This window comes from Ovis aries, chromosome 19, assembly GCF_016772045.2.
Source record: "Ovis aries strain OAR_USU_Benz2616 breed Rambouillet chromosome 19, ARS-UI_Ramb_v3.0, whole genome shotgun sequence".
NCBI classification, from domain to species: domain Eukaryota; kingdom Metazoa; phylum Chordata; class Mammalia; order Artiodactyla; family Bovidae; genus Ovis; species Ovis aries.
In genome coordinates this window covers 6,714,340-7,291,055 of record NC_056072.1, presented here as the reverse complement: position 1 = coordinate 7,291,055, position 576,716 = coordinate 6,714,340, and the positions used below count along the sequence as shown (strand labels likewise).

At 45.6% G+C, this 576,716-nt stretch overlaps 7 protein-coding genes, 1 long non-coding RNA gene and 1 other non-coding gene across 15 annotated transcripts; 4 read left to right on the top strand and 5 right to left on the bottom strand.

The window, feature by feature from the left end:
* Positions 1 to 8,271: 8,271 nt before the first annotated feature.
* TRIM71 (tripartite motif containing 71) lies at positions 8,272 to 75,095 on the bottom strand. The gene is made up of 4 exons (XM_027957910.3): positions 74,183 to 75,095; positions 26,474 to 26,641; positions 20,392 to 20,526; positions 8,272 to 15,973 (listed from the first exon to the last, which is right to left on the bottom strand). The coding sequence occupies exons 1-4, from the start codon at positions 75,056 to 75,058 to the stop codon at positions 14,522 to 14,524; spliced, it is 2,631 nt and encodes an 876-aa protein (XP_027813711.1). The 5' UTR covers positions 75,059 to 75,095; the 3' UTR covers positions 8,272 to 14,521.
* Positions 75,096 to 106,531: 31,436 nt separating this feature from the next.
* On the bottom strand, positions 106,532 to 163,544 carry CNOT10 (CCR4-NOT transcription complex subunit 10). 3 transcript variants are annotated; one of them, XM_027957948.2, is made up of 19 exons: positions 163,246 to 163,544; positions 148,863 to 148,957; positions 148,340 to 148,501; positions 146,973 to 147,123; positions 142,962 to 143,104; positions 141,831 to 141,917; positions 141,177 to 141,260; positions 139,672 to 139,789; positions 137,102 to 137,251; positions 135,129 to 135,331; positions 131,933 to 132,054; positions 129,838 to 130,014; positions 128,356 to 128,436; positions 114,467 to 114,580; positions 110,669 to 110,799; positions 109,718 to 109,753; positions 109,396 to 109,523; positions 107,896 to 107,971; positions 106,532 to 106,994 (listed from the first exon to the last, which is right to left on the bottom strand). In XM_027957948.2, the coding sequence occupies exons 1-19, from the start codon at positions 163,265 to 163,267 to the stop codon at positions 106,843 to 106,845; spliced, it is 2,232 nt and encodes a 743-aa protein (XP_027813749.1). In that variant the 5' UTR covers positions 163,268 to 163,544; the 3' UTR covers positions 106,532 to 106,842. The 3 variants fall into 3 exon arrangements, with proteins under 3 accessions (XP_027813749.1, XP_060258711.1, XP_060258712.1); XM_060402728.1 differs by having other exon boundaries at positions 128,356 to 128,433; XM_060402729.1 differs by lacking the exon at positions 114,467 to 114,580.
* Positions 163,545 to 250,496: 86,952 nt separating this feature from the next.
* On the top strand, positions 250,497 to 303,657 carry DYNC1LI1 (dynein cytoplasmic 1 light intermediate chain 1). The gene is made up of 13 exons (XM_027957947.3): positions 250,497 to 250,684; positions 250,877 to 250,950; positions 285,810 to 285,926; positions 286,654 to 286,884; positions 288,930 to 289,099; positions 291,267 to 291,360; positions 293,896 to 294,031; positions 294,751 to 294,862; positions 296,772 to 296,831; positions 296,956 to 297,000; positions 297,662 to 297,782; positions 299,900 to 300,055; positions 302,731 to 303,657. Exons 1-13 carry the CDS (start codon positions 250,539 to 250,541, stop codon positions 302,841 to 302,843), a joined length of 1,575 nt encoding a protein of 524 aa, XP_027813748.1. The 5' UTR covers positions 250,497 to 250,538; the 3' UTR covers positions 302,844 to 303,657.
* A 21,728-nt stretch (positions 303,658 to 325,385) lies between these two features.
* CMTM6 (CKLF like MARVEL transmembrane domain containing 6) lies at positions 325,386 to 347,334 on the top strand. Its single transcript, XM_027957946.2, has 4 exons — positions 325,386 to 325,581; positions 335,301 to 335,477; positions 342,340 to 342,438; positions 344,951 to 347,334. The coding sequence occupies exons 1-4, from the start codon at positions 325,447 to 325,449 to the stop codon at positions 345,086 to 345,088; spliced, it is 549 nt and encodes a 182-aa protein (XP_027813747.1). The 5' UTR covers positions 325,386 to 325,446; the 3' UTR covers positions 345,089 to 347,334.
* Positions 339,695 to 449,835, bottom strand: CMTM7 (CKLF like MARVEL transmembrane domain containing 7). 4 transcript variants are annotated; one of them, XM_060402725.1, is made up of 5 exons: positions 449,622 to 449,835; positions 413,655 to 413,828; positions 409,840 to 409,938; positions 406,457 to 406,538; positions 339,695 to 340,480 (listed from the first exon to the last, which is right to left on the bottom strand). In XM_060402725.1, the coding sequence occupies exons 1-5, from the start codon at positions 449,778 to 449,780 to the stop codon at positions 340,227 to 340,229; spliced, it is 768 nt and encodes a 255-aa protein (XP_060258708.1). In that variant the 5' UTR covers positions 449,781 to 449,835; the 3' UTR covers positions 339,695 to 340,226. The 4 variants fall into 4 exon arrangements, with proteins under 4 accessions (XP_060258708.1, XP_060258709.1, XP_014957698.2 ...); XM_015102212.3 differs by lacking the exon at positions 339,695 to 340,480 and adding an exon at positions 404,247 to 404,847; XM_060402726.1 differs by lacking the exon at positions 409,840 to 409,938.
* LOC114109375 (survival motor neuron protein-like) lies at positions 413,829 to 433,388 on the bottom strand. Its single transcript, XM_060402723.1, has one exon. The coding sequence runs from the start codon at positions 433,367 to 433,369 to the stop codon at positions 432,476 to 432,478; it is 894 nt and encodes a 297-aa protein (XP_060258706.1). The 5' UTR covers positions 433,370 to 433,388; the 3' UTR covers positions 413,829 to 432,475.
* Positions 449,836 to 458,909: 9,074 nt separating the features above from the next.
* Positions 458,910 to 553,508, bottom strand: CMTM8 (CKLF like MARVEL transmembrane domain containing 8). Of its 2 annotated transcripts, XM_027957943.3 has the most exons (4): positions 553,328 to 553,508; positions 465,667 to 465,840; positions 460,749 to 460,865; positions 458,910 to 459,189 (listed from the first exon to the last, which is right to left on the bottom strand). In XM_027957943.3, the coding sequence occupies exons 1-4, from the start codon at positions 553,472 to 553,474 to the stop codon at positions 459,106 to 459,108; spliced, it is 522 nt and encodes a 173-aa protein (XP_027813744.1). In that variant the 5' UTR covers positions 553,475 to 553,508; the 3' UTR covers positions 458,910 to 459,105. The 2 variants fall into 2 exon arrangements, with proteins under 2 accessions (XP_027813744.1, XP_060258710.1); XM_060402727.1 differs by lacking the exon at positions 458,910 to 459,189 and having other exon boundaries at positions 460,008 to 460,865.
* LOC121817201 (uncharacterized) lies at positions 482,426 to 497,399 on the top strand. The gene is made up of 2 exons (XR_006056985.2): positions 482,426 to 482,598; positions 492,547 to 497,399. It is a non-coding gene; the product is annotated as an uncharacterized LOC121817201 (long non-coding RNA).
* A 20,008-nt stretch (positions 553,509 to 573,516) lies between the features above and the next one.
* On the top strand, positions 573,517 to 573,589 carry TRNAG-CCC (transfer RNA glycine (anticodon CCC)). Its single transcript has one exon. It is a non-coding gene; the product is annotated as a tRNA-Gly (tRNA).
* Positions 573,590 to 576,716: the final 3,127 nt, after the last annotated feature.

Below are 576,716 nucleotides of genomic sequence, written 5' to 3'. Positions count from 1 at the left end.
CCAGTCCCCTATAATGAAAAGGACTTCTTTTGGGGGTGTTAGTTCTAAAAGGTCTTGTAGGTCTATCATAGAACCGTTCAACTTCAGCTTCTTCAGTGTTACTTGTCAGGCATAGACTTGGATTATTGTGATATTGAATGGTTTGCCTTGGAAATGAACAGAGATCATTCTGTCGTTTTTGAGATTGCAGCCAAGTGCTGCATTTTTGACTGTTTTCTTGACTATGAGGGCTACTCCATTTCTTCTAAGGGACTCTTGCCCACAGTAGTAGATATAATGGTCATATGAGTTCCGTTCACCCATTCCAGTCCATTTTAGTTCACTGGTTCCTAGAATGTCAACGTTCACTCTTGCCATCTCCTGTTTGACCACTTCCAATTTATCTTGATTCATGGACCTAACATTCCAGATTCCTATGCAATATTAATCTTTACAGCATCCAACCTTGCTTCTATCACCACTCACATCCACAACTGGGTGTTGTTTTTGCTTTGGCTCCATCCCTTCATTCTTTCTGGAGTTATTTCTCCACTGATCTCCAGTAGCATATTGGGCACCTACTGACCTGTGTCCTATCTTTTTGCCTTTTCATACTGTTCATGGGGTTCTCAAGGCAAGAATACTGAAGTGGTTTGCCATTCCCTTCTCCAGTGGACCACATTCTGTCCTCTCCACCATGACCCGTCCATCTCGGGTGGCCCTACAGAGCACGGCTTAGTTTCATTGAGTTAGACCAGGCTGTGGTCCATGTGATCAGATTGGCTAGTTTTCTGTGATTGTGGTTTCAGTCTGTCTCCCCTCTGATGCCCTCTTGCAACATCTACAGTCTTACTGGGGTTTCTCTTACCTTGGACGTGGGGTATCTCTTCATGGCTGCTCCAGCAAAGCATAGCCACTGCTCCTTACCTTGGACGTGGGAATCTCCTACTGGACACCGCTCCTGACCTTGGATGTGGGGTATCTCCTTTCAGCCCCTTCAGCACCGCGCAAGGTTTCTTTAGGAAAAGACATTTCCAGATTGCGGGCAGCTCAAGACGGCATCAGTAGAACTGGGCCCAGCAGATGAAAGCCCCAGGAAAATGGCTTGCCTCGGGGGTGAAGTCCCCATACCAGGAGGGTTCCAATAGGAAAAGGCTATGTCTGGAGCTGACAAAAACCCCACAGGGGATTTCCCTGGTGGTCCAGTGGTTGGTTAAGACTCTGCACTTCCACTGCAGGGGGCACAGGTTCGATCCTGGTCAGGGAACTAAGATCCCTGCTGCATGGCCAAAACAAAACAAAACAAAACAAAACCCTTCAGACTTTATCCTAGACTCAGAACTTGTGACTGAGAAATGAAGACATTCTGCAGCATTTTCCCTTCTGAACCAAACCTCATTGTATCTAAAATGAGAACACTGGGCTGAACATCTTTAGGGGGGCAACTGGGCTAGGAAGGGCAGTACAACCTTGGGAAAAAAACCAATACCCCCAAACCCTTCCACTGTACCTCCTTGACCTCATGCCCATTCATGAGGAACGGCTTCTCCCATCCCACCCCAACATCCTCTACCACGTCTCTCAGTGTTTCCTCCACGTTCAACATACTAAGTACTAAATACTAAAGTCTGGCTGTTTCCAGAGAACACTGATTTTTCTCTAACCTTCTCTCCAGCGACTGTTGTTTCTCAAACACCGCTGCTGCTAAGTCTCAAACACTACTGGTTCTAAAATATTTGGAAGAGAAAAAGATCAGGAAGGTGCAATGTCTGAGCAGGGAGGAGATGAGAACTCTGAGCCCCAAGGTAAAACAGCTTCAGTTATGAGAAGGCAGGAGCATCTGAATTAGGGGGTCTCTGAAAGTTGGGGTTTCTGGCCTGGGGTCCACAGAGGTCTTTTCCCCATGGCTGAATGATGAAATCTAGGGCAGAAGAGATGGAAGCTTGATTCCCTGTTTCACCAGAACCACAATATAGAAAGGTTTTTGACCCCAGGTTGGAACCACGCCCTTGGGTTTGGGCTCCTGCCTGACACATAGGGAAAGTCACTCAACCTCTGGATGAACTTCCAGCCCCACCTATCACCAAGCCTTTCAGGTCTCCACTAACATGTTTTCCCTCAGATTTTCTTAGCTTCAGCTCTTTCCAACTATTCCCAGTCCCCCGGCTTTGGGTCTGTCTCCTGCTTCTCATCCCTGGCCCTGGCCTCCTGCACCTGCCATAGAACCAGTCCCCCAATTCTGGGCAGTTCTTACACCCTTACCATCCCACCCACCCAAGCCAAACCACTGAGCTGAGATCCAAGGCACCTGGCCCTTCTGGGCAGTGTGGTCAAAGGATACAGGAAGAAATAGACAGCATGATGGTGAGGCTAGGAGAGGAGGGACAGCAGAGAGGGAGGGTTTTGCAGTTCTGCATATGACAGGAGAAGCATAGTGAGAGAGGAAATAAAGAGGAATGGGACTGGGACTTCCCTGGTGGTCCAGTGGCTAAGACCCTGCGCTTCGAATATAAGGGACCTGGGTTTGACCCCTGATTGGGGGACTAGATCCCACATGCCGCGACTAGGAGTTTGAATGCTCCAACTAAAAGGTCCAGCATGCAGCAAAATAAATACATAAATATTACAAAAAAGAAAGAGCCTTGAAATGTTTGAATATTTGACTGTAGAATGAACTAATGAGTGCTCAAAGGGGCATTGCCAAATCTCTAGTCTGAAGTGTGACAAGGGAATTTCCCCTGGCAGGTGTGAGGAGGTTGCTAAAGGAAGCCAGCTGGCAGGGAGAAGATGTGCTCAGTTTCACAACTTGTTATGGGTGGTGTTGGCAGAGATTCCTGGAGAACTGACAAATATGAAAATGCACTCTTCGGTTCATAGTCATACCTGAACACATACACACACACACACAGACCTGCGTATCTGGCATGGTCAACAATCATATATACGAAAAAAACATAAAGAAAAAAGAAAGAATAAAAGAATATACATATTTAGGGGAAAATTCATACAAAAAGTAGTAAAATAGAACAGAATAAAATTTAAAAGCAGAAAGGAACCCAAAGTAGTAAGCAGTGCCTCTTTCAAAAAAATTTTTTTAATTAATTTTTATTGGAGAATGGTTGATTTTTCCAGTAGTAGTCCTGTATGGATGTGAGAGTTGGACCATAATGAAGGCTGAGTGCCAAAAAATTGATGCTTTTGAACTGTGGTACTAGAGAAGACTCTTGAGAGTCCCTTGGATGGCAAGGAGATCAAACCAGTCAATCCTAAAGGAAATCAGTCCTGAATATTCATTAGAAGGACTGAGGCTGAGACTGAAGCTCCAATATTTTGGCCATCTGATGTGAAGGGCCGACTCATTAGAAAAAGCTCTGATCCTGGGAAAGATTAAAGGCAGGAGAAGGGGACGACAGAGCATGAGATGGTTTGATGGTATCACTGACTCAATGCCGTTAGCTTTTTTTTGGAGTTTGAGTAAGCTCCAAGAGATGGTGAAAGACAGGGAAGCCTGGCGTGCTGCAGTCCATGGGGTTGCAAAGAGCCAGACATGACTGAGCCACTGAACAACAGTTGATTTACAATGATAGTTTCAGGTATGAATCAGCAAAGTGAATCAGTTATACCCATGTATGTGTCCAATCTTTTTCAGATTTTTTTCCCATATAAGCCAGTACAGAATATTTAGAGTTCCCTGTGCTATACAGTAGGTCCCTATATATTTTTAATATATATATACACATATTGTATATATATGCAATGTACTCATTGTACATATAGATACACAATATACAGACTGTATGTATACAAACACAATATACTCATTGTGTATGCTGCTGCTGCTGCTGCTACGTCGCTTCAGTCGTGTCCAACTTTGTGTGTCCCCATACGTGGCAGCCCACCAGGCTCCTCTGTCCCTGGGATTCTCCAGGCAAGAACAGTGGAGTGGGTTGCCATTTTCTTCTCCAATGCATGAAAGTGAAAAGTGAAAGGGAAGTCATGTCTGACTCTTCGAGATTCCATGGACTGTAGCCCACAAGGCTCCTCTATCCCTGGGCTTTTCCAAGCAAGAGTACTGGAGTGGGGTGCCATTGCCTTCTCCTCATTGTGTATATATAGACATATATACACAATATACTCATTGTATATAATATATACACAATATACTCATTGGAAAAGACTGATGCTGGGAAGGATCAAAGGCAGAAGGAAGGGGATGACAGAGGATGAGATGGTTGGATGGAATCACTGACTATATGGACATGAGTTTGAGCAAGCTTCAGGAGTTGGTGATGGACAGAGAAGCAGTGCCTACCAAGTTTTTTTTTTTTTCTTACAAAGTGCTTTGACAGAGGCAAGCAGTCAGCGATTTCACCAAAAAAACAGTGCCCTATAGCAGGTACCCCCACCTCCAGGATCTAATGCCTGATGACCTGACATTGTTGTTTAGTCATGAAGTTATGTCCAACTCTCTGCGACCCCACAGTCTAGTCCACCAGGCTGCTCTGTCCGTGGGATTCTCCAGGCAAGAACACTGGAGTGGGTTGCCATCTCTTCCTCCAGGGGATCTTCCTGGCCCAGGGATTGAACCCGTGCCTTCTGCATTGATAGGCTGAGCCACCAGGGAAGTCCATACTCTCACAAGGTGGGCTCCTGCCTGTATCTTGGTCTCACTTGCTTTAGGAAAAATGCACTGGAGGGAGATCTAGTCGGGAGAATATGTTGCTCTGTGGAAGGTGCAGTGAATATGGGTGGTGGTGGAGTCACGACAGAGCTTGTTTCTCGGGGATTCTGCTGGAACTGGCTGGGAACCTTGACGTGCTGGCACCTGCCCAGCCCTCCTGGCTGGGGGACAGTATGTTCCGGGCGGATCCCTCCTCCTCTCTCTCCTCACTCCCATCCCAGACCTTAACATTATAGGCACATTCCTAAACTGAATTCCCAAACCTGATGAGATCTCTCAGTCCAGATTAGAGTGTGTGCCAGCCCCTCCCAGCTAACCCCAGCTCATCTGGCAGATGGTGGTTCCAGGCTGCTGCTGAACTCTCCTCAAGCAGTAGAGTCTGTCCCTGCCCAGAACCCACTGTAAAAACTTAAAAGTGTTGGGAATTCCTTGGAAGTCCAGCAGTTACGACTCCACAATTCCATTGCACGGGGCACCGGTTCGATCCTGGGTCAGGGAACTAAGATCCCCCAAGACATGTTGCTTGGCCAAAAAAAGAACACAGTTAAAGTTTCAGATTCAACAATAGCTCAGTCCAGAAAATACTGTCTGTAGCCTTTTGTAACAAGGATATTGCACATTACTAAAAATAGAATTTGTGTTACCTGTGATAGCTGTTTTAAAACATGTTATCAACTCTACTTCAATAACACTGTTTTTTAATGTTGGGAATGCTTGACTGTGAAAGTTGCCAAGATAAGCCTCCAATCACTGAAATCAAAGTAGACATCTTCTGAGTCGAACAGTAGGGAATTACCCCATCCAAGAAAATAGAATTGTTAGGCCACCTGTTCCAGCAAGCCCTATTGAAGGGCTTGGTTGAGCAGAAAGTACATTCACATCACGGAATCCATCAAGCAAGAGAGGTAAGAGTGGGTGAACACCCAGCCAAAATAATGTCTGTATGATTTTGGATTAACAAGGTCATGTTCACATTTGTCAATGTTACAGGAGTATTTGCCTTCAAACCTAGCTCAAAACCCACACATCTTCCCCACCAAAAGGCAACCTCCCCGCCTCCTTTCTGCTAGGAACACCCTCATTCTGGCATTAGGCTGGGCGTGCAGGATAAAGAGGAAGTCTATGCCGGCCCGGCAATCCCCTGGTGGTCCAGTGGTTAGGATTCCGCACTTCCACTGCAGGGGAGATGGGTTTGATCTCTGGTCTGGGAACTAAGAACCTGAGTGCTCTGTGCACCCAACCTACCCCCCGATCCCGCAAAAAAAAAAAAAAACACACACACACACACACACACAATATGTAGTATTGTTTTGAGCTTTTTTCAAACATGTAAAAGTCTTACTGTATGGAGAAGGAAATGGCAACCCACTCCAGTATTCTTGCCTGGGAAATCACATGGACAGAGGAGCTTGGCAGGCTACAGTCCATGGGGTTACAAAAGAACTGGACACGACTTAGTGATTAAACAAGACCATGCTAAAAATGCTTTTAAGAGTAAAGGGTATTTTCTTACCTCCATCGCTGCTTTAAAAATAGCATTACAAATATAACATTAATATGCCCAAACATTGTTAATAAAAGTAACTAAAAGTTATTATAGATCCAGCACTTCTCTGAGACAAACATATATTGGCTTCTAATTTAAAATTGTCCATTTCATCAGACACCATTTGACTTTGGTTGGCCCTTTATAGTTTGCATAAAACAAAGTTGATTTTCTTCATTTCTGTGATTTAGGTATTTTCCACATTGAGCAAATAATTTGAACTTATATTTCAAAAAAGGTATACCGTCAAGTCCCCCTGAAACTAGCTCCTTCGACTTTTAAATGCACCCACAGTTAGCTCCTGGTCATTCATTTTATAGTCCAGTGAATAAATGTATCATGCGTACTCTTCTCATGTCTTGTGCGAGTCTCTCCAAAGCACACTCCAGGTGAAAGGATGCATCTCAGTGCATACCCACGTCTTCCATTTACTAGGTATTGACAAATACCCCTGCCAACAGTTGTACACTCCCACCAGCTGTGTATGACAGTTCCCAGCACTTGCTATGAGACTTTAACATTTTTGTCAAACTTTTGAGTACAAAATGGTATCTTATTTTTGCTTAGTTTTGTTATTTCCCTGAGCTCTAGTGCAGCTGAGCTCTATAAATTACCTAACCGATCCTTTGCCTATTTTTTAAAAATTGGACTGTATTTTCCATATTGATGTGTAATTCTTTAAATATTCTGGAATATATTACTTGCTGTTATTTATACCTTTATAAGGGGCTTCCCTGGTGGCTCTGTGGTAAAGAAGCTGCCTGCAGTGTAGGAGACACATGAGACTTGGGTTCGATCCCTGGGTCAAGAAGATCCCCTGGAGATGGGAATGGCAACCACTCTAGTACGGCCTGGAGAGTTCCATGGACCGAGGAGCTCGGTGGGCTCCAGTCCACAGGGTTACAAAGGGTTGGACATGACTGACCTTTAGGTTTTCATACCTTTATAGGTATTTTCTCCAAGGCCAAGCCTTCTCTTTTCACTTTTTCATGATGTTCATTGGACTGATTTTTTAATATTTTGAAAGTAACAACTGTACATATTTTGGTCATATGTACATCTCTGGTTGGCTGGGTGTATTCGCCTCATTCCTAAATCCAGGCTGGTGATGTTGCCTTCCTTAGAATACTGTCTGAGGTCCTGGAAGAGGGACCAGAACTCAGCAAGGGCTCACCAGGCCCAAGAAATAGCCCTGCTGGGAAGTGTCACCATATGACTACCACTTACAACTTTCAGGGTAGGCTAGCCATGCGGCCCTCCCAATACCAGTCCAGAAAAACCAATCAAACCTTTCATTTAAGCATTAATTTTTAATAAAACCCGATGTACTGTGCCTTTTCGTATTGAGATTATTCATATACCATAGAATTCACCCACTTACTTGTAAAAACCATCACCATTGCCTAGTCCTAGATCATTGCATCATTTCAGAGAAACACCAGGAGGATGTGGATTGCAGGGGAAGGTTATGCACGTGTGAGGGCAGGAGGCCTCTGGGAAATCTTTGTGCCTTCGTCTCAATTTCTGTTATGAACCTAAAACTGTTCTTTAAAATAAAAATTGCCTTACGCCCCTCCGCAAAAAAAGAAAAGTTGGGAACGTCCCCTGGTGGTCCAGGGGTTAGTTAGGCAGTTTCACTGCTGGGACCTGGCTTCCATCCTTGGTCGGAGAAAGATCCTACATGCCACAGGATATGGCCAAAAAAAAATTCAAAAAATAAAGGTGTTTGTGGGACTTCCCTGGTGGCCCAGTGGCTAGGCTAGGACTCTGTGCTCCCAATACAAGGGGGCCCTGGGTTTGATCCCTGGTAGGGGAACTAGATCCCATGTGCTGCAATTAAGATGCAGTGCAGCCAAATAAATAAAAATGTATTTGGTTTATGTAAAAATAAATAAATAAATAAATAAATAAACATGGTATCCATCTGCTCTGCAAACTGTATGGACCCAATCTGATCCACTGACCAGAGCACTCACTCTGGATCCTCCATCACAGATGTCCCTTTCATGATGGCAGTGTACACACCCTCCTTTTTTCTCAAATCAAGGACCACACAGACACAGCCTTTCCATGGAAAAAACCCTCTTGTTTATTTGATTAAACAAAAATAAAATAAGCTGCATAGGAACAATTTTAAAGTCCAAAGAGACACCAACTTTGTTTTAAGGCTGCAGTAGCTGATACATCATCTCCTTGCTACCTTGTCCAGCCTCCTCTGTGGACCACAGCGATACATTCAGAAGCCTGTTAGCTAACACAGGAGTTTTTGAACACTTTCCCATCGGTTCTTCACCTGCTCATTGCCTGTCATGCCTGAGGCCTGCAGTGTATCATTTAGAAGTAAAACTCCAGAAGGGAGGAGAAAAAAAAAAAAAACAAAAAAAAAAAACACCCAAACAAGAACCCACCTTAAAGGTCTGGGGAAAACCCTTCACTTCCCCAGTTCTCCACTTAATGGACAGGATCCACACCACCGCTGCAATGCCCATTTTGAAAAGTGTCAAGAGGCAGTCAGCAACCAGGAGGGTTTGCAGCATAGGTTTCTGTGGCCCAGGCAGTTAGTCTGGTGGTGCATATTCCTTACACCACGTCTGCCTTGAACAAATTAAAAAAAAAAAAAAACAAAAAAAACAAAAACTTATCTTAGTCATTCTAATCTCAGGCAACATGCCCGTGTTAATTTCTCCAAATTTGCATTTGCTTTTCTCACAAAAACAAAACAAAAAAACCCCTCAACCAAGCCATGTGTTCTACACTTTCAAATTTAAAGCATTTTGTTGACCGGGCATGACAGCTAATGGACAGTATTAAGCAAGATTCATTAAAAAAAAAAAAAAAAACCAACAACAAACACTAATAACCCTCCCACCCACCCGACTATATCTAACATGCTAGCTAAAAACAACATCCCTTGCCCACCCACCCTCTCACCTGCACTGAATTGAAGAAAAGAAAGAAAGAAATCTTACCGCCCTAAAAACAAGAACATCCCAGAAATGTGAAAAATCTTCCTCTGAAAAAGACAACTACACAGACTGCTAGGAACACAAAGAACTATTCCAGAGCTGGTTATTTCAAGGAAGTAAACACTGTGCTTCACACAGGAACATTCAGTCAGCGTGCTCTGGGATAGAGCCTTAAGAAAAATACTACCTGAGCTTGGAAGTTAATACAATCATTAAAAGGAGGTCTACGACCATGTGGATACACAAAACTTTTAGAACCATTACTGGTTAAATGATGATGGAAAAACATCCCACCAGGCTGGCTTGTTAACCCGTAAGATCAGTTTTTAAAATAGGCATCACTGAGGTATTTCTTCACCATGACATCCTTAAAGCAAATGCACGATAATGACAGTGGTCTTCAGGACCCTCTCTTCCAAACTATAACAAAAATTGAAGCGAGGAGAGGAAGAGGGGTGGAGAGGCAATACAGTATTATCATGGTAATGTGCTTCTCAACTTTATCAAGTATTTAATCAACAAGCAAAGGAAAAGAACAACCCATCAAAGAATGTGTTACCTTTGGTAGGGGGGAAAGGAAAAATCAAACACAGAAAAAGTGACACACCCTTCACCATCACTGCTCAGTCAGACAGTGATTGTTGCAATGTCAGGGTTGAGGCATGCCTTGCTGGGCCCAGAAAGGGGATAAATACAATCATGAGGTCTAAAGGATGCTCATTCCCTTCCAATAGGTGATGTTTTCAACAACCAGACCCTTAGAATTGCTCCTAAAAGGCTGTATTTGTAGACATTCAAAATACAGATAAAATATTTTTTCTCTTGAAGAGAAAAAAAAAAAAAAAAGACAGACCTAAAGGTCTTCATTTGCAGTTAAGTCCTCAAACAGGTCAGATGTACTCGTGGTTTCAGAACACTGAGCAATGTGCTAACGGTGTGCGTTGTTAACTCCTGGTGGGGGAAAAAAGCCAGATTGGTAAGAAATATTTGGGTTTAAGGACTCTGTGCTGCATGAGTATAGGAAGATTTGGTTTCCAGGTTTCTTTTTCAAGGTCGGTCCAATGTTTCTCCTGGGAGAAGTCAGTTCTGGAATTAATGAAAGCATTTTCTTCTAGAGGTAGCTCCCTGCTCCCACCCACTCCTGGTGGATTAATACTATTCAGAGACCCCGTCAGATGCTAGTGTGAGGTAGAGGACTTTTTGCCAAAAGTGAGGTAGAAAAGAAACAAAAGCAGACGGTGTGGAGTGGAGTGGGTGGGTGGGTGTGTTTTGCATCTGTCTGTGTTTTATGCCCCGGCCTGCCAAGAGCCAGAGAAGATTGGGAGGGCCAGGTTCTGCGATTCCACCACACGCAAGTATTAAGACTTTTTATACAGCCCCAGACTGTTGGAAACTCAGTAAGAGTGATGTCTTAAATATTAATACTTTTTGGCACCATTGGATTTTTTTCTTTTTTTAACAGCAGGGAAAAAAAAAAAAAAAAAACACAAACAAACATAAAACCAGCCTATAGCTTTGGCATATCTTTCGCTATCTACCAGGACACAGCAGTCTTAAGATCTTCAGAGAGGAAGACAACACACAGAAGACAGTTAAGACTTCCCTCCTCTAACCATTAAGCTTTGGCTTAACTAGAATAAAGCAGACGGAGCCAATCTCCCGGTCTTCTCTTACAACCGCATTTCAAAGTGCCTTCCATTCTGGCAACTTGTTTTTGGCCCAGCGTGTAATTTAGATTTTGTTTATGGTACCCTAGTCTTGCGATTCCCCAAATAAGTTAGACTTAAAAGGGTTCTGTCAATCAAAGAGTCAGTGGACTTGGGGTCCTGTCTGAGCCACTGGACTGCAGCCAACGTGAGTGCCACCTGCCAGCCACCACAGAGCACAGGCTGAGATAGAACTGCTTCTCGTGACCAAATTCGCACAGGAATTACTAGGTTGGCCAAAAAGTTCGTTTGGGTTTTTCCATCACACCTTATGGAAAAACCCTAGCAAATTTTTGGCCAACCCAGTATTCAAAAAAAAAAAACCCACCATACAAAACAAACCCAAACACCAGTAATACTTCTGAAATGTCAAGTTGGTGTCAACCAAAAGTGGTTTGCCTCTGTGGGCTGTTTAGATTTCCTTTAGCCATTGCAATATTTAAACCTGTACATCTAAATCCAATTGGCATCTCAAACCATATACTGACCCTACACCCCATCCCATCCCCTGACCAGATCGGACATACACGGGGACTACTGTCTCAGCATCACATTCCTGAACAGAAACATTTTATCCTCCTCCCTCACAGCACCCAGGAACCCTATCTTCACACCAAGTTAAGGACTCCTGCTTTGACCCAATTCCTGCTGCCCTGGTGTCCCACATCCTAAGGGGCAGAGACCCGCACTGGTAAACACTTATTGTGAACAGCCTCACTCATTCTAGGGAGGTCCAAAGGCTAGCCTTTCTCACGACTCTTTGATCCGGAGCATTCCACACTGTACAAGAAGCACACTCCGAGTGCTTTGCACCAATCCCTTGCAGGTCAGGAGTCAATCGGGAGCAGCCACAGATGGCAGTGTTTTACAAACAAAAGCTTCCCAAGTGTGACCACGTTTCTCGAATGGCAGTGACGCACAATCCTAGGCGCAGGCAAGGTAAGGAGATGTTATCTTTTACAAAGACTGAAGAGGCTGCGTCACCCACCCTCCGTGCTCGTTTCAAGGAGGGGGCCTGTCTGCTTTAAGCCTGCACACTGGACAGTTGATTAATGAAGCCCTGGTCATTTCAGCCACGTGTGGAAACCCTGGATTCACAACCAGATCCACAGACAAACTTTGAAGAAGCAGCGTTAGTTACTGCTACTCAGCAAGTAAATTTCTCACTCAGGTCCCAATATTTCCCCACAAATAGGGAAACTGGGAAGCAAAAGTGAAGGTGAAGATGTAACTGAAGGTAGTGACTACCTCAAACAACTCAGACTAACCATAATCACGACCTGAGTTTCAGAGAACATCTGAAAGAATTTAAGATCCACGCCCCACCAGCTAAAAAAAAAAAAACAAAACAAAAAACTTAAGCATTTAAAATCAGTCGTCTTTGGTGATTATTTGGGGGAGCAGGAGGACTGAGAGAAGGAGGATCAGCACCAAGTTATTTCAAAATAAATAAAAAGAAATGCTTAATTACATGTGCTCTTTACCAGCCAAAGAACTGAGAAGTTAGGGACAACATAAAAGAGAACTGAACAGGAATTAAGAGGGGAATTCACTATTAGGGAATCACTATTAAATTCCTCAATCAAAGAAGAGACGCTTTTACTGAACAAAGTCTCCTGACACCTCCCTACCCAGCAACACTGCATCTGGGTGACAGCACTTTGAAGCTGCTTTCAGTTTGGGGGTCTTTCACTGCATCTAGCTCTCCTTTATGGAACGAGGTTTTCCCCATCTCGGTCACTTAGAAACCCCAGAGCTAAAGCAATGGGAAGAGAGGGGGGACCGCAACATGGTGAATATCCCCAAAAGCTGGATGGGAAAAGCAATTTGATTGGCTGGCTACACTATTTCCCATCATCTCCTTTTCTTTGGGAACAACAGGAGTTGTTCCATTTATTAGTTTATTCTGTTCGTTAAAAACCCTAGCCATACGGCGAGAGGAATTTCTCTTCAATACAGGGTGAGAAACTGATCTGTTAGGGGACAGATCCTATTCAACATTGCCGTCCAGGCGCACCTCACTCTCTGGTGCCCCTCTGGAATTCGGTTCTCAGTTCAGTATTTCCAAGACAGCCAAGGCTCAGAAGCGCAAGGCTCTGCACCCCAGTCCAGCTCCTGACAAACCCACCCTGTAAAGCAACAGATGCCATCTGATGGTTCTGCAGCTGGGGAGACCGGCTTCCTAAATCTTCCTTCTTTGGTTGAACTAGAGGTATTCTGTCCTATACGTTGTTCAGGTTGGGGCGATTTGGCTTACAAACCCTTTACATTCAAAGGCCTTTGCAGGGGAAAACGAACCACGCCCCGTGGCTCAGGAGCAGACTGCTCTGTGAAGGTGAGCTGAGGAGAGGGTGTGGGAGTGGGCTGTTCCTACTTGACTCGCAAACATCCCATCTCCCTGAACTTCCAAAGCAGGAAAAAATTGTGCTTTTAAAACAAAAGTTGATTCCTTTGCCTCCTCATCCTAGGAGGAGAAACACCTAGTGTTCAGAGAACCACAATCAACCGCAGTCTGGGGGTCCCTCGCCTGTATCTCACGCTCTCTGCTGACCGACTCAGCACATGCACGCCACCCACTCATGTCCACGCTCCAGTCCATGCCTGAAAATCCTCATTTTGAGAAGGAGGTGACTTTTCTTCTTCCTTCAAATGTATTCTTTATAACCAACAGCAAATGAAAAATCACTTAACTTCTGAGAATACTTTTAAGCAAAAAGCCTGAACTACATCTATTTATCAGAAACCAAAGTGTGAGAAGAAAGTTCTTTGGGAGGTGGTTTTGCTGTTTTGGTGTAAGGTGGTTGTACTCTCACACACACACACATACACACACCCCCTCCCTCAGAAGAAATAAAGACTGCACACCCTAAAAGAGGAATGGTCAGCTTTTCTCGGCTAGCAAGCCACAGCCACATCTTCTAGGAGTAAGAAAACATGGTGATGATCAGGATGAGAAACACACTGAGGTATACAGGGAGAACACAGGAAAGTCCTCTGTTGCAGCATTAGAAAAAAAAAAAAAGGAAAAAAAAGAAAAAAAAAAAAAAAGATTTTTCCCATAAAGACCAAGATCATACAACACAACCTAACACCATAAACACAGTATTCTTAAGAACACAAATACTCTACAGTTAAGAATCTTAAATCCTATTTTCCCAAGTTTTATAGTTTTTTTTTTTTTCACTTAGTAGTTTTCTCATGTTTCCTTGGCTCAATCTACAGAACGCACCCCACCGCACACATCCAGTGCCCCCCCACCAGCCACAGAGATGCTAGGCTTGTGCGGGTCACACCCCATGGAGGGGGGAGGGAAACCCCCACTGAGCGAGTGTGGGAGGAGGCAGAGGGCCTGTCGGAGAAGGAAATGTCAAAGGTTTCTGAGGTAGATAGAGATATCACTTCACAGGCTCAATCCCTGCAGAAAAGATAAGTACATTCATCTGTAAAAAAATAAAGATGAGGTAGGACGTAAGCAATGCTGTACTTTTCTTGTTGTCTTTCAAACAAAAGCAAAAAAAAAAAAAAAAAAAAATTTTTTTTTCCCTGAGACAGTTTCTTAACTTTGAAATTCAAAAGTGGGGGAAAGAGACAGAGAGGACAGATGGATACGCGCACCCCAAACACGGAAGCCCAGGAAACGTGATTAGAAGATGAGGATTCGATTGTTGCCGAAGTCCACCACGACGATCATCCCGTCCGGCGTGACCGCTATGCCGGAGGGCCGGTCCATCTGCCCGAAGCCACTGCCCTGGGCGCCGAACTTGCACAGGAAGCTGCCGTTGGGCTCGAACATCTGCACCCGGTGGTTCCTGGAGTCGGCCACGATGATGCGCCCCTCCTGGTCCACAGCCACGCCCTGCGGCCGCAGGAACTGCCCGTTGCCCGTGCCCTCGGAGCCCAGGAAGCGGGCCGACTGGCAGTCCGGGTGGATGACCAGGAGCCGGTGGTTGTTGAAGTCGGTGACCACCAAGTGGCCCTCGTGGTTGAAAGCCACGCCCCGCGGGGAGTCAAAGTGTTTCCAGAGAGCCCCCTCGAAGCCGTACTTATTCAGGAAGACCCCGTCGGGCCCGAACAGCTGGACGCGGTGGTTCCGCGTGTCTGAGACCAAGATCTTGCCCTCGGAATTCACCGCCACGTCCCAGGGGTAGTTGAACTGCCCGTTCTTGGTGCCCTTCTCCCCGAACTTGAGGAGGAACTGGCCCTCAAAGGTGAAGACCTGGATGCGATGATTGTCCTTGTCGGCCACCACGATCCTGCGGGCGGCATCGCACGCCACCCCGGCAGGCCGGTCAAACTGCCCCGGCCGGGAGCCCAGGGTGCCGAACTTGTGGTGGAAGGTGCCGCACGGCTTGAACACCTGGATGCGGTTGTTGCTGCGGTCGGCCACCACGATGTAGCCCTCCTTGTCCACGCTCACGCCCCACGGGCGGCAGAGCTTGCCATCGCTGTCGCCCTCGCTGCCGAAGCTCAGGCCGGGCAGCCCAATGCCCACGTAGCTGCGGCCAGACTTGACCAGCACCTTGAAGGGGCTGTTCTCGATGTGCTGGTTGCAGAGGGTGACGGACACCAGGTGCTCCCCCTCCAGCTGCGGCCGGTAGCTCACCACGTAAGTCCCGTTCTGCTGGTCGCTCACCTCCGCGCCAAACAGGTTGCCGTCGGGGCCCAGGACCACGGCCGACATGAGGTCACCCCCCGACAGCCGTGGCTCCCCGTCGTGGTCGTAGCCGATGACGGTGAAGGAGGCCACCTTTCCCTGCAGGGCCCGCTTGAGGCCATCGCCCGTGGCCTTGGTGAGTGGCGCGAAGGCCCCACTGCTGACGAAGCCGAAGGACTTGATGGCGAGATACAGGGCCTGGTCGGGGGGTGTGAACATGACCCGGTCGTCCTCCTGGGGCTGCAGGAGGCTGCGCACGGCCTTGAGCTCCTGTGCCTGGGCCAGCATGCGGTCCCGGGCCAGCAGGATGTCCAGCGCCCGGCCCTCCTCCAGGACCTGCTGGACGGCGCTGATGGTGCTCTCCAGCTTGTTCAGGTTCTGCCGCAGCTTCTCCACCTGCAGGTACAGTGACTTGGCCTTCACCTGGCGGATCTTCTCTACCTGGAGGGAAAGGTGAGAGCCAGAGAGAGGACACGGAGGCTTAGAAGACAGACAGAAAGCAATTCATCGGCTGACACACTCAGACACCGACGGAAGCCTCAGACTGTGGGGCTGCAGAAATGACTGGTATCCACGCCCCCAGCATAGCAAAATGCAGACAGAGGAAGGCGGGGGAACTTTCCCTGGTCACAGGCGATGACTACAGAGACCTGATGGCTAAACGCAGTGACTAATCCTGGACTGAGGAAATGCTGCTCTGAGGAGGGAGTGGGCCTTCGCTGGTGGTCAAGTGGTTACGACTCTGCGCCCCCTGGTCAGGGAACTAAGATCCCACATGCCTGGTGGTGTGGCTGAAAAACACCAGCAACAAAAACCTACTACTGCTGAAATGTGACTGCGGACTAGACTCAAGATTTGAAACTAGTGTCATATCAAGACTCAACTTCCTGGTTTTGATTAAGAGGATGTCCTTGCTCAGAGGAAGCGAACATTTCGTCTGTGAAGGTGCCGAGTTGCCAACATTCCAACTTACTCTCAAACTGCAGGCATGTGCACGCAGCTCATGCACATGCACGTGCACGCACACGCACACTCGTGCGCGCACACACACGCACGCACACACTCACTGATGAAAACAGAACAAGATGTAAATCACAGGTGAATCGGGATCAAGCATACATGGCGTTCTTTTATTATCCCCGCAACTTTTCTCTAAGCTAGAAATTAGGGACTTCCCTCTGGTGGCCAGTGGCTAAGACTCCATGCTCCCAATGCAGAAGGCCCAGGTTCAATTCCTAGTCAGGGAACTGGATTACACATGCTGTACCCAAGAGTTCACATGCCACAGCTCAAGATCTCATGTGCTCTAACGAAGACCAGTGCAGCCGAATAAACAAAATATTTTTTAAAAAATGTCAAGTGAGAGTTGCTCAGTCGTGTCTGACTCGTTGCGACCCTGTGGACTATACGGTCCAGGGAATTCTCCAGGCCAGAATACTGGAGTGGGCAGCCAGTATTTCCCTTCTCCAGGGGATCTTCCCAACCCAGGGATCGAAGCCAGGTCTCCCGCACCACAGGCAGATTCTTTACCAACCGAGCTATCAGGGAAGCCTTTAAAAAATTAAAAAATTAAAAGTTAACAACAGCCATGTGACAGAAGTAGACGTTTCTGAGCACCTCTGCTGCACCAGGCGCTAGAGATACACGTGGCCAACAGAAAACACGCGCCTCACCCCACTGAGCTTGTAATCTGAAAAGACAGATACTAAGCAAGCAATGCAAGAAAGACTAACTCAGACAGTGCTAGGGGTTAGAGGGTACACAGAGTGTGATGGAGACTCACGAGGAAGGTCTGACTTAGTCTCCTGAAGGTTATTTCTCTCTCTTCCTCAATACACACACACACACACAATCACCAGGAGAACACTTGTGTGTGGAGGCAGTATAAGGAAGGATTTGGTGAGCATCTAATTCCAGAGTACAAACTAATCCCCCCTCTGTTCCCCATCTTCACTGTTTTCTCTGTTCACAGGTTTTAGAGATTTTCAACAGGGAGCCTAAGAGGCCCCACACCCCAGATCTGGAGACACGACCTTTGTTGGCAACTGCTGGCCTGGATTACCTCCAAAGGGGCCTCTAACCCTAAAATGCTGTAGTATGTAAAAACATGGCTTCTGTCCTGTTTCTGAGGGTCCCAAACCACACTATTAGGGAACATGGGATTTTTGTTTGACTACTGAAGCAGCCATTTCTCCATTCTTTTGCATGAAATAACTTGAGATTCCTCTAAGTGTTTTGCTCCGTGAAGAGAACAAACCAGGCACCCGGCTAGTCTGCATTGTTCTGCAGAGAGGACCGTGACTTCTGAGTGCCTAACTGATCTGAAAGCCACAGAGGGTCTATTTTAGAATAAGGGTTCACTGGAAGAAGGGCTGGATTTAATCCGACTTCCCCTTGCGGGGTGGATAACATGATTCTGAACCCAATTCCTGCACATTCATCTGTCCACTCTGGAAGGATGTGCCTGCAGAGAAGCCCAAAGGTGCGGACCAAAGAGAAACCACATCCTCTGTTGTCACTCTGGACCATATCTCTGGGCCTCGGTTCTGATCCCTCAACTGTGTGGCTGTAAATGTGTAAGCCACAAGAAAGCAGGTGTATTCAGACACGTAAAACTGGGTCACACAGCACTCAAGTATTTTCAATAACCAAGATGCACAATAAGAAAACGTTATACAAAGGTGCCCAGGCAGGAGGGAGCAGAAAACTTAGTGATTAGTGGAGAAGGCAGACCTCCCCAGGATCTGGGGCAAGGCACTCCAGCAGAGAGCAAAGATGAATAGGACGGCTGTGTGTCCAGAATGAGCAAGCTGATTTTGGGTCATCCAAGAGTGAGATTTTAGGCAAGTGAACAAGAAGCTGCTTACATGAAGAAGAGAGACTCTGCTTCCCAATCTGCTTCTCCTACGGTAAAGCGCGTGCTCTTGAGTGCTCCTGAAAGAGCACTGCCCTGCGAGGGAGGAGGATGCGAGTTGGGCCCACCAGCGGGAGGGGAACTAAGGTGAGGTCTGCAGAAACCCCCGCACACAAAGGCCTTTTCATCCACAAATCCAGAAGAGCAAGTTTGTGGCAGAGTTCACCACAGAGCTCTCAGGTTGCAAGAAGGGGGCCCCTTTCGGTTATAATTACCATTCGTGGGTGGCACGGGACCGACTCGGGGGACATCAGAGTGTCTGAAAACTGTGGCAGGCCCACAGAGGTGCCCGAATAATCCGTGTGAATAAACTCTTGGACCGTTTCTACCCGAGGACTCTCCTGCCAAAAGGGAGCGGAGCCATATTCCTTGAGAGACCCAAGCAGGCAGAAAGCAAACAGGAAGGGGCAACGCAGAAGCCAAAGCAGCCTTCCAAAAGGCCGGCACGATTCGCTGTTTTAGGGCACAGGAAACTGACGAGGATCATTTTCAGAAATCAAGATGCCGTCAGACTGCCCTAGTGCCCAGCGGACAGGCATCTGCCTGCCAGTGCAGGGGACACGGGTTCAATCCCTGATCCAGGACGATCTCACATGCCTTGGGGTAACTAAGCCCGTGCACCACCACTACTCAGCCCAGATCTAGAGCCCACGAGCTGCAACTACTGAATTCAGGCTGTGTGCCTAGAGACTGTGCTGCGTAACAAGAGAAATCCCCAAACTGCAGGGAAGAGTAGCGCCTACCCCCGCCACCCGCCTACAACTAGAGGAAGCCCCTGAGCAGCAACGAAGATCAAGTGCAACCAAGAACAAATAAATAATTTTAAAAAGAAAATCAAGATGCAATGAGCCCAACAAGCACCACACACCCAAGTACACAATTTACATAAGGTCTGTATAGTCTTTGCTAGCATCTTTCTTCAATTTTTTTTCTGGCCGTGCCAAATGACACGTGGGCTCTTAGTTCCCCAACCAGGAATGGAACCTGCGCCCCTTGCACCGGAAGCACAGTCTTGACCAGTGGGCCACAGGGAAGCCCCTGTGTAGTTGCCACTGTGTATTCTGAGACGGCGACTGATTCCAGCGGACCTGGCGTGAGGCACTGGCCCCTCTCAAGGCCCCTGCCCTTTTCTTCCTGGGTAAGGGTGGAAGATCTGACAAGAAAATGCTGCTGGGCACGTGGGCGGGACGAGTCACCTCTCCGGCTGATGTTATCTAAACAGCACACCAGCGGGCTCTGCGCTCCTTCCTGCTCCAACAGGAAGAAAGGGCACACGCGTTCACTGCCCCCACATGGAAAACTGGCTTTCCACCAGGCGTCAGGAAGTCCCGCCAGCCAGGGCACCAACACTAAGGATGCATCTCAGCAGCCTGCTTTCCTGATGGCAGCCTCCACTGTACTCTTCCTGCCTAGAATTTTCTGTTGTGTCTGCAATAGAAAACCCGAGCCTCCTGGGACTCCCCTGGTGGTGTAGGGGGCGCGGCTTCCATCCCTGGTTGGGGAATTAAGATCCCACATGCCAAAAAAAAAAAAAAAAAAAAAAGTGTCAAGAAAACCCAAGACTCCATCCAATCTCAGGGGCCTGACTACTTCTGAAAGGGGTCTCTCTGCTCGGAGGGCACCAGCAATGTCTAGACACGCCTGCATCTTTCTGCGAGAAAGAAACGGCAACCCACTCCAGTGTTCCTGAGAGAACCCCAGGAGAGAACCCTTGGAGAATCCCAGGGACAGGGGGAGCCTGGCGGGCTGCCGTCTATGGGATCACACAGAGTCGGACAACGACTGAAGCGACTTAGCAGCAGAAGCAGCATCTTTCTGCAGTCTATTTGAAAGGCGGAGCCAGGGTCCAGGGGATGATATCAGAACACTCACTGTCCTGCTGTGGCTCACAGAGGACATGCGGCCACCGAGCTGGCCCAGGGTGGGCTGGGGCACCCCCAGTTACCTTCCAGAGCAGCTCACACTCCCGCTCCTCCAGCGCCTTCTTGTGTCTTGCAGTCACAGCTTTGACCTCCGACTGTACCACCTTTGCCTTCATCTCCACCTGCTCTGCCACCGTCTGCGCCTGCTCGATGCTCAGCTGGAAAACCAAAAGCCATCTCAGAGCACGACAGAGACCTTCATTCCCCACAGGCAACACTTACAGCTGCTTCTCCTCAGCCCTGAAAAATGAATGCCGTGGTCCCCCACCCAGGCCTGCTGGGCCCCGTCCTTGGAAAGAGAGCAGGCGTTGGGAGAAAGAAGGGATTCTGTCTGATATGTAACTGAAGGAGCTGCTGGGCAAGGGCTGGGCTTCTTTGTATGAGAAATGGCACCTCCACAGTGAATGTCAGGATTGTTAAAGAGATAACTCCGACACAGTGAAACCACTATAGCTGGGTCACAGCCCAAAACCGGGGACTGAGGGTCAGATGTGAAATATACGACTCCAGGCACCCGAGTGACTTCCCACAGGCTTTCTGGCCCGGATCCCTATCTGGGGGAAACCCCGAAGGCCAAGCATATCCCTGGAGGGAGGCATGCCACAGGCTACAGCCGAGCTCAGAAGCAACGCCAAGTGCAAACTGGGAATGGTGTCGCACCCACCTGAGAAGCCACACCTGTGGCCAGACACAGCTCGCCAGAGCCCATCCCTGCCCCCACCACGCCCCTACCCTGTACCACCAGCCCCCCCAGTAAATCAGCCCGTTTAATCAGACGTAGTATTGCTCATAAAAAATTAATCCAGACAGAAGGCCTGGTGTTTTCATGAATATTACATGATGTGTCTTGAGAAGCCACAAGGATTTGAGATACTGAAGTATTAAATCAGGGATTCCAAACCGACTGCTGTGGCCCAGATCAGGAGGAACCCAGGGAGCCTAAGGGTCTGGATCCTGCCTGGGCTCAGCAATCAGCTGCAGGTGAGCCATCAACCATGTGCCTGGCACAGGAGGCTTTCTGGGACGTGGAACGCATCCACGGCTGGCGCCCATCCTGGGTAAGCCAGGCTGAATGGCCGTCCTAGGGCTCAGAAACCCAGGTTCGTTCAGATGCCAACTCCACCTCCTACCAGTTTCTAAGGTTTCAGACGTGTTCCTGGCCTTCTCTAACTTTGGGGTGAACGTGAGAAAAATGCAGAACAACACATGGCAAGAGCTGGGTCCAGACCCTGGCCTGGAGTCAAATATGGCTATTATTAACAGAGCCTAGCTGATAAGCCCCAGCAACAGGGGCGCAACTATCCTCTCCCTTCACCCCAGTTAGCCACATCACACAAGCAGGTAAGCCTATTCGCAGCCCCTCCCTTGAGATGTGATCCCACAAGTGACACTCAGCACACGCAACGTGGTGCGGTCACCACCACTATCTGGCTCCAGAACAACATCTTCACCCAAAAGGAAGCATCCAGGCCCCTGAAGCAGTGGTTCGCCACCTCCCCTCCCTCTCCCCCACGGCATCCAACACCTACTGTCTCTCTAGATCTGTTTATTCTGGATATTTCAGACAAATAGAATCAAACAATACATGACCAACCTTATTTTCAGGACCAGGCTCTCAGCTAATCAGTTGTGACAAGGGCTTCCCTGGTGGCTTAGCAGTACAGAATCTGCAGGGGACGTGGGTTCAATCCCTGGGTCAAGAAGATCCCCGGAAGAAGGGGATGGAAACCTACTCTAGTATTCTTGCCAGGGAATTCCCTGGTGGAGTATAGTCCATGGGGTCGAAAAACAATCAGACAACAACTTAAGAAACTAAACAACAACAATCAGCTACAATTCATTCAGTCACTTATAATTGGGACCCCTAACTGACCACCCTTCACACTCAGTTGGAAGACACATTAATGGCATGGGAACCCCATGCAGCTGCCCCCAAACCAGACATAGTGGACATCCCCAGGAGGCCTAAGGACCCACTGAGTGGATCGGAGCTGGTACCTGGCTGATCTGGATGCCTCACAGGCTATCCATGGCCTGGGATGGCTTTCACCTCCAAAATCACCCCAAGATTCCAAACCTCAGCTCAGATGTCACTTCCTTCACTGAAATTGGAAGTAGAGAATACCAACCCATGACTGCAGTGGGTTAAACACCATCCTGCCAAAATTCAGATGTGCCTGAAACTGCAGGAAATGACTTAACTTGGAAATAAGGTCTTTGCAAATGCTACTATTTAAGATGAGGTCACAGTGGACTAGCCTGAGTTCTAAATCCAATGACTCTTAATACAGGGCTGGGGGAAAGTTAAAAGTCAAAGTCACTCAGTCACTCAGTTGTGCCCGACTCTTTGTAACCCCACAGACTGTAGCCCGCCAGGCTCCTGGAATTCTGCCCGCAATAATGGAGTGGGTTGCCATTGCCTTCTCCAGGGGATCTTTCCAACCCAGGGATCGAACTCGGGTTTCCACCTCTGTGGGCAGATTCTTTACCATCTGAGCCACCGCGGAGGCTCAGAGGGCCATGGGTGGACAGAGGCAGAAACCGGAAGTGATACAGGTTCAAGTCAAGGCAGGAAGAAGCAAGACAATGCTCTTCCCTAAAGTCTTTACAAGGAGCACAGCCTTAGGGATACGTTGGTTTCTGACTTATATCGTCCAGAACTGCGAAAAAATAAACTGCTATCGCTGTAAGTCACCCAGTTTATAGCAGCCCAAGGAAACTAATACAGCAGCAGACAAGCTGAAATAGATGGATGTATCCAAAGTACCCCAAAGAGAAAAAGTTAAGACTGATCAATCAAGTAAGTGTGTATAGGAGCAGATAGGAGCAGAGATATAACAGAGTCGCTAGCTTTCAAAACATCTCAGGTTTTCAGTAGGGACTGATTCAGAAAAAGAGAAACCTCACTAGACATTTAAACAGAGACGATTTAATGCAAGGAATTCGGTTGTACAGGAAGTGGAGACCTACTAGGACAAAGAGCACCCTGAGGATTCAGGTCAGCAGCTACCACTCCCTGGTGTCTGAGAACAAAGAAAAGTAGGGGTTACTGGGACCCAGAATTGTGGAGAGGGACACCCCAGGGCCCAGCTCACTCTGGGAGTGGCAACAGCTGGGAACTGGAACCAACTTCTGCTACCAGGAGGGGAAAAGAGCTGCTGCTGAGAACAGGAAGTCAGAAGGAAGAAACAAGGTCCTTTCCCCCACTTCTAGATACGCTGTTTGAAACACTGCAGCCCCTGCCTCAGATGGCATGACCACGAAAGGGCGGGTTGGCACACCAATAATGGGTATGCCCTGTTTCCAGAGGTGCTGGGTATTAATCAGCACAGAGCTGATGTCCTCGTCTATATCACTGAGCCAACCATGCCTATGTCTGAAACATTTTAAAATGCCTCCGCGATGGTAAGCAAAGGCATCAAGCTGCCTTAGGTTTATATTAATGTCATATTACTTACCAAACTGATTTCCCATTAAAATCAGAAGAAATGGAAATAACAGGTGCACATTCCTATAGGGCAAGAACTGGCCGGAGGGCAGTGACCACCATCCACCCCTTGCATGACAACATGGACAGTGAGGGTCTGGTCACCCCCCCACCTTACCCTGTCTCCTAGCCAGGCTGCTCTCAGCATCTCCTCCCCTTGGGTTTGGCCCTCCTACCCTAGGGTAAGAAGTATTCCTTCCATTTTCCGAACAGGTAAAATTGAAGTGAAGTGAAAGTTGCTCAGTAGTGTCTGACTCTTTGTGACCCCATGGACTATACAGTCCATGGGGTTCTCCAGGCCAGAATACTGGAGTGAGTAGCCTTTCCCTTCTCCAGGGGATCCTCCCGACCCAGGGACTGAACCCAGGTCTCCTGCACTGCAGGCGGATTCTTTACCAGCCGAGCCACTGGGGAAGCCCAAGACAGGTAGAAGAGGAGCCAAGCTCTGGTTGTAATCTGAGTCGTCCCCATTCCCAAAGTCATAAAAGCTCGGCATGAAGAGACCAAATGGATCTTTCTTCTCCAAATCCTACACCACTTTCAGGCAAGCACTGCACTCCAAGGTGTGCAGACCAGGATGTGCTTAACTAGTTCCCATTATCTACGCAGAGCGTATGAAGGACGCAAGAGGCAGGTGGGTTGGGGGAAATGGCAGTGGGTGAAAGGGCTGGGGAAGCTTGGAAAACACACACTTGATAGTAAAAAAGAAGTGTGCACCATGGTGGATTCATGCTGACGTATGGCAAAATCCACCACAGTATTGTAAAGCAATCCTCCAACTAAAATAAATTAATTAATTTTTTTAAAAAAGAAAAAGAAGACGGACTTCCCTGGTGGTCCAACAGCTGGGACTTTGTGCTCCTGATGCAGGGGGCCTGGTTCGACCCCCGGTCAGGGAACTAGATTCCACATGCCAAAACCAAACATCCTGTGTGCCGCAACTAAGCCCCGGCACAACCCCAAATATTTTTAAAATAAATAAATAAGAAGGAAGGAAAGAAAAGGGGAGCGGGGGAGGGAGGAAAGAAGAAAGATCACCCAACAAGCATGGCACTTGAGAAAAAAACATCGTCTTCAAATGTTAACAGATTCAATCAAACACTTGAAGTTGAGGAGCTCAATCTGGGCAGGGAAGTCAGTGATGCCAGCTGACTGTTGAGTGGCGGCCACTTAGTACCGAGGAGAGTCTGAGGCCAATCTGGGTTTCACTGAGAAGATTGCCAAAAGCGATTAGTGATGTCTGCATGGAGAATGGTGGTGGCCTGATGACAGGTATTTAAAGTGGTCTGATAGTCAGAAGATAAGAGAGAAGCAAGTGTCACCAATAAAGGCCACCACAGCAGATATGAGAACTACTGCTGTATCTTTAGCACACTGAGTATCTTTCAAAGTATGATTCACCTTAACATTGTCAGCGGGCTTTTTTCCTTTCTTGGTTGTATACAAAATAAATGTGTACCTTACGATTAATGGCAACTTAAATGTGATGAAAAAGGAAGGAAAGAATCAAGGCTGTCTTATGTGGAAAGCAACTATATTCCTGATCCAAACTGTGGTTGGCCCCAGGGAAAACCTTTATGAAATTCTCACATTACATTTGTTGTTGTTGAGTTGCTAAGCTGTGTCTGACTTTGCCACCCCACAGACTGCAGCCTGCCAGGCTTCCCTGTCCTTCACCATCCCCCAGAGTTTGCTCAAACCCATGTCCATCAAGTGGGTGAGGCCATCCAACCGTCTCAGCCTCTGCCATTCCCTTCTCTTCCTGCCCTCAATCTTTCCCAGCATGTTGTACTTTCATGAGTCAAGGGCCTTGGCTATCAGATAACCTGACTCGGCAGAAAGATTACTTCAGTATCACGTACAGAAATGTTGACAGTTGCGGAGAAACTTACTAAAATCCTAAACCATCCTTCTTCCCTGAGCATGATCAATTCTTTAGCATCTCCCTCCAAAAGTCTTATTTTAAAAAATAACTCACATCCTAAGCAGTTTCCTATTCAATTTCTGCTTGAGGATTAGTAATGTTTGACTTTCAAGCTTATCCTGCCAGACAAGGAAAACAACCTGATTTTTTTATTTTCCTAAAACCCTGTCAACCTGGATCAGGCAACACTATTATTATCTATGTAAGCGAACTTCCCTGTGTCCCAAAGTTACACGTATCCCTTCCTACATGACCTTATTTAGCTCCCGGGGAAGTTTGAGATTATGAACCTTATATAAAATTTCCCATGCTCACTTATTTCTCACCTGTAAACCAACCTGGGTAGCAAGATGAGGACAGTCTTCCTTCAGTTCTGACTGAAGCAGGCTGATGTCCATTGGATTGGGGCGGGGGGTGGAGGAAAGGCGGGAGAGAGGAACTTGGATGGGAAGCTTGCCCCGAGTGGCTAGTAACTCAAGCCACATCACTGTCATCTTCATGAGACTGTGAGGTCTGCATGCCCTGCCCCTCCGCCCTCATGTGACTGCCGCTGCCTGTCACGTGGGTTCATCGGGGTCACTGTCCCATGGCACACCCAAACATCTGCACACATGTGAAAGGGGGGGTGGGGTGGGGAAGGTTTTCTGTGCCAGGAAGAACCAGGGAGGCGGGTGAAGGGTGGGGAGGGACTGACCTGGATGGCCTGGCGGCCTTGCTGGGCGTCGGCCAGCAGCTGGATGGTGAGGGCCCGCGAGTCCTGCAGCGCCTCCTGGAGGTAGACGAAGCTGTGGCCGCCGTGCCGGCCCACCGTGCACTCGCGGCAAATGGGCACGGAGCACGTGTCGCAGTACAGGTGCAGCACCTGGGGGCCAGAGAGACGCAGGCGTGAGCGGTGCGCGGGACGTTCTGCGCGCAGACCCCCAAGACAAACACGCACCCCCCACAGGAGGCGGGGGCGCCGCAGTCCACCCTGAGGTCAACCTGCTCCCCTCCGCCCCCGACACAGAGAAAAACCAACCACTTCCCCCGTTCTGCTCGCTTCATTCACAGCCATGCCTGAGCCGCCTGGAAGACCAAGCAACAAAATGATCAGACTTCCGAATCCTAATCCAACCAGAGGAAGTTCCAAGAGTATGTCTCTGTGGTCTGAGATGGGTGGCCGGAATGAAGAAATACATGAAGTTTCTCTTGCCATTCCAGGGAATGGAACTGGGCTGGGAAGCCAGGCGGGGGGCCAGGACCAAACACCCACCCACTACAGCCCACTGCCACCTTCCCCATCGAGAAGCACTTAAGCAAGGTGAGGGCTTTCGTTTCTGGAACGAAGGCCAGAGGCTCATGGTAAAGCCAGCCAGCTTCTTATCTTTCTCTTTCTCGCCAAGTTGTTCCCAGGAGCTGACCCTGGGAGGCAGCCGGTGCTTGACAGAGCTGCTTTATGCCAAGCTCTGTGCTGCCCTGGGCCCCCCCCCCAGTGCTGGGAGGGGCAGAAGGCTTGGCACAGCCTCCATCTGCTGATAAACGCCCAACTCTCAACAGCAAAAGCTCCTTGGCACGGGGCCAGTCCCATCGCATCCCTCCCCAGAGCTGGCCCTCGGCACCACTGTCTGTAAATGTTTGCTGGCTTGCTTACAAGAGCAGGGCTTCAGTCTGCCTGTTACACCAGGGGGCGAGGGGAAGCCAGCCAACAGGCAGGGAAGCAGTTTGTGTGTTTGGTGGCAGGGGGTGCTTTCACATCTGCAGCACTCAGTGCCCAGGAGAAGAGGCCACACAGGTAGCAAGGGCTGCTCCCAACACACAGGGTTCTGGCTACCCCGTCCAGGGCACAAAGCACCTGCCAAGGCATCACCAAGGGGGTTAGACTCAGGACCGGGAGATTCTGGAAGCAGAGTATTGTGAGATGGAAGAAGAGATGGGGGTTGCCCTGAGATCCAGGAAGTTCCTATTACACTGCAAGGGCCCCGGTCAGCTCCCATTATTTACTGTGGGTGGAGCAAGTCCATTAGGAAATGATGCCCCCAAGCGGCTGTCAGGCAAACAGGCCTCCACTCAGAGGAGCACGTGACCCAGTAGAGATTACGGTGCTGCTTCTGTCTGGGATCCAAGACCGGGAAAAAGGAAAGACTAAGGATATCAAATTCCTGCTTGGAAGAAATCGCTGTGATCCGGCAAGTTTTCTAGACCCCCTTTCTCAGGCAGGAAATGTGATCGGGTTTGTAACTTGTTGAGGGTACTTCTCCAGAAGTCGAGTCCAGGAGGCATTTGCTTCCGTGAAGGCCAATTGCTTTTTGAAAAAGGCCTGCCATTTAGTGATGTAATCTTTCTCTATTTGATAAATTTAAAATTCTCAAGCCAGCCTGAGATCTAAACCAAAAAAAAAAACACTAAATAAATGTAGGGAAATTCCTGGATGCTCTGTTTTTACGAAGTTCTACTAAAGCGTTTCTCTGGCCTGAACAACATCCCTCCCCTCTGCTCCTTCCATTTGTCACGGGAATAAAGGGATCACTCCTGCTAATGTGAAGTGTGAAAACCTCCCAGCAGAAGGCTCCCTTCTCTTACCAAACAGCTAAGCAATCTTCTCTTCACCTCTGCTCAGGATCCACCTATTTTGGGGGGTGGGGAGGGGGATGGGGGGTGCCGGCGGCGCACGTGGATGACTGGTGTCTCCCTGCTTTCTTAGATCTGTGGGCTCCTGCCAAGCGGGGAAGAACGTTAGGCTGTCAGCCTGAGCCTGGCACTACCACCTGCCTGCCAGGATACCTGCTATCCAGTCACCTGTCTCGGCTTCAGTTCCTTGTATGGAGCGCGTGGTGTCTGACCAGGGACCTCAGAAAACCCCTTCCACTCCAGAACTCCCAGGAACCCTATATCTCTGGGCACTCAATGCCACAAACCAGAGAATTCTGGGCTGAGCCGGAAGCCAGCCTCCAGGTGCCAGCTGTTCAACTGCAAGGCATTAAGGTGATCTTTCTGGGCTTTTAAGTTTGCAAACTCTGGAGCATACATGCATGATACGGTTTGGGGAAAGAGATCCCACAAACGGTGGGTTTCAAAGGATCTTGCAGGGACTTCTCTGGTGGTCTCGTGGTTAAGACCTCCAAGCTTCAACTACAGTGGGCTTGAGTTCAATCCCTGGTTGGGGAACTAAGAGCCCACGTGCTACAAAGTGCAGCTAGAAATAAACAAATAAACAGGATCCTACGAGCAGCGAGGGAAGAAAAGAGATCCCAGGCAGAGAGCGGAGGCCCGCAGCACTTCGACAACGGGCAAATGGGGGTCCTGGGGCATGGCCCCACCTGACAGCGTTTCACATGGGTCAGCGTAGCTCTAACGTACTCTGCTTTTTGAAGTGCCAGTGCTTTGCAGTTCCAGGCTAACTACCGGACACAGGGCCGCGGGTGACATGAACAGTGGGGAGGACTTCCCTGGTGGTCCACTGGCTAAGACTCCTGCTTCCAAAGCAGGGATGCAGGCAAGGGGTCGTGGGTTTGATACCTGGAGAGGGAACTAGGGTCCCATATGCTGTCTGGCATGGGGGAAAAAAAATTTTTTTTGAAAGGAAGGTAAAAGCAGAGCCCCAGCAATGCTTTCATTCAACTGTTGATTTTTTAATTTATTAACTGAAAGATAACTGCTTTACAATATTGTGTTGGTTTCTGCCATACATCGACAGGAGTCTACTGTAGATATGCATATGTCCCCTCCCTCTTGAACCTCCCTCCCACCCCCACCCCATCCCACTCCTCTAGGTTGTCACAGAGCCCCGGCCAACTATTGATTTTTTTTTTTTTCAAGAACACACTATCTAAAACCAAAAAACGCGATGATCACATACCGTAAACTTTCTATTAGGGTAAAACTTTGGAGGGACATCACTCCATTTAGAAGCTCCACACCTCACTCGCCTAACAGGTTCTAAGGTCAAAACCCAACAATTTTGGACCCTGTGAGACTCAGTGAGCAGGCAGGGTGCATGTGGGTGTGCATCGGTGCAACTCTCTCTGAACCAGCTTATTTAAGGTTATTTTGAAAGAATAAACTGGAGGGCTGTTCAGAGGGGCCACAGGCAGAAAGAAATGTGGCAGAGGCCATGAACTGTGGCTGGGGGGGAGGGAGGGAGCGGGCCTCTGGCGGCAGGAATTCCAGGGCCTGAGCTGCCCCTTCGGGGCTTCCCGGGCAGATGCTCGGACACGCCCCCTCCCCCCCACATGGCGACAATCTGGCTGCCCCAGCTGAATGGAGCAGGCCTGACCTCTGACCCTGCAAGTGACCACCCTCTTCCCTGCCCCCAGCTTCCAAAACGCCCCACCCACTGCCTTCCTCTCCCAAAATTTCTAAAATACCAGGCGGAGACAAAGACCTAGGAATGTGGGCCCAGCAGGAGAGGAAGGGGGGAGGTTAGAGAAAAAATAAATAAAAATACCAAGCAGGCAGGTTTACCGTAGGCAGGGCTTAAATTAAGTGCTCTGTTAATGAACAAGACGGCGTGCACACGGAATCTACTGTTTTATACAACGTGTGATCCAACAAGGAACACACACACACACACTCTGTGGAACTTCAGGTTAAAACACAACTACCCACATCAATGAGAAGTATACATGGAAAGGATGAAGGGGGCCTCTCACTGTCCAGATGCCCCGACTGAAATAACAACAACTTATTTTTGGAGATTTTTTTGGCAGCCCTTAAAATGAACTGAGGACACACGGCCTCCCACAAACTCAGGCGTAGACAGGAGGAGGTCTCCAGCCGCCCCTCCAGACACTGGGAGGCTACAGGGGGAGGCGGGCTGGTGACAACCAGAAGCCTTATCTGTTGGTGACACTCAGCAGCCTCTCCTATTAAAAAATGGTAAACCACGTTCAAGGAGTCAAGTCAAGCCACGAAACGAAGTGTCTTCAACAACACGGAAACCAAGCTTTCCGTGACTGGGGGAAAAACAGACGGGAAACCAGGGCTCTCAAATCCGCACAAGCTGTCCCGCATCCCAACCACGTGCGGCCAGCCGCAAAGCTGTGGCCTCAGGGAGCCTGGGAAGTGAAGAAAGGAATCTTGGACCCTCCTTCGGACATCACCACTGGCTCAGAGTCCAGCGGGGGACTAGCTACCTTCTTACTGGGGGAAAAGAGTCGGCAACTTCTCAAAATTATGTGCATTTTTAATGCGAAAAATACAAACTGTTTTAAAAAAAATCTGTCCCAACAGCTCGGCTGTTTCTGCATTTTTATGTAACCATCCAAAAACCTGCTATATTCTAAGACACAAATAGGAGAGCATTACACCAGGCTTTTTCACTTAAGTGTATTAACCTGGAGGCTGTTCTGGGCCCAGCTGCCTATTTTACTGCTGTGTTGCGTTGTCTGTGGATATACCGCGACTTATTTAATTAGTACCTGCTGATAGGATTTTAATGCTGTTTCCTGATTTTGGAAAACTCGCAAGCAACGCTGCAGCGAATATCCCTTCGTATTGCTCTTTACAAAGCCCGGAAGTTTCTATTTGGTAATAGATTCAATTACTACCTCGACGTATCAGAAGGAAAAAAAAACCCTACTTGCAAGTGCGGACCCTACTCAAGGTCTTCTGGAGTTTAATAACTTGACGTCAGAGTCAGCCTCCACTCAGGTGAAGAACAAAGGCGGTACAAGTATGTCCCCAAGACCAAACCTCTTATTTGCGAAACAGAGATACACGCACAGAGAAGAGAACAAATGCATGGACCCTGAGAGCGGGCGGGGGTGGGAGGAATCGGGACTGACATATATACACTATTGATACTGTGTATAAAATAGATAACTAACGAGACCCTATTGTACTGGCACAGGCACGACGTTCTGAGGTGCCCTAAATGAGACGAAGTCCACAAAAGGGGGATATATGCAAACACACAGCCGATCCGCTTGGCTGTATAGCAGAAACAAACTGTAAAACAGGTGTACTCCAATGAAATTAAAACACACACACACACACACACCAAACCTACACGGAAGGCCAGTGTGGGGATGGACACCAGTGAGCCGGACGACATGTGGCTGGGAGTACAGGTCCACTCTGCTTGGCTGAAGGGAGGCCCCAGAGGAGAAGCAAGAAAGCAGGGCTGGGGTTTTCAGTGGTTGCCAGATTTCCCAAGGGTGGAGGGGAGTGAGGCCACTTGGGTTAACTCCAGAGGCGAGACAAAGGTCTCGGGTGGAATAAAGAGGCAGGACTGCCAGAGCTGCCATCCAAACACCAGTGAAATGAACACAGGGAGTCCCCATACAAGCCCAGAATCCCATTCTGCAGTCCCCCCCAAATCCAACAGACTCTGAAACCAAAAGTTTCTATGTATGCCGTGTGGCAGCAAAAACTGAACCGGCGTGAAAACTATTTCTAATTTTTATCTATACCATTTAGGGTGGGTTTTCATATCGTTCACCAAAGAACTGCTAATATTCATTATTTTGTGGTGCTGTTTCACAGTATAAACGTTCCAAAATCAGAAACGTTGAACTTCAAGGCACATCTAATCCCAAGAGAGAGGAGAATACCACCAGCTCTAACAACCCGATTTTGGGGGTGGGGGTGGGGGTGTGTGCTGCACCGCTTGCAGGATCTTAGTTCCCCAACCAGGAACTGAACTCAGGCCCTAGCAGTGACGGCACAGAGTCCTGACCACTGGACCACCAGGGAACTCCCAGCTCGGCCAGCTTTATACCCAACGTGGTTGCTGGTGCCAAGGGAATGCATAGTTCAATGATCACAGAACATCCCGTGTGGCTCGTTTGAGCTTTCTGTGCCACTTCAAAAGCCCCATCAAAATCCCTTTCCTATTTTTTTAGAACAAAAGAAAATTTTCACACTCCCAATGACCATTGGCTGCCCTCTTCCTTCCTAACACCACCCAACCACCAGCAAGACCCAGCTCCCCACCCACAAGGCTTCTTCCAAGTTTCTCTTGCTCCTCTTCACCTGCTCTCCTGCTTGTGGGATCAGGGCCCAACACCCCAGAGTCAGGCACATCGGATCTCCACTTTATATCCTTGCATTTACATTTTATACTTTATACTTCCTATCTCAGGGTTCAACCCCAGGAAGAACCCTCCCTGGACACACAGCTTCTACTATCAACACATACAAAAGCAGAACCATGGCCTTTTCATGAAAAGCCACTGGTAACTAGAGAAGTAAGTTCTATTTCTACAGCTGAATGACTGGATTTGGCTGAGTTTACCTGAGGATTGCTAAAAGGAGAAAGAACTCAATTTGGGGCTCATAGAACTGTCAAAATTATTTTAAGAATGAAAATGAGTTCATCCTGGAAGGAAATCACTTTTCCTCTAGCACTGAGGCCCCCAGAAAACAAGGTCACTCTAGGCGGTAAAGCACGCAACACCTCCACCCAGAGTCACAAGGAGCCTTACAAACATTCTCTATCACAGGCCCCTCCCAAAACTAAGGTTCCAATGGCAAATCTGACTCCTAGAGGCGGCAAGAAAGACGTATAACCCACGTGTGTGTTTTTCTAGGATCCTGATGATACTTGGGAGACTGCAGCTAGGTGGTGAGGGCAGGAGAAAACCCCCAAGAGAGCTCTAAGGGCAGAGCTCGAGATGCCTAGAAAGAAAGGAAAAAAAGCAGGCAGAAGACAGAAATTCCCACATGGAGCTACAGCCAGAATTTCTCAGCACTTTTGTGAAGTCCAAAAAGAAACATGAAATTTGGGACCTCCCTGGTGGTCCAGTGGCTAAGACTCCACACTTCCAGTGCAGCGGACCTGGGTTCGATCCCTAGTCAGGGAACTAGATCCCATATGGTGCAGTCAAACAAATAGATTAAAAAAGAAAGAAACATGAAATTTATAAATGTATAATCAGGATGTCACAGAATACTCAGTGCGGGACAATACATAAGGGAACTCCAGAGATGAACTCTGACTCTGCTGTCTGTTCACTTGTGATACCCAGGAGTACCCAACCCTCCCTAGGCCTGCCCAGCTGTACTCAGGCCCTGCCCCCGTAGGGGGCGTCACTGGGCGCCTCCTTGGGGGCCTGCAGCCATCCTAATTCCTCAGATGATGCTGATAAACAAGTTATCCACCCAAACCCTGTCTACCTCTGGGGTGCCCAACCTGCAGCAGCTCCTTTGCTCCTGGTCAGCTTCCCAAAGCAACCAGCCTGAGGCACCTTCATGGGCAGCCACGCCCGCCAAGGCCAGCAGCGTTGACTGCCCACAGTTCTGCGGTCTCCCTCACTCCTGGAAGACTCCAACAGTGGCCTGTGGTCAAGGAGCATGTGACACTCCTGTGCCAGGGGCTTCTTCCAAGAGACCCAACTTGCAGGACATCGAGTGGCACTCTCGAACATGCCAGCACTGTGTGTGGGGCTGCTGCTTACCAAACAGTTTTTTAGCAAATAAACTTTTTACTTAAATGAAAAGCGGGTTATTCAGACATTCTTCCAGTTCGAAAATGAAAACAAAACTTCCCTATCAAGTATTGTCCACACAATGTAATACTTTTAGCAGCGAGGATCACTTACTGATTTGTGCCACCATACAAATGCTTAGTGGAAAGAGCTGGAATTAAAAAAAAAAAAAATCATATACTGTGTAATTCTATTTCTTTGAAGGCAAAACTAATCTAAAGTAAAAAAAAATTAAAGAAGTTACAGGTGAAAACGGGTGTGGTTGGAAGAAGCTCGAGGGAGATGTTCCGGAGTGATGGATGTTCCTATTATCTTGCAGGAGGGAGTGCAGATACGGGTGTATGGAACTGTCAACATGGGGCCTTCCCTGGTGGTTCAGTGCCGAAGACTCCCTTGCTTCCACTGCAGGGGGCACAGGTTCCATAACCTGATCCAGGAACTAAGGATTCCACATGCTGCGGGGCCAAAACAGTTAAACTGTCAAAATGTATTTATGTCAATACAATACAACACAATGCCATGAAGATTGGAGCCGAGCCTCTGTACGAACTCCTCAGAGCTAAAGACCTAATAAATACGCCTTGAGCCCATAAATGAGCTCCTCCAATGGCCCCACATAATTTACTTCTAATAGGTCGCTACCATGCTTCCCACAATGTTCCCATTAGGTATTATTTTTCCTTTGCCCTCCACTATAAATATTATCTTAAGTTTAATCTCACAAGAGGCAAGTCAGACCAACTCCCTGGAGGCTTTGATAAAATTAGAACCCCGAGTCCGATTTACAGCCCCACAGGCGGCCGGCGGTCACACAAAGCCGCACGAAATCCTTAGTGTCCCAGCTGCCGCCCTGGCGCGCACCTGACCTCTGATGCGCTAATGAGTGGCCCAGGCAGCTTCCAGCAGCAAATAAGAGAGATCGGTCCCAACAAGGGAGACCACTGCCCGTGGAAAGATTTTCAAGCCAGGCACAAGAAGATAGGTTCTTACACAGACACACAGCTTTCCTGTTTGCCTTTGAGGTCGAAAAATCAAGGTCCAATTTTAATCTGCTGTGTCCTGGACCAGATTCGGGGAGGCAGAGAGGCTGACTTTAGGAGATGGCCAGACTTTGTAGGTGGCTATGTTAACTCAGCCCTCACCTCTTAAAAAACTGTGTGACACCATGCACCTGAGACCGTTCACCCCTTGAAGCTGCTTAAGGGGTCTCAGTGGCCGCTGTGGCTGAGACCACGTGGACAGGTGGACGTAAAAAGCAAGGGGAAAGCACTCATCTCCAGAAAGGAAGCAGAAAGTAAGACTCAAGTAAGGGGCCTCCCTGGTGGTCCACTGGTGAAGAGTACCCCTTGCAATGCAGGGGAGGTGGGTTTGATCCCTGGTGAGGGAACTAAGATCCCATGTGGCTGCAGGGCAACTAAGCCCGCTGGCCACAACTAGAGAAGCCCGGAGACCCAGCGCAGCCAAAAAAAAAAAAAGGCCCAGATAAGAAAAAAAATTCAAGATGAAGGTTTTTAATTCTTCCTAGTAAGCCGTTATCTTGGGGCTTCCCTAGTGGCTCAGGGTAAAGAAACCACTTGATAACGCAGGAAACTTGGGTTTGATCCAGAGGAAGAAATGGCAACCCACTCTAGGATTCTTGCCTGGGAGATCCCAGGGCCAGAGGAGCCTGGCAGGCTACAGTCCATGGGGCCACAGAGAGTAGGACTCCACTGAGCACACACGCACACGAGCCGTGTCTTATCCCTCCAACACAACCAACAAAAATGTTCCTTCCTCTCTTCCCCCAGCTGGACAAGTCCTGTTACTTTGCACTGAACGCCTTCTGGACTCGGCTGCCTGCTGCATCGGGCAAGACAAGACAGGTCCAACACTGGCCTTCCCAGTGGCTCACTTCGACAGTCACACCCGTTGACGATTCTAAGGGCCAGCTAACCTTATCAAGCACTGCCTCCAAATCAAGAGGTTAACCAAGTATTTACTGCTCTACGCACCTTGTTCACAGGCAGGAATGATTTAAATTGGAAAGTGGGGACGGGGCAGGGGAATGTTCCTGTAGGGGGCCCAGATTTGATCCCTGGTCAGAGAAATAAGATCTCACACACCGAGTGTCCAAATGAATTAAAAAAAAAAAAATCAAATAGGGGAAGGAAGCCAATCAAAGAAGCAGTAGATGGGACTTCCCTGGCATTCTAGCGGTTAAGACTCCATGCCTCCACTGCACAGGTTCTATCCTGGTCGGCAAACTTGAGATCTGGCATTAAAAAACAAACCAAAAAAAAGTTCAAGAAGCACTGGATGGCCTCTGTGAATTCTCTCAATGCCAGTGAGGGGCGACCCTTGGCACAGGACCAGGGCAAGGGCTCCCATGCATCTGTAGAGTCCCAAGCCTCACATTCTGGTGACACTCCTTAAAACCACTCCCATCAAGGAAAGCATCAAATAGAGATGGACAGACACACTCCTCGGGCCCCTGGGACACCTCAGGAATCACCACTCTGTGACGAAGAGCAGAGGAACTGCAAACCGCAGTCTCATCAGGACATGGATTTCTTTCTAAACCCTTCTCAAGTCAGCACTTCCAGACAGTCAGTTTAAAAATCGCACTCTACTTGGACTCCAACAGGAAACTTAACCCCACCATGTGTTAGCCGTTCAGTCGTGTGTCTGACTCTTTGTAACCCCATGGACAGTAGCCCTCCAGGTTCTTCCGTCCATGGAATTCTCCAGGCAAGAATACTGGAGTGGGGTGCTATTTACTTCTCCAGGGGATTTTCCCAACCCAGGGACTGAACCCAGGTCTCCTGCATTATAGGATTCTTTACCATCTGAGCCACGAGGAAAGCCCCACGGCCACCCCTACAAACGCAACAGGGCCAGGCCAAGCCAGGAGACCAGCTTTATTTCAAGAGTCACCTGTCACCCATGCAGGGCTGGGAGACATGAATAGGACCCTGATTCTGTGATCCAGGCAGTTTACAAGGGTGGGTATTACCTGCCGCCCCCCATCCCAAGGGGAAAATCCAAACTGCAGTGAGCAATGCAGATGCGAGGCCAGCAGGAATGTTCACCCACTTCCTCTATCCCACCAGTGTGCGTGGGTCCCGTGGGCTGTGGTCCTAAGGAAGCCCTGACTACAGCAGGATTTGACAAGGAGCAGGGGAACTCCAACACAGGCCGGCGGATTTCAGGCAAGGAGATGCCAACTAACAGAAACGAGATGCAATCAGAAAACAAGACCACCCACGGCGGGCCCTCCAGGTCGAACCATTAGAGTCCAGCTCCTGTTTAGAAGCCTGAATTCCCAGGATCACTCACCATGCGTGAATGAAGGTCTAATGAGAAAATAACGATGATGAGAAATAATTCTAGCCTCAGAAGTGGACCGCGCTTCCTCAGAAACCCCACTTCATTCCAACAAAGGAGGCCTGCACGTCACCTCTTTGCACTGCACCTGTGTGCTGTTCAATAGAATTTAATGGATGGCCCCACTGACCCTGACCCAGCAGGTAATGCAACCAGGGGGTACAGGAGGGGAGGGGGCTGTGCCGCCTCAGCGTCCCCTCCCCACGCAGAGACTCAAGGATAAACTCCAGTTCAAAGGCCGGACCTGACAGGGTGGAGGAAAGACAAAATGCTCTCGCACTGAGCTGGGAGACAATCAGGTGGAGGGTTGCACTGAGCTGGGAAACAATCAGGTGGAGGGTTGCGAAATCCGAAGTGCAAGGCAGACAATAAAGGAACAGTCCTTAAAGAGGTCTCCCCTTGGGTTTCTACACTGCTGACTCGCTTAGTTAGTTTGGCTCTGTGCTGAGATCGCTGGCAGGGAGTCACCCTTGCTTTGGCTGGCACCTAACCAGCTGAGATGCAAGGCCAGGGAGATGCAGGAGGCATTTGTCTGTGATGGATCTTCAAATTGCTGTCAGTTTTTTATTTTTGGCCACACTGTGCGCTATGTGGGATCTTAGTTTCCTGACTAGGGATCGAACCATCACCCTCCTCTGTGAAGTCTTAACCACCAGACTGCCAGGGAAGCCCCAAACTGGTGTTATTTTGAACTTCTGGCCCCAGGTGGGTTTTCCTCAGCCCTTCGACAGAGGAACCCACTGCACCTAATACTCCAAGGGCCTTCCCCAAGTAACAGGCCCACCGGGACGTGTCAGGCTGGCCTGTCCACTTGTCCCCCTGCTCTCCCTGGAATGAACTTCATCGTTTCAGAGATGGAACTAATACAGGTGGTCTGTAGTCTCTGAGGCCACAACGTCTGCATTAAGTATGCAGTGTTTGCCGATTTTTTTAAGAAAACCATTTACACTGGATTTCAGACTCTGAGCTAAGAGCCTTATGAGTTAAAAAAAAAAAAAAAGAAAAATCAACTCAAGAAGCTTCCAGTCTCCTAGAAGTCTTGGGTGGTCAGCCTGGGGAGGTCATGGTCAGGCTGTCTAAGTGCGATTATTAACAACGGCCTCTTTCACTCTCAAAAATGGCCCAGTATGAAAACCCACTGGACAGGATCAGTAAGACAAATGGGGAATTAACCAAAATACACGAGGGCAGAGAGGAAAGACTGCCATCCCGAGGAGTACAAAATCCCTTAGGATTTACTGGGGTCACATGGCCTAAGGGTGAGGCAGGTAAGTCAGAAATGACTTTTTATGGAGCTTCCCCGGTAAGCCAACGCTTAGGACTCTGTGCGTCCATTGCACGGGGCGCGAGTTCGATCCCTGGTGGGGGATCTAAAATCACACACAAGCTATGAAGTGCAGCAAAAAAAAAAAGAACAGGGACTGAGATGAAAGATTTACAAATCCAATTAAAAAGAACACTATGAGCAGAAGCAGTTTTCTTGGCCTAGGTGCAGGGAGGACCCTGGAGCAGACTGAGAAGTTAGCTGGGAGCTCAAGCACCAGACAACACTACACGGAAGGAGGCCAGGGCACAGCCTGGGGCCACCTTTTTGTTGAGAAGTCTGAAAACCCGGGTTCAAATATTGATGTGGTCCGTCCTTCCTTCTCCAGCTCTTTTGGTTAAGCGGGCTCACTGTGCGTGTTCCACCCCCCAAGGTGGGGAAAGCACACTTCATCTCACGGTTGGTAGTGAAGAGTTCACAAGTGCATGAAACCCAGATGCAGTTCCAGCAGCGAGGAAAGGGATGGTGGCCTGCCTTGAAGGCTCCAGTTAGGTCAGTGAAGAAAGAGGCAAGGTAAATCCAGCTCCAGAATCCTGTCTGCAAGGCTGGCTGTGTTTGCAAGGCAGGGCTGATACGGGCTGCCCAGCCCCTCCCATGGTCAATGACCTTTCTCCAGGGCTGTGACTTTCTTTGCCCACTGAAGGGAATATTTACACAGCCCATAAATACGACGGGAAGAAGCAGGCTGGGGACTTCTCTGGTGATTCAGTGGTTAAGACTCCATGCTCCAAATGCTGGGGACCCAGGTTCTATCACTGGTCAGGGAACTAGATCCCCCATGCTGCAACTAAGACTGGGGCAGCCAAATCAACTTAAAAAGATAAATGTCTCCAACTTCCTGTGCGGCCACGGTGCTGCCCCTCCACTCTCAGACCAGCCCCGTTCAGTCCCCACCAACAGAGGTCATGTGTTCAACAAGAATGCCCAAGGCAGGCATGACACCTGCTCCTGGGACCATGCCCTTTCCTTCTCCTCAAAGAGGGGACAGCCCAACAGGAGGGGCGATGAACGAGGCCCACAAGCTCAGGAACAGGGGAAAAAAGTGAACATTGGGCCTCGGGGGGTAATCTCAGCAGACTTCCAAGAGGAAGGGGAACCTAAGTCTCAAAATGCAAACAGAAATGGGTGGGGTAAGAGGTCCACACCAGGGGGACGCTGGCAGAGAAACACAAGGTACCTTCACACGCCACTGCCCACCCTTCCACCACTGCTCCCCTGTGTCTCCTCACGCAGAGAGTACCTTCTGTGTATTTTTTAAATCTTTTCTTTTTTTTCCATTTATTTTTCCCTGACCATGGATCAAACCTGCAGTGGAAGCTTGGAGTCTTAACCCCTGGATGGCTAGAAGTCCCGAGAGCGCCTCTTAGAGTGAGACGCACTGCCCTGTCCGTGAAGCCCTCCGCAGTTCCCCCTGCACGCCTGAGCCCCCTCAGCCTGCGGGGCTTCACTGGGCTGTCCTGGACTCCTGGCTGCTCCACACAAGCTCCACCTGCTTCCCCTGCTTGAAAACCCTGCTCCTCGCACCACCAGCACCCAGCTGCCCCCGTCCCTCCTCGGTTCCTGCCAGTCAGGATCGCTTCCTCAGACAGATCCTTCCCCTGACTACTAGCACTAAGGTCCTGGGTCCCTGGCTTCCTCTGAATTCTTTTTTTTTTTTTAATTATTTTTTAAATGTATTTCTGGCTGTGCTGGGTCTTCCTTGCGGCATAGGCTCTTCTCCAGTTGCAGAGAATGGGGACGACTCTCTAGCCTCAGTATGCGGGCTTCTCATTTTGGTGGCTTCCCCCGCGGCAGAGCGTGGGCTCTAGGGCACAGGTTCAGTAGTTGCGGTGCCCAGGCTTGGCTGCTCTGCAGCATGTGGGATCTCCCTGGGTCAGGGATCAAACCTGTGTCTCCTGCACTGGCAGGCAGGCTCTTTAACCACTGAGCCACCAAGAAGGAGAGCCAGAGGTCAGTTTTAAAGAGACTCCTTCCCAGGCGGTGCTGTGTACTCTCTGAGCCACCAGGGAAGCCCTCTCCTGAATTTCCTCGGTTTAACGCTTTCCACTGCTTGTTCTGCGCTTCCTTCCATGTGTTTGGCACATGAAAGCTCAGTAAACATCCGAGTGACTACTCAGGTGGGAGACTGGCGCGGTAACCAGCAGAATACACAGGAAAGGGGCGATGCGTCTGGCAGCAGGTCCCCAGATGAACTGACAAGTTATTGGCCACCTGTTGGACCTTGTCTAGCCCTTTCTCTAGCTGCTGATGAAAAAAACCACCCCACATCACGATGAAAACAAAACAAAAATCAAGGAGAGGGGAAGGACACAGGCTGGGAGGTATGACAGAACAGCAGGTTCCACGGTGTGCAGGTTTAATTAAAATGTGGACAGAAATCCAGGACACGATGGGGAAGCCCGTGGCGGGGAGCACCAGGGTGCCCTTCTGCGCTTTTCAAGGAAAAGCCACTCGCGCGCAATCGAAGACAGCAGCACGTGTTTTGCTATTCCTCTCATTAAGATGTAAAATCTGGGACTTCCCTGGTGACCCAGTGGCTAAGACTATGTGCTCCCAATGCAGAGGGCCTTGGTTAGATCCCTGGATCAGGGAACTAGATCCCACATGCCACAACTGAGACCTCGTGCAGCCAAACAGATAGGTCAATGAATATTTCACACACACACACAAACACACACACACACACACTCTACTCAGATAGGTCAATAAATATTTAAAATACACACACACACACACACCATCCACTTCACACACACACCCCATCTGCTCCCCCTCTGCCTGTATCAGAGCTGGCCTCAGACGCGTGGTGGCCATTCTACAAACCCCGACGTGCCTGATCACCAGCCAGGGGAACGCACCTTCTTCAACCTTCCAGGCCAGCTAGCCTTCCACCTCCAATGACAAGGTAAAAAGGCAGGCTCTGTTGCTGACTTTTGAGAAAACAGTCAATGATTAAAACACCGTTTCAATCTTATCCATTAGAAAAGAAGTTTTCACTGAGAGCTGACGCCTTCTTCCATTCTCGAGTAAGACCCGCAGGCACGCGTGCATGCTCAGCCCTTTCAGTTGTCTCCTTGCGACCCCATGGACTGTAGCCCACCAGGCTCCTCTGTACCTGGGATTCTCCAGGCAAGAATATCGGAGTGGGTTGCCATGCCCTCCCCTCCAGGGGATCTTCCAGAGCCAAGGATTGAACCCACATCTCCAGCCACTGCAGGCCGTTTTTTTTTTCCATCTGAGTCACCAGGGAAGCTGAGTAAGACCTAGGGATTAAATAAGATAGTCACGGGTCCTTCCCAGCTCTGCCCATGGTTGGTTCCATCAAAATTCAGTTCACAGATTCCATTCCAGACCCTGATCAGACAGTAGCCACAGAGGGAGAGCCCAAAGAAAATGCAGATTCCCCAAGCCCCAAGAGCTGGCCACAACCTCTCAGAACCTCAACAGCCCACTCAGTCCAACCAGGAGCTTTTTTCTGCGTCTGAGGCCAGGTCTCTGAATGGGTGGTTCTCGAGAAGTAGCTACCTAGAAGAATGCAGCAGAAAACCATTACAATGGGGAAAAGTGAAAGAGTTAGTTGCTGTCCAACTCTTTGTGACCCCATGGACCGTATCTGCCAGGCTCCTCTATCCATGAAATTCTCCAGGCAAGAATACTGGCCTGGGTTGCCATTTCCCTCCTCCAGGGGCTCTTTCGGACCCAGAGATTGAACCCGGCTCTGCTGCACTGCAAGCACGTTCTTTGCCATCTGAGCCACCAGGGAAGCCCAAAACGGGGAAAGGGAGAGTTTAAATCCCCAGTGAGCTTCCAAAAGGGCCAGCCCTAAGATGTCTTCCCAGGGGTCTCCCCTAAGCCATCGTCTCCCACACACTTTTGACAAACTAGGTCTGACACACCCGGAGTCCAGAGCTCTGATCTGTATTTCCCAACACAGCCGACTGCGACCCCAGGAAAAGCCTTACCCTCCATTTCTTCTCAGGGGAGAAGAGAGAGCATATTATTTCTCCAGTAAACAAGAACTTCTACAATGCATATGTTCAAGCCATCCAGCTAGGAACTTGGCACTTCCTTGGGGGCGGGGGGGGGACAGAAGGTCTGTGGCACCATGTCTGAGATTAGATGCAAACTAAATGTCCATCAATTGGGGACTGCTCACAGTTATTAAATAGACTGATTACTGGGCAACCGTAAAAGAGCATATGAGCAACAGAATGAACTCCAGAATACACAACTGAGGGGAAATAAGGAAGCAGCGGTGTGCACAGCGCGCTGTTTGTACAAAGGAAGAAAACAGGTACAAGGATTCCTTGCTAACTCATCCTACAGCGAGGGGTACAGGAATATGCTTAGACGCCACAGCATACTACTCTGTAATGTTTTTCTCTCCACACCCACATGGGGCATGATTATATAGTTATCTAGAACCTCATGAAACTGTAAATACTTTCTGCTATTCCCTTCACATTCCTAAAATATTTGCTAAGATAAGCTACACGTTTAATTACTGTTTACACTAAACTAAAACCAGATATTATCGTGATGTAATGTGAAGTAAAAAACAGAATATGAACAGTATTTATGGTATGATCTAAATAGGGGAATGGAGTTTCTTGTAAGCCACAAAATCTAGAATGTTATCAAACCAGGGAAAGGCCTGCCGGTCCAGTGGTTAAGATTCAGTGTTTTCACTGCCATGGGCCCAGGTTCAATCCCTGGCTGGGGAAGTAAGATCCCACAAACCACGAGGAACAGTTTAAAAAAAAAAAAAAAAGAATTATATAAACCAAATTATTAATTCTGGGTTAGGATGACCAGCAACTTAATCTTCTATATATATATATTTTTTGTTCACTCATAGGGCTTGAAGGTTCATCTACCCAAACAGCCTCAGTGCCAACAGGAATTTTATACTGGCAAACATTTCTCCGAAGTGTTTACTGAGGTCAGGCCCTAGACCAGACACTCGACACATATTAACTTGCTTAATCCTCCTCACAGTCTTATGGGGGTATAGCGACTATTATTCATTTCACAGGTGAAGAAATTGAGGCATACACAGTGCCTTGCCCAAGCACACAAGTAAGGTGTCAGAGCCATGAGGTTTGCTGGCGCTATTAAAAGTAACAACAGTGTCTGCCCCACTGCCTTGGAAACCTCACCTCTGTAATTTCCCATTGATACATGTGCCTGTCATACAGGCAACGTGCACTCTGTGCCAACAACCACTGCTAACCTCAGTCCTCCAATTCTGTTTCGTGACTCCGAAACTCAGCAACCCTCGACGGCTCCCCACTACTTATGGGTCAAAAATAAAGTCCTCAAGTTAAACACATCTTATTTTAAAAGCACGTTCCCCAGGTTTCTGTCTTGCTCTGGCCTCTGCTCTTAAGTGTGCAGCGTGGAGAGCCCCACCCTTCCCCTAACTCTTACGGAGACCCTTACCCTCTACAGGGCATTCATCCCAACCACTCAGCCCACACAGGGTAAATCTGGAAGACACACGCCCCTCTAGTAGTCAGAGGGGGGAACACAGCTCTCAATGTCCTCCTCCAGGATGTGCCCCAGGGACTCTGTGATCAATTTGGTGCAAGGCTTAGAGTCAATCACAGAATATTGATAGGTGGGTCCAAGATGGCGGCTGGTCCAACACAGAGCCTTTGTTCCCACAAGCTTCCTCCAGTTCACTCTCTCCCTCCTGCTCTGCAAGAGGGAAGCTGACAGAAAATCCCTTCCCCAACCCCTAAGAGATAACCATGGATTCCGGCAAGATGGTAAAACGAGGTTTCCTTTTTTTTTTAATTTCCTTCTCCCTTGTCACTTTAATACTTGCCACCCTGAAACCATTAAGCTCCAAAAAGTAAATTTCTATGACTGTCACACAGGAGGTCGTTACTTTAAACCCAATGGCCCCATCCCTCTCAAAGCTGCCAGCTCTGATATCATTACCAGTCGGAAGAAAAGGTGTGGATAATGGCGACCAAGAGACTTCAAACAACTTTATATTAGCTGAGCGAACTCAGCGGAGGAGGAGGAAGGCCTACAATCAAAGTCACCTCTGCAGACGCCTGTTATGGACACAGCTCTTGCTAATTGTCTGCACTGGGCTCTTAACAACTGTATTCATCTATAAGCTCCCTGTAGGCTGTAATGTCAATTTCAGGATTTGCAGAATTTTTACGTGGGGGCTGGGGGTGGGGATGGAATTAACACCAACGCTTCTCAAAAAAAGAACAAACTTTTCTGGTTCTCCTGAAGAAACACTATTGAACAGGTTTTAAAATGCAGGGGCTGGGCTAGTGATATTTCCAATCATATTTGGGGAAAGGGGGCTTTTTAAAGGACTGTTCACATAAGTCCAAAAGACAACAGGAAGGTGGAGAAGGTTGTTTTTTTCCTAAAAAAGTCATAATGTTTTTCATTTTGCATATTTTGACAAATCACGTTTTCCATTCAAACCCCTCCCCCACTCTCACCCTTAGGTTTTCTAATGTGAATGGGGTGGCTGGTGGGGGTGGAGAAATGACTTGAGATTTCGGGATTTGATCAATGCAACATGTTAGGGGCAGAGCACAAGGTCAAAAGGAAATGATTAATCCCACAAGAGAAACAGGCGGATGGGGCAGGGACCGGCTCCCCTACAAAAGCCTCACTAATAAATAGGTCAAAAGATTTAAAAAAAAAAAAAAAAGATACTCTGGTGAGCAAGGTTTTTCTCCCCAACCCAGACTCAGCAGTTCATCCTAAAATAGTTTTTAAAATCCAAAGAACATTGGTCCACACAAGCTAGTCTTCCTTCAGGTTATTTTTACTGGCCGACTGCATTCCAGCTGTTGCCGGAGGGGGTCCAAAATGGGGGTAGAATGACCTCAGTCATCTGGATGACTAGACACTCTATGACAATTTCCATTACTGGAGGGAACCATGCTGTCATTAATGGAGACAGGGATATTTCAGGCCTACTTAAAAGAAGTTAGCAGTCCAGACATACAATATCCCTTTGAAAGGCTATGACATCAACACTCTGAAAATACATAAATAGGTCAAACATGAGGAGGGGGAGGGAAAGGCCTTACAAAAATCCTCTGGGAGACAATTTTCCTCTTAGCTTTTCTCACCCTGCCTAATACTTGCATGCTTTTAGAGCATCACAGGCAAAAAATTCATTATTTCTAATTGATGATGCACAGCCTCCCCCCTCTAATGACCACACGAGATCTCCTCCACAAACACAAGCCAGACTGGCCCAGAGGGCTGTCACTGCAACCTTCCGCCCCTTTACCCACCTCATCCCCCCCCAGCCCAAAAGAGCATGAGCCCAGAGACAGAGTGGCTTCCTCAGGGGGCTCAACCCTGACACCACCCAAGATGGGTGGAGTTCCGTTCCACTTGTAAAAATTCATGGTTAACAGATGACAATCTAGACTGAAAGGCACTCAAGACACCCCCCAAGAACGCTTTCAACCACAAAAATCTTACACGCTACAGGGGAGCAGCCCTCAGCTGTGAGAGTGCATGTTTCTTTGAGGCACACAGGTATTACGTTCTCGTAAGTCTCTGCCTATTAAAAAGAGAACGGTGAAGAATCCAGTGTGCTCAACTCTGCCCCTTCCATCCGACAAAACAGTGGAGCCAAAGGAGGGCCGTTTGTTCGGGTAAAACAAGCATGGTGTGTGCAGGAGTAAGGATCAAAACTCAGTCCTCCAGGACCCCTCTACAGGCTCCTTCCTGCAGCCAGGCTGTTTACAAACCCATCCTAGGAGGGGATCCCCGATGCCAGGCTTATAGTCTAAGGCCTCTGGAGTGGGGAGACTCAGCTCAGCCCCAAAGAAAAGATCTGCTTCCGTCTGACCTTGTGCGGCCTATTTTCCAAAGCATCGCTTTTAACTTTAAATTGCAATTATCCTGCCCATCCCCCCAGCTCTCTGCTTAAGGCCCCCCTGACCTCCCAGGGCCAGCATCCCCAGGATCCCATTTCCTAAAACAAGAGAGTCCTTGAAATTTTTAAAATAGTGTCTTAACCCTCCCCCACCCGCAGACACTGAGGCTGCAAGGAGCTGGCTCGCTGATGTGGAGGTGGGGGGTGCTGGGGGCTGCGGGTCTCCGGTGGCAGCGCCCAGGCTCCTCCAGGGGAGGTTGGTGTGACTGGCGGGGGTCAGGGCAGGAAGGCCAACCCCCTACCACCAACCACCACCTTGAGCTGCAGCCACAGGAGGTTAGCTTGGCTCTCTGGATTTTCTTGCCACCTTGAGTCCCGGCTGCTCTTCCACGGGTTCCCCGGCACCCTAGCTACTGGCCTGGGCTTTACTCAGCTGCCACGGGTGGCGGCCAAAGGGTAAAGATGAAGAACACTCAGCATGGTTAAAAACACCTGGCAGGGACTCCCCTGGTGGTCCAGGGGCCAAGGTTTCTTGCTCGGAATGCAAGGGGCCCGGGTTCAATCCCTGGTCGCGGAACTAGACCCCATATGCTGCAACTAAAGATCCCATGTGCTGCAGTGAAGACCAGGAACAGCCAAATAAATAAATATCTTTTAAAAAATATAAGATAAAAATGCTTGACAAAGGGAAAGTAATCTCTTCCTCCTGTTCCCGGATGCAGTATAGTGTGTTTTTGAGCTTCGTTCCCCAAAAGGAGCATTAAACAAAGCAATCCTTAGAAATATGAGGGCTTCCTAGGCAGTGCAGGTAAAGAATTTGCCTGCCAAAGCAAACGACACAAGAGATGTGGGTTTGATCCCTGGGTGGGGAAGATCCCCTGGAGGAGGGCATGGCGACCCACTCCAGTATTCTTGCCTGGAAAAGCCCATGGACGGAGGAGCCTGGAGGGCTGCAGAGAGCCGGACACGATTGTGCCCAGCAACAAAGCAAGTCACGTTGCAAACACGAAATGAGGAACAGAGGGCAAAGAATCAGCAAAAACCATCTCCTCGTGTCTTCAGAGAGACATTTCCAACAACCTGACGCCCCATGACTCAGGCCCCCGGGCCAGAGGGGTGGTCCCAGAGAGCGGGGAGGAAAGCTGCTGACTGGTGCAGAAGCCGATGGATAGGCCAGACCTGTGGAACTCCCTGGGCAAGATTCCTCGCCCCAGAAGAACAAGAGGGAGGGCAGAGAGAGACGCACCCTACCCCGAGGTGTCCAACTGTCAGAACTTAACACAGATCAGATCGTGGGTACAGGAATGTAGCTACCCTGATCCCTAGGCAATACATAAGGAAAACCAGGCCAAAGGGAGAGGGGAACGGCCCTGCACCAGGTCACAGGGTAGTCAGTAGCACTTCAGTCTTGGCTGCTTGCAGGGAGACACACAAGCCTTCCCTCCAAAATGTGTCTTAACGCAACTCAAAAGGGAAAAGACCCCTGGACAAAGAGCCACCTGAGCGGAGACTCAGAGGCTGTTGGGCGGGGGTGGGGGGGCAGACCCTTGCAGATCTGCCTGGTTGTCGGGACCTTCCTTTGCCAACATAAGGAAGGGGCCGCGTTTAACTGAGCACAGATACTCAAATGCTTGCCAACTGGATGGACACAGAAAGTCGGGCACTGGGCTGAATACTGCCCCGCATCATCACGTTTAAAAAGCACACCGCGGACTTCCTGGAGGTCTGGCGGCTAAGACTGCGTTTCCACTGCAGGGGGCGCGGGTGCCATCCCTGGTCGAGGAACTAAGATCCCACACCTAGTGCCACGTGGCCAAAGACAGATTAATGAAAATTTTAGAAATAAATAGAAAGCACGATTAATGAGCCATAGCCCCATCTCCATTTTTACAAATGGTGGAAACTAACGTCTGGCCTGGGTCAGATGGCTGGTGTGCAACATGACCCAGAAACCCCGTGGAAGATAGCAAGGTGCTTTGTTCCCTCAAGGGACTGGGCAGGTTAATGTTATTAAGCCACAGCACGCACAACTGGTTTCCGATGGTATGTAACGCTCAGTTACCTGGTGCCTCTGCTTGGAGGTTTGTAACCCTAAACAACTCCCTGCAGCCCTGCTGAAGTACGCCAAAGGCACAAAATCACGGTTTATAAAAGAGCTAACTGCTCTGCGGGTAAGAAAGGAAAGGACGATGGAAGGATGAAGGAAGGAGAGAGGGAGGGAGCGAGAAAAGAAGCCAGTCACCCCTGGAGCTGCCTTCTCCGGTCCTCCTTGTCTCAGGGGCATCCTATGTTTTTCACAAGGCCTTTTTGTAAGTCTAGTTCTGTATCGGGAGCAGGGTAGGCCAGTCTGGGTCCACTATCTCCCTGTCTCCACCCCAGTAGTGGAATTCACCCTGGGCAGTAAACAGCAGCCGTGGGGGTGGGTCAGGGGGCGGGGGCGGGGTCACAGCCACCAGCTCACCTTTTCAGCCCTATCTTTCCATCACAGTGGCTGCTTTAATACAATCTTCAAATGAGAGGGACACTCAGGAAGATGTGTTCCGTTTAGAACACTCGTCCTTGCACCTGTCAGAGCTCCTCTCCTAAAGTAGGGGGGTGGGGCAGTGGATGGATTCCAGGTGGGCTCTGGGCTTCCCTTGTAGCTCAGTCGGTAAAGAACCTGCCTGTAGTGCAGGACACCTGGGTTCAATCCCTGGGTCGGGAAGATCCCCTGGAAAAGGAAATGGCAATCCACTCCAGTATCCTTGCCTGGAAAATCTTAAGGACAGAGGAGCCTGGTGGGCTGTAGCCCATGGGGCCGCAAAGAGTCAGGCACGACTGAGTGACTAACACTAACAAATTAACTACCACTCTAAAGACTTAGAGGGGGGTGAAAAAGAAAAGCTTTATTTACTGACTTAAGCCTTTCAAGGAAGCATGGACATTTAGGGGAGTTAAAAAAAGAAAAAACTGGGATATACAATATCAATAGATCAATTTCCCAAGGAAGAGAAATGTAGCTTTACAAGAATTATTTCTCGGGAATTCTCTGGTGGTCCACTGGTTAGGAAACCGAGCTTCCAGCGCAGGGGGTATGAGTTCAATCCCTGGTAGGGGGATTAAGATCCTGAAAGCTTTGTGGAAAGCTTCATGGTGCTGTCAAAAAGAAAAAAAAAAACATTATTTCTGAAGTGTTAGTCGCTCAGTCGTGTCTGACTCTGCAACCTCATGGACTCTACCCCAGCTGGCGCCTGTGTCCACGGGACTTTCCAAGCAAGAATACTGGAGTGGGTAGCCATTTCCTTCTCCAGGGGATCTTCCCAATCCAGGGATCGAACCTAGGTCTCCCACACTGCAGGCAGATTCTTCACCAGGGAAGCCCCGTTAGTTCTCAAGCCAAAATTCAAGTTGAATGTGCCCAGCATCCCTGGGGAGGAGAGCTCGGGCTTCTTAGGGAGTGCTACAGTCATGTCTCCCATAAGCCATCTTGAGATGTTCCTGCAGCCGCAGTGCCTGCCAGGCCCGCCTGTGCCCTGTAGACAAGTCCCCGGAAGGTCTCCAGGGAGCTCCCGCGTGGCTCTGTTTAGACAGAGGAGGTGCCAACTGGCAGCAGAAGGAGCAGCTGAAGACTTGGCAACAAGCTTTGGCAGCTGTGTAGACTCTGGGACTCTGGCCCCGGCACCCAGTCCCAGAGGGGCTAACCTAGTTCCAGCTGCTTTTGGTCTGAGGGGATGGCAGAGGTCTGCAGACTGCTGCTGTGGGGCATCTCACTCCAACACAGGGCAGAACGCTGTCTTCTGGACCTAAGTCGGATTGTCATCGCACGTCAGTAAGACAAGAGAACTTTGGGGGATATGAACTAATGGGCCCCTTGACCCTCTTCTAAGTGGCTCACGGTGGTTAAGAATCAATCAGCCTGCGAACGCAGACAGGTTCGATCTCTGGTCTGGGAAGACTCCACGTGCCTTGGAGCAACCAAGCCCGTGTGCCACAACTTTTGAGTCTGTGCTCTTAGGGCCCCCGGCGCACAACTGCTGAAGCCTTGCGCGTCCTAAAGCCTGTGCTCAGGAACAAGAGAAACCCCTGCACCGCACCTAGAGAGTGGCCCACGCTCCATAGCCAGAGAAAGCCCGCACACCAAAGACCCAGCACAGCCAAAACTAACCAGCACTGGTGTCTTTTTAAAGCAACCAAACAAACAAATAGTGGCTCAGCGGAAAAGACTGCCTTCAAATCCGATGTTGCGGCTTGAAGCTAAAACACCAAACAGTATGTTAAAGCATCATATGTTTTATCAAGGGCCGCTGAAACCAGGGCAGCTGACAATAAAACAGGTTAGGACTCAGGTGCAATCACTTAGATGGGATACATGATATAATTAATGACTGGTAATTGGGGATTAAAATTCTAATACAAAAAAAATACAAAGCTGGGGCTCTGCAGTAACCTTAAACCTCCTCTCCTGGGTTACTGCTTAAAACCCCTCTCTCTCAAAGGAGCCTTCTGCATTAGAACCCCAAGGTACTTTTTAAAAATGCAAACTGGGACCTTCCCTAGTGGTCCAGAGGTTAAGAATCTGCCTTGCAATGCAGGAGATGCGGGTCTGATCCCTGGTGGGGGAACTAAGAAGCCCACATGCCACAGGGCAACTAAACCCATGCACTCCAAGTACTGAGTCTGCTAGCCACAACAGTACCCAGCAACAAAAGACCCCAGAGGACACTAAGACCCAACACAGAGATATTTTTTAAAATGCAAATTGGAACCCAACCCTGGTTTTAAACAATCAGAATCTCTGTGGGGTTGGGAGCCCTGGAGTTAATCAATGAACTCCAACAACAACTTTAGTTGTTAAACTGGAAAAGGCTGATTTAAAGAAGCAGCCCTTAACTGAGAAAATACAAGCTCAAAATGGGCAGTCACAAAAAATGCTCTTTGCATAAAATACTTATTTTTCTGTTCTAACAGCTTAGGACATTTTTTGTTCTTGTTTCACCTCCAGGCACCTTAATAGAAAAAGTGCATTGTCTGATGTTATTTGCATAACATTCAATCCAGGAGTTCCTGCACAAAGAAGGGCTGGTGCTGTGTGTTTCGAGCACAGGGCCCACAGGCCCACATCCAGGCTGCCTTCTGATCTGGCTCTGCACTTTCCCTGGAGGCAGCAAGACAGAGGCATTTTCAGGGAGGTTCTAACAGCCCTTGGGCCAGAAGACTCCCTCCCAGAATGTTACTCATCTCTGGAACAGAAAATCCAGCAGCTATTGGGATAAGCATGCAGAGGAAGATTAAACCCTTTAATAAAATCCCAAAGAAGGGGAGGCAGAGGATTAGCTCACAGGAGGAAAGGAGGGACCTGCAGGCAGGAGAGGTAGGGCCTGCCTACCCCAGAGATCTCTCCCTAAACAAGATCCAATCCAGCCATCACTCCACTGGACAAGACCCAGCATCCCTTACTTCAAGGCCACTCTGTAAAGCCTGTCTCAAGAGCTGGGCAACCCCAAGTGCTTTCTTCATCATCAAAAGTGAAAAATGAGTTACTGCTGTATCTTAAAATGCTGACGAATGATAAAACAGGGAACTGGGTGGGGAGGGATCCTCTGAAGGGCACTAATCTCTCAGCCCTTCTCATCTCTCCTTGCTCCACCCTGTCCAACCTGCCAGGATCCCCAGCTGTCCCCACCCAGCTCCACCTGGCTACAGCACCCAGGGGGCCCTCGCTCTACCACAGCCTCTCCAGCCTAGGCCCCGCTGGGAAGGGCTCAAGCCACCACCCCAGTAATCCTACAAGGCTTCCCACTCCACCTCCCAATTACAGAAAACCAAAGGCACCTCGATCAAAAAACCATGTATTCAAGCATCTAACTGCCTAAAGATTCAGAGCGGCCTGGCCCCTGCCCTGGGAGAGGGTCATTTATGACCATTTCGGCCAGAGTAAGGCAGGCTCCCAGAGGCCCATAAAACTCCCAGGGAAGGAAGTGGGGATTAACCACTTCCTCCCACTCCTCAAGAAGGGGTTTCAAGCTCCACCAAATTGCAGAAGAGAAGGGCTCCCTGGGTGGGGGAAATGGGGGACAGGGGTCCAACGATGGTACACCTAGTAGTACTACATCATAGCTTCTTCCAGGGGACATGACTCACTCTGGCATCTTTCAGGATGCTGATTTTTACAGTTGGGTGCTTTTTGGGTCCTGTTGCCTCCGGAGGTTCGTGGGGACACTCTACCAAGCCTTCTTGCCTCTCAGCATGGGGCTGGACTCTGTCCAGGGAGGGACTGGTGTATGTGAGGATCATGTGTTTATCTGACAAGTGCTATGCACGTACAACGGCTTGCTTCTTTTACATACTAATCAGCCTGATTTATTGGATTGAAACGGTCCCATTCCTGGGCAGTTTACAACACCCTCATCTTTCACTGATTTTTATTGAAAGTGATTCCAGTAACTCTTACACAGATCTAAGAAGAGCAGCTTACAAAGAAAGCCAGTAACATACATGTAAACCAAGTTTGAGCCAACTCATTAGAAAAGGCCCTGATGCAGGAAAAGACTGAAAGCAGGGAGGAGGAGATGGCTGGATGGTATCAACATCTCCATGGACATGAGTGTGAATACGCTTCGGGAGATGGTGGAAGACAGGCAAGCCTGGAGTGCTGCAGTCCATGGGGTCTCAAAGAGTCAAACATGACTGAGCAACTGAACAACAAGTTGGCTAAAGGAGAAGCAAGTCAGCGAATCTCCCTACACTGAAACCAGGAGTTTGGCTCCGAGCTTCCTGGCAGTCAGAGCAAAATGGGCAATACGCCACAACTATGTCCCTGTCAAACCATCCACTTGAGAGGACCAAGAGTTCTCCTGGCAGCAGACTGAGACGCAGCAGTGAACCTGGAAGCCCCCTTCTCCGCTCTCCCAAACACAGACTCGCTCCTGCAGCCTGCTCGCTGGGCTTCTCTTCCCCGAGGGGCAGAAATTCCTGCTGAAATCCTGAAGAGACCGTCTTTCTTTCTCTTGCTAGAGAAAAGCAGATCTAAGTGCCCAGAAGCCCTATGGTATGCGGAATGAGCTTCCCCTAAAATCCTCTTGTAGAAAATCCCAAAACTGCTCTTCCTAAACTACTGCCCAAAAGCTTCAGACTGGAGTGTGCCTCCCCACCCGCCAGGATGGCTGGGGTCTTTGGCAGCAACGGACCAGGAGTGCAGTCAAGAGCTAAGCTTCCTCCCACCTCTGAGCTGGCATTTGGTTTCCAAGCAGAGCCTCTATCTCTCCCCCACCATTCTCAGCAAGGATCCCCGGTGGTTGGGGTGGGGGAGAGGAGGTCAGAGGGCTCTTGTTCTGGGTATTCTGTCCTGTGATTTTTTTTTTTGTCCTGTGACTAACTGCTGTCACCTATGAGAACTCTTTACCAAAAGAGTCTGTAGCAGCCTCCAACCTTTTAGGCACCAGGGACCAACCTGGACTGGTTTCGTGACAGACACTTTTTTTTCCCAGAAACCAGGGGTGGGGCAGGAATGGTTTGGGTATGATTCAAGCGCATCCCATTTATCATGCACTTTACTTCTATTATTGTTACATCAGCTCCATCTCAGAGCATCAAGCATTAGCTCCCAGAGGTTGAGGACCCCTGGTCTGTAGGGGCCCAAAGGCAGAGTGGGGGAGGGGTGGGTCCTGCCAGGGGGGCTGGGTGGTGGGGGAGCCTTTCACTGGATTTCAGCCTCTGCAGTAGCTTTAAGGAGTGTCCGGAGAACACTCATACAAACTACAGCACAACCCAGTTAAATTTTAATTTCCAACAGACAACAGTGTGTCCCAACAATGCACGGGGCATGCTAAAAAACTGCTTACTATTTACAAGCTAGGCATGGGGGAGGCGTTGCTAGAGCCTGCAATCTTGGTCAGGAGGCTTCCTGGTGATTTGGGGGGTCCCAGCTGGGTGAGGTGACTCCTTGAGAAGGGGAGCCTGGAATTTTGAGGTTACTCATTAGCACAGCAACCAGGGTTTTTTTAGTTTTGCTTTTAATGGGCAGAGGGGCGTTTCGTGTGACTGTGGTAAGCACTAGAATGGGTCCACTTGATCCAGCCCAGGGGTGGCTGAGCTGGTCTGGGGCATCACCCCCCAACCCCGCAGACCCGAGCCCTAAGAGCCGCCCCAGGAGCAGAGACCAGGCTTCAGTGGTGCTGGCCTCTCAAGCCAGGGCATCCACATTCCAGGAGGCCGCCATTCCCGCCCTCGGAAGGGACAAAGGGCCTGGGGGGGAACTGCCCCAAGCATGGGGGTGGGGTGGTATCCAAACAAAACTGGGCAGAAAAAAGCGCCCCCAGCCAGAGGCCCTGGGAAGAAGCCCACTCCCCTCCGCGCCCCTCACACGGACAGGAAGGCCCAAGTAAGAACTCCAGCTCAGACACTAAAATCCAGCCTTCCCAACACGGAATGCAGTTTAGGGGGGCAGGGTCCCTAGCTGTGATGGAGTAAAGTTCAAGAGAGAAAACTCTCTAAAGGAAGCAGGCCAAAAGCTCCAAATGTAATCATTAACTTTATCTTGAGGGTCTTTCTTTGTATTCTCGCCAGGGGCTGGCTTTTACAGTAACCCTACGCAAACATTTCACTGTCCTTCAAAACCAGAGGGTGGTATTCGCGTGCTGGCTTTTTAAAACGACAGCTCCTGCATCACCACAGATGATACCAGACAGGTTCCACTCAGGGATCCCCAGTACCAAAGACATCTGGAAGGAGGGGTGCAGCGGGGGTGAGGTCTGGGGAGATTAGCCCAGGCTCTGGCCTGTGTGCTGGGGCACACACTTTTGGGGACCACAGTGGACAGAACCTGCGACAACTTGAGGGGAGATGAGAGACTCCAGGGCCTCAGTGAAGAAGACGGGACAGGCTGACACAACTGCAGGGTTCCCTTTCTGAGGGGGGAGGTGGTTCCAAGCAAGGGTGACTCCGTTCCTACAAAAAGACCCCTTTCAGCATCCCCAGCCACAGGTTTGCAAGGGGGCCCAACCGCTCCCTGGAGCCTGTTTGAATTAACTCCGCAAACACTGGTTGAACATTTGCTTTTTTGCAGATAACATTCTAATCGCCACAGGGTACCCAGCAAAGTGCTTCCCAGTTTTGCAGACGCCCTCAAAGGCTCCCAGGCCTTTCTTCCTGGAGGCCAGGACTGGTCCTCGCCCTCTACCTGGGTGGGTCCCACCTCACTCTCACCCCTCTCCCCTTGCAAAAAAAAAAAAAAATTCTCTTTCAGGCCTTGTATCCGGTTCTCACAGTATCCAACCCTGATTCCGTCCCAGCCTCGGCTCAGCAAAATACTACTTCCTTTGCAGGCAGACCCAGGTTTCGCTGGGGGCGGAGGCCAAACCTCAGGAAAGAGGAAAAGGGCAGAAACCAACTCTGGATCCCGACAGTGCCTGGGGGTTAAGGACCCCTCCCCTGCAACAACACTCAACGATCAACTTACTAAAGAAGCTCCTCGGGTCTCCACATGCAAAGCGGCCTAAAACCAGTGGAAGCTGGCTGTGAATGACACAACCACGGCTGGTTTGGGGCAGGGAACTGCCCCCACCCCAAAGTGCAGTGAGTGACTTTTCCAAGAAGTTCAAAACCAAAATTTTCTGAACAGACAGTCTTCAGGAATGGAAGTTACCAACTGGTCACCCCAATTGACTTGGCAGGCCTGGAAAGCTATGAGTTTTCTCAGAAATGTTTGGGACCACATGGGCCTAGGTTTAATCATAAGAACCCTCTAAAGCAGCGGTCCCAACCTTTTTGGAACCAGGCACCAGTTTCGCGGAAGACAATTTTTCCATGGATGGGGTGGGGGTGGTTTGGGATGATCCAAGGGCACTGCATTTATTATGCTCTTTATTTCTATTATTATTACATCAGTTTCACCTCAGATCGCCAGGCACCAGATCCCGGAGGCTGGGGACCCCTGCTCTAAGGACACACAGGACTCCAGCACTCTGCTGGGACGGCTTCATCTCCTCTACTGCATTACCCTTTCCTGAGCCACAGTGTGTTTTTTGTTTTTTGTTTTTTTTTAAACACGTGAGCATGTAACATCTCATCAACAACAATTTAATGCTTTCACATGCACATGACTCACCAGGACACCCCAAATCCCCGGTTGTTCTAGTTCCCTGTATCACGGTAATGTGAGTAAGGGTCCCCAGAAGGCAACCTCCGTTCTAGTCCTTTGTGTCTTCAAACACCCGGAGAGGGCAGACACATGGCCGGTGTTCAATGAGAAGTGTGTTGATTGAATGGAATTTACTTCCACATTTTCCAAGCAATCCTTGAGGAATTTGCCTCCCAGCAGGCAACTGCTTGCTGGAAAACAATGTTCCCTGACCATTTGCATTGTGGCCCTGAAACCGCAAATGTTTAAGATAGGAGAAAAAGAGAGTATCTGGGCCTTTGCAGAGGATAAAATGCCTCTCAAGGGTCAAGATTCTAGGCTGTTTTACAGCTCCCCCCACCTCAGCCATAAACCAGGACATCAGACCCGGCAATGTTGCCATCAGTCTAATTCACATCCAAAGGCCTGTGTCCAGCTCTAGTCTCCATAAATCCTCCCAAGACCAGAGCAGCAGGCCAAATTCTCCAGACACGAGATCTGAAAGATTACTGCGGCAACGGAACCTTCTAAGGTGGTAGAAATGTTCCGTCATGATCGTGGTGGTGGTACCACAGATGTATAAATTTGCCTGAACTCACCACCAAAATGTGTGCTTATAATGCGTGTGTTTGGGGCTTCCCTGGTGCTCCAGTGTGGCTAAGACTCCACAATCGCAAAGCAGAGGACCAACTTTCGATCCCTGGGCAGGGAACTAGGTCCCCCGACTCAGAATTTGCATGCTGCAACTAAAAATCCCTCAGACTGCAACTAAGACCTGGGGAAGCCAAATAAATAATAAATAAGTGCTTTAAAATGGGTGCATTTGACTATGCCTACACTACCCTCAACAAAGACGATGACGAATGCTACTAGATTTCAAAGACAAAGCAAGACGTAGAACTACAGGTGTATTACGAATGATACTTTCCAAGCAACTTTATTAACATCAGAGTGTGCCCGATTAAATGATAAGTCCAGTCATAAAGGTAATGGTGCAAAGGCACAGCAAGAGAAACCAATGACAGAATCCAGCCTGTTATCAGGAGTTACATCTGGGTAGTGGAATTAGCAAATTGTATATTTTTAGCTATTTAGCACTTGCCTGATTAAAAGGACTACTTGCTTCTCTTCCAGTTAAAATACCCAATGAAGATTAAAAACTCAGGGAAGAAAAGGCAGGTCTGCAGGACCCTGCCCAATAACTGTAGGCAACAGAACCCTGACTGATGGGCTTCCCTGGTGGTCCAGAGGTTAAGACTCTGCCTGCCAAAGCAGGGGACACAGGTTCTGTCCCTGGTCCAAGATCCCACATGCCACAAGGCAACCAAACCCGAACCCGTGCACCACAGCTACTGAGCCCGTTGCTTTACAGCAAGAGAAGCCACCTCAAGAGAAAGCCGGAGTGCAGCAACAAAGCCCTAGTGCAGCTAAAAATAAAATTTTTTAAAACATAGTAACAAACAAAAGCCCACTGACTGATGTCTAATGGGCCTACACCAAGCCAAGTATTACCATTTACCTGCTGTGTATCTCCTTAATAGCCACCCAACACCAAAGAGATTTTTAAGAGATCACCAGTATATGACCACAGAGCATGAACATCCAATATGCATGCATTAAACAGCAACCCAGTTGGCATTCCCCGAGCAAAGGTCTTAATACTCCCTTCTCTTCGCCCCCAGCAGACAGCTATATTCACAACTGTTTCCCAGAAATTTAAGGGTTCAGAGAAAAAGGGGAAATGAGACTGTTCACTCACAGTCAGGACTTCAGGCTCATCGTTCGCTCCAGATAAAATTAGATCCCACCTCCTAAGATACACTAAGAAAATATTCTAAGATATGATAAAAGACACAGTATGCAGACAATGAAAGACGATCATCAGTAACACTGAAATTTAAAGTGTATACCAAGTTAAATTAAACTGGGGCCAGCCAAGGACTCTGAAAAATCTGCTGGAAGAAGGGGCAGTATTTATCCAAAATGCCTACGAATTGATTTTTTTTTTTTTTAACCCAGGAGAGAGGCCCAGGAACCGAGGCAATTTGGGGAGAGAATCCAAATGGTCAATAAACAAAGACACCCACCCTACAGCAATCACAGAAATGCAAAGTCAGTCAATGGGACGAGCCATTTTTCTCCCATTAGATTGATGGCAACAGGGCCGGATTGGGTGGGAGGAAATGTGGCTGGCAGGAAGGCAAATTAACATTTCAAATGTGCCTTGCTAGCATCTGAGTAAGTCCCTGGCTGGGGGGCTCTTCCCTCCAGAAGTCACAGGGACACAAATAAATGGCAACGGCCAATGCAGAGAAAAATCTCACAGAGAGGAACAGCTAAATAAATTCCACAGCACGAACACCAAGCCTGGAGCAGTAATCACTAGCAAAGAAAGTACAGGAAAACGTCTACATTAAGACTGTCTTTCTATATTCCGTGCGTGTGTATGTGAATAGGTGTAAGGGTTTGGTAGGAAACACACCCAAATTACATACACACTTTGGGAAGAAGTAGGTCTGGGGGTATACTTATAAAAAGTTTCTTACAGATCATCCCAACAAAGATATTTATGTGTTACTTGCATAATTAAATAAGGATTCAAGTTAAGTGGACCAAATCAAGTATTCCTGGGAGAGAACACAAAGTAGCTCTGAGAAAACTCTCAATTTTTCATTCATCCAGCAGCTACAAGCTGAGCATGCTGAAGGAAGGAAGGAAAGGTCAAATAAATAACAGTCACAGACATATACATATTCAGAAAAATCACCACCCAGAATGACAAGCGCTGGGAAGTCTTAAGCACAACTCAGGTAAGAAAAAAGCAAAACAAAACGCAGTTAAGGGAAAAAAAAAAAACCCAAGTCAGTGAAGAAAGAAAGGAAAAAAACTTCTCAATGTTGTTAAAAGAACACATATTTAAAACAAAACTGTTCCCTCTTCCCCCTTTCATGGACCCTATCAAATGTTTGCAAATGTTGAATGGTTTTTATTAAGCACTCACTCATCCGGGTTCCTCTTTTGAGTTCAATGTGGCAAACCTGTCTGCCTTTAGCCCCAAGACGGGGTGAGACCTTCCCACCGTGAGTGGCAATACGTACAAGTGCCAACTGAAAGTCAAGGAACCAAAATGAGAAGAGCTTGGCAGACAGGACAGAGATATTGCCCCAGTTATTTTTTAGACTCCTGTTTTCTTAACCTGTTGGAACCTCAGAATACTGTGGGCTTACCCCCATGCAACACCCAAGCCTCACCAAGTTATACAAGCCAACAGCGGGGCTTATATTGTATTGAGTTGGAAATGCAATCCTTTCTCCCAAACTAAGGCCAAATATCCCCTCCTCATCCTCATCGTTCCATCTTACAGGGTCCTTAGATTTTATTCCCGTATATTTGTCTGCTGCTTTCCACGACTTTTTTTTTTCCTTCGGTGGAGGAGAATTGATTTTGCATCCCAACAGGCAAAAAAAATCTAAAAAAAAACCTTGAAAAGAAGTTCCAGGGGGCTAGAACAAATAGACCCTGATGAACATTACATTCAGAAAAATTCTGCGCTTGCTTCTGTAGTAGACCCCATACAGTCAACGCAGGGGGAGGAAACACATGAATGCTGGAAACAGTCCATGTGAACCCCATCCCTCCTTTTATGAGGGAAAAATGGTTACGTTCCAAATTCTGAACAAGCTGCATTTTCAGTCTGAGATGCCCAGATGCAGACAGCCATTCTTTGCCTGTTCCCGTATGTTACTAACATTTCCATGGAATTAACAACTTCACCTCAGTTCTTAGATCTCAAGGCACATCTGTCTTTTTACTGTACAGCATACTTAAGGGTGAATAACAAGATTATAGACTTAGCAGCTGTTGTGAACCTCAAATGTTGCCTACAATGAACTGCTATCTCGGGCTCAGAAAGGATTCTGCTAGGCCCTCATAACTTGGTTTCTATTCACCACTATAAATATCAACAACCTCAATATGAAACGCCCCTTTCCCCTATTAAACTCCCATTTAAAATGGAGACGCTTTGCCATCTACACTCCATGGCGGCGATTCTTTCCAGGATTCCCCTAAAAGCTCCAAATATTTGCGGTGGTCCGTCACTGATCAGTTATATTTTTTATTTTTTACTTGCACCCATGTGGCTTTTAAAAAATCTGGTTAAACTGGTAAAAACAAATTTTCCTCTTTGTATGTATATGCCTCCTGAAAGCTCTGATAAAGTTGATAATAAAGTGGAAATAAAGACCAAAGAGAATTGTTCTGAAAAGTTACTAATAAAGAACAGAGGAAAAAAAATCAACAAAGGGCAAGGCTAATGGGGGGCAGACAGGTGGCTTCCCCTGTCCCCCTACAGCACAGCCTCCAAAGCAGCTCCTGAACTTTGAATTTCTGTCTTCACTTAAATTTTTAAATTTCATATTAAAAATAGAAAAGATGATTTACAGTATCATGTTAGTGTCAGGTATATGGCGCAAGGATTCAGTTTCACACATACGTGAAAGTACATATTCCTTCCTTTCCAGATTCTTTTCCCTTATAGGTTAACACAAAATACTGAGTACAGATCACCCACTGTGCTCTACAGTGGGACCTTGCTGTTCGTGTAAATATATATGTAGCGTACCCTGCATTTTTTCATCAGGAAATACCCCATCTGATCCGCAAACAGAAAAGACAGCCCTAGGCAGACAAATGAAACCGTCAGCATCCTACAGAGTGATGCGGGAACTAGAGTCTCAGAGCCACTAACTTTGCTGACAAATGTTCCAGGATGAAAATGGGGGCTCCAGCTGGTGCCAGTGACCACCAAGACCCAACACAGCACTGCTCCTATTTCAGGCATCAACACAGTCACCATCGCTGAAAACAGGAAACACAAGAGCCCTTCAGCTGGGGAATGTGAAAACTATGGTACAACGGAAAACTACTCAGCAAGAAACACGGAGGAGCTGCTGACACCCGCCATCTGCCACCTGCGAGGACTCATGGACACAGCCTGGCAAGGGGAAAGGGCCCCGATTCGAGGATCCAACGGTCTCAGATTCCATTCCATGACCTGCTGGAGAAGACCACACCAGAGGACTAGAGGTGAGGTCGGAGGCTGCCTGAGGCTCTGAGACGGGTATTGTGGGGTGATGAGCTGCTCTTTAGAGCGTGGAGTGATGGCACTCTCCGCCCTTGTCAAGAGGTGCAGAAGTGTACGCTAAAAAACAAAAATCAATTTTACGATGTATATGTTTACCTCAATACGCAAAAACCAATGCCAAATGCACACAAGAAGAAATCACTGAACTTAGTCAGAAGTGAGGTTTCCCCTCTCAGCCTTGGGCTCTGCAGGTGAAACTGCCCCCTCAACTGTAGGACAAAGCCTGGGGGGCAGGTCATCCCAAAGGCGGAGGAGAGGAACGGGAAGCAGGGACCCGAGCTCCTTCCTGCAGGGCCAAGGCTCCTCCCCTCCATGAGGTCAGAGCCCTGATGGGCTGGAAGGGTCTAGTGGGCAGTCAGGGAGGTTCCCACAGCAGTCCCTATGCACCAGAGCTGTCGGCCCAGAGCACTGCTTTTGAAGAAGGGCAAGTACCCCAGTCCCAAGCTGGCTGGATAAACAAGCCCCACGAAGAAAAGGGATTCACGGCTGTTCTGCTCACTGCTCTGTCCCCAGGGCTTCCTACTTTACACCAAAGCTGAGTTCATAGGCTTACAGGCCTGCTTACACAGACATTTTCTGCACTGATTTCATTTTTACTTAAAACTATCTAATTTATACAAACAAGTGCGGAGGACACAGGGCTTCCCAGGTGGCTCAGTGGTAAAGAATTGCCTGCAATGCAAGAGACACAGCAGATGTAGCTTCCATCCTTGGGACAGGAAGATCCTCTGGAGAGGCAAACAGGGCTACAGCCCTTTGGATCGAAAGAGTCGGACACGACGGAACGCCTGACCACACACACACAGGTCTGGAGACAACAGAGGCTGTGTCCCCCCCGTAAGTAAGCACAGGGCGTGGGCTGACTGCTGCCTGCTGACAAGTAAATAGCTAGCTGGGTTAGTAAGAGTGTGAACACACCGTCAGGACTGGGTACCTAACTCCGGCTATGTTCTACGCCCCCTCAGCCCAGGGTCTCCCCCATGTTTTCAGGAAATTTTCAACTGGAATCAAGCACCAAGCGGGAGTCCATCTTCCAAGCAGTGCTGCATACTGAGCTCTGCCTGCCTCTTAGCTTAAACCCACCCCCCAAGCGGGCCACACCTCTGCTTTGCCAGCTGCATCCCTGTGACTCCGACACTAGGGAACTTGAGGGGGAGAAGGTTTTGCTCTGAGTTCTGCTTCCTGGGTGGGCACTTCCTTCAACAGACTTCTCTAATCCAAAGTCACGAGTCGTTTCAGTGGCAGCACCTGATTCCAGGTTTCTAACGCTGACCGGACCCACAGGAAACCACGGGAGTATTAACAATTCCAACTTTTCCCTCTTCTCATCTCCCTACCCAAGGAGAGGAGCTGCTTCCCACAGCTGTTACCTGCCAGCCAGGCACGCAAGTAGTGTCTCTCCTTGTATTGCAATTTCCCAGCTAAAAACTCACAAACTCAACAGTCAATAATGCTTTACATTAAATTACCTGTTAAAGTAACTGAACGTGGCTCTAGCTCCAGACTGATAAGCCATTTCCTCTATATGTCAGTAGCCACCCTCCTAAAAAGGGTAAAAATGGGAATTCCCTGGCAGTCCAGTGGTTACGGCTCAGAGCTTTCACTGCAGCTATTGAGTCTGATCCCTGGTCAGGGAAGGGAGATCACGCAAGGTGTGCAGATAGATGGCAGGAGGGAAAAAAAAAGGGAATGGACCCCTAAAACTACCATAATTTCACTCTTGGATAGGTATCTGGAAAAATTAAAAACTTCAAAAAGATACCTGCACCCAGTGTTCATAGCAGCACTATTTACCATAGCTAAGACAAGAAAGCAACCAAAGTGTCCATCGACAGATGAAGGCATAAAAGATATATATATATATACTACTCAGCCACAAAAAGAACAAAACTTTGCCACTTGCAGCAATGTAAATGGACCCAGAGAATATAATATGCTTAGTGAAAAAAGTCAGACAAGCAGCATGACATCACTTATTTGTAGAATCTAAAAAATAAAACGCATGGAACAGCAGAGCAGAAACATGCAGAGAAAACAAACGAGAGGTTACCAGTGGGGAGGGGCAAGATCGGGGTAGGGGATTCACAGGGACAAAGCGCTGTGTGTGAAATGGACAAGCAGCAAGGATATACTGTACAGCAGAAGAAACCATACTCATTGTTTAGTAATAACTTTCAACAGAGCATAATCTATAAAATTACTCAATCACGATGCTGTATACCTGAGAGTAATATACTACTGTAAAATCAACTACACTTCAATTTTACAAGATGGGGAGGCGGAGCCTAACACCTTTCTTAGGGATGCTGAAAGGCAAAATCAGATAAAAGATCCTGATCACAAACACGCTATAGTCAAGCCAATACAGGCTGCTAGAAGCCAAAACCGCTCTTGCCTTCTTTCCATCTTTTACCTGAATCCCATCATTCTCCAAGATTCCTGTCTTTCAGCCCAAACTCACCTCCCTATCAGAACCTGTTCAGATGCCAGGAGAGCTTGCTTTAACATTTAGATTTCCTCTAGTAATGTAAATAAGACCACAAATAAAGTAGCCACACAGGAAGCCAAGAATCCCTCTGCCGCATTCAAACCACTTTCTTCCAGTTCCATCCTCCCAGCGAAGACTAACCAGAGGCCTGGCAAAGAGCACAATTCAAAGCAGCAGACATCCAAGTGTTTTGATGACAAATCTTAACACATCAAGTCCTCTGTGAGCAATTATTTCATGGTATCAAATATCATTTGGCCATCAACCAGAAAACATTTTTTAAGAAAGATAAGCAGCTTATCTAATTTCACGAAGAAGGAATTTTACCCGTTTGATTGCAACTTGCAGGAAAAGTTGAAGCCAAATTTTTTTCACGATACTGAAAACACTTTTTCTAGCTCCTTCTTCAAAGCATCTTCACGTAAATCATAACTTCCCTCCATAAACAGTTCTCAAAAACTACTTCCACCATTTCCATCTGAAAGGTCAGAAATCAAGGATAAGTGACTTGTCCAAGGTCTCAGTTACTTCAGGGTGACACTGGGCTGTGAGCCCAGGCGTTCTTACCAAGAAGCTACAAGCATCTTCCCATTCTGTGGCTTGGAAAAGAATAAGTTTCCTCTGTTTCTTTTAACAAAATAAAGGCAGCACTACCATTTTCCATCACCACTGGGAACCGGCAATCCAGAAAACATCTTTCTCGATTTGGTCCTTAAGGCCACCAACATCAACCAAGGCCAGATCTGGTATAAGAGCCCCAAACCACTAGTGTTAGAATATTTGCTCTGACGTGCTGGGGCCACAGGGTGAGGCTGTGTTACAGATGGATGGCCGAGGAAGCATCCTTCTCACTTTGATTCTGAGAGATCTCCTTATGAGACTTAGGCACCATTTCAAGAGATTAAACTCAAGGCCTCTTCCTTGCTAACTTACTGCTCTGACAACACATTAAACCTTAGAAGGAGAGGCAGTCACAGTAAGGATGGCCACACTCACTTTTGCCAAGCTGTACCTATGCGCGCCTTCTCAGTCACAAAGTCGTGTTTGACTCTTTGTGATCCCATGGACTGTAGCCCACCAGGCTCCTCTGTCCATGGAATTCTCCAGGCAAGAATACTGGAGTCCAGGGGATCTTTCTAACTCAGGGATTGAACCTGTGTTTCCTATACTGACAGGTGGCATCTTTACCACTGAGCCTAGGAAGGCTCTAGCTGTAAATTACTTGTATGTTATTTTTCTCCGTAATAACTTAAAAAAAAGACCCAAATCAAAATAAAACACAAGAAGCTAAAGATTCAGACAATAAATTCAGCATTAAATTTCAGACTTTTAAGGACCAGTTTCAAAAATATAATTCTGGACTTCCCTGGCTAAGACTGCACCCCCAATGCAGAGTCCAGGTTCCATCCCTGGTCAGGGAACTAAGTTACACGTGGTGCACCTAAGAGTTCCTATGCTGCTATTAAGAGGCGGTGCAGCCAAATCAATACATAAATATTTTAAGACATAATAATGATATATTTGCCAAATACTGTACATAAATTAGGAGAGCGAAGAGTGCTGGACCAGGCAAGTTCCTGCTAAAGTCACTTCACCACCCCAACCTGTCTCCCCATTTGTAAAGTAGCAGTTTTTCTATAATGATTTAAGGCCTTTCTTGTGATAACTGAAGTTTCCTCTTCGGGAACACCTAAACTCGCAACTGACACCACCATGAAATTAGAGCTTATAAAATATTCCAGGCTCTGAAATCAAACTGTTCCCTGGAGCAAGTTGATCTCTTTCCTTGAAATGTCACGGTCCCCCAAAAGATCAAGACTTTAAAGATTAATGATTCTCAACACATCATATAAAATATAAACAGAAACACTGGCCTTCCACCAAAAAAAAAAAAAAAAAAAAGCCACAGGCATTGATGTAGCCTCTGAACACACTTGTGCCCATCCTTCCGCTAGGCTCAGGGAGCCCTGTAACCCAGAGATGGTCTAGCCCAGAAGTGAAAGTTGAGGGCTAGTTTTTCTAGAGTAAAATAAAGTTTATGCATGTTCTTCAGTTCACCTTGCACCACTTGAAAGAATCCCTGCATCTTTCCAATCAGACCAGAGTAAGCTGACAGAAGCCAGTTTCCAACATCGACAAATAGTTTTCTTCCACAACATCCTCTTCGGAGGCAAAGGATGGGGTGAGGAGTCTGCTTCAAAACTCAACAGCTTATTAATTACAAACAGCAAGGTCCTATTGTACAGCACAGGGAACTATTATGCAGTATCCCATGATAAACCATAATGGAAAACAAATACTAAAAAAAAAGAATAATGTATATATGTACAACTGAATTACTTTGCTATATAACAAAAATTTATATTGTAAATGAACTACACATCAATAAAGAAAATCTTTTTTTTTCCCATTAAAAAAAAAAAATTGTTTACAGGGATTTCCCTGGTGATCCAGTGGTTAAGAATCTGCCTTAGCAAGGCAGGTGAAGCAGATTCCATCCGTGGTTGGGGAACTAAGATCCCACATGCCAGGGAGCAACTAAATCCACATGCCTGCTAAGACCCAACACAAACAAGTAAATAGATAAATTATTTTTTAAATATTTACAATTGCCTTCTAGTGTGCTATAAGACACTTTAAATACATTAATTGGAATGCTTACAACACTGCAAAGTGTTACAGATGAGAAAACTAAGGCAGCACAAGAATCTCAAAACCACATTGTCTAAGAGTGGTTAAGCAAAAATAAACCTGAAGAAACACCACAAAAACATTTTCCCAACCTCTACCAAAATCTCCTCTAGTATATCCACTTCTCTGCTCAGCACTTATCCAGTACAAGCCTAGAGATGACCCTCAGGAAAAGATCTTCCTCTGACAAAGAGAGGTAGAGCATACAGACCAAAATCTTCGATGCGGTCTGCCCAAACACAGGGTAATCATGACTGCTGATGCCACCTCTTCACCATTCTGATTTTTTAAACACCTGTGCTGAAGATGTTCTATCAGATCCACGTGTAGCAAAATCTCCATGTCCAGACTTTTTCTTAGAAGCACATCTTTAGCATTATGTCAGTTGGTCAAAGATATGAAAGAAGTTTGCAAAACCCATTGTCATTTCAAGAAAAGGAAACACACACACACACACATCTTCAATTGCAAGCAGTTAAGGCTAGATGGAAGGAAATGGCTGACTTTTCCTTTTCAGGAGTAACAACTCAAGGTTACAGTTGCTGACCTTCGAGAGAGGCTCAGGGGTTCCAAAACCAACTCAGGGACCCTCAAAATTCACAGGGTGTGGGAGCCAGGAAGGGAGCCCTTGGTCTACACAACTGACCTAATCCACTTCAGTCTACACAGCTGACCTGATCCACTTCATTGTCTGGTGCACACTGCTCTGCTTCATGCAAGTCCCATTAATGTCGGCAGAATGTGGCCCCGGCAGTCCAGGGGTTAAGACTCCCACACGTCCACTGCAGGGAGCGGGGTTTGATACCCGGTTGGGGAACTAAGATACCACAGGGCCCCTGGGGTAGCTAAAAAACTTTGAAATAAGTTATGCCCTTATTCATGATCAGGGCTCCTCTTTCCAGTATTTACAACTTCAACTTGTAGTCTGTATATTACTGAAAGCAGTATCACTAAAGAATACCACTTCCTTCTGTGAAGCAGTTATCCTTCAATAAAAAATTAATTAATTAAAAAAAAGAACACCACTTTTTTCCTTAGGCAACTGTGTGGAAAATTGTTTTTGAAAAAATTACTAATTTCTCGAGTCTACTGATGCTTAAACTGGGATCACTATACAGATGTACTAAAACTAGGGCTCACTTGGTAGGAAGTGACGCTCAGGTAAGAAAAATCTACATGAAAGAGGACAAAACAAAACACTGGTCTGATGGCTTCAGAGTAAACCAGAATCTCCCCAAATTGCAGCTGGGTTTGAGTGGGAGATGAAAGCCAGGAGTTAGGGGTCTTCCCGTTTCATTCCACCCTACCCTCAAAGCCAGCTGCAAGCAAACTAAAGCACGAGGAAACGGAAGATGCCCTCTGAGAAGGCAAAGAATTACGCCGGAATAGGGTTTAAGCCAAAGTTTCAGATGTAAATTGCCTACGCTCAACCCCCCACACCCCTCCCAATTTTTCTGTTAACAAGTCAGAGCCTTGTCAATCAAAACAGTCAATCTGGTTTCAGTCAACTAGGTTTGTGGGTACAGACAAAACCTCAAAGGGAGGAGAATAATTTAGGACTGCAGAAGCGGGAGGTCGCATCAACTGAAGAGGAAAGATGGCTCAGGCTTCCTCCTCCAAGTCACAAAACTTGAAAGCTCAAGGGGAGGCAGAACAGAGTGGGCTTCGAGGGTGGCGTCTTGCTCCCTTTGGGCGACTGTTTATTCTTATCAGTACCTTTTCGCTCCCTTCCAAAATAACAGAGGTGGCACAAACAGCCTCAGTGAGTCAAGCCCTGAACTCTTTGTTAGTGTTTTGGGGAAAGGCAGGAGGAAACCGCCTGCGTGGTAGAATTCTTCTCAATCTTTCGTTTAAGTGTCATGAAGAATGACATCGAAATGGTCCTTTATTCCCTAAGAATGAATACATCTGAAATAAACCTTGCCCTGTGAGAAGAACTGGTGAGAATAAGCAACCCATGTGACTTCAGTAAGCACCAAAGGAAATAAAACTTGGAGGGGATTAAACGTGAGAGCTATATAGAATTATCTAGTAAGTTAAAATTCTTCATAAGCAGAAAAAGTTTATAAACCCTTTCTTCTCCTGGCAAACTATTTCAACAACAAAAGAATTTTAACCCTTTTACCTCATTCATGGCTTCCTCCAAAGCTAACTCCCTTTCTACATATGCTTAGTTTTATTTTTTTTTTTTAATGAAAACATAAAAAGCAAAACAGTTGTGCTCACAATTTTACATGTGCAGAGAAATTAGGAAACTCTACATTTTAATGATGGTTTTAGTGCCCTGAAATCTGAAAAGGACTCCCTGGAATTAGCATTTATAAGTAACTAAAATGGGAAGGAAAGCTGGGATGGAAAAAGGCAATTTTATTCAGTCTTTAAACACTTTCAGACTGCTTTAGTCCTACAACTATTTAACTTGTAAACACTGAATCATAAAGAATGTATAGTGCTATCAAACGAACTGAAAGCACCCATTTTCTCCCTAAAATATTTTCATTGTTTGCAAAATATATATTACTAGCATTGGAAATAAAGATCCTGTGGACCAAAACCAAGTCTATGCAACTCCCAAACTAGTGTTTACTCCTTAGCAAGAAAAACTGGTCATAAGTCTCCAGAGACAGCGTTTATTCCACAACAGCCTCAGTATCACCAGCATCCTTTCTGACTCGGCCGTGCGGGTGAGGCAACCTCACCAGCACAGCTTGCCAAACTAGCCATTTGCCTGGGAGCCATGTTGGTGAAACTCATCTCTGTGCATTTTGTGGAAGACCAGGCACATTCCTCCAATCACATGTAAATTTTTTTTTGAAGTCCACAGTGTAGAGATTACATTCAAAAGTAACATATTGAGAAGTTAATAGTGAACATTTCTCTCCCGGATATTTTCCTCAAGCATTTTCGTAATTCAACAGATTTCAATCTACAAATGTCCACCTGCTGAACTGGATTCAAAGCAGGAACCTTCCAACTATTTCCAAGGTATGGAAGGTCTTATTTTCTGGGAATAGGCGAGATGTGTGTGCTAAGCAGACATACATCTACCAAGTCCCATCGAACTGGTTGAGAACGCGGAGAAGAAATAACCAGAATGCACATTTTTACCCATTTTTTTACTCTTGTCCTTAAAAAAACCTCTTACTATAAATTTTACAATTTACAAGGCACACACATATAATTTTAAAACACAAATGGATGCATGCCTGAGAAAACTGAGCCTCTGCAAATACAGAATAAAATATATTCATGCCAATTCGAGTAAAGTCCCCATTCACAGGAACTTATTCAAAATAAGATACAAGGGTACATTCCACAATCAATTATTTTAGGCAGCAAACCTTCTTCCTCTAGGTTGTTTGGGGCTGATTTCTGGAGGGTGGTTTCCTCAATATTTGAGGTCAACATTTAGGATCAAATGGAATTGGAATTCTAGAACCTATCTTCCAGGGAGTTTATTACACACACAGAAATAAACTGCGTTAGTCCCTTCATCCCACTTTCCATCCAGGAGACTCAAGAAAATCCACCCCTACTCCCACCTTCCTGAGAACCAACAATGCCATCTTCGGAGTCTACAAAGAAACCTTCAGCTCAAGATGGCAACTAGGTCACCCCTGTCCTACTCCCAAGTGACAGGGCCTTTCCGGGACCGGAACAGGCTCAGACCCCACTCAGCTTCTCCCATTTCCAGAGCGCTGCCGCGCGGCCCTAAACACACACACACCCTTTCTGCTCGCAGTATCGCCTCCGAGGCAGCCAAGGAAGGGCTTGCTTCCCACGTGCAAGCAACACAACATTAAAGGACACCTCGTGACGACGGGAGCCGCGCGCTCCGGTCCAGATCAGCGCCCCATCTCTCCCCGCAAGATGCGTGCCGACCCTGTCTCGGCCCCGCCGCGTCCGGCTGGCGGAGACCCGGTCCGGACAGGTCGAGCCGCCTCCGCCCGCCTCTCCCGGGCCCCGTGGGAGGCGCGCGGCCAGCGGTCCCGGGGCGCCGACCACCCACCCCCGGCTCCATTCTCAGCCAGGCTGCCCGCCAGCAGGCCTTTTGGACTGACCGCCACCGAGGCGAATAACCCAAACTCTCGTTTTTTGCCTGGACCAAATACAGAGTAGGAGGAAGCAACCTTCATTCCGTTGGAAAACCCAGCTCCCTTCTTTTAGTTTTCCGGTTAATGTTTTAAACCAACTCTCAGAGAACCATCTTACGCTGGCGGGGATGCTTAAGGAACGCGGTCTGGGGGAAGAGACCCGACCGACTACCCTCCTAGATGCCAACTGTTGGACGCACTCTTCCTAAAATTAAAGGGGAAGAGCCAGGCATGGGGGTCCCCCTGCCCAAGGTCAGGTGGCATCAGTCACCATAAAACAAGGGCACGCTGAATTATTTCATGGAGCATGTTGACACCGGAGCAACTCAGGAGAACAGCACATCTGAAAAATCGAAGCACACTGTACCCACTAAAAAACACAAGGATTTAGGCATTCCTTCCATCACTATCAGAGGACAAGGTGGTCATCTCCCATAGTGACCTCAGGCTCTTTTCCCAATCGGAAAAGGGGCTTTCTAAAGGCACATCATTCCGAAACTATTAAGGATCACTCCCTTGGAAAGAGAGAAAGAATTTAGGCTGGGGCTGGGACTCCCCTGGGTGAACCAGGTGCTTTTCCTCTGAACATCTGACTTTCCCATTCACAGTCCTGGTCCGTCCCTTTAAATTCGGTAACATTCCAAACCCAGAAAAGATTAAAAAGATCTAAAAATTAATTTCCAAGTTTTCTTCTTTAAAACCAACAGAGAGGCAAGGGGAGTAGAGTTTGCTCAAAACTGAGAAAATTTCGTGTTTTTAAAGGATAGTTGGTCTAGCAGTGTAGGATCTTAATGCCTCTGCCCAACAACTTCACCAGAACTGCACACGTTAAAAAACTGAAATGTTCAGGGCATCCAGGTACCTCCCAGGGTGAGGGGAACACCGCTCACTTCACACACTCCCATACCATTTGAATGGTTTTATAATTTGAAAAGTATATAAACCTTTTACAAGTCTGGCAACACTGAGCATGTACTGTTTTAACCCAAATAAAACGTATACGGATCTTTAATTGGGAATATAAATAAAACCTGACATTTAAACTCAACTGCTGAGAGGGAGGGTTCCATCTACACCCCTGCCAGGAGGGAAACTGGGGCGGATTCGAGGCGCCCTCTCCCGCCTCCTCCCCCTTGACACTAAACTTCCCAGTGAGTTGGTTGCCTCTTTCCATTCCTGGGATTGGGATTCAGCTCTCTTTTACCTCAATCCATTTTTTGAAAGAATCTGCTAGAAACATTCAGCCCTGAATGTGGGAAAACTTTCACAAAGTCCATTCAAAGCTTTAAAAAAGGAAGGCAAAGAATAACGGCCCGCCTAGGCTTCGTACCTAGAAAGAAACTTTGAAAATGAGGGGTCCACAACAAGTAGACTAGAATTTCAACTTTTTTCCAATAGGAGAAGCCGGCCTAAGGCCAGCAGGCAATAGCCCCGCCCTCCTCCCCAAATAACAGGTTAGAAGTGGAAAAGACTGCGCTGGGCAAGCCTCAGCCGCGCTCGCAGCCAGCACGCCCACCCCACCTCGCAGGCGGCGACTCCCACGAGGACTCCTTTTCCCCTGCAAGGCGAGGCTCTAGCATCACGTCTCCCCGAGGGACTACAGGTAGATCGCATCAAGGCACCGACCCTCTCAGCCGAGGCTGAGCCTGAAAACGTTCGGCCCCTTCCACTCATGGGCTCCAACTCCTTTAAAGTGGCACACGAGGTGAAAAATATACAAGAAAGGTTTATTCCACCAACAGCCAAGAGCCAAGTGAGCCCAAAGGCTGCCCTTCAGCCTTCGGGCTCTGCGTGCCCGGTTCGAGCCGCGTGCAGCAGGGGTCGGCTTGTTCCCCAGGGGCAGTCGAGCCTCAGGCTGAACGAGGTGGGGACACCTCCCAACCTGGGAAACCGGTTCTCGGAGAGACTGAGGCCGGGGCAGGCGGGGCGGCCCGAGGACTTCCAGCTGGGTGAGGGCAACCGGCAAGGTCCCCCCCGCCCCCAACCCGCAGCTCCGGGCGCAGCGGTGGGCCCACGAGGCTCATGTCCACACAAGGGAGGTTCAGGGGCCAGAACGCGCTTCTTCTCCACGTTGTGGAAATGGAACCTCGGGAGCTGGAGGCTGAAGACCCGAGGCCCTCACAGATCCGCAGCTGCCCGCTTATTCCACACAAGGAGATCTCCCAACTACAAGTATAATCCGCCCTCCTGATCGCGCACGTGGAAAACCAGGGCATTTCGGGCACGTGTACCCACTCACCCACTCGACCCCCTAACTCCTGGCCAATGCCTTACTTAAAAGCAACCATCGATGAACTTTAAACAAACAAAACTAACGTGAGGGAAAAACCTAAATGGGAGAACTCAGTATGTGGGGAGGCCTCTAGTGTACCCCCACAAGACCACATCTACTCACAGACACACACACCTCCATCCCTTGTCTTGCTTAAAACAATAGCCTGCCCGTTTTGTCAAACAGAAATGAGGAAACCAAAGTCTCTAAAGAGGGGGCTATCTCCAACCTCGGGAGCTGTCTGGAGGAACAGAGTAGGGACCCTCACCACGGAGGCTAGGTCTACACAGGCATACACATTTGTGCCAGCCCAGCTCCTGCCTATAACTGGAGACAGCGGTTGCCACGTTTGGCCAGCCAGAAAATTAGATATGGAAGTGGGAGGAGGGGGAGTTCGCGTTCTGGGACCCTCTGCGGCCCGCATACAGAAGCCACCTCTTCGCACACACAGGGTCGTTGGCTCAATGGCAGCGACTGCCACGTAGTCAAAAAGAAAAACGGAAAAATCCGGAAGGGGGAGAGGACTCCCTCCCTCAGTTGGGGACCTGCCCGGAGACCCCTGGCAACACCCGCGCAGGTCCCCTGGAGCCCAGACCCGCCGTCCACGCCGCCGGGCCGCAGTCCCCCGCGGGAGCGGTCCCCACTCACCTCGTCGTCGTGGTGCTGGCAGAAGCCGAGGCGCTCCGGGAAGACGGAGAGGAGGGAGAAGGGAGCGCCTGGGAAGGGCGGCCCGAGCCCGAGCTGTTGCGCCGCCGCTACGGCGGCGGCTGCGGCGGGGCCGGGCGGGCCGCGCTCGATGTAGTGGTCCTTGGTGAGGCGCACGCGCTGGTGCGCGCGGACGCAGTTGTCGCACAGGTGCTCCTGGCAGTCGAGGCAACGCGACGAGGCCGCGTTGCCCTCGTCGCAGGAGCTGCAGCCGTGGGGCCGGCGCAGCAGCAGCGCCGACGGGGAGCCTGCGGGGCCGCCAGGCGCCGAGCGGGGCGGCGCAGGCGGCGGCGGTGCGGGCGGGAGCGGCGGCGGCGGCGCCGAGGCGGCCGCGCGCGGGTGCGCGTGGTGCGCGTGGTGCCGGTGGTTGCTGCCGTGGCCGCCCGCGCCCGCCGCGGCGCCGGCCCGCCCGTTCTTCGGCGGCGGCTCGTCAGCCGTGGCCACCACGGCTTCGAGCAGGTTGCTGAGCAGGAAGGAGGACGAAGGCAACGCGTCCATGCCCGCCGCCTCGGCCAGAACGACCTTCTGGTCGCACACGGGGCAGCGCAGCTTGAGCGGCTCTCCCGGCGCGCCGCCGCCGCCGCCCGCCGCCGGCAGCCGGTGCGCCTCGAGGCACGGGCGGCAGAAGGCGTGCAGGCAGGGCAGGACGTGCAGGCGGCGCGCCGCGGCCCCGGGGCCCCCGCCGCCGCCCCCCGACGACGTGGACGTCTGCGAGGATGACGACGACGCCGACGAGTTGGAGGAGAGCGGCGCCGGCGAGCCGCACATCTCCTTGCACAGCAGGCAGATCTGGAAGTCGGTCTCGGGGAACGAAGCCATTTGCAACCAGGCCCGGAGGAGGGAGGAGACCAGAGAGGAAGAGGAGGAGGAGAGCGCCGACGAGGTGGGTGGGGGAGCCGCCGACTCACTCAGAAAAAAGGCATCGATTAGGCCTACGCACGGGAGCCGGCACCAGAGCGGCGCGACCGGCTCGGCCTCGCCGCGTCCGGCCCGCGCGCTGCTACCCGCGACGCAGCGGGCATTAAATGCCACTTTCCAGAGGCGACAAGGATTTCTCCCGGAGGAGGACGCGGGAGCCGCGCGCCTTCCGAGGCGGGAGCGCCGGAACAAGTCCCGACACGCGAGGGGCGAGCGGGGGCAGGGAGGTCAGAGGACTCCTGGAGCAGCTGCAGCTTAGCTTCTCGCCAGCCGAGGGGAATTGTCCCCCACCCCCCAAGTCAAGTCCGCTGTGCAAACCCAGTCCCGGCTTGAGAGGCAGAATTTGGTTCGACGAGTATTTGGTGCGTGGGCTTTTCTTTAAATGGATTTAGTCTCTTCTTGGGACAGGAAGGCTCCCCAAATTAGTAAAGGCGGGAGCGGCGAGACGCCAAGCGCGTGTCCCCCCGCGCGACGCCAGCCGCCCCACCGCATGACGCGGCGGCCTGGGGCTCCTGGGTGGCCCGGCGTGCGGCGCTCCGGGCTTGCGCACGGCCGGGCGCGGCCTCTCTGCAAGGGCGGTGAGCCCCGCCGCAGCTGCAGCTAGTGGGGCCCGCCGCGGCCGCACGCGGGTAGTACGCACGCGCGCCCCACGCGCCTCGAGTCTCCCGCGCGCCCGCCGAGCCCCGCCGCGCTGCCGGCGCTTAACACGCACGCGCACCCCACGCGGCCCCGGGCCCTCTTGCCCCGGCCTTGCAGGGCCTGGGCGCCTCCCACGCGCTCCTTCTCCTCCGGTTTAGCCGCGCCGCTGCGCAGGGCCGCAGGTCCCCGAGGGCCGTCGTGAATTATTCATCGGCAGGAAGATATTAGATGTACCCGCTACCCGCTCCGCGCGAGCCGTCGTGCAATGCTATCCGAGCTCTGCGCGCGCCCCGCGCCCCTCCTCCTCCTCCTCGCGTCCGTCCTCTCTGAAACCTTGGCAGCGAAGGGGGATCACATTTCCTTTGTCATCGGGCCATTTCGCCCTCGCCTTGGTCCCCCCCTCCGATCCTGAGCCGCGGGGACGGAACCTCCACCGAGGCGCGCCGGAATCAGTGGAACCGGCAACGGCCCAGCGCGGTGAGATCAGGAGCCGCGTGGTCAACGCCGCCGGCCCGCGCCCGCGTCATCTTCTTTCTGAAACGAGTCGCCGAGAGACTCGGGTGGCCCCGGCAGCGTTGCGCCTGCCGGGCTTGGCTCGCGCGGTGCGCCCTGACCGCCTGGGGCTTTGAACAACTCCGCAGTTCGGGCTGTGTGCGTGCACGCGCGCGCGTTCCCCCTTTCTCAGCTTTGCCGCCTCTTCTTCCTCCTCCTCCTCCTTTCAGTACGTTGGTTATTGGGACTGATCGGAATTCGGAATCCTTTTAATCTCCAAAGGAGCAAACTCACTTCCGCCCGAGTGCTGGGAGGGGGCTGGGGGAGGGGACACAGAGGAGGGGGTTCCAGGCAAACAGGAAACATTAGCCCTCTCTGCACGGCTCGCTTTTGTGTGCTCCCTCCCTCCTCCTTCCAACCTCCTCCCTTCTCCTGGCCGCTGGGGAGATGAACGCCCCCGGGCTTCAGTGTGACGACCTTTGAAACCCTCTGAGCACAGAGTGGAGAGCGACTCTTCCGTTTATTTTAAAAAGAAAAGAAAAGATTTCATTCTGAATCCTGGTTCTGCTGGGGCTGATATCCACTGCCCGTGAGATCTCACCCCCTCACCCCCACCCCCGCCCCAGCCACCGGTTTCTTTTTTTTTTTTTACGTTTTCTTAAGGACTCTGCATATCTGTGATGAACAGCAAAACATCACGCAGTTTGGAATTAAACGAATCTGAATTTTGACCAGTTTCTTTTGGCGTTTTACTAGGGGGGTGGAGATAGGGGGCAGAGGGCAGCTGTTCGGGGGAGGTCCCTGGTGATGGCCCCGCGGCCATCTGGGTGCTGCCCGAGGCTGCCTGGGCGGTTCTGGGAGAGAAACTCGCTGGGCCCTGGAGAGAGACTGACTTAGTAGAGTGGAGAGGGCCAAATAGCAGGATTTAGAGGGTATATAGTGTGGAGACCATCGGGTGGGCCGATTGCCCCAGTCTTAACAGCATCAAGCTGTGAGTGACAGCTTGGGTCCCACTTCTACGAACAACCTGGATGAATCTCAAAAACATCATGTTAGAAGAAAGGAACCAAACACAAAGTTCATACTGTGTGATTCCATATACGGAAAATTCTAGAACAGGCATAACTAAGCTTTAGTGACTGGGAAAGGGGGTAGGAGAGAACCTTCTGGGGAAATGAAGTCGAAGGGGTATTTGTGTGTACATTTGTCAAAACTTCTAGATCTGTGCAAAATTACACTGACTGTAAGTTCAAAAAATAACTTGTTGCCCAAGCTAAACAACCATGCATCATCATAAATGTGAAATAATAAAGAAAAAACTACATACACATTTGCAGCTCACCAGATTTCACAGAGATTTGCAGGGAACTCAACATGCTGAAGGCCTCATGCTGCAGAAACACCACCCTAGTGGGACAAAGCCATCATGGGGCCTGGTGCTGCCCTGAGATGGGAAGAATTCCAGGACAAGCCAGCGGACCTAGTCTGCTGCTGCTGTCTCCTTGGCACCTGGAGAAAATCTGAACTGAGTCAACATTCACCCAAATGTGGGAGGAGTGCAAAAATTATTATGGAATAAACCCAGAACACATCAGTTATATCTCAATAAAATGGGGTGGGTTGGGGGGAACAGATTTCTTTCTTTGACCAATGAATGAGATGTAAACATTTTATGCTTTGAATATTAGAAATAACATTGTGTATCAGCTACACTCCAATATGAAAATTTAATACATATTAGGAGTTTTTCATGCCAACACAAGTTTCTTCCACAGTTTGAGACCTGTGAATAAGCATGTACATGCTCGCGCATGAATTTTGTACCACACTGGCATTGCTTCAGCAGAGGTGTGGATGTATTCTGTGGTTTTTGTTTCTTTTCCTTTCTTTGATTGTTTTTAATTTCTTTTTTTTTTTTTTTTAAACAAAAACCAGAGGAAAACAGATGGGGGAAGAGAATTGCCAGAAGGAAGATGGCCCCAGAGGGTCAGAAAAGGGATGGGCCAGACCTGCTGTCTCCCTCTGGGTTGGCCCCACCCACCAGCATCTAAAAAGGTTTAAAAAAAAGATGACCAGAGAGGGGGAGGGGAGAATTAGCAGCTCTTCTGGTCCTATGACTAAATATCTTGCAAGTGGAAGGCAGCGATGGAAAGTCAGCTGAGACATCTCTGAGGGGCAGGAAGACTGGAACTCCAGAAAGAGGAATCAAACTCCACATTAGGGGATGGGTTAGTTTCCTAGGGACAATTGCTCAGAATAAGGCAAAAAGAGAAGGAGGGAAAAGATGTTGATTTCTCTTCATGAAGTAGCTTCCCTTTCTTTCCTTTCCTGAATTGGCAGGACATTGCCAGGAAGCAGGGCTGCAGTGTAAATTGTTAAATTAGCACTTTTCTAGTTTCCACTAAGACTTAATTCACCATACCTTGGGAAAGAGGGAAAATTTTAAAGCAACTCATTCAATCGCAATTGTAGAGAAATACAGTTATGATTTTTTAAATATGGTGTAGTGATGAAGACCAAATTAGGAAGAGATTTTAATAAGGCTGTAGCTTACCCATGAGAGGAATGGGAGCTGTATATCCAGATGAAAGGTCAAAGACAGTCCCCTGCTATAAACTAGTATTAAATTTTTCATTGCCATCCTAGCTAATAAACACCCTTTCTTAGCAAGAGAAGAACAAGCAGCCGTCCAGTTTTGCCTAAATTAGAAAGGGAATACGTAAACATCTTTCTGAAACCTGAAAATCAATCATTTGTATTTTAATAAGGAACTACTTCTTTAAAAAAAAAAAAAAGCCCTAAAATTATGTAGGCAGTAAATTTGCATTCTTTCTCGAATTCATCTGTAACCATATTTTCTTTTCAAAGAGGACACTGGCCCCTGCTGCTCTCAGGCCTGGGCTTGGGGTTCCACATTTCCATCCATCAGAGCGACTGCATCTGTTTTTTGCATCTGATCCTTTCATTAAATATTTGATGTACCAGCTTGTTTTGATGTAAAATTGCATCTTTCACCATCATCCTCAGGGCACATTCACATAATTTTAAAATGCATGAATCACTAGAATCTTCTTTTGAATATTAAAAAAAATTTTATATCATAATAACTCTTAAACCACTGGGGGCAGGGGAAGTATTACCAGCCAAAGAGACTAGCCTTGAATCCTTGTCTGTATCCTGCCAGTTGAAGGGGAATGGAGTTCAACACACCTGGCCAACTCTTTACTCTGCCCTGACTCTGGCCTTGGAGTCATTATAATGAGGAGAGCATGGCAACCCACTCCAGTATTCTTACCTGGAGGATCCCCACGGACTGAGAAGCCTGGTGGGCTATGAGTCCATAGGGTCACAAAGAGTCAGATGTGACTGAAGTGGCTTAGCACGTATCAGCTGCTTTTAACAGCCCAGAGTCCAGAATAGCAACAAGTCAGAGAATATATAAGCTCTAGTCACCTAGACCTTTATAGACTACAGTAAAGAAGCTTGAAAAGTCAATATCCAGCTTGAATGGTTAAAAGTACTCCAGAGCTCAGTCAGGCTTCTCTCCTAGCTTAACACTCTGTGTGATCTTGGGCAAGTTACTTAATCGCTCTGTGCCTCTGATTACTCAGGCTTATAGCAGGACTGGGCCAAGTAGTTAACCCTGGCCCATCAGTGTTAAATGAGCTGCTAAACGTACAATGCTTAGTATAATACCGAATACATGTAAGTGCTCAAGCAGACAGTTAAATATTACCTTTTTGTTTGCATTATGTTTATTCAGTGGAGGGGTTTACAAACTGCCTGCCTACCCCTTAAATTTGTCATTGCCTATTCACAACCCTCCCCTGGATCTCAGCATTTCAGATAACCAATCATGTCCTTCTTCCCCTCCATAATAGAGAGATGTGGTCTTGCCTCCTGTCACTCGCAGCTCAAGACCCCGCAGTAGCTGCGTGTGGCCCACCAGGTTTAAGCTAAGGTCTCACCTTATGTTTTATGAAATGAAATGTGTGTCTTTCATAGTCAGGGGGCAAAAACTATATATAAAGTTGTCTTTTAAATAAATATAGCAGAAAATCAAAAGATACATAAATCAATACATACTGTTAAGCCTGACTGGCCTCTTATTCCAGAGGCTCCAATTTTGTAGCTGAAAGGGCTCCCTTTAACCTAAAGAAGTCAGACTGCTCATCCTAACGGCCAAGGACCTCTCTGTTAAGTGACTAAGTCATGTCCCATTCTTTTACAACCCCACGGACTGTAAGCCGGCCAGGCTCCTCTGTCCATGGGATTTCCCAGGCAAGGATGCTGTAGTGGGGTGCCATTTCCTTCTCCAGGGGATCTTCCCGACCCGGAGATCCAATCCAAGTCTCCTCGTGTTGGCAGGCACATTCTTTACCACTGAGCCACCAGGGAAGCCTAAGGACCTCTCTGCTGCTGCTGCTGCTAAGTCGCTTCAGTCGTGGCCGACTCTGTGCGACCCCATAGACGGCAGCCCACCAGGCTCTGCCGTCCCTGGGATTCTCCAGGCAAGAACACTGGAGCGGGTTGCCATTGCCTTCTCCAATGCATGAAAGTGAAAAGTGAAAGTGAAGACGCTCAGTCGTGAGGGACCTCTCTGCCCTGTCTCAAATCTCCCTTTCTGTAAGTCTTCCACACAAGCACTTCCCACTACCCATAGATACCCAACTCACCTGCTTAGGACCCAGTAAGTCTTCAGCCTGGCCTGACTGCTCCAACTCAAGGCTTTCCCTGAGAGGTGGGGTCTGCTGCCCCTCCCCTAGAGTCTGGGCTGGCGCCTGGCTGCTTCAGCCAGTACAGAGTGTGGCAGAAGGGATGCTCTGCCTATTCCTGGCCCAGTCTCTAAAAGAACTGACAGCTTCCACCTTGGTCTCCACAGTGGCTCGGGGTGCAGGAAGTCAAGGGGGAAGAGTCCACATGGAGGGTCCCTGAATCAGCATGGACAGAGAGAGGGGGCCGCTTGAGCCCAGCCTCCCTGCCGTGCCCGCCAGGCGCCAGGCATGTGGCGGAAGCCATCTTGGACGCCTAGACCATCCCAGTCTGAATACCACCCGGTTGGTGCCACTGGGCTTCTCTCCACTGAGCCGATCTGAATTCCAGATTCACAAAATTGTGAAATATAATAACATGGTGGTTGTTGTAAGCCACTAAATTTGGGGGTCATTTGTTACACAGCAGGAGACAAATGGACACTGCCTTCCCCTCCTGCCCCAGCTTTTCTGCCAGATTAACATCCCTAAGTTTCTTCCTTCCTTCCTCTCCCCCTGCCTCCTTCCCTTCCCTGCTTTCTTTCTTTCTTCCTCCTTTCCTTCCTCTCTCTCTTTCTTTCTTTCAAAACAGCTTTACACAGCTTTTTTTTTTTTTTCAAACAGCTTTAGGGAATTCCCTGGAACTCCAGGGGGTCGAACCCTTTCACTGCTGAGGGCCCAGCCTCTCTCCCTGGTCAGGGAACTAAGATCCCACAAGCTGCATGACCAAAAAATAAATAAAACAGTTTAATTGAGGTATACTTGACATACAGTAAATTAACTACACACTTTTAAAAGTATACACAGTTTGGTAAGTTTGGATATATGGATATCATCACACCAAGAGAACAAATATATCTCACTCCCCAAAGTTTTCTTGAACCCTTTGATAAACCCATCATGTAACCTCTCCCCAGGCTACCACCTGTTGCTTTCTATAGCTATAGATTGGTTTGCATTTTGTAGAGTTTTATGTACATGGAACCTATAATACATAGTCTTTTGTACGATTTGTACTTTTCTTGGGGGTATGGAGCTCTGGCTTCTTTAACTCAGCGTTATTACTTTGCTATTTGTTTTTAATTTTTATTGGAGTATAGTTGATTTACAATATTGTGTTAGTTTCAGGGGTACAGAAAAGTGATTGCATTATACATGTACATATATCCACTCTTTTTGAGATTCTTTTCCCATATAGGTCACTACAGAGTATTGAGTAGAGTTCCCTGTACTATACAGTAAGTCCTTATCAGCTATCTATTATATATATAGTAGTATGTATGTATCATTCCCAGTCTTCCGATTTATGAACATAATTACTTTGTGATAATTCATAACAATGTGTGGATAAGTACTCCCTTTCTTCTCAGTAATACTATTGCTGGGTAGTATTCCATGGTATGGATGCTCTGCAATTTGCTGACTTACCAGTTTGCTTGCTCATTTTGGTTTCTGGGTCATTTGGGTTTGTTTTCAAGCTTTGGCGATTACAAATAAGATTGCTATAAATATTCATACACAAATCTTTCTCTGGACTAGTATATATTTTCTCTTGGGAAAATACATGTTTGTGGAATGGCTGGATCACATGGCAGGTGTGTATTAATTTTTCAGGGAACCACAGAGTGGTCTTAAATAGTGCTTGTACCATTTTACATTTCTGCCCACAGAATATGAGTTCAGTCTTGTCCACATCCTCACCAAACTTTATACAGTCAGTTATGTGTTTTATTTCATTTTAGCCATTCTTATAGGTGAATGGTGGTAGCTCACTGTGGTTTTAATTTGCGTTTCCCTGATGGCTAATGATATTGAGCCTTTTTCCATGTGTTTTATTTAAAAATCATAGATCTTCTTTGGTGCCGTGTCTGTTTACAGCTTTTGCTTTTTAAAAATTGGGTTTTTTGCTTCCTTATTAATTGAGAGCTCTTTATGCATTTTGGCTATGAATCCTTTATCAGATATATGCTTTGCTAAGATTTTTCTCCCAGTCTGTGTTTTCATTCTCTTTTGAATTGATTTTACATTTTAATGAAGCTCAGTTTATCAGCTTTTTTTTAAGTTTTCATAACAAAATTTATTGGAAGAGTGGTGTTGAAAAGTCTAGCATCCCATGAGAACTACTGTAGACAACATTACCGCTGGGAACGTTTCCCAAAATGTCATTGTCAAGCCACTCAAGGGAGCTATTCAATCATGCACCAAAGAACTAGTGCGTTTGATATACAGAGCCAAAAAAAGAGAACCTAATGGCTAAAGTTTTAAATGCTTATCACCTGCATTAAGACATGGCTTATTTCAGTCCAGTCCAAAATCAGGACTTCCTTGGTGGCCCAGTGGCCGACAGTCTGTACTCGCCATGCAGGGGGCTCAGGTTCAATCCCCAGTCAGGAGCTAGATCCCACATGCTGCAAGTAACAGTTCACACGCCGCAGCTAAAGATCCCACATGCCGCAGTGAAGATCCAAGATCCCAAGTGCGGCAAGTAAGACCCAATGCAACCAAATAAGTAAATAAATATTTTTTAAAAATCAGAACTGCATTTACAAAATGTAATGTAGTGCAGATGCAATCAAACCAAAGTTTAATTCGATCGTAAGTGCTCTCCTACATAAGTGTGAATCATAGCAAGGAAGAAAAGGTTTAAATCACGTGATTCAAAAAAATCTGTATTATATTTATCTGTAAATAAACTACAGAACAAGAGAAATCTTACATTATACATTCTGTCAGACTGTAAATGGTAATATTGAAATGAGGTCCATAAGAGAAACAGGGGTTCCTGCTTTGTTACATAACACTTAAACTTCTAGAAATCTGAAAGATGCCATTTTCCATAATCTTCAGAGAGTATGGGTTTTATATACGGAGAATTCCCTTTAGATGTCAACTATCAAATATTGAAGCAGAGGAAGAATCTTTTTTGTTAACCACAGATAGTACTACAGAAAACAAAAGGAGTTTTTCTTCTAATGTACCATTTTAATCACTTTAAAAAATATATATTTTTTTCATTTGGCTGCGCCGGGTCTTAGTTACAGCTTATTGAATCTAGTTCCCTGACCAGCGATGGAACCCAGGCCCCCTGCCTTGGGAGCACGGAGTCTTAGCCACTGGACCACCAGAGAAGTTCCTCAAAAGGAGTTTTAAAGAATAAAGACCTCTAGCGGACAAGTCTTAACATTAAAGATACAAAGGGTTAAAACCCTAGAATTAGAACACATCAGAAGAAACTTGTCACTGAGGATGTTAAGGCTGCAAAATATACTGACAAAGCTGACAAAATTGTCTGCTGATATATGGACCAAGACCTCTGCTAATTTTTGACATTTACATATTCATGTTACAACATCCACTTTGGCAGAATCACTACTACTAAACCTAGAGTGCTTCTGGCCCAATGGTTCCATCACAGTGGCCAGTGCACAGAATTCTCTGAAGACGTTGCACAAACTAGAACGTCAAGGTCAGACACCCAAAGACCAGAGCTTGAATTCAGTAGTAAAAGGTGAAGAACCTAGGACCATGTCAATTTATTCTTTTAGGGATTGTGAATTTTTTACTGTATGTAAAAATCTTTCTCTACACCTTGTTTCCCTTTTCTATAAAATTGGGATAAAATACATGCTAGTAAATTGGGAATTTGGTATTGACAGACATGTACAACTTTATGTAAAATAAATAAGGAGAATTCCCTGGCAGTCCAGTGGTTGAGACTCCATGCTTCCAATGCAAAAAGTGTGAGTTCGGTCCCTGGTTGGGGAACTAAGATCCCACATGCCTCGTGGCCAAAACTAAGAATAATAAAACAGATAAACAGCAAGGTCCTACTGTATAGTACAGAGATTTATATTCAATATCTTGTAAGTGTTAGTTGCTCAGTCGTGCCCGACTCTTTGCAACCCCATGGACTGCATACCACCAGGCTACTCTGTCCATGAGATTTTCCAGGCAAGAATACTGGAGTGGGTTGCCATTTCCTTCTCCAGGGCATCTTCCCAACACAGGGATTGAACCCGGGTCTCCTGCACTACAGGCAGATTCTTTACCAATGAGCTACAAGGGAAGCCCCCCTCAGTATCTTGTAATAACCTATAATGGAAAAGTCTGAAAAAGAATATATATATGTAAATCACTTTGCTGAACACCTAATAGTTTTAGGTTGTGTTAGGACACAACGTTGTAACAAGACTTTGCTCCATGGGGCGCTCATCTTGAAAACCCTGAGTTACCATAATAAAGGGGCCGTGTGGAGAGGTTCTGAACATTTATAATGATGGATGGAGAGATGGGCAGGTAGAGAGATGATAGATTAATAGATAGATTATGATGGATGAATAGATTTCCAGGGAGCCCCAACTATGCATGGCTTCCCAGCTATGAAGTTAGATACGTGTGTGAAGTCATCTCTAGATGATTCTAGTCTCAAACCCATAGAGTCACCCCAGCTGTTCAAATCTTCCCAGCTGAGATTTCAGGCACTGTGAAGCTGACACCAGCCAGCACCTCTTCTGTGCCTTGTCTCAATTCCAGACCCACACAATCTGGGAGCATAGTAAAATGGTGATTGTTTATGCAACTACGTTTTGGAATGGTTTATAAGGCAGGCAATGGATAACACGAATATACCATGATTACCGTATGGGAAAATGTGCCTACTCAAGGTAATGAAATACACTACAGTTTGAAAGCTGAGTTAGTAAGATGTGCTGATGGCTTGGATGAGAAAAGATAGCAGTCAAGAGGTGAGGAAGGGGATGACTCCAAAGTTTTTTGGCCTGAGTACTTGGATACATTTCCCCGGTTACAGAATGTTGGGGAATTTGGCTTGTTGAGTGAGTTTGGCTTGATCATGTTACTAAAAGGACTGTGCAACCTATGTGTAGGACAGAAAGCAATTCCCGGAGATGTCCTGGCTCGGCTGCTTCTGGTCCTATATGCCCTCAGATCTGCTCTCTGTCCAGCTGTGTTCTGTGTCTCAGAGGGCTGGTAACTTCAGATCCTGCTCCCAGGTTCCTGAGTCAGATTCTGGCTGGGTTTGGCCAAAAGGAGGCCAGTAGTTGATTAGAGGGGGCTTCCCTTGTGACTTAGATGGTAAAGAATCTGCCTGCAGTGCAGGAGACCGGGGTTCATTTCCTGGGTTGGGAGGGTCCCATGGAGAGGAAATGGCAACCCACTCCAGTATACTTGCCTGAGAAATCCCATGAACAGAGGAGCCTGGTGGGTTTCAGTCCATGGGGTCGCAGAGTCTGACACACTGAGCAACTAACACACACTTCCCAGATGGCTCTAAGGGTAAAGAACCCACCTGCCAATGCAGAAGACACGAGAAACGCAGGCTCAATCCCTGGTCAGGAAGACCCCCTGGAGAAGGGCATGGCAACCCACTCTAGTATTCTCTACTGGAAAACCCCATGGACAGAGGAGTCTGCAGGTGATAGTCCATGAGTCGAAAAGAGTGGGACACGGCTGGGCACAGCATACACACACAGTTGACTAGAGAGCTAACAGAAGAGAAAGTCCGGGGCTTTCTCCCCTTCTCTCTCTGCCTTGGGTAGCAGCCCTAGTCTCCAGCCATGGTTGCATCTCTCCCTGGTTCCATCTCCAGGCCTGCTGTGATTCCAGCTTCCAGCAGGGGACCCTTGGGTTCAGTAAGTCCATCCCCTCCTTTGGCCTTCCAGCCAGCTGAAGTGGCATTGGCTTCCGTCTGTAGCTCAGGGCAGCAGACCGGTACCTCCTGTCCTACTAGTTGGGACATTAGATTAGAAATTAAGTGCACAGTGAATGCAGTGCTCTTGAATCAACCTCAAACCAGCCTGCCAGTTCTGGGTATGTGGAACAATCATCTTCCATAAAACCGGCGCTTGGTGCCAAAAAGGTTGGAGGCTGTGGCTCTGCCTGACCTCTGGGTTCTATCTCCTGTCCAGCCAAACCTCTCCATTCAATTGTCTCTGTTATAAATAGGTAAAGTCATTTGTTTCGCCGCCTTGCCCTTGACTATAGCAATCTAGGTTGAAGATTCAAGTGTGCATGTGCAGGCTCAGGGGAGCAACAAAGCAGCCCAGCCCCACCTGGGGCAGACTCCCAGGCTCCAAGGTGTTTACCAGACCTTCACCTTGGGATTTGCTCATTCCCGACCTCTGCACTTTTGCACCTGACATTCCCTCTGTCTGTGTGCAAAATGTGATATCTGTGCATCCAAGGCAACCCCCCTCACCCGCTTTCAACCCCAGCTCGGAACCCGTGACCTCCTGTAAGCCTGTCACCAGTGGCTCACCTGTCCAGCCCCCAGCCTGTGGCCTTGGCTCAATGAAAAACCACTTGCTGACAAATCGCTCAGTATTGCATCCTGTCTTCCACCTCTGTGCTTGGCTCACAATGTCCCTTTGCTGGAAAACTCCTACTCAGCCTTCAAAACCTCCTTCAAGTGTTCCACCTGGGGAGTAAGACATTTCTGGCAGGTTTCCTTCCACATTCCTGCTTCTGTCCTGTTTCCTGGCAAATTACATTGTAGGCACTTTACACGTCTGTCTCCGGTATGCAGCTGCCAGCTCCTGGGAGGCGGAGCTAAGTCATCAGCTGGGGTCTGGGCCCCAGTGGCCTTCAGGGACTCTTGGTTGAACTCTAGGCACATGGATGGCCATGCATTTTCAGTGATTGCAGGCAGGTGACTTTGGTCTTCCCAGTCAGCTTACAAATCTCTCTTAGGGGGATTCCTAATTCTTGTGCAGTTTGTTGGTACCTATTTTAGGGCAGAAGGAAACCAATAAATGTGTCATCAGACATGAACACCATCTGTTTCTTTAGTGTCTTAAACTTTTCTTCCTTCTTTGTCCCTTCGTTCCTTCCTGCCTCTTACTCTCTTTCTTAGCTTTTTTTTTTTTTTTTTTGCCTGTGCCCAGTCTTAATTGTCACACTTAGGGTCCTCGATCTTCATTGTAGCATGTGGGCTGTCTTAGTAGGGGCATGCAAACTCCTAGCTGAGGCATGTGAGGTCTAGTTCCCTGACTAGGGACGGAACCTGGGCCCCCTGCATTGCGAGCACAGAGTCTTAGCCCCTGGACCACCAGGGAAGTCCCCTTTCCTAGCTTTTATCTCTTCTTAATTTATTCGTTTTACTGATTTTTATTTTTTCTAACTTTGTATTTCAAAATCATTTTAGATGGAGAGAAAAATTACAATGACAATACAAAGAATTCCCATCTATCCTTCACCCAGGATCCCTAAAGATTAACCTTTTCCCCGTATTCATGGTCACACTCTCTCTCTCTCTCCATATATACTTGTGTATTATAAGTATTTTAGTTAATTCATTTTCAGCTAGGGATCCAAGTTCCCTGACCAGGGATCAAACCTGGGGCCCCTGCATTGAAAGTATAGAGTCCTAGCCACTGGACCACAAGAGAAGTCCCATACACGTGTATTATTATATACATATAATATGTAGATAGCACATAACATATATGTATTGTGCATGTATATATGTTAAATGTGTAGCTATGTAAAAAATACAGATAGATGTAAAATAAAATACCTGTAGCTATAGATTAAAAATTGTTTTTGCGAACCATTTGGGAGGGAGTACGATGACCTCCTCTGTTCTTAATCACTTCCTGTGCCTTTCCTAAGAATACAAACATTATCTTATGTAACCAAAGTACAGTGTCTAAATCAGGAAATTTAGCATTGCTACAAGACTACTATCTCATCCACAGACTGTATTCACATTTCACCAGTTGCCTCAATCAGCTCCTTTCCGGGCGAGTCTGTTTTTCCCTTCCTAGGGTCCAGTCCAGAACCACAGGCCGCAGCCCGAGGTCCTGTCTCTCCAATCCTCTTTTATTTTATTTTTTTGTATGTGTGTCTCTATTTCTTTCAGCAGTAAAATACACACTTTTAAAATATTTTTATTTTTTAACTTTTTATTTTATATTGGAAAATAGCTGATTAACAATGTTGTGATGGTTACAGGTGGACAGCAAAAGGATCAGTCATACATATACATGAATCCATTCTCTTCCAAACCCTCCTGCCACCCAGGCTGGCAGATAACACCGAGCAGGGTTTCCCGTGCTATACAGTAGGACAGTCCTCTTTAATCAGGGCAGACCCTCAGCCCTCCTGTGTCTTTTAGGACCTGACTTTATATTTTTTTCGGCTGCCCCACGAGGCATGGGGGACTCATAGTTCCCTGACCAGGGATGGAACCCATGCTCCCTGCTGTGGAAGCCCAGAGTCCAAACCACTGGCCTGCCAGGGAATTCCCAAGACCTGACATTTTTGGAGCATCAAGGCCAGTTGCTTGGTTTCCTCATAGGTCTCACCACGTTGTTACTAAACTCTCTTCTTGTCCACACTCAGGGGAGGACTCTTTGCAGGGCCTTGTAAAACCTTAAATAAACGACATGGACAAATTCCACTTTGACCACTGTCTTGTTAAAATTCCTCAAAAAAGTTAACTCGTTGGGCCCAAAGTATCTTAACAAAAGCCAGGCTGAACTTCTAGTATTCCCCCTTCCTCAAAGGATTTTATGTGCTGTTTAATGATTTTTCACAAATAGTCTTTCTTGTCCTTAAAGTAGGATTAATTGAATTTTAATTCAGTGGGATCACTCTCTAAAAAGAGAGACACTAGCTCTGCAGGTCGGGTCAGGGCCGCTCCCCCAATTAAGGGCTTTCTCCAACAGAGTGGGATTCTGAAGGTGAGAAAGTCCAGCCAAGCAACACCCTAAACTCATGTCTATTTTGGATCATAATGAAGAAATCCCTTAAGAATTCCCGGGCGGTCCCGTGATTAGGACTCCGATCTTCTCTTGCAGGGGGTATGGGTTCAGTCTCTGGTTGAGGAACTAAGATCTTGCATACTGTATGGTGTGGCAAAAAAAAAAAAAAAAAAGAAAAAAAAATCCCCCTTTCTTTCTTTTAAAAAAATATTTAATAATTTATGTATTTGGCTGATTAGTTGCAGCATGGGGGATCTAGTTCCCTGACCAGGGATGAAACTCAGGCCCCTGCATTAGCAGCATGGAGTCTTAGCTACTGGACCAGCAGGGAAGTCCTGAAATGTCCTTTCCCTTCCCAGAAAAGGGAATTCTGGATGGCCTATGAAGGAAAGCCAGCCACCAGGGCTTTCTGGGCTCCAAAAACTCACCTGTCATATTTAAGGCCCCTGCCTTTGATGGGTGGGGGTCCTGAGACCATTCTCCTAGTGGCTATTCATAGTAGCCTCCCTGTTCTTTCTTTACAAAATTTTTTTTGAACAGCTAAACATAGTTGACTTTTGAACTGTGGTATTGAAGAAGACTCTTGAGAGTCCCTTGGACTGCAAGGAGATCCAACCAGTCTATCCTAAAGGAAATCAGTCCTGAATATTCATTGGAAGGACTGATACTGAAGCTGAAACTCCAATACTTTTGCATCCAATACTGATGCGAAGAACTGACTCATTGGAAAAGACCCTGATGCTGGGAAAGATTGAAGGCAGGAGAAGGGGATGACAGAGGATGAGATGGTTGGATAGCATCACCGACTCAATGGACATGAGTTTGATTAAACTCCGAGAGTTGGCGATGGACAGGGAGGCCTGGCGTGCTGCGATTCATGGGGTCGCAAAGAGTTGGACACCACTGGGCGACTGAACTGAACTGAAACATAGTTGAAATTCCCCAAAATACAAAAGACTATACCAAGGAAAGCAGACTTTCTCTCCCGAATTCTGGCCTCAATCCCACAGTTCACAGTTGTTTCTGGCCCAGAGGACTTGAACTTAACTGGATGAATTTTACTGAATGAATCCGTGAACCAAAGCTTGTCATTTCCTCCTAGAATCCTGCCCACTATTGTCCTGATCAGCCTGGCCTGGACTAGAGTCACAGATAGATAGATAGATAGATAGATAGATAGATAGATAGATAAATGATAGATAAAGACAACCCATACTGAGAGTTCTAGAAAAGGTTCTGACTTCAAGTGGCCAGAACAATTATCACATGAGAAATATCAAGCTAGCCACAGCCACTCCACTTCCGCTTCGATGGTGTCTGAGGAACTGGCAGGCCAAATGGGGGCTGCTAGTGACCTCGGATTCCTGATCCACAAAGCCACTGTTCGTTTCTCTTTCTTTTCTTGTCATGCCACACAGCTTGCAAGGTCTTAGTTTCCCGACCAGGGATCCAACTCAGGCCACAGCAGTGAAAGCAACGAGTCCTAACCATTGGACCGCCAGGGAATTCCCAGCCACTGTTGGATTTCTCAGCGATTTTCACACTGTTCTTAGTGAAGGGCAGAAAGGAAGAAAACACCTATTTCCTTCTCCAAGAGAGGGGGGCCTGGAAAACTCAGACTCCAGACAAAGGGGCAGCCTTTCGGGGAGGCCTTTTCCCCGAAAGGAAGGTTTTGAAGTGGAGCAGAACTGTGTGGTCCTTGGCCCCCATGTCTTCCTCCTGCCTTTGGTCTGTGGAAAAACTTTAGCCAAAGAATAAGTGTAATCAGACAAGTGAGAGAATGCAGAAATAAAGGAAAACAGTCCAACAAGACTAAATAATTTGCCATGAAGTGATGGGACTGGATGCCATGATCTTAGTTTTCTGAATGGTGTTGAACTTTAATGACTAATAGTAGATTAGTCATTAAGCAAAGTCAAGGACATTCAGTTTCTCCTCAAGGGCAATAGATAATATTCTGAACCATATCCTGTGAGCTATGTGGTGGAGCCTGAAACCCCGACTAGGTGGAAGAAGTTAACTACATGAGAACCAGACTGTAGGCATGATATAAGCTACCACAATTCTGAGAACTGGCACCAAAGAAATGGGGACAAACCGACTCTGGAATTGAAGACTGACTCTACTTAAGACAATCAAGATGCTGCTGGACATGCCGCTGGTCACAGTCCACCTGTGACCAATTTCAAGATGACTGTTAGAGCTGACCGTGCTGTTTCTGCAAGGAGCCTATGAAAGCTTTTGTCCGAGGATTGTGTGGCGCTGAGCGGGAGTTGGCTTTCGGAGAGGAGTCCGCCCTACTCTCCAGGTTGCATGCATCCAAAATAAAGCTAATTTTCCTTTCCATCAGCCTTGCTTGTTTCAGTTCAGTTCAGTTCAGTCACTCAGTGGTATCTGACTCTTTGTAACCCCATGGACTGCAGCACACCAGGCCTCCCTGTCCATCACCAACTCCCGGAGTCCACCCAAACCCATGTCCATTGTGTCAGTGATGCCATCCAACCATCTCATCCTCTGTCGTCCCCTTCTCCTCCTGCCCTCAATCTTTCCCAGCATCACAGTCTTTTCCAGTGAGTTAGCTCTTCACATCAGGTGGCCAAAGTATTGGAGTTTCAGCTTTAACATCAGTCCTTCCAATGAACACCCAGGACTGATCTCCTTTAGGGTGGACTGGTTGGATCTCCTTGCAGTCCAAGGGATTGCAATACCACAGAGTCTTCTGCAACACCACAGTTCAAAACCATCAATTCTTCTGTGCTCAGCTTTCTTTACAGTCCAACTCTCACATCCATACATGACCACTGGAAAAACCATAGCCTTGACTAGACCGACCTTTGTTGGCAAAGTAATGTCTCTGCTTTTTAATATGCTGTCTAGGTTGGTCATAACTTTCCTTCCAAAGAGTAAAAGTCTTTTAATTTCATGGCTGCAGTCACCATCTGCAGTGATTTTGGAGCCCCCAAAATAAAGTCAGCCACTGTTTGCACTGTTTCCCCATCTATTTGCCATGAAGTGATGGGACCAGATGCCATGATCTTAGTTTTCTGAATATTGAACTTTAAACCAACTTTTTCACTCTCCTCTTTCACTTTCATCAAGAGGCTCTTTCTGCCATAAGGGTGGTGTCATCTGCACATCTGAGGTTATTGATATTTCTCCTGGCAGTCTTGATTCCAGCTTTTGCTTCCTCCAGCCCAGCGTTTCTCATGATGTACTCTGCATAGAAGTTAAATAAGCAGGGTGACAGTATACAGCCTTGACATACTCTTTTTCCTGTTTGGAGCCAGCCTTTTGTTCCACGTCCAGTTCTCACTGTTGCTTCCTGACCTGCATACAGAGTTCTCAAGAGGCAGGTGAGGTGGTCTGGTATTCCCATCTCTTTCAGAATTTTCCACAGTTTATTGTGATCCACACAGTCAAAGGCTGTGGCATAGTCAATAAAGCAGAAAATAGATGTTTTTCTGAACTCTCTTGCTTTTTCAATGATCCAACAGATGTTGGTAATTTGATCTCTGGTTCCTTTGTCTTTTCTAAAACCAGCTTGAACATCTGGAAGTTCACGGTTCATGTATTACTGCAGCCTGGCTTGGAGAATTTTGAGCATTACTTTGCTAGCGTGTGAGATGAGTGCAATTGTGTGGTACTTTGAGCATTCTTCGGCATTGCCTTTCTTTGGGATGGGAGTGAAAACTGATCTTTTCCAGTCCTGTGGCCACTGCTAAGTTTTCCAAATTTGCTGACATATTGAGTGCAGCACTTTCACAGCATTATCTTTTAGGATTTGAAATAGCTCAACTGGAATTCCATTACCTCCACTAGCTTTGTTTGTAGTGATACTTCCTAAGGCCCACTTGACTTCACATTCCAGGATGTGTATCTCTAGGTGAGTGATCACACCATTGTGATTATCTGGGTCGTGAAGATCTTTTTTGTATAGTTCTTCTGTGTTTTCTTTCCACCTCTTCTTAATATCTTCTGCTTCTGTTAGGTCCATACCATTTCTGTCCTTTATTGAGCCCATATTTGCACGAAATGTTCTCTTGGTATCTCTAATTTTCTTGAAGAGATCTCTAGTCTTTCCCATTCTATTGTTTTCCTCTGTTCCTTTGCATTGATCACTGAAGAATGCTTTTTATCTCCTTGCTATTCTTTGGAACTCCACATTCAAATGGGTATATCTTTCCTTTTCTCCTTTGCTTTTCACTTCCCTTCTTTTCACAGCTATTTGTAAGCCCCCCTCAGACAGCTGTTTTGCTTTTTTGCACTTCTTTTTCTTGGGAATGGTCTTGCTCCTTGTCTCCTGTACAATGTCACAAAGCGCCGTCCATAGTTCATCGGGCACTCTAGAGGGACTAGATCTATTTCTCACTTGCACTGTATAATCATAATGGATTTGATTTAGGTCAGACCTGAATGGTGTAGTGGTTGTCCCCACTTTCTTCAATTTAAGTCTGAATTTGGTAATAAGGAGTTCATGATCTGAGCCACAGTCAGCTCCAGGTCTTGTTTTTGCTGACTGTATAGAGCCTCTCCATCTTTGGCTGCAAAGAATATAGTCAATCGGATTTCGGTGTTGACCATCTGCTGATGTCCATGTGTAGAGTCTTCTCTTGTCTATTGGACGAGGGTGTTTGCTATGACCAGTGTGCTCTCTTGGCAAAACTCTATTAGCCTCTGCCCTGCTTCATTCTGTACTCCAAGGCCAAGTTTGCCTGTTACTCCAGGTGTTTCTTGCTTATTTGCTGGCTTTTAAGCTGGGAGCACCTGGACCTACAAACAGATTTTTTTTTCTTTCTTTAATCTTATTTTATTGGATTCCAAAATTTATACTTTTGAAAGATATTGAACCCATGTCTATGTATCTGTGGGCATCCCTGGTGGCTGAGAGGTTGAAGTGTCTACCCGCAATGCAGGGGATGCTGGTTCTGTCCCTGGGTTGGGAAGATCCCCTGGAGAAGGAAATGGCAACCCACTCCAGTATCTTGCCTGGAGAATACCATGGACAAAGAATCCTGGTGGACTATGGTCCATGGGGTCGCAAAGAGTCGAACACAACTGAGTGACTTTACTTACTTATTTACTTATTATATATCTGTATTCTAAGGTGCATTGTATTTTGGAGACCTTGCCCTGTCTTGGCGTGCCTACTCACTTTTTTTGGCTTCACTGAGTCTTAGTTGCAGCACTCAGGATCTTCATTGCCACATGTGGGATCTTTATAGTTGCAGCACGTGAGATCTAGTTCCCTGACCAGGGATCAAACACGGGGCCCCTGGATTGGGAATGCAGTCTTAGACGCTGAACCGCTGGGGAAGTCCCGCTAACAGATGTTGGCACACATTGTGAGGCTGTGTCCTTGCAACATCGGGCTCCAGGGAGGGAGTCGTTCCTGAGCCAAGGCATCACCTTCATGATGTGCTGAGAACGCTGTGAGGAGCCACTGGCCCCAGGAGGAGGTTTGAGAGGATGTTCCCAGTGGAAACCATTTGTTTGGGGGATCCTCTCTTTTTCTCCCCTGCTCAGCCCTGATGGCCATACTACGCTTTTCCTTGGTGGGACGAAAAGACACCTCTGAGGAGAGCTGACAAGCGCCAAGACACCTCGAGGTCCACCACTATGCATGCGAACTTCTCTTTTGAGTATGAACTATGCTATTCTGGCATTTTGTAAATTGGTTGTGATGTGTGTCTGATGTGGAAGACAATTTTTGTAGCAGAGAAAGCTGGGCTGATAAAATACTGTTTTCAGAATTCTAATCCTGAGAGGACAAAAATGTGCCTAGGAGAAAGCTTGAAGTGAGCTCTTATCATGTCCTTAAAATACAAACAAAGCCCACTTTGCCTGAGACTTCAGTCTTAGGTTAATTGGTAGAGCTTCAAAAGATGTTTGGGGTTTATTAAACACACTCTCTTGTTCCACATTAAAGAGAAAGGGTGCTATGAGAAAAATTCAAGTTTTTGGAGATTATGGAATATGTTAAGTTTTTCAATCAGAAAATGCTGGTATAACAATTCAATTACTTGTTTCTTGGTTTTGTTAAGGCTTTTAAGGGTTAAAAATTGTAAATATGTAATGAAAGCTACTAGCAGGACAAGGAAAGCATTTCAGAGTGTAAAGCAACTATATGCATTGTAGGTGATAAAAGGTATACAGAATGGAGATGTTTTTGTTGAGGAAAAGTGGTGAAAATTTTGTTCAAGAGCTGTTTCTGGATGGGGAAAATAAGAGACAGATCATATGGTTACAAAAAGTGGTACAAGATTTGTGAGAAAAGGGAACTCTAAGAGAAGGCTTTTGTGTGTTGTCAGGAGTGATTAAAATTAGAATGGATTTAATTAGGTAAAGCAACTTTGTTACTAATAGTAAACTGGTAGAAGATGGGAATTTTTTTCTTCCTGCTCTGCCGAGCAGCTTGTGGGATCTTAGTTTCAGGACCACGGATTGAACCTGCATCCTCAGCAGTGCAAGCACAGAGTCCTAACACCGGTCAGCCAGGAAATTCCCTGGAATTTGGTTTTCTTTCTCCCTGTTAAAAGAACAAAAATTTCCTGGAATATGGGGCTTTTTCTGATAACAGATTGTACGTTTCTTTCTCTAGCTAAGTTTGAGTATTCCTAAGGCCCCCCGAGGCATCTCAGGAAAAATAGTAAAGTAAATTGGATTATTTGGTCTATTAAATTATATTAGAAACACTTGATAACTTTCAGATCATACTGCTGAACTGGGTAAGACATTTAAATAACATTATGGAAAGCTATTGTTTTGTTGCAAACCATATTTCATTTTATTATTATTATTTTTACTTTTCGTATGTTAAAAAACCTTTTGGCTGAACCACTGGGCATGTGGGATCTTAGTTCCCCAACCAGGAATAGAACCTGAGCCCTCTGCAGTGGAAGCACAGAATCTTAACTGCTGCACCACAAGGGACATTCCTTCACACATATATTATTTTAAAAAACAATAATTTTGTTTATTTTTGGCTGGGCTGGGTCTTCTTTGCTGTGTGGGCTTTCCTCTAGTTGCGGTGCACGAGCGTCACTTGTATTGGAGCTTCGGCTCTAGGACTTGGGGGCTCAGTACTTGCAGCTCCCAGGCTTTAGAGCACAAGCTTAATAGTTGTACATGCGCTTAGCTGCTCCGCGGCATGTGGGATCTTCCCAGACCAGGGATCGAACCCATGATCCTGAATAGACAGGTGGATTCTTTACCACTGAGCCCACCCAGGGAAGCCCCCAAACCATATTTTTGACCCCAATGTCCAGGGTGGAAAAGACACATTCAGAAAATAATACACAGATGCATTTTGATTGTTATCCTCATTGTAATGTCTACTAATGTTCAAAACTTTGTCCAGGTGCTATGACAAAGTAATCAGAGAGAGGCAATGTTTTCATAATACAAAATACTGATGCTAAGCTTGGAAATTGAGATTATTTCCAACTCTGTGTGCATTCCCCAAGTTAGGCTGGGCTTCCCTGTGGCTCAGTGGGTCAAGAATCCACTTGCCAATGCAGGAGACACAGGTTCAATCCCTGGGTCAGGAAGATAACCTGGAGAAGGAAAAAGCAACCCACTCCAGTATTCTTGTTGGGGAAATCCCATGCATAGAGGGAGGCTGGTAGGCTACAGTTCACAGGGTCACAAAAGAGGAGTTAGCAACCCAACAACAGGGACAACACCCCATTTCAGCAGGAAGTAGTGAGTGGTGGTTGCCCCATTCCCTGGAAGGGTTGGAACAAATTGGAATGGAAATGGAACCAAATCCAAATTCCTCTGCTGAGTTTATGATTAACCTCTGTGTTTAAAACTTTATTTCCTTTCTTGTTCTGTACCCATTCCTCCTCAAGATTGAGGAATATCACAAAAAGAGGGCAGGGGGATTGAAACAGAGAAGGACCCGTCTCTGCATTCCTAGTCCCCAGCAGCCCCCAAGCATTTTGGCACCTGGGACAGGTTTCATAGAAGACAGTTTTTCTAAGGACCAGGAATAGAGGGGATGGTTTGGGGATGCTTCCAGCACATTACATTTACTGCGTACTTTATTTCTATTATTATTACATCAGCTCTACCTCATTTTATCAGGCGTCAGCCCCAGAGGTTGGGGACCCTTGATTTCCCCCCATAACCTTAGCCTGCCTTCTGTTGTGGAAAAAGTTTTAGTAACAACTCAAGGTAACGGGCAGCCAAGGGAGGTTCTTTTCCTCCTAATTCATGACAGCAGTGCACCTTGGCTTTTAACAAGCAGAAATCAAAAACTCAGAACACCCCTCTTGAAACAGCTAGAGACCATCTGCTGAGCAGCTTTGCTAAGCACTCTCCTTGATTCTGCCCTCTGAAGTGAGCATTACTCTCATTTTATAGCCGTGGAAGCTGGGGTCCAGAGAGAGCAAGCAGTTTGCACATAGTCACACAGCCAGGAAGTAGCAAAGCAATGCCCAGGACTTTCCCATGAACCCATCCTTCTTTCTTTCCCAGAATGCAGAAGAGAGCCCAACTCGGGATCTCCACAAGGCATTTTATAGTAGCCTCTGCACTCATTTGGTTAACCTTCACCCAACTGGTGCTTACTAGGTGCCAGGCTCTTTTCCTAGAGCTTCACAAACAGCAGCTCACTTGAGCTTCATAACAGGCCCATGGGGTTCCTGCTACTCTGGTGCCATTTTACAAATGAGGAAACAGCAGCACAGAGGAAGTGGTGAGCGGGACCGGCGTCTGGACCCGGGCTGCTGAAGCCAGATCCAGGAGGAGAGGGGGGCAAGGAGATGCTACACCAACAAATGAAAAAGCAGAATGGGACGCCTCCCCGAAATTCGTGGATTAGAAACCCATCTTTTGCCCAGTTTGAATGCCAAGAGCCTCACTGAAAGTCACATCTGGGCGGTGTCTTCACTGGGCTTCTTGTCAACCCTGCCATTCCCACGGAGCCCTTACCTGTGGGAACAGCAGAAATGGTGTTCAAGAAGGACCCTTGGCCCTGCTGCGGGCTCCAGGACTGGAAGGAAGCTTCTCTCTTTCTACCCTTCCCAGCCCATGCCAGGCGGTAGACGCCCTGTGTGAGCTTTTTGCTTAGTCACTAAGTTGTGTCTGACTCTTTGTGGCCCCGCGGACTATACCCCGCCAGGCTTCTCTGTCCATGCGATTCTCCAGGCAAGAATACTGGAGTGGGTTGCCATGCCCCTCCTCTAGGAGATCTTCCCGACTCAGAGATCAAACCTGAACCCAAGTCTCCTGCATTCGCAGGGGGATTCTTCATCACTGTACCACCTGGAAAGCCCAAAGCAAATATTAGCAAAGTGTTAACTGCTGCATCTAGGGTATAAGCATGTTCACTAGACCTCTTTTTCATCTTTTCCAGAAATTTCATCTTTTTCAGAATATTAAGTTGAGGGAAGATAAGGTGAAAATTCGTAAGTGCAATTCACAGTGCTTTCCAGAGAACTGATGGCAAATAGTGACTCATTCTTCTTTTCCCCCAAATAACATAAGACATACACCATATTGCACAAGGTCTTCGGGGAAGTGGGGGGCCCTGTGGAACTCAAAGAACCATAGGGTCTCAGAGCTGACAAATGAACACTTCAGTCAGTCAATCAGTTCAGTCGCTCAGTTGTGTCCGTGTCCAACTCTTTGAGACCCCATGAACTGCGGCACGCCATGCCTCCGGGTCCATCACCAACTCCCGGAGTTCACCCAAACCCACATCCATTGAGTCGGTGATGCCATCCAGCCATCTCATCCTCTGTCGTTCCCTTCTCCTCCTGCCCCCAATCCCTCCCAGCATCAGAGTCTTTTCCAATGAGTCAACTCGTTGCGTGAGGTGGCCAAAGTACTGGAGTTTCAGCTTTAGCATCATTCCTTCCAAAGAAATCCCAGAGCTGATCTCCTTCCTTACCTACCTCAAATTACAGACCACTCTCTCTCCAACAGCTAAGACCCTCTGCAGTGTGACAAGAAAAACGAGAACAAAACACACCTTAGAACTTCTTTCCTAGTTTAATCTGAAACATACCCGCTGTGGTCCAGTCACCTGCAGCTGTCTCCTGCCCCCTCTACCTGACCACCTGAAGTGAAACTTCCTCCATGATGCTTTGTTCCAGTTCTCGGGTCCTTGTCTCCCATTCTAATTTTGGCTTGGAGCTGTAGAGGCTGGGAGTCTGTGCCCAGAGCAGGTACCTTGATGGAATTTAAATATCTGATTTAATATCTGGGTTTCACATTGTGTCAACTGGAGAAATATTTATTAATGGCTTTTGGTCAACACATGTCCCTGGCCCAAGGATGACAGCAAACCTTGTTCCCGACTTTCCAGGTGCTTCCAATTTAGTTGTGGAGATGAGACAAACTGCAAATAATGAGCTGAAGAGTATTCATTTTCACTATTTCTTAAAACTCAGAGGCAGGAAAACACATACAGCTCAGGATAGGATGAAAAAGATATCCATCTTTCCCCTTCAACCACAAATAAAATAATAGACAATAAAAACAAATGAATTAATGAGATAAAATGAATAAAAAATAGAATAAAGAGAAAATAAAAATAAAAGCAGAACAAATGAAATTAAATAATGAAATAAAGTTAGTGAAAACAAAATGACTATAAAATGAAATAATAAACAAAAATGAAATAAAAGAAAATTACTATAACAACTAAAAATAAAGCCAACACAATAAATATAAGAAAATTAGTAAAATGAGAAGGAACGTAATTAATCAAAGAAACACTGTAATGATTGGAGGGAACAGAGTTAGGTTTGTTGGGCAGGATCTCGTTATGTTTTCCGCCTGCATTTGGGCCCCCGGGGGTCGGCCAGAACGAAAGCTCGGCGCGGGGAAATGCTGGGTCGCTAATGCGCGGGGCCCTCGGGTTGGGATGGCTTTCCGAGCCGGTAAACGTGGAGCCTGGCCGGGAAAGAGGGGCTCCCCGGGGCGGCACCACCTCGGCCCCTCTGGGCCGGTTCGCCGCGTCGACCCAGCCGCCGGTAGGTGGCGCCCTGAGCCCCGAGGCCCGCGCACCGCGCTGGCCGAGCAGGTTCCTCCCAGACCGCGCGCGCCTTCGCCGCGGCCCGTGCTTAATCCGTTGGAGTCTCCCCTGCCCCCGCCACCTGGGGGCCCTCGGCTGCTCCTTCTGAGGATGAGCCGCGCGCGTAATGGTGACTTTGGAGCGCCTGGGGGAAAAAATGTCACAGCAAACGCAGGGTTCTTGCCACAAGACCATCAGTGGGAGACTGGACAGAAGGATGGTTCATGCAAACTCCTGATCTGCCTCGATGGACTACACTGTGTCCTAAAAAGTAACTGAAAGTGTGAAATAAAATTTTAAAACGGGAGTAAAAAAAAAAAAATTCACCTGCCTGCTGCCTCCGGGGAAAGGCTATTCGTCCAGAGTAGCTAGCTACCTGTGGCTTTAGCAGGGATTCAGTGAGGGCAGAGGGCGCTTGCAGGCGGTCTGCTCGCAGTCCCACAAGCCCCGGGAAAGCCGTGCTGGGGAGGCAGCGGGGCGCAGGGGGTGGGGACGCGGGGACCAGGGGCCGCTCACATGCAAATGCAGCTGGGACAATCCGGCCGGGCGCCTCCGCGCCTCCGGGAGGCCGAGGCTGGGACAAAGCATTAGCATTTTCTACAAGTGAAAAGCCCGCATTCCTGGGCGGGGAGGCCGCGAGGGCGCCGCCCCCCTCTCCCCATTCACACTCCGGACCACACAGAGCGCCTCTCGCGCCAAATGCTCGAAGGTTCGCTCCAGCTTTTCTTTTGACTAGGGCGATGCATCCGAAATGTAGATATTTCCCTAAACGCCGGCTTTGACATTTAATGTGATCCTAAGTAGCCAGAAATGTGGACTGGATTAGGAGGAGGCTTGGGGCCCACAGGGACACTTGGCCAAATCCGCCTAAATCCTCCTGGACAATTGTTTGTCACCACACGGATCCCCTTTGCCCCAAATGAGGGGGCTAATGAACTGCGCTGCCTCCTCCCGGGGCACTCCCACTCCCACCCAGGAGCCGGCACGTCGGCCCGGTTCTTCCCAGGGAGGAAGCCGAGCCTAGTGTGCAAACTGCTCTGTGAAGGTATAGGTTTGGTTCCTTTAGGCTGGGCCGGCTGAGTTTGACCAGTAACCCACCCATGCTGGGTCACTATTTAACTGGCTTGATGAGGCTCAGAGGGTCAAGGATGCTGAGGCCCCCCGCGAACCCTGGGATTATGTTAGTCAGCCATCCCCACCTTGAGAGAAGCAGTTCCTGTGACACTGCCTGACCTAGAAAGGAAGGCACCCCGAATCTGTGCTGCAGACTTTATTATACAGAACGATCCGCACACTGTATACGGTTCAGCCCTGTTTTCAAAGTATTCAGGATCCAGGAAGGGGAAGAAAAGATGATGAAGAACAGAAGCAGACTCAGCCTGAAAAATCCACCAGGTTACCATGGGGCTCCCCTGAAAAGCTCACCATGCCATAAGTACCTCTGGGTGGCCTGTGTGGAATGAATGAAGGCTTGGGACAGAGCAGGTATCTCCTTGGGACTTAGGGACCAAGGGGCCGAGTGAAAGGGCCAGAGTGTGTACACACTGGAACAGGAACCAAGTCCTGGGGACGGGAAATGGTGACCGCTCTGGGGGACAGCAGATTCCAGTCTGGATGTAACACGCTGGGTCTAAGAGTTCAGTGGGGAGAGGGGAGTGGCTGGTGTGCAGAGACCTCTGGGGGGGAGTCGGAGCTGTGCTGCAGGGGCAGATGAGAGGAGGAAAGGGTGGGGAAGGGGCCTCCTGTCAGAGGAGGAGGGCCTGGGTGAGGCAGGTTAAGAACAGGATGAGAACATGGGATGATGCCAGTATATACTGAACACCCCTCATGGCCCAGACACTGGACACAGCCAGAGCGCAGGAGGCAGTCATTTACCTGGAAGGGTCCCCTCGCTCTCTACCACCCAACTTCCCAGTTCCAGTGGCTCAGCACTCTCTGCTTTGATTATCCTTCATATATTACACAGTAAAAAATTAAGAGTGTCCTTTTGAACGTCTGGAGCTCCTATCCAGCAACAACAATGGCCAGGGCTTTAAACCTCATTCCAAGCCTGTGAGAGAGGTACTGTTACTATCCTCACTTCACAGATGAAAAGAGAAACTGAGGCATAAAGAGGCAAAATACCGTGTTGCGGATCAAGTCCGTCCCGGTGAGAGAGCTGAGATGTGGAGCCCGTCCAGTAGTCTGGCTCCAGGGTCCCCTTCCTCCAGGTGGCTTCCAAGTCATCGAGGAGGACTGGGCTGAGCAGGTCCTCTGGGCAACAGGGAGGTAAATGCACTCACCTGTAGTGCGTCTTTGCATTCGGGCATCTCATTTTAATTTTCACAGGAGGCCCTGAGTAGTTAGCTTCATTGTGCAGAGGGTCAAAAACCTCAAGAGATCAAGGCACTTGGGTTGAGTAAGGGGCAGAGCTCTCAGCAGACTGGCCCATGAGGGGTTCTGCATGGTGGGAAAACCAAGAGTGCTATTCTGAGAAGGGGGCAGGGGTACGAGTCGGGCAGGAGCGACCCTTGAAGGCATTGGCTCTGCTGGGGGCCGCTCTGCCCCTGCACAATCTGTGAAGGGACCCATGCCGTGAATTCTGGCCCACTGGGCTGCTGAACAGGTGGTGGGGCTTGAACAAAAGCCAAGGAGGCCTGTCTCAGAATTCACAACCCCATCAGCTATGACACCACCCTTTGAGAGCCCCCACACCTGTTAAACTGCAGAACATCATCTACCGTAGAAGAAAGGTATGACCGAGACACAAATGGTCGGGGCGGGGGCGGTGGGGTGGAGAAATTGGGACAGCGAGGAGAAACTTCCAGGACATGCATCTAAAACCTCTCAGCACTGTTAGGGTTACCTCCATTAGCGGTAAGTGAAAGCTGCTCAGTCATGTCTGACTCTGTGACCCCGTGGACTATATGGAATTCTCCAGGCCAGAATATGGAGCTTCTTTACCAGCTGAGCCACCAGGGAAGGCCAAGGATACTGGAGCAGGTAGCCTTTCCCTTCTCCAGGGGATCTTCCCAACCCAGGAATCGAACCGGGGTCTGCTGCATTGCAGGAGGATTCTTTTTTTATTGAAGTATAATTGCTTTACAAAATTTTGTGGTTTTCTGCAGGCGGATTCTTTACCAACTGAGCTACCAGGGAAGCTCCTCCATAGCAGAGATGGTGACCATTCACAGACTGTGCTGGAAAAAATGAGTGGGAGAAGCCTTCCTGGCTGATGGACTCAGAAAGACAAAGTCATAGAGATAAAGAGCCTACATTTACTGCGCCCAGATCTGCTGAGGGTGGCTGTGGAGGGGAGAGCTGGACTGCTGGGGTCAGAATTTGACAAAAATGCATCAGATCTAGAGTGCTCCAGCTGGGAAAACCCTTCACCAGCGGATACATGATTTGAATTACAGAGGAGATGGAGGCTGAGGTCTGCTGAGGGTTTCTGGGGAAACTTTGTTCCTGATGGTTTCTGATCACGACAGTGTGCCTTTACCTTCTTTTCAAATTTTATTTTTGGCTGCGCTGGGTCTTCGCTGCTTTGAGAGGGCTTTCTCTAGTTGCGGTGAGTGGGGGCTACTCTTCGCTGTGGAACTCAGGGCTCTCCTTGGGGTGGTTTTTCTTGCTGCGGAGCGTGGGCTTCGTTGCCCCGTGGCGCATGGAATCTTCCTGGACCAAGGATCCAACCTGTGTCCCCTACATTGGCAAGAGAACTCTTCGCCACTGGGCCACCAGGGAAGTCTTGCTGTGTCTTCCTGCTTCAGTGCAGATGTGATGCTGGAACATCCTGTGCCCAGGGGGACACAAGTCCAGATGCTGAGGAGGATGTTGTGGGAAAGCAGAGCTGAGTCCCTGATAGCATCGCTGAGCACGAAAGCCAAGGTCACCAGCTGCCTATGGATCCCCTTCTCAAGTGGGATAGAAACTATCTGCGTTTAAGTCACGGATCCACTTTGTGCTACTCACAGCCAAGGGTATTCTTATTTAACAGCAACATAGGGCCTCATCTGCCTCTTAGCTATTCCTGCTTTCCCTCTAACTAATCAGCAAGTGCGGAAAGTTTCAGTTTCTTGAGATGTCTCCAAAGATGTATTGCCTTCGAGCTCAACTACAGGCCTTCTACCACCCATATGCCACCCAAGACCTGGTGGGCTTGCAATTTATGAAGCGTGTGGGCTTTGTATGGAAAAGGCCCTGGCTAAGCTCTAATCCTTTGGCCACCTGATGCGAAAAGCTGACTCACTGCAAAAGACGCTGATGCTGGGAAAGATAGAGGGCAGGAGGAGGGGTGACAGAAGATGTGGCTTCAGTGACTCAATGGACATGAGTCTGAGCAAACTTGGAGTGAGTGAAGGACAGGGAAGCCTGGTGTGCTGCAGTCCACGGGTCACAAAGAGCTGGAAATGACTGAGTGACTGGACGGCAACAGGCAAAGCTGCCACCATCCTGCGGCACACACGCGGGCCCCACAGAGCCGCTGCAGACCTGGGGCTTGGGGAAGCAGCTCCTGCAGACTTCGACCGACACCAGTGCAGCCTGCGACTCCCATCTCATTTGGGAAAGGCTTCGAGAGGCCTGAGGGAGCTAGGCCACCTCTGTTTTCTGTGTCCTCCAGGAAGGAATGTACTGTGTATATAAAACAACTTGTTGTTTAATCTCTAAGTCGTGTCTGACTCTTTTGCGGCCCTATGGGCTGTAGCCCTGCCAGGCTCCTCTGTCCATGGGATTCTCCAGGCAAGCATACTGGGAATGGGTTGCCATTTCCTCCTCCAGGGAATCTTCCTGACCCAGGGATCAAACCTGCGTCTCCTGCACGGGCAGACGGACTTTACTGTGGAGCCATCAGGGAAAGCAACTGCCACATGGCAAAGAGCAGGCGAGCCCCGTGCACACCCTTCCCACGTTCAAATGGAAGGAAAACCGTGCCCCCTTCTCTGAGTCACTCGTGGGTAGTGTGTGGTCACATCTCACTCAGCTCCTGTAGATCCCCAACTAAACTGTCTGGTTTCAGCAACAGAATAATTCAGATGCAGTTTCTGATGAACCACGTGCTTCTCTAAACACTCCCCTCTCCATCTGTGAAAACCGAGGAGCCGTGCAGACTCGGCTAGTGGGAACCTGGTCTTCCAGGTCGGGAACTGGAGAGACGCTGGCGGCAGGGACGATCCTGAACGGCCAGCTTTCGTGAGTCCAAGCCTGATACTGACCGGGGGCCGCCCAGGCTCTCCAGAGTCAGTCCGCAGCGTGTTTTGTTGTTCCTGCTCTTAAGGTTAACGTATCGGCCCTACTGACACATTCTGGCCGGGTCAATCCCGCAACACGTACCTGTCTCTTATGAGAAAGCAGCTTTTAAGTTCCCGTTTGCGCCTGCAATGGGAATAGCGATGAGCCTTGAACTCCCTGCTGACAGACTCCCTACCTGGTGCTTCTCCCCAACGGTACAGGAGGGTGAACGTGGCCAGTGCCCTGAGTGCTGTTTGTCGTCATCTGTAATTTTTAAGCCATAATTAATTCCTATCAGTCGTCGCTTCTTAACCCAACCTGACTAGCCCTATAGGCCTTACTATGCATTTTCTGGCCCCTTTAGTCACAACTAGGTTATGATGCGTCAGCCTCCCCTGCCTTCTGCCCTGCGCAACTTCTGGACTGGCTACTCATCTGCTCACCATGCGGTATCCATTGGTGAAACTTTAACATGAAATCTTGAATGCCAACATACCGTAACCATTGCAAAAAAGACAAAATGTATTTAACAAGACTGTTCTGATAAGACTGTTTTAATTGTCTTTGACAGATATATCACATAATGGCTTAAAATGAATAATCTAGCAAAGATTATATGGAAAACAGATGAAAACGAGTTTGTGAATCCTTAACTGTATTAAGCTTCCAGCCAAAAAAAAAATAAAAATAAAATTAAAAAAAAATCAGGGGTTAAAATCGTTTCAAAATTGTGTCTTCAAAACTAGCACCCTTCAGCATCTGTCTTTTATTCATTTTGCTGTGATACAACTAAAAAGGCTGGTAAATATTCCCCTGGGTCTCAGGTGACAGTTTTCCACACACAAACTATCACTTTCTCTGCACAGTGAACGCTGGCATTTGGATGGGCTGGATTGGATGGACAGGCTGGAACACTGGCTTCTTTCTCATTTCAGAGAGTGTTTTCACTGCAGGGAGCAGCTGATTCCTTTTGATGATCTGTAAGGCCAGCTGGGTATTACCTATAAAAACACTTCCCATTACAAAAAAGCATATAACAATAGCACCACCTAACAAAGCAAGCCCATCAAGTCTCAAAAGGGAGGCAAAGATGATGGAGAAGAGCAGTGGTCTGCAACCGCTGCTATACACTAGACTCACGTAATGCCCCCTGCACCATCCTGGGAAATTCTGATGTAAGAAACTCAGCGTGTGAGCTAGGGGACAGGATTGTTGGAAGCTCTGTATTGATTTTAAGGTGGAGCCCAGTTTGAGAACTTATAAGGGCTCTAGACTGCGCACGAACCGGGCCACGCCTTTCAGGAGGACAAGGCCTGCTGGGCGCCTTCTTCAGCAATAAAAAGAGGAGAGGCTTGTAAGGATTTCCACGATCAGCAAGGGGGTATGACGAACAACTCTTAATGCTGCTGCGCTCCCTCACCTCTCCCATTCAGCTCTCCTTTTCTACTTCACATCATCTCTCATGTAGGGCCCACAGCCTTTCTTCTAGGTCATATACGGCCCCAGAGGCATGACCTGGATTTAGGCTTGAATAAAAAATCCTCAGCAGGAACTGGCTTACGGCAAAGCTTATTAACGACATCTGTGTTTAAAACACTAAGGTGTACAACCCAAAGCCACTGTATTCTGTCTCAGGTTCTCAATTAAGAGTCATTTGGATGCCTAAGAGAAAGGTTAATTAGTAGAGATGAATTATAATTGTCAGAAGTCATGCTATTCTGCATTTTCACAGATAAAAGGATATACACTTAACCTGCAGGAAGTAAGAATTTGCAAGATATCAGAAACTCCCTTGTTTAGAAGAATGTGATGGTCAATATCTCTTCCGTTTCTAAGAGAAAAAGCAGACGCCAAAAATCTCTGGCTCTTTGCAGGGCTACAGTCAAGAGAAGAACCACTCACCGTTCTGTAGCTCAAGGTAGACGGCCAGCAGGATGGCTTCAGGGGGCACCTCTTTGGGATGGATCATTGAGGCCGCCTTCACTCAAAACAAAAGAGACCCATGAGAAACAAAAGAGACCCATGTAGCTTGATACAAACTCCGAGTAATGCCAAAAAAAGAAAAAGAATGTCAACCTACCAATGTCAAGTCAGCAAACTTACTCGAGCTCACCGGGACACTACAGTTCTGCTCGGATGGCCCTCAGCTGTCTGTCTTCATCCCTCCCAATTAAACTAGACATGTGATTTTCAGTACATATTTATCTTCCCTTGCTTAGTCCATAATGAGTTCTTAACAGGAGAGCGCTCCTTCTCTCTTGGTCTTCTCCTGCTTGGGATTCTTCTAGCTCTTGCCTATGCTTGTTTTTTGTTTTGTTTTGGCCATGCCCTGCGCCTTGTAGGATCTTAGCTCCCCAACCAGATATTGAACCCATGCCCCCTGCCGTGGAAGCGTGGACCTAACCACTGGACCGCCAGGAAAGTACTGAATTAACATGCATCTGCGGATGAGCCCTTTCGAGTTCTGCGGAACCCCTCTGGGTCCCTGCCTGTGACTGGTCCAAGGACGGGCAGGGGACCTAAAGAGCCCCGATCAAAAGTTCCCAAGACCGGCTGATGCGGCCCCTCTGGGTGGGAGACTTCAGAGGTCTAGTTCACTTACACGGCGCCAGGAACATTTATTGTGTGCAGAATTTCTTGGGTACTGACTCTGTGAACACTTCTTTCTAAAAAGGTGTATTTGTAATTTAACTTTTTGAGTGGACAGAGAGTCACGCAATTCAAAACTTAACAGCAGACAGGTATCCAGGGAACAGTTTCCCATCTCAGTGCTCCAGCTACACTGCACCTCTCCTGTCACCCCCGGGAGCCAATGTTAGCAGTTTCTGGTGTGCTCATCCAGAGATCCTTTATGCACACACAGGATTACATAACAAGTGTTGGGCATTTATTTGTTCTTTTCACTTAAAATACGTCTCAGATATGTTACTGTTTTAGTATGCAAGGTTTACAGCTGCCTTGGGTTCAACTATACAGAACACCATTATTGATTTGACTGAGCACTGATACAGATGTGGTCAACAATCTTTTGAAATACTGATGATTAAAATCTTCAGGAAAACTCTCCATTAGGTGCCTAGGTTCATTTGCAACAACAGTCAGTCGTGTACCTTGCAAGAATACGTCTGGAACTTCCTTGGCGGTCCAGTGGCTAAGGCTCCATGCTCCCGGTGCGGGCGGCCTGAGTTCTATCCCTGCTCAGGGAACTAGATCCCACAAGCTGCAACTAAGACCCGGCACAGCCAAGTAAATATTTTTTTAAAAGAGTATGTCTGGAAGAGTCATATTCCAATGTTTAACAAACTGACCCGAAGTCAGAATGCATACATGATGACAGAGCCCAGCAATTCCAAGCCCCCTGCCGGCTGCTCCACGAGGCGCCCAGCCCTGGCCCAGCCTCACCTGGTGGAGACACTTGCGGGCTTTGTCATACTCGCTCCTCAGGCAGTAGGCGCTGCCCAGGTTGAAGAGCATCACGGTCCGGGCCGAGTTGACGGAACTGGGGTAGCACTGAGGGGCCCGCTTCCCAGCTGGGGAGAAGAGCACACCCGCGTGAGGAGGCCAGGCCGGGGCACAGAGGCAACCCGTCCACCGCCCGCAAAGCTGCCCAGAACTTGAGCCTGGCTGTCCTCCTCGGGCGGCAGAGGAAGGCCATGGAGGCTCGAGGGCGAGTCTTTGGGAAGCAGTCTGGGCTACTGAAGTCTTTACAAAATGTCTTACTTACAGGATTCCATTGCTTCATTTTCACCTTTGTCTGATCCTACAAAGACACGAACATAAATATGAGCAGGCCAGACAAAAAGAGTGTATTTTCCAAACAGTTTTCTTTATGAAATGGAAATCTATTAAGGCAATTTGTCACAGTATTTCCTTTTTTATGTAGTGGAGGTTCTAACAGCACTGGTGGCTCAGATGGTAAAGAATCTGCCTGCAGTGTGGGAGACCTGGGTTCGATCCCTGGCTTAGGAAGATGTCCCGGAGGAGGGCATGGCCGCCCACTCCAATATTCTTCCCTGGAGAATCCCCACGGTCAGAGGTGCCTGGAGGGCTACAGTCCATGGGGTCGCAGAGAGTCAGACATGACCGAGCGCCTAAGCACACAGGTTCTAATAAAAGACAGAGAATGCCACCTCCCACCCACCACCACCCCCAAGTCTGAGAAATAACCTCGAATAAAGGGAATTCTAGTCTTGCTCCCTCAAAACTTTAGCCATGATTTAAAACTGGCTTTTGAATGTGTTTTTACTCTCCCTGGGATTGTGGAATCCCTCCACAGAGAAAAAAACACAGTGTAAGAATCAAAACAAATAGTTCTGGACTTCTTAGTGGTCCAGTGGTTAAGACTCCGTGCTCCAAAGAAGGGGGTCCAGGTTCAATCCCCAGTCAGGGAACTAGATCCTACATGCTGCAACCGAGTTTGTATGCTGCAACTAAGGCTCCAAACAACCAAACAAATAAAAGAACCCCCCCAAAATGAATCGCTTTAACACCCATCAGTGTTTCAAAAGTGAGAATTTAGCAATTAGCACATAGTAAGTATGGCCGAAACTATAGACTGCCGACCTATAACTCCCTTCCGTTCACAACTGTGCCCTTAAATTTCTATATGTCCTGAGTTACAACGGAAAGGCAGTGGAAATGGTGAAGAGTTCTGATCAAACATGTCTTCCTTAACCTTGGTCCTGCTCGTTTGAAGAGATCCCTAAGGAGACATCAGTGACATTCTCCGGGTTCAAGTGAGTAATAGCATCAGAGATTCTGTCCAGAGAGATGAGGGCTTCTGCAGCATATAAATGACCCAGGAACCTGAAATGAAAAAAAAAATGGGTTCCAAATTGAAACGCAGGTCATCACAAAAATACCCAATGTATAATAAAATCTGGTGTATACATAAAAATTTCACATATGTTAAGAATCACTTAAATTTTTCTCTTTAAAAATATCTTAAGATATACAATAATTTTCATGTTAGCTAAGAAGGAAAAAACGACACACATCAAGACAGCAGTTTAAGTGGGCAGTAAAAAAATAAAAATAAGAGTGGGCAGTAAAAAAAATAAATAGAAGTGGGCAGTAAATCAACTGTATTTCAATAAAAATTTAAAATACAGTTGACAAATGTTTGCTGTTCTATTTATACAGAAAATACCATCGGGAAGCGACGAAGTTCCAAAGGAAGTGGCAGATCCTAGGACGTGTGCCCTGGGGGTGGAGGATCAGAGTTAGGGTTCTCCAGGCTGTGCTGCCGCCTCAGCCAGAAGGCCCCGGGGCAGCAGGTTCGATTTGGGTCAGACCAGCTCCGTTTCTTCACAATTGTGACCTCGGCTGCACTGGGGCTGTCTGCACCGCTGCATGCTGGCTCTCTCTGGCTGTGGCGAGCGGGGGCTGCTCTCAGGCTGTGGGGCATGGCTTCTCCCCGTGGTGGCTCTTCTCGTTGCAGAGCACAGGTTCGAGGTGCCGCAGGCTTCAGGGTTTGTAGGGCACAGGCTTCAGGCTGAGCTGCCCCGCGGCACGCGGGATCCTTCCCGACCAGGGATAGAACCGGTGTCCCCCCATCGGCAGGCCGACCGTGAGGGAAGCCCCCGGATCAGCTTCACTTGCATTGCACAAGTGTCCTCCCCTTCACATCCTCTCTCCTGGGCGCAGCTGCTGCCAGGCAGATGTGTTTCCTCCAGGTTTACAATAGCCTGGTTCTTCCAGAGTCTTCCTTTGAGCCATTTTCCCTAAGATCATCTGATTTCTCAAAATTAAAATAGCTTTAGACATAATACTCCTTTCCTCAAAATCCTAATGACTCTTTCCGCTTGAGAACAAAACTAATCTAAACTTTTGTAGATTTAAAGCTCTCCACAGTTGGGTTCTGCTTTCCTATATCCAACGTCTCACTTCCCCAAAGGTTGCTCTGTTCCCATCACTGTCCTGGGCGGACACCCCACTGTGCTGCCTGCAGCCTTGCTTCCTGGGATGCAAAGCCGCGCCAAAACTGAACTCCTCTGAAAGGCCAGTTCAGCTCCCAACTCCTTGAGCCAGCCTGTCACAACTGAGTCTGTCCACATGGACCTCGAGTTCTCAAACCTTAAGACTCTTTCCAATTTGACCATCTTCTGGGATTTGTGCACACTCAAGAGCAGTTCTCTTTCTTTTCTTTTTTTGGCTCTGCTGCATGGCCTGTGGGATTCCATTCCCTGACTGGGGATCAAATCCAGGCCCTCAGCAGTGAAAGCATGGAGTCCTAACCACTGGACCATCCGGGAATTCCCAAGAGCCATCTCCTCTCTCTCTCTCTTTTTTCCCTAAGACCTATCTCTTTATTAAGCAATTTTTTTCTTCTAACTACCAGGAGCTGTAATGCCCCCACTTTTTAAAATTAATTTTTAGTGGAGTATAGTTGATTTCCAATGTTGTGTTAGTTTCTGCTGCACTGCAAAGTACATCGGTTATACATATATCCACTATTTGTTAGAGTCAGGTAGGTTAGCACAGAGCATCGAGTTCCCTGTGCTACAAATTAGGTTCTTACTAATCTACTTTATATGTAATGCTCTTCCATTTGGCTTCCCCACCAGATACCCTCACAGAAATGACAACCTAAAAAATCAGTAAGTTTAAACATAGTTTGAAATAAGATATTTTAAAAGTTGCATTAAACCAGAATCCATAAGCCAAAAATCATTATAAAACACAGACACATTAGACTTTCCTGGTGGTCCAGTGGTTAGGACTCCATGCTTCCAAGCAGGAGGTACAGATTCGATTCCCGGTCAGGGAACTGAGAACCTACATGCCCTGGCAAGGCCAAAAAAAAATAAAAAAAAACCCTCCTCCTACCCATAAACGTACAAATTCAGAGAATCACTTCAAACCACTTCAACTTCTGTGAATTTACTTTAAAAAGAAAGAAACAATTAAAGGCCTTCATGACACTCAAAGCCCAGACCTTTGGAGGAGGTACACGAAGGTAAAGCCGCTCTGGTACCTGGGCTGTCTAAGGCAGAAAGGCTTATCCTCTTTGCAGAGATGGGGGTTCTGGCTAGTGATCAGAAACCAGAGATGAGGGTAGAATGGTTAAAGAGAATTACAGATGAAATGATCAGACATGGCTTGGCCAATCTCTCAAGAAATCACAAAGCCTAAGAATGTTGTTGCTTTGATGTTCAGAGGGAAGAAGCTGATAAAGGCAGTTGAAAACCCTGCCACAAATGCAAAGGAAAGAATCTAATTAGGATTATTTGACAACAGTGATGACCATGTCAGTCAGAGAATTTAAAAAAAAGCAGCAAGGATCTGTATTTCATTTTGTTAAAAAGAAACACACACAAAACTCTGTTCCACCATTCGCCATGCACAGCACGGTGTGAGCAGCGGGCGTCTGGCAGGCACAGGCCAAGGTTCCTGGCTCGTACTTCTCAGCGCTGGGCAACAGGAAGGCGCCTTAGAGGCAACCCGACCGCCTTGATCTCAAGGCCCTCCAGGCCTGGAGTGTAGAGGAGATTTTCTCACAGGAGAGCAGGAGCTCTCATACTTGAATTGTGACAAAGTCTCTCTGTTCCTGGATGCTCTTTTTTTTTGGTGGGGGGTGCCTCGCCGTGCAGCCCGTGGAATCTTAGTTCCCCGACCAGGGATCAAATCCGTCCCCCGCTGTCGTGGAAGCATGGGGTGTTAACCACTGGACCGCCAGGGAAGTCCCAATCAATGTTAACTTTAGATGCTTGTATAAAGTAGTACTTTTATAAAAGGCAAAAATAAACATTTACAGAACTGTTCCTCAGGGTTATGACCTCACAGTTCTAGGTGTTGCATGTTACAAACAAAGGCCACTGAAAGGGAAAGGAACGTATTTTGGAAATTGTAACTATGTACATAAAGGAAGAATGTAAAAACAACTGTCCTGAGGTTATACAGAGTACCCATGGTCTCGGATAAAATTTCCAGCATCAGCATCATACAAAGATTCAAAGAACGCTGCATGTTACTCAACGTTCATGAAAGAGATGATGATGTGCTTTAGAAAATTTTAGAGTGACAATGACATTGATATTGAAGAGGCATCTGAAGAGTTTAAATAAGACTCATGTTCTCTGGAAATGGTGCAGTCGTTTGGGAAAATATTTTAAATTCAAAGCAGATTTATCCTGCTGACCAAACTCCTTTTCACGTGGGTCTTTTCACTGAGGACTCAGCTTGTTTTGGGAGCTAGTATGTGATAATGTGCCCCCTCAGACCCAGAAGCCAGAGTCCAGAGTCTCTGCTCCCTCATGCACGGCATGGCCAATGCCGTTTCCAATAACCCTCGAAGCGCGACAAGTGAAAAGAAGTTTCACTGCCAAACACAAAAAAATCAGCAAATTAGGAAACTTTTCTGCTTTCCCTAAGATAATTTACATTCCACTGGGGAAGTCAGAGAGGCAATATGCACCGCAGACTCACGGAAACCCTCCAAACAAAATAAACACACAGGGTGAGTCACACTTACTTCAGAGATCCTGACAGCTTGGGCTGCTGAAGAAGTTTGTCTGCGTGATTCAGAGCCATAAGGTTATCACCCAAAGCCAGAGCCACGTAGGCGCTGCAGGCCAGTATGGAGCATCTGGAACACAAAGGCGAGGGCTGAGGAGGCCTGAGGCCCAGGGCGGCCAGGGTGGCGCTGGCTACACAGGAAAGGACGGCCCAGACTGCCAGCTGTGGCGATCTGGACGCCAGGCAAGCAGCGGGGAAGCCACAGTGCTGACGGGTGTACAAACCGCCACCTGAGGCTCAGTTTAGCTGTTTACCTAAATCACCTTTAGCTTCCATCCCACCCCCCACAAAACAACCCTCTGGAGTCAACAATACATGCTTAGCCTGTAAAAAAAGAAAGTCATTAACTGCCTAGTGGAAACTTACTCCCATAAAACATTTCTTTTAATATCCTAGAAATAAAGCTATAGAAGCACATTTTCGACTCTGCTAAGAAACACAATTAACTTACCGAAAAATCCATTTTTTCAGATGTAAAAAAAAATCCATTTTTCAGCTTACTGTAAAGCGTTCTTCTCTGAAAGTATTAAGAAGTCTATAGCTTTTGCTAAGCCACAGTATCAACAGTAACTAAAAGAATTTCATTCACATAGGTACTATTATCCTAAATGAATATTCAAGGCTAAAAAAAAAAAAAAACCCAGGATGAATAAATGTGAAGATAAAAAATGTAAGTTTCACTGATTTTGCTAGGTTGGGCTGGAAACGTGAACTTCTGTTTGGTTTTCTACTTAACGGGCAGCTCATTTAAAACGAGTCTAGCTAAAGACTTGGCACTAATAGATCATTTGAATGGTAAACAACCGCTCCACAAAGCAATCTTAAAATAAACCCTTGTCAAATAGAAATGAGGTCTGAATGGCCAGCCACAAATGGCCTGACATCAGATGCAGGGTTCTGAGTTATGTTTACAAATTACAATACATATGTATATCATGAAGTGCACTCGGGTTGTAACTTCAGTCTGGGAAGAATGTGACCATCCTAGCAACACAGTTTTCTAATACGCTGAAACTCTCCGCCTAGAAATGCCCCTCTGGTGAAAACCACAGGCGGGCAAATTCAGAAGCAGCCTGTGCCCTCCTCACTGCCTCACTCCCGGCTGCTGGGACCTTAGGAATCTGTCCAGCAAAGGAAAAGTAGCCCCTCAACCCTAACAACGCAGAAGAGTAGGCGGGCACAAGGCAACTGAGATCTGTGGCCTGAGGCCGTGAGGATAAGGGCTAGAAGACTGCCTAGGGTGGGTCCTTGCTTTATGAAACTCAGAAGCAAAGTGACTAAATATATTCTCTAGCTCGGAGTATACGACCAGGGTCGGGACTAACAGTCAACACCGTGGACTCCCCACTCACGGTTCTTCCCACACTATCACACTGCTTCTTGGTCAGTTCACGAGACTGCCCTAAAAATAAACTGTGAAGAATGGATTACATTATGATTTTTCTAGTGCATACATAACTATGCACGCACATGCAACCTATCTTTTTATCATTTATTACTGTTCTTTTTACTTTTTGGCTGTGTCGTGTGGCACAAGGGATCTTGGTTCCCCGACCAGGGCTAGAACCTGCGGTCCCTGCATTGGGAGCATGGAGCCGCAACGACTGGACTGGCAGGGAAGTCCCATAGTCTGCCTTTCTAAACAGGAAGAAAACAGAATTTACTTGAAACGTTCCAAGGTCAATTTTGTTCCTGAGCACCTAATTTAAAATCTGAACCCCGCTCATAGAGGAGAGTCACTTAAGAGCAGCAAGCAGTGTCATTAACAAAGGGATTTTCCGACAAGCCTACGGTCATCCTCATGTCTCCAACAGCTGTCTTTACTAACAAGGCCATCCCGCGGCAGCAACACCCAAAGACTCCAGGGCCCAAAGGAGGGAGGGGCACTGGCTGGTTATCTCACATTTTCAGGAGCACTTCAATGGTGAGCTGTGTGTGGTGAGATCCGGGTGACTTAATTTCCTCTTTTGGTTTATTTACAGTTTTATTTCTGAATGGCAGTAAACATTCATTCATCACTCAGATATGCACTGCTTATGAAGAAGAAGAATGACTTTTAAAGGCCGGGGTCTTGGGCTTCCCTGGTGGTCTAGTGGTTACAAATCTGCCTTGCAATGCAGGGGACGCTGGTTTCATCCCTTGCCTGGGAAGATGCCACATGCCATGGGGCAAGTAAGCCATGTGCCACAACCCCTGAAGCCTGTGTGCCCTGGAGCTTGTGCTCTGCAAAGAGAGAAGTCCTCCCATCACGACCAGAGCACAGCCCCTGCTCGCCGCAGCTAGAGAAAGCTTGTGTGCAGCAACGGAGACCCAGAGCAGTCAGGAATAAATAAATAAATAATAAAAATAAAGGCCTAGGTCTCTAGAGGCCCTAGGCCATCATCAACTCATGGCCACTTGAATGACAGTCACAAAACTGAATATTCGCTTCCATCTGTGACTCTTGCCAAAGGCCAGGGCAAAACATAAGCTCCTTAAAAGCAGAAGCTCGCCTTTTTTGTCTCCTACACAAAGGCTGGAGCAGTTTCTCAGTGTCTGCGTAGGTGTTTAACGGGCCAGCACTGTAAGAGTCACAGCTTTCAACACCGCAGATCTGCTTCTCCAGGCACCCAGATGCCCACCTGCCCAGGTGGCAGGCCACCTTGCTGAAGAAGCCGACTCCTCTCCGGCTCCCAGACGCAGGCTCCAGGGCCAGAGTCTAGGACAGGCCTCGCCTCAGGCAGGCTTGCTGGGAAAAGCCTGCCCTGGCCTCTCCTGACAGTAGGGGGGCTATTACTGCTCCAGCCCACTGTCAAGCCCACTTTGGGTCCAGAAATCAGTCATGTAAGATTTGCTGCAGGATTCTGCTTCCCAAACTATAATTATGTATGAGGTAAAAACTGGTCTTCCTCAGTTTTTACCTTTTACCCCATGAGACACCATGTCAAATTAGAAGAGGGTGAAAGATTCTACTATTAAAGCAAGCTCCCTATTAAAAAATACTTGAATACGCGAACGCAAAACTCCCTACTCAAGAGTCATCACATTAAAGTACGTTTCCTCGCATGAAACTAAAACCAACATTCATACTCCTCTTCTCAGATGGAGTGCCTTCCCATCCACCCTAAGGCATCTCTTAACACCCTCTCACTCACCCTCTATTTCCTCTTGGGAAACAACACTCCACACTGCAAACTGGTCACGCTAGAAACACGCTTGGCTCTGGAGAAATCGCTTCACTTCTGATAGCTGCTACTTAAAATACCGACCCCCCCTCCCCGCCCGCCTCAACCTGCCCCACCATTTCCTCGAGTCACTGTCCAATCTGCTTGACCAACTGCTCAGTGGATCTGACAGGTCATCAGACTGGAAGAACTATACCTCAGGGGAAGGGACATGCTTGCTTCACCCGCCCTGCTGCGCACCCTCCACCGTGGGGGATCCCATACACCCCTGCCCGCCCCTCCACACGCCGGAGGAGCTGGCTCTAGAGCCACAGAATGCCAACCCCTGGTAAAGAACAGAACAAAAAAGAACAAAAAAGAAAGGAGAGAAACGGGGAAAACTGTTTCCTTAAAGGACCAAACTACAGCAACAAGACATTTAAGGCTGAGCGTTAAAATGCGTCAAGCCGTATCTTCTGTGGGTGAAATGAACCTGAACCAAGTGCCTGGACAGCAAAGTCAGTTCAGTCGCTCAGTCGTGTCCGACCCTATGTGACCCCACAGACTACAGCACGCCAGGCCTCCCTGTCCATCACCAACCTCAAACTCATGTCCATCGAGTCGGTGATGCTATCCAACCATCTCATCCTCTGTCGTCCCCTTCTCCCGCTTTCAATCTTTCCCAGCATCAGGGTCTTTTCCAATGAGTCAGTTCCTTGCATCAGGTGGCCAAAGTATTGGGAGTTTCAGCTTCAGCATCAGTCCTTCCAATGAATATTCAAGACTGATTTCCTCCAGGATGGACTGGCTGGATCTCTTTGCTGTCCAAGGGACTCTCCAGAGTTTTCTCCAACAACACAGTTCCAAAGCATCAATTCTTTGGCACTCAGCTTTCTTTACAGTCCAATTCTCACATCCATCCATGACTAGGAAAAACCTTAGCTCTGACTAGATGGACCTTTGCTGGAAAACAGCTCAACGCATATCAAAAGAGGCTACACTGAGGGTAAGCCCAGTCAGTCACCATTTGTCAAAGGCAAATAAATTCACAAAGTGACCTCGTAACACAAATTATCTGAAAAACTGGCTCAAAACATCTTATAAAGAATTTCTTCTAACAAATATGGTACTGGATTTAAAATTTTTTAAATGTACATTTAAAACTGTTTCCATTTATCTACAGAAATCTAGAAAATGTTAAACTTGTCAACTCCAGCTCATAAAATTTAAAGCTTCATGTTTTCTGTAAACACTTCTCTTTCTAGTAACTGTTCTGTTACCAAGAGCCTTACTGATAAACACACCCCAAATCCAATACCAAGAGAGGACCAGCTCAAAAAAGCTGAGGAAGTTTTCCTCTTCATCCAAATCTAGCATCTCAAGGAATCCAGTCCTACCCCAGGCAGCAAATAAAATGCAGCCGTCACAGGCACAGCATCTTATGCATGGGCAGGACCGTAAGATCACTCGATCCGACTTGACAGAAGAGGAAAGAAAGGCCCAAATGGGTTAAACGATTTGTCCAATGTCAGCAGGAGCCTTGTGGGGTTTCTCCAGAGTGGGAGACCACTGAAGAATTATCCCCACCCTGGCTTGTGATTAATCTCATCACCACTCATCTAAACGCGGTCCTGGGATTCAGATGTGAACAAGCTGCTAAGATGAAGGATGGATCCCACGGCAGGTTCCCTTTTCTGGAAGAGTTTCCTAGATGAACACGTTTCCGTAGGATCAGACCCGGTTAAAAGAGTGAATCGGGGCTGAGTCCCTAACAAGAGCAATATGAGAGCCAGGAGGTTATTAGCCAGGGTATTGTTTCAGGTATGTCTCTCCAACCACAATAGAAGTACTTGGCTAAGACCAAAAGAAACAGGATTCCTTAAGTACACTAAAACTGCCTGTGATATTTATGTTATCCACCATTTGTTTGGCTCATCTTCTTTTATAAACATTGGGCCTTGGGAGGTCCTTTTAAGTGAATGGGAAATAATTCACTGGGTGTCCCATCAGAAGTCTATAAGAACCAATTAAGGTTCCATAATGTATACTTGTGGAATAACTGGGCCGAGTTAAATTTGGTCCGAACATTTCCTTTTATCCATTTTGAGCCTCTTACTAAAATAAATAAATAAATAAATAAAAGAAATATTGAAATTAACTGTGTCAGCAAAAAAAAAAAAAAAAAAAAAGCAAATTTGAAATTTTGTTTTTATTTTGTATGTTCTGACTTTCTCATACAGACACTTCCCATATTGGCCCCAACATTATTTCTTGCCCTTTTCCAGTTCTGTTATATCTTTTCCAGGTTCTAGAGAAGCCTCTAATTTATCTTTAGAAATTAAAAGTTCGCTAATATCACAATTTCAGAATGAATAACAAAGATGTCCTGTAATATGCAACATATAAGACACTGTACACACCCATGACAGTTATTAAAATACCACACCACAATGAAATGTTAGTGTGGCTAGCCTTGTGGACCTCTTTCTTTACTATTAATAAGATGTGCTTAGTCGCTCGGTCATGTCCGACTCTTTGTGACCCCATGGACTGCAGCCCGCCAGGCTCCTCTGTCCATGGAATTCTCCAGGCAAGAATACTGGAGTGGGTTGCCATGCCCTCCTCCAGAGGATCTTCCCAACCCAGGGATCAAACCCAGGTCTCCCACACTGCAGGCGGATTCTTTACTGTCCGAGCTACCAGGGAAGCCCATTAATAAGAAACTTCTGTGCAAAAGGATTAATATGTTGAGCCCTTACCTCGTATCATATACAAAAATTAACTCAAAATGGATCAAAGGCATAAATGTAGTGCTGAATAAAATTATTTAACTCTTAGATGAAAACACAGGGGTAAATCTCATGACCTTGGATTTGGCAGAGGATTCGATATGACCCGAGAAGTACAGTCAATGAAAGAATAAAACATAAATTGAACTTTATCAAAATCAAAAATATCTGAGATTCAAAAACACCTGCAGAAAACCCGAAAAGACAACAGACGGAATTGGAGAAAATATTTACAAGTCATGTATCTGATAAGGACCCTGGACCTAGAATATATAAGTGACTCTTACAACTCAATAGTACAAAAGACAACTAACCCCTCTAAAAAATAGACAAAGGATTTCAATAAACATTTCTCTAAAGAAAAAGATACAAGTGTCCAATAAGCACATGAAAAGATGTTCAACATCATTAGGTTTCAGTTCAGCTCAGTCGCTCAGTCGTGTCCGACTCTTTGCGACCCCAAGAATCCCAGAACAGGGAAATGCAAATCAAAGCCATCGTGAGACACCACTTCACACCCACTACAGTGTGTCACTATGATAGAATAGATGGATGACAAGTGTTGGTGTGGACGTGGAGACACTGCAACTCTCATACCTGCTGGTGGGATTGTCAACGCTGCAGCCACTTTACAAAACAGTCTGGTAATTCCTTAAACAATTAAATAGTTACCACGGGGCCCAGCAATTCCACTTCTAGGTAGAAAAACAAACAACATGTCTACACAAATACATGAATGTTTAGAGCAGCGTTGTTCCTAGTAGCCTAAAGATGAAAGCAATCTAAAATGAATGAATAAACCAAATGTGGTATGTCCACACAACAGAGTATTATTCGGAAAGAAAAATGAATGAAATGCTGATACAGGCTACGACTCGAATGAACCTTGAAAACATTACTATAAGTGAAAGAAGCCAGTCATAAAACCCACATATTGCATAATCCCATTCACAGGAAAGTGCAAAACAGGTGATCTAGAGAGACAGAAAGTGGATTGATTAAGGCTGGGGAGCAGATGGAAGAGAAAGGGGTTACGGCCAAAGGGTGCAGGGTTCCGAAACTGACTGCGGTGATGACTGCACAACGCTGTGAATAAACTAACGATCACGGGATGGCACACTTTACACGGGTGAATTGTGCGGTATGTGGATTATATCTCAATACAGCTGTTTTAAAAATATGTGACCAGTTATTCTGTTGCTTAGTTGCTCAGTCCTGTCCGACTCTTTGCGACCCCGTGGACTGTAGCCTGCCAGGCTCCCCCATCCATGGGCTTCTCCAGCCAAGAATAGTGGAGTGGGTTGCCATTTCCTTCTCCAGAGGATCTTCCTGACCCAGGGATCGAACCCTCGACTCCTGCACTGCAGGCAGATTCTTTACTGCTAAGCCAAATTATCAGTGATAGTCAATAAATGTTTGACTTAAAAAAAGTCAACCCTTATATTAGGTGTGTATAGTGTGTAAGAAAATCATTATCTCTCAAATGCACGTGGCAACATTAATATTTAAATCAAAGCATATGGCCAAAATATCAACCCTGTACATGTCTCTGCACGCTAAGAGTCATTTGGGAGTTAGGCCTTTTAAAGATGAATTTTTCTGATGAGACACTTGGCTAAATTTTGTGGCATGTGAGAAAGCTGGCATAGGAACAGTATCACACACTGGTAAAAACCAGGTATCAAAAACTACAAACACTTCAAATGGTTCTAAAACCTTAGAGGCAGCACCATCCAAGAGAAATGTAATCGGGGCCATGAGTGTAATTTTGTATTTTCCAGCAGACACATTAAAAAAAACAACAGTGGAATTAATTTCAATATTTTAAAATTAACCCAATATATCTACAATGTCATTTCAACATAATCAATACAAAACATTACTGACATATATTACAGCTTTAGAAGTCTTGAAATCAGTGTGTATCATACATCTGTGTGTACCTTTCACCAGCCATGTCCCATGTGCTCAGGGTCCAGTGATGAGTGATTATGATTTCAGATACTGAGGCTTTAGAGTCTAAGGAATACACGTAAAATACAAGGAGAGTTTTTTTGTTGCTGTTAAAACACCAAGTTTTCCACATGTCACCCTATGAGTGATATGTCCGAGAAACTGACCATTTATGAATCATTAATGGTTAATTGTATTTCCCCAAAGAATATACTTAGAGTTATATGAATTTTGAAAATTTTCAAAATTTCTTAAACCATTTAAAGTTAGGTATGATTTTTATATCATCTTAAAATACATCATCTTAAATGTATAGTTTGGTAAGTTTGAACATATACATGTAGCTGCCAGTCTAATTAAGATACAGAATATATCTTTCAACCCAGAAAAATTCCTTCTAGTCAATTCCCCAAACACTGTTCTCATTTCTATGAACATAAGTTAGGACAGCTTCTGCCTGTCGTACAGATGGTATAAACAGAATCATACAGTATGGACCTTACGCTGAGTAAAAGCAGAAACAAAATGTTTTGAGATTCGCATCATGTTGACTAGGGCATCAGGAGCTTGTTCTTTTTTACAGCTGAGTAGCAATACCAATATACAGAGTGGCCTGTAATTTATTATATTTCTTAAAATTATTAAAAAAAAATTTAATTTGGCTTCACTCGATCTTACCTGGGGCACGTGGGATCTTTAGTTTCAGCATACAGGACCTAGTTTCCTGACCAAGGAATCAAACTCAGGCCCCTTGCATTGGGAGCGTGGAGTCTTAGCCGCTGGACTACCAGGGAAGTCCCTATTTATGTTAAAAAGAATTTTTGGTTGCACTGAGTGGGATGTGGGATCTTAGTTCCCCGACCAGGGATCACACACTTGCCTCTTGCAATGGAAGCTTGGAGTCCTAAGCACCGGACCACTAGGGAATTCCTAGCCAGCAATTTAGTTAAGCCAGTCTCCCCCGATACATGCCTAGGCTATTATTTCTACTTTTTGTCTATCAAAAGTAAAGCTGCTTTAAAATTCTTACGTGGACAAATGTTCATTTCTCTCAGACAAAAACTGAGACATAGATTCACCTTTCATTTCAATAATGTAAGTCAGAGCATTTATTTAACTCAAGGCTGGAGTGAGACTGGGTTTGTGTGTCTGCGCATGTGTTTTCTTAATCATATGAAACCAATGGCTTTGCTTTGGGTGGTTCAGGAAATAAAGGAATATTCTTACAGTGTCATTATATGCATGCCTTCTTGACCCAATGTATCAGTATCTCTAAATTCATCTGAGCCTCACGATTAAACTATTAATTTCTGAGACTTCTTCCTGCTTGGGGGACAAATTTGTTTCAATTTTGAGAATATTTTTTTCTGAAAGTTACCTTGATTTTAATACAGAATCTCACAATTGCTTCAGGTATCCTACACCTTCTGAAAACATACCTATAACCTGGTTAGAATGATTTTTTTGGGACCCATCTTCATTCATGTACAAATGAAAAAAAAAAAAAAAAAGGAAACTAGTCAAGAAGCTTGGTCTGAATCCATACAGTAAGAAGTGGTCATTAGAACAGTCATGATAATTTACTGCATATTAGTTATGCTGGAAAAGAGGAAATGAGATTTTGCATTGGTGTCTTGGGTATTAGAGCACAGAGGGGTCAAATATAATAGTCCATAAAAACTAAACTATGTACTCCTCACACCCGTTTCCAATCACATAAACGAATTCAGGTCAGAAACAGATAAAATCCCTGACAATTCCAGGATCTCAGCGGAGAACCAATGTGCTCAGGCTCCTCCTTTCTGCAGAAGACAGCTGGCTCCTGCCACAGAACTGCCCTCTAACGCACCCAACTATGCTGGGAGCTTTTATAGCTTCAAAAATTACGACACAAATCTTTCACGACTCCTTCCCCCACACCATTTGTCTCCACATAACGGTTACTACTGTCCCGCCCAGCGGTTCTTTTTATAAATCTACCCTAAGGCTCCTTCCATCTTGTTCCATTTCCCTTCTCCCATCTGCTCTATAAGAAAAAAGGTTAAGTTATGTATCAGCAAACCCATCTTACCCCACTTTATGATGATGGAATTCCCTATGGAGACCCTCTGTCCCTTTCCACAAAAATAGGGAAGTAATTTTTTTTTCTCTCTGAAAACCACCAATCCCCCTGCTAGAATGTGTGGAAAGCAAACAGTTGGGAAAGGCACAACACTCTCTGAGAGGATGAATGCCGCCCTGCACATACCCTTCTGTCTTTTAGTGCCACTTACAGAAGGTAAATTGAAATCACACAACTCTGTAGCTGTTCAGCCAGTGTGGAATCAGAAACGTCTTAAGTTACATGCACACATAAAGCAATCCTAAGATTATCACTCATTCAAATAAATTTGTAAAAATTAAATCCAACTTAAATATTGCTGCAAACACCTTCATCATGAAGGATTCCCCTTAACTGTGTACAATGATAGTCACTGCAGCATTATTTATAACAGCAAAGACTGACAACACTGTAACTAAATATAAAAACGTTAAGTAGTTATATTCATATAATGCAACTGTATGCACCCATTAGAAAGAATGAAACTGAGCTCTGTACTGATACAAACAATCTCTACAGACGCATTGCAATGCCAACTGTAAGGTACAGAGCAGTGTGGAAGGCTATGACTGTAGTGTAAAAATCCATATATATATATATGCTGGGATGGTAACGAGAAATCTAATTGGAAGGACACAGAGGACGCTGGGCAGCTGCCGCCCAACAGGGAGGAAAGCAGCCTGAGAGGCCAAGACTCACTTTACACTGCAGAGCCTCGGCCGTACTTGGACTCTTCACCCTACAGAGTAACCTCCTAAAGACAGAGGAGCCCCGAGGTGCATGCGAAATGTCCTGGTCCCACAAACAGAGATGTCTGTAGCAAACAGCAGGCGTGCTGGGGACCTACCTGTACATTTCCGGGGCAAATTTAAAGCGTTTTCCCAAATACAGCCTTGGCTGAAATTTACAATCCACCCCTTTACATCAGCTCACTTTATACCAAACCTAGATTAGCTTTACTTAATTTGCTTTGTTTTTTCACATTTCGACTCAGGACAAAAATCCAATATAGTGAGTTTATTTTAGGTATATGGTTGGAATTTGATTTTTTTTAAATTTCATTTTATTTCACTCCATAGCTATATTCTTTTGTATATTTTGTCACTGTTTCACCAGTAATTTGTCATAGTATTTTTTATTTTCTTGCTATCTTCTGACTCATACAAGAAATAAGAATTCAAGAAAATTTAAATAAAACCTTGGAAAAAAACATTTAATTACCTTTGAGTTAAAAAAAATCAAAAACGCTGCTTTTAAAACCTTAAACGACCAACTTATTTCTAACTAAATTTGAGAGCTTAGATTTTCCTCATATAATCAGAAGATTAATGCTTTCTTCCCAAAAATAAGATACAGTGGGAATTCACACATATATATAACCCAGGAAAGAGAGGGTATATTACTGCAAAGTGGGAATTTGACAGAATAAAGAGATAAAAAGCTGTTGTTTGGACTTCCTTGGGGGTTCAGTGATTACGAATCTGCCTGCTAAGGCAGGGAACATGGGTTCGATCCCTGGTCTGGGCAACTAAGCCTGTCCACCACAACTACCGAGCCTGTGCTCCACAAGAGAAGCCCAGACACGACTAGCCCGTACTCTCTGCTCGCTGCAATCAGGGAAGGCCCAGGGCAGCGACAAAGACCTAGCGCAGACCAAAAAGAAAAAAAGCTGTTGCTTTGTTGAACAGCGTGCCTGGAGGCCTAAGCTCACTGACAGCGATGCCATGCCATCAACACACTGATCTGATGACTAGGAAAGGGCACATGGCCAGTCTTTCCTCCAAAGAGATTCATTAAGATTAATGGAGTAACTTGTTTTAAAAGTTGGAAGAAACAAATATTCCAGTAACAAAATAAAAATCATCAGTTATCCCACCACTGTGAAGGTTCTGACATAGATCCCTCCAGACTTTTTTCATGCAGACACACATATACGTTATTTTATAAAAATGTAACTATAAACTATTTAGACACAAATCTTTATAGCTCTGTCCAAAGCTTTATTTGGAAAGGTAAATGAAATTAATCAAATGTACTGTGAAAAATTACATGAAACATGGAGACAGCCTTAAATTATTAAGCTTATATAAAATAAATTCTAGATGAAACAAGAATTTAGATTGGTGGTTATGACTGTAACAAAAAGTGCTAGAAAAATGTGGCTAAATTATTCTTTAAATATTGGAGGCAAGAAGGCCTTTCTAAACATCGCACAAAATGGAAAGAAAAAGTAAAGAAGATTGATAAATATGATACTTAATAAATGCAACTCTGTTTTATAACTAAACACCAGAAACAGTGTTATAACACAAATGATAAAGGTCAATTTCCTTAATAAAACAGTAAATCCTACCAACAGGAGGTTCACAGTAAAAGTAACACAGGTGATCAATAAACTCTGGCATCAGATTGAGCACCTTGGATTGAAAGAAATGTAAAATTTTAATGTGAAGTCATTCCCCACTTATTAGAGTGATCAAATTATCACAAGAAGAAAGGACACGCCCCAAATCCCACCACCTGGTAACTAGCCTACTAAGTAACGCCGTTTTCTCCTAAGTGTTTGCCATCTGCTACTAAGAGCAGTGCCTTTTCTTTTACCTGATTCCCCTGCAGCTACCACCAGATTAGCACTAATGTTTGTTTGAAAGAATGTGATTAAATGAAATACTTCCCAAAAATTTACAATGCTACCCGTATATAAATGTCTCAACTGTATTCTCGTCACTTTTTGCAACTTAGTAGGTGAAAACATAAAATGATGGCTCTCTCTTTCCATTTTAATTTGCAGTCCTATTATTGAAATCATTCTTAAAGAGATGCTGAACCATTAACCCTATTTCCAAAACATGAAAAGACAATGGTCAAAAACATCCCAAGAAAGATAAATTTATAGATTTAAGAAAGGCAGCTAACACCAAGGGAGGTTAAAAACAAAGAAAACCCCACTTGGATTCATCATAGTCTAACTGCTGAATCAAATATAGACAATCCACGGTGACAGAAAAATAGCACCTCTAACACAGCGGCTGAGGTCAGACACTGGAGGCCAGAAGATGATGCGGTGATGTCTTGAAAAAGCTGCCTGGAAACAGAACAAGACCTAAAACACTTTTATTCAATGAAAACATCCTCCAAGAATGAAGAGGAAATGAAGACAACTTTAGATTTTAAAAGGAACACAAAACAACATAAAGCCTTAGGAAAAACTGATGAGAGATCTTCAGACTGAAGGCAAATGGTTTTCTGTAAAAATCAGAATCATCAGGAAATGGTACTAATGTAGTTAGACACAAAAGACGGCTCTGTTTCTTTAACATATATATGACTGTTCAAAGCAAATATAATGGAGTTTATAAATCTACACAGGCAATAATATAACTTACCCAAACTGACAGAGATAGAAATAGAAAATCTGAATAGCACTTAACTCCCGAAGAACTTGAATTCACTATTGAAACTTTCCCACCAAGACTCTAGCCCAGATGGTTTTACTGGTGAATTCTATCAATCATCTGAGGAAGGAGCAACACCTATATTAGATAAACTGTTTCAGAAAACAGAGGGAGCACTTCCCGACTCATTCGTATGTCCAGCATAACCCTGAAACTAAAACCTAAGCAAGACATCTACAGGAATGAAGGGCATGGACCACCTTTCCTTGTGAGCATGGGAGCAAACACGCCTCACAAAAAGATTCAATCCAAAAGCTTATTAAAAAGGTAATAACACATCCTGCCTAGTAGGGTTACATCACAAGATTGAAAGGTTGGTTTAATATCTGACACTTAATCAATGCAATTCATAATATCAACAAGGTAAATGACCAATGAAAGGCTAATTTTGTTCAGCTACTCACTTCAAGTTCTCTAACTCCTGCTTTCTCAACGGGGAAGAAGGTGGGGCTGGAATGCATTTGTCTCCATCGTGGCTTTTACTGCTAAAATAGAGATGAGAGTCCTAATCATGAAGAGCACAAGCAATCAAATACATTGATAAATTGCATCTCCCTATCCCCACTCTCATGCAATTCTTTTATGAAAAAAGTGTAAAAGAATCAAACTGAAAAATACTCAGTAATGCAGCATCACTAACATGTTAAAGCTGCAGCATAGGGACTTTTCTGGTGGTCCAGCGGTTAAGACTCCGTGTTTCCAATGCAGGGGACACAGGTTCGATCCCTGGTTGGGGAACTGGGATCCCACATGCTCCACAGTGCAGCCAAAAAAAAAAAAAAAAAGCTATACCATGTATTAGCTTCTTTTCCTACCGCTTTAAAAAATCTGTAACAGAAAACAGTATCTCTACTATACAAAGGAAACCATTCCAGTATTTTTACAAATTTCTCATTCTTCTAGTTGTCTTTTACCAACTATAGTAAAGCATAACCCCGTGATGGAGGGAAAAAAATTCCACAATTTTTGTTTCAAATTTTCTATAATAAATGTTATATTTTTAGCATCTTAGAAAAGATGCTGAGATGGAAAAACTGGAGTTTAAAGGTGCCATATGTATAAAAGAGCTCTTTACATATAATAGTGTTTGTTTTATTACGAGATAAAATTCTCCCAATTTCTGAGCACTCAGTGCTTAGCCCCTCAGTCGTGTCTGACTCTTTGCAACCCCATGGACTGTAGCCCGCCACGCTTCTGTGTCCATGGAGTTTTCCAGGCAAGAATACTGGAGTGGGTAGCCATTCCCTACTCCAGGGGATCTTCCCAATCCAAGGACTGAGCCTGTGTTGATTCTTTACCACTGAGTCACCTGGGAAGCCCCTCAGTTTCTATAGATTGGCATATTTCACTTAATGTAGAAAATCAGAAATATACAGAAATATCCTGAAGGTCTGTGGTTTATAGTATGTTACGAGAAAAGGCAGAAAATAATAAGAAAAGAGAAGTTTTAGGGATTTAAGTATTTATTTTAATAAAGGTTTTTTAAAAAAAAAACCATCTCTGACAGTAACAGGATTTCTCGCAATGATTCCTCGTGGCAGCGAAAAGCTTACTTTTTACTTTTCTCTTTCAAGATTCTCTCCTCACTTAGCCTTTACCTTATTTTTCTCTTGTAGAAAAAGAAAAAAAAATATATATATATATATATTCGGACATGCTGCGTAGCTTGTGGGATCTTAGTTCCCCAACCATGGACTAAACCCAGGCCTCTACAGTGAAAGCGTGGAATCCACTAGACCGCCAGGCAATTTCCCAGAAATACTTACACATTCACACTTCAAAACTGGAAACTCTGGCTGCAGACTTTGGGAACTCATCTGCGGCACGGAAGCTGACTAATGAAGCCCCGCAGACCTGACCGAGGGAGGTCAGAGCAGTCGGAATACCTGCAAGCATCGCCGCTCTCACTGCTCTCCGCGTTGCCACCTAGCTGGTTACTGTTTTTAGATCCATTCTCCTGCTTCGGATCTTGCTGGTCTTCAGGTAGCAGCAGCAGGGCATTTCGGAGACAAATGGCTGCAAACTCCATACTGGCTACAGGAATGGCTGAAGACTGTCCGTCACTGAAAAGAACAAACCCAAGTCAGCTAACAAAACGACCTATTATCAGGAATAAAACCAATGTAGCTAAATAATAAAGGCTTTGCCCTCGGACAGGTAGAAATGGTAATGCAAGCAGTTACAAGAGAATGCTAAAGAATCCAAAGCCTAAATACCATACAGGCATACCTTGGGGACATCACGGGTTCGGTTCCAGACCACCACAATAAAGACAGTATCACAATAAAGTAAGTCACACAAAAAGTTTTTGGTTTCCCACTGGATATATAAGGAATGCCTACACTATGCTGTGGTCTATTAAGTTTGCAACAACATCATGTCTTAAAAAAAAAGCCAATGTACATATCTTAAGAAATATTAATTGTTAAATGCTAACTATCATGACCCTTTAGCGAGTCAAAATCTTGTTGCAAAAGTACCATCAATGATCACTGATCACCGTAACAAATAATGATGAAAAAGTTTGAGGAAGTGCAAATAATGACAAAAAAGTCTGAGAAGGTGCCAAGAATTACCAAAATGTGACACAGAGATTACAAAGTGAATAGCTGTTATTGGAAAAACGACACCAACAGACTTGCTCCACTTAGGGCTGTCACAAACCTTCAATTTCTAAGAAAGAAAGAAAAAAGCAACATCTGCAAAGCGCAACACAGAAATGGCCGAGTGCAGCAAAGGGAGGTATGTCTGTATATATGATGTGAAAAGTATAAACAAAGGATTGCAAGTACATACATTATACACGATGTTGCTTCTCCTGGAATGGGACCTCGGGGACAAACTGATGGATACCTGCAATGTCAGTGTTAATCTAACAAAGGAGTTACAGACAGTAAGAACTGTAGTGAAGCCCAGGACAGATACAATCAGAACAGGAAAGGAGGGAAAAAGTAGATTTTCACATCTGAGCTTTGTTTTGGTTGATGTTTGCTTTTAAAAATATCTTACTTACAGTTACCTTTGGAAAAAGTAATGTTACTGGTCTTATAACTTTGTTGAGATTTTATATAATTATCTGTTGGCTTTATATATTAAGCTGAATCAGCTTTATTAGGGAGAAAGAAGGGAAAAGGTGTAACACTTTTAAAATGGTAGGGAAGTGATGCTTTAACTTGTCTTTGAAAGAAATCTGTATTACTGTTGAAATAAAGACCAAATTATTGTGTGCCAGATACGTTTTTGAAACTTTGGGAAAACTTTTAAACGGCATTGAACAATTTTACTTGGGACAGAAGAGAAAAGCAGAAATTTTTTTAGAAAGCCTACTACTTTAGAAATAGTAGCAACTCCAAATTGGAATCTTTGTAAGAGATAAAGATGTTCCTATTTAAAAGTTGTTCAAATGAAAAGCTGTTCTACATGAGACAGCTTTATATTACCTTTGTTGATATATATATATAATAGTACTTTTTTCTCCTGCTGCTAAGTCACTTCAGTCGTGTCTGACTCTGTGCGACCCCATAGACGGCAGCCCACCAGGCTCCCCTGTCCCTGGGATTCTCCAGGCAAGAACACTGGAGTGGGTTGCCATTTCCTTCTCCAACTTTTTTCTCCTAGTACTAAGGAATTAGCTTTTGGGACTATGAGAAAATAATAACTAAATGAAAAGCATCAATGATCAACTATATAACAAGGAAACAACAAGACGCCCTCTTCTGGACATTCTGGATAATGGCACTGAATAGACCAGGGTTTCTTAGAGCAACAACTTCAACACCCATGGATATAATGAACCAAAATCATGTATGAAATAACATTCACCACTGACCTATGTATAGCAGTCTATTTGTTGAAGCAGCAATAAAATATAGTTACAAAGTGGCTCCTCCTATGAGGTAACTTCCAACCATATTTTAAAATAAATAACACTATTATGAAATAGTATTAAACGTATACGCTTTCTCTTTGCAAAATACTTACTTATAAACGGTATTCTGGATCGACTGTGATGCCAGAACTATTTTACGATGATAGCCTTGACCAACAATAGACTGTACAATTCCTTTTTTACTTGGAAGACCTTTTGTTTCTTGCTCAGAAGTCTATAAAACACAAATCATTTCTAATTAATTTAAAGGAATTGTAAGATGAGGTATGAAAAATAACACAGGACCTTTCACAATTACTCTAAGAACCTTCCTAAGATCCATCAATGTGGAGTTTGGGGTGATAAATGTTTGGTAATGAAGAGAAGAGTACATGAGGCTAAAAGTCGGTGACATAGACCACACTTTACTAGTATAAGCTCTGAGATAAACCTGAGGCAAACCAGCAATTCAAGAGTGACTCAAGGAACAACAAGGCGCCACTGTGCAGCAGAGAGAACTATGTTCCATATCCCACGAAAAACTATAATGGAAAAGAATATTAAAAAAGAATGTATCTAAAAAGAAAAGAATGACTCAAGTGTTTATTCAGAATGATTTCTGGACCAGTCTGTGCCCTAGGCACTATGCTGGATATGACGGGCATTTTCTTTCTTAAAGAAAGTAAGAGCCACAGAATCACAGTGAATGAGAGAAGGGAAGCAGTTCTATTTCCTAACACAAACATCTCTCCCTTCTTAACTGCAAGTATTAAATTACAGCGTCAAAAACATATACACAAACAAGCTGCATATGTCAAAATTTATCATAGGCACGACTTTTACCTTCCAGGAAATTAAAATCCTACAGCCCTGTAAACATTAAACTGAAAATAGTAAAAGCTACTAGCACACATAGAAATAGTTTAGGATATTTCACTATGATACCTAATCTCATTACAGGAGCTTAGTGGTGCCAACTTCCTTTATCGTCCCCCCCTTTATGCTACGTCTCTGATTTACCTGCATTTTATCAAGCTCTGCAGGCTCTCATACACAGGGACAGACTGGAGACAACTCACAGGAACTTGCAGAGATAAACTCTGCCCTGCAAAAGGCCCACCTCTCAACGCGTTGTTTCTGCGCTGTTACTTCTCCCTCCCTAATACAACTTCCTCATGGTTCCACCTCCATATACGTGTGACTTTTAACAAAGCAAGGATTTACATGTATCTTCATTTAAGAAAGAATTACACGACGTATAAAAAAATACAATAGAAGTGACTGAGTGACTGGAACTAATTTTTTTTTATTGAGGTGGCAGCTAAGGAATACTAGTGAAAAATAAAGACAGGGTAGATGTTCTGAACCACGATTAGAAAGCCTTCTCTTCTGACCTCTTTTCCTGGTAGGGGTGATAAACACTTTCAACAGCTTGCCCATACTCTCTTCTCTGATCCTTAAGGCTTGTAGAAGCTGATCAGATGGCTAGATCTGGATGGGACTAAAAATCCACGAAACAGACCACAGATTCAATAGGACACCAACAGCCAGAGAGCGTGCCGGAACAGTCTTAATGTAAAATATCATGTGATTAAAATATTCATAATTTTAGAGTGGTTTGGCAGTAACCACACTCAAGAAGTATTTTCAGAACTCAGAAAAATAAATGGCACATATCCAGAAAAGTAAATGGTATGTGGTGATTTTTTAAAGTAGTTTTCTCTTAAATACTCTGAGTCTATATTTTTTATTTAGTAAATATTTTCTTATATATAGAATACATTGCTCAGGCAAACAAAAACCCTGGATCTGCCAAAAGAGGTCTGCAACGATACGCACTGATAATGCCTCCTTGGTGTCACCAAGTTACTGCTTATTGATAAAGGAGTTTATTTTCAGAAAGTAAACTCTGTCCTGCATCCCTTCTGTCCTGAGTAAATTAAAAGAAATGTTGCACAATTTTATTTGGAGTTCATAATTTCTCCTGTTGGGATATTCCTCTCATGTTACTCAAGAGTATTTTGGGGCTGATTTTACCTCAGATTCTAGACAGAGGAGAAGTGCAAAGATAGATCATTATTTATGGCAAATTTCCTGTTAGTAGCACAGGATTATGAGTGTTCTGGTATCTATCAGGTTTTCACAACCAAATCATTTTTGCCATCTTTAAAAATATTTACAAATTTACAATTTTCTAGAAGAAAACGGGAGAGGAAAAAAAACCTCATGAAATCCACAGAAGACAGACAATCCTAACAGCACCATTTCTAAAAATAAGTCATTTTAAAAGAAAATAATTAAACCTCACTAGAGCCTCCAACACTAATTAAATTCATCTCATTAAAGAGAATAAGCAATTTCTAGAGATCCTTTTGTTAAAAACAAAACAAAACAAAATAAATTATACCTAGAATTGTTTATCACTTAATTAACCATTAAGAAAGCTATCTCTTGATATGAAGGAAAAGAACAATGAAATAACCCCCTAAAACCTTTCAAAGACAACATTCACCTCTTCCTCCAGTGGTGGCAAACTCTCATCAAACTGCTTGTATCAAGTGTGACAACTGCCAGGCAGACACACCTCTTTAATCCCTTTAGCTCCTGTAGCTGCTTTTCAGGAAGTGCTATTCCCCATGGCAGACATGCCAGGCAAAACCTCTGGATGCCGTACCCCCTAGAGCCTAGCAAGGACTGGGGGTGGCTTGGAGACAGGGTGGTACAGACAGCTGGTGAATCTGATCCGACCTGTCTTTCCCCCACCTCCCACCGACCCCTCCCCAACCTGAGATTCAAAAGGCTTTCGTCACAGGCTGTTTGGAGATAATCTAGGCATGGACGCTACTGTAAACTGGTCTATTTCTCATAACCACTGTGGATGGACACGTGTCAGAGAGAAAAAGCCTGGTAATCCACTAACTCTACAACGTCTGAATCAGAAGTAAATCTGCGGGCACGGGAGGAAACTCAGGAGTTCTGTCCACACTCGCAGTGTTATCAGCAGTCCTCATTTAATCAGCCGGTGCATACAGCACTTTCACGCCAGCTGGCGGCGTGGCCCCTGTCCCAGCAGCTAGCAGACCACTGCTGCAACAGATACGACCTCCTGAACGGCTTCAACTTTTCAACATGACTGCTGACACATGTGGTCACTCTTACCAAGAGCCAGAAAGTGAAAACACGACTTCACGAAACTAAATTTTGTCCAACTGATAAGGAACGGAAGACCATCTTTACAAATTCCCTGAGAGTCAGCAAGGGGAGGAGGGCAGCAAGTCGGGGTGGGGGTTCAAAAAGATAGAGACTCACTCCCTTATTGGCAGCAATGCAGCATTCGGCCAGCCGCAGCCAGAGCCGGGGGTTTGCGTGATAAACCTGAACCGCTTCAATCAGACACTCAAATGCAGCGAGCGGCCTTCCAATGTGAAGCAGCTGAATCCCACAGTTATACAGCAACTCATACCTCTTGTTGGTTAGTAATGTACACATAGGTCTTCCTGAAAATTTTTTGCCTGATGATAAAAAGCAGATGAGAACAAATCATTAGATTTAAAATAGCAGCTCTACTGAAAACATTTCTTCACTAAGTACTCAACGACTACCTTGTCTGACACTGAGGAGCCCAATCCTCAATCTGAAGGTGTAAACACCTCCCACCACAATGATGATCTCCACTCCCGACCCAACAAATATCCTCCAGAGGCATCTCAGTTGTCTGTGCTCATGGAGCCAGAGATGTGTCTCCTCATGTGCCAGCTCCTCAGGCAACAATGTTCCAGGAAGGCAAAGACAGAGACAGGACCCTCTCTCACTCCCATGAACCTTACACGACCTCTCCACACTCGGCGCCTGTAAGAAGATGCCCCTCCTCTTCACTTCCAGTTCAGCTAGGCTTCCCTCGTGGCTCAGATGGTAGAGAATCCCCCTACGATGTGGGAGACCTGGGTTTGATCTCTGGGTTGGGAAGATCCTCTGGAGGAGCGCATGGCAAGCTACTCCGGTATTCTTGCCTGGAGAATCCCATGGACAGAGGAGCCTGGTGGGCTAGAGTCCACGGGGTTGCAAAGAGTTGGACACGACTAAGTGACTAAGCACAGCACAGTTATTTTATCATCGTGTATTTTCTCAACCAGAAGTATTCGGCTGATGTTAGGGTTTTAGGGAACTTTACCATGGAAACAAAAGTGTACTATACCTACAGGGACTAGTGTTCATTCACGTATTCTAAGTTTCACTGCTGCTGTTCAGTCACTAAGGTGTGTCTGACTCTTTGTGACCCCACGGACTGCGGCATGCTAGGGTTCCCTGGCCTTCACTACCTCCTGGAGTTTGTTCAACTTCGTATCTATTGAGGTGGTGATGCTATCCAACTACCTCCTCCTCGGCCTCCCTCTTCTCCTTTCTTTCCTAGGCTGTAATAAAACGAGAGGAGGGATTCCCTGGCAGTCCAGTGGTTACGACTTGGCGCTGTCACTGTTGGGGCCCAGGTTTGATCCCTGGTCGAGGAACTAAGATCCCACAAGCCGTGTGGTGTGGTCAAAAAACAGGACAGACAGAGACTATGTGTGATTTTTTTGGATATATTTTTCATCAATTAAATAGTCTTTAAGCTACACAATTACCTGATGTTAAGGATTTCAGATCAGGGATCCATATACTAAGAATATAAAGGAATATTCTTCATAAATTTGCTTCAAGATTGTCAGGTACTGCCAACAGTATCACATATGAAACCCTCTGAAGAAAAAAAAAAGGCTAGAATAAAACTAGTTTAGGGACTTCCCTGGCGGTCTAGTGGCTAAGACCTCACACTCCCAAAGTAGGGGCGTCTGGGTTTGATCCCTGGTCAGGGAACTAGATCCTGCATGCCTCACTAAAGAGATACCTCATGTTGCAAGGAAGAAGATCCTCAGTGCTGCAAGTCAGACCTGGAGCAGCCAAAATGAATTTAAAAAAAAAACAAAAAAACCCACAAACAAAAAAACTAGTTTGGCAGAGTTAATAAATCTTAGGAAAATACTTTGCTTTATAACACTACCACATGAGATTACTGCTATTTCAAATCCATGAAAAAGTGACTGTAATTTAAACTTTTTTGATTATTATCCCTAACACCTTGCTACACAAAGTATCAATATTTACTAAAAGTCCAGAGTCAATTTCTGGGGCGGGATCATGTGTATGTAAGGACACATGATGTGCATTTTAACCAGATACTTGCTCCCTGAAATCATGCTTGCCTCGAGTAGTGAAACACAAACTGGCCCCATCCGAGGGCTTACCTGGATCGGTGCTGCCTGCACTGAGCTGAGCACAGACGTTGTCATTCTCCTGTAGAGCCTTTTTAAAGTAGAAAATTCCCAAATTGTGCTTGCTCATGGCAAAATGGATACAACCAAGATTATTCCAGAACATGCACCGCAAGCATTCACCTGAGAAAAACATAAATTTATCCACAAACAAACTTTACTGCTGATACACATCCTATAAGAATCAGGCTTTTGGGGCCTGAGTTAATTCTGTATTCAATGCCACTCAGACACTAGAGAACAGTTTACAAGGCATTCGAAATTTAGGAAAACATCTGAAAATTCTATAAACTCTTTTCTCTTAAAATCTCTTATTAAAGGTGATAAATAAATAAATCTAGTATATTGGTTTTTTTTTAGCATACTGATTTTGTTAGCCTGTTTATCTTTTTCTGACTTCATCTTTAATAACCACAGGCAAATGATACAAAAATGCAGAAGTATTTACTAGTAACATGATAAGTACGAACTGCATCCACACAACAGTTTTGGGAGGAAAGAAGCAAGTTACAGAAGCGATAGAAGTATATTAAGAACACGTAAATGGAACGTATAAACCCTGCTCTGTTTTGTTCAACTCTGTCTTTACTCTTCTTTCCATTCACCCTCCTTTAAACATGACGATGGCAGCGCATCTACCTTCCTGCGTGAGCTGGGCATTTCTATTTCTTATCCTGCACCCTTGCCGCTTCCTAGTTCTTAGTCCCTTTAAAAGAGCTGGTTACAGCTGTTCTCCTACTGGTTACCCGCTAGTGTGTGTGTTACAGAACCCTTCTGTCCCGTGAGTTCCACTTATCCCCCCACTGCCAGCTTGGCGTCTGTCCTGAGAGCTGGTTAGAGTGTGTGTATGCGCGTGCCTGTGTTTTTAATCATAAAAAGTTTCACATTTTTATGTGGTCAAGCTTAGTCATCCTTTCTAAACTGTATGGTTCTGAGATTTTGGATAATGTTTAATCAAGGCTTCTTCACCACAAAAATAAGATAGTCATCCAAGTTTTCTTTTGTTGTCTTTATGATTTTATTTTTACATTTTAATCCTGCATGTGTCTGGATTTTATTTTGGTGTAATGAAAGCAATCCAAGCTTTAGTTTTCTTTTTCTAAATGGTTTCCCAAACATTCCTAAACAATTTGCTGACAGTCTGTCTTTTCCTAAATGATATAAAACACCAAACTAGACTGATAAAATTAATAATCAGAATATTCATTCAATGCTTAATGCTAAAAATGAAGGCTGGTTTCATTTTGCTTTATATTTAACTTATTTTAAATTTAAATTTTACCTTAGAATTAAGCAGTGATAATATTTAAGAAAGAAAAAAAGTAAGAAATATGTTTTAAAGGAGGTTGTTTCTTGTGGTGGCATTATGAACAACTTAAGAAAAACTCTATTCCCAAATCTTCTCTAATAGTCCTACTGTATTAGCAGCAAACACTGAATTTTATATATGGCAAGCAAATGAAAGATTTTAAAATAAATACAATGAAAAATATCAATACATAAAGTATACAACTATATATAAAACCTTTCCTATTAGATTGTAAGTGTTGACTAGTTAACTACATGTCTGGCTCCATTTTAAAGACTGACAACATCAAGTCTGAAATCAGTGTCAAGACAATCCTAGGTAAAATTTCTGCAATGTATATTATCTTTTTAGTCTGAAAGACCATTTCAGTTTGGGTGTTAGAGGGTCTCTGAGGGGAAATTATGACAATAAAAACATGAAAAATAAAAATTTAGCAGAATTAGACATGAGTACTCAGAAGAAGCAGACAACCTGAGAGAATTATAATGGAAAACACTGCCTTTTTCTTTCCTTTATGACTCCACTGAACTGAAGGGGTAAATAGGGGGAGGTCTGAGTGTGTTTACACATGTGTTTTGTGCACTGGTCTAAACAGAATGTCGGATGAAACAAATATTTATTCATCGTTTGCATTCTGAACTTAGTCCAAAATATTTTCACTAGTTTAACCTCATTTCTTGAATAAACCGATTTTCTTCCTCCTTCTCCATAAAACAGCAATGACATGAACTTAAATGAGAGCTGCAAATTTTACCTTTCATTTTACTATTAATATTAAGCAATTTGTTAAGGCTTAGAGGAAAAAATAGATAGCAGTAAGTAAATTCCTAGTTTATAAAAATATTTTCGATATAATAGTCTAAAAAATAGTTCATAATATCACTGCTTTTAAGGGAAAAAATAAAATCACGGTCATTTCATTTCCTTAAAAGGTCTCTCCATTTCCCAAAACAAAAGCCTAAAGTCCTTATGCCTTGGACACAATTTCTAAGCTGGTATTAAAACCAAAATGACCGCAAGAGTCCCTGAGGTGAAAGACAAGTAGGACAAGTGAGGCATCTTTTAAAATGGAAACAAGTAATAAAAGAAAATTCTAGGAATTTTCTGCAGCAGAAATAAAAAATATTTTAATTTAAAAAATCACTCTTGAATAGCAGCCTAGGCGTAGAACAAAAAGCAACAAGGCGTAGAAGAATCAGGAAGAAAACACCAACACTTCACAATTTTCTTTTACCTGTTTTCATGAATCCTGGATGCTCAGCAATGTTTGAACTATTCAGCAGTTTCACAGCTTTTCGATAATTGCCTCTTAAGTACTCAAAATTGCTTTTAAGAAACAGGGAAGGCGCAGACTGTAAAGAAAACACAAGCTTCTTACAGTTTGTTCTCAGACCCTAATGCGAGGTCACAATCACACCACTGCACTGGCACGCGGCTCACAGCGTAACCAAGCCACGTTAAGTCAAGGTCACGGAAACTAGCCTCTGACTTTCCTACTGTTTTCACAACCTAAAACAATGAGACCTGGCGGGCAGCACTTCACAACCTGAATTATTAAATGGCTACCTAAAAAAATACATACAACATATATGAATATGAATATAGTCTGCAAAGCATCCTTTGCAGATAGCACTGACCGTCTTCATCTATTATACTATTAACTGAGAGCCAAGTTAACAGAACTAGGTCCTTCATCTTAATGATTATTACAGACTGGGGATCTCCCTTATCTTCTAGGACACAAATACACCTTCATTAGAACCCAAAGTACAAATGATTAAATGCTTTTCCGAGTAAGGGAGAAAAGGTGTCATTTTATGGATGGAAAAATTTCCTAACAGAATGCCTGTTTTCAACGGCGATTATTTCATCAAGAGAATAATCATGCTTTGGATCACAGACCATCTTTCGCTTCTGAAACCTGCTCCTGAAGTTTTCCCTGATGTGGGTATGACTAACAATGATTTATTTTCCTGTTCATCTTTTTCCTTTGATGATCGCATCCTCTAAGAAAGGGAATCATGTCTTTTCTCCCCCAAAAGACTTGATAATAGCCTCAAGTCTACCCCTCAGGTCTGAAATCCCTTGAAACTGAGCCAGTGGCTAGTTTGGATCCTGCCTGAGATCTCTAGAGTCAACTTTCCTGAACTTTTCCTACTATAAACTGTATCTCTTTATGACTTCACACTTTTAATTTACAGTTTTCCTAAAAGTATCTGTCTCTTCACTGTCTTAAGGGTACTTATCAGTGCAGGGTTGGAGTGGAGGGAAAGGAAGGGGTATTTTTAACTCGAAATACTCTGGCACCAATCAAACTGAAGGTACTCTCTGTCAAGCCAAAGATTATGTGGAAGGGGCAGGTTTGGGCAACAACCAAATTATTTACCTTTAATAAATGTTTTGGGTATAATCTAAAAAAAATACTACAGTATCTAATAACAGTCAATGTTAAGTTAATCGTGATAAGCCACTCACAGAATTTTGGACAGCTGTAACCTAAGGGGGAAATGCTTGTTGCAGTTTTAAGTCAGAAAAACACTATAATAAATTACAGACACAGAATGATCAGTAGCTCGAAACTCAATATAAAGGTTTTTATCTGGCAGTATACATATACTACAATAAATGTAAATTACTTAAAACTGACAAATACCTACAGTGCAAATAAGAAAATTTGGGACATAAAAGCTACTCATTAAAAAAAAAAAAAAAAAAAAACAGAAAAGTCAAGAAACTTACATTCCCCGCTGTATTCATGACGGACTTGATTTCCCTTTTGCATGCCTTGAGGGACTTCATTTGGATATACGCTCTTACTTTATACTGTCAAAGGAAAAACACTAGTATGTAGGAACCGTGGTGGATTTACACATGCTGAAGTTTTACTTTCTAGTTAAGAAAATTAAACCCAATCTATTCACAACATAGTTATACCAGGTACTTGTGAAAGTGGGTTTTAAAAAAACTTTTTTTGATTATTTTTACTGTACTCTTGGAATATACATTAAAAAAAAATTTTCTCTCTTGGAATACACTTTTAAAAACTAAAACACGGTTGAATGAAATTTATATCTAAGTTCCAAGGAAAAGTCTTATCAATCCTTAACTGTATATGACCAACTAACAATGCATTTTCAAATTCGACAAACTGATTTTTATCATCCAATACGTTCCCGGGCCATTTCTCTCAATTTTCTATAGTGAATTAAAAGAAATAATATTGCATTATCATCTTAAGCAAAATATACTTAGATAAATGTGTTCCTAAACTTTAATACTTCAAAACCAATAAACATACATGCCTTTAATTACTGTTTTCAATGATCACATCCTTCATTATTCATAACTACAAGTAAATGTGACAGGTGTACCTTCTCTTAAACTTTACGCTACCTGATGTATCTTTGACTTTGCAGCTTCTATTAGCGCTCCACTTTCAGCTTTATGATTAGATCCATCTTTGTTGGTATTATTACCAGTCTGTAGGGTGGTAAAACAAAGTTAACCAAGACTGAATATTTCTGACCATAACTGCAATCACTGACTTAAAAGTGAGCTAATCTGAATCACCTAGAGAACATTTTCAAAATTCTGAATCCCAGGTCCCATTTGGGTGGGTGACAGGAAACTCTTAAGAAGCTCACAGTTGAGTACAATGACGGGCTAGGTTTAAAAAGCATGGTGTTACTTGGGCAAAACTGATTATCTTCCTAAAACACAGAACAGATCATGTCATTCCCTCTTAATCTGCCTTGCAATGCAAGGGACACCAGTCTGATCCCTGGTCTGGGAAGATCCCACATGCCTTGGAGCAACTAACCCTGCCCACCCCAACTACTGAGCCTGCGTGCTGCAACTACTGAAGCCAACTCACCACAACTACACAAAGCCTGCACGCAGCAATGAAGAGCCCCACAGTCTAAACGTAACATAAATAAATCTTTTATTAAAAAAAAAAAAAAAAGAAAAAACTTTCTTTGGGACTTCCTGGGGGGTTAAGAATTTGCCTTGTAGTGCATGGGATAACCAGTTCGATCCAGAGTCTGGGAAGATCCCACATGCTGTGGGGCAACTAAACCCATGCACCACAAATACCAAAGCCTGTGCTTTGCAACAAGAGCAGCCACCACAATGAGAAGCCTAGGCATGGAAACTAGAGAAAGGCTGTACACAGCAACTAGGAGCCAGTGCAGCAAAAAAAACAGTAACAGCAAAGCTATCACTAAAAAAGAGAAAGCAAGCAAGCAGACCAGCGGGTACCAGAGGCGGAGGCGAGGGGAGAATGGAATGACTGCTAACAGGTACAGGGGTTCTTTCTGGAGTGACGGCAGTGTTCTGGAATTCAGGTAGTGGTAATGGTTGCACAATTATGTGAGTACACTAAAACCCACTGAACTGCACACTTTAAAATGACAGATTCTGTGTATGTGAATTATCTTTCAATAAACCTATTAAAATAATACTTAGTAACCACAAATACTAAACATACTATACAGTTTAGTCTGATCACCTCAGAACACTCACCTCATTCTTTCCATTTTTGTTATTGTTTCCTTGTGAAATCATTTTTTCTAGAACAGCAAGAAGATGTAAAGCTTTCTCAGCTTGGTAGGTTAATATATACAGGTCTACGAGCAAAAAACACACTGCTTGGGCAAATTTTTCTTCTGGGGGGGGGGGAAAGAAAAAAAGAAAAAACAAGAAAAGTCACATTCCAAAATAATATCTCAGACCATTCCCCCCACAGAAAGCTCTAAAAAGCAAAGCCTGAGTCTTTTACTTAAAGGAGTGTTCATTCCCCAGAGCCATGTGTGGAAGCCAAGTGAAGGATCAACTATGTCATCCTATTAGGCTTCCCAAGGCCTCGCACATCAGGGATTCTAGTGCCTGAAATTCCTTTGGCAAAGTATCTACCAAATATCAGCACTTCTAATGAGGAGTATTATGTTAGGTAGAAGGAAACCCTAATTCCAGAGCCTGGTTACTTAATAGATGCACAGCCTCTGCACATCACGGAACTGTTCAAGCTCAGCTGATTGACCTGAGACGTGGACAGAACACTTCACGTGCCTGACGGCAGGGGGTGGACGAGGTGAACAAGGAGGACTTGTTCCTTCTAATCCTAAAAAGGTCTGCGACTCTAGGAAAACAGACTTCCTTTCTAGGCACTGAGATAGAGAAATAAGCAAGGGGATCAGAGACCCAAACGGAGTATACCAGAAGCTGAAACAGCCAAGCGGAAAACCCAATGGCAAAAATCCCAAGAAGAACCACCAGTGAAGGAAGGAGGGGTGACCCGGTCGGTACACGACATGACACCATTCTCCTTTCCTTTCGGAAGAGAAGACAAACGGAAAGGGTCTAAGAGGAGGCTGCCAGAAAGACACACAGGCACAGGGAACAAATATGGACACCGAGGGGAAAACGCAGGGTGGAGCGAACTGCGAGCCGGGACTGACACCTACACACTGCTGTGCGCGAAACAGAGGACTGCGAGAAGCTGGTGTGCAGCACAGCAAACTCCACTCAGTGCTCGGAGGTGACCTACGTGGGAAGGCAGTCCCAAAACGAGGGGATATATGTATAGCTGGTTCACTCGGCTGTACAGCAGAAACTAACACACCACTGGAAAGCAGCTAGTTACACTCCAATAAAAATTTACTACATGCCAAAAAGAAAAGAAGGCTGCTATAATCAAGAACTGACCATTTCAGGGGAAGCCCCTGGTGGTCCAGGGGTGAGGACGCCACGCTTCCAGTGATGGGGCTGGGGCGCGATCCGGGGCCTGACAAGCCTTCCTGATTCCAGGCTTGCGCTTACACAGCGGCCACGGTGGAATCCACTGAAGACTAAGAGATGCAGTTGACATGCCAAGGTCGCACGTCTAGAAGGGCTACCCAGCTCAGCTGAGAGCCCGCCAGTCCTTACCCAGACCACAGTGCTGGATCTGTGCTGCTCCCCTGGGGCCCCGCTTCCTCCTGTCCCGGTGACACCGTCTTCTCCCTCCCCGGAACCACCATCACCGCAGGGCCTCTGCATACACTACAACCTCTGGCTCTGACACTTCCCCGCCAACTGCAGGGCTTACCTCTCTCTTCACTCAAGCCACTTTGCAAATACGGTCTTATTCCAGGCCTTCCTCAATTGCCTTATCTAAAAATGACAGCCCCAGTCAATCCTCTTACCCCATTTTAGCCTTCTTTCCAGGATTTAACTACCTCACGATACGTATTTGTTGTATTGCTCTCTCTGCCATTAGAAGATAAGCTTAATGAAAGCGAAGACTCGATTGTATTCACTATTATCTTCTGACTCCAAAACAGCATCTGCTCAATAAACTTATATTGTATGAAGAGGCAAGTAATAAAGTAAAAAGAAATTTCAAAGAAGGAAAACGCATCTGAATACTGAGTTGGTGTTTGTTGTTCAGCTGCTAAGTTGTGTCTGATTCTTTGCGAGCCCATGGACTGCCGCATGCCAGGCTCTCCTGTCCTTCACTATCTGCTGGAGTTTGCTCAAACTCATGTCCATTTAGTTGGTGGTGCCATCCAACCACCTTATCCTTTGTCATCCCCTTCTGCTATTTTGTGCTCGTAAGTACAGCACAGAGTACAGATGACAACTGTTTCAGAAATCCTAAAAACCAGCTTTAGAGAAAAAACACACCCATGCCATCCTAGAAATAGAACTGTGACTCCCAGCTTTACAGGGCAAAGGATCTGGTCCCCCGTCACACAATCTTTCACCACTCCTGCCTTGGCTGCCAGGCACGGTGTCCTCAGGGCTGAGGGGCAGAAGAGTGCCTGGAAAAGGCCTCCCTGGAGCCACAGCGAGAGCTGTCCAGCCAGCCGTCAGCACAGGGACCTGGAATCTTCCCAAAGCAGCATCCATCCTGCAGTGACCACAGCAGCAATCAGGGGTTCATCCATCAAGAATAAGCACTGCTGCTGCTGCTGAGTTGCTTCAGTCCTGTCCGACTCTGTGCAACCCCATAGACGTGTTTTGAATTTGAAAGAAAGACCCCGTGGAGAACAAGACACCTGAAATCTGCTTGCTTGCAGGCTGGAAGCCAACAGCCCTCTCTACACGTTTCTTAGGTCCAGCTTTGCTGGTGCTTTATTCATGCCCTCTTCTTTCCATGCCCTTCAGTTCAGTTCAATTCAGTCGCTCAGTCGTGTCCGACTCTTTGCGACCCATGAATTGCAGCACGCCAGGCCTCCCTGTCCATCACCAGCTCCTGGAGTTCACTCAGACTCACATCCATCGAGTCCGTGATGCCATCCAGCCATCTCATCCTCATGTTGTCCCCTTCTCCTCCTGCCCCCAATCCCTCCCAGCATCAGAGTCTTTTCCAATGAGTCAACTCTTCCACATGAGGTGGCCAAAGTACTGGAGTTTCAGCTTTAGCATCATTCCCTCCAAAGAAATCCCAGGGCTGATCTCCTTCAGAATGGACTGGTTGGATCTCCTTGCAGTCCCAGGGACTCTCAAGAGTCTTCTCCAACACCACAGTTCAAAAGCATCTTTCTTCGGCACTCAGCCTTCACAGTCCAACTCTCACATCCATACATGACCACAGGAAAAACCATAGCCTTGACTAGATGGACCTTTGTTGGCAAAGTAATGTCTCTGCTTTTGAATATGCTATCTAGGTTGGTCATAACTTTCCTTCCAAGGAGTAAGCGTCTTTTAATTTCATGGCTGCATTCACCATCTGCAGTGATTTTGGAGCCCCCCAAAATAAAGTCTGACACTGTTTCCACTGTTTCCCCATCTATTTCCCATGAAGTGATGGGACCAGATGCCATGATCTTCATTTTCTAAATGTTGAGCTTTAAGCCAACTTTTTCACTCTCCTCTTTTCACTTTAATCAAGTCCTTACTTTATTTTTAATTTTTATCAGAATATAGTTGCTTTCCAACATTGTGTCAGTTTCTGCTGTTCAGCAAAGTGAATCAGCTATACTTAAACATGTACCCCTATTTTTTGGATGTCTGTCCCATTCAGGTCACCACAGAAGGGTGGTCCTTACTTTTCTCAGCATTCTTATTCGAGGCGGGTAACTGTGAGCTAGTTAACAAAAGGCTAACTGTATTCTACACGATCTGCTCTACGATCACCTACAAGAAATTCAATTAGGCAATATACGAAATAAAACACCACCCTGTCCCCCTCACTTCCGAAACACTCCTTCCTTAATACAACAGTCAAGAAAGAAAGAATCAGGTACACGAAGGCAGTGTTTAAAGAGCAAAGGAAAAAAAAAAAATCAGTGAATCTTTCCCATCAGAAACAGCATTTTCAACAGCTACCTTCAAAAACGGGTGGGGGTAACAGCAGGATGTTAAAGAAAAAACCCAGATTCATCTAAAAGTGATAGAATTTTTATTTCTTCTAACCATTAAGATAATCTGACACTGCCTTTTCTTTCTTTAAACACTCATAAAAGATTCTGATTTAGGTTATCTAGACACAAGTATCACAGACCTTTCCAAGTATGAGGAGATAGGCTAATTTCTTGACAGATGACATACCGAAAGGTTCTATGAACTGATAAAGTTTTTCGCCAACGGATATGGCCTCTGTATACTGCCTCAGGTGATACAGGATGACTGCTTGATTGTAATACAACATGCTGTTTTCAACATCGTCCAACCCATCCATTTCTTCAACAGCCGAGTGTACCTATAGAACAGTCGAAAGAGATTGTGTTCTAACAGCAAGAAAATACAGAGTAAAGGTGCAAGAGTCTGAATGAATAAGCAGGAGCACAGGCCAACATTTTTCATCTAAAGTCTCCCGCACCGTCAATAGGACCTATAGGTTCTGTTGTAGATTCCTGGCTGTGCTGGGTCTTCACCGTTGTGCACAGGCCTGCTCCAGCTGCAGAGAGCGGGGCTTACTGCCCAGTCACAGAGCGGGGGCTTCTCATCGTCGAGCACAGGCTCTAGGGATGAGAGTTCTAGTAGTTGGATCCTTGGATGATCCCTGGGTCAGGAAGATCCCCTAGAGGGGGAAACGGCAACCTGTTCCTATATTCTTCCCTGGAAAAATCCTATGGACAGAGGAGCCTGGTGGGCTACAGTCCATGGGCTCTCAAAGAGTGGGACGCGACTGAGTGTCTGGGCATGCACACACTACAGTATGGTGGCTGTCATGAATTTAGCACGGGGGCTCAAAGGCCAGACAGAACTGGGCTCACGTAGCTCTTATTACGTAAAACCTTTGTGTCTCTGGACAATTTACACAAGTCATCTGTACCTTAGCATTCAAGTCTATTAAATGAGGAAAAAAATGTAGTAGCTACTTCATCAGGCTACTGGGAAGAATAAGTGAGATGTCCGACAGAGGTTCTCAGTTACATAAGGTCTTACTGTGTGGTCGGCACTGAAGGTCTGCCACCAGCCCTCTTCAGTATCAAAGGTCCAACCTCGTGGTGGTGTTATGACCAGACCAATGAACAAGGCAAGTCCCAAAGCGTAAATGAATTATATCTGCTGTTTACAAAGTTAATCATTTCCTGACCCCAAGTGCTAAAACAATGACGTTATTATTCAAATCAGATCTTTCCATTATAAGTAAGACTGTAATCTCAGCAGCTACATTTTTCATGTATTTCTATTCTAATTCTTTCGCAAAACTCCAAAGCTCATTCAGACTTGGTATATTAGCTTCTTCTGTTCAAGTTTGAAACCCAAAAGAATGTAAAATCACACAGCATAATACCTTCATTTCCTAAAAAATGAACTGTATACAAATAAAACTAATGCAAATGTTGCAGACACATTAGAAATTGTGCTGTTGAAATCAAATAAAAAGTCACATTCATTCTATTCAACTAATTTCATTTCATAGAGAGCACCACAATATTTTATAATGAAATTCATGTGTATGGTATTACCTGATTCTTCAGCTGGTTAAGTGTTTGTCTCAAACTATCTGTTGTTGTCTGGTTACTTTTAAAAAACTCAGCTACTGCTGTATTCAAAATTATTTTATAATCATCTTTGTTTATATCTTGTAGAGAGGCAAGATGTTGCAGACAGACATCGTAATTTCCAGCCTAAAACAAAAATACACAAAATCACATACCAACTTTAAGAACTTTACATTCATCTTTATTTAAAAGCTTTTACAAAGATATAATTCCCCTAAATATACTAAAGTCACTAGATGAAGTAATAGTCCCATCAATTAAAAAATTGTGATATGATTTTGGAAACACAAAAACTTGGCAATGGCTCAGATTATTCCCATTCCTTTCACAACATTTAAACTCCAAAATTGAAGAAATTTAAACCTAAACCTACTCTCTGAAGCTAACTCTTAAATTAGTAGAGAACAAAGGTCACGAATTCACGGTGAAAATATTCATGCTTGACAGATTCTAAAAATGGAACAGATTAAGAGAAACCACTTCTTACCGTGAAAGCTTGGAAAGCACTGGTGGACAACTCCTTCTCTTGATCAGTGATCCCAGAGGACGGACCTGTCCCTTCATGTTTCTCTGCTCCCTGATCTGCAAATACACAAGTTTGAGAGTTCTTTAGAATAACAGCTGTCCAGTGAATGTGTCCCGAGTTTTCCTCTCAACTGTCTTCTTTTTGCTGGAGTTGCCAAAGTCACACCTTTCTCAACTACAATGAATAATTAGTATTTTTTGGTCATTCGGCATGTGGGATCTTAGTTCCCAGACCCGGAATTAAACCCTTCCCCTGCATTGGAAGTGCAGATTCTTACCACTGAACCATCGGGGAAGTTTGCTAACTAATGTTATAAGTGAGGAATGAAGCATTCTTTCAAAAACTTAGGAAATGTCTCCCTTCGCTGTGGAAATCTTTATATAAGGATTACACTTCTGTCCATTAGGACATTCAGGCTGAGAATATCGTGCTCTCTTCAAAATATCAGATCTGGGAGCTCCCCGCCTACCAACGCAGGGGACACATGGGTTCGATCTCTGGTCCAGGAAGAATCCACATGTCATGGGGCAACGAAGCCCGCGCACCACAGTTACTGAGTCAGTGCGCTGGAGCCCACGAGCTGCAACCAGACCAAGCCTGCACGCAATAACGAAGACCCCGCACAGCCGGAAAGAAGCAAAGAGAAACAAGAAACTCCTGTCTTAAAAAAGAGAATCTGCTCTGCCTCCCACCACAGCAATACACCCCGAATGTCACATATTCAAGAACCCACGCCAGGCGCTAGAGGCGCAAGGAACTTGTAAGTACATGTGAGACGCCTTCAAGAAGTTTATAATCTAGTTAGAAAGCAGTAACATTTAACAATGAGAAAATGACGACTGATGAGAATTCATAGGTAATTACCAACCAATGAAGGCTTTCATAGGCTTAGAAATCGAAAAGGCAGGATTAATACATTTAAAAAGCTTCCTTAACAGAAGTTTCCGTATATATTATTTCTGCCCTACAATTTACTGTTTTAAAAATTAGTTTTTTATTTTAAAAAAATCCCAAATAAATGCAAAAATCTCAGCTGATGCAAGTTTTAAACTACTTAAGGACAACACCTGTTGAGTCCGAGTCAGACTCAGACCTCCTGGGAAGTAATCACCAACACCTGTCCATGTACAACGTCTTAACCAAACAACCCCACTTCCAGGTATTCACTCTACAAATACATAAAGATGCTCACTGCAGCGCTGTTTATAATAGTGAATGTCTAGAAATAAACATCCTTCAGTTAAGAAAAGTGCTGAGTAAACTGTGGTATGGAAATACAATGGCACACTACACAACTGTTAAAAGCTGAGTCCCTGCAACGTGTTGACAGGGAGAAACACCCTCAACATCTTAAAGAAGCAGACTGCAAACAGTTTTATACAACAGAGCTCCACGTTTTATAAAAATACAGATATTCTGAATATGTATAGAATAACATTTGGCAGGATAAACATCCAGTTTGTAGTCATTACCTTCAGGGAGTGGGACAGAAGAGAGATTTTACTTTCCTTCCTATTGCTCTTAACTGTGAGACCCAGGAGGGCTCTGTCTATGGTGCTTTCCTGGATACAAAACTTTCTGACCCCTCCTCCTCATCTCCCCACCCATTTCCTGCCCTGTCCCATTTCTTGCTTGTAGGAAAAAGCTTCAGACTCCTAGATCTTCCTTAAGTTCAAAGAGCAGATTACAACAGTAAACAGGGAAGATGGAGCAGTCGAGAAACAGCAGGGCAGGGTCCTGGCTCCTGCTCAAGGAATATATGTATTTCTGAGTTCTTTTGCAGGAACTCAGGCCCCTACTTCAGGCTAAGCACAAGATTCTGGTTACCTCACCACCAGCGTATCAGAGGAAAGCCACAAACCCTGCAGCTCTCAACCCAGGTTTTGCCTACAAAAACTTTTTGGTGCAAACAGTGGGGGAGTTTGGGTTTTTTTAGTACAAGCTACCCATTCTGCTTTCTTGGCCCTGCAATAAACCCTTTTCTGCTCCAAACTCTGACATCTTGGTTTGGCCTCATTGTGCCTCAGGAACACAAACTTGCATTTGACAACTGTCTAAATTTTTATAATGATCACTGATCACTTTTTTTTTAAGTTTTATTTTTAAATGCCTGCCTAGGGACTTTCGGTGTTCCAGTGGCTAAGGCTTCATACTCCCAATCCAGGAGGCTGGGTTTCGGGCCTGGTGGAGGAACCTGATGTCTGGTGGAGGAACTAGATTCCACAAGCTGCAACTAAGAGTTCTCATGCTGCAACTAAGGCCCAGCGTAGCCAAATAAACAAATATTAAATAAGTAAGTGTCTGCCTAAAACTAATGTAAGGTTTAGAAGTAAGATAAGGGGTCTAGTGACTGCAAGATCTATCAGATACAGACTGTGGTGGGGCTGGGGGGGGGAGCGGGTTGCTTCTGGATTTGTGAGAATTCATTAAACCATAGGTACCCTTATGGCTTGGGCATTTTTTGGTGGGGCTGTACCGCTCAGCATGTGGGGTCTTATGTCCCTGACCATGGATCAAACCTGTGCCCCCTGCAGCAGAAGTGTGGAGTCTTAACCACTGGACTACATGGGAAGTCCTGGTATTTTTTGATAATGACCTAGAAAACTGTTTTCCAGGAGCATGTCAAAGAACCCAGTGTCAAAAAGAGCTGATTTTAGGAAGCCCTCAGTTCAGTTGCTCGGTCATGTCAGACTCTTCCCAACCCCATGGACTGCAGCACACTAGGCTTCCCTGTCCATCACCAACTCCTGGAGTTTGCTCAAATTTATGTCCATCAAGTTGGTGATGCCATCCAACCATCTCATCCTCTATATTCCCCTTCTGCTCCTGCCTTCAATCTTTTCCAACATCAGGGTCTTTTCTAATGAGTCAGTTCTTCACATCAGGTGGCCAAAAAGTATTGGAGCTTCATTCTCAGCATCAGCCTTTCCAACGAATATTCAGGACTGATTTCCCTTAGGATTGACTGGTTTGATCTCTTTGCAGTCCAAGGTACTCTCAAGAGTCTTCTCCAACACCACAGTTCAAAAGCATCAATTCTTCAGCGCTCCACTTTCTTTATAGTCTAACTCTCTCACATCCATACATGACCACTGGAAAAATCATAGCTTTGACTATACAGACCTGTGTCAGTAATGTAATGTATCTGCTTTGTAATATGATATCTAGGTTAGTCATAGTTTTTCCTCCAAGGAGTAAGCGTCTTTTAATTTCATGGCTGCAGTCAATATCTGCAGTGATTTTGGAGCCCAAGAAAATAAAGTCTCTCACTGTTTCCACTGTTTCCCCATCTATTTGCCATGAAGTGATGGGACTTGATGCCATGATCTTTGTGAGCTTTTTCGCTCTCCTCTTTCACTTTCATCAAGAGGCTTTTTAGTTCCTCTTCACTTTCTGCCATAGGGTGGTGTCATCTGCATATCTGAGGTTATTGATATTTCTCTCAGCAATCTTGATTCCAGCTTGTGCTTCACCCAATCCAGCATTTTGCATGATGTACTCTGCATATAAGTTAAATAAGCAAGGTGACAATATACAGCCTTGACGTACTCCTTTTCCTATCTGGAACAAGTCTCTTGTTCCATGACCAGCTCTAACTGTTGCTTCTTGACCTGTATACAGATCTCAGGAGCCAGGTCAGGTGGTCTGGTATTCCCATCTCTTTAAGAATTTTCCACAGTTTGTTGTGATCCACACAGTCAAAGGTTTTGGCATAGTCAACGAAGCAAAAGTAGATGTTTTTCTGGAATTCTTTTGCTTTTTTGATGATCCAATGGATGTTGGCAATTTGATCTCTGGTTCCTCTGGCTTTTCTAAATCCAGCTTGAACATGTGGAAGTTCTTGGTTCACATACTGTTGAAGCCCAGCTTGGAGAATTTTGAGCATGACTTTGCTGGTGTGTGAGATGAGCGTGTGGAAGCCCTCCCTGGCCAGGCACGTAACAGCAGTCAGTTAAGACTCCCAGTGTCCCTATCATCCACAGTACAATGAAAGCACATGTCTTAGAATTAGTCACATTTCCAGTCTGGTCTCCCCTTGGCCACCTGTCTCTTTGCTTAGAGATGTAACTAAATACTAGCTTCCTTCCCACTTTACCTATCACAGAACAACTAAGGACTCCACTGTGGCTTTTTTTTTTTTAAACAAAATACGTATTTCTGCACTTTACATATACAAACAAACAATGAAATTAGATTTAGTGTGAGCACCTCCTTAGATCACTGTGAAACCCCTATTATTAGACTGAATACTCTTGAGAATCACCACATACTTTAAAACAAAATACAACTTGTGAACTTATCTAAGACTTAGATCTGCTACCAAAAAAAAAAAAAAAAGGTATTCTGGTATTTGGGTTTATAAGAAGTGTTACTTCTGATAATTAAAGTTACATAAATTAGTATTTCATTTCCACTTAGCATACAGATAGATAAGAACTGAGTCCTAACGGGGAGGAAAAACGAATAGTTTGATGAAGAGAGCTCACTGGTTTAAGACTCTGTCAAACAGCTTTTTCTTTAAAAAGCTAGTAACAATGAGTTTCTGTTAAGTCAACTGCTTACACAATACACCTGCCTGGCAAAACTTTCAAACGCACAATTACAGTAAAGACCAATTTCTTTAAAATGTGTAAAAATAAGGACACAGGATTTCAGGATACCCAAAAAGCAAAGGATGAGTTTAGATTGAGATGGAACCTCAACTCTAAGTATAGTCAACATATTATCAATGAACATAGATATTAATACTTAAAAATTCTTAAAGGAAACCTGATGTATCTCCCCTCATACAGAAGTGCACTAAATTGAAACCAAACACCTCAAATTCTTAGTTTGCCATCAAGTTATCTCCACAGCTTCTTCTCAAAATACAGCCTCTCTACATTAGATGGCATTCTTTAACAGGGCTTCTGGGTCCAAATGTCATTTATAAATTATGATTTCTGAATACAGGGCAGAGGGAAACACAAGACAATTCACCAAGGCACTGAAGAGTTAAGCTTCTGCTTCCCACCAGAAGCAGACTGGTTCATGCGGCCACTGCTATCATTATCCTCCAGAAACTGCGGTGGCGACGGTGGTTTAGTCACTTCAGTCGTGTCCAACTCCGCGACCCCATGGACTGTAGCCCACAAGCCCACCAGGCTCCCCCGTCCCTGGGCTTCTCCAGGCAAGAACCCTGGAGTGGGTTGCCATTGCCTTCTCCAATGCATGAAAGTGAAAAGGGAAAGTGAATCGCCTAAAATCCTCTAAATAAGGACAGAAGCACTTTGATAAGCTAGACTCTAAGGCTGACAAGAGATTCTGAAACAGGCATTTTAGAGAACTGAGCTCAGAAACAGCCTCTTACATGTTAACCAGCCACTATTCTACCTACATTCTTTCACTTCAAGACAAAACTTAAGGGGAAGAAAAATCCTACTTCAATGAGATTATTATTTTTATTTTCCTTATCTTTATGCACTTTTCAAGTTTTCTCCAAGGAACAGTCTCTAAAACATTCATTTTGGAGGTAACTGACTTCTTACCAGAAAGAGTCTGCACATAATTCCACAATGTGTCTTTATTGGTCCAAAAATAGTCTCCGTTGCCAATTGAGAGCGTATATGACCGTTCGTCCCTAAGCCTGACCTTCCTTCTACTCTGGCCTAGTGAACAGGACTGACCACCGAGCCGCACAGAGCTCTTTGGCACACAAGCCTTGACATTTTTTAAGCCAACAGGCTTCATTTCTAACCAAACAATTAGGTTTAAACTAAGCAGAAAAGAAACACACCACTTTCCCCAAACTGAAAAAAGTCAGTTAACTGAAAGCCCAGACAGATTCCAGTACAGAATGTTAACAATTCAAATCTGATTGGAGGAGGAGCTTCCATACAAGTGACACTTTTCCAAAGAGAGCTCCAGTGAGGTTCAAGGAAAGAAAATTTTCCCCCAAGACAAAAGAAATGAAGGCCTCACGAAGTCTGCAGCTATCCTTGCAAAACAATGTTGATGCCTTTATGAAGGAAAATTTTAAATAAGAAGGATGCCATTTCAAAGAAAAATAATTCAGGTTTACCAAAGCCACCATCCAGCTAAGGTTCACAAACCTCACATGTGGCTTTCTATCACTGGACCAAGCATACCTGTCTCAGCAACAGCCTTGGCTGATTTCTCCACAGCTCAAGAGGAGTACCATGTGACCAGCAAGGCTATAGTATTGAACACAGAAGAGATAAAGAACAGAACAGCAAGCACCAGGAATATCAGCACACTCCAGGGAAGACAGGCAAAGCAGAACACTGCCAGCGTGGATAAGCATTTTTATTTTCATACCTCAGAGTATTGGGGGCATAGATTTACTATAGTTTTCAGATATTAATACTTATTAATTTATGAGTTCAGAAAGCTGAGATTTTTCCTCAAACTTTTACATTCAACTTAGACATCTTACTCTATTTGGAGTTTTCATTTTAAAGGGCTGTGATGAATGTTTGATTTCACTTACGCTTTCAAACATAAAATTTTAACCACTTTAAATAATTTAATATAACCCATTTTAGCAACAACCTTCCACTTAAAAATACAAAATTTCCTAAGAACTCAAATAGCTTATAAATCTAAAAAATTAAGCTTATGAAAACAGTGACTCTTTAATTGTGTCCATGCAATAATATAGAAAGGCTTCAATTTACAATCACAACTCTAAGTCAATTATTTAATCAATTATACATTTTAAACTGGAATTATAAGACTAAATTCTTTAATGTTAAAAACACTTAAAATATTCTATGTAAGTCACTTAAAGATAATTTATGTACAGACTCCATTAACTACACTTTAAGTAAAAAATAAAAAGGTTTAAAAAAAACACAGATCCTTATTGGACCCTATAAAAAGCAAATGGCAAGACAGTATTGCACAGTTTATTTCTTCTTTGGCATACATATACACACATACATGGTCTTCCCTGGTGGCTCAGGTGGTAAAGAATCTGCCTGCAATGTGGGAGACTGAGGTTCAACCCCTGCGTGGGGAAGATCCCCTGGAGAAGGGATGACAATCCACTCCAGTATTCTTGCCTGGAGAATCCCATGGACAGAGGAGCCTGGAGGGCTACAGTCCACGGGGTCGCAAAGAGTCGGATGTGTGTGTATGTGTGTGTGTGTGAATATATATTTGATGTGAGCTTGGATAGTCTGGAAGAATACACACACTCAGTTACCTAGAGAGTACGACTGGGCAGAAGTGATAGAGGACTTTATATTTTTTTACCTTATATACTTAATAACAATCAAAATGTTGGGGGTGTTTTAAATAAAATAAAAGTAGCCTAGGCTTAAAGTTCTCTCATTTTGTTCTTCCTACCATTAAAAAAAACAAACCTTTTATCGGAGTATAGTGGCTTTACAGCGTTGTGTTAGTAAAGTGAGCCAGTTACACGTGTACTTGGGATCCCCTCGTCTTGGGATTGCCTTCCCACGTAGGTCACCAGAGGGCACTGAGTGGAGTTTCCTGAGCTGCACACCAGGCTCTCGTGAGCTCTCTACTTTATACATAGTATCAGTGGTGATATAGGCCAATCCCAGTCTCCCACTTCATCCCACAGTCCTCCTTTCCCCTTGGTGTCCATGTATTGGTTCTCTATGTCTGTGTGTCTATTTCTACTTTGCAAATGAGATCGTCTATACCAATTTTTTCAGACTGCACATGTATGCGTTAATACATGATATTTGTCTTTTTCCTTCTGACCGACTTCACTCTGTACGACGGTCACCAGGTCCATTCATGTCTTCTTGCCATTTTTACAGTTATCCTGGCTCAAGATTTCAAAGCCATCTTTAAATACTCTTCTCCTGACTTCCTATTACTCATCCGGTCGTCTTTCCCTTTTTCACGTAATCAGCAAACACACACCTCACCTTAGCTGATCTTCACAAGCTATAACCAGGTAAGGTAAATAAATCAGGAAGCTATTAGGAATAAATTAAGACTATTAGGACCCCCATTTTACAAATGAGGAAACAGGCTCAATTTAGAACCTTTCTCAAGGAGCGAGGCTTCATGCTCACCAACTATTCCCAATCATCCACAGGTTCTGCCAATTTCACTCCTTTAAAGACCCTCACACCTGCCCCTCTTCTCCATCAACCCCTACCCTAAAGTAATACTACTCAGCATTTTTAAACACCAGGGCCTACGTTGAGCCCATTTAACCCCTTTCCAAACTATGAGGTAGATATAATCATTCTCTTTCTCCACACAGGAAAACTGAGCTTAAAAAAATGGTTTCTTAAAATCTGCCCAAGGTCACACAAATAACAAGCAGCACAAGCAGGATGAACCTAGGCTGCCTGATTTCACACCCCAGGCTCCTAACTCTTCATCACTTACTGGCTCATTTAAAACATGAACTCACGGACTAGTGGCTAAGACTTCGAGCTCTCAAGGCAGGGTGCCCGGGTTCTCTTCCTGGTCGGAACTAGATCTCACACGCTGCCACTAGAAGATCGTGGATGCCCCTGCCGAACTCTCTAAGGCTCCTCTTTAGTTAGAAAGAAATCCCACCTTCTTCCATGGCCTGTATAAGGCTGGAAGAAGCTGACCTCTGCCACAAGTCTAGCGTCGCCTCTTGCCACGCTTCCTCTGCTTACTAGGCTATGAACATGCTGAGTGCTTTGATACACCAGCTATTGGTCTAGGAGCTGGAGGTAGCACACGACTAAACAGACAAACGTGCCTGTCCTCACGGTGCTTAGGCGCCAGGGGTCTTCCTGCTGTCCAAGGGGTCTGCACAGTGGATACTCCTCCCCCGTGTATCCCTCTTCCCCCATTTGGCCCGCTGGCTCTTTATTGTCAGGTCTTTGTTCAAATGTCGTCTCTAAGAGAGCCCTTCCTCCTCTCATCAATCCACACAGAGTAGGATCCCTGCTCTCAGTTATCCTTTATCCTCTTATTTTCTCTTCACATTTTTTTTGGGGGGGGGGGCGGAGCGCCACACCATGGATCATGTGAGATCTTAGCTCCCTGGCCAGGGATGGAACCCACGCTCCCTGTAGAGGAAGCGTGGATTCTTAACCACTGAATCCCTAGGAGAGTCCCTCTTCACAATTTATCACAGCTTGAAATCCTAATTATTTCTTACTTTGTTTACATATTTATCTGCCTTTCAGGTATATTACAAGCTCCATGAGGACAGAGACTTTGCAGTGCCTGGCAGGGTAGGCTAAACCAGTGAATATTTACTGAATAAATTAATCCACAACATTGGCTGGTTTCAGCCTCGGGGCTTCCAGTTTTGTTTTATGTAACTCTATCCTTACTTAATACAAAGTCAACCTGATTGTCCAGGCAGGAAGCTTCCTACAGTGTGGGCTATAAGCTTAAGCCAACCAAAGCAACAATCACCCTAAAGCCTGTTCCTCTGTGACACGTATTACACAGCTCTTCCCAAGTGGGAGGGTCACCATTACAGGGATGTCTCTAACAGACTGAGGAGCAGGTCGTCAGAAGCAGACACTGCGCCACATCCATTTCTTCAACATCAAAGGCAGGGCGTGGCACTCAATTCTGGCAAACCGAAGAATGATGAAGTACGAGAGTGACGGAGGCAAGACTTGAAACCTAGATGGACTTCAGAGCTAAAAAGGTCATTCCAGGCAAGGGCACTGGCATGGACAGGAGGAGGGGTACAGCTGGGGGAGAGACAACGTGCTACACCGAGAGGGAATACGCTGGCCACCTTTCCCTTCCTGCATAGCAGCCTTACTGTGGTGAAGGGGCTTTGCAACTCAGTGAAGCTACGAGCCATGCCATGCAGGGCCACCAAAGGTGGTGGGCCACAGCGAAGAGTTCTGACAAAATGTGGTCCACTGGAGGAGGAACTGGCAACCCACTCCAGGATTCTTGCCTGGAGACCCCACGGACATGAGTACCTGTATGAAAGGCAAAAAGATGTGACACTGGAAAATGAGCCCCCCAGGTTGGAAGGTGTCTTATATGCTACTTGGGAAGAGCAGAGGGCAATTACCAACAGCTCCAGAAAGAATGAAGTGGCTGGGCCAACATGCGAACAACACTCAGCTATGGATGAGTGCGGTTGTAAAGTCTGGTGCTGCAGAGAACAATACTGCATAGGAACCTGGAATGTTAGGTCCATTAATCGAGATGAATTGGATGTGGTCAAGCAGGAGATGCCAAGAGTGAACATCAACATCTTAGGAATAAGTGAACTAAAATGGATGGGAATGGGCGAATTTAATTCAGATGACCATCTACCACTGTGGGCAAGAATCCCTTAGAAGAAACTGATCAGCCCTCACGGTCAACAAAAGAGTCCAAAATGTATTACTTGGATGCAGTCTCAAAAACCATGAAATAATCTCGGTTCGTTTCCAAGGCAAACCATTCAACATCATAGTAATTCACGTGTATTCCCCAACCACTGATGTTGAAGAAGCTGAAGTTGACCAGTTCTATGAAGACCTATGGGCTTCCCTCGTGGCTCAGATGGTAAAGAATCTGCTTGCACATAGGAGACCGGGGACTGATTCCTGGGTCAGGAAGATCCCCTGAAGAAGGGAATGGCTACCCACTCCAGTATTCTTGCCAAGAGAATTCCAAGGATGGAGGAGCTTCTAGAATGAACACCAAAAAATAAAAAAGACGTCCTTGTCATCATAGGGGATTGGCATGCAAAAGTAGCAAGTCAAGACAAACCCAGAATAACAGGCAAGTTGGGCCACAGAGTAAAAATGAAGGAGGGCAAAGGCTAACAGAGCTTTGCCAAGAGAACATGCTGGTCATATCCAACGCCCTTTTCCCACAACCCAAGAGAAGATTCTACACATGGACATCATCAGATGATCAATACCAAAATCAGAGTGATTATGTTCTTTGCAGCCAAAGATGCAGACTCTGTATACAGTCAGCAAAAACAAGACTTGGGGCTGAATGTGGTTCAGATCATGAGCTCCTTACTGCAAAATTCAGGCGTAAACTGAAGAGAGTAGATAAAACTACTAGGCCTTTCACGTATGACCTAAATCAAATCCCTTATACAGAGGAGGTAATGAATAGATTCAAGGGGTTCGATCTGGAGTGCCTGAAGAATTTGGACAGAGGTGTCTAACCCTGTACAGGAGGCAGTGAACAAAACCATCCCAAAGAAAAACAAATGCAATGAGGCAAAGTGGCTGTCTGAGGAGGCTTTCCAAATAGCTGAGGAAAGAAGAGAAATGAAAGGCAGGGGACAAAGGGAAAGATATACCCAACTGAATGCAGAGTTCCAGAGAAGAGCAAGGAGGGACAAGAAGGCCTTCTTAAGTGACCAGTGCAAAGAAATAGAGGAAAACAATAGAATGGGAAGGACTAGAGATCTCTTCAAGAAAATTAGAGATACCAGGGAACATTTCATGCAAGGATGGACACAATAAAGGACAGAAATGGTACGGACCTAACAGAAGCAGAAGAGATTAAGAGGTGGCAAGAATACACAGAACTGTACAAAAAAGGTCATAATGACTAAGATAATCACGATGGTGTGATCACTCACCTAGAGCCAGACATCCCGGAATGCGAAGTCAAGTGGGCCTTAGGAAGGAAGCATCACTACGAACAAAGCTAGCGGAGGTGATGGAATTCCAGTAGACCTATTTCAAATCCTGAAAGATGATGCTGTTAACATGCTATAGTCAATAGGTCATCAAATTTGGAAAACTCAGTAGTGGCCACAGGACTGGAAAAGGTCAGTTTTCATTCCAATCCCAAAGAAAGGCAATGCCAAAGAATGTTCCAACTACTGTACAACTGCACTCATCTCACATGTTAGCAAGGTAGTACTCAAAATCCTTCAAGCTAGGCTTCAACAGTGCCTGCACTGAGAACTGCCAGATGTACAAGCTGGGTTTTGAAGGGGCAGAGGAACCAGAGATGGCATTGTCAACATTCTTTGGAACATGGAAGAAGCAAATGAGTTCCAGAAAAACTTCTGCTTCAGTAAAGCCTTTGACTGCGTGGATCACAACAAATTGTGGGAAATTCTTAAAGAGATGGGATTACCAGACCACCTTAACTGTCTCCTGAGAAACTTGTATGTGGCTCAAAAAGCAACACTTGGAACTGGATGTAGAACAACTGACATGCAAAATTAGGTAAGGAGTACAACAAGGCTGTATATTGTCCTGCTGGTTATTTAACGTCTATGCAAAGTTCATCGTGTGAAACGCCAGGCTGCATGAAGTAACAAGCTGGAATCAAGACTGCTGGAAGTTATCAACAACCTCAGATACGCAGATGATACCACTCTAATAGCAGAAAGCAAACAGGAACAAAAGAGCCTCCTGATGAGGGTGAAAGAAGAGAATGAAAAAGCTGGCTTGAAATTCAACATTCAAAAAACTAAGATCATGGCATCTGGTCCCATCACTTCATGGCAAATAGAAGGGGAAAAAGTGGAAGCAGCGATAGACTGGTATGAATAGTCAAAGCTACGGTTTTTCTAGTAGTCATGGTTTTTCTAGTAGGGATGTGAGAGGTGGACCATAAAGAAGGCTGAGCGCTTAAGAATTCATGATTTCAAACTGTGGTGCTGGAGAAGACTCTTGAGAGGCCCCTGGACTGCAAAGAATTCAAACCAGTCAATCCTAAAGCAAATCAAGCCTGAATATTCACTGGCGAACTGTTGCTGAAACTCCAATACTTTGGACACCTGATGTGAAGACTGAACTCACTAGAACTCACTCTGATGCTGGGAAGGATTGAAGGCAAGAGGAGAATGGGGCGGCAGAGGATGAAACGGTTAGATAGCATTACGGAGTCAATGGACAAGAATTTTAGCAAACAGAGTGGAGGACAAGAGGAGCCTGGCAGGCTACCGTCCATGGAATCACAAAGAGTACGATATGACTTAGCAACTGAACAACAACAACATGCTGGTCCCCTTGGTTCAGACTTGGACAGGCCAAGCTTATTCCCTGCGGGGAACTTTCTCTCAACCCACCCCTCCCCATTCCATAAGGCTCACTCCATTTCACTGGGCTCAACTATTACCTCACCAAAGGCTTTTCCTGACCAGCCTACCTAAAATTCTCTAGCACGCTCTAAATGCTTAGCCCCACTTTCTAGATCTTTTCTCTTGTTTTTCTTAGATGACTGAAGAGATGCTCTAATGATTTTACTTATCTGTACCTGTATTAGGATTGGCACGGTCCCCTGAAGTAAGAAATGGCAACGCCCTCCACCATTCTTGCCTGGAAAATTTCATAGACAGAGGAGCCTGACGGGCTACAGTCCATGGGGTTGAAAAGGGTCAGCAACTGAGCATACACGCATATATGAGGATTGAAAGTGAAGTCGAAAGTGAAAGTGAAATCGCTCAGTCCTGTCCGACTCTTTGCGACCCCATGGACTGTAGCCTACCAGGCTCCTCAGTCTACGGAATTTTCCAGGCAAGAATACTGGAGTGGGTTGCCATTTCCTTCGCCAGGGGATCTTCCCGACCCAGGGATCGAACCCGGGTCTCCCGCATTGCAGGCAGATGCTTTACCGTCTAATTTCAAATCTAATTTGTCAATTATTGAGATCAGGATCTAATTAAAAAATCCTGGAGCACATTAAGATTTTCTTTTCCTGCTTAAAAAACACATAAATTTTATTGTAAAAAGTCTGTTTTGACCACTTCTAAAACCTGTAATTTAAGCGCCTTCCAACAAAACTTGGATGGATGCCACAGAGAACATCATTATCTTACAGGAAACAGGTATCAAGACCGTCCCAGAGGTAGGCAGTAAAGAATTTTATATTCCTCAAATGGAGAAGATTCTAGGAATGGAATAGTAATCCATAAAGAAAACCGTCGAGATTAGTTAATCTTGATGAACTAGAGGGAAAAAGGTTCTAAATACCAAGGCACTAGAGAGCACAGACCGAAGTGAGACACGATAACGTTATGTCTCTTTCAATAAGTGATTTCGACAAAGCTAATTACACAGGACGTCGCTGACCACAGGCAGGCTGGTGTGGCCGAAGCCACGGGCATCACGGCACTGCGTCTCCGGGGTGAACTTTCCTTGCTCTGCCTTCCCCAGTGGGAAGTCGAAAAGTCTGTGAAACGGCCATCTAGACTCATGCTTTTTAAACCAAAGAAATTCCGAAGAGCAAAGCAAAGGCGAACAGAAGCGGCATCATGTTACACTTGCTAAGAAACTACTGGACCTGGGGCCCAAAGACTCACATTAGCGGCAGCCGAGGGAGGGTCTAAGGGAGAGAAATGCACGCCCCAAAGAGAGCAGCCCCGAAGTCCCCACCTGGGGCCCCGCGGAGCAGCGCAGGGTCTGCCCGCTCTAGCGCGCGGGCGCCTCACCTGCAGGCTTGTCTGCAGCCATCTTCCCGCCTCGGCTCGGATGCTTCCCTGCAGGTGGCGTGGCCTGCACTCCAGCTGCCCAGCTGGCTGCTGTCCTGGACGTCGGAGGACGAGCCTGCGCCCACCCCGGCTCCGGGCCCCTGGGTTCCGGCCTGGGGAGTGGGCAGACGGCGGGCTAAGGAAGTGACGAAGGCTAGTTCGCGTCGTCTAGCAACAGCAACAGCAGCGTCCACTGCCCGGGCGGCGCCACTGCCTCCACTTATGCGCGGCTTCCGCCCCGCGGAGCCCCCTGACACATTACTTCCGGGCGCCGAGGCCAGCGTGGGAACCGCGCCTGGCCCCGCCCTACGCCAGCGTCCTCGGTGCCCCGCCCCCACGGCGTGAGCGCGCCGGCCGGCGTGCGCTCCCTCGCTCGCGCATCTGCGCGTGTGCTGGCCGGGCTGGGCTGAACAGGGTCCCTTGTGCTTACACTGATAACAGCTGGTAAGAATTGCTGAGTATTCGAGTTCTTGTCCCTTATTGCACATGAAACCACAACTACACCTCATATCTATGTGTTAAGCATTGAGCTTGTACTTGTACACCTGTAATTTCTCACAGCTTTGTGAGAAAGCCCAGTTGCGGGTCCGTGTTTGAAAGAAAATAAAACATTTTATTTTAGAAGTTATAGATTTACAGAAAAATTGCAGATGATACTTGGAGCTCTTGCGTACTCCTCACCTAATTTCCCTCGTTGTGAGCATCTTGAATAATTACTCAAGACCTACCCTACTGAGGTACGTCTGTCACGTATAAGAAACCACCTCGGTTGGTATATTATTATTAACTAAATTCAGCGTCTAAAAAATTAAAAAAAAATTTTTTTTCAGCTAGTGTCCCTTTTCTGTTCCAGGATCTTGTCCAAGATGCCACATTAAATTTATTCATGTATCCTTAGGCATTTTTTTGACTGTGTCCCGCGGCTTGTGCGATCTGTTTCCCTCGCTAGGTATATAACCTAGGCGGCTATCTGATTCCGAATCACTGGACCGCTAGGGAGTTCCCTCAGGCTATTCCTGACTGCGATCACTTCTCAGATTTTCCTTGTTCTTGATGACTTTGACAGCTTTGAAGAGTGCTGGTCAGGACTTTTGAAGAATGGACCTGGATTTGGGTTTATACAGGTAATGGCAACCCACTCCAGTACTCTTGCCTGGAAAATCCCATGGACGGAGGAGCCTGGTAGCGAAGAGTCGGACACGACTGAGCGACTTCACTTTTCCTTTTCACTTTCATGCACTGGAGAAGGAAATGGTGACCCACTGCAGTGTTCTTGCCTGGAGAATCTCAGGACGGCGGAGCCTGGTGGGTTGCCGTCTGTGGGGTCACATAGAGTTGGACACGACTGAAGAGACTTAGCAGCAGCAGCAGCAGTGTTTTTTCATGGTGAGACTAGGGTAATAGGTTTTAGGGAGAAAGACCACAGAAGTGACTAGCCATTCGTGTTGGTGCAAATGGCGTTATTTCATTCTTCTTTACGGCTGGATAGTATTCCATTGCTTATATAAACCACATCCTCTTTACATGGTCATTTATTTTATATTGTGGTTATAACCCAATATTACATGATTTTGTTGCTCAAATTCTTTCAGCTTTGTTAATTGGGAGCTTTTTCAGGCTCCATGTCCCTTTAACACAGTTGCCCATTAAAAAAGAAAACAACCTTCTAATTAATATTAACATATACACAGAGAAGTACACAAAGCATAAACACTGATTTTTGAATTTTCATCATCTCAGCATATCCACATAACTAGCACCCAGAGAAAGGACGACAGGTTACCCACCTGCAGCAGCCCCCTTGTGCCTCCTCCCATCCCCCCAACAAGGGTGATTCCTAACTGAGGGCTAACACCATTGATTATTCACCTGTTTTCAGACTTAATCAGAGTGGATCACAGTATATTTTCTTGAGAATCTGGCTTCTTTTGGTCCGTCGTACAAGATTCGTCCATGTTGTTGAGCAGTTAGTTTCTCACTGTTATGTAATGTACCATTACACAAATGTATCATAATTGAGGGATTCATTTATTGCTGAGTAGTTGGGTATTTTGTCTATGCCTGATAAGGCCAATATGAATATTATAGTATGTCTTTTGATGAGTATGTTAGAACCCACATAAAAAGACACCTGAAGTGTTTACTGACCTTGCTGCTGTGAGGAAACTCTCAATAAAAAAGGAATTAGCAGCAAATTAATAGAATTTGGGTACTTGCTGGATGATTTTAAAGAGGGATTAGGGAAGTTGGGGGTTGGCAGTTTGGAATTGGATGCATTCAGGAAGCAGACAATCGGAGTTCCAGTGTCTTAGTTTTCATCCAGGGGGCAGGAGGATTAGAGCAAGGCTGGAGTTATCCTTGGTCAAGGGGGAGTACCACTCATGTCAGAAGAAGGAGGTGTTCCATCATTGTTGTGCTTGTGGAGGGCTTTGTTTCTGTCTTGTTGCCGCAACAATCATGGCGTAAGCTTCTCTGAATATGTTCATATCCTGTGAACGCTGTGTATGTCCAGCTGGGGACCTTCTGCTAGCAGAATGTGATCCCCCTTGTGGGTCCTTATCCGTTTCACAGATCAGGAAAATGAGACCCAGGTGTTAACTCACTTTCCCAAGTAACAAGACTATAAGCAACTGTTACCTTAACCACTACATTCAGCTTTAAAGTTTCTGGAACTCGCTTGTCTTGAAGACATCTCGGGTCTTTTCTCTCATCTTTCAATATTGGCAGCTCTCCCTCGTTTATAGAGAGGGAGAAGTGTTAATTCAGAAGTGGGAGATGGAGAGTGTCAGTGGTCTCTGCTGTGTCACCAGCCATGACGAGTCAGTTCACATCCAGCTAGTGATGGTATGACTGTGTACCCACAGTGCCTCAAACCTCTGTCGTCTTTGCCGCTTGTGGAAGCCTGTCTCCAAAGATGGTTGCCAACAGTTCCTCCCATCCCAGTAGACACATGCTGCTCCCCCCGCTCCCCGCTTTGAAGATGAGTTGTGACTTGCTTGGACCAACCAAATGCAAAAGTGATCCTGAGCCAGTTTTGGCTCTAGCCCTTGAAAGGCATGGCAGCGTCCACTTTTCCACTCTGGTACTCACCTGCCATCCTGCAAGGCTGTCCTGCTAAAGACTATGGGAAGGAGATCCAAGGTGCCCCAACTGACAGCCAGCACCAAGGTTCCTGACATAACAATGAAGCCTTCTTGAACCTTCCAACTCTAACCAGCTGCCAGATCAACGCAGTCCAGTGAGTGATCCTAGCTCCCATCATATGAAGCAGAAAAACTGCTGTCAACCCCCAGAAGCGTGAAAGATAAGAGGTCATTGGTTTTGGGTTTTTTTGGCATCTAATTTTTAAAACTGAGATATAAGCACATACCATGCAATCCACCCTTTTATTGGATTGGCCAAAAAGATCGCTTAGTTTTAAGTGAAAAAGGCACATTTTTATTTTCACCAAGACCCTTATTGAACAATGCATTATTAACTGAATAAACTTTTTGGCCAACCCAATAAAATGTGCAGTTTCATGGTTTTTAGTATATTCACAAAGTTGTGCAAACATTACCAATATCTGATTCTGTGTCAAACTGCCAAGGTAGAAATTTTTTTGGTGACTCAGTGGTTTCCTCTCCTTGAGGACATTTCCAATTTACAGGTGAAGAAAAAATATATTAAACATATTTTTATTACTCTGAAACATGAATTCTGGAAGATTATTGCAACTATACATATGGAAAAATTGAGTAATTAAAATTTGATCATGATGATGAGAGATTTTAGAACATAGGGAAGTACAGACTATGTTATGATGTTTATTTGCCACTCAGATTTGACCAGTGTCAATTAACCACATTTTCTTTTGAAAATCGTCACTGGTATAGATGAGTCCAGTTTATATTCCCCTCCTGATTTTATTTCCCTTACTCCCTTCCCAGAGGTAGCCACTGTTCTAAAGATGGTATGTGTCCCTGAAGTCCATGTTTAAAACATAATATACACATAAAAACGGAGAAGGCAATGGCACCCCACTCCAGTACTCTTGCCTGGAAAATCCCATGGACAGAGGAGCCTGGTGGGCTGCAGTCCATGGGATCGCTAGAGTCAGACACGACTGAGCAACTTCACTTTCACTTTTCACTTTCATGCACTGGAGAAGGAAATGGCAACCCACTTCAGTGTTCTTGCCTGGGGAATCCCAGGAATGGGGGAGTCTGGTGGGCTGCCGTCTATGGGGTCGCACAGACTTGGACACGACTGACGAGACTTAGCAGCAGCAGGATCACGCATAGAAAACATTTATTTTCATTCATTAAACTTTATATAAACATCACACTGATAGGGCCATTCTGAAACTATTTTAATCCAACACTGCATTTTTTAAGATTTAAATATATGTTCATCAGTTCGGTTCACTCAGTCGTGCCCAACTCTGGACTGCAGCACACCAGGCTCCTCTGTCCATGGATTCTCAGGCAAGAATACTGGAGTGGGTTACCATGCCCTCTTCCAGAGCATCTTCCAGATCCAGGGCTCGAACCTGCAAAAATATGTATCATAATATATAATATTTATACAAAGTATATCATAAACATGTAATATATACTTATATTAAACAACATGTACAGTTTATTTTAACTACTGTGCAGTATTCCACCAAATCATTATCATTTAGGTATAGTTTGGTGGTATGATCCCTACATAAAAGTCTCATAAATGATAAGGGGCTTTCCTGGTGGTCTTGTGGTTAAGACTACATGCTTCCACTGCAGGGGGACTGCAGGTGGTGTGGTCAGGGAACTAGGATGATGCATGCCACCCAGAATGGCCAAAATTAAAAAAAAAAAAACTAAAAGACAGGAAAAGGCATTAATTATCTCACTGATGAGTAATCTGTAGGTAGACTATTCCAGTAGATCAGTGACTCACAATGTCAAGATGCAATTTGGCATCCCTGGGATTCTGTCTGTCTTCCTCTCGTGGTCCCAAGATAGCCGCTGCAACTCTGAGCATCGTACTCTTGCCTGTCTTGGTACCCAAAGCAGGAAGCAGACAAAGACGGCAAAGCATTTTCCTTTTCTAGCTTTATTCTCTAACAAGTAGGTACCACATTTCATCAAACCCAAGATGCTATCAATTTACTACTAAAAATACAGAGTGCCGACAGTTAAACTGACTTAATGCTTTCTTATCCCTTAGAATTTTTATTTGATGCTTATAAAATACCTCTTTGAGACAAAAACATAAAATTTAAAAATATTATATGTTACTCTTGAGCATACAAAACAAGAATACAGAAATGATATAAATTAGCTATGGCATTTTCAGAACATCTTCCCACCAGTGTTCCACTTTAAATTGCTTTTCAATTCAGTGCCTTCCCTGTCTGTCTTCCTCCCCAAGACATTACTCTCTGTTCTCCCAGGAGCACTGGCAGGACAGCAGTCTCCTCACAGAATCACCACAGTTATCTCAAGGAGTCCCATTCTGTAGGTTTTAGTTCTGACACTTTCTGGATCTTACCAGAAGATGTCACAAACCAGTAGGCTTTTGGATCAAGTTTGGACACACATGGGGAATGACTCACATACTACAGCAGTCCTCTGACAGATTGATTGTGAGGAGCCTGCCAATTTCAGAAATGAATGAATGTGTCTCAGAATCAATGCAGTAGTGAATTGTCCCCAGAAGCCTCTCACCAAAATCTTCTCTTGGTTCTCCTTGGTCAAATCGGTTGCCTGCCCACCACTGGAGCAGTTACTGGCAAAAGAGAGTCCAGTGTGTGCCTTGGGTTCATTGTGATGCAGCCGCAAAACATTGATGTGGGGGATCAATAAAATCAGGGTTTCATTAAGTAGGAGGAGGAGGAAATGACTGCTGACAGGACCATCTCATCACGTTAGCAGATTTGACTAACAAGACTCTTAAGTCATTTCCAATTTTCATTTTATTGGCAAAACCCGAATGAACCTTTTGGCTAACCCAAAAGGTGCAATCAAAAAAGTACAAACATAGCCATAGAGCCCACCCTTGCCAGTGTGTACGGTTATGAGAGTTTCTCTAGGCTGCACACTGTAAGATGGGATTTTGCTGAAAATGTAACAAATTCTGCATGTTCGCCCCCAGCTTCATCTCATCATGGACTTGTTTTGTCTACTCTTTTCCTCTTTTGATGTTTTGCTGCTGGAATATTTTAAAGCAAGACCCAGACAGCATACCCGTTCACTTCTAAACACTTCAGTATGCAACCTCGAAAGGAATATCCAAATACTTGCTTGCCTAACCACAATGCCGTTATCCCATGTAACAAAATTTCAAATAATGCCTTAATATTCAATTACCAAGCTGTACTCAAATTTCCCCTATTGTATAAAAATACGCTTTTTATAATTTCTGTTTAAAATCAAGATCAAACAAGATCCCTTTTATTTGGTTATGTCTCTTGTGTTTCTTATAAGTCTTTTAAGTCTTATGTTTCTCTTAATCTAGAGCAGTTTCCTCCCCTTTTATTTTTTCTTTCACTGACTGCTTGATGAAACTAGAGTCCAATATAAGATCCCTCCTTTGAGATCTAGTGTATTGCTTCGTTTATGCTCAGTATTTCCTGTGCCCTAGAGGTCAGTTTGTAATTTTTAAATTTTTATTTATTTATTTTTGGTGGTGCTGGGCCTTCATAGCTGCTCAGGCTTCTCTCTGCTTGTGGCGAGCGGGGGCTACTCTCTAATTGTGGTGTGCAGGCTTCTCACTGGGGCTTTCCAGGTGCCGCTAGTGGTAGAGAGGCCACCTGGCAATGCAGGAGACGTAAAAGGCGCTGTTTCAGTCCTTGGGTCGGGAAGATCCCCTGGAGGAGGGCATGGCAAGCCTCTCCAGTATTCTTGCCCGGAGAATCCCGTGGACAGAGGAGCCTGGCGGACTACCGTCCATGGGGTCACAAAGAGTCGGACACGCCTGACGCGACGTTGCGGTGGCTTCTCTTGTGGAGTATGGGCTCTCGGGCGCTTGGGCTTCCGTAGCTGTGGTTCCTGAGCTCTGGAGTGCAGGCTCAGTGGTGGTGCAAGGGCTTAGCCGCCCCGGGGCACGTGGGACCCTCCCAGTTCGAGGACTGAGGCTGTGTCACCTGCCCTGGCAGGTGGATTCTTTACCGCTGAGCCATCTTTCCTGGTAGCTGGCCCGAGATCAGTTTTAAAGCCTTGATTATATTATGGTTCAATTTTTCTTTTCCCTTGAGAATCCTTCCTGGGTGGTGCTGTGTACTTTCTGCATCACTGTCTGGAGGTGTCTGATATTTGCTATCTCATTTAAAAGGGTTGTTATTTACTTTGGGCTGCTCTGGGTCTGTGTTGCTGCACGTGGGCTTTCTGTAGTTGCAGTTACTGGGGGCTACTCCCTAGTTGTGGTGCACAGGCTTCTTATTGTGGTGGCTTTTCTTGTGGAGGGAGCAAGGGGCCCTAGGGCGTGGGCTCAGCAGTTATGGTGCATGGGTTTAGTTACCCCAACAGCATGTGGAATCATCTTGGACCAGGGATCAAACCCATGTCCCCTACCTTGGCAGGTGGATTCTTAACCGCTACCACCAGGGAATTCTCTCATTTTTTTTTTAAATGTCTATTTTAGTTTAGTTTAGTTCAGTTTAGTTTAGTCTAGCTTTTGGCCATAGTGGTGACATATGGGATCTTAGTTCCCTGACTAGGGATCGAACCTGCATCCTCTGCACTGGAAGTGCAGAGTCTTAAAAACTGGGTAACCAGCGAAGTCCTGCTATCTCGTGTGTGTGTGTGTGTGTGTGTGTGTGTGTGTGTGTGTGACATTAAGATTGATTCTACCCAGTGTGGTAGAATCTGACTGATCCTACCCAGTCTGTGGTGTCCTAGAAGGGTGGAAGGGGGAGAGGAGGCTCAAGAGAGAGGGGGTATATGTATAATTATGGCTGATCTGTGTTATTGTACAGCAGAGACCAACAAAACATTGTAAAGCAATTTTTGTCCAATTAAAAACTAAATTTAAAAAAATTAAAAGAAAAAAAAAAAAAAAGAATTGATCCTAGGGAGTTCCTTGGCAGTCCAGCCATTAGGACTCAAAGCTTGCTGTCAAGGGCCTGGGTTTGATTCCAGGTCAGGGAAATAAGATCTTACAAGCCTTGCAGCATGGCCAAAAAATTTAAAAAAAGACTGTTCCTTGAGTTTGTATAGTACCTGTCTGACCTTTATACATTTCATGTCAGCCTTTTCCCTAAGGATTTCAGAAGCACTAGTGACCACTGTGTTAATCAGTTATTTCGCTAATAGTTGAAACAGTTTTCAAATTTTGACACTCCTGCATCTCTTAACTAGAATCCATAGATTTCACACGCTAGGATCTCCCTCGCCTTTCCCTGGTCCTAGCCCTGGCTAGAATTCTTCCTCACTGACAACCTTTCCCTTGTCCACAGAGATATTCGGTTACACTGAAATTCAATGTATATCAGAAAGGCAGGAGGAATACTTAGTTCTTTCCCTATAATTATCAATTTTCCAAGGAGTCAGTTGATATCCCGACAATCTCTATGGCTATTTCTTTTCTAAAAAATTATTCAGAATTCATTTTTTATATGTTCAGTATGTTCTAATCAACGGCATGCCTTCATATTCCTGAAAGCAAAATTACTCCATGTGTGCCCGTGGGAGCACACAGCCCTGGTGATTGTCCATTATTATGCTTCTGCTGTGGCTCAGTGGTAAAGAACCCGCTTGCCAGTGCAGGAGATGCCAGTTCAGTCCCTGGGTCGGGAAGATTCCCTGGAAGAGGAAATGGCAACCCACTCCAGTATTCTTGCCTGGAGAATCCTATGGACAGAGGAGCCTGGAGGGCTACAGTCCATAGAGTCAAAAAGAGTCAGACACGACTTAGCAGCTAAGCACGCACTGGTACGAAGCAGAAGTGTCAGCAGAGCTGTGCTCCCAGTCCCCAGCTTGGCTGCTGTCACTGTGCCTGTGTTTCAGATACACCTTTATGCTCATCGGCTTCAGTGCTTATCCTTGCTTCTTTTTTTAAGTAGCTATTGAGATATAATTCATGTACCATACAACTCATCTATTTATTTTATTATTTAAAAAAATATTTATTTTTATTTATCTGACTGCGTTGGGTCTTAGTTATAGCATGCGGGATGTTCGATCTTCATTGCAGCCCGTGGGATCTTTCTTCGAGGCCTGTGAACCCTTAGCTACCGCATGTAGGATCTAGTTCCCCGACGAGGAATCGAACCCAGGCCCCCTCCATTGGGAGCACAGAGTCATAGCCACTGGACCACCAGGGAAGTCCCACAGTTCGTCTATTTAAAGTGCACGGTTTGGTGATTTTTAATATATTCACAAAGTTGTGCGATCACCCCCGCAATCTAATTCCAGGACATTTTCATCATATTCAAAAGAAGCCCTGTACCCTTTACTAGTCACTCTCAGTTCCTCCCAACCCACGTTACCCTGATTCTGGAACAAGAAGCCACCCTCAGAGGAGGTAGCTCTCGCCTCACTCACACTGCCCCATTCCCCAGTGTCCTCTCTTTTTACCCTTTTCCAACCACTTACCCCTGGTAATCAGTTTCTTAAGTTCCTGAGAATCACACATTCCCCCACCTTTAAAAGCATGTAAAACGTGGACATGTCTGAAGTAGAGACTCTTAGCCACTTACCCCAAATGCGTGCATCTTCCAAAGCCATACAGTCAGGGGAGGGTGGGATGGGTGAACTGGGAGGTTGGGATTGACGTGTACACACTACTGAGTATCACATCAGCTCAGTTCAGCTCAGCCGCTCAGTCGTGTCCGACTCCCTCCGACCCCATGAATCGCAGCTCGCTGGGCCTCCCTGTCCGTCACCAACTCCCAGAGTTCACTCAGACTCACGTCCATCGAGTCAGTGATGCCACCCAGCCATCTCATCCGCTGTCGTCCCCTTCTCCTCCTGCCCCCAATCCCTCCCAGCATCAGGGTCTTTTCTAATGAATCGACTCTTCGCATGAGGTGGCCAAAGTACTGGAGTTTCAGCTTTAGCATCATTCCTTCTAAAGAAATCCCAGGGCTGATCTCCTTCAGAATGGACTGGTTGGATCTCCTTGCAGTCCAAGGGACTCTCAAGAGTCTTCTCCAACAGCACAGTTCAAAAGCATCAATTCTTTGGCGCTCAGCCTTCTTCACAGTCCGACTCTCACATCCATACATGACCACAGGAAAAACCATAGCCTTGACTAGACAGACCTTAGTCGGCAAAGTAATGTCTCTGCTTTTGAATATGCCATCGAGGTTGGTCATAACTTTTCTTCCAAGGAGTAAGCGTCTTTTAATTTCATGGCTGCAGCCACCATCTGCAGTGATTTTGGAGCCCCAAATATAGATAACTAATAAGGACCTACTGTATAGCACAGGGAACTCTATTCAATACTCCGTAATGACCTCTATGGGAAAAGAATCTAGAAAAGTGTGGGTATGTGTATAACTGATTTGCTTGCTGTACAGTAGAAACTAACACAGCATTATAAATCAACTATACTCCAATAAAAAAGAAAACATTGAATATAACAAAAAAAAACCCAAAGTCATACAGTAGGTAATTTTCACTTGTCAAACACTCCCTTCTCGTACTTTCCGTGGCAGCCAGGTATAACCACATAACTACTGCTTTAAAAGGTTGTTGCATGTCTTTTTCTCTTTTCTCCCAATTCTCCATCTCATTCCCAATCCTGTCTGGATTGTAAATGTGATGGCTGGAACTCCAGCAGCTATCTTAGACCCTGAAGCCAAGGTCTTTGGGGTAGAGGAGTGTAAAGCTTAAAGAACCTGCATTCCTAATGATATCTTAGACACTCCATACCAGTTCCAGACAGCTCCAGACTGTGTGTGTGTGTATGCCACGTGCAAGATTTATTCACTGTTAATCTGAATGTTCTATCACACAATGCTGAAGCATAATGCTCGTAAACATAATGCTGAATCACATAATGCCAATCCTAACTGCTTCAGTTTCTACATGAAACTAAGGAATAAATCTGATTTGATTTTCGCTTGTGTCATCTAAATTTACTATTTCATTATGTACAGTCCTACGTAAATCCTGTAATAACATAGAATGAAAACTGTAAGTTTATGTTAGAAATTTTGGTATTGTGATATCATCAGGGCTAATATGTTGGTGTTCATGTGTGTGTTCATGTGTATTATATAATATTTTGTAACAAACGAGAAGCAGAAGGAGCAGAAAAATACTGTTCTAAGGGTGCTTCTTTGGGGGATGTGACCTAGTCCAGGAGTCAGACTCAGAGAAAGCCTGAAGAAGCTAGATCTGAAAGGTAGAAATGAACAAGGATAGGGAAGAGCAGATGCAAAGGCTTGTGGTGGGAGGGATCCTACTGAGTGTGAGAGATGGACATAGACTCCCTGTGGCTTGAGCAGAGAGAATGAGGGGCAGGGAGGAGTCAGACAGGCCGTATTAAGAGTTCTGTTTGTTTCCTGTGCCCCAGGGATCACTGTCCTGTATCACCTGATTGCTTGGGCTTCCCGGGTGGCGCTAGTACAGGAGACGTAAGAGGCGTGGGTTTGATTCCTGGGTTGGGAAGATCCTCTGGAGGAGGGCATGACAACTCACCCCAGTATTCTTCCCTGGAGACTTCCATGGACAGAGGAGCCTGGTGGGCTGCAAAGAGTCGGACACGACTGAAGCGACTGAGCACGCATGCTCGTCTAGTGTTTTAAAACCTGTTCTTGTTCATGTATTTTTGTCCTTCTGTTGTTTTCTCTACCTTTTCCTCAATGGTGACTTAGTATTCCATGGTATCAAGTGTGTCCTGATTTATCTAGTAAATCCTTCACAAAGATCGTTGAGACATTTTCTGATTTTCTGGTATTTCACCCAAGTCTCACAACTAACATCTTTACACATGAACCTTGTCTTCCGTTGCACAGTAGCTGTGCAGACACAGTTTGTCAACAGAAGGGGCCGATGGAAGAAAAGCCAAATGTGGATACTCTTTAGGTAAATTAAATAAGACTTCTCTCTTATGGTCATTTTTCTTTCCAGAACTGCTGTCTGTCACTCCAGTCAACCTCCTTCAGGAATGCCCAGTTTATTAGGGAGGTCAGTACCTGTAAATCCCTGTTATGAATTGTTTCATGTTCTTTGTGTTTAGGACTGCTCGGCCATTGCCAATTAAGAGGTAACATTAAGCAACTGTTTTATTTTGTAATTGATTAATATAAAATATCTACTTCTCTGTCTGCACCGGGCCCAGTTGTGGCACTGGGGAGCTTCTCTTTTTCTTGCATCATGTGGGATCTTTAGCTGTGGCATGCAGACTCTTAGCTGCAGTGTATGGGATCTAGTTCCTTGACCAGGGATCGAACCTGGGTCCCCTGCACTGGGAGCTAGGAGTCCTAGCCCCTGGACTACCAGGGAAGTCTGTAAACAACTGTTTTAAATGTCTCTGGACCTTCTGTGATGGAGAGGAGGCTGTTCTGCCCCACGCAAGTAGGACAGCCTCATTTTCTCCCTGGGGCTTGTTGGCTGCATTGCTGAGTGTTATTAGTTGGCGCCAAGGGAAGGAAAGCCAAGCCCAGTCATCCACTGGGTAAACCCAATGTGTTTTTTATACCTGGGGGATTCAGAAGGAACTGAGCATCCAGAAAACCAGTTGATCAGCAGCATTCTGTGGGAGGAAGAGAAGTGCAAGCGTCAGACTCTAAACAGTCTCACCATAGATGTGTGTGCTGGAGGCAGAGTGAGGTGCAGATGGGAACGTCTGGGTATCCAGGGTCACGTTCAGCCTCCAGGAAGTCAGCAGCCCCTCCTGGGCCTAGACTCCTGTGTGTGTGTGTATCAGCCTGGGATGTGCTAGGCCAGGTGACTCTCACCAACACACCAGATAAATCCTATGGGATTTCACTGTGGGGCACCCTCAGCGTGACTGGTCATCACCCTGCTGAATCTCAGTAAACACAGCCTGGTCCGTGACATTCCTGAACTCAGAGCTGTGGTTGCAGAACAAGGCTCAGTGCCTCGTAGTCTCGGGGATCATTCATTCACCAACTCCTTAGACCTGATCAGCGGCCTGGGTGCAGGCATTCCAGTTCAAAACCTAACAGCATCTTTCACCGTCCATTCTTGAGGAACCTATGCCCATGTCTACAGCCACTGCTATGCTTATTCCAAGATCTTATTACACTAAACCTCAGAATTGGCATTGAACCTGGTCCCCGACTCTCCATACATCTCCCACATAGGTGGCTGTCATTACAGATGTATTAGATAGAGTGAATTTAGACCTTTGGGACAGGTGTGTATACCTACATCCCGGGCTTCCCAGGTGGTGCTAGTGGTAAAGAACCCGCCTGCCAGTGCAGGAGATGTGAAAGACGCGGGTTTAATCCCTGGGTCAGGAAGATCCCTTAGAGGAGGGCATGGCAAGCCGTTCCAGTATGCTTGCCTGGAGAATCCCACCGGCAGAGGAATCTGGCAAAGGGTCGGACGTGACTGAAGCAACTTCGCATGCCTATTAGCTAACTTGAAAACATAAATTTACAGCTGACCGCTAGGTGGCACCCCAGCACAAGTTATACTGTTGTATGTTTAGGCTCAGCATTTTAAGACCAGTTGCTTTGAGAATGTGTGATCTGACCAAGGTCATACCTCCCTTTGGAGTGTCAGGTTTAAACATTGTGGGTCCAGTTCCAAGGTGAATTTCAAGAGCTTAGGTGAACGATAAACACAAGTAACTGTGTAGTGAGTCTGGTTGCGACCTGTCGCTCTGCTCTTTCAGTCTGTATTTGTTGAAAGTATTAGCCACTGTCTTTCTGTAGAAATGTCCCTTCTGTGACTTGTTTCTCTCTGAATCTCCAGAGACGCTGGTGGATGCCAACCTCATGTCTCTTCCCCCTGTCTCTCCTCCTCAATCCAGACGGTTCGGTCTCAGAGCTTTGCCATCCTGGAGTACGCCTTCTACCTTTGCCTGTTCGTTAATCAGTAAAACAGGGGGAAGAACAATAGGACCCCAAGTCCTTTTGCTTCGGCGGTACAGTAAGTCCCCTACATATGAATGGATTCCATTCGAAGAAAGCATTTGTAAGTCCAACAAAGTTAACCTAGGTACCCAACTAACACAATTGACTATACAGTACTGTATTGTAATAGGTTTACAATACTTTTCACACAAAAATGCATAAAAAAACAGACACACAAAAAATAAAACATTTTTAACTTTATAGTACAATATCTTGAAAAGTACAGTAAGACACTATAATACCTGGCATACAGGGGCTGGCATCAAGTGAACAGGCAAGAAGAGTTACTGCCTGGAGGAGGGAGAGGAGGTGGGAGATGGTAGAGCTGAAGGGTCGTCAGGCTGCAGTTTCACACATGCCTGTATGTTACTGGCAGGGGAACCAGATGCAGGTTTGCATCTTTGGAAGTTTGCAACTTGAAGGTTCCTTCGTAGGGGACTTAGTGTACAAGGAGGCCAAGACAGCACTGTTACTATAGGAAGTCATGCACATGCAGATAAGTCAAGGGATTTTCTCCTGTGGGTAACTTTGATTGTTCTGGCTCTTGGCTACTGCTTAATTCCTGTGGTGACTGTAGCAGTTGAACTTCACTCAGTTGCAGCAAATGCTGGAAAGTCAGGCCCTGCTCTCTCTTTAGCTTGTCCCGTGCACTTGCAAGCAGACGAGGCTTGCTTTATTTCACGTCCCTGCCATTAGGAAATGGTTTTCTAGTTGAAGTATAGTTGATTTACAGTGCCCTGGAGAAGGAAATGGCAATCCACTCCAGCACTCTCGCCTGGAAAACCCCATGGACGGAGGGAGCCTGATAGGCTACAGTGCCTTCCCTAGTGGCTCAGACGGTAAGACGTCTGCCTGCAATGTGGGAGACCCAGGTTTGATCCCTGGGTTGGGAAGATCCCCTGGAGAGGGAAAGGGTAACCCACTCCAATATTCTTGCCTGGAAAATCCCGTGGACGAAGGAGCCTGACAGGCCCCAGTCCGTGGGGTCACAAAGAGTTGGACACGACTGAGGGGCTTCACTGAGTTACAATACTATATTAGTTTCACGTGTTGACAGCATAGTGACTTAAAATTGTAATAGATTATACTCCATTTAAAGTTACTAAAACTAATTGGCTGTATTCCCTGTGGTATACAGTATATTCTTGTGGCTTATTTATTTTCTACATCTTAGCTTGTATCTCTTAATCTCCAGCCCCCATCTCGCCTCTCTCCCCTCCCCACTGGTAGCCACTAGTTTGTTCTCCGTATCTGTGAGTCTGTTTCTGTTTTGTTATGTTCATTAGTTTGTTTTTAGATTCCACACATAGGTGATAACATACAGTATGTGTCTCTGTCTGACTTATTTCACTTAGAATAATGCCCTCTGGATCCATTCATATTGTTGCAGATGACGGAATTTCATTCTTCTTAATGGCTGGGTCATATTCTATTGTATATGTATATAATTTATATTATAATATATTGTTTAATTCATTGTATTTATTTAATATATAATTATATAATTTATATAAGCATATATATTATATTTATACACCAAATCTTCTTTATCCATTACGTTTTTAAATGAACACTTAGTTTGCTTCCATATCTTGGCTGTAATGTTGCTGTGAACACTGGGGTGCCTATGTCTTTTTGAATTAGTGTTTTCATTTTTTTCGGGTATACACCCAGGAGTGCAATTTTGCTGGATCATGATGGTGGTTCTATTGTTAGCTTTTTGAGGAGCTTCCATGCTGTTTTCCACAGTGGCTGCACCAATTTGCATTCCCAGCAACAGTGTACAAGAATTCCAGCTCTTCACATCCTCGCCAACATGTGTTATTTATGGTCTTTTTGATGATAGCCATTCTGACAGGGGCGAGGCGCTATCTCACTGTGCTTTTGATTGGCATTTCATGTCCCTACCATTCTTGATTCAAAGCATTTTCAGCATCCAGTGTGTGTCAAAGCTCCGTTTGTACTGGACACTGGACACTCTGAAGGACTTGGTCCCCAGAAGGATATTATAGAAGGCAGAGGATTTTAAAGTAGGGAAAAGAGAGGGGAAGATTGACAGGTTAGTTACAGTGAGAGATAGCAGTCAGGCTAACTACTGTGAGTGTTCCCTGCTGGTTTATCTTGAGAGAAATAAACCTGCTTATAAATCTGTTTATTTTGAGAGAAAATAAAAAGTGAGAAGCCAGCAAGGTGTGAAAAGATACTGAGGGCTACCCTACTTCTGGTTTGTAGCATTAAAAACAATTTTTGTTTCCTGATCGTAAAACTCAGGTTTATCTGCAGATAGTAATTCATACGCACAATGCAGAAATGACATAAGGCTTTGGCTTTATCCAGAGGTTAGCAATGAAAATGATGGTGGCTGAGCTTAGCCATGTGAAGTCACCAGGTGAACTAGACTGTCATCCTGACCCAGGGTAAGAAGGAAGCAAGTTAATTGATGATATTAGGAAATGAAAAGGGACAAGTCAGTGGGAGGGATCAGAGTTCATGCAGAAATAAAGGAACACAGTGACAGAAGGAAGCAATGAGAAGGTCAAAAGCATAGTCCAGCAGTGCCTGAGACATGGTTGCCCTTGTTTGCGGCAAATATAACAATTGCTATTTTCATCTAGGCCTCCATTTCTTTTTCTTAAAAAAAATTTTTTTTATTGAGGCATAATTGTTTTCAATTTAATTTGATAAAAAAGATGATTGGCTGTGCCTTGAGACTTGTGGAATTTTAGTTCCTTGGCCAGGATTGAACCTCGGGCCACAGCAGTGAACGTGTAGAATCCTAACCACTGGCCTGCCGGGGAATTCCCCCAGGCATAGTTGATGTACAGTATTAAATAAGTTTCAGTTCAGTTCAGTTCAGTTCAGTCGCTCAGTTGTGTCCGACTCTTTGCGACCCCATGAATCGCAGCACGCCAGGCCTCCCTGTCCATCACCATCTCCCGGAGTTCACCCAGACTCGCGTCCATTGAGTCCGTGATGCCATCCAGCCATCTCATCCTCTGTTGTCCCCTTCTCCTCCTGCCCCCAATCCCTTCCAGCATCAGAGTCTTTTCCAATGAGTCAACTCTTCACATGAGGTGGCCAAAGTACTGGAGTTTCAGCTTTAGCATCATTCCTTCCAAAGAAATCTCAGGGCTGATCTCCTTCAGAATGGACTGGTTGAATCTCCTTGGATCTCTCAAGTCTTCTCCAACACCACAGTTCAAAAGCATCAGTTCTTCGGCGCTCAGCCTTCTTCACAGTCCAATTCTCACATCCATACATGACCACTGGAAATACCATAGCCTTGACTAGATGGACCTTAGTCGGCAAAGTAATGTCTCTGCTTTTGAATATACTATCTAGATTGTTCATAACTTTTCTTCCAAGGAGTTTCAGGTATGCAATATAGCGATTCACAATTTTTAAAGGTTATGCTCCATTTATAGTTATTATAAAAATACTGGTTATGTTCTTGTGCCATACAATAAATTGTTGAAGCTTTATTTTATACATAGTAGTTTGTACCTCTTAATCCCCTCTCTGTATCTTATCCCGCCCCCTTCCCTGTCCTCGCTGGTAACCAGTGGTTTGTTCTCTCTCTTTGTATTTGGCTACACCAAATCTTTGTTGCAGCATGTGGAATCTACTTCCCTGACCAGGGGTCTAACCCAGGCCCCCTGCGTTGGGACTGTGGAGTCTTACCCACTGGACTACCAGGGAAGTCCCCATTCATCATTTTCTGAATCCAAGGTTTAAAATGACTTGTTTCCACTCAGACTAGAGGCTGTTTAAATATATTGTTTTATCCTAAATTAATACTAATCCCTCTATAAAAAGGTTTTGTTTTATTTTTAGAGGCATGATACTCTGAGTATATATCTCCTGATCACAAGAAAGGCATCCAAGTAGAGAAAAAGTTTGACACAAAGAATTAAAAAACAGCAGGGTGCTTTCCTGTTCCTGTTCTCTTTTGTTTTCAAATGCAAGCTCTGTGTCTAGACATGGAAACAAACACAGAATTGTTCAGTGTAATTATGTCCGTTGTTTAGGGGGCTGAATCAGGCTGGTGGGGGAGGATTGACTAATGAAGAGGGTAATGCTAGTTTTTCCTCCCCGCTCAGCACCGACTGGAACAAGTGCAACTTTGGAAATGGAAAATAATGCTTTGGATGTCTTAGTAAGCCCATCATTTGATTTCCTTTTGTGGTAGTCCTGGTGATGGTGGGTTCAGATATTGAGGAAGCCAGTAGCCCCAGAGACATTCACGGCCATTTATATATATGTATTCTTTTCCATGTGGTTTATCCCAGGACGTAAATATAGTACCCTGTGCTATCCAGTAGGAAGTTGTTGTTTATCCATCCTGTATATAATTGTTTGCATCTGCCAGCTCCAAACTCTCCACCCATTCTTCCCCCACCCACTCTACCTTGGCAACTGTGAGTCTGTTCTGTGGCTGCGAGTCTGTTTCATAGATAGGTTCCTTTGTGTCCTATTTTAGATTCCACATCTAAGTGACGTCATATGGCGTTTGTCTTTATCTGACTTCACGTAGTATGATAATCTTCAGTCGCATCCACGTTGCTGCAGATGGCGTTGTTTCATTCTTTTGTATGGCCGAGTAGTATTCCGTTGTAGTGTGCACGACATCTGTATCCATTCATCTGTTGATAGACATTTGGGTTGCTTCCATCTCTTGACTATTGTGAATAGTGTTGCTGTGAACATAGGGTTGCATGTATCTTTTCAGATGATAGTTTCGTCTGGATATATACCCAGGGGTGGGATTGCTGGATCATATGGTGATTCTAGTGTTCTGAGGCCCCTCCATTCTGTGTTCCGTAGTAGCTGCACCAACTTCCATTCCCGTCAGCGCTGTAGGTGGGCTCCCTTTTCCCCACATCCTCTCTAGCATTTATTATTTGCAGACTTTTTAATGATGGCCATTCTGACTGATGTGAGAGTTTTAGTTTTGATTTGCACGTCTCTGATACTTAGTGATGTGGATTGTCTTTTCATGTGCCTGTTGACTGTCTGTATGTTTTCTTTTGAGAAATGTCTGTCTAAGCCTTCTGCCCATGTGTTTGATTGGGTTGTTTGTGTTTTTTGCTGTTGAGTTGTGTAAGCTGTTTGTGTATTTTGCATATTCAGCCCTTGTTGGTTACATCATTTGCAGATATTTTCTCCCACTCTATAGGCTTTCTTTTCATTTTTTTAGTAGTTTCCTTTGCTGTGCAAAAGCATGTACGTTTGTTTAGGTCCCATGTGTTTATTTTTGCTTGTATTTCTATTGCCTTGGGAGACTCACCCAAGAAAATAGTGGAATGATTTATGTCAGAGAATGCTTTGAGTTTTGTTATGTATGTCATTCTTTGTTTCATCAGTTTTCCCATTTTTTAAAAAGGAATAATATTAATAATAGTATTTATTACACGTTGTCCTGGGGGGAATTTGAAAAAGGCAGCAGGTTCTGGCTTTGTTAAATCCTCAGGAACTGGCCGCACACTAGTTTTCCCTCCCATCCAAGGAGGCTGGCTCGACTGAACTGCATGTGTGTGCAACTTGGAAGTAGATTAGGACCAGAGATAGCTGGTGTTGGCAGATATGGAATAGATCTGGCTTAATCTGGACCAAGAAGCAGAAATCCCAAGTGGTCTTGATACAATGGCCAGTATTTTTTTTTATAGCCCTTACCTGGTGCCAGGAACTGTTTAAATACTTATAGCACCACCAACTCATGACTCCTCATGAAAAAACCTATGATGTAGGTTGTGTTTTGATCTTTGTCTTAGAGACTTGATGTCTCAGGCACAGAGAGGTCACAGCTGGTGAAGGGTGGAGTTGATTCAAACTCAGGCAAGTTCATGCTTTTCATTTATATATCCAGAAACACAAGGAAGGTAGAGTCAACGTCACTAAAGAGCAGGATCATCACAGCCCAGGCCCTCGCTCCAGGGGCCTAGCATTCTGGGAATTCAATTACCACCTAGGGAAGCTTGTCCAAGAGGGAGCCTCTGTGCAGATATTACATATCATTCCTCTGTGTGGGTTCTCCAGGCAGGGGGATAGAGCTCCTTGGTCCTTTTTTTTTCTTTTTTTTTAAATAAAATAAATAAAAGGTTTAGGGAATTCACTGGTGATCCAGTGGTTAGGACTCACGCTTTCACTGGCAGGGACCCAGGTTCAGTCCCTGGTTGGGGAACTAATATCCTACAAGCCATGTAATACAAACACAGATATAAATAAGTAAGTGTTTTAAAAATCCACAGCTCCGAGTTCATTTTCAGCGGTGAAAACAAGGGGACCTCAATTCACTCAGTCTGGCAACCCCAGATGGTGGCTGCCCCCTCCTGCTGTCCTGGTTTCCCCCTTTCCACCCATCTTTCCAGCAGTTGCCACAGCAAGTGCAGCCTGATAGCACTTCTCCTGCCCTGTGGGTCTCTCTTGCTTTCTGCCCTGGCGTCAGCTGGGTGGGCCTCTGCTGTGTGTGTGTGTGTCTTCTAGTATATTTATTTATTTTGCTGCGCTGGGTCTTGGTTGTAGCAAGTAGGATCTTTGATCTTTGTTGCAGCAGGCAGGATCCTTAGTTGTGGCTGTAGGATCTTTAGTCGGGGCATGAAGGATCTAGTTCCCTGACCAAACCCTGGGCCCCCTGCATTGGGAGCGTGGAGTGTTAGCCAGTGGACCACCAGGGAAGTCCTTGACTGTGTTTTGTGTTTTCACTCCCACAAGCTTGAACACTCAAATCGTGTTCAGCTACCCGTGAGCACAAACTCGACTATGATAAATACTCTCATCTTGGTTTCCACATGGGCCAAGATGAAAATTCCTTTGGGACATATAACTGGGGATATATGCTGTAGCCCAAGGACTGGAAGAAACACAAGCTGGAATCAAGATTGCTGGGAGAAATATCAATAACCTCAGATATGCAGATAACACTACCCTTATGGCAGAAAGTGAAGAGGAACTAAAAGCCTCTTGATGAAAGTGAAAGAGGAGAGTGAAAAAGTTGGCTTAAAGCTCAACATTCAGAAAATGAAGATCATGGCATCCGGTCCCATCACTTCATGGGAAATAGATGGGGAAACAGTGCAAACAGTGTCAGACTTTATTTTTTTGGGCTCCAAAATCACTGCAGATGGTGATTGCAGCCATGAAATTAAAAGACGCTTACTCCTTGGAAGAAAAGTTATGACCAACCTAGATAGTATATTCGAAACGAGAGACATTACTTTGCTGGCTAAGGTCCATCTAGTCAAGGCTATGGTTTTTCCTGTGGTCATGGATGGATGTGAGAGTTGGACTGTGAAGAAGGCTGAGCGCTGAAGAATTGAGGTTTTTGAACTGTGGTGTTGGAGAAGACTCTTGAGAGTCCTTTGGACTGCAAGGAGATCCAACCAGTCCATTCTGAAGGAGATCAGCCCTGGGATTTCCTTGGAAGGAATGATGCTAAAGCTGAAACTCCAGTACTTTGGCTACCTCATGAGAAGAGTTGACTCATTGGAAAAGACTCTGATGCTGGGAGGGATTGGGGGCGGGAGGAGAAGGGGACGACAGAGGATGAGATGGCTGGATGGCATCACCAACTCGATGCACATGAGTTTGAGTGAACTCTGGGAGTTGGTGATGGACAGGGAGGCCTGGCGTGCCACGATTCATGGGGTGGCAAAGAATCGGACACGACTGAGCGACTGAACTGAACTGAAGGTGTGTGTATGACTTCCCTGGTGACTCAGATGGCGAAGAATCTGCCTGAAATGCAGGGGACCTGGGTTTGATCCCTAGGTCAGGAAGATCCCCTGGAGGAGGAAATGGCAACCCACTCCAGTATTCTTGCCTGGAGAATCCCACGGATAAAGCAGCCAGGTAGGTTACAGTCCATAGGGTCACAAAGAGTTGGACGTGACTAAGCAACTAACACTTTGACTTTCAAGGTGTGTATATTCTCATGTCACTAAAAAGTGCCTGACTCTTCTCCAGAAGGTCTGTACCCCTCCTGCCAGCAGGGCCTGTAGGACCCTATGCCCCCAGTCCCAGCCAACATGGGGCATTATCCATCTTTCTAATTTTTGCCAGTCTAAAATAATGTGAAGTGAATTCTCAGTGCTGTTTCCCATTTCTCTAGTTCCTAGTGAGCTTGATCATCCAGCACAGGCTTGTTAGCCTTTTTGCTTTGTCTCCTGTAAATTGCTTATTTTCCTGTGGGATTCCTTCTCTTTTTCCTGTTGATTTACAGGAGTCTCTTGTGCCTCCTAGATATTAGTTACCCATTGGTTTAGACGTTACAGTTGTCTTCTAGTCTTGTTATTTGTCTGTTAGCTTTTTCTGTAGTTTTCTTCATTGACCATAAGTAGGTCATCAGTTCTATCAGTTTTTTCCCATGGCTCGTGCTTTTGAGTTTCATTGAAGTCCTTCTTAACATAGTCTCTCACGTTTTCTCATTTTAAATATTTACGTTTATCTTCACATATAGGTCTTTAGTCTGTTGGAGTTCATCTTTGTATGTGATGTAAGGTAAGGATCCAGTTATTATTTTTATTTTCCAAAACATGAGCCTTTTTATCCCCAGGACCTTTTGCTTAATAGCCACTGTTTCCCCATTGCTTTGTGGAGCTGGAAGGTACCATGTTTGTCCTGTGTCTTCTTGAGATTAGACAAATCAGAAGAAGGCAGAACTGTGTGGGGGAGTGGGGAGAGATGCTGTTGTTTGAGCTCCAGATATTTCCACAGCCAGAAATCCTCCCACCCCCACCATGCCTTGTTTTTGTCATCTGCAGCTGAAGTGTCTATTACAATGGTGATGCCCTAATCTAGCTTCTGTTTAGAAGCACACACCCTCTTGACTAAGGCTGCTTGCTTTCTAATCCCAGCTCCACTAGTAAGTGGCTGTGTGATTTCATGTAAGTTACACAATCTCTCTAGGCCACAGTGTCTCCATCTGAAAAATCAGGGTAGTAATAGTACTTAATTCATAGGATTATGGGGAGGATTAAATAAAATACTTTAAAACAGAACAGCACCTGGAATGTGGTAAATAAATGTTCTTCACTTGCATAATCCTGTGTTCCCCATGAAGTGTGAGTCATGTATGATTTTGATCTATCTGATTATATTCTAGCTATACCTGAGAGACCATTTAAGAAATCACTTAGAAAAACTAATTTTGAGGGCACACAAGTAAATTATCTTCTAATCAATCTGTTTAAAAAGGTTTTTCAGGACTTCCCTGGTGGTCTTGTGGTGAAGACTCCGTGCTTTCACTGCAGGGGGAGTGGGTTTGATCCCTGGTCGGTGAACTAGGATCCTGCATGCCACGCTGTGTAGCCACAAAAAAAAAAAAGTCCTTTTCTCGGGAACTGTGACAGTTACCATCACTAGATGGCGCCCGAGTGGACTGAGCGTGAAACAAGGAGCCTTAAAGAGCTTCTGACTCAGAGTCAGCTCACCACGTGCCAGATGGAGTCATAGGTGAGGTTGACTTGGCCTGCAGGGAACTGCCAAAAGGTTTAAAAATGTATTTGCTAATATTAAAAAATCAGATTTCATATAGACACCTGATTTCCAGTCTGGAGAAACCGGGGCCTGCAGTGGTGCCTCCCTGAGGCTGGGCAGGCTCCTGGGTCCAGAACAGCCCCAGTGGTTCCCGTCACTTGTCCCTCCTTGGCTTCTCTAGGTATATAACTTCCTAATTCCTAGTTAGACCAGCTGTTCCCTTTGCAGATTGGAGGCCGAGGTCCTAACAGAGAGGTGAAGGGCTGGAACTGGAATCAGAGCAGAACTCTCTCTCTCGTTTTTATTTTTCCTTCTTTTACTTTTTTCTTTCTGGCTGTATCATGTGACTTGTGGGATCTTAGTTCCACAAGCAGGGATTGAACCCTGGGCCCCCTACAGTGGAAGCACAGAGTCTTAACCACTGGACCACCAGACAAGATCTCTCATGTTGTTTCTTTGACACTTGGTTGTTTTCACGGACTGATTGAAGCTAAAAAGTGGGGAAGACATAGTGAAGAACTGAAGTTGGGGAATTCGGGGGTACCAGTTGATTAAAAAGTGGAAGTCAGTGGGATTCTTTTTACTTTTTGTGTGGAAAATAACTTCATTGGTTTAGGGGGAAGTAATATACTCAGATATGCAGATGACACCACCCTTATGGCAGAAAGTGAAAAAGAACTGAAGAGCCTCTTGATGAAAGTGAAAGAGGAGAGTGAAAAAGTTGACTTAAAGCTCAACATTCAGAAAACTAAGTTCATGGCATCCGGTCCCATCACTGCATGGGAAATAGATGGGGAAACAGTGGAAACAGTAAGAGACTTTATTTTTCTAGGCTCCAAAATCCCTGCAGATGGTGATTGCAGCCATGGAATTAAAAGACGCTTACTCCTTGGAAGGAAAGTTATGACCAGCCTAGATAGCATATTAAAAAGCAGAGACATTACTTTGCCAACAAAGGTCCATTTAGTCAAGGCTATGGTTTTTCCAGTGGTCATGTATGGATGTGAAAGTTGGACTATGAAGAAAGCTGAGTGCTGAAGAATTGATGCTTTTGAACTGTGATATTGGAGAAGACTCTTGAGAGTCTCTTGGACTGCAAGGAGATCCAACCAGTCCATCCTAAAGGAGATCAGTCCTGGGTATTCATTGGAAGGACTGATGTTGAAGATGAAACCAGTATTTTGGCCACCTGATGCGAAGAGCTGACTCATTTGAAAAGACCGTGATGCTGGGAAAGATTGAGGGCAGGAAGAGAAGAGGACGACAAAGGATGAGATGGTTGGATGGCATCACCGACTCAATGGATATGGGTTTGGGTAGCCTCCGGGAGTTGGTGATGGACAGGGAGGCCTGGCGTGCTGTGGTTCATGGGGTCGCAAAGAATCGGTCACGCTGAGCGACTGAACTGAACTGAACTGAACTGACTATACATTCAATGCAAAAAATTCAACCAATACAGAAAGATATAAAGAAGAAGGTCAGGATTCTTTCAGATTCCACTTTCTATTTGTAACTCTCATTCATTTCGGTGTCTGTGCTTCCAGCCCTTCTCTGTGTATTTATAGATACACTTAATATAGACATTGTCTGGGCCAGGGACTATCTGGGAGTGTGGGACCTTACAGTTTCCACATCATCTTCATCAGCTTCCGTCTAACTAATTCTTTCATATCTTTCACTGGGAGTTTTTTTCAGTTATATTAAAGTAGTATAAAAATGTAAGGTCAGAACTTTTTACTCAGCCCGACTCTCTTCCATGATAAGCCATAGCGAGGATGGGGAGGGAAAAAAGAATCATGAACAAAATTACTATCTACCACCGGGACCAACTGGGATGGGAGGTATGTGAAATCGAGACTGAGCCTCATTGTCAATAAGCCTTAGAAGTGCAGTTTGAACCCATGCCGCTTGAGAACCTCAAGGGCTTCATCTAGTGTGTCCCTTAATCAAAGACCTTTTGTCCTCAAAGATTCTTGTTTTCTTTTTATAATTCATTAGTTTCTGGTTGCACTGAGTCTTTGTTGCTGCGTGCGGGCCTTCTCTAGTTAACGCGGGTTGGGGCCGCTCTAGTCGTGGTGCACGGCTTCTCATTGCGGTGCCTTCTCTGATTGCTGGGCTCCAGGGCGTGCGGGCTTCAGTAGTTGTGGCATACGCCTAAGTGGCCCTGGGTGTGTGGGATCTTCCTGGACCAGGAATCAAACTGGCAGGTGAATCCTAATGCACTGTACCACCAGGGAAGTCCCTCCAAGATTCTTCATGAAGGCTCCTCCCTGATCATGCTCACGCTGCCTTTATATTTCTATGCCTTATGCTTTTGTATAGTATATGCCTTTTATGTTATTTAAAGTTATGAAGACCTCACATGGGTCTTTAAAAGAAGGGAAAGGTTAAACTGTCCTCTTGATGTTTGATTCTTGAAATAACTATTTTTTTTCCTTTCCTTTCCCTGCCAAAGTTATACCAAGCAGCAAAAATAAATTTCCCTGTGAATAAGTGCAAGGAGTATTGTTGCCAGGCAACAAATAAGAGAGCATTATTTTTATGCTTTTGGGAAGGTATAGCATTTTGCTCCACTGTTTCCATGGAGAATCCCAATTGTCATGCTTAATCAAATGCTGGAGAATTGAAATTTATGCAAAGAGACTAGCTTACTAAGTCTTACTTTGCTAAGGGACAGCTAGGAGAAATATTTCAAGGAAACCTCTTTCTTAAAATCAAGCATTATCTCTTGGTATCACTTGACTCAAGTTAACACTTCATTTGTGTCAATTACTTTTCTAAAGCTATTGGAATAGTATTTCATTAAAGTCACAAATTGCATATACACTATTTCTGGTGTAAATCACCATGGATGTTTAGAGCACATATGATTGGCATCAGAATACTGTAAGGAAATATATAAAGAATGGTTGTTAAGAAAGTTGTCTCTTTTGTTAGCATGGTAATGTGTCAGTTTCTAAAGTTCTCGCCATAAATTAATAAGAGACAATACCCAACACAATTCAGAAAAAGTAAAGGAAATGGAAGGAGAGTGGAGTTCAGAGAATAGTCCTACCAGATATTAAAACATATAGGATAAGAAAGAAAGGTATGGTTCTGGTGAGAGGATAGACAGGTAAAAAGAACAGGATAGATATGATAAAGAAGACATTAAAAATAATTGGGTAAAAGAAAATGTACAAATGACCGATAAGCACATGGAAAGATAGTTAGCATTACTGGCCATCAGGAAAATCAAAACCACGATGAGATACCACTTTGCATCCATTAGCAGGTCTATAATAATAAAAATAATAATAAACGTCAGCTAGGATGTGGAGAAATAACACTGTGGGAATGTAAATGGTGTACCATCTTTAGAAAACAGTCTGGCAGTTCTTCCGAAGGTTAAATATAGAGTTACCATTCGACTTAGCGATTCCTCTCCTGGGTATATACTCCAAAGAACTGGAAACACATGTCCACACAAAACTTATGCACAAATGTTCACAGCAGCACCCAAAAGTGGAAACAACCCACATATCTCATCAACTGGTGAATGCATAAATAAAATGTGCTGTGTCTTTGCAATGGAATATTATTTGGCTAGAAAAAGGAGTAAAGTGTTGAGGGACATCCCTGGTGGTCCAGCGGTAAGACTCCGTGCTCCCAATGCAGGGGGCCTAGGTTCCATCCCTGGTCAGGGAGCTAGATCCCACGCCACAACTAAGATCCAGCGCAGTCAAAAATGAACGATAATAAATAAAATAATTATTCTTGAAAAGGAGTGAGATATTTATACAAGCTACAACATGGATGACCCTTAAAAACATTATGCCAAGTGAAATAAGTCAGTTATCTAAAAACCCAACATATTCTTTAGTACGAAATAATAATGAATTATCCAGAATAGGCAAGTCTATAGAGATAGTGGTTGCCTGAGACTCAGGGGCTGGGGGAATATGAGGGTGACTGCTAAAGTATACACGGTGTCTTTTTGGGGTGATGAAAATATTCTAAAATTGTGGTTATCGTTGTAAACTCTGTGAATATACTAAAAACTATTGAATTGTATCCTTTAAGTGGGTAGATTTTATGGTAGGTGAATTATATCTCAATAAAGCTCTTACAAAATAATGGCTGAGGAAGGCAAGTATATTGCTTTGGAAGAAAATTTATTTAGACCTTTAATCAATATTAAACTTCGAAATCATTTTGAAATAAGCCAGAGTTAAATATAAAAAGCTGAAACAGAAGGGTGGAAGAGGAAAACTGCATATCCACCTGCAGAAGAATGAAGTTTGATCCTTTTCTTATACCACATACAAAAATTAATTTAAAATGGATCAATGACCTAAATGTAAGAGCTAAAACTGTAAGACACATAGAATAAAGCATAGTGGAAAGACTATATAACAGTGGATTTGGTAATGATTTCTTGGTTATGACACCGAAAGAAAAAAATAGATAAATTGTACTTTATAAAAAATTAAAACTTTCATGTATTAAAGGACAATTGTCAACCGAGTGAAAAGGCAAGTCATGGAATGGGAAAAATATTTGCAAATTATATCTGATAAGAGATTAATATCCAGAATATAGAAAGAGTGTCTACAACTCAGCAACATAGAAACAACCTGATTAAAAAGGGAGCAGTCCTCCAATTAAAAATATAATTTTAAAATGGTAATACAAAACAAACAAAAAAAATATAATTTCAAAAATTGATGAAGGAGGATGTTTCTGTTTGTTTTCTGACCCAAGATACCTGACCACATCATCAAGAATAAAGCTTCACTTTATACTGGCATAAAAAAAAGAAAGTGGGCAAAGAAGACTTCCCTGGTGGTCCAGTGGTTAAGAATCTGCCCTGCAGTGCATGGGACGTGAGTTCAGTCCCTGCCTGGGAAACTGGGATCCCACATGCCTCGAAGCAGCTAAGCCCCTGAGCTGCAACTGCTGAGCCCATGCACCACATCCAGAGAGTTGCAAAAAAAAGGTCTGGCATGACACAAATAAGAGCCCATGCCGCCAAATAAATGGATAAAGTTTTTTAAAAGTGGGTAAAGGAGTCAAATCAGAGAAGGCGATGGCACCCCACTCCAGTACTCTTGCCTGGAAAATCCCATGGACGGAGGAGCCTGGTAGGCTGCAGTCCACGGGATTGCAAAGAGTCGGACACGAGTGAGCAACTTCACTTTGGCTTTTCACTTTCATGCATTGGAGAAGGAAATGGCAACCCACTCCAGTGTTCTTGCCTGGAGAATCCCAGGGATGGGGGAGCCTGGTGGGCTGCCCTCTATGGAGTCACACAGAGTCGGACACGACTGAAGCGACTTAGCAGCAGCAGCAAAGATGTCAAATAGACATTTCTCCAAAGAAAATACACAAATGGCCAATAAGCACAAGAAAAGATGCTCAATATTACTTACCAGTGGGGAAATAAATACAGATTGAAATAATGACATACCACTTTATGCACCTTGGAATGACTAGTATTTTTTTAAAAAAGGCAAACTGAAAATAGCAAGTGTTGGTGAGGATATGAAGAAATTGGAACCCTTGTGCATTGCTGGTGGGAATGTAAAATGTTACAGCTGCTGTGGAAAACAGTAGGTGGTTCCTCAAACAGCTAATCATAAAAAAAAAAAGATAAAAAAATAAGCTAATCACAGGCCATATGATCAATTTCTATGGCATATAGCCCAAATAATTGAAAACTGGGATTTCAACAAGTATTTGTACACCCAAGTTCATAACAGCATTGTTCATATAGCCAAAAGGTGGAACCAGTCCAATGTCCATCAACAGATGCACAGATAAACGAAATGTAGTATGTACTTAACACAGCTGCTGCTGCTGCTGCTGCGTCGCTTCAGTCACGTCCCACTCTGAGCGACTTAACAGGGAGTACATAAGAACTTCAGTCCCAAGACTGCTTCACTTGTTGTGGTGGGAGGAGGCAAGGCTGAGTTAGAGCTAGTACTGGGGGTACAATGTGAGGGAGATGGGCTGGGTGGAGACTGGGGAAAGACAGTCTAGAAAAGAAAGTAGCATCGACACCCATCCCAGCAGTCTCAACCGCCCTCACCTCCTCCACTGCCTCGTTTTTAGAGGGAGACAATCTGTGCAGATCTAGGGATTCTAATGTTACTATTTCAGTGTTCATAAGAATCTTTACCAGAGTGTTTTTTCCTGTCTTCTGACTACTGCATAATTACAACCAGGTAAGCCAGTTCTCCACCCAGTTAGGGAGGAGGCAGATTAGAGTCATCTTGGAAAAGAAACAAGCATATAATTCAAGCTAGATGACAGCCATACTTACCTCTGGGCAAAATGCAAGAGAATGTGGTTTAGATGAGATTAGACAAAAGATCAGAATAAACACTTCTTTCATCTCTTACGAGAATTTTTGAGTCTGTCTCTGGAGGCTTCTACCTGATCAGCTACCTACTCAGCTATATATGTACACATTAAGACAACAAAATCATGTTAAAAAGTTCAAAATCACCCCTCCTTGTCCTTCAGTTCTGTTCTTTGGGAGGAATTGCATTTAATACTTTAATTTGTTTATTCTTTTATTGGTGGTATATTTCTAAATAATTATATTAATATCTTGTTTATTTAATTTTGACATAATTTATGGCTTTCTGAATCAGTCAGTTTCAAGTCAGAGAAATAAAATCCTCATCATGCTGTTTAGTAGAGAAAATGTAATAAATATGTTAGAACAGTAGTTCTCAACTGAGAGGATTTTGCTCTTCAGGGAGCATCTGACAACGTTCTGACAATATTTGGAGATTTTTTTTCCCCCCAAAACTGAGTGAAGACTACTGGTATCGTGTGTGTGTGTGTGTGTATGCATGCGTGCACATACATACACACACATATATGTGCTAGTCATTCAGCTGTGTCTGACTCTTTGCAACCCTATGGACCCTATGGACGGTAGCCTGCTAGGCTCTTCTGTCCATGGGATTCTCCGGGCAAGAAGACCAAAATAGGTAACCATTCCCTTCTCCAGGGGATCTTCCTGATTCGGGGATAGTGCCTGGGTCTCCCACAATGCAGGCAGATTTTTTACCATCTGAGCCACCAGGAAAGCCCATATATATGTACATGAATGGCCAAATATGTGTATACATATATTATACATATATATGTATTTGTATGTATGTATAAGGAGGCTGAGAGCCAAAGAATTGATGCTTTCCATCTGTGGTGCTGGAGAAGACTCTTGAGAGTCACTTGGATAGCAGGGAGATCAAACTAGTCAACCCTAAAGGAAATCAACCCTGAATATTCACTGGGAGGACTGATGCTGGAGCTGATGCTCTAATATTTTGGCCACCTGATGCGAAGAGCCGATTCATTGGAAAACACCCTGATGCTGGGAAAGATTGAAGGTAGGAGGAGAAGGGGGCGACAGAGGATGAGATGGTTGGATGGCATCAAGAGATAGTGAAGGACAGGGAATCCTGGCATGCTGCCATTCATGGGGTCGCAAAGAGTCGGACACAACTATGTGACTGAACAACAAATATATATGCTATGTAACTATAAAGTATATATCATGTGATATATAATACAAGGTATATATTATGTGTTAATATGTTTAATGGAGAGGGAAAGAGAGAGAGGTGTCTCCAGGGTTTCTTCACCTGGTTTGGCAGCGCTGAGTCCTCCGTTGCTTTGCGTGGCCTTTCTCTAGCTGTGGCGCGTGGGGGCTACTGTGGCTTGTGGTGCATGGGCTTCTCACTGGTGGCGTCTCTTCCTGCAGAGCTCAGGCTGCACTGCACAGGCTTCAGTCGTGGTGGCGCTCGGGCTCGGTAGCTGCAGCTTGTGGGCTCTGGAGCGCTGGCTCAGCAATCATGGCGCATGGGCCTAGTTTCTCCAAGCCCTGTAGGGTCTTCCCAGACCAGGGATTGAATTCGTGTCCCCTGCATTGGTAGATGGATTCTGTTCCTCCAGGGACACATTTTATTTACATTTATATTTAGGTCACTGAGAATGTAGAAATATTTGCTCATGAATGTTGTTAATCATAATGAGAAATGTTGTTTATTTGTATTATAAATGTTGTTAATCATAGTTATGTTTCTCTTCTTGTACAGTTTTGTTTTTCTTGTAATTAACAATAGTGTGTTTTTTTTTGTTTGCTTGGTTTTCTATGCATATATCATGAATCATTGTCAAATTCTCTGTTAGGTCTGTAAGACTTCTTTTCCATATTTTTTCTGATGCATTTCTTCAGTGCATTAGAAAATCAGTTTCTTTTTTTCTTTTTTCCAGTGATCTTGTTCCTTTAACTCTCCTTTAGTGTTAGATCTTTGACTATATCCATAAGCTTCATTGTCTTTTTTTTTTGTTTAATGGTTTATTTTTCTGAAGGAGCCTTTATTTTTCTGTTATTAGCCTCTAGAACTAAAGAGGTGATGAAACACTTGACACTTTGCCTCCTCCAGTAAAACCTAAATAGGGTTATTGGATGGATCAGCAGGAGAAGAGTTAGAAGTGATTTTCTGAAAAAACTCTATACCAGGCTGAAAACATTTTTGAAACTTGAAAAACCAAAAGAAAGTTAAGTATTCTTATAGATGAGTAGGGAGACCAAGATGAGGTTAAAGTGGCAATTAATGGCCTCAGAGGATAAGATGAAGAGGTACTCAATTTGAAGACAGACATTTTATTTCTCAATATTGTTCTATATTTTTCCACCTTGTTTTATCTCATAATAACTACTAGTTATATTGACAAAAAGTTATGTTTTTACAGGAAACTGAGGCTTGAGGTACATTTCTGTTTCATTCCAATAATTCATGTACTGGATCTTGTAGCTAGCTGCACCATTTACCTGGTGAAAACTGATACTTTTTTATTTTATTGGAGGATAATTGATTTACAGTGTTTGTTTACAATGGGTTAGTTTCAAGTGTAGAGCAAAGTGATTCATATACATATGCGTATGTTCATTCTTTTTCAGATTCTTTTCCCATGTAGGTTATCACTGAATGTTGTGTAAAGTTCTCTGTGCTGTATTAGTCGGTCCTTGCTGATTCTCGGGTCGGACACAACTGAAGTGACTTAGCAGCAGCAGCAGCAGCAGCAACAGTGTTTGTATGTCAATCGCAAACTCCTCATTTATCATCCCCTCCACACACATTTCCCCTTTGGTAACAGTAAGCTTGTTTTTGAAATCTGTGCGTCTGTTTCTGTTTAGTAAATAAGTTCATTTATACCATTTTAAGAAATCAGATTCCATACACGAGTGAAATCACGTGCCATTTGTCCTTCTCTGCCTGGCTTCCCTTAGTGTGATCACCTCTAGGTCCAGCTGCGTTGCTGCGAATGGCATCGTTTTGTCCTTCTTATGGCTGCGTAACATTTCGTCGCATGTATGTACCACATCTGCTTATGCATTCATCTGTCCGCAGATGTTCAGGTTACTCCCATGTCCTGGCTATCATAAACAGTGCTGCAGTGAACGCTGGGGTGTGTGCATCTTTTTGAATTATGGTTTTCTCCAGATATACCCCCAGGAGAGGGATCATATGATAGCTCTGTTTTTCGTGTTTTAGGGACCCTCCACACTGTCCTTCATAGTGCCTGTTACCGTTGTACATTCTCACCATTGGTGTAGGAGAGTTCCCTTTTCTCCAAACCCCCTCTGGCTTATTGTTTAAAATAATTATCTATTTATTTCATTGATTTTTGGCTGTGCTGGGTCTTTGTTGGTGCGAGGGCTTTTCTCCAGTTGTGGGGATCGGAGAGAGAGGTAGTTACTCTTTGTTGTATTGTGAGGGCTTCTCGTTGGGGCGGCTTCTCTTATTGCTGAGCACGGGCTATAGGCCAAGAGGGCTTCAGTAGTTTCAGCATCTGGGCTCAATAGTTGCGGTTTCCAGGCTCTCGGGCATGGACGTCAGTATGTGTGGTGCATGGGCCCAGCGGCTCTGCGGCATGTGGGAGCCTCCTGTACCGGGATCGAGCCTGCGTGGTGCACGAGCCCAGCGGCTCTGCACCATGTGGGAGCCTCCTGTACCGGGATCGAGCCTGTGTCTCCTGTATTGGCAGATGGACTCTTCAGCACTGAGCTGTCAGGGAAGCCCTCCAGTGTTTATGGTTTTTTTGGATGATGGCCATTCTGAGTAGTTTTCGTTTCCTTTTCCCTGATAATTAGTAATGTTGAGCATCTTTTCATGAGCTTTTTGGCCATCTGTATGTCTTCTTTGGAGAAATGTCTATTTAGATCTTCTGCCTATTTTTTGATTGGATTGTCATTATCTTTCTCCTGTAAGGAAATTTTTACCTCTTCTGACTCTGCTGGTATCTTTCTGTTAATTACATTATTATTGCCACTGAGACAGTCCCACAGTAATCAATCCCTTTCATCTGGATGACTGGCAGCTCCAGGATTCTTGCACCAGCTCTACAGATGGGAAACCCTGGGTGTTGTGAATCAAATCCAACTACCTTGCCTTTATTTTTATGATTGTAGTAGACACTTGGGTCCTTTGCTGTGTTAGCATCCCTTTGCCCAGCTATTCCCAGAGATGCTGCTAATGGCTCAAGCTGATACCCTTCTCGGGAGAATTATCCTTGGCCAGGGGGATCCACCTTATTGAGAAATGCCTGGGAGGTGCTATTAATAATTCACCTCAGGGAATCATGTAGCCAGTGACTGACTGAGATGAGGATAAAAAAACTGAGCCCCCTTGCCTCAAAGGGCACAACTCTGTGGCGTCATTCACATTCCAGAACTGTGGTCAGAGTGAAATTAGACCTCACCTGGAACTTCATCTTGGTTTAGCCTCTTTCCCTGCTCTGTTCTGCTTCTACTTTCTTACAAGTTTCTCCGGAAAGCACAACTTCAGGATGTCTCTTGAAGAATAACAGTATAAGAATCCCTGCCTTGGTTTCTGCTTCTGGGAACAAAACTCAGACAATGATAAATTTTTTTTTTTTTTTTTTTGCTTCTTAGCATTCATTCTCCTTTCTAAATAGCACTAGAGTTTCTTTTAGGGAAATGACCTTCCCATCACCCTATAGTGGCAGGTCTTTTTTTTTTAACTTAAAAAATTTTTGTTTATGTGGCTGCACCAGACCTTAGTGGTAGCAGGTGGGATCTTTCTTGGGGGTATGTGAACCCTTAGTTGCGGCATGTGGGCTCTAGCTCCCTGACCAAGGATTGAACCTGGACCCCCTGGAGCTTGGAGCCTTAGCCGCTGGACCACCAGGAAAGCCCTGGGGACCATCTGTATGTGACTGAATCTATATGCCCTTACGTCATGGGAGCTGCAGGGGTTTGCGGAAGGTCCTCCTAGTAGAGATTCTTCCTCTCCCTGGTTTGGGACAGCCAGCTTGGTCTTTTGATCTAAACTCTGCCAATGTGACATTCTCTCCAGGGATTATGGATGCTGAGTGAGCACTGCCAGGATATGTGAAGTTCAGTGTTCTCATCATGGGCTTCTGCTTGCCTTTTTCTCCTTCTCGACCTTTCTGTGGTTCCTGCCTCTTAACTTCTAGCACCGTAGTTCCTCCCACTGCCAAGTTATTTGGTTGGCCTTTTGTGAGTTATCCCAATCCTTCCAGGAGTTTCCCTTTTGTGGAGGATCTCTCACTCGGGTTATCTTGCTTATAAGCAAAAGAATCATTAGGGATGCAGATACCTTACTCTTTATCTGACTGAAGAAAGGAAAAAGATCTGGGACTACATCATTAATTCAGAAGAGGGGAGATGTAGGGCTTCTGAGTTTGGTGAATAAGAGCTTACCCAGACAGCTTTTCTTGTTCCAACCAAGAAGTAGGAGTTTGCAAAGCATCTCTCAACTGGCTGAATTATACTTTGGTCTTAGGTGAGATTCTGAATTAATACCTTCTGTTAGAAAGCTGATGTCTGGCTTTCAGCCTCAAAACATACATCTCTGTCTGAAACCTCTCAATTGACATTTTTCTTCTTCTTACGTGTTAATGCATTTTCTTTTTCTTTTCTTGTGTGTTCATGTACCAGTCCTGAAAATAGAGCGATTCAACTGTGTAAAGATAGCTGTACTTCTTAAAAATACCTTCTGGAGGAAAAAAGACTTTCTTATGAGTGAAATTTTTCCTCCAAAATTGTTCAGTCTGGGGGTTGTAGGGAGGGAAATGAGCTCAACAGAAAAACCAAAATAGATACACAAGATTCCAGAGGAATCTGAAGACAATCCTTTGTTCCGAGTTGCCAGGCAACTGTTTCTCCTAGGATGCTGTCACTTGGATTTTATAGAATAATCAGGTGCCTGAATTTCTGCCTCAGGAAATTTTGGGAAAATAATGAGTTCATCTTTTATGTTTTAAAAAGTATAAGACAGAAGACTCTCTCCTGCTTGGCACACCTATTTCACTCCTTTTTCTTTCAGCTTCTTTGTTGCATGTCTTCAAAGCAAATAGGTTTTTATCTATTTAAAAATTTTAAAATTTACTGAAGTATAGTTGATTGACAATGTTGTGTTAATTTCTGCTGCACAGCAAATGGGCTCAGTTAGACATATATATATTCTGTTACATGTTCCTTCCTCTGAACTGTGATGGTTTATCACGAAATATTGAACATAGTTCTCTGTGTTACACAGTAGGACCTTGTGGGTTCTCCATTCTGAATATAATAGTTTGCATCTGCTAATCAGTTTGGAATGTTTTTGTTGGGTGCTGCTGAGAGTGGAGATGGATGGAAGACCACTCAAGATGTTGATTTTTGCTGCTTCAGATTCTCATCTTATGGCTATTAAGACATTTTATCCACAAAGAACAAAAGAAAACAATGCACATAAACGTTGCCTAAAACAATAGACCTGGGTAACTCAGCCTTATGCTTGGAAACTAGGTCACGGCACATAGGTAAACAAAGTGGTGTTGGATAAAGAGCCGGACAGAGAAAGAGGCTTATAGATGAATCTCTTCATCAATATTTGGGAAAAAAATCTTGGCAGAAACACAGTTGTTTGTTCAGGTACCTGTGTATAAAATCTCAGAAGAGAGTTTTTGAAAAAAATCACACAGCTTATTTTATAGAGAACCAAGTGTGTATGGCCAGGCATGGAAAATGTGTAGCCCTTAGGTTGCATGAGGGTTCCAGGCCACGTGTCAGGAACCTCAACAGAGCCCACACTCGAGAAGCGGGTAGTCAGCAAGCTCTGCTGCATGCAAGGAGTGACTTCCTGACCATCTCCTCCAGGTATTACTCACTCCCAATTCCAAACTCTAGGAGAGGGCACGCCGCAGCTCAGAGGTTCAAGCCCTCGGTCTGGGTTGGAGCTAATCAGCGAGTACCTTCCTTTTACGATGCTGCCACAACTTTCCACTAAGACCCCAGATGTGGGGGCAGCAAATAGGAAAGTGAGGTTAGAGTCTAGAAGCCAAGGAAAAAAGCCGAGGATCCACTGTATATAGTATTTATCTTTGAGTCTCAAAATCTAGGGATAGTCCAGAGACAGCAAAGACGTTTCTTAATGTTATTAGGGGAGAAATTATTTACAAAAGATTGGGGGTAAAATCATCTACTTCAACCGTTTATTTATTTTTCTTGTTTTGGCTGACCACATGGCCTGCAAGATCCTAGTTCCCCAACTAGGGTTCAAACTCATGTCATCAGCAGTGAAAGTGAAAAGTTCCAACCACTGGACTGCCAGGGAGTGCCCCCTGTTTATTTATTTACTATTATTATTTTAAAAAATATTTATTTGGCTGCACCAGTCTTGGTTGTGGCACGTGGGCTCTTCACTTTTTGCTGCAGCGTGTGGAATCTAGTTCCCTAACCAGGGATTGAACCTGGGCCCCCTATATAGAGAGTGCAGTCTTAGCCACTGGACCACCAGGGAAGTTGAAATACTTTGGAAACACTTAGTTGGCAACCTGCTCGGATCCCACTGGTGCAGATGACGTCAGGGTTCCATCCTGCACTGGACTGTCTAGGTGGTTTCACTTCCAGCACCTGTAGCTGCTCAGTCACAGGCACAGAGAGTCAGACATGCCAGGGAGGAGAGCCCTGTCTTCTATGACTGTGAAACAATGACTGTGAGGTGCTGAGATATCAGAGGCTGGCTCTCTTGCCGCTGGTGGGGAGAATTATGCAGTGTGGCTTACACCCCAGAGCTCCTTCTGGGATCAGAGTAAAGCTACCCTCTCAAGCTTTCCCTGAGGGCATCTGTGATGGTTAATTTTAAGGGTCAACCTGACGGAGATACGAGAGGGGCCCAGATATTTGTTGTTGTTGTTCGTTCAGTCACTCAGTCGTGTCTGACTCTTTGCAACCCCATGGACTGCAGCACACCACGCTTCCCTGTTTTTACCATCTCCTGGAGCTTGGTCAGACTCGTGTCCATTGAGCTGGTGATACCATCCAGTCATCTTATCCTCTGTCATCCCCTTCTGCCTTCAATCTTTCCCAGCATCAGGGTCTTTTCTAATGAGTCAGCTCTTTGCATCCGGTGGCCAAAGTACTGGAACTTCAGCTACAGCATCAGTTCTTCCAATGAATAGTCAGGACTGATCTCCTTTAGGATGGACTGGTTGGATCTCCTTGCAGTCTAAGGGACTCTCAAGAGTCTTCTCCAACACCACAATTCAAAAGCATCAGTTCTTTGATGCTCAGCTTTCTTTATGGTCCAACTCACGTATATTTGATTGAACATTATTCTGGGTGTGTCTGTGAGGATATATCCAGGTGAGATTAGGATTTGAATAGGCAGACAGAGCAAAGTAGATGAGCCTCCCCAGTGTGGGTGGGCCTCATTCAGTCTGTTGAGGAACTGAGTAGAACAGAGGACGGCAGACAAAGAGACAGGAAGGGAAAGTTCCGTTTCTGTCGGATTGCTCCAGCTAGGCAGTCAGTCTTCTCCTGTCCAAGAACAGGGCCTGATGCCTTGTTTTCAGATGTTCGGACTTCGACTAGAACTTATGCCACCCATTCCCCTGGTTCTCAGGTACTCTGACTGCAACTGGCTTTTTGGGATCTCTAGCTTGCAGGCAGCAGATGGTGGGAATTTCAGTTTTCATTATCGTGAAAGCATGATCTGGGGGCTTCCCTATTGGTCCAGTGGTTGGGAATCTGCCGTGCACTGCAAGGGACACTGGTTCAGTCTCTGTTTTGGTAAGACCCCCCTAGCTACAGAGCAACTAAGCCCTTGTGCCCAAACCACTGGCCTCTAGACCCTGTGAGCTGCAACTGCTGAGCCCGCATGCTGAGAACCCATGTTCTGCAACAAGAGAAGTCACTGCAGCTAGCAGCCGGTGAACGGCAATTAGAGGGTAGTCCCTGCTCGCCTCAACTAGAGAAAAGCCCGAGCAAAGCAACAGAGAGTCAACACAGCCAAAAATAAAAATAAATAAATAAAATTTTAAGAAAAGAAGAAAGCATGATTTGTTCCTTCCTTGATGCTCCAGAGGCCCCCGACATATACCAAACTCCGCAGATGCTCAAGTCCAGTGGTCAGCCCGCAGTTCCGCATCTATGCATTCACCCAACCCCTGATTGTATGATGCGTTGCTGTTTAGTGGCAAGGTCATGTCTGACTCTTTTTCGACTCCATGGACTGTAGCCTGCCAGGCTCCTCGGTCCATGGAATTTTCCAGGCAAGAATACTGGAGTTGGTTGCCATGCTCTTCTCCAGAAATCTTCCTGGATAAGGGATCAAATACCCATCTCCTGAACCATTGACTGCCAGGGAGGTGCTCATCCTCTTTGTTAATCGCCTTCCCTGGGATCATATTTCTAATAAATCTATTCAGTTCAGTTGCTCAGTCGTGTCCTACTCTTTGCAACGTCATGGACTATAGCACACCAGACCTCCCTATCCATCACCAACTCCCACAGTTTACTCAAACTCACGTCCATTGAGTCGGTGATGTCATCCAACCACCTCATCCTCTGTCGTCCCCTTCTCCTCTCGCCTTCAATCTTTCCCAGCATCACGGTCTTTTCAAATGAGTCAGCTCTTCACATCAGGTGGCCAAAGTACTAGACTTTCAGCTTCAGCATCAGTCCTTCCAGTGAATATTCGAGACTGATTTCCTTTAGGATGGACTGGTTGGATCTCCTTACTGTCCAATAGACTCTCAAGATTCTTCTCCAACATGACAGTTCAAAAGCATCAATTCTTTGGAGCTCAGCTTTCTTTATAGTCCAGCTCTCACATCCATCCATGACTACTGGAAAAACCATAGCTTTGACTAGACAGACTTTTGTTGGCAAAGTAATATCTCTGCTTTTTAATATACTTCTAGGTTATTCATAGCTTTTCTTCCAAGGAGCAGGCGTCTTTTAATTTCATGGCTGCACAATCTGCACCTCACCATCTCCAGTGATTTTGGAGCCCAAGAAAATAAACTCTCTCACTGTTTCCACTGTTTCCCATCTATTTCCCATGAAGTGATGGGACTGGATGCCATGATCTTAGTTTTCTGAATGTTGAGCTTTAAGCCAACTTTTCACTCTCCTCTTTCACTTTCATCAAGAGGCTCTTTAGTTCTTCTTCACTTTCTGCCATAAGGGTGGTGTCATCTGCATATCTGAGGTTATTAATATCTCTCCCGGCAATCTTGATTCCAGCTTGTGCTTCTTCCAGCCGAGCATTTCTCATGATGCACTCTGCATATAAGTTGAATAAACACGGTGACAATATATAGCCTTGATGTGCTCCTTTTCCTATTTGGAACCAGTCTGTTGTTCCATGTCCTATTCTACCTGTTGCTTCCTGACCTGCATACATATTTCTCAAGAGGCAGATCAGGTGGTTGGTATGCCCACCTCTTTCAGAATTTTCCACAGTTTATTGTGATCCACACAGTCAAAGACTTTGGCATAGTCAATAAAGCAGAAATAGATGTTTCTCTGGAACTCTCTTGCTTTTTTGATGATCCAGAGGATGTTGCCAATCTGATCTCTGGTTCTTCTGCCTTATCTAAAACCAGCTTGAATGTCTGGAAGTTCATGGATCATGTATTGCTGAAGCCTGGCTTGGAGAATTTTGAGCATTACTTTACCAGTATGTGAGATGAGTGCAAATGTGCAGTAGTTTGAGCATTCTTTGGCATTGCCTTTCTTTAGGATTGGAATGAAAACTGACCTTTTCCAGTCCTGTGGCCACTGCTGAGTTTTCGAAATTTGCTGACATATTGAGTGCAGCACTTTCACAGCATCATCTTTTAGGATTTGAAATAGCTCAACTGGAATTCTATCACCTCCACTAGCTTTGTTTGTAGAGATGCTTCCTAAGGCCCACTTGACTTCACCTTCCAGGATGTCTGGCTCTAGGTGAGTGATCATATCGCGATTATCTGGGTTGTGAAGATCTTTTTGTACAGTTCTTCTGTGTATTCTTGCCATGTCTTCTTAATATCTTCTGCTTCTGTTAGGTCCCTACCATTTCTGTCCTTTATCAAGCCCATCTTTGCATGAAATGTTCCCTTGGTATCTCTAATTTTCTTGAAGAGCTCTCTAGTGTTTCCCATTCTATTGTTTTCCTCTATTTCTTTGCACTGATCACTGAGGAAGGCTTTCTTGTCTCTCCTTGCTATTCTTTGGAACTCTGCATTCAGATGCTTATATCTTTCCTTTTCTCCTTTGCCTTTCACTTCTCTTCTTTTCACAGCTATTGGTAAGGCCTCCTCAGACCACCTTTTTGCCTTTTTGCATTTCTTTTTCTTGGGGATGGTCTTGATCCCTGCCTCCTATACAGTATCACAAGCCTCCATCCATAGTTCTTCAGGCACTCTATCAGAACTAATTCCTTGAATCTATTTCTCACTTCCACTGTATAATCATAAGGGATTTGATTTAGGTCATACTTGAATGGTCTAGTGGTTTTCCCTACTTTCTTCAATTTAAGTCTGAATCTGGCATTAAGGAGTTCATGTTCCGAGCCACAGCTCCAGGTCTTGTTTTTGCTGACCGTATAGAGCGTCTCCATCTTTGGCTGCAAAGAATATAATCAATCTGATTTCGGTGTTGACCATCTGCTGATGTCCATGTGTAGAGTCTTCTCTTGTGTTGTTGGAAGAGGGTATTTGCTATGACCAGTGCGTTCTCTTGGCAAAACTCTGTTAGCCTTTGCCTGCTTCATTCTGTACTCCAAGGCCAAATTTGCCTGTTACTCCAGGTGTTTCTTGACTTCCTACTTTTGCATTCCAGTCCCCTATAATGAAAAGGACATCTTTTTTGGGTGTTAGTTCTAAAAGGTCTTGTAGGTCTTCATAGAACCATTCAACTTCAACTTCTTCAGCATTACTGGTTGGGGCATAGACTTGCATTACTGTGATATTGAATGGTTTGCCTTGAAAACGAACAGAGATCATTCTGTTATTTTTGAGATTGCATCCAAGTACTGCATTTTGGACTCTTTCATCGACTATGATGGCTACTCCATTTCTTCTGAGGGATTCTTGCCCACAGTAGTAGATATAATGGTTATCTGGGTTAAATTCACCCATTCCAATCCATTTTAGTTTGCTGATTCCTAAAATGTCAACATTCACTCTTGGTCATCTCCTATTTTACCACTTCTAATTTGCCTTGATTCATGGACCTAACATTACAGGTTCCCATGCAGTATTGCTCTTTACAGCATCGACTTTACTTCCACTTCCACATAAATCTATATCTTGGAATCTATTCCAATGCACCTGAACTTCTAGGAAAATTCCCCAAAGGCCCACCTCTCCAGGGCCACCCTGGCCCCTCACATAGGATATCTCATATCGTCTCATGACCTCATAACTATACAGGGTTAATACCTGATCCAGCAGGGACCCTCCTGGACCCTGTTTCTAGGCTACAGCATTGCTCTGGCTACTCACTGCCTGGGTCATTGTTGTTGTTGTTGAGGCCCTCAGTCACGTCTGACTCTTTGCAACCCCATGGATGGCAGCATGCCAGGCTTCCCTGTCCATCACCATCTGCTGGAGCTTGCTCAAACTCATGTCCATTGAGTTGATGATGCCATCCAACCATATTGTCCTCTGTCATCTCCGTCTCCTTCTGCCTTTAATCTTTCCCAGCGTCAGAGTCTTTTGCAATGAGTCAGCTCTTTGCATCAGGTGGCCAAAGTATTGGAGCTTCAGCATCAGTCCTTCCAATGAATATTCAGGACTGATTTCCTGGACTGGTTTGATCTCCTTGCAGTCCAAGGGACTCTCAAGAGTCTTCTCCAACACCACAGTTTCAAAAGGTGCTCAGCCTTCTTTATGGTCCAATTCTCACATCCATATATGACTACTGGAAAAATTATAGCTTTGACTATACAGACCTTTGTCAGCAAAGTGATATCTCTGCTTTTTAATATGTTGTCTAGGTTTTTCATAGCTTTTCTCCCAAGGATCCAGCATCTTTTAATTTCATGGCTCCAGTCACCATCTGCAGTGATTTTGGAGCCCAAGAAAATAAATTTTCTCACTGTTTCCATTGTTTCCTCATCTATTTGTCATGAAGTGGTGGGACTGGATGCCATGATCTTAGTTTCTTGAATGTTGTATTTTAAGCCAACTTGTTCACTCTCCTCTTACACTTTCATCAAGAGGCTCTTTAGTTCTTCTTCGTTTTCTGCCATAAGGGAGGTGTCATCTGCATATCAATTGTTAAATATTTTGAGTATATCCCTGAACCTATTTAAATATTAGGGCTACAAAATATAGAACCTAAATAGAGTGTCTGCTCTATTCACAAAATCTTTCAGTTTCTGGGAAGACTGAAGTGTGTCGGGGCAGGTTCAAACCACATGAACCTGCCATTCTGGCCGTGGTTGATTGGAGCAGGGATAGACACCTCACCCAACCTGAGCCAATCAGTTTCTCTCTTCAGAAACTTGAACTGAAAGATGCAGTGGTTGGGACTTGTTGGGGCTGAGTCACCATAATGACATCATTGCCCAAAGGGGAAGGTCCGTGATTTCCTGCTTCTGCCCCCTATCCAGGGCTTGGATGTGTAGGTCTTCCAGTAGTAGCTTTCCAATAAATTCCCATTTTTGCTTACATTTGCTGCTGCTGCTGCTGCTAAGTCACTTCAGTCCTGTCCGACTCTGTGTGACCCCATAGACGGCAGCCCACCAGGCTCCCCCATCCCTGGGATTCTCCAGGCAAGAACACTGGAGTGGGTTGCCATTTCCTTCTCCAATGCGTGAAAGTGAAGTTGCTCAGTCGCGTCCGAATCTTCACAACCCCATGGACTGTAGCCTACCAGGCTCCTCCGTCCATGGGATTTTCCAGGCAAGAGTACTGGAGTGGGGTGCCATTGCCTTCTCTGTTACATTTGTTAGAGTCGCTATTTCTTGTAACCAGAAGAGTCTTAACTATTATCCTATGTCAGAACGTGGAATGAATGACTGTTACTTGTTTGTCTTGTTCACAGCCTCCAGCACCTTTAGAGCCCAGCATGGATTAGACACTCAAGAAATGTTTGCTGCCTCGACAAGCAGGTCTCTGTAGGGAGGAGAAGAGTACCTTGAATTTATCTGTCTATCCATCCATCCATCCATCCATCCGTCTATCCATCCAGCAGTCTGTCTGTCTGTCTACCTCTCTGTATGATTTGGGTAAATATATAGGCTTCCCTGGTGGCTCAGATGGTAAAGAATCTGCCTGCAATGCGGGACACCTGAGTTGGATCCCTGGGATGGGAAGATCCCCTGGAGGAGGGTGTGGCAACCCACTCCAGTATTCTTGCCTGGAGAATCCCATGGACAAAAGGATCCTTGCAGGTACAGTTCATGATGTTGAAAAGAGTCAGACACAACTGAGCAACTAACCATAGCACAGCATAGGCTTGAAAATGTGGAGATTATATCAATTTTCTTGAGTATGTATGGTCTCTACAGGAAAAATGAATTTACATGCCTCTTGCTTCTGCTCATATTTTTTTCTTCATCAGTGTCCTCCCAACTAATTAGTCTATCTCATGGACTATTTTTATTTATTAAATATTTAATATATTGATTAGTATCAAATAGCTTTAAGGTAAAAATCTTAACTCGACTTGAACTTAGGAGGTTTCTGAAATACATATTGTGCCGGTGAATACATATTCCCAGCTAATGAAGTGAACTATTTGGGCATCATCTTTACTTTTTTATTTTTATTTTTGGCTGCACTGTTTAGCATGTGGGATCTTAGTTCCGTGGCCAGGGGTAGAACCTGCATCCCCTGTATTGGAAGGATGGAGTCTTAACCACTGGACGACCAGGGAAGTCCTGGTATCTTTGATGTCCCCAAGTCACTATCCAGCCTTACTCCATTGATTTTCTTTCTTTTTAAACAACTCTACATCTCCCACCATCTAGTTTTGATCTAGAAAGTGTAGCAACTGCAGTTTAGGAATTTTGCTTAAATGAAGAAAAAATGTGCTCGTGATATAGTTTTTTTTTTTTTTAACACGGATGAAACAAATTAACTCTTTAAGTAGGAGAAATAAACTTGGGGATATAAAGTAATGAATGAACCATACAGCTGTGTGCTCTTCCCAGGCCCGTTGAGAGAGAAAGCTAGAAATTTCACCTCCAGAGATCAAGTTGTCGCTGTCGTCATAGAAAGTCAGCTCAGGTGAAGGCTGTTCTCTGGCATGAAACAACTGGTTTTACTTGTAGTGGCTTCCGTTGAATCACCAGTATACGTTAGACAACATGTGGGTGTCAACTGCAACAGTCAAAACAGGCAGAAACCTCGAGAGAGAAGTCTGGTAGTTCTCCCTCCTGTTTGTCAGCAGAGCAGTCTCTGGTTACCACAAAGCGATTTGAAGGTTCGAGCAAACAGAATCAGTCCTTTGACAGATTTGTGGGTCTTGCTGCTTACTGAGGACATCTGGGAAAGCCAGCAGCTTGGGAATGGAGTATCCCAAGCATATTCTTCCAAAAAAATGCTTTTGTGGGTGCAGGAGAAGAAAATGGACGTGCACCCATAAGAACTGTGGAATATTTTCATTTCCTGCCGCTTAAGAAGGATCTATGGCAAAGGTGTCATGGGAATGTTATAATGGAAAACAATCTTATGACGGACGCCTTCCCATTGGAGGGTGTGACAGCTCATGAGAAAGAGGCTTTCAACTTGTGACTCCAGAGCATTACCTCATTTTGCCCGAAGGAGGCTCAAGGGTACCCATCCCAGCAGAGCAGCTGGTGGAGCACTGGGCGCACGCCCACAAACACTGCTGCTCACTAACGTGGGACATGTGAAAACAACGCCACATCCTCACTAAGAACACGGGAAAACTGAAGACGTCAGGCTCTTGCTTAGGTCTCTTGATTCTGCCCTAACAGTCGTGAGGCTCGGCCCCATTCACTGAGGACCTAGCTGTGCCAGACACTGCTGGGCCCTCCTACATGCCGTGTCTCAAATCCCCCAGACAGTTCAGCAGGGCTGGTATGAACCCTACCCGCTTCTTCATTTTATTTATTTTTATTGACGTGTAGGGCTCAGTGGTAAAGAATCTGCCTAACAATGAAGGAGACACATGGGATTCAAGTCCAATCTCTGGGTAGGGAAGGAGGAAGGAATGGTTACTCACTCCAGTATTCTTGCCTGGAAGATCTCATGGAAAGGGGAGCCTGGTGGGCTACAGTCCAAGGGGTCGCTTAGAGTCAGACACAACTTAGTGAATGAGCACAGCACAGCTGATTTGCAGTGTTGTGCCGATCGCTGCTGTGCAGCAAAGTGACATGTATGTCTCTGTACACATGTTGTTGTTGCTCAGTTGCTCCGTCCCGACCAGACTCTGCGACCTCACGGACTGCAGCATGCCAGGCTTCCCTGTCCTTCACTATTTCCTGGAGTTTGCTTAAACTCATGTCCATTGAGCTGGTGATGCCATCCAACCATCTTATCCTCTGTTGTCCCCTTCTCCTCCTACCTTCAGTCTTTTCCAGCATCAGGGTCTTTTCCAGTGAATCGGGTCTTCGTATCAGATGGCCAAAGTATTAGAGCATCAGTCTCAACATCAGTCCTTCTAATGAATATTCAGGATTGATCTCCTTTAGGATTGACTGGTTTGATATCCTTGCAGTCCAAGGGACTCTCAAGAGTCTTCGCCAACACCACAGTTCAAAAGCATCAATTCTTTGGTGCTCAGTCTTCTTTATGGTCCAACTCTCACATCCATCCATGACTACTGGAGAAACCATAGCTTCGACTAGATGGACCTTTGTTGGCAAAGTAATGTCTCTACATTTTAATATGCTGTCTAGGTTGGTCATAGCTTTTCTTCCAAGGAGCAAGCATCTTCGAATTTCATGGCTGTAGTCACCATCTGCAGTGATTTTGGAGCCCAAGAAAATAAAAGTCTGTCACTGTTTCCACTGTTTCTCCATCTATTTGCCATGAAGTGATGGGACCGGATGCCATAATCTTAGTTTTCTGAATGTTGAGCTTTAAGCCATATTTTTCACTCTCCTCTTTCACTTTCATCAAAAGGCTCTTTAGTCCTTCTTCACTTTCTGCCATAAGGGTGGTATCATCTGCATATCTGAGGTTATTGATATTTCTCCCAGCAATCTTGATTCCAGCTTGTGTTTCATCCAGCCCTGCATTTCACATGATATACTCTGCATATAAGTTAAATAAGCAAGGTGACAACATAAACAGCCTTGTCATACTCCTTTCCTAGTTTAAAACCAGTCTGTTGTTCCATGTTCGATTGTATCTGTTGCTTCTTGACTTGCATACAGGTTTCACAGGAGCCAGGTAAGGTGGTCTGGTATTCCCATTTTTTAAAGAATTTTCTACAGTTTGTTGTGATCCACACAGTTAAAGGTTTTAGCATAGTCATATATAAACATTATTTTTAAAAAATTGTTTTTAATTTTAGCTGCCCTGGGTCTTCATTAAGCTGTGGGAGTGGGGGCCTCTCTAGTTGCCCTGCATGGGTTTAGTTGTCCCTGCACCATGAGGAATCTTAGTTCCTTGACCAGGGATCAAACCTACATATCCTGCCTTGCAAGGCAGATTCTTAACCACTGGACCGCCAGGGAAGTCCCATAGACTTTCTTTTTTTAATATATTTTTTTCCATTATGGTTCAGCACAGGATTGTGAATAGAGTTCCCTGTGCTGTACAGTAGGACCTTATTGTTTATCCAACCCCACCTCCTTCTTTACAAATGAGGAACTGAGTCTCAGAGAGGTTAAGTAATTTGCTGAAGACTACCCAGTGGGTAGAGAGCTCTATCTGTCCTCAAAGCCCAGAATTTTTGTTGCAAGGAAATGCCTGGAAATAAAAGGAGGGTGGTTTACTGCCTCTCAGAGTTGTAGGAAGATGTCCGTGGCTTGTCCCTCCTCCCTGTCTACTTAGTAGCATTTCCTGGTTAAGCGTGGTCCCCAGATCAGCAGGATCACCATCTTCTGGAAGCATCTTAGACAAGCAGGAACTAAGGCTCCTCTCCAGACCTGCCCTCTAAAGTTGGGGGAGAACTGATCACCTTTCTCACTGTACGTTCATCACATGACTTTGTTAAAGTGCTAATTATGCTGTGACTTATCTCAGAGCACCTCTGAGAAACAGTTTCTGTCCCTGTCATCAAATCTTTGACTTTCAAAGTGTGTTCTTTCAGGACTTCCTTGGCAGTCCTTGCACTTCCACTGCAGAGGGCGGGCGGGCTTGATCCCTGGTTGGGGAACTAAGATCCCACATGCCAAGCGGTGCAGCCAAACAAAGAGAAAAAAGCGAAAAAACAAAGTGTATTCTTTCTACTGAAAAAGCTGTCATTTCTACTGACCTCTTGCCAGAACAGAAATCTCCCATCAAATGAGCAGACGCAAGAAGCAAGGGAAAGATTTCAAAAGGTTCTGCTGATGAGGCTGTGGGCACCTGGGTATTACCAGGTAAGGCTAAATATTAACACCTAAGAAGATTAGTGGAGATTGCAGGAGAGGGACTCTCAGTGGGTTAAAGGTCATTTGCTCTGAAATCTCTCCTTGGGGAGGAGCCTCACAGTGGAAGTGATAATGCGGGAGGCCAGGAGAAAGGACAGAGTTACAGGGATGAGGCTTAAAGAGATTTCTCTTCTAGAGGGGAGGCTTAAAGAGATTTCTAGAGGGGAAGGCGGATGACCATGGGAAGGGCTTTGTAAGGCTTCAGGTTTTTGGATGGAACAAGGGGTTACTAGGCAGAGGAAATTAGTCAACAAGAGAGCTAAGAAGAGAAAAGCTAAATTTAAAATACATCCAAGAAGTTGGCAAAGAGAAGAAAGTAATTCAGGAAAAAAGAGAGAGAGAAGAAATTCTTCACCAATGGAACCATACCGGAATCACTGTATTTTTTAATTTTTTGAGATTCTAACTTCTGGCTGCTTGGAAGTCTAACATCCTCCCAAAGATTTCTTTAGCTCACCTAGAGCTTATGTTCTCACGGTTCTGTCAAGTATACGGTTTGTACATCTTTCTTTCTTGTTTTTTTGGACCTCGCCATGTGGCATGCAGGATCTTAGTTCCCCAACCAGGGATTGAACCTGTGCCTCCGGCATTGGGAACACAGAGTCCTAACTTCTGGGCCACCAGGAAAGTCCCCTACACATCTTTCTGATGCTTCGCTTCTTCCTATGAAACCCCATGCAGTGATTATGTCCAGCATAATACACGTTTTTCTCATTCATGCCTAGAGTAATTCTGCCCAGAAGGAATTGTATCCTGCTTATTTTATAGATAAGGAAGGTAATGGTGGTTAAGAGAAGCGTAGAAATTAAGCCAAGGATATAGAGCTAGCAAGCCAAGGAGCCAGGATTTGCATGTATATCCCGCTGACTCTTTGGTGGCCACCAAGAAGCCATGCCTACTGGTGTTTGTGCCTGGTGTGTGTGTCCCCTGCCCCTTGCATCTGGGCTGGGCCCTGATTTGCTGTAGCCAATAGGACGCAGTCAGAGTTCTGGGCAGAAGTTCCTGGGAGCCATGCAGCCACACAAGTTGAGTGACCACCCTGCCGGAGAAACCATGTGAGGGAAAAACCTCTGAGACCACATGGAAGAAAAGCCAGTCACTCATCGGCCAGAGTAAGCTAAAGCCCCAGATAGGCAACCCCAACATAACCATTCCCGTTTGCCCCTCAGCCTGGTGAGCAATCTGAGCTGAGACATCGGACGTGGTGGACATTATGTCCCAACAGATGTCACGTGAAGCAGAGGTGATGGGGTTGAGTCTGCTCAAATCCCTGACCCCTGGAACTCTTGAAAAATGATAAAAGTGATTGTTTTAAGTCAGTGAATTTTAAGTCAGATAGTTTGTTGTGTAACAGTAAATGACCAAGACACTCTGCTTTTCTGTGGCCGAGACATGAGCAAGTGTTTGCAGCAAACTGCGAGGGTTTACTGCAGACATTAGCCAAGTGGAATGGGCAGCTCGTGCTCGAGAGACCCCAGATTCCCCAAAGGCTTCCAGGCAGGGTTTTGGTTGGTTGTTTGTTTGTTTTGATAACTGTTTGGTGATTTATTTTGGGCTGTGCTGTGTCTTCATTGCTGCATGGAGGCTTTCTCTAGTCGTGGTGAATGGGGGCTACTCTTCATCATGGAGCATGGACTCTGGAGCACGTGGCCTCAGGACCTGGAGCACACGGACTCAGTTGCTCTGCAGCATGTGGAATTTTCCTGGACCAGTGATTGAACCCGTGTCTCCTGCGTCACGAGGCAGACCCCTAACCACTGAACCGCCAGGGAAGACCCCAGGCGAGGGTTTTTAAAGACAGGGTTAAGGGTGGGAGGATGTGTGAGCAACTCATGGACCCTCTTCCGATTGGTTGGTGGTGAAGTAACAGGGTGATGTTTCAGGAATCTCAGTCTTCTGGTTCCAGCTACTCTGGGGTCTGTGTGCTTGTGGTCAGCATCCAGTCACCATCTTCCACCTCTGTGGGAGTCTTAACTTTTGCTGAAGAACTGTAAGATATGCACCAGATTGCTGTGTCTATCCCTTCTGGAGGAACTACAAGTCCTGCGACTCTTATCCTAGTCATTAACAGCCTGAGCGTGCTCTTTGGAATGCAGGGAAGGCCCAGGAGACTAAAGTCTTTTTTTTTTTTCCCCCCCAAACAAGAAACAGGGGCCACAGAGGGACATTTTTGCATGGGAAGGCCCTACAGGATCCTGTCTGGCTTCAGTCCTCCCCTTTGTTTGCTACTCTTTAATCCTGAAGGGAACGGGGACAGGACAAGAAAGGGAATGAAGTTTTAGATGGATAAATTATAAACTCAGCAGGGGAATTTGATTTTAGGAGGATTCGGTTTTACAGGCAGCATTCAGGGACTGATGAGAGGATAGAGAATAATGAAGAGAGGGTTCCTGACCTTTTGGAGCATATGTTTTGGTAAAGGGCGATGGTAGATCACAAGCAAGGAAGGAAATACAATAATATCTGAAAATAATAAGTTCTACAAGGAAACCACAGAGAGTATGGATAGTATGGCTGAGTGCATTTTCCAAAAATTGGCTGTAATAATACGTCCCATTCCAGGGAACCTCCCTGGTGGTCCAGTGGTTAAGACTCTGTGCTTCCTGCAGGAGGCACAGGTTCAATCCCTGGTCCGGGCGCTAAGATCCCACATGCTGCAAGACCAAAAACGAAACAAAACTCCCACATGCTCATCTATCAAGACCTAGAGTCTTATCACTCATCTGTCAAGACTGTATTTTCCTTACCCTTACATTGAGTGGGTGGGTGATTTGCTTGTAACTAGAATACAGCAGAAGCAATGCTGTGTGATTCCATGGCCAGATCATAAGAATTGATAAAGCTGCCATGGAAAAGCAGTCCAATTGCCCTGAGGCGGCCGTGCTGGAAAGAAGCTCAAACTGTTGCAGGAAGAGGGACCCTTTCCAGGGCCCAACAGTGGGCCCTTGTCAAACACTTAGAAATGAGCTGTCCAAGGAGACGAAGGTGCTAACAAAGCAAGAGAGTTTATTGGGAAGGGGTGCCCCAGGCAGGGAGCAGCAGGGTAAGGGATCCCAGGAGAACCGCTCTGCCATGTGGCTCACAGTCTCAGGTTTTATGGTGATGGGATTAGTTTCCAGGTTGTCTCTGGCCAATCACTGTGACTCAAGGGGCTTCCTGGTGTCACAACTGAGCCAAGATAGATTCCAGACAGAAGGATTCTGGGAGATTGGTAGGACATGTGGGCTGGAGTCTCCTCTCTCCTTTGACCCTTCTTCAGTTCTTCCAGTTGGTGGTAGCTTGTTAGTTCCACATTCCTTACCAGGGCCTCCTGTTTAAGATAACTCATGCGAGCGGTTACTATGGTGCCTGGCCAGGGCTGGCGGTTTCAGTCAGTGGCTCCCCTAACAAAACCAGCACACAAAGAGAAACCTCACAGAAAGACCCTGAAACTATAAGAGAAAGAAGTGCTCAGCCAGCCCCCAAGTGTTCCAGCCACTAGCCTGTCCCCTCCTGCCACCATCTGACCGCTAACCGTGGCAAAGAGCCACTCTTGTAAACATCTAAAAGTAAAGTGGTCCGGACAGAGAAAACAGCAAGTGAAAAAGACCCAAGTTAAGAATGAGATTCACACACACATACAGAGAAGTGAGCTTCACACCGTGGACAAAGACAAGAATTTTCACAGCAACTTTATTCACAATAGCCCCAAACTGGAAACAGACCGAAAGTCCATCAACAGAAAAATGTGTAGACATATAATCCTACAATGGAATAACGTTAATGCGCTGTCTGCTACACTTACATTCCCAGTTCTTCAGAATCACGCTGTGAGTCTTCATTGCTTCACACATCTTGTGCATTTATTTTCTAGTGTTTCTAATTGGTTCTCTTTTGCCATTGAAAGATCAAACATTTGCTTTCTCTGCTACATGACATATCATTTAGCTTCTTCTTCCTTTTCTTCTTGTTTGAAATGTACTCCACGTTTCTTAAAAATATTCTTGTGAGAGCTCACTGAGTCTTTGATCTGAGGTGAACTCGTTGTGTTCAGGCTGCTTAAACAGCTGATAAGCTGGAGTTTCTTTTCATAGCAATCCTTGGCGAGTTCCCTTGTGTCCTATATACCACATCTTCCTTTGGCAGGAAGGATACTTGAGGGAGAAAATTTCTAAACCTTTCACATTTGGTAATAAGTTGGATGCTTCAACTATTCCTTTGTTGGTAACCTGCTGTTTCTTACCCTCCCAGGAGGATTTAGTCTTCTCTTACTCCACGACCCTCTAAAGTTTGCCTTTGGTATCTATACTTCTTCTTCTTTTTTTTTTTTAACTTACTATGTCAGGAACTCAGAAGGCTTTTTCAAAGTAAGGGCATATATCTTTGCAGGAAATTTTGTTCCATAGTTCTTTAATAAATTCCTTCCTTTGGTTTCCACCTTCTCTCTTTACTGACTTCCTACTATTTAGATGTTGAACTTCCTGGGCTAGTTTTCTATCTTCATTATATCTTCTATTTTCCATTTCTTTGATTTGTTTCTTCCATCTCCTGGGATGTTTCCTTTTCTTTCAGACTCTCTGTTGAATTTTTTATATCTCCCATTATACTTCCAAAGATTTTTCTTGTGCTGTGGACTGTTATTTTTCCCCACGGTACTGTGTTCTTGTTTTATAAATATAATAGCTTCTCAAATCTCTTTGAAGTCACTTAAGCTTTTTGTTTTTTTAAATTTTTTTCAATTTGTTTTTAATCAAAAGATAATTGCTTTGCAATCTTGTGTTGGTTTCTGCCATACATCAGCGTGAAGCCGCCATAGGATCACACGCGTCCCTCCCTCTTGAACCTCCCTCCCACTTCCTACCCCACCCCAGCCCTCTAGGTTGTCACCGAGCACTGATTGGAGCTCCCTGCGTTTGTTTTTTAGATTACACTTTCTTCTGTTTTCTGATTTATCTCCATTTCCTCTGGGATTAATTCTTCCTTTGACTTGGTCGTTTTATTTTTCATTTGATAACTGTACATACCCAAGAGCCTGGATAGGTTTTTCAACGTAGTTGGTACTGATCCCCTCTGCTGCTGTATGTGTCATGCTCTTGCTTTTGGTCTCCTCCGCAGCGAGAAGTGAGGCGGGAAGGGCTTGTTTATTGATAGATTTTGCTCTAGAGTGAGCAAGAAGGGAGTAGGCCTTGAAATGATAAGATCTCAAGATTCCAGAATGGGGATGGCTTCATTCTGAGAGTCCTTCAGGCAGTTTATTCAGTTTCTTTAGAGTCTGCAGTAGCTTGTTAACAGGCTGGTTCTCAAAGAATCAAATCTCCTGGTGTCTTTGTCACTTTAACATTGGCTTTGCAGCTCCTCCATCTAAAGATGAAGTCTGTTTTCTGCCTGTTAGACCTGATTTGGCCTCTTGAGTTGCTTTGGCTAATTGATGCCACGAAAGTGATATTTTGCACATTCTGGGACCTTCGTCTCAAGAAGCCTTGCAGCTTTCGCCTTCCTTTTCTTGGGAGCACTAGCTGGACTACTGAGTGATGACAGGCTGTGCGGAGAGGGGTCACAGTGACAGCCAATCCAAGGCCACAGGCCATCTCAGACTTCCTCAGACCCAGGGGGCTGCCAACTGACTGCAGCCAATCCATAGAACTGTGAGAAATGAGAAACGATTGTTATTTTATGCCAGTCTGGTTTCTTGTACAGCCATGATAGCTAATGGAGAGCCTTAAACCGTTTTTGGTCTGAATTGCCTATGTTCCACATGTATGAGGGAGATGCAAAGTGGAGCTCTAACTGGTTTGGTGATTCTAAAACATTCATCAAACCTCTGTTTTCTGTCCTTCCCATTGCAGCCCTCTACATCAAACATCTCTAAGTCTTGGATTTTTGGAGGTTTTTTATTGGCCATACTATACAGCATATGAGATCTTAGATCCCTGAACAGGGATGGAACCTGCAGTCCCTGTTAAGAAGCACAGTCTTAACTACCACTAGACCACCGGGGAAGTCCAGATCTTTCTTGGTAAGTCAGAGAATACTGGTTATCTGATGCAACAGCTGTTCTTTCCTCTCTACTTAGTAACACAACTTTGATTTTAGCAGCGAAGATTTATAATTGTAAGGTTCCCTTGCAGCTCCAGGCTGCCACATGAAGAAGTTCTAGACAATGAGATCTAAATGGAAGAGTTCTGTGTCATTTCCAGACACACTGCTTAAATGGAATTGACCTACTAGGAAAGGTTCCTGTTTGCTCATCTGCTCTTCCTTCTTTCTGCTGCCTAGAATGTAGATGTAGTGGCTGGAGCTCTGGTTACCACTTTGGGCCATGAGAGGATAAAAGCTATGCACACAGGATAGTAGGGTTGAAAGATCAGGCTGATAGGGACTTCCCTGGCAGTCCAGTGGTTAAGACTTCATGTTCCCAGTGCAGGGAGCACGGGTTCAGTCAGGGGACTAAGTTCCTGCATGCTGCCTGGCACAGCCAGAAGAAAGAAGAGGAAAGAAGGAAGAAGACAGACCAGACTGAATCTGATGGCATAATGGAACTCCCCTTTCAGCTATGCGGTGGCTACCTCCAGATTTCTCTTAGTTGAGAGAGGAGTAAGCTTCTCTCTTGTTTAAGGTGCTACTAATTACCACCCTCCACCTGTTTTATGTATCCGAACCTAATCCTAATATTGTAATTTGATAAGGACCCTGGGATCCTCATCCAGTCTTATCTTATTATGTTCCATCTTTCCTCTAGCTTTTTGAAAATGCAGAGAACAGTTATAATCATGATCTTAATGTCCTTGTCTGTCAGTTTTAACATCTATATCAGTTTGTGTCTACTCCCCTGATTGAAGTTTCTTATATCAGGGTTCCCCACAGTTCATCCTCAAAGGGCTACATTGCCTTAGATTGGATTCCCCTAGCAGGAGATTCAGACTCAAGGATTTGAGTTGGAGGGACCTGCCTCTTGAGAAACCTATATGCAGGTCAGGAAGCAACAGTTAGAACTGGACATGGAACAACAGACTAGTTCCAAATAGGAAAATGAATACGTCAAGGCTGTATATTGTCACCCTGCTTATTTAACTTATATGCAGAGTACATCATGAGAAATGCTGGGCTGGAAGAAGCACAAGCTAGAATCAAGATTGCCGGGAGAAATCTCAATAACCTCAGATATGCAGATGACACCACCCTTATGGCAGAAAGTGAAGAGGAACTAAAGAGCCTCTTGATGAAAGTGAAAGAGGAGAGTGAAAAAGTTGGCTTAAAGCTCAACATTCAGAAAACGAAGATCATGGCATCCAGTCCCATCACTTCATGGGAAATAGATGGGGAAACAGTGGAAACAGTGTCAGACTTTATTTTGGGGGGCTCCAAAATCACTGCAGATGGTGACTGCAGCCATGAAATTAAAAGACACTTACTCCTTGGAAAAAAAGTTATGACCAACCTAGATAGCATATTCAAAAGCAGAGACATTACTTTGCCAACAAAGGTCTGTCTAGTCAAGGCTATGGTTTTTCCTGTGGTCATGTATGGATGTGAGAGTTGGACTGTGAAGAAAGCTGAGTGCCAAAGAATTGATGCTTTTGAACTGTGGTGTTGGAGAAGACTTGAGGGTCCCTTGGACTGCAAGGAGATCCAACCAGTCCATTCTGAAGGAGATCAGCCCTGGGATTTCTTTTGGAAGGAATGAGGCTAAAGCTGAGACTCCAATACTTTGGCCTCCTCATGCAAAGAGTTGACTCATTGGAAAAGACTTTGATGCTGGGAGGGATTGGGGGCAGGAGGAGAAGGCGACGACAGAGGATGAGATGGCTGGATGGCATCACTGACTCGACGAACGTGAGTCTGAGTGAACTCCGGGCGTTGATGATGGACAGGGAGGCCTGGCGTGCTGTGATTCATGGGGTCACAAAGAGTCGGACACGACTGAGCGACTGAACTGAACTGAACTGAGTAACAGGAGATCTGGGAGGGGATTAGGAGAGTAAGCCAGAAGGAAAGCGAACCAATGGAGGGTGTGTTAACGAGCAGGTTACTGCTGTGAGTGTCTGGGACCCACTCCCACTGGGACCTGTGTGAGATGGTACAGAACAAAGATAACCTACCTACAAGGCAATGGAGATTTTTTTTTTTAATTTTAGGGTTTTGTCTCTTCCATTTTTTTTTAAAGCACGACTCATGTTTATTTAGGTTGCACTTTTCTTACTAAATTTACAACATAATAATTGATATTACTTGGGATCTTAGGATAAAAATATGTCTGCACACTGTTGGTGAAATGTTTTTATTAGTTGTCTATTTCTGTGTAGAAAATTTCTTCAAAGTTTGGCAGCTTAAAACAACATGCATTTATTATCTCAATTTTTGTTGGTTAGAGATTCAAGAGTGGTTCAGATGGGTAGTTATGGCTTGAAGTTCCTCATGAGGTGGTAGTGAAGACACTGTGTAGGGCTCCTGGTGGATTCACTTCCAAGAGTGGTCACTCACATGGCTGTTTAGCAGAAGGTTCTTAGTTCCTTGCTGGCTGTTGACAGGAAACCTCATTTTCATAAAACAAAGACCTCTCCATTGATTTCCTTCAGCATCCTTATAACATGGCAGCTGACTTCCCGCAGAAAGTGTGATATAAGAGAAGGAGAAAACCCTAGCGCCTTTTATTGTATAGTTCCAGAAATCAAACATCATCAGTTTCTTCATTCAGTTTTATAAAAAGTATTTATTTGGTTGCACCGGATCTTAGTTGCAGCATGCGGGATCTTTAATTGTATTATGTAGGATCTAGTTCCCTGGCCAGGGATTGAACTTGGGCCTCCTGCATTAGGAACACAAGGTCTTAGCCACTGGGCCACCAGGGAAGTCCTGGAAACAGAGATTTTTAAGCACCAACTCCCATTGGTCATTGGTTGAGGATTGCTCTGGGAGAAGGCTTCTTGTACTTGTATCCTGCCTGTCCAGGTAGGTCTGAGTCAGACTCCTGTAGCTAGATAAGTTCCTCCAGGTACACTTCTCAGGTGCTTGTAGTAGGAAGTGGTTAATATACTTGGCGACTATGTGTGTGGAGGGAATATGGGCAGGACTCTGACTTGTCTGCCATACACACCAGACCTGGAGTTCAAGTCTTCATTCAGCAAACAAGGAAAGAATGAGCTGCGGTCAGGAAAGTACTTGCCTTTCCCAGCGTGGCTTCCTGACTCAGTCTGACCCAATGCCTTGTGTTCATTCTGATTTATTCTGGTTCCTAGCCATTCCACCAAACTTTGTGGTCCTTCCAAATGAAGGCAGAGATATTTTATCCTATTATGTGTAGTCAGCTGATGGAGAAGGAGGTACCCTTTCAGGCTCTTGAACAACAGGAGAACATAGCCTTCCTTCTAGCTGGGCAGTCAGCCACCTGGCCATTCCATCTTCCGTGTCATGATGTAATTTAATTTCTATAAACAACCCAGGTCTGGAGCCTGATGGCCTGGCCAAGTCTGGTCCATCTGGGCTGCTCTCAGAGAGGCTTGTTGAGGGCTTACACATATGCCAGAAGTGGCAGAAGTGCCAGAAGTGGTTAAGTCACTTGCAATTCTTGGCTATTATCAAGTGGTCAAGAATTGCAAGTGACTTAACCCCTGGGGGACCTGCAAAATAAGAAGTAGGGTGTGGGAGGGGGCCGTCTCTAGGGTACCTGCAAGCTGTGTGGAGGCTGCCCCTTCGCTCAGGCCCCAGACGTTGGGCCTCATTCCCTTTGACTCTGTAGTCACACATCTGAGAGGACATCCTGACAAAATACCCAGAGGTGAGGCAGTCTGCACCAAGGTGAAAGTGTGAAAGTGTTAGTTGCTCAGTCATGTCTGACTCTTTGCAACCCCATGGACTGTAGCCTGCCAGGTTCTTCTGTCCATGGGATTCTCCAGGCAAGAATATTGGAGTGGGTTGCCATTCCCTTCTTCAGGGGATCTTCCAGACACAAGGATCAAACCCGGGTCTGCCACATTGTGGACAGATTCTTTACTGTCTGAGCCATCAGGGGTGTCCCAGCACAAAGGTTTTCACCCAAAATTCATAGAAGAATAGTCAAATGGTTTATGGCCCATCCAGGTGATGGAATAGGATTCAGATGGCAGAGAGATGGTGAGGAATTGTCAGTGACATTCAGATTCACACAGCCCATGATATGTTATACGAAAAACAGGATACAAAGCCATGTATGTAAAAAGATGGCTCTAATATATGATATTATAAAATATCTGATTTTCTTTATATGTTGATAAATTTATCTATTTTGTTTATCTATTTGTACAGGGTCAGAACATGAATTACAGTTGATTTTTTCCCCTTCTTTACCTTATTCTGCATTTCCTTTTTAAATATTTATGTACTTGGCTGCACTGGGTCTCAGTTGCAGCATGTGGGATCTAGTTCCCATGCTTAGATCAAACCAAAGCCCTCTGTGTTGGGCATTCGGAGTTTAAGCCGCTAAACCATCAGGGAAGTCCTATCTCGTATTTTCTAAGTTTTCTCCAATTACCAGAAGTGTATGTTATTTTTATGAACAAGAGAAAACAGATGTATTTGCAACAGTGCCTCTGTGGGCCTTCTGATTTGTCTGCGAGAGCTCTGGCGTAGGCATAGACATCCACGGGACCGCTTTGACACACTGGGCTTCATTGTCACGGCCATCTCAGGTACTGAGCATCCTTCCCTGTGTTGTCTAGATAGCGATGATGGAGTCCAAGCCCCTGTTCCTTCCTGTCTCTTGCAAATGCTGCTGTCTCGGTTTTCAGCTGAGAGTCGGCCAGCCATCGCCTTCTGCCCAGACTTGTGCTGACTCCACAGGGAGAGGGTGACCTCATTTACTTTGGGTGGAGCTGGAGAAGGGGGCTGGGAGCTGCGTGTAGTGAGGTTTCAGTTCCAATGTGCTTTTGCTGCATAGCCAATACCTACGGCTGGATTCTCTGCTTCTTTACTCAAAAGCAAAATAGGCCTTGCAAGGCAAAAGTGGTCCTTCAGAAGGTCAAACTGTGTTTTTGATTTTTGTTTTTAATTTGGTCAAGAGGTTTGCGGGGTCTTAGTGCCCTAACCAGGGATTAAACCCAGGCCCTCAGCAGTGAAATCGCCAAGTCCCAAACACTGGACAACCAGGGACGTCCCCATACTGTGTGTGTGTATATATACATATATATATATGTATGTGTGTGTATATACACCAATTATTTATCTATTGGGCTGTGCCAGATCATGAGATCTAGTTGTGGCGTGCAAATCTTTAGTTATGGCGTGTGAACTCTTAGTAGCAATGTGGGATCTAGTTCCCTGGCCAGGGATGGCACTGGGGTCCCTGCATTGGGAATGTGGAACCTTAGCCACTGGCCCACCAAGAAGTACCCCCGTACTGTATGTTTTAAATGTGGGCCACATGGTTCATTTACAACTCAGACTCTGACCCTTGTCGTAGGGGCTGTCCACACATCCTTTGCTGTCCTAGAGGGCTTCCTCATCTCTCTGGCTGAGACGGTCTCTGATCCTGGGAAGTGGGGCTCTTAGTCCACTCTAGGGCAGGCCAGGGGTATCAGATGGTTTAACGCCCCAGGCTAAGCCCTAAGTCCCTGAGGGATGGGAGTGAGTGTCTCCGCAGCCCATGTCTCCGCCCTCAGTGGGATGTCTTTGAGACATGTTCCAGCAGACCTTCAGAGTCCTCAGAGGATGAAGCCCAGGAGCCGCAATAGAGACCTGCTGATGAGCATCTGCTCCACTGTCTCCTCATCCTCTCTTCTCCACTCTCACCTTCTGGTCCTCAATAAACCTCATGCACTAAAACCCTTGCCTCGCTGTGAGAACCTCACTCCGTGCATACCTGACAACACTCTGAGTCATTTGGAACAAAATAATCACCTTTACCCTCCCACACCAAGGTGGAATTGGGGATATCAAGTTCATTTACTGCATAGGCCATAAAGCAGGAAAGTACCCTACATTCCAGTGGTTTGAAACTCTCTCAGCTGGATGTGAACAACGAATTGTTTCCTGTTGCTACAAAGAAAGAACCCATTCTGGATACCAGCTGAAAGAGAAAAAGAGAACTGACTTCGTTTCCCTAAAGCACTGGAGACATTTCTTTCCAGGCCAGAGCTCTGAAGATGATTGTGCCCTAAAAATAGCATTCTCACTCCTGAATGGGTTATAAAAGCTGAAAGGGGGGGGGGGTATTTTCATCTACCTCCAGAGCAACTGCTCAAAACGTCAGAGGGGATTAAGCAATGACTTGGTGCTGTCTTGGCAAAGCAAATCACTGCTCTGTGATGGGCTTTCACGGTGATGCAAGCGGACACGTGGGGATCCACGCAAGGAGGGAAAGAAAGGGGTGAAGAGCGGGGAAGGTGAAGAGAGGATTGGAAAGGGGATCACACTGAGGGCCTGGTGGCCTTCCTGCTTACCTTGGAGAGCACTCCACACACTCTCTGCACCATGCCCAGGAAAGCCCTGATCCTCTCTGCCTTGTCTACCCTGGCTATGACCTTCCCCACACCGGCCCTGGACTTGACCACTGCTGTAGGATTCACTACTGATTTAAACTCTGCCCCTGACTGGTCCTTGGAGAAGACACAGGCTTTCCAGTGGTATCAAACACTCCCAGCTTCCTGGAAGAAGTCACGGAGGCCACACACGATTACAACTCAATTTACGGGGAGAGCTTCTTCAGTGAGGATTATACCGATGTCACTGCTGTTTATCATGACTGGAGCACCAGCCCAGCCCAACACCTCCATGGAAAGTGACTGTAAGTCCCAAATAAAGACATTTTTCTCATATATCGAGAAGTTCAGAAGTAGGTCATTCAAGCCTATCACAGTGCCCTAGGAACCCAGATCTGAAGGGGATTTCAGTCTGTCTGCGGACAGGGCAGAAACTATGGGAAAAGTTGCCATAGTAAGTTCAGTTGAAGCAAACTGTGCATTCTGCTTTAGCCAGCTTCTACTCACTCCAAATCCAGGCGCCAAAGCATCCCTAGCCCTTGGGTCCCCATGTAATACTCCGACTGAGTCAGCTGTTTTCCTCCAGTTGTTGGAGAAAGTGCCAGTAACGTTAGGAACGATGCTCTAGGCCCTTCCCTGGTGGCTCAGACAGTAAAGAATCTGCCTGCAGTGTGGGAGGGCAGGGTTCAATCACTGGGTTGGGAAGATCCCCTGGAGAAGGAAACGGCTACCCACGCCAGTGTTTTTGCCTGGAGAATTCCATGGACAGAGGAGCCTGGCAGGCTACAGTCCATGGGGTTGCAAAGAGTTGTACATGATTGAGTAACTTTCACTTTCACTCAAAGTGTGGTCCACAGACCATCATCTGGGACCTTGTTGGAAATAGAAAATTTCCATCCTGACCTCTGAGAGTCTGAATAAGAATCTGCATGTTCACATGATTCCTGGTGATTCAATACACATTGAAGTTTGGAAGCTCAGCCTTAACTATTATCTTAAATCATGAATCATAAGTCTAGCTCTCTTTGTTCATTCATCCAGCTGCCTAATGATAATAATTTGGCTGCTGCAGCAGAAATGCCTGCCCCAACGTCCTTTTCCTTGCCTTCCTTTTTTGTTATTTACTTATTTGGCTGTGCTGGGTCTTAGCTGTGGCATGTGAACTGTTAGTTGCAATATGTACGTTCTAGTTCCCTGACCAGGGATTGAACCTGGGCCCCCGGCATTGGGAGCACAGAGTCTTATCCACTGGACCATCTTGGAAGTGCCTTCCTTGCCTTCCTGATAACAGATTGTAATTTTATTTGGGGAAACAATACACCTGCCTGAAAGACCACATTTTCCAAGTATCCTTGTAGCTAGACGAGGCTGTGAGATTCTCATCAATGACAGGTAGGAGGAACTGTCTATGAGACTAAAGGGAGGGCTCTGAAAACCAGGTGGTGTATCCTTCTTTCCTCTTTGCTCCTAACTGGTGCCTGTGACATGGACATCATGATTGGCCTTTAGAAGTCATCTTGGGACATGAGTTGACCTTGAGAATGGAGGTCATAGGCTGAGGACAGTAGAACAGAAAGATGAAAGCTTATGTCCTAGGGTTGATGTGCTCAGTCATGTCTGACTCTTTGCAACTCTGTGGACTGTAGCCCACCGGGCTCCTCTGTCCATGGAATTCTCTGGGTAAGAATACTGGAGTCAGATGGCATTTCATACTCCAGGGGATCTTCCCAACCCAGGGATCAAACCTGAGTCCTTGTGTCTGCTGCTTTCACAGGTGAATTCTTTACTACTAGTGTGTCCTAGTTTTGAATGTTTGAAGTGATTTTGTGATAATTTCTATTTGTTCTGGAAAGGTAGTTTAACAAGGAGGAATTATAAACTGGATCATTGTAACAGAAGGAAAAACTCCTATGATTTTATTTTGTGGATTGTGTCCTCAGATTTTAGAACTAAATCTTAATGTTCATTAAGCTAAAGCATACCTGTGTTGAAAACATGCGGCCTCTTAATGCAAGGTCACAATGGCTACCAGAGCTTTTAACAGTGCTTGTAGCTGCTGGCTGGATTTCAAGCAGGGCTACATTTTGTCTGTGGACTAGCCTTTATATTAGATTTATTTTTTAAATCAGGTACCAAAATAGTTATATTTTAAATAAGTCTTCAAAAAAAAAAAAAGCTTACAGAGTCCTTGGGATTGGATCTTTTAATACTATTTCATAAATCCAGATAATCTGATAGTTATCATCCATCAGATTTTTTGTCAGTTAACAGTACTCTTGCCTTGAAAATCCCATGGACGGAGGAGCCTGGTAGGCTGCAGTCCATGAGGTCACTAGGAGTCAGACACGACTGAGCGACTTCACTTTCACTTTTCACTTTCATGCATTGGAGAAGGCAATGGCAACCTACTCCAGTGTTCTTGCCTGGAAAATCCCAGGGACGGCGGAGCCTGGTGGGCTGCCGTCTATGGGGTCGCACAGTCGGACACGACTGAAGCGACTTAGCAGCAGCAGCAGCAGTGTGTCCTAGAAGATATAGTGTAATTACTGTATCAGCTTGGATATACTGATAAAGTATCATATCAGTTCAGTTCAGTTCAGTTCAGTCGCTCAGTCGTGTCTGACTCTTTGCGACCCCATGAATCACAGCACACCAGGCCTCCCTGTCCATCACCAAATCCCGGAGTTCACTCAGACTCACATCCATCAAGTCAGTGATGCCACCCAGCCATCTCATCCTCTGTCGTCCCCTTCTTCTCCTGCCCCCAATCCCTCCCAGCATCAGAGTCTTTCCCAATGAGTCAACTCTTCGCATGAGGTGGCCAAAGTACTGGAGCTTCAGCTTTAGCATCATTCCTTCCCAAGAAATCCCAGGGCTGATCTCCTTCAGAATGGACTGGTTGGATCTCCTTGCAGTCCAGGGGACTCTCAAGAGTCTTCTCCAACACCACAGTTCAAAAGCATCAATTCTTCGGCGCTCAGCCTTCTTCACAGTCCAACTCTCACATCCATACATGACTACTGGAGAAACCATAGCCTTGACTAGACAGACCTTTGTTGGCAAAGTAATGTCTCTGCTTTTGAATATGCTATCTAGGTTGCTCATAACTTCTTCCAAGGAGTAAGTGCCTTTTAATTTCATGGCTGCAATCACCATCTGCAGTGATTTTGGAGCCCCCCAAAATAAAGTCTGACACTGTTTCCACTGTTTCCCCATCTATTTCCCATGGAGTGATAGGACCGGATGCCATGATCTTCGTTTTCTGAATGTTGAGCTTTAAGCCAACTTTTTCACTCTCCATATACTTTATCATATATTGTGTATGTTCAGACTTCTTTTATGAAAAGCTTCTGTCTTATTCATTTACTTATTTTTAATATTTTTATTTATTTATTTGGCTGCTCTGGGTCTTAGCTCTGGCACACAGGTCCTTCAGTCTTCCTTGCAGCATGGGGAATCTTTAGTTGAGGCATGCAGGGTCTAGTTCCTTGCCCAGGAATTGAACTCAGGCCCCCTTGCATTGGAACCGCAGTCTTAGCCACTGGACCACCAGGGAAGTCCCTCTTAAAAGTATTTTCCAGATTACGCTGATGAATGATAATAGTTAATTGTTTTATGCTTTCTAGCTAAGGAATCCCCTATACATACTTAGTTTTATTTAATCCTCAATAGCCCTATGAGCCCTATTCAACTCATTCATTTATAGAGGAGAGAACTAAGATTCAGAGAGGTTAAGCAATGTGCCCAATGTCACACAGCCAGGAAGTAGTATTTATTTATTGGCTGTGCTTTGCAGCTTTCAGGATCTTAGTTCCCTGAACAGGGATTGAACCCATGCCTTCTGCAGTGAAAGTATGGAGTCCTAACCACTGAACTGCCAGGGAATTCTCTGGCAGAAACTTTAATATCCCCTACATGCACAAACCTGTGGATGTTGCAACTTTATTTTCCATCACTTTTGGTTATTTTGGTGGGTATTTTTTATGCAAGGTAATAAAAAATTATGGTAGCTGTATCCCACTAAAGATAAAAATTAGAATTACTGTAAAACCATTAAAAATTTTTCTTTGGCAAGAAGTATGTTGTAGACCTTTTTACTGAGGCCAGTATACATATATTAAAGTGTATAATGTGGGACTTCCCTGGTAGTCCAGTGGTGAAGAATCCACCTGCCATTGCAGGGGACACGGGCTTGATCCCTGGTCCAGGAACTAAGATCCTACATGCGTGGGGCAACTAAGCCCATGCTCCGCAACTCCTGAGCCCATGCTCCACAACCAGAGACACCATTGCAATGAGAAGCCCACAAACCACAATCGGCGAGTAGTCCCCATTCACCGCAACTGGAGAAAGCCCACACAGCAGTGAAGACCCGCACAGCCAAAAACACATAAATAAATAAGTTGTCAAACGATCTTTTTTAAGGTATATAATGTACACCTCCTGAATCAGAAACTCTGGGGTGGGGCTCAGCACTCTGTGTGAGCAGGCTTTCCAGCCTGTTCTCCTGCTCACTCAAGGTTGGAAACCACTGGACTATGCAAAGCCTATAAATCACATGTTAGAGTCAATAAGGTTCTTGTTAATTGTGAAATTCTATTTGGTGCCAGAGAGAGAAGAGCTTTTATTTAGGAAACCTGGATATCCATCTATACTATTCAATCAATAATAGTAGCATGGTGTGGAAAAAGAATATGGGCTTAGTCCAGCCATTTATTAACTATGTAGCTTGGGCAAGACACAATCTCTTTGAGCCCTAGTTGGTTTTTTTCAAAAAAATGTTTATTCATTTATTCGACTGCTTTGAGTCTTAGCTGCAGCATGTAGGATCTTTAGCTGTGGCATGTGGGATCTAGTTCCCCGATCAGGGATTGAATCCAGGGTCCCTGCGCTGGGAACATGGAGTCTTAGCCACTGGATCGCCAGGGAAGTCCCAAGCCCTCGTTGTTTATAACTGCAAAATAATTTTTAGTCCCTGGATTGGATCCTAGACTGCAACTGCATTTTGTTGGGCATGCCCGGGGATTTTTCTTGTTTGTTCATTTGCTTTGAATTAATTGCTATGGTAGGGGCAGTGAGGGGTCATCCGATATCCAACTGCTCCCCATAATTTCCATGTCTTCTTTGGACTCAAGCAACTCCATACGACCAGTGGACTGCGAACTGAAATGATGCGCGTCATCGCCTGACCAAGGCGCTTAGGAGCTGGTGTGCATTTGCATCTCTTTCTTCCCCGCAGTGGTAGTCCTGGAAACCAGCTATGGAGGGGGCAGGATCACAAGATGAAGGGATCCTGGCTCCCTGAGTCACCAGATAAGAGAATCTTCTTGACCTGCATCTGAGTTTGTGCTAAGCCAATGACATTTGAGGGTTTGTTTGGGCTTCCCTGGTGGCTCAGAGGTTAAAGCGTCTGCCTCCAATGCGGGAAACCCGGGTTTGATCCCTGGGTCGGGAAGATCCTCTGGAGAAGGAAATGGCAACCCACTCCAGTATTCTTGCCTGGAGAATCCCATGGATGGAGGAGCCTGGTGGGCTACAGTCCATGGGGTCACAAAGAGTTGGACACGACTGAGTGACTTCACTTTCATCCTGACTAATATGGTTAGTGACACTTAAAAATTGGGAATTTTTATATGAAAAGTATGAATTTGGGGGGCTTGAATTCCTAAATGGCAATAATTGTTCAGAGCTGAGGGATGGTGCGTGGGTGGGCACGCACTATTTCACCCCAGTCCTCCCCATTTCCTGAAGGAAACCCTGACGATATAGCTGAATGTCAGCTGCCACTTGACATCACTCTTGTGTAGTCATTTTCTTATACCTAAGAGGAAAGTGAACTATCTCTGAGTGTATATCCCTAACAGAAATTGGAAAATTAAATATATGAGAGCTGTATATTTAAGGAAAATTATAAAAGAGTTGTTCTCTTTGTGGCAGTGAAGTGAAGTGAAGTGAAGTGACTCAGTTGTGTCCAACTCTTTGCGACCCCATGGACTGTAGCCTACCAGGCTCCTCCCTCCATGGGATTCTCCAGGCAAGAGTACTGGAGTGGGGTGCCATTTCCTTCTTCAGATTTGTGGAAGAGAAGTCTAAATGTTGAATTGTAAACTATGTATATAGTCAGGGCTCCCAAGGTGGCGCTAGTGGTAAAGAACCGGCCTGCCAATGCAGGAGACATAAGAGAGGGGTTTGATCTCTGGGTGCATAAGATCCCCTGGAGGAGGAAATGGCAGCCCCCTCCAGGATTCTTGCCTGGAGAATCCAGAGAAGCCTGGTGGGCCACAATCCATAGGGTTGCAAAGAGTTGGACATGACTGAAACAACTGAACACACGTGTGTATAGTCAGAAAATCCCTGGAGGTCCAGTGTTTAGGGCAGCACTTCTCTGCTGGGGCCCCTGGTTTGATCCCTGGTAGGGCAACTAAGATCCTGCAAGCTAAGTAGCATGGCCAAAAAAGACAGAAAGTTAAAAAGAGAATAAAGTATGTCTGTGTGGAAAGAAGACAATGTAACATGCTATTCCAAAGTGACCCATAGGAAGAATTATGATGGGTATAGAGCAAGATGCCTGCTGCAGAAGTTATTAAGTAAAGAATCGTGATTACATTTCAACAGGAGTTCCTTTCGATTGTGAATAAAGTAAATGATACTGCCGTGCAATGCAGTTACATCTGATGTGAGCAAACTACACTTTCCCACTCACTTCACTTGGGTGCCTGCCTAACCCCTAGAGGTGCTTGATCTGTGAGGATAGAAAGAAACAGTGTATGAGTATCGCTGACATGGAATGAAGAATGTCTAGATTGGTACCTGGCATGCGACTGATTCCAAAAATGTTAATAGTTTTGTTTATTTATCCTGATCCCAGAAAAGAACACTGGCATCTATTGGGTTGGCCAAAAAGTTCTTTTGGGTTTTTCTGTAAGAGAGTACGGAAAAATCTGAATGAACTTTTTGGCCAACCCAACATTTCCAGCTTTACTCAGAAGCCCAACAGTTCAATGTGGACATATAATCAAGAAGACCAACAAAATGGTTCGTGTCTAACAAGATGAGGAGACCAAGGGTGAAAGCAAAGCCAGAAGGGAGTGATGTCTTTATCAGGAGAGAAGAAAAAGATGTAAATTCTTGAGTCTAAGAAAAGGCTGGGACTTGCCCAGTGGTCCAGTGGTTAAGACTCCATGCTTCCATTGCAAGAAGCATAGGTTTGAACCCTGGTTGGGAAACTAAGACCCTGCATGCTGCAGAAAGAAATGAAAGGCTGAGAGGAGACACAATTGAAACCATAAAATCTCAGATAGAAGGTGTGAAAAGTGAGAATTTGTTCAGGATGTGTTTCTACTGCCTCTGACCTACCTCCATGGATGGGAAAACAGAACCTCCCCATCCCATGGATGCTGGGCTTAGCCATGTGGTTTGTTTTGGTCAATGGAGTGTGGGCAGAGCTATATACCATCAACTGTGTGCGTGTGTGTGTGTGTGTATGTGTGAGCTCTGCTCCCAGGCCTCTTCTGACCTCCACCAGGAGAAGAACACGAACCTCAGCCTGTACCACAGAATGAGCCCTGTGGAGCAGACCCACAGTCCAGAACCAATTTCAGCTGACCTGCAGACCCATGAATGCATCCTTGGTGTCGTTTGCACTGAGTTACAGGCTGCCTTTTCATGCAGCATTATTGCAACAAAAGCTTGATCGCTTTGGAGGGTACAGATGGCGAAAAACTTTATAATTCCCCAAATGCCAGGACCAGGCATCTAGACATTGTTCTATGGGAAACTTCAAAAGAGCCACCATTTCCACCACCAGGGAAGTCTGAGTCCCTCTTCTTTAAAGCCTCCTTTCACTCTCAATGTCCCTGCTCTCCATTGCCCCCGATTGTTTGTTTTCAATCATACTCAGTTCATTTCAGTTCAGTTCAGTCGCTCAGTCGTGTCTGACTCTTTGCGACCCCAAGAATCGCAGCACGCCAGGCCTCCCTGTTCATCATCAACTCCCAGAGTTTACTCAAACTCATGTCCATCGAGTCAGTGGTGCCATCCAGCCATCTCATCCTCTGTTGTCGCCTTCTCCTCCTGCCCCCAATCCCTCCCAGCATCACAGTCTTTTCCAATGAGTCAACTCTTCACATGAGGTGGCCAAAGTATTGGAGTTAAGTTAGCAGGGTGACAATAAACAGCCTTGGCGTACTCCTTTGCCTATTTGGAACCAGTCTGTTGTTCCATGTCCAGTTTTAACTGTTGCTTCCTGACCTGCGTACAGGTTTCTCAAGAGGCAGATCAGGTGGTCTGGTATGCCCATCTCTTTCAGAATTTTCCACAGTTTATTGAGATCCACACAGTCAAAGGCTTTGGCATAGTCAATAAAGCAGAAATAGATGTTTTTCTGGAACTCTCTTGCGTTTTCCATGATCCAGCGGATGTTGGCAATTTGATCTCTGGTTCCTCTGCCTTTTCTAAACCAGCTTGAACATCAGGAAGTTCACGGTTCACGTATTGCTGAAGCCTGGCTTGGAGAATTTTGAGCATTACTTTACTAGCGTGTGAGATGAGTGCAATTGTGCGGTAGTTTGAACATTCTTTGGCATTGCCTTTCTTTGGGACTGGAATGAAAACTGACCTTTTCCAGTCCTGTGGCCACTGCTGAGTTTTCCAAATTTGCTGGCATATTGAGTACAGCACTTTCACAGCATCATCTTTTAGGATTTGAAATAGCTTAACTGGAATTCCATCACCTTCACTAGCTTTGTTTGTAGTGAAGCGTTCTAAGGCCCACTTGACTTCACATTCCAAGATGTCTGGCTCTAGGTGAGTGATCACGCCATCATGATTATCTTGGTCATGAAGACCTTTTTTATACCGTTCTCCTGTGTATTTTTGCCACGTCTTCTTGATATCTTCTGATTCTGTTAGGTCCCTACCATTTCTGTCCTTTGTTGTGTCCATCTTTGCATGAAATGTTCCCTTGGTATCTCTAATTTTCTTGAAGAGATCTGTAGTCTTTCCCATTCTGTTGTTTTCCTCTATTGCTTTGCATTGATCGCTGAGGAAGCGTTTCTTATCTCTCCTTGCTATTCTTTGGAACTCTGCATTCAAATGCTTATATCTTTCCTTTTTCTCCTTTGCTTTCCGCTTCTCTTCTTTTCACAGCTATTTGTAAGGGCTCCCCAGACAGCCATTTTGCTTTTTTAGCATTTCTTTTCCATGGGAATGGTCTTGATCCCTGTCTCCTGTACAATGTCACGAACCTCTGTCCATAGTTCATTAGGCAGTCTGTGTATCAGATGTAGTCCCTTAAATCTATTTCTCACTTCCACTGTATAATCATAAGGGATTTGATTTAGGTCATACCTGAATGGTCTAGTGGTTTTCCCTACTTTCTTCAATTTAAGTCTGAATTTGGCAATAAGGAGTTCATGATCTGAGCCAGTCAGCTCCCAGTCTTGTTTTTTGCTGACTGTATAGAGCTTCTCCATCTTTGGCTGCAAAGAATATAATCAATCTGATTTCGGTGTTGACCATCTGGTGATGTCCATGTATAGAGTCTTCTCTTGTGTTGTTGGAAGATCATACTATGTCAATCATACTATGTGGGTAGATTTTTCCATCTTTTTTACTTCCTCAAAATGAGCTGCTCTTTGGGTCATTCCTCAAAAAAGCAGAGTTTTGCTTCCTCTCTAATGATGCTAGTAATCAAAGCTAATAATAAATAGTGCTTTCTTTTTTGGATAATTTTTATTTATTTATTTGCATATTTTGGCTGTTCTGAGTCTTCATTGCTGTGCGTGGGCTTTCTCCAGTTGCAGTGAACAGAGGCTACTCTCTCGTTTCAGTGCGTGGGGTTTCCATTGCAGTGACTTCTCTTCTCTTCTAAAGCTCAGGCTTTAGGTTCATGGGCCTCAGTAGTTGTGGCCAGTGGGCTTAGTTGGTCTGCGGCATGTGGGATCTTCCTGGATCAGGGATAGAACCTATATCCCCTGCATTGCCAGGAGTATTCCTATCTGCTGTACCACCAGGAAAGTCCTAAATAGTGCTTTCTATGAGGTAGATGTGGAGAAGGCAATGGCACCCCACTCCAGTACTTTTGCCTGGAAAATCCCGTGGGCAGAGAAGCCAGGTGGGCTGCAGTCCATGGGGTCACTAAGAGTTGGACATGACTGAACGACTTCCCTTTCACTTTTTACTTTCATGCATTGCAGAAGGATATGGCAACCCACTCCAGTTTCTTGCCTGGAGACTCCCAGGGACGGGGGAGCCTGGTGGGCTACCATCTATGGGGTCGCACAGGGTCGGACACGACTGAAGCGACTTAGCAGCAGCAGCATGAGGCAGACAATGTTCTAAGTGCTTGACGAAGTTGAACTCACTTAATTTTCACAGCCATCCTATGTGGTAAGCACTGTTTATTCATGTCCATTTTATAGATGAAGCAATTGAGGCAACAGAATCTAAGTGATGGCCCCAAACAGCACAGGATTAATCTTAAAACAGGGAGGATTCAACCCTGGTAGTTTGACCCAACATCCAAGCTTTTCCTATTGCCTTTTCCTTTTCATTGGTGGGTTAAATAAATCAACAAATCTACATTAACATTAGTCATGCAGAATTGGTTTATTGCCTCCTCAGATACCAGAAGGCCATAACTCATTATGTGTGTAGATGGCCTTGAAGAAATGAATCTAAGGATGGAATTTTGCCCTGTGACAAGTCACTAAGGAGATAATGTAAAGGTGATATTTTTTTCTCATGCCCCGTAGATCACACTTTCATTTTAAGGAGGCCAAAGAATTAGCAAACTCAGACTTCAAAAGAAGAAGTTTGGCAAAAAAGGGTAAGTGAATCCTATTTCTGGACCATGCTTTCTTGCACACCCGAGTGGTGGAGTGGGGGCCCCCCTGCCACTGCCTCCCCAGGACCATGGGCTCCCCCTCCTCCTGCTTGTTTGGATACTGGCAGCTTCGTTTCCTGTGTCCCTGCATCATATCCAGATACAAAATTCCACCTTCTCAGTGGTTCCTGCAAAAATATCAGTGAGATGAAGGTTGTGATTCTTTTCTCTTTTTTCAACTGAAGATGTGTTAAGACACAGAGGAGGGGATCACATCACTAAGAATGCAACCTCCACTATCTCATGAGGTCCCTGAGCGGTGCCTCAGGTCACCCCCCTTTTCAAACCCACGACACCCTCTGTACATGAAGCCTTGGATGGGCATTCCCCAGCTCTGGCTGCTTCTTGCAGGAGGACCAGGCCCACCAAGCCATCTGTTTCTCTAGCTTTCAGTCACCCTTTCCCCTAAAATTCTGCTAAATCCAATTTCTCTGACTTATTACAGTTGTCGTTTAGTTGCTCAGTCGTGTCCGGCTCTGTGACTTCATGAACTCTAGTCTTTCAGGCTCCTCCATCCATGGAATTCTCCAGGCAAGAATACTGGAGTGGGTTGCCACTTTTTTCTCTAGGGGATCTTCCTGACCCAGGGATTGAACTTGAGTCTCCCGCATTGGCAGACGGATTCTTTACCACGGGGCCACCAGGGAAGCCCATCCTGCCTGTGACAGTGAGAAGTACTGAGGAAGGTGGTGGGCTACGATACCATCCTCCCACAAGAAAATCTCAAAACGAATAAAATAGTCAGCAAAATTGGTGGATATGGGATTAATATACAAACAGCAATAGCATGCTGATTTAACTGCAACCAACAAGTTCATAACCTTTATTATTATTCCATTAATAAATAATAACAAATGAATCAATGCCATCGAGCATATTTACCGCAACTATAGGGTATCGTGTGCCAAGTTGCTTCAGTCACTTCCAACTCTTTGGGACCCTGTGGACTGTAGCCCACCAGGCTCCTCTGTCCATGGAATACTCCAGGCAAGAATACTGGAATGGGTTTCCATGTCCTCCTCCAAGGGATAGGGTACTTTGTGATAAGTCTGATAAAAGATACCTACCAGATCAATTTAGCTCTTCTTTTGAGGGAGAATGGATTAAATAAACTGGATTATTTGTACGGTAGAATTCTATAGTATAGCAATTAAAATGAATGATCCAAGACTCTGCTATATATCTACATGACTCAATCTTGAAAAAATAATGTTGAGTGAAAAAAGCAATTTGTAAAATGTACATATAGTATACAGCCTTCATGTAAAAATTTAAAACATACAGTTGAATATATAAATATGTATCTGCATGAGAATGAAATTCACCTGTTTTTAAGATGAGACTACCTCTAAAGAAAGAATTTGAAAAGGATGAGAGTAGAGTGGACTTTCTTTTAAAAATTCTAAGGTTATGTACCTTAAATTTATGGTCTTGTATATTAAATATATTCAATAAAAAATTCTAAGCAGGAAGGATATCTTTGGTAATATGTTACTTTTATATAATATGCATATTATTAATGCATATCAATATAACTATATATATATTGATTTTTATATTTATATGTTTGAAATATTTTATAATTAGAAATTTAAATAGAAATTTTATATGGGTTCAAAAAGAACCCATGGGTTTTCAGACAATGATGAAAAACCTTTCATCTTCTTTAATGATATGTTTTTGCTCTAATCATATATATCTTAATCTCCAAGACAAAAAATATGTTATAAAATAACAGATCAAACTCCCTGATTGAAATTTTATCATCATGGAAAGATCAGATGTGCAATGATTTGCCCTTGAGAGCTTCTGAGAGAATCCTGAAACAGGGCAAGTCGACTTATCACTCCTGCATCTCAGTTTTCAGATCTAGTGGCTGAACTAGGCTGTTAGACCTGGTTAGCCTTTCCAGGCTAACCAGGAAATGTTAGCTAACATTTATGAGCTCCTAGAACCCTAAGCTCTTTGTGTGAGCTTAGAACTCAGATCAGCGTGCGCAGAGGGGCGTGATCCTGGCAAAGGGTAAAAGCAGTCTCTTTGTCAGTTGGAGAGAATGAAGCAGGGACTGCTCAGAGTACGGAGGACAACGTGCAGAGGGAATCCCCACCTGGACTTGGCAGAGCGATTCAAGCTGGCCGAGAGGAGAGGGATGCCGAGGGTGTCAGTCATGCGGGTAAGACGATGACTGCCCTGTCCTCTTTGACAAGCGCAGCATCTAGGGAAGAAGCATATTTCCTTTGTTCAGCATCTAGGGAAGAAGCATATTTCCTTTGTTCGTAAGTGTGGGGCTGTTTTGAATTCTACTTTAACATGCATTCAAATCTCATGAACCGTAGTAAAAATTGGATGGTGATTTACATATGCTATGAATTCAATGGGCTTTCCAGATGGCTCAGTGGTAAAGTATCTGCCTGCCAATGCGGGAGATGCAGGTTCGATCCCTGGGTCAGGAAGATCCCCTGGAGAAGGAAATGGGTACCAACTTCAGTATGCTTGCCTGGAGAATCCCACGGACAGAAGAGCCTGGTGGGCTACAGTCCATGTGGTCACAGAGAGTCAGACATGGCTGAGTGACTGAGCGTGCACACATGCAAAAATTCAATAGTTGCAATTTTGTTTGAAATGATTTTTATAATGGTATCACGGTCGTGTCTTTAAAGGAAAAACCCCTCAGCTTTTAAAGATATGTATTGAAATACTTATGGGTGAAATGAAATTATGTCTTGGATTTGATTTATCATGGTTCAGAGGTGGAAGAAGAGGGTGAGCGTCAAACTAAACTAAGACTGGCCGTGTGTTGGTACCTAGTGAACCTGATCACCACTTGCCTGGGGCATTTTCCTGATCTGTTACCACAGCATCTGGTCTGAATTGATCTGCTTGCCATGCAATGACAGACTCTTAAATCAGCATTGAAGTTGATTTCATAATGATCAAGTTCTAAGATGTTTTCAAAGAAGATTGGAATTTTCAGCTTTGCCAGGAAGGAAGCCTACCATAGCCTTCCTTATTGGATGAACCAGTAGAGCATGTCTTATGGAAAAAAAATGAACTCAGATTTGTTAAGTACCTATAAGATGGCAGGTATTGCTTCAGTTTCACTATTTTCAAAACATGTTTATTTGCTTATTTGGCTGCAATGTGTCTTTGTTGCACACGTGGGATTTCCAGCCTTTGCTGCGGCATGCTGCATACATATATATTTTTTCAGTTGTAGCATGCAGGGTCTTCAGTTGTGGCACGTGAGATCTTTTTTAGTTGCCGCATGCAAACTCTTAGTTGTGGCATTTGTGGGATCTAGCTCCCTGACCAGGGATCAGACCAGGGCTCCCTGTATTGGGAGTTCAGAGTCTTAGCCACTGGACCACCAGGGAAGTCCCTGAATTCACTGTTTTTTATTTTCAAAAAATTGATTTAACTAGAAATACATGTTATCATCTCCATGGTAAAAACGAGAAAGCTTGACCTTGCCCAGGTCATATTGCTGACATGTTTGGAGTCAGGATTCTAGTCTGGAGAGGAATAAATCCAAAGTATGTGTTCTTTGCCACGTATCCTTGATATATGTTCCAGTGGTAGAGATACCCATCTGGAAGCTTGTTAGGGATGTAGATGCTCAGACCCCATCCCAGTCCTACTAAATCAGAATCTGCTTTTTAACAAGGTTCCCAAGGAATTCATGTGCACATTTAAACCATTTCAACATTGAGAAACCCTGCTGTACAAACACCTGATAAATTTATTCCAAATAACAGTAAATATTTCCAATGTTTATTGAATCCTCACTATATGTCAGATTTTGTTTGTTTACCACTCATAACTCTATTAGAGGCTTTAGATTTGAAACAATTCCAAGGTTGCACAATTAGTAAGTGGTGGAGTCTAGACTTGAAGTGAAATTGGTCTGACTCTGGAGCCCAGACTGTAACCCATGACCGCACCGACATCACTCTGAACACCTCATCCAAACACTTTATTTCATCTGAATGATGCAGATATGCTATCTAGTTCTCTCTATTTTTCATTAATGTTGTTTAATTGAGTACTTAGGTTGGATCATGTGGACAGTAATCTAAAATGTCAGATTCATTATTAATATTGCTGTATTTAAAGCAAAATTTTAAACCATGAGATCATATGGTCAATATACTTCTTAGACTAAAGCCAGTATATTAAAATATATATATATATATGTGTATACCAGAGTAAAAATTCTATTAGGCTATCTGGCTATTCCATTTACCAATGAACTGAAATATAAGATAAATTTGATTCTTTGAAGCAATCCTGAGATTTACGGAGGAGGAATCGGATAGGACACTCTCCTTCCTGATGTCCCCTTTATAGTACTCAGGAACGCTAATTTTCTGTTTCCTGTATTTATTTCGGTTGAGTAGCATGCAGGATCTTAGTTCCCTGACCATGGATCAGAGCTGCACCCCCAGCAATGAAAGCACTGAGTCCTAACCTCTGGACCTCCAGGGAAGTCCCTCTGTTTTCTATTAGTATTAGAAGAATACTAATAGTATTAGAAGAATAAAATTTGAAGATCATTAGAATCTCCTTAAGGGTGTCCCACGGAGAAGGCGATGGCAACCCACTCCAGTACTCTTGCCTGGAAAATCCCATGGACAGAGGAGCCTGGTAGGCTACAGTCCATGGGGTCGCTAAGAGTGGGGCACGACTGAGCGACTTCACTTTCACTTTTCACTTTCATGCATTGGAGAAGGAAATGGCAGCCCACTCCAGTATTCTCGCCTGGAGAATCCCAGGGACTGGGGAGCCTGGTGGGCTGCCGTCTATGGGGTCGCACAGAGTTGGACACGACTGAAGCGACTTAGCAGCAGCAGCAGCAGCAGCAGCAAGGGTGTCCCAGGTGGTAAAGAACCCCCCTGCCAGTGCAGGAGAGGTGCGTTTGATCCCTGAGTTGGGAAGATCCCCTGGAGGAGGGCATGGCAACCCATTCCAGTATTCTTGCCTGGAGAATCCCATGGACAGAGGAGCCTGATGGTCTACAGTCTATATTAAGAATCTCAAACACCTACAAATAAACAACTCTTTAATTTTACATGGTGTAAAATAACTGATTCATTTTGCTTATTAGAAACTTCCCACTGGGCACCTCTTTCATCCTCTTTCCCATGTGGGGAAAAAAGAAATGAACATAATGTTTTTGTTGGTGCAGAATATAATAGGTTATACTCCTAGGCTTACTTTTACTCAAAGCAATAAGAAACCATAATTAGCTCTAGAATAAAGTAGACTAAATTGTTATATGAAATCACCTGCAGCCCCAAAAGACAGCACATTTCTAAAAGCGCCATGGAATAAAAAGAGGGGGGAATGCCATGGAATTTCCTATTTTTTGCCTCAGGTAGAGCCCCCAGAGTAGAAAAATGTAATGACCTTGATGATCTAATGTTGGCAGATCTCAATCTATAAAGTCAGTTATTAAATATATTCTCCTTTAGGGAGTTAGAGTGGCAGAGTGTAATTCTGGAAAGCTCAGAAGTAAGCCACGGTGAAATCTCTATTCCTTAAAAAAGGTAATGGACTTGAACTTGAGAGCATCTGATTACAAGGAAATCCTCCAAAAACATATGTAATAAGTATCCAGCTGGCAATACATGAATCAGTGGACCTTTCTCTTTCTTCTTTTTTGTGGTAAAGAACAGATTAAAACAACAGTGACAACTAAGCCTTCTAAAAATCGTATGCATTCGGTATTAAAAATGTATAAGTAGATAATTAAAATGCTCAGATAAACATTCCTCTAGCCTAAAGGAGAAGCCCCTTTGTCTTCCCTGTGTGTCACCAAGCATCTACTCCATGTGAATATGGATTGATTTACAGGTTTTTACCCTTTCATTCATCACCCATTTTTCCAGGGATGAACATGGGTATTGTCCAGAGGAGCTCAGCCTGAAATGAAAAGACAATTCTAATAACTGCTTTATTCTGGAATTTTAAAAAACATTCAGAGCATAATATTTTTCAATGATATATTTCAAAGCAAATGAAGCGTTTTTTCTTTGTAAACTGTGATCCTCAGGTATGCTTTATACACACACATATGCATACACAAGTACTTTTTTTTTTTAAAGAAAGAAGGGCATGGATTTCAATTTCGACCCAGAAATAGAAGTCATTCTTTTTCAGGTGTTTTCCATGAAGGGGGAAAAAAACACCTAAGAAAGTCTGTTCCTGTTTTCTCCTCTCAGATTGTTTCCCCCTCTCTTTCTTTGTCTAAGACGTGAAGTTCTTTCAGGGCTCACCTGTAAAAGTCCTAGGTGAGTGGTAGGAGAGAGGTTAGGTGTGTAATTTAGAGGGACTGGTGACTGAAATGTGAATTAAATACCCATCATTGCATTCATTCTACAGAGGTACTTAGAATGAGATAAACACAACTCAAAGGAAAGCAAAAAAAAGCAAGATTAGGCATATTTTCCCTCTAATTGGGTCCTTGGATCTCCTGCTGGGAAAGTTTGTAAGCAGAGACTCTGCCAATTCTAGAATTACTGTTTTTTTCTCAAACATCAGGGTGTTACCAAAAAAAAATCATATATTATGGAGGGGACTGTTGAACTTCTTTTATTATTTGAATTGTGCATAGAGTCAGCCTCTAAGGGTCACTCCCAGCTTTGCTTAGTTCCTTTTTCTTTTGGCTTTTCAGCTGGCATTTGTGTCCACTGTGATTGCCAGCATTTGGCGCAGTGGGTGAAGCAAGTCTTATTTGAAAAGCTGCCAGAGACAGCCGGTGGGAGCTGGTGCAAGAGGAAGCAGCTCGAGGGGTGGCTGCTTTGTCCCAGTTCTCAGAGGGAGCCATCCCGGGGCAGAAAGAGGAAGTGGCCTGCACCAGCCCCACCCCCCACCTCAGCCCTCCATTCCTCAGCCCTCCAGAAGCTTCTCTTCCCTAACCAGTTTTCTGCAGAGCTCTTGTGCCTGACAAATAATCACTTTTCTTGAGAAAAATAATCCCTAACTATATGGCCTTGAGGAAGCTGATGAGTAAGCAGGGGATGATGGTTGACAGAGAGGAGACATAGCTCCTCCCTGATGGAAAGCTGGAGAGGGGAGATGTTTCCTGTCTAACTAGTGCCCCATTTCCCACTTCCAGGCTCCGTGGCTCAGCTGAATTAGAAGCCAAACTAAAAAGGATATCTGGGGTACACCCCGGGGTATCGCAGCAGGATCTAAGACTTCCTCATATAACAGCAGGATACTATTATTGAGAAACGTAGAGAGGCCCAGAACCTCTTAAGAAACGATAAATCAGTATTCAGGCAGCATCTTAAAGTAGCAAGCGGATGTGGAATACATTTTAGAAGGATTTTGGTTCAGTGGTAAAGAATCCGCCTGCCAATGAAGAAGACTCAGGAGCTGCAGGTTCCATCCCTGGGTCAGGAGGATCCCCTGGAGTAGCAAGTGGCGACCCACTCCAGTATTCTTGCTTGGAAAATCCCAAGGACAGAGGAGCCTGGTGGGCTATAGTCCATGAGATCACAAAAAGTCAGACAACTGAATGTTCACGCGCACACACACATACATATCAAAAAGTGGCTAGCATATTGTAAAAGAGAGCTCCTGCTTTCAAGTATTAAAGAATTTTTTAAATTCCTTTTCCCTCTTGAAATGCACAAACACCACCATCATCATCATTATCCATTATCCAGGCCATCATTATCCTGAAATGTTAGAAACCTGGTGACGAAGAGTAAATCTGTTCCTTTATTCATACCTTCAACAAATCTTGTGCTGTGTTCTAGGCACAAAAGGCTACATTAGTGAAGCCCCCACAGAGATTAAGTTGTAATAAATAAGTAAATTCTATACAGTCTACCCTTTGTATCTGTGGGTTCCACATCCACAGATTGAACCAACCTCAGAATAAAAGTATTTGGAAAAGGAGTTCCCTAGTGGTCCAGTGGTTAGGACGCCACACTTCTACTACAGGACTACCAAGAACGTGCTTCAGTTCAGTTGCTCGGTCCTGTCCAACTCTTTGCAACCCCATGGACTGCAGCAGACCAGGCTTCCCTGTCTATCACCACTCCCAGAGCTTGCTCAAACTCATGTCCATTGAGTCACTGATGCCATCCAACCATCTCATCCTCTGTCGTCCCCTTCTCCTCCCGCCTTCACTTTTTCTCAGCATCAGCGTCTTTTCAAATTCAGCACTTTGCATCAAGTAGCCAAAGTATTGGAGTTTCAGCTTCAACATCAGTCCCTCCAATGAACACTCAGGACTGATATCCTTTAGGATGCACTGGTTGGATCTCTTTGCAGGCCAAAGGATTCTCAAGAGTCTTCTCCAACACCACAGTTCAATAACATCAATTCTTCCGTGCTCAGCTTTCTTTATAGTCCAACTCTCATATCCACACATCACTACTGGAAAAACCATAGCTTTGACTAGATGATCTTTGTTGGCATAGTAATATCTCTGCTTTTGAATGTGCTGTCTAGGTTGGTCACAATTTTTCTTTCAAATATCAAACATCTTTTAATTTCATGGCTTCAGTCACCATCTGCAGTGATTTTGGAGCCCAAAAAAATAGTCTCTCAGTGTTTCCACTGTTTCCCCATCTATTTGTCATGAAGTGATGGAACCGGATGCCATGCTCTTAGTTTTTTGAATGTTTAGTTTTAAACCAGCTTTTTCACTTTCCTCTTTCACTTTCATCAAGAGGCTCTTTAGTTCTTTGTTTCTGCCATAAGGGTGGTGTCATCTGCATATCTGAGGTTATTGATAATTCTCCTGGCAATCTTGATTCCAGCTTGTGCTTCATCCAGCCCAGCATTTTGCATGATGTACTCTATATATAAGTTAAATAAGCAGGGTGACAATATATAGCCTTGGCGTACTCCTTTCCCAATTTGGAACCAATCTGTTGTTCCATGTCCTGTTCTAATTGTTGCTTCTTGAAAGCCGCATACAACTTTCTCAGGAGGCAGGTAAGGTGGTCTGATATTCCGATCTCTTTAAGAATTTTCCAGAGTTTGTTGTGATCCACACAGTCAAGGCTTTGGTGTAGCCAATAAAACAGAAGTAGATTTATTTTCTGGAATTCTCTTGGTCTTTTGATGATCCAATGGATGTTGGCAATTTGATCTCTGGTTCCTCTGCCTTTTCTAAATCCAGCTTGAACATCTGGAAATTCACGGTTCACATACTGTTGAAGCCTGGCTTAGAGAATTTTGAGCATTACTTTGCTAGCATGTGAGATGAGTGCAATTGTGCAGTAGTTTGAGCATTCTTTGACATTGCCTTTCTTTGGAATTGGAATGAAAACTGACCTTTTCCAGTCCTGTGGCCACTGCTGAGTTTTCCATATTTGCTGACATATTGAGTGCAGCACTTTAATAGCATCATCTTTTAGGATTTGAAATAGTTCAGCTTGAATTCCATCACCCATACTAGCTTTGTTTGTAGTGATGCTTCCTAAGGCCCACTTGACTTCCCATTCTAGGATGTCTGGCTCTAGGTGAGTGATCACACCATCGTGGTTATCTGGGTCATTAAGATCTTTTGTATGGTTTTTCTGTGTATTCTTGCCACCTCTTCTTAATATCTTCTGTTTCTGTTAAGTCCATACCATTTCTATTTTTATTGTACCCATCTTTGTATGAAATGTTTCCTTGGTATCTCTAATTTTCTTGAAGAGATCTCTAGTCTTTCCCATTCTATTCTATTGCACTCTATTTCTTTGCATTGGTCACTGAGGAAGGCTTTCGTCTCTTTCCTTGCTATTCTTTGGAATTCTGGATTCAGATGGGTATATCTTTCCTTTTTTTCTTTGCCTGCTCGATGCCTAGTCTGGGAACTAGGATCCCATATGCCAATTGGTGTGGCCAAGAAAAAAAATATTTGGGAAAAAAGCTCCAGAAAATTCCAGAAAGCAAAACCTGAATTTGCCTTGTTCAGGCAACTATTTAAATAGCATTTACAACTATTAGTATAACAGTTACATTGTATTTACAACTATTTACACAGTATTTACATTATATTAAGGGCTTCCTTGGTGGCTCAGGTTTAAAGTGTCCGCCTACAATGCCGGAGACCTGGGTTCGATCCCTGGGTCGGGAAGATCCCCTGGAGAAGGAAGTGACAACCCACTCCAGTACGCTTACCTGGAAAATCCTGTGGACCAAGGAGCCTGGTAGGCTACAGTCCATGGGTCGCAAAGAGTTGGACACGACTGAGTGACTAACACTTACTTATGAGGTATTATAAGAAACTGAGAGAGGATTAAGGGCTTCCTTGTGGCTCAGCTAGATGTTAAGTTGGTTTTAGAAAAGGCAAAGAAACCAGAGATCAAATTACCAACATATGCTAGATCATTGAAAAAGCAAAAGGATTCCAGAAAAACATCTATTTCTGTTTTATATAAAGGCTATGCCAAAGCCTTTGACTGTGTGGATCACAATAAACTGTGTAAAATTCTGAAAGAGATGGGAATACCAGACCACTTCACGTGCCTCTTGAGAAACCTGTATGCAGGTCAGGAAGCCACAGTTAGAACTGGACATAGAACAACAGACTGGTTCCAAATAGGAAAAGGAGTACGCCAAGGCTGTATATTGTCACCCTGCTTATTTAACTTTTATGCAGAGTACATCATGAGAAATGCTGGGCTGGAGGAAGCACAAGCTGGAATCAAGATTGCCAGGAGAAATATCAATAACCTCAGATATGCAGATGACACCACCCTTATGGCAGAAAGTGAAGAAGAACTAAAGAGCCTCTTGATGAAAGTGAAACAGGATAGCGAAAAAGTTGGCTTAAAGCTCAACATTCAGAAAACGAAGATCATGGCATCTCATCCCATCACTTCATGGGAAATAGATGGGGAAACAGTGGAAACAGTGGCTGACTATTTTTGGGGGCTTCAAAATCACTGCAGATGGTTGACTGTAGCTATAAAATTAAAAGACGCTTAATCCTTGGAAGGAAAGTTATGACCAACCTAGACAGCATATTAAAAAGCAGAGACATTACTTTGGCAACAAAGGTCCGTCTAGTCAAGGCTATGGTTTTTCCAGTAGTGATGTATGGATGTGAGAGTTGGACTATAAAAAAAGCTGAGCGCCGAAGAATTGATGCTTTTGAACTGTGGTGTTGGAGAAGACTCTTGAGAGTCCTCTGGATTGCAAGGAGATCCAGCCAGTCCATCCTAAAGGACATCAGTCCTGAGTGTTCATTGGAAGGACTGAATTTGAAGCTGAAACTCCAATACTTTGGCCACCTGATGCAAAGTGCTGATTCATTTGAAAAGACCCTGATGCTGGGAAAGATTGAAGGTGGGAGGAGAAGGGGACGACAGAGGATGAGATGGTTGGATAGCATCACTGACTCAGTGGAGATGAGTTTGAGTAAACTCCAGGAGTTGGTGATGGACAGGGAGGCCTGGCGTGCTGCGGTCCATGGGGTCACGAAGAGTTGGACACAACTGAGTAACTGAGCTGAACTGGTGGCTCAGCAATAAAGAATCTGCCTGCCAGTCCAGGAGACACAGATTTAATCCCTGAGTCAGGAAGATCTCCTGGATAATAAAGTGGCAGCCCATTCCAGGATTCTTGCCTAGGGAATCTCAGGGACAGAGGAGTCGGGTGGGCTACAGGCCATGGAAATGCATAGGGGCAGACTCGACTTCTCACTAAACAACAAAGAAATGATTAAAGTATATGGAGGGTGTGCGAAGGGTTAATGCAAAAGTACCCCATTTCATATACTTGAGCATCCATGGAGTTTCATATATTTGTTTGGGGGTCCTGGAACCAATCCCCTGCAGAGGATGATGGTAGTAGGTTACGAAGTAATAATCTGTACATGTTATACCATGTCAGAAGGTAGTGTTACAGAAGACGAAAAGGCAGGCAAGGTAAGAAGAACCTGGAATTGCAGAGGTGAAGATTTAAATTTCAGCACTGAATGGGGTAGTCAGGGTGGACTTCATCTAGAAGCTGAGAACTGAACAAAGACATTGAAGGTGGAGAGGGAGGTAGCCAGCTGGCTGTTTGGGGGACGATATTGGTTTGGCAGCTCCTTATCTCCTTCATGGGCTTCCCTGGTGGTTCAGATGGTAAAGAATCTGCCTGCAGTGTGAGAGACCAGAGTTCGAGCCCTGGGTTCAGAAAGATATCATAGATGAGGAAATGGCAACCCATTTCAGTATTCTTGCCTGGAAAATCCCATGGACAGAGGAGCCTGGTGGGCTACAGTCCATGGGGTCACAAAGAGCTGGGAATGAGTGAGTGACCAACATTTTCACTTTCAATATCTCCTTCATGGCAGAGGGAACAGCTAAATCAAAGGGATACACAATATGTTTAAAGAACAACAGTGGCACCAGTATGGCTGAGTAGGGAAACTGAGGGACCAATTAGAGCAGAAAAGTCCAGAGAGGCAATGGGGGCCAGATTCTGTAGACTTTGTGGGTCATTGTAAGGAGTTTGGCGTTTACTCTGATTGAAATGAGAAACCACTATAGGATTTTGAGTAAAAGAGTAAAATGATATGATTTTTTAAAAAAAGCCAGCTTGTGAGGTCTGAGTTCCCTGCCCAGGGATTGAACCCAGGCCACAGCAGTGAAAGCCCTGAGTCCTAACTCCTGGACCACCAGGGTACTCCTGGCTGATTTTTTTAAAAGATCCCTCCAGCTGCTGTATTGAAGAGCCTTTTATAGCAATTCAGGCGAGAGAAGATAGCTCACAGTAGTATCAGAGGGTGAGTGTTAATAAGTTGGATTGTGGGTATTTTTTGAAGGTAAAGACTTTTGCATTCCTGATGTATTCAATTGTGCTGTGTGAAGGGAAAGGAGGAGTCAAGAATAACCTTAGGCAGTAAGGAACTGCTACCTAGTGGGTTAGGTCAGGGGTCCCCAACCCCCAGTACTGGTCTGTAGTCTGTTAGGAACCAGGCCACACAGCAGGAGGTGAGTGGCAGGCAAGCAAGTGAAGCTTCATGTGTATATACAACTGCTCCCCATCACTCAAACCCCTCTCCCTTATCCATGGAAAAATTGTCTTCTATGAAACTGGTCCCTGATGCCAAAAAGGTTGGGGATCACTAGGTTAGGTGATGGGTGAAACAGAATTTGGGGAGAGAGGTCAGATACTCAGTTTAAAGCATGCTGAGTTGGAGACTGCTGTTCGATATCCAAGTGAAGATGTGGAAGAAACAGTTGGGATGTATTAATATGGAGTTCTAGATGGAGCTCTAGGCTGGAGAGAAAACTCTGGGAGATTTAGCATACGGATGGAATTTAATGAGACTATATGAGATCACCAAAGGATTGGGTATAGATAGAGAAGAGGAACAGATACTGAGCCCTGAGCCATTAAGTGGTCAAGAAAATGAGGAAATGGTGGAGGAGGCTGAGGAGCAGCAGCTAGTGACACAGGAAGCCATGTAAAGAAGAATATGTAGCAAGGATGATCAGTTATAGAATACGACGCTGAAAGGCTAAAAAGACGAGGAAGTAGAATTTACCATTGGATTTAGTAGTAAGGAGATCATTGACTACAAGGATAAGAGCTGTTTCTGTGGAGTCATGGGGTAAAAATCTGATTGAAGTGAGTTCTAAGGCCGAAGGGGAAGAGGAATTGAAGATAGCATGTAAAGACGACTGTCTTAAAGAGTTTTGCTGCAAAAGGGAGGAAAGAAATGTAGTGGTAGCTGGTGAAAGAGTAGGGAGGGCCAAGAGAAAATGATCCAGTTGAAATCAATAAATGATTATCTAGAGAAAGGGGTGGAGAAGGCAATGGCAACCCACTCCAGTACTCTTGCCTGGAAAATCCCATGGACGGAAGAGCCTGGAAGGCTGCAGTCCATGGGATCGCTGAGGGTCAGACATGACTGAGCGACTTCACTTTCCCTTTTCACTTTCATGCATTGGAGAAGGAAATGGCAACCCACTCCAGTGTTCTTGCCTGGAGAATCCCAGGGACAGGGGAGCCTGGTGGGCTGCCGTCTATGGGGTCGCACACGGTTGGACACGACTGAAGTGACTTAGCAGCAGCAGCAGAGAAGGGGGGGGGGAGAATTGTTGGAGCAATGTCCTTGAGTGGTGGAGAGGAGATGGAATCTAGTGCAGAAGTGGGGCTGTTGGTTTAGTATAAGAGTATGAATTATTTCTCCGGGAGATGGTGATGGACAGGGAGGCCTGGGGTGCTGTGATTCAAGGGGTCGCAAAGAGTCGGACACGACTGAGCGACTGAACTGAACTGAACTGATGAATTATTTGTCTATGATACTTGGCAGGATAATTAGTGTGATAGTGCAGAAACTGGAAGGGGTATGTGTGTTAGTGGAAATCTGTGCAAGTTCTAAAGACCTCCAAGTAGAAAAAAAAAAAAAAGACCACATAACAAAGGAGTAGGAATCAGAATGGCTTTGGATTTCTCAGTGACAGCACTAAAATCTAGCAGACAAGGGGTAAAGGCCTTAAAAAAACCTAAGGGAAGATAATTTGCATCCTAAGAATTCTATACCCAGCCAAACTATCATTGGGTATAGACTGTCTGCATTTTCAAACAGACAAGGTGAGCTGGCTATCTTCTGTTTGCTCTTCCTGATCCTTTCTCTATCCCTTTTTGTGCTCAGATAGGTAAACCTGCATGGATTCCTTTGCTCGAGTTCTCTTGCCTTTGGCTTCTGATGGCTTTGGCAAATGTGACACTGGTGGGATACCTCAGGGCAGAAGGAGAGAGGTCAGTGCTGTGTTCATTTACTCAAAGCCACAGATCTTGCTCATCAACACTTTTCTTATCACTACAGCTCTCTGGATTCTAGTGAACATTCCTTCCTTTTTCCCTTCAGCCCTAAATCTTCCTGCTCTTGCTAACCCCATCTCTCTTAAGATCATTAACGCCTTTATCAATCATTCCTTCATTAAGCTTTCACCTGGAACTTGATTGAATACAGGTCTCCCAAAACATAGCCATACCCGATTTTTTTTCTCTCATAAAACCACCGGAGGAAGTTCTCCACTAAAATACGAAAAAAGACACAGGAATGAGGCAAATAGAATCCGCACAACAATGGCGAAAGATTGCAGGATGACAGCTGTGTCTTAGGTAAACAGAACAACCAATTCTAATTGCAGCAGCCGAGACAGCAGTGACAGTGCAGGAATTTCACACCCGCTGCGAGGTTTGTGGACCCGAAGGGGGGGCGGGAAGAGAGAGAATGAGAAAGAGAGAGAGAGAGAGAGAGAGAGAGAGAGAGAGCGAGCGAGCGAGCATTGTTCCCCTGACACACCCCAAGGCGCCCGGCTGCAGCCCAGGACTGCGGGAAGGGTGGGGGTGGCGGTGGCGGTGGCGGCAATCAACCCGCAGAGCTTAGGGCTGGCGCTGCGGCAGGGCGGCCGGCCGGATAACCTGCGCAGGCGCATCCCCGCCGCGCCGGCCAGCCTGCAGCGCACGCGCAGTTGGCCCTCTCTTACTCCTTCAGTCCCTGCAGAGCCTGAGTCCCACCCCCACAGGCCCCGCCCCGCTCCCGTGCGCCGAACGCTCCATATCCGGGTTCCCGCCGCCGCCGCTGCGCTCATTCAGCTTTGCCGGGAGCCGAGTGATTCCCGACCAAGATGGCGGCCGTGGGGCGAGTCGGTTCTTTTGGTTCCTGTCCGCCAGGAATAACCGCGACTTACACAGGCGGCCCCTTGGCCAACGAGCTAGCGTCGGGCAACGGCGGCGCCGCGGCAGGCGACGACGAGGACGGACAGAACCTTTGGTAAGGATCGCACCCCTCCCTGGTCCCCGCCGGCAACGCCGGCCCGGGGATGGTCCAGGGTCGCGTGCCCGCCGGGGCTCGGCGCCCGGCCCAGGCCGCCGCGTTCTCGGCCGCCCCCGTCCGGGCGTGGAGGCCGGGGCAGCCCCTCCGGCGCGGGGCCCCGGCCTGAGCGTGAGCCTTGTTCCCCGCCAGGTCCTGCATCCTCAGCGAGGTCTCCACCCGCTCGCGCTCCAAACTCCCCGCGGGGAAGAACGTGCTGCTGCTGGGTAAGTGCCCCCACCTGCTCCGCCCTGCGCGGCGTCCTCCGGGCCTGGGTCCGGGTCTGCCCGCCGCGCTCTGGCTGGCTTTGTGCGGACAGCCTGGCCGGGCCCCGCCCCACCTTCCGACCTGTCGCTGACAGCTGGGGAGGAGAGAGACTGGGACCCCTGCCCCGAGACCTGCAGGGACCCGCCCTCCCCAGAACCCGCCTCCTCCCCTGGGTGTGTGTGGGGGTGGCCCTGACAGCTTCCCCTGGGAGGGACAATGCGATAGCCCAGCGGAGAGAGCTCGTGGCTTGGGCTTTACGTCGAAAATAAGGACGGTTTTCTTTCATAACAAAAATTGGTAGCAGGAGGCTCTTCGCCAGAGTTCTGTTGCAAATAGCATGCCATCAATATTTAATAGCAAGCTCTTTGTGTAATTGACAGACGCTAGAAAGGAGACCTGGTAGTTGTGATAAATGTTCTTATTTGAGTCAGTTTTTATAGGTACAATGGGCTCGTGTTGCAGCTGCCTTTTTCGCTGACACCTATAGGGCAGTAAACAGCTCTCTTGTTCAGCCCCTTTGGCCAGATGGGTGTAATAAGGAGAAATGGTCTAATGTGTCCTGATTGTTCTATATCCCCTCTACTCTCCGGGAGTTAGGTATTTGTTTCTTTACTGAGTCTGCGAGTGGACGTGGAGAACAATTCACAGCTTCACATTTTTGCAGGCTTAGCTCCAAAGTCATTTAGAGGAGAGATTTCTTTCATACTCTTCCGATGTGAAAATTTGGTTTGGCTCATAAGATGACGGTTAAATTTTAAAACTTTGGTATTGATGCCTCAAGACTTTTTATGTGCATTTAAAAACAGGAAAGGAAACAGAATTCAAATCTATTTGTCAGGGTCTGCTTTTAATGGGAATGTTTAAATAAAAACATTATTTTTCATGAACTGCTGCCAGTCTGCAGTGTGATTCTTGGCGTTAATAAGTTAATGAAGCTATTTGAAAAATTAGTATTACCTTTGTTTTTAATGTGATTGAGAGTATCTACTGCAGATTCACCTGGGTTCCCTCATGGCCTTATCACATACTAGTCCTATGATCTGAAGCAAGTTCTTTGACTTCTGTGACCCTCAGTTTCTTCTTTCTTAAAATTGACGTTCTAGAAATAATACCTACTTATTATTATGGGGACAACTGAGTGAGATAATGTTTGTGAACTGATAACAGCCCAGTGACTCTTTGTGAATCTCTTAAGTGCATTAGAAAATATTTTTATTTTAAAAATTGAGTTAGTACCTACATAAGTGGTAATATAGGCCAGAGACAGAATCCAAAAGCAAAAAAAAAAAAAAAGAAAGAAATCCAGAAGATGTTTTCAATCTACTAGCTTAAACAAATTTCTATTAAGTGCTTAAACTAAAATGTGCCTAACACAGCTTGACCTCATTGAGGTGGGTTGTATTTTTGAATACTCTCAAGACTTCTTTTCAAATGCTGCTGCTGTTAAGATCCTGATTTTTGTTTTCATTTTAGAAGTTCTTCGCAACTAATCCTTAGTGCATTAGATGTTAACTTACATGGTTCTGTTTTTAGTGAAACAAAAGTGACAGCTTTGTTCATTTCTTGATGTGTCTAATTTGCACTGAGGTTGCACCATGCGTTTTAAACCCTTTTTTAAACTTGTCTTTGCGTCAAAGACTGAATATACTTAGAGGCCCTAGACTTCCATCCCTCCAAACTTAGAATAGATTGTTCTATATCTTCTCTGCTGTAGAATAGATTCCTTTTATATGAGCTTTTCCAGCTCCACCTGATACCAAGTTATGCAAGTTTATAATTAAAAAAATTTTGGGGGGGTACTATTTCTACTGGGATTTCATCAAAGTCCTTTTCAACTTTGGGGAAAAGCTGACAACAGATTTTTATACTGATTGCATAACCAGGTTTAATTTTCTGGAATACCTCTTAAAGATTTTTTTAATCACATTTTACCATCATGTATTATGGCTGCCTTCAGTTTATGCTGGTGGAAGAGAAGAATGTATAAATGGGATTGTGGTTTTCTTTGTTATGAGTTTGAAGGTGCTAGGCAAAGAATGCTTGGCTCTAGTATGTCTTTCATAATATGAATTATGGTGATCTCTAGAGTCCCATATTTTAAAAAACCAAATCTGAGACTAAAAGGATTTTACATTTCCAACTTATACGTAAAACAGGAACAGTGATCAAACATCATATATCCAGAACACAAATGGCAGTTGAGCTTTACCTTGCTCTGCAGCCTACCCTCCCACTGCCTGGAGTGGAAGGACTCAAAGCTGGCAATATTTGCCTATGTGTGAGCCATCCTCAACACATTTTCTTTTCTTTCTTATTTTAAAACTTTTCAGTGGAGTATAGTTGCTTTACATTGTTGTTAGTTGCTGTTGTACAGCAAAGTGAACCAGCTGTACATATACCCCTCTCTTGTAGATTTCCTTCCCATTTAGGTCACCACAGACCATTGAGTAGAGTTCCCTGGGCTATACAGTAGGTTCCCATTAGTTATATAACTTGTATATAGTAGTATGTGTATGTCAGTCCCAATCTCCCAGCTCATTGCAGCCTCCCCTCCCCACTTTGGTATCGATTGGTTTGTTCTCTACATCTGTGTCTGTTTCTGCTTTGAAGATAAATTCATCTGTATCATTTCTAGATTCCACATATAAGCACTATTACATGCTTTTTTCTCTTCCTGACTTCACTTTGTATGAGTCTCTAGATTTATCCATGTCTCTGCAGATGACGCTATTTCACTCCTTTTAATGGCTGAGAGTTCATCAGGGGCTTCCCTGATGGCTCAGATGGTGAAGAGTCTGCCTGCAGTGTGGGAGACCTGGGTTCGATCCCTGGGTTGGGAATATCTCCTGGAGAAGGAAATGGCAACCGACTCCAGTATTCTTGCTTGGAAAATCCCATGGACGGAGGAGCCTGGCAGGCTATAGTCCAGTTCAGTTCAGTTGCTCAGTCATGTCCGAGTCTTTGCGACCCCATGAATTGCAGCACGCCAGGCCTCCCTGTCCATCACCATCTCCCGGGGTCCACCCAACCCATGTCCATTGAGTTGATGATGCCATCCAACCATCTCATCCTCTGTCGTCCCCTTCTCCTGCCCTCAATCTTTCCCAGCATCAGGGTCTTTTCTAGTGAGTCAGTTCTTTGCATCAGGTGGCCAAAGTACTGGAGTTTCACCCTCAACATCAGTCCTCAGGACTGATATCCTTTAGGACGGACTAGTTGGATCTCCTTGCAGTCCAAGGGACTCTCAAGAGTCTTCTCCAACACCACAGTTCAAAAGCATCAATTCTTTGGCGCTCAGCTTTCTGTATAGTCCAACTCTCACATCCATACATCACTACTGGAAAAACCATAGCCTTGACTAGACGGACCTTTGTTGCCAAAGTAATGTCTCTGCTTTTTAATATGCTGTCTAAGTTGGTCATAACTTTCCTTCCAAGGAGTAAGCGTCTTTTAATTTCGTAGCTACAGTCACCATCTGCAGTGATTTTGGAGCCCGCCAAAATAAAGTTAGCCACTGTTTCCACATCTATGCCATGAAGTGATGGTACTGGATGCCATGATCTTAGTTTCCTGAATGTTGAGCTTTAAGCCAACTTTTTCACTCTCCTCTTTCACTTTCATCAAGAGGCTTTTTAGTTCCTCTTCACTTTCTGCCATAAGGGTGGTGTCATCTGCATATCTGAGGTTATTGATATTTCTCCTGGCAATCTTGATTCCAGCTTGTGCTTCTTCCAGCCCAGCGTTTTTCGTGATGTACTCTGCATATAAGTTAAATAAGCAGGGTGACAATATACAGTCTTGGCGTACTCCTTTCCCAATTTGGAACCAGTCTGTTGTTCGATGTCCAGTTCTCACTGTTGGCTTCCTGACCTGCATAGAGGTTTCTCAAGAGGCAGGTCAGGTGGTCTGGTATTCCCATCTCTTTCAGAATTTTACACAGTTTATTGTGATCCACACAGTCAAAGGCTTTGGCATAATCAATAAAGCAGAAATAGGTGTTTTTCTGGAACTCTCTTGCTTTTTCGATGATCCAGCGGATGTTGGCAATTTGATCTCTGGTTCCTTTGCCTTTTCTAAAACCAGCTTGAACATCTGGAATTTCACGGTTCACGTATTGCTGAAGCTTGGCTTGGAGAATTTTGAGCATTAGCTTACTAGCGCGTGAAAGTGAAGTTGCTCAGTCGTGTCCGACTTGTGACCCCGTGGACTGTAACCTACCAGGCTCCTCCGTCCATGGGATTCTCCAGGCAAGAATACTGGAGTGGGTTGCCATTTCCTTCTCCAGGGGATCTTCCTGACCCAGGGATTGAACCCCAGTCTCCTGCCTTGCAGGCAAACACTTTAACCTCTGAGCCACCAGGGAAGCCACTAGCGCATGAGATGAGTGCAATTGTGCGGTAGTTTGAGCATTCTTTGGCATTGCATTTCTTTGGGATTGGAATGAAAACTGACCTTTTCCAGTCCTGTGGCCACTGCTGAATTTTCCAAATTTGCTGGCATATTGAGTACAGCACTTTCACAGCATCATCTTTCAGAATTTGAAAGAGCTCAACTGGAATTCCATCACCTCCACTAGCTTTGTTTGTAGTGATGATGCTTCTTTTTTTTTTAATATAAATTTATTTATATTAATTGGAGGTTAATTACTTTACAATATTGTATTGGTTTTGCCGTAAATCAACATGAGTCTGCCACAGGTATACACGTGTTCCCCATCCTGAACCCCTGTAGTGATGCTTCCTAAGGCCCACTTGACTTCACATTCCAGGATGTCTGGCTCTAGGTGAGTGATCACACCATCGTGATTATCTGGGTCGTGAAGATCTTTTTTGTACACTTCTGTGTATTCTTGCCACCTCTTCTTAATATCTTCTGCTTCTGTTAGGTCCATACCATTTCTGTCCTTTATCGAGCCCATCTTTGCCTGAAATGTTCCCTTGGTATCTCTAATTTTCTTGAAGAGATCTCTAGTCTTTCCCATTCTGTTGTTTTCCTCTGTTTCTTTGCATTGATCTCTGAGGAAGGCTTTCCTCTCTCTCCTTGCTATTCTTTGGAACTCGGCATTCAAATGGGTGTATCTTTCCTTTTCTCCTTTGCTTTTCGATTCCCGTCTTTTCACAGCTATTTGTATACAGTCCAGGGGGTCACAAAGACTTGGACACGACTGAGTGGCTTCGCTTGACTAGTATCTCGTCGTGCATGTGCTCCGCATGTTCTTTACCCGTTGCTCTGTTGATGGGCCTTTACGCTGCTTCCATGTCCTGGCTGTTGCAGAGAGTGCTGCAGTGAACACTGGGGTGCGTATGTCGTTTTGAATTACGCTTTTTCTGATATGGGCCCAGGAGTAGGATCGCTGGATCATATCTCAAAACATTTACATACAAATCTTAGTCTGCCTCCTCTGCCCCTCTTCCTCCCAGCTTCCCCAAACTGGGGTGTAGATGTGAATGCTGATTTGTGGATAAGATACTGAATTTTAGAGAGCTGTTCAGTGAGTTTTCCAAGGCCACACAGCTGTAAAGACCCTGCCCTCTGATTTTGGTGAGGATTTTGGACTTTTGATAGAAATTCCTTCAAGGGAGAAAGTGCCACCTACTCTTCCTACCGCATAACTTTTTAAAAAGGCTGTCTTGGAGTGAAAATACTAATAATTAAAGTAAAATCCAAATATTTGTTGGATTCTAGGATGTAGCTTCTGTTGTCATGGTGTTTGTGGTGAAGAAGTCATTCACTTACGTCTGGCCCCTTGTGAAACCCAGAAACACTCTGGTGTTAGCATTCAGTCACTTTTGCTTGAAAGATTTTGAGAGTAAACTTGTCTGTTCTTGATATTAAAAGGCAGAACTTCCTGTGTGTATGTTTTTAGTAGGATTTAACTTACAAATGGTCCTTTTAGTAACTTTTTTCTTCTTTACCCTTACTGTTTAATCAAACTTTACTACAGTGATTGTAGTTATATGAATTTTAATAGCTGCTGTTGAGGGCACTTTCTCTGTGCCTTGGGTTACTTAACCATGTTTTGATAAGACTACCTAAGGAAAATAACAACAGCAACAAATTTATAGGCACTTACGTGTACCAGGCACATTAGGATTGTTTACATGCCGAGATTATCCCTGTAAAGATCAGGAAAGAAAGAGCTGTTAGGTAAATTGCCCTGAGGTTACATAGTCAGAAAGGGGCAATGTCAGGATTCTGAACTGTGCAGCCTGGCTCCAGAGCCAGTATTCTCAATCTATACACCGGGCAGTCTCTCTTCAAGAAAGAGCTTTCTTTGTAGGAAAAGTAAAAGATGTTTAGCAGTTATTAAGGAACTTTCTTTGGTTCTCCTGATGTAATCTGCCTCACTGCAAAAAATCTCATTGATAACGATTAATTGAATTAATTGTCTGAAGATACATACGTAGCTTTGGACGCCAGCACGGTGCCTGGCTGATAGATGAGACATTAGTATCGCTTCCTGTTCTGAGGCCATCGTGAATTAGTGAAAGTAGTTGGTTGGCCCATGTAAGCCTCACCTTTCTCATCTGTAAATTAAGAGACTTGGACTTGGTGATCTCTGAAGTCGTACCTCCTCTGATATTCTATAATTATTTCAAAGTGTAAAGCTTGTGAATTGTATATTTTTGAAGAAATGTTTTGAAAACATGGTGTAATTGTGTTTAAACTAATGAAGTGTTTCTTTGTATATGTGGACAGTTTGATTCCACTTGGAAGAAATGGAGTCTGCATTTTTTACCCCTGAAGGCATTACTAGTTCAGGATAGTGTGCAGCCAAAAAAAAAAAGTCTCACAAAATACTGAGCATTATCAGAAATAAAATTCATTTCTTTTATGTTTGAATTATTGCAAGTAGTAGGCCTCAAGATACACATTGGACTAGAGATCTTTTCAGGGTAGTAACTTGTCAAGGAAGTGAGTGGTTTTCTGTATAAGGGCTGACTCTGAAAAGAATGAAATTGTTTTAGTCAGAAACTGTTTGAGAGAAAGTGGGATTAAAGATCCCCAAAGTTGTATGACTTGGGAGAAACAGATTTTTGTCCGGTGGGCGGTGTTTTCTGGCGTGATTATAGGAATGTGATATAAGCGACAGTGCTGTGACAGCGATGCTGTTGGGCTGGTAATTTTCGAAGGATTAGCAAAACTATTGCCTATTATGTTACTGTTGCTATACAATATACCAAATATAAAGTGTTTTGAGAGTCCAGTGGCATATTGGTATTTTATGATGGTCAGCAGCCTATCAAGGCCACATAGTAAATAATTTAGGCTCTGGGAGCCATATGGTCTCTCTTGTAACTATTCAGCTCTGCCCTCGTAGCCCCCAGACAGCCATAGAGAATACATTCGTGGATGGAGGTGGCAGTATTTAGTAAAATTTTATTTACAGAAAGAGGCAGCAGGCCAGATGTGGCCTTTGGGCAGAAGTTTGTAGCCCCTCTTTTTAGAATGTTACGGGTGTCAGTTTCATCAATAACGCCAGGAGCCGGTTAATAGAGCTTTCTGGTTAACCGAATAATATTTGGCCCCTAATGGGTGCTCAGTAAATAACTGTTGGATGAATGTTGACCATCTTTTGCTTAAAGGTTCATTGTTATACCAGCTAGAGGTATAGTCTGAACACAAGTTTAAGAATTGTCAAGAGACGCTCATCTATTTCCTTCTTGAGCTACTGTGAAAAACAAAACAGAGCTGGGAGAAATAAAGATGTCAGGTGATAAGACATGAAGGAAGATCAGCAAAAACCCTTTGAAAATGCAGAACGGGAGCCTTGAGTTAGGAAAAGGAAAGATCCAAGTTGAGCATGGGACTGTGTCCCTATTGAGTGAGTGGCCAGGGAGCTTCCTGGTGGTCCAGAGGTTAAGACTGTACTCCAGTGCGGGGGCGTGGGTTCAGTCCCCAGCTGGGGAGCTGTATCCAGCATGCTTTGTGGTGATGCCAAAAAGGAAAGAAAGAGACCACGGACTAGCCTTTTGGGTCCTTCTTTTGTTTGTAAAGTGAGGACAGTGGCGTTAGAAAAACCTCACAGGTAACCTCTTTATTCATTGTTCATCAAGCATTTGTTAGAGCGTGCTGTGCACAACATGCTCTGCTGGGTCCTCTGGAGAAAACCAGGCTGGCTAGGACTTGGTCCCTGCCCTCCAGGAGCTTGTGACCTCCAGTGGGGAAGGACTCACGGCGTATGGTAAAAAGTCAGCTGTGTCAGTCGGAAGTAATTGCTAATCAGACTGCATAAGATTTTTGTGGGAAAGGTGGTGTCTGAGGAAACTTTTGCGAGTAGGGTGGGGAGAGGGGCACCGCAGGACGGCGGGGGCCTGTGGCTGTAGCTGAAGGCCTGGTGAGAAGTCCCGAGCTGCTCGGGTGGGGGCCCTTACCCAGAGGCCCTGGTGTCGGAGTCAGCCCTCCCGCCGCCTGTGGGCAGCGTGCAGCCCCCTGGCCTTTCAGGGGAGAGTGTATCAGATTTCCTGGGATTCAAAGAACTAAAATGATGTGTAGCACACCTTCTGCTTATTTTAAGTGATAAAGGTAATGCATGTTTCTTGCCAGAGAGAAAGAATACTTATGAGTCAGAAAAATGAAAATAACACGTGATCTCACCACCTGGAGGTAATCAGTCTTCATTTTCTCTATGTATATATTTGTTTTTTAAACAAAATAGGCTCATACCTTATATTTTGAAATCAGATTTTTTTTTCTTTTTATGTATCGGAAGGTGTTTTTTTTTTTTTTTTGGTGTGGTAGTGGATATGGATTCCCCTTTAGTGACTGAATAATACATATGGTTCTGTCATAAAATTATACTTGATAGGTAAACAGATTATTCTTGTTACACCCCATTTTCCGCTTACCAGGTATTATCTTTGGGATAAACTCCCACAGGTTGAGTTGCTGCTGCTGCTAAGTCGCTTCAGTCGTGTCCGACTCTGTGCAACCCCATAGACGGCAGCCCACCAGCCTCCCTCATCCATGGGCTTTTCTAGGCAAGAACACTGGAGTGGGGTGCCATTGCCTTCTCCAATGCAATACTACTCAGCCACAAAAAAGAATGGAATGACGTTTGCAGCGACATGGATGGACCTAGGGACCATCATACGAAAGGAGAATGATCCTGATACACGTGCTCATACATGACACCACCCAACAGGTGGAGTCCAAAATACGACACAAACGAGCTTACTTCCAGAACAGAAACAGACTCACAGACACAGAGAACAAGGTGACCACAGGGGACAGGGTGTGAGAGAGGGGCAGATCAGGAGTTTGGGATTAGCAGATACAAACTGCCATATTAGTATATAGTGTGGATAAACAACAAGGTTCTATGGAGAGCATGGAAAACTATATTCAGGATCTTGGGATAAACCATAATGGAAAAGAACATGAAAAAGTACGCACACACATATGTAACCGAATCACTCTGCTGTATAACAGAAACTAACACAACATTTTAAATCAACTATACTTCAGTAAAAAGTATTCTTTTAAAATCCAACTATTGCAAAGTATTCCTTCCATGATTCTGCCTAACTGAAAATAAGCCACGTATAACTTTTACAGCGCGCATGAGCTGTTAAAGCACTTCTTAAAATCTTCTCTTTCCTCAGAGTATGGGTAAAAGGTAAAAGTAAATACAAAATAAAAGTCCTCAACGAAATCCTGAACAGACCAGCAAGTTCACGGTATCAAATATTAAGACAGTAAAAGTCATCTCGAGAACTACTAATTAGGGAGAACTTGAAACAGTTTATCAAGTACAAAATAAGAGTACTAATAAGCTAAATGATATGATGAGTTTAAGGTATTCAATTTTACAAATGGAATAACCAAAGTTTCAGCTGTTTCTTTTCCCAATCTTAAAAATTTCCTTTGATCTTAAATAAAACCAGCAATCAAAGAATCTTTAAAAAGAACTCCCCTGAAAATGCCACTTAATAAACTAAAGTATTACCATTTGGGACAATTTCAGAACACAGATACCTATTATATGTGGAAAAATGAGCAGTACACAGAAGTGGCAGATGGCGCCTGCACATAAAAGGACTTCAGTCCTCATCACGTAAAGGAGATCTGCCTCTCTCCTGTGAGATTCCCCTGTTATTTCTATATAGAAACAATGTTGAGTCGAAAACTGATCTAACCAAGGGCTTGGTGGAAACCTGTGGTATACTATTTGTCAGAATTCATTGAACAGGTGTTTCCGGAGCACCTCCTTCATATGCAAAGCTGAATATGTGCTGGAAGGGATGAAAGCATGAGAAACTCTCGTAGGCTCCAGACCTGTCCCTAGAAGGACTTAATGCTGTCATCTCAGCACTCACCAATGGAAAGTATGTACCTTCAGAGTCTTCTTGAACATTATTAAACAGTAGTCTCAGAAGGCTGTCCTGTTCTACGTGTCCCACCATCAGTGTGTGAAAGCACGTGTTTGTCCAACACCATTGGTGACACCAGGGGCTGTTCATGTCAATCTTTGCCTCTCTGGTAGGCAGGTTAAAAACCGGCATATTAATTTAAAGGCAGCTTAGTTGTAGAATACATACTCTGCTTGTTCATTAAGAACTGTTGCATTAGGGTGACTTTGACCCTCTGGAGCCTAGGAACTGTTAATACCATTGGGCTCAGCATTTATTGGCCTTGGTGAGTGTTTATTGCAGTAAACTCAGTGTTGTTCAGGTCTAGTGAGAGAAACGGTAAAGGATAAGTTTTGCTTTTACCGTCACCTAGATGGCTGAATGGTGTTCACAGGTAGGGCTAGGACCAACGATGGGGTGTGCTGTGCCTGTTACTCGAGTCTTCCGCTGGTGCTTTTCTCTGGAGCATGCTGCCTGTCTTGTGGAAGAGGGTGCACAGCTGAGCTGGGATTCAGGGCTGGCTCTCCACCGCACGCACTCCTCGACACGCTGGAGGGAGGTGGTCTTGAAGCAGTGGCTGCAGACCCTATGGCTGGTCGGTAGCTTCTCCCTGCCTTTGCTGGCTGAGGCAGGGGAGAGATGCTCTTTGCAGACGAAGAGCAGACCAACCCCCCAGCCTGCTTGGGTCATCCAGGTAACTCACGGAAGCCATGTGGACGGTCCACGCCCAGAGGTAGCTCCGGTGGTGACTGCGTGTGGCCCTTGTCAGCAGAGCTTTCAGATGAAAAGGATGATTTGTTTTTTTATTTTTAATAAAAACATTTTTGGCTGTGCTGAGTCTCTGTGCCGCGCGTGGGCTTTCTCTAGGTGGGGTGCTCAGGCTTCTCGTCGTGGTGTCTTCTCCTGTGGAGCGCCAGCTCTAGGCTTGGTAGCCGTGGTGCGTGGGCTTGGTTGCCCCGCAGCGGCTGGAGTCTTCCCGGACCAGGGATTGAACCTGTGCTCCCTGCGTTGGCAGACGGATTTTTAACCACTGGACCACCAGGGAAGCCCAGTAATTCATTTTCCATCATGCAAAGCCAAATCAGAGGTGCTCATTTTACAGTGTTGGTATCTTACTCGGATAAAGAAGGAATATGGCAGGCTGGAATTCTCTGTTATGATTAGTATCATGATGCTGTGGACCATAAAGTTTCCAACGGAGGTATGTGGAAGTGTGAACCGAAGCTCTGTACAGAAGGCAGGCGTCAGAGACGCAGCCCGTGCCCAGCAGGGAGTGTGCTGTGCTTCAGCCTTCCACGGCAGCAGGAGAGGAAGCTGGGAGGAGAGGGAGGCAGAGCGCCGCTCACGTTTCCCTTTCTCGCCCCTGTCTGTCTGGAGCTGAGGGGACAATGCTAGAACCTGCTGCCTAACAGTGACAGAATAGAGTGGAGGAGCATTGCTGGACTTAAATCCTGACCCTTCCTCAGCAAGTTGCTTAATCTTTCAGATTATACTGTTTACCTTTGAGGATTAGTGTAAGGATTATGTGAGATACTGTTTGTGAACGCTTCAAACATTGGCATACACGGGAAGGGTTCAAGTTGTTCCTAACCTAGTACAGTGTGTACTTAGGTTTCAGCCGCTCATTTTCACGAGTCATGGTTTTGTTTTCTTTTTAAAAAAACACCAGTGTCTAAGAAAAACCCCAGTGCGTCATATCACTGATGGAGAAGGTATGGATTCTGATAGTCCTAGAACTTTAAACCCGTCACTGTAAAGATTGGAGATTGTCTGAGGTATGGATTCTGATAGTCCTAGAACTTTAAATCCGTCACTGTAAAGATTGGAGACTGTCTGGTCTTATACTCCACTCTCCCTCCATTTAGGGGCTTCTCCGGTAGCTCAGACGGTAGAGCGTCTGCCTGCAGTGCAGAAGATCTGGGTTCAATCCCTGGGTTGGAAAGATCCTCTGGAGAAGGAAATGGCACCCCACTCCAGTCTCTAGCCTGGAAAATTCCGTGGATGGAGGAGCCTGGTAGGCCACAGTCCGTGGGATCGCAAAGAGTCGGACATAACTGAACAACTTCACTACCTCCATTTAGAAGACAAGGGAGCAAATGGAAATTATCTGACTTGTCCTGGTTCACACAACTGATGGGGACAAGGTTACAGTTACTAGAAGTCCCATCTTCTAGATCTTTATGTTTTTAATTCATTCATCAGATTTTTAAAAAGTTTATGGGCATTACATCCTGGTGTTAAACTAGAGATCTGTTGAGATAAAACAACAACATGAGCACATGTTTATGTTGATGCTGTTTTGGTTACTTTATGTGGAGTTTTTTTCCCTAATTTGGTGTTCAAATTTGAGCTTTGAAGTGAGAATTGATGACTGTTGGTGGTTTATGGTAAAACTGAAGTTCTTTTAAGTGCTTGGATCCTGTACTTGGCTCACAGAGAGTGATTTACTTGAACAGGTTCAGATGAATAATTTGAAATACAGGCTTACTTGCTGTGGAGAATTTCACTGTAATTGGATTAACGAATTCCTCCTTTTGGTCCATCCACTAGGACAGGATTTGGCCTATAGACGCTTGTTCTGTGGCTAGCAATCTAAGAACGGTGTTTGTTTTTTATATTTTTGAAGAGTTGGGGAGGCGGAACCCAAAGGTGAATATGTGACAGAGACCGTATGTGACCTGCAAAACCTAAAGTATTGCTGTCTAGCCCCTTACAGAAAAAGGCGCCCAGGGCCTGGATGAGGACGTGAAAATAACTTGATTATGATGGAGTTCGATCTAAACATGTTCAGTTCAGTCGGGCAGTTGTGTCTGACTCTGTGACCCCATGGACTGCAGCACGCCAGGCCTCCCTGTCCATCACCAACCCCCAGAGTTTACTCAGACTCACGTCCATTGAGTCGGTGATGCCATCCAACCATCTCACCCTCTGTCGTCCCCTTCCCCTCCCGCCTTCAGTCTGGCCCAGCATCAGGGTCTTTTCCAGGGGGTCAGTTCTTCGCATCAGGTGGCCAAAGCAGGTTAGGGGTTTTTAAGTTTTGTGTTTGGGGTGTAGTTGGTTAACAAGGTTGTGTTAGTTTCAGGTGTGCAGCAGAATGAAGCAGTTATGCATCTGCATGTGTGTGGTGGTTTTCAAATTCTTTTACCACTTAGGTTATTACAGAATGTTGAACAGAGGTCCCTGTGCTATCCACTAGGTCCCTGTTGGTTATCTATTTTATTTACTTGTTTCTATTTTAAAATTTTTATTGGGGTATGATTGCTTTACAATGTGTTAATTTTTCAGTTTCAGTTCAGTCGTTCAGCTGTGTCAAACTCTTTGCAACCCCATGGACTGCAGCACGCCAGGCCTCCCTGTCCATCACCAACTCCTAGAGCGTACTCAAACTCATGTCCGTTGGGTCAGTGATGCCATCCAACCCTCTGATTCTCTGTCATCCCCTTCTCCCACCTTCAATCTTTCCCAGCATCAGGGTCTTTTCCAGCGAGTCAGTTCTTCACATCAGGTGGCCAAAGTATTGGTGTTTCAGCTTCAGCATTAGTCCTTCCAGTGAATATTCAGGGCTGGTTTCCCTCAGGATGGACTGGCTGGATCTCCTTGCTGTCCAAGGGGCTCTCAAGAGTCTTCCCCAACACCACAGTTCAAATGCTTCAATTCTTTAGCACTCAGTTTTCCTTATAGTCCAACTCTCATATCCATCCATGACTACTGGAAGAACCATAGCCTTGACTAGATGGACCTTTGTTGGCAAAGTAATATCTCTGCTTTTTAATATGCTGTCTAGGTTGGTCATAGCTTTTCTCCCAAGGAGCAACCATTTTTAATTTCATGGTTACAGTCACCATCTGCAGTGATTTTGGAGCCCCCAAAATAAAGTCTGACACTGTTTCCCCATCCATTTCCCATGAAGTGATGGGACTGGATGCTATGATCTTAGTTTTCTGAAAGTTGAGCTTTAAGCCAATTTTTCCACTCTCCTCTTTCACTTTCATCAAGAGGCTTTTTAGTTCTTCTTCACTTTCTGCCATAAGGGTGGTGTCATCTGCATATCTGAGGTTATTGATGTTTCTACTGGCAGTCTTGATTCCAGCTTGTGCTTACTCCAGCCCAGCGATTCTCATGATGTACTCTGCATATAAGTTAAATAAGCAGGGTGACAATATACAGCCTTGGCATACTCCTCTCCTGATTTGGAGCCAGTCTGTTGTCCCATGTCCAGTTTTAACTGTTGCTTCCTGACCTGCACACAGGTTTCTCAGGAGGCAGGTCAGGCGGTAATTTCTGCTGTACAGCAAAGGGAACCAGCTGTACACACACAGCTGTCCATAGGTACTGTTGGTGTCCTTCTCCTTTAGGTCGCCACACAGCAGTGAGTAGAGCCCCCTCTGCTGTACAGTGGCTTTCTCATTAGTTCCCTGTCAGTACACAGCAGTGTGTGTGTCCGTCCCAGTTCCCCACTCATCCCACCCTTGCTTCCGCCTTGGTGTCCGTGTGTGTGTTCTCTATGTCTGTCTCTGTTTCTGCTTTGCAAATAGATGCATCTGTACCGTTCTTCTGGATTCCACATATGGTATTAATGTGGTATTTATTTTTCTGAGTTCACTCTGTACGAGCGTCTCTAGGTCCATCCATGTCTCTGTGAATGGCACAGTTTCATTTCATTTTATAGCTGAGTAATGTTCCATTTTACGTATGTACCATGTCTTCTTTATCCATTTCTCTGTTGATGAATACTTAGGTTGCTTCCATATCCTGACTACTGTAAATTGAGCTGTAGTGAGCATTGGAGAGCAGGTTTCTTTTTGAGTTGTGGTTTTCTCCGGGTATATGCTCAGGAATGAGATTATTGGATCATGGAGTAATTAATGTTTTTAGTGTTTTAGGGAATGTCACTGTTCTTCCTACCGGCTGTTACCAGTTTGCCTTCCTACCAACAGTGTAAGAGAGTTCCTCTACTCCACACTCGCTCTAGCATTTATTTAGTTTTTAATTTTTAAAAGTAGTACTGTGTTTATTTTGACTCTTCCGGGCCTTCGTTGCTGCCCAGCGGCTTTCTCTCGTCCTGGCCGGCGGGGAGCTCCTCTGTAGCTGCACTGTGCCGGCTCTGCGCTGCGGCGGCTCCTCTGCCGCGGAGCGTGGGCTCTGTGGTGTGTGGGCTTCAGCAGTTGTGGGATGCGGGTTCTGGGGCGTGGGCGCGGTAGCGGTGGCGCGCAGGCTCCGTTGCCCTGTAGCACGTGGGATCTTGGTTCCCTGGCCGTGGATCGGGTCTGTCTCCTGCACTGGCCGGCAGCTTCTTAACCACTGGCCCGCCAGGGGAGTCCCTCCATCGTTTACTGTTGATAGATTGTTTTCATGGTGGCCATTTTGACTGGTGTGACGTGTTACCTCATTGTGGTTTTGATTTGAATTTCTCTAATAATTAGAGATGTTGAGCATCTTCTCATGTGTTTGGCCATCTGTATGTCTATTCTGGAGAAATGTCTGTTTAGGTATTCTGCCCATTTTTTGGTTGAGTTTTGTGTGTTTTTGGTCTGGATTAGCTGTTTGTGTCTTGTGTGTGTGTATACACACGTATACGTATATATATAAATACGTATATATGTATATAAACATATTTATTTATTTGGCTGCACTGGATCTTAATGGGATCTTTGATCTTCACTGGGGCATTTGGGATCTTTAGTTATGACATGTGGAATCTAGTTCCCTGACCAGGAATTGAACCTGGGTCCCCTGCACTGGTGATGTGGAGTCTTAGTCACTGGGCCACCAGGGAAGTTCTGAGCTGTTTGTATATTTGGAGATTAGTCTTTTGCCAGTTGCTTGGTTTGTAAATATTTTCTGCCATTCTGAGAGTTGTCTTTTCATCTTGTTTATGGTTTCCTTTGCTGTACAAATGCTTTTAAGTTTAATTAGGTCCACTTGTTTATTTTTGTTTTTATTTTCATTACACTAGGAGGTGGGTTGAAAAAGATCTTGTTAGAGTTTGTCAAAGAGTGTTCTGCCCATATTTTCTTTTTAGAGTTTTACAGTGTCTGACCTTATGTTTAGGTCTTTAATCCATTTTGAGTTTATTTTTGTGTATGGTATTAGGGAGTGTTCTAATTTCATTCTTTTACATGTAGCTGTCCAGTATTCCCAGCACCACTTATTGAAGAGACTGTCTTTTCTCCATTGTGTATTCTTGCCTCCTTTGTCATAGATTGGATGACTGCAGGTGCATGGGTTTATTTCTGGGTCCATCAATCAGTATTGCTGGTTTTGTGTCAGACCATACTGTTTTGATTACTGAAGCTTTGTAGTTTAGTCTGAAGTCAGGGAGCCTGATTCCTCCAGCTTTGTTCTTCTTTCTCAGGATTGTTTTGGCTATTTGAGGTCTTTTGTATTTTTATACAAATTTAAAATATTTTTGTTCTAATTCTGTGAAAAATACCATTGGTAATATCAAAGGGATTGCATTGCGTTTGTAGGTTGCTTTGGGCTTTCTTGGTGGCTCAGTGGTAAAGAATCTGCCTAGAATGTGGGAGACCTGAGTTCGATCCCCAGGTTGGGAAGATCCCCTGGAAAGGGGATGGCTACTCAGTTCAGTATTCTTGCCTGGAGAATTCCATGGATAGAGGAGCCTGGTGGGCTATAGTACGTGGGGTTGCAAAGAGTCAGACACGACTGAGCGACTGACACTTCCACTTTTTGGGTAGTACAGACATAGTCACCATATTGATTCTTTCAATCCAGGAACATGATACATCTCTCCATCTGTTTGTGTTGTCTTTGATTTCTTTGATCACTGCCTTTGTTTTCTGAGTACAGCTCTTCTGCCTCCCTAGGTAGGTTTATTCCTAGTTATTTTGTTCTTTTTTGTTGCAGTGGTAAGTGGGAGAAGGCAATGGCACCCCACTCCGGTACTCTTGCCTGGAAAATCCCATGGAAGGAGGAGCCTGGTAGGCTGCAGTCCGTGGGGTCGCGGAGAGTCGGATGCGACTGAGCGACTTCACTTTCACGCTTCACTTTCACGCATTGGAGAAGGAAATGGCAATCCACTCCAGTGTTCTTGCCTGGAGAATCCCAGGGATAGGGGAGCCTGGTGGGCTGCCGTCTATGGGGTCGCACAGAGTCAGACATGACTGAAGCGACTTAGCAGCAGCAGCGTGGTGTATCACACTGATTTGCAGATATTGAAAGATCCTTGCATCCCTGGGTTATATCCCACTTGACTATGGTGTATGATTTTTTAATGTTTGATTTAGTTTGCTAGTATTTTGTTGAGGAATTTTGTGTCTGTGTTCATCAGTAATACTGGCCAGTAATTTTCTTTCCTTTATGTTATTTTTGTTGGGTTTTGGTATCAGGGTGATGGTGGCCTCCTAGAGTGAATTTGGGAGTGTTCCTTCCTTTGCAGTTTTTTGAAAGAGTTTAGGAGAGGTGTTATCTCTTCTTTAAATGCTTGATAGAATTTACCTATGAAACCATCTGATCCTGGACTTCGATTTGTTGGGCCTTTTTAAATCTCAAGTTTCACTTTTCAGTACTTGTGATTTGTTTGTTGATATTTTTAGTTTCTTCCTGGTTCAGTCTTGGGAAATTGTACCTTTCTAAGAATTTCTCCATTTCTTCTAGGTTGTCCATTTTAATGGCATGTAGTTGCTTGTACCTGTTGCTTTTATGATCCTTTGTATTGTATTTTCTTTTTAAAAAAATATTTTTCCTCGCTTTCTGCGCCGGGCCTTGCTTGTGTCACTCGAGACCTTTCACTGCAGCACGTGAGCGCTCTAGTTGTGGTGCACAGGCGCAGTGGTTGTGACAGGCCAGCTTATTTTCTCTGGTGTGTGGGATCTCAGTTATCCAGCCATGGACTGAACCCATGTCCCCTGCATTGCAAGGTAGGTTCTTAACCGCTGGACCACCAGGGAAGTCCCAAACCTTTGTACTGCTGTGGTGTCTGGTGTAGCTCCTCCTTTCTGATTTTACTGATTTGGCCCTCTCCCTTTTTTTCTTGGTGAGTCTGGATAAAGGTTATCAATTTTGCCTGTCTTTTCAGGGAACCAGCATTTAGTCTCGGTGGTCTTGATCTCTGTTTCATTTATTTCTGCTCTGATCTTTATGATTTCCTTCTTTCCACTAAGTTTGGGTTTTGTTTGTTCTTCTTTCTCTAGTTGCTTTAGGTATAAGGGTTAGGTTCTTGAGATTTTTATTATTTCTTTTAACTTTTTTTAAGCTTAATATGTGTTTTTTATTGACATGGAGCTGACTTACAGTGTTTCGTGTGCACAGCAGGTGATTCAGCTATACATGTATGCATATATTTTTTGAAATTGTTTTCCATTATAGGTTATCACAAGATATTGACTATAGTTCTCTGTTCTATACAGTAAATCTTTGTTGCTTGTTGCATATCTGTTTTTTTATTAGAAATCTAGCATTCTAGTCATGCTAAGTCAAATGAGTGAAATAAAAAATCATAAATTTTTTAGTTAGACAAAAATTCATAAGTTTTCTAAAATGTACATATTATTTATGTATATGTGTATGTAAAAGCTTTTGAGATTCTTTTCTTATTTCCTGAGGTAAGACTGTACTGCTACAAACTTCCCTCCTAGGGCTGGTTTTGCTGCACCTCTTAGGGTTTGGATATTCGTGCCTTTGTTTTCATTTTGCTCTGGTGTTTTTTGATTTCCTTTTTGATTCCTTCAGTGATCCATTGGTTGTTTAGTAGCGTATTATTCAGCCTCTCCATGTCTGTGATTTTGGTAGTCTTTTTTCTCTTGTAGTTGATTTCTGATCTCATAGCATTATGACCAGAAAAGATGCTTGATGTGATTTCAGTTTTCTTAAATTTACTGAGGCCTGCTTTGTGGCTCAGCATGTGATCAGTCCTGGAGAATATTCCATGTGCATTTGGAAGAGTGGGTGTTCTGCTGGTTTTAGATGGAAGGCTCTGCAAATGTTAAGCCCATCTGATCTGATATGTCATTTAAGGCCTGTGTTTCCCTACTGATTCTCTGTCTGGGTGATCTGTCCATTGATGAAAGTGGGGTGTTAAAGTCCCCTGCTGTGCTGTGTTACTGTCGATTTCTCCTTTAACGGCTGTTAGTCTTTGCCTTATATTGATGTGATCCTGTGTTGGATGCGTATGTATTTACAATTGTTGTATCTTCTTCTTGGATTGGTCCCTTGGTCGTTATGTAGTGTCCTTCTTTGTCTTTTGTAGCAGTCTTTATTTTAAAGCCTGTTTGTCTGATATGAGTATTGCTTCTCTAGTTTTCTGTTGATTTCTATTTGCATGGAATACCTTTTCCATCTCCTCACTTTCAGTTTATATGTGTCCCTAAATCTGAAGTGGGGTCTCTTGTAGCAGCATATATACACGTCTCATTTGTTTTTGTGTTCATTTATTTATCTATGTCTTTGTAGTCACTTAACCAGTCTGTCTTTTCATCGGTTTTAGTCCATTTCCAGTTAAGCTAATTATTATTGATGTCTGTTTCTGTTGCCATTTTCTTAATTCTTTTGAGTTTTTCTGTAGGTTTTTTCCTTTCCTCCCTCTTTTGTTCTCCTGTGTTTGATGACTAACTCTGGCCTTGTGTTTGGCTTTGTTTTCTTTTGTGTGAGTGTATCTACTGTAGATGTTTGGTTTGTGGGTACCTTGAAGTTGCTTTTTAAAGTACATTTATTTGCTTCTGGCTGTGCTGGGTCTTTGCTGCTGCGTGGCTTTTCTCCAGTAGCTGGGAGCTACTCGAGTTGTGGCGTGCAGGGGTCTCATTGCGGCGGGTCTCATGTTGCCGAGCACAGGCTCTAGGGTGCACACGCTTAGGAGTCCAGGGCTGAGCGCTCAGTAGTGGCAGCTCCTGGGCTCTAGAGCACGGGCTTGGTAGCTGTGCCACCTGGGCTTAGCTGCTTCAGGGCACGTGGGGTCTTTGCAGATCAGGGATCGAACCACGTCTCCTGTGTTGGCAGGCAGATTCTTTACCACTGAGCCACCGGGAAAGCCCTACCTTGAGGTTTTGATAGAGCATTCTGTACATAAACAAGATTGTTCGAAGTTGCTGGTCTTTTAATTATAACTGCATTTCCAATATCCTGCGGGTATACTTTCCTCTTCTCACAATTGCTAGTTTTATAAGTTTTAATTTTTTGACTGTGCCGTGCAGCGTGTGGTGTCTTAGGTCCCTGACCAGGGATGGATCCCGTGGCCGCTGCATTGGAAGTGCAGCGTCTTAACCACTGGACGGCCAGGGACGTCCCACGATTGCTGGTTTTGATATCGTATTTGTATGTGGGTTATTTCCTGCTTTTACTGTATGTTAGACTTTACCACTTGTTATTTTGCACTTGTGATTTTCTTGTTTCTAGTTGTGTGGCCTTTTCTTTTCTGCCTGGAGAAGTTCCTTTAGCATTTGTTGCAAAGCTGGTCTAGTGGTGCTGAATTCTCTTAGCTTCTGCTTTTCTGTAAAGATTTTGATTTTTGCTTCGAATCTAAATGAGAACCTTGCTGGGTAGAGTATTCTTGGTTGTAGATTGTTCCCTTTCATCACATTAAATACAACTTGCCACTCCCTGCTGGCCTGCAGAGTTTCTGCTGAGAAATCGGGTGATAACCTTAGGGGAGTTTCCTTCTTTGTTAATTGTTGCTTTTTTCTTGTTGCTTTTAATGTTTCTTCGTTGTCTTTAGTGTTTGTTGGTGGATTACTCTGTGTCTGGCCATATTCCTCCTTGGATTGATCCTGCCTGGGGCTGTCTGTGCTTCCTTAACTCAGGTGGTGGTCTCCTTTTCCATGTTAGGAAAATTTTCAGTTACTCTCTCTTCAGATATTGCCTCAGGTCCTCTCTCTCTCCTCCTCCTCCTTCTGGGACCTTATAATGCGAATGTTGGTGCATCTGAAGTTGCCCCAGAGGTCTCTCAGGCCCTGTTCTTCTTTCTTGTTCTCTGTTCTGAGGCAGTGTTTTAGCCATTCTGCTGTCTTCTCCATTCTTGTGCCTCCTGCCCTTATGCTGCAGTTGGCTCCTTCTAGTGTATTTTTTCTACAGTTATTGTTTGTTTCTGTTTGTTCTTTAGTTTTTTCTAGGTCTTTGTTAAGTATTTCTTGTATCTTGATCTGTGCCTTCATTCTCTTTTTAAAGAAAGTCAGTTTATACTTGGCTGTGCTGGGCTTCATTGCTCTGCAGGCGCTTTCTCTGGTGCAGCACGTGGGGGCTGCTCATACTGAGGCGTGTGGGCTTCTCACTGCAGTGGCCTCTTGCGGAGCACAGGCTCCAGGTGCGTGGAGTAGGTGACGCGTGTGGACTTGGTGGCTGCTGGGGCACACAGGCTTAGCTGCTGTGTGGCATGAAACCTTCCCAGACCAGGGATCGAACTTGTGTCCCGTGTATTGGCAGGTGGATTCCTCTCCACCGCGCCGCCAGGGGTGTCCTGTTTCCATTCTTTCTCTGAGACTTAGGATCATCTTTAGCACCATCACTCTGAATTATTTCTCAGATAGATTGCCTGTTTCCCTAGTGGTTCTTGTGGGATTTTATGTTGTTTCTTCAGCTGGGAAGTATTCTGCTGTCTCATTTTATCTGACTTTCTGTGATTGCAGTTTCTGTCTTGAAGGCTGCAGAGAGGTAGTTCTTGCTTCTGCCGTCTGCCCCGTGGTGGGTGAGACTGAGAGACTTGTGCAGGTTTCCCGGTGGGAGGGACCTGTTCCTGCCTACTGGTGGGTAGAGCTGGAGCTTGTCCTTTGGTGGGCAGGGCTGTGTCAGGGGATATGTTTAGTGGGCAGCCTTCAAAAGACTTTAGGTTGTGTTTTTGCTGATAGGTTGGACTATTTTCCCACGCTGCTGGTCTCCAGCATTGGAGCTTACAAGCTGTTGGGAGGGGCCAGGTCCTGGAGAAAAAATGGCGGCTTCTAGGAGGGGTCCTGCCACTAAGTAGCCCCAGAGCTACCTCCACCAGTGTCTGTCCCTGCCGTGAGCCACAGCCACCCCTCGCCTCTGCAGGAGACCTTGCAATGCCAGCAGATGTGTCTGGCCCAGGCTTTCTGAGGCCGGTGCTTTTCCCCTTGTGTCCTGGCGCACACTAGACTTTGAGTGCGCCTTCGAAGAGTAGAGTCTGTTTCCTTCAGTCCTCTGAAGTTGCAGCCGTCAGCATCTGCTGGCCTTCAAAGCCAGACCCCTGGGGGCTCCTCCTCCCATTTTCAGATCCCCAGGCTGGTGAGCCAGAAGTGGGGCTCAGGACTGCCACTCCTGTGGGAGAACGTCAGGTTACAATTATTCTCTATTTTGTGGGTTGCCCACCTGGCAGGCATATGATCTGGTGTTACTATGATGGTGTCCCTTCCTACTGTGTCACTGTGGCTGCCGCTGTGTGTTTGGATGCAGAATTATCTTTTTGCATAGGTTCCAGGGTTTGTTTTTTCCTGTCAATGGTTTTTCAGCTGTTGTGATTTTGGTATTCTCGTAAGAGAAGATGAACTCATGTCCTCCTTCTCTGCCATCTTTTCTCAGAAGCTCCAGTTACATTTTGTTTTTGGGGAATTTTTTTTTTTTTTTGGCCATGCCTTTTGGCTTGTGGGATTTTAGTTCTCTGACCAGGGATTGAGCCTGGCAGTGAAAGCGTGGAGTCCTAACCACTGGCCTGCCAGGGAATTTCCTGGTTTGTCTTCAGAACTCCTTTGAAATATGACCCCTAAGAATCTAGTGTGTAAATGCAAGTTCATATAAACTATTTAGAGAATAATTTTAATATCATCACTAAGGAGTGCTTTATAGAAGGACTTTCATCTTAGTCTGTTTCAGTAGGAACTCTCTTCTTGTACAAGTCTGTGTTTACAGATCATAACCTGTTTGGCTGGCACACTTAATGCTGGTGTGTGTTTCGCCGCCAGTTGAAGGCCAAGGAAGTGAAGATAAGTCTTTCTTAAAGTTCGTAGATGACAGGTAGGTGCGTTCTTTCAGCATTGTTTGAAGCCACACAGGCCCTGTTGTCCTTCTTGCCACTTGAAAGATGCTGATTGTATACAGTGAAGTATGTATGTAGTTTTTCGTCTATTTTACTCTTTTAGGCTCTGTGTTTTGTTTTCCAAAAATAACTTGGAGGTTAGTGACATGTTTCTTGAATAGTTTGGCCATTAAAGATGATTTTTAAATGTCTCATCAATTCTGATAGGCATCCTGAATTTTAACACTTTGATCCTTCTAATTGCATAATACAATAAAGAGAGAAAGTTCATGATGGACTTAGTATCTTCAAACTTATTTCAGCTTGGCTGTAGCCAGGCAGTTGAATACTGATGGCTCTGTACAGTGACTGGAAAGTTTTCCTAAGTTTAGTGAAGGAGGTATTTTTTAGGATCTGTTACTGATGAGTTTTATAGGTAATAGTCAAACATCGTAGTGGATTGTGGTAAAGGCTCAGGATAAGCGATGACAGATGAGGTGTAGTTCCGGAAGTAGAGACTCCACGTGGCTGTAAGATAAGAGTGTCGTTGCGAGCTCCGGAGCCCGCGTGCTGCCGCTACTGCAGCCTGTGCGCCTAGAGCGGTACCTCTCAGCAGAAGCACCACCGCAGCGAGCAGCCCGTCTCCCGCCACTGGAGGGCAGCCCCTGCTCTGCACAGCTGGAGGGAGCCCATGTGTAGCAGGGCAGATGCAGCGCAACCGGAAAAGGATGACGGTGCTAAGGGATCTTCTGTGACCAGGACCGATGCTGTGGAGTGAATGTGTCCCCCCAAATTCTCGTTGAGAGTCTAACCCCAGTGTGATGGCATTAGGGGGTGGGGGTCTTTGGCAGATGATTAGCTTATGAAGGTGGAGCCCTCGTGAATGGGATTGGCATCCTTACAAAAGAAATGCCAGAGGGCTGTCTCACCCTTCCTGCCATGAGGGTACACAGCGAGAAGACTGTTCCTGACCCAGGAAGCCAGGCTTTCTAGACAGACACGCCAACACAGCGAGAAGACTGTTCCTGACCCAGGAAGCCAGGCTTTCTAGACAGACACGCCAACATCTTGACCCTGGACTTCCCAGCCTCCAGAACTGTTAAATGTCTTTTGTTGAAAAGTCACCCAGCCTGAGGAGACGGAGATGTGGTTCCTGGCGTTTCTCACGTGTGTACGTTCGGCTGTGCCGGGTCTCCACTGCTCTGTGCAGGCTCTCTCTGGGTGCAGAGCGTGTGGCGTTTCTTACATGTGTACGTTTGGCTGTGCCGGGTCTCCACTGCTCTCTGCAGCCTTTCTCTGGGTGCAGAGCGTGCGGTCCGCTGGGAGTTATGCGCAGGCCCCTCATTGCACTGGCTTCTCCGGTTGTGGAGCGCAGTCTCTAGGCACAGTGGGTTCAGTAGTTGCGACACACAGGCTCAACAGTGCCAGCTTGCAGGCTCTGGAGCGTGGCGCAGGGGTTGTGGAGCGTGGGCTTAGTTACTCTGCAGCATCTGGAGTCTTTCTGGACCAGGGATCGAACTTGGGTCACCTACAGTGGCAGGCAAATTTTTATCTACTGTGCCACCAGCGAAGTCCTGGTTTCGATGAGCCAGCGGACAGTGCCTGGTAAGAATGGGGTAATTTCTTTCCTGTAAGCATCTTAAATGCAAGGAGTTCATACCCTACTGCTGTTGGGAGAACCTGCTCAGAGGATGTTGGAAGAAGGGGGCGGACGTGACTCACTGAAGCACACAGATAGGCCAACGCACTGCGGTGACGTGGGCGTGTGTTGCTGGAGGACAGAGGGGGCTGTTGACCAGAATTCTGGAGGCGGGAGTCTAGAGGATACTAAGCTGAGACCAGAGAGATAAGGTAGGGTTCTCCAGGTGTGGTGCGGGGAAGTTCTGGAAAGAAGTGACAGCGCGTGTGAAGCTTCAGAGTTGCGAGAACGAGGCCTCTCTGCTGCCCTGGAAGAAGTTATGAGTGGCTGGAGCCTCACGTGGGGGTGGTGGGACATGATGAGAGAGAGGCAGGAAAGGGCAGGGGGCTTTGTAAGGGATGGTGACCTTTCCTGTTGGCTCTGTACTGTGAGGATAGCAGGAAGACCCTTAAGGATTTTTTTCTGACATTTTAATGAGAATTCCAAACATAACAGAAAAGTTGAAGGCATTTTACAGTTAGTACTTATGTACCCAAACCCGATTCTGCTATTAATATTGAACTGTTTTTGCCTTATCATATAACCATGCAACCATGAAGAAAAAATTCATTTCAAAGTAAATCGCACATATTGGCTTATTTCCCTCTAAATGCTGTTAACTAGAATCCCTTTCAGGGTCTTAAGAGAGTGAGTGGCATGATTGTTTTGGGAAGATTACTCAGCTGTAGGATGTGGAATGGATTAGAGTGTGGTATGAACTTGGTGAATGTTCACTTTGGAGTGGTAGGTTTATCTAGTGAGAGGAGAGAGCTGGGAGGTGGCTGTGGGTTAAGGGAGAAAAAGCAGCCTAACATGGATGTGATTGGAAAATGGGTATAACCCTAGAACAAGACTGTACCCCAGTTGAGCTTTCTGGAAATACTAGGGAACAAATGAGATTTTGTTTACATGTGCCTTTATTGCTCTTTTTAGGAAATCTGTTTTCAGTTGTCCACATTTGTCACCAAGACAAATCATATCAGAGTTCATTTATTTATTTATTTATTTTAAATAAAAGGGACAGCAGCAGAAAATGGTCATTATAATTGAGGCTTAAGATTTATTTTAAAACATATAATATATTAATATTTACTTTTTCAGCCAACTGTTTAACTTCCAAATGTCATTAATGTTGATGAGGGGAGAAATTTTGTTCCCGAAAAGATTTTCTTTAGCAAGCAAAGTGCATCTTCAAACATCTTGAGAATCTTCTCTCTTAGATTTAGAATATTCTCACTTTTAAAGGTTATTTTTGCTGTCCTGGGCCTTCGTCGCGGTGAGAGGGCTTTCTCTGGGATCGTCGGGGGTGAGAGGGCTTTCTCTGGTGGCCGTCGGCGGTGGGAGGGCTCTCTCTGGTGGCCGTCGCAGTGAGAGGGCTTTCTCTGGTGGCGGTGGGCGGGAGCTGTTCTCCGGTGGAGGTGCTTGTGGTGGTGTTTCTTGTTGCAGAGCCTGGGCTCTGGGTGCTCGCCTTTGGCATTTGTGGCAGGCAGGCTCAGTTCTCGTGACCCCCGCGTTGCCAGGTGGATGCTGCACCAGCGTACCGCCAGGGAAGTCGCGCTTTTGAGAAGGCTGACTTGCCTTCTCTGGGGAGGCCTGGACGGCTGTCACTGTGCCCCACGGTGTTTGTGGCTGTGGGCTGGCCTGTTCCTCATGTAAGCAGAGAGGATGTCATTGGAGTTCCTTATAGCCTGTGTGTGTATATTTACTGTTCTTTATTCTCATTGTGAGCACTTGCAATTTATTACCAGAAATGAGAAATGTCAGAATCCAGGGTCGGGGGGTGGTGGGGAAATCTCTACCATATTTACCATAGTACGTTTATTTGACAGTATTCTCTTTTTCAAATTTAATGTAAAATTTTTCTTAAAATGAATCCCCAAGGTTTAAAATTACAGGAGAAAAGAAATTACCAGTATAGTAAAACAAACGTCATTCCTGGTCCTTAGACGTAGAATCAGGAAAGTGGGAACATAACCACCCATCACTCAAAGGCAGTTGAGAGAGAGGAATGCGTTAAATTGCTTTTCTTCTGAAAATAAATGGCCCCTGGAAGCAGGAATACCTTATTATTTTTTCATAAGACAAATAATAAGCAGTATGTTTAATTGTTTTCTGAAGATTTAGTTTGTGTGTGTGTGTAGTATATTGGAAAGTGGACACTTAAATATCTGACTGCCCTGGGTCTTAGTTGTGACACTTGGAATCTTTAGTTTTGGCATGTGAACTCTTAGTTGCAGTTTGTGAGATCTAGTTCCCAGCCAAGGATGGAGCCCAGGTCCCCTGTACTGGGAGCGCAGAGTCTTAGCCATTGGACCACCAGGGAAGTCCCAAGGAAAGAGGGTGTTTTGGAGTTCAATTTTTTATCACTTCAGACCCTGACCTTGTCATTTCCTAACTATTTGAGACTTTGGATAAGACATTTAATAGTTCTGAACCCTAGCATCCTCAGATGGGAGGTAACCATCATGCCCCCAGAGATGTGGCTGTGTTGGAATTAGACTGTTGGTTAAATGCATATGATGGATGTGAGAGATGGACCATAAAGTGAGTGGAGCGCTGAAGAATTGATGCTGTTGAACTGTGGTGTTGGAGAAGACTCTTGAGAGTCCCTTGGACTGCAAGGAGATCCAACCAGTCAATCCTAAAGGAGATCAGTCCTGAATATTCATTGAAAGGACTGATGCTGAAGCTGAAACTCCAATACTTTGGCCACCTGATGCGAAGAACTGACTCACTGGAAAAGACCCTGATGCTGGGAAAGATTGAAGGCGGGAGGAGAAGGGGACGACAGAGGATGAAATGGTTGTGTTAGGTAGGTAGAACAGGGAAAAGGAGTCCGAAATGGCAGTGGCTATAAGACAAGGAAGGGAAAAGCCTGCGAAAATGAAACAAAAGAAGGTCCAAGGACCGGGAGTGAGGACCTCAGGTAAAACAGACAACACTCCTGGCTGGCCCAATTTACACAGGACAGGCCCAGGGAGAGATGAACATATAAATAGAGGAGCCAGAGCCAGCTCGCTCTTCCGCGCGCTGGGGCCCTCTTCTCCTCGTGTCTTTAGATTGACGTGCCCTCACCCCTCGAAGATGGATTTTCCTGCCATCTTCTAAATAAAATAGAGCTGTAACACTGAGCTGTAACACTGATTTGTCTAAGAGCTATAACATGGTCCATTCGAGACCTGAGAGCTATAACACGGTCTATCCAAGACCTGAGAGCTGTGACACGCCGAGGGGGCGTTAATGTCCGTCCCTCCAAATTTTTGTTGTGACGAGACAAAGAATCAAGGAGCATACACTCGCGTGACAGCTGGATGGCATCACCGACTCGATGGACGTGAGTTTGGGTGAACTCTGGGAGTTGGTGATGGACAGGGAGGCCTGGCGTGCTGCGGTCCACGGGGTCGCAGAGTTGGACGCGACTGAGCGACTGAGCCGACCGAGACGCGTACAGTCGGCCATCGGTGTTTGCTGCCGCTGCTGCTTCCATGGAGACGGAGGCAGAGGTTACTGATGGTTCTGACTGCTCAGGATGTGGGTGAACAAAGGTGAATGACAGTCTTAATTTTTCTTGCATAGGAGCGTGTTGATGAGCTTGAAATTTCACCCCTTTTCTATCCTAACTTCTGAGGCTTTTGCATTTCAAAGCCATTAATACACAGTAAATAGTAATACATGGGCTTCCCTGTGGCTCAGCTGGTGAGGAATCTGCCTGCAGTGTGGGAGACTGAGGTTGGACCCCTGGGTTGGCGAGATCCCTGAAGACGGGGAGAGCTGTCCACTCCAGTATTCTGGCCTGGAGAATTCCCTGGATTGTATAGTCTGTGGGGTTGCAACAGAGTCAGACACAGCTGAGCGACTTTCACTTTCAGTACATAATAAAGTTTAAAAACCCTCCCTGTGGTTAAGAGGACAAAATTTGTATCTTTCATTCTCGGGTTTGTGAAAGTTGTGTTACTATTTTGCCGCATTTTTTCTTGTTTGTGACAATTTGTCAGTGGCTGCTTTGTAGGCGGCTCAGGAATATACCTTCCATTGTGACGAGTTAGTACGTACCGGGGACGTGGCAGTCGTCAGCATACAAAAATGCCTGGTCCTCTGGAGTTTTGGGTGAGAGAGAGACTAAGCAAAAAAAACCAACCTATATTATGTGAGTAAGTTCAGTGGAGAAAAATAAAACACACAGGAGGAGTGTTGAGAGGTTGTGATTTTTTTTTTACCCCCTAAGGTTGTGAGTTTAAATACAGTGGTTAGGAACAGTTTACCTGAGGACATGATATTTGAGGGAGGTTGGGAGGAAGCTTAGGTAACAAACTTAACATAAATTTCTGAAGAGTATGTTCTGAATAGGAGGGAACAGTGGATCAAAGCCTCGAGGTTGGAATGTTACGTGAATAATTAGGTGGCAAGATAAGAATACTGCTTTTATGCATATTGCCCCTTGAGTTATTCATGGGACCTCTAAATGGGGATGAACAATAAGTAGTTGAGCAGCTGAGACTGGAAGGAAATCTGAGAGTCACTGGATTATAGGTGGTATTGAAGTCTTGTGTGGAGATTCTCTTGGACTTGTATGTAGAATGAGGAGAACTGGGCTCTGAAGAAGGAACCCTGGGAAACACAAACGTAGGGCCGACCGCTGAAGGCAGGTGGGACAAGAGCAGCGGGGGGCACGGCACAGGCTTCTCTGCCTTCTGCGTCTGCTTCTCTCTGCCAACGCCCCGCCAGCGCAGCCTTGGGTCCAGCTGCCCCACCCCCGCCCGCCTCTCGCTAGCACTCCACTAATGGTCCAGTATGGTAAGTCCCCTGCGTATGAACAAGTTCTGTTCTGAGAGCTCGTTTATAAGTTCAGTTTGTTCCTAAGTCCAACAGAGTTAGCCTAGGTACCCAGCTAACAAAGTTGTCTATAGAGGACTGCGCTGTAACAGGTTTATAATACTTTTCACATAAATTATATGTATGGAAAAAATAAACACACAAAATAAAGAAAACGTTTAATCTTATAGTACGGTACCTTGCCTGCAGTGCAGGAGACCCAGGTTCAATCCTTGGGTTGGGAAGATGCCCTGGAGAAGGAAACAGCAGCCCACTCCAGTGTTCTTGCCTGGAAAAATCCCATGGACAGAGGAGCCTGGCGGGCTACGGTCCATGGGGTTGCACAGAGTTGGACACGGACTGAGCGACTGACTAATCCTTGTCCCCTGTACAGTGGTGCAGTGCAGGGTCTGGCACTGAGTGAGGAGGCAGTAAGAGTTACTGGCTGGAGGAGGGAGAGGAGGTGGGAGATGGTAGAGCTGAAGAATGTTGGCGATGGGAGACAGGGAACAGGCTGCAGTTTCACTCAGCCTGATGTTGATGGAAGACACACTCACAGTTTTGAAAGTTTGCAACTTGGAGGTTTGTATGTAGGGGGGTTACTGTATCTAGTCTCCTTACTCTCAAACTTACCTTTTCAGTCACCCTTCCACACTTTTCCGATAGCAGTCTTTCTAAAATGCTTAAATACCACCAGGGACTCTTCACGATAAAGTCTAACTACCAGACTGGCGTAGGATGCCCTTCATAATCTCACATTCCCTCTTTGTACTCACTTTCTGGCCCCTTTCTTTCTCACATCGTACATTTCTTGCATTCAAATTATCTGTCTTTTCTAGAAGGACACTTCTTTGCCTCCAGGCTCAGCATGTGTTTCCCTACTTCTTGGAATGAGTAACTCAGTATGGTTCATGAACACTACAAGGTTTGACTGAAATATTACCTTCTCTCAAAACCCTTTTTGACTTCCAGGCAAAACCAGAGTCTTCTTCGGGCTGGCTTCCTGGTGGTTGCCCATCTCTGGTGTAGTCCTGGTGACAGTGTCTTGAAATCCTCTTCTGTTTGTTTTTCCCTCTCCAGTTTATGAGCTCGTGGGACAGCAGCTCTGACCTGTGGATCTTTGTATTCCTGATGCTTGGCTTAGTGTAGTGAATGTCTATGCAGCGGTTCTCAAAGTGTGGTCCTTGGACCAGTAGCATCAGCAACAAGCTCCCAGGCTTGTTGGAAACGCAGATGTGTGGGCCCCACCCCAGGCTTACTGAACCAGGAAGCCAGGAGGCGAGGCCCAGCAGTGTGTTTTAACAAGCCCCCCAGGGGAGGGAGTCTGATGCATTTTTAAGAACCATTAATCCAGTGAAGTGAATGATGGTAAACAAACTATGAACCCTTCCACTTTTATACAGACCTTAGAAAAAGGAAGCAGTCACACTATAGTAGTGGCTGCAAGAACTTAGAATTGTAAGCATATGTCCTTATGATTGACAGTATATGTATGTGCGTGTGTGTATATTTTTAAATCATTTGTTTGACTTCTCTGCATGGCATGTGGAATCTTGGTACCCTGAGCAGGGATCGAACCTGTGCCCCCTGTATCGGAAGTGCAGAGTCTTAATCACTAGTTGTTGTTGTTCACTTGCTAAGTCATGCCTGACTCTGCAGCCCCATGGGCCGCAGCATGCCAAGCTCCTCTGTCCTCCTCTATCTTCCAGAGTTTGCTCAAACTCCTGTCTGTTGAGTCGGTGATGCCATCCAACCATCTCATCCCCTGTCATCCCCTTCTCCTTTTGCCTTCAGTCTTTCCCAGCATCAGGGTGTTTTCCACTGAGTCGATTCTTGGTATCTTCACTCTTCTCATAACCAATAGACTGTTAGGGAAAATCCCACAATTGATAATATTGTTGATATGTTGGGAGAGTGTGTAATTTCCTCGGGTCTGTCTCACTGCACCAAAAATTTGAAATGGCTGACTGGTGTTAAAGCTCCGTTACAGCTCAGCTTTATTTGGCGGACCAGTGTTACAGCTCAGTTACCGCTCAGTTTTACTTGGTAAGCAGAGGAACATACATCCTTGAGGTGTGAGGTGGGCCGACCCAGAAGAAGACAGGCTCAGTTTGGCGCCTCTGTGTATAGGTTTCTTCCTCCCCGAGCCTGCTGTGTGTAAAGTGGCCTAGCCAGGAGGGCTGTTTGTTCCACCTGAGGCTCTCACTCTGGTCCTCGGAGTTTCTTCCGTTCATTTTCTTGGGCCTTTCCTTTCTTCGTCTTTTAGCCACCGCCACTGTTTTCCAATTCTGACTACCTAACAGTATCATGAATTTGGAGTTCTGACCTGATACTATTTACAAGCCTTTAAAGTTAGAATTAGATAAACTAAAAGGAAGACAAAAACTTACAACTTAAGGAATCACTCATCGTCTCACCATAGATGACCAAATTATCAGTGATTCTTTCTAACTGATGTTATTGTGGTTTTATTCTTTTTGTTTATGCTTAAGATCATCTGCAAGTATATGTATGTATTTTTTATTCAGAAATGTTTATATATATTTGAAATGTTTAAAAAAAGTTGAAACTAACTCAAGTTTTTCGACCCTTCTAAACATACCCTTTCACTTTCTAACATCTAAAATGGAAATTAAAGAGATAAGCTAAATCCTGGGTCATATTAAGTGAAGTTTTACCTCACTAATTACTGCCTGTTTTTATGTACTTTGAAAATATAGTGCCTGATGACTCGTATCTACTCTTACAGTGCCACACAGAATAGTCTCACTGCCTTGAAAGTCCGCTGATCTTGCCAAGGACCCTCTTTTAAAGCAAGGTCTCCTAGATCTCACTGTGATGTAGGCTGCTTTATGTCTGTTGCTCGTGCCCACTTAGTTGACTAGATATAAATTCTTAAATTTTGTTTTATAGTTCTTGAACTACAAAAGCAGATTTGTATATATAGAGATTTCCTTGGCGGTCCAGTGGTTAAGACTCTACACTTTCAGTGCAGAGTTAGATCCCTGATGCACCATGCAACCAAAAAAATATATGTATATAAAGTAAATGCCATAAAAACTGTAAAACTGATAACATTCAAATTAGTAATCAGTATAACGAACGATGTTTTGCTGAAATTAAATAAGTTTCATAGTAAACTGAAGTCTGTGTTTTCATTTTCACTGGTTGAATTTATGATTTTTAAGTGTGATCATCACGGAATGTATGTCATTATCATAGTTATGCTGTTTCCAACCCAGTCTGCTATTTTGATGGACTCTTTATTTTGTTGTTTCGTCTGCACCACGTGGCTTATGGGATCTCAGTTCCCTGACCAGGGATTGACTCCAGCTTCAGGAGGGGAAGCACTGAGTCCTAAACACTGGACCACCAGGAGATTCCCTTGGTGGATCATTTTAATAGTGTATTGCAAAAATAGCACTGAAAAATAAGTACTCTTTTTAATGGCAAGTTCTTTATTGCTTAGTTAAGGCTACACTGACTGCTCTCCTGAAAATAGTTTTCTTCCATGCATCTGTTTAAATACAGGTTTTTTCCCAAGCATCTGTTTAAATGCTGGCTTCCCTGGTGGCTCAGCAGTAAAGAGTCCACTTGCAATGCAGGAGACACAGGTTTGGGTCCTGCGTGGGGAAGAGGCCCTGGAGTAGGTAATGGCAGCCCACTCCAGTGTTCTTGCCTGGAAAATCCTATGGACAGAGGAGCCTGGCGGGCCACAGTCCACGGGGTCCCTGAGAGTCGGACGTGACTGAAGCGAGTGAACAACAATAGCAAAGGCCACACTTATGCTGTGAAGTGCTGAGAAATGGTGTAAAACCAAGAGGAGCAGTGCAGCTGAAAGCAGCACTGCCTTCGCTGGGCCACTTTCTTGTGAGTCTGGCTTGCCCCTGTGGCGACTCCGCTCTGTTCTGTCTGCGTCACTTGGCCTTAGCTTGGCACCGGTAGGATGGCAAACCCCGACGCACAGGTGGCTACTGCAGTTTCTCGACAGCTTTGACAGCTAAAGATAGCTAGAAGACCCAGGAGATAAATAGTTTCTTAAATGCTTAACATGAAAATTGAAAATAATTTTGAAATTCTCAGAGAACTCACGAATCTGTAGAAATAAGTCCTTAAATCCAAGAAATTCATTTTTATTAAGTACTAATAACATGGTATTGGCAATAACAAAAGAAGTCCATGAAATAGTAACATGTAGTATTTAAAGAAAGTGTAAGTAAAGTTGCTCAGTTGTGTCTAACCATGGGATTTTCCAGGCAAGTGTCCTGGAGTGGGTTGCCATTTCCTTCTCCAGGAGATCTTCCTGACCCAGGGATCAAACCTGCCTCTCCCACACTGCAGGCAGACACTTTACCATCTGAGCCACCAGGAAAGCCCCAATATTAAAAAAACTTTTTAAAAAAACCTTCCACCAAACCATCAAATAGCTGGCCTGGTTTTAAGCTTCTGAAATTTGTGCCAGGTTTAAGTCGCATGATTTCTTGCTATTAATATTTTTTAAGCCTGCAGTTTTTATCTATTCTACATTCTCTCTAACCCTTGTTCTTGCTCACCTCACTACCCCCAAGTTACTCACCCCTCTCCTTTGCTACTTATTTCTTAGGGCTTCATGATTTGGCTGAGGCCAGTCACAGGTCCCTGTCCTGGTCAGTTTTTTCCTATTACCTTCCTTCTTGAGTGGCCCTTGGGTGTGTGCATGTGATGCCAACTGGACCAACTAAACGTCTTTACCTGAGAGTCTTCAGACTGAAAGCTGACCGAGAGAGTGTTTTATTCCTTGTAGCTTGAATGAGGATGGTGTAAAAGTTGAGCTTCTTAAAATATGGCCACAGAGGAGATCATTTGTAATAGAAGAAATAGAGGCTTAGCAAGAGGAGTGGAGATAATGGACAGAGAATCATGGGGTGAAGTCTGCATCTTCTCCTGTATAGTTCCCTACTCATCTTGTGGCAAATCACCCTCTTGGTTGAAGCTAGTTCCAGTTGGTTTTTTCACTCATCACACTAGGAAGCACCCTTAAATAGTCCGTATTATAATTTTAAAGATCTGTCCTTTTTACAGGTGAAGATGGAGCTGGAAAAACAAGCTTAATAAGAAAAATTCAGGGAATAGAGGAGTACAAGAAAGGAAGAGGATTGGAATATTTGTACTTAAATGTTCATGATGAAGACAGGGACGGTGAGTGTCGTTCACTTGTAATTGATTTTCCTGGTTTCTTTCTTCAGGTTGCGCTGCTGTCCATATGAAGATTAGTCTTCGACTTTTCTTAGCGTCATTTATTTTACCAGGATCCGTATTTCATGCCAGTCTGTGAATAGTTTAGGGCATACTTTTATTGGTTTGGGATTGGGATCCGTAGGGTGGTATTTTTAAACATCTTAAGGTATTGGTATGTGAACTTTAGCTTTCTCGCTGACCTTGAATAATCTGTTTTTCAGTTCCTTTTCTCCCCTGTTTAGTGAAATAAGTCTTCTGTGAACGTTCTGCCCTCGCTTTTCTGTCTTCTCATTTTCTGACGAGAGAATGTCGCCTGCTTCCCAGCTTTTTGCGTCTGACCCGCCGTCTTTGCCTTCTGCAGGCCACTTGCTTTCTCATTTTTGTATATAGTGTCTTGAATATGCATGGCTCTATCTTCTGATGGTGAGAATAGAAACAGCGATTCAGTCTGTGGCTTGGGATTGAGAAATTCGAAGGAGAGGATGCTCGTTTTCTGTGTTGGCAGTTAAATCATTTTCTTGAGTATTTGTTAGGAATTAACTGAATTGGTAGATGTCACCTAAGTAGTTGAACCTTGCCAAAGGAAACCTCTCCTGTGGAGCTTCCCTAAAATGCCAAGTAGTATTGTGAGTTGGATGATGAAATGACTTTATCTTGTTGCCTTGGTAACCTTCTTCGTCTTTTGCAGATCAAACAAGATGTAATGTATGGATCTTGGATGGAGACCCCTATCACAAAGGCCTCCTTAAATTCTCACTGGATGCCATTTCTCTGAAGGACACTTTAGTTATGCTGGTTGTTGACATGTCAAAGCCTTGGACTGCTTTGGATTCTTTACAAAAATGGGCAAGTGTTGTTAGAGAACATATTGACAAATTGAAAGTTCCTCCTGAAGAAATGAAAGAAATGGAACAAAAGTGTGAGTAGTCTAGACAATACAGATTTCGGAGACAAAATTTCCCAGTTGACTTTCGTGATTGTTAGGAATTCTTGAGTTTGAAAAAGGTTTGACGAAGGGAAACATAATGTGAGTGCCGCCTTTGAAATTCAGTTTGGATGACGTGCTAGGTTTTAATATAGCTTTACACTGGAGACATACGCATGATGGCAGACTCTTCTGAAGAGGCGCCCTTTCTTCTTTGCCAAAAGGCCGTATGTGCTCATTTGAAGAGCAGTATTTCAGGATAAATTCTGAGTCTTTCTGCAGCTGCTCATTTTCAGTAGTTTAGTTTCTTGATAAGTGGAACAATCTTCTTAACCTTGTCAAAATGAAGTGTGTCCACAAGGATGCTAACACTATAACATAAAGATGTTAAGCTATTTTTATGGTTTATGAAGTACATAATATATTTTGTATGTGCCCACATAAATTGGAAATTTTCATGGAAATGATGAAAATAATATGGGTCATTTCTGACAAGCTGTAGGCCAGTCACAATTCTTTATTTCACTGAGAGCGCTTCATAGGTCAGTGTTGCCCTTCGTTTAAGGAAATATACAGATGGTACGCTGCTGCTGTTTGCTGTCCTTAGCTGATGACTTTTAGGGGAAATTGGACAGCTTCCTGAAATTTATATGCATGGAAACAGTACAAACTTAAGAGAAAGTATATCCTGAATCATTGGGAAAGATATCCAACTGCTTTTAATCTGTACCTTTCTTCTCTTTTTGGCCATTGCCTATGGAGCTTTTTCCTGCCTCTAAGTTTCTGCCATAAGGTGGTTCTCAGTCTGTGGCCCCACGACCGGCAACAGTACAGCTGGGAGTTTGTTAGAAACACGCATTCTCAGGCCCTACCGTAGACTGCTGAGTGAGAAGCTTCCGGTGCGTGCTCAAATTTGAGAACCACTGTGAGGTTGCAGCCTCTGATTTGAAGGGCAGTACAGGTGTGCGTGGGCTTCCCGGGTAGCTCAGCAGTGAAGAAGTAACCGGTGATGCAGGAGATGCCGCTGGCTCGATCCCTGGGGTCGGGAGGATCCCCTGGAGGAGGGCGTGGTAACCCACTGCAGTATCCTTGCCTTGGAGAATCCCACGGATGGAGGAACCTGTGAGGCTACAGTCTGTGGGGTTGCACAGAGTCGGACCTGACTAAGCAGCTGAGCACGCGTGCACAGAGGTGTGCACGTGCCCCTGCGTTCCTGCAGGAGCCACGATGAGCTCTTCAGGATACCCTCTTCCTTGACCTCATGTCCGTTAGCGTTTCCCTCCTCTGGGATTCTGTATAATATTCCGTCATACACTTACTATCCTGTGCTGTCGTTTGGCTTTAAACATGAAAATCAGTCATGTGGAAATCCCTGTGTGTATCTATCATTGGTTCCTTAAGAATTCTTCGACAAGGAATTACTGAATCAAAGTATACTTTGTTAAGGCCCTTGGTATATTCACCGTAGCTTTTCTTTTAGTGAAGGTTTGATAGTTTTGCAGATGAGTTCTAAACATTTATCAGTTTTGGTAATACCTCATTAGTTCTTATGGGAGTGGTAGAATAAATATGGCTCAAGATTGCGCCTAGATAGAAAGACGCGAAGAAAATGTTTAGAGAGAAGTTACTATTAGAAAGTCACCTGGAACCATCGTTTAAATTGCGGACCCCCCTCCCCGACACACAGTCATCTTCTCCTGTATCCTGTCAAGTGCCCTTTGTGAGGTGGAGAGGAAGAGGGACAAAGCTCAGTTGTGGCTTGCCCACAGCCATTTGCCCAGATGAGCCAGGCCTGCATTGAACCCCACTCTTTGGAACCACTCAGCGTTTATTCTGCCACCTGATAATTAATGTGGGTCCACCGCCCAGTGTTTATGTACTGTCTTTGAAGCAGATTTCTCAAACTCTCTTTGTTTCTTACAAGACCAAGTGTGAACTGTAGTAAAAAATACGTGTCTGGATCATGGCGGAAAAGCTACCTACTGAAATGAAAAGCTGTTTCTAAACTATGTATTAAATTACTTCACTTTGATTTTCAGTGGTTAGAGATTTTCAAGAATATGTAGAACCAGGAGAAGATTTCCCAGCTTCCCCTCAGAGAAGAAATACCACGTCGCAGGAGGACAAAGATGACAGTGTGCTCTTGCCGCTGGGTGCGGATACACTCACACACAACTTGGGCGTTCCAGTACTGGTGGTTTGCACAAAGGTTAGTCTGCTTGCTGTAGACTCTGCTGCTGATGTTGACCCGGGATGAACAACTGTTTATTTCTAGGCTCCTTGTGGAGCGGACGCATTAGTTTTTCTAGGTAACTTCCAAACCAGAAGTAACAGTTTAAAATACTGAATGCTGTTCACATGTTCGCTTTGTGATCTAAATGGTAGTTTTCTTTGAAGGAAAGTTACTTTAGATGTTCTGTTGTGATCGAGTTTCATTTTCCTGATTCTGATTAGACTTCAAATTGTGTAGTCAGTTTAATAGAAAGAATTACAGGTAAGATGATGGTTATCAAGTTTGTAAAATATTTTCCTGCCTTGAGTTTCATATGCTGATATCTTGATATATTAGGAGATTATGTGTATAAAATAGACTTGGTTTTAAAGACCCATCAGTGCTCATTATATAAAGTTGATACGCATCTATCAAAAGCCTTTTATTAAAGAGATTCTGGTAGGGTTGCTGTTATTAAAATTCTGTTAATTTCATTCTGTCACTGGATATATACACTTTATAATAAAATCAGATTTCCTTTAAAAAATAATTTATACTTCATCTTCTCCCTGTTTGGTCTTAAGTAGTGTGTTTTTACTTTAGTAAGCCACGGACTAGTTAAGAAAATTATAGAACATATAAATGCTTTTGCTATCTAAAATTATTATCAAAAAGTAATGTGAAATTTGTGCATATAATTGAAAGAGGGTATGGAATTCATCTTTGGAATAAAAATGATAAAATTTAAAATATTTAAGTTTTACTTTAAACACTGCAAAAATTATCAATAACAAAGGAATGGGGATACGATTTAAAAGAATTAAGTCAAAATTTGTTGCCTGCTTTTCAAATGGTGATTCTGGTGTAGTTAGAAGTGTTTCTTATACCTTTTCTATAAATCTGTGCTTAAGCTCTCCCAATAGAATCCTTTCGTGTGTGATTTGTTTTGATTTTGTTTGGCAAACAGCTGCTTATCGACAGATATTTTCCTGTTTTTACACTGCAGATTGCCTCATAAAAGCTCTTACGTTTGAATGAAAAAAATGTTAAGTTTGAAAGGGACCTGAATCAGTTATCAGATGAGTCATAGATTCATAAAATTTTCAAGCCAGAAGAGATCATTTATAGTATTTCATAGAATCTAAGGCACCATCAGTTCTACTTGAGTTTAAGAGCTTTTAAAGTATGTGGGTGTGGGAGAATGTGTGTCTCAGATTAGATGGGTTACTCAGCTCGTTTTAAAGACCCTGGAAATTGAGATTCAGACTGTTACTTGCCGCATCCTCATAGCTCAGTTAAAAATATCTTTAGTAAACTGTTGTGCTTTGCCAAGTGTCATAGAAATTATATGCATCTTTAATAATTTGAAATGCTCTCAGTTCTATAGAATGGACAGATATGCCACATTTTATATGGTGTTTATAAAGGAAACCGTTCTATGATATATTTTATATATGCATGACAAAAAATGACGGGTTGGACCCCAAATTAATACTTGTTTATTTTTCGATTTCATAAGCTTCCAATTCAGAAGTTTTGGTGACGTTACTTGGATGTCATGTTTGGAACATGCTTTAATTTTCTTCCTAACATTCTTTTGTTGCAAGTAGAAATCAGATTTGTTTCATTGACTGTACTGGTGACATTTCAGGAATACCCTGTAATTCCCCTTTTCTGCTGTTGGTAAAATTGAAGTGAGAGTGAATAAAAGCACCAGAAAAGTAATGAAGGTCAATTTAGAGTTGTCAGATAATCAGAACAAAGGGGAAATGGTGTGCGGTACAGACTCCCTGGATATACGGAGTGCTCTAGAGGACTTGTTCTAGAATGTAAGTCATTGAGTTAATGAGTATAACCGCCTTTTATAAGCTTGTCCTGTTACTCTTCCTTTATATACCAAAACTTTCTCTTTGGTGTTCTTATCACCAAAGAGATGAGTATATCATAGAAGTTAGTACCTCTTTAAGTAATGAAAGTATTCATTAGTCTCAAGACTGACTAAAAGTCTCTAGACAGATAGGAGTAATTGATACGCTAGGTCCTACCAATCCGTCACCCTGTCAGAGTTGTAGTTTCGTGATATTCTCCCACCCAAAATTGAATTTAAATCATTATATTATTATTTAAAGTTAATATTGTTCTTTTAAAAATTATTTTAACTCAGTGTGATGCCATTAGTGTGTTGGAGAAAGAACATGACTACAGAGATGAGCATTTTGATTTTATTCAGTCACATATCCGGAAGTTTTGTTTACAGTGTATCCTTTTAATACATTGGTTGGTGCAATATTTTGTTTGTTTATTTAAATTGAGTAAATTGGTGAACTTAGAAATTCCATAAACTTTTACCTTCTTACCTCTGGTCAGAAATTTCATTTTAATTCCCAAGTATCTTGGTATTTTGAGATACAAAAGCAAGTACTGAAATATGTAACTTTGATTTGATGTGTTTAAAGTACTGTGATTAAGAAAAATAATTCTCAGACGCAGAAAATTCTAACAACTTAGCATTGTAAATGTTCTCATTTAAAACTAGTGTTCATTACTTGGGGGTGGGTGGTAGGGCAAGATCAGTGTTTGGGTTTGTGTGTTCTTACTTTTAATATGTTTAGTATGTTAATCATCTCCAGAGTATGCATTTATCGCCGTTGCATAGTCTGATACAATGGTTTTAAATGGTTTTTAAATCTGGGTGTGCCCATCTAAGAATTAACTGAATTGGACCATTCAAAAGGAAGGCTGGATAATCTGTGCTAAATTCTGAAAAAGCTTTCTGGGTGATTTTGATGATCACAAGGTTAGAAAACCAGTCATAGGAATCTTGTGTAGTCTAGGTTGCAAGGATTAGATGAGCCAGTGAATAACATTCACAGCTGAGCAAAGGATACAGTGCATCAGTGAGTGAATGCTCTTAGAATTTCCTGTCGAAAGCTTCAGACGGCTTAGAGCCCTGGAGCAGTGTGCTCACTCGGCCCTTCCTGGGCTGTTGTGCAGTTGCATTCCCGAATCAAAGCTTGTGGGTCTGAAAAGTGACTAAATGATAGGTATTAGGACTAGATAGGAAGAGTAGGTGACGGACACATGTCTAGAGTGTCCGAAGGTTTTCATCGTCATTAGTGGACGCTGACTTAAAGACTGCTTGGAGAAAGCCTGGCCGAATAGTGAATAAGACCGCTTGACACCGGGAGCCTCCCTTTCCCCCTTTTCCTTCAGGACTTTGTCCTCTGCTGCCTTTCTCTTCTCCTGCCGCATGATGGTTAGTTGGGTTCAATTAAAGGGCCTTGGCCTGCCAAAAAAAACGAAAAGTGGGAGAATTGAAGCCAGGTGTTTATGGCCTTTTTTGTTATCTTTGCAGATTAGAAAATTTGAGAACAAGCACTCTCTTTAAATGGTTATTGAAAACTACACTTGAAAATGTATATAGAGAGATGTAATCAGGAAGAAGATTGTCCACTAAAATAGTGACAGACCTGTAGTAAAGCTGGCTGATTTTAAAGGAATACAAAACATGGCACTTCAGGAGAGTGAGTTGTGTGTGCATGTGTGTGTCTGTGTGAGTGAGTGAACCGAAGTGAAAAGTGAAGTCACTTAGTGATGTCTGACTCTTTGCGACCCCAAGGACGTAACCTGCCAGGCTCCTCTGTCCATGGGATTTTCCAGGCAGTAATACTGGAGAGGATTGCCATTTGCTTCTCCAGGGAATCTTCCCGACCCAGGATTGAACCCGGGTCTCCTGCACTGCAGGCAGACGCTTTACTGTCCAAGCCACCAGGGAGTGAAAATCATGTTTCCTTTAAAATTAAAAAATTTTTCATTATAATGCAAATTTTCCAGCTGTGTAAATCTTCCAAATTATTCTAAATTGGTTCTCGTTGTGAGAAAGATCGTTGACAAGTTCACACAGTTAAGCTTTTACTTAAGATTATGAAGTTTGTTTCTACCAAATTAAGTATTATGACAAGTGAAGTATGTTTAGCGATCGTACTGTAAGGTTCTCAAGCTTTGGTTCGTGTCCTAGAAAATGTGAATGTCGTAGTTCAGAGGGTAGACCAGCCTCATCGCTCCCTCCTGGCCTGAGTCACCGTCTCTCCCGGGACAGCATCACGTGCTAGCAGGTGCCCCTCAGCAGTGGTCAGAATCCCACCACAGTCACACGGCCCCTTTTTCCACAGGCGTCTCTTGACCTTTTGGTCCACCAGGTCATTTGGATAAAGGTCAGAGTCAGAGTCTGCGTTGCTTACTGCGTCTTCATGTAGGCTTGCGTTATATCACATTTTGGTCACGGTTGCTGTGGATTGTTCCTGAAAGCTCCTTGATGGATCTTGAGGGTTCATCTTCTCTGTTCGGTGGCTTTCCTGAGCTTTCTCCCCAAAGTCCTGATTCCTGAGACTAGTAAAAACTATAAGAGATGCTACTGCCGACTACCTTTGTTGAAAAGGCAAGACAGTTGTTTTGATAAATAATATCCCTCCTTCATGAAGTTAAAGAAGGTAAAAAGCAAAACCAAATCTTGTCTTCATGTGCTATGAATATTCGACTCAGTTAATTACCTTTACTTTCTTGGCTAACGAGAGTTTTTCCCTCCCGAGTTCAATCAGTTATGTAGAGATTGCTTTATTTGAATTTAACCTGTGTGAAATACTATGGTTTTGAAATTCTTGATTACCATGTAATTATATCCGTGGAAATTATTTTTGAAACTAATATGTATAAATGTTAAGCTGAGAACACAGACTTTAACAGTACCTCTTCATGGAGTTTGTCCAAAAATTTCTTTAACGGTGTTAATTCAGATGGTGCAGCACTTATATACACTTCAGTAAAAGAAAATAAAAATATAGATTTAGTATATAAGTACATCGTCCAGAAACTCTATGGATTTCCTTATAAGATTCCTGCTGTTGTTGTGGAAAAAGATGCAGTATTTATGTAAGTATGCCCTTTTTTTTTTTTTTTTAATTTTTTGGCTGTGCCATGCAGCACATGGGATCTTAGTTCCCCGACCAGGGGTCGAACCCTTGCCCCCTGCTTTGGACGTGCGTGGGCTTAACCACTGGGCCACCAGGAAAGGCCTGCTGTACTCCTGAGTATATTGTTCTCTCATGTACTGTTGCTGCAGTTTGATGCGGTATCATTTTCGGTTTTGAAATGAGACCAGTAAACTTTTCCATCAAGAGTTGGTGAGAATCTGTTCCTAGATTATTTTATTTATAACATGCTCTGATCTATTACTGTTGCCTTTTAGATTTACTGCTGGCCTGAGCCTTTTTGAAAGGCTGCTGTTATAGCTAACTTACCTAACTGGGGGCATGTATCAGTCAGTGTACCTGTTCTTTAATTGATTATGGTACATAAAGGACCCAATGTATAACCTAGATATGCTTTGAAAAGTTATCTGAATAAATTGGGAGGTAACACTAATGATTACTTCCTCTCAAATAAAAAAAACCTTGATTTTCTAAAATCAAGAAAGTTGATAAGTTTAAGTAGAAATTAGTAAACTTTAACTTGAGTATTGTAATAGATTAATTTTCCATAATTGGTCAAATTTAACTTCATAAAAAATGTTCACCTTAATCTGATCATGGGTTGAATGAAAGAATGACTGTATAAATGGTTGAGAATTTATCATCTGTGTTTCTTTCTAGTCCAGCAGGGTGGGATAATGATAAGAAAATAGGAATATTACATGAAAACTTTCAAACGTTAAAAGCAGAAGATAATTTTGAAGACATCATAACTAAACCACCTGTCCGGAAGGTAAATTTTAGCGTATAGTCTTACTAGTCTTTTAAACTGAGGGGGAAGTCCCTTATTTTAAGATTGTAGGTAGAAAGGTAAGGGGTTGAGTAAGGTAAAGGCAAGTTGTGAACTTTACAACCTGGGGCTCCATCAGAAGCCAAGAACACCTTGGTGGAATAATAAGTAGTAGTAGCGTTTGTCTCTTGAGACAGACCTTGCCTCTTCTTCCTGGTCATTAGTTGCTCATACTAGCACACAGCAGATCCAGGGGCTGCCAGGTTCCGCTTTATTCTGTATTGTTGCATGTCATCCTTAAGATTTTAAAATCTGATTCCAGATGATACTCTGCTCTCATATGTCTTTCGCTAAGGATGGTGTTTTATGGTTAGATAGTATAGACACTCCTGAAAAGCTGTATGAAGTTGTGTTCGCTTTTAGCACGTTCTCACTGACTTTTAATTTGAACACGCTTCAGGAAAAAGTGATGTTGTTTCAGCATAGAATAAGATTCTTAATTAAAAATCCAAACATTTACAGAGCAGTTACAAATAAGAAATATAGCATCAAATGAAAACTCGGTGCGTTATTCGGTTTGAATGTCTATTGAAAGAAACGCACACTTTAAAAACAATTTTTCCCCATTCTCTCTTAACAGCGAGATTGTGCTTCAAATGGTTTTTTATTCATTCCACAAATATTTATTGCGCTGCCATTTAGGCATTAGGTGCTAAACAGGACCATGATGAGGTAGTGAATCTGTACATGCCATCACTCAGGTGGTGATCTGTGCTCTAGGAAGGAAGCCCAGTGAGGGAGGGAGAGTGGGTGGGTGGGAGGTTACAGTCCAGAATGGGGAAGGCAGGTCTGATGAGAGGGGAGGATGTGGAGCCACAGGAAGAGAACGTGCACGTGGCCTGAGGCAGGAGTGTGTAGGGCGGCTGCAGAGGCTGGGAAAGAGCCCCCTGGAGGGCCAGAGCAGAGGGAAGAAGGCAGGGTTAGGGTCTTGCGGGGCCTCAGCATTAGGCTGCAGGCAGGACTCTGGATTTCATGCTCAGTGGGATGGAAAGTGACTGGCAGGCAAGCTGGAGTGAGGGTGGGGTCCAGTCTGCCTTAACCTCTCCAAAGGATCGCCCTGCCTGCTGGGCGAAGGCCTGCCTTGCAGAGGAAAAGGAGGAGCAGGAGGCATGGGCAGCTCCCTCACCTTTTTTTCCTAATTATTCAGCAGATAGAAGAGATACTGTATTTTTATTTCAGGAAACCAGGAGCAAGTTGCTCTTCTCTCAACTGGGATATTCTTGGCCCTTTTAAAACACCTAACTGTTGTTTTTGTTGTTGTTTAGTCTCCAAGTTTTGTCTGACTCTTTTGCAACCCTGTGGACTGTAGCTCACCAGACTCCCTGTCCATGAGACTCTCTAGGCAGGAATACTGGAGTGGGTTGCCATTCTGTTGTCCAGGGGATCTTCCTGACCCAGGGATTGAACCTGTGTCTCCTGCATTATAGGAGGATTCTTTACCACTGAGTCGCGCAGATTTTATAAGCATGTGTAAATCTTATAAGATTTTATATGCGTGTGGCTCTTGGATTGTGCTGTCCAGAGCAGTAGGAACTAGTTACATATGGCTCTTAAGTATAAATTAAGTACAACTAAATGGAAAATTCAGTTCCTCAGTCACATTAGCTGTTATTGCAGCTCCTCAGTAGCCTCAGGCTAACGTTGGACAGCACAGATACAGGACATTTATATTAGTGCAGATCGGTATTGGACAGCTCTGCTGAAGGGCCCTGGGGAGGGCAGTCTACCCATGTACATGTGATACAGGTAATATTCATATTCTCGGTGTTTTTAAAAATTGTGCTAACCTAGAGAGTGAGTTATGAATGACTTTAGCATAATGACTTGTTCATTTATGCATTGCTCATTTCAGTTTGTGCATGAGAAGGAAATTGTGGCGGAAGATGACCAAGTGTTTCTTATGAAGCTACAGGTATGAAATTACATCAGAAGCAGACTTAGTACGGTTAATGATTAAACGGTTCTTGTACACATTTTCTTTAAAAGCAGCAATACATGACTGAATGTCTAACCTAGAATTTTTGTGTGTTTTTCAGTCCCTTTTAGCAAAGCAGCCACCAACTGCAGCTGGAAGGCCTGTGGTCAGTATTGCAGATCTTGACTAAGTGATTAAAATCAGTGCATCTTGTTTCAGTTCTTTAATGTCTTTGATTGTATATCTGTCTCTTACGGGTGTACTTGGATATAAAGTTGAATTAAGAATGCCCCTGGAATTTGTGAGATTTTAAAAGATAAACTTTCATTTCCTTTTAGAATATTGAAATCATAAAAATCCATTTGTCCTGTATCCATTACTAGGCTGAACCATTTTTGTGTGTTGTTTTATAAATCCTCACGATAGCCGGATGAAGCAAGTCCTATCCTTATCCCCATTTTGCAGGTGGGGAAATGGAGGCTTTTTAGGACATCATGGCTTGCCTGAGATTATACAGTTGGTGAAATAGGATGCAAGTCCAGATTGGAGTCTGGATCTGACTCCCAACTTCTCTTCATAACCACACTTCATTATTCTATGTGTTTCCCTTTTTCCAGTGAAAGGAAAATTTGTATGCTAAAATGTGAGGGGCCCCTGGTATTCTAATAATGAGGACACGATTGCTAAACACTTTTGCTCAGGGCTTGCAGTATGAAGGGACCAGTAGAAGAGATGGGGGGCAGTTGTAGAGGAGTTGTTTATATGATAATTTTTGTGAAGTTGAGCTTTCAGGGTTTTATAAATATGGCTTTCATCTTTTTACTTAGGACGCCTCACCAAGAGTCCCAGGAGGCTCCCCTCGAACACCAAACAGATCTGTGTCATCCAATGTTGCTAGCGTGTCACCCATCCCTGCTGGGTCAAAAAAAATCGATCCAAACATGAAAGGTACATTTCTCTTTTTTTAAGAGTAAACAACACAACGTATTTCACAGTAGAAGTCTTCCTACTGTCATCCCACCTTTTGCCTTAGCTATGTTCTTTTTTATGCAGTAGTATCTTGTCTTTGTGTATCTATAGAGATAGAAACTCAGAGTGAGTTAGACTGTGAACCATTTACAGTGTAGTTTTAACATACACTCTATGGTGTGCACTTTATAAAAGCTTTGTGTTATATTTACTCATGCTGGATCTTCGAAAAAGCAAGAGTTCCAGAAAAACATCTATTTCTGTTTTATTTACTATGCCAAAGCCTTTTACTGTGTGGATCACAATAAACTGTGGAAAATTCTGAAAGAGATGGAAATACCAGACCACCTGACCTGCCTCTTGAGAAACCTATATGCAGGTCAGGAAGCAATAGTTAGAACTGGGCATGGAACAAGAGACTGGTTCCAAATAGGAAAAGGAGTACGTCAAGGCTGTATATTGTCACCCTACTTATTTAACTTACATGCAGAGTACATCATGAGAAACACTGGGCTGGAAGAAGCACAAGCTGGAATCAAGGTTGCCGGGAGAAATATCAGTAACCTCAGATATGCAGATGACACCACCCTTATGGCAGAAAGTGAAGAACTAAAGAGCCTCTTGATAAAAGTGAAAGAAGAGAGTGAGAAAGTTGGCTTAAAGCTCAACATTCAGAAAACGAAGATCATGGCATCCGGTCCCATCACTTCATGGCAAATAGATGTGGAAACAGTGGCTAACTTTATTTTCTGGGCTCCAAAATCACTGCAGATGGTGATTGCAGCCATGAAATTAAAAGACGCTTACTCCTTGAAAAGAAAGTTAGGACCACCTAGACAGCATGTTAAAAAGAGACATTACTTTGTCCACAAAGGTCCATCTAGTCAAAGCTATGGTTTTTCTAATGGTCATGTATGGATATGAGAGTTGGACTATAAAGAAAGCTGAGGGCCGTAGAATTGATGCTTTTGAACTGTGTTGTTGGAGACTTTTGAGAGTCCCTTGGACTACAAGGAGATCCAACCAGTCCATCCTAAAGGAGATCAGTCCTGGGTGTTCATTGGTAGGACTGATTTTGAAGCTGCAGCTCCAATACTTTGGCCACCTGATGCTAAGAGCTGACTCATTTGAAAAGACACTGATGTTGGGAAAGACTGAGGGCAGGAGAAGGGGACGACAGAGGACAAGATGGTTGGATGGCATCACCGACTCAATGGACATGGGTTTGGGTGGACTCCAGGAGCTGGTGATGGACAGGGAGGCCTGGCGTGCTGCGGTCCATGGGGTCGCAGTCAGACACGACTAAGCGACTGAACTAAACTATACCTATAGGTCATTGGAGAAATTCATGTTTTACCTGAAATGGATTATTTGCAGTTAACAAGCAGAAAAAAACTGTGTGCATTATAGTTATTTCTACAGGAATAATTGCCCTGCGTGGGATTAGTAGGTGAGACTTCGTATCTTTTTATGCCCTTTCCTGATGTTTCTCAACTGGTCAGGTTACCTGTCATCAACATGGAGCCTTGCAGTTTGCCTACACCTAATCAGCATTCTGTAAATATTAACTAATAAGAGCTCACACCGCCCCTAGTATTTCCTTCCTGTTTGTATTTTTCTGTGAATTGTTTATTGCCCTCCTTTGTCCATTAATCTCTTAGAGCTTCTGCTGATTTTCATATCAGATTGGACAGCTTTGTGTAATACTTGAAGCAACTGTTTTTATTTTTGAAGAACCCCTTTCAAAGGGGATATATATTCACAAGTAGCATCTGTTTTAAATGCTTTTGGCCTTTTAAAAATAACACTCTACCCTCTTTCAGCAATGAACCCAGCACAGCAAAAAAGAAATAAAATGTAAAGAAAAAAATAACACTCTTTAAGTTTTTAATAATTACATTCTTAACACTTACTCATATTTGTTTTATATATGATTGATTAGAGAAGTTACCCAGCCTCAAAAGATTAAACTTGGCTTGGATTTGGAACATCTTCTGTGTGTGATTCATTTTCTGTGTATCATTACTGTAATAATTTATAGAAAAGTTGAAAGCTTTGAGTATGTTTTTTACCCTTTTTTTTTTTTTTTTTAATAGCTGGAGCTACAAGTGAAGGTGTCCTGGCAAATTTCTTTAACAGTTTGCTGAGTAAAAAGACTGGCTCCCCAGGAGGCCCTGGTGTTGGTGGTGGTAGCCCTGGAGGTGGGGCTGCAGGCGGAGGCGGCAGTTTACCACCGTCTGCCAAAAAGTCAGGTACTTACTGGGGCTTTCCTTTCTTAGCAGCGGTATTGCTCATTTAAAGTGTGCATTTCAGTGTTGTAATGTATTTACAGACTTACACAAACCTTTGTGGTAGTGTTATTTAGTTGCTCAGTCATGCCTGGTTCTTTGATACCCGTGGACTATAGCCCCCCAGGCTCCTCTGTCCCTGGCTTCTCCAGGCAGGAATACTGGAGAGGGTTGCCATTCCCTTTTCCAGGGGATCTTCCCAACCCAGGGATCGAACCGATTCTTCCTGCACTGGCAGGCGGATTCTTCTTCACTGCTGAGCCACCAGGGAATCCACGCAAAACATGACGTAGATGACCATAATCTAATTTTAGAACATTTTCATCTCCTTAAAAAATCCACATCAAAAAGAAGGAATTTCAGACAGTTCTAGTGAGATGGTTGAACCTAGAGCCTAATAATACAGAGTGAAGTAAGTCAGAAAAAACCAGTACACTATATTAGCGCATATATATGGACTCTGGAATAAAGTGATGCTGATGAACCTACTTGCAGGGCAGGGAAAGAGCTGCAGAGCATGGAGCCGTGTGCACAGTGAGGGGGGGAGGGAGTAGGACGAGTGGAGGAAGCAGCCGTGCGTATACACGAGCCACATGTACGCACCAGCAGCCCGCATGGACAGCTGGGGAGAAGCTGCTGGGAGCGCAGGGAGCCCAGTCTGGTGCCCTGTGGTGACCTGGAAGGGTGGGATGCGGGAGAAGAGGGAGGTAAGGGAGGGAGGGGATGTATGTATAATTATGGACGATTTGAGTTGTTGAATTTCAGAAACCAACACAACATTGTAAAAATTAAAAAAAGAAAAAAAAAAATCCAACCTGTTAGCAGTTACCCTTCCCTCCCCTGCCGTCCTCCTAGGCAGTGATTTGTTTTCTTTCTCTTTGTATTTGCCTGTCTGGAGATTTCATATAAATGGGAGTCATACAGTATATGCCCACTTAAAGTAATGTTTTTGAGTTTCATCCATGTTGTAGCATACGTATCAATATTTTTTTACTGTTGAAAAAATCCCATTGCGTGGGTCTGCATACATCTTTTATTTATCCGTTCTTCAGTTCACGCGCACACGTTTTCATTTCTCTTGGGTATGTGTCTAAGTGTGGGATTGGTGGGTCACGTAGTACCTCTGCGTTTAAAGTTTCCAAAATGCTGCACCACTTCAGGTTTTCGTTGTTTTTTCTTTTGGTTTTGCTTAACCAAGTCCAGAATGTCTCTTTGTTAGAGTATTTTTGCACGTGTGTCTGTGTTTTAGAGTGAAATATAATTGATGAACAATACTATGTTTCAAGGATACAGCCTAGTGATTTGATTTGTTTTGGCCACGCCACACAGCATGTGGGATCTTAGTTCCCCAACGAGGGATCGAACCCCTGCCCTATGCAGTGGAAGCTCAGAGTCCTAACCACTGGACTGCCAGGGAGGTCCCTGATTTGATATTTTTATACATTACAAAATGGTCACCACTTGTCCATCTTTTTGGTTAGAGACATCATTTCAGCTGTGAAGTTGTATCTCATTGTGGTTTTGATTTGAATTTCCCTGATAGCTAGTGATTTTGAAAATCTTTTCACATGTTTAATAACCACTTTTATCTGTTCTTTGGTGAAATGTCTATTCAAATTCTTTGCCCATTTAAAATGGGGTTGTTTTTCTTTTTATTATTGAGTTCTGAGTGTTTTTTATATATTCTGTTTATTGGACATTTTTCAAGTGTAGAATTTGCAAGTATTGTCTCCCCTATGTAAAGGACATAGAATTTGCAAGTATTCTTGTGTCGGTTGTCCCTTCGCTTTGTTAAGAACGTCCTGTGAAACACAGAATTTTTAAATTTTGATGAAGTGTTTTTTCCTTTTGTTTGTATAAGTGCTCTTCAGACTTTAACCTATTCTACTGTTTTAATCACACCGTCTTGCCACCCTTTTCTCAAGTACCTGCTGCTACCGTTTTTAATCTTACAGATTTCTGAGGATAAACTGAACTAGTTTCTGGCTTCTGTCACCCTCAGTGTGGAAAAGATTACCTGTCTCAGGACTGCTAATTTAGTTACCACGCACTCATTTTGGGGTCGCACAGAGGTGGACACGACTGAAGTGACTTAGCAGCAATAGCAGCAGCATCTTTCCAGATTACAAAATTTTGTTAGCTATTTTCTATGTTTGTTCTGTGCCTTTTTATTAAAAAGAAAAACCTTTATGAGATGGAATGGTAGGTGCTAGTCTTCCTTTCATTTGGTCACAGACCCTGCAGTTGAACACGAGGGACTGTAAGGACCTCCCTGGCAGTCCAGTGGTTTAGACTCTGCTTGCACTGCCAGGGCTGTGAGTTTGATCCCTGGTCAGGGAACTAAGATCCCACATGCCATGTGACCCCCCCAAAAAAAAAAAATTAAAAAAAAAAGAAAATGAGGGAATTTGTGTTTAAATTAGGATGTTTATATATATATATGCTTTAGATAAAGTTGTAGATATGTATGTGTAAAGTTTTAGAGATATGTTTGTGTTTTAAATATACGTTTATGTATGTTTTTTGTATGTGTGTTAGATAGAGTTAATGAAACCATGGGCAGTTGTTACATGAAGATGCATTGGTGTCAGAGATATTTTGCCTTGTGTCTGAATCGTAGTTTCCTTCCTTCACTGTAGGCCAGAAGCCCGTCCTCTCAGATGTTCACGCGGAACTGGACAGAATTGCACGGAAACCAGTGACGGTTTCCGCTACAACACCTCCATCTCCTGCAGAAGGAGAAGCTTCTTGAAGATGCCAAATAAAGCCATCTATTCAGTTTTCTGGGATAATGTAAACTTGCCTCTGCCTTCTCCTTCAAAAGCAGAATTAGGGAGCTGGAGTGCTTTTTCAGATGGACTAAATTTATGTCCTTTTTGTGTGTGTGTGGTTGCCCATTTTTTAATAAAAGGGAACTATACAGAAAAAATTATTCTACACTATGTAGGATTGCTATTTGCATCGCCACTTTGCATAAGAAAGTAATTTTGGATTTTGAAAAACTCAAATTTATAGATCTGAAATACAGCCATGGGATCATATTCTGAAGGCTGCTTAAAACACCTAGGAGGGTTTGGGAAGGACAGAAAAATAATACGCTTTGGGCATTTGACTGACTTGGAACTCCAAGCTTATTTTAGTTAAGACTGTTAAGAAATCTTTTAAAAAATTATGTATTAGTTTTGCTGGAAAAGAGGAGGTGATCAGTTGTCAGATTTTCCACACCACCGTAACTATACCACCACACATGGAATATGCTGAGAAAACTGTCAGCATTGGACACACTAGTCACTGTCTTAATCCATGGTCCTATAAGTTATCAAAACGTGATTTAGAAACATTGGTCAAGATTTGTTTCTTTAACTGAGAAGAAAAAGAAAGCACACTGCCTAAATGGATAAAAGAAAAATGCAGAGGTTAAAATGTAAAGAGGTATAACAGTCTGGATTTGTCTATATATATATATTTACATATATATATATATATATATGACTCTGCCTTAATATACCCCTTTTTTGTTTGTGACTTTCAACTGTAATCAGTTAATAAAGTATTTATTCTCTGCATTCAGGTTCAAATAACTTGTTGCGTTCTTTTATATGTAAATCTATATTTATCATACAATGAATAAGATTTGTCGGTATTTTATTTAACTTCATAGGATTATTAAGCTTTCTACTCTTCTAAGAGACAAGTAAGTACCTGAGATTACTACCCTGTAAGTCTCCTTAAATTAGGAATTTACCTTGATTAGTACATCTTCCCTATCAGCATGTCTTGAATTATCAAATCTAATGTCAGCATTCCTAGTAGAAAAAAATAAAGCCTTTTTTATCATTATTTAATGGGCAGAAACTGTTTTAAAAGTTCGGCAAATTCATACGGCTACTCTTTCCGGTCCTTCCAGGTCAGACCACCTGGGGGTAGTTTCACCTTTTGATACTCAGTTTTGAAACATTTGTAAGAACAGTTAGATTTTCCTACTGATGTTCAACTAAAGAACATACGTACATTTGACCTATTGCTTAATTTCAGATAATTGAAGGAAAATGGTTACTACTATTTACATTGGTCTTTGTTATAACTTTATAATTCCAAAGACTTTTTTCCCCACAAAATATTTGAGGACAATACCTCTACTTTCAAATGTAATTCTTTCATTATAACTTTAAAATCTGTTTAGTTTTATAGTAGTGTTTGGCTCCTAATGGTTGAATGTAAATACTAAAATATATGAGAGGGTTATAATTTGTTTCATTGTGGGAAAAACTTAGTATGTTTGTGGGCATGGAAAAATTAATTTGCAAAAACATTTTGATTGATAAAATATGAGGGGGAAAATGCCGCTGGTAAAATCCTAATGATTCTGCAATTCTGGTGTTGTAAAGGCCAGTTTTTCTAAACTAGTTGTACTTGAAGTAAGTGAAACCGATGAAGATTGCAGACTGTGCTTCGTGGTATATACCGTGGTCTACCGTGTTTGCATGTCTAGACCAACTCATGGGGTTTTTTTTTTCTGTGTACATTGGAGATATACTAGAAAACCCTCAGAATATCTTTGTTACCTGAATTAATTATAACTGTTCACTTTATATGAGGTTCAGTTTTAACTAATTGAAGATCTTTTGTTTATTGTGGTTAGAATTTAAACCTTTTTTGTTCCCAATTTTTGCAAGGAAATTTGTTTTTAAACTACTTAATTTTTTTTAGCTGTTTTTAATTGAAGTACACAGTACAGAAAAGTAGACAACTTACAGGTGTATGGTTTGAAATACCACAAAGTGACCACATACAACCAGCACCAGCATCAAGAAAGACACCGTTACTGGTATTTCCTGCGTGCCCCCCGCAGTCCTCCTACCTACCAAGTTACTCCTGCCCTCTCCTCCAAAGCCATAGATCAGTTTTACTTGTATTTAAGCTGTATATGAATGGACTCTTAACATTTATATTTCTTTGCGTCAGGCTTCTTTCAGTTTTTTGGGGTGCCTCCATTTCGTTGCCTGTAGCAATAGTTACTAATTCTCATCACATCACACTTGGTCGTGCAAAAACACTCACATCTCTAGTATGCTGTTGACAGGGTATGTTAGTTTCCCATTGCTGCTGTAAGACACTGACAGAATTTAGTGGTTTAACACAAATGTGCTATCATGCCATTCTGGAGGGCAGAAGCCGAAACCAGCTGTGCTAGGTTAAAGTGTCAGCAGGTCTGGTTTCTTTTGGAGGCTCCAGGGAGCGTCTGTTTCCTTCCTTTCCAGCTTCTAGAGGCTGCCTGAATTCCTTGGTTCCTGGCCCCTTGTCCATCTTCAAAGGCAACGGTGTTGCATCTTCTGGTCTCTGCTTCCAGCACACCGCTTCTTGCTCTGACCCTGCTGCTTCTGCATATCAGCATCCATGGGATTAAACTTGGCCCACGTGAGTAATCCGCTGTAAGCTCCCCCAACGCTTCACTCTCCTTGCGTGCGTGGTTTCTGAAGAGGAATTGAGTGTTATTTTATTGCCTTGGGTCCTCCATAGGTGGTGTTTTCCCTTTGACTTCTCTTGAGATTTTAAAAATCTTTGATTTTATGCAGCTTGAATATGATATGCCTAGGGGTGGGGGTGAATGAGTGGTTATCTTTAGTATTCTCTGAACTTCCTGGGTCTGTGGTTTAGTATCTGACATTAATTAGGGGGAAATTCTCAATAATACTAACTTGGGGGAAATTCTTAGTCACTGTTGCTTCAAATATTTTTTCCGTCCTTTTCTCTCTCAGCATTCTCATGTATATATTATATCTTTTGTAGTTGTCCCATAGTTTTGGGGTATTGTTTCCTTTTTTTTTCCCACACCCCACCCCCAGTCTTTTTTTATCTTTGCTTTTTAGTTTTTGAAGTTTCTGTTACCCTGTTGTCCAGTTCAGAGATTCTTCCTCAGCCAAGTCCAGTCAACTGATGAGCCCATGGAAAGCATTAATCATTTCTGTTAGTTTTCTGTCTGGTTTTTAAAAAGGTTATTCCTTAGAATTTCCATCTCTCTACTTATATTACCCATTTGTTTTGGTGTGTTGTCTGCTTTTACTGTTAAGGTCCTTAACATGTTAATCACAGTTGTTTTAAATTCACGGTCTAATAGTTCTAATAGTTCTACCAAGAAATATTAGAATGTGATTCTGATGCTTGTTGTGTCTCTTCAGACTGTGATGTGGTTTGTTTTTTTTTTGGCCTTTTGCTCTGCCTTGTAATTTTCTGTTGTTAGCTGAACGTGATGTACTGGGTAAAAGGCGCTCCAGTGAATAGACCTTTTAGTGCTGTGATGGTGAGGTGTTGGGGGGAAATCTTTCTGTAGTCCTGTGATCAGTTCTCAGTAAGCCTGTGTCCCTGGGCTCTGAACTTCACGAGTGGTTCTCTAGGGGGAGCTGGAGTTGGGGATTTCCCTACCAGTATGTTCAGCCTCTAATAAAGTAATTTCTGCTGAGGGCAGGCCTTGTTAGAAACAGATGACTTGGACTTTTTTCAAAATGGTTACTTTCTTCCTTCCCCTGCCAGAAGCACCAGGGGATTTTTCTCTGAATTTCCCTCTGAGACTCTAGTAGAATTCCTGGACGTAAAACTCAAAACTGTGGGGATCCCCTTATGATCCCCATAGTGTTTAACTCACAGGTTTGTCCATGCTGAGCTCCAGCAATCTGTTAGTCACAGTCCAGGCCCTCTCACCCCAGTGTTGTCTCCCTTAGAGGTTTCTGCCTGGAAGTTTGTGCTTCAGTAAGTTGTGGTTCTCTGTGTCCACCCACCTGTCTCTCCAGTTTGGGGGAGTGCCGTTGGCCCTATCCCCTCACTTCTCTGACAGATCCAAGGAGACTTGTTTATTTTTCTCAGTGTGTTCAGCTTTTTTACTTATTAGGATGGAGGGATGACTTCTAAGAATATGGAAGTCTGATTTCCCCCTCTCAGAATCCTGATTGCACCTGTGGAGCCCCTTTACCAAGAGAAGTAGTGTACACAGGCGCCAGGGATTAGGACAGGGGCATCCTCGGGGGCCGGCATCCGCTTCCTGCCAGATACCTGGGTGGCTATTCAGTTTTCCTCTTGCTCTTAGGACTTGTACTGTCATGAACAGGCTTCAGGGTGTCTTGTGGAAAATGTGTCCTCCTTTCTGTTGGGGGTGTGTGTCGACCTGGATTGCTGGATTCATAAGCTGTGTGTGTGTTCAACATTAGCAGATACTAAATGTTTAGCCAAACAGTTTTTCCAAAGTTACACGAGGTTGCATTTCTGGGAGAAAATGTTTGCAAATTATATATCTGATAAGGGTTTAGTATTCAGAATATAGGAAGACTCTTTTAAAACTTCATAGGAAATCAGCCTAGTGTTAAAATGAACAAAATAACTTGAGTAGATACTTCTTCAGAGAAGATACACAAATGACAAGCACATAAAAAGATGCTTGATGTCATTAGTATTGATAACTGGGGAAATGCAGAACAAAGCCACAGTGAGATCCCACCTCAGAGCCAAAAATGAAAATAAGAATTGGCAAATACGTGAAGAAATTAGGACACCTGTGTGTTGCTGTTGGGAATGTAAAGTGTCACAGCTACTTCGGACAGCAGTGTGGTGGTTCTTCAAAAGGGTAAGCATATAGTTACCGTAAGACCTAGCACTTCCGCTCCTGGATGTATACCCAGCAGAAATGAGAATGCATGTCCTCCTAGAAGCATTTGTATACAGATGTTTATGGCGGCGTTATGTATAACAGTACAGCTATTACAGCTAGTAATAATAGCTAAAAGGGGAGAAAAACCCAGACATCCATCAGTGGACAAATGGATAAACAAAGTGTGGCCTGTCCATACGATGGAGTATTTTTCAGCTATAAAAAGGAATGGGGAATTGGTGGTCCAGTGGTTAGGACTCTGTGCTTTCACTGCCGAGGGCCCAGGCTCAGTCCCTGCTCCAGGACCTAGGATCCTACAAGTCAGGTGGTATGGCCAGAAAAACAAAAAAAAGGAATGAAGTATTGATATCTACTACAACATGGATGAACTTTGGAAACATGTTAAGTGAAAGAAGCCAGTCACAAAAAATCAGAATGTGTGATTCCGTTTATATGAAATGTCCAGAATAAGCCAGTTCTGAGACATCTTAGTGGTTGCAAGAGAGGGCAGTGCGGCTTGACTGCTAATGGTATAGGGTTTCTTTTGAGGGTTATAACAGTAGTTCTGAAATGATACAGTCCTCAGTCTTGGGAATATACTAAAGACTTGTCACTTCAGAAGGGTGAATTATAATACGCGAGTTATGTATCAGTTTTTAAAAAGGAATTTGCGTTACTTCCAGCAATATACAAGAGTCCCAGTTGCTCTCCATCTTTGTACACACTTGATACTGTCTCTCATTCTGGCGGGATTTTTGTTTACACAGTAGAATCTCATTGTGATTTTAATTCTACTTCCTTGATAACTAATGAACCTAAGCACATTTCATGTTTATTGGCCATTTGGTTATCCTCATTTGTAATGTACCTGTTTGAGACTCTTAAGACTCTTTTCTTTTTTCCCCTTCTCAGAAAAACAGGGAAATATTCGCCTTCTTTCTGACTCATTTTTCACATACTCAGAATACTAGTCTTTGTCAGATATGCATTGCAAATATCTTCTCTCATTCTGTGGTTTGGCCCTTTCACTATTTTTTTTGTACCTGTTCTGAAGACGTTATTGCTTGTCCTCAGGGGTTGCTCTGACGGTAAAGCATCTGCTTGCAATGTGGGAGACCTGGGTTTGATCCCTGGGTTAGGAAGATACCCTGGAGAAGGAAATGGCAACACACTCCAGTAGTCTTGCCTGGGAAATCCCATGGACAGAGGAGCCTGGTAGGTTATGGTCCATGGGGTCTCAAAGAGTCAGACACGACTGAGTGACTTCACTTTTAAAGGTTGTGAAGATAGTCTTAGGTTTGTTTTTCCCCCAGAAGCTTTATTGTTTTACTTCTCTACAATTCATCAGTTCATCTGGGATTGATTTCTGTAGGTGGTGTGAAGTAGGGGATAAGGGTTTTTTTTTTAATGTGTTCAGTTAATTTGTTATCATTCAGTTCAGTTCAGACACCCAGTCGTGTCTGACTCTTGGTGACCCCATGAATCTCAGCACGCCAGGCTTCCCTGCCCATCACCAACTCCCGGAGTTCACTCAGACTCATGTCCTTCGAGTCAGTGATGCCATCCAGCCATGTCATCCTCTGTCGTCCCCTTCTCCTGCCCCCAATCCCTCCCAGCATCAGAGTCTTCCAATGAGTCAACTCTTCGCATGAGGTGGCCAAAGTACTGGAGTTTCAGCCTCAGCATCATTCCTTCCAAAGAACACCCAGAGCTGATCTCCTTTAGGATGGACTGGTTGGATCTCCTTGCAGTCCAAGGGACTCCCAAGAGTCTTCTCCAACACCACAGTTTAAACACATCAATTCTTCGGCGCTCAGCTTTCTTCACGGTCCAACTCTCACATCCATACATGACCACAGGAAAAACCATAGCTTTGACTAGACGGACCTTTGTTGGCAGAGTCGTGTCTCTGCTTTTGAGCATGCTGTCTGGGTTGGTCGCAGCCTTCCTTCCGTTGGCTGGGGGAGGGCATCGTCCTTCTGAACCGCAGTGTCACCTTGGTCGTAATTGGCCCGTCCTGCTGCACGCGTCTGCTTCTGGGCTTTCTGTCTTACCCGTAATGCCGGTTTGTCTATCCTGTACTAGTACTACCTTCTCAATTTCTGTAGTTAAAAAAAGAAGCCTTTAGCTGGCAGCCCAAGCCCTCCTCTAATGTATTTCCATACGATTATTTTAGCTATTCCTGACGTTTTACATTTCCATATAAACTGCAGAGTCAACTAGTCCATTGCCGCAGCAAAAAAAGTGGCATTTTGATTGAGATTGCATTGAGTTGATAGATCCTTTTGGGGATGATTATGATTTTTATATCCTCCAAGACTTTGCAGAGGAGCGTCTTGGTGTTTATATAGGTCTCCAGTCTCTCCTCGCGATGTTTGTAGTGTCAAGTGCACTTGTATTTCAGGTTGCATCTTCTTTCAGTAGATGTTTTTCCAGCTATTTTTTAATGCTATTTTATTACTTGTTTATTTATTTTGGCTGTGTTGTACAGCTTGTGGGATCTTAGTTCCCAGACTCCTGGGTCCTCAGCAGTGAAAGCCAGGGGTTCTCACCACTGGACTGCCAGAGCATTCTCTTTTTGATGGTATTTTAAATGGCATCCTTTTAAAATGTTACTTTGTTGCTGATATGTAGAAATACACTTTTTTTTTTATATTGATCTTACCTAGCTACCTTGCTAAAATCCATTTATTAATGTAATAATAATTCATCTGTAGTTTATTATACATGCATCTGGTCTACAGTCTTCTGCTTTACAAATTGGGTTATGGAAAGGTGCACCATCTGTCGTTTACATTTTTCTAGTACAATTATGTCATCTGTAAATAACGAGTTTTATTTCTTCTTTTCTAAAGTTGTTTTGCTTTGTGACACCCACGCTCCAATGTAGGATTCTCTGGGACCAATAAGTGGAAGTATCTTTATCTTGCTTCCTGAGTGAAAGCTTTAAGTATTTCACTGTTGAGTTTATTTGTTGCGTGCCTTTTGTAGATGCTCTATCAGAAAGTTCTCTTCTTTCCTAGTTAGTTTATATTATAAAATTTTATCATGGACAGGTATTAAATTTTATAAAACATTTTTTATACAGTGAGATAATTTTGCTGTTAATGATTATTGGTTACATTACCTCTTAGAAATATTAAGCCAACTTTGTGTCTCTGAAATAGATTTAACTTGGTAAAACTGAATTTGGTTTGCTCATCTTTTGTTCGGACTTTACATTATGCTTCCGAGAAAAATTGGCCTGTACTTTTCATGGACTTGTCCGTATTTGATATCAAGTTTACGTTTGACATCATGAATCAAGTTTTGGAGTATTCCCTCTTTGTATTCATTGTAAAGAGTTTATGTAAGATTGGTGGTGGTGGTGCTTAGTCACTAAATTGAGTCCAACTCTTGCAACCCCATGGACTGTAACAGCCCGTCAGGCTCCTCTGTCCCTGGGATTTCCCAGGGAAGAATACTGGAATGGTTGCCACTTGAATCTTCCCAACTCAAGCATTGAACCCCTGTCTCCTGCTTTGGCAGGCACGGATTCTTTGGCACTGAGCCGCCAGGGAAGCCCAAGATTGATGTAGAACTTGTTAGTTTTACTTGTTTAAAGCTATCAGATACCAATTTATGAGGCCCAGTATGGAACTTAACAGTAGCCCAAATGGTAGTATCCTTTACAGTTTTTTATGTGGGCTTTTGCTTTACAGAAAGTACTTGCTTCTGAAGTTGGCAAAATGCCAGAATATGGGAATGCCTCCTTCGCGTAGCACTGTTGTTAATGTCTTTATCAAATAGTGGTTCCCCATGCTGAAATAGGATTGTAGACAGTGATAGGAAATTCTCACTGTATGTGTGGGATTTATCCTGTGGTCATGATCACTTTGGAGAATTACAGGAAGAACTGTAATATACACATAAAGTAAAAAAAATACAGGAAGTGATTAATGTGAAGAGTACATGAAATTCAAGGATATTTTAAAAGATTTTTCAGATAGAGCATATATGGAGATAGTTATATTTTTAAGAAACAATAAAATAATGATGCCTCCAATTTCTCAAAATACGATTATATATAATTGGAGGGAGAGTAATACATACCCACACACACACTACCACACATAGGTTTGGGGCAGAGCTGTACCTTGGTCTCATTTTATTACCAAAACTTTTTAGAACTAGTTGGTGACAATTCTTTTCTGTCTTGGTATAAAATTTATTTTTTTAAAATTTACATACAACAATTTTCAAAATTTTTGGTCACAAGATTCCTCTTCTATTTTATTTATTTTTTGCTTGCAGCTTGTGGGATCTTAGTTCCCCAACCTGGGCCAGTGAAAGCGTGGAGTCCTAACCACTAGATCGGCAGGGAATTCCCAGGATTCCTTTATATTTGCACTTACTAAGAATGCCAAAGAATTATTTTTAATGTGGTGACTTATCTGTATTTGCCATGTGGTAAATAAAAGCTGAAAATTTAAAAATATTCTTTCATTTATAAGTAGCGATAGTAAATCCATTTTATGTTAGCATAACTTTACAGAAAACAACTCTGTGAAACTAAAAAAAAGTCTGTGGAAGGGTGCCATTGTGTTACATTTTTATAAACTCTCTAGTGTCTGGCTTAATGGAAGACAACTGGGTTCTCCCATCTACTGTGTTCCTTCTGATCTGAAATGCTGTCTGAATTCCAGGAAGAAAATGCAGCCTCAGAAATACATAGGTGTCATGTTTGGGAACGCAAGTAGGAATTAAAGATACTAAAATTTAAAAAATAAAAAACTTAAAAAAGAAATACATAGGTGGAAACAGGTAGGAGTATTTTAATAGCTTTTCCAGAGAATTGTGAATTTTCTCTTTCGATGCCAAGACTTGACAACTGTTTTTTGCAGGAGAAAACCATTGGTCTGTCTATCACCTGGAGTGGGTTTTTACCCCTGTGTGACTTCTGTAACATTATTCATTGCATTTAGAAAATATCAGTTTGGTGAACTCCAGGTTCTTCCAAATTCTAACATGTCCCATTATAAAATGTCTCCTCCCCAAAAAACATATTTTTAGTTATTATTAAATCTCATTAGAAAAGTTTAAAGTGGTGGGAAACTGTCAGGCTCAGTGGCCAATACAAATTTTCCAAGATTCTAATTTTTTTCTGGAAAGTTCAGGTTCTGTCAGTGCAACAGATACTATCAGTTTATATTGCTTGTACTGATAGGATCACTTCATTCATTATTGAGAAAATGTCTCCCAGATATGCCTGAAGTACCAGCTGGTCTATAAGTAATTCTTTCAAGTAATTATTTCAAGTAGGTGAAAGAAGTGGCTAGATCAGCTTATCACTCAGTAGTACAGAAACACTTCAGTAAGCAGCAGAAATGTACATGTGTCTTTCCATTTCCTCACAGAGCTGCAAGAACTGGTACTGGTTGGTGCAACTTAATAAAATTCTACTTCATCGAGGGGATTCTTATGTGAATTTGCTTTGTGTTTTCCCAGAGTGGTGAAGAGGAGAGTGACGACAGGTTCAGCTCGCTTCCACTGCCCTGCCTTGTGCTAGAGTGCTCCTGGTTGCAGTCCATATGCAGTGCAAACCGATAATCACACCGTGAAAAATGCGGATGGCCTCTTAGGAGGAGGGGGAGGGTAGTTCTGACCTCACAGAATCCCTGTGAAGTTCTCAAGACCTCCAGGGGTCCTCTGATCGCTCTCAGAACTGCTGTTATAACTCAGTAGCCAAATTAGTCATTTGATGTTCCCCCTTGTTGCCGTAGAATTTAAAGCCAGGTTTTGGGTCAGAAATTTGAGTTGGCATCCTGTAGGATGTGGCTCTTCCAAGCATCTTTTATTAAGGTGTGTTCTGTCTTTAATGCTACAGCTTCACCATTGTTCACTGGGTTGGGCTGCCCCTCTGTTTCGTGTCTGTGTGCACTTTTCAAATTCTGTGCAGATGGGAAGTACTATTAAGATGGTAGATAATAACCACAACTTTTTTTTTAGTTTTAAAAAAATTTTAATACATCTTGAGTGAGTACTTTTCCACTAAGTCATTACCAAATACTGGCTACATTCCCCATGTTGTACAGTACATCCTTGGGCCTGTCTCACACCCGCTAGTTTGAACCTCCCACTCCCCCACTGCTGTAACCACTAGCTTCTCTCGTGGTTACAGCTTCTCTATGTCTAGTTTATTGTCATTTTAAAGTTCCATATATGTGATATCATACAGTATTTGTCTTTGTCTGACTTATTTCACTTAGCTTGATGCCCTCCAACTCCATCCATATTGCAGCAGATGACAGAATTTCAGTCATGTTTATGATTGATACTCCATGGTGTTTATGTGTCACATCTTATTTATGCGTTCATTTGTTGATGGACTCTGAGGTTGCTTCCATATCTGGCAGTTGTAAGGAATGCTGCTGTGAACACTGGGGTGCATATGTCTTTCCAAATGAGTGTTTTTGGTTTTTCTGGATACATACCAGGAGTGGAATTGCTGGATAGCCACATCTTTTGCTATACTCCCAAATACTTTGCTGCTCTTTAGCTGCCGGAGATGCTCAGTATTTTGAGAGGTGTAACCTTCAAGTAAAGTCTTAATCCAACCCTGGCTTGCAAGAGATACTTGAGCGTCTTAACCACCACCTTCTTAATGGAGTTTGTAAAGCCACAGCTATCTTAATGTGAAAGCACTGTGGTGCCGGTTCTGTGGAGAACCATGGCAAGAGGGAGAAGAGCTGGGTCACTGCACTCACCGAGTGCACGCCTCTGTAAGTCATCTGCTCTTCTGTAGCCTTAGCCCCGTCCTCTGTGTGTTGAGGACAACCTGCTCGGGATCAGAGTTACGATGGGGTAAACCAGATTGAGGATGTGGGGGTACTTTTCTAAACTGTAAAGTGTTACGTAAATTAAATGTTAGTAGCCACCAGGGAAGGAATTTTAGTTTGCATAAAGTCATTAAATACTAGTCCCACAATTATTCAAGCACTTTTGGCTATCTGCTCTAAATGTATTAGTGTAATTGACCATTTCTGAAAAGCCCACTGTCTTGTGTGCTTGTTTCTACAAGAAAACAGTTTTATATGTTTATATGTGTGTATATATACACATATTTACATATATAAACATACACATGCATATATATAAATATGTATTTATACATACACATGTATAAAATGGTATTAGACCAACTGCTAGCTGTTTGTAAAGGTAAAATTAGAGCCATCCCTGATATCAGTCACAAGAATCAACTCCCAGGTATATCAAACCTAAATGTAAAATATGAACCCATACAAGTACTAAAAGAAACCTTAAAATTCTTTTGTATCCAAATGGGGACAGGCTTTCTAACTTTAACTCAGTATACATGCAATTAAAGAAAAATTGTATACTCAGCTATCTAAAAATAACCTGGAAAAAAAGCATGATGGGAAAAAACACCATAAATAGAAGCAAAAAGCAGGCAGAAAGCTTAAGAGAAAGAAGTTATACCACAGAGAAAGAGCTGATATACCTAATATTTGAAGAATTCTTAAAATAGAGGTAGGGGAACCAGAATCCCTGTAGGATGTAAACAGGCAAGAAACATGAACAGACAAGTAAAACATAAAAGTAGCTCTTGAACATATGTAAATACATTCAGTTTTTTCTCAGGAAGAAATGCAAATTAAAATTACACTAAATATTGTTTCTCCCTATCTGAATGAAAAAAATTCAAAGCTTGAGATTGCACTTTGTGGGAGATGTCGGAGAAACAGGTGTTTGCACTATTTCTGGGAGTGCAAAACAGTACAACCTCTGGTGAGGGAAACTGGCACTGTTTAACCAAACTATGCAAACTCAGTAACCACCTAACCTGGGAACTTACCCCAAAGGTATATATCTGAGGATACGAAAATAAAATTCACGTAGTTAATCTCTGCAACATTGTTGCTAATTGCAAAATATTGGGAACAACCTAAAGGCCTCTTCATGGGAAATGGGGTAGATGAACTGAGGTATGGCCACTCAGTGTAATTATTTAAAACACAAAACGAGGCTGATTTCTGTAAACTGACATGCAGCAGCTCCAGGAGAGCATATGTCTCTTTCCACGACAGAAACACAGGGAAGATGAAACAAAATGTGGCCTGCAGAGAGTGGCTATCTTGCGGTTGTGTGTTTGCTTTGGGAACCTCTGTTAATGCTTCCCATTTTCAAACACTAGGATTTAATTGATGATGAGTGGAAACCTGTGTTCTGTACTCTGTACTGACTCTCAGTACGAGCCAAGTCTGTGGTGGCCTTGTAATGGCAGAGATGCCCTGTAATTCACATTGCCAGGTTGGACTTCTCTTTTCCCTAAGCAATCAAAGCTTTTAAAAAAAACTTATTTAATTGAAGGATAATGACTTCACAGTATTGTGATGGTTTTTGCCATGCGTCAGTATGAATCGGCCATAGATACACACGTGTCCCTTCTTCCTGAGCCCCCCTCCTGCCTCCCTTCCCACCCTATCCCTCTAGGCTGTCGTGGAGCAGCAGCTTTGGGTGCCCTACTTCATACATTAAACTCTGGTCCTCTGGTTTACATGTGGAATGCATGTGTTTCAGTGCTGTTCTCTCAAATCATCCCATCCTCTCCTTGCCCCACTGAGTCCAAAAGTCTGTCCTTCACATCTGTCTCCTTTGCTACCCCGTATGCGGGACCGTTGGTAGCATCTTTCTAGATTCCATATATACGTATGTGTTAATGTACGGTACTTGTCTTCCTCTTTGTGACTGACTTCACTGTCTATAAAAGGCTCTAGGTTCATCCGCCTCATTAGAACCGACTCAGATGCGTTCCTTTTTATAGCTGCAAAATACTCCATTGTATACAACTACCACAGCTCCCTTGTCCATTCATCTGCCGATGGACATCTAGCTTGCTTCCAGTTATTTACAGCTACTGTAAATAGTGCTGTGCTGAGCACTGGGGTACATGTGTCTTCTTCAGTTCTGGTTTCCTCAAGGTATATGCCCTAAGTGGGATTGCTGGGTCATATGGTAGTTTTATTCCTAGTTTTTAAAGCACTCTCCCTACTGTTCTCCATAGTGACTATCATTTTGCACTTCCACCAACAGTGTGAGAGGGTTCCCTTTTCTCCACAGCCTCTCCAGCATTTATTTTTTGTAGATTTTTTGATGATGGCCATTCTGACTGGTATGAGGTCAGAATATCAGAATACCTCACTGAAGTTTTGATTTGCATTTCTGTAATAATGCGCGATGCTGAGCATCTTATGTATTAACCATTTGTGTGTCTTGTTTGGAGAAATGTCTGTTTAATTCATCTGCCCATTTTTTGATTGGGTTGTTTGTTTTTCTGGTGTTGAGCTGCATGACATGCTTGTGTGTTTTGTAGAGTAATTCTTCATCTTTCATTTCCATTTGCTTTTATTTTCTCCCATTCTGAGGGCTGTTGCTTCGCCTTGCTTATAGTTTGCTTCATGGGCAAAAGCTTTTAGGTTTAATTAGGTCCCACGTGTTTATTTTTGGTTTTATTTTCATTACTGTGGGGGGTGGGTCATAGAGGATCTTGCTGTGACTTAGGTCAGAGAGTGTTATGCCTATGTTTTCCTCTAAGAGTTTTATAGTTTCTGGTCTTTTAATCTGTTTTGAGTTTATTTTTGGGTATGGTGTGATTTTTACCTTTCTCCATCACATCTCCCTCCCAAGTAATCCAACCGTCCTAAATTAAATACCCAACTGATACGGGAGCAAGGAGGCTGAGTTTTGTAGTCTTTTTTTCCCCCCAAACACCATGGAGGAATTAAGTGCATGTACAGGCATGCGGAAGCCCTAGAAAAAGGCAGCGCTATGGACGGAGGAGCCTGTTGGGCTGCAGTCCCTGGGGTCTGAGCACGACTGAGCAACTTCACTTTCACTTTTCAGTTTAATGCACTGGAGAAGGAAATGGCACCCCACTCCAGTACTCTTGCCTGGAGAATCCCAGGGACGGGGGAGCCTGGTGGGCTGCCATCTAGGGGGTCACACAGAGTCCCCCTAGAGTCAGACACGACTGAGGCGACTTAGCAGCAGCAGCAGCATTCCTTGGCCGTTGCAGCCCTCTGCTGGTGTAAATGAAATGAGATTGAAGATATGATTTGCTTAGCCTCTAGGCTAGTTTTTGTTTTTGTTTTAATTGGAGGAAAATTGCTTTGCAATGGTGATGGTTTCAGCTGTACAACAGCACAGATCAGTCTTAATTATACATATATTCCCTCCCACTAAAGCCTCCCTCCCCTCCCCTATCCTGTCCCTCTAGGTTGTCACATGTCCCTCTAGGTTGTCACTCAGATTCAGGGTCTGTCATATAGGTTCATACATGGTGGTATATGCTCTTCCTGGCTGTGGCAAAAGGGGTGAGTTGCAAAGAATTGGAGACAACTGGGCAACTAAGCACAGCACGTTAATAGCCAGTGGGTTCTCTTTTCCACTACTTTTCTTTTCAGACTGTGTGAATGAAATTTGCCTGTTGAAATTGGCTTCTTGAAAGTCAGCCCTGTTTTGCATTATTCTTCCAAGACCTACCGCAGGACATTTCTTGAGAGTGGGTGCCAATTCCAGCCTCCCAGGGTTTGTGAATAGGAAGTGCCCATGAACTGCAGGTTTTAAAGTGTTGTTACAGGAAAGGGCCACGAGGCGGCAGCACTTTCCCACATACAGATCTGGTTACCTGGGCAGCCAGACGCTTGGGAAAGTCGCGTTCCCGGGTTGCCCAGGAGAGCGGAATGCGTGGGAAGAAAGGCTCAGGGGCCTGCGTGTCATTCCTCCTTCCCTGTTACCTTTCCCCCCATGGAGAAATGCCAGGCCTTGCAACACCGCTCTGCCAAGGGTGCTGTGGTCTGTAGGTGTGGGGACTCAGGACGGAGGGTGGAGGTGGGAGCCCAGCACCAGGACGCGAGGAGGAGGGGAGACCAGGTGACTTTACAAAGCTCTTCCAGCCCGGGAGGATCCACAGATCTTTGGGTGAAGTAGGCTTCCTGTGGCTTTTTGTGGGCCTGCCTGGCTCTGGAGATTGTGGTCCCATCAAGAGGGGAGCGGGCAGTACAGGTCCAAGGGGGCTCATTTGCTTGCACATCCTCCGTCAGTCCCATGAGAGTCCAGCCTCCAGACGCAGGCCTGCTCGGCCCCAGGGATGTGACGCCCACCTGGGTCCCTGAGGCCTGTGGGGAGTGTGGCTGGCTCTGCTTGTCTTAGTTTTTCTTTTACATGAAGTGGAGTCGGTCTACAGTGCTGTGTTTGTTTTAGGGCCACTGCCGGTTGACTCGCTTGTGCACACGTGTAGATGTCTCGATTTTTGGATCCGTTTCCATATAGGTTATTACAGGAGAGTTCAGTTGAGTTCCCTGTCCTATACAGTAGGTCTTTCTTGATTATCTCTTCTGTATATAGGACAGTGTATCTGTTAACCCTAACCTTCTAACTCATCTCTCCCGCCCCTGATTTCCCCTTTGAGAATTATGCATTTGTTTTCTAACTCTGTGAGTCTTTTTCTCTTGTATAAACTAATTCATTTGTATCAATTTTTAGATTCCGAATGTAGGTGATCTCATGTGATGCTTGTCTTTCTCAGTTTGATTTACTTCACTAAGTATGATCTTGTCTAGGTCCATTCATGTGGCTGCTGATGGCATCACTTGATCTGTTTTTTTATGGCCAGTATCCCACTGTATATATGTAGCTGCTGCTACTGCTAAGTCGCTTCCATCGTGTCCGACTCTGTGCGACCCCATAGACAGCAGCCCACCAGGCTCCCCCGTCCCTAGGATTCTCCAGGCGAGAGCACTGGAGTGGGCTGCCATTGCCTTCTCTAATGCATGAAAGGAAATGTGAAAGTGAAGTCGCTCAGTTGTGCCTGACTCTCAGCAACCCCACGGACTGCAGCCCACCAGGCTCCCCCGTCCCTGGGATTCTCCAGGCGAGAGCACTGGAGTGGGCTGCCATCGCCGCCTCCGGTACATGTGGCGCGCCCTCTTCTGCGGTTCCTCTGTCAGTGGACACTGGTGGCTCCTGTGTCTTGGATGTTGTACACAGGGCCGCACTGAATGTTGGTGCGCCTTTTCAGATTCTGATTCAGATTCAGATTCTCTGATGGTAGGTCCAGGACTGGGGTGGCTAGATCATCAACTAGCTTTATTCTTAGTTTGTGAAGAACCTCCTCACACTGTTCTCCAGACTGCATGTTACCAATTTTCATTTTCATCAGCCTGGAAGGAGAGCTCCCTTTCCTCCTCGGGGTCTCTGCATTTATTGTCTGTAGATGTTTTGCTGACAGCCATTCTGACTGGCACAATGTGATACCTCCTTGCAGTTCTGATTCGCATGTCTCTTAATAATAGCTGTGTGGAGCATATTTTCCATTAAAAATTTTTTTTCAATAAGTATGAGTGAAATTTACTTCTTGAAAGTCAGCCCTGTTTTGAATTGCTTTTCGTGACCTACCATAGGACATTTCTTGAGGGCAGGTGTCATTTCCAGCCCCACAGGCCTTGTGAATAGGAAGTGCCCCTAAGCACTAGTTTTGGCCACCTGATGCGAAGAGCTGACTCATTCTCATCAGGGAAAAAACCCTGATGCTGGGAAAGATAGAAGGCAGGAGGAGAAGGGGACGACAGAGGATGAGTTGGTTGGGATGGCATCACTGACTCAATGGACATGAGTTTGAGCTAACTCTGGGAAATAGTGAAGGACAGGGAAGCCTGGTGTGCTGCAGTCCGTGGGGTCGCAAAGAGTCAGACATGACTGAGCAACTGAACAATGATGGGAAATGGCCACAAGGCAGAAGCGTTTCTTCTGCCCACTCAGGTCAGTTGGGGCAGTCAGAGCCTTAGGAAAAGTCGAGTTTCTGGGTTGTCAATTAGGGTGGCATGTGCCAGAACAAAAACCCAAGGATGTGTCTCAGTACCTTTTCCCCTTTCACCCTTTTGTAGACAAACTGCAACCCCTGTAAAGCTGCTACACTTACGGCGCGGTTGTCCATAGGTGGGGCCGCTCTAGGGAAGGAGGCTGGAGGTGGGAACTTGGCGCTAGGTCACGTGGAGACGGGGTGACTGTTCAGAGCTCTTCCGGCCCAGAGCATCCACCATTTGGAGGGTGCCCTTGGCTTGGTATAGCTGGAGGAGGGCCCGCCTGAATCTGGAGACTGTGGTCCCACCAGAGAGGACTGTGCACTCCATGCCCAAGCGGGGCTCATTTGCTGGCACACCCTCCCCGGCTCCCTGAGTCTCCTGACGATCCATCGTTGGGACCCAAGGCTCCAGGGCTGTGACGCCAGCCTGGGTCACCAGGGCCTGAGGGGTATGGGAGGCGTTTAAACATTTTTCTCTTCCACACTGGAGTATAGTTGGCTTACAATGTGACATTTGTTGTAGGGGTGCACTGACTTGATTCAGCTATACATATAGCCATTCTTTTTTTACATTCTTTCCCCATATGTGTAGGTTATTAAAGAATATTGAGTAGAGTTCCTTGTGCTGTCTAGCAGGTCCTTGATGATTATTTTATATATGTTTGTCTGTGCCAAGCCCAACCTCCTAATTTATCCCTCCGCCTCCTCTTGCGTTTCCCCTTTGGCAACCATAAATTTGTTTTTCTGAGAGTCTGTTTCTATTCTGTGGATTAATTTGTCTCAGTTTTTAGATTCCACCTGTAAGTGATACCATATGATATTTGTCTTTGTCTGACTTACTTCACTTTGTCCTAATAGAGATGAAAATGATTTCTCTCTGCTTTAGTTAATCACAGAGGCAACCATTTTATGTCCTGTACAGCATCAGCTAGTTTTGGAACTAGCCTAGTAATCGTATCCCATTTTTTTTTTCACACATAGACACACACATATATACACATTCCACGATTGTTCCTATCATCCTCCAAAGTGTTTCTGCATTCTTTCGATTGCCAGTAAGTTAAATAAATCTTTGAAGCATGCTGACTCTGCTTGTAGGACCGTCAGGCTTTCAACGTTGTGAAATGCATGCTTTGATCCCGACAAGAGATAATTCCTCCTGTGCTCCCTGTCTCTCGTCATGTTACATGGCTTGAAAGTTTAGCATCTGTTCCAGTTCGTCCCTTTTTCTTCAAGCAAATCAGCCTCCAGATCGCACTGGTTTTCCCTTCCGCGGAGTCTGTTCAGGCCGCCCCTTCTGCTCTATTTCTGTGGCCACTGTCCGAGTTCAAGCCTCCCTTTCCTGTTTCCAGAACACCCACAACAGTCTCTCCCTGCCCATTACCAACCAGTCTACACAAGGCTGCTAGAAAAACACCCCCAAGGCAGAGCTCTGGTCATTCACTTTGCTCCTTTGCAGTTCCTCATTGTTCAGCAGTAAGGAAAGCTCTAGTTCCTTAGCCTGATTTCTGGTTTTTTTTTGGCTGTGCCAAGAAGCATGTGAGATCTTAGTTCCTGAACCCGGGATCAAACCTGTGCCCCACGCAGTGGCAGCACGGAGTCCTAACCACTAGACCACAAGGCAGGTGCCTCCTTAGCCTGCCTCCTCAGGCCCTCCCAAACTGGACCGTCGGTTTAGCCTCCCTTCCCACTCTGCCCTTCCTCCTCTGCTGTTTCCTGTGCACGTCCTGGCTTCTCTTGCTGTTCCCACTCTGCCTGGTGTGCCCACTGTCCTCTCCTCTTCCTGCACGTCCAAAGTCCACTATTCTTTAACCCCCAGCTTGAAGCTCCACCACGCTGATCCTTTCAGCTGAAAGTCATTTTCTTCGACTCTGAGTTCTCAAAACATTTAATCTGTGTTATCTCTCTTTTTTTCTTTTTTATAGTTTGGATCCTCTGTCTTTTATGACATGCACACTCCTGTTTTGTGCCGTGGGCGTTTGTGGCCATCTCTGCAGGACAGTCAGTGTCTGTGATCCAGATTTGTATCCATGCTCCTGCCTAACAGTGCTAACATAGTTAAGACAGCCCTGAAGTTGTTTCAGTAGGAGCTGCTAAAACAAACTTTTAATTGAAAAAGTAGCACCAAGTTACTTTTTGAATAGTGAAAATCTCAAATTATATTTTCCCAAACTGTCTCTTCTTGAATGCTTTTTTTTCCTTCATTAAAAAAAAAAAAAATACTGCTATTAAAGGAGAAAACTGAATAATCTTCAAAACTTAATCTTCCTTTTATTTGGTGTATCTTTTCTCCATAAGTAAGATTTCTCATTTCACTGTAGCCAGTCCCAGCATTTATTCAGGGTTGTTTATTCATTAATGAAGGGAAAGTTTTCTGTGTGGGTGCCCCCCATCGAAAGGACTCCCTAATATAGTCATCCTCTGGTGTCTCAGGGAATTGGTTCTACGATCCCACTTTGGGAGCCTCCCTGGTGGCTCAGACGGTAAAAGAAATCTGCCTGCGGTGTGGGAGACCTGGGTTCTATCCCTGGGTTGGGATGGTCCCCTGAAGAAGGAAACAGCTACCCGCTCCAGTATTCTGGCCTGGAGAATTCCATGGAACGAATAGTCCGTGGTCTCGCAAAGTCATGCATGACTGAGCAACTTTCAGTTCACTTCACTTCATCCCCCTTTGGATACCAGAATGCTCAGAGACTCTAGTCTTTCCTTTAAAAATATGTAGTATTTGTATATAACCTATGCACATCCTCACTTGTTGGGATTTTTCGGCTGTGCTGGGTCTTTGCTTCTGTGCTCAGGCTTTCTCTGGTTTCTGCCAGCGTGGGGTATTCTTTAGCTGCAGTCCACTGATGGCCGGGCTGCAGAGCAAGGCTCTAGAGCCTGGGCCCCGTGCTTGCGGTCTGCGGTCTTAGTGGCTCCTTGGCATGTGGGATCTTCTCGGACTGGGGGTCAAATGGGTGTTCCCTGCTTTGGCACGGGGATTCTGCACCACTGGACCACCAGGGAGGTCCCTCCCTTAATACTTTATTTTGAAAATATCCAAACAGAGAAGTTGAAATGATTGTACAGTGAACTCCCGTGTGCTTCACCATCAGCGTGCTCCTGCAGTTCCCTTATCACAAGTCTCTCCTTTCATCCATCTCTGTGTTCATTAACCCATCTCTCTCTCCTTGTAGGGGATGAATTTCAGAGTGGATTTCAGACACAGGTAGTGTCTAGTTTGGGATGATAGTGACTTGAAGAATAACAAGGCAATGAATTCTTATAGCTCTTGTGAAAAGACAGAGGTTTTATTGGCTAGGATTGGTGGCTGCTTGGCCTTGGCAAGAGGTTAACGTTTAATCAGACAGTAAGATGGTTTGGGCTGACTGTAGATTATCCACCCCCAGCCCCTCACTCCCAGCGTAGGATCTACTGCTTTGTTCCATTTGAATGGGAGAAAGGGAGTTTTGGGGCTGTGGAGAACAGAAGATCCATGTGGAAGCAGCATCCCCTCCTTTCACATGGGTTTCCAGGCCCTCAAGGGGTGCAGGCTGGGGCTTCTGGCTTAGTGGCCAGCAGCAAGGCTGCGAGTCAGATGGCCTGGGCCTACCTTCCACTTGCCTGTGGGTGTTTGACCTTGGATGTGATACTCAGCCTCTTGGCCTTGTTTCTGAACTGAACTTGGGTCCTCTTGCTTACAGTCCAGCAAAGCTGGACTTGACACTGGGTTGCAGTGAAGGAAAGGATAGCGTTTCTCACAGGACCCAGCAGGGAGAATGGACAGCTTGTGCTCAAAAGACCTGAACTCCCAATGGTTTTCATCAGAAGGTTTTAATGGCAGCATTTGGGGTGAGAATGCAGAGGGCGTAACTTGCTTCTGATTGGTTGGCGGTGAGGTAACAGGGCGGCGTTTCAGGAATCTTCCTCATCGGCTGTCTGGTTCCAGCAAGTCTGGAGTCTGTGTGCTGGTGGTCAGCCTGTAGTCACCACCTGCCACCTGCGTGGAGGTCTTGGTTCTTCCTGCATAACACCTCCAAGATCCGTAGCCAGATTGTTACCGGCAGGCATCGCCTGAGGAAGAACTAGGACTGTTTGATCCCTGAACGGTTGTCTTGATTGCTGCTGTTTCTGCAGTCCTCACTTCCTTCATTAGTAATTGCTTAAATCTGCTCTTTGGAACTCAGGGAAGGCCTAAGAGACCTAAAGCCTTTTTCTAAAAAGAACTGGGGGACATGGCGAGGGGCTTTTGTACCTTTTTCTCATCTGTAAAATTAATGTAATGAGAGTACCTACGGTATATTGTTGTGGAGAAAGTATGTGTGCTTGGCATGTAAATCGATCAGCTTTAAGGTTGCTAAATTATGATTACCTTCCTTAATGAGTTCACACAGAATTAACATATGGGAGGACTATAGCAGCAGTGTTGACATGTAAGCCTGAAAGGAATTCAGAGAAGCTGGAGGGAGCAATCCTGAAAGTCCTTTGCGATAACCCGTAACACTGAAAATGAAATTCATTTTTTCCCTTGCTCTGCAAGGCCCCTACGTTGTCTGGCTTCTGCCTGCCTCTCCAGCCTAACCTCCTCCTCTTCTCCCTTGCTCAACCGGGCCACAGCAGCCATTTCAGAGAGGCGGGACGTTTGCGGTCCCCAGGAAGTTGCACTTGCCGTCCGTGTTCCCCGAGTCTCTCCGAAGATCTTTACGAGGGGAGAGGCGAGGCCTCGCGGCAGGGGGCGGGCCGGGGCGGAGCCTGCCGGCAGTGGGGCGGAGCCTGCCGGAAGTGGGGCGGAGGCCCAGGAAGTGACGGCCGAGCCCGCCGAGTCGGAGGAGTCGGCACCCGCCGCGGCCTTGCGTTCCCGGGCCCTGGGCGATGGAGAACGGAGAGGTCTACCGAGCCACCACCGAGGCGCACCCGGGCCCCGGCAGAGGCGCCCGGAGCGGCCTCGCCGCCTACTTCACCCTGAGCCGGCTCTCGGGGTTCCGGCGACTCAAAATCTTGGAGCTGGTGAGTCCGCGGCGGGCGCGGGCGAGAGGAGGCGGCGAGCGGCGCCCTGCCTGCGGCGCCGGCGGCCGTTTCCACATCCCCAGTTCCTTCCCTCGCCGCCCGGGGAGGGGCCGTTCCCCGCGGGGGAGGCGCGGGCGCCCCCTCCTCCCGGGCCCCTCCTCGAGGCCCGCCGCGGGGTGCTGGGACCACCCGGCGTGTTCGGCGGGCGCAGGAAGTGCGCCGGAGGGCCAAGCCCGCGGCGTACCCAGCTCTCTGCTGCTGTGTGGCGACCTTTGGCTCTTCTCCCTGCTGTTACCCTGCATTATCTGCCAGAGTGTCCGTGTTTGGACTACAAAATGCTTTTCTATCATTCTCTGGTTCTTTCGGTTTCTTGGTGCGAACCCAACGGGACAGTTAAATTTGTTGGACAGTGTGTTCCGATACTACGCAAGGCGTAGAGAGAGGTGTACAATAAGTTGTCTCAAGTTTTAATACTGACTGGCCAAGAATTATTTCTAAATGAGCAGTGTGTGTACCAAATACAAAGTCAAAAGGACAGCTTTTTGTGTGAGTTGTGTGAAGGTAGCAGAGCGAGGGCATTCTCTTTCAGGGACATTGAGTTTCAGTTTCCTTTAGGCGTTGCTAAGCACCTTAAATCTACTAGTGAAAATATCAAACCATCTTTGAGATTTACATTTTTATTCAGATCACATGCACATTGAGCTCCTTTGTTCTGTTTTAACCAACAATGAGTAACATTTTCTGCAAGAGGAAAAATCAGCTTGTTTAGAATATTTCTGGGTTGGTTTGGTTTTTGAATCATCCCCATTGAAAACAGCCAATTGGTTTCCTTTGGAAGATCTTAGGTTCTTAGAAGTCAGATAACCAGATAACATTCTTAGAACTCAGATGACCTACTTTCATTGAAAAGAAAAATTGCAGTAAAAAGCCTAAATAGCTTTTTAGCCCCCTAAATGATCACTTCTGGGAATAACTGGGAAGTCACTTGGAAGGAAGTGGCAGTGTGGCCCAGGAGGGTCGGGCTGGGTCTGCATGCTGCCAGCCTTCCTGTCCCTGCCGTGTCCTCTGCCCCCTCCTGCCATTGCTCTTCTGCGTCAGCGGATCCTCCTACCCAGGAAGGGCTTCCTTCTGCTCTTCCTGTCCTCAGCTCTTGCATGACTGTTGGATGTCAGCTGTGTTTCTCTGCCTTAGAGCGAAAATGTTTCTGTACAAGTAGAAGGATTCTTTGGAACAGGAAAGAGTTAATATTCATTTGAAGCACTCTTGCTGTTCAAAAGGCATTGTCAGGATCCGTCTGTTGCCCATTAAATATCTTTTCAGTTGCCTTTCTTTTTTTTTTCTCCAGTGAGAACTGGCACATCTAAAGTAAAGTTTCCGATTGCCTCACTTATAGTTTAATAAGCTGCAGTCCCATGTCTTCTGAATAGAATGCAGCCGTAAGTTTGGATGGGACACTTCTTACTTGGAGAGAAGGGGGAGGATGAGTTTGCCTTGCAGGGATTGTTAGACTATTCCTGCTTGTTCTCTATCATCCATAAGGAGAAAGAGCAAAAGAATGAAAATTAATGTCTCTTCTTGAAATCCATTTGTTTGTTTATGGTGAACCTGTCCCAGCCTTTTCACTTTGTTTTGGCCTCACCTTGTGGCTTTCAGGATCTTAGTTTCCTGACTATGGATTGAACCCTTGTCCTTGGCAGTGAAAGCCTGGAGTTCTAATCCCTGGACTGCCAGAGAATCTCCTTGTTCACAGGGAACTTACGACATTTTCTTTAACATAGATTTAGGAAAATACCTCTTTAGTGCTGCCTTTCGTTCTGATGGTCGTCTTTTTGCGCCTACTTTGTTGCAATCTTACCTCTTCACAACAATAGAGGATTTACCCAGAAAGTCCCAAGAAAGCTTTATCTGGAGTCAGTGAAAACTGATGCAGCCAGGGGCAACAGACAAAGTCTTCTTTGCCGTAACTCAGACTCTGCCTTTAGGTTGGTTTCTTTAGATAAGTTATTTTTTAATTAAAAAGAGTTGGCGAGCTCTAATAAGGAACAATTGGAGTGGAGAAACCCATAGTCAAAGCGGAGGTGCTTTAACAAGGGACCTGCAAGCCCGAGGACGTTTTATTCAAAATACAGTGCATTTCTACGTTCATTTTTCTAGACCCATAAATCATACCAGATTCTCAAAAACCCCAAAAGAGAAATGTCTTATTCTGAAATTTAACAAACCAGACCCTGTGTACTTCGGAAATTCATGGAGTCCGGAGGTGAAATTGGGTCTCCTCGGAGGTTCTTTGCAGTCTTACGGTTTTTACGGTCTCTGAGGCTCTGCAGGATGTGTATGCCAGTACAGAGCCGAACACCGGGGGGTAGAGAGCCACACCTGCCAACAGAAGGGGGGCTAGAGCGAAAACGGCACGACCGCCTCCTGAGTTACATGCTCTGGGAGGTAGAGGGCTGTATCTGCCGTTCACGGGTGACCTCGGTTTGGTCAAAGGCTTGTCCATCCACCCTTGCAGAGCTGAAGAGGAAATGGAGACTCAGCTGAGAAGGTACCATAAGGCGCCACGGCGGTCCTCTGTCCATGAGTCACTTTAGTAGTTCCTTACACATGTACTTTGTGAGGTTTTTGTTGTTACTGTTATTTTTTTGAGGCAGGTTTTTTTTCTGTGGTCTTATGGGAAGAATTGACTTTTTTGGCAGCCAAATTCCTTGCTAGTAAACTGGTGTAGTGATCTAAGTATGTATGATATAGTCTCTGCCACAAGCAAGCATTGTGTTTATAGTACCAGCTGAATGTCTGAAGGCTGCATAGTACTATGATTATAATGACTCTTCAGGCAAGCAGTTTGATTTAGAATTCACCAGTGATTTAAATGTATTAAGTTGTGAATAGTGTTATTTTGTAAGTGCCAAGAAACAAATCACTTGAAAGCCGTTTTTCTTATATTGGTACTCTTTTCATGACTTCCTACTAAATTGAAGTGCTCTATTTTTACCTTGAAGAAGATCCATAATGTCAGCAAATTGTATCCTCGAACCTTTGTGAGTAAATGTTTGCTGAAAGCACGGGAGGCTTAGCCTGACTACAGGCCGACACATTTGTTTACTTGAACCTTGCATATCATTTCAAGCTTTTTAAAGCGAGTTTATTAATTCACAGACTGATAGAATTGTGTAGATGGAGCCTTACAATTAATGCAAACATTAAAAAGTTCTTTTATGAGAAGCTTTTTGGCAGTAGACTGTTCAGTGATGGAGAATTAGTATGTAGTGTGGTGACTGTTAATTTTAGGGAAGGCTGAAGTTTCAGAAAGGGTAGTGAAACTGAAATGGAGACACCGAGGAGTTATTATCTGAATGTTGAAGTCACCAGGACGGTAAGTGCATCTTTAGTCACTAAGACTTCCCAGATGTGTTGGCTCTAGCATGGTGGTTTTAATGTATGACTTAACAGCAAAAAGGGAAATGGACAGAACTATGGTTATAACTTCAGAAACCCAGCTGACAGGGAAGTCCTACACAAACACACCCAGTGGTAAGATGAACTTAATAAACAGTGCTTTAGGGGGTCAGTGAGTGCAGACTGGGAGTCAGGGGTGTGTGGCTAACTTGGGAGTTAGTGTGTCGGAGATTTAATTCCCTCAGCTGTAAACAGAAGCGTGGGAGAACGTGTTCTCCAAGGGCCCTGCCATCTCTTAGCAGCTTGATAATGCCCCTGATTACGTTTGGGTACAATTTTGCATCATTAGAAGGAGCCATGCTGGGCATGTGTACTGTGTTAGGTGCTTAGCCTAATCTTCAGTAAGCAGTATTTAGTACGGTGCTTTCATGCTGTGGAGAGCAGTACTGCTTACCAGAAAGTAATCACTGAGCCTATAAACTTAGGGGTTGCGTTCACCACTATATCCTTACCTGATTCAGTGGCTTTATCTCTTCCTGTCTTCAGCCACTTAGGTATTCAATGCTGGTGACCACACATTTCTTGAAGTTCTTCCCTTAACTTTCACTTTTCTTCTTTAATACAAAAAAATGTCTGCTTACAAATACAAATATATACGTGTTATATATATGAGATTAAAATTAGTCACATTGTAGGTCCAACAGTACACTCTGGTACCTCGCTGTTAGAGTAACAGTTTGGAGTGTGTTTACTTGCTTTTTAAGGCAAGTAAATGTCCAGCTGCCCGTGCCTTGCTCTCCTGGTGCCAGTTGCCCTGGTCCCTCCTCCGCTTGGACTGTGACATTCTTCAGCCTCTCCCAGTCCTCCACCCCTCCTGCCTGCTAACCAGCAAAACCAGGCAGGCAGTTCCTGTGTTGGGAAGTCCATCCTTTCTGGCAGGATCATCACATGACCACACTCTGCTCCTTAATCATTTTCCTCATCACTCCCCATCCAGTTGGGTCAGTTGCCTCCTTACCCTCTTGGCTGCCCTGCAAATCCTTACTGGTGTGGTTCTGTTCCTTTTGTGCCACACCCAGAGTGCCCTCTGCCTGTCCTGATCCTGGGTCTTGGCTTTTCACTCATCCTTCTGCGGCTACTATTAATCCAGGTGGATCTGAACATCTTCCTGAATTTATACCAAGTGCTCAAGTATGAGGCATGAAATTATTGTTTTCTTTTTTTGTCCCCTTATACATAGGTTTTAAAAGTGAAAGTTGCTCAGCCTTATCCGACTCTTTGTGACCCCATGGACTATATACAGTCCATGGAATTCTCCAGGCTGGAGTGGGTAGCCTTTCCCTTCTCTAGGGGATCTTCCCAACCCAGGTCTCCTGCGTTGCAGGCAGACTGTTTACTAGCTGAGCCACAAGGGAAGACCATATATAGGTCTTATTTTTTTGTTATTACATGTTCCTACACATACTACAATGTTGGATACATAATACTCAACACACTTTAAAAAACTTCTTTAATTGGGATGTTATCGACTTGGAACGTTGGTTTCATGTATACAGCGTAACGATGCGACATTTGTATAGACTGTGAGATGTTGCCTCGGTTTCGTGTTAGCGACCGTATAGAGCTGCTCTTGGTCTTGCTGTTTAGTAGCTCAGTTGTGTCCAGCTCTCTGCAACCCCATGGTCTGTAGCCCGTCAGACTCCTCTGTCCGTGGGATTCTCCAGGCAGGAATACTAGGGTGGGTTGCCATGCCGTCCTCTAGGGGATCTTCCCAACCCAGGGCTCAAACCAACATCTCCTTCATTGCAGGCAGATTCTTGACTACTAAACCGCCAGGGCAGCTCATGGAGCTGTGGGAGAGTTTAAAGGAAGCTTAGTGTTAACAGAGATGGGGAGTCAGGAGTTTTCACACTGAATATAACTTACAGTGCTAATTTCTTGGCCTGTAACTGGGAATAGGAACTAGTAAATATCCAAGCTTGACATAGTACCCCTTCCTTCTTAGGATGTCCATGCTGAACCCCCCTCCTGATGGAGCCCTAAGGTTTAATTAAGGTCAGTAAGAATGCCTCCTTTGAGGAGTTTGGAAGAGGGCTCGTAATGACTCGTCTCTGATGGGCTCTGGCCCAGCTAGTTCCTGCACTTGTCTTGGGGAGAGTAAGTAAGTGGTCTGTATCTACTGCAGATAACGATTCTGTCGTCTTAGGGACACTGATGAGTGTTCCCAAGAATCTCATTCTTGTAATAAGGGTGGTCCAGAGCTGCTGTTCTCACATCTCAGTGAGTTCTAGGCTCTTATCTTCTCACGGTTAATTTCATACAACTTAGATATATCCTGAAGATTTCTTGTAGAGAAACTCGTAACATTCAGTTAAGATTTAACGTAGTAGGGAACAAAAGAAATGAAGTTTTAAACATTTGGCACTTACTACACTCAAGACACTAAAAACCCTTCGTGTAATTGCGAGAGAGGAAGTTCCTTTACACCGTGGCTTTCTGGGACTTGTCTTGGTGTGCCGCTTTGTCTGTGGTGCCGTGACTGGGAACGCCTCACCTAACATCTGTCTGATATGAGGAAGTTGTTTGGGATCTTCTGGACTGTTTTATGCCTCATTAAGTTACAGGAAATCACAGCAAAACAGGATCTATTTTCATCCTTACACGCTGGTGTTGTCAGTTGTGGGCACATGTGAATTTTGTATGGGCAGTAGGAGGGGGGAAATCCCTTAGAGGCTTCGATGCTAATTTAGATTTGTTTCTAAACTTGTTTAAAATAATCATAGTATCACAGGAACTTGCAAAAACACACGCGAAGGGAGGCCCTTTGCATTCACACGTGTGTGTGTTCGTGCACCTCTGTGCTGCTGTGTCAGGTGTAGCTTCCTTGATCACCACCGCAGCCGAGAACCAGAACTGCTCCGTTACCACGTAGCTCCCGCATGTCCCGGCCACCACTGATTAGTTCCCCATCTCCAAAACTTGTGTTCTTCCGTGAATGTAATCCTGCGGTGTGTAGTCTTTTGAGATTGGATTGTTTTCACTTTATAGAATTCTCTGGGGATTCATCCAAATTGTTGCATATATCCAGTTTCTTCCTTTTTATTGCTAAGAGTAGTATTCCATGGTATGGATACCACAGTTTGCTTAACCGTTGAAGGGCATCTGGAGTGTTCAGAGTTTAGACTGATGAATAAAATGTTAAGAACATTCACATACCAGTTTTTGCAGGAATGTACATTTTCATTTTCTGGACCAAGAAATGAGCAGATTGTAGAAATGCAGTTCCTGGGTCACATGGCAGTTGCCTGCTTAGTTTTTAAAGAAATTGCTAACCCGTTTTCCAGAAAGGCTGTACCAAGGGCCTCTGCTTTGATGAAAATGTTTGGTGGATAAAGCTATTCTGAAATGTCACTGCGGATTCTGGTAGCAGTCTTATTGCCATTCATGTATCTGGTTGCACCTGCTGACCTGCATTGAGTAAGGTGACGTTTCCCAGTAGGCTCTGACTTGGGTCATCAGTCATTTCATCAGCCATCAGGTTTTAATGCTCAGAAGGAAATTCCCTCAGCTTCCACAAAACCCACACAGACTGCCCAAGTGAGTCTCTGCCCCCTCTTCCTTTCTCTAGAGCAGTGCCAGCCCACACCTTGAGCCCTGAATCCTGCTTTTAGAGATGCTCTTTTCTTCCTATTTAGACTTCTCCTAGGTTTCTGCGTGTTTAAACATGCTCAGTTCTCTGTTTTGAAATGCCTTTCCCCAGTGAGCCCATCCACCTCTACCCTCCACCTGGCTGCGTGAGGCTGGGCCTGGTGACTGGGCTGTGTCTGTTGCCGGCCTCGCCCCCTCGCTGCCGGGGGACGGCGCTGGAGTGTGAGCTGCCCTCGCTGAGCACACTGAGGTGGCCCTGTTGGTGTCAGCAGCAGCCCTGAACCTCAGTCTCTCGTAGCGTTTCAGTCGCGTTCTTGCCTGACCTCTGAGGAGCATTCAGCACTCATGGTGGTGGCTCTTGTGTTTGGCTGTGCCACACGGCAGGCCTGGGATCTCAGATCTCTGACTTCAGGGGTCAAACCCGTGCCCCCTGCATTGGAAGCACGGCGTCTCAACCACCAGACCACCAGGGAGGTCCGCAGTCAGCACTTTGCTCACTTGCCCTGCATAGAAATCCTTTTTCTTGATTTGCTCCCCTTGGGACTGCTGCTCCTAACCGTCGTATCGCCTCCTCTCTTACGGGCTTCCCTGGTGACTCGGGCTGTAAAGAATCTGCCTGCAGTGGAGGAGACGCAGGTTCACTCCCTGGATCAAAAGATCCCCTGGAGAAGGCGATGGCACCCCACTCCAGTACTCTCGCCTGGAGAATCCCATGGACTGAGGAGCCTGGGAGGCTACAGTCCATGGGGGCCCAGGGGTTGGACATGACTTAGCAACTGAGTCACCACCACCAGCAGCCCCTCTGTTGGTCCCTCCAGTCTTGGGGTTCATCACAGGCTCCGCGGGCCAGCGTTCCTAACTCTGGGTGACCTCCCACACGCTGGGCTCCACCTCAGATGTGTCCCCCGGGCTCCAGACCCACATACCCTTTTGCCTCAGGCAGCACCTCCGTCATCCGCAGACCTCTCATTTACAGCATGCTTAAAATGAATTTATCCTCTTGCCAACACTCTTGCCTCTTAACAAGCAGACAGACTCCTCTTTCTGCAGTGAGGCATCAGTGTGTTAGCACCTCAGCACACAACAGTGGGAGCGCTGTTAAAACCCACCTGCATTTGAGTTGTTGAATTAGCCAAATAACTGTTCTCCATTCAGTGGAAATGCATTAAAATACTTTTTTTGTGGCCAGTTAAATACTGCAAGACTGAAATTCAATGTGAAAAGGAATTGTTTCTATGAAAATAAATGGGATGCTTTAGAAAGACCAAAAAATAAGTTGATAAATACTTGCTGTGGAATTAAGAGCATGGCAACTGTGAAAGGCTAGTAAAACTAGCCTGATTCTAGAAGGAGTCGGCATGCTGTTTCTCGAGTGTCCCAGATCTTGTTCTGCTTGAAATAACATCAGTCTGGAAGTGGCAGTCCTAAATGATGGAGGTGATTGATGCAGCAGACGTGAAGGGGGATTCCAGTCAGGCGCACTCCCAAAGAAAGGCCCCCTTGCAGACCGGTGGATGAATGAGCGCGCCTTGTTGCCTTACGGTGTTTAAGTGCACATGTCATCTCGTCTCCTGCTCTGTCTGTGGCCGTCCCGTCAGCTGAGGGCTTCTGCTCCATCATCGGAGGTTTGACTCTCGTCCATCACAACTCCCCTGTTCATGCTTTCCCTTCATTTCTGGCATCAGCTTCCCGACTGGATGGCAACCCCCAGTTTTGCTCTTCCCCCATTCCTTCGCTATCTTGTGGCTAGAAAGAACTACTAAAACATAAACCTGGTCATGTCACCCTTTGCTTTAAAAACCCTTAAGATTCAGATTCCTTACACTAGGAAAAGGAGGCGTCTGTTTATTCATACACTTAATTTTGACTGCGCGGGTCCTTCTCGCTGGGTGTGGCTCACTGTTGTTGCAGCTGCTCTCTGGCTGCGGGGCATGACTTCTCATTGCGGTGGTTTTCGTGGCAGAGCGCGGCGTCTAGGCACTTCAGTAGTTGCGGCACACGGGCTTAGTTCCTCTGCAGCAGGTGGAGTCTTCCCGGACCAGGCATCCGACCTGTGCCCCTGCACTGGTAGGCAGATTCTTACCCCCTGGGCCGCCAGGGAAGCCCACGGAGGCGCTTGGAGAATCCTGCGGCTCACCTCCCTGGCTTCGTGTTGCCGTCTCTGCGCTGCATCCCCTCCCGTCTTGGCCCAGCACCCTCGGTTCGGTGGGGGCTGTGGGCTCTGTGTTGGCCCAGCCCCTCTCAGTTCAGTGGCGGTGTGGGCTCTGTGTGTGGTGGGGTGGGGCGGCGCATGCGCTCCCATCTCCAGGCCTCCTGCGTGCTGCTCCTCTGCCTGAAACTCTGCCCCATCCTTTGCCTCCCCACTCCCAAACTGACTCTGCAGCCCTCCTGGTCTCAGCTTCCCTGCAGGAAGCCTTTCCTGAACCCCAGGTTGAGTGCCTGTTCCGTGTGCTCCTATGACAGTTTCTGAATTCCTCCTGTTCTGGCATTCAGCACATAGTAGTTAATTTTCTGTGACCTTACATACTCTTCAAGGCGTCTGGACTGAGTCCCATGTAGATAGATCGGGTTCATTGAGGAATCTTGTTTGCCAAGTCTGCACTCGACAAACACTACAGACAAATTCTGTAGGTTTCCCAGAAACAGGTAAGCCCAACGTTCCGTTTCTTTTGTAGGTGCTGTCTCTCCTGGCCTTCATCTGTGAGGAGGTTGTGTCGCAGTGCACTTTGTGTGGAGGACTCTATTTCTTTGAGTTTGTCAGCTGCAGCGCCTTTCTGCTGAGTCTTCTTATCCTGATTGTGTACTGCACGCCAGTGTACGACAGAGTTGATCCCGCAAAAGTCAAGTCATCGGTAAGCACGAGAACACACAGTCCCCGTGACGACAGCGTAGATGTTTTGGATATTGTGTGGTTGCATTAGTCACAACTCTGACGGGAAAAGACACTATCCACTGCTTCAGGTCTGGCTCCGAGCAGCTTGGTTTTCCCTGCCAAATGGGATGGTTGGGGAGGGTGAAATTATAGTGACAGACACTGCCAGTAATTTACAGGTATTGGTGGTTTAATCTGACTCACATTAGGTATTTTTTAAAAACTGGGATTTTTATCATTTTTGACTTCTCACATTTCAGAGTGTGGGTTCTGAGTTCTGCACTGTGCCTGCTGTAGGTCCGGCGTTGCGCTGGACGTAAGAGATGGAGCAATGATCTAACGACGGGTTTCGGAGCCTTTAAACAAAACAGCGTGTAACTCTAGCTATGTTGTTTTGATTTTATTATGAAAGAAAGTTTTCTCTTAAGTGAATTTAGAAGGTATTTGTTAAATTCATTATTTAGAAGTAACCCTTTTAATAAAAGTAAAGGGGCAATTTCATATTCACAAAATTAAGAGATGTATAACTTTCTAAAGACTTGGTCTGACCCTCAGTTTTTCGTTTAGTATGGATTTGTGAGATGACAGATGAGCTAATTTATAGAGTTACTGCATTTAAGGAAGAAAAAATTGAACAGTTTACTTCAGTAGCATTCAGGTTCTCAAGAGTTGTTTATGAGGAATTGTAACTAGCAGGGTAGATTTATGAAATTCAGTTTTGAGGAGAAAGATAAAAGAGTTAAGTTTTAACTATTAAAAACAATAGGGGTAAATATAAACCAGTTAAGATTTTATTATTGTTTTAATGAGAAGCAAGCTTCGGGTCCTATATTGATAATATACCTAAGATTTACTTTTTTCTGTATACTCTTTTGTACCATAAGAATCTGTTACCTTTTTTTTGCATTTTAAAAATGGTGTTGAAGTATAGCTGACCTAACAGTGTCGTGTTAATTTCTGCTGCACAACAAAATGATCCGGTCACACACACGCACGCACATTCTTTCCACGTTCTCTCCCGCTGTGGCTTATCCCAGGATGCTGGAGGTAGCTCCCTGCGCCTTCCACCCGTCCTCTGTATACCAGTTTGCTCTGCTAACCCCTCCCTCCCCCCGGGGCGGCACCCGTCCGCTCTGCGTCTGTGAGTGTGTTGCACAGGTAGGTTCGTTTGTAGCCGCGTTCTGGATTCCACCTGTAAGAGGTATGGCGTTTGTTCTTCTCTGACTGACTTAGTAAGATCAGTCCATTTATTTTGCGGCTAATTGTGTGATTCCATTCTTTTTTAGGGAGTCACGTTTCACTGTACACACACACACACACCCCACATCTTCTCTGCCTGCTCGTCTATTGATGGATGTTTTAAGTTGCTTCCATGTGTTGGCACCAATCAGTAGTGACGCTATGCATCCTGGGGTACATGTGTATTTTCAAATTACAGTGTTGTCTGGGTTCATGCCTGGGAGCGGGATTGCAGGATCTTACGGCAACTCTGTTTGTAGTTTTTGAGGAACCTCCATACTGTTCTATGTGGGGCTACACCCATTTGTGTTGCTGCCGCCAGGGCCAGGGTTCACTTCTGGCCTCCCTGCTCTGTTTCAGTGATCTGTGTACGTCTGCTTTCGTGCCAGAACCATGCTGGGTTTGTTTGAATTTTCGTTGGAGCATAGTTGCTTCACAGTGTCTCTACTGTATAGCAGAGTGAGTCGGCTCTGTGCTTACATTTAGCCCCTTGTTTTGGGCTTTCTCCCAGTTTGGGTCTCCACAGAGCACTGCATACCATACAGTAGGCTCCCATTGGTTGTCTGTTTATACATGGTATCAGTAGTGTATATATGCCAACCCCAACCTCCCGCTTCACAGAGATTTTTGATTTTTTAATCTGTATACTAGCTTTCCTAAGTGATTTACTTTCAGATGATGATTTTCTCTTTCCTGTAGATGCTTAAAATTCGTTTATGCTTAGAGACGACCTTTCAGTATTCCCCTCAGGATGGGTTCAGTATTGCTGTATTTAGTTTTCAGCTGTTCGGGAAATTCCTTGTTTCGGTAGAGTATCTCAGGTTGTGGATTCTTCCCTTTCAGGACTTTGAGTGTATCTTGCCATCCCTCTGGCCTGCTGCGTCTCTCTGGAGAAGTAGGTCTTGTCTGTGTAGGTCTGTTCAGGTTTACCTTGTTGGGGACTTGCTGTGCTTCCTGTGCCTGGATATCTGTTTCCTTCTGTGGATTTGGGACGTTTTTAGCCATAATTTATTCAGATGCATGTTCGGTCCCTTTCTTGCTTCCCCTTTTTGGATTCCAGTTGTGCGCAGATCGCACGCTCTGTGTTATCCCGTGGGTCTCTCATAGCGCTCTCGCTTGTTGTTTTCGTTTTGGCTTTCCGTCCGCTCTTCTGATCAGGGGACTTCCATTATTCTATCTTCCAGGCCCCTTAATTGCTCTGAGTTTTTCATCCTACTCTTCACTGCTTCTAGCTCAGCTTTCATCTCGAGAAATGAATTCACTAATTTTTCTTGATTCCTTTTTTAGTTTCCAGTTCCTTTTCATAGTAACCTGCATTTCTGTCAGTAGTCCCTAATTTCCTCAGTTTTCATTATCTCCCTTTTGAACTTGCCGTCTATTAGACTGGAGAGGTCTGCTTTGTTGTTGGTTCTTTCAGGGGAATTCTCTTGATCTTTTAATTGAGAGCGGTTCCTCTGCTTCCTCATTTTACTTGTGTTTCCCTTGCTGTATGCGTTTAGGAGAAGCAGTTATTTGCTGTGGTTTCGGAGGGCTGTTTTTATGTGGGAGCACCCTTGTGTAGCCCTGTCTAGTATCTTGGGGGCGAGGGCTGTTTGCAGCGTGGATGCCTGCCGCTGCTTTCCTCAGCGTCTGCTCGCTGTCCTCCCCCTGCTGGCTCGTGTGGCTGACGTGAGCAGCACCTGCAGCGGACATTGGGCGGGGCCTCCTTGCTCTGTGGTTGCCTTTGGCCTGTCAGGGGTCCAGTTTGTGCCCTTAGCTGTTGGGAGTAGAAGGTCCCAGATGTGCTTCTGAGTTGTGGTGCAAGGTAGGGGGGATTGGAGCGTCCCCACTGAGTCTTCCTCAGAGTGGTTTTTGGGTGAGTCTGCTCACCTGGCACCTGTGAAGATGTACCGTGGTCAGCTCTGCCCTCCCCCCATCTCAGCCTTGGACTCCCATCACTTGGCCCCGGGGTCCTTCTGGCCTGGTGTTCACAAGGCCACCAGCTCAGCTCCACTGAAGTCAGGCTCCAGGACCACAGGAGTGGCACCCCTGGACCTGCTGTGGGGCTCTGGAGGTGTTCAGACCCTGGTCCGGCCCAGGCCCTGTGTGCACGTGTCCAGGAGGCCCCTAGCTGCCCAGGCTGCATCTATTCCAGCCGTGGGAGGACCCGTGGTCTGCATGATGTTCTGTGGGTGCTGAGTTGACACGGCTGCCAGCAGAGACGAACGCCGGCGGCTCCTGGAGCTGTGGGGAGACCCCGCAGTCCTGCTCCTAAGCCGCACGGCCCCTGGGTCCTGCTGGGGTTTCAGCCCCGCCTCTGTGCATGGGCGGCCTGCTGGCGTTGGCTCCCAGGCGCCTCCCCGGGCAGGAGCCCCTGAAGTTGTGGCCAGAGCACATGCCGGCTTCTTCGGGTCGTCTCCGTGCAGCCAACAGCAGTCCTCTCCGCAGGCCTGCCCTCTAAACTCCTGCGTCTCAGCACCCGGCCTCCACCTGTACGAGAAGTTTCTCTCAGGCTGGGGCGTGCAGGGTGGTGGCCTGCACCTCGTGTGCAGTTTGTCTCTCCTCCTGCACCTGATCGGCTGCCACGCTCATCTCCTGGCCAGTGAGGCGGCTTTGCACAGGGTAGGAATCTTCCTTTTTCCAGCTCCTCCCAGGGGTACAGGTCCCATCCTGCTGCCTTCCCCCACTCCCTTCATCCTGCCTGTCACTTGGAGATCATTCCTGTCCTTTCAGGGGTTTGAGGTCTCCTGCTGGTGTTCAATAGGTGTTCTGTGAGAATTGTTCCCTCTGTAGAAGTATTTTTCATGTAATTGTGGGAGGAAGCAAGTTCCACGTCTTTCTATTACACCATTTTGATCGGATACTTTGTCTTTTAAAATAACTTTTTAGCATGAAATATTGCCATTTGCAGTAACATGTTACTAGACCTAGAGAATATTATACTATGTCAGAGAAAGATACTATATGATGGCACTTCACTATGTGGATCCTTAAAGATTTTAATATAAAAGATATACATATGCACAAAATAGAAACAGACTTACTGATACAGAAAGCAAGCTTGCGGTTGCCAGAGAGGAGAGGGAAGAGAGCAGGGACGAATTAGGGATGTGGGATTAAGAGACTATATACATAAAATAGGGGAGCAATAAGGATTTATTGCTAGCACTGGGAGCAGTACTCAGTATCTTATAATAAACTTCCAATGGAATATAATCTGAAGAAAACATAAATCTATAATAGAATATTCTGAGAAAACATAATTGAATCACTTTGTATTACACCTGAAGTGAACACAAAAGGATAAATCGGCCATCCATCAATAAAAAAGTACATATACTTAATGATTCTTTTAAGGTTGAAAAATGAAGCAGTAGAAAGTTGATACTGAACAGTTAAAAAAAAAACTTTGAAAATCAGGTAGAGTCTCAATCAAATCCACAAAGCCTCTGATGACCACATTCATGCGTTTCTCGTCCAACAGCCAAATAGCACTACTTTCCATGAAAGCTTACTTTCCATAGAAGCTTACTTTCCGTAAACGCGTTTTAGAAGCGGTTGGTGTTTTCCAAGTACTGTTTTCTCCTTGGCTGCCCTGGGCCCTCGTTGCTGCGGGCTGGCCGTCTCTGGTTGTGACAGATGGCTGCTCTCCAGTGCAGCGCTCGGGTGGCTCAGTGCGGCAACTTCTGCTGGAGCACAGACTCCAGGGCGCACAGGCGGGCTCTTCCCAGACCAGGGAGCGCACCCTGGACCACCAGGGAAGCCCTAGAAAGAGTTGTTTATAAGAACATTGATCTTTTGGACGAGAAACAATATAAATTTTCTACTTTTATGGTCAAAATAAGCAAAATGTAGAACACTGATTTCATCAAACTCCAGCATTTTAAAAAGTTATGAGTAAATACTGATTTTAAAATATTGATGAAAAAAAGTCACTTCATCTTAAAATAGCTTTCATAAAATATCTTAAAATATTTCTTTTGGGTCTTATAGAAAGTTTTAAACATATTTGTAATCATATATATATTCTACTTTTCAACCTGACATTTTAAGGAAGTCCTGTTTTATTTAAAAATTACTCTTACTGTCTGCTTTCTAATATACTTAAAATTTTGGGGGGTTTTCTTTTTGAGAAAACGTTTTTGAGTATATAGTGGGTGTGGTATCTAGGGTGGAACAGTAATCTTTTTGAAGAGAGAATCTTTTCTGTCCCATTACAAGAACAATAGCCAGTGTTTAAGAAACATTTACTGTGTATCTGGCACTGGGCTGAGCAGTTTTCTTGGATTAAGGAACTCTAATCTATAGAATCACCTATGAATATAATATTGTTACTACTCATCCTGTCGCTAGGAAGGAACATCACTGGGATGTGAACCTAGGTAGTCGAGCTCTAGGGCCCATGTCATTGAATACTGCGTTCTGTCTCAAAACGAGTGTCTTATTTAAACACTTCGAGTGTACTTCAACTATGAAAGACACCTCTTTTAGAAGCAAAGAGAAAAATCAAGCATTTTTTATAAATGTTGAACTAACAAAAGTGAGTTCTGTTTTGGGTGGCTGTGTTGGTGCTGGGTTCCGTGGAGAATGTGAACTCCCTCAGACTGGAAGCCCCTGGGCGGGGCTGTCACGTCTCCAGTCTCCCCTCTGAATCAGGGCTGCGTGTCAGGCGGTGTTTGCGATCAGCTTCTGAGAGCGCGCCTCGTGAGGTGATGCCCGAGTGCGCTCTGGGAAACCAGAAGCTATCCCAGCGCTGTAAGCCGCATTCTGATGAGCTCTGGGTGCTCGTGTAGGGTAGACCATCTCATCCTATTAATACACGCTTGTGCTGGGTGACCTGGTGGGCACAGCTGAAAACCACAGCCTAACAAAGCTTAAGTGTCTAAAACACAGACTATTGGCGTCATTTTATTGAGTGAATGATGGGCAGTCCTTTGTAGTTTAAAAGCAACAAAGTACTCTGAGGGAGGCCATCCTAGCATGGATTACCTGGAAAGGAAAGAAAAATGCTTTTTTTTTTTTGCTGGAAGTAATATGGTGTTTAATCTTACGGCTTTGATATTTATGTCCTAAAGAAAAAGGTACATAGACATGCATGTGTGTTTCACCTTATTTGTAATGGTATAGAGTTGATTCTTCATTACTTTCAGATGTAAACCCAGCAGCTCAGTATTCTTGCAGATGATGCTCCAGGGAAAGTCAGTTACACGGTGCTGTAGACCTCCCCGTGCTCTGCAGTGCTTCCCGCTCTTGCTTATTTAAACAAGGTGACTGGCGCCCCCGCCCCGCCCCTCCCCTTTCCCCACTGGTCAGCACTGGTTTCTCTGCGTCTGTGGGTCTGTTTCACAGTTACATACAGTGATTTTAGTTCTTAAATTCCACATGTAGCTGATGATGGAGAACTGTTTTTATTAAAAGATGACCTTCTGGATGTAGCATGTGCACTTTTATAGGGTGTTCCTTTACAGGGTATCTATGAAATACCAAGCTTATTGAAAAGTAGTTGAAATACGTAAGTCTGAGTAAAGAAAAAAGAAGCCACTGTTTTGTTAAAAAGTAACACACACTCGTTTTCAACCAACCTAACCGTGCTGTCTGTATCCCTTCTGTGTTTGTGTGTGTAGGATTTTTATATCACTCTGGGCACAGGACTGGTATTCTTTGTGGCATCCATCATTTTTGCTTTGACACATGACAATACCATAACTGAAATTGCTGCAATTGTAAGTACCCTTCATCCTTTGCTTGTTTTTGTTTGCTTAAAAATAGAGAATTTGGAAAGTACTTAACAGGTCATACAATAAGGGAGAGTAGTTTGTCTAACTTATTTTTTAGTGTAATTTTCAATAGAGGACCTAAAAGCAAATAGATATGATAGCCTTAAAAACCTAGAACCTGTCTTTAGAATTTGAGGTCTGTTCACAAAAATCCACTTACTCCGCCTGTGAACATTATTGCTAATGGAATTGGTAGGATTGACTGATTATCTTAAAATTTCTCCCCTTTTCAGTTCAACAGAACACACTTATACATATCAGGTGCTGTTTTAAGTGTAGGGAATAACAGGTATGACCCCAAAGTTCAGTCTAATATAAGAGATAAGTAAACATTTTTTTATCTGAAATCGTTGCGGGGCCAAGTGTTTTTAGAAATCAGAATATTCTGGATTTTAGAAAGGCAATAACGGTACATTTACTATATCACACCTTTGGATAGTCTGAGCAGCACCTTGTTATCTAACATTAATAGTTCTGAATATTATTCTGAATATTCACAGTAAAATAGCGATGGGTAAAGACTAAATAGTTTTATCGTGTGACAATTTTGTGCCAAGTAAATCATGAAACTTTTTTGTAGCTTTCTGAATTTCAGAATTGCAGATCAAAGATCGTGGATTTAATCGGGGCCAGTGCTGTGAATATGAACAGTTAATAAGTAGTTAACAAGTCTTCTCACTAGTCAGCTGATTTTCAAGTAATGCTTTGTTCATAACAAAACTGAGGTTGTAATTAATGGAAACATCAGCATATAGATCATTCAAACTGCTTAGAACAACTCAAAAGGCATTCAGACAATTGGTTGGCTGTAATATTATCTACCTACTTACATGAACACGTCTTAGTACTTAAGAGAAAGTCAGTTCTGTTGCAGAAGAGTATGATAAGGTGAAGCAGTAATTTCTAGTATAAAAATTATTACTATAAAAATCCTGTGGAGGAAATGCAAATGAAATAAAGTTGAGATGTTCAGTTCATGGAGGGTGGGAGAGAGCATGTCCTAAAATTCCCAGATATTTAAAAGCTTACTTGTGTGTTTTAATTAGGTGATGTGTTAGGATGTTACAGTATTCAGTCTCATTGAGTATGTTTAAGAGTGGTGGTTTAAAAGCTCGGTATTTATAATATGCTGAAAATTACCTTCTAAGTATGAAAATTATATAGATTTAAATGAGTGAGGAGTCTATTTAAAAAAAAAAAAATCTGACGTGAGCAAAAAAGATCATTGGGTGATACGCAGAGGGGGTCCTGTATAGACCAGAGCTCTCTGAGGCAGTCATCACAGACAAGGTGACATCTGGTCTGGCCTTTGAAGTATGGAATATATTTGCCAGCCAAATAAGGGGACAGATGCCCTCAAGCCAAATGAAGACTCCAGAGGGGGAAAGGGCCTTGGGCTTTTGAGGGGTGGACTTGCTCGTGGCATGTCGGCTGGATGTGTTGGGGACGCTCGGTGAATGAGGAAGCTGTTGCTTTCCTGTGAAGTGCGGAGGGTGGAGGGCCGGGGCTGTGGCGGCCGGCAGCCAGGTGTGGAGGTGGAGCTGCAGCCCTCAGCCACGTCCCCAGCGAGTGTCCCTTTCTGCAGAGCACTCTTCTGGGCCCCGACCCTAAGGGTCTTGTTAGTGATGAAGCTGAATTTGCACTGTTCCCCTGTCCCTTGCCAGAATTCTCAGAAGGCTTGCTCAGACGTTAGGCGAGCGCGATGAGGAAGTGACTCAGGAAGAGGAAGCAGGCAGTGGCACCGCGCTGCTGCGCCACTGCAGCGCGACTGAGCTGGAGCCAGTCTCGAGGCCGCTGCAGTGTCTTCACTGTAGAATGCTCTGCTGTGAATAACTTGCCATTTTTGCCTAGGCGTGGTTGCCTGCTCCTTTCAGCTGTGGCGTCTAACCCTTTGCAAACAGTCTTGTTTTGCTTCACGTTGCAGGACTTGGTTTTCATCTGTTAACCTTAGCTTCATAGATTGGCACTGAACACCCGCACACACACACACAACAGGACGTTAATATGTTGGGAGACTTTGACTGATGGGCGTTATTCTGAAAATTTTTTCTAGCTTTGCATTTTTGGATGACCTGACCTTAAATTTTTTTTTACTTAATGTTAAGAATGGGGCTTCCCAGGTGGCACTAGTGGTAAAGAATGTGCCTGCTAATGCAGGAGACTGGAGAGACGTGGGTTCGCTCCCTGGAGAAGGAAATGGCAAGCTGCTCCCGTATCCTTGCCCGGGAAGTCCCATGAACAGAGGAGCCTGGTGGGCTCCAGTCCTTGGGGTTGCAAAGAGTTAGGCGCAACACACACGGTGCACACGTGTGCACAAGGGCACACACACGTTAAGAATGATGCGTATGAAGTAAATCGACTTGTCTTGTTTGTATAAAATGGGTCCAGAGTCAAGTAGGAAATGTGAGCGTATCCTCCAGAATTCCTCATGTAATCTTTGTCCCCTTTCCCTCCTCAGGTGTTTGGGATGCTAGCAAGTCTTGCATACGTGGCTGACTTCTCCTTTATGCTCCGTGAAAAATGTAAGGAGCCCCAGCCGAGAAAAGGGGAGGCCGCCGTGAGGAGAGAGTGCCTTACTGAACCTCTGAATGCTTAGAGACTTGAGGGGACAGGTGTACAAGGTCGCTGCGTGGGGAGGGGCAGCTCCTGTAGACCCTGGGTCCTTGTTAAACCACTGATTTTTGGAGAGCAAGGCAGGGCGGCAGTTTGATCAGTATTGATTGGACTGAGGCCAGAGGGCTTTTAAAAAAGTTTTTTTGTAACGGTTGAAACTTGTGCCAGATGAACTTTTGTTTTTGTTTGGAGGTTAAGAGCAGCTGTTTCTTTAAATCACATAGCTCAACTGATGAATTATTCCATCATTGTTACTAGGGTTAGGTTTCAAATTATGCTTTATAGCTGTATGAACAGCGTGATGAAGTTCATCCATTTATAAATGGTTTACTTTTAATTTGCTTAGCTGTGACTTTGCTTTTTGATGACTAGATACAGTTTAATGTATATTTAAGAGATCATTATTTTAAATGTTGGTCTACGTTTTTTCCTTACACATGTAAAACCCAGGCTTTTACCATATCTCACTCTGCCTTAAAATTATACTGTAACATTTTAGGATATAATTATTAACTCCTTCTGAGACCTTTTATAGCTTCATAGAAAATGTATGGGAGATGCTGAGATTTTACATGTTCTAAAAGCAACAATGTTGGCAACCCCATGTAAAAATACACGTAGAAAAATGGAAGAAACCGCTACCCTGACAAAGGACCAAAGCTCCGCGTTCGCACAGCGCAGTGGAAAGCAAGTGTAGGAGCAGGCCCTCACCACTTTCCAGTGTGAAGAGACGAGTTCACGCCATGAGACAGAACGCGGTTCATTCCTTCTTGCATATGGTTATTTCTCCTGAAATTAAGGTTCAGGGTTTTCTTTGGAGCCCATCTTACTTTAAAACCTCAACCTTTGATTTTTGATTTGAGAGCTTCCCTGCTCTGTCTCCTTCCCAGGATGGTCCAGGTACTGCTCCAGCAGCCGGCAGAGGTGGGCCTGGGGCTCTGGCTGCCTTGATGGCAGCTGCTTCAGATTCCCGGGCCTGTCGCGTTGCAGAGGTTCACAGCAGGATCTTTAGGGTTCTCGTTCCCACACAGACAGTGCCCTAGTTTCTCTTCAGAGGAGACCTTAAGACAGGGAGTGCCCAGAGACTCCTGCCCAGTTCAGTACTGCTGATGGTGGGAGAGAGTGCCAGACCCCCCTCAGGGGAACTTCATAACCAGCTGTAATTGAAGAACTGTTTGTTGCCGGCAGGCTAACTTAGAGCCAGCTTTGAATGAGACCGTTCCTAAGGGAGGTCTTTTTATAATGGGACCTTTCTAACCAAGTTCTTCCCAGGCTAGACCTTGCTTGTCCTCTTGTTCAGAGTTTTCACTCAAGACTCCAGAGTGGACTCGTGTTTCCAGTGAGACAGGTTAATGACCCCGTCCTTAGTTTCTCATCTGCCACTGTGTCATGGGTGGTTTCAGACACAGATGCCCAAACACAACCTCTGCTGTCTTCCCGATGCAGAGCCTTATCCCTTTGTGTCAGCCTGGTTGCTAGTGGCAGCTCACCACTGCCTGCTCGGGAGATCATGGACCCAGTCGAGGATGCGCTTTGTGTGTTCACAGGGTGTGCTAAGTAAGGGAGGAGAACTGGCTTAGGTCTAACCCGGGCTCAGATAACCAGCTTGTGGTAGGCAGGTACTGCTGTCCTTGTAAGTATCATCTCCGCCCAGCTGAACTCGCAGCAGACCATCTGGGTCCCTTCAGGGTCCCCACTCGGGAGGCTGAGAATGGCCCCAGCAGGCCGGTGCGGAGCTGACGCTCTCCTTGTCCCGAGGTTTCACTTCGCTTGTTTCACTGGAGCAGAATGGAGCTCCTGGCTGACCACCAGAAGATACTACTTTCACTGGTATTTCAGGTCATCCTGGAACCTTTCTTCACCATTTTTTTTTAAACAGGACCCACAACTAATTAGCCTCTATCTGCTGTGATGGAAGTTAGGAGTAAAAAGATCTTTGTGGTCAATAAAAATTTCAAGGAGAACTTGAAACCAAAGCCACTGTTACAGAATAAAGGTAAATTTATATAAGTAGACCGTTGAGAACAGTTCTTTTAAAAGGGAAATATGCATACAGTACAGAGATTTTATAATTGCTGTACTTAAATTATGTTCTGTATGGGGACTGGGGAATGTATTTTTACACTGTTTATAGCCAATCATTTTTATATTTAATAATTTTAAATCCTGTGGGTCTTTTGTGTCTGTCAAATTTTGTAGTCTTTCTAAATAAATCCACTTTATTGTTCATACCTTTGTCATTGTTTAGTTATTACAGAAGCATAGTGTGTAAATGAAAGTGTTCTCCAGACTTCGAGGAGTTGGCTTTACAACGTGGGTGAGAATACTGGACTTTGGATCTGCCAGGGCGTGGGGCATGGGCAGGAAAAAACACATCCGCCTGTGGGCTCTCTCTCTTGGAAAGTTAGAATACACATTCATACAACATCTTTAGGGAACCATGTGTGAAGAGTTACAAAAAATGTTGTGAACTAAATAAAGGCCTTCAAATACTTCCAAAGCAGCAAATTTGGACTCAGTCACATTTCCTAGTATGGGTAATAGTCCCCCAAACAGGCTCATTCTCGTTCAGGCTGTTCAGTGACTGGGAAAGTGAAGCAAAACTCGGGTGGTTCTGGTAAAGCTACAGGTATGTGTGTAGTTTGCAAAATTCCTGCTTCCAGACGTATGAGAATAACAAGATCTTTATAGTCATCACAAACTCACTGTAACTTGTACATTCTTCAGACATCTGTGTTTTGATAAAGAGCATGATTTTATCAATATACAGTCAACTACAAGGAGCAGAATATCTAACGAGGTGGGTCTTAAAACACTTAGAAAGTGAAAGTTGCTCAGAAAGAATGTCCGACTCTTGGCGACCCCGTGGACTATACAGTCCATGGGATTCTCCAGGCCAGAATACTGGAGTAGGTAGCCTTTTCCTTCTCTAGGGGATCTTCCCAACCCAGGGATCGAACCCAGGTCTCCCGCATTGCAGGCAGATTCTTTACCAGCTAGGCCACCAGGGAAGGCCTAAAACACTTCAACACTAAGGAAAATTTATTTCAGAAGTCTGGGTGGTTCAGTTCCACAGGTGATAAATTGAGTGGCTCAGGAGTGTCACCAGGGACCCAGGCTCTTTCCATGTTTTCATGCCCATCCTTCTGTTTTTGTCCTCTGGGTTGCCCCTCTGGCTGCCTGGGCGCAGGAGGGCCTAGAGGAGCTACTCCACGTTCAAGGTCAGGTGGGGCGGTGGTGAGGAGATACCCCTCGTCCAAGGTAAGGAGCAGTGGCTGTGCTTTGCTGGAGCAGCTGTGAAGAGATACCCCACGTCCAAGATAAGAGAAACCCAAGTAAGACAGTAGGTGTTGTGAGAGGGCAGATACACTGAAACCATACTCACAGAAAACTAGTCAATCTAATCCCACTAGGACCACAGCCTTGTCTAACTCAGTGAAACTAAGCCATGCCCTGTGGGGCCACCCAAGAAGGGCAGGTCATGGTGGAGAGGTCTGACAGAATGTGGTCCACTGGAGAAGGGAATTCAGTATTCCTGCCTTGAGAACCCCATGAACAGTATGAAAAGGCAAAACGATAGGATACTGAAAGAGGAACTGCCCAGGTCAGTAGGTGCCCAATAAACTACTGGAGGTCAGTGGAGAAGTAACTCCAGAAAGAATGAAGGGATGGAGCCAAAGCAAAAACAATACCCAGCTGTGGATGTGACTGGTGATAGAAGCAAGGTCTGATGCTGTAAAGAGCAATATTGCATAGGAACCTGGAATGTCAGGTCCATGAATCAAGGCAAATTGGAAGTGGTCAAACAGGAGATGACAAGAGTGAACGTAAACATTCTAGGAATCAGCGAACTAAAATGGACTGGAATGGGTGAATTTAACTCAGATGACCATTATATCTACTACCGCGGGCAGGAATCCCTCAGAAGAAACGGAGTAGCCATCATGGTCAAAAGAGTCTGAAATGCAGTACTTGGATGCAATCTCAAAAACGACAGCATGATCTCTGTTCGTCTCCAAAGCAAACCATTCAATATCACAGTAATCCAAGTCTATGCCCCAACCAGTAACACCGAAGAAGCTGAAGTTGAACGGTTCTGTGAAGACCTACAAGACGTTCTAGAACTAACACCCCAAAAAGATGTCCTTTTCATTATCAGGGACTGGAATGCAAAAGTAGGAAGTCAAGAAACACCTGGAGTAACAGGCAAATTTGGCCTTGGAATACAGAATGAAGCAGGGCAAAGGCTAATAGAGTTTTGCCAAGAGAATGCACTGGTCATAGCAAACACCCTCTTCCAACAACACAAGAGAAGACTCTACACATGGACATCACCAGATGGTCAACACCGAAATCAGATTGATTATATTTTTTGCAGTCAAAGATGGAGAAGCTCTATACAGTCAGCAAAAACAAGACCGGGAGCTGACTGTGGCTCAGATCATGAGCTCCTTATTGTCAAATTCAGACTTAAATTGAAGAAAGTAGGGAAAACCACTAGACCATTCAGGTCTGACCTAAATCAAACCCTTATGATTATACAGTGGAAGTGAGAAATAGATTTAAGGAAGGGCCTAGATCTGATAGACAGAGTGCCTGATGAACTAAGGACAGAGGTTCATGGCATTGTACAGGAGACAGGGATCAAGACCATCCTCATGGAAAAGAAATGCAAAAAAGCAAAATGGCTGTCTGGGGAGGCCTTACAAATAGCTGTGAAAAGAAGAGAAGCGAAAAGCAAAGGAGAAAAGGAAAGATATAAGCATCTGAATGCAGAGTTCCAAAGAATAGCAAGGAGAGATAAGAAAGCCTTCCTCAGCAATCAATGTAAAGAAATAGAGGAAAACAACAGAATGGGAAAGACTAGAGATCTCTTCAAGAAAATTAGAGATACCAAGGGAACATTTCATGCAAAGATTGGCTCGATAAAGGACAGAAATGGTATGGACCTAACAGAAGCAGAAGGTATTAAGAAGAAGTGGCAAGAATACACAGAGGAACTGTACAAAAATGAGCTTCACGACCCAGATAATCACAATGGTGTGATCACTCACCTAGAGCCAGACATCCTGGAATGTGAAGTCAAGTGGGCCTTAGAAAGCATCACTATGAACAAAGCTAGTGTAGGTAATGGAATTCCAGTGGAGGAGCTCTTTCAAATCCTGAAAGGTGATGCTGTGAAAGTGCTGCACTCAATATGCCAGCAAATTTGGAAAACTAACCAGTGGCCACAGGACTGGAGAAGGTCAGTTTTCATTCCAATCCCAAAGAAAGGCAATGCCAAAGACTGCTCAAACTCCCCCACAATTGCACTCATCTCACATGCTAGTAAAGTAATGCTTAAAATTCTCCAAGCCAGGCTTCAGCAATACGTGAACCGTGAACTTTCAGCCTGGTTTTAGAAAAGGCAAAGGAACCAGAGATCAAATTGCCAACTTCCGCTGGATCATGGAAAAAAGCAAGAGAGTTCCAGAGAAACATCTATTTCTGCTTTATTGACTATGCCAAAGCCTTTGACTGTGTGGTCACAATAAACTGGAAAATTCTGAAAGAGATGGGCATACCAGACCACCTGACCTGCCTCTTGAGAAATCTGCATGCAGGTCAGGAAGCAACAGTAAGAACTGGACATGGAACAACAGACTGGTTCCAAATAGGAAAAGGAGTACGCCAAGGCTGTATATTGTCACCCTCCTTATTTAACTTACATGCAGAGTACATCATGAGAAACGCTGGACTGGAAGAAGCACAAGCTGGAATCAAGATTGCTGGGAGAAATATCAATAACCTCAGATATGCAGATGACACCACCCTTATGGCAGAAAGTGAAGAGGAACTAAAAGCCTCTTGATGAAAGTGAAAGAGGAGAGTGAAAAAGTTGGCTTAATTAAAGCTCAACATTCAGAAAACGAAGATCATAGCATCCGGTCCCATCACTTCATGGGAAATAGATGGGGAAACAGTGTCAGACTTTATTTTTGGGGGCTCCAAAATCCCTGCAGATGGTGACTGCAGCCATGAAATTAAAAGACGCTTACTCCTTGGAAGAAAAGTTATGACCAACCTAGATAGCATATTCAAAAGCAGAGGCATTACTTTGCCAACAAAGGTCCGTCTAGTCAAGGCTATGGTTTTTCCTGTGGTCATGTATGGATGTGAGAGTTGGACTGTGAAGAAAGCTGAGCACTGAAGAATTGATGCTTTTGAACTGTGGTGTTGGAGAAGACTCTTGAGAGTCCTTTGGACTGCAAGGAGATCCAACCAGTCCATTCTGAAGGAGATCAGCCCTGGGATTTCTTTTGGAAGGAATGATGCTAAAGCTGAAACTCCAGTACTTTGGCCACCTCATGCGAAGAGTTGACTCATTGGAAAAGACTCTGATGCTGGGAGGGATGGGGGGCAGGAGGAGAAGGGGACGACAGAGGATGAGATGGCTGGATGGCATCACTGACTCGATGGATGTGAGTCTGAGTGAATTCCGGGAGTTGGTAATGGACAGGGAGGGCTGGTGTCCTGTGATTCATGGGGTCACAAAGAGTCGGACACGACTGAGTGACTGAACTGAACTGAACTTGACCCTCTGATGTAACAGAGTGGTGACATCTCCAGGTGTCATCTGCTTCTACAACAATATCCGTGTCTCTCCAAGGTTTTTCACAGAAGCCCCTTTTTCACAGAAGCCCCTTGGTAGACTTCACCTATTTTACTAGGAGCCATTAAATGCCTATTTGCAAATCAGTTATTAACATGGAGAACAGAATTGCTGTGACTGGCTTAAAGTCATCAAAATCCCTCTCCTTAGGTTGTGAATACCTGTGAAGCATATAGCCTTCTGATAGCTAAACAAAACTGGTTCTGTTAGCAAGAGAAAGGACCATGGGTTAGGGATCAACAGTGTCCGTCCTGTTTAAGAAATTGGGGGAGGCCTGTCTAACCGACAACCATTTAAAATAGAAAATTGTAATTATACTAAATTACAATTCTACACATAATGTGTACCACAGGAAACTGGTTTAACAAACGGTGGGGAGTAGTATTCTTTCCCTGATAACCACGCCATTTGGTTACTTGGTTTGGCCGCACCACGCGGCATGCGGGATCTTAGTTCCCCAGCCAGAGAGGGAGCCTTGGCCCTGCAGTGGGAACAAGATCTCTTTAACCACAGGACTTCCAGGAAGTCCCTGGCTACTTTTTTAATTTTTGAAATATGTCAAGCACCGGAAGTACAGGATAACGGCTGCTGCAGATATCACCCAGCTTTAGTAGATCATAACATTTTGCCATTATTTGCTTTAAGGGTCCCCATTTAAAGAGAAAAAAGTTATCCTTTTAAGTACCACCACCTCTAATCTTACTCTTTGCTTTTCCAACAGTCAACACTATTTTGAATTTGGTGGACATCCTTTCTGCTTTTCTTGTCTACTATATGTACAGATGTATCCACAGTGTATAACGTGTAGTTTGCTTTTTTTCAGTCAATAGGATTTTGAAATTTATCTGATACATGTAACTCTGGTTGGTTTATTTTTCGCCACTTGGTATTTCCTTGAACGTATATGCCACAACTTACTTATCATTTCTCTGTTGATGAGAAAAGTTTAAACTATTGATCATTTCAGCCAGTATGGCACCGAATAAGCATACTCGAACATCTTGTGCACATGTGTTGGGTGGTGTATTTAGAAATGAAATTGTCGGGTCGGGGGTATATGCATTTTCAACATAGCTGCTGCTGCTAAGTTGCTTCAGTCGTGTCTGACTCTGTGCGACCCCACAGAAGGCAGCCCACCAGGCTCCCCCGTCCCTGGGATTCTCCAGGCAAGAACACTGGAGTGGGTTGCCATTCCCTTCTTCAATGCATGAAAGTGAAAGGTGAAAGTGAAGTCGCTCAGTCGTGTCCGACTCTTCGTGACCCCATGGACTGCAGCCCACCAGGCCCCTCCATCCATGGGATTTTCCAGGCAAGAGTACTGGAGTGGGTGCCATTGCCTTCTCCATTCAACACAGCTAAATGGGTCTGCAAGGTGGTGGAACCACTGGGATTATATTCCCATAGGCAATGTGCTTGCTGGGTTCCTCCCTCTTGTCTCGCATTTAATCTCAGACAGTCCATTACGGCCAGTCTAGCACTGAAACAGCCTCGCTTTAGTTTACATTCCCTGTGGACATGTACACGTATGTATGCATTAAACAGTAAGTAACCCACTAAACAAACTGCCCTTACCACCCCCACTAAATGCTGTGTTCCGTATGCTTATGACAGCATGCCAAACCCCCAAACAAGGCAAAAAATACAAATACACAGAATTTATTAGTGGATCTATTTAACAAACATTTTCATGGAAAGGAAAACAGACCTAGAAAATAGCCCCAAACATACCAATGAATTACTTAGTTCTAGGGAATTGTCTGTCTATATAAGGAGTGTATGTTTTACCAAAATCAGTTAAAAAATCAACACTCAATTCAACATAAATTACATAGATCAACCATACACAAGCTACGTTATTACATGAAATATACAAACTCACCTGTTAATGCAGCTAAAATACTTAAAAGGAAGACACTGAATTCCATTAACAAGGGTTTGCTCCCAGCGTGTTTGTTTTTAATAAAATTGTTCATGCAAGATTAAAATTGTTCATGAAGATTAAAAGGAGCCGGTATCAAGCACATGAAAATAGTACCTTGTGTGCCCAGCTTACTCACACCCCGAAGGGAAACAGCAGCAATCACAATTAAGCCATAAATGAAGTCTGAGTAAGTTTATCGAGGGTTGGTAAATTTCCTGTCGGCCACCATTAGTCATACAAGTAATCCAAATTCATAGAAAACACCACTGTGACGTGTTACAGAACAGCCACCACAACAAACACGTTCTAAACCTTAAAAAGCCTAGCAGAAATAAACTGAACGTGACTTTAATGTTTCCTGAGCACAGGACAGCTGAGACCCAAACTAGCATTAGGTACCCCACTACACCGAGCCCCGAACCCAAATAGTCACAGTAACACAAGTGTTCACCAGAATGCTACTAGCAGTAGCTTTACACTTAGGGCTTAGCAGAGCTTTATGCATGTAAAGCAGTCTGTTCTATAACCGATAAACACAGGTAAACCTCATCAGCGCCTGCTAATGCAGTCCACACACTGCCATCTTCAGCAAACGCTGAAAATGAACTGCAGTGAGCATATTCGGGGTACATAAAAACACCGGGTCAGATGTGTAAGTTACAGGACGAGGAGAAATGGGCTACATTTTCTATTTCAAGAACTTATTTCCTATGACAAAAACGTTTTCATGAAACTGAAAACCAAACGATTTAGTAGTAAATTCAGAATTGAGTGCATAATTAAATCAGGCTATGAAACACGCACGCACTGTCCATCATCCTCTTCAAATATTACATTATCCCATAAACCACTTAACAAACCAGGAGAGGAAGTAAGTCGTAACAAGGTAGTGAAAGCGAAAGTCGCTCAGTCGTGTCCGACTCTGTGACCCCATGGACTGTATAGCCCATGGAATTCTCCAGGCCAGAGTTCTGAGGTGGGTAGCCTTTTCCCCAGGGGATCTTGCCAACCCAGGGATCGAGCCCAGGTCTCCCACATTGCAGGCAGATTCTTTACCAGCTGAGCCACCAGGGAAGCCCAGCAGACCAGGAAAGGTGCTTGGAGAAATTTAAGCTAGGTGCTTAGAGCACCTAGCTCACACCCAGGAGAATGTATGATTCACAAATACCCTGAACTGAATCCAGTCCAAACCACCCACACATTCAACTACTACAAGTTATAGAAAACATTCACCCAGTATCTAAAGCATAGGAGATAATGACTCAGCAATCCCACTCCTGGACATATACCCAGAAAAAAACATAATTCAAAGACACAGGCACCGAACATTCACTGCAGCACTATTCACAACAGCAGCACGTGGGGACAACAATGTCCACCGCCATGGACGGATAAAGCAGATCAGGTACATGTACACGGGAGCGTCAGGCAGAAAGGAACAGGGTTACTGGCAGAGACGTGGCCTAGGGACTGGCGTTCAGAGTGAATTGAATCAGAGAAAAATATCACATTAATGCATATATGTGGAATCTAGAAAAAATGGTACGGATGATCTTATTCGCAAAACAGAAACAGAGGCCCAGAACAAATGTGTGGGCACCAAGGGGCCCGCTGAGGGTGGTGGGACGGACTGCGAGCCTGAGGTCGACAGATCTCTTTTACACGCGGTGTCAACAGTGTGTATAACTGATGACAGCCTACTGCATAGCTCAGGAAACTCAGTGCTCCGTGACGACCTAAATGGGAAGGATATCCTAACAGGAGGGGATGTATGTATACGCACAGCTGATTCACTTTGCTGTACAGCAGAAATTAACCCTGCAAAGCAACTATACTCCAATAAAAATTAATTTGAAAAATTAAGTATAGGAGACAGAAATTCAACATGTTTTTGGCATTAGGCTTCCTTAGTGGCTCAGCAGTAAAATCTGCCTGCAATGCAAGAGCCCCGGGTTCCATCCCTGCGTCGGGAAGATCTCTCTCTTCGGGAGAAGAGAATGGCAACCCACTCCAGTATTTTTGCCTGGAGAAGCCCATGGACAGAGGAGCCTGGTGGGTACAGTCCACGGGGCTGCAAAGTAGTCAGACGTGACTGAGCACCTAAACAACAAAAAGCGCACCATAAGGGAGTGATGAGAGAAACAGTGAGAGTAATAAAAATCAGAGCTTATCCCTTTTACTTTTGCATAATTTAACTAGTAAATATTTAACAAAGAGAATTTAAGTTAAATGTTCCAAAACTAGATGAGCTAATCAGTTTCCCAGAACAGATTCATCTATGTGGCAAAATAGAAGATTTGTAAGTAGACATGATAAGCCAAACAAGCCTGTGAAAGCTGGCTGTCCAGAGAAGACTTTAGTTTAACTTTACAAATTACTCAGAAAACTATAACTTAAATGTTCATCTAAAAAGGTACAGCTTTTTAGAAACAGTCTACAATCTTATCTAGCCATCAGTTAAGAAAGCATTCAACATTATCTTAATACCAACGGCAAATTAATCAGCTCCTAGTTAAACCCTGAACTAATCTATTAATTTATAGAAGCACTAATGTTAATATGAGTAAGCAGCAATGTAAGCATAAGCTTACATCCATGACTAATACTATACTGATCATAGTAAAACTAAACCAACAGTAAACTATTTATCAAATACATTGTTAAACCAACACAGGTAGGCACCTATGGGAAGATTTTGAAAAATAGAAGAACTTGGCAGACAAGCTGTGCCTGTTCACACTACCTCTAGCATAACAAGCGCGAGAGGCACCGCCCGCCACCAACGTCAGGAAAACAGGGGCGGCACCCTCACCACGTGAAGAAAGCCACGCGATCTGCTCTCTAAATACGGACTTGCGTGCAAGGCCACGGAAGGTTTCACCGTCTCTCACTTTCAGTCAGTGAGACTGAGCTTCCTGTGAAGAGGCGGGAATGACAAAAGTAAGACAAGACCCTATGGAGTTTTAATTAACTGCAAAAATTAAACCATTAATGGCTAACGATTTCATACGGGTCAACAATTTTGGCTGGGGTGACCTCGAAGAATAAAAAGCCTCCAAGTGATTAAAATCTACACCTAGTGGTTAGAGTAATGAAACATCTTTTGATCCAAAAACTCAATTAAGAGAACTGGTTGCCCTATGGCTAACAGCGCAGCCTTACTCTAGAGTTCCTGGCAACAGCAGGGTTTACGAGCAGTGTCAGCTCAGGACACCCCAGTGGTGTAACCACTGGGTTCAGTGATTAAAGTCCTATGTGATCCGAGTTCAGAATGGAGCCATCCAAGCTGATCTCCATCTACGCTGGATTTCTCCCAGTCTGAAAGGACACGAGAAATAAGCCTACCTTACAAAAGTGCTTACAATAATTAAGGATATAATTTTAGTGTAGTTAATTCATAATTACTCTGCCCAAGAAAAGGGTTTGTTAGGGTGACAGAGCCCTGTAATTTCGTAAAAGTTAAACTTTTATAATCAGAGGTTGCACTCCTCTCCCTTAATAAAATGTTTCTAAATATTTAATCCAATTCTTCTAGACATGGCATTCCTTGAGTCAGTTCAGTTCAGTCGCTCACTCGTGTCTGACTCTTTCCGACCCCATGGACTATAGCACACCAGGCTTCCCTGTCCATCACCAACTCCCAGAGCTTGCGCAGACTCATGTCCATCGAGTCAGTGATGCCAACCAACCACCTCATCCTCTGTCGTCCCCTTCTCCTCCTGCCTTCAATCTTGCCCAGCATCAGGGTCTTTTCAAATGAGTCAGTTCTTTGCATCAGGTGGCCAAAGCATCGGAGCTTCAGCTTCACTGTCCGTCCTTCTAATGAATACTCGGGGTTGATTTTCTTTAGGATTGACTGATTTGATCTCCTTGCTGTCCAAGGGACTCTCAAGAGTCTTCTCCAATACTACAGCTCAAAAGCATCTACTCTTTGGTGCTCAGCTTTCTTTATGGTCCAACTTTCACATCCATACATGACTACTGGAAAAACCAGTCTTGACTAGACAGACCTTTGTTGGTGAAGTAATGTCTCTGCTTTTTAATATGCTGTCTAGGTTTGTCACAGCTTTTCTTCCAAGGAGCAAGCATCTTAATTTCATGGCTGCAGTCTACTCCATTCTATTATTCAGTGTGTGCGTGCTGAGTTGCTTATGTCCAACTCATTGCGACCCTATGGACTGTCCTCTGTCCGTGGGGATTCTCCAGGCGAATACTGGAATGGTTACCATTCCCTTCTCCAGGGGATCTCCCTGACCCAGGGATCGAACCCGCATCTCCTGTTGTAGGTGGATTCTTTACCCACCTGGGAAGCCCCTCTGTATCATCTATGTCACCCAGATGAGCTTCATACTCAAAATCTGCACTAACTAGATTCCTGTAAGCAGAAACACAGACAATTTCATATGACGCATCACAATTAGCAATTAGCAATTAGCCTCCTACCATTGTCCTTTTTCATCGAGCCACTGCACAGCTTGCAGAACCTTAGTTCCTTCACCAAGGACTGAACCTGGGGCCCCGGCAGTTAGCACATTCGTCCTAACCACTGGACTGTGAGGAAAGTCCCCTTTTATCACAAACACTGCAGATGGTGACTGCAGCCATGAAATTAAAAGGTGCTTACCCCTTGGAAGGAAAGTTATGACCAACCTAGACAGCATATTAAAAAGCAGAGACATTACTTTGTCAACAAAGGTCCATCTAGTCAAGGATATGGTTTTTCCAGTGGTCATGTATGGATGTGAGAGTTGGACTGTGAAGAAAGCTGAACGCCAAAGAATTGATGCTTTTGAACTGTGATGTTGGAGAAGACTCTTGAGAGTCCCTTGGACTGCAAGGAGATCCAACCAGTCCATCCTAAGGGAAACTGGTCCTGGGTGTTCATTGGAAGGACTGATGTTAAAGCTGAAACTCCAGTATTTTGGCCACCTCATGCAAAGAGCTGATTCGTTTGAAAAGACCCTGATGTTGGGGAATATTGAAGGCAGGAGGAGAAGGGGACGACAGAGGATGAGATGGCTGGATGGCATCACCGACTCAACGGACAGGAATTTGGGTGAACTCCGGGAGTTGGTGATGGACAGGGAAGCCTGGCGTGCTACAGTTCATCGGGTCGCAAAGAGTCAGACATGACTGAGTAACTGAACTGAACTGAATAATGAATACTTTGCCTTCCAACACTGATCACAACACAAGAACGTTTATGAATAATCTTCTCATCCCATCCCCTACTGGATCACACAGTTTACTTCTACCCTACCAGAATCTAACTGTGCCCCTTTGGATCTAACAGAAGGAGAAACAGAACTCATATCTGGCTTCAACGTGGAATATGCAGCAGGCCCTATTCGCCATATTTTCCCCAGAAGAATACACCACTATCATCATCATATCTTTACTACAATCCTATTCCGAGGAGCATCCCACAGTCCCCACACACCAGACCTATATATAACTAACTTCATTATCCAAACACTCTTACTAGGGACTTCCCTGGTTGTCCAGGGCTAAGACCCCACGCTTCCACTGCAGGGGACTCATGTTCAATTCCCCGTTGGGGCATTAAGATCCCACTTGCCTTGAGGTATGGCAAAATAAAAACCACAAAAAAACAAATCTCTAACAATTTTCTTCATATGAATTTGAGCATCCTACCCACAATTCCAATATGATCACTCATACCTCTACTCTGAAAAAATTTCAGATGGGGCCACTAGCCCCATCTATAGGACACATCTCACTACTGATCAAAACGCTGTCAAACGCACCCCCACAAACATAAACCATATGTTTGACAAAAGTTACTTTGATAGAGTAAGTGACAGAGGTTTCCATCTTATTTCTAGAATTATAGGAACTGGACTGACCCTTGGGGCTTTCCTGGTGGCTCAGATGGTAAAGCATCTGCCTGTGATGCAGGGACCCGGGTTTGATCCCTGGGTGGAGAAGATCCCCTGGAGAAGGGCATGGCAACCCACTCCAGTGTTCTCACCTGGAGAATTCCCATGGACAGAGGAGCCTGGTGGGCTACAGTCCATGGGGTCACAGTCAGACACAACTGAGCAACTAACATTTTCATATCCTTTTCACTTAAGAATCCAAAACTCTTGGAACTACCACATTATACTACATTCCATAGTAAGGTCAGCTAAATAAGCTATCAGGCCCACACAGACCCTGAAAATAATGGTTTACAGCCTTCCTATACTAAGAAACCCCATTTTCTTTGTGTCAACTATTATTTCAGGCACCTTAATTGTAACAACTAGCTCACACTGATTACCAGATTTAACATAAGCGTACGAGGTATCCTCCCCATCCTAACAATAACTTTAACCCATGAGCTATAGAAGAAGCCACTAAATACTTCTTTAAAAAATATATACTTCTTAATACAAGCCACTGCATCAACATTACAGTTTAAGCCATCATTATTTAAATGTTTTTAAATTTTTGGCTGCATCTCAGGACATGCAGATCTGTTTCCCGATGGGGATTGAGCCTGAGCCCCTTGCCGTGGAAGCATGGAATCTCAAGCACTGGACCACTAGCGAAGTCCCTAGCCATCATCATTAATGTCCTATACACCAGCCAATGAACCATCACAAAAACCTTTAATCCAATACATCAGTCCTAACAGTGGCCTAGTCATAAGAGGAGGAGTCTCCCATTCCACAGTGGAGTACCTGAAGTCACAGAAGGCATTTCACTAACAGCAGGCGTAATCCTATTAATGTGACAAAAACCTGCAACCACCTGTCAGGGTTATACCAAATTTCACTCTCCATTAACCTAAATTTAGTACTACCTATATCCACACTCCCATTATAATTGGGGGATAAGGCAGACTAAATCAAACAAAAAAAGCATAGCTTATTCATCAACTGCCCCTATGGGACAAGTAACAACAAGGACAATCCTAAACCTACCCATTTATATAATAACACTCACAACATTATTCATTCACAGCTCGACCAATACTGTGTTAGCATGTTCATGTACAGGAAACAAAATACCCATCTGACTTATTCTCTCTATTCTACTATCAACAGGAGGCCTCCCACCACTATCAGAATTTGCACCCAAATGAATAATTATTCAAGCAACTTCCCTGGCTGGCCGTGTTTAAGACTCTGTACTTCCACGGCCAGGGCCATGCGTCTGATCCCTGGTTAGGGAACTAAGATCCTGCATGCACCATGGCCAAAAAATAAAAGAATTAAGTCAAGGAATGACCAGAGTATTTTACCTACACTTATAACTACGACAGCACTGCGTGTGTTAGCCACTCAGCCACGTCCAGCTCTTTGCGACCCCGTGGACTGCAGCTCGCCAGGCTCCTCTGACCGTGGGATTCTCCAGGCAAGAGTACTGGAGTGGGTTGCCATCTCCTCCAGGCAATATTCCCCACCCAGGGATCGAACCAGGGTCTCCTGTACTGCAGGCAGATTCTCTACTGTCTGGGCCACTAGGAAAGCCCACACAACTTCCACACGCCACATCATCAAGCATATTCCCCTCCATAAACAATAACTTGAGCACACAAAGGAAGTGACTTTCCTCCCAATGTTAACTGCAATCTCCATGTAAACTCTACCCCTCATACCAATCTTACCGCTACCAAGAGCCTTCAAAGCCGTACGCAAGTACAGTTTATTTAATTCTTGTTCCTGGACCAGGGATTGAACCCATTTCCCGGGCACTGGCAGGCAGATTCTTATCCACTCGACTGCCAGGGAAGTCCCCTTATGTTTATTAATTGGTGCTTGGGCTGGAACAGCAGGTTCTCCCTTAAGCCAACTAATTCATGCTGAATTAGGTCACCCCGGAGCACGGCTCTGAGACGCCGGAATCCACAACGCAGCAGTGACAGCCCACGCCTTCGTCAGTCTTTTCCTTCACAGTTATACCTGCCATAACTGGAGGTTTGGGAAGCTGACTAGTCTCACTGATAACCAGAGCACCCAGCACAGCTTCACCTGTAACAGAAGCTTCAGGTTCCTCCCACCCTCTTTCTCACTCTCAATCGCATCAGTGGCGCAAACTGGGGCTGTGACAGGCTGAACTGTGTGACGACCATCGCCAGGAAACGAGCTCATGGGGGAGCTTCCGTCGTGCTTACGGTTTTGTTCCCTGCACTTAGTAGGTGTTTCTTCAGTCCCAGGAGCTATTAATTTCCTTAGTGCCATCATTAATATAAAGCCAACTGATGCATCTCAATGCCAGACACCATTATTTGAATGATCTGTATTGATAACAGTTGTATTACTATCACCATTCATACCAGTGTCCCCAGCCAAAATGATTCTGTTCTTCACAGACCAAAACCTAAACACAGTGTTTTTGACCCTGCAGAAGAAGGAGATCCAATTCTCTACCAACACTTTGATCCTTTGGTCGCCCTGTGAAGGTTATATCTTTATTTAACCTGGATTTGGAATAATCTAGCACACTGTAACTTCTTCTTCCGAAAAAAATAAAAGAACCTTTAGGATAGGTGGGCCATGGTATCCATCTACTTTCAGGATTTATCCTATGAGCCCATCATATATTTACAGTAGGTAAAGGTGTTGATACACAAGTACACTTCCCATCAGCTGCTCTAATTATCGCTATTCCTACAGGAGTAAAAGTATTTCACTGATTAGTAACTCTTAATAGAGGTAACACTGTATGAACAGTGCAAAGAAATAGAGGAAAACAGAAGGGGGAAGACTAGAGATCTCTTCAAGAAAATTAGAGATACCAAAGGAACATTTCATGCAAAGATGGGCTCGATAAAGGACAGAAATGGTATGGAGCTAACAGAAGCAGAAGATATTGACGTGGCAACAATACACAGAAGAACTGTATAAAAAAAAAAAAAAGTTTTAATGACTCGGGTAACCACGATAGTGTGGCCACTCACCTAGAGCCAGACATCCTGGACTGCAAAGTCAAGTGGGCCTCAGGAAGCATTACTACTAAGCTAGTGGAGGTGATGGAATTCCAGCTGAGCTACTTCAAATCCTAAAAGATGATTATGTTAAAGTGTTGCACTCAATATGCCAGCAAATTTGGAAAATTCAGCAGTGGCCACAGGACTGGAAAAGGTCAGTTTTCATTCCAATCCCAAAGAAAGGCAATGCCAAAGAATGCTCAAACTACCATACAACTGCACTCCTCTCACATTAGCAAAGTAATACTCAAAATTCTCAAGTCAGGCTTCAACAGTATATAAACCGTGCATTTCCAGATGTTCAAGCTGGATTTAGAAAAGGCAGAGGAACCAGAGATCAAATTGCAAACATCTGCTGGATCATGGAAAAAACAAGATAGTTCCAAAAAAACACTATCTACTTCTGCTTCATATGCTAAAGCCTCTGACTGTGTGGATCGGAATGAACTCTTCAAATTCTTAAAGAGATGGGAATACCAGACCACCTTACCAGCCTCCTGAGAAATCTGTAGGCGGTCAAGAAGCAACAGTTAGAACCAGACACGGAGCAATGGACTGGTTCAAAATTGGGGAAAAAATACATCAAGGCTGTATACTGTCCCTCTGCTTATTTAACTTAGATGTAGAGTACATCATGCGATATGCCAGGCTGGATGAATCACAAGCGGAAATCAAGATTACTGGGAGCAACATCATCCTCAGATCCGCAGATGACACCACCCTTATGGCAGCAAGTGAAGCACTAAAGAGCCTCTTGATGAAGGTGAAACAGAAGAGTGAAAAGGCTGGCTTAAAGCTCAACATTCAGAAAACGAAGATCATGGCATCCAGTCCTGTCACTTCATGGCAAATAGATGGGGAAAAGTGGAAACAATGACAGATTTCATTTTCTTGGGCTCCAAAATCACTACGGACAGTGACTGCAGCCACGAAATTAAAAGATGCTTGCTCCTTGGAAGAAAAGCTTTGACAAACCTGGACAGTGTATTAAAAAGCAGAGACGTCAATTTTTGACAAAGGTCTGTCTAGTCAAAGCTATGGTTTTTCTAGTATCCTGTATGGATATGAGAGTTGGACTATAAAGAAAGCTGAGCACCAAAGAATTGATGCTGTTGAACTGTGGTGTTGGAGAAGACTCTTGAGAGTCCCTTGGACTGCAAGGAGATCCAACCAGTCCATCTTAAAGGAGATCAGTCCTCAGTGTTCACTGGAAGGACTGATGCTGAAGCTCCAATACTTTGGCCATCTGCTGCAAAGAGCCAACTCATTGGGAAAGACCCTGATGCTGGGAAAGACAGAGTGCAGGAGAAGGGGATGACAGATGATGAGATGGTTGGATGGCATCACTGACTCAATGGGACTTGAGTTTGGGCCAACTCTGGGAGATGGCGATGGACAGGGAAGCGTGGCATGCTGCAGTTCACGGGGTCACAAAGAGGCAGACACGATTTACTGACTCAACAACCAACAACAACAGACGCAACAAACATCAAATGGCCCTCTGCTATGTTAGGAGACCTAGGGACTGTCCTTTTGACAGTGAATTATTAGAACCAACTCATCCCTAGTTATCGTCCTTCCTGACCCACCCTGGGCAGCTGCGCTTTTCCACTGTGGATTATCAGCGAGAGTGCCCTTCACCAGGACAGCAGGCTTTGTGCACGGATTCCTGCTTGTCTCAGGTTATGTACTCAATTCCGAAGGAGCAAAACTCCATCTGTATTTGTAAAGATAACCTTCTTTCCGAGAAGGTGTGAAGGCAAGGGAACTCTCCCGCACTGCTGGTGGGAACGCACGCGGGCGCCACTACGGGGAGCAGCACGAAGGTTCCTCATAAAGCTGGGGCTGCCATACGACCCAGCAATCCCACTCCTGGGCATGTGCCTAGAGAAAGCGCCTTTAATTCAAGCAGGAAATGCACCCCTATGTTCACAGCAGCACTATTCACAAGAGCCAAGACAGGGAGGCCATCTAAACGTCTGTCAGCAGATGCATGGATAAAGGAGATGCGTACACACACAGTGGAGTACTACTCAGCCACAAGGAATGAGATGACGGCATCTGCAGCAACACGGGCCCAGTTAGAGATGATCAGACCAAGCGAAGTCGGTCAGAAAGAAAAAGACAAATATCACACGCTGTCATTTCTGTGTGGAACCTAAAATATGGCACAAATGAACCAATCAATGAAACAGAAATCACACAGAGAACAGACGGGTCGTTGCCCAGGAGGCTGGGGGAGGGATGGATTGGGAGTCTGGGACTAGCGGATGCAAACCAGGATGGAAAAACAAGGTCCTACTGTATCGCACAGGGAACTATAGTCAACATCCTGGGATAAGCCATTATAGGAAAGAATATCTTTTCATAAAAGAATGTCTCTATGTGTATTACTGAGCCACTCTGCTGTACAGCAGAGACTGGAACAACACTGTCAATCAACTATACCTCAATCTAGATAGGGGCCGCACTGGCAAAGAATCCGCCTGCCAACACAGAAGACACAGGTTCGAGTCCTGTGTTGGGAAGATCCCCTGGCGGGGGGGCATGACAACCCACTCCAGTATTCCCATCTGGAGAATCCCATGGACAGAGGAGGGTCGCAAAGAGTTGGACGCCACTGAGCAGGCATGCGTGTGCTACTGGGAGCGCACACCCAGCTATTTCTTTAATCAGGGAAAGGTGGGGTGGGAAAAAGGAGTGAAAGGAACATGATGGAGCCCACCTGTAGGTCCCGGACCTCTCTTATCGACTTAAAAAGCCTGCATCCTGGGGCCAGGATTTTGACAGGTTGGAAAGAGGTGTGGGGCGTGCCCTCTTAATGCTTCGTGATTTTCTCAGAGACATGGAAAAGATACCTAAATAGTTCTTGGTCAATTCTCTTTCAAATTTCAGCTGGTGTTTCTGCAGACTGGAATTTGGCTTCTTCAACAATCAATCCTTCCTAAAAATTAAGACACTATAATCCTTGTAATTGTTTCACTATAATCCTTGTAATTGTTTCAACAGTGCATGTTTTTGCTGGGTAAGCGTGCAAGCCAACTGCCCTTGATCTTCCCCTATCCTCGATTTCTCCTTTGAGCATAGCTGCCCTTTCCGTACTTCATCATCACCAAAGTGCATTTTCCATGAAAGTCACACACACGGCCCTTCATGCGCTCGCCTCTCTCGTCCCCAAGTGGCCTCCAAGTGAGCTTTACTGATTGTTCTTTGCTGAATAAACAGCCAACAGCCCGAAGTTTAGTAGGCCCATTGTGCCTCTAAGAGGCTGATACATGGTTTATTAAGTCAACACAATTTTCTTCAACAAATCCTCACTCACAGTGGACAAAGGCTAACACCAAAGCATAACTCCTCGCCCTCCAATAGATTTACCAAAATGATATTGGACTACTTTCAGACTTAAGATTTTTATTCACCGCTTAACCAAATACTATTAAGCCCAAATATGTAATATATATAATACATGCACTGATCGTTTGGAGTACTGCCATTCCACTGCTGGGAAAATAGGCTGTCCTGTTTCTAAGAAGATTTTCCCTCTGCATTGTCAGCTCTTGAACAGGCCACTGATCTTGGCAGAATAACAGGAATAAAAACTGCCTGGGTGTAAGACCTGGCTTTGCCCAGAATGTGAGTGTCGGCAAGTCACTTCACCTCTCTGGGCCTCAGTTTCCTTCTCGCCCACGAATGAGGCTGGTATCATCCATGCTCGGCTCGTCCATGTAAGGCTCAACGGATGTGAAGGAGCAGTGGGACGCATAAAGCGCTCTGTGGATCCCAACATTACAACTGTCCCAGCTTGCTGACCTCTTCTTTGGCTCGTTCCATCTTAAAATTCTGTCCCTTAGAAGGTCCTATCTATCTGATCACAGTGAATCAGTGTAAGTATTTAGCCCACTGTTTTTGCCTAGAGTTAGCCAGGAAGTGCAAAAAGAAGTGACAGGAGCAGATAATTATGTTTGATCACAATCAAATTCAGGACACAGTTTTGGCATATTTATAATCCTTTTTTCACTGCTTTCGTTTGTTGAAATCAAACAGACTTCAAACCTTGGCATGGGATATGAATAAGAAAATGTATAAGTAAACTGTATTGAGTGCCTGCCTGCTGTCTAGCATGCTGTTAAGAAACTTTTCTGTACAATATTTCACTGAATTCTTACAGCAGTTGTGCGCGCATGCATGTATGTTGATTCAGTGTGTGTGTTTGTGTGTGTGTGTGTGTGTGTGTGTGATGTCGATTCAGTTGTGTCCAACTCTTTGCAACCCCTATGGACTGTAGCCCGCTAGGCTCCTCTGTCCATGGGATTCTGAATACTGGAGTGGGTTGCCATGCCCTCCTCCAGGGGATTTTCCAAACCCAGGGATTGAACCTCTTAGGTCTCCTGCACTGGCAGGCAGGTTCTTTACCACGAGTGCCACCTGGGAAGCCCAGCAACCCCAGGAGGTAGTTATTTTGTTTTTTTAGACCCCAATCTTGCTTCCTTCCCCTAACATCAAGATACATACAAGTATCCACCACACTATAATAGTTGAGTCAATTTAGAACACATCTGCATCCTTTTTACTAGTTCATGTTACCTCACAAAAAGTAACATTCATCAGAAATAAGACAAACAGAAACTTATAAATTATTTTTACTAGTTGTCATTTATTTCTATTAAAAATAACTATACTTCAATTTAAGAGCTAATGTCTATCCTTCTGAAACTCTTACAAAAAATTTCAAGTGAAGAGACACTTTCAAACTCATTCCATGAGGCAAACATCACCCTGATACCAAAACCAGACAAAAACATCACAAAAAAAGAAAAGTATAGGCCAATATCACTGATGAATATAGATGGAAAAATCTTCAACAAAATTCCAACAAAAAGAAATCAACAATGCATTAAAAAGATCATATAGCATGACCCAGTTGAGTTTATCCCAGGATTGATTCCAAGTTTATCTTCAATATATGTAAAGCGATCAATGTGATATACCATATGAACAAAAGGAAAGATTAAAAACCATATGCTAATCTCAATAGATGCAGAAAAATCTGACAGAATTTAGCACCCATTTATGATTAAAAACTCTACAAAAAATGGGCACAGAAGCAACCTCCCCCAACATAATAAAGGCCATATATGATGAACACACAGCAAACAAGAGTCTCAATGGTGAAAACCTGAAAGCATTCCCTCTAAGATCAGGAACAGGAGTGCCCACTCTTGCCACTGTTATTCAACATAGTTTTGGAAGTCCTAGTTATAGCAATCAGAGAAGGAAAAAACAAACAATCCAGACTGGAAAATAAGAAGTAAAACTCTCACTGTTTGCAGACGTGACACTATACATAGAAAACCCTAAAGATACTAGCAGAAAATTCCTAGAGCTAATCAGTGAATTTAGTCAAGTTGCAGGATACAAAATCAACACACAGAAATCACTTGCATACCTATACACTAACAATGAAAAATCAGAAAGAGAAAATAAACAATCAATCCCATTTACCACTGCAACAAAAAGAATAACACACCTAGGAATACAACTACCTAAGGAAACAAAAAAGCTGTTGACAGAAAACTATAAGACACGGATGAAAGAAATCAAAGACACAAACAGATGGAGAGATATTCCATGTTCCTGGGTTGGAAGAATCAATATTTTGAAAATGACTATGCCACCAAATGCAACCTACAGATTTAATGTGATCCCTATCAAATTACCAATGGCATTCTTCACAGAACTAGAGCGAAAATTTTCACAATTGGTTCAGTTCCGTTACTCAGTCATGGCCGAGTGACACCATGAATTACAGCACCCCAGGCCTCCCTGTCCATCACCAACTCCCGGAGCTTGCTCAAACTCATGTCCATCGAGTCAGTGATGCCATCCAACTGTCTCGTCCTTTGTTGTCCCCTTCTCCTCCCGTCTTCAATTTTTCCCAGCATCAGTGTCTTCCAATGAGTCAGCTCTTTGCATCAGGTGGCCAAAGTATTGGAGTTTCAGCTTCAGCGTCAGTCCTTCCAATGAACACCCAGGGCTGATCTCCTTTAGGATGGACTGGTTGGATCTCCTTGCAGTCCAAGGGACTCTCAAGAGTCTTCTCCAACACCACAGTTCAAAAGCGTCAATTCTTCAGTGCTCAGCTTTCTTTATAGTCCAACTCTCACATCCATACATGACCAGTGGAAAAACCATAGCCTTGACTAGATAGACCTTCTATCTAACAAATAGCTGTGAAAAGAAGAGAGGAGAAAAGCAAAAGGGGAGAAGGAAAGATATGCCTATTTAAGTACAGAGTTCCAAAGAATAGCAAGGAGAGATAAGAAAGCCTTCCTCCGTGATCAATGCAAAGAAATAGAGGAAAACAATAGAATGGGAAAGACTAGAGATCTCCTCAAGAAAATTAGAGATACCAAGGAAACATTTCATGCAAAGATGGGCTCAATAAAGGACAGAAATGGTAAGGACCTAACAGAAGCAGAAGATTTTAAGAAGAGGTGGCAAGAATACACAGAACTATACAAAAAAGATCTTCATGACCCAGATAATCATGATGGTGTGATGACTCACCTAGAGCCAGACATCCTGGAATGTGAAGTCAAATGGGCCTAAGGAAGCATCACTACGAACAAAGCTAGTGGAGGTGATGGAATTCCAGTTGAGCTCTTTCAAATCCTGAAAGATGATGCTGTGAAAGTGCTGCACTTAATATGCCAGCAAATTTGGAAAACTCAGCAGTGGCCACAGGACTGGAAAAGGTCAGTTTTCATTCCAATGTCAAAGAAAGGCAATGCCAAAGAATGCTCAAACTATCACACTATTGCACTCATCTCACATGCTAGTAAAGTAATGCTCAAAATTCTCCAAGATAGGCTTCAACAGTATGTGAACTGTGAAATTCCAGATGTTCAAGCTGGTTTTAGAAAAGGCAAAGGAACCAGAGATCAAATTGCCAACATTCGCTGGATCATGGAAAAAGTGAGAGAGTTCCAGAAAAACATCTATTTCTGCTTTATTGACTATGCCAAAGCCTTTGACTGTGTGGATCACAACAAACTGGCAAATTCTGAAAGAGATGGGAATACCAGACCACCTAACCTGCCTCTTGAGAAACCTATATGCAGGTCAGGAAGCAACAGTTAGAACTGGACATGGAACAACAGACTGGTTCCGAATAGAAAAAGGAGTACGTCAAGGCTGTATGTTGTCACCCTGCTTATTTAACTTTTATGCAGAATACATCATGAGAAATGCTGGGCTCGAAGAAGCACAAGCTGGAATCAAGATTGCTGGGAGAAATATCAATAACCTCAGATATGCAGATGACACCACCCTTATGGCAGAAAGTGAAGAAGAACTAAAGAGCCTCTTGATGAAAGTGACGAAAGAGGAGAGTGAAAAAGTTAGCTTAAAGCTCAACATTCAGAAAACTAAGATCATGGCATCGGTCCCATCACCTCATGGCAAACAGATGGGGAAACAATGGAAACAGTGACTATTTTGGGGAGTTCCAAAATCCCTGCAGATGGTGACTGCAACCATGAAATTAAAAGATGTTTGCTCCTTGGAAGAAAAGTCAGGACCAACCTAGAGAGCATATTAAAAAGCAGAGACATTACTTTGCCAACTAAGGTTCATCTAGTCAATGATTTGGTTTTCCCAGTAGTCATGTATGGATGCAGAGGAGGCAATGGCACCCACTCCAGTACTCTTGCCTGGAAAATCCCATGGACAGAGGAGCCTGGTGGGGTGCAGTCCATGGGGTTGCTACAAGTCGGACACGACTGAGCGACTTCATTTTCACTTTTCATTTTCATGCATTGGAGAAGGAAATGGCAACCCACTCCAGTGTTCTTGCCTGGAGAATCCCAGGAACAGGGGAGCCTGGTGGGCTGCCGTCTATGGGGTCACACAGAGTTGGACGTGAATGAAGCAACTTAGCAGCAGCAGCAGCAGCAGCATGTATGGATATGAGAGTTGGACTATAAAGAAAGCTGAGCACTGAAGAACTGATGCTTTTGAACTGTGGGGTTGGAGAGGACTCTTGAGAGTCTCTTGGACTGCAAGGAGATCCAACCCGTCCATCCTTAAGGAGATCAGTCCTGAGTGTTCACTGGAAGGACTGATGTTGAAGCTGAAACTCCAATACTCTGGCCACCTGATGCAAAGAACTGACTCATTTGAAAAGACACTGATGCTGGGCAAGATTGAAGGCAGGAGGAGAAGGGGACGACAGAGGATGAGATTTGGATGGCATCAGTGACTCAATGGACATGAGTTTGGGTAGACTCTGGGAGCTGGTGATGGACAGGGAGGCCTGGCATCCTGCAGTCCATGGGGTTGCAAAAAGTCGGACACAACTGAGCAACTGAGCTGAACTGAACTGATGGATGAACCCAAAAAGGACTGGAATCAACTGAATATGATCATCAGTTTAAGCTAAAATAAATGAATGTATAAATGTGTACACACACACAGTAGATTATGATTGAGTTCATAATTATCAAATGTCTTTAGTATACATATTAGCATAGCATGTACAGCGGAGAAGGCAATGGCACCCCACTCCAGTACTCTTGCCTGGAAAATCCCATGGAGGGAGGAGCCTGGTGGGCTGCAGTCCATGGGGTCGCTCAGAGTCAGACATGACTGAGTGACTTCACTTTCACTTTTCACTTTCATGCATTGGAGAAGGAAATGGCAACTCACTCCAGTGTTCTTGCCTGGAGAATCCCAGGGATGGGGGAGCCTGGTGGGCTGCCGTCTATGGGGTCGCACAGAGTCGGACACGACTGAAGCGACTTAGCAGCGGCAGTAGCAGCAGCAGCATGTACAGTATCTCTTATAAGATTATTAACATACTGGTCTCACCTAATAGCCTCACTATTATGCCAAGAAGGAATAATATGATCACTGTTCATGAGAGCAACACTGATATTTCTAAAAACGCCTTTCACTCCGGCCAGCAAAATCCCATTGTCCTACTACTATCTGCAGCTTGTGAACGGCATTGGGCTACTCCTATTAGTAAGAGCATCAGATATGGACGGCACCAACTAGGCACAGAATCTTAACCTTCTCCAGTGGTAAAAATCATTATGCCAACATCAGTACCACTAGCACGATTCTCAAAGAGTGATATCATCTGAATTAACACTACAGGCCACAGCTTATGGATTAGTGGAATAAGCCTATTTATTTTCAGTCAATTTAACAAGAACAGCCTCAACTTTTCCCGAGCTTTTTCTGTGACTCTCTCATCAGCTTTAACAACAGGACTTTGCCACTCACACTTCTAGCCAGCCAATCCACCTGTCCGAGGAGTCCTTAAACCCCCCCACAAAATCTCCATCAACATATTACATATATTCCTAATCTTACCATTGGCTGCCATAGAACAAACCCCATTTTACACTTTATTTGTAACAATACTAGTTCCAACATATACTGTCATTTACCCAATGGGGTAACCAAACAGAACGACTTCAGACAGGGGCTGAATACATACACTTTCTTGTTCGACACACTGGTAGGATCCCTCCCAGTCTACATAGCCCTAGGATACAACCACAAGACTTCAGGCTCATGGAACTTCTTAATAATTCATGGACAAGCGGAACAGACTGGTGGTTGCCAAGGGTGAGGGGCTGGGGAAGGAACAGAATGGGAGGCTGGGGCTAGCAGATGTAAGCTATTATATACAGGGTGAAGAAACAAAGTCCTATTGTACAGCAGAGGGAACTGTCTTCAGTACCCTGTGAGAGGCCACAACGGCGAAGTGAAGTGAAAGTCACTTAGTCGTGTCCAGCTCTTTATGACCCTGGGGACTGTACAGTCCGTGGACTTCTCCAGACCAGAAAAGTGGAGTGGGCAGTCATTCCCTTCTCCAGGGGATCTTCCCAACCCAAGGACTGAACCCAGGTCTCCCAGGAGGATTCTTTACCAGCTGAGCCACCAGGGAAGTCCGATAAAAAGAATCAACTCTGCTGTACAGCAGAAATTAATGCAATATTGTACATCAACTATGTACATCACCGTATGTAAAACAGACAGCTAGCAGGGACTTGATGCGTAACACACAGAGCTTGGGTCTGAGATGACCTAGACGGGTGAGATGGAGGGGTGGGAGAAAGGGTCACGAGGGAGGGGGATGTATGTATGCCTATGGCTGATCCACACTGTCGTACAGCAGAAACCGACAAAACGCTGGGAAGCAATCATCCTCCAATTAAAAATAAATTCAATTTAAACTTCTTCATAATTCAACATTGAATACAAATTAATACCGGACTCCTGATCTAACATTTTCATGGGATTAACATGCATAACAGCCTTCAGAAAAAAAAACCACCTCTGACCTTCAGCTCTGACTATCCAAAGCCCACACAGAAGCCCCCGGGCAGGGGCCACAGTCCTTGCAGCCGTACTAGTAATTTTACAGGGAGGCTACAGCATGTAAGGTCACAACCATTTCAAACCCATGTACAGATTTCAGGGCAGATCCCTTTCTCCTAGTTTCCTTCTGAGGAATAAATCTCACTCGCTCGAAGGGTTTACACCTGGAAGCGTTTACTCACTGCATATTCTTGTCAGCCATGCAGCACTAGCCTTTCTCATTCAAACACCTTGAAGCTATGGAGCAGCTGCTGCCCTAATAATCACCCCCGCATCGCACCAACTATACCCTTCTCCCAGCAATCTCACATCAACACATCCACAGCCCAACCACCCCAGCATGAGGTCTACAAAGGCTCCTCCCATTCACAACAGGAGGATTCCTAGCAAGCCTGATAGATTTAGCCCCGCCCTCAACTACCAACTTAACTGGGGAATTACTTGTAATAATATCACCTCTCTCGTGATCAAACACCACCATTATCGTCATAGGAATTAATATAGAAATGACTGCTTTACACTCCCTATTATAACACAATGAGGTAATTATACACATCACACTCCTAACATTAAACCATCACTGACATGAGAAAATGCCCTTATAACTACCTCCTCCCTATCACTCCATCCCATAATTATTTGGGGGGTCCTTTGACTGTAAATACAATGTTAAAGAACCCATGAGGATTGTTAATCGAGTAACAGAAGCTCAAACCTTCTTATTTATTGAAAAAGTATTCAAGAACTGCTAATTCAAGCTCCCATGCCTAACAGGATGGCCTTTTCAGGCTTTTAAAGGATAGTCATCATCCATTAATCTTAGGAGCCAAAACACAGATGTAACTCCAAATAAAAGGAATCTTACTGCCTCTTTTGCACCAGTTACACCATTTATATTAACACTACCAAGTATAAACACGTACCGTTAACATCTGCTAAAATAACACATACCCATCCTACATAAAAACCACTCTTATATGCTTTTATTACCAGTCTAATCCCCACAGTAATATTCAATCACTCAAGCCAAGAAATAATTACTTCAAACGGACACTGTGAATCACCAAACTTTCAAATGATCACTTAGCTTCATAAGAGATGACTTCAATAATGTTCACACCAGTAGCTGTCCTTGTCACGTGATCTATTATAGACTTCTCAATATGATACATACACACAGACCTGAACACGAACCAAGTTTTCAAATACTTCCCCCCCTGTCTAATGATAGGGCTAATTCTTGGTACTGCCAACAATCTTTTCCAACTTCCTGTTGGATGAGGAGGAGTTGGAATTGTGTCTTTTTTTACTGATGGATGATGGCACGGCTGAGCAGGAGGTAACTCAAATCCAGCTCCTTTGCAAGTAAATTTATATAATCTCATCAGAGATATCCAATTCATTTATCAATAGCAGGATTCTTATTCAACTTAAACGTATAGGATTTACAACAAATTTTTCCTTCGTCTAAACTATCCAAACTTACCCTTCAGAGGACTTGTTTTCCAGCCGCAAATGGGAAACCCACCCCATTTGGCTTCCCAGCTTGAATTCCCTCAGCAGCAAGAGCTCCCCACTGCCTCCGCTCAGCCCCACTCCAATCAAGCACAGGGCTTGTAAGCAGGCATTTTTCTGTTTATTTGCTTTTACTCGCAGTAAAAAAGGAATACATCCATTCAAATGTTACGCTGAGGAGAATCGTCACACTATTAACAGCGGTATGTGTTCTCACTCAAAACAACATCCAAAAAACTGTTGCCTTCCCATTCGTTTTTCATTTTCTAATCATACTTTTAGTGCAAATTTATATCGTTGAGGAAAATCCGTTGATGTATTAATTACAGTATTAAGGATCATTAAATGACCAGGTCTTTAATAAACTCAAGTTTTTCTAATTAGACAAGTAATGAAGTATCCAGCTGTTTCAAATAAATACAAAAGAATATTAAATGCCCAAATGTAGAGATACTGAAACTCTAATAAGTATTCTCTTGACTGAATATATCTTGTGTATTATATTCATGACATAAATACAATTTTCCAGACCACAAAGCCTCTAATTGTGTATTTTTCAACATAATTAAATGTATACAATTGTCACACAACAGCACAAAACAAATTCTACTCAAGTTCCCACAGACCATAAACCAGGAGACAGTGGAACATATCCAGGGACATGAAACAAGGTGCAAAATCTTCATGGTCTAAAGGTACTGGAATCACCAAGCTTTTCCTCTGGCCACTGTGGAATTATGTTAGAAATCAGTATCAGAAGGTATTTTGAAATTAACTCACATATTTTCAAGTGCAGTGTGACATTTACCACGTGAGATCTTCGACTTAGCCACTGAAAGCCTCAAAACAGTTGAAAGGCTGACAAAACCCAGAGGCCCACACTCTTTCTTACAACATCAATGGTTGAAGTGGGTGCCAGCAGAGGCTGAACTGTGTGTTCACCTTTAGCCGAAAATCAAGCTCACACAGGAGATTCCAGTGACCTCACCACTTCCCCTCTACACTTGGCAGGTGTTTCTTTAGTCCTAGGCGGACTAATATCATTAGTGCAATCATCAATACAAAACCATCTCGATACCATCTCAATACAGATAATACTATTATCTGTATAATCTGTACTGATGACAGCTATATTCCTATTATCATTACTGGTATCAGCAGCTGGAATGACTCTCTTATTAACAGACCAAATTCTAAACACAATATTTTTTGGTCCTGCAGGAGGAGGAGACCCAATTATATACAACACTTATTCTGATTCTTTAATTACCCTGAAGTTTATATCCTTATTTTACTAGGATTTGGAATAATCTTGCAAGTACAGTCTCAGGAAAAAAAAAAAAAAAGCCTTCAGGATAGATGGGCAGAGTTTGAGCCATGATATCCATCAGCTTTCTAGACTTTATCCTTTGAGCCCATCATATATTCACAGTAGGTACAGATGCTGATACACAACCATACCTTATGTCAGCTACCACAATTATTCCTACCGTAGAGTAAAAGTATTTAGCTGACTAGCAATTATTCACAAAGATAACAGCTAATGATCATCTACTATGAGCCCTAGGATTTCTTTTCCTTTTGACAGCAGTAGTTTAACAGAAATTGTTATGGCCAGCTCACCCCTCGATACTGTCCTTCACAATACACATTACATAGTTACAGCTTTTCACTAGGTATCACCATAGGGGTGCTTCCCTGGTGGGTCAGTGGTAAAGAATCCACCTCCCAAAGCAGGAGATGCAGCTTCGATCCCCGGGTGGGGAAGATCCCCTGGAGAAGGAAATGGCAGCCCGCTCCAGTCCAGTTTTCTTCTTTTTTCTTCCCCACCCTCACTCCAGTTTTCTTGACTGGGAAATCCCATGGACAGAGGAGCCTGGCAGGCTATAATCCATAGGGTGACAGAGTCAGACATAACTCGGTGACTAAATGACATCATTGTCAACAGAGGCGTTTCTGCTATCACAGGAGGCTCTGTGCATTGATTCCCGCTACTCCTGGGTTAAACACTCAATCCGACAGGAGAAAAATACATTTTGTAATGCTATATATAGGTGCAAATAAAACCTTCTTCCAACAACATTTTCTTTGTTTATCTGGAATACCACCAGGATATTCTCACTACTTTTATGCCCACACAACATAAAATACCATTTCATCAACAGGTTCCCGCATTCCACTTATAGCACTCATACTAATAATTTTCATAATATGAGAAGCATCTGCATCACAAGAGGTCAACAGTAGAATAACTTTCCAAAGTCAGAGTAATTACATCGAGGCCCTCCACCACATCACACGTTTGAAGAACCCACTTACATCAGTCTCAAATAATTAGGGAAGGAAGGAATCACACCCTCTTCTACGGGTTTCAAGCAAACACCATAATCATTGTGCACTTCTCGATCAATGAGATCGAGTAAAAATTTCAAAACTTTGCTCAACTTAAAATACAGGTGAAAACTCACTCTCTCTCCATGGCATATCCTTTTCCACTCAACTTCCAAGAGGCAATATAACCCATCACAGAAGAGCTCCTACATTTTCATGATCACACACGAAGCATCATTGTTTTTATTAGCGCTCTGGTGTTTTACACTATATCACTCATGCTAACGACTAGACCTCAGACAGTAGAGAATCCATCTGCAATGCGGTAGACCTGGGTTTGAACCCTGGGCCGGGAAGATCCCCTGCAGAAGGGGAACAGCTACCCACTCCAGTATCCCTGCCTGGAGAATTCCACGAACAGAGGAGCCTGGCAGCCTGCAGACCACGGGGTCACAAAGAGTCGGACACAACTGAGAGGTTTCCACTTTCACTCATGCTGATGACTGAACTCACGCATGCAAGACGAGAGATGCGTGAGAAGTGGAAGCGGTCTGAACAGCTTTACCAGTCGTCTCCTCATCTTAACTGCCTTGCCCTTGTTGCCGATTCATCCTCTTCTGACCCTAAAAGCTCCACAGCAACAATGAGGCTGGAGCTCCGAATACACTGATTATGAAGCTCTCAACTCTGACCCCTCTATGACCCCTACATCAGACCTAAAGCCTGGAGAACTGCGACTCCTTAGAAGGAGATGACCGAGTGGTTCTACCCATAGAGATGACAAGAGAAGCTCAGCCTCCTCTGAAGATGTTTTATACTCATGAGCCGGCCCTTTATCGGGCCTGAAAAGAGACAGATGCTCTTCCAGGAGCATCTTAATCCAAACAAACTTAAACCAAACAACCCCTGTATCAACACAGCCAGGCCTACGCTATGGTTAGTGCTCAGGAATTTGTAGATCAAATCATAGCTTCATATCTATCATCCTGGAATTAGTTCCACCAGGATATTTTGAGAAATGGTCCACATAAATATCATAAATCCACTAAGAAGCTAAACAGCATGAACCTCTTCAGTTAAAGATGGGAGTTAAAATCTCCCCTTAATGATTTGCTGCAACTAGAGACATCAATTCATTACTATTTCAATCATTCTAGGCCTATTTATTGCAGTCCAATGAATAATTTTAAAATACATTTATCACATAAACCTAGAATTAAAACTCACTCAAATGCAAAAAATAATCCATCCCTTGAGAAAGAAAATGAACTAAAATTTATTGGCCTCATTCATTACCCCAACAATAACGGGACTTCTCTTGTTATCGTCATTGGTCTAGTCCCAAGAACTGTATTCCCCACACCTCCACCACAAGTCCATAACCACGTCACTTCTACTCAACAGTGATGCCTCCAACTCACATCAAAATAAATAACAGCCATTCATATCACTCGGCCATAAGGTGGAACAAAATTGGGTCATTTGAAGAGACGGGGCTGGACTTGGAGACTGTCATACGGAATGAAGTAAGTCAGAAAGAGAAAAACGTGGTATATTAATGCATATGCGGAATCTAGAAAAATAGTACAGATGATCTAATTTGCAAAGCAGAAACAGAGACACAGACAGCAAACAGTCTGGATACGAGCTGGGGGCAAGAGAGGTGGGTGGCTCGGGAGACTGAGATCGGCGCATACACACTGTTGACACCGTATATAAAATAGGTAACTAACGAGAACCGACTGTTCAGCGCGAGGCACGCTGCTTAATGCTCTGTGCTGACCTACACGGGAAGGAAATCCCAGAAAGAGGGGATACATGTATACGCATGGCTGGTTATTTCTGCTGTGCGGTAGAGACTAACACAGCACTGTCAGGCAGCTATATTCCAATTAAAAGTAATCACCCCCTCCCCCACCAAATAATAGCCATTTACAATCACAGAGGACAGACCTGAACACAAGCATTTCAATCACTCATCCTATTTATTGGGTCAACAATTTACTAGGATCCTACCACCGTCACTCACGCCCACCACACAACCCTCAGCAGATTCAGGTCTAGCAATCCCTCCAGGGGCAGGAACGGTCACGCCTGGTTTTCCCCACATAACAAAAGCACCCTTGGACCATTCTGTACCATAAGGAGCCCCGGGTCATCTTAGCCCTGTGCTAGTCCTCATCACAACTGTGAGCCTATTTAGTGAACCCACAGCCTCAGCCATAGGATTAACAGCCAATACTGGAGCAGGGCGCTCATTAATCACTGAATGGGGCGGGGGGAGCTCCAGCGCTGCTACATATTAGGGCCAGCACAGCCCTAAGACAGTCATCATTCGCCTTCCACTCATGATCCTCGAGTCTGCTGTCCCGCTAGTTCAAGCTTATGTAGTCACCCTACCAGTAAGTCTCTACTGACATGACAACACGCATGACCCATCAAACCCACACACGTCAGAGTAAACCTCAGTCCCTGACTCCTTTCAGGAGCCCCTCCGGCTCTCCTGTCAACACGTGGCCTCATCACAGGATTTCAGTTCAATACGAGAATTCTAAGTCTACTAACACTCGCACAACACACTGATGATGAGACACAGTCCAAGAAAGCACCTGCCAAGGCCATCCTACACCAGCTGTTCAAAAAGGACTTCAATCTGGACTAATTCTTTTTGTTTGTTTAATAAACATATTTTATTGAAGTATAGTTGACTTACCATGTTTCACGTACATAGCAAGGTGATTCAGTTATACACATTATTTTTTAGATTATTTTTATTTATTAAAGGTTATAAGCTGTTGATTAGTTTCCTGTGTTATACAGTAAAACTATTGCTTTTTAAATGTTTTTTTTAATTAGAAATATAGCATTCTATTCATAGTAAGTCAAACAAGTAGAATCAAAATGTCTTAAATTTTTTAGTTAGGCAAAAGTTCGTAAGTTTTCTAAAATATATGTATTATACACACATTTACATGTGTTTAGATTTTCAGTCATGTCTGACTCTTTGTGACACCATGGACTGCAGCCCACCGGGCTCCTCTATCCATGGGATTCTCCAGGCAAGAACACTTGGGTGGGTTGCTATGCCCTCCTCCAGGGGATCTTCCCAACCCAGGGTTCAAACCCAGGTCTCCTGCATTGCAGGTGGATTCTTTATCATCTGAGTCACCAGGGAAGCCCATGAATTCTTGAGTGGGTAGTCTATCCCTTCTCCAGGGGATCTTCCTGACTTAGGAATCGAACCATGTCTCACACTTGCAGGCAGATTCTTTACAAGCTGAGCTACCAGGGAAGCCCCCACATGCTATTTAATATATATGCATGCAGAAGTTTTTCCACTACGCTTGAGAAAGAAAATAAAAAAACAGAAGAGACAGAGAAACTGGAAAACATAAATTGAAATGGGAGCACTAAATACGAAATAGAGAAAGTGAAATAAACTAGATAAAAGTAAAGGATTATCATATAGTCCAGTTGTTTTTAAACATGGCTGATCATTAGAAACATCTGGAGCTCTGGAGAAAAAAAGTAATACCTTGGCTTTCGTACTTTTCAAAAAATTTTCATTCTGATATGCATCTGGATTTAAAAAGTGATTACAGGTTTTTCCATTAAATGCTGGTTCTGGTGACATAGAATTCTATTATTTTTCTGTTGACCACCCATGATGCAATAGTATTAAATGAGTAACAGTTACACAGATACAATAGTAAAAGATGTTTATCACTTTCCACAATCATTGATCTAGATTAATGCTTTTCATCCTTTCAGAAGTCCTCTTTAATACCACCATTTTCTGAGTCTTCCATTAGTCAAGCCTTGCCCCCACACCCGGGCTAGGTGGATGCTGACCCCTCCAAGCATTCACCCTCTAAACCCACTAGAGGACCACTCCTCAACACCTCAGTCCCACTGGCCACTGAGGTACTCATCGCTTGTGCCTGCCATAGACTCCCAGACGGAGACAAAGACAGACCCTCCGAGAACTGTCTGGGGCTTCCCAGGTGGCTCAGTGGTACAGAATCTGCCTACCAGTGCAGGAAACGCAGGAGACACAGGTTTGATCCCTGGGTCGGGAAGATCCCCTGGAGGAGGAAATGAGAACCCACTCCAATATTCTTGCTAGGAAAAAAATCCCATGGACAGAGGAGCCTGGTGGGCTACCGTCTATGGGGCTGCTAAGACTCAGATATGCCTGAGCAACAAACTCCATGACAACTGTCTGGGGTGCTTACTACACATTTCACAAACCTCAGAATAGTAGGGAACACCTCTCGCAATTTCAGATAGGATATACGGATCAGCTTACTTCATGGCTAACGGATTCCCCAGCCAACATGTAATGACTGATTCTACTTTCCTGACCCTCTGCTTCTTAGACTATTTAAAATGTCACTTCACACCCAATCACCGCTTTGACTTTCCAGTGGCTGCTGCCTGAGACTGACATTTTGCAAACTTGGTATGACTATAACGCATCTATTACTAAGGATGCTGAACATCACTATCAGAGAGATACAAGAGTACAATGAGGTATCACTTCACACTTGCCAGAAGAGCCATCATCAAGAAGTCTAGAAACAATAAACGCTAGAGAGGGTGTGGAGAAAAGAGAGCCCTCCTACACTGCTGGTGGGAGTATAAACTGATGTAGCGACTATGGAGAACAGAATGGAGGGTCCTTTAAAAACTAAAGACAGAATTACCACATTATCCAGCAATATCACTCCTGGGCATGTATCTGGAGAAAATCGTAAACTGAAAGGATACACGCATCCCAGTGTTCACTGCAGCACTATTTACAACAGTCAAGACATGGAAGCAGTCTACACGTCCATCACAGAGGAATGGTAGGCTGGCGCGTACACACGATGGAGTGTTACTGGGCCGCAAAAAAGACTGAAATGACATCGGCCGCTACTTGCATGGACCTCGAGATCATCGTACTAAGGGAGGGAAGTCAGACAGACAGGGACAGACGGCATATGATACCACTCACATGTGAGTCTAATTTAAGGAAAACGGACACAATGGAGCTCATGTACAAAACAGCAACAGACTTACAAACATGGAAACAAACTCGTGGTAGCCAAAGGAGAAATGTGAGCAGAGGGGATGAATCAGGACCCTGGGATTAACATACACACACTACTACGTGTACGACAGATAACCAACAAGGACCTACTGTATAGCTCCATTTTCTATGATAACTTATATAAACAGAAAATCTGGAAGAGAATGAATATACGCATAAGTACTGGGCTTCCCTGGTGGCTCAGATGGTAAAGAATCCGCTGAATCACTTTGCTGTACACCTGAAACTAACAAACATCAACCCCCCAAAAAATTTTTTTAAAGCAAACTATGCTCATTAAACCTGTTTCTAATTGCATTAACAGCAATTAATTTGGTCTATGCATGCACCCAAAAAGGCCTAGAATGAACTGAATGTGATCATTAACTTAAACGAATATAATATTGACTCTTTACAGTATGATTAAGCTCATAATTATCTAGTGCCTTTTAGTATACATAAATATTACTAAGGCATGTACAGTTATCTCTTGTAGGATTATTAATATATTGATCTCAATATCCTTACTAGATATGATGCCTTGAAGGAATAATATCACTATTCATGATAGCAGAGCTAATAATTCTAAACACACATTTCAGTCTAGCTAGCAGAATACCCATGGTTCTGCGAGTATTTGCAGCCTGGGAAATAGCACCTGAACTATCCTTATGAGTAACAGTATCAAACACGTATGGCGTCTCCCGAACCACCCCTCAAACACTCTCCATCACCAGGCTAGTAATATTACAAATGTTGCTAACCTTAACACTGGCTGCCATGGAACAGACACTATTTCATACTTTATTGGAAGCAACTAGCGTTCTGACACTGGTCATTACTCAATGAGGGTAATCAAGGAGAACAACCTCAGGCAGGACTTTCTTATTCTACACAGTAGTGGGTCCCTCCCCCTCTTAGTAGCACTAGGGTATATCCACAACCCTGCAGGCTCAGTAAACCGAGTAATTCACAGACACAGCGCAGGCTGGGGATGTGGAGGGGGGCGGGCTTGGAGGAGGGGTGGAGTGAGAGGCTGGGGTTATATATGGGATGGATAAACAAGGTCCTCTGTATAGTACAGAGAACGGTATTACATATCCGGTGATAAACCACAACAGCAAAGAACACGAAAAGAGAACATAAGCATGTGTATGGCTTCCCAGCTGGCACTGGCGGTAAGGAAGCAGCTTGCCAATACAGGAGACGTAAGAGACCTGGGTTCGATCCCTGGGTCGGGAAGATCCCCGGAGGAGGGCATGGCAACCCCCCTCCAGCACTCTTGCCTGGAGAATCCCATGGACAGAGGAGACTCGCAGGCTACAGGCCATAGGTCACAAAGAGTCGGAGACGACTTGAAGCGACTTAGCACACACACGTATAAGAATCACTATGCTGTAGGCAAAAAGAAGAAAAAAAAAAGAATCACTATGCTGTAGGCAGAAGGTAACAACACTGTAAATCAACTGTATTTCAATAAATTTTTTAAAAACTTAATAACTCAGTGTCGAACACACATAATCCCCAGCTCCTGATCTAGCATTTTCATAGGACTAGAAGGCAGATGAGAGCTGTTAAAACATCTGACGGCCTTCAGCTCTGATCAGCCCAAGCCCACGCAGAAGCCCCCAGGACAGAGGCCCCAGTCCTGGCAGCCGCACTGGTAACAGCGGGAGGCTACGGACCCACACACAGATTTCAGGGCAGCTGCCGCCTGAATCATCACCTCCAGTGTCACAGCGACTGTGCCCGTCTCCGAGGAAACTCACACCAACAACGAACGCATTCGCAGCCCAACAACCATCCCAGCACAAGGCCGGTAAACACACCTTGGTTCGCAGCCACGTGATGATGCCTGGCATGTCTTACAGATTTAGCCCTGCCCCCAACTATCAACCCAACTGGAGAGTCATGCATAGTGTCATCACCTCTCTCACGATCAACCACCATTATCCTCATAGGAATTAATGCAGTAATGACTGCTTTATACTCCCGATATGCGCTCATCATAGCACAAAGGTAAATGCGCACATCATGTTCCCAACATGAAGCCATCACCGATAGTGATGAGCCCAGAGTCTGTCGTACTGAGTGAAGTCAGAAACACAATTACCGTGTATTAACCCAAAGAAAGGCAACGCCAAAGAATGCTCAAACTACCGCACAACTGCACTCATCTCACAGGCTAGTAAAGTAATGCTCAAAATTCTCCAAGCCAGGCTTCAGCAATACGTGAACCGTGAACTCCCTGATGTTCAACCTGGTTTTAGAAAAGGCAGAGAAACCAGAGATCAAATTGCCAACATCTGCTGGATCATGGAAAAAGCAAGAGAGTTCCAGAGAAACATCTATTTCTGCTTTATTGACTATGCCAAAGCCTTTGACTGTGTGGATCACAATAAACTGTGGAAGATTCTGAAAGAGATGGGAATACAGACCACCTGACCTGCCTCTTGAGAATCTGTATGCAGGTCAGGAAGCAACAGTTAGAACTGGACATGGAACAACAGACTGGTTTCACATAGGAAAAGGAGTACGTCAAGGCTGTATATTGTCACCCTGCTTATTTAACTTATATGCAGAGTACATCATGAGAAACACTGGGCTGGAAGAAGCACAAGCTGGAATCAAGATTGCTGGGAGAAATATCAATAACCTCAGATATGCAGATGACACTACCCTTATGGCAGAAAGTGAAGAGGAACTAAAAAGCCTCTTGATGAAGTGAAAGAGGAGAGTGAAAAAGTTGGCTTAAAGCTCAACATTCAGAAAACGAAGATTATGGCATCTGGTCCCATCACTTCATGGGAAATAGATGGGGAAACAGTGGAAACAGTGTCAGACTTTATTTTCTGGGGGCTCCAAAATCACTGCAGATGGTGATTGCAGCCATGAAATTAAAAGACGTTTACTCCTTGGAAGAAAAGTTATGACCAACCTAGATAGCATATTCAAAAGCAGAGACATTACTTTGCCAACTAAGGTCTGTCTAGTCAAGGCTATGGTTTTTCCTGTGGTCATGTATGGATGTGAGAGTTGGACTATGAAGAAGGCTGAGTGCCGAAGAATTAATGCTTTTGAACTGTGGTGTTGGAGAAGACTCTTGAGAGTCCCTTGGACTGCAAGGAGATCCAACCAGTCCATCCTAAAGAAGATCAGTCCTGGGATTTCTTTGGAAGGAATGATGCTGAAGCTGAAACTCCAGTACTTTGGCCACCTCATGTGAAGAGTTGACTCACTGGAAAGGACTCTGATGCTGGGAGGGATTGGGGGCAGGAGAAGAAGGGGATGACTGAGGATGAGATGGCTGGATGGCATCACCGACTCGATGGACATGAGTCTGAGTGAACTCTGGGAGTTGGTGATGGACAGGGAGGCCTGGCGTGCTGCGATTCATGGGGTGGCAAAGAGTCGGACACGACTGAGTGACTGGACTGAACTGAACGCATATATATAGAATCTACAAAAAAGGTACTGACGAGCCTATTTGCAGGGCAGGATCAGAGACGCAGACTACAGAACAGAGCCGTGGGCACGGGGCGGAGGGGAGGAGAGGGCGCAGCCCTGACACATACACACTGCCGTGGGTGAACAGAGCTGCGGGCAGCACAGGGCCCCTCGGCGCTCTGCGATGACCTAGAGGGGCGGGACTGCGGGCGGAGGGAGGCGGAGAGCTGAGTCACCGTACGCACAGCAGGCACCAACAAGGCGACACTGGGGAGCAGCCAGACTCCAAGCAAAAAAATAAGTAAGGTGGACTAAACGAGAAATTAGAAGAAGAAGTGTACAAGAAACCCCAAAGGAGGGAAATGGTTAAAACCGAAGACCAGAAACCAACAACATTGGAAGCAGAAAACCACAGAGGAAAGCAATAGGCCAAACTAGCCAAGAGAGCTTGGGTCTACTTATGCATTGCATTCAAATAATTTTATTCTTTAATTCATAAGGTGGAAAATTCGTTTTTAGGATCTTAATATATTAGCCCTTGTACTAAATCGTAATATCAAGTCACTGTATTTATAAACTACCTAGGAGCTTATAAGTTTGACTGTTGTAATGAGTGTTTTATAGCCCATCAATTTTAGATTTAAATATAAAGCATGCGGTTTGGGGGGAAAAAAAAATCACTGACATGAGAAAATGCTCTTTTAATTCTCCAACTCTTACCTATCACTCAATCCCCAAAATTATGTGCTGGCCCCTCTACTGCCAACATAGTTTAAAAAAAAAACACACTAGATTTATTGTGCTCAAACTGTCTTATTTACCAGAAAAATATGCCAGAACTGCTAATTCAGGCCTCCAGACCTAACAGGATGTCTTTTTCAGACCTTCAAAGGGTAGCAGTCATCACTTGGTCTTAGGAGCCAACACTCATGCCACTCTAAATAAAAGGAATACATTTTTTTGCCTCTTTTACAGCAATTAGGCTATTTATATTAACACTACCGCTTATAACAAACTCAAACATGTAAAGTGACATATACTCAACCTACATAAAAGCCATTATTTCATACGTTTTTATCACCAGTCAAATCCTTATAGTAATATTCATTCATTCCACCTGCAATGCAGGAGACCCCAGTTTGATTCCTGGGTCAAGGAGATCCCCTGGAGAAGGGACAGGCTACCCACTCCAGTATTCTTGGGCTTCCCTAGTGGCTCAGACGGTAAAGAATCTGCCTGCTGTGTGAGAGACCTGGGTTCGAACCCTGGGTTGGGAAGATCCCCTGGAAAAGGGCATGGCAACCCACTCCAGTATTCTTGCCTGGAGAATCTCCATGGACAGAGGAGCCTGGCAGGGTACAGTTCATGGGGTCGTAAAGACTTAGACACGACTGAGCGACTAAGCAGGCTTGCTGTGCTGCAGGCCAAGAATGATTTCGAAAGGACAATGAATCACTGTCCAAACCTTCAAATGATCATTTAGCTTCAAAAGAGATGATGTCAGTAACATTCGCATCAGTAGCTATACTTGTTACATGATTATAGCATTCTTAATGTGATATATACACGCAGACCCTAACATGAACCGATTTTTCAAATACTTCCTCCTCTTTCTAATTACAATACTAATTCTTGATACTGCCAACAACCTCTTCCAACTTCTCACTGGATGAGGAGATGGAATTATACCTTTTTACTGATTGTATGATGACATGGCCAAATGGCCAAGCAGAAGCCAATCCAGCTGCCCTGCAAGCAACCTCTTTTTTCCCCTCTTTGGTCCCATTGGGCTGCTCCTGGGATTTTAGTTCCCAGACCAAGGTTCAAATCTGGGCCCCAGCAATGACGGCCCAGAATCCTAACCAGGGGCCACCAGGAAACTCCTCCCTCAAGCAATCTTATATAACTGCATGGGAGATACTGGATTTCTTGCATCAATTAGCATGACTCTTATTCAACTTAACATGAAATATGCAACATATTTTTATACTTAAACTAACCCAGCTTCCCTTCATAGGGCTTGTTTCCCAGCCACAACTGGAAAATCCACCCCATTTGGCCTCCCTCCTTGAATTCCCTCAGCAAGAGGCCTCCCCACCACCCCTCCACCCCCCATTCAGCCCTGCTCCACTCAAGCGCAAGATATGGAACAGGCATTTTTCTACTTACCCACTTTCACGCCCTAATAGAAAACAATAAGTTCATCCAAACAAGAACATATGCTCTGGAGCCAGCACCATACTACTTACAGCCATGTCTGCGTGCACGCGTGCTCAGAGGTTGGTGTCTCGTACGACCCTGCAACCCTATGGACTGCAGCCCACCAGGCTGGACTCTCACCCAAATCAACGTCCAAAAACTGGCTGCTTTCTCCACTTGAACCAACTAGGCCTCTTTAAGGTAACGATGGCATGAGTCAACCTTACTGAGCTTCCTGCATACGTGTACACATGCCTTCTTCAAAGCCACAGCATTTGCAAGCTCCGGATCCATGCTCCACAATTTAAATGGTGAACAAGGCATTCGAAAAACAGAAAGCTTTTGGAAAGCCATACCTTTTCACGGCAACCTCCCTCGTCGCGGAAGGCTCGCGAGAACAGGAAGCCTCGTCCTCACAGGTTCTTATTCCAAAGACCTGATGATGGAAACTGCTAACTCCTTGTAACCGATGCCTGAGTCCTGGTAACCGCTCTCATTACCACGCTGCTCCCAGCTGTCCACAGCATGCAAATTTTCTTCCCACTCCCAGGACGACCTTGCTTCTCTCTTCTCAATGAAAATCACCTGCTCCTAATCCATTCCATCAGACGTCTATTAGCCGGAAGCATCTTCGCTGGATTCCTTCTCTCCAACACTATTCTCCCCCGCAACAATTCCACAAATAACAATGCCTCCTTATTCGAAACCAACTGTCCTGGCCGTGACTATTTCAGGTTTCATTCTGGCCCTAGAAATCAACCACACCACCCCCAAATCTAAAGTTGAATTATCGTTCAAACCTCTTCAAATTCTCTAACCTCTTAGGCTATTTCCCAGTGATCCTGCACCGCCTCTTACCATCATTAAATTTTTCAGATAGCCAAAAATCAGTGTCATCACTTCTGACTACAACATGTTTTACCAAAATCCACCTCTCTTAGCCAAAGAAAAACCTCTACATTGTATCAGACCAAAAATGCCTGAGGGAACTATTTTCCTCTCATTCCTCATCACCTCCTCCCCAGCATAATTCTGTTTAGTTACCAGAGTAACCTCCATCATGACTCCAACACCTATAAGCAGTGATCAGCCAGTACAAGTACTAATCCAGTACTAAACTTAGTACTAATCTAGTACCAAAACTGTACAACGCAGCAATTGCTAGAGCATCACTGTGAAAAACCCAGAGTTAGTGGTATCATAAATGACCCAATCCCCTAGTTCATTAACCACGATCTCTACATCCTCATCCTTGAAAACAAAAAACCATTACAAATTCCATCATTCATTCTGAAAGAAATTTGCCTAAAACAGCTTCAGTAGAGACGTGTGAGGCTGAGCAGCTTTTCATTTGTTTAAGTTTTAGGTTTCCATGGGTCTGTGGTTTGTTTATAACCTTGGTCGCCTTTTATAAATATTGAGTTGTGTCTTCCTCATTTGAGAGTTCTTTTATTGTTATCGTCCGTGGAACCTTGATTCCCTTTACCAGGAATCGAACCTGCACTCCCTACATTGGGAGGGCAGAGTCTTAACCACTGGACCACCAGCAAAGTCTAGAAAGTTCTTTAAAAAAAAAAACAAAACCATTTTATATTGGAGTAAAGGCGATTAACAATGTGTTCGTTTCAGGTGCACAGCAAAGTAATTCAGTTACACATGTATCTATTCTCCCACAAATCCTTTTCCCATTCAGGTTGTTTCATAATACTGAGCAGAGTCCCCTGGGCTATACAGTAGGTCCTTGTTGGTTATCTATTTTTAAAATAGCAGTGTGTACATGTCCATCCTGAGAGTTCTTGACATTTTATAGATACGACCCTTTGTAACACGCCTTGGACATATCTTCTCCTATTCTGCAGAAATATATTTTAACTTTGGTTCTGTAGTTACGTCAAGGTCAGAGATGTTCTCTACCTTCTAAAATACTTAAGGATTTTCCCCTTATATGTAGTACTTTGGTCCTCCCTGATTTTTCTGTGTGGGGTGAGTATCTGATACCTACTCCTCGATTGTTTCAGTGAGCGGCTCTGCTCCTGTAACAGACCATGCTGCCTTTTGCCATATACCAGATTTATGGGTGTGCATGGATCTGCTGCTGACTTCCTGGGACTATTTTACTATCCCTTGCTAATACCAAGTAAAATTTTATAAAAATCAAGGACTATAAAAACATTGTTATAGAGGGGGGCAGTCCTAAGATGGCGGAGGAATAGGTCGGGGAGACCACTTTCTCCCCTACGAATTCATCGAAAGAACATTTGAACGCTGAGCATATTCCACAAAACAACTTCTGAACGCTGGCAGAGGACACCAGGCACCCAGAGAGGCAGCCCATTGTCTTCAAGAGGAGGTAGGACAAAATACAAAAGGTAAAAAGCGAGACAAAAGAGTTAGGGACAGACACCCCTCTCGGGGGAGGGAGGCATGAAACAGGAGACGTTTCCAAACACCAGGGAACCCTCCCACCGGCGGGTCTCTGCGGAGTTTAGGAATCTCAGGGCAACACAACTGGGAGGATAGATAAACAAATAAACCCACAGATCATGAGCCTGCCGGCAACTCCCCGTCGAGAAGTAGCCCCAGACGCCCGCATCTGCCACCAGCAAGCGGGGCCGAACATAGAGGCGCGGGCTGCATTGCTTAGGGTAAGGACAGGGACTGAACGCCCTGAGGGCAACCTGAGGGAGCTAAGATGACCAACCTAGACAGCATACTCAAAAGCAGAGACAGTACTTGGCCAACAAAGGTCCGTCTAGTCAAGGCTATGGTTTTTCCAGTGGTCATGTATGGATGTGAGAGGTGGACTGTGAAGAAAGCTGAGCGCCGAAGAATTGATGCTTTTTTTTTTTTTTTGAATTGATGCTTTTGAACTGTGGTGTTGGAGAAGACTCTTGAGAGTCCCTTGGACTGCAAGGAGATCCAACCAGTCCATTCTGAAGGAGATCAGCCCTGGGATTTCTTTGGAAGGAATGATGCTGAAGCTGAAACTCCAGTACTTTGGCCACCTCATGTGAAGAGTTGACTCATTGGAAAGGACTCTGATGCTGGGAGGGATTGGGGGCAGGAGGAGAAGGGGGCGACAGAGGATGAGATGGCTGGATGGCATCACTGACTCAATGGACGTGAGTCTGAGTGAACTCTGGGAGTTGGTGATGGACAGGGAGGCCTGGCGTGCTGCGATTCATGGGGTCGCAGAGTTGGACATGACTGAGCGACTGAACTGGACTAAACATGAGATAGCAACCCAAACTGTGGGATAGCCAGAGAGAGAAAAAAAAGAGAACTATCCCACGAAAACCCCTAACCTAAGACACTGCTGGCTGGCTCACAGAACAAAGCACTGAGCAAACACCAGGAGAGCTGGCTGGCTGCAGACCGGCCCATCCCCCGCTGGAGACAGGGAGGTGGGGGCAGGGGGTGGGGGGCACGCGGTGTGCGGGGGCAGCCAGAGCAGGAAAGAGGCAATCTCGGCCCCAGAGACGGCATCCTCTACCAAACTGTGAGCAGGCTCCAGTTGCTAACCAAGTCTTCCTGCGACCCTGGATGGCTGACATCCGCCAGGAGGGTCACAGAGATCGGCTCCCCAGAGGAGACACAGGGCACGCCTGAGACAGCGCTCCCACTGGAAGCCCTCCCACTGCCACCCAGGAAACCGAGGGGCTGGGATGGGGGAGGCGATAAGACGCACCCCCACCTGGGGAGAGTGCACTCGCCAAGCACCTGGTCACCTGAGCTGCTCGGACCTGGGAAGGGCACAAAACGCAGGCCCAACCGAGTCTGCACCTTTGTGAAGTATCTGAGAACCTGAACAGCTTAGACCTGGGAAGTGCATGCAACTCAGGGCCCACTTTAGACAGTTCCCCTGCAGAGCAACATGGAGCCTGAGCAGTGTAGACCGGGAAAGCACACAGGCCGTGAGCAGGGGCAAACCCAGTGTGGCCGAGACACTGTGAGCACTCCCGGCAAGTTTGGAGTGTTCCTCCCTCCCCACAGCACTACAGTGAGCCTAAATAAGTGACCACCACCGCCCCCTTGTGTCAGGGCAGAAATTAGACACTAAGAGACCAACAAACAGAAGCCAAAATAAAGAGGGAAGTGACAGGTGCAACAGATTAAAACCCTGTCGTTAGCACCGACTACTTTGGAAGGGGCCTGTAGATCTTGAGACCTACAAGCTGGAACAAGGAACTATCTGAAACTGAACTGACCCCAAACTGCCTGCAACAGCTCCAGAGAAATTCCTAAATATCTATCATTTTTCAAAAATTTTAAGTCCTCTATTACTCCTTTAATTTTCATTTTTATAACCTACTATTATCTTGCAAAAAAGACCCTATTTTTAAAGCAATATTCATATATATATTATAATTTTTGTGATTTTTTTTTAAATATTGTATTTTTGAGAGTCTAACCTCTACCCTAGATTTTTAATCTTTGCTTTTTGGTATTTGTTATCAATTTTGTACCTTTAAGAATCCAATCTTCAGTACCCATTTTTCCTTAGGAGTGTGATTACTGGCTTGATTGCCCTCTTCCCCTTTTGACTCTCCTTTTTCTCCCGTAGGTCACCTCTATCTCCTCCCTCCCCCTTCGCTTCTCTACTTAACTCTGTGAATCTCTCTGGGTGTTCCAGGCTGTGGAGAACACTTAGGGGACTGACTGCTGGTTAGATTGGTCTCTCCCCTTTTGACTCCCCCTCTTCTCCTGGTCACCTCTATCTCCTTCCTCCCTTTTCTCCTCTCTGAGGGTTCCAGACTGTGGAGAGCACACAGGCAATTGATCACTGGCTAGACTGCTCTCTCCTCTTTGACTGCCCTTGTTCTCCTCCTGGTCACCTCTATCTCCCTCCTCCCTCGTCTCTTCTCCATGTAACTCCGTGTACCTCTCTGGGTGTCCCTCACTGTGGAGAAACTTTTCATCATTAACGTAGATGTTTTATCATCTGTGCTGTATGGATGGAGAAGTCTTGAGGCTACTGTAAGAATAAGACTGAAAGCCAGAGGCAGGAGGCTTAAATCCAAAACTTGAGAACTCCTGACTCGAGGGAACATTAATCGACAACAGCTCATCTAAAAGCCTCCATACCTACACTGAAGCCAAGCTCCACCCAAGGGCAAACAAGTTCCAGAGCAAGACATACCACGCTAATTCTCCAGCAACACAGGAACACACCCCTGAGCATTAAAATACAAGCTGCCCAAAGCCATGTCAAACCCATAGACACCCCCAAAACTCACTACTGGACACTTCACTGCACGCCAGAGAGAAGAGATCCAGCTCCACCCACCAGAACACAGATGCAAGCTCCCCTAATCAGGAAACTTTGACAAGCCACTCATCCAACCCCACCCACAGGGAGCAAGCTCCGCAATAAAGAGGAACCACAACTTGCAGCCTACAGAAAGGCCACCCCAAACACAGCAATCTAAACAAGATGAAAAGACAGAGAAATACTCAGCAGGTAAAGGAACATGATAAATGCCCACCACACCAAACAAAAGAGGAGGAGACAGGGAGTCTACCTGAAAAAGAATTCAGAATAGTGAGAGTAAAGATGATCCAAAATCTTGAAAACAAAATGGAGTTACAGATAAATAGACTAGAGACAAGGACTGAGAAGATGCAAGAAAAGTTTAACAAGGACCTAGAAGAAATAAAAAAGAGTCAATCAATAATGAATAATGCAGTAACTGAGATCAAAAGCACTCTGGAGGGAACCAACAGTAGAATAACTGAGGCAGAAGACAGGATAAGTGAGGTGGAAGATAGAACGGCGGAAATAAATGAAACAGAGAGGAAAAAAGAAAAAGGAATTAAAATAAATGAGGACAACCTCAGAGGCCTCTGGGACAATGTTAAATGCAACATAGGAGCCCCAGAAGAAGAAGACAAAAAGAAAGGCCATGAGAAAATACTTGAGGCGATAACAGTTGAAAAATTCCCTAAAATGGGGAAGGAAATAGCCACCCAAGTTCAAGAAACCCAGAGAGTTCCAAGAAACCCAGAGAGTTCCAAACAGAATAAACCCAAGGTGAAACACCCCAAGACACATATTAATCAAATCAATGAAGATCAAACACAAAAAGCAAATATTAAAAGCAGCAAGAGAAAAGCAACAAATAACACACAAGGGGATTCCCATAAGGATAACAGCTGATCTTTCGATAGAAACTCTTCAGGCCAGGAGGGAATGGCAGGACATTCTTAAAGGGATGAAAGAGAGAAACCTACAGCCCAGGTGACTGTCCCCAGCAAGGAGCTCATTCAAAGGTGGAGAAATCAAAAGCTTCACAGACAAGCAAAGGCTGAGAGAATTCAGCACCACCAAACCAGCTCTTCAACAAATGCTAAAGGATCTTCTCTAGACAGGAAACACAGAAAGGGTGTATAAACTCAAACCCAAAACAACAAAGTAAATGGCAACGTGATCATACTTACCAATAATTACCTTAAATGTAAATGGGTCGAATGGCCCAATCAAAAGACAGACTGGCTGAATGGATACAAAAACAAGACCCGAAATATGCTGTCTACAAGAGACCCACCTAGAAACAAAGGACACTCACAGACTGAAAGTGAAGGGTTGGAAAAAGATATTTAACATGAATGGAGACCAAAAGAAAGCAGGAGTAGCAATACTCATATCAGATAAAATAGACTTTGAAATAAAGGCCGTGAAAAGAGACAAAGACGGACACTACATAATGATCAAAGGGTCAATCCAAGAAGATATAACAATTATATACACACCCAACATAGGAGTACCACAATATGTAAGGCAAATGCTAACAAGTTGAAAGGGGAAATTAAGAATAACACAATAATAGTGGAGACTTTAATACCCCACTCACACCTGTGGATAGATCAACTAAACAGAAAATTAGCAAGGAAACACAAACTTTAAATGATACAATGGACCAGTTAGACCTAGTTGATATCTATAGGACATTTCACCCCAAAACAATGAATTTCACCTTTTCTCAAGTGCACACAGAACATTCTCCAGGATAGATCACATCCTGGGCAATAAATCTAGCTTTGGTAAATTCAAAAAAATTTAAATCATTTCAAGCATCTTCTTGGATCACAGTGCAGTAAGATTAGATGCCAACTACCGGAAAAAACTCTTAAAAATACAAACATATAGAGGCTAAACAACATGCTTCTGAATAACCAACAAATCACAGAAGAAATAAAAAAAGAAACCAAAATATGCATAGAAATGAAAATGAAAACACAACAACCCCAAACCTATGAGATTCAGTAAAAGCAGTGCTAAAGGGAAGGTTCATAGCAATACAAGCTTACCTCAAGAAACAAGAGAAAAATAAAATAAAAAACCTAACTCTACACCTAAAGCAACTAGAAAAAGAAGAAACGAAGAACCCCCAGGGTTAGTAGAAGGAAAGAAATCATAAAAATTAGGGCAGAAATAAATGAAAAAGAAACAAAGGAGACTATAGCAAAAATCCACAAAACTAAAAGCTGGTTCTTTGAGAACATAAATAAAATAGACAAACCATTAGCCACACTCATCAAGAAAAAAAGGGAGAAGAATCAAATCAACAAAATTAGAAATGAAAATGGAGAGATCACAACAGACAACACAGAAATACAAAGGATCATAAGAGACTACCATCAGCAACTATATGCCAATAAAATGGACAACGTGGAAGAAATGGACAAATTCTTGGAAAAGCATAACTTTCCAAAACTGAACCAGGAAGAAATAGAAAATCTTAACAGACCCATCACAAGCACGGAAATTGAAACTGTAATCAGAAATCTTCCAACGAACAAAAGCCCAGGACCAGATGGCTTCACAGGTTAATTCTACCAAAAATTTAGAGAAGAGCTAACACCTATCCTACTCAAACTCTTCCAGAAATTGCAGAGGAAGGTAAACTTCCAAACTCATTCTATGAGGCCACCTAATCTACCACCCTAATACCAAAACCAGACAAAGATGCCACACACAAAAAAGAAAACTACAGGCCAGCATCACTGATGAACATAGATGCAAAAATCCTTAAAAAATTCTAGCAAACAGAATCCAACAACATATTAAAAAGATCACACATCATGACCAAGTGGGCTTTATCCCAGGGATGCAAGGTTCATATACACAATGGAGTGTTACTCAGCCATTAAAAAGAATGCATTTGAATCAGTTCTGATGAGGTGGATGAAACTGGAGCCTATTATACAGAGTGAAGTAAGTCAGAAAGGAAAACACCAATACAGTATATTAATGCATATATATGGAATTTAGAAAGATGGTAACAATGACTCTATATGTGAGACAGCAAAAGAGACACAGATGTAAAGAACAGACTTTTGGACTCTGTGGGAGAAGGCGAGGGTGGGATGATTTGAGAGAATAGCACTGAAACATGTGTATTGAAATAGCACTGAAACACATGTGAGATAGATCTCCAGTTCAGGTGTGATGCGTGAGGCGGCGCTCAGGGCCAGTGCACTGGGATGACCTTGAGGGATGGAATGGGGAGGGAGGTAGGAGGGAGGGCCAGGATGGGGGACACATGCATACCCAAGGCTGATTCATGTCAGTGTATGACAAAAACCACTACAACATTTTAAATTAGCCTCCAATTAAAATAAATTTTAAAAAAAGATCGTCATACAATGTGAAGCCCGAAAAAGACAAATGTATAATACCTCTTATATTGTGGAATCTAGAAAAAAAAAATGGTACAAATGAACTTATTTGCAAAGCCGAAATAAAGTCACAGATGTAAAAATACAAACTTATGTTTACCAAGGGAGGAAGAGGTGGGATGAATTGGGAGATAGGGGTCGACATATACACACTACTCTGTATAAAATAGATAACTAATGAGAATGAGCTGTATAGCTCATGGAACTCTACTCAATTCTATGTGGTGACCTAAAATAGGAAGGAATCCAAAAAAAGAGACAAAACATATGTATATGTGTACATAGCTGACTCACGTGGCTTACAGCAGAAACTGATACAACGCGGTAAAGCAACTATACTCCGATAAAAAATTTTTTAAAGCCCAGGAGCTGGAATCAGTATATATTTCTATTGTGCTAACTCAGTCTTTTTGAGCCATTTCTCCAATAAGCTCCCAAAATAAGAGGAAATGAACCTCCAGGACCTTCCACGCTTGTCTTGATCGGCCACTGGCCCTTGGGAACCTGCAGCGGGTTAGGTGAAGGTGAGACTTTCAACGTCATGAGAACTAGAATATTAGGGGAAGGACATTTGAAACTGCTGGTCCATGTTGGTAAAAAGAGAAGAAAAAAAAGGTGCTCGTTTGCCCTGGACCTCAGTGCACTTCTGGGGTCAGCCATGTTCACGCCTGATCAGCTGAGAGGCATCCACTCCACAGGGGGATGATCCAGCTCATCTTCCTTTCCGGCCCAGGAGTTGCTACTTTCCAGTGGCGCAGACAGTGGGCAGGGGAGGGTGACCGTAAAATATCTGGGACAAAGTGGTCAAGCGTATCTGCGTAGATCTGAACAAAATGAAACATCCACCCATTCACCTGTTGAGATCACAGCAGGTGCAAAAGCCCTTGAGGAGCTCAGGTCGACAGGGGGGCTAGTCACTCTTGAGCAAGCTGCCAATAGGGGAAGACAGGCCAGGTGGCCCTGTGGAAGTCCTCACTGAGGACTCTAGGATAGTGGACCAACGATACAGGTCTTTGCAGTGAAGACTCACTTCCATGATTCCTCTCTAGGCATCTCAAGCTTTATGGCGGTTCCATTACAGCTACGGTGGACTTGAGCACAGCAGCAGAGGTGATGGCTCCACCTGCAATGCAGGAGACCGGGTTCAATTCCTGGGTCAGGAAGATCCCCTGGAGAAGGAAATGGCACCCCACTCCAGTACTCTTGCCTGGAAAATCCCATGGACAGAGGAGCCTGGGAGGCTACAGTCCATGGGGTCGCCTGTGACTTAGCGACTAAACAACAGCGAGAGGTGATGGCCACACGTGTTGGCTTTTCCCACATATGTTTGTCTCGACACTGTTCTCTAGGTGTGGTTATTTCATATAACTATGCATATAATGGAAATATTGGATCTGAAAACTGTTATGTTTCCAAGGGGAGGTCATCCAATATACGGGATCTCTTTACGAGTCCAGTCCTGGGGGGCCCAAAGACCTGACCATTAAAGCTGGGTCATAAGTGACAGTCCATGAGCTGATATACAGATATTGTTCATTGATTCCTAGGAGAGCGGGGATGGGCAATGCCCTGACTACAAAGTCCCCTGTGAAATTCAGCTCATCACATGGGACACCCACTGCTGCAGGCCACCAGCCGTCTGCCTTCACGGGAAGGCTCTGGCATTAAAGAGGGCCTGCTCACCTGGGAGCAGGGTGGGCTCCTTCACTGATTCTCGTCAGCTGGCTTTCATGAGACTAGCACTCCATGAGGGAAGACACCTGTTGGCGAAGTCAAAGGCTTAGGGACTGGGCTTAACTGCAAGATCCGTAGTGTTTATACAACAGAACTTCCTAGAGCTCATCCCACCTACGGAATTTAGTTCAGACTTGCAGGATGTCAGGTTGGAGGCTGTTTTGACCAGAGGTTAGTCACGTTCACAGTTGCTTCTCAGGGGCAGGAGGAAGTTCTCAAATTCAAAAGCTCAACCACTCACTTTAAAAAAAGAGGTAGCTGTGAGGTGATGGATGTGTTAACCTGACTGTGGCAATCATTTCACAAAGCAGACATACGTCAAATCACTGCGCTATCTCCTTTAAATATGTAACATTTTATTTGTCTCTTATACTTATGTTTTGGCCAAAATTTCTCCAACCTCTATGCTCTTCTGGTGTGTCTATTACAGTTTTTATCAAAACACCACCAGCAGCTCAGAGGGCCAGGAGAGCCAAAAGCCATCATGGTAAAAGGCCTCCATCAGCTGCGCAATCAGTAACAGGCACCCGTTACTGGTCTGAAGGAGGTGCAAGGATAGAGCGCCTAAAGGGCTTCCAAGATTATTGGGTATTGGGGCCCTCATTCAAATATGACCACAGGTCTGACATCTGGGGGTGGAGGTTACAGGAATATTCCCAGGTTTGGGATGTACTGTCTCTATGCAATATGCAAAGGGGCCAGTGGAGCTGGGATTTTTGCCGTAATTTGTGGTCACACCAAGTTTCTTGTTCACTGATTGTGAAACGTCTCTTTGTGAAGCAGCTCCCAAGCTGGCTACTTGGAAGGCAGCTGAGGGGAGCGTGGGTCACTAAGCAAAAGCAGTTTGGCCTGTGAAGCCGTCATAGAGACGCTTGCATGCCCACCAACAGTTCACATGGTAACAAGCTGTGTCCAAGCCACTGATGCTGTCTCACTGGAGAATTCAGGGCCTTAAGTGTACTGTGTGCTATGCCAGGTGGAAGCAAACTGGTTTCTTCCATCCCTGGCCGCCACCCCGCCCCCATTTAAAACATAAACTGTTAGCCATACCCTAGACTGCAGGCCAAGAGCCAGGTATGAGGAGAGTGGCACTGCGCCACGTTGGAAGCCTCCAGAGTGGTGGAAATGAACGAGGCCACCTTCTTACCTAGGCACCCAGAGTCCACAGTAAAGCTCCTGGCCTCCACCGGCCTGACAGAGGGCGTGCAGCTCCCCAGGAAGCGTGGGAACTCCGTGTTGACCCTGGCCACCCTCAAAAGACCGTGTGCCCTTTCTTCTCCCAGGAAGAAGGTGCTGTCTCGAATGTTATGCTCGGCAAACTTTACGGGGAAAAGCCTATCCTGGAGCCTGCATCTGACCCTCAGAGGAGCCACCAACAGTGGATCAAATGAGTGGGTCCCGCGAGCAGGTTCTTATGAAAGAGAGGCAAGCACCGTCAGAGCAAAGCCACCCAAACCCCCCACAAAACTACAGCCTGTACTCCGTAAGTTCAGGAGCACGCGGGGCTTCCCCTGGGAGGGGTGAATCCGGAGAGCCGATCCATACCTGAATCTTGTCCGCGCCCGTCCCATGGCTTTGGTTCACCGGGTCTGAGGGGAGTCAGCTCGCACCGAGTAGGTCTTCACGCGCAGGACTCGCTGACTCAGTCCAGGTTCCCGCGTTGCTTCCCACGTGCAAGCTCACGACTCCTCTGGTCCGCTCTGTCCGCCCCTTTTAACCCTGTCAATCACCTGTCTTGGCTATTGTAAAATAGATTCATCTGTACAGCGGTTTTCCTGGGTTGCCTTTTTCCTGGCATTCCGTGGCCTCCTTCCTTACCCAGGAATTTTACTTGGAAGGTGACTCACTTTTTGTTCAAACGACTCGCTCGTTTGAGAATCTTGGCGGCTTTCTGCCTGCCCACTTCTTGCGGGGCCTGTGGGGGGTTGCCCCTGGCCTTTCATCGCTCCCTCCAGGCTATTTTCTTTCCTTGGAAGAGTCAGATGCTCCGAGCTCCAACCACTGGGCTCAGCAACCTTCACTACTGTCTTCCAAGGTGGCCCCTGAGTAAGGCAGTTAGTTGGTGCAGCGGCGGCCTATTTTTGACTTGTACTCACAGACCCAGATGGACTACCTACCTGGGCAGTGAAGCCAGTAGGAGGCTGCCGAATGGACCACTCTGTGTGATCGTTTGCAGGGTCCCATGGGAGACACTGTATAAAATCTGCCTCAGGACAGTCTGGGCGTCCCTGGTGGCTCAGACGGTAAAGAATCCGCCTGCAATGCGAGAGACCTGGGTTTCATGCCTGGGTTGGGAAGATCCCCCGGAGAAGGGCATGGCAACCAACTCCAGTATTCTTGCCTGAAGAATCCCATGGACAGAGGAGCCTGCCGTGGATAGAGGAGCCTGGCGGCCTACTATCCACGGGGTCGCAAGGAGTCGGTATGACTGAGCGGCTACACACAGGACAGTGTGTCTCAGGTAAGGAGGACAAATGTATCCACTGACTGCTGTGTCCAATTAGCCAGCATCACCCTACGGGCAGGAACTCTCCCGTAACTGCGGGCTGCACACCCATGGCAGGGTCCACAGGAAAGCTCTGGAGTGGCAGTCAAAAGCTGTCCGTGAAGCCTGCGGCCCAGCTCTGTGCTTGCGCTGGAGTGAAACTGGTCACAGCCTTTGCGCGGCAGACACGCGGTTCTTGGCTGGATTAAGAGAGGGCGCGAATAAGGGCTGAGAGGATGCTAAGTGTTGCCTGAAACAAGGTGGGGGCGGGGGGTGGTGTGTCTGTTACAGCAACATAGTGAAAGGATGACCTACGGCATGGAGTCCTTTTCGTTTAATTATAAAGAATTGCCGTACTCATCTGCACTTTTTAGGCAATACATCGAGCGAAACTAGAATTATGCGGTAAGAAAAGCAAAGGTGTGGTGAATGGAGATTTCGAAAGAAAGGAGAACCAGGAGCGGGGATGGGGTGGGAAGCGTGTAGTTACAGTTAAATGTGGTCAGAAGCCAGTGATCAGCGCGTGAGCATCACGAACTAGGGAATTATGATGCGTCTGAGTGCCTGAGGTTCCAATAAAACCTGCAAGTTGTGCTTCTGATCCTGAACCCTGGATTCGGATGTCTCGGCTCTCCGGGCCGGCGGCGGCGCTCCCCACGGCCACCAGAAGGCGGCGCTGCGGGCGCGGGGAGCCGAGCAGCCTCCGGCGGGGCCGGGTGCTTCTCCGCAGAAGGAAGCCGAGCCCGCGGGGAGCAGTGGCGGCGCCCAGAGGCGCGGCTCGGGCGGGGGACCCGGCTCCCGGGGGAGGGCTCCGCCCGAGCGGGCGCAGGAAGCAACTGACTTCCTGCGCCCCCGCCCCTCCCCGGCCTGCCCGAGGACCGCCGCTAGGAGTCGGGGGTGCTCTGCAAACCAGCTGCAGCCAGCCCACGCAAGTTTTGTTTGGCCTAAAAATCCAGATTTCTACTTCTCTCAGTCACGTGGGGCTTCTGGCGACCCCGGTGGCGCTTGCGGCCGCCCCTCCACGTGCATCCCCGGCCCGGCGTTTCTTTCTCCTTTTTTGTTTCGACCAGATCAATAGCTTTCTGGCTATTGACTATTTAATCCCTCTTCAGAACTGAATCCGGCGCAACACTTCATACTAGAGTTTCCTTTTTTGCACAACTCTATATAGAGTTAATCGTGTTCTCTTTTTCTTGGCAGTGAACCCCCAAGAAGCTACCAGTTGACTCAGTCTCCTTACAAGGTCCAGAGGCACCAGGTATGGTCACCGCGGCCTCCAGAGGAAGTTTCTCCCGGTGTTTGGCCCTCTCCAACCTGGACTGGTTGCCCTGTCCATTTGTCTGGTGTCTAGTGGGCAGCCTGGCAGCTCCCTTCAGCTCAAGGAGTGCTTTTTTTTTTTTTTAAAGCAGAGAAGTCCCCCTTGTCAGTCGAAACTACGCATGAAATCCCATTATATAAAACTGGAAATATGGCATCCATATAAATTATTCACTTACATTTATAACACTGACTTCTAATGCAGTCAGCCTATAAGAGGAGTGACCTTAACTACATGCCGTTTGGAGTAAGGTGCTAAATGGGGCTGTAGCCTCTTCTGCTCATTCATCTACCTGTTTTTGGTGGCTGGAGGTGGAGGAAGCCTGGCTCATCCAAGATATCCTGGAAGGTTCTCAGAAGTTCACCTCGCATTCCTGGTGCCTCCCTGGACCAGGCAAGGTGCAAGGCCAGCCTTCTCCTAGGGCTGTGTGAGGCGGGGTTCCCACTGTCAGTGTTTGCCATCAATAACAGAGTGTGCATCTTAAGATGTTAATATATATTTTGCACATAACATCAACATCTGGGGACTTCGTTGATGGTCCAGTGGTAAACATTCGGCCTTGCAATGTAGGGGACCAGGGTTCAATCCCTCGTTGAGGAACTAAGATCCCACATGCCTCGGGCAACTAAGCCTGTGTTCTGCAGCTACTGAGCCTTGATGCCGCAACTAGATAGATCGAGTGCGCAAGGAAAAGATCCGAGGGCCTCAACTAAGATCTGAATCAGCCAATTAATGAGTTAATTTAAAAAACAGGATAACTTCTTTTAAAAATTTAAAATAAAAATTCACCTCTGTGAGCCCCTGTTCACTGCTACAGTCCAGAAACTGCCCTACAGTGGGGAAGAAGTGGGACCCAAAGGCCTGCCGTATCTCCATGGCAACAGAAGGTAGCAACCCAGGCTACGAACGAGGCCTGGGAGGTGGTGGCACAGGTCTGGGCCAGCTTTGGGTCACCTGAGCATCCTGACTGAAGGCCCAGGCTAAGGACGGAGACTTTAAGTCCAGGCCGAGCCTCCAGGTCCAGGGTGAGGACCTGGACTCAAACCCCATCTCCAGCCCTGACCTCATGTGCCCTCGGCTTTTTCCTGGGGTCTCCACCCGGCCTTTGGGACAGGTGGGCTTCCTCATGGGGCCCCTGGAGGAAGGGCCAGTTCTGTGGCCGCACCTGGGAGCCTCACTGAGCAGAAGTGTTTCCTTGTGGATGGTGAGAAGCGTCTGTGCAGAGGCCTGCCCCATGGAGGGCACCACCCCACCCTCCAGGTCCCTCCCCAGGGCTCTGCCGCCTGTTCGTGGGAGACCATGTGGGCCGACCCACTTTGGCCTCACCTCCCAGGGTCCCTGGTGTCAACACCCTCTCCTGGGCCTGCAGTGGTCATGACGAGTGAAAACTGGCTCTCGGTCCTTGGGGCAGGTCCCTGCAGGTCCCATGCCCCCTGTAGTGGAAGCGCGGAGTCCTAACCATCCTCCCACCATGGGTTCAAATGTCCCTCCTCCCATATCTCCGCTTGGTCCTGCCGGGCTGGGACTGCTTGGTGGGTCACCTCCCTGTGCTGGGAGCTGGGGTGGTGGGGACAGAGTTTGGCTTACTCGTGGGCACTGCCCCTGAGATGACAGACCTGTATTCTCTAGACCTGCAAGGCTTAGCTGTTAGAACATGGTGCTGGCCTCTGCTGGGCTGAACTGTGTCTCTCTTTCTCCATTTCCCAAGAAGCTTGTCAGTTACTTAGGAGCCTTAGACAGAGGGTCCTGCGTTGCTTTAAGAGAAGAAAAACTCTTGGTGAAATATACGTAACAGAAAAGTTAACCATTTAAACAATTTTTTAGGCGTTAATTACATTCAGATTAATGTGCAGCCGTCACCACCATCTCCAGAATGTATTTTTTGTTCTTTTGGTGGCATGTGAGTTCTTAGTTCCCCAACCAGGAATCAAACTTGCAGCCCCTGCAGTGGAAGCAAAGAGCCTACCCATTGGACTGCCAAGGAAGACCCAACCAGAGCAGAATATTTTCACCTTCCCAAACAGAAGCTGTGCCTACCCATTAAATACTCCCCATTCCGCCCTCCAGACTCTGGAGGCAACCAATCGCCATTTTACTTTCTGTCTCTGAATTTTGCCTACTCTAGGCACCTCTTGTAACTAAAATCATATAGTATTTGTCCTTTAGTGTCTGGCTTGCTTCACTTAATATGATGTTGTCAAGGTTCATCCATGGTGTACCATGTGTCAGAATTTCCCGCTTTTTTAAGGCTGCCCAAGTTGCTTTTGAGTCTTATGTGAATTACGCTGGTTTCCACCCTTAATGTACTTTGAAAACACACAAGTCTGAGGCCAGGATAATATGCATTCTTTCCTCTTCTCCCCTCTGGTGGGCACATGAACCTAGTGGGTCCTCAGGTAGCACGTGCTTCACTCTGGTTTTACAGCCTTCTTCTAATTTAGTAAGAACTCCTGCAATTGGCCAAGTTAACATTTTATTTAAAAACACATACACAATGGGAACAACAGGAAAGGGCCCGTGACACCTCCTAGTTGGTGACTGGTTGACCGCATGGTGCTACCACGAGGCTTCACTTTTAAGGAAGAGGGTACCTTCAAGACCGGATTTCCAAGCGAGATAAATTAGATGGCTGTGTTTTCAGAAGAGACGTTAAGGCAGTGCTCCTCCCGAGGGCTGGAGAGAGGGACAGGCTTCACAGGAGTATTCAGAACCCCCTCCCTCCATCAGCTTAAGTGGGGGGTGGGGGGTGGGGGGCATCAGTCCCTGAGGCAGTTCTAAAGCTGGAGGAAGAGATCAGATTTTCCTGGTGGCTGCTTTTCTTTCCCAGACAGGGAGGAATACTCTCTGATGAAGTGTGTAAGGCTGCAGAGAGAGGCTGGACCTGCTTGGAAGCCGGAAGAAGAGTCCTTCCCGCGCCTACCAGCCGGGGGATCCGGTGCGAGTCCCGAGACCCCGGTTTCTTCTGGGGTCGCCAGCTCATGACCCTCCATCCGCGGGGTCACACGTCCTGCAGGACCTCCCACAGGGCTGGGGGGCCCTGGGGGCGTCAGGCTGCGTCTGGGGGAAGGGAAGGGCAGGGTTGAGGGGGCCAGGCCCGCAGGGCTGCCCCAGGGCTGCGCATGCGCTGCGTTCCTCGGCCCACACCAAGGCTGTGGGAATTACTTTATGCTTTTTCAGTCCATTTGTAAAAACGAAATAAGAGATTCCCCTCCCAGCTCCTCCCCACCCCAGGCTTCTTTCTCAGAGGTACTTTAACTCCTTCGGCTATTTATTTCGGGTCTTCCTCCGTAAGTTTAACATATTTATATCAACGTTGATTGGTGTATCACTTTTAGACACTACCTATTAACTTTTTCACATTCTTTTTTTCATCATTCATTCTTAAACAGCCTCACAGGGATATAATTAATCTACCACACAGTTCACTCATTTAAAGTGTGCAGTTCCGTGGTTTTCACTATATTCACAGAATTGTATAACCATCCACACAATCTTAGAACAGTCATCGTGTCCAAAAGAAGCCTCAAACACATATGCAGTCACTCCTGTACCCCTGCCCCCAGCCCTAAGCAACCGGTACTCCGCTCTCTGTCTCTGTGGATTTGTCTATTCTGGACATTTTCCCTAAAGGGAGTCCTACCACCGTGATCCTTGGTGACTGGCTCTGTTCACCCAGCCTTCTGTCAGCTTTCTGCCAGTGGGAGTTTTAGAAGGAGACTGAAGCTCTACTGTGGCAAGCACTCTGTAAGGTGCTTTGATATTTTTAATGTATGTTTTAAAAACAAATAAAAGAATAATGAGCAAAGAGTACTGATTCAAAGAAAGAAGTACAGTATAGCTAGTTCAACTTTCAGCAATCCTATTTCTAGGAATTTATTCTAAAGGTGAAAAAAAATTAGGTTATGTGTCTGGGGGTATATTTACAAGGGTGTTCATTTGTTCATTACAGCACTGTTGAGTAGGAAAGAATTTTTAATAAAAAAAAATATATATATATACATATAATGTGCCCAAATAGACAAGTTCAGTAAACTACGATGCTGACACGCAGAGGAGCCAGGGCAATGCCACCGAGCGATGACGGATGCCCGAGCAGGACACTTAATAATGTGGAGAAAGTGACCGGTAAGGGTCTGGGTAGGAGCAGAGAAGCAGTTTGCAAAATCATGCACGAAGTCTGATCCTTTAATAAACGCACATCTCTTGGTACTTTCCGGGCGGTCCAGAGGTTAGGACTCTGCACCTCCGCTGAAGGGGGCTTGGCTTTCATCCCAGGTCAGGGAACTAAGATCCTGTAAGCTGCACGGCATGGCCCAAAACACAAAGGCACAGCTCTCTTTGCATATTCAGAGCAAGGAAATGCTGAAGGGACAGACACCCAGCAGGTGCTGTTTCTCGGTAGTGTGATAATGGTTTTTATTTAAAAATTTTTTTTTATTATTTCTATTTTCTAAATATACTACCTTTTATTTTTGTCATTAGGAAACTCATTTAAAGAAAACGCTTTGCCATCAAGAGAATGAGAATGTTGGGGTGACCCTGCGCGCCATGGAGACAGGCTGGTGCTCTGTCAGTGGTCCCCTAGTGCCAAGCTCCAGAGCCCATGTCCTCCCATTCCTGAGCACAGGGAACCTTCTTGGTCATCTGTATTCAGAGCAGAACTCACCTGTGGACTGGGTCACGCACGAGATCTTGTAGGACAGCCACACGCTCGCCAGGCAGAGGAAGGTGGCCAGGAAACCGAAGACCTGCACGAGAGAGAGGGGCCAGGAGGTGCCCAGGGCAAGGGCCAGTCATGCGGGCAGCCCCTTCAGCGGCTCGTCCCTGTGCCCGTTTCCTGTACTGGCTGTGGCTGCGAGGGAGCCCGGGGACTCATCTGACCTGGCCACCTGTCCTCACGCAGCCACGGAGGTGATGCCCTGGCCTCAGTCAGGCCGCAACTGGGTCGCAGCCAGGCCTCTGGGCACCACCCCTCACCTTTCTCCAGACAACTACGTGCCCCCACTCTTTATCCTCGTCTAATAAGACAGAAAAAGGAGGAACAGTACATTTTATTCGGGGTTCTTAACATTCAGTGTTCAAATGGATCTTGGTTAGGTAGCATCATATGTACTTCATCCACAAAGGCTTTCTGTTCTGTCTGGCTTCCCAGCTGTCCTGGAGCCAGAAGTTGAGGCCCCATACCTGGCATCAAGTTTACACATGTTTAAGTAACATTAGGCTGAAATAAGTTCAAGCAGCATGCCTGTCCTCCCTGCGTTCCGCTGTGAGCACCCAGCCTTGCACAGCCTTCTCATCTGTGGTAGGCAAAGGACCTCCTGGGCTTCCCTGGTGGGGAAGTCCTTTACTTTCTTTACCTTCCCAGATGGTAAAGAATCTGCCTGCCATGTAGGAGACCCAGGTTCGATCCCTGGGTCAGAAGATCCCCTGGAGAAGGAAATGGCTACCCACTCCCATATTCCCGCTTGGAGAATTTCACAGACAGAGGAGCCTGGCGGGCTACAGTCCATGGGGTCACAAAGACTCGGACATGACTGAGTGACTAACAATTTCACTAACACTTTGAAGGGCCTCACAGAGGATTATTAAATGATGGAATGAGCAGCAGACACAGGCTCAGGTGTCTCTGCCTGGAACTTGGAAGCCGGTAGCCTTTCCCGACTTGTCACAGAGGTCCCCAACTTTTTTGGCACCAGGGCTGGGCTTCATAGAAGACAATTTTTCCCCGAACCAGGGAAGAGGAATGGTTTCAGGATGATTCAAGTGCGTTACATTTATTTCTATTATTACTATATCGGCTCCACCTCAGATCATCGGCCATGAGATCTCAGAGGTTGGGGACCTCTGGTTAACAACAACTGTAGCAGCAAGTGCTAATGCTGAGGGAGCATGATCACTTCATCCCAGGCAGTGTTCTAAGCCCTTCAGACGCATGGCTTCCTTTAGCCTCACAGCTCTGCCAGACGGGAGCACAGCTGTTACCTTTCCCCCCATGTTTTTGCAGCTCAAGAAAGCAGGGACGGGAGGTCAACTCTTTAAGCCAGGGCAGTGGAGCCAGCCAGGCCAGACCAGAGATCTGAGCCCAGGGTTCCTCTCTGCTCACCTTGCCCAAGTGTCCACAGGCCCCCCAAAGTGGATGCCTGGGGGCTCCCGGAGGTCCAGCAGGAACAGCCCAGAGCAGCCAACCCAAGTGCAGGACTATCCTGCCTGCCTGCTGGTTCCCACACGTGGCTGCCCTGCCAGCCCCCACCAGCCTCCTCTTCCCCCTTGTCCGTCTCCCTGGTTCCTTTTGTACCAATTGTCTGCACCACATAATCAGCCTATTACAGCCTGTCCTGGCCTCTCATTGTCTGTTCTGCACAATTAGCACATTATACACTGTCCTGCTCCCCAACTGTTCACGCTGCGTAATTGAACAGTTTATTACAGGGCTACATAATGTGCTTCTGGACGACAGGGCCTTGCATGTTAACTGTTTCACAGCCCCGGCCTCCTAAGCAAGAGCATCACTTTCTCATACAGCAGGGACTGTATCTCTGCATTTCTTCTGGCTTCTCCAGGTCCATGCTGGTTCCCACAGGACAGGTGGAGGACAAGTGGGAGTTGTTGGGAGTCCAGGGCTAATACTGTCATGCGCCACCTGAATCAGAAAACCCAGTGGGACTCCGCCCATGTGGTCCTGAAACACGGTGGGCACGAATCTCCCCTGTGCTTCCTCCGCCAGCGGGCAGGTGAGAAACATCCCTCTTATTGGAAACTAACCTCCACAGTGGGGAAGGGGTACGGGAGGGGCTTAAGGGGCACAAATTAGGGGACGAGGGTTCGATCCCTGGGTCAGGAAGATCTGCTGGAGCAGGAAATGGCAACCCACTCCAGTATTCTTGCCTTGAGAATCCCATGGACAGAGGAGCTACAGTCCATTGGGTCACAAAGAGTCAGACACGACTGAATGACTAAGCTCAAGGGGCGTGAGTGCTCAGAGGTCTGGCTGCCCCTCTGCAGGGACCTTCTGCCCCCTGCAGACTCCACCCTTTGGTGGAATCCCAGGCACTCATTGGCTCTCAGCCCAAAGTCAAGAGATTTTGAGTTCCATGTGGAAGTGAGTGACTATCACACAGACAGCTTCTCCTCAAACTCATTTGAAAAGTGAGGCAAATCAGTTGTAGCCCACAGGCTTCCAAACTATAAACAATAAGCTAAATCAGAAATCAGATGACAGGAACCTATAGATCTTTTAAAAAATGTGGCTTCCCATATGTGGCTTCTAAGACACATGTGGGTTCCCTGGTGGCTCAGACAGTAAAGAATGTGCCTGCAATGTGGGAGACCTGGGTTCAATCCCTGGAGAAGGGAATGGCTACCCACTCCAGTATTCTTGCCTGGAGAATTCATTCCATGGACAGAGGAGCCTGGCAGGCTACAGTCCATGGGTCGCAAAGAGTCAGACACGACTGAGTGACTCACACTCACATAGACACATCTGTGTGTCTCTGGATGATAAATACACATAGCTCCCACCATGCTCTATTTTTGTCCACTTCATCCTACTTCTATTCAGGCTAGCCAGTGGGTCAGTCTTCACCTCTGAAAGGTAGAGGAGTGTTATTTCCTGGCCTGAATACTGTGAATAGTCAGGAATGGCAAAGCTGAGACTCATGGTGGATAGCTGATCGCAGGACTGTTCCCTGGGCCCCAAGGTGCCTCAGAACCCTTCCCTGCATAGAGCTAAGACAGCCCCGAGTGAATGATCAGGGCAAGCATGAGAATTAAAACCTACTTATCCCCTGATTTAAGGAGTGGCTGTAAAAGAAAGAGGTCCGGGCCGCTGGGGCCATTTGAGTTTGCACAGCCCTGCCCATCACCACCTGATACCCTCTGCCATGGGCCCAAGTTTCAGGCTCTCTGGGGACCGCTGCTGGTGGATCAAGGTGGAGACTGATCCCGAGAAAGAAAGGCCCCAAAGAACAATCCCTTTGCTGCCCTGTGAGGAAGAAAGTGGGCATTCAGAATAGGAATTCCTCCCTGCCGCCTCCTGGGAAACGTCCTCACCGCTCCAGCCACCAGTCCGCTCAGGCTGTAACTGTTGGAAGCTGCCACGATGGAGGCGATGAGGAGGAGCAGGGTACCGATTAAATAGTGCAGGAGTTCCTGGGGGCAGAAACAAAGCAGATGGGTGGGTAGGGAGCTCCACTCCCGGCTCTCGGAAGAGAAGGACAGAGGGGAGAGGGAGACACTTCCTCTTCTCCCGGTAACACCCCAGCAGGAGCAGTGGAGCTCACAGGCAACAAGAAAGGACGGCTGGCCAGGATGAGGCCAAGCAGGAGAGATAAGACGCTGGGCAGGCAGGAAGAGAGGCGACAAAGACAAAGATGCTTCTCAGATGAGCAGAGATGTCTCCTAAGGATGGCTGCACTCCTGAGGTCAGGCTGTCCATGGTTACCTGGACCTCCGGCTAAAGCTCCTAACAAGCAAATGAGCTGCTTGCAACTTCCAGGCTGGAGCGTTTCAGTACAGTTCCAGCTCTGAGAAGCAAAGCCCTTAAAGAGATGTGTGCCTTCGCTCCTGCTGCAGAGAAAAGTCTGGGCTTGCAACGCGCTGGCTTTGATGGCTGCCTGGAGGGCCTCCCCATTCTGCGGACCAAAGTCCTCCTAGTTCTACCCGCATCTTTTCTTCCCTCTTCTTGGCTGTTGAAAACGTGCCCGCAGACCAGACTGCCGAGGGTCTGCAGGAAGGGCTGACCCCATCTTTGCTTCCCTTGGGTCCATGAGGCCATCTCTTTATGCCCCATTCATTCTCCATGATTAAATGGGGGCTTTGCAGGTCCTGGAGGAGGTGGGGTCTCTGTCTTTTGACAACAAGAGGATGCTTCTCCTCACGCCACCCCTCCCCTACCAACACCAGATCAGAAGGGCGAGCTGGGTCTTAGGGCCACCGAAAGCGGACTGCGCTCTACAGAGAAATTTGTAGCTGTTAGGGCATATATTAAAAGTGAAGAGAGGTTCCAAATGAATAACCTAAACCTTCACCTTAGGACACTGGGAAAAGAAAAGTAAGCTAAAACCTACAACAAGAAGAAAGAAGGAAACAGGGATTACTGCAGAAATGAGTGATACAGAGAAAGGAACAGCAAAGAAAGTCCATGAAATCAAGAGCTGGCTCCTTGAAACGATCAACAACATAGAGAAAACTTTACCTAGACTGACCAAGGGGAAAAAATAAGAGAGGAAAAACATTCAAATGGCCAGAATCAGAAATGAAAGAGGAGACATCACTACTGATGAAATAAAAAGGATTTTAAAAGAATACCGTGATCGGTTGTACACCAATAAGTTAGATAAGTTAGATGAAACGGAGATATTCCTAGAAAGACATGCTACTGAAAATGACTCAAGGAGAAATAATCTCAATAGGATCTAAAATAGTAGAACCTGAATGAATAATAAAAACACTACCCACAGGAAAAGCCCAGACCAGATGGCTTCCATGCAGAATTACAAACATTTAGAGAGGAAGCAATACCAACTCTTTCCAAACTTTTCTAAAAAACATAAGAGACACAAACACTTCTGATAACAAAACCAAAGACATCACAAGAAAACTACAGACCAATAATATTTCTTATGAATATCAATGCAAAAATGCTCAACAAAAGACTAGCAAACCAAATCCAGCTACATATAAACCGAATTATACATCACAGCCAATCAGAATTTCCTCCAGGAATGCAAAGATAGTTCCACATATGAAAATCAGTGCAATTACAGAATCCTAGAGGGATTCATCCCCCTACATGACTGTCTTAATAGACAAATGGATTAAAGGCAACTTCTTCTACTTGATAAATATCATCTCTGGTGGCTCAACCAGTAAAGAATTTGCCTGCAATGCAGGAGATCTCGGTTTGATCCCTGGAGAAGGGGAATGGCTACCCACTCCAGTATTCTTGCCTGGAGAATTGCATGGACAGAGGAGCATGGCAGGTTACAGTCCATGGGGTTGTAAAGAGTTGGATATGACTGAGTGACTAACACTTATCTACAAAAACCTGAGCTAATGTTACATTTAATGATAAAAACCTAATACTCTCCTCCTAAGATTGGGAACAAGATGCTATCTGCTCTTGCCACTTCAACATTCAATTTCTTACAGTAAGCCAAGAAAATGAAGTAAAAAGCATCCGGACTGCAAACAAATGTAAAACTATCTCTATTTACAGACAGTATGCTGCCACAGATAGAAAACACCAAGGAATCCACTAACCGTCTATTAGATCTAAAAAATGATTTCAACACAATTGAGGATACAAGATCAATAAACAGAAATCAATTGTATTTCTATCCACTTGCAGTGAACAATCTGAAAATGAAATTAATAATTACATTTGAAATAGTATCACAAAGGGTAGGATGCTTAGCAACACACTAAACAAAAATAGTATAAAACTCGTACTCTGAAAGTTACATGACATTGTTGAAAGACGTTTCAGAAGATCTAAATAAATGGAAAAACCTTCCATGCTCACGGATCACAAGACTTTATATTACTATTAAAATGGCAATACTCTCTAAATTTATCTACAGATTCAACGTCATTCTTATTAGAATCTCAGCTCACTTCTTAGTGGAAACTGAAAAGCTGATTATAAAGTCCTTATGGAACTACAATTCAAAATAATCCTGAAAAAGAACAAGTGGGAAGACTGCTGGAATGCAACATGGCACATCCACTTGGGAAAATAGCCAGGCAGTTTCTCAAGCAATTAAACATTTACCATGTGACCCAGCAATTCCACTCTTAGGTATATTCCCAAGCAAAACAAAAACACGTCCATACACAAAACTTGTATACAAATGTGCACAGCAGCAGGATTCACAATTGCCAAAAGGTAGAAACAACCCAAATATCCATCAATGATAAATGAATAAACGAAATGTGACTGAGTGGTTAGGACCCTGTGCTTGCACTGCAGGGGGCATTGGTTCGATCCCTGGTCAGGGAGCTAAGATCCCACATGCCACGTGGTGCACCCCCAACAAACAAATCAACAAAAAGCCAAAATATGGTATATCCTTTCCATGGATTATTTCTTAGCTATAAAAAGAAATGAAGTACTGATACATGCTGTAAATAGATAAACCAATACACACTCTACTTAGTGAAAGAAGCTAGTTACAGAAGACCACATATATGAATCTACTTACATGAAATCTCCAGAACAGGAAAAGTTATAGAGACAGAAAGTCAATTAGCAGTAGGTCAGGGCCGGAGGAGATGAGGGGTAGGAGGTAACAGCTAAAGGGTACAGGGACCTGTACCCTTTCTGAGGTGATGAAAATATTCTATAAATGAGGGGACGGTTGCACAAGTCTAAAAACATATGGAAAGCCACTGAACTGTACACTTCAATCGGTAATTGTATGACATGTCAACAGGTGTAAATAAAGTCGTTTTAAAAATAATATAATGGGAAGAAGAAACCTTAGCAACTTCTGATATCTTTCCTCAGACTCTGCCTCTCCACCGCAGCTGACAGATCTTATCCGTACGACAGTGTAAATACCCACCACCTCCATCAGCTTTGTCCTTCCACGTTCCGCCTCCAAGTCACCCGCCCCCCCGCCACAGCCCATTTTCTGTCACTTGAGAAAAGAAGCATCGAGATGAGAATCACAGCCTTCTTGCAGCTTGAAGGTGAGTTTTAGAGGCCAGTAGGACCCGAGGCAGAGAGGGCCACCCAGCAGTGGGAAATTCAGGGCTGAAGCAGCCAAGGAGGCGGGGTGGGTAGGCTGGAAGGATGTCGGGCCCCAGCGCCTAGCCAGCGTCCTGACCCGTGCGGGCGGAGCGCAGCCCGGCCACTCCCTTACCGACAGGGGCCAGCTGATACAGGTGAGCACGCGGTACAGGCGGAAGAGGTGCACCAGGTAGAAGGCGAGGATCATGATCAAGTTGCAAATGGTGACCACTTCAAAGTAGCTGTAGGCGCTGTAGCTCGTCCACAAAGAGCTCCTCACGCAGATGAAGGCGATCAGCAGCGTGGCCTGGGGTGGGAACACGGAGACATCAGAGGAGCGCCCACCCGAGATGGGCACCCAGGGGACGAACGACAAAACAGGGACTTCCCTGGAGGTCCAGTGGTTAAGGCTCTGCACTTCCACTGCGGGGGGGCTCGGGTTCGATCCCTGGTCAGGGAACTAACATCCCACATGCCCAAAAAACAAAATAAGATAAAGTGAATACAGGGATAAGACAGATTTATAAAACCAGACAACAGGAACACAACCAACCACAGGGAACTAAGGAGCTGTCACAGTTGAGGTTACTCCCTCACAAACTGGCAAGGAACAGCAGTTTCCCCACAGGACAAGCTTTTGACACACAAGCCGCGGTGAACATTGAGGATGGCAGGAAGTGGCTCGTCTGCTCTGAGTAGTCTATGCAGCAGCAGGGTGCAACCTCAGAGAGAGGGCGGGAACTCCGGAAACAGCCAGGCAGGACCACTCCCCTTATCTGCTCAACCTCCAGAGTCAGTCAGATAGTGGACCCCAGGTTTACATGCGAGGTTGACCTAGGAAGTTGCCAATACTTGACTATTTTTGACCCACCAAGATGTCAGTTTATACAAATAACCTACCAGCCGGCAGATAGTAAGTTACTGTTGGCAAGAAATCAAATAACAATCCAGCAAAGAAGACAGATAAGAGAATTTTATTCGAGTCAAACTGAGGATGATAACCTGGCAGACAGATTCTCAGAAGCTCTGCGGACTGCTCCACTGAGCAGAAGTTAGAGGCGCAGTTGTATACATTTTTGAGACAAAGAAATTATGTATCATATTGACAGGTCAGCATTGAGCATACAGTTGGTTGAAGGGTTTTTGTTTTTTTCAACTATGCACGTACAGATAAGCCTTTGGTCAGTGTGACCCCTTGTTTGAGATGGAAAAGAAATACATTAATCATGGAGCTATAAAGAATCTGAAGAAAGAGGCCTTCTTCTCAAAAGTTGAGTGCATCTGTCTGCTTTGAGGAGGTCTGGTTAATGAATAACATAGATTCACACTGCACTTTAGGGAAGGCCCACAAATGGGGGCATGTTCTTAGTTACTGCTGGCTTTTTTTTTTTCCTTCTGTCTCATTTTGACTGTTCTGCCATAGACTTACCTCATCGTTACCGTGTACTGATTGGTTGATGTACACGATCTCGTTGCGACGTCCCAGAACTCTGCTGAGTCAGCAAAATCCCCCCATGCCTGCTTGTGGGGAAATGCAGGCAAACAGGCTCCATCATCAGCCTACGGCTACCCAGTTAGAGCTTTCCTGGTAGCTCAGACAGTAAAGAATCTGCTTGCAATGCAGGAGACCCGGTTCAATCCCGGGGTTGGGAAGATCCGCTGGAGAAGGAAATGGCCACCCACTCCAGTATTCTTGCCTGGAGAATCCCATGGACGGAGGAGCCTGGAGAGCTCCATGCGTCCGTGGGGTCGCAAAGAGTTGGACACGACTGAGCGACTAACACCCAGTTTGTAAGCAGTGGAGGAGGGATTTGACTCTTAAGACTGTCTGATTCCAGGGATCATGTCCCTCCACTTTGGATGCAGTTTTGCTTTCCAAAATGTAAGCCCTGATCATGAATGAGCTGAGGAGGCCAGACGCATCATCAAATGTGTGGGGGTCCCGGCCACAAGGTGTTGCTTGCTCCACACCCTGCCCCTCCACACCCTGCCCCATCCTGGGGCCGGCTATGAGAACTCGCTAAGCATATTGTTACCTGAATGAATGAGTGTGCAGAAGTAATAAACTCAAGACCCAGTAATGAATAAGCAGGTCGGGTCAATTATTAGCAACATGAGAATACCCTGGGAGGGACATTCCTGGTGGTCCAGTGGTTAAGACGACACACATCCCATGCAGGGGATCCAGGTTTGATCCCTGATTGGGAAACTAAGATCTCACATGCTGCACGGCGTGGCCAAAAAGGAAACGAATGCCATGGGAGGGCAGAGAGGGAAGAGAGGGCTGAGTTTCTGTGAAGGCCACTAACAGAGAAGAAAGTCTTGCTCACCCCAAACGGGGGATGAACCAATAACACACATGTGTTAAACGTATGTAAAGTCTTGGTCAATATTAAAAGCACAACCAGTTTAGGAGAAAGGTTAAATCTTTCATACTGCCTCTGGCTTACACAACAGTGACTGTCCAAGGGCGTGTATGTGTGATTTTGTGTTCTATGAGATAGTTGGTGATGTCTGGAGACATTCCTGGTTGTGTGTGTGTGTGTGTGTGTGTGTGAGCAGCTATAATGAGAATTCAATCACAAAATCAATCTAAGGCTGGCCAACGCTAAAAAGGCTGTTTTCTAAAGCTCCTCATTGCTAGCATTCTATCAAGGTCCTAGGTTACAGGGACTCAGCCAGCAAAGAACATTCAGCTTGAGGCCTAAAGTGGGCGTGAAGAGTGTTCTACTTAACAGATCAAAGCAGAAGAATGTGGGCCTGACACACGAGACCCTCAGTGTTTGCATATTTCCCTTTCGCTAATTAGCAGCCTGAGGATTTTCACTTTTTCGTTTCCTCTCCAGCCCACTGGCCACGGATGATATAACGAGTCACGCCTTGAGGCTGTTTCAAAGCTCCAAAGGGAGTCTTTGCTTCACCCAGGAGTGTGCCTGATGGTCAGAGCTCTGCTGCTCCACCAACATCCCCCCATTTCCAGCCCTCGTCTATCTGGGGAGTGAGGTGGCGGGGGGGTTCCTCCACCTGGCATGGATCCTCTCACACAGGCTAGGGCGGTTTAATTCACTTAAAATGCAAATAACCCAGGATTATGCAGTGTGATTTCGAGGTGGAGAAGCAATTTTGCACCTCATTGAATGCACAGATTTTAGAATCATTTTTACCAGTCTTTATCTGGGACTCAGTCTGCGGACACGCGGGTAAGTTTCCCCAAGCAACAGAAGGGGCCCAGGCAAGTCTTCCCCTCTGAGCCCCAGGGCTGAGCCGAGAAGCATACGATTGCTCTATGACCCCAGCCCATCTCCATCTTCTCTGGGAACCCTGACTATGAAATAAGACTCCCCGAATTCTCATCCCTGGGTCTCAGGCTGCCAGTCATGCAGTCTTCTCCAGTAAAGCCCGATTCTGGTCAGTCTCGTTTAGAGGGCAGATGGTGTATACTCGTGCACGCTATCAAAACTTCCTTTCTGCCCAAGGAGGCATCATTGCTACTTTAGCTAGCCAGCATCTCAGCTAGTGTGCTTTAGTCTAGGCTTTTCAGGAACTCCTCCAGGGCCAGTGAGTAACCTCTGCAAATGCCTTGAATCCTCCAGACTGACACTCAGGGGGCATGCGGAAGGGTGAAGCAAGAGAAAGAACAGACAGCGAAGAGAAAAGAGCTGGGATGTGGACAACTGATACATACATCAGTTATATATATATACACACACTTTTTCAGGTTCTTTTCCATTATAGGTTATTATAAGATACTGAATACGGTTCCCTGTACTGGACAGTAAGTCCTTATTGTTTATCTATTAGGACCTGTTTGGGTTCCCAGTTAAAAAAGTCTGAACTCAGAGAAACTGAAGTGAAGCAGGCTGGAGAATTTCTGGAAGACACATCGGTTCTGTTTAGAATAATATCAGTGTGATACCACCTAAAGGACTCATTTGTTTCTCTGGCGGCCTCCTGTGTGTGTGTGCGTGTGCGCGTGAGTGTGTGCGTGAGTGTGTGTGTGAGTGTGTGTGTGTGTGTGTGTATTTTAGTTGCTCAGTTATGTCCAACTCTTTGCAACCCCATGGACTGTAGCTCACCAGGCTCCTCTATTCAGAGAATTCTCTAGATCCTCTCATAAAGGTCTCTTCTCTTTTCTTGGCTGCGCCAAAAAAGAATCATTTTTACCAGTCTTTATCTGGGCTTGTGGGATGAACCTAGGTCCTGGCAGTGAAGGCTCTGAGTCTTGACCATCAGGGAATTCCCAATCAGTTCTTTTATAACAGTCAGGCAAGTTGAAAATAAGTCATCTAATATAAATGTCCAGGGGTTTAAAAGTCACGTTGCAAGAACCTTCAACTCAAAGCCACGTCTCTCGGACCTGCCGTGGCACTGTTTGGAGAGACCCTGGCTTTCCCTCAGGCGAGAAGCCACCCCCTCTCCCCTAGACCGAGCTCTTTCCGACTCCGTGCTATCAGAATTCTTACTCTTAGAAAGGAGAGGAGTGTCGTGAAAGCAGCATGCGTTTCAGTTTCACAGCAGATGAAACCAACTAAACATCACCCGAGAGAAATGACTGTCGCTCCCTGAGAACTTTGGAAACTAATACAGGCAGATCTGAGGTTCACGGCCACGTGCCAGGCAGTGGGCCCAGGTTTTCAGGCTGGGTGGGTCTCCTTCAAAGAGCAAATGGAATTCTGAAGTCTAAGACAGTTTCTGGAAAGCCTCCAGAGGCGGTGCTCAGGAGATGAACTGCCCAGGGACATCCCCCCAGCAGGTCTGTCCCCTAACACCCTGCCCACGTCTGGCTGCAGATGGCACCACGCACCTCTGTGTGAGAGCCTGCTGGGGCTGGGTGCCAGCAGGTCACCACCCCACCCTCTCTCAGGTTTTCCTTCTGACCTTGGAATGACGTTTCAGTGAGAGACACAGGCAGGAGGAGGGAAAGTAAGTGATGAAAGGCAACATCAAAAGGCCGCAGACCCGCTCTAAGAGGCTTTTCTGGAAAAGCCGGGGAGATGAAAGCTGAGCTTGTTCAAAAAGTCAGAGATGTGGGTGATGATGCTGTGATGGGGAAGTGCATCTGTAGATGTAAACGGGCCCATCGGCGGCTCTGCCTGGGGGCGGGAGGACGGCAGGAGACTGCAATACTCCAGCTGTGGCTGAGCTCTGCCCTGGGCTCCTACACGCACCCCTACCTGTCGGTGGACCCCCTCCTCCAGTCTCCAGGAAATGGCCCCACATCAGCCCATGGAAAGGCATGTGTCAAAGGACTATTCCATGGTAAAATTCACTTGGTTTATTTTCTTGTATTATAAAGATCACATACGAGGAATTCCCTGGCAGTCCAGTGGTTAGGACTCCACATTTCCACGGCAGGGGGCACAGGTTCGATCCCTGGTTGGGGAACTAAGATCCCTCAAGCTGCACAGAACTGGCGCCCCCCCACACAAAAAAAATTCCATACAAAGTTGTAAAAGGCGCTTTATGACACCTCATGGAGATCTTTAACGGCCCAGGGCCAGGCCCAGGGATAAGTGCTTCAGGAGGCAAATCCTGCTGTTGTCCTTTTACAAGGAAAATAAGGCACAGAGAGGTTAAGCGACTTGCTGAACGTCACACAGCAGGGTCAGCTGTGCCCTGGCACACAGCTGCACACCCCTGCTCCCCACACCACCACCCTGCCCATGGGACCTGCTTGTGTCTCTCCAGGCCCCTCTCCCAGCTCCTGGCCTCTGTTTTCAGCCCAGGGCTTAAACCTTCTGTCTGCTTTCCACTGGGAGCAAGCACAGAACAGCCTGTGGGACCCTGGATAATAGAAGGGAAACCTGCCTTGATTGCAGTGCTCTCACACTGGGAGGCAGGACTCTGGGGCTCCAACTCAGAAAGGTGGGGCCCTTTAGAAATGACAGTCATGTCAGGCATCCTGCTTAAGTAGGGTCACTCTAATTATATAATCGATACTTATACAGAATAGAAAATCAATTCATGGGGAATTCCCTGGTGGTCCAGTGGCTAAGACTCTGAGCTCCCAGTGCAGGGGGCCCAGGTTCGATCCCTGGTCAGGGAGCTAGATCCCACATGCTACAACTAAGACCCAGAGCAGCCAAATAAATAAATAAAAATTTAAAAAAAAGAAAAAAGAAAATCAATTCATGAAGTGTCTAAGAAAACAAAAAATCACCCATAATCCCACTTCTCAGAGATAACTACCACCTCTGGAGTTTAGGGTATTTCTTTCTACATAGGGATGTTTTGAGCACATATGTATTATTTTTCCAGAGAAGGCAACGGTGACCCACTCCAGTACTCTTGCCTGGGAAATCCCATGAATGGAAGAGCCTGGTAGGCTGCAGTCCATGGGGTTGCAAACAGTCGGACACGACTGAGCAACTTCACTTTCACCTTTCACTTTCATGCACTGGAGAAGGAAATGGCGAGCCACTCCAGTGCTCTTGCCTGGAGAGTCCCAGGGACGGGGGAACCTGGTGGGCTGCCGTCTATGGGGTCACACAGAGTCAGACATGACTGCCGTGACTTAGCACCAGCAGTATTATTTTTCCTTTTCAAAGACTGGATTGCATACTATGTACAGTTGTTGAAAGTAATTCTTATTTATTTTGGCTACGCTGGATAAATTTTATTTATTTACTGTTGCTGCGTGTGCTTTTCTCCAGCTGCGGTGAGCGGGGCCTACTCTCCGGATGTGGTGCACGGGCTTCTCACTGCAGTGGCTTCCTTGTTGCAGAGTGCGGGCTCTAGGCATGCGGGTTTCAGTCGCTGTGGCTTTAGAGCGCAGGCTCAGTCGCTGCGGCACATGGGCCTAGTTGCTCTGCAGCACGCGGGATCTTCCTGGATCAGGGATCAAACCCCGTGTCCCCTGCACTGGCAGGCAGATTTTGTTTTGTTTTTTTACCACTGCGCCACCATGGAAACCCCTATACACTGTTTTATACCCTAGTTTTCATTTTTTAGAAGGTTTTTTTTTTTTTTTTACGTGGACCATCTTGAAAGTCTATTGAATTTGTTACAATATTGCTTCTGGTTTCTTTTTTATGTTTTTTTTTTTTTTTTTTTGGCCAGGAGGCTTATGGGATCTTAACTCCCTAACCAGGGATGGAACCTGTGCCCCCTGCACTGGGAAGTAGAGTCCTGACCACTGGACCACCAGGGAAGTCCCAATACCCTGCTTTTTAAAAGATAAGTACTTCATCATTTGTAGTCTCTCGTCTCTCAATCATTCTGCTCCACAGCCCCAGCGAGCAGTGTATTTCATCTGCTTATTTCCTATTGTCTGTCACCCTGATTGTAAGCCCCACGATGCTGAGCGTTTTGGTCTGTTTTGCTCACTGTTGTTCCAAAGTCAGGACCTTGAATGGCACGCGGATTCTCCACAGGTAATATTTTTGGCTGGAATGAATGAATACAGTTTACAGTCCACCCACTCCTGAGGCCTTCCACGTTCCAGGCACCCGGCAGGACCATGCTCTTGCTCCCTGATGCTGAGAGGGGGAGAGAGAAAGAGAAAGCACCGCTCGGGACAGGCCCCACCATTAACACGTGGGAGGAGACCGGTGCACGTGGGCTTCCCTGGTGCCTCTGAGACAAGTGCAGGCTTTGACCCCAGAAACAAGGGGTCATCAGGGAGCCTCTGCAACACGCAGGCACACACACGTCCAGGTGCGGATCAGGCCAGAGTGGTGCTGTGGCCAGCCGGCCACCCCACCCCGGGGCGTTCTTCCCCGTACGCAGTTCAGTGGTGGGCACAAGGGCAGAGCCCAGGACCAATTCCTTGCTGCACCCACAGGGCCCAGCACAGAGGAGGCCTTCAATGATGGGTGCAGGACTGAATTTGGGGCAAAACTGGATTCTCACCAGCGCCCCAGTGTAAACACGGCCTGTGGGTGGACTGCAGACTCTTCTCTGCAATCACGCCATCTTGGCTCTTGGGTTTCGAGAGACAGCACTGAACGCAGGGGTTTGCTCTGGGGGCACAAGCAGAGGAGGGGGCGGTGGGTGCTGCCTTAGTAGGGGCCACCACAACAAGCACGTAGAGTGCTGGGCGACTGAGACACACCCTGGGACTTCCTTGGTGGTCCAGTGGTTAAAACTCTGCGTTTCCAATGCAGGGGGCCCAGTTTCAATCCCTAGTTGGGGAAATAAGATCCCGCATGCCACGTGGTGCAGCAAAAAAAAAAAAAAAAAAGACACACACACACACACACACATACCCTGAAATATTTATGGATGAGATAAATACAGGAGTACAGCAGCGGCTTCTTCAGAATAATGTGGGAGCAAGTGTGCATGAGGGATCTTTTGGGAAAGAATCTGAAATTGGATTATGGTGATGGTTGCACAACCCTGTCAATTTGCTAAAAATTACTGAAGTGTATGCTTAAAATGAGGAGCTTTTATGGTATGTACATTATACATCAATAAAGCTATTAAAAATAAAAAGGGAAGTCTAAGGAGGTGAAGATATAATTCAAGGAGGATGGAAGGAATTCCCTGGTGGTCCAGTGGTTAGGACTCCGAGCTTCCATTGCAGGGGGCAAGGGTTCCGTCCCTGGTCAGGAAACTAAGATCCCATGTGCCACGAGGTATAGGAAAAAAAAAAAGGAGGAGGACTCAGCATGAGCTGGTGGTGACTGCTGCCACAGGTAACCAGGTAAAGAGGCAATGAGAATAACTTCCAGTAACAAACGGAGAGTTCTGGTGCTTCACCCCCAAACACATACACAGTGAACTATGAGGCGACAGAACAGTGAACTAACACCTGAGGATCAATACTAAGCAGGCTTGGGAGGCACTGCCGGGTTTAACACCCACTTGTCATGTATCTAAAAAGAATTAGCACATCTGTTGATCCAGTAACGTCATTTTTACTAAATTGTCCTACTGAAACAGGAAGTCCTTAACTGAGCAAACACAGTATTAATTTAGAACGGGGGAAAACAGCAAATATATGAAATACTCTCTCTCTCTTTTTTTTAAAAGATTCTAAAACCTAGAGAATGGGATGAAAAGACCCCCCCGTGTGAACCCCCCAGGGTCTGACTCAAGAGTAGGAGCTAGTGTTTCCCAGAGGTTCCCTGAAGAATCATTAAAAGACAATAAGAGAGAGAGAGACTGCCGAGAATCTTCTCCAGGACTGGGGGGCGCAGGGGCAGGGTCAACGGCCCTTGCTGGGACGTGAGCTTCCTACAAAGTGCTGAAATGAGGAAGCTTATTCTCAGGGATGCCTACTGTTCATCAGGTACCTCCCAAGAGCCTGGCCCTGGGTTGTACTCTTACGCAGATGAGGAAACCTAGATGTGGGAAGTGCCCGCCCTGGGCCATAGAGCTGTTTGCCCGGAGACGGGATTCAGTCTTTTCCATCCAATTCCACAGTTTGGTTCTTAATCATAGAACCCTGCTTCTGCCCCCCTTTATGTTTTTTGTCTTTTTTCTCCCCAGGCTGAGGTCCCAGGTGGTGGTCCCACTGGTAAAGAACCTGCCTACCAATGCAAGAGGTGAAAGAGATATGGGTTGGATCCCTGGGTCGGGAAGATCCCCTGGAGGAGGGCATTGCAACCCACTCCAGTATTCTTGCCTGGAGAATCCCAGGAGCCCGGCGGGCTACAGTCCATGGGGTTGGAAAGAGTCAGACATGACTGGAACAACTTAACACGCACGCACGTGGGACAGGGCAGATGACTTCATTGGCAAAGCTTTAATAAAGCTCTCCCTGAGGACTCAATGGTCTGGGGTAGGAGACAGGATGGGACTGGACTGCACAAGAGGCTTAAATTCCCTGCAGCCAGATACTCTGATGCCCTTGGCCTCAGCAGTGAGGGGTAGAAGGAACATCTCACCCCTCATTACTGCATGCCAGCCGACTGTGCTTTCTGAGAATAGCCGTAGCAACATTTCCAGGCTCCTGCGTTCTTCTAGACCCTGGCCGCTCCTCACCTAGAAGTGGAACGCATCCCCTGCCTTGAACCTGGGTTGCCTGAATGGCCTCCTGGCAGGTGGTCAAAGTGACAACACAGGCCTTCCACAGCTGGGTCAGGGACCCTGATGCAACTTCCCTGAGCCGCCGCTCCATCTGCAAACGCACCCCTGGAGCTCTCCCACCAGAGGCCACTTGGGAGGCCGAGAGTGGGTGTCTGGCCAAAGCTCCAGCTGAGGGTGGCTCACCAGTCAGCACCTAGCTCAATGCATGAGAAAGCAAAGCCTTTGGCTTCTCTGGCCCCAGCTCTCAAGTTCTCCCAGCTGCCCAGTCACCACGGAGCAAAGAGAAAGCCCTATTCACCGCGTCGCGCCCACGCTCCTGACCCACAGAATCTGTGAGCCTGGCGAGTGGCTGCTTTACACAGACTAACTTTAGCAGCAATTTGCGCCGCAACCGTAGTAGCTGGAGCAGGCGCTTAAACAAAAAAGGTCCCGCCTGGCCTGTTTTGAGAGTTGCATATGCACTGTTCTGGGTTTCGTGTTTTGATTCTTGTGCAAAGGGAAGTTGAGGTCCGTTCAGAGGGCAGCGGGGGGCCCAGGTGAGGGATCACATCTGGGTCCCCACCTGGGACCCTGGCGTAGACACAGCCCCTGGGCCGAGAGCTCTCAGGCGGCTCAGCTGGAAGGCAGCTGTTGCCTCCAAGAACCCGGTAACCGACGATCACACAGAGCAGCCACTGGCTGCAGTGGGGATGGCTGAAGATGACTCCATAAATCCCCACCTCCATCCCATGTCACACCCCCAAAAAGATGCTCGACCTGGATGGTCCTCAACGAGAGGCTCTGATGGGGCGACCACTGCTGGGTCTGGATGCTCCAGGCTCAGCTGAGAAAAATGAAAAAAATGCCACCGACAGTTTCAGAGGCTACCTCCGCCAGCTCTAGGTCTGGGCTTCCCTGCAGTGGCATCTAAGAAGGAAACGTCTGGTGGCAGACATGCAGACAGTGCTGAAACCCAGTCACCCCAGATGAACCCAGTCCAGACTGGACGAGAAGCCAGCCTCCAGACACAGAAGCAAGCCGGGGTCATGATTAGCAGGGCCGACCGCAGCAGACCTCCACCATGTGAGCGAGCAGTAAAGGCTTGGTGATGCCACCAAGATTTTAGGGCTGTTTGTCATGCAGCAAGAGCTAACTAATGCACTGTTTTCAGAACTTCCCTGGTTTCCCACTCAGGCAACCCCAGTGTTTACAGTGGAAAGAATAAAGTCATTCATTCAGTGATTATTTATTGAGTCCTAACGACGGTCCCAGCCCTGCTTAGGAACACAAGGCTATGCTGGTTTCCATTCTGCCAAGGACGATCCTAAGGAAACCTTGACTCAGGAGAGAGAGAGTTATGCCATTCAGTGCTTTGCCCAGATCCTGGTGAAGTAAATATTTGGAGAAGCTCTGTGGCCCGGCCCCAGCAGGAGGCCTGGCATCCAGCCCTGGGCGCCTGCCAGAAATAAGTGCCTGCTGGATTTGACAATGTGGGTGTGGGATGCCTGGATTAAAAACCCAGGCAGCATGATGCCAACTCAGTGCCAGCCTGGGGGAAAGAGAAATTAGTCTGGGATAAAAAATGACAAAGCAAGTACACAAGAGCCACTGAGGGACTGTAAGCATGTATCACTGATGGAAAGCCACGGCGATTAAGGGTACACGATCGTCGTATGGCACCCAGAGGAGACTGAGTGTAAGCCAGAGGCTGGTCTTCAGTCGGAGCAAGTGAGCCTGAAAGGAGCAGTAAAGCACGCCAGCAACCCCCGTGGGTCAAACAGTCACTAAACACAAGTACTAAGGGGCCAGTTAACCTCGCTAGGCCTCAGTCTCCTCATCTTTAAAATGGGTAAGAAGAAAACCTACCACAAAGAGTTGATGTGAAGATTAAATGAGACGATTCTAGCAAAGCATTCAGAACGGCTGGTAGTGCTCCAGTAAACATTCAAGAAAGGGCAAGGAGTCGAAGTCCCTGAGCATGTATTCTGAGAAGAGTAACACGGGATGATGTTTGAGAAGCTCTTGGCACACAGCAACAGTTAACCGGGGGCTCATCTAAGCAGGGCCAGTCGTCAGCAGGCAATAAGCGCACCATAAGGACAGTTTAGACCCGGGCCCTGCCTCAAAGGACAAGGGGCCTCAGACCGCGACACAGGGACATTAAAAGAAAAAGGGGACGAGGGCTTCCCTGGTGGCCCAGTGGTTAAGACTCCATGCAGGGGGCCCGGGTTTGATCCCCGGCTGGGGAGCTAGATCCCGCATGCCGTAACTAAAGAGCCCACATGCTCAAATGAAGATTCAAGATCCCGCATGCTGCAACTAAGACCCAGCGCAGCTCAAATAAATTTCTTTTTTTTTTTTTAAAGAAAAGAAAACAAAAGACGAATAACGTCAGGAAGGTACCATCTGTGAGGAAGGCTGCTGGAGGGCAGGAAGGCAGGCACATCCTCTGTAAAGAGTGGGAGTGGTTCAGGGTGGACTCCAGGGGCTGCAGGACTTGAGCACACAGGGAGGAGGGTGACAGGTGGCACAGATGTCCTGGGGGGGGGGGGGCCTTGGGGTGACGTGAGGAGCCCCTCCTACATCACAGCTCTCGGGCGCAGGCGGGAAACTACCCCTGTGAGCTCAAATGGGAGGCGGCTGCCTCGGATTCCTCAGACTGCTGACAGCAGGCTCCAAACCAGCTGGCAGAGCTGTCTGTCTAGACCTTTACACAGACAAAGCACTGGATGAAAGAAAAAACCATGCCAGGGCCCCTGCCTCCAGCGGGCTGTCAGCGTCCCCTCTGCTGCTCTCTGGTCGGGTTTTAGAAAATGACTCCGAAGCGGGGACAAGACCACGGGGCAGAAGTATATGCCTCGCCCCTGACTGCTTCCCCCTCCAGCCACCGCATCCTTGGTTCAAAGGCGCAGTTAACTGTGGTCCGCACCCCCAGCTTCAGTCACATCACTCCCCAAAGCAGGCCTTTCTCCCATGCCTCTCACTTTCAAATCACCCGTGTGCCAGGTGAAAACAAAGACTTTCCTTCAGAAAGTTCCCCACCCCCTTGGCCTCTGCTTACAAAACAACCCCGGTAAGGCTGCAGCCCAGCCCCTCCCTACATTTCCCCTTCCCGGGCCTGCAGGCTCACTCCAGGCCTCCTGGCTGCTGGAAGCTGCCTGCTGGTAAGACACAGAGCCTTTCAGTCTCCTCGGAGCAGCCCTGGTCTCGATGCCTTTGGAAGAAGCCGGGAGGGCAGAGACAGGAGCAAAAAGTTCCCGCTAAACAAAGCCTCCCTTGTGCACCTGCTAAGAGACCCACTGGGATGAACGCAGCAGGGACACACGGTCCCCAGGGCTGCCCTGGGGCCCAGCACTTAGCAGAGCCTCAGCAAGGTGAGGCGAGTCAACTTAGATCTAGCCACGGGAGGCAAGTGCTTCCTCCTACATCCTGTTTCTGAACCGAGTTTCACAACTTTATCCTGTTCTAACGTGTGTGCAGAAGTGAGACACAGGCAAAACCCCAAAGGGCTGCAGCCACAGGAAGAGGAAAGAGGGGAACCCGAGCTCGGCTACCAGTGCGCCCAAGTCTCGGGGGAGCGTTACAAGCTGCTGGATCAACTCTTTCCAGGCTATTCTTTTAAGCCTCGAAAGAATAAGGGCACAGGACTTCCCACGTGGTACAGTGGATAGGAATGTGCCTGCTAGGGCAGGGGACATGGGTTTGATCCCTGGCCCGGGAAGATTCCACATGCGGCAGGACATCTGAGCCCACACACCTAATCACTAAAGCCCTAGTGCCCAAAGGCCTGAATGCCACGCTAATGAGCCTGCAAGCTGCAACGACTGAAGCCTGGGCACCTAGAGCCTGCGTTCAGCCACAAGGGAGGCCACTGCAACAGCAAGCCTGCAAACTGCAACGAAGCACAGCCCCTGCTTGCCGCAGCTAGAGAAAGCCCACACACCGCAGCAAAGACCCAGCTCAGCCAAAACCACACTGCAAGTCAGAAAAAATGTTCCAAATAAAAGATTAAAAAATGTACATGTTGGTATATTGAATCCAACAATCTATAAGAAATATAAATGCTAAACAACTAACTAAAGTTTATCCCAGGAATCCACAACTGGTTCAACATTTGAAAATCAGTGTATGCCCATTAACAGACAGAAGAAGAAAACCTGAATATCTTATCAATGGGCGCAGAAAAAGCGCTTGACAAAATTCAATATCCGTTCATTATAAAAACTTTCAGGATAGCAGGGAACTTCCCTGACCAGATAAAGGTCATCTACAAAATAATCTGGTGAAGGACAGAGAGGCCTGGTGTGTTGCAGTTCGTGGGGTCGCAAAGAGTAGGACACGACTGAGCGACTGAACAACAGCAAAATAATCTACAGCTATCAGTATACTCAGTGGTGAGAGACTGCAGGTTTCCCTCCAAGAAAGCCAACAAAGATGTCCTTTTTCACCATTCATATTCCATGTTCTTCTGGAGGCTGCAGTAAGAAAAAGAAATAAAAGGCACACAGATTGAAAGGAAAAAAATATAACTTTATTTGGGACTCTGCTTCCTCTGCAGGGGCACAGGTTTGATCCCTGGCCAGGGAACTAAGATCGCACAAGTCATACGGACAAATAAATAAATAAATAAAACCCAAACAGCTTTATTTGTTGACAACAAGACTACTTATAAGTACCAACAGATATAAATAGATATAAATCTAAATTTATAGTATGCTGCTACTGCTAAGTCACTTCAGTCGTGTCCGACTCTGTGCGACCCCATAGACGGCAGCCCACCAGGCTCCTCCGTCCCTGGGGTTCTCCGGGCAAGAACACTGGAGTGGGTTGCCATTTCCTTCTCCAATGCGTGAAAGTGAAAAGTGAAAGTGAAGTGGCTCAGTTGCTAAAAACTACAAATATACTGATGAGAGAAATCAAAGAACACCTAAATAAAAGGAGAGATCTTGATGGCTAAGGAGATGCAATATAGTTAACATGCCATCCCCCAAACTGATTTATAGATTCAATACAATCCCAATCAAAGCCCAGCAGGCTTTTTGGGTGGATGAGCGCCAAAGAACTGATGCTTTTGAACTGTGGTGTTAGAGAAGACTTGTCAGTCCCTTGGTCTGCAAGATCAAACCAGTCAATCCTAAAGGAGATCAGTCCTGATTTCCTTGGAAGGACTGATACTGAAGCTCCACTACTCTGGCCACCTGATGTGAAGAGCCGACTCACTGGGAAAGACCCTGATGTTGGGAAAGCTTTGAGGGCAGGATGAGAAGGGGCTGACAGAGGATAGATGATTGGATGGCATCACCAACTCCAAGGACATGAGTCTGAGCAAACTCCTGGAGACAGTGAAGGGCCGGCAGCCCAGGGGTCACAAAGAGTCGGACACGGCGGAGCAACACAACAACCACCACCAGAGCTCCAGGCTGCACCACCACCAGCCCGGCTTGGGAGCTGGCCACGCACGTTTCCTGACTCCACACCTTCGCACAGGCTCTCGCCTCCTTCGGAACTCTCTTCCCAGGCTCAGGCCTCAGCCTCAGGTTCCTTTCCCAGGCAGCTGTGAGTGCAGGCTGGGAGGACTCCGGGTAGCTGAGATCACGGCCTTGTCTGCCTCCTCCCGCAGCAGGCTCATCGCCCTCACACTAACCACACTTCACTGATGCAGACATGCTCCGTCTCTCCTTCAGTTCCCTCCAGCCACAGACGGGTCTGCACCTTCTGCTGGCGAGACCAGAGAGCAGATGTGGAGCAGCCCCCATTGCCTGCTATGGGCCAGCTCAAAACTTGGGAATGGCGTCAGAGCACACACAAGAAAACCCCCGAGACCAGAGCGGAGCGCTCTCTGAAAGCCTGGGAGCCAGAGGCTGCGGGGTGGAGATGGCAAGACGGTGAGACGGGCACTTGTAGCATCATCCCCAGAAGCAGGAGTCGAAAGCCAGCTGGCTTACGAGCCCAGCACCGATAGCTATCAGTTCTCCCACGGACTCTTCTAAGGAACGCTGCACTGCTCACACTCTTGACGACACCGACGACCAGAGTATGCGAAAATACTTAAAAAAGGATTCCTCAAAAAAAAGAGTCCTTAGAGACTTCCCTGCTGGTCTGGTCCAGTGGCTGAGACTCTGTGCTCCCGATGCAGGGAGCCTGAGTTTCATCCCTGGTCGGGGAACTAGACCCCACACACTGCCTCAAAGACTGAAGAGCCTGCATGTTGCAACTAAGACCTGGAGCAGTAAAATAAGTAAATAAAATATATTTTAAAAAAATAAAGATTCTTAAAAAAAAAAAAAAGAATTTAGCAGAGACGGGCCATTTTAGGACTATCTTCACCAATTTATTTTCGTTCATCAATTTTCCTTTTTAGGTATTCACAAGAGTATATAAAAGGGCTTCCCTGGTGGCTCAGCTGGTACAGAATCTGTTTGCAATGCAGGAGACCCTGGTTCGATTCCTGGGTCAGGAAGATCCTCTGGAGAAGGGACAGGCTACCCATTCCAGTATTCTTGGGCTTCCCTGGTGGCTCAGCTGGTAAAGAATCTGCCTGCAATGAGGGAGACCTGGGTTCCATCTTTGGGTTGGGAAGATCCCCTGGAGAAGGGAAAGGCTACCCAGTCCAGTATTCTGGCCTGGAGCATTCCATGGACTGTATAGTCCACGGGGTCACAAAGAGTCGGACACAACTGAGTGACTTTCACTTTCAAGCGTATATAAAATCTCCATTTAGTTCAGTCTAAAAGAATTCTTTCAAATGCGCATACATTTTCTAAGTGATGAGATTTGCGTCCTCACATAGTTAACACCAGCTTCCTTTCCTAGCAGCGCCTAAAACAATGGGGCCTTGGGGTGATGATGCGTAACACCTCCTCATCTTCTGCCCAAGGGGAAAGGTACGATCAGCCTTGTTCACTGCTGTACCCCCAAACAGCTGGGACAGAGGAGACACCAAATAAACATCTATCTGATGCCGTGACGTGAAGCTGAGCCTCTGCCGGGTGAAGAGCCACGACCAGGACCGCACAGAGGCTCATCACTCGAGCCAGAAATTGAAGTCTGAGAGTGAGCTGCCCGCATCAGGCACACTGTGCCCTCAGTCTCTAGCCCACTACGGTAATGCTGCCGCTCAGTGTCTGCTGGTGACGCTGTAAATTAGGGGCCCAGTCCTGACAGCTGGACAGACCGGCAGACACTTCTCTCATCCCATGGCTCGGCTTTGTTTGCTCTGGCAGTGGAGCCCCCTGTTTTCACTGTGTGAGTCAGTGCAAAGCTGTCAGCCCGACTCAATAAAAAAGAAAGGTTCTTCCACACTGGCCACCAGCACAGAACCGCGTCTCCACCAGAAACTCCAGGCCGGGCGTTCAGCCTCTCCCCGCCGGCTCCCGCTTCTGCCTCCTGGCCTGCAGGCCTGACACCACTGCCTCGGGCCCTTCCACAGCCCGGTCACCCCTCTGCCCTCGCTATCACTGTTCATGATCATGATTAACAACTAGTATTGGGTCTTCAGAAGAAGATCCACGTCTCTCAAGCGCTTTACCCAGGCGGACTTTTCCGAAATGAGTGCTATTAACAGAGGCTTTGGTAAAGAAAATCTTCTTTCATTCATTCAAGAAAAAAAAAACCGATTCTGAATGGACACAGAGAACAGATTTGTGGATGCCAGGGGGGAGGGGGTGGGGGAGATGGAGTAGGGGGCTGGGGTTAGCAGGTGTAAGCTTCTATATACAGGATGGATAAACAAGAAGGTCCTACTGTATAGCACAGGGAACTATATGCATATCCTGTAAAAATCATAGTGGGAAAAAATGTTTTTGTGTGACTGCACCCCATAGCGCATGGGATCTTAGTTCCCCAAATCGGGATAGAACCCAGGCCCCCTGCGTTGGAAGTACAGGGTCTTAACCACTGAACCTCTGGGGAAGTCCCAAGGAAAAGAGCATTTTTTAAAAAAAGAATGTAATATGTGTATAATTGAATCACTCTGTTGTACAAGAGTAATGAATACAACATTGTAAATCAATATGATAGCTGTTATATAGTCGCTCAGTCATGTCCAACTCTTCTGGGACCCCAGAGACTATAGCCCACCAGGCTCCTCTATCCATGGGATTTCCCAGGCCAAGAATACTGGGGAGGGTTGCCATTTCCTTTTTCCAGGGAATCTTCCCGAGGCAGGGACCGAACCCATGTCTCCTGCACTGACAAGTGGAGTCTTTACCACTGAGTTACCTGGGAATCCCCAAAACAACTATACTTTCATTAAAAAAAATTTTTTTAAAGCTAAGACAACAACAACAAAGATTGCGAGGCATCCCGCAGCGACCCAGGCACGATGGCCACCGCCCCCTTGCGGTTCAGTTGCGTCCTGGTGGAGAAGACCACCACCACTTCTGACGAGGAAGTAAGAAAGGGGATTTCAGATGAAGAAGTGCTGGGAAGAAAGCAGAAGAGAGCGACGGGACAGGGTGATGGGGGCAGCAGTTGGGTGGAAGCGGCGGGCGGGCGGGTGGGGGGACTACCTCGGGTGGGGGTGTTGGGAAAGCTCCCTCCCGGGCCGGGGCAGGGGCAGTTAGGGAGGGGAAGCAGACTGCTTACAGACCCCGGGACTGTTTCCATCCCTTATCTTTATTTTTTTTTGATTTTTTATTTTTTTTAAAGTTATTTATTTTTAAAGGCATTAATAAAAAGCTTAACATACTTACTAAGAAAGTTACAATATACAAACGGGCTCAGTTGCAATTTTAACAGATTGACTTTCTGCACTGTATGTGACCTTGAGTTTCTTTTAATCATATTTCCATTGTTCAGTTATTCAAACTGATTATTCCCTTAAAATATCTGTTTATTTAAGCATGAGTCACATGACACAAGGGGAAATGCAGATGACATGCACCCATCCAAGTGTGCATGAAGAAAATGACGCAACGCTTGTTCACTTCAACCAGGGCACACCAAAACACCATCTCCTTGGGAGAGAGCTACACCTGAATCTGAAAGACAAAAAGCTCCTTAATTGAAATGTGAGTGCCTTCCTTCTTTTTGACTTTGTTTGAAACCCATGTAATAACCAGTATGATAACCACTCATGTACCAAGAGATTAACATACTTCCCAAAGCATCAGCATCATCCAGAGAATCTGGACATATGGGAGGTGGTGGGGGAATCATTGGTGGTCCAGCAGGAAATGGAGGCAGCCAGCAGGACAGGAAATGCGGTGGGGGTGGGGGTGGCGGCGGTGGGCCACTGAAGTTTAGACCCGCCTTTCCTGGTCCCAGGCCTGATCCTGGCATATGGGGTGGTGGGGGCAGAAAAGAGGTCCACGGAGCAGCTCTCGACCTGGTATTATTTGGTTTATTTAGAGGAGACCTGGAGGAGTTCTCACTTTCATCTGTTGAAATTTGACTTTCATTTTCATTCTCCTGAGCATTTTGCTCTATATTAGCTACTTCAGAGGTTGGGGAAAGTAGATCAGACAGATTTTGCTCCTCTCTATTTCCATATCCAGTGTAAACCACAACACAGGTTTCTCTCTTAAAATCAATTGAAGCGATAGTAGCTGGGTAAATGCACCCGTCTTCTGACCAAATGGCACAACATTTGTCACCAACTTTCCACTGCTTTGAAGGACTTGAGGTGTTCTTTCTTTGGCTTTTATTCTTAGCAGATTTTCTTTTAGGTGTGCCTTTTGGTTTTTCTGAGGCTTCGGAAATGTCACCGTTCTTCTGAGCGTGCTTAAATGAAGCCACAGCTTTATCATATGCTTTTATCAATGCTGTATCATCCCAAACATCAGAATCATCACTCTCGCCAGTGCCGCGCCGGAACAGTACCGAGTCCTCCGGCTCCGGGAAGCTGCCGCCACTGCCGCCACTGCCCCCACCGCCGCCGCCGCCCATCGCCATGGCTAGCCCGCTGCCGGGTGCGCGGCGTCCATCCCTTATCTTTAAACACGCAAAATAGGGCTTGGAGTCCCCTGCATTCAACTGACTTTGGAAAAAAAGAATAGAGGATCCTGCGCCTCTGCAGAGCCTCAAACAGGAAGTACCCAGCAGCCCTTCTCACTCACTCCACTGGTGAAAACGAGCTGCCTCTGCACCGCTATTGACCAGAAGCCAGCCTGCAGCTCAGGAGAAGCAGCCTGGGCTTTGGGGAACCACTAAATACCTGTGCCAGACTCCATATCTGACGGTGTAATTACCATGGACTCAGGTGCTTGGCTGAAAATGTGAAAAATAATAGTACCTAGAGGATAGGGCCGTTGTTGAGCATTAAATGAGGTAATTCAGGCAAGTTCACAGAACAGGACGTGGTGGGTGATCATCCCTCAAGCAACTTTAGCCACTCTTCTAAGAATGTCACCTTTAAGTTCCCCAACCAGGGACCGAACTGTGCCCTCTGCATTGGAAGCACAGAGTCTTAACCACTGGACCACCAGGGAGGTCCCCCAAGGATGTCTTCTTTGAGCTAAGCTGTTGTGTTTTATTATTATTAATAGGACATGCAATCAAGCCCAACTTGAACTCTTATTAACTCCGGATAGGAAGTCTGCAAACGGGACTTTTGTGAAAACGGAAGTAGTAAAATGGAGATAAGGTCACCATGACCCAAACACACGTTCTTCCCTTTCTTTCTCTCCTGCCTCCGTGGTGGCTACGGAACGCCCGGGAGTCAGAGCGTCCTTGCACACCAACTCACATCCAATGACAGGGCTGCTCCGTCCTGGACCCCTCACGGATGTCAGAGTCATGGAGAAAAAGACAGACCATTCCAGACTGAAGAGGGTGCCGAGACCCCATCACTGAGGGCAACGCCAGACCAAAGGAAGGACGTTAGCGGGCCAACTGGTGAAACCCGAGCACAGCAGCGAGATCAGATGCCACAGAACTGACGTCACAGGCCTCTTGAAAGAGCAAACTGCACGACGGCTTGCAAGAGAAGGGCCTTCTTGGGAAACACGCACTCAAGCACGGAGGACAAAGGGCACTGTGTCTGCCGGCCAGTCGTCCCCGTCTTTTGCTCTCCCCGCAGGCCTCCCTGCTCCCCGAGACACAGCAATGCTGGAATTAGGCCACCAGTCACCCTACCAGGGCTTCCAATCGTTCAAGTGAGAGGAGGAGTCGCACGCCTCTCACTTTAAATCAAAGGCTAGAAATGATTAAGCTTCGTGAGGAAGGCATGTCGAAAGCCGAGGCAGACTGGAAGTTCGGCCTTTGGCGCCAAAAGTTAGCCAAGGTGTGAATGCAAAGGGAACATTCTTGAAGGAAATGAAAAGTGCTGCTCCATTACATTTCATTACAAAAAAAAAAGAAATGTAATGATAAGAAAGCAAAACAGCCTTATTGCTGATGTGGAGAAAGTTTCAGCGGCCTGGATAGCAGACCAAACCAGCCACAGCATTCCCTTGAGCTAATACCTAATCCAGAGCCAGGCCCTAACTTGCCTCAATTCGAAGAAGGCTGAGAGAGGTGAGGAAGCTGCAGAAGACAAGTCTTAAGTGGGCAGAAGTCGGTTCATGAAACTGAAGGAAAGAAGCCGTTTCCTTAACAGCAAAGTGCAAGGTGAAGCAAGTGCAGGCGCTGAGCTGCAGCAAGCTCTCCAGAAGCACTAGGTAAGGTGAGTCACAAAGGTGGCCACACCGCGAGACAAGTGCTCAGTGTAGACAAATACCCTTCTACTGGAGGACAGAGGCTTCCCAGGTGGCCCAGTGGCAAAGACTCCACCTGCCAATGCAGGAGAAGCAGGTTCGATCCCTGGGACGGAAAGATCCCTGGAGAAGGAAATGGCAACCCACTCCAGTATTCTTGCCTACAGAATCCCACAGACAGAGAAGCCTGGCGGGCTAAGTCCATAGGGTCACAAATAGTTGGACGTGACTGAAGTGACTTACCACACAACACAACATTCATTCTGCAGCCCATGGATCAAGGAGTTGTTTCAACTTCCAAGTCTTACTATTTAATAAATACATTTTGTAACGCTATACAGTTGCCATACACAGGGGTTCCTCTCATGGATCTGGACAAAGTTAACTGAAAACCTCCGGAAAGGATCCACCATTGTCGCTGCCATGAAGAAAATTCATAATTCACGTGAAGAGGTCAAGATATCAACGTTAACAGGAATTTGGAAGAAGTTGAGTCCAGCCCCCACAGATGACTTCGAGGGGTTTCAAGACTTCAGTGGAGAAAGTGACTGCAGATGTGGTGGAAACAGCAAGAGAATTAGAATTAGACATAGACCCTGAAGATGGGACTGAATCGCTGCCTCTCCTGATAAAGCTTGAGTGCATGAGAAGTCGCTTCTCACAGATGAGCAGAGGAAGTGGTGTCTTGAGGCAGAGTTGTGAAGTTTGTTGGTGAAAATGTTACAAAGTTTGTTGAAATAACAACAGAGGACTTAGAATACTACATAAACTTAAGTGATAAAGCAGTGGCAGGGTTTGAAAGGACTGACTTCAAAGGACTGACTCCAATTTTGAAAGAAGTTCTCCACTATTTGGTCAAGTGCTGCCAAATAGCCCTGCAGGCTGCAGAGAAGCCGCTCATGCAAGGAAGAGCCGATCCATGCGGCAAACCTCGCTGTTGTCCTGTTTTAAGAAATTGCCATAGTTGCCCCGACCTTCCGGAGAAGGCAACGGCAACCCACTCCAGTACTCTTGCCTGGACGGGGGAGCCTGGTGGGCTGCCGTCTATGGGGTCGCACAGAGTCGGACACGACTGAAGCGACTTAGCAGCAGCCCCGACCTTCAGCAATAACCACCCTGATCGGTCAGCAGTCATCGAATATCAAGGCCAGATGCTCTAACAGCAAAAAGACAAAGACACGTGAAGGCTCAGATGATGGTTAGCATTATTTTTTTTAGCAATAGCGTATTTTTCAATTAAGGTATGTACATTTTTTAGACATAATGCTATTGCAGAGGTAACAGGCTACAATATAGTACGAACATAGTTTTTATATAACACTGGGAAACCAAACAATTCATTTGTCTCACTTTACTGTGATGCTCACTTTACCGCGGTGGTCTGGAACCAAATGTACACAACAAACTGACAACAGGCTTTCTGTCAGCAAGGAGACGCCATCAGGTTTAGGGGATGCAGATTACAATGCAGGCTCTTGTTTTCAGCCGCACCCAGAGGCATGTGGGATCTTAACTCCCCAGGCAGGGATCGAACTCATGTCCCCTGCACTGGAAGGTGGAGTCTTAACCACTGGACCGCCAGGGAAGTCCCTACGCTGCAGTTTTGCTTTGATTTACAATGTTGTGTTAATTTCCGCTGTATACACTGCAGCTTTTCCTCTTCCCAAAGTGGCAGTCAGTAAACACTGCTCCGTAATGATGACACTTGAGGACCCTTGTAAAACCAATGTCACATTATCGACACAAGGTCAGTGGTGCTTCTTTTTACCTTTCCCACGTGAAACTCACAACAAACACGATATATCAATAAGGCCCCTATCTCTGAAATCATTAGGTCCCTCCAAGGAGTTAAAACAGATACGGTCAAGTTATTTATACCCTCATGATACTGCTCACAATTCTTTCCTGAAAGGTTACAGAAATAATTTTGGCTCCTATTGATTTTATTTTTTCATTCAGTAAATATTGATTTGTTTTCGTCTCCCCTTGTTTCAAATGAGAGTTGAAAACAAAAATAACAACTGCTTAAGTGACCAGCAAAAAGTAACATCCGAATTCGGTGCAGACTGGCCTTGCAGATCCAGGGTGTGCCCCAGGGAAGAATACTGATAAACCAGTTCTGCAGATGGAGGGAGGCTTCGGTCAGGTTTGTCTGTCCCCAGAGCACACCAGCGTAGAGCCTTGGCAGAGATCAACCAGAGGAAAAGCCATTCATTCCAAAGGCTCCTGAGAAACACAGGCAGGCGCTGCTTCATAGGTTCACTGCTCCACTGACAGTGAGTGAAAAGTGAAAGTGAAAGTCACTCCAACACTGCTCAGTCGTGTCCAACTGTTTTAGACCCCTCATGGATTACACAGTCCATGGAATTCTCCAGGCCAGAATACTGGACTGCGTAGCCTTTCCCTTCTCCAGGGGATCTTCCCAACTTAGGGATCGAACTCAGGTCTCCAGCATTGCAGGCGGATTCTTTACCAGCTGAGCCGCCAGGGAAGCCCAAGAATATTGGAGTGGGTAGTCTGTCCCTTCTCCAGAGGATCTTCCTGACTCAGGAATCAAACCGGGGTCTCCTGCATTGCAGGCAGATTCTTTACCAGCTGAGCTACCAGGGAAGCCCCCTGCTTCACTGGGCTCCCCTCTATCAGGCCAGTGTACGCATCCCAGCTATCACACCCTCAACCTTCTCAAGATTTTCCTTGCACAGCGGGAGCTGTCTGGCTCAGAGGCCCCCCATCCCAAGTTTATCGACTCCCTTAATCTGGTCTGTAGCCAATGAACAGAACAAAAGCCCAGCTCCACTGCCCTAAACGGGAGCATCTCTGTGGGGCAGCTCACTCTCCAGAGCTCCCGGCAAGATCAGACTGAGGCTAGACTTCCCAGACCCATCATCTAGTCCTCCCCTGCCCTTGACTGCAGCCCTCACTCAGGCAATTTTTGCAGGAGTATTACTCAGCCACAATAAGGAGCGAGACTCTGCCATATGCAGACACATCACATGGAGGAAACTAGAGACGGTCCAACAACAGACTGAAGTCAGTCAGAAAGCGAAAAACAAATATTGTGCGTTAACACATATATGTGGAATCTAGAAAAAAAGGTAGAGGTGATCTTACTTGCAAAGCAGAAACAGAGACACGGACACAGAGAACCACAGCATGGACACCAAGGGGGGAAGGGAGAGGGGGATGGACTGGGCGACTGGGATCGACAAATACACACTACCGTGTACACAACAGATAACTCCTGAGAACCTAGCGTTCAGCACAGGGAGCTCTCCTCGCTGCTCTGTGGCGACCTACGTGGGAAGGAAATAAAAAACAGGGGTGTTTGTACACACAGAGCTGACTCACTTTGCTATACGGCAGAAACTGGCATAACATTGTAAAGCGACTGCACTGCAATAAAAATAAATATTTTTAAATAAATAAAAGAATCCCCATCTCTAGCTCTACTTTTAGGAAGCTTGACTTCAACACTCCCTGTGATGGATTCTGGGAAATTCTAGCAATGCTGATCACACAGGTCTTCTTGTTCCCCAGACTTTTCTGGTCCTTAAATCTTGATCTTAAAGCAAGTCAGGCAGGAGTCTAGAGAGCTTGAACTCTGAACCCTGAGCACCAAGTAGAGCCTCTCAATGACAATGGATGCGGAAGACCTCTGACACCCCCTGGGAGGAGATCACAGGAGATGTTTGAGAATCGGAGTTACAGAACAGACGAAGAAATGTCCAAGGGCAGGCAACAGCTGGCAGGCCTAGGAATTCCACCTTTAGGGGTTTCTCCTTCTGAGGATCTTTGCACACAGAGAACTATGATATGTAAAATGGTGTCCACTACAGCACTGTGACGTAACAAAAGATGCGAAATAACCTAAGTGCCCATCGATAGGGGACTGATTAAAAAACAATACAGTCAATCCATTCTCCGGGACATAACGCAGCTGTTACAGAACAGGAGAATGAGAACACTCTGCATGCATACGAAATGATCCCCAAGGTGGAAAGCCAGTGCAGACACACACACACACACACACACACACACACACACACACACAGAAACATAAAATATCAACAACTCCTGATGACATACAAGAAAACAGTTATCACTGGGAGCTTCCAGGAAGGAAATGTCAAAACTGGAAGAGTTTATGCACTTTAAAAATCTTGATCATGTGAATGTTATCTACTCAAAAAAAGGAAATACATTTTTAACAGTTGTACAACCACTGTGAGCATCAGTATTTTCATTTTTTAGACTGGCTCTAGGAAGCACCCTGGAGGACAGTGGGGCTGCCGGAGGTGGAGGCCATTCTTCTGCACAGAAGGTATTTAAATTCCCCACAGTTTCCTCATCTGTAAAGTGGAAATACCGTTGTAAGAAACAGCAAAGGAGATGTGACGTCATTCCCATGGTTATGTCACATGCTGGGGTGAAGGGATGCTGCAGAGAAAAGTAATTAAGCTCCAAATCAGTTGACTCTGAGTTGATCAAAAGGATGTTATCTTCAAGTGAAAATCCCTCAGTCGAGTCTGATTCTTTGCGGCCCCATGGACAGCCAGCCTCTGTCCATGGGATTTCCCAGGCAAGAGTACTGGAGTGGGTTGCCATTTCCTTCTCCAGGGGATCTTCCCAACCCAGGGACTGAACCAGGGTCTACCCGCATTATAGGCAGACGCTTTACCGTCTGAGCCACCAGGGAAGATCTGAACCCGGGTCCTAACAATGAGTGAATTCTTCGCTTTTAAAGCATTTAGCACAATGCCCAGAGCACGGATTCCAGCCAACAGACTGACTGCAAAGAATTAAAAGACATATGACCACAGCCCAGATAAAAACGTATCTAACTGTTATTAAAAAAAATAGCCATGAAATTAAAAGATGCTTACTCCTTGGAAGAAAAGTTATGACCAACCTAGATAGCATATTCAAAAGCAGAGACATTACTTTGCCGACTAAGGTCCGTCTAGTCAAGGCTATGGTTTTACCACTAGTCATGTATGGATGTGAGAGTCGGACTGTGAAGAAGGCTGAGCGCCGAAGAATTGATGCCTTTGAACTGTGGTGTTGGAGAAGACTCTTGAGAGTCCCTTGGACTGCAAGGAGATCCAATCAGTCCATTCTAAAGGAGATCAGCCCTGGGATTTCTTTGGAAGGAATGACGCTAAAGCTGAAACTCCAGTACTTTGGCCACCTCATGTGAAGAGTTGACTCATTGGAAAAGACTCTGATGCTGGGAGGGATTGGGGGCAGGAGGAGAAGGGGATGACAGAGGATGAGATGGCTGGATGGCATCACTGACTCGATGGACGTGAGTCTGGGTGAACTCTGGGAGTTGGTGATGAACAGGGAGGCCTGGCGTGCTGAGATTCATGGGGTCGCAAAGAGTTGGACACAACTGAGTGACTGAACTGAACTGAAGGACTTCTTTGGTGGTCTAGTGGTTAAGGATCCGCCTTGCAAAGTGGGGAACATGGGTTCGATCCCTGGTCCAGGAATTAAGATCCCAGATGCTGCAGGGTAAGCCCATGAGCCACAACAGAGATCCTGCATGCCATAACCAAGATCCAATGCAGCCAAATAAAGTAAATGTATTCTTTAAATGGCCACTGTACCTCCTGCCTCCTGCACGGCTGTTGACCCTCCACTCCCCGGCCTTTCTTGCTAAGGAGCAGCCATGAAAACACCAGATCCGATGCAGGAGACACGGGTTTCTGTGGGTGTATGAGATATCTCCTGCTGCCTAACAAATTACCCAGGTAGGTAGCTTAAACTGATATTCATTTAAAACCTCACAGTTTTCAGCAGTCGGGAGCTCTGGCTAGAGTCTTCTGCTCAGGGTCTCACGAGGCTGCAGTCGAGGTGGGGGCCTGGCTGGGGTTTCCTCTGAGGCTTGGAGTTCTCAACCAAGCTCATGAGCTGTTCCAACTATGGGATCCTATTTTCTGGTTGATTTCAGCTGAGGGCTGCTCTCAGCTTCTAGACACGACCCATAGCTGCGCCTCATGTGGCCCTCTGCTGGGCCCAGCAGGGCAGGTTAGTTCTCCAGGGTCAGCAAGAGAATCTCTCCCTTTGGGAAGAACCCAGTATCTTTCTTAAGGACTGTCACCTGATTAAGCCAGGCTGATGGCTCAGATGGCAAAGAATCCACCTGCAATGCAGGAGATCCGGGCTCAATCCCTGAACGGGAAAGCTCCCCTGGAGAAGGGAATGACTACCCATTGCAGTATTCTTGCCTGGAGAATCCCATAGACAGAGGAGCCTGGCGGGCTACAGTCCATGGGGTTGAAAAGAGTTGGACGTGACTGAGGGACTTTCACCTGAAGATAACGTCCTTTTGATCAACTCAGAATCAACTGACTTGGAGCTTTAATTACATCTGCAGCATCCCTTCGCCCAGGCACAAGATATAACCATGGGAATGACATCACATCTCCTAAAGGAAATCAATCCTGAATCTTCATTGGAAGGACTGATGCTGAAGCTGAAGCTCCAATACTTTGACAACCTGATGCGAAGAGCAGACTCATTTGAAAAGACCCTGATGCTGGGAAAGATTGAAGGCAGGAGGAGAAGGGGACGACAGAGGATGAGATGGTTGGATGGCATCACCGACTTGACGGACATGAATCTGAGCAGGCTAAGGGAGTTGGTGATGGACAGGGAAGTCTGGCGTGCTGCAGCCCATGGGGTCACAAAGAGTCAGACACAACTGAGCAACTGAACAACAAAGTGACTCATGGGAGGGGTCCCCCTAGGGTGTGTCGGCCACAGAGGGGAGCCGGGGAGCCTGTCTGCCACACGCAGAGGGCCAGTACAGCATGGGGGGAAGGGTTAGACCGTGGCACTTAGGTTCCCATGCTGGCTCCAGACATTAATAGAATTTTCCAACCTTGTGCAAGGGACACAATCTCTCAGCCTTCACTGAATCAAAAGAAGGGGGAAATAATTGACGAATAGTCGTTAAGGATTAGCCAAAGGGAAACTGCATGTGAAACTGCCTGACATGACGAAGCAGACACTTGAACTTTAGTTCTTCTCTTGGGAGGAACTTAGGACATAATGCAAGGATGATGCTAATGATCTAACTTTTTTTTTTTTTTTTTTTTTGCCACGTGCGGCATGCAGAATCTTAGTTCTCTGACCAGGGAGCCAGGGAAGTCCTCCTAATGGTTCCCTCTTAAGCCTTCCAGAGGCCCAGAGAGGAATACGGGAAACACTTTCTAAAGTAGGTGACACTCGTCTGCCCTGTACCCCAGAGAGGGATTTTCCCCACTCGGCCTGAATTCATCTCTGGCAAAAGGTGAAATTGTCATCAGCACCTGCTGGGACATCTCAGAGCACCTCCTTTTAACTCTGCGACTGCATGTCCTCTAACCAAACAATGGACTCGTATGTAGCACCACAGCATCGTTCCCAGGTAAGCTGTAATGACATGAGGGGACTTCCTAGGTGGTCTAGCGGCTAAGATTCTGCACTACCAAGGCAGGGGGCCTGGGTTCCATCCCTGGTCTGGGAACTAGCTCCCACATGCTGCAGCTAAAGATCCCGCATGCTGCAAAGGAGGTCGAAGATGTGTGAGCTGCAACACAGGGCCAGTGCAGCCAAATAAATAGGTAATTAGGGAAAAAGAGGCTTAAAGACATGGGGAACTCTTCACGGCATACTGACAATGGAAAAAAGTGACTCCAAGTTGTCCTTTCATGAGTTCAAGATCCAGACTCAAACTGCCCCAAATGCAGCTTCATTATTTATGGCTTTGTGATTTGGGGCCAGTTACCAAATTTCTCTCTGTTTCCTCATCTGTAAGATGCAGATAATTATAGGAACTACCTATTTTGAGGACTGAATAAGCCCACACATGTAAAACACCTAGCCCAGTCATTGTCACCTAACAGGAACTCAGTGTGTGATAAGTGCTATTATTACTATTATTATTAGCTAAGTATCACTTTCATCATATGAGAGAAAAAGTTTTAAAAAGACTTCCCTTTAAACAATACTAGCATTGTTGCCATCTCCCCAGGGGAATAAAGAAAACCTAAGAGGAAGAAATGCTCTCTTTAGTTACTCTCTCTGCATTCCAGAAGGTCCAATTTACTCTGTGCCCAAAAGCATTTATTTAATTTCTCCTCTCTTTCCTATTCCCTTCTGAATTCCCTTCACTGTCTCCACCTCCACCTGTTTTACTCTGAAAATTTCACAGTAATCTCTTCTGTGGGTAATGTGTAGCAACCACTTTCCAAACAATTTCTCTCTTTCTCTATCAGTGAATCTGTCCCCCTATTTTTTTAAAGGGAAAAGGCTGCCCCAGGGAAAGGAAGAGCCTTGTCACTGCCAAGTAAAACACAGACCAGGTGAAAGGCTTTCTCAGCAGGAGGTTCACCGCCGCTGGTGCAGAGGATGGGGCTGCACTGGGAAGAGGTCCCCTTCTCCTTGCGAGCCCTCATCTCTCAGGAAGGCTAGGGGATAGAGGGCCAGCAGCCAGCGCCAGGCCCTGAGCCAGGCCACCAATGCCAGCGGGTTGCTAAGGACCCGGCAGAGCAATGCCCGGGAGTGAGCAGCGGGCAAATAAACTTCTGAGCCAAACTGGTGACAAAGGAGGACAGCATGAGGCAGGCGGCGGGTCACCGGGAGGCTCCCAGGCAGCAGGCCTGGGCCGGTGCCGCGGGCAGACGGCAGGGCGAGGAAGCAGATGGCGGCCAGGGGCCCCAGGCAGGAAGCACCAGTCTGGAGAGCAGGGCATGAGCCTGGGAGGAAGGGAGGAAACAATGAAACGAATGTGCTGAGCCACACAGGGCGGTCTCGGAATGTCCTGGAGGGTCTCCAGGATCCACTGTGATGCCAGGGATCCTGTGGGACTGTCTGGACTCATGTGGGACCACGCACAGCCCCTAAATCCCCACCCTCATCCCCCAGCCTGGTGGACCCCTTCAGCTGCTGTTTTCATCAGGACCCTCTCAGCTGGCCAGTGGCTCCCGATTGCGGACAGTTATTTGGGGTGCCCTGCAGGGGAATTCTCGCCAGTAGTTAGGAAACCACATTGTCTGCAGCCTGAATAGACAAATCCTCGCACCCAAGGGTGTTGTCATCCTTCCAAAGTACGTGGAGGCTGTTGCCATTGCTTAAACACGACTGCCTTTCAAAGTGTTTGGTGGAAAGAGGGCCTTCTCTGGTGGGTCAGTGGTTAAGACTTTGCTTCCAATGTTGAGGGGTGGGGGTCTGATCCCTGGTCGGGGAACTAACATCCCACATGCCTCCAAACACAAGAAACAGAAGCAACACTGTAACAAATTCCATAAAGACTTTAAAAATGGTCCACATCAAAAGTAGGTGATAAAAGAGAGACTGCAATGGACATTACACAGCTCTTGTTTCTGGACACACAGATTTCTCCAAGACCTCTTGCTTTTGAAAAGGACATGTGCCCATTCTGACCAACGGTATCACCCTTGAGCCAAAGAATTAAAAAAAGAGATATTTTCATACCAGCAACCAATGACTGATGTAAAATTCTGAAGAAATAAATCTTTTTTTATGAAGCTCTTAAAAAAATAAAATAAAATCCTTACAAAGTCTTCTAGCCTGCTTTTTTCTTTTCTAAACCATCAGACACTGAAAATAAGACTGTGACTTAAAATATTATTACTACCACTTTTGGCTCCTGGAAATTTCTGGATGATACAGAGACAACCATTGATTTCTGGATGTTAACAAGGCTAGAGAGTTGTTTAAGGCCAGCACGCTCAGCAGGGCAAGACGCACTCCATCTCTCTCTCTGTGAAAGGTCATGACCATTTATCCTAAGGAAGTATTAATGGCTTTGCACACCAAAACTTCTCTGCAGGGCAGTTCAGTTCATCACTGTCTTGTTCATCAACAGGCAGAACCGAAAGCTCCTTGAGCCACCAAAAAAAAGGGAGGGGGCTGGTCACACAAACCACAGGTACATTTGTAACTGGCTGCAAAAACACTGTTGCGTGCAAACCTTAGGTGACATGAGAAATCATCCATCACCTGTTAAGCAAATAAAAGCACTTTACAAACTGTAGGGTGTCATCCTACTTTTGTAAAAATAAGACAAAACCAACAACAACTGCAAACTGTATGTCGCCTATGAAATAGTGTAAAATTTTACTTTCAATATTAAACCCAGGGGGAGAGGGAGTGGGAGGGTCTAGTTTTTTCTCGGTTTCCCAAAGTTTCTACAAGGAACAAGTATTACTTCTGTTATCAGGAATAAAGCCTGTAAGTTACGTCTTATTATTTTTGTTTGACCATTGATGGACAGCAGTTTCTTGTTGTTGGACTGGGACTGGGTTGGGGTGAAAGACTTTTTTTTGGCTAGGTCGGGTCTTAGCTGTGTGATATGGGATCTAGTTCCCTGACTAAGAATCAAAGCCAGGCCCCTTGCATTGAGAACTTGGAGTCTTAGCCACCAGACCACCAGGGAAGTCCCAAAGGGTCAAAAACTCTTGACATGAGGTTCTTTGCTGCCCTCAACCCTCCAGCTGCCACAAAATAGGGCATGGGAGTGCCGGCTGCATTTGGGAACCAAACTGGGGCTCCTCCTTCCACACAGTCCTGAGACAGAACATGAAGGGTGAGCCATTCTGGGCTATGCTTGCTCATTCTCCACTAACAGGTCTTTCCATGGTTATATCAGAGGCTGCGATCCCCCACCATCTAACTCCATCTGGGATGTGGGCTGTGAATACCCAAGGGAAGTCCGTACTTGCCCCAAACTCCTAGAAAGTCTTTAGGAAGCCAGAAAAACTCAGGCACTCTTCCCAGACTCACACACCCACTTAGTCCCCTTCCACAGCATTCCTGATAACACCTCTCTTTAGGATAGTTGCAATGCCTTCATTACTTCGTTGAAATGAATGAAACACATCCTGAATACGACCCTAATCCCAGTGACGGCCAACAGACAATTTCCATGAAGTTCCAAAATGACCCTAGGGGGCTGTGCAGTCCCAGGCTGAGAACCATCGCTTCGACTGATATTGATATGATTACTTCCGGGATAATCTTAGAACAAGCGCCCTATTCTCACCACGCTCTGGCAGACCCTGGATGGGCTGTCCCAGCATGTTTCTCCAGACTCACTCACACCATTCCCAGCCCTGTTCCCTTCCCTCCAACCATCACTCCTCCTTCCTCCAGTCACTGAGCCCCTGTCTGTGCTCTTCCTTCTTCTGATAATGCTGTTCCCTCATCCTCCAAATATCCCTTCCACAGAAAAGCCCTTCCTTACCTCCCTGACAGGGTAGACCTCCCAGTTAATTCCCTGCGGCAGGGGTCCCCAACCTCTGGGATCTGATGCCTGATGATCTGAGATGGAGCTGATGTAATAATAACAGAAATAAAGTGCACAATAAATGTAATGCACTTGAATCATCCTGAATCATCCCCCGCCTTCAGTCCACGGGAAAATTGTCTTCCATGAAACTGGTGCCTGGTGCCCAAAAGGTTGGGGACTGCTGCTCTATGGGCCTTTCCTTTGTAACTTTTGTCCCAGTGCACACGTTTATATTTAAAACCACTCAATGTTTATTTTCCCAATTACACTATAAAGAAGTCAGGGGCTGACCCCTCTTGTTCACTGGGCCTTCCACACTGTCCTAGCATACAGCAGGTGCTCTATATTCACTGAGTAAATAAAGGAACCTTCTAGGAATTCTCTGGTGGTCCAGTAGTTAGAACTCGGGGCTCTCACTGCCGAGTGCCTGGGTTCAATTCCTGATTAGGGAACTAAGATCCCACAAGCCGCACAGTGTGACTGAAAATAAAACTTTTTAAAAAGGAAGCTTCTGGAAGACACTTAGATTTCCATCTTCACTGCTTATGAAACTACATTCTGATTCTCCTTCCCTATTATGGTTCTGCAAGTGTCAGAGTCTCTGCTGAAAGGCTCTATCTTGTCTCCACAGGCTTGGCTTGGCTTGGCTTCGCTTCAGTCATGTCCGACTCTGTGCGACCCCACAGACGGCAGCCCACCAGGCTCCCCCGTCCCTGGGATTCTCCAGGCAAGAACACTGGAGGGGGTTGCCATTTCCTTCTCCAATGCATGAAAGTGAAAAGTGAAAGTGAAGTTGCTCAGTCGTGTCCGACTCCTAGCGACCCCATGGACTGCAGCCTACCAGGCTCCTCCATCCATGGGATTTTCCAGGCAAGAGTACTGGAGCGGGGTGCCATTGCCTTCTCCGACAAGCTTGGCTTATGCAGAGGTAAGAACAGAGCAGATGCTCAATAAGAGACATAGACCCCTTTCTAAATGTCAGGAAGAACTGCCCATCACTGGCCCTCATCTCACCCTGTCTCCTTCCTTTCTGCGTCCCCCCTCCCCAGAATCACCGGAATAAAGTCACTGGGAGGCCAACAGGGCGTGCCCAGCCTGACACACCCACACTCAACCCTCAAGATTCAACTCAAATGTCACCTTAATCTCCCCTCCATCCTTCCTTCCTTATGTGGGCAACCACAGACCTTTCATCACATCAGCCAGGCAGTTTGGGGACAAGTCTGCCTCCTCAGCAAAACCACAGAATCCTTGAGGGCAAGGGCTTTGTCACAGCTATCTGTTTCTGGAGAAACAGAGGTGAACGCAGCACTCACTGAAGTCTAATGAACAAACAAAATGATGAGGAGTGCTGCTGGAGCCCCGGGCAAGGGCCTCTGGATGCCTGCAGGGCCCGGGCACTCCTTCCAGCCCAGGCCCCTCAAGGACACGCATGATGCCAGGAGGCCCGGCTCCAGCTCACACTCTGTGAGGATCCAGATGGATATTCCTTCCTCGGGTAGTGGATTTGGGGGGACTCCCAGAGAAGACGAGGAGGAGGAGATCAGCCCCAAATGGTCTCTGCGTAGTAACATGACCATGGCGAAGGCAACTTCACGCCCAGGGGGTCTGCTCAAACCCGCCTGCAGCCACAGGGCAGTCCCCAGGGAAGGAAGAAGGCGTAAGAACCCTCTGGGCACACAGAGATGCAATTCTCCAAGTCTCTGTTCTCTCTGGGGCATAGTTGTCACCTGCAACTTGGCCCAAGGGCCAAAGGTAAGAGGCTAGTTTAGGAGAGGAATGAAGGGGTGGTTTCTCTTCTCCCCTGTCTGTGTCTATTAAACTTATGGATGGCTCTGACCCCAATCTTTGTCCACTAATCTCATCATTCAGCTCCTGATACACCTTCCAAGGCTCCCATTCATCTTTCTTAAGGATGAGGCGGTAGGTTGCTGCTCCCAAGTCGCTTCAGTCGTGTCCGACTCTGTGCGACCCCATAGACGGCAGCCCACCAGGCTCCCCCGTCCCTGGGATTCTCCAGGCAAGAACACTGGAGCGGGTGGGGAGGTAGGTACGTCCCCTCTATTTGGCTGATCAGATTTCTTAGCCTGAGCCCCCCAAAATGCCTCACTCAAAGCCAACACAGCTGTGCCTGATTTATTTTGGTTAGTAGCTACAATACTTCCACTTCCTAATTTTTAGTCCATCTAGATGCTCTTCTTTGAGAAAAGGGAACTCAGTCCCTCTTCCCTTCAGTTCTGGCCTAAGCAGGAAACCAGAGTCCCCTCCACGCGCCCTTGGCCCCCAGAGTAACAGAGCTGTGGACGCCTGCGAGGCTCTCACCCTGTGTCCAGGCAGCCCGGCCTCTGGGTCCGTGACCTTGCGTATAAGCCCCATCCCTCCCTCCTTGCAAAACCACCACTTTCCCCCCCTCTACCATTCTCACTGCAAACATTATCTGGAGTGGAATCACAATGAGCCCGGCCGAGTTTCCAAACACATCAGACAAACGTGAAAGGTGTTTCAGGCTTAAAAATTGTGAGGAAGAAAAACTTGGGAAGAGAGAGAAGAATGGGGAACAGGCCGGGCAAGGTCTGCGCTGCTGGAGGGCCCGGCCTCGGTCCCGCCCGGCTCCCTTTCCGGAGATGCCCGCTCCTCACAAAGCACAGAGGCCTCCCGAGTGACCGCTGCCGTCCAGGGGCCCCGAGGGCAGGCCCTCCCTCGGGAGTCGAGGGGCAGGGCCCGGGACAGCTGCCCCAAGGGTCCCCCACCTTCTGCCCCCGGAAGGCCGGGCCGCGGACCCCGCGCTCGGGCGAGGCCGCTCCGGTGGCAGGAGGCCCAGCGGCGCGGGGTTAGCGAGGAAGCCGCGGCGGCCAGAGAGCTGGAGGCGGCCGGCTTCCGCGGCCTGAGCGCCGCCCCCCGGCACTCCCCACCCCCTGGCGGGTCCGAAGCGGCGCGGCCCGAGAAGAGGAAGGAAGGCGCTCGGAACTTTGGCCGTGGCTTCTTGCGGCCCCAGGCAGGCGGACCCCGCGGAGCGGCTGGAGGAACTGGGAGCCCGGAGCAGGGCCGGGGCGCGCCGAATTCCTCGCCGGAGGAAGCCCCTCCAACGTGACCGGGGCGGCGCGCGACCCCGCCCGGGGCGCGATGCTCCCGCCGCGGGCGCGCCCCCTCCCGGACCCCGCCCTCCGCGGTCTCCCCGCGGGACCCCGGCCCGCGCCCCGGCCTCCCTTACCATCTGCGCCACCTTCAGCATCGCCGCGTGGGTGCGGGGGTAGACGGGGTCCAGCAGCCCCTCCGAGGAGCTCGCGCCCAGCGGCCCCGCGCCGGCCCCGGCTCCCGGGGCGCTGCCGCTGCTGCACGTGGTGCGGACGAGCCCGGCTGCGTGCGACATCGCGCGGCCCTCGCCCGCGGGCTGCCTCCGCCGGCGGAGGGCAAGGGCCAGTACCAGAGGGCGGGGCCTTGTGGGGCGGGGCGGGGCCTGTGGGCGGGGCGGGGCCTTGGTGGGCGGGGCGCACGCGCCCCGGGCCCGCTCGGAGGACGCCCACCCAGCCTCGGCTACACTGGCCGGCGCGCAGCTGAAAGGCGGCTGTAGCCTCCGCCCTTGGGGAGGCGCGGAAGTTGAGCTAGAGGGGGCCGAGGGAAGCGGATGCCCCGAGTATTAGCCTTTCCGAGGTGGGCGAGGCCGGGCACAGCTGGTCTGAGCCTCCTGGGATCTGGTGTGGGCGAGGCTGCGGATGTGTGCTGAGGGCTCTTGAAGTGTAAACTACACTCACTGAAATGCCCAAGCCTTCCGTGTTCAGCTCTGTTAATTGTTCTGTGTGTGAATGTACATCTGTGTAATCACCGCCCACGGGGGAAAAGTTCCATCGTGCTCTTTTCCCACTTCCTGTCGCTATAGATTCGTTTTGCTTCTTCTCGGATTTGATAGACTTGACATAATATTCTCATTTTTTCTGGCTTCTTTCACTCGACAGGATGCATCGAGATCAATCCCATTTTACCCTATAAAGCTGTGACCATTCTGGTGAAATTTTTTTGGCGGTCAGAAGCTCTCATTTCTATGTGTGTGGGGGCAACTATCAATGGGTTTGCTGGGTCACAAAGTGAGCACAGGTTTCTCTCTATAAGAAGCTGTCAAACCGCTATCCAAGAGAGATGCTGTTTCCTGCGTTCTGGGTTATTTTTTAAACGAGCAAGCAGGATCACTGAAAGGAAATGCTATCAGTCATCAAACCACGAAATGTTTCCACACAACACAAAATCCTACCTCATGAGATCACTGGATGCCAGTGCTAACTGTTGATAAGTCCTGATAATTTCTTCAGTTGGACCATGTGGTATGCGGAACCTTAGTTCCCCAACTAAGATCCCGGGCCCCCTACAGTGGGAGCTTGGCATCTTAACCGCAGGACCACTGGAGAAGTCCTTTGATAATTCTAGAAAGTAGGGATAACTCATGAAATCTCTGCTTTGCCAAGTCTGCCAGGTGATTCTACTGAACGCTCAAGTCTGAGAACCAGTCATTGCCAAAGCTGAAGCATTCGGGGATTCGTGACACCACGTTCTCTACTTTCGTGTACACTAGGAAGTTTTCATGACCAAAGAAAGAAACCGCCTCCAATATCTGTTTTCTGTTTAGACGACAGTCATGGTGCCTGGTACTTCCGTTTCATTCTCTAAAACAAAGGTAACCGCACCTCAGGGCTGCTGTGACAATGTGACAGCTATGCAGGTGCTCTGTGACAGCTTCAGATGCCCCGGGCACGAAGCTGACATCGCATGTCATTTTCTATACAGTTTCACATCTTCGCTTCTGTGCTTTTCCAAGGGGTCACAACACACTGTGGAGACGACGTGAGGTCTTTGTTGCTGTGAAGGCTTCAGGGAAGCAAAAAAAGAAACTAGCACTGGATTACTCTTCCTTCCAGGGGCCACCAATCTCCTAAATCAGTGATTTTCGATTTGTGTTCCCAGCATCACCTGGGAACTTGTGAGAAATGCAAATTCTCACCGCTTCCCCTCTCCATCTGCCCAGACCTGCTGAATCAGAACCTCCGGGTATGAGACTCAGCAACCTGTGTTCTGGCAAGATCGGCCCTCAACCTCCTACATGAATCAGATGCATTTCAGAGTTTGTGAACCACTGTCGTTTCCAAGTCCAGTGAAGCCGAGACTTGGCTGGGTTTCCCTGCCGCTGGCCCACGTGCCACCCAGCCTCGATCAGACGTAATCACTGGTGGTGGCCCATTCTGTGTTAATCATTTTATCACGATCACTTAAAAGCCTGAGCGACAGGGACTACCCTGGTGGTTCAGGGACTAAAACTCCATGTTCCCAATACAGGGGACCCGGGGTTTGATCCGTGGTCAGGGAACTAGATCCTGCATGCCGCAACTGAGAGCTAGTGCAGCCAAATAAATTTTTTCTTTTTTAAAAAGCTGGAGCGAGAGGCTTGGCCGCACAAGAGCCGTCTGCTGATCTGGAGTGTACTTGACCTGTGGCCAAGTACACGGAGATGTCTACACAATGTGATGCCCTCTTGGTGAGAAGGGCTGCCCCCTGGGGAGCAAGGGGTTAGGTGAGTGCACTCACAAGAGTGAGGGGGCCCACTAACTTGGCTATAGTCCATGGGGTCGCAAAGAGTCGGGCACATCTGACCACAGCACAGCCATGCAGCCCAAGAATAACTGTGACTATCAAACAGGTCAGATCAATTTCACTGTTCTATTAAATTAAAATTAAGTCTGAACAGAAATGCTCACTGTGTATTCTTTTTTTTCTAGGAAAAACAAAGAAATTTAAAAATCACCCCATGATCCTTTACAATTAAGCTCTGAATCATACCACAATTTCCTGTTAGAAATTCCTCACAAAGACTTTTTCGTGGCAGCATTGATGTTTTGTGTGTGTGTATAGCTTTTTTTTCTTCATTCTATGTATTTAAAGAGACAGCACTTTAACAACTAATTTTCAATTTCGTAATCAACCTACCAACCACAGTTCAAGCACAGCTTAAAAAATGTGTTAACAATACAAGTGTCAGTCGCTCAGTCGTGTCTGACTCTTTGCGACCCCACAGACTTTAGCCTACCAGGCTCCTTGATCCATAGGATTTTCCAGGCAAGTGTACTGGAGTGGGTTGTCATTTCCTTCTCCAGGGGATCTTCCTGGCCCAGAGAAATACAAAGCTAAAATCATTAATGATGGTGCTAGCCAATTCTGATTCTGAATAAACTTGGGTTGTACTGCATTCATTTATAAAGTTTCATTCAGTGATTTATTGACCCATCATTCTCCTACTGGTAGGGTTTTAGGCTAATTTACTTTTTTTCCTATTATACATAAGACCAGGATTAGCATCTTTGGGCATGAATCTTAAGACTCCTAAGAGAAGGATCCCCAAATCAACGGGAATGAATATTTTTAAGACTCTTCATATATGTGTGTGTGTATTTTTCACCTAGTTCCTTTTCTCACAGTATAGCTGTTTTCTATCCACTAGGCTGGAGGAGCTGGAGGTTCAGCCGTGTCATCATGAAGTATCTTTCCATCTTTATCTTTCTTCCCGTTGCCTTCATCCCATGGCTGGCTCCTCCTCATGGTCACAAGATAACTGTCAACAACTTCCCGCTTGTACATTGCCTCGGAACTCCCCAGCAAGCCTGGGTCACATGCTCCTGCCTGAGCCAGTTGCTGCGGCTAGGGTGGGATGGGCTTAGCCCTGGCCACACGCTCCATCCCAGAGCACAGTGGAGCTGGCTTTCCCGGAAGTCGCTGGGGTGTAAGTGAGCGGTGTGGATACTGAAAAAAAAATTAAGGGCAGTCAGATGACAAGAGGAAGATGCTGAGGACGCAGCGGCAAGGTCTGCAACATCCTGACTTAACTGCTACTCTGAATATTCTAGAAAAGAAGTCTGCCACTGACACGAAACACACCTTCCAGATGGAATGAGTGAATGCCTCAACTTTCCTGCCACTCACCTTAAGTTTCTGAAAAGTCATCACCTCTGGGTTGCCAAGCACTTTCCCTCAAACCTGATACTCTTTTATATACACCAAATACTTGTTTACTTTTAACAATAGATATTCTGATCTTTCCCGTTGCCCAAAAGTCACCAGCACCGGGAAGAGTCACCTACCTTCTTTAACCTCTGTACACTTACAATTCACTTCGGCAGCAGAACGTAGCCAGAATATTTATGTAACACCAAGTCAGGAAATATTTCCCAGGTTGCTCTTTCAGTGCGCACCTGTGTGTATTTAGGCCAATATGGGCTTTCTTCGGAGATCGGGCAGGTTTGGTCCTGGACCATAACAATAACGAGTCACACAAATTTTTTTGGTTTCTCGGGGCACATAAAAGTTCTGTTTATACTATAGCCTATTATTAGCATTCTGTCTAAAAAACAATGTACATAATTTTAAAAATATTTTTCACTAAAAAACGCTAACAATCCTCTGGCTTTCAGCAAATCATAAGCTCTTTGCTGGTAGAGGGTCTAGCCTGGATGTTGATGGCAGCTGATTGATCAAGGCGGTGGCTGTTGAATTTTGGGGTGGCCGTCTTCTTCTTAAGATAGGACAACACTGAAGTTTGCCTCATCGATGGACTCCTTTCACAAATGATTTCTGCACTTGCTAGTGTTGTTTGATAGCTTTTACCCATCGATATTCTTTCAGAAGTGGAGTTAGTCCTCTCGAATCCTGCTGCTGCTTTAGCAGCTGAGTTTATGTAATATTCTAAATCCTCTGTTCTCATCTCAACAGTCTTCATAGCATCTTCACCAGGAGTAGATTCCATCGCAAGGGACCACTGCCTTCTCTCCTCCACAAGCGACTCCTCATCCACTAGAGTTTCATCAGGAGAGGAGAGGCAGCAACCCAGCCCCCGCTGTTGGTTGGCTCGTTTTCGGCTGCTTCACGGCATGTGGGATCTTCGTTCCCCGAGCAGGGATCAAACCTGGGCCCCTCACACTGGGAGCTCGGAGTCTTAACCACTGCCAGCCAGGGAAGGCTCCAGGCTCCACTTCTAACTGGCTCTCCCGCCCTTCCCTCCACATCCGCAGTTACTTCCTCTGCTGAAGCCTCGATCCCCCAAAGCCCTCCACGACGGCTGGAACCAACTCTCTCCAAACTGCTGGCAACGTGGCTCTTTTGACCTCTTCTTATGAATCACGAATATTCTAAGTGACACCAGTTGTTAAAAAACAGTCCTTTCCAGAAGGTTTTCAACTGACTTTGCCCAGATCTGTCAGAGAAATCACCATCTACAGCAGTCAAAGCCTTACAAAATGTATTTCTTCAATAATAAGCCGAAATGACTCCATGATCCACAGGCTCCAGAACAGGTGTTGTGTTAGCAGGCATGACAACATTAATCTCGTGTTCATCTCCACCAGAGCTCTTGGGTGAGCTGGTGCCTCGTCAATAAGCAGTCATATTTGGAAAGGAATCTTTTTTTCTTTTGAGCAGTGCGTCTCAACGGTGGGCTTAAAGTAGCCAGTAAACCATGCTGTCAACAGAGGCGCTGTCATCCAGGCTTTTGTTTTTCACTGGCAGAGCGCAGGCAGGGTGGATACAGCATAACCCTTAAGGTCCCTGGGGCTTCCCTGGTGGTTCAGCCGGTCAAGAATCTGCCTGCATGGTGGGAGACCCGGGTTCGATCCCTGGGTTGGGAAGATCCCCTGGGGGAGGAAATGGCAACCCACTCCAGTATTCTTGCCTGGAGAATTTCACGAGCCTGATGAACTACAGTCCATGGGATCGCAGAGAGTCAGACACGACTGAGCGACTAACACTTTCACTTTAAGGTCCCTAGGATTTTCAGAATGGTAAATGAACACTAAACTTAAAATCACCAGCTGTGTTTCACCCCTAATGACAAAGTCAACCTGTCCCTTGAAGCTTTGAAGCCAGGCATTGACTTCTCTCCAGCTCAGAAAGTCCCGGATGGCATCTTCTTCCAATAGAAGCCTGACTTGTCTACATTGAAAATCTGTTATTTAGAGTGGCCACGCTTATGAATTATCTAGATCTTCTGCACAACTTGCCGCAGCTTCTGCGTCAGCACTTGCTGTTTCACCTCCAACTTTAAAGGGATGGCCTCTTTCTTCAAACCTCATGAACCAAAAAAACAAAAAATAAAAAAAAATAAACCTCATGAGCCAACCTCTGTTAGCTTCAGACTTTTCCTCTGCAGCTGCCTCATCTCTCTCAGCCTTCCTAGAATTAAAACGAGTTATGACCTAGCTCTGGATTAGGCTCCCCCCCCCCCGCCCGCTTCAAGAAAAGTGGCTGTTTTGATCTTCTTTCTACACAGACCCCAAAAACTTACATATCAGCCATTAGGCTATTTCCCTTTCTTATCATTCTTGTGTCCACTGGAATAGCACTTTTAATTTCCTTCAGGAACCTTTCCTTTGAATTTGCAACTTGGCCGTTTGGCACAAGAGGCTAAGCTTTCAGCCTGTCTGGGCTTTCAACATGCCTTCCTCATTAAGCTTAATCATTTCTAGCTTTTGATTTAAACTGAGACACATGGACCTCTTCCTTTCACGCGAACACTTCAGAGGCCATTGCAGGGTTATTAACTGGCCTAATCTCAATACTGTTGTCTGAGGGAACAGGGAGGCCTATAGAGAAGGAGAGAGATGGGGAATGAGCAGTCGGGACACACACATTTATGGATTAAAGTCATCATCTTATATGGGCACGGTTTGTGGCACCTGAAAACAAATAGTAACATCAAAGATCACAGATCACTGTAAGAAACATAATAATGAGAAAGTTTGAAATACTGGGAGAATTACTAAAATGCGACACAGATATGAAGTGAGGAAATGCTACTGGAAAAATGGACTTGATCCACATAGGGTTGCCTCAAACCTTCAGTTTGTCTAAAACACGGTATCTGTAAAGTGAAGGGCAATAAAATGAGGTGTGCCTGGATTGTTTTTTTTTCCTGTGAAAATCTCTTTTCAATTTAAGAATTGTCTAGGGAACAGAAATTCAGACTTTTAAATTGATTTCCTAGCCAGGGCTGCATCTTCAGTTAGTGTTGTTAAATGTCTGTGCAGAGATAGCTTGTGTATTTAACATGCTTGTGCACTGGTACCCTGTGGGGGGTCTCCTATGAAGGGAGAATTTAAAAATGTACAAAGGTAACTGATGCCAAACATTCTTGCCTCTAGATTTTTTTAGTTTTAAAATATTGGCTAAACATTTACCTTGTGGGGCTAAGAGTTGGAAATAGCCATAGAGAGAAATTAAACCCCTAAAGCATTTCATTGATTTGTCATGAGTGGGTAAATACATTAAATGAAACCCGCCCCCCTCAGTTCTATGAAAGAGAATGTGATGGTGCTGGGAGGGCTAAGACGACAGAGTGTAAGCACATTCTACTGTACTTGGAATAATATTTCTCATCCCCAGAAAACTACTCTTCTTGTTATGCGGGCTCTGTTGCATGTGGCTTTGCTTTTTTTATTCCTTCTTTTTCCAGAGAAAAATTAAACCCAGCTCAAAACTTCCAGCTTCAGCAGAGAATCATTTTGTTGTCTAAAAATTCACACTTAAAAATTATTGACGAACAAAGTCAGCACTCAAAACAAGAAATAAGAACTTCCTTTCAGCTAAAAATAAATGCTTTTTGTTTTTTGGGTGGTTTTTTGGAGGTGAACTTTCAAGGCAACGCTAAGGGTCATGCTCTTGAAAAGTCACAAATAGAGACGAGAAGGCAAGTCCCCCACACCCCGCATGGACAGAGATGAAACACTGATCTCTTGAAATAGATCCCTTGAAATTGATCCCTTTGGTGCTGCCAGTTTAGGAAAGGTCCACAGTTGGTTGTAGTCTATTTGGCGGCTATTTCAAGTTGGCTAACGAAATCTTTTACCCCAGAAGTTACTTCCTATAAATGCGGCCATGGTTGTAGAAATCACACACACACACACACACACACACACACACACAGATCATAAAAACAGGCTTCTTCCTCATGACAGAAACAGACCTCTCAGGTTACAGTTTTTCTGCCTTTCAAGGAGGCTTACCTGCAATACAAAGTACTTAAAAATCCACCTGGTAATGTGAGATAATGTAAAAAAAAAGAATATATATGCTTATGTATATGTTAAAGTGTATCACTCGCTGTGCACTTAAAACACAACACTGTAAACGCACTGTATTTCAATTTAAGAAAAATGGATACACGGAAGGTATGCGGAAGGTGAACAGGCTTCTGCGAGTGTGAGAGGGAAAGATGGAGAGAGGTGGTGCACACACCCTGACTAGTTATTTCAGCTTTTCCTGCAAAATCAGCAAGTCGCAGGCTGTCCGGGTGATGCCTGGGAACAAAACTCCAGGAAGCGCACGGGCAGCTCCAGTCAGCTGCAGGTGTGAGCTGCAGAACCCGAAGCATCGAGACTACAGGTGGGACTCAGACAGGCTTCCCGCGCCCCACACCCCCCTCCCTCTTGGTGTCCCCTCCCCACAACCACTTTGGACCCACAAGCCAGGAACATTCTTCACTGTTCCTTTCAAAGGTCTGGGGTGGGTGTCATTAGACACTGGAGAAATCCCAGCTCTCCTTCTTATACAGGGAGTAATCAGAGGAACAGGGAAACCAGCACAAACAACACGCAAGCGAAAGAAATGGCTCCGCCACACGAGCAGAACGGCGGGGGCCACGGGGCCGCATCCAGAGTGTTCGGCTGAACCCGCTCCTGCTCACCAACTACACCAGCGTTTCTGTGGCTTTCTGTTTTTCAAAAGAGGCTCAGTTAGAAAAATCACTGAAGATACACTGCCGTGCCAGCAAGAGCCATCCTGCCCGAGAACACTTCCTCTGAGTGCACATCTGCCTCCCAAACAGGCATCGTCCCACCGTCTCCTAAGACCTGATAAGAATGTTACAAACTATTCAGGCTGGAGCCTAGAGATTTGGGACCTTTGGGTCAGACATGTTCCGCTCAATGTGGTACTTCTGTCTCTGGGGTCAGCAGGACGGTTTGAAGGCACAGGCAAGTATTTTTTCTTTTAATGGTTACGGGTTTATTTTAATCAGTGTTAGAAAAACCAACCAGCAGCACATCAGCCACTGTGCTCAGAGCATCGCTTAAGGGGAGCTCATTACTAAGCTGCAAGGTTAGTGGCCGTTAGATGCTTTTGGTGCCAACTGGTCGGCGTGTGAGAATCATGGATGCCAGGCTTGGGGAGATGGATCGCTCTGACACACTGGCCTGTGTACAGTGTCTTCCAGCAGTATCAACCCTGGGCAGCCCCCTGAGGGTGAAGAGCCCCTGGCAGCCCCCAGCCTCAGGCTTCAGCGAAAGGTCTCCTTTCTTGCATGAGACACCATGCCTCCCTCAACTCTGCAACATTTAGTCAAAAAAGAATCTAGCATTTTTAAAAGTTTGGTTGATGAACTTGATGCATTCTTCCTATCAGCAGTTCATCTCTCTCTACATCACCTAAGAAACTAAGGTCTGTGAAGACAGCAACAAGACAGTGAAGACAGTCATTAGAAGCTACAGCAAATAAGTATCCAGTTTAATTGTAACAAACCAGTGTGAGCAAATTTAACTAAGTATATAAAAACATTAGTTAAATACAAATCTCTGGGAACATACATCATACCTACAGGTTTGTTTTTGTTTGTTTGTTTTACAGTGAGTCTTCCTCCCCCCCAACCCCCTTTTAATTTTCAAAATGGTGAATCACTGTATGGTCCTGGATCTCCAAGCTATAAAACTGAAATATGTGTTTCCAGCGTAGCAGATGGTGACCAGAAAGGCGAAGAACTGGAGAAAACAAAACACAGTAGAAAGGGGGTTTAGAATTCATCCCAATTAGCAAAAGCTACCACTTCACTTCCATCGAATAACGTACTGACCGCATCCCTGGACTCCAGGTTTTCTCGTCTAAAACCGCTTTACTGGTTCAATTACCTTCCTTCTGGAATGGATTTGGGCTGTTTTTCTTTCTTGGAACTATCTGGGAAGCCTGTAGCTTTACTCCAATCCCCTGCCTTCCTCCAGGGGATCTTCCCAACCCAGAGATCGAACCCGTGTCTCTTCCATCTCCTGCGATGGCAGGAGGGTTCTTTGCCACTAGCGCCACCTGGGACGCCTATATATACATATATATATATATATATATATATATATATGTATGTATTCTCATATTATTTTCCATTATGGTTTATCACAGGGTATTGAATATAGTTCCCTGTGCTATACAATAGGATGGATAAACAACCCAGCTGAGTCTTGCTGTGTGCGTTAACTACAACAGACTGTGATTTTTAATCTCATGTGGACTCATGCCATTTATCTTCTAATAGGGTAAAGCACCCACTCCATCCTTACCTGGAGAATCCCATGGACAGAGGAGCCTGGAGGGCTACAGTCCATGGGGTCACAAAGAGTCAGACATGAATGAAGCAACTTGGTATGCATGCATGCAGAGATTTTGAAATATAAGTTTAAAGCACTGGTACAATAAATACCCATGTATCACCCGTCAGCTTTAACATCACCCTGCTGGCCTTCCTGTCTAACTGCCCACTCCCCCTAACACTTCTGATGCTGATGAAATATTTCAAGGCCAATCTCAGAGAAACTTTTAAAGTTAGTTTTTTAAATTTGAAAAATACACATGATTCAAAAATACCAACAGTACAGAAGTACATGAATTAAAAAGCAGAAGCCTCTCATCCCACACCCCTCATGGACCATCACAGTCCCTGGAAGGAACCTCCGCTAGGGTTTATCCCTCCAGGCATCGTTAGGGTGTAAACAACAATTTCTACTTAAACAGAATCCTAGAGTGCTCATCTCTGTCTCTCCCCAAACTGATGCTGTAGGCAGCAGAATTATTCTTAGAACGCCTCAAATGATTTTTCTCCCACAGATACTTGTTTTGTTCCAGAGTCTGGGTTCCACTCCAGTGCACTATTTCAGCCTCTTCACACTCCAGGCCATCAGGAGGCCCCATGATACTCCAAGCAGAAGTTCATTGCCAAGGAGTCCCCCCGGCAGGTGATGCTTTTCCCTACAGGTGACGTCCTCAGTCGCCCAGTCACATCCAACTCTTTGTGACCCCATGGACTGTAGCCACAAGGCTCCTCTGTCCATGGGATTCTCCAGGCTATAACACTGGAGTGGGTTGCCATTTCCATCTCCAGGAGATCTTCCCGACCCAGGGATCAAACCCGCATCTCCTGTGTGTCCTGCACTGGCAGGCGCTTTCTTTACTGCCGAGCCACCTGGGAAGTTCTGCGGGTAACTTTGTCCTTTTCCCTCTGATCCGCAGCCGGCCTCGGGGAGGAGGAGACCCCCGGGATGACAGGCGCACTCACCGACGAAGCTGCCCAGCTGTTGAAGTTGTGACTGTCTCTCTCCGGGGAGACGGAAGATGCGTCCACAATAGCAGCTGAGAGGTATAAGGCGAAGGCACTGCCGTTAAACCACAGGCCCTGGGAAGCAGAGGTGCAGAGTGTTTAGGGAGCCTGGGAAGGTCTGGGCACCCCCAGACCCCAGAAGCAGCTAGAATCGCACTTGGCAAGGCGCTCATGCGGACGCAGGAAGAAGGCAGGGGACAAGGCTAATGAGAAGGCGCCTTGGCGCCTAGGGGTCCCTTCTGCATGCTACTTCTCCACTCACACAGGCATGAGGCCTTGCAAAGGGCTCCTCAATGAGAGCAGCAAATAAAACGTCCCAACTAGAGGCCAGACACGCCTGATCTTTATTGGCGTCTAGTGGCAATACATGAAATTTCCAAAATTTGGCTGCGAACATCTCCAAAATGGGGGAGCTGAGACAGAAACCCAGATTTCTGGATTCTCCAGGGAAGGGGGAAAAGCCAACAACAGAAGACCTAGAGATTCTGGGAACACAGCTTATTTCTAGTTGAGGAATATTCTGCAGTTGTTTAAGTCCGTGGGTCTGGGTGGCAAGGATTCCACACTCTCTGAGTTTACACTCATTTGTCTGACCTTCTGGTCTCCTCATACGTGTGAGCGTGCAGCTCCTGATGTGAAGGGGTCTCCTGGCTGCTGGCCAGGGTTCTAATTACTTCTCGGGCAGAGAAACACCCCGAGCAGGATGCTGGCAGAGAAAACCTGCTGGGTGGAAGTCGAGAGACATGGGCCCAGATGTGTGTGAACCTGCGCAAAGTCAGGAGGCTTCAAACCTCAGCTTCTTTATGGTAGAATGGGGATGGGACATGCCTCATGATGACAAATTCTGAAAATGCAAATCAGAGCATTTTAAAACCAGGGAGTTTCAGAAGGAAGCATCATTAAACAAGTGAAAAAAAAAAGTAACATTACAGGCAATGTTTTAAATCTTTAATGTTTTAGATCAATGAAGGAATCTTAGGCTTGGAGGAGAGAGAGACTAGTAGATGCTCTAGGCTGAAGGTCAGCAAGATAAAGAATCCTGACTAGCAGTCAGCAGAACGAGACTTGGAGCCCCTTCAGAAGTGTTTAATCACTTTGTTGCTTCAAGAAAGACCATCGCCTCCCCGTCAGGGCTGCTCACCCATGTGTGAAAAGGCCAGAGAAACTCAAGTCTACCAGTTTTTTTTTTTAACTTTTTTGCCTGCACCGCTCACAACATGTGGGCATCTTAGCTCCCCAATCAGGGATTGAACCCGTGCCTCTGCACTGGGAGCTCTGAGTCTTAACCACTGGATCTCCAGGGAGGTCTCCTACCTGCCAGTCTTTATGTAAAAAGTTTTGCTGGAGCACAGTCATGCTTGTTCATTTACTAAGTGTCTAAGGCAGCTCTCCCACAGTAAGCAGAGCTGAATGACTGTGACAGAGAAAGTTTGCCAGCCTCTGGTCCAGAGCATCGGCTTGGAACTGAGACTTGGGCAGAGGTGGAAGTCAGGGTCCTGCCCATTCCCACATCTGGACCACTGGCTCCCATGTTACCTTTTCCAGGCTCATCTTCTTCCCAGCACTGAAGCGTCTTCCTCGAGACCTGGTTCAAGACTCCTCTTCCTCCAAATCAGCTTTCCTTAAATTTCCCCAACTCACTGTGATTCGCCCTCACCTGGATCCCCTGTGCCACAGCTTCGGGGTGGCAGCCTTCCATGACTCCCTCAACCAAACGAGGCAGTCTTCCCCGCGCCTGCCTGGGAAGCAGGGTGCCACCTCCCCCAGGGCTGCCTCCACTGCCCCAGGCATGTGTGGGACCACTACGGACTTGACTCTCAGAAACTACACCCGGTTCTTGAAGGTCTTCATGGGGAATCCTCACTTTTGTTTCTGGGTAAACAGGTGGGAGTCAGTCAATCTGCTTCCCCAAATACAGACGTGGGCATCCCACTCGGTACATCCCCCCACTTTAGTATGTATCACACAAAGTGCTGGGATGGTTAGTCTGACGTGTTAACTTATGCTGGTACACTATTCTGGATGTGTATCAAGGTGTTTTTAGATAAGATCGATGTTTGAATCAGTAGACCAACCGGGTAAAGCAAACTGCCCCTGCCAGTATGGGTGGGCCGCACCTAGTCAGTAACGGCCTAACTCCAAAGAAAGGCTGGCCTTCCTGTGAGTAAGAGGAAACTCTGCCAGACTGCCTTGAGCTGGGACCGCCAGTCTTTGTTCCTGCTTTTGGACTTCAACTGAAACTTCAGGTCTTCTTGGGTCTCAAGCCTGCTGGCTTTTGGATTAGAATTTATAACAGCAGCTCTCCTGGTTCTCAGGCCTATTAGCTCTCCTGGGCCTCCAGCTTGCTGTCTGCAGGTCTCGGGATGTCTTGGGCTCCATAAGCCCATGAGCCGATTCTTGGAGCAAATCTTTTTATATAGATAAACATTCTATTACTTCTATTTCTCTAGAGAACCCTGATGAATACAGAATTTGGGGCAGAGAGTTGGGTACAGATTTTGGAACTAGAATTAACAAGAAAAACTATGACCAACCTAGACAGTGTGTTAAAAAACAGAGACATAACTTTGCCAACAAAGATCCGTCTAGTCAAAGCTATCATTTTTCCAGTGGTCATGTATGGATGTGAGAGTTGGACCATAAAGAAAACTGAGTGCTGAAGAACTGATGCTTTTGAATTGGGGTGTTAGAAAAGATTCTTAAGAGTCCCTTGGACTGCAAGGAGATCCAACCAGTCGATCTTAAAAGAAATCAACCCTGAATATTCATTGGAAGGGCTGATGCTGAAGCTGAAGCTCCAAATACTTTGGCCACTTGATGCAAAGAACAGACATACTGGGAAAGACTGAAGGCAGGAGAAGGGGGCAACAGAGGATGAGACGGTTGGATGGCATCATCGACTCAGTGGACATGAGTTTGGGCAAACTCCAGGAGATGGTGAAGGACAGGGAAGGCTGGTGTGCTGCAGCCCATGGGGTCACAAAAAGTTGGACGCAACTTGGCACAATTTAGTTGAATAATAATCTCAGTAGAAGCCATGAATAAGTAAGGGATTATACCAGTAGGAACACTTCCAGTTTGAACAGAAGGGGATGGAGATAGGCCAGAATGAAGGAGGGGAGCTGAACTTGGATTCTGCAGGACAGAACCACAGAACTATATGACTGTGACGCAGCTTTATCTTTCACAGAAATAGAGGCGATTCAGAGATCATCAGGCTGGCTCTCCTGTCATGGGCCCACTGGGCAGGCTGGTTCCCCCTCAGTTTCAAAGGGTGGGGCTACCGCTCTGGTTCTGTGATCCAGCATGTCCCCCCCAGTGTCCCAGGGGGAGGGACCCTGCAGAGGCACTGGGGTGACAGTGCTCTCCCGATGGATCCAGAAGATAGCGCACTGAACCAAAAGGATTATTATGGAGCCTTAAGATCAGATGGAATTTGCCTGGTAACTTGCTGGAGACCTGTCACGCCGTCCTTCGTTCCTATTTCTCCTTTTTGAAATGGGAGTGTCTGTCCCATCACTGTATTTTGGAAGCACTCAACTTGCCTGGTTTCACAGGTTAGTAGCTGGAGAGAAATTTTGCCTCAGGGTGAACTGTACCTCAAGTCTCACCCATATCTGACACAGATAATATTTAAAGGAGACTTTGGTTTGGGTGTGTGTTGGGGGGGGGGGTTGTTTCTTAAGCAGGATTAGCACCTGCGAATCTGATTCGCAGGTCTGATTTATCATTATTTTTTATTTATTTTTATGTGTGGCATGAAGGATCTTAATTCCCTGATCAGGGATCAAGCTCATGTCCCCAGCACTGGAAGCACCAGGTGCTTTCCTGGAGCACCAGGAAAGTCCCTAGACTTTGGACCTAGATTTTAGTTGATGCTGGAATGAGGTTGAGGGATGCTGAGATGGAATGAATGCACTTTGCCTGTGAGATGGGTGTCATTTGGGTGGGCAGAATATTATGGACTGAATGTTTTTCCCCAAAATTCATATGCTGAAGCTCTAACCCTCAATGTGATAGTATTCAGTTAGGGGCCTCTGAGGTATTTAGGGTCAGAGGAGGTCATGGGGGTGAGGTCCACCTGAGAGGGTTAGCACCCTTCTAAGAAATGAAAGGGAGTTCACATCCCCTCTTCTCTCTCTGCCATGTGAGGACACAGCAAGACTGGCAGGCATCTGCAAGCCAGGAAGAGGGCTCTCACCAGAAACCAACTCCACTGACACCTAATCCTAGACGTCTCGCCTCTAGAACTGCAAGAAATTTCTGTCACTGAACGTCTAGGGTATTGTTCTGGTGTCCAAGCAGACTACGGTTCTGTAATCCATACGTTTTCTCACCTATCCACGGCCCGCATCTCCGGACTCTGTGTTTCCCTTTGTTATCCTGCATCCCGCATGGAGTCGGGACCACAATCCAGTCACTTTTGCCCTCTCCTGCTCCCAAATATGAGCACACCTAGTTGTTCTAACAGCGTCTTTCATTTTTCATTCTAACTCTTTGCATCTCAATATCAAAGAGCTAAAGCCATGGCATCAGAAGGGGCTGGAAGGGCGAAAGATCTGCTGCAGCTGTGCCCTGACCCACCTGTATCCAGGGGTCACTGTTTATTGAGAATTAATGAACCAAGAGGTTACGCAAGAGAACAGAGCTTCTCTTGGTTCAGTCTTCTGAGGACTGCTTTGCTACTTTGCCTAAAAGGAATTCCTGGACCTTCCAACATGATGCCCCACACTCAGGTGTGAAACACCGGTGCTGGGCTCTCCCTGGCTTTGCCCTCTGCTTTACTGGCATAGAGACAATCGCAAATTGACTGGAGGACTACACTCCACCCCACCTAAGGGGCAACGGACAGGAAGAACACTCGTGGTTTGCTTACCACCGTGGTCCAGGGCACCTGGGGGATCCTGGTGTAGGTCATCGTTAGGTAAATGATGAGGAAGAAGACGGTGAGGACCCAGTAAAACACAGCTACGAACATGACCCAGCCAAAGGCAGGGACCCGGAAGTACTCCGTTCCAGCGATGAGCGTCCACACCAGCAGTCCCAGAACCTGTCAAGCGGGAGAGGCAGTGGGAAGGAAAAGGGAGATGGAAGAGAAAATAAAGGAGGAGGAGGAAGTGGACACAGAGGAAAAAACCAATTAGACAAAGTGTCAACTACAACTTTCATGCATACATATGGAAACATGTAACAAATGTGACTGGGGGGGGGGGGCAAATTCACATTCCCGCAAACACCAGAAAGGTAAAATGAATGAGCAGAGCAGGCTGCATAGGGACCAGGGCAAACGGGAAGCCCATCCATGCCCTGTCTCTGCCCAGCTCCCGCCAACTGCTGTGGGCTGGTTTTCTTGATCTTTCTCCCTGCCTACCCTCAGGAGAACACAGAAACTCGTTTGTAATCTTGATTTTTAAAGGCCAGCCCTGGAATTCCCTGGCAGTCTGGTGGTTAGGACTCGACACCCTCACTATGAGGGCCTGGGCTCAATCCTTGGTCAGGGAGCCGAGATCCCACAAGTCTCAAGGTGCAGCATGCAGGGATGCATAAATGAATGAATGAATAAATTAATCAACAAATGTTAGTGCTAATAAAGAGGGACAAAACAACACACATCTGTGGCTGGAATCTGTTCCCGACACCCGTCAAGGGGACAAGAAACAAACCGGGGGTTTATTCCAGCAACAGTCACCCAGCTTCACTGTTGCTGCAGGGCAGGGCGAGCCCGAAGCTCTGTCCTGTCAGCACGGAGTGGAGAAAGGCTGCTGACCCGTGCTGTGGGGATGCCTGGTTCTCCAGGAGGAAGGCCACAACCAAGTGTCCATCTCCCGCCCAGCCCTTCCAGGGCCCAGGAGGACTTCATTCCTGAGTCACAGGAAAGCTGGCCTCTAAACCCTGTCCCCAGGAGATAGCATCAGGTGTCCGCGGTGGGCGCTGGCTGCATATGACTCAGAGCAAGCAGCTTCCTTCCTGTCTCAGCTCTCTCCGTGGGTGTGACACAAAACGGACTCCGATCTCTCTGGTCACTCAGCCTTGACACCTGAGCACCTACCACGGGCTAGGCTTCCTGCTCATGGGCCCCGAGGACAGGGCCAGGCAGGAACCGAGCCGATCTGCTCATGCACCACTTAAGAGTCTCATGAGGGGAGATATACGAACAGTCACAATCGTGAACATGCTATGAAGGAAATAAAGGGTGTGAGCAGAGTCTCTAACGGGGCTGTGAGCTTGCGGGCAGGAATGGCAAGTATCAGAGGGGCCCATGCTGAGGAAGAGCCTGAAGACCAACTAAGAGCTACGCAGACGGCTGGGCGGATGCTCTCCCAGGCAGAGGGCATGATGTGAGCAGACAGCTGCAAGGGAAGGGCCTTCTAGAACCTGCAGAAAAGTGTAGGACATCGGTACAAGATGTTAGAAGGCTTGGCGATGGTCAGATTCTGTGGGCCAGGACACCTAAGGACTTCGGACTTTATCCTACGAGCTAAGGGAGGGTTTTGAGCAAGACAACGGTATGAACAGGTTAAGTTTTTGTTAAGATCACTTTGGCTGCATGGCAAGAACGGGCATGTAGGTGGCTGGGTGGTGGGGTGGAGAGACAAATTCAGAGACTGTTGTATTAATCCAAGTGGAAGAAGAAGACAATGTGTTTAAGATTAAGACGCTGGTGAGTACTGGGAAGTGAATGAGTCAAGGCAAATTTCAGGAGTCAGGACCGTCACGGATTTGATGGACTAGGTTACAATAAAGAGGAATTACACCCAGGTCTCTGGAAAAACTCCCCAGTGGATTAGGGTGTCACCTTCTCAGCTGAAAAGATGAAATACAGGAACAGGTTAACAGGGCTGACCTGGGCTCAGGTTACAACCTGTCCCATTGGAGCGAGCCTGGGACCTCGGGATGGGATTAGAAGTGGTTGGTCCAGGGGAAGAGCTCAAGTTCTGCTTTAGGAAGGAAGACTTCCTGTGAGCATCACTTAGCATCACTAAGACAGGTTTCCAGGGGAACTTGAAAGTGCTCCTGGGGACAAGCCCACGTCCCTGTCCAAGTCTGGATGTCTGCATGGGAGAGCAGAGAGTAGACTCTGAACACTGCTACTTTCCCTCCTTGGAGCTGAAAGTTGAGCTTCTTTTATCTGCCCAATGTCATATGTGAATCTAAAGAAGTGTTTACGTACTTTGGGGCTCACACCTGTGGCAAAGGAATTTACTGAAAGCGAAGTATCAAACAGGATGAAATTCCAGAAAGTATTAAGACTCACACCCCTGGGGTTATGGTCCAGAATTCACCATAACTGACAGGTAACCTACACACACAGATGTGACATTCCACTGTATCAACAGGACAGGTAACACATGTCACCTGGCATGGCAGGACCTGAAATAACATCAAGGGCTTCTTGATTCAAACTGAAGGGGTGGGAAGGGTCCTTTGTTGAGGACACACCCAGGAAATAACCATGGGAGGGGCCACTGCTAACAGGGCTGGTGTCTCTCCAGGAGAGACAAGGGTTTGAGAGTTGCCAGGACAAGCTCATATCCAGCTGCTGCTGCTGCTGCTGCTGCTAAGTTGCTTCAGTCGTATCCGACTCTGTGCGACCCCATAGACGGCAGCCCACCAGGCTCCCCCGTCCCTGGGATTCTCCAGGCAAGAACACTGGAGTGGGTACAAGGGCTTAACTAAGAGCTCTTGACTCTGAATGTGAAAATGTTTTTCATTATTAAAAGCAAGTGAGGTCCACTGTCCAGAGATGCTCTGTCTAACGTGCTAGCAGTGGTTATCTTTTACAGACAAGGACGATATCTCTAACTGAGCTGTCTGTCAAAGAGTAGGAATCTTTGACCCAAGATCTCATCAGCAAACACAGGGAAAGAACTGTCAAGAAAAGACAGTTTTTTTGAAAACTGTCTTCAAGAAAATTCCTATGCAAGTGAATTTCTTGGGCAACTGAAACACACTCAGAAGCAACTTTTGTCTCTCACTATAACCAACGCTGATGAAAACCACTCTACAAAAATGCTCATCTCCTGGGGGGGTGGTGTGTGGTGTGTGTGTGTGTGTGTGTGTGTGTGAGTGTGTGCTCGCGTGTGTATTTAAGACAAGCTCTACATCTTTATTTGCTTAGACTTCAAAAATACTGTTTGTTTTTCACTGACAAGCATTATTTAGGCTAACATGTTTTTTGGAATGGTAAACACTGTTTTTCACTGACAAGCATTATTTAGACTAACACGTTTTTTGGAATGGTAAATCTGAGACCTAAAAAAAACTTTTGAAAGTGATAAATGCAGGCAAAAATAAACATGGCAATAGACGAAACATATATAAAGCACACAAAGAAGTTCTAACCTCCAGCTACCAGTTGTAAATTCTCAAGAGAAACCAACATAAAAATTTTATGTCTACCCTTCTTAGCTTCTTCCGCTTGCATTTATCACTGTCATCACCACCTGCAAATCCTTTTCTTTTTCCTTTAAAAAATATGGATCACTCGGTATATGGTGCCTATAACTTCTGTCTTTCGGTCAGCCGTACCACGGAGGCCCTCCTTCCAGATCTACGTCAATTCTTAACAGCTGCCCAGTTTTCCAGAATTCATGGGACCTTCTCCCTATGGAGAAAACTTTAAGTTGTCACCTTTATGCTTCTACAAAACATGTCCAGGAAACATTCTTACAGAATGTATACCCCTGCAAACCCAAATTCCCGGATAATAGTCTTAGAAATGCAATTTCTAGGCTATTTTAAGCTTCAGAGGTACTGTCAAATTAGCCATCAAAAATCTTGTGCTAACTCATCTTCTCATCAGAGCATGCCTGCTCTTCCTTTCCAACCTCATTAAATGCCCAGGTCTTAAATGATTAAAAACCTGATTTTAAAAAGAGAGAGAGAGAGAGCTCATGTTTTGCCTTTCACTGCTTGGCTGAAGTACAGCGCAGAGAAAAGTGCACAAACCCTAAGCGAACAGATCCACGCATCTTCACAAACTGGACTAACCTGTGTCACCAGCATCCATCTCCAGAAACAGGGCACCTGGGGGCTCTGCCCTCACTCCTAGTTAACTTCTTCCTTCCTCCGAGGGGAGCAAGTCCCCCGGTTTCTATCATCCCTGGTCTGGAACTTCAAAGACATGGAACCTTACCGTCTACACCCCCATGCGTGGTTTCTCTCACTCAGCCACGTGAGGTTCATCCACGACACTGACCACCGTGTTTTCACAGCACCGGTTCTCAGACATCAGAGAATCACCTGAAAGGCTCATTAACCCTCAGGTGAAGAGGCTCCAGGCCCGAGGCTGTGCTCAGTGATAGATCTAGGAAGGGACCTGAGCATCTGTGTTTCTGACAAACTCCCAAATGGTGCTGTTGCACACTAAGAACCCCTGACGCACAGTCTCCTTCTTATTTTAGCTCGCATCTTCCTGATCAGTCGTGAGGAGGGAAGAGCATCTTTCCAAAGGCTTATTAGCCACTTCCAGTTCTGATTTCCTGATATTTGTACCAAATCATGTCCTTACTGATCTGCAGAAATCTTTACATAGCAGGAACAGCAACACATGCAGCAATCTTTTCCATGCAGTTTACTTTTTAAACTTCAGTCTTCAGTCACGTGAGCGTTTAAAATTTTTACGCAATCGATAGGTCACTCTTTGAGCCTTCTTTTATTCCTATGTGCTTAGGATAGGGCTTCCTCAGAACCCATATCATAAAAATATTCTGATATTTTCTGAGAGCTTTGTGTGTTTGCTTAATCTTTAAACAGACTAGAACAGAGTTCCACGGATGGGGTGAAGAAGGTCCAATTTTATTTCTTTCTCACAGATGGTCAGGTGATCCGTCATCACATACTGGTGACGTCTCCTATACTGGGTCAGTGGCGTCTCATATTCTGGGTCAGCGGCGTCTCATATACGGGGTCAGTGTCTGAAATCTTTATTCTGTCCCACTCATCTGTACCGGCTGCTATGTGCTGTGCTCAATCGCTCGCTCAGTCGTGTCCAACTCTTTGTGACCCCAAGGACCTTAGCCCACCAGGGTCCTCTGTCCGTGGGATTTTCCTGGCAAGAATACTGAAGCTGAATGGCACTGAAACACGTACAATATACAAGAAATGAAATCGCCCCTCCAGGTTCGATACAGGATGCCCGGGGCTGGTGCACTGGGATGACCCAGAAGGATGGTACGGGGAGGGAGGTGGGAGGGGGTTCAGGATGGGGAACACGTGTACACCCCTGGCGGATTCATGTTGATATGTGGCAGAACCAATGCAATATTGTAAAGTAATTAGCCTCCAATTAAAATAAATAAGTTTAAATTAAAAAACATTAAAAATGAAGCTGGTTGCCATTTCCTCCTCCAGAGGATCTTCTCGGCCCAGGGGCTGAACCTGCATATCCTGTGTCTCCTGCACTGGCAGGCAGGTTCTTTACTGCTGAGCCACCAGGGAAGCCCCATCACCTCCACCTGGCACTGCCATGCCAGTGCCAATTCCTATAGCTTTGGCGTATATTTTAGGTTTTGGGGGAAAGATGTCAAAATGAACACGTGAATCTAATTTTGTTCCTTTCCCAAACCCTGTTAAAACGTTCATCAGAATGAGATGAATAGGAAAGGAGACAAAAGTAACATATTTTTTTGAAGCTTGGATGAATGTCCACCTAGAAGGGGCTCCCCCGAGTACCAAAGCACAATGGATGAAAACAGCCTCAACTGAGGTTCAGCATGAAATCTTAGAACCTCAGGTGCAAAGATGCTTCGAACGACCAAAGACCCACCAAGGATCAGAAACCAGAATGGCTTTTCACTTTTCCAAAAGCAGACAGGATGTTAGAAAATAATGACAAATGGTTTCAGATGGGAAAATGATTTCTAACCCAGAAATGACCCAGGAAAATTAGCAATGAAGAGCAAGAGGCAGACACTTTTTTTTCCCCCAGATACGCAAGTCTAAAGAAATCCACCTTCCACACATTCTTTCTCAGGAATCTACTGAAGGATATGACCCAACAAAAATGAGGGCATAAACTCTAAAAGAGGAACAAAAGAGTAAGCCAACAGAACTCTGGTAAGCCCCCAGAGGAGGAGAAACCTAGACATGATAGGCACCCAGGCACAGACGGTAACCAGGTAGATTGGAGCCAAGTGACTCAAAGGACAGGCACGGTGACGGCCGTCAGCACCGCGCGGAATGTTATTTTCCCTACTTTTTCACCTGGTGAGACTACTAGGGAACTTGCTCCACCCCAAGTGAGGGAGGAAGCCAAGAAAGAGGACGATAAGGGATCCAGAGAACAAGACATTAAGGAGTTTCAAGGTGAAGGGAGATCCCCCCGAGAAATTTGTCCAAGTGAAAAATGAGAACTCATTGTCTGATGGGACTGGCTTCCGGGAGACATTACTGAAAAGCTACTGGACAAATGTGAGAACAATTAGCTACAAAGACAAGTGAGCAAATTTTTAAAAATTACGCATGTTACTGACTTCAGTGAAAAGCAAAAGAAACTAGAGGAGTTGTTTGTAGTTGCCAGTTCGCTCTAATACGCGACTCTCACATTTACACAGAGATGATAATGAATGTTGGATACTGACCCGAACACATGATAACAAGGAGGAGGAAAGCAATAGGGATGGGACTTCCCTGGTGGTCCAGCGGCTAAGACTCTGAGCTCCCAATGCAGGGGGGCCTGGGTTTGAGTCCTGGTCAGGGACTTAGATCCCACCTGCCACAACTAAAGACCCCACATGTTGCAACTAAGACTCGGCACAGCCAAATAAACAAAGGTTTAAGCAGAAAAGCAAGAGGTGAGGCAGTGAACTGGACTCTTCAGTTTCTACCTTGAGGAGTAAGATGCCTTGCCCCATCCCCACTCCCACCCCCAAAAGGTACCGGATATCCAGGTTTTTCTACGAAGAAAACTTTTTTTTATGTTGAACGCCTTCCACCTGGTGACCTCCTGAGGCTGTCACTGAGCCCGGCTGCGTGTACTCACCCGTGCACAGCTTCCACACCCCATGTCCTGCGAACCAAGGAAACAGATGCCTTAGGTTTTGAAAAATGACACTGAGTTTGTCCATAAGGACTCTCCTGCCTGTGAAGCCTCTGGGCCTTGTGACAGCTGTTCTGCTGCAGAGAGGAGTTCAAAGGGTCTCGTTTATTCAAATGTCTACGGAGCGTCTCTTATGAGCCAGGGCTTTTTCTAGGCACTACGGGCTGGCTGATTTCTTTCTGACTTTAGCCTGGAACCAGCATGATTACCATCTGCCTTTCCATCTTCAAAATAGATAGGTGATTTCTGATGATGAACTAGGCTACCCTGAGAGCCATGTGCCAGCTGTTTCCAGCTGCCTTTGCCCCTCGGAGCTGCGCTGATCCAGCAGGTGAGCTCAGCACACCTCTGAAATACCTCACTGGGCTTGCGATCGCTTACCATATTGACTCCCTGCAGTAAGGCAGCACTGGAGACCAGCTCCTGCAGAGTCACTCTTACGTGTCCCGCAAGGAGAGGCCCGCACAGTGTAACTATGCTGAGTGGTGTCCTCTTGCTGCGTCTAATACCACACACATGTGACAAGGAGTCAATCAAAAAGCTCCCTGAGCGTGCCCTGGTGGTGTCATGCTGAGTTGAAGCAGACATTTCTGCCTCCGGAGAAGGTCCATCAGTGGATATCTGACTGTGAACTGTGACAAGTTCTACACAAGGAAACTAGGCTGATACAGACCTTTAAGAACAAGGTCCCAGCCACATCTGGATGGTCAGAAGCAGATGAAGACTGAGTAGGCAGGGACTCCCCTGGCGGTCCAGTGCTTAAGAATCCACCTTCCAACGCAGCGGACGGTGGTTCGATCCCTGGTCCAGGAACTAAGGGCCACACGCCAAGGAGCAACTAAGCCCTCAGAGCACAGCCACTCAGCCTGCGTGAGCGAGAGCCCCTGCTCCACGATGAGAGCGGCCTGTGCACCACGAGGGGAAGCCTGCAGGCCACAGTGGAGACCCGGCAGAGGCTGGCACCAGAGCAGCTCTGCTGCCAGCCAGATGCAGTGCTGGGCGCTCAAGCGTCCAAAGGTGAGCAGGGCATGAGTGCCGGCCCCTGAGGACTTGACTGCCTCGTGCGAGAGATGAACGCAGTCCAGCTCCTTCTTCTGCACAGGGGCTGATAACCGTGGTCCATGGCTACCCTCAGCCCAAGGCCCGTTACGCACAGTCCGCAAATGTAGCCAATGCTCATTCATTTAAGCACCATCTAAGGCTGTTTCCATGCTACGACGGCAGGGTCCATGGTCTTTGGCTGCAAAGCCTAAAGTATCTACCACCTGGCCCTTTATAGAAAAAATGTAGCCAATCTTGTTGACCAACGGTCCCCAACCTCTGACATCTGATGCCTGAGGATCTGAGGTGGAGCTGATATAATAATAATAGAAATAAAGCGTGCAATAAATGTAATGTGGTTGAATCAGCCCCAAACTGATCCCTGGTGCCAGAAAGGGTGGGGACCACTGCTGTGGACCATCGTGCTTATCTCTGCATCAGGAAATACACACATGTGCACATACTGTTTTATTTGTTTCCTGCATCGTTGTAAATGAATCAGATCGTTAGTATATTGGGCCACAGGAGATGACAGAACAATAAGCCTGCATCTCGTCTCTGCACCATCAAAGAACCACACGCTCCTCAGGATGATTCCCAACACCAGGGGAGCTTTCAGAGTCACCCCCACGTCACAGATCAGCAGCGCTTCTCTTCTGTTGAGTTTCTATTGCGTCAGTCGTGTCCGACTCTTTGCGACCCCAGGGACTGTAGGATGCCAGGCTTCTCTGTCCATGGGATTCTCCAGGCCAGAATACTGGAGTGGGTTGCCATTCCCTTCTCCAGGGGATCTTCCCGACCCACGGATCAAACCTGGGTCTCCTGCACTAAAGGCAGATTCTTTCCTAGCTGAGCCACCAAGGAAGCCCAAGTTTCTATTAGTAATGGTCAATAATCTGTTTTATCACATACCGGTTACATGGCAGGTAGTTAAAATTAGATTTCAAGAAATTCTCCATCCATATGGCAAATGTATGTATCTTAAATTTAAGAATCTATTTTTTCCTTTGTTTGACTTCTTTTAATTGGAGGGTAACTGCTTTACAATATTCTAAAGCAATTAGCAGCAGCATTTCTCTTCAGCGAGCATGGCCACCTTTTCCATTTCTCCACTAGAGGGTGACTAAACCCTGCTTATGCGAGATTCAGGCGCTCCCGTCCCTGTTCAGCGGGAAGAAATCAGAGTTTACCATCTGTCTAGAGGAGTTTCTCCACTTGCACATTCCATAGAGGTGGCAAGACACAGAGGAACAAACTCGGGCCAGGACTTACCCATTAGACTCAGACGTGGCCTGGAAGAGATCTGACAAGAAGCGTGGGCAGCAGCTGCAGTAAGGAGTAACCAACACAAAGACTTGGGAAGGCAAGTTTAATCTGTGCACCCCTACAAAGCTTTACTGAAGTGCGCTTAATACCTGCTGCTTTCGCCAACAAGAAACTGTGCCTCTTTGGGCCCCTGCTTCCTGATCCGGGAGGCGGGGAAGGTCGAGTTAGAAAAACTGTTTTCAAATGGGAGCAGGTCACCAGGACCTAGGAGATGCAGGTCTGAATGACCTGGTGTGGTGCGGGGGGCGGCGGAGGGGGGCACTTTGAACCACTTTCTTCTTGGTCATCTTCCCACCTTCACACATGCCAAGAAAGTGGGTGTCTCCCCCCGGCCCTCTTTGACACCCCCCCGCAAATACCACTATAGGGGACCTTCAGGGGCTGCAGAGCAGAACAAGGCTTGAGCCTAGGTGATGCCAGGGTGTGACTGCACCCTGCTTCTACTCAGAGCTTTAGTCTGGCGTGTACGGCCAATTAAATCACTGAGGGGGCCTTCTCTGCTGGCCCAGTGGTTAAGAATCCACTGTGCAATGCAGGGGACACGGGTTCGAGCCCCAGTCAGGGAACTAAGATCCCACATGCTGCAGAGCAGCTACTAAGCTCGTGTGCTACCACTAGAGAGCCCATGCTCTGGAACAAAAGATTCCGGGTGACACAATGAAGACCCTGCCTGCCACAACGAAGACTCGACACCGTCAAATAAGCAAGCAAATATTTAAAAATGTCAATCACTGAGGGAATCCACAGAAGCCCAATAGTGCCAGCAGGCAATGGAATGGGAATCTGCACACTGGGCTCGTTTAAAAATATATCTGTGTTTAATGGGAGGTAGCCTGCCTGAATGGGAGCGGGGTTTGGGGGAGAACGGATACATGTATATGGTATGGCTGAGTCCGTTCACTGTTTACCTGAAACCACCACAACATTGTTAACTGGCTATACCCCAAAACAAAATGGGCTTCCTTGATGGCTCAGCGGTAAAGAATCTGCCAGCAATGCAGGAGACCCAGGTTCGATCCCTGGGTCAGGAAGATCCCCTGGAGGAGGGCATGGCAACCCACTCCAGTACTCTTGCCTGGAGAATCCCATGGACAGAGGAGCCCAGCAGGCTACAGTCCAGGGGGTCACATGACTGAAGTGACTAAGCAGCCGCAGCAATGTAAAATGCTTCTGGGGTTAAAGAAAATGTAAAAACATACATCTACAAATGCTTGGATGCACTTCTTGGATACAGTGAAAGTGAAAGTGAAGTCGCTCAGTCATGTCCGACTCTTTGCGACCCGTGGACTGTAGCCCACCAGGCTCCTCCGTCCATGGGATTCTCCAGGCAAGAATACTGGAGTGGGTTGTCATTTCCTTCTCCAATGATTCTGATGAACCGTGTGTGGCAGAAATGACGCTGCGTGATTTGGGAGACTAAGTCGTGGAAAGGATCATGTTGTGAGCACACTGGAGTGGCCTTGGGGGGAGAACCAGAGAGAGAGGAACAAGGTCTCCAGGGCAGCCTGCACCAACCTGCCTGCCAGGTGAGCGACTGCCTTGGAAGTGGATTTCCAGGCTCAGTCAAGCCTTAACTGACTGCAACCCATGAAGATACCAGACTGACCCTCAGGTAAACACCTGAGCCAGAACTGCCCAGCTAAGCGGATCCTGAATTCCGGGTCCACAGACACTGCAAGTGGTAACACGTGTTTACTGCTGTTTGAAGCTGTGACGCTTGGGGGGAATCTGTTACACAGTAAGAGCTTCCCAGGGACGCTACGGGTAAAGAACCTGCCTGCCAAAGCTGGAGACGTAAGAGATGTGGGTTTGATCCCTAGAGGATCCCCTGGAGGAGAGAATAGCAGCCCACTCCAGTATTCTTGCCTGAAGAATCCCATGGACAGAGGAGCCTGGTGGGCTACAGTCCACAGGGTTTCAAAGAGTCGGACATGACAAGAGCAATTTAGCATGCACGTAACAGATGACTCGCACGCCAAGTGCATCCAACGTGGGCTGTATCCAAGAAGCAGAGTGGGAGGTAGGGAGAACCAAAGACCTAGGTACATCACTAACTTTCTGACCCCTCTAGGCCTCAGTCTGTGCCTCCATAAGATGGGTACAGCACTATCAAGGTTGCTGCAAGGTCTGGAGGTGTTTTGTGATCTCCAAAGATCTAGGTAAAGAGCAGTCATTAGTCTCATATATTTCTCCTCCAGAGGATGCTTAGCAGAGTTGGCATCTTGGCAGTTAAGGGTCCAAGACTATTTAGCCAGTGGAAGAAAATGGGGTCTAATCTTGTAGTTAAAACCACGGGGCTCAGGGGTCAAGGACATGCTAGAGGAGGTGCTGGCACATTTTTTTCTGGGAAAGGCTACAGAGTAAACATTTTGGGCTTTCTGGGCCACAAGATCTCCATCACGACGACTCAATTCCGCCCCTGGGGCATGAAAGGGGCCATAGACACACGCAGGAGGATGGGAGTAACTGCGTTTCACAAAAACTACAAAAGCAGGCGGCAGGGCCTTCCCTGCAGGTCCAGGGGTTAGGAATCCACCTTTCACAGGAATAGGGATGCAGACACAGAGAACACACTTGTGGACACAGCTGGGGAAGGAGAGGGTGGGACGATGGACAGCGCAGCACTGAAACCCACACACCACCACGTGTGAAACAGCTGGCTGGTAGGAAGCGGCCGCAGGACACAGGGAGCAGGGCTCTGCGCTCTGCGAGGACCTAGAGGGGTGGGGTGGGGAGTGCTGGGAAGGGGGCTCAAGAGGGAGGGGGGAAACGTATACTTAGAGCTAATTCACCTTGTTGTACAGCAGGAACTAATGCAACATTGAAAAGCGATTATCCTCCAATTAAAAAAATAAAGGGACTCAGGTTCAACCTTTGGTCGGGGAACTAGGATCTCACATGCTGCTGGGCAACTAAGCCAGCGCGTCCCAACCAGGGAATCCGAATGCTCTAGAGCCCACGCTCCGCGGCATGGGAAGCCCGTGCACACCACAGCAGAGATCGAGCGCAGCCGACGAAACGGAGGGCAGGTGGGCCATCATCTGCCAGCCTCTGCCCCTGAGCCTTGCAGAGGCAGAGGGCGTGGTCCCCACTGCAATGCAGCCACATAGGCGGCCCCTCCGCCGGCCCGCACCACCCTGAGCTTGTTAGAAATGCACTCTCGGGGCCACCCTCGAGTTCTCACAAGTCTCCAGCAGCTTGGCTTTGAGAAGGCCCTTCCTCCTCCCTTCCCTCTGACTCCCTCAGGAGCCCCATGCACCAGGGACTTACAAGGGATCTTGGGTGACACTGACTCGATCAAAGATCTCCTCACAAGGGACACACACCAGCTCCAATATTCTCCAGGAATCCGTGAATAACACTTCATTCATGGTCCTGGGTAACCAATAAGCAAAGGAGCAGCCAGTCCTGGTCAGAGAGCTTAGAGTCTTCCAGAAAATAGAACTGAGTGGTAGCCACACTCTCAGGGTAAGGAGACTGGATTCAGCGACACCCCAAAGCCACCTACATCCCCACCGCTGAGGGAGCCCTCTGAGGTTGGATGCCCGCCTGGATCCCAGCCTTGCTGGCTTCTTTCAGCAAAATTCCTTGCTGATTTCCTTCTGTTTGGGTGAAGTGCGGGCAAAGGGGGGAGGGAAAAGGGATACCTTTTAAGGAACAGCAAAGAGATGACAGGCTTATAGGGGACGTCCCTGATGGCTCAGTAGCTAAGGATCCGCCTGCCAATGCAAAGACATGGGTTCAATCCCTGGTCTGGGAAGATTCCCACATGCCTCGGAGCAACTAAGCCCAGGCACCGCAACTCCTGAGTCCGCACTCCGCAGCAAGAGGAGCCACAGCAATGAGAAGCCCCGCCAGTGCAGCTAGAGAGCAGCCTCCACTCGCCGCGACTAGAGCAGAGGCTGTGCAGCAGTGAAGACTCAGGGCCGCCAAAAAGGAGGAGGCGGAGGAAAAGAGAGGCTTACAGGGAGGAAGCAGTAGGAAGGGAGAGGAAAAAGGCATTGTGGGGTGCAGGGGGGTGAGAGTCAGCACAAAGCAGCCCCTCCGTCTTCTCCGTGGAGGGAAGCTCCAACCCCCATGACCACGGCCGTCCTGCCTCTCAGTGGCATTGCTGTCTGTCCACGGCACTGCCACTCCCAGCACTGATCTCATTCAGACACACGCAGCCACACGCTGCAGAGGATCACGCTCCCTGGGCAAGGGCAGGTTGAAAACCGCGGTCTACAAAGCCGGGTCTGGGGATTCTTTCCTCCCAGGACCGCCCACAGGGGCACAGCTCCACCTGAGGTCAAAAAAAACCATCTCACATGAACTAGTCTGCCTGTAGGCAGCCACCACTGCATCAGGGCCCCCTGCGGGCACGTGCCCCCCCCAACCCCGTGAGTCTGTGTCCATGATGTGGGGCAGGGATTCCCACCTCTGTCCTCCCTGAGGCACCAGAAAGGGAGATCAGACAGAGCGGTTCACACGCTGTCAACAGTACAACGCCAGGAGCCACACGGCCGCTCTTTAATGTCAATCTTAAAAGGCCTGAAATAAAAGCCAAGCACGGAGGTATGAACTGCTTCCCCCTGCCAAGGATGCCAGGCGCTCGCCCCACAGCAGCGGGTGTGAAAGTTACTCTCATGTCAAGGAAGCCGGACCACTGCATTCCAGGTCGGGGAGCTCTGCAGCTGTCTGTCCGGGCTGCTGGTCTCTGCAGTCTGTCCTTCCCTCGGTCCACATGCTTTGTGGGTGTCTCACTGCCTCTGAGAGTAGAAAATAAGGCTGTGCATCTTTGGCTGAGAGCTCGGATCCCTCGAGTGGCAGATCCCTTTCCTTCTAGGAAGCTGCAAAGGCCATTCTTGATTCCGTGGTTTATGATTATCAGGCCTTTTTGTTTCAAACCGAAGGAAACTGGGGTGAGTTATACACCATAATTCCCGGAGAAGGAAACGGCAACCCACTCCAATACTCCTGCCAGGAGAATCCCATGAACAGAGGAGCCTGGCGGGCTCCGTCCGTGGGGTCGCAGAGTCGGACGCAACACAGCGAGCATACATGCACACATCCATGATCATGGCCAGTCCAGGAAGCACCTGGGGACAGGCGACCTGCATCACATGCCCCTGGCACCAGCTAGACCAGGCTCAGAGGGGCCGAAGGCCACGGTCAGTGAGGCCACAGCTGCGGAAATGGAGAAAGACAACCATCTGGCCCCTGGAAACAATCAAGGATGTCAGACTCTGGCTGAAGGTGAGTCCGACCCCCAGCTTTTCATGTGCACCTCATCAGAGTCCCTCCACCTGCCAGCTAGCGCACCTGACCCCCAGATACCCGCTCAGTCTACACCTGTCAGGAGATGGGCACAAACACGCTGCGGGCAGGAAGACTGGCACCAACAGGAAGGCACCATGCCGTTCCCGCTCTCCCAGAGAGCGAGCTGGGGGGGCCAGTGCCAGGGTGCAGCCCCGCACCAGCTGGACAGACCCGTGAGTATCCCTGGAGATCAGCTCCGGCCCTTCCCTTCCTTCCTTTTCAGACAGAAAAGCCCTGGAGTCCTTGTCCCAGGTCGTCAGAGGGTAAGAAAGTGGTGTGTTCTTTTTGGGGGGAGGTGAAGAGGGTTGAGAGGCAAGTGGGATCTTGGTTCCCCAACCAGGAATCGAACCCACGCCCCCCGCAGTGGAAGTCACCTGGCAAGTCCCCGGCAGAGGCGTGTTCTTACTCAGGGAGCAGACAGGCACTGAAGGAGAGACTAGCACCTAAATGTTAATTCTATTTTCCATTTTTGATGAAGGTTTATACACTTTTTTCCATAGCAGCTGTAGTATTTCACATTCCTACCAGGGCACGTGGCTTCCCTCATAGCTCAGTCGGTAAAGAATCTGCCTGCAATGCAGGAGACCTGGGTTCAGTCCCTGGGTCAGGAAGATCCCCTGGAGAAGGAAATGGCTACCCACTCCAATATTCTTGCCTGGAGAATCCCATGGACAGAGGAGCCTGTTGGGTTATAGTCCATGGGGTTGCAAAGAATCGGACACGACTTGGTGACTAAACTGCCACCAGCAGGGCACAAGGGTTCCGATTTCTCCACATTCTTGGCGACACTTGTCATTGTGTCTTTTTGATAGCTGCTACCCCCTTGGGTGTGAGGTGACATCTCTTTTGATTTTGATTCCATTTCCTTAATGATCAGTGATGTTGAGCAGCTTTCCATGAGCTTGTTGTTGGCCATCTGTGTATCTTTTTTGGAGAAATGTCTAGCCAAGTTTTCTGCCCATTTAAAAACTGACTCTCTTGTTGAGTTGTAGGAGCTCTTTATATATTCTGGACTCTAATTCTGTATCAGATACTTGACTTGCAGATATGTTCTCTCATTCTGTCAGCTGCCTTTTCACGCTGCAGATGGCTTCCTTTGTTGTGCAGAAATTTTTAAATTTGATATAGCCCTATTTTCCCTACTTTGGCTTCTGGTTTGGGTGTTATATCCAAGAAATCACTGGTGAATACACAGTCATGAAGATTTCCCCCTATGTTTTCTTTTAGGAGTTCTATAATTCAGGTCTTATCTTGAGGTCTGTAATTCATTTTGAGTTCCTTTTTGTATAAGATGTAAGGTAAGGTATCCAACTTCATTGGATGTATCCAGCTTCATCCTTTTGCCTGTGGATATCCACATTTCCCAATATCGTTAGTTGAAAAGACTGTCCTTCCCCGTTGCCTCACCTTGGCACTTGTGTTGAAGATCATGTGACCACAGATTATGTGCTAAGTCGCTTCAGTCGTGCCTGACTCTTTGCGACCCTGAGGACTGTAGCCTGCCAGGCTCCTCTGTCCATGGGATTCTCCAGGCAAGAGTACTGAAGTGGGTTGCCATGCCCTCCTCCAAGGGATCTTCCAGAACCAGGGACGGAACCCACGTCTCTTAAGTCTTCTGCACTGGCAGGTGGGTTCTTCACCACTAGTGCCTCCTGGGACCACAGACAGGAGGGTTTATTGCTGGGCTCTCTGTTCTGACCCACTGGGCTGCATGCTGTTGGGAAAGGCAGTCTTGTCCGTGCAATCTCCTGACCCTCACTCAGCTGTATAAGAATGAGCCTCGGGCCTGGAACACTGCATTACCCAAGAGATAAAGAACCCAGAGAGCCTGAGCAGGGCTTATCACCTTGTGCGGGAATAACTTTTCCTGTTTGAAGCTCAATGAATGTTCCTTTGTTCTGCGTTAGCATGTACACAACAGCCCTCAGGCACTCCCCCAGCTTTCGGTATTTCAGACTACACAGGGGAAGGGTTGAGGTCTTTCTACTGTGGCTTAAGAGGGGTGCTCACAGGCCAACTGCCCCGTGTTGGCTAATGAGGGGAACCAGCGGATGAGGAGTTACTGATGCCTACTATTGAAACTGATGTCTGTTCACCATACAGGTAAAGCCTTGCCCTGTGCTCTCCTTGCTAACTCTAATACCAAGATACAACGGCAGAAGAGTCTGGAGTCCTTCCTGAGACTGGTAATCCGTAAGCGACATTCCACTCCCTTGGGACTGTTAAATAGTGACAGTACTCAGCTTGACATCTGTCCTTATGCCAGTACCATACTGTTTTGATGACTGCAGGAAGTTTTGAAATCAGGAAGTGTAAGGACGTTAGCTTTGCTTTTCTTTCTCAAGATGTTTTAGATGTTTGGGATCTTTTGAAATTCTATACAAATTTTAGAAAATTTTCCTGCTTTTGAAAAACAAATTCCTTTGGGGTTTTGATAGGATTATATCAAACTTGTAGACTGCTCTGTGCAGTATGAACATTTTAACAATATAAAGCCTTCCAATCACAAACACAGATGTCTTTCCACTTATTTGTATCCTCTTTAATTTCTTTCAGCCGTGTTTTGTAATTTTCACGATACAAATCTTTTGCTACCTTGATTAAGTTTATTCCAATGTATCTTATTCTTTTTGATGCTGTTGTAAGTGGGATTATTTAATTTCCTTTTTGGACTGTTCCACGTTAGCTTATTAAAGTAGAATGAATTTTTGTGTGTAGATTTTGTATCCTGAAAGTTTGTTTAGTTCATTAATTTGTTCTAACGGTGGCTTTGTGTGTGTGTGTGTGTGTGGAATGTTGAGGGTTTTCTACATATAAGATGATGTCATCTATGAAGAAAGATAACTTTATTCCTTCATTTCCTATCTGGATGACTTTCATTTCTTTTTCTTGACTAGTTTGCTTAGGACTTTAAGTACTCTGTTGAATGGAAGTAGGGAGAGTGGACACCCTTGCCTTATCTCAGAGGGAAAGCTTGCAGTTTGTCACCACTGAGTACAATGCTAACTATGGGTTTTCATATACAGTCTTAAGTGGAGTTTGTTCCAAGTTTGCTGAGCATTTTCATCGCGAAAGGGTGACGAATTTTGTCAGATGTTTTTTCTTCATCAATTGAAATGATTGTTGGGGTCCTTTAATGGACCGGGACCTCGTGGTTTGGCAGAAACGATAAGAAAGTGAAAGAGAGAAAGAGGCTGATACTCCCTGGTTTATGCAAAAAACCAATAAAGTCCTTGACATAGGACTTGTGTCTCTCACGAAGGCACCGGGTGCCCTCTCAAGGCGGGGTGAAGGCACAGGGTGCCTTCTTGAGAGAATCTTAGAAGGCCGGGCAGGAGAGTGAGCGAGACAGGTCTCTGCGCTCCAGGGAATCAGCTGAAGAGAGAGACAGAAAGAAAGAAAGCCACAGGGACCCAAGCTCTGATGGAGCAAAGGTGCTTTAATGATTTTTCCATGAGTATATATAGGCTGTAGTACAAGAAGTTTCTTTCGTCAGTGATAAAGATGAGAAAGCCACACATACAGTAACCGTTACCAAGGGAACAAGGGATGCTGATGGCCACAAGGTCAGGAGACAATCCATGTCTCAAGAAAGGGGATCGAGGCTAAGCAGCTTTGTCGTAAAGAGAATGTTTACTAATGGAGACTGAAGCCTGTCTCACACAATGACCCCAGCTCCTGGGAGCAGCGTGCTGTTCCGCTTAAGAAGAAACAAAGGACTTGTGAGACACAGCACGTAGGAATCCTCCTGTTGGACACCCCCTGACAAATGATCATGCAGCCCTTGTCTTTCATTGTGTTAATGTGGTACGTTATATACACTAATTAACTTTCATATGGTGAACCATCCTTGCATTCAGTAATAAATTCCATCTGGTCATGATATATACTATCTTTAACATGTTGTTGAACTCTGTTTGTTGAGTATTTTGTGGAGGATTTTGGCATCTGTGTTCAACAGGGGCATTGATCTGCAATTTCCTTATAGTATCCTTGTCTCCTTTTGGGATCAGGGTAATGCTTGCCTCCACAGAATACAGCCGGACATGTTCTCTCCTCTTTGATTTCTGGGAAGACACAGCTCTTGACACACAGTTCTATGTCAAGGACTTTATTTGAGAAGGACTGGTATTAAGCCTCCTTTAAATGTTTGTTAAAATTCTCCAATGACGCCATCTTGTCCAGGGTTCTTTTTTGGTGGGAGGTTTTTGATGACTGATTTAGTCTCTTTCTAAGTTATAGGTCTGCTCAAATTTTCAGTTTCCTTATGACTCAGTTGTAAAAGACAGTATGTTCCTAGAAGTTTGTTTCTTCTGGACTGCAAAATTTGTTTCTTTTGGACTGCAAAATTTGTTTCTTCTGGACTGTAAAATGTGTTTCTTCTGGACTGCAAAATTTGTTGATGTATAATTGTTTGCAGTAATCTCTTGAGAGCATTTTTACTTCTGTGGCATCAGTTGTAATGCATCCTCTTTCATTTCTGATTTCGTCTCAGTCTTTTTTTCTCTTTTCTTACTATCGCTAAGCATCTGTCAATTTTGTTGATCTTTCAAAAAAAAAAAAAAGTGCTGCTTTCCTAATGGTGAGGGTCACATACCTCTTTAACACAGATATAAGTATATAACCTGAGCTTTAATACTCACTGATTAAAGGTTTACCTATTACTGCAACAGAAAAGAATTCACATGGAAAAGGGGGCCATTCACCATGTTACTGAAGATTGACCAGGCAGTTTCTCTTATCCGTGTATTTCATACTTCAGTATTTCTGACCTGTCATCTAAAAATTGAAATATCTCCTACATTAAGGACTACTGGAGGCTGTGGAACAGCGTATATAATTTGATAGTTTGGGATGGACCCTTCCAGCTGCCCTCCAAAACTTCCCTGTGTGCCAAATCTGATATTCTGCAACTAAGAAAAATACAATGGGATTATTTTGGCAGCTTTATTTCAGAGTTTCAAATTCAAACCACTCAATTTTTTTTCCTGAAAGATTATCAAGTTGCTGTAAATCAAAATTTATAAGCCTTAAAGAAGTGCCATTCACAAGATGCCTAAAATCCTGTTTGGCAGCAGAATTACCTTTTAATTTAGTTTCCATGTAAACTTGAGTTTTCCTGGATTGCACCTATTTATAGCACATCTGTGTAAAACTCCGCTTTTTCCCTCCTTCCAACAGCTGAATGAAAGCCACTAAGGACACCAGGACAAGCAAAGAGACAGGCTTGCACGAGGCCAGAGAGTGTGTGCAAGGAAAAAGACACAGCTCTTTCCCTTGCAGAATGTTCAGTGTGGCCAGGGAGATGAAACAAACAGAAAACCCCGGAGCAGAGCCCAAGGTGAGGGCCAAGGAAGTGCAGTCACGACAAGAAATGCTGGGCGATTCATTCAGGAGGAGCAATAAATGACTCTGGGTGCCCAGAGATGACGTTCAGCCTCAGGAAGGCCAGGATGGGAGCAGCTGCCCTCCAGGCAGGGGCAAGGCTGGGACTTGGCACCCACCTGCTTTAAGGATGTTGGAAAAGGCCAGAGGGTTGGCAGTGAGACACATGGGGTGGCTGGGGCCACTGCGGAGCTCAAACCAGCAGGTTAAGGAGTTCAGAGTTTACTCACCAGGCAGGCGTCATAGGACCAGAGGCACTTTTGGAAACAGGTATTTCTGGCGTCAGTGTTTCAGAGTAGGCACATTCTCAACATTTCCTTTGGCAACAGCTGCATGGGGACAGCCAGTCATGTCATTGAGCGTGGGCGAGCTATCGGGAGGATCTGTTTCAATGTTACGTCACTGAGACAGCCAGCGGGTGGGAGGAGTGCAGCGGGGGCCCTGCCGGGCTGGCCTCCAACGCCACCTGGCTGCCTCTGCTGCTGCTTGGGAACAGACCTGCAGCCCTAAGAGCAGGTTCTAAGCCAGCCGTCCTGAGCCGGGTTCTTTCGTGGGCACCACTAAGCATTTGCATCCTAGGTGATGCCGTTGTCTACCACTGCTCCTGGGAGGGTGATCCCCTCCCCCCCACTCGGCAGGTTCAGATGCTCCACCTGGCATTTTACAGTCAACCACTGGCCCCTGGAGGCTTCCTTTGATAAGCAGGAATACTGTACAGACATCTAATCATGGGCAGAACCTGGCCGTCTGCCAAAGTATGAAAGTCGCTCAGTCGTGTCCGACTCTTTGCGACCCCATGGACTACACAGTCCATGGAATTCTCCAGGCCAGAATATTGGAGTGGGTAGCCGGTCCTTTCTCCAGGGGATCTTCCCAACTCAGGGACTGAACCCAGGTCTCCCACGTTGCAGGCGGATTCTTTACCAGCTAAGCTATCAGGAAGCCACAGCATCATTTTAAGCCAAAGATTCAGGGGTAAGTTAGGGGAAAGGTATTATCACAGATAAATAACTAAGTATCTTCAACAGACTGAATGTCTGTCTCCCCCACCAAGTTCTTATGCTGACATCTAACCCCCAATATGGTGCTACCTGGAGGTGGGGCCTTTGGCAGATGATTCAATCATGAGCATGGAGTCCTCATGAATGGGGTTTGGATCCTTATGAGAGAGTCACCAGGAAGCTCCCTCTCCCCTTCAGCTATGCACGAACACAGTGAGAAGCCAGCGATCTATCAAGTAGTAAACAGGCTCTCACCAGACACCTCCTCTGCCAGCACCTTGGCCTTGGAGCTCCCATCTTCAGAACTGTGAGAGAGAAATTTCTGCGGCTGCAACCTCCCTGGTGGTCTAGTGGTTAAAAATTCACTTGTAAAGCAGAGGGCGGAGGTTTGATCCCTGGTCCGGGAAGATTTCATGTGCTCTGGAGCCCACGTGTGGCAACTACTTAGCCCGAGCTCCAGAACTAGGGAGTCCCTGTGCCACAACTGGAAAAATAAAAAAGATCACACATGCTGCAGCAAAGATCCCGCCTACCATAACCAAGACCCAGCACAGCCAAATACATACACAAAACAGTCAAAAATTCTTCTGTGGTTTATAAGCCCCCTAGCCTATATTATTTTGTTACAGTAGCTGAGCAGATTAAGACAGTACCTTTTCACTGAGAACCAGAGTCAGAAATACTGCAGAGGGGAAGGCTCCCAGGAATTTTAAATATAAAAATCACTCCTGTCAAAAAAAAAAAAAAAAAAAAACCAGAAACAAACCCACCTGGGTAGCTTCAGGCCTCACCCTCAGATCCTCGAGTTTGCTCTCAGAAGTTGGGGAAATTTTTGGTTGAAAAACTTGATAGGCCCAGGTTCATAGAAACAACACTGGTTAATTTGGACAGGTACTGTCATATCTTCCTTCCACTGAATGTTGAAAGACAAGTCCCCTCCCCTCCCCTCCCCCGGGAGAAACCTGTTATCTAAGAAACTGACTATCTTCTTTCCCTAAAGAAGAGGCAACCATGGAGGCGTTTTTGAAGGCAGTCAGTAAGTAACAATGCATCTCTATTTCTGGAACTTTTCCTTGTAGCTGAGTTACACCAGGAACCCCTAGGTCTATTTCACTATTTAAATAGACAGGTGATGCTCCCCCGGGGATGGTCACAAACCAGTGCTCCTGCGGGGAGAGAGCAAATTAGCCGAGATGGTGTGTTCAGACCCTCTCACCCCATGCAGCGTAAAGAAGGACTATTAACACTGAGATCCTGTATGGCGCTGTGCACGCGCATCGTTAGGTACTGGCTTGGTCATGGACTACTCTGTGTGGTACGCCCGTGTGAGCTTCACCATGAAAACCCTGGCTGCCCTGGGGCTACACTGGAGCGATGCAACGGTCTCGTCCTATGAGGCCACGCTGTGGCTACATTACTGCTGCATTACGGTTATACAGTGACTGCTGCTGGAGCTGCGTCAGCCAGGAGGGAGGCTGTGTTAAGGCCACCGTGCCGGCCAGGAGAGAATAAACATGTTCAGTTACTACGGCTCCTTCTCGCCTCTTGCCTTGCCCTTGCCTACCCTGGGTTCAGCAAACAGTGCGGACAGTGTAAACAGCGAGACCACTGGCGTCACGGACAGGATCAGCGATACAGCTCCCATGAAAACTGCAGTGAGATGCTGCTGCCAGTCGAGCTGACTGTGAACAGCTCCCCAAGCTCCTGCCTGGGCATGGTGATGTGAGAGACCCCAACCTCCTTTTCCCTTAGACGAGCTTAACAGTGATAACTCCCTACATGAGGAAAAGAGGTCCAACCTTCACTCTTGCAGAGAGGCCTAGTAAAGCTCCACGTAAGAAGAGGACAAACAGGTCAATAAACCTGAGATGATTACGCTAAATCGGCAGCCTGCCCACTGGAGGCAGAACATTTCAGCAAATAGGCGTTTATAATCTTTATAGCAAGTTCGTGTTCTCTCTTCGGAAAGGACAGGCCCAGAGAGCATTTTTCACAGGGGATAACTCGAGGGCACGTGTGGATGGAAGCACGTTTCTGAACTCAGGAGATACAGCTTGAGAAATGTGTCCACGTTATAATCAAACAGCTCTGAGCCCAGGCCCCAGACACCACACTTGACTATTCCTAAGTAGATGACCCAATAGGTGGTGTTGCGAACCACCAGTAAAATGAGAAGACTGATCACTGTGAACAGATGGAAAAAGAAGGTCGGTCCTGATGGAGAATAAAGCTCAGCCAAATCAGCTGTAGAAACAGGGGCTGGTGTACAAGCCCAGGTTCACCAGAAATGCCCCAAATTCACCTGGCGTGTTTCAAAGCCATTCACCGCTGCGTGCGAGTGTGCTTAGTCGCTCAGTTGTGTCTGACTCTTTGTGACCTCATGGACTGTAGCCAGCCAGGCTCCTCTGTCCATCAGAATTTCCAGGCAAGATTTGCCATTCCCTTCTCCAGGGTATCTTTCCCACTTGGGGAACAAACCCAGGTCTCCTGCATTGCAGGTGGATTCTTTACCACCTGAGCCACCAGGGAAGCCTGCTGCTGCTGCTGCTGCTGCTAAGTCACTTCATCGTGTCCGACTCTGTGCAACCCCATAACGGCAGCTCACCAGGCTCCCCCTTCCCTGGGATTCTCTAGGCAAGAATACTGGAGTGGGTTGCCATTTCCTTCTCCAATGCATAAAGTGAAAAGTCAAAGTGAAATCGCTCAGTTGTGTCCAACTCTTAGCGACCTCAAGGACTTCAGCCTACCAGGCTCCTCCATCCATGGGATTTTCCAGGCAAGAGTACTGGAGTGGGGTGCCATTGCCTTCTCCAAACCCACTGCTGTGTTCATCCAAACACACCAGCAACTAAAAGAACCAATCGGCCTTGGGCGGGGCCTGCATCATTTTATAGGAGAAAATAAAAAGAAACAGCCAGCAGTCCCAGAGTTCGTATTATGGTCTAAGGGATTTCTAAGTATCACCAGGACTCAATTTCCAAGTACCATGGAACAGGCCTCTTCCAAGGACTCCGATGGGAAGGGAATTCCATCACTGAGCACTGAAGTCAGCAAAGTTTTTCTGTGAAGGGCCAGACAGTAAATATCTCAGGTTTTTGCAGGACAGACAGTTGCAGTAACTCGGCTCTGTGGCTGAGACCTGGGAGCAGCCTATATCTAAACAAAGGGGCGTGGCCGTTTGAACAAACATTCCTGAAAACTGGCACCAGGACAGACTTGGGCCCCCTGACTGTGGTTTGCCTCCTCCCGATCTAGCAAATTACAACCACCATCTCCCTGCTCTTCAAAAGTAGTTCGGGATACTAAGGTCGGGCTCCCCCACCTGGGAGCTCTTCACCAGGATGCTCCCCTGAAGATGTCAGGGCAGGACGTCTCTCTTCCTCTGCTTCCCAGGAAGGAGGTCTATGGAGTCAGTCCACACGTACACACTCGAGCACACATACACGCACACAGGCACACTTTCACCAGCTCTGTGTTTCTCCGTCTCTCCCCAAGTGCTGTGCTACGTCGCTTCAGTCGTGTCCGACTCTTTGTGACCTCATGGACTGAAGCCCACCAGGCTCCTCTGTCCATGGGATTCTCCAGGCAAGAATACTGGAGTGGGTTGCCATGCCTCCCTCCGGGGGATCTTCCCAACCCAGGGATCGAATCCATGTCTCCTGCATTGCCAGTGGATTCTTTGCGGCTGAGGCACTGGAGATGCACCCCCTTCTCCCCACACAATTTTCTATTTTCAGCAGATTGTCAAGTGAACAAGCTGGCGCATGACCCGAGTCTCACTGAGGTCCCCGATGCCATTTAAATAGCACCATGTTTCCCAGGGCAGCATGCTGATACAGCTTTTTCACCAGAAGAAAAATACACCTTTGACCTGGGTGTTGTTTAATTTTTTTTATTTTTTGGTCACAAAACCACTTGGCTTGTGGGATCTTGGTTCCCCAACCAGGGATGGAACCTGGGTCCTCCGAAGTGGAAACTTGGGAGTCTTAACCACTGGATTGCCAAGGAATTCCCTTGGGTTCTTTTCTCTCTCTCTCTTTTTTTTAATATTTACTTATTTATTTGGCTGTGCCAGGCCTTGTGCCATGTGGGATCTTAGTTCCCAGACCAAGGATTGAACCTGAGCCCCCTGCATTGGGACTCTTAGCCACTGGGTCACCAGCGAAGTCCTCCAGGTGTTGTTTTTAAACTCTTTCTCCTTCGTGGGTCATATAAATAAAAGGGGCAGTCATACCAGCACTGATTTCTGAAGACCAAAACAATTGCCAAAACAGGAAAACTCCAGAAAAGGAAAGTCACCGACTGTCACCCAACAAGTACAAGGATACTTTAGAAACAAGTTTTGGGGTGGGGGTACAGAGAGGAAAAAAGAAGTCATTAGCTGCTAAAGGAACCACTGTCCAACCCTGAATGAAGGGTGGGAAGTAAAATAAGACCATGAGGTCAAGTAAAGTCACTTGTTTCCCAGTGATCTGGAAGGGAAAGAAACAAGATTTGCATGGAGTTTCAGAGAGGAAAGGAAGCCACATCTCCTTCCTTCCTCGTCTCACCTAACACGCCCCAACCCCGGGGCTGCACCACACCCCCAGTCCAGACAAACACCAAAACAGACGCCAGGTACATTTCGAGGCACTGTAAGTAAATCCAATGCCTTTAAAATATAACTGTATTGATTTATTTTTGGCTGTGCTGGGTCTTTGCTGCTGCACAGGCGCTTCTCCGACTGTGGGGAGCGGGGGCTGCTCTCAAGCTGCAGGGGTGGGCTTCTCGCTGCGGCAGCTTCTCCTGCTGTGGAGCGCAGGCTCCAGGGCACGCGGGCTTCAGTGGCTGAGGTCCTGGGCTCCAGAGCACAGGCTCAACAGCTGTGGCTCACAGGCCCAGCTGGTCCTCAGCATGTGGGATCTTCCCAGATGCAGGATCCAACCCGTGTTTCCTGCATTGGCAGGTGGATTCTTTACCACTGAGCCTCCAGGGAAGGGCCAATGGTATTTAATAAAAACTTTACTGAGATTTATTTTTTAACATCTATTTATTTGGTCATACTGGGTCTTAGTTGCAGCATACTGGATCTTCAGCTGTCCCAAATAAGAGCTCTTAGCTGCAACATGTAGGATCTAGTTTCCTGACCAGGAATCAAATCTAGACCCCTTGCGTTGGGAGTACAGAATCTTAGCCACTGGACCACCAGGAAAGTCCCCATTGAGATGTAATTTACCAACTATAAAACCTCCCCATTAAAGTGTACAACGCAATGCATTTCAGTGTATTCACAGACCTGTACAACTGCCACCATCGTTCCGGGACATTTTCATCACCCTAAAGAAACTCCTTCCCCACCAGCAGTCTCTCCCCTTTTCCTGCCACCATCACGCCTTTGGCCCTGAGCCGCCAGTGATCTGCTGTCTCCACAGATCTGGGCATTTCACACAAACAGAACTGTGTCATGCGCAGCCCTTGCGCCCGGCTTCCGCGCCGCAGCGCCCATCGGCAGCATGTGCTACTGTTTCAACGGCTGAGTAACCTTCCGTTGTGCGCCTCACCGCATGTCACCCGTCCACTTATCAGCTGGTGGACACTTGGGTTGTTTCTGCTTTTTAGCTTTTACTATCCAAGTGTTTGTGTGGGCGTACAGTTTCGTTTCTCTGAACTCTTAATTCCATTTCAGATGCACGAGGGAACCTGACTAAGGACTGGAGGCAGCGGCACTGAGGTCAGTTCAGGTCTTCGACAACAGACTCACAGATCTCCAGTGAGAAGCAGAAGCTGCTCGTGGAGCTCGCTCTCTCAGACAGCTGCTCAGCACAGGACGCCTGCAGGAGGAAGTCCACGGGGCCTCGACTTTCAAGCTCACTCTGCACATTACTGATTGCAACTCCCAAAGCCTTTTATGTCACACGTCCTGATGTGAGCTGACAAACCCCTATTTCCCATTGTGGGTTGTTTTTCTCAAGGGTGGTTTTGACAGCTCTGCCATGCCTGCCTTCTCAGCAGAGCTGGTCTACACAAATATCTGAATATTTTGTTGCCTGTCACCCTTCTTAGCTCATCAGAGTGAGTGTTACATGGAAGAGGGGAGCCACCAATGCAGGCAACAGCATCGTTAACTACGTGTTCACAGGACCAAAGTGAGCACCGTCCAGCTGAGAAGAGAAAACTTCACATGTAGGAAATGCTGGAAGTAGCTCTCTGGGGAGCACCTAAAAAGCAAGGTGCCGTGATGAACGAAGTGGTGAAACCTCTTAAAGCACAGACTGAGAATTAACATTTCGAGAAAAGAACCCCATGGTCAAATTTAAAGTGGGACAGTGTTGCGACTGGAGAAGGGGTTGGGGAGTTGACTTGATTATTTTTTATTATAAAATATAACTATTGTCAGAAATATTAGAAGATAATTCCTACCTTTTAGAGCTACTTACTAAAATATTTACAGGTGAAATGACATTTCCTTCTAAGTCCTCCTGGAGGCAGAATGGGTAGGAATACAGAAGCAGCATAAATTAATAAAGTCTGAAGCTGGGTGGTAGGTAGATGGGAGTATATTATACTCAGTTTGAAATTTCTCATAATAAAATTAAAATAAAGGCATACATTCCGGAGACCTAAACCTAGAGAGAAATTCCCAGGGTCTCAGCACCGTTATGCTGACCGTCTGCTGTCACCTTTATGGAAAGAGGAAAGTTGGGGTGGAAATTCCTTCTAATTAAAAAAAAAATGCTTTTTAATATTTACTTATTTATTTGGCTGCCCTGGGTCTTGGTTATGGCATGTGAGATCTAGTTCCCAACCCAGGATTGAATCCAGGCCCCCTGCACTGGGAGCTGAGTCTTAGCCACTGAACCACCAGGGAATTCCCACCTCCTGCTTATTCTACTTTGTCAAACAGGTAACACACTGCTACAGCTGGAAATGGAGAAGCACGGAGGCAGACAGCGAGGCGCCTCGGGGTCACCAGGTCCCTCTTGGGTTTCTCTTGCCACGGCAATTCCCTCCTACCCTCCTTCCACCCAGGGGCAAACGCTGCTATTAGTTTCTCCTGCGTCGTTCCCAAATTGTACTTCACTCTCCCCCTCCGCCTCCCCTTGCTGTCCTGACAGCACGCTTTAGGGATCTCTTCCAAGAACTTAGAAAGCATCCTATGTGTGCACGTGTGCTAGGTCGCTTCAGTCGTTTCCGACTGTGCAGCGCTGTGGACTGTAGCCTGCCAGGCTCCTCTGTCCATGGGATTCTCCAGGCAAGCATACTGAAGTAGGTTGTCACGCCCTTCTCCAGGGGCTTTTCCCAACTCAAGGATCGAACCCATGTCTCCTAAGTCTCCTGCACTGGCAGGCAGGCTCTTTACCACTGGTGCCACCTAGGAAGCCCAGGAAGCGTCCGTAGTTAGTTAATTAGTTCGTTAGTTCAGTCGCTCAGTCGTGTCTGACTCTTTGCGACCCCATGGACCGCAGCACACCAGGCCTCCCTGTCCATCACCAACTCCCGGAGCTTATTCAAACTCATGTCCATTGAGTTGGTGATGCCATCCAACCATCTCATCCTCTTTCATCCCCTTCTCCTCCTGCCTTCAATCTTTTCCAATGAGCCAATTCTTCACATCAGGTGGCCAAAGGATTGGAGTTTCAGCTTCAGCATCAGTCCTTCCAATGAACACTCAGTTCATTGCATCTCCTTTAGGATGGACTGGTTGGATCTCCTTGCAGTCCAAGGGACTCTCAAGAGTCTTCTCCAACACCACAGTTCAAAAGCATCAATTCTTTGGTGCTCAGCCTTCTTCACAGTCCAACTCTCACATCCATACATGACCACAGGAAAAACCATAGCCTTGACTAGATGGACCTTAGTCGGCAAAGTAATGTCTCTGCTTTTGAATATACTATCTAGGCTGGTCATAACTTTCCTTCCAAGGAGTAAGCATCTTTTAATTTCATGGCTGCAGTCACCATCTGCAGTGATTTTGGAGCCCCAAAAGATAAAGTCTGACACTGTTTCTACTGTTTCCCCATCTATTTCTCATGAAGTGATGGGACCAGATGCCATGATCTTCATTTTCTGAATGTTGAGCTTTAAGCCAACTTTTTCACTTTCCTCTTTCACTTTCATCAAGAGGCTTTTTAGCTCCTCTTCACTTTCTGCCATAAGGGTGGTATCATCTGCATATCTGAGGTTATTGATATTCCTCCCGGCAATCTTGATTCCAGCTTGTGCTTCTTCCAGTCCAGCGTTTCTCATGATGTACTCTGCATATAAGTTAAATAAGCAGGGTGACAATATACAGCCTTGGCGTATTCCTTTTCCTGTTTGGAACCAGTCTGTTGTTCCATGTCCAGTTCTAACTGTTGATACCTGACCTGCGTATAGGTTTCTCAAGAGGCAGGTCAGGTGGTCTGGTATTCCCATCTCTTGAAGAATTTTCCACTGTTTGTTGTGATCCACGCAGTCAAAGGCTTTGGCATAGTCAATAAAGCAGAAATAGATGTTTTTCTGGAACTCTCTTGCTTTTTCGATGACCGGGCGGAAGGCCTCCTGTTTCTCATTAAACCGCTACATAGTGTTCCCGAGTACAGAGTCTCTGCTGGCTGCTTCCGGTCTCCCGCTCTGCCAACAGCACTGCAAGGAATCACCTTGTACAAATACCATTTTATACGCAACCAGGCTCGCTGTAGGGAAAATTCATACAGCAGTGTAACTCCTAAGTCAGAGTACCTGGGTCTGTCCTAAAAAGAACAGCTGTTCAACTGCCCTTCATAAAGGTTAGACTTCTGCTCACTTTTATTTACTTTTCCACTGGCAATATGCGAATTTCAAAATAAAATCTGGACAACGTTAGGAGTATCTCTTGCCTCCTACCCTTTAACACTAAGTCTTTCCTCCAACATGAACACTTACTTTCCTGCTAAATGTCATGTTAAGTGCGATGGACCAGGTCAGATGTGACGAGTTGACTTTAGAGAAGTAATCACGGTTGACTACACTTACGGTTTAATCTATGTTTTAAGTCTTCCATAAAAAATAAGCTAACATTCACTGGGCAGCCCCTAAGCGCTAGGCGGTGCTTCAAGGCCTTTCCCTGTATCCACACGCTTAGCCCTTGCACGATTCTCAGGTCAATTCTACCACCAGTCTCAGTTCAGATGAGGAGGGAAGCCCGCACCGAGTGACCGTCCCGGGATGCATGGCTGCACAGTCCCAGAGCGATGTCAGGCGTCCCCTGCTTCTCCCCCCACTGCCCTGAGAGTCGGAAAAGCTTACCAGTTCAGATCCCAGGCCACTTCCCAGTATCCAGGCCTCTAACAGTAACATGCAAGTCTGTGGTTCCGTTTTCAAACACGGTCTTGTCCTGCATTTTTAGGAATAAATTATACACAAAAGCATTTTCTTATCAGAGCAAAATATCCACCATATTGGCAAACAGACAGATTGTGAACAGATTGGGTTCACAACCAGTCAGATTTCAGCTGAGGGTGGAGTTCTGAAATATTAATAAATGGAAGATGTTTCACATAAAAAAAGGAGAGGGACTTCCCTGATAGTCCCGTGGTTCAGACTCTGCCTTTCAATGCAGGGGGTGCAGGTTCAACCCCTAGTTGGGAAGCTAAGATCCCACATGCCTCACGGCTGAAAAACCAAAATATGAAATGGAGCAATAGTGTAACTAATTCAATGAAGACCTTAAAAATGGTCCACATCAAAAAAGAATTTTTTTTAAACCCATAGCAGTCCATATATTCTATGATGCAGAAAAAAAAAAAGAACTGAACTTAGCACTGAGGAGGTCTCTCACCACGTAAGCGACTGGTTTCTAAAAACTGAACTGAAAAGTTCAGCTTTCAACTGAAGTCATTCAGTTCTCCTTCACACCTCAACCCACTCAAATATATTTTGAGTCTCAATGAAAGTTGCTGCTATCCAAGAAAACCACTCCCAAATTCACAAAGCAGGCGCTTTTTTATTCAGCTTCCGTTTCATGAGCTTCAAGCTCACAAATGACTAGATGCCTCTGTAAGGCCCTAAACGTTTGGCCACAAACTCTTACAAAAAAGTTCACATTTTTGTTCTGCCTTTGGTCAACTGGATTCTAAGTTGCTCTGAGAAGCTGTCCTTCTCTCAGGGCTCAAGACCACCCTTGAAAACACTAGGCATCTGGAAGGGTCTCAGTCATCTCCGGGGGTATTTTGAAAAAGACAATGGCCTCAATCTCATCCAGTCGGCTCCACCAGGAGACGGATCCCAGCAAGTCATAAAGGTGGAATGAAAAGAGTTACTGAGTACAGTTTTAGATTTCAGTGAATTTCCTTTTGGATCTTCCCAGAGGATGTCTAGTTATTTCAAGGAGTGTCAAGAGCTTCTCAAAAGAGAGCTAATGTAAGACTTCCGAGTGGTTAAATGGTGTCCAGCGGTTAAGACAGCATGCTTCCAATGCAGGGGCTGTGGGTTCAATCTCTGGTCAGGGAACTAAGATCCTGCATGCTATGTAGCCAAAAAAATAAAAGAAAGGTAATAAACATTAAAAAAGAAAAAAAAGAGCTAATTCATTTTTAAAAAGGGGAGGTGGGAGAGAGGCAATTGGTTTTCTTAAAAGGAATAACATAGGCTGTCAACCCCAGATAATGTAGGAATTAGGGTCTAACACCACAAGCCACCAGAAAATATGCCAGCTCCCTAAGTCACATTTTTCAAAGTACGTTCTGAGACAGTCCAACAAACAGGGTTCACAGTCCAGTTAGTCTGGGAAAGGCTGGACTTAGAAATGTAGCCCATTACGGCCTCAGAAGGCCTCCCAGGAATAATATCAACACCGTCTAGCCTGGCCTTTTCCAGACTGACTCCGCACAGCCCCTCTTTCACTTCCAGGGTAACACTGCAGGGATCCCAGCGTGGGATCTGCTCGTCTCTTTCTTCCCACTCTTCATCCAGCCTGTGTCTGGTCAGTACCCACATCTCTTCCTCCTTTAACTGTAAAGTTTTGAAAACAGCAATGGCAGCTTAGCTCCGTGTGTTTCCCCATTTACTTCACCCACCAAATGGATGCCCAAAGGCCCATCGAGGCGCTGCAGAGTCGGCGAGTAGGAAAACAGAAACGGACGGATGTGACGGGGAGTTCCCCCACTTACTCAAGCATCAAGCTCACCAGAACTCACAACTCAACATCTCTGCAAGAGGCTGTCAAGGTCTCCATCGGTGATGCCTCAACTGGACCCACAGGCCCATTCTAGAAAACTCTGCCTCCTTACCAATAATGGAAAGAAAGAAAAAAGATACACTAAGAAAAAAATCTCCACAGGGGCCTCGCTGGCTGTCCAGTGGCTAAGACGCAGCCCTCCCAATGCAGGGGGCCCAGCTGGAACTAGATCCCGCAGGCCACAACGAAGGCCCGGCACAGCCAAATAAATAAATACTTTTTTTAAAAATAAAGAATTCCTGTCTTACTCTTCTTACTCATACTCCCTGAGCGGAACCCTGCCTTCAAGTCAAGGTATTTCCTAAATGGTTAGTCCAGAGGCACAGAGGCACTGTTCAAAGCCTGTGCCCAGAGCTGATAATAAAGGATGAGCAGATAATCCCGGCCGTGAGATTCTCAGGTTCCCATGAGGAAACCCCCCCACACAATGCTCTCTTGCGCTGCAGGAAAATGCCCCTAGAACAAAGCAGTCAAGGGCTTGTAAGTCCAACCTAGTTTGACTGAACTCGTGTCTTCCCTGGCACCCCTTGTGGTCAGGGCGAAGCTCCCTATTGAGATGTCCTTTACTGAATGGGACATCTCTAAAGCACCTCCAGAGGATCAGATGGACTCGTCATTAGAGCAAAAGGGCGCTGGCCGGTAAATTCAAGCTCCTGCCTTGCAGCGCAGGCAGAATTCCTCCAACCCCCATGATGGAATTCTGATGGGATCTTCCAACAACCTTCCCTCAAAGAGGCACCCATGTGACTTTTTTCCTTTTTGGCCACACCTTGCAGCATGCAGGATCTTTGTTCCCTGACCGGGGATCAAGCCTGTGCCCCTGCCATGGAAGCACAGAGTTCTCACCACAGGACTGCGAGGGAGTTCTCCCGGGTGGCTTGTTAAAATCCATGTAGTAGTTTCGGGATATCTGAGTTACTGAGAAAGAGAAAAAAAAAAACTCAAAAATTTTTTTTAAATCACCCATACCTTCACTGCTCCTTCCCCCGAATGTAACTTACATAGCGAATGTTAGCGTGAATTTCCTACTCTGCTTTTGTTTTGTTTTGAAATGTCCTTTGTTTGCTACCTCTTTTCTAAAGATTAAACCAGGAAAAGAAAGGCTGGATACGAGAATCCCAAATGACCCTGCAAGACGCAGGGCCAGCCCAGCACAGTCAAGGGTAACGGGCATCAGAGGCGGCAAACCCTCCCCTCACCCACGGGCAGGGGCCCACTGAGCGCTGGTGCCACCGTACGAAGCTTCCAGCCCCGACTGGACTTCGCTGCTCAGTCACCCAGTCCTGTCCAACGTGACCCCGTGGGCTGCAACAGGCCAGGCTTCCCTGTCCATCGCCATCTCCCAGAGCTTGCGCAAACTCAGGTCCACTGAGTCGGTGATGCCACCCTACTGGCTCACCCTCTGTCGCCCCCTTCTCCTCCTGCCCCCAATCTTTCCCAGCATCAGGGTCTTTTCCAATGAGTCAGTTCTTCCCATCAGGTGGCCAAAGTATTGGAGTTTCAGCTTCAGCATCAGTCCTTCCAATGAATATTCAGGGTTGACTTCCTTTAGGATGGACTGGTCTGATCTCCTTGCAGTCCAAGGGACTCTCAAGAGTCTTCTCCAGCGCCACAGTTGGAAGGCATCGATTCTTCGGCGCTCATGGACAAGGCTGCTGCAGGGTCTTAGTGTCCACTCTCGACTTCCTGCTGGACCAAACCCTTGGCTAGGATCGCTGCATCAGCAAAAACATGGCTGGGCTCTCAGTGAGTGGGACTCTGAGGCAAAATGAGATACCACGACACCCCAAGTTTGGGACCCTTTGTGGGCCGTGAGTCCAGCATGGGGGCAAAAGAAGAAACTGGTTTTCAGCTCAGGCATGAGTGCTTTCTGATTTAAACTCAAATCAGCTTTTCTTGCTACAGCACAGGGGCAATGGAGTGAGGCTTTTCACAGTTCAGAGAAGGGGGTTAAAGGTGTCTAGAGATCAGCCACTCAAGTTGTATGACCTGACGCCAACTCCCCGGGACACCTCGCTCTGTCTACACGCCGTCACAGCTCCCTGACCCCACAGGCAGCAGCTGTGCCCACGTGGGTGCCATCCACCCGCAGGCACTGCTGACTACACAGCTGTCAGGACAACCTTCTGGCGATAGTGTATCTCTAACTGGCGGGGCTGCCGTGACCCCAAACTGTGAAACAGTTTTGAACCTTAAATTCCTAGGGATGCTACGCCATAATTTTCATTAAAAGGTGATGCCGTGGGATCTAGCAGATAATAGACGAAAATTCACTAAGCTCCACGGTTCCTATCAACCCATATTCAAATCTGAGAGCAGGTTTTAGAAAGGAATCTGGTGAAGAATACATATATTATATATATGTAACTGAATCATTTTGCTTCACACTCGAAACTGGCACAATTTTGTAAATTAACCATACTTCAGTTTTTAGAAACCCAACAGCAGTAAATGCTCAGATTTGTTTCTAAGCATTTACTACGTGCCTGGCAGTGAAGCATGAAGAGCTCAGATGACACTGAGGTTGTGAATGGGGTCAGAGTCCAGTCTCCTCAGGCCCTATGTCAGCGCCCCTCCCACAGTCTCACCCAGCACCCCGGGGTTCTGGGGCAGGACTGAGTGCTTGAGGTGCCCGAGGATCGCTAAGGGTTCAGTCACTAAGTCTTGTCCGACTCTTTGCAAACCCATGGACTGTAACCCGCCAGGCTCCTCTGGCCATGGGATTTCCCAGGCAAGAATACTGGAGCGGGCTGCCATTTCCTTCTCCAGGCGATCTTCCCGACCCGCGTCTCCTGCACTGGCAGCACGGTTCTTCACCACTAAGCCACCCGGGCATTCCTACCAAGTTATCTTGTCTCCTTCTGGGCACAGACACAGAGATGGGGAGGAAGAGCTCGTACGTTTGCTTCTCCTTGTACGGAAAACTTGACTGACTACCCTGCAGCTTGCTTGTCTTTCCCTCTTTATGCCACTAAGGTCTCTAATAGCCCACAGACACGAACCTGCTTCTGCATTGTCTGAAGCTGCTGAGAGCAGGACCATTTGGCCTGAAGGCATCTTCTCACCCAGAGCAAATCAGACACTGGAGGCGGGGAGGGAGGGGGCGTGTGACTCATCTATTTTTCTGGAAAGAAAGCTTATGCCTCCTCCATCCTGAAGGGCTAATGTTAACAGCAATGGTGGTGATAATACTAATAGTATAAACAGTGCTGTGTATGGGTGGGCGCTCCGCCACGCCTGACCCTTTGTGACTCCCCAGGCCCCTCTGTCCACGGGATTCTCCAAGCCAGAATACTGAAGTAGGTTGCCACTTCCTACTCCAAGGGATCTTCCTGCCCCAGGGATGGAACCCGCAGCTCTTACATCTCCGGCACTGGCAGGCAGGTTCTCTACCACTATCGCCACCTGGGAAGCCCATAATAGAGCTACTGCTAATAGAAAAAAAGAAAAATCCCATTCTCCATCTCCCTTTTTTCTCTTTTCTTCCCGAACTGCGTTTCTAACAGGAATGAGCTTAACGTTCACCTCAGCTCCTTCTTGAGGCAGTATCCTCCTGTCTTCCCAGAGCTTACATCGGCCAGACTCCCCTGCAGCTTTATGCCCCTTTGCACATATTCCCTGATCATGGTCCCCCACGTGTACTTTTGTCCCAGACTGGGGGTTCCCAAAGTATGGTCCCCAGACCAGCAGCAACATCACGTGAAAGTTTCACTCCAGACCTACCAAGTCAGAAACCCTGTGTGTGTGTGGGAGATCAATGAGCTTCGATTTAATAATCTCCTGGATGATGCTGAGGTTTCAGAATCACTGCCCTGAATAGTGTCCGCCCCGAAGTCCCTTCCCCCACTGTCTATGCCACAGCCTGAGCACGGCTAACCGACATCCATTCTGAGGAGGGCTATGCAGCGACGAGAGGCAACACGACGGATGGGTGTGTAGTGAAATGCACTGAGTCAACAGCACAGAGCTGACTGCAAAAGAAACGAAGTGGGAAGATTTATGCAAATACAGTTGTGTTAAGATCTCCTCGAAAGTCAAGAAAACATTTCATGGGCAAAAACAACCCCAAAATCAAAGATTTATGTTTAAACCCTAAGTACGGTTGGCATTGTAGAGGGAAAGGTGGCTAACGGGTAAGTAGTAAGATGCCTCGCAGGGGCAATGCCAAGGTCTGAGCAGAAGAGTGGTTTTGTAACCCTCCACACTGACTCACCCGGTAAACACCAACGCAAAGGAAGTTCCTGTTCACAGCCTGCTGCGCCAGCTCCTCTCCAACAGCTAGGGTGGCTTGTAAATAAAAACATGAATGTACCAGAATGTGGAGGTCCTCTACTGCCTCTTTTCCCAACGAGGCGATCAGCTTTGTGGTTGCTCACTCGCTCAGTCGTGTCCAACTCTGCGACCTCATGAACAGCAGCAGGCCGGGCTTCCCTGTCCTTCACCACCTCCCAGAGTTTGCTCAGACTCATGTCCACTGAGTCGGTGATGCCATCCAACCACCTCATCCTCTGTCATCCCCTTCTCCTCCTGCCTTCAATCTCTCCCAGCATCAGGGTCTTTTTCAGCAAGACAGCTCTCCGCATCAGGTGGCCAAAGGACTGGAGCTTCAGCTTCAGCATCAGTCTTCTGAGCGACTTAATTCTCTTCAAATACCCGGTGCCTCGTATACTGCAAACATTTGCTGACAAGTCATATAAAAAGGAGCTGTTCCACCCTGCTACTCCTGACATTTTGGACCTGATATTCCTTTGTCAGTGGCAATGTGTGTGTGTGTGGCAGATGATGGTGTCTGTTCACTGAAGCGTGTTTTAGCAGCTCTCCTGGTAAAGAATCTGCCTGCAGTGTGGAAGACCTGGGTTCAATCACTGGGTTAGGCAGATCCCTGGAGAAGGAAATGGCAATCCACTCCAGTATTCTTGCCTGGAGGACTCCACGGACAGAGGAGCCTGGCAGGCTACAGTCCGTGGGGTCAAAAGGAGTCGGACACGACCGAGTGACAGACTGCCTCTACTTGGTAGATGCCCATAGCATCTTCCTGGTTGTGACAATCCAAAGTGGGTCCAGATTTTGCTATATGTTCCTTATGGGTCAAAACCACTCCCTGGCTGAAAAATCGGTGTCATAAAGGATTGGGCTACATGATGCTACGATGCTGAGAAGGCACTTTACAAACAGTGAGCATGTTTGAAACAAACGTCTGAGACGACCAAATCACACCATGCTCTGCAGAATACCTCCCCAGGAGCGTTCAGATGGCCAACATTTTCCCTTAGACGGTTCACATCCACTGCTCCAAACTAACGTCTTAGCTCACTTCCCTAAGGGGAAAGAGGAAATACAAAATCCACTTGATATATGTATAACGGATATACTTTGCCATACAGCAGAAACTAGCACAACATGGAAAACTGACTAACTGTAGTAAAAATTTTAAAAATAAAATAAAAAACAAAATCCACTCAAAGTTTCACATCCATGCAGAAAGATTCTAAGGTTTTAGCCAAGCCTATTATTTTATTTTTAATTTAAATAGTTGATTTCCATTGCTGTGTTAGTTTTAGGTGTGCAGCACACTGATTCAATTACACTTTATTTTTCTCAGATGCTTTTCCCTTATAGGTTACTACAAAATGCTGAGTATAGCTCCCTGTGTTATACACTAGGTCCTTGCTGGTTATCTATTTCGCACTCAAACCTTTTATTGACAAAGTTTCAGTGTCCCTTTAAGTCAGCAGTAGACAGTGCTGACTCTTCTCTCAACTCTGCAGAGGTTGTTTATCCAGCCGGGGCTGCTGAAGCCCACGTCCCTGTTCTGTCTGTTAACTAAACATGAAAAGCGACGTGTAACCGTGCTCACGCAATTCTGCCTCATTTGTCTTGTGCACGCCACCAGGGCAAACACCAGGCATTTCTATAACCTCACCCAGACTTTCAGGAATCACTGCAGGCTACCGACCCCAGACAAATATTTGCCTTGGAGGTCTCTATGGGGAGACGGAGCCCAACTAAGCTTCTTTTTGTTCACAGAGACTGATTGTACACTCTGGGAACTACAGGGCGCTCACAGCATTCATCCCTTGCAATTATACAAATAAAGGAGCACTAGGGATGGTTCCACACAGATCTAATCGGACGTCCTTTGCTTTTCACTTCTTTTTCTTTTCTGCTTTTCCTTGCAGCCTCCAGCAACAGATGCAACAGGGCTAAGAAGAACATCAGCGGGTGAAAGTGCATTAGGGTAAAGTACATGTACATGATTTCAAAATAGGCCCCTGCAGACTGAGGACAGGAGGGCCCCAGTTTACAAGATCTCGCAGGCACACCCGGAACCCAGGGACCACACTCGGCCACGCTGTCATGGGGACAGCCTGTGGTCACCTGCCTCCTGAGGGGCCCTGATCAGCAATACGCAGCACCACTCACCCATATCCTCGCCCCAGTGCTCTAACCTGAATCTCATCACGAAGCAGACAAACCAGGCTGTGGAGCATTCCAAAAGATGGCCTAGACTCCTAAATGTCAGTGTCCTGAGACAAAAAGCCTGAGGACACTCCCAGATTAAAGATGATCAAAGAGACGTGGCCACCAAATGCAACGTGTGACTCTGGCTGGACCCTGAGACAGGAGGCAGAGGGAGAGGGCAGGACTGGGGCACACTGCGGCGGCAAAGGACATTCGGCGGGTGTGAACACGAGCTGCACTAACAATCACGGGTATGGTCCCTGGGTCGGGAAGATCCCCTGAAGAAGGAAATGGCATCCACTATAGTATTCTTGCCTGGAAAATCCCATGGACAGAGGAGCCTGGTGGGCCACAGTCCATGGGGTCATAAAGAGTCAGGCAGGACTTAGCAACTAAACCACCGGCACTGAACTGACGCTATCAATAAATGCCTTCAGTGTGAAGATGACTGCAATTATATAAGAGTACCATTGTTCTTGGGAGATACACTAGAGTATTTAGGGAGTGTCATACCTGAAACTTCATAGCAACGGAACAAAAATTAAAATAAGTACACATAAGGAGACACAGCAAATGCAGAAAAATGCTAATTGGGAATTTAAATGGAGTCTACAAAAGTGGGTTGAAATGTTCCTTCTTCTGTTTAAAAAAAATTTTTTTTGACATGGACCATTTTTAGTCTTTATTGAATTTGTCACACTGTTGCTTCTGTTTCCTGTTCCGGTTTTCAGCCTAGAAGCATGTGGGGTCTTACCTCCCCAACCAGGGATTAAACCCTCTGCATTAGAAGGCAAAGTCTTAACCCCTGGACCACCAGGGAAGTCCCTGAATTGTTCTTTCACTTTTCCTACAGATTTGAAATTTTTCAAAATTAAAGTTGGGAGTAAAAAGAAAGCTAAGTATAGATCTGTTGCTATCCGTATGCAATCAAGCCAGAATGCTTCAGAAACGTATCACATGATGGGGAAGAAAGTATTAAGACCCTTATTTTGTTCCTCAAATCTGAAGATAGGTGACCAGACTTATTTTAAGTGTTTGGAACCTAAGATTTGCGATTAAAAAAAAAAAATCTTGAATCTAATCATGTTTTGATTCTGTTACCACATTAAGAATGGGAGCTGAACCCAGAAGTTTTGATGCATCAGAGTTCTCAAAAATCCTAGAAATTTCTCATGGCTACTACAGTAACAGGCTTCAAGACGTAGGCATGCACCAAGTGAATCCTTAGCGAAGATTAAAGTCATCTTTGCAACATGTTAACACAAGTGTTCTCATGAGAATATAGGGAAATCTTGCCAGGAAAGGCCTTCGTTCCAGCAAGCAGTGACTCTCAGCAACTTAGAATAAGACAACAAAGATTTTCTTTAAAAAACCTTTCTTCTTTACAACCCAAATTTATTTATTTTGGATTCTGGGACTTATGCAGTTGGACTTTGGAGAGTTCAGGTAATGGTGACCAAGAGCAACTCACTGAGAACAGGAGGAGGCTGCCCAGCTGGGTGTGAGGCTGATTGTGAGGGTTAGGGGTTAGAGAGAGAAAATTACTTTTTGTAACTTTTGTAGTTTTTTGTTTGTTCGTTTTTGGCCATGCTGTGTGGCATGCGTGCTCTTAGGTCCCTGACCAGGGATCCAATTCGCACTCACGGTGCAAGCGCAGAGTCCTAACCACCGGACCACCAGGGACGCCCCTGTTTCACTAGTTTAATAGGGCCACTGGGCATTAGAGACCAGAGACGACAAGTTTCTACGCCAAAGGCCCTGGAGTTTCTGTTTGAATTTAGTGAGTCAATCTCTTTCTGTCTGGGGTTTCAAAAGACCCTGAAGGTACAGGCAAAACTTGGTGTGTGTGTGCATAAATTTATGAGGAGAGGAGCCTTAGACTTCCCTGGTTTGCAACAGACCCCTGACCTCCCCAAAAGGTTAGGGGGCAACACCTTCTGAGAGCAGCTCTCCTCTGGGCTTGAAGTACTCAGGGGGCTTTAAGCACCCACAAGAGTAGTGGTTAATTTAAAAGGGCCTCTGATTCCTTATCTGCTGTTTCCATCTCTCTCCCCAAGGTCCTGGCTTGCTGGGATGCCAACCTGCCTTTTCGAAGCTGTGTTTCCTCTTTTCCTCCCTTAGCCCAGGAAATCTTTGCCCTCAGACTCAAAAACCAGCTTTGAACCAAGAAGTGGCCCTAAGGTATAGGAACAGAAAGATCCAGTGAAAGGCACTCGGCAGCATAAACAGAGGCACACGATTCCATTTTGTACTTTTCCCCGCTCTCACTAGGGTTTCACAAGCTGTGCCTAAAACAAACAAAAATCAAACAAGAAACTAGTTAACATCCATTAGGGCATAAAGCTTTTACCCTTGATGGGCCTTCCCTACATGGGAGAAATCATTCTACACCTTAATTGGACAAAAATCATTTGCAACTTATTAATATCAGCTTGTTTTCATAGGGCTTGTGAACGAAAATGATTTTTATATTCTAAATGGTTGGAAAAATCAAAAGAAAAATATTTTATGACACATGAAAATTACATGAAATTCAGATGTCAACAAGTCCATAAATAAAGTTTTATTGGGACACAGCTGAATGCATTTGTTTATGCACTGTTTATGGCTGTGCTCACAAAACGAGCTCACTGGCTACCTCAGAGACCAAACAAGCTGCAAAGCCTAAAATATTTACTAAGTGGCACTTTACAGAAAAAAAACTGCTGGCTTCCGCCCTAGAATATCATGTGCTCCGCCGGAGGCTTGTTAAACAATGTTCCAGTGGGATATTGAAAGCATACTCGGTAATCTCTTTTTGCCTTATATTTAAGTTTTGGATAAATTTTTCTTAAAAATTCCTTTCCACTGGTTTTTGATGTTTCTCAATGACCCCCATGTAAGAAAAACCTCTCTCTAGTGTAGGAACAGCCAAGCTAGATAGAATCTGGCATTCCCATGATTAACCCAAAGTACTCCAACATGTTTACAAAATACTGGGTAACCTGAGCCAACATTATCACTGAGTTAATGCAATGCGTCTTTTTGAACTCTTCTCCAAAAAGGAGGAGTAGAAGGAAGGGAACTTACATTTGGAAATGGTGCCCTGACATCCTCTAAACCTCACGCTGTACGTCCAGGACCGTGGACTGTTCTCCACAGGAAACACACCACACTCTTTAAGGTGTGAATCCAACCAAGATGGGCTTAAACTAGCCATGTGGGACTGGCTGCTAAGAGCAAATGAAATATAAAATCAGGATTGTTTTCATTTTATAAGCAGAAACTGGATATAAGGAAATTCCTAGCTAGGGTTTCCCTGGAAATAGACCCAGAGTTCTGAAGAAAAAATTTTAAGAGAAGGGAAGATATTTAAAAACAAAGTCATATGTCTATTGCATGTCTCATGTTTTAGATCTTCCAATACACAAAGCTTTTAGCCAGGGGATTATTGAGATTATGCAGAAATTCTATGAGCAAGGAACATGGCCAATAACCATGATGTGTGCTGGGAACACAAACCAGACCTCTTTACCTCCACCCACACTTGGGTTCCTTCAGCATCTTTAACTTTTAACTGTTAGGGCTCCCTCAGTAACAAACACTTCAAATACTTAAATTTGTACCCAAACTACTCCAAATTCTTCCCACATACAGATCTTCTTTTCCTATTTCAACTGCCAAAGTCCCCTGAGTTTAACAATCTTATTTTCCTGAACTATCACAAGCTGGTAATTAAACGTTCCTCCAGATAAGGCTGTTAAACAATAGAACAAATTGTTATCTTTCACCACCACCATTTTGCACAAGACACTATAAGGACATTCCTGGGATTTCAGGCAGACAAAGCAGCCTAGAGCGTCCACCCCAGCAGCAGACAGGGCTGAGACCAGCCAGGAGGTGTTCCGGGTGAGGCTACCATTTATCCCACAAGAGGCGCTGATGTCATGAATGCTGCTTCATAAAAGAGAATAAATAGCCTGGTGAAGAAGTTCAAGTCATGTGTGCATTCAAGGCCAGGAACTGGTGCAATCCCTCTTCAAAAGTAGAGGGCAATTTCCCTAAAATCATCTTGCAACACTAACACATAATAGAGTGACTTATTCTCTTTGTCCAGTGGCTAGAACACAAATCTTCCAGAAAAGCAACCATCTTTTGAGAGCAAACATGGGGAACGAGCTGAAAAGGTAGCCTCATGAAGCTTATTAAAATAAAGAAAATGTGGGCATTAGGTGGGCTGCTCTGCTGCCCTCTACTGGCGGGGCCAAGGATCAACAACACACTGCTGCTGCTAAGTCAATTCAGTCGTGTCCGACTCTGTGTGACGCCATAGACGGCAGCCCACCAGGCTCCCCCGTCCCTGGGATTCTCCAGGCAAGAACACTGGAGTGGGTTGCCATTTCCTTCTCCAATGCATGAAAGTGAAAAGTGAAAGGGAAGTCGCTCAGTCATGTCCAACTCTTCGCGACCCCATGAGCCGCAGCCTACCAGGCTCCTCCGTCCATGGGATTTTCCAGGCAAGAGTACTGGAGTGGGGTGCCATTGCCTTCTTCCAACAACACACTAAGGCACCCAAACACGCGGGCACACAGCCCTCCTGCACCTCTGTGGTTGATCTAGCCCCTGTTCTTCCCAAGAAAAATCTGGGTGAACAAAGCAGGGGTCACGACCCATGGAACCTCAAGTCGGACAGGAACACGTGAAGCAACATTACACTCCCCTAAGGGCATCGTTCCTGGAATAATGCTGCCAGAGCTCGGGGTGAAGCCATCCCACAGCCGCAGCAGGTCATTTAATAACGGCTCCAGGAGTGCAGCTGACCTCTCCAGGGTCACTGGGCCAGGAACGCACCAGGAGCAGGACGCTCAAGGGAGTGGCAGAGGGGAACCGGATTTCCACTTGGAAAGTGGATTCCAAGTGGGCTGGGCTGAACACACGAGAACGCACGTCCACGGTCCATCCTAGGCTTCAACCATCTTTGCGAGAGCAAAGGCCTGGAAACAGGCGCGTGGAGGACACTTGTCACTCAGGCGAAAGCAGGCAAGGCTGAGTTTCGCTGAGTGCTCTGTTCAAGGTGAATAAGACTCGGGACTTCCCTGCTGGTTCAGTGGTTAGGGCTCAGTGCTGCCACTGCCAGGGATGCAGGTTTGATTCCTGAGCAGAAAACTAAGATCCTGCATGCCACACGGCAGCCAAAAAAAGGGGCGAGGGGAAATGCAGTACCTGACAATGAACAAATAAATAGACAAATAAATAATGTGTAAGGAGGCAGGATGCAGGGCCCAGGACTTAACCGTTCAGGCTGCTGGCTTAACTTAACTAACTCACCACACACCAGGCAGACGCCAGGTATCTCTGACTGTTAGGTGGGAATAGGAAAATTCAAGAAATAAGGTTTCCAGATTCATTCCTTTCCTGTATCCAGCCATCACCACCCAGTGAGGCCACTGTTCACCCCTGTAAGACAGCCTGATAGAAGGGATTCGAGCTGAACTGGCATCCTCCTTTCACTTCCAGCTATGGGGCTTTCGATAAGCCATTTAACTGTTCTCAAGTTTCTTCATCTGATTAAATGAAATGCCTAAAGACTTCTCAACAGTTGACCTAAGACAAACAAATTTCTCCACTGAAATTCATCTTCCCTCTCCCCTCCCATCAGATTGCCAGTGGAGAAAGAAAACTAAAATCTACATCACAGTCCAGTCCTATTCAGCATGTTTCAGTATTTCTCAGCTTTGAATAGTACATGAGCCTCTTCAAAATGAAAACAGGGAATTCCCTGGTGGTCCAGCAGTTAGGACTCCGTGCTTTCACTGCCAAGGGCCTGGGGTTCAATCCATGCTCGGGGAATTGAGATCCCACAAGCCACACGGCATGGCCAAAAAAATTTTTTTAATTAAAAAAAAGTGAAAATAATTCTTACAATAGCCCTCAGCAACAGCTAAGTCGTGTAATGTCAGTATGAACAAGAGCTAAACATAGACCTTTTTTTTAAAACTTTCTGTTTTGTATTGAGGTGTAGCCAGTTAACAATGTTAACAGCTGGTTAACAGCTAAGGGACTCAGCCATACATACACATGTATGCATTCTCCCCCAAACTCCCCTCCCATCCAGGCTGCCACATAACACTGAGCAGAGATCCCTGCACTATACAGTAGGCCCTTGTTGCTCATCCATTTCAAATACAGCAGTGTTGACATGTCCATCCTAAACCCTGTAACTATCCCTGCCCTCCCCCCATCCTTGCCCCTGGCAACCGTAAGTTCATTCTCTTTAGTCTCTGAGTCTGTCTCTTAAATGTACGTCTTTTACTTATGGTTCCTTCACACTGATAAACAAAATCTAATTTGCAATTAAATAGAACAAAACCCCACAAATCCAATAAACTTCAAATCAACACAGCTAGCTGTTTTTCGGTGGCCAGATTTTATGAAACTGAACACTCCCTGAAATTCAGACATGGTGCCAAGCGCACTGTGCCAGCTCTTCCGCGTGCCATGCCCTGCGTGACGCTGCAGTTCTCCAGTCACTCACTCCAGCTGCTGCGAGCCCCTTTGTGAGCTCTGGCATTACCCGGCCTCACTCGGCCTAAGCTGACCTTCATAAAATCAGTCTGCTTGTTCTTCCATCATTAGTCCATGATGGATGACTGCAGCTCAGCACCGAGGTGACGCGAACACAAATGCAAGTGTCTTCCCTGAAGACGCCTGGCAACCCCTGGGTAAACCGGGAATCTCCAGAATTTGCTTATAACGTTAAAGTTAGGCAAAAAAAATTTTGTTTTACATTTTTGACCCAGTCTAATAAACACTGCCATATTAATCGTATCTAAACTCCATATTCTGGCGCCAAAGTCCTCCAAATCTGGCCTCAGAGTATCAGCCTGCTCCACATGGGAACACAGTTCAGAAGCAGGCTGATTTACCTTACACGTACCCACACCAAGACTTTGTGATGTGGACTGTGATTACTTTGAATGAAATTATTTGCGAAAGAGTTGACATCTGTGCAATATGGATGCTTCCCATTTATGAACATGGTATAGCTTTCTTTTTTTTTTTTCTTAGATCTTTACCTTTCAATGAAGTTTCATAGTTCTGCTCCATAAAGGTCTTATATATTAAGGTTTTAAAACTGTATTTGCAAACTATTCATTGTTTGTGTACAGAAATGGAATTGACTTGGCCATCTCTGTATGGTTGAGAGAATATATGAGACATGTAGATTTTTATTCAAAGAATAATTTCCTAAAACATTTATTCAGAGTCTACCAATCCGATCAACTTTTAAAAGCTTCCCAACAGACATCCAGATATTTTGCTAAACTTTCACCTTCCTAAATCCAATGTTCTAATTTAACTGTGTCCTGAATTGGCAGAATAACTATAATTCTTGTTGTACACAAAGACAACATAAAAAACTTAACTTATTTGACCACTAAGAAAATAATTTACCTGGTACTAGTTTAAAAGTATTAGCCCCTAAAGTATGTCATGATTTTAGGGGTAAAAGTAGTCACCACATTGGCTGTTAAGGAACAAAATATCTAGGAGGTTTAACTAAAACGTAGGGAAAAAAAGTATGACTGTGTCAGGCTAGTTTTGATAAAAACAAAACACTGAAGGAAAAGCTCCAGCTAAGAACACTGACTGGCTGTGTGTGTGTCTAAAGGAATGGAGACAGTCTTACCTTACTCCTCTCCAGCTGGGAACTCCCTTACCTCATCTGGGTTCAATCATCACAGAAGGGACCCAATACAAACAGTGGTTATGTGCTAGAGACCTCATCTATTGTATGTCAGTTCTCAAAGCAGCCTGTTGATTCTTCATTGCGCGAGTCTAACTGCTTAGTCAGGAAAGAGGATTCAGTGGCTCTCAGCCAGTCCCAATTAAAAGATGAGTAGCACCCCAAGCCTGACTCCACTGCACATCTCAGCTCCAACCCCAGAGTGGAGACTGGTGGGTGACCGAGGGGCTGAAGGGCATATCATGCCCCCTGGGGCTGAGCAGGCTGAGCCCAAACCCATCTGACCTTCCAGGAGACAAGTCACCCGAAGAGACCACCGCGAGGAGCCTGGAACTGAGGGGGCTTCCGTGAAACCCACACAGGGGAAAGGGGCTTCCTGACGGCGACGCAGGCTGGGTCTCCTGAGGCCAGAGGAGCAGCCTTCCTCCGGGCCAACAGAGGGATCATTAAGCCGACTCCTTGTGAGGGGAAACATTAACTCTGCCCCCAGAGGCTCGAGTTTCCAGGGCTTCCGTGTGTGCCAGTGATATGGAGAGCGGGCTAGGGGAAAAGGCGGAGTCCACAGGCCCATGAGCTAACGGTGGGTTCTATATTTTCAAAATGGGCGGGGGGTAGGAATAAAAGAAGGCAAACACTTCATAAAGTGAAAGCTATATGAAATTCAAGTTCCAATGTCTGCAAGTGGAACTGCACTGGAGCACAGGCAGGCTCGCTCAGCTACAGATTACCCACGGCTCCTCACTGTCCTGCAGAGCTGCATGGCCTGCAAAGGCCCAAACGCGTTCTCTGGCTCTTTAAGGAGAGTGTGCCCCGCCAGAATTAGCATGACACACAGTCAGGATGTTTTTCTCAGTTTTTGCCCCCAGGCAGGCCCTGAGTTCTACCCACACTGTTGTCCTTCCTGTTCAGTCGTGTCCGCCTCTTTGCGACCCCCTGGACTGCAGCACGCCAGGCCTCCCTGGCCTTCACCATCTCCCACAGCTTGCTGAAACTCATGTCCGTGATGCCATCCAACCATCTCGTCCTCTGGCGCCCCCTTCTCCTCCTGCCTTCAATCCTTCCCACATCAGGGTCTTTTCCAATGAGTCAGTTCTTCCCATCAGATGGCCAAAGTATCAGAGCTTCAGCCCCTAGCCACATTATGGACATTTAATTCTCCCAATGCCCGGAGGAAATGGCATCGTTCTTGCCACAGGACAGAAGAGCCTCGGATTCTAAGTCACCTGTGCTACCTTCATTCAAACACCTGGGTACAAAAAACAGGTGCCAGGCTCCATGCTAAGTGGAGGGGAATTTAACAGTGAACAAAACGATACAGCTTCCAGGGAGTTTATGTTCCCAAGGGGAGAGAGGCACGGAGTAATATGTAGTTATCAGTAGGGATAAGGGACAGAGTTACTGCTCAGCACAGGGAAGTGTGGGGCTGAAGCCAGCTCTGGTGCTAGTCCCTGCTTTAAAAATTAATTTTAAAAAATTTGTTGTTTTAAATGATAGACTCATAAGAAGTTGCAGAAATAGTATCAGAGGTCTTTGGTACCCATCACCCAGCTTCTCTCATCTTACATAACTGTAGTACTTCCTTAAAAACAGGACACTGATACATTTAACTAGTTTACAGAAATTACAGGGAATTCATCCACTTTGGCATATATGTTTCTTGGTATATGTTTAACATATAACTCTGTGCAAGGGCCCTGCTTTTTCACTACTGTGCCTGCCAGCTGAACCACCTCCAGCAGGCACCCACTGCTGCCCCAGAAGCGGGAACGCCTAGGGGCTGCTCTCCACACGCCCGGAGGGTTCTAAGCTCCCTTCCTGGGTCGGGTGGGATGAGCCGAAGTGTGTGCCTAGACTGCATTGTTGGGGCCTCTGAAACGCTGCCCCCCTTTCAACTGCTCTGTGATGCTAGGCCTGCAACTTTCCCTTGACAAGGAAAGGCCGGGTGGACCCTACGTCTGAAGCTTCTCCCAAGTTTCCTTGAGGACAAGATCCAGGATGCCATTCAACATTCCTGGTATAACCGCTCATGTGAACGAACTCTCAGAAAGACTCAGGAGGGGGCGCGGGAGCTATAAATTAGGAGGCTGGGATTTACATACACACATAGTATACATAAAACAGATGATCAGCAAGGCCTACTATATAGCACAGGGAACTGTACTCAATGTTCTATAATAACTTATAAGGGAAAAGAATTTTAAAAAACAATCTATACACACACACACACACATATACATATATATATAGCTGAATCACTGTGCTGTACCCCGAAACTAACACAACTTTTAAAAAAAATCGACACACACACACACACAAAACAAGCCAGGAAAAAAACCAACCAACCTAACTCTCGCTCAAACAACTGACTGGCTTCTTGCTTTCCAGTAAGGAGAACTGTAACACCATTCATTTGCTCAATAAAATATTTACCGAGTTCCTCCTGCCTTCCAGGTACTGGAGTAACGAGAGCAATAGTCACAGTTCATGGCCTCTGGGAGCTGTGATCTCGGCAGGAGGTGGAGACAGACACCAATCATCTAGAATGCCTACTCAAAGTCCTGAATCCACCCTTTTCAACGATGCCATAGAGCCAGTTATTTAGACTTCTCAGTAAAAAGCACAATCTGATGACCAAAGGTGGGGGGGGGGGCAGGGGAACACGATGCTGACGAAGCAAAGTGTGGCAGTCAAGGGCGGGAGCACACCGCCCCAGTTCCTGGCTGGTGGGCGGCAGAGAGCATGGGCTTCAGGTGACCCCCCACTGAACCCCGCTTCACCACCCCCGACCAGAGCTCACTCACCTGCCTCCTCCTGCTCTCCTGGGCTAGAGCCTTCCCCACTTTTGTTAAATTTCAGTGTATATTTGTGTGGGGGGTTATATATACTCAAAAAGCTACTTCAAACTCTTTAGAAACAAGTGAACTACAAACAAAATACCCGGTGAATAATTACAAACTGAGTTTCAGAAAAGACTCCAAAGGCATCGCAAATATCCAGAGCATCATATTCCAGCCATAAACTAAGTGCACTGGAGCCTCTGCACGGATCGCCTCATTTCTTCACTATTCCTCCTAGAAGCCTCTCTGATACCCCAGTTCTCTTAAGGGGGGCAGGGAGTGGGCATGTGTGTGAAACATACTGAAGATGTTTCTTTGCTGTCAAACGAATCCTGGGAGCCAGAAGCAATAAACATCCTGCCATGCGGTGGAGGGAGGGAAGTCCCACATGATGGTCAGTATTAGCCACAGAGGACGAGTTCAAGAGACTGTGCTTCAATTCAAGAAGAAGAAATTCAAGTCGCCTTTCCCTGGTGGTTCAGACAGTAAAGATCCTGCCTCTAATGCAGGAGACCGGGATTTGATCCCTAGGTTGGGAAGATCCCCTGGAGAAGGGAATGGCAACCTGCTCTTGCCTGGAGAATGCCCATGGACAGAGGAGCCTGGTGGGCTACAGTCCACGGGGTTGCAAAGAGTTGGACACAACTGAGCGAGTTCTACTTCCTTGTTAGAACTGATTGGCCAAGTTCTGCCTAGTGATACGCAGCTGTCACAGATAAAATGACAGACCGCCCCACTGGGGAAAAGGCGACAGAACAACACGGCAATGAGGGGGCCGCAGCCCCGACCTAGGCAACCACGTGCTTCGCCACGACTTGGGCTGGGGCCCATTTCCCAGCCATGTTTCATAACTGCCCTTCACTCCCAAGGAACCTTTGTAAACATTTTCATCCTAAAGTCTTCCTTTTCTCCCCACCATGAAACATGTTTTTCTTGTAACATTTACTTAGAGTCTGCTATGTGTGAGGAGATATTTCAAGCCCTTGGGGGTTTAGAAACAAACAATATAAACAGTCTCAGTCCTCACATCACTCTCCTTCTAGTGGGAGTATCAGCCCCCCAAAATTACAGGTAGTCAGATGGTGATAAATGTTTATGCAGAAAAACAAGGCAGGTGCCAGGAGGCTGAGTGGCTGGAGAGGCCGAGCCAGAAGGGGAAGAGGACAAACGGTTTTGCAGACTGAACAGACTCTGGCTTTTATTCCAAGTGAGATGGATGGGGTATAATGTGACTCATCTTAGTGGGATCTCGCTGGCTGCTTTGCTGAAAACAGGTAGTAAAAGCATGGAGATCAGTTAAGAGGCAATTACATATATAACTGTCTCTTGTGGTCTGTGGATCACAGACCTTGGTGAGAACTGACAACATTCTGGGTAGTTTTTTATATTAGGAAAAAAATATAACCAAATCACCATTATCATGGAGAAGGCAATGGCACCCCACTCCAGTACTCTTGTCTGGAAAATCCCATGGACGGAGGAGCCTGGAAGGCTGCAGACCATGGGGTCGCTGAAGGTCGGACACGACTGAGCGACTTCACTTTCACTTTTCACTTTCATGCATTGGAGAAGGAAATGGCAACCCACTCCAGTGTTCTTGCCTGGAGAATCCCAGGGACAGGGGAGCCTGGTGGGCTGCCGTCTATGGGGTCACACAGAGTTGCACACAACTGAAGCGACTTAGCAGCAGCAGCAGCCATTATCATGGCTACAAAATTAACAGTAATATTTAATACTTATCAATATTCAAATATCCTTGATAATCTCATAATTTATTTTTTTAACCATTTGCTTATTTTAATCAGTATCCAAGTAAGGTCCACATATTACAACTGACATTTATCTCTTAAGTCTCTCTTAATTTATAAGGTTTCTCTTCCATTACTCTCGTTATTTTTTTCTTTAAATTTTTTTTTTTTTTAAGAAATTGGGTCATTTGTCCTATTAGCATAGTCTGGATTTTGCTCATTGCATCCTCATGAGGTTTTTTTTAACATGGTTCTCTATCCTGTGTATTTGCCCAAAATTGGCACTTAGCACTGAGTTGTCGATGAAATATACAAGAGATATAGTAAGTTGGTATATACAAATCTGGGATCTGGGGAAGAAGTTCAAGCTGGAGATACAAACTGGGAGTCATAGACATAGAGAGAGAAAGTTTAAAGCCAGGATTCTGGAATTCAATAAGGATAGACAGGCAAGAAAAATATTGTAAGGCCTGAGTCCGCACACTCCCATGTTTAGACTTGGGGAGATGAGGAGGTGCCAGGAAAGGAGATGAGGAGCACATCAAAGAAATAAGGACAAACTTGGGACAGTAGCCCAAATCCAAGGAAAGGAAGTACTTAAAAGAAAAAAACAGAATCGTCAACTGGGTCAAAGTAGGTTCAGTAAGATGAGGACCGAAAGTTTATGACTGGGTTTGGCAAAATGGCACCATTGGCAACCCTGACCAATCTGGTTGGGTGGGATAGTGACAGGCTGACTGGAGCGGGTTTGAGAATGAATGGGATGAAAAAAATTATAGGCCAAGATTTCTGATGAACACAGATGCAAAAAAAAATCCTGTGTAATATATAAAGGAACCAAATTCAGGAAGACACTAAAAGAATCACAGACCATGATTTCGTAGGATTCATTTCAGGGATGCAAGGATGGTTTAATATCTGCAAATCAATCAACGTGATATACCACATTATAATAAAGGATAAAAATAATCTCATTAGATGCAGAAGAGTTTGACAAAATTCAACATCCATTTATGATAACTGTCAATAAAGCTCCTTGACCTCAGTCTTAGCAATATCTTTTTGTGTATGTCTCCTCAGGCAAGCTCAACTAAAGCAAAAGTACAAAAAAAAAAAAAAAAAAAAGTGGGACTATACTGAACTAAAAAGCTTTTGTACAGCAAAGGAAAACCACCACCAACATTGGAATTTGGACTAGAAAGGCAATTTACTGAATGGGAGAGGGGATTTACAAATGATGTATCTGATAAGGGGCTGATATCCAAAGTACACAAAGAATTCATACAAACATCAAAAAAACAAACCACCTGGGACTTCCCTGGGGGTCCAGTGACTAGGACTCCACGTTCCCAATGCAGAGAGCCCCGGCTTGATCCCTGGTCAGGAAACGAGATCCCATGTGCTGCAACTAAGACTCAGGGCAGCCAAATGAATATTTTTAAGAAACTGTAAATTTACTAAAAAACTAATGAAGTGTACACTTAAAAACAGATGAAATTTATGGTCCATAAATTATGCCTAAATAAAACTATTTTTAAAAATACCGCAGATAAACCACACATGCATTTATGCGCTATGTGTACATACGCTCCTGCTGCTTACTCGCTTCAGTCGTGTCTGACTCTGTGACCCTATGGACTGCAGCCTGCCAGGCTCCTCTGTCCATGAGATTCTCTAGGCAAGAATACTGGAGTGGGTGGCCATTCCCTTCTCCACGGGACCTGCCCAACCCAGGGACAGAACTGGGATCTCCTACCTTGCAGGGAGATTCTTTGCTGCTGAGCCACCAGAGAAGCCCGTGTCCAGATGCACTTATACATAAATAACAGGAAGATTTTCTTCACTTCCCCCAAACTGGAACCAGTTTTCCCTCTCTTGCAGATAACATCGCCTCAGTTGGGAATGTACTAAAGCAATCAACACGTTCCAAGAAAAGAATCCAGCTACCCAACTCCTCCTACTTCCGTGCAAGTAAAATGAGTTCTATACCGGCCAAGGAAAGTGTTTCCAGGTACAGCACCGGAAATATTCCAGGGAAAGTGGAATTTATAGCTAAATCTGCAGTAATTTTTAAAAGTCTTTATTTAATTTGTTACAATATTACTTCTATTGTTTATGTTCTGGTTTTCTGGCCACAAGCCATGCGGGATTTAAGCTCCCCAACTAGGGATCAAACCTGCACCCTTGGCATTGGAAGGTGAACTTTTGACCACTGGACCACTGGAAGTTCCCTAAATGTGCGCTTCTACACAAATTCCTCCCATGGTGGGGCTGTAAGAAAATTCAGTATGCTGACAGTCATATATATGGGCAGCAAACCTCATTTTTCCCCATACAAAGATGGAGTTCCAGGGTCATTTACTCTCAAAAAAGCTCAGTTCAGTTGCTCAATCATGTCCGACTCTTTGCAACCCCATGAATCGCAGCACACCAGGCCTCTCTGTCCATCACCAACTCCCGGAGTCTACTCAAACTCATGTCCATTGAGTTGGTGATGCCATCCAGCCATCTCATCCTCTGTCGTCCCCTTCTCCTGCCCCCAATCCCTCCCAGCATCAGGGTCTTTTCCAGTGAGTCAACTCTTCGCATAAAATGGCCAAAGAACTGGAGTTTCAGTTTCAGCATGAGTCCTTCCAATGAACACCCAGGGCTGATCTCCTTTAGAATGGACTGGCTGGATCTCCTTGCAGTCCAAGGGACTCTCAAGAGTCTTCTCCAACACCACAGTTCAAAAGCATCAATTCTTCGGCGCTCAGCCTTCTTCACAGTCCAACTCTACATCCATACATGACCACAGGAAAAACCATAGCCTTGACTAGACAGACCTTAGTTGGCAAAGTAATGTCTCTGCTTTTGAATATGCTATCTAGGTTGGTTATCTTTCCTTCCAAGGAGTAAGTGTCTTTTAACTTCATGGCTGCATTCACCATCTGCGGTGATTTTGGAGCCCCAAAAAATAAAGTCTGACACTGTTTCCACTATTTCCCCATCTATTTCCCATGAAGTGATGGGACCAGATGCCATGATCTTCATTTTCTGAATGCTGAGCTTTAAGCCAACTTTTTCACTTTCCTCTTTCACTTTCATCAAGAGGCTTTTTAGTTCCTCTTCACTTTCTGCCATAAGGGTGGCGTCATCTGCATATCTGAGGTTATTGACATTTCTCCTGGCAATCTTGATTCCAGCTTGTGCTTCTTCCAGCCCAGTGTTTCTCATGATGTACTCTGCATAGAAGTTAAATAAGCAGGGTGACAATATACAGCCTTGATGTACCCCTTTTCCTATTTGGAACCAGTCTGTTGTTCCATGTCCAGTTCTAACTGCTGCTTCCTGACCTGCATATAGGTTTTTCAAGAGGCAGGTCAGGTGGTCTAGTATTCCCATCTTTTCAGAATTTTCCACAGTTTGTTGTGATCCACACAGTCAAAGGCTTTGGCTCGAAAAAGTTAGGTGCAGTGAATTAAGCATCCAGCATCTGGAGTCAGAAAGACCTGGTTTGAATCCCAGTTCTGCTACTTTTTGGTTGTGCTTTTAGGTCTCCATAACCTCTTTTAGCCTCAACCATAAAATAGGATAAGGGTAGTTCTAGATATAATGGGCATGTGTTCTTGCCTGTTATCTCCCTCCTTGGAGATCCAGCTTCTCTGCAATGTAATCTGAGTGGGGCTGACTCCATTCCCTAGTACCAGAAGCAGACAGATGACCTGGGTGTGGTCTGTGTACTCGGTCTCCCTGGCCATACTGATTGGACAAGGAATGGCCATACAACCAACGTAGGCCCATATGAGGCTTCCTCCAGCACTTGGTTATCACTATGAAGAGAAAGAGTCATGTTCTTCTTTTTCCCTGGGATCAGTAACTATAAAAATAATATAGAACTGTGGGTGACATCTTTGTCATTTGGCAGAGAAAGCCTTCCTAAGAACAAAGTCTACACTGAAGAAAGCATGGCCAAGAGATGGAGAGAGAGACTGCAATTTGCTATCATTTTATTTCAGCTCTTGGTTTCCACTGTAACCTCTACTTCTCAGATACATGAATCAGTAAATGCTCCTCCTTTCTGTTGTTGTTCAAGTCAGTCTGGGTCAAGTTTCCATCACCCACAACTAGAAAGGCCATGACTAACACGCTATTTCATTGTGGTACATTAAAAAATGTTAATAGAAGTTCTAGACAGTGCCTTTCTCTGAACACTCACTAAATGGTGCTGATCATTACTCTGTATTACATACCAGGTATTTTGTAGGCTTTCAGGATATGAAGGTAAATAACAGGTAACGTGTAGAATTAGCAGTTTGTGTATTAGGATGGGACAAAGCAGAGAGAACTCAACTTGGGAAAGGAAGGAGGAGGTGAGTTATCCTCAGGGGGAGTTTGCCAGGCCTGAAAGGGAGGGAAAGTCAAGATGGAAAGTGAAAGTCACTCAGTCGTGTTCGACTCTTAGAGACCCCATGGACTGCAGCCCGCCAGGCTCCTCTGCCCATGGAAAGGGAGGGAAGGGAGTTCTAAACAGAGGCAGCAGAAGTATGACAGCCGGGGTGTCATGCTGAAAAAGCTCATCAGGGCACAGTTGAGAAAGCAATGTTAAATGCCTCCTGGGACCAAGCAGGTAACACAAGTGCGTGAAGCCCACAAGGAACAGCAATGACTCTTGGTCTCAGTCGCGAGAAGACTGCCCAGGATGGAGGGCTGCAGAAAGGTGAACAGGGGGCCTCGGGGGCATAAAGCAAGACCCACTCTCACCTCCTCTGCTCATGAAGAAGTGGGCTTTGGCTATTTACCTGGTCATACAGACGGAGAGCACGTTTCCCCAGCCTTCGCTGCAGCCAGGCGTGGCCGCACCCACAGGACACGCCAACGGAGAAGAAATGACGAGTGCAGCTTTCAGGCTGGGTCCTGGAGGGCTGCACCCTCCACTGTCCTCCTCCCGGAGCAGATGTGATGATGACGAGCAAAGCGGCACTGGGACCACGGTGAGCCCCTGCATGGGGCACAGCGAGGACAGAACACAGGTGGCAGGAGCCTGGCACCGCAGAGCCGCCCCATCTGCTCCATGCCACTAGCCCGTGGCTGCTGGGTGGGAGAGAAACACGTTCCTGCCTGGTTTCAGCCCCTTATCTTGGGCTTTGTCACAACAGTCAAACATGCGTGCAACCAGCACTCTTACAGGCAGAGGCGAGAGGATGACTGCCACAAGCGACTGTGAGCCCAGTGTTGTGCCTTGATCCAATTTTCCAAGAGAAGATGGAAATCTAGAGTTTTTCTTTGAGGGGGATGGTTGTGCTAGATGGCTTGCAGATCTTAGTCCCCAGACCAGGGATCCAACCTGTGCCTCCTGCACTGGGGAAGCTCATAGTCCTAACTACTGGACCGCCAGGAAAGTCAGCGGAAATCTAGACTTTCCTAAAATTTCTGACTTTTACACATTGGTGATGAATTCTGATTTTCAACACTATACAGGCCAGTCTTGTTTCTGTTCCACTGGCTTCTCTGAAGCAAAGACTTTTCACTAGAACGAATAATGTAATTTAGGGTGACAATAATACCCAAGATGGCGGAGTAGAAGGGTGCGCACTCCTCTTCTCCTGCGGGAACTCCAAAAGTGCAACTCGCTGCTGAACAACCATCAACAGGAGGATGTTGGATCTCACCAAAAAAGAGACACCCCACGTCCATGGGCACAGCAGAAGCCCCAGCAAGATGGTAGGAGGGGTGAAATCACGTTTAGAATAAAATCCCATACACTCCAGACACACTCGGAGGGCTCAGACAAAACCTCACGCACCCCAGGAGACCCCACAGACACTGAGCCAGACCTGCCTGTAAGGGTTTGAGTCTCTTCTGCAGAGACACGGGTCAGCAGCGGCCTGCCGCAGGGGCAGGGGCTCTGGGTGCCGCAGACCTGGGTATGGCATGAGCCCTCTTGGAGGAGGTCACCATTAACCCCACCACAGAGCTGCCGGAACTGACACAGGTCTGGGGAAACAGACCCTTGGAAGGCACAAACAGAACCCTGTATGCACGGGACCCAGGAGAAAGGAGCAGTGACCCCACAAGAGACTGACCCAACCTTGCCTGTGAGTGCCCAGGAGTCTCCAGCAGAGGCATGCGTCAGCGGCGGCCTGCTGCAGGATCAGGCTCACTGAGTGCAGCAGTACGTGCGTGGGCCCTTTTGAAGGAGGTCGCCGTTATCCTCATCACCTCCACCACAGTTTGGTCTCAGGTCAACAACAGGGAGGGAACACAGCCCCGTCCATCAACAGAAAATTGGATTAAAGACTGACTGAGCATGGCCCTGGAGAAGGCGATGGCACCCCACTCTAGTACTCTTGCCTGGAAAATCCCATGGACAGAGGAGCCTGGTGGGCTGTAGTCCGTGGGGTCGCTAGGAGTCGGACATGACTGAATGAGTTCACTTTCACGCACTGGAGAAGGAAATGGCAATCCACTCCAGTGTTCTTGCCTGGAGAATCCCAGGGACGGGGGAGCCTGGTGGGCTGCCGTCTATGGGGTCGCACAGAGTCGGACACGACTGAAGCGACTTAGCAGCAGCAGAGCATGGCCCTGCCCATCAGAACAAGACCCAGTTTCCCCTACAGTCAGTTTCTCCCATCTAGAAGCTTCCATAAGCCTCTTATTCTTATCCCTCAGAGGGCAGAAAGAATAAACTCACAATCACAGAAAACTAATCAAGCTGATCACATGGCCCACAGCCTTGCCTAATTCAATGACACCATCAGCCATGCTATGTAGGGCCACCCAAGATGGATGGGTCATGGTGGAGAGGTCTGACAAAACGTGGTCCACTGGAGAAGGGAGTGGCAAACCACTTCAGGATTCTTGTCTTGAGAACCGCATGAACAGTAGGAAGAAGCAAAAAGATAAGACACTGAAAGATGAACTCCCCAGGTCGGTAGGTGCCCGATATGCTACTGGAGAAGAGTGGAGAAGTAACTCCAGAAAGAATGAAGAGACAGAGCCAAAGCGAAAACAAAGCCCAGCTGTTGTGATGTGATGTGACTGGTGCTGGGAGTAAAGTCCAATGCTGTAAACAGCACTATTGCGTAGAACCTGGAATGTTAGATCCATGAATCAAGATAAATTGGAAGTGGTCAAACAGGAGATGGCAAGAGTAAACATCGACATTTTAGGAATCAGTGAACGAAAATGGATTAGGATGGGTGAATTTAACTCAGATGACCATTAAATCTACTACCGCGGGCAAGAATCCCTTGGAAGAAATGGAGTAGCGCTCATAGTCAACAAGAGAGTCTGAAATGCAGTACTGGGGTGCAATCTCAAAAATGACACAACGATCTCTGTTCGTTTCCAAGGCAAACCATTCAGTATCACAGTAATTCAAGTCTATGCCCCAACCAGTAATGCTGAAGAAGCTGAAGTTGAATGGTTCTATGGAGACCTACAAGATCTTCTAGAACTAATGCCCAAAAGAGATGTCCTTTTCATCACAGGGGCCCAGAATGTAAAAGAAGGAAGTCAAGAGATACCTGGAGTTAACAGGTAAGTTTGACCTTGGAGTTCAGAATGAAGCAGGGCAAAAGCTAACAGAGTTTAGCCAAGAGAATGCACTGGTCATAGCAAACACCCTCTTCCGACAACATGAGACAACTCTAGACATGGACATCACCGATGGTCAATATCGAAATCAGACTGATTATATTCTTTGCTGCCAAAGATGGAGACGCTCTATAGAGTCAGCAAAAACAAGACTGGGAGCTGACTGTGGCTCAAAACCACTAGACCATTCAGGTATGACCTAAATCAAATCCCGTATGATTATACACTGGAAGTGACAAATAGATTCAAGGGACTAGATCTGATAGACAGAGTGCCTGAAGAACTATGGTCGGAGGTGCCTGACATCGTACACGAGGCAGGGATCAACGCCATCCCCAGAAAAATAAACGCAGAAGGGCAAAATGGTTGTCTGAGGAGGCTTTACAAATAGCTGAGAAAAGAAGAGAAGCTAAAGGCAAAGGAGGAAAGGAAAGACATAAGCATCTGAATGCAGAGTTCCAGAGAATAGCAAGGAGAGACGAGAAAGAATTCCTCAGTGATCAATGCAAAGAAATAGAGGAAAACAATAGAATGGGAAAGACTAGAGATCTCTTCAAGAAAATCAGAGATATCAAGGAAACAGTTCATGCAAAGATGGGCACAATAAAGGACAGAAATGGTATGGACCTAACAGAAGTAGAAGATATTAAGAAGAGGTGGGAAGAACACACAGAAGAACTCTACAAAAAAACCTTCATGACTCAGATAATCACGATGGTGTGATCACTCATCTAGAGCCAGACATCCTGGAATGGGAAGTCAAATGGGCCTTAGGAAGCATCACTACAAACAAAGCTAGTGGAGGTGATGGAATTCCAGTGGAGCTATTTCAAATCCTAAAAGATGATGCTGTGAAAGTGCTGCACTCAATATGCCAGCAAATTTGGAAAACTCAGCAGCGGCCACAGGACTGGAAGAGGTCAGTTTTCATTCCAATCCCAAAGAAAGGCAATGCCAAAGAATGCTCAAACTAGCACACAATTGCACTCATCTCACATGCTAGTAAAGTAATGCTCAAAATTCTCCAAGCCAGGCTTCAACAATACATGAACCATGAACTTCCAGATGTCCAAGGTGGTTTTAGAAAAGGCAGAGACAGAGATCAAATTACCAACATCCATTGGATCATCGAAAAAGCAAGAGAGTTCCAGAAAACATCTACTTCTGCTTCTGCTTTATTGACTATGCCTTTGGCTGTATGGTTTTTCCTGTGGTCATGTATGGATGTAAGAGTTGGACTGTGAAGAAAGCTGAGCACAGAATTGATGCATTTGAACTGTGGTGTTGGAGAAGACTGTTGAGAGTCCCTTGGACTGCAAGGAGATCCAACCAGTCCATCCTAAAGGAAATCAGTCCTGAATATTCATTGGAAGGACTGATGCTGAAGCTGAAACTCCAATACTTTGGCCACCTGATGCGAAGAACTAACTCATTAGAAAAGACCCTGATGCTGGGAAAGATTGGGGGCAGGAGGAGAAGGGGACGACAGAGGATGAGATGGCTGGATGGCATCACTGATTCAATGGGCATGAGTTTGAGCAAGCTTTAGGAGTTGGTGATGGACAGGAGGCCCATCATTTTGCAATCCATGGGGTTGCAAAGAGACACGACTGAGTGACTGAACTAAGGGTGACAACAGTGACGAGACGTTCAGAGTTCTGCATGTTTGGGCCACACTGGAGAGTTCCTACCAGCTCAACCACTCTCAGTAAGGGCCCCAGGGCAGCTCTGCCCCCAGGCCACCGACTGCCCTAGTCTGACAGCAACAGTAGCAGTCCTGGGGTCTTACCTGCCTGCAGCCCACACCCACCATGCAGGGCCTTCACCAGAGTGAACGCTTCCATTTCTTTCTCTCCCTTCCCCTTTGTTTTCAAGATTAGGGGACAAACGGCAGTGTCATGGAGATGTCACTCATTTGTGCGAAGAACAGACCGTGAAAAAGGCATCCCTCATATGACAGACAGTATGGAAGGTCTGGGAGCCTCATCAAACAGGTTCACGCGGACAGACAGCTCCCCAGAGGAGGAGTGGGAGGTGGCAGGAGGCGCGGAAGGCGTGACACCCACCGCTCATTCTGTGGGATCCATGCATGAGACAGGCTGCGGAGAGCACCTGAGAGCTGCCAGGCATGGCTCCAACTGATCCTTCTAAACAGTCATCTCCTGGTGACGCAACCTCCGCCAGCCCTCCTTCTGTCCAGGAGTGCAGAGGAAGTCACCCAGGCTAAGGTCCACAGGGAGCCGCAGTCAACCCCTCCCCCTGCCCAGAGGCAGCGGTGTCATCAAGGTGCTCAGACAGGCGCAGACCCTGTGACATCCTCGAGAGCTGATATAATGATACACGAAACACCAGGGTTTTACAGGTGCACAAGCAACACCAGGAGCAGAACAAAGGTCAACCACGTTAGAGAAGACGAAGTTCCTATGTCTAACGCCATCCCTCTAGGGAGCTGGTTCCTAGCTCACTGGGCAGCCTATGTCCTGAGGCGCCCTCAGTGGGTTAAGGTACACAAGTTGCGGGTAGGAGCTGGAGATGGTTTCCCTGCACAATAGAGGCAGAAGGATTTGGAGGTGAGGAGGGTGAGTAATCTAGGAGGAAACACAAGAAGGGGAAAGAAGAGAGAGGTCAGTGTGCACTGGCCAGAGCCCCACACCCATCACTGGTCTCTACCTGAAACTAACCCAGCACGTGGACAGCTAGGCTTCTTATGGACACTGGAGTTGGGCCACACTGAAGGGCAGGGGAGCTCAGGGAGGACGCAGAGAAGACCGAGAGAATGCTAGAGGAAGCCTTGAGGGTCCTCCTACAGGGATACTGAGGTCCTCAGCAATTTTACCAATACCCTTGGCAACTGGTAAAGGGGTTAAAAAATATGCCTTTCCACTTAGACTCATATGCAGTCTCTCCTTTGGGTTTGGTCTGAGTCTACATAGACTATGATGGGCACAATCGATCTGAAAAAGGTAAAGAATTTCTAGAAATGTAAAAGAACCGAAATTTAAATTTGAGTATATGAATTAAACGGGGCTCCCCTAGTGGCTCAGAGGTAGAGAATCCGCCTGCCAATGTAGGAGACCTGGGTTTGATCCCTGGGTAGGGAAGATCCCCTGGAGAAGGAAACAGCAGCTGACTCTAGTATTCCTGCCTAAAAAATCCCATGGACAGAGGAGCCTGGCAGGTTATAGTCCAAGGGGTCACAAAAGAGTTGGATACAACTCAGCAACCAAAAGGCAACAATATGAATTAAACAGTTAAAGAAAGAATCACTGAATTGGAAGATACAGCAGTAATATTGCTATGTATATCAGGAACACATAGTTGGAAATTATCAGTTTAAAAGATATGGCAGGGACTTCCTCAGCGGTCTAGTGGCTATTCCACATTCCCAACACTGGGGGCCCAGGTTCGATCCCTGGTCAGAGAACTAGATCCTGCATCCCATAACTAAAACCAAGCACCACCAAATTAATTAACTAAAATTTTTTTTAAATACTGACCAAAAAAAAAAAAGACATGGCAAATAGAGCTTAAGGATCTAATACACATTAAGAATTTCAGAAGGAGATGAAACAAAATGAGAAAGGCAATACTTCCAACATTTCAAGATATAAACACTGAGGATTCTTCAGTACCATTGAAAGAGCAATCACTGCGATTCAAGAATTCCAACTAAACCCAAGAGTAAATAAAAAGAAAGCCCTCCGCTTGACTGATCACAGTGAGATTGCTGTATATAAAGACAAAGACAATTTTAAAAGCAAATCAGCTCAGTTAAAAAGAAATGGCGCCCTACATTTTTGACTGCCGACTCTGACAACCACCATGGAAACCAGTAAGACAAAAAACGATACCTTCAATGAACTGAGACAAAAATGACTGTCATGTGGAATTTGGCCTAGCAATCTTTCAAGAATGAGGAAGAAAACGATTTTCAGAGAGACAAAGGCTAATGGGAGGTCTGAGATGGAAGAAAGAACAGTGAGCACGGATGTCAGGCCACTATTTGGGTTGCGGATAAAGCCAAACTGTTGCTGGCATACAAGTGTCATGCCTAGCTTGCAGGTGGGAACGAGGACAGAACTAAATGCCTAGAACCATTTTAGCTTGTGAGGGATGTCATCTGTGTTAAGAGTTCCAAGGTCTTCGTTTGGGAGCAGGGGAAAAATACAGCCTCATTTGACTTGGATGAGAGACTATTATGCCTGTATGATGGCTGGAGAATCAACTAACAGAACAGACAGAGAATAATTCACAAACAAAGAGAGAAAGAAAAAAATGAGAAATACAAAAAAGAGAACTTAATTCACTTAAAACCTGGCAATCCAGGCGGTCATCAACACAGAAGAGGAAGATTATAGTATATTCGTGTAATGGACTATAGTACAGTTTCTAACCTGCGTGAACAGCTACATGTAGCAACATGGAAAACACTGAGTGATGAATTAAAGCAGCAAGTCATAGAAGAAAATATGTGATCCTATATTCTCTTGACATTCAAGGGAAGTCAAGGCTGGGACTTCCCTGGTGCCCCCACTGCAGGGGGTGGGGTCAATCCTTGATCAGGGAACTAAGACCCCACATGCAGCAAGGTACAGTCAAAAAAAATTATAAAATAACAATAACAATAATTTTTTTTTAAATGCCTTTTGAAAAGGTCAAGGCTAAACAATGGGCAGACCCTGAACTTTACAGAATACTCAGCCAGGACAGCAGTTACCTCTGCGGAGTGGGCAGGGCACACCAGGGGCCTCTAAGATCGGCTAATGTTCTATTTCTTAAACTGAGTGGATAGCATATGGTTACTTGTTATACCATTCTTTAAATCATACAGAGGTTTTAGTGCTGTTTGATATTCCATACAAAGAAGTTTGAAGGAATCTTAGTTCTAGGGGCATGATTAAAGCTGCAGACAACACTTGCCCACTTCTCAATCGTATGTCAGCCACAGAAGGATGACGGCTCCGTCTTTCGGAAGTGCCGCGAGAGCTGGGGAACGGGCACGAGTCCTAGCCAAGCGTCATCTCCCAGCTGGCAGCGAAGGCAGGCCGACCTTAACGAGGGGCTAGGTAAGCTGAGCTCTGGTCTCCCAGCTCTCATGAAATCAACCTCATCACATGAAGGGAAGTTAAAAATCCAACCTTCGCTTCCCAGGGCAGTGTGAACTTCAGCTCCTCATTTGACATGTGAGTGAAAAGAAAAACCACTCAAGGTTCATGTCACAGTTAAAGGAGCCATGACTTCCGAAGTACAAGCTAGTAGAGTATTAGATATTGCTATTATAGATCTCCTCAAACATCCATCTCTAAGGAGACTGCTGGGCCTTGAAATCAGAAGGCCAGAGCCTCAAAGCACACAGACTTTTTCCTCCTCCAGTAAATTTGAAGCTGAAGGAAGACGAGCTGACAAGTCTTCCATGTTTTCTCCCCGTGACGGCTGCACGTGCTGTCAGGCAACCAACAGCACAGCATTAGCTGACCTGCCTGTGTTAGACAAAACGGGCTCTCCGTCTCTGGGAACTTCATTCAAGAATGGCCCTGCGAGTCTGTTCAGGTTTAGTGCGTCAGATTAAGTGTTTCTTTTTCTAAAGTGATCTTTGAAGCCTGTCAATCCGTGACTGACATAGCTTTCCAGTTGTATTCTTTAAAAACCTCATTCAAAGATTTTTGTCCTGCCTCAAGTTCTTTCTGGAAACAAGGCAGGTTATGAATCAACGATAAAGATGTCTTTCTCCTCTGAATTACTTTTTCCCTGGAGAGTGACATTTCTGGTAATTAGATTCTGGACAGACGAAGGGAAGGGTGACGCAAGATAAGAAGGTCGATGGCTTGCCTGTTTTCCAAAACAGGCTATTCAACTCAGACCTTTGGAAAATGAAGCCACCCAGCGGTTTCTCGGACCTTCTCTGAGTAAAGTCTATCCAGGAACACAAATCAATGAAACCTTCCTTACTGCATCTACAAAGCTGGAATCACTCATAACTGTGGCCAGATCTTTCTATTAATCTTTCACAGTCTAAATGAACTACCCGTGTTGAAAGTTAAAATAAGCAGGCCTTTGTGGTTCTCAATGTGACTTTTAAGCTTTTTTAGTTGAAAGTCTGATCCTAGGGCTTTCCTGGCGGTGCAGTGGTTAAGACTCCATGCTCTCACCGGAAGGGGAACAGGTTTGATTCCCGGTCTGATTCTCTGGGAAGATCAGGCATGCCTTGCAGCAGAGAATAAGTCTTATCCTAACCCTAATCCCACTATAAGCCACAAAGGGCAAATTCTATATTCTTGCTTGTTGCTGGGTGCATGAGAACTCACTAAGATTTGGCCACTCATTCCAAATGTAGCCCCATTCAAATGCAATTAATCTACAAAGTCTGGACCTACTACTGAGGGAAGAAGGGAAGAAATGAGCCGACATTTACCCAAGAAATTAACTAACATTTCCCTCTTGGATAGGGCTTATGGGTATGTTAGCTCACTTCATCTGCTAGCCTATAAAGTCATCATCACCCTTCTCATTATTATAGATGGAAGTTCAGGAAATCTTCAATTGGTTGTGCAAGGTCACAGAGCTAGAAATGAAATCCACATCTAGAGGGAATTCCCTGGCAGGCCAGTGGTTAGGACAGAGAGCTCTCACTGCTGAGGGTGCAGGTTCAATCCCTGGTCAGGGAGCTAAGATCCTGCAAGCCACATGGAAGGAAGGGAGGGAGGGAGGGAGGGAGGGAGGGAGGGAGGCAGGAAGATGCACAGCCAGATGTAAAAGGAGCGAGTGCTTAGAATGTTCTGGAAGTGTGACAAATCACAGGAGGTCTTCCACCTCGGCTGCAGTAGCCCTGGTGAAACCCAATGACGCGGCTGTGGGGAGCACCGCAGGGACCCCTCAGATCCACTCCCCTCCCCCTGGAGCATGGCCTCCTCTCAGGAGACGCGGAAGTCAGACGGAAGTTCAGGCCCCACACACGGTGGGGTTCGGGCAGACACACCCATGCAGGACTTGGAAGCCAGAGACAACATCGTGGGCCCAGAAGACACGCTTTGGCACCTTCTGCATCCCCACCGGCAGACTCAGCCAAGGCAGCATTTGGTTTTTTGTGGCAGCTGTAACTGAAACCCCAGTTCCCCATCCCGAGCTTCAGAGTATTGAGAGGTAAGCAGGGGGCTCGTGGGGCCACGTGTCGCTAGGGAGGTCCAAGATCCAGGAGCCCTGAGGAGATCCTGCTTCCACTTGCCGGGACAGGCAGGCCAGGTCCACGCTGGCATTCTGGGAGGCGCTGCCGGTCAGCCTCCAGCCTCACCAACAATTCCGGAAGCCATCCAGTAACGTATAATCAGTCTCTCGCTGCTCCCACTAGCTAGAGCAGATGTTGTCTGCAAGTGAAACTCGACCGAGACAACAGACGTATTACTTTCTCGTAGAAGGGAGATTCTACCGGCCTGGTTACCATGAATGTCTTGGGTGAGAATGGAAGAGGGAGACGCAACCAATGGAACCGTTTCACTTGCATCCCACAGGGTACAGCTGACTCACTCAATTGTAATTTGGGAACTGTTTCCTCAAATTGTTGCTCAACTAGAAATGGGAATGAAAGAAGGAGTTCCCCAAAGTCTGGGGCTGGTTCATATCAAGTGAGAAAATCTGTGTGAAAAATCATTGCCTTCTAAATGCAGATGAATGATCAAGTGTGAGTCTAAGGAAAAGTACCACCACCTTCCTGGGAATACCTCTAGTCATAAACCTTAGCAAAAACAGAAAGAAACTGTATTTTGCATCTGTTAAATTTTAGATTTAAGTCTGTGGGATGAGTAAAAGACAATAAGCCAACAAGGAATACATAACTCTTGAGTTTCTGCTCAAATTTGAAAATTTGAGAGTTTTTTTAAAAACTATCCTTCAATATCATTCTAAGTATATGTTTCTTGTCATGTCTTACATCTTATCATTGACCATCCACTTAAATAAAAATAGAAAAGTATTATACCACTATATTATAAATGCAAGACAAAGCTTCTAGAACACAATTATTCAGCACACATTTGATGACTGAATAAATAAGATATGCATTATTAATTTATATTGTAAAACTCACATTATAGACTGGAAAAGACCTTGAAGAGCGAAGAATCAACAGGAATACGTAACGGAAGACAAGGGAACAGCTAAGGCATCTTCTTATTAGAAACTATATAGTATAAACCTCTTTTCCAAAGTTAATCTAGGTATTATATAATAACCCAATCAAAAGCCAAGACAGGGATTTCCCCAGTGGTCTAGTGGTTAAGATTTCGCCTTCCAGTGCAGAGGGTGTGGGGTTTGATCCCTGGTAGGGAAACTAAGATTCCCACATGCCACAAGGTGAGGCCAAAAAGTTTAAAAAAAAATTTTTTTAAGCCAGATAATTTCACAGAAAAGACAGGGATTGGCAATGAATGCCTTTTTAAAAAATTCTAAAAATTATGGTTGGGGTGGTTTGCCTTGTCAGATGTTAAAGTGTATCTTTAAAACTTGGGAGCAAAGGCTGGAATAGACTAGGAAGTACAGAGGTGGAACCAATAGACGCATGAACCAAATCAGTGAAATAAAGGGAGCAATCCACATTAGTTAATGAAAAACAGACTTACAGATTATCAATATACCAGGGTGAGACAACTGAGAAGACATCTTAAAACAACCCAACCTTCTACCCAACCTTAGCGCCCAACCTTCTACCTCCAGCCAAAGTAAATTTTAATATTAAAGCTAAATAGAAAAACATACTACAAGAAAAATACAGGTTAAAAATTAATGTGTAAGGACCTCCCTGGTGGTCCAGTGGTTAAGAATCCACCTGCCAATGCACGCGACACGAGTTCAATCCCTGGTCCAGGGAAGTCCCACATTGTGGGGGCAACTAAGCCCATGCGCCACAACTACAGAGCCTGTGCGCCGCAACCACCGAAGGCCCCGTTCCTGCCGAGCCTGCATGCCACAACCACCGAAGGCCCTGTTCCTGCTGAGCCTGCATGCCGCAGCCACCGAAGGCCCCGTTCCTGCTGAGCGTGCATGCCGCAGCCACCGAAGGCCCTGTTCCTGCCGAGCCTGAAGGCCCTGTTCTGCCAAGCCTGCCAAATGTAAGGAAAAAACACAACTGATAGACTTAAAGATAAGTCTTTAAGCTTTTGTAAACAAAGTCAAAGCATGAGAAGCTGGAAAAATACATTTTCAACTCAGAAAGATGAATATTCCTTATATGACATAAAAAATGCCTTTATAGGGCTTCCCAAGTGGTCGAGTGGTTAAGAATCCACCTTGCAATGCAGGGGACATTTGGTCTCCGGTCCAGGAAGATCCCACGGGTCTTGGAGCAATTAAGCCCAGGCATCACAGCTACTGAGCCCACACTTGATAGAGGCTGAGAGCTACACCGACGGAAGCCTCTGTGCCCAAGGGCCTGTGCTCCACCACGAGAAGCCCCTGCACTGCAACTGAAGAACAGTCCCCGCTTGCCACAACTGGAGGAGAAGGAAGTGGCAACCCACTCCAGTGTTCTTGCCTGGAGAATCCCAGGGACAGGGGAGCCTGGCGGGCTGCCGTCTATGAGGTTGCAGAGAGTCAGACAGCAGCAGCAGCAGCCACAACTGGAAACCCGTGCAGTAACAAAGACTCAGCACAGGCAAAATAAATAAAATGAGAACATATGCCTTTATATAAATAATAAAACAGCAGAGCTCTCTCAAGGCAGCTGACTAGACCTCTATGTTTCTCCATCCTCCCTAAATCCCACTGAAATAACAAAAAGTTAAAAACACCACACATATAAATAATTTTAAAATATGCAGTAGTGCTAAAAAGCTGGAAAGAGCAATAGCAACAATATGTAACCATGAGGGAATCCCGGGAGGCATGTGGCAACAAACTAACGACAAGCAATAAGACTTCCAGTCTTCAGCCCTGGAGAGGGAAACAGGACCATCAAAAAGGGAAGTTTCCAAGCAGATGCTCAAAAAAGTCCAATGATTAAAAGTAACAGCAAAGATGGGGAAAAGAATGTGCCAAGGGTTATTTGATAAGGAAAAAATTTACAGACTTAGAAGGCTGCCAAGTTGATCATTCTCTCCACACACTCTCCAGCAGTTACTTCTGGAAATAGCCCCCAAGATAAAGCCTCAAGACTTCCAGATGCTCCAACAAGCTATCTGCACATCTCATAGCAAAGTCCGAGCAGCCACACTTCTCCCAATGTTGCTCCCCACCGTTAGTAATTCCTTTTCTCTAAAAAAAGACACTAGATCACGTCTTGAAAGGCCACATGATGAAAACCTGCATTCATTCCTGAGGGCTCATGGATTCGCATGTAAGCCAAGCAGCCTCCAGCCATCTACAATTACTAACTGAGCTGTGCTGTGCTAAGTCGCTCAGGCTGTCTGACTCCCTGTGACCCCACGGACTGTAGCCCACCAGGCTCCTCTGCCCATGGGATTCTCCAAGCAAAAACACTGGAGTGGGTTGCCATGCCCTCCTCCAGGGGATATTCCCAACCTAGGGATCAAACGCAGGTCCCCACACTGCAGGTGGATTCCTCACTGTCTGAACCACCAGGGAAGCCCCACAAACCAAAAATCATCAACAAAGGGTTGAGGAAAACAGCCACATGGGAAGCAACAGACTCAACAAGTAAAAGTGGTCTCTCCATAAAGCTTAGATCTGGTTGACTTTTGACCAACACAGGGGTTGGAGCACCTCGACTCTCTGTGGTTGAAAATCTAAGTAAAACTTATAGTTGGCCAACCTTGGCTCCTGTGGTTGGATGCTACAAAAAAAAAAAATCCACTTGTAAATGGAACCAGGCAGTTGAACCAATGCTGTTCAAGGGTCAGCTGCATACCCAACAGTCTCAAAGTGATTCAATAAAACACAACCAGGCCGCAAACTAAAAAGAATGACAAAACGTTGGGAATTAAAGCTATCACAGCCGAAATTAAAATTCAGCAGTTGGGGTAATTCCCTGGCGGTTAAGACTTTGCTTTCCAATGCAGGGAGGGAGGGTTCCATCCCTGATCTAGGAACTAAGATCCCATAAGCCACAGGGTGTGGCCAAAAATTAAAAATAAATAAACACAACATTATAAATCAATTATACTTCAATAAAAAAAAACTTTTTTTTAATTCAGCAGTTGGGCTGAAGGGCAGAACATAGTCAACTGAAAATCTGACTTTGACCCGTAAGTATTATTTCCCTAGGGCTCTGCAAGAGAACACAGACTGTACAGAAGAAAAGTTAGAAGATACTGAAGATAGTTTAATCTCTCCTCGAACTTCTGGATGGAATAGACTTTTCTGAAGGAGAAAACAGAAAGAAGAGATAGAAGAAATACAAGGAATCTCCCTGCACTGAAGACAGATCTGAGTATTAGTTTTAAAGGGTCCAAGGAGTGCTGGGGGAGATGAGTTTTAAGTCACCCTCTAAAGAAGGGAAGAAAATTCCAAAAGCATTCAAAGAGACTTTTTTTAAAAAATTGATTACTTAAAAGAACATTAAAAGAAAAAAGGAAGTGAGAACCTGATTCCCCTAGAGTTGTGGGTTTGAAAGCTGGTAAAACAAGCCTGTGACTTAAATACCACAAACCTCACAGTTCACTGAAATAGATGCAAGGTTTGTTTTCAGCAGGGAGCATCAGGCTACAGCTGTCCTGATAGGGGTTTCAAGGTCTTCTGGATTTCTCCCAGGATGGGGTGAGGGTATTCAGCCTGCCCAGGGACAGATCTTACCAGGACTCAGGAAACTCCAAGTGGAAGCTCAACAATCTTTCATTCCTAACTACATCAACCTGAAGCTCCAGTATAATTACCTCCTATGGTTGCAAAACTGCCTTGCATGAGCCATTTCACCCAGATTGCGTTAAGACAATCCACCTACCATTTCTTGCTACACCATCCATACCAACTTTCTACATTCTTACGGTTATTGAATGTGCAAGGCATCATTCATGCAAGGTTGTACTGCAACTAAATCTGTGGGAATGGCAATCACAAGGTTAGGGGTTGGGGGTGGGGTACGATATTGAAACTAACAGGCCTGTGCAGGGACTACCAGACCATCAGGTCTCTTATTAACACCCCGGGACACTGGAAGACATTGAAGCAACATCTTCAAAGCAGTAATGAAAAGAAATTTTAAGACCTATAATTTTACCCAATGAAATTACTCAAGTATAAAGGTGAACAGAAAGACACTCTTAGAAGGGCAAGGGTTCAAAAAAATTCAACACCTTTAAACCTTTGCTAAAGGAGTTACTCGGGAAAGTACTTTGAAAGTGAAAAATAAACCAAGAAAGCAAATGACACAAAAAGTAGCATGAAAAAATTTAAATTTTTAATTGTCAAAAGAGTCACTTGGTATTCCGGGTGTAATATCAAACCGTATTACAGCCTGGTGGCTCAGCAGTAAAGACTCTATCTACCAATGCAGGGGACATGGCTTTGATTCCTGCGTCAGGAAGATCCCCAGGAGAAGGAAATGGCAACCCACTCCAGTATTCTTGCCTGGGAAAACCCATGGACAGAGAAGCCTGGCAGGCTATAGTCCATGGGGTTACAAAAGAGTCGTACGTGACTTAGTGACTAAACAACAACATTATGGGTAAAAGCATCAGACAACTGGCAAGAAATTATTCCTAAGAAATTAGTTTTTTAAAAAGTAGCCCAGGGACTGTAAAATTATGCATTCGCTTTGGAAAACAGTCTGGCAGTTCCTTATATAGTTAAATATAGTTATCATACGAGCCAGCAAATTCTACTCCTAGGAAGACATTCAAGAGAAACAAAAATATATGTCTACACAAAAACTTGTACATGTATGTTCTTAGCAGCATCCAGTTCAGTCGCTCAGTTGTGTCCAACTCTTTGCAACCCCATGAATCGCAGCACGCCAGGCCTCCCTGTCCATCACCAACTCCTGGAGTTCACCCAAACTCATGTCCATCGAGTCGGTGATGCCATCCAGCCATCTCATCCTCTGTCATCCCCTTCTCCTCCTGCCCTCAATTCCTCCAGCATCAGGGTCTTTTCTAGTGAGTCAACTCTTCGCATGAGGTGGCCAAAGTACTGGAGTTTCAGCTTCAGTCCTTCCAATAAATACCCAGGACTAATCTTCCTTAGGATGGACTGGTTGGATCTCCTCGCAGTCCATGGGACTCTCAAGAGTCTTCTCCAACACCACAGTTCAAAAGCATCAATTCTTCAGCACTCAGCTTTCTTCACAGTCCAACTCTCACATCCATACACAACCACTGGAAAACCATAGCCTTGACTAGACGGACTTTTGTTGACAAAGTAATGTCTCTGCTTTTGAATATGCTATCTAGGTTGGTCATAACTTTCCTTCCAAGCAGTAAGCGTCTTTTAATGTCATGGCTGCAGTCACCATCTGCAGTGATTTTGGAGCCCAAAAAAATAAAGTCTGACACTGTTTCCACTGTTTCCCATCTATTTCTCATGAAGTGATGGGACCAGATGCCATGATCTTCATTTTCTGAATGTTGAGCTTTAAGCCAACTTTTTCACTCTCCTCTTTCACTTTCATCAAGAGGCTTTTTAGTTCCTCTTCACTTTCTGTCATAAGGGTGGTGTCATCTGCATATCTCAGGTTCTTGATATTGCTCCTGGCAATCTTCATTCCAGCTTGTGTTTCTTCCAGTCCAGTGTTTCTCATGATGTACTCTGCACAGAAGTTAAATAAGCAGGGTGACAATATACAGCCTTGATGTACTCCTTTTCCTATTTGGAACCAGTCTGTTGTTCCATGTCCAGTTCTAACTGTTGCTTCCTGACCTGCATATAGGTTTCTCAAGAGGCAGGTCAGGTGGTCTGTATTCCCATCTCTTTCAGAATTTTCCACAGTTTATTGTGATCCACACAGTCAAAGGCTTTGGCATAGTCAACAAAGCAGAAATAGATGTTTTTCTGGAACTCTCTTGCTTTTTCGATGATCCAGCAGATGTTGGCAATTTGATCTCTGGTTCCTCTGCCTTTTCTAAAACCAGCTTGAACATTCGGAAGTTCACGGTTCACGTATTGCTGAAGCCTGGCTTGGAGAATTTTGAGCATTACTTTACTAGCGTGTGAGATGAGTGCAATTATGCGGTAGTGGCTCAGAGGTTAAAGCCTCTAATACAGGAGACCTGGGTTCGATCCCTGGGTTGGGAAGATCCCCTGGAGAAGGAAACGGCAACCCACTCCAGTATTCTTGCCTGGAGAATCCCATGGACGGAGGAGCCTGGTGGGCTACAGTCCATGGGGTCGCAAAGAGTCAGACATGACTGAGTGACTTAACTAACTTGAGCATTCTTTGGCATTGCCTTTCTTTGGGATTGGAATGAAAATTGACCTGTTCCAGTCCTGTGGCCGCTGCTGAGTTTTCCAAATTTGCTGGCATATTGAGTGCAGCACTTTCACAGCATCATCTTTCAGGATCTGAAATAGCTTAACTGGAATTCTATCACCTCCACTAGCTTTGTTCACAGTGATGCTTTTTAAGGCCCACTTGACTTCACATTCCAGGATGTCTGACTCTAGGTGGGTGATCACATGATCGTGATTATCTGGGTCATGAAGCTCTTTTTTGTACAGTTCTTCTGTGTATTCTTGCCACCTCTTCTTAATATCTTCTGCTTCTGTTAGGTCCATACCATTTCTGTCTTTTATCGAGCCCATCTTTGCATGAAATGTTCCCTTGATATCTCTAATAATTTTCTTGCAGCGTTACCAATAGCTAAGAGGTGGAAAACAACCCAAATGTCTATGAACTCATGAACGGATGGATAAAATGAAGCCACACAATGAAATAATATTTGGCAATAAAAAGGAATGAAGTACTCACTCATGCTTCAACATGGATGAATCCTGAAAATGTTAGCTTAAGCGAAAGAAGCGAGGCACGAAAGATCTCATATTATGGGATTCCATTTATATGAGATGTCCAAATAGGCAAATTTGATAGACACAGAATGCAGAATCAGTGATAGCATAGGAAGAGCATGTGGAGAAGTGGGAAATGACTCCTAATAGTAGGGCGTTTCTTTCTAGGATGATGAAAATATTCCACAATCGATTATGATGATGGTTGCACAAGCCTGTGAATATTCCAGAAGCCACTGAGCTGTACACTTCAAGTGGGTGAACTGTATGGTATGTGAATTATATCTCAAAAGAAAAACATATTTAAGAAATATTTAAGAAAAACATAAAAAACTGTCTAACACAAAGAGCATGATAAGGACAAGGTTAGTGTTATATTTTGAATGGAATTATGTGGTTACACATCTTAATTCTCTGGGTAGTTAGCAAAATATATATAAATACTTTGGGTAAAATTTAAAAGATAACTCCAAACAAAATAGAAATGGAATTTATAACTTATAATCACTAGAAAAAAAAATAAGGAAAACCAAGAATTCAAAATAAGTTATCACAATAAATATCAGCGTGTTAAAAATTTCCACATTGAAAGACGAATTCTCAGACTGGGTATACAACTAGTTACATGATCAATATAGAAGACTTAACAAGATGACAGAGAAAGGAAAATATTAAAGGTACAGTTTCCTTTCAGAAGATGAAAATGTTCCAGAACGAGATAAAAGTGATCGAATGTTTCATACTAAATGTCACTCAATTGTTCATTTTAAATAGCCACTTTTATAGACATACCTCGTTCCATTACACTTTCCTTTCATGTGCTTCAAAAATACTGCTTTTCACAATTGAAGGTTTGTGGCAACCCTGTATCAAACAAGCCTTATTGACTTTTTCAAATAGCACTTGCTCACTTTGGGTCTCTGTCACATTTGTTAATTCTCACAATACTTCACACCTTTTCATTATTATCACACTTGTTATGGTGATCCGTGATCAGTGATCTCTGATGATACGACTGTAAGTGTTCTGAGGTGCCACAAACCTTGCCCATAAAAGGTGGTGAACTGCATCGACGGCTGACGATCCAGAACATTATATAAACTTAGCTGATAAAGCAGTGGCAGGGTGTGAGGGGACTGAAGCAAGCTCTGAAAGAAGTTCTACTGTGGGTCAGGTGCTATCAAAGAACACAGCACGCTGCAGAGAAACTGTTCATGAGAAGAGGAGTCAACGAAGGCAGCAGACTTCACTGTTGTATTATTTTAAGGAACTGCAAAAGCCACCCCAACCTCCAGCAGCTACCACCCTGATTAGTCAGCAGCCATCAACATACAGGCAAGAGTCTCCACCAGCAAAAAGATTATGGCCCGCCAAAGCCTTGGGGACAGTTAGCATTTTTTTTTTTACCAATAAAGCATTTTTAACTAAGGTATGTACCTTGTTTTTTAAAAGTATTGAATTGAATACTTATCAGTCTATAGTATAATGTAAACATAATTTTTATGCACTTGGAAACAGAAAAATTCATTTGACTAGCTTTATTTTGGTACTGCTTTGTTACACTGGTCTGGAACCACAATATCTCTGAAGTATGCCTATATGTTATGTGAATCTCACTTCAATTAAAAATAAAGGGACAAGAACATATCAGATAAATGCTAGCCAAAAAAAGCTGGGGTGACATTAGTAAAGTCAGACAAAACAGAACACAGCAAAGTGATCTAGAAGGCTGGTCGTATATTAACACAATCAGAAAGCCCTCAGATATGACACCAGCAAATCAAATCCAAGAGTTAAAAAAGGAAGTGTTAAAATCCAATAGTTTTTTTTTTAAAATACATTATAATTAAATAGAGATCATATCAGAAGTACAAGAATGACTTAACATTAGATTTTCTAATGTAATTCACTCCATTAACAAATAGAAGGAAAAAAAAACCTATATGGTGACCTAACAAAAGGTACCTTCCCAGCCAAATACTAGCTCCCAAATTCAGAAATCATTCCTGATTAAAATACAGAGTTAAACCTCCCTTTCTTAATTCAACAAAGAATATCTACCAGAACCCATAGTAAAACCTGTATTATAATTAAAGCATTGGAAACACTGCAGTTAAAGTTATGAGTCAGCCAAAGATATCCATCTCGTCTCAATCATTCCTACCCTATGCAATAATGAAAAACAGTAAAAATACAAAAAGAAGAAAACCATCCGTGTTCAGATATTACTATAACTTATAAAATAATAATAGAACTAACTATAATAACTAGAACTAAGTATTCAAATAAAATGGTTACATATAAAACAAGATAATCAAAAGCTTTTTTTCGAACTACAAACAGTTACAAATTGCCAAATCCAATTCATTTTTTAGAAATCCTATTTATCAAATATAATAAGTACATAGACTCATCTGGAAAAAGCTTAGGACTTCAAGAGCATAAAATGACCTTAAATAAACAGATATAATATTCTTAAGTGATAAGATTTAATATCATAAGGATATCTCTTCAAATTAATTTATAAATTTAATGCAGTCTCAATCAAAATCAGAGTGGAATGTAAGGAACAATGATTTAAAAAATCACCTCCAAGTGTAAGTTTACAAAAGCACAGCAAGAAAGAGGGAAACTGGTGTGATTTATAGCAAGGAGATCCAACCAGTCCATCCTAAAGGAAATCAGTCCTGAATACTCATTGGAAGGACTGATGCTGAAGCTGAAACTCCCAATACTTTGGTCACCTGATGCAAAGAACTGACTCATTTGAAAAGACCCTGAATGCTGGGAATGATTGAGGGCAGGAGAAGAAGGGGACGACAGAGGATGAGATGGTTGGATGGCATCACCGACTCAATGGACATGAGTTTGAGTAAGCTCCGGGAGTTGGTGATGGACAGGGAGGCCTGGCGTGCGGCAGTCCATGGGGTCGCAGAGTCAGACACGACTGAGCGACTGAACTGAACTGACCCTACGGAATATTAAAATGCATGATAAAGCTACAGTCAATTTAGAATTGACTCAGAATCAAGAAACAGTTACACATATATGGGAATATGATTAATGGTGAGACAACTGGCTACCCATTTGGGGGGAAAATGAAATTATATTCTTTTAAATTTATTTTTAATTGGAGGATAATTGCTTTACAATGTCGTGGTGGTCTCTGCCATACAACAATGTGCATCAGCCATAGGGATACACGTGTCCCCTCCCTCGTGACCCACCCTCCCACCCACTGGAGGACCAGCTTCAGCTCCCTGTGCTCCACAGCACCTTCCCACTAGCTGTGAACTTCAACCATGGCAACGTGCACATGTCAGTCGTAGTCTCTCGGTTCATCCCACCCTCTGCTTCCCCTGCTGGGTCCGCAAGACTGTTTTCTATTCCTGCCCTGTGAACAGGTTCATTAGTACCATATTTCTAGATTCCACCCATTTCCCTAAATTCCATACACAGGCGTTAATATATGATATTTGTTTTTCCCTTTCTGACTTACTTCACTCTGGCAGGGGAGATACCATGATCACGAAATTATATTCTTATCCACAGAAAAAGAACTTATGCCTTCAGATGTCAATTTTTTAAAAATTGTTGATTTATTTATATTTGGTAGCACCGCACGGCTTGCAGGGTCTGTTCCTTGACCAGGAATTGAGCTCAGGCTCCGGCAGTGAAAGCGCCGAGTCCTAACCACTGGACAACCAGGGAACTCCTGCTGGTAACTATTTTTAACATTTAAAAGAATGGTATTTTCTTCAAATATCTGTATAATCCTGGGTATATGGAAGCCATGTTTAAGCAAAGTAAACCCAAGAAGGCTGAATAAAGGTAAGACTCTAGATTTCATGCAAGTTAGAAACTTATTTTGATGAAAATGGCATGAATGATTCTAACAACAAGTGACGTGAGAAAGGTAATACTTATACAGGAAACTTACAAATCAACAAAAAAGCAATATGGAAAAATATCAAGATATCACTAAGTGAATAAGACGTTGCAGAATATGTATACTACACTCTTTCATACAGAAAAAGGTCTGTGAACACTCAGTAGGTGGGGGTAGATGCTGGATAGAGTGAAGGAGGTAAGTTATCAGAGATACTCAGTTTTCACTCTATATAAATGATTTGAAGTTTTTTACAATGAACACACTGCTAAGTTTCTTTAGTTACATTAATGCATAAATTCATTCTCATTACAAAAAAATTAAAACCATGTAAGAAATAAGGAGTTAAAAAGCAAACCTCCCTATTCAAATACATCCCACAACCCAATCTTATTTCCCTCCTTGGAGTAAATTTTCATAAATGTCTTCACTCCCTGGTGGCTCAGACAGTAAGGAATCTCCCTGCAACGCAGGAGACATGGGTTTGATCCCTGAGTTGGGAAGATCCCATTTAGGAGGGAATGGCTACCCACTCCAGTATTCCTGCCTGGAGAACCCCATGGACAGAGGAACCTGGCGGGCTACAGTCTATGGGTCACAAAGAGCTGGACACGACTGAGCGATGTTAGCAGCGCTTTCACTTTTTCACTCCCTTTTCTATCTCTATAACATTTTTAAAGAAAGAAAGAGCCCTATTTTCTCAAATGAGTAGAAGGGGAAAGACAGGCATTTACTGAAAGAAGAAATAAATGGCTAATGAGCATATTTTAAATGCTAGATTTTAATCATCGCAGAAATACAAATTTTAAAAAATTTCTTTCTTCACATGTCCAAGGCTCCCCTGAATATTAGCGGATGCACTGACTGGTGGGTGTCTATGCCAAATAAGGTTTTATTAGAGTATCTCCTACCCCAAGAAAATTGGAAAATGTTAAGTTTGAGTATTTGAAGAATACTCACTGAAACACCACCTGAACACAAACACACTGAAACAGAACCAGAGGGAACGCCAATTGGTATAAACCTTTCTGTACAACTGGGCAGTAATACCAGAAGCCTTAAAAACACATAAAGCAACCCCACTCCAACACAAAACTATTAGAACTAATAAATGAAATCAGCAAAATTGTAGAATATAAGGTTAAGGATACAGAGCTCAACTGGATTTCTATGATGCAGCAATAAACAATCTGAAAATGAAATTAAGAAAATAATTCCATGTTCAATAGCATCAAAAAGAATAAAACATTTAGGAATAAATTTAACAAAACAAATATATGATATGTCCATTGAAGACTGCAAAACATTGTTAAAGAAATTAGAGGAGATGTAAATAAACAGAAAGGTATCCCATGTCCATGAATTAGAAAACAGTTTTCAAATAACAATACTTCCCAAACTGATCTACAGATTCAACACAACCCATATTGAAACCCCAGCAGCCCTTTTTGCAGAAATCAGGAGGGTGATACTAAAACTCAAGGAAATGCAAGGGACCCAGAATAGCCAAAACAATTTTCAAAAAAGAACAAACTTGCAAACGCATAGTCTGATTTCAAAACTTTCTATAAAGCTACAGTTAGTGTGGTATTGGCATAAGGATAGATATTTAGATCAATGAAACAGAACTGATAATGCAGAAATAAACCTTTGCATTTATGGCCATATGATTTTCAACAATGGGTGCCAACACAATTCAGTGGGGGGAAAAATTGTCTCTTCAACATATAGTGCTAGGACAATTAGATATCCACATGGAAATGAATGAAATTACCCTCCTTCCTCACATTCAATATAAAAATCAACTCAAAATTAGCCACAGACTTAAATGTAAGACATAAAACTATACAACTTTTGACTTTCCCAGTGGTCCTGAGGTTAAGATTCTGTGCTTCCAGCGCAGGGGGCACGGGTTCGATCCCTGGTCAGGGCAGTTGTGCGTGTCACGCAGTACAGCACAGCACCGCCCTCCCCCCCAAAAACCTATAAAACTTTCCGTAGAAAACAGAGGAGCAGATCTTTGCGACCCTGCATTAGGCAAAGTCTTCTTAGATATGACATCAAAAATACAAGCAACGAGTGAAAAAAATACATAAACTGCACTTTGTCAAATCAGGAAACCCTTGTTCTTTAAAGGACACCATCACGTAAAGTGAAAAGACAACACACAGAACGGAAGAAAAATATTTGCAAATCATGGATCTGACATATGATAAGGAACTGGTATCCAGAATATGAAAAGCATGCTTACGAGTCCACAATGAGCGAAATTAAATTTTTAAGTGGCAAACGATTTTTTGGTTGCTAACATTATCTTTATTAGGTTGCTGTTGACATTACTTTTCAACTTCTCAGGGCGTGGCTGTTCCTTTTAAATGGCCGAGGATTTGAATCGACACTTCTCCAAAGAAGCTGTACAAATGATATAGATACTCAACATCAATAGTCATCATGGAAATACAAACTAAAACCACAATGAGCTATCACTTCATACCTTGTAGGATGATTAGACAAGGCAGAAAATAAATCTCAGGGAGGATGTGGAGAAATCGGAACACTCGTGTTGGTGCTGGAATTATAAGTTAGGGTCACCGTTTTGGAAAGAGTCTAGCAGTACCCTGACAGATAGTAAACAAAGACCTACCGCATCAGTCCACCCTCCTTTCCTAGGTAAACGCCCAAGAGAACTGAAAACTAAGTCCACACAAAGCCTGTGCATGAAGTTTCACAGCAGTGTGCTCACAACAGTCAAAGTGTGGAGACAGCCCAGCTGTTCGCCAGTTGGCGAATGGATAAACAATGCATATATATGCATAATGCAATGAAATATTATTTGGCCATAAAAGGAATGAAGTACTGGGACATGCGAGAGCATGGATAACCCTTGGAAACATGTTAAGTGAAAGAAGCCAGAAAGCAAGGGCCACATACTAGAGGATTCCATCTACAAGAAATAAGCAGGACAGACAAATCCCCAGACCAGCTGCTACCAAGGGCTGAGGCGAGGGGAGGCCAGGGAGCGTCTGCTAACAGGTATAAGATTTCTTTCTGCGGCGACAAAAATGTCCTAAAATCAGCTAATGATGGAAGCTGTACAACTCTGTGAATATCCTAAAAAATTACTGAATTGTGCACCTTTAAAAGGTCAACTTTTCATGTATATTTTTACTTTTCTCATTTTTTTGTTTTTTATTTAATTTTTTCTTGAGGTATAGTTGATTTTAAATGTTTCAGGTGTATAGCAAAGGACATATATATCCTACATGATAATGGTCTTTGACCTACTTCACCTCTGCATCTATCCATGTTTCTGCTAATCGTGTTACTTCGTTACTTTTTATGACTGGGTAATATTCCACTGTATGTATGTACCATGTCTTCTGTATCCATGAGTCTGTCAGCGGACACTGCGGCGGCTTCCATTTCTTGACTGCTGTAAAGCATGCTGCAGTGAACGCTGGAGTGCGTGTCTTTTCTCCCAATATATACCCAGGGGTGGGACGGCTGGATCAGACGATAGCTCTGCTTTTAGTTTTTTAAGGAAAAATCATCAATCTGTTATGGCTAATATCTCAATAAAGCTGTATCTTAAACCTGGATATGCCCAACCTCATAGAACAGCACACTAAAAAGGGTAAATTCTACTGTAGACATCAATAAAATTTTACTTCAAGGAAGATTCATATGCCCTGTTACTCAATTCTAAGTACACATCCATAGAAAATCTTAAAAGAGTATCCAGAAGGACGGAGCTTAAGGAATGTTTGTTACAACCTCGTTACAGGAAAGAAAGAAACCTAAATTGAACAGTGGGAGCCTGGATATTTATGGAATACTAGGTGGCCACTGGGATTCCCCAGTGGCTCAGAGGTAAAAAATCCACCTGCAATGGAGGAGCCACAGGAGACTCGGGTTCAATCCCTGAGTCGGGAGGAGCCCCTGGAGAAGGAAATGGCAACCCCCTCCAGTATCCTTGCCTGGAGAATCCCATAGACAGAGGAGCCTGGTAGGCCACAGTTCACAGGGTTGCAAAGAGTCAGATACAACTGAAGCAACTTAGCATGTGCGCACACAGGCAGCCATTAAGAATGACTGAGGAACTTCAATAATTTTTTTAAAGCCAGGAACAGAAGAAAAAATGTTTTTAAAAATTGGAAACAAAACAAAACACAGTGCCTAAAGAAATGAACCGCTGATGAGGAAAGGTAATTTATCAGGTCTCCCCAGGAAACTGGCACATTCAGATTGGGTAATCTGAGCAGAGTTTAATAAAGGTCTTATTTAGAAGGTAGGGTGAAGGAAAACCACAAGCCATAGCGCAGGGCCTGGCAATAGGAAGTGGCTGGGAGTGACCGGATAACAGAGCCAGGGAAAACAGCCCAGGGCGGAGGGCTGCCAGAGCCCGCCTTGCACAGAGGGACATAGCTAGGCTGCTGAGCCCTGGCAGGGAAGAGTCCCAAGAACGAGCGCTCTGAACCTGCTCCCCTCCCACCTACCACATTCTACAGGTGCCAGGAGGACCCTGGAATCCAGTGTGGCATCAGAGGGGACCCTGGAGACGGCCAGGTCTGTGCAAGTCACCCTACAGGGTGGAGAGCCGGGTGGAGGGTGCCTCTGAGTGACGAATGGAAGACGTCCAGCACAGATGGTCTTAGCAGAAAACAAGGAGTGGTTCACAAGTGGCCGCATTTTTTTTTAAACTGCAGATAAGTAACACACAACCACTTAGGAAACCCTGGAGTGGTTTACTCCAAGGGGTAAACAGTGGTTCGCCCAGAGTTTCTCAACAGTGGGGCTGTAGGCAGCTGGTGAAGCAACTCTTCATGGCTGGAGACTGTCCCAAGGGCTTTAGGACATTAGACTCCCTGGACCCCAGGGCATTGAACATCAGAAGAACAGACATGACAATAACCAAAAATTTTTAAAAAGCCTCCCCCAGGCTCAACATGGGTCAATATTGACACACCTGATAAGAACCACTGTAGGGAACACGGTTCAAGGGTTGTTTTTTTTTTTTTTTCTTACTAAAATTTTCTTTTTCTGCCAAGATTAGGAAACTGTGTTCATCCTTCTTCAAAAAGAAATCAAGAGGATAGACTAATTTAACTCCTCCCAGCCTCACCGCACCCCATGTGGGATCTAGTTCCCCCACTGGGGATCGAACCCTCGTCCCCTGCATTGGGAACTTGAAGCCTTAACCACTGGATTGCCAGGCAAGTCCTAGGATAAATTAATTTAGATGCCAGTTCTCAGGAAACCCTATCTGTCCTCCCCCAATTAAGTTTGCTCATGACAGTAAGTAAACGAAAGGCGATCTGACATTATTACCTGCATGACACAACTCATTTTGAAGTCACCAACAACAGGAAGGCTGCAATTTAACTCAGCTTCTGACAAATCACTTTTATTCTTCCAATCCTCATAACTGTTATGAGATCACAACATCCTACAAGTCACAGGTCAAGTCCTGGATTGCTTCTAGCTTGTTATAAAACTTTAAGAGGAAGGAAACCACCACAATTTGGTTGCCATGCCGTGTTACACCAGCCTCGTCTAGGGTGTTTTAGCAGGTCACCTCCGTGAGAAAGCCAGGCCAAGGGATCCTGACAGCAGATTTGAGGAAACTGTGTGTTTTACCCTCTATTATTTCCCCCCCCCCCCAAGCAGGAAGTCAGGTTCTTAGTAATTCTTTGTCTCAGTATTTTGCTTTTTCAAGGCAGAACGCAACATTCTTCTGGGGGCAGGTCTAACTTAATCTGAGGGCTGGAACAGCAGAAGTTTGAAACCTGCCATGCCTCTACCCCCAAATAAAGAATTCGTGGTTCCATTTTCCTTATGGTTCAAGAAACCATCCACTGCAAGCTACATCCTGACTCAGATGTTAAAATATAAACAAAAATAAAATATTTATAAAATATAAACAGTATACTGGATCAATAAAATGTAGTATATACTATTTAGGGTGATCCTTAACATTTTCAAGAGTTCTACGGACTCCTCTGGTATTCCAGTGGTTAGGACCTGGTGCTCTCACTGCTGGGGCCCTGGGTTCAGACCCTGGTCAGGGAACTAAGATCCCACAAGCCACATGGCATGGCCGAAAGAAAGAAAAGGAAAACTGTAAGAATCTCTTTGGAGTAGGAAATGGCAACCCACTCCAGTGTTCCTGTCTGGAGAATCCCATGGACAGAAGAGCCTGGCTGGCTACAGTCCATGGGGTCGCAAAGAGTCAGACACGACTGAGCTAACGAGCACACATGTATGGACAGTAAGTTCATGAAGTGTTCTTCCGATGAATGAAGACACCCTCTCCCATTCCACGTGCCCAACATCTATTTAGATAAACGTAATCTGTAAAACAGCACAAGAAACTCTGCAATCATCAATTGACTCACTTGAAATATCATAAGTAATTGGAATTTTTTAAATAATTAGCAATTGACCTTTGTTTTATAGATAATAGCATATTATGATAAAAGAAAGTATCTAAGCATTCTGTAGCTCTTTTCTCAAAGGACCATCCAAGAACACTTTGCAATAGCATCTAGTGAGCTTGTTAAAAATGCTGATTTCTGTCTCACTGCAGCAAACTTGCTGAAACAGAATTTCTGTAGTCAGCACTCTAGAATGTGCATTTTAGTACAGTGCTGTGATTTTTATGCTCATTAAATCTTTAAAGTCACTGTGCTAGAGGCTAAGATGGTGTAAAAGAAATTCCAGTTAAAACAGCATTTCAGTGAAGGTTTTTAAAATTTCTACAGCAATTTCCACTACAATGGATAAAGCAGGCTTAGAGAATGTTACTTTCTCAGGCCATTCTAAACATTTGACATAGGCAATTTGGAGCATGCCTAGAAAAAGAATAAGTAACTTGGCTCAAAATTGGTGATCAATATATATTTGTTGAATAAATGAATATAACGTAAACAGGAAAAAAAAAAAAAAACAAAACCTCTTTAGGGGACTTTCTGGTGGTCCAGTGGTTAAGAATCCGCCTTCCAGAGCAGAAGGTGTGGGTTTGATCCCTGACCAGGGAACTAAGATCCCATATGCTGTGGGGCAATTAAGCCCAGGGGCCACAGCTAGAGAGTTTGTGCACCACAATGAAAGATTCCACGTGCTGCAACTAAGACCCAGCGCAGCCAAATAAATTAAAAATTTTTGAATCTCTTTAAATGTTTACGAGTTTCCTGATTGAGAGAACAGGTTCTTGGTATTACGGAAGAAAACCCTCATGTGAAGGCGCACCACTGTGATGTCACAGCTATCTTGGAAGAAAACAGATTCTATAGGTTTCCAGAAAGGGGGTGGGGGCGATCAAGAATTGGAATCTTTTAAAAAGATTTAGAAGAGCTAGAAGATAACAGAGGAATGCTTTCAAAATTCTGAAGGAAAAAATTTCCAATCTACCATTCTTCACCTAGTCAAACTATTAATTATGTGTAACAGTGGAATGAAGACATTTTGAAAGATGCGCCTCTCAATTTACACATGCATCCTTTTTTAGGAGACTACCAGAGGGTGTGTGTTTCCCCCCAGACGAAGGAGGACACTGGTCCTGGGAGGCAGAGGATCAACCCAGGAGAAAGAGGAAGGGGCTTTCAACAGGCACATGCAGGAGACCCCAGGCCATCAGCCGTGTCCAGGTGAGAAGGCCGGGTGAGAGGGGATCAGACACTCCCAGGGAGGGCTGGTCAAGAAGACGGCCCTGATAGAATACCTGCTGTCTCTGTTTCCTGAGTGAAGACTCAAACAGTAAAGTCAGCGACTAAGGACCTAGAGAACTCAGAAATGGAAAATTACAATCTCCAGGAAAAACAAGAAATTGGACAGCAAAGGAAAAGCACTCACAGACCGCTCAGCAGCTCCTCTTGAACAGCGTTTATGATATCCTAAGGTCAGCACCGGCTATCGACCTAACCCAAAGACATAAAGGTGTACGTATAATGCGGGTGGGGAAGGGGTAGCCCAAGAGGGCTAAAGCCTCATTTGTCAGAGTGCAAAGCCAAGGATAACACCATTGGTGGGGGAGGGGTCTGAGAGATGGGAATGTGGGTACCTCTGGTACGGCAATGGTGGGGGGGAGTTAGATGCCTACCGGTAGGCCAGTGACTGTAAAACCTGAGCGTACAGAGATCTGCCGAAAATAAAAACTCTCGTAGTCATTCGGGATAATTTTTCTCACATGTTTTCCCATCAGTTTCCAAAACGTCTACATGCCAACATTTATTATTTCTAGTAACAGAATTGTGGGCCATTTACATTTTTTCTCTCACTTTCCTATTTTCAGAGAAAGCATGGAACATGGAGTCTGTTGATCATAAATCAGAAGACAAGAGGTGTTCTACTTTACACCTGGTCCGCATCCACACCAGGGTAGAAGCCCCACCTCTGTCACTGTAGCTATGTTGGAGCAGAGGAGCCTGCCAACTCCTTCATCCACACAGCAACTATTTGTTGAATTCCTATAAGCCAGGCCCTGCAAGGTGATTTCAATACCCGAGCTTTCTATTGGATCTCCCCAGCCTCAGTGCCAGCTGGGGGAACGGAATGGGGGATGGGCTAAGCCAACACTTGAGACTCTCTATGCACTGGAACCAACGGGGATGTATTCAGTTGGCCTGGGGTGTGCTGAGTCTCTGGAAACGTGGATGAGCTATGTTACATGCTTTGTTGCAGGTTTCTTACGGGATCTGGGGTCCTCAGGCACTTTGGTACCATCACGGCCCCAAGCTCACATAAGCTAGATTTCAATGACAGTGTGAGGAACATGGGGCTTCCCCAGGTGGCATAGTCGTGAAGAATTCCGCCTGCCATTGGAAAAAGCCATGGTTCCCTGCCCTTTTGAATGACACCCTTTTTGAAACAGACCAGTCTGGCAATCGAAAACAAACAAACAAAAAAATAATTCGCCTGGGAATGCAAGAGATGTGGGTTCAATCCCTGGGTTGGGAAGATCCCCTGGAGTAAGAAACGGCACCCCACTCCAGTATTCTTGCCTGGGAAATCCCATGGACAGAGGAGCCTGGTGGGTTGCAGTCCATGGGGCCGCAAAGAGTCAGATACAACCGAACACGCCACAGATACACAGTGCGATTTGGCAGAAGGAAGGGATGCCCCTTAACAGTTAAGAGCAGGGCCCTGGAGACAGGCAGGCCTAGGTCTGAAGCCCACCTCCGCCCGCAGGTGTGACCTACTTCCTCTCTCTAAGCCTCAGTTTCTTCACATGTAAAATGGGATCATAACCAACGTTCCCTTCACAGGACAGGCTTCCCAGGTGGCTCAGACGGTAAAAAGGCTACAGTCCAGGGGGTCGCAAAAGAGTCGGAGACGACTGAGCGACTTCCCTTTCTTTCACTTTGCACAGGATAGGGCTGTCGTGCGGGACATGAGGGCAGGAAGGCATCTACAGGGCTTGAAGAGACCCTGGCACCTGGTGAAGCCAGTACACAGTAGCCTCCGTTAGCTGTTAACACGCCGGGACCTTTCTCAGCCGGGAGGAAACCTCAAGGCGCGATAGCTCTCAGCGTCCACGTTCTCCTCTAGAGAGAAGGCTGGTTTATGTGCCCCCTCCCGGGGAACGGTCTGAGTCTTACACCAGGATGTGCAAAGCGCCAGACAAGAACCCCTTTGATCCTCAAACAGCACCAGACAGGAGACCCTCGGAATTTATTCCGTAAACGCTTCCTGATTCACCTCAGTGAATTATCTACCAAGGAGATAACTAGGAAAAAGAAGTCTTCTCCCCTGATCTTCGAGAAGCTTCGCTTTTGGGGAAAAGGCCAGCCACGTGGACATCAGGTGAGGGAGGCACCAGGTATCTCTGCCACTCATGAACACAGTGTTCACCAAGCATCCCGCTCCGGGGACACGGCACGACCGCAGAGACGGCCCAGCAGGTCGGGCTTCTCCCCAGCAGTCCTCCCGAAGCGCACGACCCTCTCCCCTAGAAGAGCCCACGGTGAGACGGGACCCTCTTCCGAGAGGGGGTCTCGGAGTCCGGCACCTCGGGATGAAGGCGCGGCTCAGCCTAAAGCGTTCCTCGGAAGCCGTCGGAAGGATGCGAGCAAGCTCCCAGGCGAGGAGCACGGCGCGGGCCCACCTGCGCCCCCAGCCCGCCCGCCCGCGCGCGCGAGGCACTCACGATCTCCGCCACGATGAGCAGCCCGGGCAGGGTGCGGAGGAACTCGCGGTCGTAGGAGAAGCTGCTGCTGGTGGTGGAGAAGTTCTCGGCGAAGGAGCTGGCGGTGGTGGTGACCGTGTGCGAGCGGGCGCGCTGCGGCTCCTCCATCGTCGCGCCCGGGCCGGGCGGCGCCGGCCCCGCCTCGGGGACCCCCGGCGCGTCCAGGCGGGCCCGCGGCTCTGAGCCCGGGGCCCCGGCCCGCGGCGGGGGAGGGGCGCGCGGCGGGGGGGGAGGGGCGCGCGGCGGGGGAGGGGGGCGCGCGGCGGGGGAGGGGGCGCGGCGGGGGAGGGGGGCGCGCGGCGGGGGAGGGCGCGCGGCGGCGGGGGGGGGGCGCGGCGGCGGGGGAGGGGCGCGCGGCGGGGGAGGGGGCGCGCGGCGGGGGAGGGGGGCGCGCGGCGGGGGAGGGGGGCGCGCGGCGGGGGAGGGGCGCGCGGCGGGGGCGGGGCGGGCGGGGGGGGGCGGGGGGGCGCGGCGGGGGGGGGGGCGCGGGGGGGGAGGGGGGCGCGCGGCGGGGGAGGGGGCGCGGCGGCGGGGGAGGGGGCGCGCGGGGGGCGCCTGCCGGGCGCGTCCGGCCGCGGCGCGAGTCTGGCGAGCGCGCGGCGCCCCTCTCCTCGGCGAGCGCGGGCTCTCGGGCTGCGCGGGGGCGCCGCGGCAGGAGACCCGGCGGGAGGGGAGCCGCCGGCGGCCGAGGGAGGCGGCGGAGGCCCGGCGGAGGGGCGGGGGCGTGGCGAGGGGCGGGCGCGCGGTGGGCGGGGCGGGACCGCCCCGCGGAGGCGCCGCCGGCCGGGCCCGCTTCACCTGTTGCTCTGCCGGGGGTGGGGGGGCGGGCGCGCGGGGCGCGGGGTCTGCAGGCGGAGGCCTGGGGTCGCGCCGCCGGCTGCTCGGCCCAGCCCGGCGCCGCCTCCCGGGGCCGGGTCGCCGCCAGGTGGAAAGGGAGGTCAGCGGCCAGGCCTCCGGGCCGCGTGGCTCCGCGAATGGAGGGGGTGGGCGGGGCGATGGCTCCAGGTGGCGAAAGAGCGGCTGGAGTTCCGACCTGGCCGGACCTTAGACTCGAGCGAGATCTGAGCGTGGCTGCCGGGACGCTCCGGCCGGAGCCTCCCCTCCCGCCGCGGCGCCCGCCGCAGCCGGGCGGGATTTCCTGCCCCTCCTCCCGGGAACAATTTGAGGAACAAGCTTCATTGCCGGGCTTGGAAGGCGAGACGCTTCCAGGCGCTCTCAGAGGCTAGATCGCGCGTATGCGTGGAGGCCGCGCCTGGCCCGGAGATGGGAACGGGGAGATCTTTGGGGGTCCCTGATCACGATGAATCAGTGTCCCATCGCCTAGGGAGGAAATGTTCGGGGGAGAGCTAGAAAACTGTGTGGGTCGTGCAAAGTGAAGTTTCTAACGGGCTGTGCTTTCCTGGGGTGCGGGAGGGGATGAGGGAGCCCCACGCGTGCAGGCAACGTGTCAGGCTGACCCGAATTTCAACACGTGCATTTCTCAGCCGTGTGACCAGGAGCAAGGGGCCCCACGTCTCTGGACCTCAGTGGAACCGTCTGTAAAATGCCTAGGTGGACACCTTGCCAACAAGAACATCTTCCTGGCACCCTCTCCTACTGTCTGGTGAAAGAATGGCAAGAAATATTCTATTTTATTCAGACACGCCCCAAAGGAAATAATCCTTGTCCACAAAGAGAGGGTTGCTCTCAGGTCACAGCGAAGGCATTCCATTCCCGCTTTATCTGTTCCAAAATACCTTTGGGGAAAGGTCTGAAGGGACATTTTTTCCCACCATGTCCTGTCAGCGGAGTGAGCTGAGAAGAAAGCAAAACCGATCGATGCACTCTAGTAAAAGGAGGAATTCGGTTCTTTCAGGTCTAGGGCCTACGCAGGAGGACCTCAGGAAGTGAAAGATTTCAGAAGCATTGCTGGGCTTCCCCGGTGCTCCAGTGTTTGAGAACCCACCTGTCAATGCAAAGGACGCCGGTTCGATCCTAGGTGAGCCAAGATTCCACCAGCAATGGAGCAAATGAGGCTATGCTCCGCAGCTGCTGAGCCCACAGCCTGCAACAAGAGAAGCCAAGACCGTGAGAAGCCTGGGCAACGAGAGGCCCGCGCGCCGCAGCTAGAGAGGACCCTCGCTTTCTGCAACTAGAGAAAGCCCAAGTGCAGCAACGAAGGCCCACCACAGTCAAAAAATTAAACAAATCGGTTTTTTTTAAATAGGTAAAAACTACTAATAGATATTTCACTTCTAGGAAGATACACGGTCGGCAAAGAAGCGGCTCCCTAGCTTGCCTGTGGTCGCGGTGGTGACAAGGGTGTGCGAACATGTTTGTGTGTTTAAAAAAAAAAAAAAAGCAAAGATGATGATATTTAGAGGAATTCCATCTGTGAACATTTGCTGAGCATCTCTGGCCGGTGGGTAAATATAACAAAAAATATAGCCCTTTCCCTTTGAGCAGTGGTTCTCCAAGTGTGGTGCCTAGACCAACAGCATCAGTATCACCCAGGAGCTCTCAGAAAGGGAAGTTCTCAAGCCCCACCCTAAATTCACTGAATCAGAAACTCTGAGGGCAAGGACCAGGAGGCTGTGTTTGAACTAGCCTTCCAGCAGACTCTGATATGCACTGAAGTTTGAGAGCTAGTGGATTAGAGAAACCGATCTCGCAGTTGCAGAAATAAAAGATACACATGGAATGGCTTGAGGAATAGTTTGTGGCATCACGCAGGACATTATCAAAGGCAGGAAGGGAGGAAGGAAGTCAAGACAGCTCTATTTCTGTATTACAAAGGACAAGCCCATCTCAGAAAACCCCTGAGACCAAATGGACTTCAAAACTCAGATCTTTAATTTAGGAAGGTAAAATGTACATATGCCACACACTATATAACACCTTTGGTGTGGTGGAATGGCACTTGAATCAAATACACTCCTTTGGGGCAACGAAAACACATGAATGAAATAAGTATGTGTTTGGCTTTTCTACTGCCATGTCATAAATGCTTCCAAACATTAGTGGTTTAAAATAACAACCATCTTACTCATGAATCTGTGGGTCAGGAATTTGGGTGGGACTTGGCGGCAGTTTCTTTGGCTCCTCATGCCTATTGGAGTCATTCACTCAGCTGATTTCAATGGGGGCAGGGCAGGCCTGGAAAGTCTGAAAAGCCTTCATTCACATTCTGTTCACCTCCTTTCTGGTATTTCAGCGCTCCACTACCTGGCTCCCCTCTCTCTCTCTCTCTCTCTCTCTCTCTCTCTCTCTCTCTCTCCATGAAGCTTGGGCTTCCTCAAAGTATGGTGGGTTCAGAGTAGATGGACTTCTATACAGAAGTTGGCATCCAGGAGGGGAAAAAATGAGCAGAAGTTGCAGATCTCTTAAGGTGCAGCCTTGAAAGCCACAGAGCCTCATTTCTGCCCCTCTGTTGGTCAAAACCAGTAACCGGGGCAGCCTGATTCAGGCAGCAGGGAAACAGACACCAGGTCCAGATGAGAGGAGCAGAAAACGATTGTGACCGTGTTTTCGTCCATGAAGTGGAGCAAATAACGACAATGACTAACTTCCTATCAGGTTAAGTTGGATGTTTCTCCAGATACATTTTCTGCCAGCTTGAGAGGAAACTTTTGGGTTTCAGCGTCTTAGATTTCAGAATTACAGAAAAAGCAGTTCTACACTGGTTGTTGACAAATGTCCTCTTCTTCCCAACTGCTGCCTAAACCCATGTGCTCATCTCCTGCCTGCAAGCCTCCCAGTGGGATGCCTGTTCCTCCAATGATGTATTTTTTCAATCCACCCTTCATTTTGCTGCAAGAATTATTGTCCCAAAACGCCAGGCTCGGATCTGGGCTAACGTCTCACTGTGCACAGCGTAAAAGCCACCAGCAGGAGGTACACCCCACACTTGCAGCCCCTTTCCCAACTGCCCTTGGATGCTTCCCATTCCAACCTCAAATGCATTTTCACATGTCTCTGTAGGTATGGCCGCTTTATAGCCATAACCAGCTTTTCTCGGCCTAGAAAGCTGCCTACTTCATCCACAGCTCCAACCTGCATCCTTCAGGCCCATTTCCAAAGCCACCTTTCTGTGATTTCCTCCAGATTTTCATAAAGCTTGCTCTTGTCTTTCCTTTACAATTCATTAATTTTATGCACCTCTCCTTACCTCTTCTTGAGGGACTTGAATTACCCTTCTTTATCTCCCTCCCTGCCAGAGGAAGTGTTGAATGAACGCAGAAACCCAAACTTTATTCTTTCTTTCTTTGGCTTCGTCGGGTCTTAGTTGCAGCATGTAGGGTCCTTCATGGTGGCACACGGACTCTAGTTGGGGAGTACAGACTCAATAGCTGTGGCTCCCAGGTTTACTTGCTCTGAGTCATGTGGGATCTTAGTTTTCTGACCAGGGATCGAACCTGTGTCCCCTGAATTGCAAGGTGGGTTCATAACCACTGGACCACCAAGGAACTCCCCTAAACTCTGCTCTTAAATGCAGAAAAGTATCAGAGCAAGAAAAGGTAGGCCCTGCCCTCCTGTGAAAGACTTCATGCAGAACAGAGCTTTGAGCTGAGACTTGTGGGAGGTATATAATTTGTTAAACTGGAGGAGAAGGTGGACAGGTAAGAAAGACGTCACCCCAGCCTATAGGACCAGGCCAGGTGACACCACAAGTCCCCCAGGAGTAGGCTGGGAACAGATACAGAGAATCTAAGGAGATCTGTTGGCATGGAAGAAAGGACTTGTGTGGGGTGTGTTGAGGGTTTATACAGTCAAATTATGGTTTCCACCAGGTCATAATACCCAACAAGCAAGCTGTGAGACAGGGCTTCCCTGGTGGCTCAGAGGTTAAAGCGTCTGCCTCCAATACAGGAGACCTGGGTTCGATCCCTCGGTTGGGAAGATCCCCTGGGGAAGGAAATGGCAATCCACTCCAGTATTCTTGCCTGGAGAATCCCATGGACGGAGAAGCCTAGTAGGTTACAGTCCATGGGGTCGCAAACAGTCGGACACGACTGAGCGACTTCACCTTTAAGCTATGAGACATAGCGCTGCCAAGAGTCTGCGGAGCCCAGGCCACTCCATAGAGATGCAGGGCTCGTCAACAATCCAGTGAAAAGGTGGGCACCTTGCGATTTCCACCTGCTATCTAAAAGAGGATCAAGGGACATTTTCATTTATAAAGAATATTTTATAGATACTCCTAACACGTGTTTCTCTTCATTATTATTCTAGTTTAAAACCAATTATGGTTGTTTCAGGCAATCATCATCGATGGATATTAGAATTAGTGCATGAAAGTATGATGAGAATGAAAAGAATATTTGCATCATCTCAGAGTGTGTCCCCAGAAGATACAGTTTTCCCTTTTAATGCTTATGAATTTATAAGTAACTTTACAGGGGAGGAGACCTGTGAGACACCACCAGACGTCAAAGTCACTGTCACCAGACAGCATTGTAACTCCCGCTGTGAGGCATCGAGAAGGAGGTAACGTCAACTTCCATGGGCTTCTTATCAGAACGAATAACCCAGCTTCAATCATGAGGAAGAAATGGACCAAACTCAAAGGACATTTTACTAAGTATCAAGGTCAGGAAAGACAAACACTGAGGAATTGTTCCACACTTGAGAGCCAAGTGCAAAGTGAAATTGCTAGAGGACTCTGAAAAAAACCTCAGTATGATAGCAGGCAATGGCACCCCATTCCAGTACTCTTGCCTGGGAAATCCCATGGACAGAGGAGCCTGGTGGGCTGCAGTCCATGGGGTCGCTAAGAGTCGGACACGACTGAGCGATTTCACTTTCACTTTTCACTTTCATGCATTGGAGAAGGAAATGGCAACCCACTCCAGTATTCTTGCCTGGAGAATCCCAGGGATGGGAGAGCCCGGTGGGCTGCCGTCTATGGGGTCTCACAGAGTCGGACACGACTGATGCGACTTAGCAGCAGCAGCAGCATGATAGTGGGGGAAATCTGAATAAAATTCTGTACATTAGCTAGATAACTGCATTGTATCCATGTTAATTCCACGATTCACATCTTACGTAAAATGTTTACATTCGTGGGGTCTGGATGATACTTTACAGGACATCTTTTTTTTTTTTTTTTTTTTTGGCAACTTTTTGGTTAGTTTGAAATTACTTCCCAAAGTTAAGAAAATCAAAATAGTGATTATGGTTGATCACAAATAGAGTTCTCCAATTCCAACGGTAGTTCAGATCCTCCAAGCACAATTGACTGAGTGATTTATCCACCCCAGAACTTCCTGTTTCCCATCCACTTATTATTAAGGTCTTGTAGGGAAACCAGGAGCTTGGCTGAGAAGTGAGAATGTTCTTTCCACTCAGCCCTGAGAGCTATCAGTCAGTCTGATCTATTCCTCAATTTGAGAACAGGCAGACATTGGGCCCAGATCCATTCGCCTGGGTCTGGGTGTAGATAGGGTCTGTTTGAGCTCCAAGATACTCTATCGATTTGACCAGAGACCTTAGATCCTCTGGGGTTTGGGCAGATAAGGTCAAACAAGAAGATGCATCAGTCGGTTTTGTTTCAGAATGGCTTTTTGAATTATGGTCTTCTAACCAGATACCCGGGGGCTTAAATATTAACTTTGTAGACAGTTCTTCCCTCGCACAAAGGAGCCAGTTCACTCCCTTTTTTCTTGAAGTACATGCTCTCCTGGGTCACACTGTATTTTGGTGCTTTGGTTTTAAACACAGGGACCAGAAATGTCTCATTTTGTTCTTACCATAAAGCCACATTTGGGAATCTGAGAATGTAATGAAATCAGCCCAACACACAAACTCAGTTGTGGGGGATGTAACAGAGTGGTGGGGACTGTGGTGAACAGGAGCAGGAACACTTTAGGAGAGCCAGCTGGGTTTCTGCTCCACCTGACTGCTACCTTGCAAAACGTTGGGCCTACTACTGCTAGAAATCCCAGTATTTTATTTTATTTTACTTTGCTCACACCATGCAGCTTTCAGGAGCTCAGTTCCAAAGCTTGGGGCCTAGTATTGCTAGGAATCCCAGTTTTTATTTATTTACATTTACTGTTTGGCTGCACCTCTTGGCTTGTGGGAACTCAGTTCCCTGACCAGGGATTGAACCCTGGGTTATGGCAGTGAAAGCCTGTAATCCTAACCACTGGGACACCAGGGAGCTCCCGATTTAAAAAGTACCCCAATTTTGAAATAGTGGCAACTAACATTCATCATTTTAAAAAGACAGAATGTGCCACCTTGGCAGGCTGAACAGTGTATCCGAGAATCCATCAGTTGGCTTCATCTAATTGAGACACAGGGAGCAGGCACTCTTCTCCCCTCCCCCTCCCTCTGGGAGGCCCTCTAGAAACCTGGGGTGGAGGTGTTGACTCTGAGCTGGGAGGGGTCATGCAGGACCTACTGAGGAGAGAGATAAATGCCTACTAGGGTTTTCTGGGGCCAAGGAAGGTTAAGATTGGGAAAAATATAGGGGGGTTAAGAATCAGCTGATTGGGTGATATGATTTGAGAGAACAGCATTGAAACATGCATATTACCATATGGGAAATAGCTCACCAGTCCAAGTTCAAGGCATGAAACTGGGCACTCAGAGCCAGTGCACGGGGCAGCCCTGAGGGAGGGGGTGGGGAGGGAGGCGGGAGGGGTTCAGGATGGGGGACACATGCACACCCATGGCTGAGTCATGTCGCTGTATGGCAAAAACCACCACAATGTTGTAAGTAATTAGCCTCCAATTAAAAAAAAAAAAAAAGAATCAGCTGATTTAGGGAGTTCCCTGGCGGTCTAGTGGTTCGGACTCCGAGCTTCCACCCAGGGGGCATCAGTTTTATTCCTGGCCAGGGGAACTAAGATCCCACACAAAGTATGGTTAAAAAAAAAAAAATCAGCTGATTTAGAAGTAGGTATTGCTATTTGGAAGATGTAAAAATAATAATACGTAGTAACTAATTTATTATTGGTCTGTTTTGGGTCCAGCACTGCCTTAACTTGAATTCTATTCAATTTTTTTAAAACCTTCTAGGGAATCCCCTGGTGGTTCAATGGTTAAGACTCAATGCTTTCACTGTAGAGGGCCTGGGTTAGATCCCTAGTCAGGGAACTAAGATTCCACAAGCTGCGCCGTACTAAAATGAAACTAAAATAAAATTTAAAAGTAAAAATAAAAATTAGAAATCTTATGTCTTGATCTCAATGAAAGAGATGGATTGCCCAGAGTTCTTGGCTGCAGCCACTGATTCGAGAAACACTGATCTAATACCCACAAGGTCCATGCACAACTGGGCTATACAGCTCGGTACAACTGTCCCTTCCTTTATTGACTATGATATCAGGAGGGGGAAAGAGCAGTGAGTGAGTGATGAGGGGATCTCTGCCAGGCCAGGGGAGGGCCCATGTCAGCCTGCACGGGGAAAGGTGGCATGGTCAGCCTGGGGACCAAGGTTCTTTTCTTCCAGAAGCAGACATTTAAGTGTTTTCAAGGGCCATTCAAAGTTAGCTAAGCAAAGAATCAGGGACTAGAAGAGGAAATTCCAGAGGAAGGACACAGTTCCCCTTCAGGAAGCCCTGGATCTGCTTGTGTGCTGAGAGATGTACCGAGAGGGGGCTTTAGCCCTCCTGACTGTCCAGGGTGAAAAACAACCGGACCTCCCCACCCCCTCTCCATCTGGTCCATAAACAGTGATTACACTGTGCTTGGCAGAGGGGGAGACAGGGAGATATTCCATCAGTGACACTGATAAAGCTCATGATCGTGCTGGACCCTGAGAGGTACAGGGGTGTGCCTGGGTGTATATGCGTATATCATCTTCTTAGAGAAGTGAACAAAGTCAAGGTCAGGTATTTGAGACTTTCTTGGTCTATAGGTTTTTTACTTTTCTCTGCAATTACTTTACAAGCCGGTAGAAAATTAAATGGGTGATACATGTAACATCGCTACCAAACCAAAAATCAAGAAGAGGACTGGGAGGTCGGGGGTGTGTACCAGGTCACTCCCCCAAGAAGGGCGGGTTAGTTGACCACCCCCACCCCCGCCCCACACACCAGGTCTGCGAGTGGAAAATAACTGAGGTTTCTAGGAGGAAGGGCAAATTGTCCTGCAATACCTTGCAGGGACCCGTTTATCACATTCAAACAGCAATACAGACAACATTGCTCACAAATGAATGGAAACCCTTGAATGTGTCTGAGAATGAGGCCCACGTGGCTGGGTGCTGGATTTAGAGAGGAGACCCGCTGAATTTGGAGGAGCCACCCTAGAAAGTTCCAAAAGTGATGGAAAATCTGAAGAAGTGGCAGCTAGAATACCCTGTGCTTGTGAATAGTGGAGGCTCTGTGGGCTAAATCTACAGGCTTTTGTAGGACTGAAAAAAAAAAGTTCTAGGCTCTTACAACAATTTGAAACAGAGGTGAATCTGAGGTTCCTGTTGCCAACACCTTTTAATGAATAAAAGGTAACTAATGCTAATGAATGGTGTTAATTAGGCGCCCACATACAAATTCCTCTGTCCCAGTTACTGGATGAGCAAAGACCTGTCCCCACATAGCTGACTACACCCTAAGAAGCGCCAGGAATCTTCCCAATTGAGATCAGAAGCACACCCCAAAACTGGACAGCAGAGATGAAAAAGCAGGATAATTATATCCATCATGGTTCTCTCCAGAAGGCTCTCTGAGAGGAGCGTATTAAGCAAGCGATTTAGGGAGTGTATGTTTGCTTACCAAGTACATTTGCTTTAGAAAGAATTAATTGGAGGGTTTGTTTCTAGATGGTTAACTTTTGACTGAAGAGAGAGGATGGAGCTGAGAAATTTAAGGGTGGCTAGGATCTTTAGCCAAAGAGTCCAAGAACCACTAATAAAACACTCCATTTGAGTACTCTTGGCTAGAGAATCCCATGGATAGAGGAGCCTGGTGGGCTACAGTCCACAGGGTCACAAAGAGTTGGACACAAGTGAAGCAACTTAGCAGGCAGGCAGGCATGCAAATGAAAAGCATGCATTTGTACAAAAAGATACACTGAAATGCATTCTTGAAGAGTTGCTGGCAAATAAAAGGTAGAAGGCATTATGGGATGGCTCTAGAAATTCTATTGCCTGTTAATAATAGGATTTCCCTGGTGGTTCAGATGGTAAAGAATCTACCTGCAATGTGGGAGACCTGGGTTTGATCCCTGAGTCAGGAAGATCCCCTGGAGAAGGAACTGGCAACCCACTCCAGTATTCTTGCCTGGAAAATTCTATGGACAGAGGAACCTGGCAGGCTAGAGTTCACAGGGTCACAAAGAGTCGGACATGACCGAAGCGACTTAGCACGCAGCACATTAATAATGCCAAGAATCACCCCGGTTTATTTGTCTTTGAATTCCCACATTCAGAGCCTCTGCGTTCACAGGTAAGGTACTGTTCCTTCCGGCACAACACATGCTTGCCTTGGACAGTAGGAGAGAGGCTCTGAGCCTGGGTCGCAAGGCCTGGGCCTCGTCTGCATAAGGTTTATCAAGGGATGGATGACAAACTGCTCTTGGGTTTCTCCCCTCCCTTGGCCTGGTGAATCGGCAACCAGAAAAGCTAGTTAGGTGTCCTGCAGCCAGGGTCGGGGCTAATGGAGAAGAAGCAGGTAGGCTGGCTTTGCGGGGTGCTTTTCAGAGTGAGGGGCCCTCTGAGAGCTTCAGGTGTTAGTCGCTCAGTTGTGCCTCTTTGTGACCCTCCCATGGACTGTAGCTCACCAGGGTCCTCTGTCCATGGAATTCTCCAGGCAAGAATACTGGAGTAGGTAGCCATTCTCTTCTCCAGGGGATCTTCCTGACCCAGGGATTGAACCTGGGTCTCTAGCATTGCAGGCAGATTCTTTACCATCTGAGTCATCAGGGAAGGCCCCCCGCCACCGACCCCACCGTCGCCTGAGAGCTTCAAAATGTATTGTAGATTTGAGAATGAAATTCATCACAGACTCCCACCCTGGTGCCTGCAAGGTGATAAGCACACAGGATCTGGGGAGGGAACCGGGTAAAAAGAAATACTTTTCATAAAACCAGAGAATTGTGGGATCTCTAAACAGGCTGTCACAGACAATTGAGACAGTGCTCAACACAGAGACTCACATGTTATTCTTATTTTGATTATTGTCCCATGTCTAGGAATGGATCACATCAACCCCCATCACACAAAGAGCAGTTGAGATAGGTATTTTAGGCCCAAATTGGAGATTGCAATCATTTGCCACCAACAGTACTTTCAAAGTTATTTTAGCAACTCTTACATGAGAGACCCTAATTGTCTTCAGATGTCCTCTGTCCCCTCCTTCCTTTAATAATAGAACCCTAGAGTTTTAGCTGGACACACAGTCATCCAATTAAGGAAATTTCCCAACCTCCTTCAAGGTGCGGCCATGTTGCTAAACAAATAACAACAACAACAATCATAATCATATATCTTACAGTTGAGTATGTGTTAGGTAACTATTCTAAGTGCTTTACATGTACTAACCTATTTAAATTTCACAATAACCCCATAAGGATTAGGAAACAGAGGTGCAAAGACATTAACTGACTTGGCCATGACTACAGACGGCAAGTGGGAGAACTGGGGATGTTTTTAACCCCAAAAGTGGGGCCTCAGAGATTGCCTTCTAGCTCACATTCAGCCCAATGGAATGTGAGTAGACTTTCTAGGTCATGCCCTCAAAGGGGAGAGGTTCGCTCCCAATCTCTCCATCTGTCGTTCCTGCCAGCGGGAAATCACTTCCTTGGTGGTTCCGTGGTAAAGAATCCACCTGCCAGTGGAGGAGGCACGGGTTCAATCCCCCGTCCGGGAAGAATCCACATGTCGCGGAGCAACTAACGCCCATGCGCCGTAGCTACTGAGCCAGAGCACTAGAGCCTGGGAGCAGCTGCTGAAGCCCGTGCGCTCTGGAGTCAGCGCTCGGCGGCGAGAGCAAGCGCTGCAGTGAGAAGCCTGCACACCGCAAACAGAAGGCGGCCCTTACTCTCAGCAGCTGGAGACAGCCTGCGCAGCAACGAAGACCCGGTGCCGCCAAAAATAAATAGATCCATCTTAAAACAAAAAAGAAAAAAAAGAAGGAAGCTGCTACTTGAAGATGGTGGGATAATAAGATGAAAGGCTGGGTACCCAACACCATATAACCTATTTGCCTAGACGCCTTTATGATCAGCTTGTTACAGGAGAGAGAAAAGTCCTCATCCAGTTTTCACCATTGCTGTTTGAGGAGAGAGCAGTCTTCCTTAGAGTAAAACTGTAAGAACATAACCTAACGAATCCACCTTAGGTCAAGAGTGAGGTTGTGGAAGGAAGGTCATGTCTTCGAGCATCTACTGAATACCCAGTGTCTTCACACATCATCTCATTCACTCCCCAAAGAAGTTCTGCAAATAGGCATGGTCAGCCTGTATCTGGAATGAGGAATCTGAGGCTCAGCGTAGTTAAGTAATTTGCCTAAGATCACACAACTTGTAGGTGGACAGGCTGAGATTTCAACAGCCCTTTTCCAGAGGCCTCTTTCCCACTATTCCCACTGATGCTCTGGGGAAAGGTGACTCATTTACGAGAAGCATTTCTACACCATCTCTATCGTGACCCTATTATGAGTTGCTCCAAAAAGCCATCTGATCAGATTGGTACTCTTAATTCCATGTTGTAGATGAGAAAACAGACAAGACAAGCAATTATACCCCCAACATCCACAGAGGGTCTAGATTTAGAAGTCGCAGCTGCAGAAATTCAAGGCTGATGATTGCTCTATAAAGAGAACCAATTTGAGAACCGAGAAGTCCTTATTGTTGAAACTTATGAAATGTCTTCTCATTTTTCAAGAATTTTAATGGTGGGGGATAGAAGTGGAGGAGATCAGTTGCTGATGATATGGAAGTGTTGTGTTTAATTTGAGTTTTAGAGATTTTTCCTATTTGACTATTCAAGTTTTGTTGGTCACATCAGAACTTCTGAGTCACAGGGGACAGTTACATAAAGGCCCCCAACCTGAAAGCTGGCCCTCTATAGAGACAGAGGTGGTGGTCACTGAGGTTCTCAGCCACTCTGGCCATCGACAACCTCAAGATGGCAGACCTGAAGACCCCCAAGTCCTTAGAAATGTTTTGCCTTATCTCGTGTTTCTAATAGGAAACCACTTTCTCTGTTCCTGGTTTATCTGTAAGAAATGGTGGCCAAAAGTTCTCTATGCCATTTCTCTTGGGTTAACAATGGCAGCCAGACCATGCTGGAATCTACATCTCCCACCCAAATTCCCAAGGAAGGGGCCCAAGAGACTAACTTATCCCCACAGCTTGCCCCCTCATCCAGTCAACATCCAATGGCTGGTGCCCTGCAGCCCTGTGGATCAGTAGGAATGAGGCATTCCCATGGAAATAACAGCCACCAGATGACTTAGTGCAGGCCTCCTCAAGCCCAGCTGCACATTGGTCATCCGGGGAACTTCACAAACAAACCTAAGGCCAATCCCCACCCCCAGAGACTTGGGTTTCATTGCTCTGGATGAGGAGGTATATGGAACCCTGGCATCACTGTTTTGGGGAAAATTTCCCAGGGGATTCCTTGTAGCCAGAGTAGGGTGTGTGCAATGCATCTCTACAGCAAAGAGGAGCATTTTCAGAAAGATTTTAAGCAGGAAGCTGTGTGTTCTGAAGAGCTGTTTGTTTTGCTGTGATTTGTCACTGGCTCCATTCCCCTCTTACGTTAAAGAAACATCTGAAGATCTTGCTACCTGTGGTCCCTAGAGCAGCCACAGCAGCATGGGTACCACAGGACCTTGGGCCCCACCCCAGACCTGTTGGGGTGCATTTTAACAAAATCCTTGGTGCTTCCGTGCATACTAGAAGCACTGCTTTAAGCCCTGGTTCTCAAACCTGGCTGCACGTTGGAGTCAGCTGAAACTGAAAGTCGTGTCCAACTCTGCAACCCCATGGACATGGACATGGGGTGGGTAGCCTTTCCCTTCTCCAGGAGATCTTCCCAACCCAGGGATCGAACCCAGGTCTCCCACATTGCAGGCAGATTCTTCACCAGCTAAGCCACCAGGGAAGCCCGGAGTCACTTGGGGAGTGTTAAAAACTACTGAGGCCAGGCTCCACCCCCAAGGATTCCGATTTAGTTGGCCTGAAGTACAGCCTGGGTGGGGAAGGAAATGGCAACCCACCAGTATTCTTGCCTGGAGAATCCCATGGACAGAGGAGCCTGGCGGGCTACAGTGCACGGGGTTGCAAAGAGTCGGACACGACTGAGCGACTGAGCCAACCACAGACCTCCCCAGGAGATCATAATAGACAGCAAAGTTTCTGAACTATGGTCTTAAGAGTCTTCCTTTCCCACACACCCTACGCCACTTTTCTCCCTATGCCCTCCCAACCCCTCAAAAAAACTAGGGGAGTAGTACCAAAGATGCCACATCTATTAGGATGGTGAATTCCAAGAAAGCAATTATCTTATTTGTACTGTTTGCTTTAGGCTTAAGGATGGTAAACAGTTCCAGGAAAAATTACAGTCCTGAAGATTCGACTTGAACTTTTACAAGAATTGATTGGCCTGTCTAATTCTCCACCCCTTCCCTCTCCAGAGCCGCACCCCTAGGTGTCAGCCTGGAGTTCTTGCCAAGCCACCGCTTGAGGACAGGGGCTGCTGCTGCTGCTGTCTAGTTGCTGTCGTGTCTGACTCTGTGACCCCATGGACTGTAGCCCTCCAGGCTCCTCTGTCCATGGGATTTCCCAGGCAAGAATACTGGAGGAGGTTGTCGTTTCCTCCTCCAGGGGATCTTCTCCATCCAGTGATTGAACCTGTGGCTCCTCTTGGCAGGCAGATTCTTTACCACTGAGCCACCTGGGAAGGGAGAATAAATATTAGGCTTCTGTGTCCACAGCACAGGACTGCATTGTTTTTTAAATTGATTTGATGTCTCAACTTGGGGAAATTTTCCATTTTGCTTTGAACCTCAGACTTCTGGAGAAGGGAATAGCAATCCACTCTAGTATTCTTGCCTGGAGAATTCCGTGGACAGAGAAGCCTGGCAGGCTGCAGTCTGTGGGGTCGCAAAGAGTCGGACACGACTGAGTGACTAACACAGTAACACAACAGTCAGACTTCTGGGCAGCTCGGTTTATGCTTTGCCCCTTCTCTGAGCAGTTAAACTGAGAAGCACTCCAGAGTCCATCAACCGGGGCAGACAGCATCAGAGGGAAATAATCGAAAACCATGGCAAAACAATTGTCCTTTTATACAAGGTGGCCTTCGCTGGGGGAGGGGACTTCTTCGATTTATTTTTCTCTAAATTAACCTCACAGGAAAGGGTCTGTGCTCTTCCCTGAATGCCCATCACCCCAATCCTGGGCTTTTCTATGTCACCTTTCAATTTCACCAGCTCCTTCCTTTTTCTTTTCTTGGGAAAGAATCATGTTTCCTAAAATGGGTTGAAGCAGATGTTGAAACTCAAAACCAGAGACCTTAAATCTGTAGGAGCTCGGCAGCCTTAGTGAATGATGAAACACCCACAGAGTAGAAAAAACCTGAATGAACTGGGAGGTGGGTCATCTTCCCATACCTGGCTCTGAGAAGCAGCCACCTGGAATTGTGAAAACAAGACACCGTTCCTTAGATTCTCCTGAACCAGGTCTTGAAGTCAAAGGGTAATCTCCTGTGTGACAGGGTGGGTTTGGTGGACTTTGAGGTTGCCTGTCCAACTGTCAGTCATACCCCTCCATCACTGTAGGCTGAGGACGGTGGGAGAATGAGTTTGATCTGTCCCTTAGCCCCATGGCTGGTCCCTGATTGGTTCAAAGCAGTAGGGGCAATCCTATTTCTGCATCCTGATTGGTTGGGTCGAACCTCCTGCATTGCAGGCAGATTCTTTATCATCTGAGCAACCAGGGAAGCCCCGATTGGCTGGAAGAGAAGCTTATTGGGTGAAGGAGAGCCGGACTGAGGACGAAACCTAATCAGGGAGGAAGACTGAGCAGAAAAGCGGAGGTGCAGCCCTCAACGTGGCCTGGAGGAGTCAGCGCGTGCGCAGCCCAGCGTCCTCAGCCCTGGGCCCAGAGGAACCTGCGGCGTGTGTTCCATCCCGCTTCTGAGAGCTTCTCAAGGGACCAAGCTTAGGTGCCCAGAGCCTGTAACTAACTTAACAATGCCCCCTTTTTTGGCCGTCTTCCCTTCCCTTTATCTCTTCCCAACTCTTTTCTCCTGTTCTCTTCAGATTCCAAAATAAACTACTTATGCTAAAATCCTCCTTTCATGTCTGTTTCTGGGGGAAATCTAAGCTACAGCAGTTTTGTTCAAGTCGGACTTTTAGACCAAATGGGTAGCTTTCTCTTCATGGATGCTGTTGTGCTTTTTCGGTCCTCTGCTTGGATTACGCATAGTCCCTGGTCTCTACTAGACAAACTCCTACTTATCCTTCAAGATCCAATTTCAGCCTGTTGTTCTGTGTTAGTTCTTCCTAGAAGTCTTAGTCATGGCCTCCCTCAGGCCATCATTGGACTGTGAACAACACTCCACTGTTGGAATGACCTTATTAGAGACAGACATTTACCTGGCAGCCTTTCTTCTGGACCAAGTACCTTGAGTTCAGGCACCTTTTCCCCAGGGACGTGTACAGAACATGGCACACAGCTGTCACTCAAATGTTTGTTGAGTCAACGTATGAATCCATGTCCTGATAGCAAGGTGGTTGTTTTACATCATAAGTTTTGGATGGTTCGCTACATAGCAGTGGCCAACCAGAACAGCCACTATTAACTTCTCACCTGTGCAAGCTACTTGGGTTTCCCTGGTGAGTCAGATGGTAAAGAATCCACTTGCAATGCAGGAAACCCGAGTTCGATCCCCTGAAAAAGGGAACGGCAACCCACTCCAGTAGTCTTGCTTGGAGAATCCCGTGGACAGAGAAGCCTGGCAGGAGACATACAGTCTCTGGGGTTGCAAAGAGTCAGACACGACTGAGCGACTAACACTTTCACTTTCATGCTACTTAAACTTCATGCTACTTAAACTTTCAGATCCTCATCAGAAGAATGGGGATGATAAGATAGTACCTGCTGTCTATCTATTTTGTGAATCTAAGTTAAGAGATTCGTGCCTAACATGAAGTAAATGCCCAAGGAATACTTTCTTGGGGCTCTCACTCACAGGGCCAAGCACTGAACTCATGATCCTGCAGAGATGTTTAGTGACCAACACAGCCGGCTTTCCAACGTGATCCTTTTCAGCAGCTTCAGTTCTGAGACTAAGTCCTCTCCCCAAAGTTTAGGTCTTCACCTGCCACAGGTGGTGTTTATTGGGCTGCAGAAGGCAGGGGCCTCTGGCAGATGGGCACTTCCCCACCGTTTCCCTGGCCCCACCCAAGGCCCAGAGGGCTCGCTTGGACTGCTGTTGGAGGAACCAGACTTTCAAATTCCCTTAATCACGGATTTTCACAACACCCTGCTGCCATTGTTCAGAAGCTGAAGCAGCCAGCCTGGACAGCCTGGCAAAGGCCTCATCTCCCCTCTCTCCAGTCACCTGCTGAGGCTCCCAAGTGGCTCAAGCGGGCAGTCTGGTACCAAACCAGGATGGAAAGGGAAGAAGAGAAGTCGCTCAGTCGTGTCCGACTCTTTGCAACCCCATGGACTATAGCCCACCAGGCTCCTCTGTCCATGGGATTTTCCAGCTAAGAATACTGGAGTGGGTTGCCATTTCCTTCTCCAGGGGATCTTCCTGACCCAGGGATCGAACCCAGGTCTGCCGCATCGTAGGCAGACAATCACCATCCAAGCTACCAGGGAAGCCCAGGGAAAGGGTAGAGAGGAGAGAAAAGCGGGGCAGAGCGGAAGTCCTCCAGCCCAGCGTCAGGGTCCTGATTGAATTTTCAGGGGGAATATTGGAAAGGCTTAAAAAAGATGAAATCACTCACCCAAGGATACAAGGAAATAGATAATGCTCCCTGGAGGGATGGCCCAGTCATTTCTCCTTACAAATAGGTCTTTGAAAGCAAGTTCCTGGATGTTATCAGAGAAAGTTTTTTTTTAATCTTTTGGTGGTAGTGGAGGGAATGGGACACAAGTTAAATACACTTGAATCTTCTTTTAAGTTATATTTATGTCAAGTGGTCTCTCCCTCTCTCTTTTTTGGCTGCAACTCAAGGTTCGTGGGATCCTAGTTTCCCAACCAGGGACTGAAAACCCCCAACTCCCGCCCACCAGTCCCAGCAGTGAAAGGGCAGAACCCTAACCACTGGACTACCAGGGAATTCTCCAATGTCAAGTAGTCCTATTGGGAAAATGTTTCTCACCAGCTCCGCCTGGGGCTGGGCTGAGAGTAGGGAAACACTAATTAAGGCCGTTCCCCCGAAACAGAGCGGGACCCTGTGGTCCTTGCCCCTGTTCCACCTCATGTCCTTTGCCTGCCTTTTGTCTGTGGAAAACTTTAGTCAAATAATAAGTTTAATCAGAGATGTGAGAAATGCGGGAACAAAGGAAAACAGTCAAAGGAGACCAAATAATAATGCAGTGATTAAGCAAAGTCAAGGACTTTAGTTCTTTCTCCAGGGCTATAGATAACATTCTGAGCCATATCCTGTGAGCTGTCTTATAGATACCATAACACCAGGTGGAGAAGTTAACTCTACGATGACCAGACCGTACCCAGGACATGAGCTGCCACAATTCTGAGAACTGGCCTCAAAGAAATGGGAACAAATGGACCCTGGAACTGAAGATTAACTGTACCTAAAGCAAGAGGACGCTGGTCAGACCATCGATGACCAGTTTCAAGATGACTGTCAGAGATGACTGTGCTGTTTCTGCATGGAACCCCCACCCCTGCACTCTGGGTATAAAAGCTCTTGCCCCACAGGTTGCCTGGGGATCAAGGGATGAAGGAGAGAGTCAGCTTTTGGACAGATGTCCACCCTCCCCCCTTCCCCAGTTGCCAGCATCTGAAATAAAGCAAACTGGGTGGCTTAGCTGGGAAAGGCTACCCACTCCAGTATCCTGGCCTGGAGAATTCCATGGACTGTATAGTCTATGGGGTTGCAAAGAGTTGGACACGACTGAGCAACTTTCACTTCTTTTCTTTCCTTTCCACCAACCTGGCCTGTTTATTGGCTTTTGAGCGGCAAGCAGCTGGACCCCACACACCTTTCAGTGACACCTTTGAACCCTGGAAATCACTGGTTTTGAAAGGAAAGACACTCAGCCTTTTTGCCATTTTTTCAAGCAGGTTGACAGAGTGATTTCAACTCAGTTCTTCCTTTCTTCATATGGTTCAACCAAGTCTGGGTTCTAATAGAGACTAAACAGACACGTTTGTCTCTCTTGCTAGTGAGCAGTCAATATTTGCAGTATCTAAGGACTGCATACTGCAAGCAAATGCCAGAGGCTTGGACCTACTTTGGACATGAACAAAAGCTGGCCCATTTTAACTATTGCTGGCCCCTTGATCTCCCTGAGCCTTATCTGAGAGGCAGGTGTGTAGTCAGAAGCACAGATTCTGAAGCCAGAACACCTGGCTTTGCATCCCAGATCCGCCATTTCTAGCTGTGTGGCGTTTGGCAACTAACTTAAACTCTCTGTGCCCTGGATTCCTCATATATATAGACATACACACATAAACACACACACACACACACACACACACACACGTATGAATAACTGAGGGCTTCCCAGGTGATGCTAGTGGTAAAGAACCCACCTGCCAATGCAGGGAGACGTAAGAAACGCAGGTTCAATCCCCAGGTTGGGAAGATCCCAGGAGGAGGGCACACCAACCCACTCCAGTGTTCTTGCCTGGAGAATCCCATGAATAGAGGAGCCTGGCAGACTACAGTCCATGGGGTCGCAAAGAGTAGGACGTGACTGAAGCGATTTAGCATGCATGTTTGTGTAACTGAATCACTTTACTGTTACCTTGAAATACTGTAAATCGACTATACTTTAATAAAGAAAAAAGAAATCCCTGACCTCTGGAGCTGACATTCTAATGCTGTTGGTTGTAGACTCAGAGGTCTACTCACCACGAAGGTCACGGCCACAAGCCCCTCTATTGCACAGGCCCTTCCAAAAGCTCAGTGGGGGTCCTACCAATGCCTTTCCATTTCTTGCCTAATTTTGTATTCATAATTGTATGTTTTCTCTCTTCAAGAGGACCCTCAAAACCGCAAAAGCCTGGGACTTCCCTGGTGGTCCAGTGGTTAAGATTCTGTGCTCCCAATGCAGGGGGCCCAGGTTCGATCCCGGGTCAGGGAACTAGATCCCACACACAGCCCAACTAAGAGCTCGCACGCCACAAGCAAAGATCCCACACTCGCCAACAAAGATTGAGTATCCTGCAGGCCGCAGCTAAGACCTGTGCGGCCAAAAATAAATATATATGAGAAAAGACTAGTACCTGAACCTAATATTCTTCTCTACAGTGGCCTGGATCTAGCATCCAAGCCAGAGACAACCCATATTTGTCAAAATATCATGTAACAAGTATTCAGGTGTTTTTTTTTTTTTTCCTCTCACAACATACCTACTACTCAGGTATCTGCAATACACATGCAAATATAATTTCTAACCTGCCCCAGTGGAGTGGCATGTTTAGACGGCAAACAAGACTTTGCTCTTTCTAAATGCCTCTGTACACAGAGCATGCGCAGCCCACCTCACCCCCACCCCCAACAGCTGATTTGGGAAAACACGTATTTGTCAATAGGCACAGCCATTAACAACCCACGCAGAAAATTTACTTTACAGGTTCTAGGTCCCTCTTGAAAAATGTTTGCTTTTTCAACTGGGAATATCTAAGCAAGTAGATTTTATTTTAAATGTGGACCATTTTCTTTGAAAGAAGAATAAAGTTTATTAGAGCGGGGTGGGGGTGGGGAATCACTGAGAGTACAGCAAGCCGGCTTCCTGATAATGGGGGAGAGGAACTCCGGATGGGGGTCTTTAGTCTGCTTTAATAGCTGGGGGACAAAGCAATGGGATGGGGTCTTGCGAGTTGTTTGCTGATTGGATGAGGCACATAAACATTCTGTATATGAGGCAGGAGAAGAGTAGGACAAACACCTTTCCTTAGGTAGGGTAGGAGGGGGCCAGGCCTCCAAACTTCCACAATGGTTACAGCAGGCAGGAAGGTCCATAAGAATCTTGTTTTTTTCTGTTGCTGAATTTCGAGACCCTTCATGCTCATGTTGTTCTTTTCTCTTCAAGGCACCGCAAGAGCCACTGTAATCAGGACTGCCCCCAGGATGTGGGCCATTTTTAAAGTCTTCATGGATTTTGCAATATTGCTTCTGTTTCACATTTTGGTGTTTTGGCCCTGAGGCATATAGGGTCTTAGCTCCCCAGCCAGGGATCCAACCCGCACTTCCTGAACTAGAAGGCGAAGTCTTAACCACTGGACCACCAGGGAAGTCACCTAAGCAGGTAGATTTTAAATAGTTGGTTTCATATCAGTTATCTTGTGCTATTTATTGCCATTATGGAAAAAAAAAAAGTGTAAAACAGAGTTCCCTGTCATATAGATTTCTGGGGGGAATTACAAGCAAAATTGATTTACTCTTTAAGCCAGACAGCATATATAATCACCTGCTGTTGTTAGGACTTGCAGTTTTAAAAACTTCTGGGAAAATAGCAATGGGTGAAAAAGGAAAGATTTGGATGAGAGCTTTCAAATAATGAGTCCATTGGCTTTGGTGCATTAACTTTGATATTAAACTACTATATAGATAGCACACTTGTTCCAGGAATTAATTATATTTAACCTTCTCCATGTATCCAAATGCCCACACAACTTTCAAAAATTGTGCTGGGCAATCTTGCTTTTAAAAATGCCTTTCAAGTGTTGGGGGTCAGGACAGATTGCAAGCTTGGGACTGACATGCATATATTGCTGTATTTAAAATAGATAACCAACAAGGATCTATTCTGTAACACATGGATTCTGCTTAATACTCTGCAATAACCTAAATGGGAAAAGAATAGATGCATGTATATGTTTAACTGAATCATTCTGCTATACAGCTGAAACTAACAAAACGTCGTTAATCAACCTGTTCCCCCTAATTCTACTGCAGGTCACGCTGGGTCTAGGTGTCTCCCTACAGAGACAGTTGTTTACTGGAGGATTAACTACCAGTCACCAACGGACCAATATTTCCTATTGAGTTAGACTGACTAAGCCCATTGCTAAGGATTTCATTCTATTTACTGAATCATGCTGGAGCCCATTAGCTAATCAGCAACTGGCCATTAGTATGCTGGGGAAGAAATAAATGAGAGTTACAACCATATCCCAAGCAGAGGAAAACAAAGGAGATGAACGTGACTGAAAGCCAGGGAGTGTGTCAAGCACAGGCGTGATCCCAGAAGCTGTTTTTATCTTTCACGTTGGCTGCACTGGCTAGTCATTGCCTCTTTGGGCTTCTCTAGTTGCAGCACCCAGCCTTAGTGGTCCTGACTGGGGATCAAACCCGTGTCCCCTGAGTTGGAAGGTGGACTCTTAACCACTGGACCACGAGGCAAGACCTTGTTTTTTTTAATTTGAAGTATAGTTGATTTACAATGTGGTGTTAGTTTCTGGTGTATAGCAAAGTGATTCAGATCTACATACATATATGTTCACCTGTGAATATAAAAGGAATGTATATGTAATATACATACATATTCTTCTCCATCAGGGTTCATTACAGAACACTGAATATGGTCCCCTGTGCTACACAGTGCTACCTTGCCATCTCAGAGTCTCTTTATTTAACAGCATCTGCTACTGGGACTTCCCTGGCAGCCCAGTGGTTAAGGCTCTGCGATTCCACTTCAGGGGGTGTGGGTTTGATCACTGGCTGGGGAACTAAGATCCCACATGCCAAGTGGTGCTGCCAAATATATAAATAAGTAAAGTATACCTGGTGGCTCAGACAGTAAAGAATCTGCCCGCGATGCAGGAGACCTGGGTTCGATCCCTGGGTCAGGAAGACTCTCCGGGGAAGGGAATGGCAACCCATTCTAGTATTCTTGCTTGGAGAATTCCATGGACAGAGGAGCCTGGCGAATTAGAGCTCATGGGGTCACAAACACTTGGACACAACTGACTGACTAACACACTCACACACAAGCATATCTGGATGTTAAAAAAATCCAACAACCAAAGTTTGGAAGAAATGCAATCTACCCTACAGTCAAAAAGTATTAAGCTCTTTCAATATTTTCAGTAATATCACAGCTGGATACATAAAATTATTTATAGTATATGAGAGCTGTGACTGGAGAATGATATATTTTGATCTTGAAAAAATAAAAATGATGCTTTATGGAGTTTTAATAACTATTTAATCCTTTATGAAAAAATGTAGACTGCTTGGGGAAAAGCATGCGAAGATTCAGTTTT

Bases quoted from the DNA above. Each gene is read 5' to 3' on its own strand.
- TRIM71 (XM_027957910.3), bottom strand. From the start codon at position 75,058: ATGGCTTCGTTCCCCGAGACCGACTTCCAGATCTGCCTGCTGTGCAAG. The intron at 20,527-26,473 runs GTCAGTCCCTCC...TTGGTTTTCCAG, and splicing joins AAGGCCGCCAGGCCATCCAG to CTGAGCATCGAGCAGGCGCA. The intron at 15,974-20,391 runs GTAACTGGGGGT...CTTTCCCTCCAG, and splicing joins AGTGTGAGCTGCTCTGGAAG to GTAGAGAAGATCCGCCAGGT.
- CNOT10 (XM_027957948.2), bottom strand. From the start codon at position 163,267: ATGGCTGCAGACAAGCCTGCAG. The intron at 148,958-163,245 runs GTGAGGCGCCCG...GTGTATTTGCAG, and splicing joins GGCTGCAGACAAGCCTGCAG to ATCAGGGAGCAGAGAAACAT. The intron at 109,524-109,717 runs GTAAGTAAGACA...TCTTCTCCCCAG, and splicing joins AAATGAAGCAATGGAATCCT to CTGGGAAGCGGGCCCCTCAG.
- DYNC1LI1 (XM_027957947.3), top strand. From the start codon at position 250,539: ATGGCGGCCGTGGGGCGAGTCGGTTCTTTTGGTTCCTGTCCGCCAGGA. The intron at 250,685-250,876 runs GTAAGGATCGCA...GTTCCCCGCCAG, and splicing joins GAGGACGGACAGAACCTTTG to GTCCTGCATCCTCAGCGAGG. The intron at 297,783-299,899 runs GTACATTTCTCT...TTTTTTTAATAG, and splicing joins AATCGATCCAAACATGAAAG to CTGGAGCTACAAGTGAAGGT.
- CMTM6 (XM_027957946.2), top strand. From the start codon at position 325,447: ATGGAGAACGGAGAGGTCTACCGAGCCACCACCGAGGCGCACCCGGGC. The intron at 325,582-335,300 runs GTGAGTCCGCGG...TTTCTTTTGTAG, and splicing joins GACTCAAAATCTTGGAGCTG to GTGCTGTCTCTCCTGGCCTT. The intron at 342,439-344,950 runs GTAAGTACCCTT...TTCCCTCCTCAG, and splicing joins TAACTGAAATTGCTGCAATT to GTGTTTGGGATGCTAGCAAG.
- LOC114109375 (XM_060402723.1), bottom strand. From the start codon at position 433,369: ATGGCGATGGGCGGCGGCGGCGGTGGGGGCAGTGGCGGCAGTGGCGGC.
- CMTM7 (XM_060402725.1), bottom strand. From the start codon at position 449,780: ATGTCGCACGCAGCCGGGCTCGTCCGCACCACGTGCAGCAGCGGCAGC. The intron at 409,939-413,654 runs GTAAGGGAGTGG...TTCTGCCCCCAG, and splicing joins GTATCAGCTGGCCCCTGTCG to GAACTCCTGCACTATTTAAT. The intron at 406,539-409,839 runs GTGAGGACGTTT...TCTCTCGTGCAG, and splicing joins GCGGACTGGTGGCTGGAGCG to GTCTTCGGTTTCCTGGCCAC.
- CMTM8 (XM_060402727.1), bottom strand. From the start codon at position 553,474: ATGGAGGAGCCGCAGCGCGCCCGCTCGCACACGGTCACCACCACCGCC. The intron at 465,841-553,327 runs GTGAGTGCCTCG...CCCGCTTGACAG, and splicing joins TGCTCATCGTGGCGGAGATC to GTTCTGGGACTGCTGGTGTG. The intron at 460,866-465,666 runs GTAAGCAAACCA...TCTGCTTCCCAG, and splicing joins AGGTGCCCTGGACCACGGTG to GGCCTGTGGTTTAACGGCAG.